General features: G+C 48.1%; 4 protein-coding genes, 1 non-coding gene and 2 pseudogenes across 6 annotated transcripts in view; 3 read left to right on the top strand and 4 right to left on the bottom strand.

Moving 5' to 3' along the window:
* LOC139052214 (uncharacterized) overlaps positions 1 to 17,492 on the bottom strand; it is a 31,645-nt gene extending 14,153 nt beyond the window's left edge. The window contains exons 1-3 of the mRNA XM_070529312.1: positions 17,280 to 17,492; positions 7,796 to 7,926; positions 6,769 to 6,975 (exon numbers count right to left, since the gene is read on the bottom strand). Of these exons, the coding sequence (XP_070385413.1) occupies positions 6,769 to 6,975; positions 7,796 to 7,926; positions 17,280 to 17,400 (459 nt within the window). The 5' untranslated portion in view covers positions 17,401 to 17,492. The remainder of the gene's footprint in view (positions 1 to 6,768; positions 6,976 to 7,795; positions 7,927 to 17,279) is intronic.
* Positions 17,493 to 135,514: 118,022 nt separating this feature from the next.
* Positions 135,515 to 138,934, top strand: LOC139052222 (uncharacterized; annotated as a pseudogene).
* A 31,231-nt stretch (positions 138,935 to 170,165) lies between these two features.
* LOC139052208 (Golgi-associated plant pathogenesis-related protein 1-like) lies at positions 170,166 to 451,725 on the top strand. Of its 2 annotated transcripts, none has more exons than XM_070529289.1 (6): positions 170,166 to 170,382; positions 404,504 to 404,654; positions 406,483 to 406,632; positions 421,886 to 422,015; positions 438,062 to 438,145; positions 448,160 to 451,725. In XM_070529289.1, the coding sequence occupies exons 2-6, from the start codon at positions 404,505 to 404,507 to the stop codon at positions 448,426 to 448,428; spliced, it is 783 nt and encodes a 260-aa protein (XP_070385390.1). In that variant the 5' UTR covers positions 170,166 to 170,382; position 404,504; the 3' UTR covers positions 448,429 to 451,725. The 2 variants fall into 2 exon arrangements, with proteins under 2 accessions (XP_070385390.1, XP_070385391.1); XM_070529290.1 differs by lacking the exon at positions 170,166 to 170,382 and adding an exon at positions 381,062 to 381,221.
* Positions 223,841 to 224,833, bottom strand: LOC139052242 (uncharacterized; annotated as a pseudogene).
* LOC139052241 (uncharacterized) lies at positions 236,233 to 239,715 on the bottom strand. The gene has a single exon (XM_070529338.1). The coding sequence runs from the start codon at positions 239,713 to 239,715 to the stop codon at positions 236,233 to 236,235; it is 3,483 nt and encodes a 1,160-aa protein (XP_070385439.1).
* Positions 333,597 to 333,669, bottom strand: TRNAR-CCG (transfer RNA arginine (anticodon CCG)). Its single transcript has one exon. It is a non-coding gene; the product is annotated as a tRNA-Arg (tRNA).
* Positions 451,726 to 462,565: 10,840 nt separating the features above from the next.
* On the top strand, positions 462,566 to 538,711 carry LOC139052240 (nose resistant to fluoxetine protein 6-like). The gene is made up of 15 exons (XM_070529337.1): positions 462,566 to 462,804; positions 488,903 to 489,303; positions 499,958 to 500,214; positions 517,578 to 517,689; positions 521,239 to 521,365; positions 523,149 to 523,273; positions 524,554 to 524,733; positions 525,550 to 525,643; positions 526,621 to 526,740; positions 527,701 to 527,869; positions 528,676 to 528,755; positions 530,227 to 530,349; positions 531,815 to 531,935; positions 536,029 to 536,224; positions 538,539 to 538,711. Exons 2-15 carry the CDS (start codon positions 489,054 to 489,056, stop codon positions 538,709 to 538,711), a joined length of 2,127 nt encoding a protein of 708 aa, XP_070385438.1. The 5' UTR covers positions 462,566 to 462,804; positions 488,903 to 489,053.
* Positions 538,712 to 552,500: the final 13,789 nt, after the last annotated feature.

Here is a 552,500-nt window from a genome sequence, read left to right as displayed (position 1 = left end):
GGATCACGGTACCTCATACCGTTTTATCGATTACGGCTAATTGCGTCTGCCTGCCAGTGGTGTTACGTTTCGCCTATGACGCGCGGTGTAGCCGGCGCGGATTCAACGGACGCCGGGGCTTCGTTCAAGGTGGCGGACATTTTGGCCCGTTCGGAGCGGCCGCGACGCATCCCCGCCGAGCGCGTCCCGGCATGTTTCAGTGCCACGTGTCTTCGTGTGTGCGTGTGTGTGTGTGTGTGTGCCCACGCTTGTCAAAGCGCGGCAGCCGGGGAGAGGAGCTCCCCAGTGTGAAGCGAGGAGGTCTGACCGGCGCCGGCCCGGCTGATGCGTCACTACACTCGTCTCTACAAGTCTCTCAGTCCGTCCGTGCCTCGCTGTCACGTGGTGTCATCCCGTGACCTTCCTTCTTGCCCGCGACGCCAAGAGTATTGGCGGCGAGGAGTTACGGAGTCGCCATCTAGCGGAAGCGCCTCGCTGGCGTAGTATGAGGGATCACGCGGCGCGCCCCTCATAGGTTTTGCTGTCAGCGGTCACTGAAAACACCACGCGCGAGCTCTCCCGGACATTTCTGTAAGTACTTTCGAAACGAGAGAAGTTTTTTAATGTCTAAATAATAATCTTGGGCAAACTGAAAGCACACAATTGTTTACAGACGCTATCTCTTTACCGAATACGTACAGTGAACGCCACTGCAAGCGGTCGCCGCAATAGAGTCTCCCGAACCGGCTTCTTGCGTGAAAGGTAGGTGAACGCTAAGAGCACGTTATGTGAAATATGTTCTTATAGTGTTTGTATAACTAAATGGAGCGTAATAGAACGAAGCCTCAATGCAGCGATCGCGCAGATTCGCAGCGACCGACTGCGCGTCTGCATGCTTGTCCGCGCACTGTTTCGCTTTCTCCGCGCGCGCGTTTTCGCACCGTGCCATGAGCTTAAGGCCGCAGAATATGAGCATTTGACAGTATGCAAGCGACCATTGTTGCGTGGGTGCTATCAGAGTTGTTCAAAAAGAACTTCACTGTAGAGACTTCGACGCCTACGATGGACTGTGACGTGCCGTCGCGACGATTCAATCTTTTTTTTCTTCTAAATTATTTGACCTTTCAATATTATTTCTCGAGTTGCGTCGTACTGTATGTTTATCGGTGTTCTCGGCGTGCCATTTCCCGCTGCTTCATTTTTTGTAATCCAGTGCATTAATTCATAACACAAACATGACCATATGCCATGCTTTTTTTAAATGTGCTTCTTACCGTTGCCTTTCCACTCCACTCAACTTGCCAGTATCTATAGCATCGACAAGTTCATAGACCAAACAGTCATGACATTAGTCGGGCAGCGGACTCGGGCGAGCGTCTCAGTGCGCGTCCCTAGAACATCGCAGACCGGGCGCCGTAGCAGAAATCTTCCTCGCGTCTGTGCTTGCTGCATACCCGAGTTGTAGCCGATCACTGTTTGGCGGTTTTATGCTTCGCGAGCCAAGCTTCACGCAGTTTTTTGTCCTGCGGCTACGTGTGAATAAGGCTCACACCGGCCTCCGTTACGTGCGTTCGGCCCTGCTGCACCGAGCAGTAGCCTACCATGTTGCGCGCCTTCAAAGGCAGCCACTACATATTGTAGTGCTTTCAAGCGTTGTAAAGGAGACACTCGAAGCGGGAAAATTTCGTCACTAAATGAGGACCGCAGCGTACGAGGGAAATTATACCCGTGTCACACGGGCGTTTGGAAGGCCTTCCAACCGATAGTCAGTTGACTCAAAGGTCAAGTTCGAGCTGCTACACGGGCGGTTTCGACGGCCGCCGAGTCAATAGTCTATCGAGTCAACGGAGCACCTTACAACTCTATCGAAATCTCGATGGCCTTTGAGCAACGGAGACGGAAACGGCGCGAACATGCCCTCTCGTTCACAGTGTGCTCCAACTCACGGTTAGAAAGAACAAATCAAACCAAAATGCTCTAAAACTACTATATATGAGTGTTATCAATTATTCAATAAAGTATTTTTGCCACTTGATATGCGCGAACTACACACACTCTCGACAACAGCGACGTGTAGCGACGCAAACGTTGCCGCAGTTTCGCTACTCAACAACTTAAAAACTAAACAGACATGTAAGGCAATGTATAAACAATTGTTTTAATCTATAAACAAACATAAAAGAAATTATAGTGCTTTTAAGTGGTTTTAATGTTGTTTAACTTTTTGTGACATGAAAACGAAAATAAAGATACGCAACGCCACACAATTTGGCGAGAAACGCCGGAACCACTCAACGGCCTTTCAAAAGTGCCGTGTAGCAGCGCGACAACTTCTTTGAGTCAATAGAGTTCTGGCGTTTCGAAGGCCGTCGACTGGAAAGCCTTCCAAATGTGCCCGTGTGACACGGGTATTAAACTCGTCTCCAGCTCGCTTCGGCGCTCCCGAAGCAGCCGACGCGGCCGCTATGTCCACGTGATCCCTCCTAGCACGTCACGCCGACGGTGGCGCCAGCTTTTCCAGTGGTGGAGCTCGAGGCCAATAAAAGCAGCTGCTCCCGGACGCCAAGAGAGAGGCTCCGATTTCTTCTGTTGAGTAATGTGCTCTTCCGTCTCTCCACTTCGGTCGACCTGACCGCCCGCTCTTTGCGATGCTAGAATAAACAAGTTGTTCTGTTAGCAGTCGACTCATGCTTTTCCGGGACCTTCGGATGCTTCCAGTGGTGCCCCAGGCCCCCAGGCCAACGCTACCCTTGGGGCTTGCGACCCATTTGCAACAACGGGCGCCAGCGGTGCGATTGCAATAACGGGTGTCAGCACTGAGGTTCCAACAGTGGTCAATTTTGGCTTGACAACACAAGTGCTGCCACGCGGGATGTCTCTGGCCCAGTTTTGCTCATTCGAGGATCACTCAATAGCATCTATTGAGGTAGACGTCAATTTAGCCGATCCTCCTCTACCATCTCCGTCGACAACTTGTACCATCGCCGACTTACAGAAAGTGATTGCGCCCGACATGCCGTCCGAGCACGCTCGTGAGCTCTACCGCGTTCTGTTTTCCTACAACGACGTGTTTGACTTTAACGATCGTCCTTTGGCCCAAACTACAACTGTTAAACATCGCAGTAATACCGGCGATGCCCCTCCTATTCATCGCCGCCCGTATCGAGTGTCACCGGCTGAGCGTCAAGTTATTCACGCAGAAGTTCGCAAAATGCTTGCCAAGAACATCATAGAACCGTCATGTAGTCCATGGGCGTCACCTGTTGTACTGGTAAAAAGGATGGCTCATGGCGCTTTTGCGTGGATTATCGGCACCTTAACAGGGTTACCAAAAAGGACGTGTATCCCCTACCTCGGATCGATGATGCCCTTGACTGCCTCCATGGTGCTCGCTACTTCTCTTCTATTGACCTCCGCTCCGGCTACTGGCACATTGCCGTGGACGATCTCGACCGCGAGAAGACTGCTTTTGTAACACCGGACGGTCTTTATCAATTCAAAGTGATGCCGGTCGGTCTATGTAACACTCCTGCCACTTTTGAACGCATGATGGACTCCCTTCACGGTTTCAAATGGTCCACATGCCTGTGCTACTTGGACGACGTCATAGTATTCTCCCCAACGTTCGCTACGCACCTCGAGTGCCTCTCGGCAGTCCTGGACGTTTTTCGTCGCGCCGGTCTGCAACTGAACGCATCGAAGTGCCAATTCGGCCGTCGCCAGATTACAGTCCTTGGGCATCTCGTTGACGCGAATGGAGTGCAACCGGACCCAGGCAAGAGCCATGCTGTTACGCACTTCCCTGTTCCGAAGTGTGTCAAGGATGTGCGCAGCTTCATCGGCCTTTGTTCCTACTTCCGCCGTTTCCTGAAAAATTTCGCGGCCATAGCACGACCACTAACCACTCTTTTGAAAAAAGACGCCCCTTTCCAGTGGGGCGATAACGAGGCCTCTGCATTCTCGCATCTAATCGACGTTCTCACAACGCCTCCCGTTCTGGCCAATTTCGGTCCTTCTGCGCCTACCGAAGTCCGTACTGATGCCAGCGGTCACGGAATCGGCGCAGTACTGGCACAATGCCAGCGCGGCAACGACCGTGTTATCGCTTACGCCAGCAGGCTCCTCTCACCCGCGGAGCGCAACTATTCCATCACTGAGCTTGAGTGTCTGGCCCTAGTTTGGGCGGTTGCGAAGTTCCGCCCATACTTATATGGCCGACCCTTTTCCGTTGTCACAGACCATCACGCGCTTTGCTGGTTATGCTCACTGAAAGATCCTACAGGAAGACTTGGTCGCTGGGCATTACGCCTCCAAGAATATTCATATACCGTCACCTACAAATCTGGCCAACTACACAAGGACGCTGACTGCCTGTCTCGTTACCCGGTAGACGAGCCTCATGACGCCGACTGTAGTACCGCCAATGGCATTTTCTCTGTGTCTGCCTTCGCTAACATCGCCGATGAGCAGTACCGAGACCTACCGCTGCGAGCACTCATCGAGCGCCTGCGCTCTACACCTACCGACGCGTCCGTTCGCTGCTATGTTCTCCAGCAGGGCCGCATTCTGTACCGAAGGAACTTCCTCCCTGACGGATCTGATCTTGTTGTGCCAAAACATCTACGACAGATTGTGCTCTTTGAGATGCATGACGCACCTACTGCAGGACATCTTGGCGTAACCCGCACGTACGACCGCGTCCGCCGCCGCTTCTATTGGCCTGGTCTCGCTCGCTCCGTCCGACGCTATGTTGCTGCCTGCGATACCTGCCAGCATCGGAAAACACCTCAGGTGTTACCTGCCGGTCATCTCCAGCCGATCACTGTCCCGGTGGAACCGTTCTTTCGTGTTGGATTAGACCTCCTCGGTCCCTTTCCCACGGCATCCTCTGGCAACAAATGGGTAGCCGTCGCAACTGATTACGCCACGCGATACGCTATCACACGGGCTCTCCCTACCAGTTGTGCCACTGACGTCGCGGACTTTCTCTTGCGTGACATTATCTTACTTCATGGCGCCCCGCGACAGCTGCCCACTGACCGTGGTCGTAACTTCCTCTCGAAAGTTATCGCCGACATTGTACGTTCCTGCTTCACTCAGCACAAGCTGACTACCTCATACCATCCTCAAACCAATGGCCTGACAGAGTGGTTAAACCGTACTCTTACCGATATGCTGTCAAAGTACGTTTCCAAGGACCACCACGACTGGGACAGTGCCCTTCCTTACGTCACATTCGCTTATAATTCTTCCCGGCACGACACCGCCGGATTTTCTCCCTTTTATCTGCTCTAGGTTGGCGAACCGACCTTGCCCCTTGACACGGCACTTCCTCCTGCTTCGATGTCAACAAGCGAGTATGCGCGCGACGCCCTCCCCAACCACGCACGCCAGCTTGCCCGTGCTCGACTGACGGACTCGCAAACCACTCAGCAGCGTCAGTATAACGCCCGCCACGGTGACGTACAGTTTTCGCCTGGTGCGCTCGTGCTCTTGTGGTCGCCCTCTCGTCACGTCGGACTTTCACAAAAGCTCCTTTCGCGATACGCAGGACCCTACCGCGTGCTGCGCCAGGTGACGCCTGTGACGTACAAAATTGCCCCTGTGAGCGCAACCTCGTCATCTACTGTGGCATCTAGTGAATATCGTGCACGTCAGTAGGCTCAAGGCCTACTACACTGCTTCCGAGTCCGGCCTTTAGTCGCTCCGGGACGGCGCTTTTGCTGCCAGGGGTAGTGCTACGGAATAGTATTACCGATGACGAAGAGGCGAGCAGTAAGAAGGCTACGACGAGTGGAGGCTAGCGCGGGCTGTTGCCTCTTGGCCAAGTGCGGCGTATTACGTTGTAAATATACGTGTATATAGCTTGTCATGTGCGTCTTCTTACGTAACAAATTTATACATGTTTCAATAAAAACTGCGTTGAGAGTTAGCGCTCGTTTTGACTGCTGCTAGTCTCCTTCTGCGTCACTTCACGCTAGAATTCAAGATTATGCCTCCGAAATTCACTATTTCCCATAGGAGACGTGAAAAGGTCCTGTAATATGGAGAGGGACCGGGATACAAACGTATTCTCGAACTACGAGGGAGCTTTTGTACGGTTTGTGTTCACAGATCAGCCGAGAAACGCTATCACTCTTTCCTTCGTTAAAGTAGTTTTAAAGCTGAACTTTTTAAAGTGAAGCTGCGTATGTGCCGGCTGATGCCTTGCCGCGAATACAGCAACTTCGACCATTGCAGGTATATATGGATGTTGGCATGCGCAAATGGGCGTGGGAGCAATCTTGGAAAATCCCGCAGAATGTACGTGACACCGGGTAAACAGGTGTCCGAATGCACAAGAACAAGACGCGAGAAGTGAAGTCGGCAACAAAAACACCGTAGTGCGGAGAAAAGGAAAGGTTAAGTGAACGAAATGAAACCACAACGTGCATTGAGTAATGAACGGTGAACTGCATAGAAGTAATCGCATTTCAGTAAACATACGATATCCATTCGCAAATTGATCGATTCGAACAGACTCGCGGGATCCTGCATATTTTTTTAATAATTTCTACAAACAACTTTTTTTCGACCAGGGAGCCTCATTGAGCGTGTTCGCAATGTAGAAGGAAGAGCGACATCGATGGGAAAGGAAAAAGAAAAGTCGAGGCGCGAGAGCTACTGCACAATTCAGACACTAAAAGCCGCGATAATTGCGTATAGTGAAGGAGTCGAATTAAGTTAGCGGCCTGCAGGTGCATACCGTGGTGGGCTCTTAGTTCGGATACATTTGATGCAAAGACTCGCCTCATTGGTAGCTGTCCGACGAGAAGTTGCTGGTAGTGGTTTCCTCAGCGAGTACAGCAGCGGTGGGGGCATGGCAAGGCCAACCCCCGAGAGCGCCGTGTGACAGTGCAAGGAGCCGGACGACAGAGACCGACTGGGGAGCGAATACTTGGCTTCTACTTCGTCCCAGGGCACAGCCTCCTTGGTTACCCAGTAGGGCTGTTCGCGCTGTGAAGGTGCAGGAACATTAAAGCGGCCACTCTGCTTGCGACTTTGAGCTATGAGAACAAGCCGACACATCGTAGTTGCCACGTATTAACGTATATACGGAGGGTGTTTTCATAAGATACGTATGAAGTTACAAAAAGAAAAGGAAACCGATTTTTCCAATATATAAAACGTCTAGCAGATCTTTTTTGCTTATAGTTCAAAATTTATACTTGTACACCATTAGTGCCTTTACATTTCTAGTGCCCGAACCATTACAGAAATTACTTGCTGCCTGTTGCTGAACGTCCTTTCCACATGTCCAGCTTTAGCAATACGGAAAACGATCACGAAAGCTTAGGAAAACGTCCTTCAGTTCTTGCGATACAATCGATCGCCGGAGTCTCAGTTCGTTGGCATAGTGTTGTTGGCAATGGAGCACGGTGAGATAGTTTGGCAGAGAGTTGTTTACCTCCTCAGCAGTGGTTCAAACCGATACTCGAAGTAGCTCATGCAAGGCGCACGTAGCCACTATCGACCACCTTGATATCAAATAGAATACTGCGAAAAGATATATTAAAACATTTTCACAAACGCACTGCTTGTATGGGCCAGCGTTAACATAGCTGGCAGACATTTTGTCCTTTCAATGAGACTTCACGGATAAATGTGTACCACCCGTAAAGCACTCATAATAGAACCAGGCTGAAGGTGGAACTACAACCATTGCACATAGTGGTCTACGCCATAGATAGCGATGACCAGTGATTATAAATGTGGTTGTGAATGTAATTATAAATGGTGATGGACGCTCGAGTACACGCTACTGATGCGCACGTACCTTCATCTGCTGCACATACCCCCAGAGATGCAACTTCTCGGGGCTTCCGATTGTCTTTCCCCTACGTTCTGCGAGCTTGTCGATGTGGTCGAAGGAAAACTCGAGAAGCTCCTCCATGTCGACCTTCTCGTCTGCAGACAAGCAAGGAACACAGTTGGAGTACGATGGATGCAAAACTTTAATGAAGGTCCCGATTTTTTAATTTTATTTACATATACCTTATATGACTAAGCCATTGTGTAAGGGGGCCAAATATAAAAGTCTATACAAAGTGGGCTAACAATCGAAGAATATGACGGCAAGTACAGCAAACCCTGTCCAGAACGCTATAGAGTAAAGAAGGGGCACTATGACAACGGCTGCATTGTTACAGGTATAATCAGGCGATTTATGATCGCACCCGAATTACAATTGTACCAGCGTGTCCAACCCGTGTCCCATTCATTGGGGGCGCGTTAAAGATCCCCTGGCGGTCAAAATACTTCCGGAGTCCCCTACTACGGCGTGCCTCAATCAAAACGTGGTTTCGGCATGTAAATTTGGAACACAATTGTACCAGCGTATACCGGGTGTCCCAGCTAACTTGCACCAAGCTTTTTAAATAAACGAAGAGCGCCAGAGAAGTTGTACCAACTGCATAACAGCGGTAGCTGCGTGTACTGAGCAGTATTTTTTTTTTCATCACTAAATAGTGTTTTTATTTGGCCAACTTTCATTATTGCTTGAATCTAACATCGCAATTATAACGTTGTAGATCGCCTCAAATAACCTCGGATGCAAGCATTTTTTTCGTGCTAAAATTTGACTGGTCGTCTTTTTCCGATAAAGAACGAAATTGCGCAAAATACGAAAAAATTGGGTTCCAATCCACGCCGCGAAAGTGGTTGGCCAGCGAAGCTGTGGTACCACCTTATTCGATAGACCAATGCGACGTAGCCTTGAACTGGGTCCTGCCGAGCCTGAGCACGACGCCGTTGTGCATATTGATGTTGCTGTTCCTTTCGTCGCTCATGGTACTCGCGCTGCTCTTCAGGCGTCGTAACTGCGTGGCTTTCCCATAGCGCTATATCACTACACAAATGAAATTAGTTGCTCGGTGGGCTCTTTCACATATGAAAGTGTAGGGACGTCGTTCCCTGCTTCGTATGCTACAGTTACCTCTTCCCGGCAACGGCAGCTTATGCACCCGTAATCATTACGGGGAAAAGCTTGCGGCGAACGGTATGCGCGAAGGCGAGCTTTCAGGTTATCTTGTTTTTGGATGCGACAGCATATTTCCCATGAAGCAGAAAATGCGGCGAGCGCCCGGCGTGGACATCCGATGATCCCGAAATCCACTTGACCAAGTGACGACGTCACGTTCCCAACGCCGGACATGCTGCGGTTCGCACTGCGACATCCACGATGAAATAGAGTGAAGTGAATTAAAGTTAGAACAAGTGAGAGTAAGACGACGTAGGTGGAGTAAAGCGAATGAAGGTGAAGTAAAGTGGTGCGAGGGCGCGAAAACTCATAGCAAAGTTGAGTAAAGAGTGTTGAAGAACACGTGAAACGTATGACGTCATGCGTCATGGACGTAACCAATTAATTAGAGAGATCATTTATTGAATTATTCAATTTACCCTACAGGCTCGGAGGAGCATCGGGTAAGGGGGAAATCACAAGTAAGGCAAAAAGGGAAACAAATGAATTTATACATTGTGATTTGTCACGATGCTTTCGCATTCAAATCATGCAAGGATACTTAAGTGACTAGCTTCTGAAAGCGGAGCTGTTGAAGCTCGAGTTCCAACCATGCCCGGCGACCGCTCAAAACGCGGCGCAGCTAGGCAAAGGGAAATTAGAGTGTCTATTAGCCCCGAGAACGAACACGAGCGGCGCTGCGAGCGCCGCTCGCGTGACGTCAGGGCACGGACTCGCGCCTGTCGTCTGCTACAGTTCGGGCGTTGTCCGGGCGCTTTCTGCGGTGTTTTCGTTTGTTCGGCCTCGTTCTCTCTGCTTGTATACTTATGGTGGTCGTCTCAAATATATTTTTACGACGTCTTCCTTTGCGAACATTTATTCAAAGAGCTAATTTCTTAGACAACAATGCAGCTCTCGAAGGCAACGCTACAGTGCCAGCCGAAGCGACGCAGACCAGCCCATTGCGGGTTTTTCATACGCGCATAGACAATCGCAAAAGCATAGCCTATAGGAATCCAGTTATGATACCATACCTGCCGCGCTGCAACAAGTATGTCACAAAGTTGGCTGTATATGACTTCTACAGCAGTCACGTTGAATTTATTCCGCTAAAACAGGTTTGCTCACGACGAGTAGTTCATGGTATAATATCGAATTTTTGCATTTCCTCACAGAAACGCTCGGCAGTAGCACGGGGACTTAACTAATACAGGAGCTTAGATTCTACACGCCTCACGTGCTTCTTTACCTGCTTGTCAACATTAGGCGGTTCTTCACGCGTTTATTTTTTTTAAGCGGCGGAAACTTGAAGTAAAGTTAATGAAGGCTTACAGCTATTTACAGAGTACAATTAGGAATGTACCAATATATATTCCCTTTTCCGTGCTACACGTTCAACTCACCTCTTTAGAGAGCGTTTGTTAATGATTAATATAGTTTGTTATGTTCCTCTTTTTCTGTCTATGTTACCTAGTGTATATCATTTATTTATTTCAATGCCGCAGTGTGTTTTGCATTGTTATTGTGGAAATATTTTACTGTTCTTTCATATATTGTATAACTGCAATGTTTTATGGCCACTATATAAATGTAATTTATATGGCGTTTGATGTGTTACCCCATACAGCCATATTGTACCTAAGAGGGTGAGGTTACCTCAAGCCGCGTCTGTGCGGCTTTTTTCCCTCATCCACCTCCATTTACCACTCCTCTGCACATGTGTGTGTGTAAATGGAAATTAATAAATCAAATCAAACTCACTTGAGAAATTTACTGGTGCTTGTTGCTTGAGGAATATACATGACGAATCTGTTTGGCAAACTGACACAGGCTGCTCGGCCCAATTTTTTAGTGAAGCATGCCTGCTGGACCGCATAGCTGCAGCCAGAAAGACGTCGAAGCGTCAATGACTAGTAGTATGGGACATATTCAAGATATCGAAATTCCCGCGGTGGAGGGTCAGAAATCAAGTGAAAGTATATGCAAGGCTTGTGGTGCTTTCTTTATGAATGTTTGCGGCTGGATTGGAGCAAACCTAATTTAGCCTTAATTTATGTACCGACGAAGCGAATTGTTATCCGTTTGTATAATTAAATAACGCTGGATCGAGACATCGTGAGACAGAAGGTGCTTGAATTTTCCTTTTGTAGGCAATCTAAGCTGCGGTGTAGTAGCTCGAGAATACTTTAGCCATTCCAGTTGGCGCTGTAAAAAATGCTTTATGGTTTTATTTCGAAGTTGTAGTGAACTGATGGGTTTCGCGAACATAGCGTGCCTCGCCATACGGACAGTCGATTGCTACCGTTACGTGGTCAGGGGTGTGCCATATTGTCGATAAAGGCTACTGAGGGCCACTATGAAACATTTCATCACTTTCAATTGAGTGGCTCTCGATCTTAACAACGAAACTTTTCTCTCAGGTGATTGCTACTATGGTGTTTGTGAATTAACTATGTAAATACTCTACATGACGCGCCGTCGTGTTAGCATCCATGAGCAATTCGTTTTTTGGAGGCCTGTTTCAGAGGGGGATGAAAGTAGCAGCAAACTTTTTCATAAGAAATGCGCGCCTAACTATTTTTTTGCGCAACAATGAATGGCCATATTTGAATAGAACAACCCACCAGAGTAATAGGAATCGTGATGACAGCTTCGCTGGGCAGTGTCATTCTAACATCGGATAACATGTTGACGCCAATTACCAAATTTTTCTTCCACGTAAAATGCAATGCCTCTCATAGCTAAATACTAAAGGAATGTTAAGTGTTTAGCGAAGCATCATACACAACTTCGCGCGTTGAGTTTGCAGATATTCTTTTTTAGTCAAAATTTACCGATAGACACGGCGCATATATGCATTGCAAAACCTAGTAGACCATTTTAACGCTACTTAGGTTGCGATATCCAAGCCGCAAAGTTTCTCGACTCACACGCCTTTGAAGAGGAAACTGTGGTTAAGGTATGGCAGCTGAAAGAAGCCGACGTATCCTTCAATACGTACGGCTCGAGCCACCCATACCCCAAGCATACACGAAGGGAACGAGCGCGCGCGGCAGCCGAGCGAGCCGGAGCGAGCGGCGTCCTGGCCGTGACGTCACTCGCGAGAGGGCGCCACTCCTAATTCTCGGGGCTAATAATTATAGGCGAGACAGAAAGGTAACAGCTAGGAGCGCGCGACGAGGCGTTCATTTGAGGGACCACCAGCCCTTTGTGCGCAAGCAAGAGCGGGCGCGAGAAAATCTCGGGGCTTTTGCTCCTGGAATATACGAGTCTGCCTAGGCACTCCGGAGGAGGTTTCTTAGCGCGTGTTGTATGCGTTTGTCCTCTAGTATCGCCGGCATTGCGGAGTGCGGTCGAGTTTGTTTGCGCACTGCCGCTGGCTGTGCGCGCGGTGAGCCAGTGGGCACGGACGCGCCATTTGGTGATCGCCGTGTCTGAAGGGGCAAGGTTCTGACTGGTGGTGTATAAGCCATGGGTCGCTTTTTGCATCGAGACCATAGATTTTTTTTTTTTACAAGCACTGCTCCTGGAGGGCACATGTAACCGGCAAACGGAGGCCTCAGGAGAGCACCAGAGGTTGCAAGAAAGCAGGCGGCGCAGGGTCTCCGGGGCACACAAGGGGTAGCGGGAGCATTGAAGCTGGAAGCAGGGTGGCCCGTGCGTTGGGCACGCTTCGGCCTTTGCATCCGGCGCCTTTAACCAGCGAAGGCATAGCATTTAAGGCCCGCACTTTATAGAGGGCGTCACTTGGAAAGTTGAAGATTTCAAGGAGAGGCCTATAGTCCTGCAGTGGACATAAAAATAGGCTGATAATCTCATGACGAGTCGATTTCGTGGCGCTCATTTCGCCTAAAAAAAAAATTGCCTGTCCGCGATGGCGGACAGCCGATCTTGTACAGCCCTGGCACGCTTCGGCCTCGCCAAGCCCCAACCCGCGCACCAGTCCGGGTTCTAGCTTTGGTGTCCCGGAGGCGCCGCCAATAATGCAAAATAATGACACGTTGGTACAGTTAGTAAAAAAAAAACACACGATTGAATAAATATATTTGTCAAGCCGCCAACTTGTGACGCTAAGTTCAGCACTACCGCGCCCCGCGACTTCTGCAACACCAGTCAGAACTTTGCCTCTGAGGGTACGTCGGACAGCCTTACTAGATTTCGCTCTGCCTACTACCCCCCTCAGGCCGGCGCCGAGAACACGGCGCGCGCCTCCCGCTGTGAATGGTCGAGTTTTTGGAGACTAATAAATCCCGGGATCCAAGCTCCGCTGCAAAAAAAAAGAAAAAGAAGAAAGGAAACACGGTGGGGCGCTTGCGCGACTGCTAGTGCTGCGCTGAAGTGTGCAATGGGTGAGCAAGTCCGGCCACAGCCAGACTGTGGTCACGGGGAAGTAACACGGCGCTACGCTGGTTGTGGGCCTCCGGCTCTTGTTGCATAACAGAGGAAAAGCATGCCACTGGCCGAGCGCTGACGATGCGATAAAGCGTACAAGACTGCGAAAGAGAAGGAAACTGCTTTTTATTCTCGCGCAACGAAGGAAAGGGCGGGGCTCGTGATAACTATGGAAGGCGAATACTGCTACAGTAGTGTGCGAGTTGGGTAAAAATGACCTGATAAGTTCCTACGTCGGGTGAACTCATCCAAGCGCGAGAGCGTAAGTTTGCAGACAAACTGCGGTCGTGCTTATTCGTCGATTGCGCAAGCACCGTATCACGTGGTTTTGATGTATTTCGCAGGTTTGGCGAAAACCAGGAAACTTCAGCACGAACAAAATACTTCAAGCCCAGGTGATTTAAGGCGCTCTGCAAAATTAAAATTGGCCAAATGAAAACAACAAATAATTAGTGATAAAACAATGGTTGTAAAGTACACACGACTACCGACAATATGCAGTTGGTACGATATCCCAGAGTTCCTTTCTATTTGTTTTCTTAAAATCTTAGTCTAATTTAGCTGGGACACTCGGTATACACCTTGTGCTGAAGCTTTGCGCAGTTGACAGTCGCACCAGAACAGAGCCTAGCGAATGGGTGAAGGGAGAGGGGGCAAAATGTAAAGGATGCGTTAGACGTCTGTAACACCTCGGATCGCATTTCACAAGGCTACGGGGCCTTGCGACAGGGGTGCGTCGGCGTTTACACATGACACGTCGAACGTTCCAACAAAAACGCTGGTGACAACGAACCTCCCAGAAAGCATACTACACAATTCGTGCAACGCATACAATCTGATTACTCAAAGTTTGGCTAAAACATAAAACCAACGATAACATGCGAGTAAGTTCAAAAAATTAAATTGTGGGGTTTTACGTGCCAAAACCACTTCCTGATGAGGCACGCCGTAGTGGAGGACTCCGGAGATTTTTACCACCTGGGGTTCTTTAACGTGCACCTAAATCTAAGCACACGAATGTATTCGCATTTCGCCCCCACCTAAAGGCGGCCGCCGTGGCCGGTATTCGATCCCGCGACCTCGTGCTCAGCAGCCCAACATCATAGCCACTGAGCAACCACGGCGGGTTGCGAGTAAGTTCCAATGATGGGAGCGCGTCTCGCGCTGAGCGGTAAGAATAATTTGTTAGCGGGAGAAATGCAATCACCGAGAAAAGGATGAATAAGTACACGTGCCAATCTGCATAATATGCTACGACGTTCGCATCGCTCGCTCTGCCAGGGTTATCTGCGCAGTCCTGTTTGCTAAAACGAGGTGCATCAATAAATTTAAAACAAAGAAGAAAATGTAGAACAGTCTGAAATCATGTGCCACTGGGTTTAAGTTTGCAATATTATAGTCATTGTAAATATTCCGTATTATAAACATAAACACTACAGCCTATTATCTATGCATGACCATTCGCTACAAAACAGTTATATTATTCAGAGAACAGTTTTCCCACAAATCATGAATGTTTCGCAATACGTAAACGTCAATCACAAGAACAAAAAAAAAAGAATTCATTAGCACACGCGAGGTACTGTAGAGAGGCGACGATTGCAAATACTTGAAGCTGCGTGGCCTCGCTATTAGTGGCGGTGCGCGATGGCGCCTCGCGGAATATAAAGGTACGGCACTAGCACTCGTGAAGCGAACAGCGCAGCAGATGGCAGCCAACCGGGTAAAATGTTCGGTCGATTGCAACGAGGGCCGCCGATCTTGCTGCTAAATGCCGTGCCATTGACGCTCGCGTGATAGAACGTACAGGAGTGCAGCAGCAGAAGCAGCAGCAATCGCTCTCGCACTTCGCGACGCTGAGAGCAAGGGAAGGTCCGCCCGTGTCCTTACTGACTCACAAGCGGTTTGTCGGTTATACCTGAATGGAACACTCCCTATACAAGCCATTCGAATCCTGGGTCGCACACTACAATGGACCCACGGTATCGTCTGGTGCCCCGGGCACGAAGGCCTGCAGGGCAACGAAGAGGCGGACTGCGCAGCTCGAGGTCTCACTAGCCGAGCGGCAGACCACACCGTTCTTCAGCCCCCGACAGACCGACGAGCGACCCACGAGTTATTAACGACAGGTCAACAAATACTACAGAACCAACGGCTCGGAAGAACGCAATACGCTCCCCCACACAAAGCTCTCAATAAACTCCAGGCAAGGGACTGGCGCCGCCTGCAAACTAGCACATACCCACACTTGTCACGTCTACACGCAATCTACCCAGACAGTTATACGTCCCGAACATGTCCCTGGTGTAGCAACCACACAGCGACACTCGCGCACATAACACACGAATGCACCGACCGTCCGGGCGACGCAATTTCGCCACGAGTCACAACACACACACTCACTACGTGGTCTTGGGAGGCGAGACTCTCCGAACTGGACCTGGGTAGCCAACTGGCGACCCTCGACCAGGCCCGGCGAGCCGCGATCGCCAGTGGAGCCCTGTCAGAGGGAACCACCCAGGAATAAACCGCGCAACCGTTTCTCCAATAATAAAGTTCCTCCTCCTCCTCATGACTGGAGTGAGTGTGTGCGCACCTCAAAGGGACTACAAAAACGAGGCGACAACACACAGCGCTAGGAATTTTGTTCTTGGGCATCGCTGGGCATGTCTCAGTTTACTGTGCCGTGATCGCGGTGCGCCAGTCAGACTATAGGGAGAAATGATTTTGTCGAATAAGTAGAAACGCATTACAATTCCCATTACCATTTCTCTGCAATGCTAAGCTGACAAAGTGCAAATGAAGGCATGCTTCCAAAGAAGCGGCGAAACACCGATAACTCTAGAGGAGCGAGAGCCGAGAACGTGAAAGCAACCGGAGGAATCCGCGAACCTTGGATATGCTTGAGCGCTGTATGAGACGGCGCAACGTCGACAGAAAGCCACGCGTTTATCTGTGCATAAATGCAGTGCTATACACGGGACTTCACCCGCCTATGAAGGTCGGTGGCTACGGGCTTCGGCTGCTGGGTACGGGGTCGTGAATACGATTACCAGATTTCCGATGGAGCGGAGTGAAAGAACGCTCGTTTAGGAAGGGAGGAAATGCAATGCTGAGCTTGCGAGCGCGCGCGGGGAAGCGTTTGCAGTGCAGTGTCCCGACGACAGTATTTTTCTTTGTCGGAGTGCGCAAAGCACGCACTACCGTACGCGGTCGTAGATAGCATAAATTTCGTACCCATGCGTGCTGTTGGGAAGCTTGCGTTAGGGGAATCAGTGTTTAGCCCTGTACCATTCGGCGTACAGCAGAACACTATTCTTAGACTTCACTTGATGCATACTGTGATATTGAAATTAGAATAGTTACGAAGCGCTCTTACAGGCAGAGTACCGATTACGACATAATTCGATAATTACTTGTATGTCAGCGGAACATGCGAAAGCATTTTGTTCGCTTGACGGGAAGATGGCACAAAAACTCTAAAAGCCAGCAGCATTCTTTTCGCGACTCCCATTTGCTTTGCTATCTTAGCCTTGTACTTTGCGCCCGAAAGTTGCGCACTTTGAGAGACGCCGTTGTATGAGGCTCCGAATTAATATTGCCACCTACCGGATCTTTACGGAACGCTTAAACCTTAATTTGCGAGTGCTCTTCCCTAAATGCGGCCGCCGAAGTTAGCAGGCACCAGCATATCCCCTTCGCCTGCCGTTTAGCTCTCTTTACCGCTCATTTTAAGCTCGTCGTGAGGGTGCAATATTAGGCCCGAAAGGGTAAGAAAAGTCAGTCAGCTCGTTTACCCGCCCGGGTAATCAATATACAACCCCTACAATTTGCTTGCCTTCCGTAATTTCGACCTCGGTAGCAAAGACAAGACGGCACGCTATTGCGGAAAGCCTGTTGTTACGCTTACCCCACAGCACCTCGAGGACGTTCTCGTCGACGCTGTAACACGACAGCGATCGCACAGAATCGGCGCGGGCAGCTGCATTCCTGCTCTTTGTCTCCGATGAGTCGCGCAACGTCGATTCCATTGCCTGTGCGCGTTACAGCCGTTCTTCAATGCACTGGTACTGCTGGTATTGCACTAATCTCACAGTGCGGGACTGGCGGAACCACGCGAGCGCGTGGGTTTAAATAGCTTTTGTTCAGGTGCCGTACTGCAGCGCATGCGCATTACATGACTCGCGAAAATTGATTCCCACCGCATGTCTTACGTCACCGGTGGGCTTCTGCGTCGTCAGCGATACGCTTTTCATGCTTCTTTTCATCTGTTACGTGGAAACATAGAGAGTGTAAGGGTAAGTTGAGTGGTTCAGTACCGATGGTTACCGCCGCGATTATGAAGAGTGTGAAACGGTAAACGTTGTACAATGACGTATATCATTTTACTTTACGTTTCGTTGTACAGTACAAAGCAACGAAGTCTGTCTGCTACCTCAATTCCGAAAGCAAGGTGGGAATAGGTTCGTGGCGGCAACGATTTAGGAGCAGCTGCAAGGATGCATTATGGCGATAGCACCGGAAGACGAAAGCTGGATGGTTATTGCGCTCTCCCAGCAAGGGTATACTGGCGACGCGCTATCGCTGGTCTCACGGAATGCAACTCACGGGCCGTTGGCGTTGGAAAGCGCACAGGCATTTCTGTCTCTGCAGTAAAAGATGACAGTCCAGTGTACGGTGCACTGTATCTGCTTTTATGCGAAGCATATTACTAGAGCTCAACCCAGCTCCTCAGGCGCGGCGGTGTCGCCTTCAATACCACGTGACACCGTGACGTCACGACAGAGGAGAAACGGGGCTCCAACTCGCGCCGTCGCTCGCGGCGTCACCCCCCGCATCGGACGCGGTGAGCGTCGAGCAACGCAGCGTTCGGCGCGACAACGAAATGTGCGCCTGAGCAAGCGCCGCACGCCTGAGCCGACGCCAACGACACCGGCTTTTCAGCGACACGAGCTCCTTAAAGGGACCCTGAAACGCTTTTGACGATTTTCTACAAACGTGCTGAGTCGTTAGAGTAGGTCCTTCTGATCATTAATTGACACATCTAAGTGCTCTGCGTAAAGCGTGTAATTTATTATAAGGTTTTAAAAATGCACATCGCTGCCGATCGCAGCGCACTGCTCGGCGGAATTTTAAGCCGCCCCTACCCATATGACCGAAATAACCCATATGACGTCAGTGGGGCGAGCTATCCGATTGGCTGACCAGGACGCGTGATCGATAATTTTTCCAACTTTATGGTAAACAAATGATCTTCGTAATAGTTGGAATGTTAGTTAATTTGTTTTTATAAAGAGAAAGTAGCATAAAGGGAATGCACAAGAACAATTTTTCAGTACACTTAAGCACTTCCGGCACACAGCAAGTGTCGTCTGCTTGTGTTACAACGTACTCCATTTTGACGACAGCTCCGCGGTCAGAGTTGGTCTCAGTCTTTTCGCGAGCACTATGATTCGACTTTGTTGTCTTGTGGACTGCAAACGTAGCGACTGGCAATATATCAAGCTGCGACATCGTGTCCCTCTGCAAGGCAGCGTACGAGCGAACTGGCTGCTGCGCATCGGACTACCGCTATCCGATCGGCGCCAGGAATTTGCGCGTTTGTGGCCGTCACTTTACACCGGAAGATTACTAACGCAATAGCGTTTCGCGAGTCCCGTATTAGGGCAAACATAAGCGCAAGGGGACAGGGTCTGGCCGCTTGACTGTGCCGTAACGAGATGAGCCGAGATGAGCTGAAGGGCAAATGTGAATGGTCTGCATGGTGCAGCCACCTGGTGGCACAGAGCTCAACCATACAAAGTAGCAGCAGCGAAGTGTATTCTTTGCTGCTGGTGTGTATTTTTCGCAGGAGTGTAATCATCAACACGTTGTTTTTATAAATGTTTAAAATGTTTTACACTTGGTTAGAGCAATATTAGCGTATTGTTTGGCTGGTTAAGCGCTGCGCCAACAAGTGTCTGGACCGTGCAGACCGATCAGGCCGCTCACGTTAAGTCTACGCTAAAGTTCCTTCATCAGCTTGAGTTTATGCCTCCAGTCATTTGCCGAAATGACCAGCTTGCCTGTGGTTAACGGAATACCAGACACGTTCGGCGCTACGACAGAATGCTCGCAACGCACGCTGCTTCGATAGCTCTCGCTTGGGGTCGACAGCCAAGCGGCTAGCGGAGAGGTTTCGCGCGGGCGGGGGCGGGTTCCAAAACCACCGGAAGTGGACGATGCGACGTCGCATCGTGACGCAGGACAAGTGAAGGCGGAGCTTAGCCCCGCTCGCTTGGTGAACGAGTTGAGGAGGAAAAGCATGGCTGGGGAGGAGGGTAACTTCTAATCGCTTGTAGCTCCATTAATAGGTAACGCTTCACTTAAATTGTGGTGCGAATGTTCTACTTAAGCTGTACCCTACGCGTCTACAAAATTTGTCCGAACCGTTTCAGGGGCCCTTTAACGCTGTCGCGTTAAAATAAAGGCTAGTATGCTTCGCATCCTGGGCTTAACCTTAGCTAAGCCACAGCCATTTTTTGAACGTCGCTGTTAGAAATCACATAAAACTTCAGCGTACTACAAGTTACAGCTTGAGTGATATTGTAAAGAAACGTTTGCAGAAGTCGGAAGCAATATTTTTTTTACAGCGGAGATGTTTTACGCTAAGTTCTCGCGGTTTGTGTGCGTAGGCAAAAAAGATGGCAGCCTACTCGGAGCTATAGCATAAAGCAAAAGCGTATCACCGGGTAAGGTGCGTTTAATCGCGAGAAGTGTCAAAATGTACTGTGATGAAAAAAAAAAGGAGGAGAGCCTGACTAGGCTCGTTCAATCCTTCGCAGTTAGCCACATAACGTACGTTGCCGCCTTCCACAACTGGAGGCCGAGCGAACGTAACAAGATAGACGCCACCATACGCAAGGCGTATAAGGCGGCACTCGGCCTCCTCGGGAGCACGAGTACCGAAAAATTCATGGCGCTGGGAGTCCACAACACGCTGGACGAAATAGCCGAAGCACAGAGAACGGCGCAACTCGAGCGTCTCTCTGAAACGAGAACCGGAAGACAGATACTGCGGGACCTTGGCCTCGAGCCGAGGGAAGGCAACCAGCAGGAAGACGTACCTATACCGGATAGCATCAACAGAAAGCTCAGGGTCTACCCGATCCCGAGGAACGTGAACCCCGAGCACAACAAGGACCGGAGGTTGGCGAGGGCCAGGGCTCTCGTGGACCTCCACGCCAGAGAAGAAGGCGCCGTCTACGTGGACGCGGCGGAGTATCGAGGGAGCAGCGACGCATACGCGGTGGTGGCTGTCGGGGCATCGACGGGTGCAACGAAGACCGCGGCGAGCGTCCGGACTCGAGAGGCACACCGGGCGGAGGAGGTGGCCATCGCCCTGGCCATCTCCGACCCCGGATGCACTACAGTGTTGTGTGACTCTAGAACGGCAGTGAAGAACTACGCCAAGGGTAGGGTATGTAGTGAGGCCGCGCGCATACTGCGCAAGGCCGAACACATCGAACACAAAAGAGCTGTGGTGATCAAGTGGTTTCCGGCCCACATGGGCAGTGACGTGTCGGAACGCGGGAACGTGAACCACAACGAGACGGCCAACTCAGCCGCGCGAGGACTAACCAACCGCGCAGCTGCAAGCACGGCCGACTCGGAGTGTTGGTCGCGGTGCAGTGCCAAGGACAAGATGACCACCTTCAACGAAATAGTGAAGTGGTACAGACTTAACAGACAGACTATGCCGCCACCTCATCCGGGGCTTGCCCGGAAGGAGGCAGTGCTATACAGGCAATTACAGACGGGGTCGCTGCTCACCCCGGTGCTAGCTAAGCACGTGTGTCCGAGCGTGTACGCAAGTGACGTGTGTAGACTGTGCGCTAAGGAGAGAGCCACCGCGGCCCACATCCTTTGGGACTGTAGTATAAATCCGCGAGAAGCCAGCGAGAAGACAACGATCCCGCCGCAGCTAGAGGCTGCAACGAGGAGCTATGACCAAGAGACACAACTCAAGGCCGTCCAGCAGGTCTCGGCAGCTCTTGAGAGGCAGCGACCGCGCGAAACCGAGGAGACGGGAGCAGCACCCCCAGGAAGGGGGCGGCGACCCTCTCGGATCCCCGGAAGTAGCGAGGCACGCAGACCTCGAGGAGCACAATGCACGAGACTGACGTAGTGGCCGCGTCGCGGTGAAAGCTTGTCCTCCCTGCGTGGAGGGAGCCTAACCGACTCTGCAGGCATTTTCACTAAAGTTGTTCTCTCTCTCTCTCTCAAAAAAAGATGTAGAAGTAAAACCGGAATACCCACTGTTTGCTATGGATTTCAGTGTGATATCACGGGCTCTGTAGTCAAACCACGTAATCTTATCTCAGTTCCTTTCCACCCGTGCAATAGGTAGGCCGCAAGCGGTGAGGACTGCGGAAGAACAGCGCGCCTACTAAGAACATCTCGTGAACGGAAGCGGTAATGTGCGCGGCGGCGACGGGCGGCACGTAATACGGACGAAGATCGTGCCGCAAACGCCAAGCGTATGCAGCTTTTGCTGGACCACCCCTGCCGACTCCACTCCCATAGTACTTGTGGGTGATTTCAACATATAAACGTATTTCGGCCAGACGGAAAGTGGTTTGTGGCGTTTCTCTTGGAAAGGTTCGACGTTCAATGTTACACAGACATCAGTGTGCCCACGACGCATCACCGGTCGTGTATGGACCTCACGTTGGTCAAAAACTTTCGCAGTGTCGCCACAGAGCCACTGGCCGTATATCATAGCGATAATAAAGCTATAGTCACCTTGGTGGTCAAATAATAAATCCAAAAAGCAAAGAAAAAGAAGTTAAAATAAAGGAAAGTATTGAGCATGCACTTTATTAAAATAGCAACAAAAATCGTGAAAAACCGAAGTTCGTTGCGGTATGTGTCTTTTATTTTCAACCAATATATTTATTATAGACTATTTATCACCGTATATATACAGCTCCGCTGGTTATCCAACTTCACAGAGTGGAATGGCAGAATTTTTCGTCACTTGTTTGGGCATTAACTAGCGTATCTGATGCGCTCCTGTGCAAAGGGTATACGAGTCCAGAGACCGCATTTTCTGAAGTTTTGACTGACTTCCCGGATGACCTCGTATGGCGCCCGCAACCATGTCCGGATCTTCTCGTCTGAGTGCTCGGATAACAGCTCTAGCTCCGCGACTACACAACAGATAGAACCAGCGATAATATTCGAAAAACTTCCGATACGTAAAGACGCGCCTTGCTCTAGGCGATGGCTATGAACATTTGTCAGGCAGCGAAATACTGACGCCAGGAACTGTGAATAAGTACGCGTGCTCACGTGGATGAGTAAAACTCTTGCTTGGGCTAGTTGGTTTATGCTTGAAGTAGTAAAGGCAAGGCGCAGAAGACCAGGACTCAAGAAGAACACAAACGCCGGTCCTGTCGTTTGCGTTCTTCTCCTCGAGTCCTGGTCGTCTGCGCCTTGCCTTTACTACCTCACGTGTATAGCCAACCGCCAACTCCAATAGGCCTGTTGGTATGAGCTAACCAAGGCAGTCATAAGAGGCCGCGGGTGCGTGGCGTAAGTAATGGCCACAAAAAATGTAATGCGTTATTCAGGCACTACAATGCTCCTAATCTTGTACACCCATAGTCACATCGCCAAACGTGACGCTAAACCTGCCGATGGTTGAATTTTTCTAACGTTGAACCGTTAAGCGCTGCTGCAGTTGTTATTGCAATAGCAATATACGGACTTAACCCGTACAAAAATGACTGTTGATTAACTATTGATATATTGTTGGGGAATTGTTGAAACAACGGACTTCAACAAATTTTCAAAAGCAATTGAGTTCGCTCAACACTTGCGCAACAATATTACCGTAGAGTGTTCTCAATAAACAATTTATTGGGTAATTTGTGTTGACTTTTTAGTTGCTTTTTTGTTGTGTAGCAGTTGAGTCCAGCATCAATAATTAGGACTCGCATATGAAGACATTCCAAAAATTTAATGCGAAGCGTTCCAACCTCATTGCTGTCGCTTTGCGGCAGGTAGGTTCTTCTTTCACCTCGTTTTCATAAAAAGAAAATAATGTGTGACCGATGGGGCGGCATTGAACGTCGGCCGTTGAGCCCGGTGCTCTACCATTAAGCCACGAACGCGCGCATGCTCCTCGTTCGACAGCCAGTAAGTTCTGAAATGCTTGGCGCGTGCGCAGCGTGCCACTTCCTCGTGCTGTTGCTAAAGCTGGCGCTTTCAAGCGCCTATATACGGGACCACCCCACTTTCGCAGCCGTTTTCTCTCTCTAAAGACTGCAGCGTTAGACTAGCTTCATGACCGCCCAAATTCATAACGATTTATTTCTTCGCCGGTGTACAAATGCCATCGTCGTTTTAACATGCACTAGATGACATAGCAATTGGTACGATCCAAAATGAGCACGTTTCGGGGAGCAGAAGAATGCGAAGTTCACTCGCAAACACGGTGACTACGCGCATGTGGAGTTCCCCAAAAGTAGACACGGCGGCAGCGCGGCCGGCGATAAGACAGGCGCCGACACACGACGACGCTACCTTCGAGCATCCGACGCGCTGTGGGAACCGTAGGATGCAAGCGGCGCACATGCGGCAAACATACACGTGATAGATCTTCGAATTTCCTGTGACGCATCCTCTGTCCGGAAAGTAAATATAGCTATTTTTATCCAACGGCCGTGGTACTAGAGGTAAAACAACGAACACGCTTTGACATCGCACCGCGCAGCCGCTGTAACCATTGACTTCAAAGAGCTTTTGATTCAGAACCAGCCGCAACAGTATCGCAGCTAATCGCTGTACCTGCGGCTGCTCCCGACTCTCGCCTGTTAAGAATGGCCACCTGCAGTGCCGGATTGCCGCCCGCTTACGACTATGAGGGCAAGATACCGGGAGCTTCGCCGCCAACTTCTAGCCACAGCGTGACTAAATCGACTTTGTGACGGAATGAGTTCGGCGGGCCAACTATTGTTCCCAAACTCCCCAACGCGCTACCCGGAACGGCTCCGAGTGCTACGGGGCCCCTCTGACGTCGGCTCCGGACATTAGAATGTGTGTGCCTTTGTGTGCGTAGGCCTTCCTGCGGGACGCGGCTAGTTTCGCGATGACGAAACGAACATTCGCCGCCTTGTATCGCCGGCGGACCGAGTGTTTAAAAACTGCTGTTGTGCGGATGCTCGACACACTTCTCTTGAGCAGTCATGTTGGACTGACACTCTCTCGCAAGCAGTCATGTTAGACTGATGTACTTTCTCAAACAGTCATGTTAGACTGATATAAATATTGTAAATAAACCCATATTCCTCGTTCTCGATGAGAAGCAGTCCTTCCCTTCATCAACGTCCTCAGCGTGGACAAGTTGGACGACGGCATGGGCCAGCTACCTTCTAATTCATGCCCGACTCCAATCATGACAACGGATCGCGAGCGACTGGATTGAGCCCCCAATCCTGCGAACGGTGCGAACGAAACCGTTTCACCGCGAAGGTGCCAGAGACTCTTGCTCGATCACTGTATAAATGTACCCTGAGACTCAAGGAGCAGCCAGCGTACGAGATTACGTGCTCGCTTTCGCTGATGCGCTGAATAAGCACAGCGCTGATGCCGACCCCACTGGCATCGGTGTGAACCTCTGTTGGTACTGAGGGTTTGAAGTGGCGTAGAATAGGCTGCGGCGTCAAGAGAAACTTTAACTTGAGAGACGAGGAGTCGTATTCTGTGGTTCACTCAAAAGGAACGTCTTTCTGGAGAAGGCGCGTAAGAAAGTGGGCTACGTAAGCCAATCTGGGAATGAATCAGCGAAAGTATAGGAGCATTAGTCTAAAACAATGAAGAGCGCTTTAGCTTCGCCTTTAAGAGTGGAACGTGACAGCATTCGAAGATCATCCCTGACTGCATCTCATGCGTCCTGGCAGCTACAGCTTATGTATAACCGTGTTGTTTACAGGGAAACGCTGGCGGCGAGCGCTATGCACGAAGGCGAGCTTTCTAGATGTAGGAACGCGGCCTCTTGAGTTGGCCGATCCCGGAGGAAGTGCAGAGCCGAGCCAAAAAAAAAAAGATAATTTTCAGGTTTCTGTTATCGTTTCGCACTTCTAATATTTCGGTCTGAAAAGATTTAACATAAAAGACATGCACTGTCGGTGTGTTGTTTCATGGCATTTGTTCGTGGGCTGTCATGCTCAAAATTACGAGGAATAACTTTGTCAAGAATGTAAGACAAGGTATGAACAACTTTGGTGATAGAATGGTGTGGCAATATAGCCCGAATATAACGCATGTCACATGGCAAGGCGTGGCATATACATATACCTAAATATATACGGGAATTTTCGGTCATGGGGACGTGGCGCCGTACGCCGACGCGAACCTCATATTTTCTGCGACATGAGGCCGCTGCTGCGTTAAAAAACTTCGTAACGGCTTGACGCAGGGACGTTCTTTCAGTGCATCTACAGCCACAGTGTTTGTGGATCTGGTCGTACGCCGAGAGGAGGACGAAGTGACTGCGAGCCAGAGAGAGAGTAAAAACTTTATTGGATTTAAATTAAATAAGGCATGATGCTGGGAGCCCCTATTCGAGGGCCCCACTGGCACGAGCGGCTCACTGGGCTTGGTCCAGAAGAACCAACTGGCTCTCCCGACCCTCGTCAGCAAGCTATCCCTCCCACTGCCTATTCTTCATTAGTGGATGTTGGTGTAATATGGGGCTGTCTATGTGCCGAGGCCTCCTGGGGCACTCCTCCCATGTGATGTGTTTTAGTGTGGGTGTGTCTGTGCACCACGGGCACTCGTCAGAGAACCTCGTGGGGTGTATTCTGTGTAGGTGGTATTCGTCTGAATACGAAGCGAGTCCCTCTCCTGTTGGCTGTTTAAATCGGAGTGAGGACGTCCAAAACGTCTCCGCTCCTGCATTTGCTGTAGGAGGATGTCACGAGAATTCGGTGGAAGGTCGTCGCTAGGCCATGCCGTTGCTCGGACGTTTAATCCTCGAGCAATATGGTCTGCCCTCGCGTTTCCTGCCAGTCGCTCGTGTGCCGGACACCATACGACAGTGTGGTGCCCCTCTAGTTGAGCGCCTAAAATTTTGATTATTGATTTGGGTGCCGTTCCATGCAGAAACAGGCGGCAAGCCGCTTGTGAGTCGGATAGTATGACAGCCGAATTGGTTTGGCACTCGGCGTCCTGAATGGCCAAGGCGATGGCTGCAGCCTCTGCCACGCATGCCGAGGCGGTTTTGAAGGATGCTGTTGTTATGTTGTTGTTGCATGTAGAGACTATGGTGAAAGTGTCAGAGCTGGCTCGACTGGCATCCGTATAATACACCCCCGGTCCCATGCGAAAACGTTTGTGAAGAGTCTTTACCCTTGCTCTGCGTCGTCCTGGATAGTACTTGGGGTGCATGTTTTTGGGAATTGGGGCCACCGCGATGTGCGATCGAACGTTGCGGTCTATCTGGGCCGTTTCCTCTCCACAACACTGGGGTCTCAGGGGAAAGCCTAACCTCGCCAATACTTCCCTGCCCTGAGTTAAACAACAAAGTCGTTCTTTCTGAGCATATAACGTCGCGGCTGCGTACTCGTCAAAAGTATTGTGCAGGCCCAGTCCCTCGAATCTCTCTGTGCTAGCGCATTCGGGAAGAGCAAGGGCGGCTTTGAAGGCTTTTATTATTATTGTGTTTGCCTGTATATTCTCTCGGTTTGTCAAGGCTTTATAAGGAAGGGCGTATGTGATTCGGCTAATCACGAATGCGTGAACCAGGCTAATGGTCTCTCCCTCAGTTAGGCCGTCTCTGCTTCTTGCCACTCTCTGTATCATTCTGACCACTTTTCTTGTGACCGCTTTTAGTTTGTGAATGGTGTGGGATGTTTCAGCGTTCTGCTCTATCCACATCCCCAATATTCTGAGTGTTTCCACTTCACGAATTTGCGCCCCGTCGAGAGTCAGAGTGAGTGGCACCCAGTTCTTCTTTCTTGCGTATTTCGCACGCATCTGAATGAATTCCGATTTTCGGGTGCGCATGCCATGTCCGCCACCCTCGCGTAATCCACGACTGCGTCTGTGGCCTTTTGAAGAGTTTCTTGCTTGTCCCTGTAGGACCCCTGGTGAGCCTAGAACGTGATGTCATCGGAACATATCGCACAGCCCAGATTGGGGTGCTTATCTAGCTCCAGGGCTAGCTTTCTCATCCCTACATTAAATAGCAATGGAGAGAGTACAGCTCCCTGAGGGGTACCTCTGTCGGGTCAGTTGAAGGTGGACCTCGTGGAGCCTAATCCGACTGTGGCCGTGCGGTCGCTGAGGAACGATCGTACGTAGTTATAAATTCGCGTTCCGCAGTTCACCGCTTCCAGTCCCTCCAGAATAGTATGGTGGGAGATGCTGTCGAAGGCCTTCTTGATGTCCAATGCCAGTACAAATTTATCGTCCGACCCTCTGTTGGCGTGCAGGACCTCGTGCTTTAGTAGTAGAAAAACGTCCTGCGCCGACACGTGGGGTCGGAAACCGAACATGTTGGAGGGGAACATGTTATTTAGCTCTATGTGGTTCGAGAGCCGGACCTGCACAACCTTTTCTAAGAGTTTCCCCGCGCAAGATGTTAGGAAGATGGGTCGAAGGTTGTTGATGTTACGAGGCTTACCTGGTTTTGGAATAAGAATAATTTTTGCTTCCTTCCATTCTTTTGGAAGGACGCCGTCCTCTGTCCAGACCGTGTCGTTAAAGAATTTGGTCAAGCTCTTTAGCGTGTCGTCACTTAGATCGCGTACCATTGCGTTTGTGACCTGATCTACCCCTGGGGTCGTGTTTTTCCTGGAGGAATGTGCCGCTGCATAAACCTCTTCAAAGATTAGGGGGGCGTCCAGTTCCGCTTGGTCCTGACCTTCGTAAACGGGTTTGGTGGATTGCCCGGTCGGAACAGTTCCTACGTATATCTGTTTAATTTTGTCTATCATGTCAGCTTCCCGACCTTCAAACTCGTTTTCAAGCAGCTTGAGTGTGCGATTCGCGACTGTTCTTGTTCCTCCCGGGTCAATCATACTTCGAAGAATGCGCCATGTTTTCTTTGTAGTCAACGTGCCCCGAAGCGAGTCGCTGAACTGGCGCCAATTGTTGTCGCTTAACTTTTGTGCGTATTCGCTAGCTTCCTAAACACCTTGTAGTGTATATTGTGAACCGACTACCGGTGAAACGGTGATAACGTGCAGCTGTACTAGGCGTCTCATCGTGCAGAACACAATTAGCCGCACAGCGAACTAGCCATGGATGTGGTTGATAATTGTGGAGGCTGTTCGACGCGGCGTCATTTTAATTCCGGCTGCAGAGTTCTACTTTAGTCTTTATATTTGTCCTGTTGCTCGTCCTTTCCTCTTTCCTTTTTTCTCCCCTCTTTCCTATCTTTTATTTCTGTGTTGTTGTCACCTCCCTTCAAAAGAGTAATCAGGCATTGTGCACCTTTCGGTGGGAGTTGCCAGCCTGCTCCTCGCTTTCCCTTTCCTGTTAACTGTGCATGTGGGTATATGTGTTCAAAACAAATAATAATAATAATAATAATAATAATAATAATAATAATAGCTGATCTATCCGTATCCTGAGTTTGCGGTTAAGCTTCTACCTTTTCCATCTTTTTGTGAGGCCTCTCCGGGCTTCCCAGAGATGCAAGAGGTGACGATCCATGTCTCGAGCCTCCGTTGTCGTTTCAATTGTTTTTGTGACCCCAGAGTCAATAACTCTGATCCGCTCGGCCAATTCTCCTGCGTCTGTTATGCTGCCGATTGTTTTCTGTTTTTCACGAAATTTGGTGCAGTCGGATAGCCTTGCCTTGCCAATAGCTCTTCGAATCATGGCTGCATTAACCGATATGCTTAAGATGTAGTGATCGCTTCCTAGGTTTTCACCTAGGTTCATCCATCGCGTCTCATTTTGGTTGTTGGTGAACGTAAGGTCGGGGGAAGTGTCCTTGGACACGCTGTTCCCGATTCGCTTTGGGAGATCTGGTTGAGTTAGCTGGAAAAGTCCGTAGCGCTCTACAACCTCAGCTAACAAGATGCCCTTGGGTCTGTCTCTACTGTAGCCCCAGTTTGAGTGTTGTGCGTTAAAGTTGCCTAACAATAATAATTTGTCCCTACCCAGGCAGCACAAAAGAGATACGTAACGTTTTCGTAGCGTTTATCCAAGACGATAAAAACGGGTTAAAGAAGACACGAATGAGAGAACTTCGGCGGGGAAACGTCGTATATCTCTGCTAATGTCCGGCTTAATTACTTTCTTGAGACGATCTAGAACAGGTCTGCAGGACGTATTCGAAAACCTGGTCTAGAGATAGGATTGGGAAAGACACAAGTAGTCCCTTTGCCAAAACTAATCGTAACCAATTTCTAAACGTTTTTAGGACGTTATCAAAAAGCTGGTCTAGAGGTGGTCTTGAAAGGTTTACGATCATCTGAAGCTAATTTTCGTGGGTGACGGGCGCGATCAGACATCGTTGCTCAAAACACGTGTTTAGTTTCACCTCACGTGACTGGCCTATACCGCGCAGACGTCGTCAGCCGCACCCGTCGGCACGGCCGAGGCCAATCGCGTGAGGTGAAACTGATCGGGCGTTTCGAACAACGATCTGCAATCGCGCCCCAGATGAGTAGAAGCGTCGGTGTTGACTGTAAGAGCCATGGCGCAGTGCCAAGCACTGTTCCCCGCAGGGCCGGCGCATAGGCCAATCGCGTGAGGTGAAACTGATCGGGCGTTTCGAACAACGATCTGCAATCGCGCCCCAGATGAGTAGAAGCGTCGGTGTTGACTGTAAGAGCCATGGCGCAGTGCCAAGCACTGTTCCCCGCAGGGCCGGCGCATCCTCTAGCAAGTCCCACGAAAATAAGCCTTTTAGGAATAATGAATCCTTAATACCACCTTTAGTAAGCTACGATGCTTACAACCAAAATGGGTATGACATCCTGCAAAGAACAAATGGTCACGTCTTGGCAGGCGGCCAGACCAAGCCCTTCATGCCAAGAGTGCATGAAATGAAAACATTGTGACGCATGAAATGAGAACATTGTGACATTTTGACGAAGCAAAAGCACTTTATTAAAATGCAATGCTTATGAAAGGATCGAACGAACTGTGTGGGAAATGCAAATAGAAATAAAAATACATCAACAATGACAAAAGTCGCAGAAAGGATTCGTAATGAACTCGAAAGTGAACATTCACTAGCACATAAACAAAATTCCAAGTACACATACAAAAATGAACAGAAAAACCTGGAGTGTACTAATGTTTCTCATTTATCATAGTAACGAGCACGTGCTATTAGATGGACTAGAGTTATGCAGAAGTGACATCGGAGCGAATGGAAGAAGTAGACTGAAAAATGCAAGAGTATGAATCGGATGGCAACTGCCTCCAAGCAATGTTAACAATCAGCTAGAAGCTTGAAAAGAGCACAAAAAGAAATACCACCGCATACCATCATAAAACAATCCTGTGACAGAAATAAAAAAAATGGGAACAATGCAAAATTGGAAATATTGCCTTTAGGATATATCAAAGAAGGTAATACCGAGAAAAATAACCATACAACAAAAAAGCAATAAAGTGAAATTAGTACAGAATACTTAAACGGGGATTCAGTGTAACAAGTGAACACTACTGTAGTACAGCGAACGATGAGACAGTAATGCTGCATCTTGCCACTCCAGAACGTAAGAAATGAATATGCAAGCCTCATATTAGTAACTTACATAAACATGGAAATAAACTGGAATGCACTGGAAGCTGCATTTGTGTAACAAAGGAAACAATAGTCATAATAAATAGTGTTTTATTTAAAAAGCCCTGTAAAAGAGGCAAAGTTGTACCTCTCAGGCAAAAACAAAGTTGCAACGAATAATTTGCAAACCAGCAAATACATTAATTAGCACACTGACATGTCACACTTTGTGCACATCTCCAGTCTCCTAAAGTAAAAGCAAGCACTCTGAATGAGAAAAACGTTTAACGCATGTAGCCCAGAGCAAATTCTTTGCCAGTTCACCCACACTTTCACATCCAAAAACATTTGCCACAAAGTCCAGGCACAGTTCCGCTGATGTTTACCAATTCATCCCCACTTTCACGTCCACAAATATTTGGCGCACAGTCCAGGCAGAGCTTCAAAGATAAACAGCTTGAGAGCACCCTACTGATTATTCTGTAGTCCCGCTGGAAATAGAACTGCCGCACATGCTGGTAGTGGTTTCAATGTAGACACACTTGCTGCCCTGGACAGGTATGCTCAGATATCTGCACTGGTGCTCCATTTTGTCGAAGTGGACGCATTGATGCACTACGCTGGTAGTTGAAATGTTTTGAATGCACAAGTATTGGCTTCACCAGAAAAACTTGCCCACATACCACCACTGGCATATATATGCACTTGCTCTTCACTCAGTAGCATTGAACTTAAAGTGTTCCCTGTGTGGGAGCCATATGTAAAACCGGTGCCACACGACCACTCTCGATCGCGATCAAGCCCGATCCGGATCGAAATTATCGATGCGACTGGCTCACTCTCGCAGCTTGCGCAAAGGAGCCAATCACTACCGAGAAATTCGATTTGTAACAAATGGGATAGCGGTTAAAAGAGCCCCGTGTGAAACCGGTATCAAATAATGCACAGACTTACGCTAGGAAAATGTGTTGCGCAAAGACAAAGAACTGCGGCATGCATGCCCTGTTGTGCGAAGCGCGCGTACAGAACACGTAAAAAAAAAAAAAAAAACGCGCGAGCGCTTCGCAAACTCCATGCGCACACATGGCAGCCGCACGAACTCGGCAGGCCGCCGACTAAGTAAAGCGCGAAGGGCGCACAGCGTACATTCCGACACATGTACCAAACTGCAAACAATCGTACTACCTAAAGCATACAAGTTATTTTATACCAAGGGCATACCCGATTCACGTACGCCGTATCCACAAGCGAGTTATGCAGCGTACATGCTGTACATGCCGCCAAGTAGTAAAATTGATAACAAGCATAAAGCTACAAGGGACTCAATACATTACTACCCATTTGAGGCGTGAAATAAAATCGAATTTGGACGTTTCATATATTGGACACAATATATGGACACACGTGGTACCCCGTAAGAACATGAAATACCACTCACGTGGGTAAAGGGGGCGAAAACACAATCGAGAACCTGAAGCGTTAACGATAAAAGCACGGTATATATGGTGCCCGCAAAATTCTGTCAGTGCGCTGTAGCGCGAGGGAAGAAAATAAGGCGAGCACTTGACCTCACCTTTTGGGATACCGTACTAGCACTGAATCATTAAAAAAAGCCTGTTTGAACCAGTTCTCTTGTCTGCAACACTCTTGCTAAACGGGATACTAAAATACCACGATGACGGCTCCATTTCGGAGATCGGCAAAGTGCGCACAGACAGCAATTTTGCCGCCTTTCTTTCCATTCTGCAAAATGCTTTCTTGTCATGATCACGCATAGTGGCCGATACTGACGCTAGGGACACACAGGCACGATTTCGTCCCTCTAACTTTCGTCCTTATACTGCCCTTAACGCCTTAATCACAGCGTCAGTGAAAAGGCGCCTAAGATCACATAACATGACAATGAACTTGAAGAGCTGATTAGTGCCCTCCACTCGGCGCCCTCCAATGGAAAACACTACTGATTTCCAAATTAAAACTACACAAACAGATCGCGCAACCCAAACTAATCACAGAATGTCGTTTTCGTGACGGCAAAACACTGCAACACTTACATGACAAAGGGCAGCGGCAGCACATTCAGAACAGCCGCAAACATACCACAGCGCAATGCAAGTGCGATAACGCTATTATGCCCGGCTCAAACAGATCGCACAACCCAAACTAATCACAGAATGTTGTTTTCTTGACAGCCAAACACTGCAACACTTACATGACAAAGGGCAGCGGCAGCACATTAATAACAGTCGCTAACAGACTATAGTGCCATGCGAGTGCGATAACGCAACTATGCCCGGCTTCACGAATAACGTGGCCGCCTTGGTCACATGGCAATTGAAAACACTACTGATTTCCAAATTAAAACCACCCAAACATATCGCACAACCCAAACTAATCACAGAATATCGTTTTCTTGACAGCAAAACACTGCAACACTTACATGACAAAGGGCAGCGGCAGCACATTCAGAACAGCCGCAAACACACCACAGCGAAACGCGAGTGCGGTGACGCAACTATGCCCGGCTCATTTGCCCGGCTCGCCCGGCCGCCCGCGGCATGCTGCCCGGCATCACGAATCACGTGGCCGCCTTGGTCACATGATGTGACAACGGTATCGCCACCTTGCGCAAGGTTGGATCGCGTTGATGGGTTGTCGAATATTTGTAGTAGCCGCTAAAGAAGCTGAAGCGCCGTGGCATGGCGCCTTGTTGTGCGCGTCTTGCGTGTCATGCGCATTGCGCTTTTGTACTTCTCGACCCGTGAATCATGTTGCGCAGAGCCAGACGCCGCGCGCTCTTCCGTTGTTCTGTCGCCACTCCACCTGCAGCAAGAGTGGCGTGCTGGAAGTTGCCACTAGGCGTTCCGCAAGGCCTTTCAGTTTCCTCTGTCATTTCGGACGCTTTCCGCTTTCAGTGCCGCGTCATTGTGGTTACAGCATGTTAAAAAACAATTGCCGCTTCTATACAGTAAAAGCTCGTTAAGTCGAACCGCAAGGGGAAGCCGCTTCAGTTCGAATTAACGAAAGTTCGAACTAACGAAAGTGAAGGAGAGCAACAGTACACTGCGATTTGGAAGCAGTAGGGCATGTCAGAAATTTGGCGCGTGAGAAAGTGATGGCGTGTGCCGCGGGCACACGCCATCTTCAAGTCGAAGCTCTGGGTCCGACTGTGCCACACCAACGATGTCCACCGAAACGAACGTTAGCCGAGGCTTAACACAATCACAATGAATCGCGACGGCCGATAACTAAGCTGAAAACAGAGGTGCACAACCGATGAAGACTGCCGAGACAAAGACGCTGAACATGTGAAGGTGGCGAAAGTCCTGATTCGTTGGTTCTTGATTGCAAGCGCAGCTGCGACGTACTTGATTCGCTGTGTTTTGGCGCTTGCCGTGCCATCTCCGCACAACATTAGCAGCTGTACAAGATTTGCAAAGCCTCCGAGATTCGCAACGGGCAAGAAGTCTCGGAGGTTACGTAGAACGGAGAGGCGGCAGCCGCCGCTGCCTTCTGGCTGACCCCGCGTCGGTTAGATTTTTTTCCGATTTTGCCTTCTGTTGCCGTTCTCTCCGTTTCGGAGGCAATACGGCCTTGTGTGTAGGCAGTAGCCGCGTTTCTCTGGCCGTGTGCCAGGCGAGCGTAGTTCGAATTATCCGTGAGGGAACCTTCTCGCGTTCGAATTAACGGGCTTTTTTATACATAGACGTCTGTGGAGCTTGGCCGGACCAAATCGTACAGTTCGAATTATCCATAAGTTCGAGTTATTGAAGTTCGAATTAACGAGCTTTCACTGTATAAGTGCCATCACACCACGCTCCGCGCCCAAGCGTGGCGAGCCTATAGGCACCCTGCAATGCAGTTTGCCTTAAAGCCCCTTGATGTTTGAAAGTAGCGACACTCTCCTCCTCACGGCGCTTTCCTCCTCGATTCTCCTCGCCCGCCGGCTGCGCACGGCACGCTATTCCTCCCTGGCTACCGCGGACGGGCCGCAGGATTCTATGGAGGCGTGTTATTTTGGGCCAGTTGCGCGCCCCAGTGTGGTTGAAAATTTTGAGAAATGCTAACAGCAGCATCGATAATGCTAGAGGCAACATTTATGACGAGGTTGGTTTTTTCCTAAAGCCGTATGAACGGGGTATACCGATGTAAAAGGAGCTTTTGAGGCGAGTTCTATACTCCAGACAATTTTTCTGCCGCATGATGAGATGCTTTATTTCGTGCGTCTGATATAGTATTGCTTGTGACACATCCCTTTGTGTGTGGCTTATTAAGCGAAAGCCTTAGACCTCTGTATCAAGGTCCCGTTGTGGGCTACAGAAAATATCACGTGACCGAAGGAAGGCGGGAAGCGAACCAAAGCATGTGCAGCCGTGCATAGATGATGATTAATGATTAGCAAAGTAATGATTGATTAGGATTGGATTAAGATGAATTCGGGTGTATTAAGAAGAGTTAAGGTGGATTAAAGTTGATGAAAGTGGATTAAGGTGCATAAAGGAGGACAAGGTTGGATTAAGTTCGATGAAGGTGGGTTAGGGTGGATGAAGATGTGTTGAGGTGCATTAAGGACGATTATAGTGGATTAGGGTGGATTAAAGTGCATGAAGAAGGATGAGGATGGATTAGGAAGGATTAAGGTGCATTAAGGAGGATTATGGTGGGCTAAAGTGAATTAAAGTGAATGAAAAAGGATAAGGGTGGACTAAAGTAGATGAATGTGGATTAAGGTGAATTAAGGACGATTATAGCGGATTAGGGTGGATTAAAGTGGATGAGGAAGCAGTAGCGTTGGTTAAGGAGGATTAAAGTGCATTAAGGAGAGTTAGAGCAGGTTAAGGTCGATGACGTTGGATTAGGGTTCATTAAGGCGGACTCTCGTGGATTATGGTTGATTAAGGTCGATTAATGTGGATTCGGTGGATTAATGTGCATTAGGGGGATTATGGTTGACTAATCGGGCTTAATACTCAATGAACCCTTATTCACCTTAGTCCACCCTAATCCACCTTAATGCTCCTTCATCCACCTTAATCCAGCTTAATACTCCCAATCCACCTTAATACAACCTAATCAATCTACATCGCCCCTAATGCACCTTACCTACCATATACGTTCTTAATCCTCCTCTATCAACCGCGATCCATTATAATCCGTCTTAATCCTCCATAATCCACCTTAATCCTGCTTAATAATCCCAGTCTATCCTAATACACCCTAATTCACCTCTATCAAACCTAATCCAGCTCTATGGTCCCTAATCCACCTTAATCGGTCTTAATTCTCCTTTAGCAACCATAATTCCCCTTAATCCACATTAATCGGCCTTAATCCTCCTCCACCCACCTTAATCCTTATTCATGCATCTTAATCCTTCTTAAGGCACTCTAATACACCTTAATCTTCTTTAATACACGCTAATCATTAATCTTCCCTAATCCATTTTATGTCAATCACTAATTATTCATTATTTACCTTGGGTAATCATTCTCTTATGCAGGCGCGGACATGATTTGGGTCACCTCTGGCCTTCCTTGGGTCACGTGATACTTCCAGTTTACAAGGCGACCTTGAAACAGAGATCTGAAGGCTTTCGCCTTAAAACTTAAAAAAAACTCAATGTTAACTAGCTAACGCTCATCACCTGCAATAACACGGGTATACTTGCCACTAATTTTTTCAGGGCGCAAAGCACAATCTATAAGGCTGCACTTCCGACTGAATAACAACAGTTCGCGACGTGTGAGGGGAATATTAAGCATACTGAGGACAACCGCAACAAAAACGCTGGTGAGCGTTTATGAGCGTGGTGGGCGTGGTGAGCGGAAGAATGAAAAAAAATGCAGCATTACGGGATGCTTTGCTACGAGCTATAAGAAAGACGCCTCAGCTCGCAAACAACGCTGTTCTTTGTCGGAACAATGATTCTTTCGGCCAATGTCATGCAGCCACTGCTTCCTGCGCAAGCCGTCACGCTTTCCTTGTGGTATCATAAAAACCGCATAACCATCTTCAGGCTTCTTGCTGCAGTTATATGCGCAACAGCCCGGCATAGCGCTAGCACATATAGCAGGAAACACGGCGTACAACGTTCGCTACGCCGAGCTAAAGCGCCGAGCCAGCCGTGCTGAGGAGGAAAATGGCGCGAACGAAAAAGAAAAACACAAGCAAAACTCAAGATCCGCGCGTTTCCAAGGGCAACGGCAGGGAGACCAATCGTCGTGCAGAAAAACGGGGGCAAAATTGGTTACCGCGGGGGGAACGCACAAGGGGCGAGGAGGAGGCGAGGAGGTCGCGCGGCGGCAGCAGAGTTCAAAGAGTGTCGCTACTTTCAAATCATCAAGGGACTTTAGTTTGCCTGTACATGTCGCGCCACCTGGCAGCGGCGGTGAGCACCCGCGGGTAGGCCCTCACCGTCATTTCACCACTGCCCGTGGTGCGCTCAGGCCCACCTGCAAGCCTGCTTTTCCAATTTGAAAATGGATTCCCCGCGGCCTCTTCGCAGCTCCTTCGGGAGAAGCGTGAACAAAAAGAACAAGCGCAGATACTGCTGCGGTAAGGACTGTCACAACCGCGAAGGGGATGTCGGCATCAAATTGTACCGCTTCCCTTCAAAACCAGGGGAAGCAACCCGGCGGCTGAAGTGGATCGTCGCAGTTCATGTCGGTCTTGCGAATTTCTGTTAAACGAACGAAGACGTAAGTGCAACAACAAGAAAAAGAAATGAAAAAAAGCCAGCAGTGGCATCTATAAAAACACGCAATAAAGCGTCAGCTGCATAAAAACGCGTGAATTGATTCCGGCTGTTGTAAATCAGTTTTGATAGTTGTTTAGCTCGTCTTGCTCCAAAACAAACGCGCAGTGGTTGTTAGGTGTCAAATCTAGCTTCGTAAGCGCTCCGTGCTGGAGCTTTGTATGCGCTGTGCTTCTTCCTGTGCCAAGATCAAGACGCAAATGTTGGAACCGAGCTCATTCGTGCCGATGTTTACTCGCGCTTAGAACAACTGAACTAAGGTTGGAGTACACTGCAGAACACGTCGAATATTCGAAAATTAGCATTTCCCTCGCACACACAAGCGCATATTTGTTAAGTCTTCACGTTGTTTAATCTCAGGTGATTGCTATCTATGATGCTTCAGCGGTAATGCCTGTCTCTCACATTCGAGCCCGAACGACAACACCAGAATATGCTCGAGGCACTTTGTCAACGGAGAAAAAAGCACTTACCGGCCAATTCGCCAGAACCTCTACAATGTGAGGTGCAAGGCACGCTCCAAGTAAGGAAGCGACAAATTACAGTTCAATGACGTCCACGGCCGTATCTGCTCACTTAAGTGGCATAAAATAATGATTTGTTAACGCACTTTGAGATCGACGTAGTAAGCATACTTACTTTGTTCTGATAAATACTTCGCGACCTGCGCCGGTTGCTTAGTGGCTACGGTGTTGTGCTGCTGAGCGCGAGGTCGCGGGAGAAATCCCGGCCACGGCGGCCGAATTTCGATGGGGTCGAAATACCAAAACACCCGTGTAATTACATTTAGGTCCACGTTAAAGAACCCCAGGTGGTCCAAATTATTCCGGAGTCTCCCGCCACGGCGTGCCTCCTAATCAGATCGTGGATATGGCACCTAAAACACAATTTGATTTAAGCACCTCACTGTAATGCCCGTGCTGTTTACTACTTTGACACGGTATACGTGGTTGCAGTCGTAAATTTGACTTCCTTTCTCAAGCGTCGGTGGTAAAAAATGGGCCTCGACGTTTTCGATTGCCTTAAAACCGGAATTTAGAACGTTCGAAATGCTTCAAACGAGCGCCGCAAAAGCATGCCTCCGCAGCAGCGGCCGCCTCAGTGTTTCGCGCAACTGACACGGTGGCGCTGACGGCTGAGCCGATCGCCGCGCCGCCTGACCATTGCAGGAAGCCCATACGCCCGCGGTAGCGTTCCTGTATATGCTCCCACTGGGAGCAGAGTTGCGCATACCTTTTCCGGCGCCGCTCGCGCCGCTATTCGCCGAGCGCAATCACGTGGTGCAAATTGACCTCAAATGATCAACTGCGCGCTCCGAAGCCAAGTTTACGGAAACGGCGCTGACTCTTTTCTGTCAGTGCCACCGAAATTTCTATCAGCGGACCGTCGAGCGTGCGTAGCAACGATCGGCTCCGGGTCGCAGGTACGGTATTCGAGGATATTAAGTTAATGACTTCGGTGAAGTGCTACGAAGCAGATCATTTTGATACTGGTATTCCAGTATGACGGGTTGCAGCGCACCAAACTGCGCAAATCGCACGGAAGGTGGCAAAGCTTTTTACACGGTGCCGTGCAGACGGACGAGACCGGCCGGCTCCGAAAGGGACATGCGAGGTCCGTTCACCTTGTTTACACTAAAGCGGCACTCATCTCGAGTAATACTCCTGTACACGCTGAAATGCGTGCGCCTGGCATGAGAGGTTGTTCACTTGTGCAATTTTGGGTGTATATGTGCAGCGTAACACAGACGCGGTTCAAAGAAAGGACGACACGTCTGTGTCGCGCTGCACATATACGCCAAGAATGTTAACTTACCAACTCTCTCAATTCACTTTGTTGCTTGTACGATTGTTCTGACTATGCGGCTCTAGAAAAGTGTGTTCAGAACAGAGTAAATGCTAGCAGGTACACTTTGCCCGGTGCTCCATGGCGTTTCTCTGCACCGTCTCTTTTTTAATTTTTATGTCGGCGTTCTGATTTTTCATGTAAAGTCGATTGATGTGCTAGTGTACATTGTTTTGTAGTAAGCGAAGACACCATGCGCTCCTGCTTATGAGACAGCTGCGATAGCTTCAGCATTTACCGCCCGCAATATGTTGTTGCTTGTGCGATGAGCCTTAGTCGACGTCAGGAATGTGAAATTATTTTTGTACGTTTAATAAGCGCTGTGTTATAGTAAATTAACCTGAGTAGTATGAAGAGATAAATAACAGTGTGCTGTCATATTACAGTTTGCAATGTGTGAATAATTACTTTGCCAGTTTGTCATCTTATGTGATTAGCCCAATAAAAATAACCTGTTGTTAATCTTAATAACTTGTTGCCTTTCCAGTGGCTTTGAATTCTTCCCCCCAAGGCTCCAAGAACCAGCACTCATCCCCTGCTACCACCAGCTACTGCTCATACATTCCCTGGTACGAAATAAATTTGATCTAGAAGCTCGTGCCTCTTGAATCTTTTCCACTTGCAGATTTGCTGCTACGAAGCAGCTGTTAAGTTTGCGGTATGAATCGTAAAAATAAGCTTTGCATAAGATGTGTACATGTGAACATTTGAAATGCGTTTAAATTTACGTGCCTGCACCGCATATATAGAAAACGTGCAGCTGCTGTGAACGACGTTTAGTGATTAATGACGGTCAATGGTCACTCACATAATTGCAGGCACGATGGTTCTGTTGGACACATTGACTATTCGTCTCATTTCGGCAGCCAAAATGTGCTCACATAATTGTCTACCACACGTCTGTGAAGTTTTCTTAAAACACCTTTTAAAACTTTTCTTGTGTTCCGCCTCCGCGAGAAAACTTCATAGACGTGCCGAAAAACATTGCACTGCTTTTTGTTGCAAGGTAATGTGCGTTTGCACGCGCACTTTTGAGCTGTTCCAGCCACGGGCGTAGTCAGGATTTTATTACGAGGGATCGAGGGGGGTCCTATTGTTTATATGTACATTCGTACGTGTTTTTGTATATGTGCGCGTATATATGTACACACAAACTAAAAATTTCGGGGGATTCGCGCCTCTCCGTCTACGCCAATCGTTCGAGCTTCGCCTGCATTAAAAAGTGTCACCTCGCTCAGCGCTTGCGTACACTTGCCGCATGTAGCTCGCGACCAGCAGACAAAAAATTGGAAGCTTATCAAGGTTAAGCCCAGTGGATGCGAAGCATCCACTGGGCTTAACCTTAGCGTATTAGCGTTTGGAGGCATCTTGACCGCATACACGCCCGGCGCAAAGACGCTGGCGCGGTTGTGGGCACAGAGACTGACGCGACGGCGGGTGCGCGCCGCTTCATCCCTGGCGTGACGTCACATATCACGTGATGCAGCGATGGTGGCGCCGCCGCCGCGTCGCACGAGACGGCGCGAACCAAAAGCGTGGAGGCCTCCGCCGGGCGACGTCCGACGGTGCGATATGAGGCCCCATCTGCAGCCGGTGTGACGTCATCACGTGACGTCATGTCACGTGACCTACTTGAAGGTCACTTGAAGGTCAATGGTGGCCACCGCCGGGAGGCGACTGACGGCGCGATATGAGGCCCCATCTGCAGCCTGTGTGACGTCATCACGTGACGTCATGTCACGTGACCCCACTTCAGGGTCAATGGTGGCCACCGCCGGGCGTCGCGCGAAGGCCCGAAACCTACGTTAATATGCTTCGCATAAAAAGCAAATGGAACACCGCGCGGCATTTGCCTCCTGCGCGCTCGAGGAGTAGCTTCACTGCAGAGCTGGATCATAAACCAGACCTATGCGCAACTCTGCTCCCTGCGGGAGCATATACAGAAACACTATATAGAGGCGCCACTGAAAGCCACCTAGCGGACGCTTCCAACAGTACACGCAGGAGCCGTAGCAGACGACAACCCTTTGCAGCAAGGATGGCAGAAGTTCGCGGCTACGATTTCTCCTTTGTTCGGGTGTCAGGCTGCTTCTTCTGCGGTGAATGCTGTAGGGAAGATGCTGACCTCTGCGCGAGCGGGTATGAACCCGATGTTACCGGTTTTTAGGACAACATGGTCCACATACGTGCAAGGTGTGTCCCGCAGACAAACGCCACGAACCCCATTTACATGACGTGGAGCTCATGTTCACTAGCCGATAAATTTTGTAGAGTAATGCGATCTCTCGATGTTTTTTTTTATTCTACCCTTGCCACAATGCTGCTTCTGTACCTGAATAATAAGCACCCGTCGTTAGTACAGACTTATATCAAACAAATCCGCACGGTGCAATCTCTGTATATGCCGTTGTGATTTCTCTGCCGATGACTACATGTGACATCGCCGAATAAGTGCAGTTGAAGTCGCCTCAAGAAGAGTAATTGCCAATTTATTGATGGAAACGCGTACACTAGCCAACGAATTAAAGTCAGCAAACACACGGGTTAATAAAGAATTGGAGGACGCTTAAGCTTCGCCTTCAAGAGTGGAACGCGACAGCGTTCCCGTCGACCCGCCAAGGGGTGTAAGACAATGCGCTACGGCGCAGCGATCACTTACGAGGCGCCCCGCATCGGACGCGGTGAGCGTCGAGCAACGCAGTGTTCGGCGCGGCAACGAAACGTGCGCCTGAGCAAACGGAACGAACCAAAGAACTCGGTGTCTCGGAGGGGGAAACGATCTACGCCAGCCGAACGTCGTGATCGGCACGGGCAGATAGATAGATAGATAGTAATCTAAAGAAAGGAACGGCGCTTGATTCTGCAACCCGTGTGGGAGAACGGCGAAGCGTCGTCAGGGGAGAGGGAGTCGGGGCTGCGACGCGCCTGGCACCGGTCCGCGCACAGCCACGATGCGCGCGTGGCGCGCCACCTGTCGGGCAGTGCCGTACATTGAGAGGAGGGGGTCTTCTGTGTTTGACGCAAGATGGCTCTGCGTGTGCGGGAAGCACAGAAGAAATGTTGCGGAAACGTACTTCGCTACTCGTGTAAATGCGACTTCTGTAAGTTACATGCTCATAATTACCGATATACACCGCAGTATAACTTTCTACGGCACGTTTCTAAGGCAACACCGTATTCACTAGAAGCGCTTTTGCACTGCTTTCAAGCATCGAATTGCTTTCAAGCATCGAACTCGTGGCTGAGTGTATAAAGAAAAAAGAAGAACTCGTGGCTGAGTAGTAGCGTCTCCGTCTCACACTCCGGAGACCCTGGTTCGATTCTCACCCAGCCCATCTTCGAAGTTGCTTTTTATTTATCAAGTGCCTGCCACGATTTATCGCTCACAACCAACGCCGCGGACGCCGACACCGGCACCGACGACACCGGCTTTTCTGCGACACGAGCTCCTTAACGCTATCTCGTCAGAAGCGCGTGTTAGTGCTGTACCGCCGATGCAATTCTGCTGCATACGCCGATGAACTACCGTTCCCGCTGTAGTTTGTGCAATTTTAAATTCCCCAAGGGAGCTGCTTGGAAACGTACAAAGCTAAAGACTGACTAACTTTTCAGTACTTTTTTATATTACTAGAGAGAGGTGCCACATGATATATTTAAAGGCAGAGCAGCGCCAGTGAAACTAGATGAGCGCTGGCGGCAAGGCCCGGTTTAGTCGTCTGCAGCGTAAGTATAAGAAAGAATTCAGTTGAGTACAAAACTCACATGCAAGAAGGGACTACGTTGTGAAACAAACAAATCACTCATCGTGTTAAGTTTGCTCAGGCAGCATCGAGGTGTGATGACTTCCCAAACGGGACGCGAACTTTTCAGCGAGAAATGGAACAAAAATACCATATGCAGCAGCTATTAGCAATTGTCGCCCTGAACTACCTATTTTCTAAACACATTTCCAAAAACGCAAACAATATCTAAGATGCCCTCGGGCGAAAAGAATAAAGCTGTTAAAGAAGCACTTCCTTGGTATCATTCCGATAAGACACAGCGTGATTCATACCCTTCACAAACAAGGCAGGGTGAAAACTTCGCAGCTCGAAAGAATCGACAAGAGTTATGCATGGAGCAACTAGCAACAGTTAACATGTGCGAAGCCACGCATAAAATAGATGTAAAAACATGAAGTGCTCGACAGCTGGTGCGAGGATTTACAGCGCCACATGAAACCAACAATTTCAGTTCTTGCAAACTTCAGTAGCTTTAACATACAACGCAATGCGCTCGTGCAGTCCTGCTGCCTAGTCAGTGCAACGCGGTAAAGAAGCGGAAAACAATATAAGCGGCAAACAGCATTCCGAACTTTAGCGAAATGCGTTTAAACCTCATGCTGCACTGCAGACGAACTTTGTAGCTCACGCGTCTAACTCTGATCGAGAGGACAAAAACACCGACGAGACAAAGGAAAGGATGAGAACAAGAAATTTCCCTTCGAAGCGACGATCCATTTTTGCTACCGTTGCTCCCGCTGATGAGGCTTTGCCGGGAATGATTAGAACCGTATCGCCGGCACGTTTTCACCGGTATTTGAGCCCCCCACCCTGCAACAATTCTTCTTCGACATTCCCTGAAACTTTGGCCACCCCACACGTGCGAATGGTGTTGCCTGTCTTGCACTGAAAACGTGAATAAGGCAGAGAAGCACGATCAACGACACAACAAACTACGGCGCGCCATCTCCCCTCCCGCATGTTCTGCGCAAGGCCGCCACCAATGGCGCGTCCGTCGGCGTGCACGGCGCGTATAACGACGAGTTTCAGAAATATTAAAGCGAATAGCTTTCTGTCTCTTCTCCGTCGGATGTTTTCGTAGTTCACTCGTCGGTGGTCGGTCGCCGGACTGTTGATTTTCGAGGAAAACGCTCGCGCGTTCGTTCGTTCGCTCTCACGCTAACTATATTTCGCTCTCTCTGTCGCTCGCTTTCTCTCTCGTTCTTTCGTTCACTCGCTCGCTCAGTCTAATCACTTGTATTAACAATCATCGACGATGGTTTCTGCAATTTTTTTATGTACATTGTCCTCAAAGTATAGAATTCGTTGCCACACTTCCTACGAAGCACCGTTACTAGAAACGACTGTACCGATGTGTCCCTCCGTTGGCACCAAAAGTGAAGTCGCTTATTAACTCGATACATTTATTTATGCTGCATGTGACTTTCATAATTTAGCGCTCTGGAACCAAGCTCCAAGTTTTTCATGGGTCCCAGGGGAAAGCGCGTTATTTGATGAATAATGTACGCTTACTGTATTGCATATGCATATCACCTAAAATTTCATTTGGAGGTAAACATGTGCACACACACATACACACATTATATATATATATATATATATATATATATATATATATATATATATATATATATATATATATATATATATCATCTTTAACTGCATACGTCCTTATGCAAAGCATTGTGAACTTGTACATGCCAGAATAGTGAAAACGTTCACTGCGTTCTCTTCTTTATATTACACAAGGAGGAAATAAAATGAAGCTACTGTTTATAACCAAACCGCAGTTTTCACTATTCAAACGATTGGGCACAAAATGTTAGCTTTGTACGCATGAAAACTGTGCAGCCCTCGTGCCTCAGCAGTAAAAAAAAAAATAGTTCAGCGGTAAGGTATTCACATCCCTGCATTGTGAATAAGAGGAAACACGGCAAAGCTGCCTTGTCCAGCGAGAATTTTGAAGCATTTGCATGCGACGCTGCTCATTTTACAGGAGTTCATTGTCCCGTTTAGTGATGACACCTTTGATATGCCAAACACACTGGAAGGAACCGGGTAGTCATACAGATCTTTCTTCCTGCTGAAGGCTCGGCCGACTACCATTGCTGTGGGGGCGGCTTCGATGTTTCTGTACTCATGCTCCACTTCCTCGTGGCCCAAAACACTTCCTGTTGGGACGCCAACTTCATTTACAATCCTTCGTCTCTTCTGACGTTAGGTTAACACCACAAAAGAATTTCTTTTTCTTACCGCACTCATTCTAATGTAGGTCGAATAGAGGAGCAATTGACACGACGAGTGCTGTTTGACAAGCGAGGAATTCTCCCGCCAAAAACGGCGCTGTCGAAAATGTACCCGGTACGCTTGATAACTAAAGAGATAGAGCGAGTCATGTGAAGTCGTTTTCAAAACGTATTCACCCCTCGTTTTTAAGCTTCGAACGTTATCAAACCGGCTTCGAACGTTATCAAACCGTATTCACCCCTCGTTTTTAGGCTATCTTGTTTGGAACGTCTTTGATGCGTCGATATTGGTCAAAAATCCGTTTCAGACGTTGAATCCCTTTATAGGACGTTTTCAAGACTTTGTGTGCTACCTGGGTACCTGGAGGGAGTCGCACCGTGGTGGCCACCACGTTTTAGAAATCCGCCTGTTTTTCTCTGGGAGAACTATAAACTTTGACAATATTTGTTTTAGGTTTGCTCCTTTTTTGCGGCGAAATCGTGATTATCTGGCGCTTAATAGGTGACCCCAAAAAATAATTTACGCTAATCGCGACATCCTTCTTGGCAAAGGTGGCTACTTGAGGGTAATCCGGGTGAGCATAAAGCTCGTATCCTTTGAGCTTTTGATTTTGTTTCCCTATTTCCTGAATACAGATAACGTCGGGAGGGATTGGCACCGATTCTATGTAGTGCGTGAAATTAGCCAATTTAGTGCGTAGCGTCAGCAATTCCATTGCTAGATTTCAATGTGTCCGGTCTTTGTGTTGTTTGCCATATTATCCATGGATATTACTGTCACTATCAGTGTGCTCTATAGCTTTCGGTGTCCTGGTGGGAGCTCCCGGACTTTGACTGACCATCTTTCGGGGGACGTCTGCGGCTTTTGTTTGCACATCCTCTACCATTCGCTTGAGTTTGTGTAGCTCTGCGAACAATAGTTGCATGTTTTGTGCAAACTGTTCCAGCGTTACCGATTGAGCGCTGGAGGCGGTACTTTGTTGCAGTGATGTCTGCGGTGGTGATTTGGAAGCGTGGTCCGCAATTTGTATGGGTTGCTGTGATGTGCTGTTGTTTGCCATGCGCTTAAAAGCTTCAAACTCGGCTCGTAGCTCGGCTAAATTGTTTCGAAGTATTTTGTTTTCTTCCACTATTTTCTTGTACTCTAGGTTTTGTGTGATTGGTGTAGGTGTATTCTGCATTGGTGGCGGGAGATGCGACTTGCGCCCAGCTCACCTGATTATTTTGAGGGGTGCGCATGCCAGTATGGTCCCTGGTGACTTGCTTCTTGGGGCCTGCTTCTTTTTTGTCTGATGTTGCTGCTGAGACACCTTGGGTCAGGATGCCGACCGTCTTCTCTGGCCCCGGCTACCCCGGAACAAGATCGGCTCCGCGACGGCGAGCGGGTTCTGGAGCGGCTGCGACGATCCATCGCCGGAAGGAACTCCAGCTCGGAGTCCTCGTCTTAGGTGGCGAACCACCGTAGCTGGGCCTTCGTTGGTTTCTTTGGCCGTGGTCATGATGTCTGCCTGACTGGCTTTAGTCTTTTGGGACATCTGCGGTCACCCGTTGGATGATCACTCCCACAAATGGCGCATTTGGGGGTGCACGTGTGTCCATCGGCAGGCTCCCGCATCCCGCACGAGCTGCACACCTGTACGTCGGGCTGTGGACATACGTCGGTGTGGTGTCCCACGGTGCCACAGATACGGCAGAATTGTACCGCATTTCGGTAGGGTGTGCAGAGTTTATTCCCCCCCCCCCCCCCGAAGTAATAAACACACCTTGGAACTCGGCTGCCGTAGAAGGTGAGCAAATCACTTTGTGAGTCGCCCATCATTCTTGCGTAGATCAACTCCAGTTCCTGCGTTCGAATACGAAGGTTCGATCGCAGCACGTCAGAAGGGGTCAGAAGGGGTGTGTGCTTCTATGCCGTGGATTACTCCCGCGTCGTATCTTCTCCTGCCTTAACGTAAGCATTGACCGCGTGTTGTCGGCCGTTGACGTTCAAGGATTTAATGGCTTGCATGACCTTGGCCGTATCCCGATTAGGGGTGGATATCACTGCAATGTTGGAACCTGACTTGATCCTTAGAATAAAATTGTTGTCGGTGGTTCTGTCCTGGCATGCCTCCATGACGGCTCTTGCCAGTGCCTGACTGGTATCATTCTTGAGTGGTAGCCCTTGGTGTAATCTGATGACCACCTTCAGGTCACTCTTCGGTAGCGGCGGAAGACGCTTGAGTCGTGGGCGCCCGCGATGTGCTATGGGTTTGGATGAGTTGGTAATCGGACCTGATGGCAGTGCGCTTGCTTACGCGGAGCGTCGCTCCTGAGCGAGATTTTTCTTTTCCTTCAGGGAAAGAACGCGCTCCCATCCGGCTTCTGCTGTCGTTTCGTCGACCACGGTAGCGGCTTGCATGTTGTTGTTGATCGTAGCTGCCTTATTGCATTCGTGGTGCAGTGTTGCACCACCCCCCTGAGAAGCAGTGAAATCCATCTGTTCTTCAAGTCGCGACGCTGTAATAAGTCGCAGGTTCGATGTCGCAGCCGGAGTTCTTAAGGCCGCCATGCTCGAGTGCGCGCTCGCCCGCCGGCGCCGGCGCTGCTCCCTTAACTATAAAGTTAGGGTTAGCAGCTCGCCACGTTCTGAAGGTGGAAAATCGGCCGTAAAACGCCGAAATATGGTCCGACTGACCTGCAGCTGGTCTCCACAGGCGCCGGACCACTTCTTGGAAATGGTGGTGATCGCTTCGGGCCGGTCTCAGAAGGTGGTCCACTCGAAAAACCAAACATGCGTAGCCTGATGTGAGTGCAGCCGTTTCGAACGGCGTCTTCTTCCAACTGTGAGCCAGAACGCTATTTTTCTATCTCAGCTATTTTCGAATGCAGCAAGCTGCCAGGAGCGTGCTGGTATCAAGTTTCAAGGTGGGAAACGATTTTTCGCTACTTTAGAAAGCATTTCCGCGCGAGCAACGCCGATGCCGCGTTAAAGCGCTACGCCCGCCTGGAGGCAAGCCTAGGCGAGCTACCGCCCGCCAGGCCTAACAATGCCCAAGCCCTACGAATAAATTTTTCGCTGAGCATGGAGGTCCAGGTCGAAGGAGAGGAAATTTCTCCCGAAGAATTCGGTGGAGATGCCGGCTGGTGCATGATCGGCTCCAAAACTTCGGCAAGCCCCAGCGCATCGCAGGTTAGACCTAAGAACGGAGTTAGCACCAGCGAGGGAGACGGTCGACAACCACCGCGACGACCGCGGAACGTAACACAACAAGTACTCAAGGCCAGCAGAATGCCGGCCCTCCCGAGGAATGACATCAAGATCGTCGTTAGACCCCAGGGCGGCCTCAACCCCGCAACGATCGGCGCAGTTAGGATTGCGTCAGCCATATACTGGGCTACAGGGGTGTCCGATCAAGACGCCGGCGAAGATACCGTCTGCCCCAACACTAATCAAAACATCGTCGTTATCAGCACACCCAGCAGCACCAACGCAGAAAAATACAAGAAGCTCGAGGTCATCAGGATCGGCGACCACCAATACAAGAAGACTCCAGGACCATCAACTCCAAGATCGTCAACGACAGGAACCCAACAGCCCTAGCAGCCAAGCGTCTTAGCAACACGACCACAGTCATCATCACCTTCGAAGGCCTAAAGGTGCCCACTTTCGTCAGGTACGGAGGCACTCTGCTTCGCCGTTCGCTATACAGGAAGCAGGTGAACGTCTGTCACCCATACTGTAAACTGGGGCACCGTATGGACGTCTGCCCAAATTCCCAGGACAAGACCTGCAGGGGCTGCGGTACCAAGAACCCAGACCCATATCACCAGTGCACCCCAAACTGTCGCCTATGCGGAGGGAAACACCCCACGGCAGACAAATCCTGCCGAGCAAAGTTCAAGACGCCGTATATAGTCAAGAAACGAAGATGGGAAGGGAAAGGAGCCGAAGCGGAAGCAGAACTCGAAGCGGTCAAGGAATCCGGAGGAGAGCAAGCCCCCGCCCTGCAAAAGCCAAGATCGAGATCCAGAAGCCGGGCCTGGTCCAGATCGACGTCGGCTACCGATACCCCTCGATCCCGCCAGCACAGCCGATCAAGGAGCAGAGCTTGCAGTCCCACCCCGGGAGCGGGCCGAGCCAGGTCCAGATCCATCCAGGCCCTCCCAGAAAAGATGAGCTGGACAGACGCGGTCAAGGGTGCGCCAAGGCGCGGGAACTACGGAGTAACTGCCTCAGAACCGCAAGTCACAAAGAACATAGACAATGAGATTATTGCAGAAATAAAACGTGAGAATGCCATGCTCAGGAGCCTAGTACAACAGCTAACCCAAGGGGTACGCGAACTGAGAAAGGTCGCGCCTCCCGCGATACCCCCTAGACCCACTCCCGTCAGCACTCCTGCTCTGAGCAGCAATGGCGAGGAACAGGACAAAGCAATGTAACCCGCGAGAAAGCGAGCCGTACAAAGCCAAGACACCAGCCGTGCCGAACAGGCGAGATCGGAAATAAAAGCAATGCTTACCGAACTACAAAGTGCAATCGGTAATCTGTCTTCCGCCATATCCGGCCTCACAACCAGGGTGGTCAAGCTCGAAGAATGTGCGATGTGGGCACCGTCCCTGTTGCAATCACGACAGCCGAACGTGGGAACTCATAATATAAATCCCGTAATCTCAGGCGTTCCCATGGTGGAACCGCCCCCCATGCACCGCTCCAGTTTCTCAACAGCTCCTTATTCAAGATTCCATTATGGCCAGACACGATAAAGAGCTATTGGTTTGGTAGTGGAACTGCAGAGGTCTAGCAGGGAAAAAACCTGTCCTACAACAATACGTAAGAAACATCAAACCCAAACCAGATGTGATAATGCTACAAGAAACCATGGGCTCGTCGGCCAACATCCCGGGCTACCGCGTCCTCATCGCTAAATTCCAAAACGATAGGGGCATCGCCACACTAACCAGAAAGGGCCTAGTACCCATAGAACATGAGAATAAAGGCGCGCAGGCAGAGCATATCATGATAGAAATGATTCCTAACAGAACGCAAAAGAATAGCATCTTTATACTGAGCACATACAGTAACCCATCCAAAAGACGGCAGCGTTTTCTCTCCCTGCTCAAAAAGGCGGCCGAGCTGCTCGCCGGAGTGAACCCGCTAATAGTGGGTGGGGACTTCAACACGCCGTGCCATACCTGGGGATACGGCCACACCACAACCAAGGGCAAACAGTTATGGCAGGACTCGCAAGACTTGGAATACACGCTCATCACGCATTCCAGCGCCCAACGCGTATGGGCAATTCGGTTGCAAGAGATACCACACCGGACTTAACAATGATCAAAAATATCGAGAGGACTACCTGGAGAAACACCCTAGAAGACCTAGGAAGCGACCACATGATCATTGAGATCACGATCCCCCGAGCGGGAACCACCCTCCCGGTCAAAAGCTATATATGGACAGACTGGGACCAGTTCCGCAAACACCGGCATATCAGGCTAGACGACGAGCCGATCGGTGACATTGACAGATGGATCGCGGACCTGACCAGGGATGTCGGCGAGGCAACGCAAACCATCACTCCCGAATTCCTCACGGAGAAGTTGGACAGTCGCTTCGCCCACCTCTGGGATGCCAAGAAATCCATACAAACCCGATGGCAAGGCCAGCGGCTCAATCGAAAGCTGAGGAAAAAATAGCCGAAAAACACGAACAAATCGAAGAGCACTGCAAAACCTTGAGCAAGCAACAGTGGGACGAAGTCTGCAACGCCGCGGATGGCCGACTCCACAACGGAAGTACGTGGCGACTGCTGAGGCACCTGCTGGGCGAAACCCAAAGCAAATCTAAGCAAAGAGCCGACATGCAGAGACTTCTGCACGAAGAAAAAGGGGCGGCGAGCGAGAAGCTAATCGTCATGAAATTCTGCGACAAGTACCTCCCGCAATGACCGATGGTCGAGCACGGCCGGTACATTGGCAGTCCTAGTCCCAAGTTAGATGATGACTTCATCATCATCATCATCATCATCATCAGCAGCAGCAGCAGCAGCAGCAGCAGCAGCAGCAGCAGCAGCAGCAGCAGCAGCAGCAGCAGCAGCAGCAGCAGCAGCATCATAATCAGCCTGGTTACGCCCACTGCAGGGCAAAGTCCTCTCCCACACTTCTCCAAAAACCCCGGTCATGTAGTAATTGTGGCCATGTCGTCCCTGCAAACTTCTTAATCTCATCCGCCCATCTAACTTTCTGCCGCCCCCTGCTACGCTTCCCTTGCCTTGAAATCCAGTCCGTAACCCTTAATGACCATCGGTTTTCTTCCCTCCTCATTAAATGTCCTGCCCATGCTCATTTCTTTTTCTTGATTTCAACTAAGAGGTCATTAACTCGTGTTTGTTCCCTCACCCAATCTGCTCTTTTCTTATCCCTTAACGTTACACCTATCATTCTTCTTTCCATAGCTCGTTGCGCCGTCCTCAATTTAAGTAGAACCCTTTTCGTAAGCCTCCAGGTTTCTGCCCCGTAGGTGAGTACTGGTAAGACACAGCTATTATACACTTTTCTCTTGAGGGATATTGGCAACCTGCTGTTCATGATCTGAGAATGCCTGCCAAACGCACCCCAGCCCATTCTTATTCTTCTGCTTATTTCCGTCTCATGATCCGGATCTGCCGTCACTATCTACCCTAAGTAGATGTATTCCCTTACCACATCCAGTGCCTCGCTACCTATTGTAAACTGCTATTCTCTTCCGAGACTGTTAAACATTACTTTAGTGTTCTGCAGATTAATTTTTAGACCCACCCTTCTGTTTTGCCTCTCCAGGTCAGTGAGCATGCATTGCATTTGGTCCCCTGAGTTACTAAGCAAGGCAATATCATCAGCGAATCGCAAATTACTAAGGTATTCTCCATTAACTTTTATCCCCAATTCTTCCCAATCCAGGTCTCTGAATACCTCCTGTAAACACGCTGTGAATAGCATTGGGGAGATCGTATTTCCCTGCCTGACGCCTTTCCTTATTGGGATTTTGTTGCTTTCTTTATGGAGGACTACGGTGGCTGTGGAGCCGCTATAGATATCGTTCAGTATCTTTATATACAGCTCGTCCACACCCTGATTCCGTAATGCCTCCATGACTGCTGAGGTTTCGACAGAATCAAACGCTTTCTCGTAATCAACGAAAGCTATATATAAGGGTTGGTTATATTCCGCACATTTCTCTATCACCGATTTCTCTAGACTTCAGTGAGGCGGAAATCAGAACGGCACTCCAAGGACTCAACGGCAAGTCCGCCCCAGGACCGGACAGGGTTAACAACAAAACGCTAAAACATCTGGACGACAAATCTGTCACCAGACTCACGGTCTATATGAACAAGTGCTGGAGAGAAGGCCGCATTCCGGAGCAGTGGAAGAGGTCCAAGGCTATCCTCGTACCCAAGCACGGAAAGCCGTTGAGTTTGGAGAACCTACGCCCAATCTCTCTCACGTCATGCGTGGGTAAGGTCTTGGAACACACCTTCCTGAACCGTATCAACAGACATCTAGAAGAGACGGAAGGCTAGCCCCACACCATGATAGGCTTCCGATCCCGCCTGTCCACGCAGGACGTCATGTTACAACTAATGAACCAGATCTTTGACGACAAGACAAGTAACACCAGAGTCATCCTAGGACAAGCCCTGGAGAAAGCATTCGACAACGTCGCTCACGAGCCGATCCTTAGACAAGTGTCTAATCTGAATGTAGGGGAAAGGGCCTACAACTACGTGAGGGACTTTCTGAACGATCGCAAAGCCACCCTGGCGGTTGGCGACCTCGAGTCCGAAGAACGAACCCAGGGAAGTGCAGGTGCCCCCCAGGGCTCAGTTAAATCTCCGCTCCTTTTCAACTTAGTCATGCTGGGTCTCCCCAGCAAACTACGGGAAATCGAAGGAATCCACCACGCTATATACACAGACGATATAACGATTTGGGCGAACCACGGCAGTGACGGCCAAATTGAACACGCACTACCAACGGCCATTCACAAAGTCGAAGAGTACCTCCAAGGAACGGGCCTTAGATGCTCCCCGAGCAAGTCCGAACTACTCCTTTACCGGCCCACGCACAGAGGCATGCCACCAAAGAGCTACACAGGACCCCGGGAGTACGAAGAAATCGGCCTGTACACCCAAAACGGAAACGCAATCCCCAAAGTAAACACGATCAAAATCCTCGGAATGATCATTGACGCTAACGGAGCTAACGGCGAAACCGTAGGGAAGATCGAAGGCAAAGTCACGAGCGCCACGAGCCTCACAAAGAGAATAACCAATAGACGCGCGGGCATGAAGGAAGAAAACGTCATTCGACTGGTCCACTCATTCGTTGTCAGCCACATCGCCTACGTAGCCGCCTACCACAACTGGTACGTCGCGGAAAAGAACAAGATCAATACGCTCATAAGAAAAACGTACAAGATAGCCGCGGAAAAGGCCAAGATCAACACGCTCATAAAGAAAACGTACAAGATAGCCCAGGGCCTCCCGGAATCAACGAGTACCGAGCTCCTGGCTCAGCTGGGCATATACAACACCCTAGAAGAAATAGCCGAAGCACAACACATCTCGCAGCTCGACCGCCTGTCGGCCACCACGACGGGAAGGTACATTATGAACATGCTCGGCATAACGTACCACAACCAGCACGGCCAGAAAATGCAAATCCCCAGCAAAATCAGAGACACCATTACGGTGGCAACCATCCCAAGAAACGTGCACCCCGATTACAACCGAGGTAGAAGAAAGGCAAGAGCCGAGGCTCTGCTCCATTCGTTCAGCAGCGAGAGAAACGCGCGCTTTGTCCACACAGCCGAACATCCGAACGCCCAAAAATGCACCACTGTAGTCATAGACGCAGAGTCCAAAATCAGAACCACATGCAGTGTATGCACCAAACACTCGGAAATAGCGGAGGAAGTAGTGATTGCGCTGGCCCTCATGGAACAGGAATGCGCGAAGTCATAATAAGTGACTCCCAAAGAGCAGTAAAGAATTACGCCAAAGGTCGAATTTCCAAGGAAGTCCTGTCCATTCTGGCCAAAGCGGGCAGATCCAAAACCGCGAGCTCGAGGATCATATGGTTCCCCGCGCACGTCACCACGGAAGGCGACGTGCTCCCGAACCTTAATAAGACAGCGCACCAGACGGCGCGAGACGACCCACCGCGCCGAACAGGGCAACGCCTCTCGCACGATAGCGAACGCTTCTCGAGCAGAACGGGACGGGCTCACCATGTGCAACGACATAACCAGTGCATATTTGAACGCCAGAAGGATATACCCACCGCCGAGTCCCAAACTGAACAGGAGGCAGGCCGTCGCCTGGCGACACCTCCAGACGGACACCTTCCCTAATCCACTCCGTCTGAAGCGTATCTTCCCAGATAAGCATCAGGACGACACGTGCAAATTGTGCCAGGAAGGACGAGCAACACTCAAACACATGCTGTGGGAGTGCAGAGTGCAGCTCAGACCTCGGAATCCAGAAGTGGGCAGTCCAGCAAGCCCGTGAGGTGGCGTTGAGGCAGGTCCTTGACGTTCCCCCGAGGGAGACCTGAGCCCGGGTCGCGTTAAACCTTGCCGGACGTAGAAAAAAGTTGTATCCATCCATGGTCGTACGCCTTCCTTATCGACAAAATGTCCCAGCACAAAAGTTATGCATTCACCGAAATGGCACTGCTTCAAGTTGAGCACAAGGCCGGCTTTCCCCAAGCAGTTCAGCGCCAATTCCAGAAGCGTGTTATGCTCACCAAATGTTCGACTGAAGTTCACAACGTCGTCTGGGTAACAAATGCGAACTTTTAATTTCAGGCCGCGTAGTGGAGCGTCCACGAACCTTTCGAACGCTGCGGGTGCGTTACGGCCCGAAAGGCATGACGTTAAACTCAAATACCATGCTTCAATTAGCCGGATTGGGTACAAGTATTTTTCTAGTAATGGGGTTTAGGCGGTGGTGGTCAACAGCGCATCACCCCGCAGCGTCGTCTTTCTTTTTCACGAATGTCCCTGGAGCTACACAAGAGCTACACGATTCTGGAGTGACTCATTTGCTTAGCATTTCATGGTCTTGATCGGTGATTATCTTGCGCTCTGCGCGCGACGCACGACAGGTTCTTTGTCGAATCGGTTTGGCAGATCCTGCGTTGATGCGATGTCGAGTTCTATAGAAGCAGGCCTGAACCCACGGCGGGACGTCGTACTGCGCAAAGTATCAAGGAGTGTTTCGAAAGGATCCAGGGCCATCAAGGTGCGGCAAGTACTTATGGTCATTGAGTGATTCAGCGACCATGGAAAGGATCTTCAAGAACACAGAGCGCCGGTGTATGGCTTCTCCTGTATCCGAAATTTTGAAAGCATTGCCTTGAGTGTCGGAGAGTTTTGAAACGTGGTAAGCTTGATGCCTTGAGGCAGCAACGCCACTTCAGCGCAACAATTTATTGCCCACAGACCTAGCCGTACATCCATTAGGCACCGAAACCATGTAATGAGGAACATATCACATCAATGAGGAACACGGTTCACATCTACAGGAGCACCGAACGAGTTGCGACTAGAAGAACACACAACAGAAACACGCATCGCGGATCAAGTGGGTGCTACTGTATTTCCGGACACACCAAACACGCTATTAACAGGGCGAGTCTTCCAAGACCACACATGGAAACACTTCCGCCCACACTGAGTTCGCCCGTTTAGCAATCAACATTGGCCCCGTACAGTTGCGAAAAGTCTATCCCGAGAATAACATCGTGGGTGAAACGACGAAGAACAGTAAACTGAGTGTTTAAAAACTTGACCACCCAAGGAGACATCTGCATTACAAACACCAATAGGGTATAACGAGTCACCACTCACTCCACGAAAAGTTGTGCTCTGGTCCCAACGAAACACGAGATTGCGTGACAGAAGACATTTATACAGCCCACTCATGACGGAAACAGTTGCTCCCGCGTGGACTAAACTCATGGTAGAGAGATACCATCAATACGCACATGAACCCTATTCTTCTACATAAAAAAAGTTGGAGGTATTTCAGTCAGCAACAAAGATTTCCCGCGCTGGCTAGTTTTCCAGTGGGGGTGACGTGAAGCGGCGCCGTAGAGATGATGACGAGATGCGTCACCAAGGAGATGGTGATCAGTGCGTTCGGCAATCTGGTGGTGCTGTCAGAGTGTGATCGGAAGCAGCTTAACGGTTACGGGGCCTTTCTTCTCGGAGGTGGAATCCAAAAATGGAGTTCCCTGGCCACGGAGTGGCCAGGGAACTCTATTTTACGACTTCTGGACCACGTAGACGGCGTTCATTGCCCGTAGGCCGATGTTCGACGTCGGTCTACAGTACCTAGCTACGTGACCTGGTCTGCCACAACTGTAGCACATGGGCAGAGGGCCAACTTTGGAATGCTGACAAAAATGTTCAGCCGTGCCCGTGCTGGGAAACTAACGAGGATTCTCTCTTTGCAAGTAATAGGCAGTGACCGATCTTCGTGAATGAACGTTGCGTGGGTTAGCTACTAAAGTCCGCAGCGTTTACCGAGTGCTGTCAAGGAGACTAGGGGTGTGTGCAAACGGCGTCTGGGAAAGTGTAGGAGCTGTAATATGGCGCCGCATAACGGGCTTTTATTCGTGTCTAAGGAGCTCCTCACGGACAGTCTGCTGTATGGTGGACGATAAATCTGTTGGCGAGCTTGTGACAACACTGGTCACAGTCATCACATTAGCCAGCCGTCCGAATTTCGGTGTCATTGGACGAGCCTTCAACGTTTCAAGGATACGGCAGTGCCCTGTCACGTCTGATAAAGTGTTCAGATTGTCTTTTCCGACGAGGAAGTTGTACACGCCTCCCACGATTCCATTTAAAAGGCGCCCCACCTTATCCTTCTCTGACATTCTAGGGTGTAAGGTGTGCCACAGTTTCAAAATCTCCTCGATATAGGTGGCACAATTCTCTCCGTGGCCTTGAGCACTCTAAACTAACGTTAATTGCGCTCGTACCTTCTTAACGTCCGAATCACCAAAACAGTTCTTGATTTCGTCAAAGAAGCTGGCACATGTCGTTAGCTTGTTCGCTTGGTTGTCACATTAAACCGGCACCATGTTGGTCAAAAAGAAAACACCATTCCTAAGTTGGGAGGCAGCGTTCTAATGGTTTTATAAGTTTACCCTTTCATTATGGGTCAGCCACTCGTCGACATCTGCCTTCGCCGAGGAAGTACGTGCCTATTGGTACTGCTGGATCAGTGCTGGTCCTGCCACTGCAGTAGTGGGAGCATTTTGCTGATGGTGGGCGGCGGCAAAATTCCGGCAAGGCGGCGGCTTCTACGAAGGTTTTGTGCTGACGGCTCCGTCGTAGGCCATGGGAAGTACCCAGCACCTCCACCAAACGCTACGCGCGAAGCGTTCATTTTAAAGATACAAGGCAGATCAATCTGAACCGTTGACGTTTTCCGGCACCGGTACAGAGGCAGCCAGCCCAACGTTGTCATCATTCACTAGTCACCATCCCCATGGTCATTCGCGCTTTTTCTGCACTCTGTTGCGAGAGCTCGGGACAACACATATCGGGCTATCGTGGAAAAGAAACTGAGGTTGAATTCACAAAGTTTTTCTTCATATGAAGTGCTCTTTCCCATTCGCCGGCGGCCTTCGTCACGAAACCTTTCGACCACCCACGTCGTTGCGCCAACGAAAACTTCAACGTGCTCTTTTTTCTAAACATGAAGTAGAACTGGCCAAGTAGCATTTTATTTCATCTTATAACACAAACACAATATGGTTTTCGCAAAGAGTAGTTGAGTACTAGTGACATAATTTAACTCAGGAGTGCTTTCGTCATCAGGTAAGTGCTTGAATGTTCCGCGGCAGTCTCTAATCATGTCCTGCATTGACTTCGATTTCCCGATTATTACGGCTATGTTCGCGATGATATTGGCGGCTTAGAGGTTCTCGAGCACTAATCTATCACTTTAGCTTGACTTAGTACTTGCCTTTAGTGTCCCTTTAACGCCCATATTTCTTGTCGGGGTCACAAGCTTTCTGACACGCGTTGGAAAGACTTGCGAAGACATTGTAGTCACTTCCGTGTGTGGTGCTGACCTCAGGGAGTCCATCTTTTCAACGGTCACTGCGCATACTCTTAGACGACAATTTAAGGGAATAGGCAACCGTTCTCTAACGCGCGCGCATACGCTCCCGCGGTGTTGCTAGCAAGATAAATATATTTTTTTAACTATATCATATCTTATATACGTGCTACAACGCGACGCGTAATGGCCATCTCGGCCGCTTGACAAGTCACCGTATCCATTTACTGATTTGAACAGCGTGATGTGTTCCTAAGGGCATAAGAGCCAGTGAACAGAATTGTCACACTGTCAGGCCACCCGGCGGTCCGCATGTCTGCGTGACAAGCAACATGAGCAAGTGCTACTCTATTGTCCGACTCACACAAAATTATGTACGTACAGAAGTGTAGCAGATCCCCAGCGCCGTATGTATATATTTACTACTCGCACTCGGGATAAAAATGTGTTTATCTTTTATTTTGCAGAATGATAAAGGCAAAATGTTCCCGATCGTAGATAGATAGATAGATAGATAGATAGATAGATAGATAGATAGATAGATAGATAGATAGATAGATAGATAGATAGATAGATAGATAGATAGATAGATAGATAGATAGATAAACTTTATTAAAAGAATATTCAGAAAAACCGCTAATGGTCAGGGCCCTTAGTCCAGGGCTCCGCTGGCTCTTGCCATCTTCTCAGCTCTCTTTTTAGCTTGAGCTGGTCGTCGAGGGCCGAGCTGGACAGCAGTGCCTCCCATTGTTCCCTCGTGTTGTTCGTGTCTGGGTGTTCTAAGTTGTGTAGTGTGCACTCCCACGTAATGTGGTATAGGGTTGGTGTGGCCCCACACCATGGGCATTCGTCCCTGTAGGCTGTGGGGTGTATCCGATGTAATATGTGTAGGTTCGTGAAAGTGCCTGTCTGGAGCCTACGCCAGGCAGCGGCATCTTCTGTCTTTAGGTTTCGATGCGGTGGTGGATATCGCAAGCGACGCCCTCTGTGGTAGTTCACGATGGCTGAATACTCGAGGTCGATAGGGTCCAGGTCTTCTGCAGCCGGCGTGATGAGTGCTCGGTTATGTATGAATCCTCGAGCTGCTCTGCCAGCTTGCAGGTTGCCCGTGATGCCAGTGTGGCCCTGTATCCAGATGATGGTTTGGGTGGTGAAGTCCTCAGAGTCCTTGAGTATTCCGGCTAGGACTTGTGCAGCAGGTCTTCCAATTCTACACTGTAGGAAGTTGCGGCAGGCCTGCTGGGAATCCGTGAGGGTCGTCAGTGGTTGGTTTGCGTGTAGGCCCTCGCGGATGGCTAACGCGATGGCCAGCTCTTCGGCTTCCGTAATCGTGCAGGGGCAGGTCGATGCCGTGGAGGTAACATGGCCTCGGTGGTCGCATGCCACTGCAACTGCGCCCTTGTTGTTCTTCCCATACATGGCGGCGTCCGTAAAACGGGCCGTTGTATTATATCTGAACGCTTTCTCCATGTACTGTGCCCTTACTCTCCTCCTGCCGGAGTGTAGGTTAGGGTCCATGTTGCGTGGTATCGGGGAAACGTGGAACCTGTCCTGGACGTGACGAGGTATCAAGCAGGTTTCTTGGGTTCGTGTTGTTATTGCTGGGAACACCAAGGTTTGTAGGACTTGCCGGCCCGTGCGAGTCCGCGCAAGCACATGTTGTTGCGAGACGTAATGGGCTTCTGTCAGTTCGCTGAGGGTGTTGTGCAACCCTAGCGCCAATAATTTTTCAGTCGATGTACTCATCGGCAGGCGGAGAGCGGTCTTCAAAGCCATCCTCAAAAGTGTGTCGGCCTGCTTTGTCTCGGACTGTGTGAGGTGGTAGTAAGGCAGGCTGTATGTGATTCTGCTCACCACCAGGCTACTGACCAGTCGGAGGGTGACCCTTTCCTTCATGCCTCTGTTCTTGGATGTTACGTGGGAGATCATGCATGATATCGCCTTGACACTGGTTTTGAGGAGACCCTTACACTCCTCAAAACCACTGTCAAGGCGACATCACGCATGATATCACGCACGCCCGTTTTACGGACGCCGCCATGTATGGGAAGAACAACAAGGGCGAAGTTGCAGTGGCATGCGACCACCGAGGCCATGTTACCTCCGCGGCATCGACCCACCCCTGCACGATTGCGGAAGCCGAAGAGCTGGTCATCGCGTTAGCCATCCGCAAGGGCCTACACGCAAGCCAACCACTGACGTAGGGTGCCAGAGTTATCGAAATAGCGCCCCACAAGCGGACGAATTACCGTGGTAAATGAAGCGCCGAGTAAAGTATGAGAAACTTGAAAAGGACGCGGCGAGATTCAAATGGAGTTGGTCACCGGCCCTAAAAACATGTCATCAAAGCATTGTTAGTGATAGGGCAGCAATGTTTTGGTTACTTCCCGCAGTCGTTTATTCGAATTACCACATCAGCCAGGCAGTCCTTCAACGAACTGTTGCCAAACGGATAAATAAATCAATTCGCGATCGTCAATTTCCATCAATCACTGAAGATGCTGCAGGCTTGCGAAGGTGCAAGAGCTATGCGCTGTGCGCGTGCTCTTGCATGGGCTCGTGCCCAGTCGCCAAGTGACGAGTCACTCTTGTTTTTATTTTTTGATGTCGTTTTTTTATCCCGCTTCACTGACCCAGTGATCATGACCTTTTGCAGTTGAGCACGAGGTCACTGGTTCGATACCCGACTGCGATGGTCGCGCAGTTTAGATGGGGGCTCAAGGCAAAAAATCTTCTTGTACTCAGATTAAGCTGCACGTTAAAGAGCCCCAGGCAGTAACAACTAATCCGGAGCATGCATTTATGCACGCTACGCTTCAGGACGTTAAACCTCATCAGTCAACTAACTCACTAAAGAAACTGATAAATTTAACGTACAACAGTTTATTGAGCTTACTTTGCGGATTTCATGGACCGGTTACAATTAGAATTTTCACGGCGTTTTTATTTATAAAGAGCCAGAGGGGAGAGGGGCGTGAATTTGAGGAACACGTGACTTAAGCTTCTCGGAGAAAGATGAATAAATGCAAGGAGGTCGACCGTGTTAAGCCACAGTGTCTTTTTTTAAAATAAATATTTGGAGTTGCGATCACCCACTGAAATGAAGAGAAATTATGGAATAGGCTTGCTTCAGAATCGCAGAACTAAATTTAAGCTGAACATTGTTTTCCGTCTTCTAACTATAAAAGTGTCATTAGACCCTTCTTTCTATCTATAATAGCTGACAGCTAGACAAACACGGCACTACAGCTCACATGAATTGACACCAGCTTTCGCCAGAACACGCGCTTTCTTTCTTCCCACTAGTGAGTTGGAATGACCTCACTGACAATATAATTGTTATTTTATAACGTGACTGTGTTCTTTCTCTTTTTTTGTAGTGATGTACTATTATGATATTTCAGACTTCTTTCTTGTTTCGCCCTTCCCGTTGGGACCTAGTGCTCGCACTAATGTATAAAGTAAAAAATAATTAAATCAACATAGCCACCCCCACAACCAGTAACACTATCGCCATTATCATAGTCACGTCCTGTCGGCCCCGCCGGTCAGATGCATGGCTCCAGTCAAAGGCCCTGGCAGGCCGTGTACTCTTTCGTCGACCACTGGTAGCTGCATGATGCTGCCGCCTCGTTCCTACACTGTAAGAAAATGCGCATATGAACGAATAAATAAACTACTATGGTTAATAAATGAGAAGCTAAAAAGTAATTGGTTTATTGGACAAAACTAATTTGCTGGCAGTGTTGAAGAAAAAAAAAGCTCAGCGCCCTTCCACTCTGTGAAGAAACATGACCAGCGAAGCTGTGTATGTGGGTCCCTTAATGGCGAACTGTACCTCCGCCGCGCGTAAGTCGACCCGCCATTGCACCATCTTTAGGATCAGCCCACGTATGGGGAGTGCTTAAGGCCTGCTTCACTTCTGCCGGGTGTCGGCCCAGCATTGCATTATATTCGGTATCAGCCCACGTATGGGGAGTGCTTAACGGCTGCTTCACCTCCACCGCAGGCCGGCACGGCATTGCACTATCTTCGGGATCGGCCCACGTATGGGGAGTGCTTAACGCTCGCTTCACCTCCGTCGCCGGCCGGCCCGGCATTGCACTATCTTCGGGATTGGCCCACGTATTGGCCCACGATTGGCCCACGGATTGGCACATGCTTAACGCCTGCTTCACCTCCGCCGTGGGTCGGCCCGGCATTGCACTATCGTCGGGATTGGGCCACGTATGGGGAGTGCTTAACGCCTGCTGCACCTCCGCCGCAGGCCGGCCCGGCATTGCACTAAGGCTTCGGGATTGGCCCACGTATGGGGAGTGCTTAACGCCTGCTTCACCTCCGCCGCGGGTCGGCCCGGCGTTGCACTATCTTCGAGATCGGCCCATGTATGTGGTGTTTTTCGCTTAACGACACGAAAATTTCCTTTTGGATGGTAGAGGTATAGAACTTCGCTGTAAAAAATGCATTTGAGGCTGAATTTTATTGTTGGTGAAGTCCGCGCTGGAGACTTCACCAGAGACTGCAAACAAACGCAAGAGTATAAATTCTGGAGATGAAAATCTTTGGGCAGTGCGCTTTCATTAGCCAAAATACTCTTTAGTTTTGGCTCTCCAAGAAAGATGCTTTAGGAAAAAAAATATATACCAAAGTGTCCCAGTCGGCTTCTATGATCCGATGCTTATGGTCTCGCACCTTGTTGTGAGCTGGTTATGTTGCCATTGACTTATCTTTTATGACCTGGGTTCATCCCAAGGAGCGTTCTCTAAGGGGATAAACCAAATGAAAAAGAAATTTGGAAGGAAAAGCTATTGAATTTATGAAATGGGCTGAAATATGGTAAAATTTCAGTTCTTGCATAGTGAGCTCGACCAATGAAAAGGAACAATGCGCAATAAAGGTACCACGCCTAATTGATAAAAGACAGACAGCTGATGCTGCGAAAAATACACTGGTCTCCTTGGTGATAAACATTGTTCCACTGAACTCTTCATTAAGCTGCAGTGAGGGAAGTATAGTTTACCTCCCGTTGTTACAGTGAAGGTGGAATTTCGGACAAGATGAGGAAAATTGCAAGTTCCCTTCAGGTGCAAGGAAGTTCAATAGCGTTAGCATTATACCCACCAATCGATCATGCCCCACTTGAAAAACATAACAGGAAATTTCAGTCGGTCGTATTTTGGGACCTTGTTTCTGTCGTTCTGTTGTCTGTAGTTCTGTTGTCTGTAGTGTGACGTCCTGTAGTCGAAAGTTCTGTAGTTCTTGGTCAATATTTAATTAAAAATTTAGAGAGACATCTTTGTTAGTACAGAAAAGAAAAATATAAAAGTAAATCAGCGGCCGATTTTGAGGAAGCCGGTAGGGCGTTGGTGGTGCCTCGTCGTCACGGCACAATTATATAAGTTGGCCATGTCGACCTTAATACCGGTGTCGGTGCTATCAGCATTACCGGCTTCACAGAATCACGATTGAATACCACGCAAGAGAAAAGTACAGTGTAAACCACCAATGCAAAACTCTTTTTTAATTATGGGGTTTAGCATGCCAAAACCACTTTCTGATTATGAGGCACGCCGTAGAGGAGGACTCCAGAAATTTCAACCACCTGGGCTTCTTTAACGTGCGCCTAAATCCAAGTACACGGGTGTTTTCCCATTTCATGGGGGCGAAATGCGAAAACACCCGTGTGCTTAGATTTAGGTGCACGTTAGAGAACCCCAAGTGGTCGAAATTTCCGGAGTCCTCCACTATACGGCGTGCCTCATAATCAGAAAGTGGTTTTGGCACGTAAAACCCCATAATTAAAAATTGTTTTCCCATTTCGCCCCCTTCGAAATGCGGCCGCCGCGGCCGGGATTCAATCCCGCGACCTCCCAATGTGAAACTAACGTACCATTTTAAAGTTTCGCGAAGGAAAGCGTTTCTTTCGCGGCGTCAGAACTTATGTCGCTGCGACAGAAAGTGGCACATTTCTAACGCCACAACAGCAAATGTGTAGTCCCGACAGAGAGTCCCTGTTGCGACGTCAGAATCGCTGTTGCGATAGAAAGTTGTTGGTGCGACTTCTGTTGCGACTTCAGAACTCTTGACCGTCGCGACCGAACGTTTCTATTGCGACGTCAGAATTGCTGTCGTAACGTCAGAGTCGCTGTTACGATGGAAAGCACTTGTTGCGACTTCAGAACTCTTGTTGTCGCGACAGAACGTTTCTGTTGCGACTTCCGAACTGTTCGTCGTCGCGACAGAATCTTTCTGTTGCAACGACAGAATTTCTGTCCTAACGTCAGAATCGGTGTCAATATAGAAAGCTCTTGTGACGACTTCAGAACTCTTGTTGTCGCGACAGAACGTTTCTGTTGCGACTTCATAACTCTTTGTCTTCGCGACAGAATGTTTCTGCTGTGGCATCAGAATTTCTGTCGTAACGTCAGAAATGTCTCTCGCAACTACAGAAACGTCAGGAACTTCTGTCGTACAACAGAAATTTCTGTAGCCGTGACAGAAATTTCTGTAGTTGCCACATGAATTTCTGTTGTCCTTTTCAACCAGGACATGTTCAATACTAAACAACTACTTTCGTGAACATTGTTTCTGTGAATGCGAAGAATATGACGACGTCAAGGCAGCATAAGCCATAATTCCGCGAGAGCAGGAATCAGAAGTGTAAGGTATTTATAGTTGGAATAACAACTCTCGTTCTCGATATGATGAGCATATCCCAATAAGTGTGTCTGCCTAAAACTGACAAGTTATCATGATGTGCCCCGCGCGACATGAATGACAAGAAATCATGGATGCATGCTACGACCTCCACACGGGGGTATGTACGTGAAGCGAATAAACGGCAGCGAACTCACGTGTTGGTGCAGTTTAACACAACTTAGAAAGAAAAAAAACTTGACATCATTAACATAGTATGGCTGTCAGAAAACACCTCACTCACTGCCATCGAGGCACGCAACAACAATGCACAGTTCGGCGAGCACGCGCATCGTACTACAAACTTCACCAGTGCCAAGGTACCTTAGGTAGGCGCCACTCTCAAAACACTATGAAACTCAGAACGTATAGCGCTCACCAAATTGTAACTGCTCGGCAGACGTAGAGGACACAATGCTAGCGCATGCGCGATGTGTGCACCTCCACGATTTTTGCTACAGGTATTGCACGCTCGCGCTTCTGCTCGTCTGTTCTTTCTATGTCTGTAGACATTGCGCATGCGGGTGGCTTGACAAATGGAATCTTGCCATTTTAGATGAGTACAGGCGTAGTGCCGTAATTATCACAGAAAAAAACCGTGAGAAGAATAGGCGCTTTTTACCGTGCAACCATAACACGGAGAGGACATAATGGTAGTTATAGCTTCAAGACCTAGCTAAGGGCAGGTCTTTTTCTAATAGATGCGATATACGCCTTTCCAAGCGCATTATCGGTGAACCTGGGGGCAAGCACCCAAACCCTAACATTGCATCAGCCTCCCAAGCCGGTGTTGGAGGCATGAACAAGGCGCAGCGAAGCCCGCGCTCACACAAGCAGCAAGTCTTAAAGGCAGGGAAGATGCCCTCCCTTCCACGCGATCCCCGCAAAGTTGTTATCAGGCCACGCGGTGGCTTGAACGTTGCATCAGTCGGGGTCGTCAGCCTCGCTTCGGCCCTATACAGGGCAGCAAGCCTATCTCCGCAAGACACCATGGAAGACATTGTCTGCCTAAATATGCCGCAAAACATCATCATTGTGAGTACCCCTCACTCTCTGAATGCAGGACGGTACCGCCGACTCGGCAGCTTTGAGCTCGACGGGCACCAGTTCGAGATTCGGGCTTATGAGACTGCGCCCGACTGGCTGCTGGCCCCTACGCGGCGGGATTTTCCTCCCCCGCCGGAGATGCTGTTACGGTTGGCGTGTAACACCCCGGGCAAAGAGGATGCTCTGCCACCATGCCTCATCGAAACGAAGGATGGATTCCTAATTGGCCATTGTTGTCTCGAGGGGTTGCTGGTCTGGCTGGCACGCCGCAGTGCTTACAGGCACCTTTGTGTGTGTGCGGCTTTAGGGGGACCCTTTCCTCAAACTGTCAAGCTCTGCAGGAGAACTTCCGCAAACCAACGTCACCTAGAAGAAAGGAACAAGCCATGACGAGGACTTACAACGTCAGCTGGGACAATGGATCAGCCGCCTATCCACAACCAGACGCCCTTTCCGCGAATCAGCAACGCGCGAAAGAGAAGGGATCAGCTGTCTACGATTCCCAGGACCCGCGGACTGCCGCCAGGGAGGCACGCTCGTGAAGACGTCAACTAGAACAATGGATCAGCCGCTTATCCACAACCAGACGCCCTTTCCGCGAACTAACGACGCCCGAAAGAAAAGGGATTCGCCGCCTATCCCCGATCAAGACTCTTGGGGTTTCCCCTGGGGAGACGGACTCGTGAAAGGTCGCCGGGTGAGTGGGTGCCACCGCCAAGCACCGTGGAACTCAGTGCATATCACGTAACGTTGACGTGAGCAAGATCCCGCTTACGACTTTAGTTGGCCTATTTAAAGGGCCCCGCAATGCACTTTTTCACTTCATTCTCTTCTCATCTTTCACCAACCATTGAATAAACCGTGCATGTTTTGCACAACAAATCAACTTGTCCCTGCCTGATCGCCATGGTCTACCGGACGCCTGCAGCCCGCCGACAACGCCACGCTACCCAACAGTAACGTTGGACGAGCTTTGATAAACAGGCGTCGCAACAAGTGCTCGGCAGCGTTGGTGTACGCTACCCTGGAGAACGCAACAAGTGGTTGGCAGCGATTGGGATACGCTACCCTGAAGACCCCAACTTTGGACAACATCTAAGATATCGTCTTCTCTTCGTCCTGGTGACAACGTTGGGAAGGAAGGTGTTAGGATTCATGACTCCATATGGTTAGTGCACGGCTTTTCTTCACTAAAATATCACTTGGCTTTCTTCCACCGCCAGCCTCGGGTCACGCTGGATGACCGCACTGCTCAGCTCTGACCTGACAGCACAACTCTGGACCGTCCAGCGAGCCGAGGAAGCCGCTTCGAGACAAGGTCTCGGAACCGCGTCCACGGCGGGTGCCCAGGCCCACTAAAAAGACGCCGGACTCAAATCTTGTTGATTTGAAATAAAAGTTTACGCTCTTTACGTATTTTTAGCAAAGTGCAAAGCAGTGGTTTTTCTTTAACCGTTGACGGAAGTTTTGAGTACGTCGAGGTTGTTATAGAGGGAAGAGTTAGCAGCACTAACGGCAGCGACGAACTTGAAGGCACTAAAGAAGTCGGCATTGTTGAGCTTGGCCAGAGAGTTGGGCCGCCAAATTGCCGAATCAATGAGAAAGCCGGAGATCATTGAGGCGATCGAAGCGACTAGGGAAGATGACGATGAACTGAACGAATGCCTAGAGAGCATTGCGGATAAGGAAGAAGAGCGCAAGCGGGAAGCACGTGCGGCCAGAGAAGAGCGGGCCACACGTGAGGCCAAAGAAGAGCGTGACCTCGAAATGAAGCACCTTGAGATTGACTTCCTGAAAGCTCAAAATACTGAAAGACCTGGCACAGAGGCACGTGAAAGCGAGCGCAGAATGACAGACTTGTTGGCACCCTACGCAGTAGGAGGGGACATAGTTCTTTTCTGGTGCAGTTTAAGCGCGTGTGCGAGAAGGCAAAATTCGCAAGAGACACGTGGCCGCAAGCGTTGCGGCCACGTGTCTTCAGCAGATGACTTCGATAAAGTCAAAGCGAGTCTGCTTAAAAAGTATAGATTATCAGCAGAAGCATTCAGGCGAAAATTCAGGGAAGTCGAGACCAAAAGTGAGTCATACTCAAATTTTGCATACACCTTGAAGGGAAATCTGAAGGAATGGCTCATAGAAGAGGGTGCACTCGGCCACGCCAAAATGACAATGTAGTGCGTAGCTTTAGAACAATTCTACCGCCGGCTGCCAGATAATATCAAGTATTGGGTTCAGGATAGGCCAGGCGTGGACACTGTCACAAGAGTGGCCGATCTCGCTAAGGAGTACGTAACTAGCCGTGCGTTCGAAGGCAACGAAGCTCCTAAGAAGGAGAAGAATAAATACAGACCCGACAAGCCAAAGCGATGGTCGAAGTCGAGTCGGTATAAATCAAAAGAAAGGTCAGATTCGGTATATAGTACTGACAAGGATAGCGAGGGAAAGAAGGAGTCCCCCGAACGGAGGGCAGAAAGGCAAAAGAAAGAAAGCTTTCGAGGAAAAGAAACCAGTAGTTTGCTATAACTGGCAGCAAGCGGGGCATATCTCCGTGGGGTGCAGAAATCCCAAACTGGTGTTGATGTCAATAAGTAGTAACGTGGAAAATCTGAACTTGCTGTAACTGTACATTCAAGACCTTATGGTAAACGGCAAACCGTGTCGGGTGCTTCGCGACTCGGCAGCCACAATGGACGTGGTGCAGACGTCGTACGTGGAGGAAGACCAGTTCACGGGAGAATGTGTTTCGATAAGGCAAGCCGAACAGGCCTCCAGTGTTTGTCTTCCTTTGGCAAAGATTCGCATCCAAGGCCCTTTTGGAGTACTGGATACTGAAGCCGCCGTCTCGGCACATCTCGTGCCGCAGTGTCCATATTTGTTTTCTAACAAATCGGAGGACTTGCTACAACGCAAGGGAATCGGGTTTAGTGAGGAAATAGTGCAAGCCCTAACTCGTTCCAGTGCAAGGGAGCTCGCGGCCAAGGCAGTGTACGAATGTCCAGTGGTGGAGGAAACAGGTTTGACAGAGGATTCGTCAACCAGCACCAAACAGGACAGCCCTATAGGAGATAACGCGGAAAGTACACCAGCTAATGAAGAGGTCAGGAAAGCAGCGGAGCCTGCAGTCTCTCGAGAAGCAGAATGCAGAAGAAAGTTATTAAATATAAGCCCTGCCCAGTGGCGTAGCAACTGGGGGACCGGGGGGCCGTGGGCCCTGGGTGCAAGGGACCAGGGGGGGGGGGGGGGGTCACATACGTCTGAAGAGACCGGGAAAATGCCGATATCCTCGCCTTCCTCGACTACACCCGGGGCGGGGGCGGGGGCGGAGGGGGGGGGGTGACAGAAGACCTATGGGCCCCGGGTGCCAGACGACCTAGCTACGCCACTGATCCTGCCCCATTGATTGCAAAACAGGAAAAGGATTCCACCCTGTGTAACCTAAGGCCAGACGCGAAAGAAGGTGTGGCCAAACAGAACGCAAAGTTCCTCAAGAAGGCAGGCGTCCTCTATAGAAAGTACACCAGTCGAAAGGAGTGCAATTCGACCAACTCGTGGTGCTGCATCCCTATCGTGAGCAGCTCCTGCACCTAGTTTACGGGGGCTTTTGGACAGGGCATCTGGGCATTCGTAAAACAAAAGACCGCTTACTGCCGGAATTTTACTGGCCCGGCTGCTTTCGATAAGTAGAAGCATTCGTAAGAAGCTCCGACACATGTCAAGGCATAGGCAAGCCCGGAGAAAAGGCTAAAACGCCAATGAAACGTGTTCCTATTATCATGGAGCCGTTTCGTCGGCTCATAATAGACACAGTGGGACCACTTCCCGCAACTCAGTCTGGCTATCGGCATATTCTTACTGTACTATGCCCCGCAACGAAATTTCCAGAGGCGGTGCCCCTCAAAGGACTAAGCTCGGTAGAGATCGTCAAAGCGCTTTTGTCTATCTTTGTACGAGTAGGGTTTCCAGCAGAAATCCAGTCAGATCAAGGATCCGTCTTTACGAACACACTGATCTCGACGTTTCTAGAAACGTGCGGTATTAAAATTATTCATAGCTCAGTGTACCACCCACAGTCAAATGAAGTAGAGAATGTCCACTCAGTCATGAAACGGCTTTTGCGAGCCCTTTGTTATGAGCACAAAGCCGATTGGGAAGTTTGCTTGTCTGCAACAATGTTCGCGCTTCGAACTGCACCACACCAGTCAACACGTTTTTCACCTTCAGAGCTCGCTTACGGTCGCTGCCTTCGGTCCCCTCTTCGCATTGTTCGAGAAGCCTGGGTAGGCCGGGCGGACGATCCTTCGGTTGTGGCATACGTGCTAGAGCTGTTACACCGTCTGCACACTCCTCCAGAATTAGCAGGGCACGGAATGCGTAAGGCACAAAGCAATGCTAAACATTACTATGACAGGATGGCTCGAACGCGACGCTTTGAAGTTGGGGAAAAGGTAATGATCCTGAAACCTTCATTGAAAAACCAACTACAGATTCAATGGGGAGGACTGGTTGACATAATTAAGAAATTATCTGAAACAACCTACGTAATCAGAGTACCGGGAAAACGAAGGACACCACAAGTGTACCACAGCAATCTACTTCAACCCTACAGGCAGAGGAAGGCCCTTGCGAACATGTCACATAACCAACCTGAGGAGATGCCGGCCAACTTTAAGGAGTTAACATCAATAAAGGCGGGAAAAGATATTCACGAGACGATTGACAAGCTAGTAGAGCAGGCGGAGTTGAATCCCAATCAATGGGCCGAACTGAGGGACCTCGTGTTTGTATTTAAAGATATATTTTCAAACACACTGGGCAGGACCACTGAGATAGTTCACGATATCTAGTTAACCTCATCGGACCCAGTTCGATCAAAAGCCTATCGCGTTTCACCTCGTCAACGTCAGGTCATGGCCGCTAACATAAACAAGATGTCAGAGCTAGGTGTAATCTTTTTTTTATAGCGATGAAGGCTTGCCCTTAAGGCATAATTCTTGGAGCGTATATGTGTATTATATGTGTGCTGTGAGGCCTGTGTTGTGTATGAATTGAAGTAATCGAACTAGGAGAAAGTGACTATACCTCGCCTCTTATCTTGGTTGAGGTCCCAGGAAAGGAGCCGCCACCATGTAGCTACTACTGCCGGCTTAACTTGTAGCGTTCCTAACTAGAATGGCAACAGAAATGACATAATCTTAGTGAGACGGGTGTCGTCCGCCATTTTATTCCAACTTCTTCCTTCTCACTTCTCCCCTAGCCGCTTTCTTCGTCTTCTTTCATGCGTCCAGCGCAGACCACTTCACTCTTCCGGATTTCTTTTAATTACACCTCCTGGGGTAATACTTGAATACGTTTCCAATAGCGGTGCACTCCGCTTGGCCCGAGGCTCCGGCGTACCAGACATTCTTCAATATTCCATGCTGGCATGCAGTCTTAATAACTTGAAATTGTCCGCAAAATTTTGAATTTGAGGGCACAGCTCCTTTCCTTACAAGTACATAGCCTCCAGGCTGTATGTCCGGTATCTCGCTACTGTGCCTTTTATCAAAGTTTCGCTTCATGCGGCGCTTGTAGACCTCCTGTTCTTTGACAGTTTTCCTTACTTCCGCAAGTTCGAGGTTCTCTAGGAGACCTAGCTCACGATCTGCAGGAAGTATGGGCGCTGTACCTGAAGTTACAAAATGAGGGCTGCAGCCTAAACCCGTGGTGTATGATCTGTTGTGATGTTTCACAGCGGCCCCGAGACAGCACTTCCAGCCACCGGCAAAGTCTGGATACATCTTCAGATACTGTTTGATGTCTCGTATGGCACGTTCCGCTAAGCCGTTTGCTGCCGGGTGGTATGGAGAAGAATACTTTATCATTATGCCGTGCTCCTGGGCCCACTTTGATAATTTGGCACTCCGAAAAGCCGGCCCGTTGTCGCAGACGAGCGTCTTTGTGTGTTTGAAACATTCAGCCTTGAGGAGATCTATTACGCTGTTTGCGTCTTCTTTGCAAGCTTTAGCCGCAATCGTCCTTGTGCACTCATCTATGGAGAGCAAGAAAGCTTGCGTTCGCTTGACTCCTTCCCCCTTCTTTTTGAGCTCCTCGAAGTCCTAAGGAATTACTTCGAACGGGACGCTTGAATATTCAGGGTTTGTCATAACGTCTGTCGATTGCTTGAATTTAACTTTGTTCACCTGGCAGAGGTGGCATGTGCGGATGTAATGGCTGATGTCATTTTTCATGCCCGGCCATGTGAATCTTATGAGTAATTTCTTATAAGTGCGCCAGAAGCCATCATGTCCACCCGATTCAGGGGTGTCGTGGTATAGATGAAGAATCCTTGGAATCATAGTTGGTGGTACATGATACCTTCCATTGATAAACTGGAGCTCTTCTGTACCTTCCCATAGCTTCATATGATTGATTGACTCTGGATTATTGCTTGATTCCTGTACAAGTAATCTTGATAGTGCGTCAGCGTCAGTGAAGAGTTGGCCAGGACGGTGCGAAATTACGAAATCAAATTGTTGCAGATAGTTCACCCATCTAGCAATGCGGCCTCTTGGCTGGGCCATGCTCAGAAGTTGAGTCAGTGCTTGATGGTCCGTGAAAAGTATGAATTTGGCACCTTCCAGGTAAGTACGAAAGTACTGCACAGCTTTTAAGACGGCCAGAGCTTCCTTTTCTGTGGTACAGTAATTGATTTCGGCGGGTTTCAGGGTATAGCTGTAGTACCCCACGACGTAGTGTTTGGTTTGATCAGCTTGTTTGGATGGCTTCTGGTATAGAACTGCACCGGTAGCATAATGTGATGCGTCCGTGTTCAGCACGAAAGGCAAAGAAAAATCCGGTATTCGCAAGATGGGGTCCGACGATATTAGTTTTACAAGCTCACGATGGACAGCTTCGCACTTCTCGTCCCAATGAAAAGGCACGTCTTTCTGAGTTAAACGTGTGAGGCACCTTGTTCTCAGTGCGTAGTCTTTGATAAACGCCCGGAAGTGTCCTGCAAGGCCGAGAAAAATGCGCAGGGAGTGCACATCATAAGGCTTCACCAGCTTGGAGATTCTCTCTACCGATTCTCTACCGGTGCTTTTAGTCTGTTCATCAAACACCCTGCCAAGAAATACAAAGGTATCTTGAAAGAACGCACTTTTCTTGAAGTTGACTTTGAGTTGGGCAAGACTGAGAGCATGAAGAACTTCTGAAAGATGACTACGGTGTTCGTCCTTTGTCTTTGAGTAGATGATGATGTCGTCGATGTACACATTGCAAAATATTCCCAGGTAAGGTTTCAGAATGTCCGTCATAATTTTCTGAAACCACGCAGGGGAGCTTTTCCAACCAAATGGTAGGCGGTTGTACTCAAACAAGTCAAATGGGGTTATGAACGCGGTGTACTTCTTCGTTTCTTCACTTAGTGGAATCTGCGAAAAGCCCTTGCAGAGATCTATTCGTGAAAAACAATGGCAACCACCGGTTTCGTCAATGATGTCGTCGATTCTCGGCATTGAATAAGGTATCAATTCAGTTTGACGATTGAGAGCCCGGTAGTCTGTGCAGAGGCAGAATGTCCCGTCTTCTTTAGGTGCAATAGTTATAGGAGAAGCAAATGGGGATACAGAAGGCCGGATGATACCTGCGTCTAACATTGTTTGTATTTAAAGATATATTTTCAAACACACTGGGCAGGACCACTGAGATAGTTCACGATATCTAGTTAACATCATCGGACCCAGTTCGATCAAAAGCCTATCGCGTTTCACCTCGTCAACGTCAGGTCATGGCCGCTAACATAAACAAGATGTTAGAGCTAGGTGTAATTTTTTTTTATTGCGATGAAGGCTTGCTCTTAAGGCATAATTCTTGGAGCGTATATGTGTATTATATGTGTGCTGTGAGGCCTGTGTTGTGTATGAATTGAAGTAATCGAACTAGGAGAAAGTGACTATACCTCGCCTCTTATCTTGGTTGAGGTCCCAGGAAAGGAGCCGCCACCATGTAGCTACTACTGCCGGCTTAACTTAATCACGAAGGACCAGACCTACCCAATACCGCATAACGAAGAAAGGCTTGAGATAATTAGCAGTGCTAATTTCATCTCCACGCTCGATTCAGTGAGAGGGTACTGGCAGGTTCCGTCGACCGAGAGGGCAAGCAGGCTTGAGGCATTTATTTCCCCGATGGGAACCTTCCGGCCGAAAGTCCTGAGCTTTGGATTGAAGAATGCTCCCTATTGCTTCGATAGCCTTATAGACCAGGTGCTACGGAGAATGGAGGACTTTGAACTTCCGTACCCCTATCACATAGCAATCTTTCCTTCTTCATGGGCGGACCATATGCAACACTTGCGAACCGTGTTGGGTTGTCTACGAGAGGCCAACTTAACTGTCAAGGCTCCCAAATGCCAATTAGGGCGCGCGGAGGTAGCTTATCTTGGTCATGTAGTACGACAGGGCCATCGTCGGCCTTAAGAGGTTCAACTGACCGCAAAAAGCAACTTCCCGCAACCACGCACCAAGCGGGACATGAGGTCATTTCTTGACTTGGCAGGTTAATACCAAAGATATATCCCGCGTTATTCTGAGATTGCAAGTTCTTTAAGAGATGCTCTCAGAAAAACAGAACCACAAACGGTAAAGTGGAATGACGAAAAAGAAAAGGCTTTTAGTATGCTGAAGAAAACACTGACGAGTCAGCTAGTGTTGAACGCGCCCGACTACTCTAAGCCATCCATTCTTCAGTGTGGCGCCATCGACAGGGGGGTGGGGGCGGTGCTTTGTCAAAAGAGAGATGACGGAAACGTACACCCCGTACTGTAAGCCAGTAGAACGCTTTAAGTTCGTGAGGAAGCATACAGAAAAGGATTGCGCCTGCGTAGTATGGGCAGTGCAGAAGCTAGCTTACTATATCGCTGGTTCAAGGTTCACGATAGAGACTGACCACTGTCCCCTCACATGACTGCAGTCCGTGCCTACGAAAAACACTTGTCTTTTGCTCTGGAGCTTGGCTCTTCAAAAGTACACCGTCGATATTCGCTACAAGAAGGGTAATCTTAACGGCAATGCCGACGGTCTGAGTCGTTGCCCCTAGAGTAACGAAAGCATCATGCTCACTCGGGTTTCCGTGGCATTTTTGCGTTTATATTTTTCATACCTTTTTTTATTATCGCAAAGTTGTAGTCGATTGTTAGCTGATGTTAGTAACCACATCTTAACGCTTTCAGGAAATAGCTGTTTTTAGTGTTCAGGGGGGTTGGACGCGCGAAAGGAATAAGAAAGCAGTAGCGGGTCTTCTTTTTTATAAAGCCTGCTGTATCTTGGAGGAGGGTGGCCTTGTGCTCGCTGCATTGTGGTTGTGGGTCTGGCACTGTTCTGGAGTGATTACTTGCCCAAACAGGAGACGAAAAGTTGCGAGACCTGTTTGCAAGTCCAGTTTCACCGCACAGGACCAGGGAGAAAAGACACAAGAGCGCCACGAGGACTGATAAACGACTCCCGGGAATCTACCAGCTACGAACCAAGGGTTCGTAACACCTGAGGGGACTTCTTCTCCTGAAACGCCGATCCCTCTCCCAGTGACAGCTGACCCCTACGTGGTGGGATCTTCCTCCCCCGCCGGAGATGCTGTTATGGTTGGCGTGTAACACCCCGGGCAAAAAGGATGCTCTATTACCAACCATGCCTCAGCGAAACGAAGGATGGATTCCTAATTTGCCATTGTTGTCTCGAGGGGTTGCTGGTCTGGCTGGCACGCCGCAGTGCTTACAGGCTCCTTTGTGTGTGTGCGGCTTTAGGGGGACGCTTTCTTCAGACTGTCAAGCTCTGCAGGAGAACTTCCGCAAACCAACGTCGCCTAGAAGAAAGGATCAAGCCACGACGAGGACTTACAACGTCAGCTGGGACAATGGTTCAGCCGCCTATCCACAACCAGACGCCCTTTCCGCGAATCAGCAACGCGCGAAAGAGAAGGGATCAGCTGTCTACGATTCCCAGGACCCGCGGACTGCCGCCAGGGAGGCACGCTCGTGAAGACGTCAACTAGAACAATGGATCAGCCGCTTATCCACAACCAGACGCCCTTTCCGCGAACTAACGACGCACAAAAGAAAGGGGTCCGCCGCCTATCCCCGATCAAGACTCTGTGGGTTTCCACTGGGGAGACGGGCTCGTGAAAGGTCGCCGGGTGAGTGGGTGCCACCGCGAAGCACCGTGGAACTCAGTGAATATCACGTAACGTTGACGTGAGCAAGATCCCGCTTACGACTTTAGTTGGCCTATTTAAAGGGCCCCGCAATGCACTTTTTCACTTCATTCTCGTCTCATCTTTCACCAACCATTGAATAAACCGTGCATGTTTTGCACTAGAAATCCTCTTGTCCCTGCCTGATCGCCATGGTCTACCGGACGCCTGCAGGCCGCCGACAACGCCACGCTACCAAACGGTAACGTCGGTCAAGCTTCGATAAACAGGCGTCGCAACAACAACTAGTCGGCAGCAGTAAGGTACTGTCACAAAAACCTTAACACCTCGCTCGCCGATCCGGCTGCCAGGCGCAAGCCGACGGAGCACAGGGGTCCGCTTTACGCTTCGCCCCGGCATACAAGCGAAGGGCCTTTGGACAACATTTATTTATTCAGGGTTGGTCAGCCCGAGCAAGACGCCCGTGTATCGGTGCGTCGGCAATCACGAAGCAACTCGTTGAAGGGGGATATCAAGCATTTAATCATACACAAAACTGATCACAGACAATAAGGTAACAAAGAACTCAAAGTAAGAACGAACAGAATTGGCGAGAAGTACAGACAATTGGGAACACGACAAGAACACACAATAATCAGGCAGGGTTACAACAACAGTAAACAAATGAGTTTAGAGGCAAACGAGTCGTTTATAGTTAACAGAAAAGACGAAGAGGACAAGCCGGTGGACAGACCGTATCGTAGCGCAGCGAAGAACGGGGACGGCTCGTGTGGCAGTCGTTGCGGCGATGGCTCGAAGGCGGCGGGCCCGGTGCGATGAAACGCGCGCCTCGCCGTCAGGAATTCGGCCCCGCACACCGCAAAGACCCACACAACCTTCTTCACTGCCTGCTTCCGACCGACTGTCCCCCTTCCCACCGAACTGCTAACGAGCTGGCGGCGGGAAGGTGCTGGTGAAAAGAAGTGCTGTGCCTGCAGCGGTTATTTACAGGCGTTTTTTCTCTCGGCGCCACCGAAGACAGCATGCGCACTGTCGATTTATGGCCCGGCCCTCTCCGCGATCCCGACCAGCGGAAGCAACCGAACAGTGGACACAGGGCGCACAACTTTCTTCACCGTGCGCTCTGCCTGCTCCACTCTTGTAATCTTACACCGCGGCCAAGCCCCGACTCCGTCGAAGGGGACAGCGAAGCCGCCGCCGAAGAACAGCCGCTTGCGCCGCTCACAAAGCCGACCGTCTCCAGATGCCCCTCGACCCTGGGCAGTCCTCTCCGCCCTCTCTCGCGGCCTCTTCCCGTAGACTCGGAACGGGATGCCCGAAAAACACACTCTAAAGAAATATATATATAACATGGTTGGCGCCGGTCTGTGACAGGTACACTACCCTAGAGAACGCAACACTATGCAGTCAAGGGCGTCGTAAGCCTTGGCGGCCAAAAGACTCAGCAAGACCACATCGGTCATCATCGCCTTCGATGGTGGCCGGATCCCAACGTGGGTGTACTACGGGGGTGCAATGCTCAGGTGCACCTTGTACATAAAGCAGGTGGACATGTGCCACCAGCGCGGAGGCGTCGGCCCTCGCTAGGACGTCTGGCCGAACCCCAAAGCCCGTATGTGTAGAGGCTGCGTAGCCTGGAGCCCAGGCCTCAATCACACCTGCACGCCAAGGTGTCACCTCTGTGGGGGAGCACATCCCACTGCGAACAAGACCTGCAAAGCTCGATTCAAGACACCCTATCTCGTTAAGAAACGACGTGGGGACCCACAGAGGGCACCAGCGGAGGCCGCTCTCGAGCTACAGCAGCAGAACTACGACGAACGTTACCCACCTGCCCCACGCTCCCGCTCTCGAGGCCGGGAGTGGTCTCGCTCGCCAGAGGGGCCTCCATACCGCCAGCAGAGCAGGTCTCGGAGTCGGACGCGCAGCAGAAGCCCCGGACGGAGCCGTGGTCGTTCGAGCCCGCGGCGGCCAAAGCAAGCCGGCCACCAGCACCCGGACCTACCTGACAAGGTGAGCTGGGCAGATGCGGTTGAAGGCATGCTGAGACGACAGGCTCAGGGAGTTAATGCCTCAGAACCTAGCAATAAGAGGGACCCTAGGGAGGTGGCATTAGGAGCAGTACAGCGCGAAAACGCGCATTTACGCACGGTCGTGCAGCACTGAACCCAAGAAATCCGCAAAATCAAACAGTCGCTGGCGCCAGCCATCGATACCTAAGTTTACTTCAGTCCCCACTCCCGCTACGAACGGGAACGACAGCGCGGTGCCGCCCGCAAGGAAACGCGCGGTGCCCAGCTCAGATTCTCAACAGCTCGACAAGCTCAAATCAGCAGTAAGTGATTGGCGCAAAGCGCATGTCACGATAAATGACTGGCGGAAAGACTAAGAAGAAAAGAGGAAGCTGCGCTCTGAAATTCAAACCGGGATCCGCAACATCGGCGTTGCGGTCAATAACCTCACTGCTCGCACAGACAGGGTTGAAAGCCATATAGACAAAGTCAAGTCTTACAATATATTTCAATGGATTCCTGCTCACTGTGGCATCGTAGGCAACAACCTAGCTGACAAGGCTGCCCGGTCTGCCCACGAACATACCCAGACGCTTCCAACACTTTTGGCCATGTCAGACGCTGCCAGGGAACTTCGCCTACTTGCGCGCAAAAAGTCACAAGATCTCTGGAGTTCAAGTGCCTTCAGTTGCCAAATACATAAACTGGACCCCACGCTACGGCTACAACTGCTATCTAGCCTTTCTCGCGGCGAAACAACCTTGCTGTGCCGCTTGTGGCTGAGAGTGGCGTCTCCTATCGTTTGGGAATGGCCGAGAGCCCGATGTGCGACTCCTGTGGGTGCGAGGAAACCATCGAGCACCTATTGTGTGAAGAGAAGGGCGCAATAAACCTGGACAGAAGAAGAACACAAACGACAGGACCCCGCTGGTCCTGTCGTTTGTGTTCTTCTTCTGTCCTGGTCTATTGCGCCTTGCTCTTTACACATTCAAGCATGAACCAACTAGCCCAAGCAATAGTTTTACTTTAACCTGTTGTGTACTTTCCCTCGCTACGATCTACAACCCCTCTCTCTACAAGCAACTTTACACCGAATGGACTCAAGACCATTCACCGAGTCAAAGATACTCGGACCGTTGCCACAGCCGTCACTGGCACAAAAAGCGATTCGTGTGCTAGTACAATACTTGAAGTGCACAGGTTTAAGAGACCGTTTATAGTGTCCCTGTGTATAGTGTCCCTCCCGCACGCACTCAGTGCTTACTCTCTCCATTTTTCCTCTTTCTATTCCCGTTTCCCCCAACCCCAGTGTAGGGTAGCAAACTGGGTGCTCTTCTGGTTGACCTCCCTGCCTTTCCTGCCTTTGCTTTCTCTCTCTGTCTCTCTCTCTTTCTCCCTCTCTCTCTCTCACACACACATACATACATAGGCCTTCGCCCAGGCACGGCAATGATGCCCACCATGGGCCTTCCCACTAGCCCGTCATTCACACTAGCCCTATCTCAGGTAACGCACAAGTACACAACACCACGATGGCCAGCCCCACTAACGAGCTCGTAGTGTGGCAGTGTAACTGTCGGGGCTTCCCTAAGAAGCAACCACTACTGCAAACAACACGCCCGACATGCGCGAATAAAGCCCGACGTCATAATGATACGGGAAACAGGAGGTACTATACCAAAGCTTCCAGGTTACACTGCGCACGCCTCGCCGATTCCCGTTGATCGCGGACTCGCAATTTTAGTTCAGAAAGGGATACTAGTGCAAGAACACACCGTACGCGGCACACATGCGGAACACACTATGCTCGTAGAGCTCCTTCCCAATAGGGCAAGCAAACACAGTGTATGTCTCCTCAACGTATATAGTAATCCGGCTCACTCGCGACGTCGTTTCCTCTCTCTGTTTTGAGGGGCGTTTGCCTTGGCAGGCGCACACCTGTTTCTGGTGGCGGAGACTTTGACGCCCCGAACGAGGCTTGGGGCTATGGCTACACTACAGCCAAAGGTCGACGCCTGTGGCAGGACCTGCATGATACAGAATTGACTCTTATTAGCTGTCCCACGGCGCCGACCAGCACGGGCACATCAACGGCACGGGACACGATGCCAGACCTGACGGTGGTCCAAAACATACCTCAAGAAACGTGGTGCAATAACTTTGAAGATCCCCCTAGCTTGAACGAGGTAGCAAACCGCTCTGCGCGAGAAGTGACCCACCGCGCAGAATCGGAGACACCCTCTTCGAGTTCGGAACTCCTGGTTCAGAACACGCGAGAACGCTTGGTCAGTTACAACGACATCACCAAGCACTACGAGCTAGGCAGGTGGATATTGCACCCACCTCACCCCAAACTGGAACGTCACCAGGCAGTCGTCTGGCGACAACTGCAGACACTCACGTTCCCCAGTCCGGTGCGATTGTGGCACATTTTCCCCTCACAATATCCGGTTGCTCTTTGCAAGTTATGTCAGGCAAATAGAGCGACGCTCTCACACATGTTGTGGGAGTGTCCTGTTATATCAGCTAAAATGGCAGTAGCTCCGGAAGCTCTTGCGTCGATGTGGGCCGCCGCTCTGCGCAGCTCCAAATTTCAGACGAAAGAGTGGGCAATCCAGCAGGCCCGTAAGGAGGCGACGAGGCAAGGCCTCGAAGTCCTCTCATGGGAGACCTGAGCCCGGGTCGTTAATCTCTACCTGACTTAAAATAAAGTTGTTTCCATCCATCCATCGGTGAACCTCGACACTCTGTGACTGTCACTTCCCGTGCATAGGAAAACTTTGGAAGCTGGCTCACAAAGAACAACATTAAGGTTCTTTGTGAGGAGAGAGACAGAGACAGAGAGTGAACTTTAATGAGCCCCAGCTTTTCAGTCGGCTGGGCCTAGGCCTCCCACGATGGGACGTCGAGGTCTTGCCTCTTCGCCGCTTCGTAGGCCTGCTGGGTCGCCCAGAGTTGGTCGTCGAGATGGGAGCTGCGCAGGGCGGCGTGCCATCACGACGAAAGCGTCACGGGATTAAGGTCTGGGTATTGATGTTTGCATTCCCATAGCGTGTGGGGGAGTGTTGCTGATTCAATTTTACAGACCTTGCACGTCTGGCTCGGGTAGATGTCGGGGTATATGGTGTGATAGCGTGTGAGGGAGGGGTACGTATTCGTCTATAACAGACAAAGGGTGGTTGCCTGTGCTTTGTTTAACTTGCGGGGAGGGGTGCGGAAGGTTCTTCTTGCGAGGTAAAATGACTTCACAAGGTCGTTGTATCTTGTAAGGCGGTCGCGTCCTGCGGGTGAGGAGAAGCTTATTTTTTTTAATATTTTAAAAACAGTGTGTTGAAAATATTTGTGGACGCGTGTAGCCTAGAATATTACCATGCCAAAGGTTAGCGTCGTTAAAGGAATGAATAAATGAATGAATAAATGGACACGCCAGCCGAGATCGTGCCGGTGCCCTTTCACTTCTGAGACTGGCGCTCAACCGATGGCGCCATCCCGACACCCGCGGGCACTGAAATGACCTAACGCTTCCCGACGTGTTGCCTCACGCTGACGCTGACGGTGATTGCAACATACGGTAGCAGGGCAGTGGTATAACAAATGATGCGTGTCGAAGATATGGCGCCGGCGCACAGAGCAATGCGAAAATGTGGAGGCGAGGCTGCAAGAAATAGAAAGGTCATACTGGAATCAGTCCAATGATTTTCAATGACAACGTTTTTTGGCTTCCAACTAGTTGTGTTCAGTATCCGTGTATGTTTTATGACGGGGACGGACGGACGGACGGATGCAGTACGAATGCGCATCGGAAGGGAGCGCTTGTACGGCGCGCGCAGTTTATAAAGGCTTTTGGCTATCGCCTGTCAGTTTTATTGCACGGTGGCGTGATCGGGCTGCAATTTATTGAGCGCATGGAAACATCGACCGGTCAGCAGTCGAGATAAGCAAGAAACGTTTATAGTATTGGTGGAAAGAAAGCAGGATTGATGCGACAGGATCCATTACAGACATAAGTAGCCCTACAAGGTAGATACAGAAGTTCTAAGGAAGCGAAAAAAAATGATCAAGTAGATGTACACAAAATGCTAGAAACAAAATCATGCATAGCTGCATAGCATACCGATTAACTTTAGCAAGCTAGGTGACTATTTGTCACTGCCTCGTTTCAAAAGGAATGCCAATAGATGATGATGATTATTATAATAATAATCATCATCAATAATCGGCGCTGGTGTGATCTTGCATATGGCTCTGTTGCAGCCAATGATTCACAATTTGCAGCTTTGGAAATGTAAAACAGTGAGATCACCACACGAGAGGCAGACGTTTCCCGTATCCGCTACGTAGGAGTTTCTGCTACAGCGTTGCCCTGACCAGGGAGGCAGCGCAGCCGCGAGTTTATAGCGGCGACACAATGCTGCGAATTCGTTCAGCGTGGCCTCTTAAGCTTGTACGCACCAGGGCTGCCGTCGTCGAATCGCAACTCCGGGTGACAAAAGCGCGGTAGCGTGGCGTGCATGTGATGTTGAAATACTGTGGTGCTGAAGCGTAGCTACGACAGAATAGGGGTGAAGAAAATACGCACATGAATCAGAACAAGGATTTAGAGCTTGTTCTTTGTTCTGTCATAAGTGCGTACGTTCTCCTTGCGAAAATTCACAGTATTATTGGTGTTGAAAATACAGCGTTACGTGGAAAGACGCAAACGAGAGACCGCTCAAGGCCGCTTTCTCAGTGCTTACCAAGAGCAAGCAGCCCGCGTTAGCTTATGTCGCTGTTGTAATCTCAAACATGGTCTGCTTCGCTATAGTAGCAACCGCTTGATAACAACACTATTAAGCCATATAGCGAACAACGGTAGAGGAATCTCGACGCAAAGGGTACCGGCAGAACAATCGATCAAAGATGAATGCACCGTAAGAAATCGAGTCCAAGGATTAGGTCATAGGGACAATTGGTCAGCACTGTAAGAATAACAGGAACGTGGCGGCTGGCGATACTTATACGGGGAGTACACATTCCAGTGACGTCGACAGTGCTACAATCGGCCAGGCGTACGGTTCGTGTAGTAGCAGGCGTGACAACCTTCCTCAGACAGCGACGGAGGTTACAACTCATTATGTGCACCTGGGCACGAGTATCTATTAACGGCGTCAAAGGGACGCCGTCGACGTGAACATCAAGTTCTGGTTCGTTGGGAGCATCAATGGAGGATTTCGACACACACACACGCACACACACACACACACACACACACATATATATATATATATATATATATATATATATATATATATATATATATATATATATATATATATATATATATATATATATATATATAATAATACCGAGACCGATCAAGTTGTCCAGCGCTGTTTATTCCAAAAGAAGGCAACGCCCCAGCTCACGCGTGAACAAGAAGAACAGGGGAGATGATTATGGCCGTGTACAAATGAAAACGACGAAGTACGTTAATAGTGCTTACACTAACTTCCCCCCTTCATGGAAGCGGCCAGCCTGGCCACAGATCAGATATTATCTAAACGGGAAGTGAAGGGCTTCATCCGCGAGACGCGAACAATTTCTGCATTCCGGCGGCGCCGGTAAGTGACGGAGTGCACTGGGCGGACGAGATAGTTCACTGTAGATGTTTGCTGCACAGCGGTGTATGGGCTAATGTAGCGTGGAAGGAACGTCTCACAGAGGCCTGGAGTGCGGACTGGAGTCCAAAGCATGACTTGGTCTCCAGGGTGAAAACGTAGGTCACGGCGTTTGTTGTCGCAGTGACGCTTGCGCTCAACTTGGGTAGCTGCTGTGCTTTGCTGGGTGATTCGACGGCAATGTGCAACTCGGGCTGCAAAATCTTCTGGAAGCGACGCGTTAGGCGAAGAAGGTTCGAAAAAGAGTTCTCTGTCGAATATGGTGGAAGAAGATCGGCTATATACAAGGAAGAAAGGGCTGTAGCCGCGGTAGTCAATTGAATAGCAGTATTATATGCGAATAAAACGTCTACCTATGGTAATTCATTTCTTCCAAAATCATGCCAGGAATGGAATCACCTACCGGATCCACTAGTCTGTATAACTAACACAGATAACTTCCGTAAGGCACTTACTAATATTATCTAGTATGCTTTGATATGAATGTATAACGAAGCAATTCCGTTTTCTCCTGAACAGTATTCTTGATAAGTTTTCTTTTTTATTATCTACCTAATCTGCAAACATTGTATATTGTATTATACTTTATTTTCTATCATTCTGTGCTTATTGTCTCACTCTAACCTGTCCTATACACCATGTATTTATATTTAATCTGTATTACTGAAGTTTTCCGTTTTTCTTTGTATAATTATATTCTTACCGCATTATGCTTTTTTTTGTGTCACTCTCGAGTTATTAATACGTTGTACCATGCATTGTAATCTGATTAGTATTCGTGTTTCCTTTCTCCTTTCTTGCATACTTATCTGTATTTATTAGCCCCTCCCCTCTGTAATGCTTCATTGTAAGCCCTGAGGGTACTATAAATAAATAAAATAAATAAATAAATGTCACAAAAGGAAGAATTTTATCCCAGTCAGTGTGGTCAGGACGGATGTACATGGAAAACATGTCAGACAGCGTACGGTGGAAGCGCTCAGTAAGGCCATTGGTTCGCGGATGATAGGTAGAAGTAGATTTGTGGACGTTATTAGTGGCCCGAAGAACTTCCTCGAGAACTTGTGAAATGAACGCCTTGCCACGGTCACTGAGAAGAACGCGAGGAGCCCCGTGGCGCAAGACGATGGAGCGCAAGAAAACGTCGGCGACTTCAGAAGCGGTACCGGATCGCAGAGGGGCAGTCTCGGCATATCTTGTTAAATGGTCGACTGAAGTGACAATCCAACGGTGACCGGAGGGTGTCAACGGCAAGGGACCATATAAATCAATACCAACAAATTCAGAATGTGCGTCCGGGCAAAGGAGAGGTTGTAGCAAACCAGCAGGAGGGGATGTCGAGCGTTTGCTGCGCTGACATGACGCACAAGAGGCAATGTATTTGGCCACCGTTGTGGATAGGCCAGGCCAGAAGCAGCGGGTCTTGATGCGATCGTAAGTCTTGCGGAAGGCTAAGTGGCCAGCCAACACGTCGTCGTGCAGTGCCTTTAATACCCGCAGGGGAAGGCAGCGAGGTAGAACTGGGACTCACCGGTGACCTGTTGGGTGGTAAACGTAGCGGTGAAGCACGCCACCTTAAAGGCAGAATCGTCGAAGTTGGCGTCGCAAGCGGGTGTTGTGTGGTTCGGCGAACCCACAAAGGCGATGCATGAGAGCTCGACAGTAGGAGTCGTCCCGCTGTAGCGAAACGAAATCGGAGCGTGATGAAGGCATAACTTGGTCCAGGGCCGTTATCGAGAGCTGGTGTGAGGCAGGCGTAGCATCGGAAAGACTTAGTGGAAAAGACGACGGCGCGTTACCGGGAGAGAGTGAGAGTGGGCAGCGAGACAATGCGTCTGCATCATGATGACTTTTTCCAGACTTGTACGTTATAGTAAAGTCATATTCCTGCAAGCGGAGTATCCAGCGTCCTAAGCGTCCTGACATGTTTTTCATTGATGACAGCCAACACAGAGCATGATGGTCGGTGACGATGGTAAAGTGGCGGCCGTAAATGTATGGATGAAATTTCTGAATCGACCAAACGATAGCCCGACACTCTTGCCCTGTAATGGTGTAGTTCCGCTCGGCTGGAGAAAGTGTTCGGCTGGCATATGCTATGACTAGCTCTTTAGAGGCTGCATTACGTTGCAGAAGTACTGCGCCAATACCTTGTGCGCTTGCGTCAGTATGAAGTATGGTGGGGGCTCGATTATCGAAGTGGCGAAGCACTGGTCCGGAAGTAAGATGCCGCTTAACCCATTAAAGACCAGCGTGACCATATGGTCACGCTAGTCTGCACAGCGGATTTCAATTAATTAAGACTACCAAAACGGCACCAAAATCGACTTTGACATGACGTTAGACAGATGAGAGTTCCATTTATGGATATCAAGTGGCAGCAGGTGTCAATCATTTTGTAGGAGCCTCTCGCAAAGGCGGGAATAAGCGTTGCTGTGCGAGTAGCGTCGCCATGCATCACTCCATTAGCGGTTTTCTGATTATTCTTTTGATTAAGTTTATCTATCTATCTATCTATCTATCTATCTATCTATCTATCTATCTATCTATCTATCTATCTATCTATCTATCTATCTATCTATCTATCTATCTATCTATCTATCTATCTATCTATCTATCTATCTATCTATCTATCTATCTATCTATCTATCTATCTATCTATCTATCTATCTATCTAAGGGGCAATGTTTTTTTTCATTAGTTGTTTGAGCATTAGTCCGATATCCTTACCTCCATATTGCTCTTTGAATATGTGACCTTGGATGAGCATTTGTGAAAGATTAATGTTTGATTTTTCCATGAACGAGCGTGTTATCTTGCGCGTTGCCATATGGTCGCGCTGTACCTTTAGACTTCCTAACTTTTTATTTTTTTTTAACTGCATTCTCATCTCTTGCACGGCTACTGGCGCGTTCCCACAGTAGTTATTTCTTATTTTATTGTCTGGATAGGTTGATGTTGGAATAAATAGCGAAGATACTCGTAGAAGACGATGACGACGTGTCAGTGATTTATGTCGACCCGCGAGAGGCTGGCACCTATTCGGATGAAGATTCGGCCGATGAAGACTCAGGCGGGCTCAGTGACAATCTAATCGGGCGGCATGCAGCTATAAGCCGGCGCTGAAACCGTTTTTTCTGACGGATGCCGCATTGGTGGATCCGACTCGGACGATGTCGACCCCGGCGGGCTAGGTGGCGGAACATGAGAGGTTTCTTCTGCTGTAGCTGATGCGGCCATTCCTGCGAAATTATCCACTGCTTCTAAGTGGACGAACGGTGATCTCCAAAAAAACCTTGGCATATTTCCCTACCCAAACTTTGCTGCTTACAGGGACTTCTCACCTGTTGAGTTCTTCAAAATATTTTTTGACGAAGCCGTCGTGGAGCTGCTAGTCGAACAAACAAGAAAGTATGCGTTATTTTTCAGTATGCCCGATCCGGAGGTTATCAAAGAAGAATGAGGTGTTCTTGGAGTGCTCATTTTGTCCGGCTGAAACCGCTTGCCAGGGAAAAAGTGTTATTGGGACAGCGGCTTGGACATGCGCAACACGATGACCTACAATGCTATGCAAGAAATCGCTTCGTACAGATAATGCTTTTCCTGCACTGTGCGAAATGAAAGCATAACGCTTAGTGACAAGTTGGCAATGTTGTGTCCATTGATGGCACTATTGAAAGCAAGGTTTCTGGAGCATTTTCAACCTGTGCGTCACCTGAGCTATGACGAAAATATGATTGAGTATTATGGTCGTCATGGCTGTAAACAGTTTATACGCGGAAAGCCTATCCACTTCGAGTATAAAGTATGGTGTCTAAATGCCAAGAACGGATACCTTGAAAACCTCAAAGTGTATCAAGGCAAGCAGAGGATCCCGGAACATGTGAAAAATACGAAAAGGACTTAAGGAAAGCAGTGGCGTCACTTCTTCAAATGGTGGATGAACTCGCAGAAGACGCACGACCTTCCTTTCTTTTTCTATGTTGATAATTTATTCACAGGCACGCCGCTACTCAGGCATCTCAACGCACAGGGCTACGAAGGCATGGTCACAGTGAAGCAGAACCGTGTTCCCAAAGAGTGCCTTATCGCTCGACCACAATTCGTCGAGCGCCAAACTCGCGGGCACGAAGAGCCCGTGCTGAGCGCCAATGGGATGATTGTTGTCCGCTGGAGGGACAATTCTGTAGTAACGATCGTAAGCACCATTCACGGCGTAGAGTCAATGTCATCTGCAGAGAGGTACTCTCGTGTTCAGAAGAAGCAAATCAAGATGGCCCGCAAAAACACTGTTGCTCAGTAGAAGTTTTATGGGAGGTACGGACCAGATGGATGCAAATGTAGGCGCCCATAGGATTGTAATCTGCGGTAAAAAGTGGCCGTGGCCGATTTTCACTTGACTTTGTAATGTATCTATCAGCAACGCTTGGGCGCTAATTGGTAGCACAAGGTTCAACGTCACGCAGGTGGAATTCCGTGGGCAAATTGCACAAAGCTACCGGATGCACTGGGACAATAAGCATAGAGGACCTGGTCAACGTAGAATCCCAAAGACTGGTGATGTCCTGACTAGTACAAGGTATGACCAAGTGGCCCATTTTGTTGCACCAATACCTAATGGCAAGAGGTGGAGGTGTGCATGAGATAATTGCAACAGCACAGTGCACACAATGCACAAAGTATGACGACGGCATGTGTATTCCATGATTTAAACCATATCACACTAAATAAGTGCTCGACTATTCACTATGTATGTTTTTTGTGATGTTTCGTGGCTTGAAATAAATGTTTTTCAGTTCGCATATTTCGCTGTAGCGTAAGGGCCCAGTGTGACCATGTGGTCACGGGCTATATTTCAAAAACTAATTAGGCAAGAGTAATAATTTTTTGCATGTGAATTATTAGTGCAAAGGTAAGTTAATATACTAGATTTATTTCGAGATAGCAAGAAGAAAAAGAAACGTTTCTCTAATGGGTTAAGATCTTGAAAAGCCGACTCGCAGTCGCTAGTCCATGTGAAAGAGGCACCGGTCACCAGTAGCTTGTGTAGAGGAGCTGCAATTGCTGCGAAGTTGCGTATAAATCGACGAAAATACGACGCCAAGTCGAGGAAACTACGGAGATCTTTCTGTTGCTGGGGGCAAGGAAACTGGAGAACGGCACTGATCTTTTCGCGGTCTGGCTGGATGCCATCTTTTGAGACGACGTGACCCAATACTTTATTGACTTTCTTGCAAATTTGCATTTTTTTGAATTGATCTGGAGACCAGCATTTGCAAGGCACTTGAGACCTTCGCCTAATTGATGAAGATGTTTCTTGAAGTCAGACGAAAAGATGACAATATCGTCCAGATAACAGAGGCAGGTCTTCCATTTTAGACCACGAAGTACATTGTCTATCATGCGTTCAAATGCGGCAGGAGCGTTTCAAAGGCCAAAAGGCATCACGTTAAATTTATAAAGTCCGTCTGGTGTAGCGAATGCGGTCTTTTCTTTGTCAGTCTCGTTCATCGGAATTAGCCAATATCCTGATCGAAGATCAAGGCAGGAGAAATACTGCGCCCCTTGTAGTGTGTCCAAAGCGTCGTCAATTCGAGGTATTGGATACACGTCCTTGCGTGTTATCTTACTGAGCGCTCGATAATCGACGCAAAAGCGAACGGAGCCATCTTTTTTCTTTACCAGGACCACGGGAGAAGCCCATGGGCTAGATGAAGGTCGTATTATCTTTCGCGCAAGCATGCCAGCAACCTGTTGTTCAATGACCTTTTATTCGGACGGTGATACACGATAGGGCCTTCGTGGTATTATAGCGGAACCATCAGTTTCGATGCGGCGTGTAGCCGCAGGAGTTTGGCTCAACACAGGGGAACAGCTATCGAAACAGGCTTTGTGCTTTGCCACGACCACCATTAAGGCTTCGGACTGCACGGCTGTTAGGTCAGAGCCAAGAACGGCTGGAGGAGGGAAAGAATTATCCAAACCTGAGGTTGGTGCTGCCGATGAAGAAGGGCAAAGCGTGACTATAGAGATAGGTTGAGTGTCGGCTAAGGTTGCCACTGTCATCCCTTTGGGTAGCATCACAGGATCTGGGGTCGTGTTGCAAGCAGACAGAAGGGCGCGGCCACGTGAAAACCGGACGAGAGAGGTGGCAATGAGAATTCTGCGAGAAGTACAGCAGGAAGAAGGGGCGACTAGGGTGTCTGCGTCGGCGATCTGACTGGATGTTACGGCTACAACGTCTTCGTGACCAGGACGCAGGACGTAGTCTGCAGCGATGGCCAAGTTCGCGCATGAAAGTGAAGAGTCCGTAACAGGTGCAAGCGCTGTATCCGTGATATGGACAACTTCCTCTCAACATGAAATGACGGCTGAAGTAGAATGTAGGAAGTCCCAACCCAGTATAAGTTCATGGATACACGTTGGAAGGATGATAAACTCAATGTGGTGGCGTATGCCGTCGATGAGAACACGAGCAGTACACTGTCCGTCGGGGTGAATGAATGCATTATTAGCACCACGCAAAATATGTCCAAGATAAGGCGTTTTTACTTTCCGGAAGCGGGAACACAGATCACTAAGAAGAACAGAAACGGCGGCACCGGTATCGATGAGAGCTGACGCGGGAACACCTTCGACAGTTACAGAAAGCATGTTGGCTGGGCGAACAGGAGGAATTTGTGAAGACCGATAAGAAGCAGTTTCCCCTCCAAAAACTGCAACAGTTAGTTTTCCGAGTGCTGGTCGACAAGATGGGAAGTGGGGCGAAGTGGTGATGTAGAGCGTCGGTAAGGCGACGGAGAACGACGTCTGACCGAACGGGAACTATGAGGCAGATTGGGAGCAGCTGGAGGAGACGGAGAACACTGTTGAGGGAACGAGTACGATCCGGGATAGTAGGCGTCTAATCGACGAGTGCGGTCTCTCTCGTGCTCAGCATAGCCTCTTCTTTCATCCTGCTGGCGACGGCGGCAGAAGCGAGATATATGGCCGCGTATACCACAGTAAAAACAAACCGGACGAGGTGGACGCCACTGAAGGTACGATGGCGCAGCAAGTGCTCTGGTTCCCATCGAAGCCAAATGGTCATAGGAAATCTCAGTAGGCACGGAGGTCACGGTAGGGGTGTGTAGCGAAGCGACATCCGCGTAGGTAGGTGTGGGGCGCGCTACCGGAGCAAGATGCGTCGTGGGTGTAGTCATCGCTGTCAACTCTTGCTTTACGACCTCGCGCAAGTCGAAGGTGGGGGTTGGGGCACAGGCAGCAGGTGGACGCCTTAGGTCTTGTAGTTGAAGCTCTTCGCGGATGGTGGTGCGGATAAGAGCACGTAGATCGGGAGAATGGGGAACCTGAGGATCGCTGCTGTCATGTGGAAGACGAATAGACTGCAGCTCGTCTAGGCGTTGACACGTTGAAGTGATGTCTTGAACAGAAGCCGGATTTCGCACGATTAAGGCGTTGAACGCGACAGACCCAATGTCTTTTAAGATGTGGCGAACGCGTTCGGCTTCCATCATGCTAGGATTCGCACGGCGGCACAGAGCCAAGACATCTTCTATGTATGATGTGTATGACTCTTGTGGAAGTTGGCGGCGCGTTCCCAGCTTCTGTTTGGCGACTTCTGCACGGCCAGACGAGGAAGCGAAGATTTGCCGCAGCTTGGAGGTAAACGTGGGCCAATCCGCATTGTCAGATTCGTGGTTGAAATACCACGTCTTTGCAACACCGGTCAAGTAGAAGGCGACGTGCCTCAATTTCTGGGTGTCGTTCCACTTATTGCACGAACTCACGCGGTCGTAGTGGTCGATCCACGCAGTCGTCGACGTCATCACCGCGGAGTCCCGCAAAGACAGGGGGATCGCGCTGAGGCCTCGTTACTGTCCAAGAGGGCGCCGCAGGCGGGGTCGTCTGTGTGGTAGGATTAGAGGTGCCGGAAGGGCCGGGGTTGGAAGTGTCCATCGTTGTCGGGGTAGCTGGGCGCAGGCGGCGACCGGAACGGAGCTCCAGGATGGACGGGAACGCGAGAGGATGTCGGGGTCTTGACGTACCTCCACCACTTTATAATACCGAGACCGATCAAGTTGTCCAGCGCTGTTTATTCCAAAAGAAGGCAACGCCCCTACCCACGCATGAAGAAGAACACAAAAGATGATGATGGCTATGTACAAATGAAAACGACGAGGTACGTTAATAGTGCTTCCAATATATATATATATATATATATATATATTTGTACGTTAATAGTGCTTCCAATATATATATATATATGTGTATATATATATATATATATATATATATATATATATATATATATTGGACTTCAATATATATATATATTGGACTTTTTTGGACTTCATTGGAACTTTTGTGCTCACGCCACGCTGGCCGAGAGCTAGCGTCTGGTAGACCTAGCGCGGCATGGCAGCAATGCACGTTGAAGGGGAAGTGCTCCCGGCGGAGGACTTTACTGAAGACCTGGGATTGCGGACAGTGTCCAGCCGCAAATCTAGAACTACGACGAGGCATGGATATATATACAGACATATATATATATATATATATATATATATATATATATATATATATATATATATATATTGTTGGAACCTCAGTGTTGACACCGGCTGTTGGTGGAATCCCACCGATGGCACCGGCTGTTGGAACCTCCGTGCTGACGCCCGTTATTGCAATCGGACCGCTGGCGCCCGTTGTTGCAAATGGGTCGCAAGCCCCAAGGGTAGCGTTGGCCTGGCGGCCTGGGCCACACTGGAAGCATCCGAAGGTCCCGGCAAAGCATGAGTCGACTGCTAACAGAACAACTTGTTTATTCTAGCATCGCAAAAGAGCGGCCGGTCAGGTCGACCGAAGTAGAGAGACGGGAGAGCACGTTACTCAACAGAAGAAATCGGAGCCTCTCTCCTGGCGTCAGGGGGCAGCTGCTCTTATACTCTCGGCGTCGCGGGCAAGAAGGAAGGTCACGGGATGCCGCCACGTGACAGCGAGGCACGGACGAGCTGAGAGACATGTAGAGACGAGTGTAGTGACGCATCAGCCGGGCGGGCGCCGGTCACACCTCCTCGCTTCACACTTGGGGAGCTCCTCTCCCCGGCTGCCGCGCTTTGACAAGCGTGGGCACACACACACACACGCACACACAAAGACACGTGGCACTGAACATGCCGGGACGCGCTCGGCGGGGATGCGTCGCGGCCGCTCCGAACGGGCCAAAATGTCCGCCGCTTTGAACGAAGCCCCGGCGTCCGTTGCATCCGCGCCTGCTACACCGCGCGTCGTAAGCGAAACGCAACAATATATATGTGTGTGTGTGTGTGTGTGTGTGTGTGTGTATTGGTACGGAACAGCACTGTGGCTGGCTGTACTGAGGAGAAAGAAGACGACGCGGCCCCGCTTGATAAAGCGTCGCCATTTTGTATGTCCGTTAGCTTCCCTGTAAATAAATTGTATATAGCACTGGGCCACTCCTTTTTTGGACTTCATTGGAACTTTTGTGCTCACGCCACGCTGGCCGAGAGCTAGCGTCTGGTAGACCTAGCGCGGCATGGCAGCAATGCACGTTGAAGGGGAAGTGCTCCCGGCGGAGGACTTTACTGAAGACCTGGGATTGCGGACAGTGTCCAGCCGCAAATCTAGAACTACGACGAGGCATGGATTGGGTGATGGCGGTTCGCCAAGTGAGATGCCTGAGCGACGGGGCGCAGGTGAACGGCGCGGAGGCTCGGCAATCAAGAATCGCACTGTGAAGGCGTCGCGCATGCCACCGATGCCACAAGAACACATCAAAATAGTCATTCGCCCACGGGGTGGACTGAAGTTGGAGAAAGTTAGTTCTACAGTGGTGGGCAAGGCAATTGTAGAGGCGGCAGGCCTCGGTATTGAGCAGATTCGGGAAGATGTTATTTGCCCGAACTTTATGCAAAATATCTTGGTGGCTAGTACGCCCGAAAGGAGCAACGCTGAACGATATGTGAGACTCAGGTCAATCAGAGTGGCAGACAAGGATTTTGAAGTCAGTGCGTACGAGACGGCCCCACACACTTCGTGTAAGGGGGTCATTCGCAATGTAGACATTATGGATGGCCCCTGGACACTTGAGCGGAACATTGTTAACGATCGCAATCCGCTGGCTATGGCGGTCAAACGAATCAAAAACACAGGATCAGTCATCATTGTTTTCGATTAGTTAAAAGTGCCCAATTTCGTCAGATATGGGCCAACTCTGGTAGGGTGCTTCTTGTATCGAAAGCACTTGGATGTATGTTATGTGTGTGGCAAGCTTGGACATCGGGCGGATGTCTGCCCATCGCCCGATTGTTTTGAATGCCGAGGATGCGGGGCTCGGAACCCTGAAGAGGATCACAACTGTGTGCCTTGTTGCAAGCTTTGTAGCGGACGACACCTGACCGCGGATAAACAGTGCAGACAACGATACCAGCTTCCCTACGTCGTGCGTGTTCGACGACAGGAGAGAGCCAGGGCGGAGCTAACGGCGGAACAGGAGGCAGCCGAGATGGTGCAGCTGGTGAGCGCCCGCCAACGCTCTAAGGGACGCTCGCGCTCTAGGAGCCGCTCCAGGTCGAGGCAGCGGCCATCTTCTGGGACTCGTACGACCAGGAGCCGATCCGTTTCTATGGAGGCGCGGGTGCGCTTTCCTGCAGCTGGTGGCGGCGGCGGCGCAGCTGGGAGCCAGACCACCTGGGCTGACAAGGTCAAGAGTGGCATCAGCGCCGGCCGAGCGCGCGAGCAGCGCCAGGAGCATGTGGATGGTAATAAGGATAGGGATAGGATTGCGCAATTGGAGAGAGAGAATCGTAGTTTAAAAGCAGCCATTGACGGGCTTATCAAAGAGATAGCTGAATTTAGGAACGGCTTACCTTCCGGTAACAACAACAACAGCCTGCTTAAGACAGGCTAGGAAACATGATGACTCGGTTGAGGTACCAAGGTCTGTGGAGGTCGCAGAACAGAACATGGCGGACGAAGAGACGCCTGCTCCGAAAAAGAGGGCCTTATCCTCGACCGTACGGATTCAGGGCAAAGTCGGTTCCGAGCTTAAAGCAATGATGGCGACATTGCAAGAAAGTGTAAATCAGATCATTAGTAGACTGGAGTGGATAGAAGAACGGGAAAATATCACGGATCAGAGATTAGGCAAAATTGAAATATATCTAAACGAGACAGTGGCCCCTGTTATGGAGCGGGAGTGCACTCGGCTGCTAGCCCAGCAGGGTAAGTCGCCGAGTGGACTTGAGCTCAAAACTAGTTCACCAAATTTCCGTGGTCAAGATGGCTCTATTAAATAGTTCATTTAGTATTTGGCAGTGGAATTGTAGGGGGTTCAATTATAAGAAGGCGTCTCTGCAGCAGTTTGTTAGAACGCATGGTGTCAAGCCTCAAATTATCATGTTTCAGGAAACACTGACGTCTAACGTGACTTTAACGAATTCCAAAGCGGAAGTTAAGGATAATGAACAGAGCAGAGGACTCGCTACCCTCATTAATAGGAGGTTGGCGTATATTAGACATAATCTTCACATGGCAGATTGGAAGATTGAATATATTATGGTGGAAGTAATCTTAGGTCGGCAAAGGTCATGTCAGAGGAGCGTTTACCTGCTTAACCTGTACAGTAGCCCCCGGGACACGAAGCAGAGTTTCAAATCTCTCTTGTCCAAGGCAACCAATCTCGCTAAGGATGCACCGTTGCTTATTGGAGGGGACTTCAATGCACCATATCATGTGTGGAAGTATGTTTATAGCACTATTAAGGGGGAGAGACTATGGCAGCAGGCACTAGACTTGAACTTAACTCTGATTACAGACCCCTCGTATCCCACCAGATGTGGCACGTCGACATGTAGAGATTCGACACCTGATCTCACTTTTGTTCGGGGGGTGGTGGATTCGTCCTGGTCCAATTCTAATATAGATTTTGGTAGCGATCATTACATACTTATGATTACTTTGGTAGTGGCTAATAAAAAGGAGCGCACATTCAGGATGGTTGACTGGGATGCATTTAGGAAACGAAGAGCGCAGAGAATCGATGATGAGGGAAATGAGTTGACCTTGGAACAGTGGACTAGTCAGCTTAAAAGTGACGTTTAGGCGTCCACTAAAGAGGTTCAGACCGATATTGACACGGAACACATGGATAGTCGCCTGGCACATTTGTTGGAAGCAAAGCAGTCGATGTTAGCGAGATGGAAGGGTCAGAGATTAAATAGAAGGCTTAGAAAGCGTATAGCAGTGGTTAATCAGGAAATTGAAGACCATTGTCGGGTACTGTGCAAGCAGCAATGGGATGAAGTGTGCAATTCTATTGATGGTCGCATTAAGAGGGGAGGCGCCTGGAGTTTGCTCAGACATTTACCAGATGAGACAAACACTAAGTCTAATCAGAGGACTGTGATAGGTGAGCTGGTCCATCAGGCGTGTCGGGACTCCACGGAGCAGGAGTTGCTGAAGTATTTGGCTCAGAGATACCTTCCGTTGGAGACCTGGCACGATACACCTGATGTGGTTTTGGACTATAGTGGAGACGAAAATGCAGCTATGGACGCGGAATTTACTGAAAGTGATATAAGGATGGCGCTGCAGAATCTTAATGGTCGATCGGCATCAGGGCTGGATGGCATTACGAATAAAATGCTACGGAATTTAGACGATGGGTCAATTGAGTTCCTTACGCGGCAGATCAATTGCCTATGGAAGGAAGGCTCTTTCCCGGAAGAGTGGAAACTGGTAACTACTGTTCTGATACCCAAACCGGGGAAGGCCATAGGGCTTGAAAATCTCAGACCCATTTCTCTGACATCGTGTTTGGGAAAAGTCGCTGAGCATGCCATTTTAAATAGGCTAACGCGTTATGTTGAGGGCAATGGGGTCTTTCCGCACTCGATGATAGGATTTCGGCCCGGCCTCTCGACTCAGGATGCTATGATCAGGATTAAGCATCAGATCCTTGACCGGCGAACAAGGGATACTAAGGCACTAATTGGACTTGATGTGGAAAAAGCTTTCGATAAAATCCGACATTCTTTCATTCTACGGGTGCTATCGGACTTGAATATGGGGCAGCGGCTTTTCCATTTTGTCAAGGCTTTCCTTACGCATAGAAAGACATGTCTCAGGTTTGGGGAGATAAAATCGGAAGTCGTTAAATTGGGTTGCTGTGGTACTCCGCAGGGATCCGTACTCTCGCCTATGTTATTCAATCTGGCGATGTCGAAGTTGGCTAATAGAGTGGACACTGTCCAGAATATTGGCTATTCTATCTACGCGGATGACATTACTATATGGAGTGTCGGTGGTAGTGATGGAGAGCTTGAGGCTAGGCTGCAGCAGGTGGTAACGCTTACGGAGGAGTATCTGGGTCTCATGGGGCTCAAGTGCTCCACTAAAAAGTCGGAGTTGTTGACCTTCAAATCTAAGAAGCTAGGTCGTAGGCCGAGGGGTTGGGTACCGGAAGTTGAGCCTTGCATTAGAATTCATACTAGAGAAGGGTCGGTGATACCCAAAGTTGAAGCAATCAGGGCCCTGGGTTTTGTACTTGAAGCAAAAGGATCGAACATTAGAACCATTCAGCGTATTACCAAGAAAACGGAGGAGGCCATAAGACTTATAAGAAGGATCTCTAATAGGCATAGGGGTTTAGGAGAAGAAGGTGCGATGTGCTTAGTTCACGCATTTATTATTTGTCATTTCTCGTATGTGGCAGCTATGCTAAATTGGAATAGGGGGAAGAAAAATAAATTGGAAGCATTAATTAGAAAAGCCATCAAGGCTGCGCTTTGTCTGCCTATGACTACGTCAAACGATATGTTGTTACGACTGGGTTTGCATAATACTTTAAATGAAATTGCTGAGGCTCAACGTACCGCACAGAGGAAGCGGTTGCTAGGTAGAGCAGCGGGTAGGTATATATTAGAGTCAATTGAAGAATCGGTGGCTGTGTCGCACGATAGGGCGCCCCTACACGAGTTGAACGTGAACCTTAGGGCAAATATCATGGTTCGTCCATTTCCGCGGAATGTGCACCCCGTGCACAATGTAGGGAGGCGGGTCGCGAGAGCTAGGGCATTGTTGCGAGAGGCAAAGGATCAGGAGGAGGAGTCTGCGTTTGTTGACGCCGCATGGATTAATGGTAAAAATGCTTATTCGGTGGTCGTAGTAGATGGCAAAGGGAACGTTAGAAATGCTGCTTCCATTTATACCAAAGATCCGGGGGTTGCTGAACAGGTGGCTATTGCTCTAGCACTAATTGATTCAAGAACAGTTTTGGTGTTTAGCGACTCGCAATCTGCGATTACAGCCTTCTCGAGAGGACTTGTTGCGGAACCGGCTAACAGACTGCTGCAGGGTAGGGATATCACTTCGCATACCGTTACTTGGTTCCCCGCGCACATGGGGACAGTGGAGGGAGCCCCACGTAACCTCAACGAGGTGGCGCACAGGGAGGCACGAGGATTAGTGTGCCGTGTACTCCCTGAAGGGGCTGGATCTCCCGCTCCTGAGTACAGGGACCAACTGTTAACCTACAACGAAATCACCAAGCACTATTCTTAGGGCGCAGGGCATTCCCACTGCCACATCCTAAATTAAATAGGCCGCAGGCGGTTACATTAAGGCTTATGCAGACACGAACGTACCCTAACCCGGTCATCATGAATAAAATTAATCCGGACTGCGGGGTTTCAGTCTATTGTAGTAAGTGTGGGGGTTTGCTCGATTTACAACACATGCTGTGGCGCTGCTTGGCGTTGGCCGGTGATGGTTCTCGAGGTGAACAGTGGTGGCATCGGATACTGCACAGTGAAGTGCTGGCGGACCAACTCAGGGCTGTCCAGAGGGCCCGTGTGATGGCAGAGGGGCTCGGCCTCTCTGTACCGACGTGGGGGCGGCCCGCATCAGTCCCAGACTGATCCCTCAGGACCTAAATAAAGTTCTTCATACCATACCATACTGGGCTCCAGCAACACGTAACATTAATTTGGTGGAGGTGAACGTTCCCTGTACCCGTCATGGAGCTTCGCAGCGGTCGCAACGGCGACAGTGCAACTTCGGCTCCTGCTAGCGGCACTTTATCTACGCAACCGTCTCCGCCTGCAGCCCCGACCTACGTCGCCGTTTCACCCCCTCGGGATCCTGGGGTTTTCAACGGAGTCGGCTGTCCTAATGTTGACGACTGGCTCCGCTTATACGAACGTATCAGCACCAGTCACAGGTGGGATCCGACTATTATGCTAGCGAACGTTCTTTTCTACCTCGACGGAGCTCCACTTGCATGGTTCCAGAGTCACGAAGAGGAGATCTCGAGCTGGGATCTCTTCAAAGAGAAGCTCCGCGACCTTTTTGGCAAGCCCTTCAGTTGCCAAGTTAATGCCAAGAAAGCCCTTGCCGCACGTGTACAGACGTCGACCGAGTCCTACGTGTCGTACATTCTCGACGTCTTGGCCCTTTGTGCCAAGGCTGACCCGACCATGTCTGAAGACGATAAGGTTAGACACGTCCTCAAAGGCATTGCTGACGACGCCTTCAATTTACTGGTGTTTACGAACGTCACCAGCATTGATACGATCCTCAAGGAGTGCCGCCGTCTTGAGCATGCTAAAAGCCGCCGGGTAACCCAGCACATCACGCGACTTCCCAACACAGCTGCTACGTCATCCTGTGACGACCTCTTCCACCAGCCGTCACGATGTGACAACTTGACCCGTATCATTCGTCGTGAGGTCGAAGCGGCACAACCGGCGGCCCCTTCATTCCCGTCACGTGATCATTCTCCGGTGACAATCACCTTGATGCAGGGCGTCGTCCGTCAAGAGTTGTCCAACGTCGGCCTGCAATCCATTCGTTCCATAGACTCGAAACCTCTTTCTTCACGCACGTCCCCACCGCGCTCTTCTTACTCCTCTTATGGACAGCGCAACCCCTCCGAATGGCGATCCGTGGACGACAAGCCGATCTGTTTTAACTGCCGACGCATAGGACATGTCGCTCACCACTGGCGCAGCCACTGGACTTCTCCGGTGCGCTATTTTCCTGATTACCATCCTCGCCCCTCTTCGCGTCGTTTTCCTTCGCCCCTTCTATGCCCGCTCCATCATCTGACCCTGCGACACCTTTCACACGACCCCGCTACTCCCGCTCGCCTTCTCCCTTCCGTCGCCAATCTTGTTCGCCCCCGTCACGCCGTGCTCCTTCTCCGACCTACTCGCCGCACCCCCGACCGAAAAACTAGACAGTGCAGCTTCTGGAGGTGAAGCTGCAATGACGAAATTGGCATGAAATCCTCGCGTCACCTTACCCACGAACAAGAATCTTTTGGACGTTCTCGTCGACAAGGTTCCTGTGTGCGCGTTGATTGACACCCGGGCGCATGTGTCAAAAATGAGTTCTGCTCTTCGCCGTTGGCTCAAGAAAGTTCTGACGCCCGCCCCGAACCGAGTTGTACAAGTCGCCAACGGAGGACGGAGTACTGTCGCTATTGTTGGCATGTGCTCTGCCCGACTCACCATTGCTGAGAGACACACCGTCGTTCTGTTCACCGTCATCGAGCATTGCCCTCACGAACTCATTCTCGGGCTGGATTTTCTTGCCAATCATTCTGCTCTCATTGACTGTTCGGCTGGCTCACTTCGCCTTGACTTGCCTCTTCTTGCCGACCATGTGGGCCCGCCTCCAAGCCATTTGAGCTGCATGGATTTTCTCCGCCTAACGCCTCAATCTGTGACACACGTCGACTTGTTGTCCTCACCAGCTGTACCTGACGGTAATTACGTGGTCGCACCAATTCCGGAAGTTATACTTACACATGGTGTAACAGTGCCGCACACTGTGCTGACAATTACTGGTAGCTGCACCTGCCTTCCCCTTGTCAATTTCGCGCAAACCGCGCAAGTTCTGCCTCAGGGGATTTCATTGGCTATAATTAGCCCTTTGCAGGATGATGAGATCGAGCCATTCACAGTGAAAGATCGTCACAGGCCAGCCCATACCATGACGTCATCGCACGGTACTGACGTCGACACTGAGAAGATAAAAAAAAATATGTATAAATTATGGGGTTTTACGTGCCAAAACCACTTTCTGATTCTGAGGCAAGCCGTAGTGGGGGACTCCGGAAATTTCGACCACCTGGGGTTCTTTAACGTGCACTAAATCTAATTACACGGGTGTTTTCGCATTTCGCCCCCATCAAAATGCGGCCGCTGTGGCCGGGATTCGATCCCGCGGCCTCGTGCTCAGCAGCCCAGCACCATAGCCACTGAGCAACCATGGCGGGTAGACATTGAGAAGATGGTTTCCTCTGATCTTACACCTGTTCAAGCTGAACCACTTTGCCACATTCTTTAAGGCTATCGCGACATTTTTTACTTTGACAATCGACCCTTAGTTCAAACTGCCGTCGTGACCCATCGCATAAACACTGGCGATGCGAACCCAATTCACCGACGACCATATCGTGTTTCTGCGTCCGAACGAGCTGTTATCTAACAGGAAGTCAAAAAGATGCTTGCAAAGGACATTATCGAGCCTTCCTGTAGTCCCTGGGCTTCTCCCGTCGTACTTGTCAAAAAGAAGGATGGCACGTGGCGTTTTTGCGTAGATTATCGCCACCTGAACAAAATCACAAAAAAGGACGTGTACCCTTTGCCACGTATTGATGACGCTCTAGACTGCCTGTACGGTGCCACCTATTTTTCTTTTATCGACTTACGGTCCGGCTACTGGCAGATATCCGTCAACGACATGGACCGAGAGAAGACTGCATTTATTACCCCTGATGGCTTTTATCAGGTCAAGGTGACGCCTTTCGGTCTCTGTAACGCGCCCGCCACCTTCGAACGAATGATGGACTCTTTGCTTCAGGAGTTCAAGTGTTCCACCTGTTTGTGCTATCTGGACGACGTCATCGTTTATCCGCCCACATTTGACACGCATCTAGACCGTCTTTCAGCGATTCTTGACGTGTTCCGCCGTGCCGCTCTCCCATTGAACTCGTCAAAATGTCACTTCGCTCGCGGCCAAATCATCGTCCTTGGACACCTCGTGGATGCCAGAGTCGTGCGGCCTGATCCGGACAAAATTCGCGCCGTTACGAATTTTCCTGTTCCGAAGTCTAACAAGGACGTTCGTAGTTTCGTAGGGCTGTGCTCGTATTTCCTACGCTTTGTGAAGAATTTTGCGACCATCGCACGTCCCCTTACCGACCTCTTGAAGAAAGACGCCCCATTTTCTTGGGGACCTAACCATGCCGCATCTTTTTCGCAGTTCACTACTCTCCTTACCACGCCTCCAATTCTGGCCCGCTTTGGCCTGTCTGCCTCAACGAAAGTTCGAACTGATGCCAGTGGTCACGGCATAGAAGCAGTGTTAGCACAACGCCAGCGTGGACATGATCGCGTTATAGCCTATGCCAGCCGACTTCTATCACCCGCCGAGCGCAATTATTGAATCACAGAGCGCGAGTGCCTCCCTCTTGTGTGAGCTGTTGCGAAGTTTCGTCCATACTTGTACGAACGCCCCTTCTGTGTCATCACTGATCACTAAGCCCTCTGCTGGCTATCCTCGCTCAAGGGCCCCACGGGACGACTCACACGCTGGGCGTTACGCCTGCAAAAATATACCTTCTCCGTGGTATATAAGACGGGACGCTTGCACCAGGATGCCGATTGTTTGTCCCGCTGCCCCGTCGACGAATCGGCTGATGCGGACGCCATCGCTTGCGTTTTCTCTGTGTCCCATTTGCTTGAAATCGGCAACGAGCAACACCGCGATCCTTAATTACGAGCCCTCATCGACCATCTGGAGTCAACGCCTGCGACTTAAACCGCCGCAGTCTCGATCCAGATGGCCTTGACATTCCGCTCGTAATTCCATCACACCTGCGTTCGACTGTCCTCCAACAACTTCACGACGCTCCCTTGGCTAGACACTTGGGCATCTCGCGCACATACGACCATGTACGCCGATGATTCTTTTGGCCGGGTCTCGCCCGCTCCGTGCGGCGCTACGTTGCCGCTTGTGAGCCCTGTCAGCGCCGGAAGAAGCCCTCCACACCTCCAGCTAGATGTCTCCAGCCGATCTATATCCCACCCGAACCCCATTTCCGTGTTGGTCTAGACCTTGGACCGTTTCCTCTCTCGGGCTCCGGGAATAAAATGGGTCGCCAACGCTACTGATTATGCTACGCTGTACGCAATCACCCGTACCCTCCCGACAAGTTGTGCTACTGACGTTGCTGACTTTCTGCTCTATGAAATCATTTTTGTGCATGGTGCTCTGCGCCAATTAGTCACTGACCGTGACCGCAGCTTTCTGTCGGCAGTCGTCGAGGCCATCCTCCACTCCTGCTCGACAAAGCACAAGTTTAGCACGTCCTACCACCCACAGACCAACGGCCTCACGGAGCGCCTCAACCGGACCATCACCGACATGCTTTCGAAGTACGTGGCGACCGACCACCACTACTGGGATCTTCACTTACCATATGTGACGTTCGCGTATAATTCATCGCGTCACGACACCGCCGGCTATTCACCATTCTATCTCCTATATGGCCGAGAATCCGCGTTGCCCTTAGACGCTTTGTTGCCTTCGACCACACGTTCAGTTACTGAATACGCCCGCGACGCGATCGCACACGCCGACCACGCGCGCTAGTTCGACCGCACCCGTCTCGAGGCCTCGCAGGAGCTTCACAGACGCCTCTATGATTGCCACCATCGCGACATGCACTTTACTCCGGTTTCTCCGGTGCTTCTCTGGTTACCCACTTGACGTGTGGGCCTTTCCGAAAAGCTGCTGTCGCGCTACACTGTCCCATACCGTGTGGTGCGACAAGTGACCGATGTGACGTATGAAGTCATCCCCGCCAACCTCTCAGCGTCATCGTCGGCTGCAAGTGACCTCGTTCACGTGGCGAGACTAAAGCCATACCATACACCTTTCACCGCGGATGTGTAGATTAAGCACCGGGACGGGGCTTCTACTGCCGTGGGTAATGCTGCGGAACAGCCGCCACAGTGTGGCGGCACTGAGGAAAAAGAAGACTACTTGGCCCCGCTTCATATAGCGTCGCCATTTGGGCTTTCCGTTAGGTTCCCTGTAAATAAATTGTATATAACATTGGGCTTCAGCTACACGTAACAATACATATATATATATATATATATATATATATATATATATATATATATATATATATATATATATATATATATATATATATCCCGGCAATATCATTACTAACACGGATGAGATAGTTCAAGTGGCTGAGGAGTTCCATAGAAATTTCACAGTACCAGTGGCACCCACGACGATAATGGAAGAGAGAATAGTCTAGAGGAATTTGAAATCCGGCAAGTAACGCCGGAAGTAGTAACGAAAGCCTTGGGAGCTATGCAAAGGGGGAGGCAGCTGGGGAGGATCAGGCAATAGCAGATTTGTTGAAGGATGGTGGGCAGATTGTTCTAGAAAAACTGGCCACCTTGTTTACGCAATGCCTCATGACTTCGAGCGTACCAGAATCTTGGAAGAACGCTAACATAATCCTAATCCGTAAGAAAGGGGACGCCAAAGACTTGAAAACTCATAGACCAATCAGCTTACTGTCCGTTACCTACAAAGTATTTACCATGGTAATCGCAAATAGAATCAGGAACACCTTAGACTTCTGTCAGGGAAAGGACCAGGCAGGATTCCGTAAAGGCTACTCAATAATATACCATATTCACGCTATCAATCATGTGATAGAAAAATGTGCGGAATATAACCAACCCTTATATATAGCTTTCATTGATTGCGAGAAAGCGTTTGATTCTGTCGAAACCTCAGCAGTCATGGAGGCATTACGGAATCAGGGTGTAGACGAGCCGTATGTAAAAATACTGAAAGATATCTATAGCGGCTCCACAGCCACCGTAGTCCTCCATAAAGAAAGCAACAAAATCCCAATAAATAAAGGCGTCAGGCAGGGAGATACGGTCTCTCCAATTCTATTCACAGCGTCTTTACAAGAGGTATTCAGAGACCTGGATTGGGAAAAATTGGTGATAAGAGGTAATAAAGAATACTTTAGTAACTTGCGATTGGCTGATGATATTGCCTTGCTTAGTAACTCAGGGGACCAACTGCAATGCATGCTCACTGACCTGGAGAGGCAAAGCAGAAGGTTGGCTTTAAAAATTACTCTGCAGAAAACTAAAGTAATGTTTAACAGTCTCGGAAGAGAATAGCAGTTTACAATAGGTAGCGAGACACTGGAAGTTGTAAGGGAATACATCTACTTAGGACAGGTAGTGACCGCGGATCCGGATCATGGGAATGAAATAATCAGAAGAATAAGAATGGGCTGGGGTGCGTTTGGCAGGCATTCTCAGATCATGAACAGCAGGTTGCCATTATCCCTCAAGAGAAAATTGTATAACAGCTATGTCTTACCAGTGCTCACGTACGGGGCAGAAACCTAGAGGCTTACGAAAAGGGTTCTGCTTAAATTGAGGACGACGCAACGAGCTATGGAAAGAAGAATGATGGGTGTAACGTTAAGGGATAAGAAAAGAGCGGATTGGGTGAGGGAACAAACGCAAGTTAATGACATCTTAGTTGAAATCAAGAAAAAGAAATGAGCATGGGCAGGACACGTAATGAGGAGGGAAGATAACCGATGGCCATTAAAGGGAAGCTGAAGCGGTTTTCAATTTCCATGAATTGCTGGGATTGGGAAGAACAGACCTAATAATTTACGGTTCCGAAATTTTTTTCTTCGTTTTGTTAATATAAGGGGCGGAAATCGCTTTCTAAATCACCCCCGCGGACACGCCCCCATCGCTTCCCGGAGCGCCGGGTGAGGAGGTTACCAGAGGAGAGAACCGGCGAGAGTGACGTCACTGGCGGGGACCGAGCTGCCGGACCGGCGTGCTGGCATGCGCTGGCATGCCTCCTTCCGTCCTGCGCTTTACTGAACGACGCTACGAGAGATTTGCCGCCGCCGCCGCTCACGTTTGTTTTGTGATTTTCGTAGACTGTTCTTTCCTTCTGTGCTGCGTGAGTGCCTACAGCCAAGGGCGCCCAACATGCCCTCGTTCTGTGTAGCAATCGGCTGCGCGAACACACGCGGGCGAGACGATGCGGTGTTTCACAGGTTCCCGAAGCACAAGAAGCTTGCAGCGCAGTGCGGTGAGGAGAGATAAGTTCGTGCCGACGAAATCAACTGTGCTGTGCTCGGACCATTTCCGCGATAGCCGGATAGCCTTACGACAAATGCGGAAACGCGTTGTTGCTAGCGTTGCTATATACTCCGTTTCATACATCAGGTGCAACGCTGTGGAGGCTTGAGATACCTCTTGCAGTGGCTGCGTTCGCACTTAGAAAAACTTCGGTGTTTCTTGACCCGATTTTTGAGAAAACTTTTCATATATAAGCTCAGTTCTGAATGAAAAAAAAAGAATTTACCCATAGAAACAATCCGTGTACTTATACGGCTGCTAACACGTTCTTTTAAATCAATTTTCCTTTCGGCATTCTTTAATTGCAGCCCGTCGCGGCAGCTTCACGTGCATGCTCGCGCGAGCAAATGCCGCTGGCACGCTGCGAACCATAGACGGAAACGCGGGCAGTAATAAATTTTGGTAACCGGACTTCGTGCGTAGCTTCCACAGCGTTGCACCTGAGGTATGAAATGGAGTATAGGCTTGCCTAGTGACATTCGACGTACGGTTGCAGTTATCATGTTTACCACACGGCGGTGCTAAAACTGCCTAATATCTTTATGTCAACACTGGCATGGAGCGCGCATACCGATTCTTGATCGAGCCACAATCGCAAAGTCGTCGAACCATATTCTGAATAGTGCACATATAATACCCCTGACCATCTCGATCTGGATGTGTATGATAAGCAACTTCCATGACTGTACCTCGCAGCACTGCATGTGCGCGCTTTGAAACGCGGCACTTATGTTCGCGATCGTGTATCAACGCTCAGAAAACCACGGGACTTCAGACAAGCAGTGGCAAGGTGCTTGACATCGCGGAATTGTACCCGTGTTTACAATCTAATGAGAAGTTAGTGCTTCGGCATTCTTCCAGCAGCAAGTTCCCAGTGACACTTTAGCGCATTTTTTCTCCCGTCATTGGAACGTGCAGCTACATGAAAAAAAAAAGCATACGTAACAGCTAAGATTTCCAGCGCGCGAGAAGGTGTACACATCGCTCTCGCTTTTGCCACACTCAACATCGTCGTTGCCGCCGTTGCCGCCATCGTTTTCCGTATCGGCTGTCGGTTCGAACATGGACGGCGAAAATACAAGCTGTCCGAGACAGCGAGAACGTTCCATAATGCTTACAACTCAGCTATGCAGCCTGAACAGAACAGCGTGCTACGCTCTCAAATGGCGGCGCCGACCGGCGACTGCCGCCACTGACGTCACAGCGGCTCCGACCAATCACGGGCAACAGCGGCGTTCGCGCGATACCCTGAGGCGCTGGTGCGCGTTTTCATGAAAAAACAGCCGCTTGCGCTTGTTTCCGCCCTTTTTGAACGAGATATTCGTGTTCAGGGGACTCAAAACTGTAGAATGCCGCAGAGAACTCATTTTTTTCGAAAAGTGTTTCAGCTTCCCTTTAAGAGCTAAGGACTGAATTCCAAGGGAAGGGAAGCGTATATAGCAGGGGGTGGCTGAAAGTTATGTGGGTGGATGACATTCAGAAGTTTGCAGGGACAACATGGCCACAATTAGTACGTTACCGGGGTAGTTGGAGAAGTATGGGAGAGGCCTTTGCCCTGCAGTGGGCGTAACCAGGTTGATGATGGTGGTGATGATGATGATGATATAGTCAGAATGGTGGTGACTTGTTTAGCGGTTGTTTTCGGAAAATTAAGAGCTTACGGGAGCATGAATGGTTACGGGGGTATAAGCCATTAATGATGACAGTTCTTGTTCACGGCGAACAAAAATGTACGGAACGCTAGCCATATTGTGACGTCACTAGCCACATACAGCTTCCCTCTAAAAAAGAATACTTCGTTGTGCGGGTCATTATAGCACCATAGCATTGCTTTTCTTTTTCTTTTCTAGTTCCTGTTTTTTTCCTACTAGAGATCTACTTGCACAGACAATTTTCAGTCAGCTATCGAACTCGCTTCCCGGTTTCAGTGATGAGGCAGAGGGCGGATGCGCCAACCCGTGGCCAAGGGTTACAATTTCTATAGCATCTGTTCCTCTAAAAAATAAAGAAACAAGTGCCCTAAAAAAATAACTAGCACGAAACTACGCGTAAGCAAATGACGTGGCTCCGAAGAGCCCGTCTATATATTTTGGAAGTTCATCGAGACGCGCATCTATATATAGGGCAGTAGTAGCGCGAGCGCTTTGTCGTCGCGTCGTCCGGTATATAACGCTGCCTGAGCCAAGCGCTCGAAGGCCGCCGACGCATCGTTCTAAAGGGCATCGAGCGCGCTGACCAAAAATGATGATCCACGGGACGCATCGAGAAGAAGGAGATAGAGGAGAAGAAAAAAATAGAAACAGTATATTAAGCAGTTTCCTCGAATGAGGCGCCTTGATTGCTGTTTCCCATCGATTGGCCCCCTGTGCCCTTCAACAGCAGAGTTTGCGCAAAGAATGCCTTAATCTGGTCTCTGGCACCTTGCCCGGAACCAACGAGGGCCTTCTCTGCGCGGGCCCACGTATCATGGGGCCTTTGTGGAGGCGGTCCATGTACACGTACACAGTAATAACGGTGTCATATACACACGCCAGCAATCTCTCCTGACGGGAGCCGCGCGGAAACCCGTCGTCACATCGGCGAGCAGTGCGTGCGCGGAAGCAATACCGTCCTGTTTTTGTTTTGCTTTTTTTAATCACCTGAATTCGCCGTTTATAGACCCTGCGACAGCCCCTTTCGGTCGCGTTGCATCTACATGGAGACGCAGCTTAGCCCTTGAATATCCCTACTTTGGGCGACGAAAAAAGAGAGAAAGCAAGGAGATAAAGTGTAGGGAGGTGAACCAGCTTAGCGTCTGGTTTGACAATATGAAAATTCTTGAACCTACAGTGCCGAATTTAAACGTAACCCTCGGCTAATCAAAAGCAATAATCTAGGTCACTTTAGTAAGTAGAAGTGTTCAAAACAATATTTCAAAAGCTTCACTAGCAGGTTAAAAAAAACGATTCTGGATTTTTTCGTAGGCGCCAAAGCCACAATCTGATTGCGAGGCGCACCGTGAGGCACTCGTCCTGTCTTCGTCTTCGTTTCTTCTTGTGTCTTTGTTTTGTTGCGCTATACAGATACCTTTCAATGACTCCAGATTAATTTTGACCACCCGATGCTCTTTAACGTGAATTAATATCTGAGTACACGAGTGTTTTTTTTTTTCATTCATTCCGACTCCATCCAAATGTGGCCGCCGCCACCGGGATCCAAACCATGGCATCGAGCACATATACAGCACCGCAACGCCATATCCACTGGGTTACCACGATGGGTTGTCAGATTTTATGAGCAGTTCGACGTGTTGCTCTACGCCACTGCAGTTAATTAGTGTTCTCCCCTGCTTCAAAAGGCCCTCAACGTAATAATAACAAGTGTACCTACTTGTTAGTACTTGTTGTTAGGGGGAGAAAAATAAATTGGAAGCATTAATCAGAAAAGCCGTCAAGGCTGCGCTTGGTCTGCCTATGACCACGTCAAACGATATGTTGTTACGACTGGGTTTGCATAATACTTTAGAGGAATTTGCCGAGGCTCAGCGTACCGCACAGACGGAGCGGTTGCTAGGTATACCAGCGGGTAGGTATATTTTAGAGTCAGTTGAAGAATCGGTGGCTGTGTCGCTCGATAGGGCGCCCCTAGACGAGTTGAACGTGAACCTTAGGGCAAATATCATGGTTCGTCCGTTTCCGCGGAATGTGCACCCCGTGCACCAATGTAGGGAGGCGGGTCGCGAGAGCTAGGGCTTTGTTGCGAGAGGCAAAGGATCAGGAGGAGCAGCCTGCGTTTGTTGACGGCGCCCGGATTAATGGTGAAAATCCTTATTCGGAGGTGGTGGTAGATGGCAAAGGGAGCGTTAGAAATGCTGCTTCCATTTATACCAATGAACTGGGGGTTGCTGAACAGGTGGCTATTACTCTAGCACTAATTGATTAAAGAAGAGTTTTGGTGTTTAGTGATTCGCGATCTGCGATTAAAGCCTTCTCGAGAGGACCCGTTGCGGAACCGGCTAACAGACTGCTGCAGGGTAGGGATATCACTTGGCATACAGTTACTTGGTTCCCGGCGCACATGGGGAAAGTGGAGGGAGCCCCGCGTAACCTCAACGAGGTGGCGCACAGGGAGGCACGAGGATTAGTGTGCCGTGTACTCCCTGAAGGGGCTGGATCTCCCGCTGCTGAGTACAGGGACCAACTGTTAACTCACAACAAAATTACCAAGCACTATTACTTAGGGCGCAGGGCATTCCCGCTGCCACATCCTAAATTAAATAGCGGCCGCTGGCGGTTACATTAAGGCTTCTGCAGACACGAACGTACCCTAACCCGGTCATCATGAATAAAATTAATCCGGACTGCGGGGTTTCACTCTATTGTAGTAAGTGCGGGGGTTTGCTCGATTTAGAACACATGCTGTGGCGCTGCTTGGCGTTGGCCGGCGATGGTTCTCGAGGTGAACAGTGGTGGCAGCGGATGCTGCACAGTGAAGTGCTGGCGGACCAACTCAGGGCTGTCCAGAGGGCCGGTGTGACGGCAGAGGGGCTCGGCCCCTCTGTACCGCTGTGGGAGCGGCCCGCATCAATCTCAGACTGATCCCTTAGGAACCTAAATAAAATTCTTCATACCATACCATATCATAGGATAGGACAGGGATAACGTTAATAAAGTGCCGGCAAACGACGGTTTAACGCGTCGTGACGCTGGCCAAGCGTCGACTCGGGGTTATACCCTACTCTGCACTAGCCCAGTTGGGCGCGTTTGTAGTGGGTCATGAGGCTTGTGCTTTTCGAGCGCACCCCGGGCCTGCTGGAGGGACCATAGCTGTGAGTCCTTGTCTGCAGATTGCAGTGCGCCATGAAGTTCGGGCGGGTAAGTCCTGGAGGTAGCTGCCATCGGGAACCTGGCACAGTCCCACATGAGGTGCCATTGGTCCGCCGGACCCGCTGCACAAATACCACACAGCCCACTCTGATAGAGCTCTGAGTGAAGCACGTGCAGCATTGCGAGGGCGAGGAGTGACGCGGTCTGTATTTGCCTTTGGATTACGGCCTCATCCCGACTGAGTGCCGCGTGGGGAGGCGGCATTGTCCGTCGAGCTAGGCGGTAACACTTGGTTACTTCGGCATAACTAGTCAATCTGTCCTTGGTTTCGAACCACCACACGGAACGGTCACTCTCGGGGGCGTGGAAAGTAAGCGCTTGCGCCGCCGAATGGGCCGTCTCGTTGTGGTTCCGGGAGGATGCACATTCACCGGCGTGCGCCGGGAACCACTTGACACGGACGGTGCTGCCGCGGTCTTGAAGTTGGAGCTTGCCGATGATGGCGGCCGCCGGCGCGCATATTCGCCCTTTGGCAAAGTTGCGCACAGCATTCCTCGAGTCGCTGAGCATGGTGCGCCACTCGGCCTCGGTGATCGCCAGAGCGCTGGCAACCTCCTCAGCGCCTGTGGCGTTCGTGCACCGCACGCTCGCTGCCGTTGTCTTGGTGCCGGTAGCCGCCGCAACAACCACTGCCGCGAAGCCTTCCCGCTTGTATTCCGCGGCGTCCACGTACCGGGCGTGCGGGTCTTGGGCGTGTTGTTCGGTGAGGGCCTTGGCCCGCGCCTGCCGCCGTTCTTGGTTGTACTCTGGGTGCATGTTCCTCGGGATGGGGTCCACGTAAATGTGGGCCCGCGCCTCATCTGTAATGTCGCACGGTTGCCGGCTGGGAGCTTGTGGGTTGTAACCCAGGGACGTCAGCATACTGCGACCCGTCTTGGTGGTAGAGAGGCGCTCGAATTGCGTGGTGAGCGGCGCCTCGGCTATTTCTTCTAGGGTGTTATGGACGCCGAGCTGCAAGAGCCGAGCCATACTCGTGGTCTCCATTAAACCCAGCGCCGTCTTGTAAGCCCGTCTGATCAGCGTGTTGATCTTGGTCCTGTCAGTGACGTGCCAGTTGAGGTAGGCTGCAACGTAGGCGACGTGGCTGATCACGAATGACTGGCGCACGAGACTGTCTTCACGCATGCCCGCACGTCGTGTAGAGACTCAATGTATAAGCCGGATGGCGTCCATTGCCTTGGTGGTAAGCTTGTTGATGGTCTCGTCGTTGCGGCCGCTCTTGTTGAGCAGCAGGCCCAGGACCCTGATCTTGGGAAATTCGGGCATGCGTTGCCCCGATGCAGACACAATCTTGATGTGATCACACTTCCAGAGGGGAGCGCGCTTCCGTCCCGGTCGAAGCGGTGTGAGGACGAACAGCTTGGATTTGGCGGGCGAGCACATTAGGCCTGTGCCGTGAAAGTGCTGCTCAATGACAGTAACCGCCGCTTGCAGCTGTTGCTCGATGCTGGCGTCGGTGCCGCCGGCTGCCCACAGGGTAATGTCATCGGCGTCGATCGTATGCCGGACGCCGGTCCCCGCTACTGCCCTCGCTACCCCGATCATGGCGAGGTTAAAGAGCAACGGCGAGATGACCGAACCCTGTGGAGTACCCGTACTGCCGAGCTTGTGTTCGGGGAGCTTGAGGTCTCCGGCGTGCAGTTCCACCGTGTGGTTGGTGAAGAAGTCTTGAATATAATTGTAGCTCGTTACCCCCATGCTGAGTATTGACACTTGTGCTAATATGGCTGAGTGTTTGACTTTGTCGAATGCACTTTGTAAACCGAGACCCAGAATTACTTTGCTGTCTTGTGTCTTGTTGTCGATGATTTCTTGTTTGAGTTGTAACATGGCAGTTTGTGTGCTGAGTCGGCGCCGGAAGCCTATCATCGTGTCAGGATAGAGGCCTTCCTTCTCTAGGTATTCCTGCCACCGGTTGGCGACCACGTGCTCCAGCACCTTGCCCACGCAGGACGTCAGCGAGATGGGACGCAGGTTGCCGATGTCCAGTGGTTTGACCAGTTTCGGAATCAGGATCGTTCTTGCCGTTTTACACTGTCGGAGGAGCTTGCTCGAATGCCAGCATTCATTGAAGTAATGGGTTAGGGCCTCTATCGAAGCGTCGTCCAGGTTGCGTAGCATCTTGTTCGTAACGAGATCTGGGCCGCCTGCTGAGCGGGTGTTGAGCTCGTGCAGCGCTACCCGTACCTCTGATATGGTAATGTCTCGGTCTAGCCACGCGTTGGGCAGCCCCCCATACGGCGGGCGGGTTTCCGTTGGCGTGTCTGGCAGATACTTGGCTTCCAGGCTCCTGATAACAGCGTATTTCCTTGTTTTGTGATGGTGTGCATGAGGCGGGTGAGGCGGTCGCGCTGGTATGACTTGGTTTTTGTTTCGTCTAGGAGGTGCCGAAATAGATTCCATGTACAACTGTGATGCAGTTCCCTGTCAGCTCGGCTGCAGATTTCGTTCCACTGTTGACGGCACAGGAGCATGCAATGTTGTTCAATGGCTCTGTTTAAGTCAGCCACCTTCTTCCTCAATTTGCGATTCAGCCGGTGCTGCTTCCAACGCGCCTGTATCGAACGTTTGGCCTCTATTAGATGGGCCAGGCGGCTATCCATGATGATGGCGTCCTCGTCTGGTTCCACGGTCTTTGCGGCTGAGCCCACTGCATCGCGAAGCTCCGCCGTCCAGGTTTCGATCTCTGTGATGTCTTGTGCTGTGGTGAGGCACCCCTTACGGAATTCGTCCCAGTTCGTCCACTTGTGTATAATGGTATTGCTCCGTAACTGGTTGGGTATCGTAATTTCAAGGATGTAGTGGTCACTGCCCAGGTCGACGCCCGTGTTGTGCCATGTTACTTTGCCCGTGTGGTGATTTTTGATTAATGTAAGGTCTGGTGTGGTGTCTGGTGCTACGGAGTTGCCGATGCGGGTAGGATGCACGGCGTCCGTGATTAGGACACAGTTGTGGTCCAGGGTATCCTGTAGTAAGTCCCGCCCCGTGGCCGTGTCCTTCACATAACCCCACGCTCGATGGGCGGCGTTGAAGTCCCCTCCGATCAGCAACGTGTTGTCTCTGGCTTGGGTGCTGGCTGTGTGTAGTAGGGTCTTGAATTTCTGTGTTTGGTGCTTGGGGTTACTGTAGATGTTGGCGATGAACAGGCTGCGTTTCCGTTGTTTGCTTGGGATGATTTCGGTGAAGACGTATTCCACCCTGCTGCGGCCGGGTTTGAGTTGGTGCTCGATGAACGTGAGCCCTTTGCGGACGAACGTGCAGACGCCCCGTCCCTCCGCTTGGCTAACGTGAGCACGATACCCAGGAGGGTGGGGGTCCCCGCCGCCGTTTCTTGCAGCAGGATAATGTCGGGTTTCTTGTTTACTGTGGTAATATGTTGTTGCAGCACTGCTTTCTTGTTGTTGTAAATGTGGCAGTTGCACTGCCAGACCGTAAGGCCCGGTAGCGATCTTATTGGGGATTGGGGCTGGGAGATAGTTGTGGCGAGGGTGGGGCTTGGGTCTGTTCTTGGAGGTATGGGTGGTTGGCGAATTCCGCTGAAAAGATGGGGCTGCGCATTATGGGCTTGAGGGTGTGTTCAATGAATTCGATACGATCTTGTATGGTGCGGAAGGATGGGGTGATCAGTTCCTTCAGCCATCCCAGTCGTTGGTCAGTCACGGCAGCCATGCTGGCGTAGGTGTTGGCGAGCGCTTCAATTTTGCCTTCGAGTTGAGTTTCCAATTGGGTCAGGTCCTTGTAATGTCGTGATGAAGTGCGTGTTCGTTTCTTGGTGGTTGGGTCAGTGTTCGTCTCCTCCTGGTGGGCGTCTTGGGTTTTTTCCTTTGATTCTGTGCCTTGGTGCGATAGCGTGTCGGTGTTCTGCTCGGGGACAACGGTGGGTGTAGGTTCGGCGCGTGCTCGTTTCTTGGGGGTTGGATCAGTGGTCTTCTCCTCCTGGGGCTCGTCTTGGGTTGTGTCCATTGATTGGATGCCTTGCTGTGATGGCGTGCCGGTGGCGGGTGTAGGTGTCTCGGGTGACTGAGCTGGGTCTGTCCTTGGATGGGCTTGCTGTGCTTGAAGTTCTTTCTTGACCTCGGCTAGCTCTTCGGCAAGCCGGCGCGTGGTTTCTACCAGCATCGCATTGGTTGCGCGGAGTTCTTCGAGTTCCTTGTAGTAGGGACTGGTAATCCACGCCTGCCAGCTGCTCGGAGTGCTTCGGCCACTAGTGGCGCTGTTGGAGCTGGCGCTGCTGCCTTTAACTTCGCCCTTGGCTACGTCGGCCCAGCTGACTTTGTCACGGGAGCGCGATCGCTTTGCGCCGCAGCTGTTCCTGTCCGATGAGTCACGGCCGCGGGATGCGCTGCGCGAGGCTTGGCGGGAAGCGTAACGTGATGCGTGGCGTGAGGCATGGCGCGACGCGCTGCGGGATCCGTCACGGGAAGCGCTGCGCGAACGGGAGCGTCCTAGGCGTGGAAAGGAGCTTGATTCGAGTGCTTACTTTCGCTGTTCTTCGGCGTTACGGAGTTCCCATCGCCGTGGCCGCACGACGTACGGAACCTTGTACTTGGCTCTGCAGAGGCGGTCCCCAGTGGGGTGTTCTTCGCCACAGAGCTTGCACTTGGGGACACACGTGTGGCCCTCTCTAGGAGTAGAAACACCGCATGAAAGACAAACACGTACGCTCGGTGTGGGGCACACGTCGCGCCTGTGGTCGACCTTGCCGCATACTTTGCAAACTTCTGTTTGCTTCCTGTAGAGACTGCACAGATAGAGCGTGGATCCATAACGCACATACTTGGGAACCTTGATACCGTTGAACACAACAATTATTGTCGTCGTGTTCCCGATACGCTTCGCCCCCACGGTGAGGGGGTTGCACTTTGTCACGATCTGCTGCATTATTTCGGCTTCGCTGACATCGAGCGCTATGCCTCTGATCACGCCCTTGACTGTGTCGTGGGCGGTCGTTCCGTAAGCGCTCACTTCATATATTTTGCCTTGGACGTTGATAGTTTGTATTCGAGCATACTTCTTCACTCGCTCCTCGCACGGAGTGCTGAGCACCATAATGTTCCGATGGGTATTGGGACATGTCCTCAGCTCGATCTGCTTTCTCAATTCCCGCTGCCGCTATGATGGCAGTAGCCCCGCATGCAGCTCCCGCCTTAGAAATATCGAGCCCTCCGCGGGGCCGCAAGACGATCTTAATTTCTTCTGCAGGCATTGCGGGCATGCGAGCCGCCCGAATAACTGCGGTCCTAACGTTCTTGTTGAATTTAGTCTTCTGCTGAGAGCTCGGAGTATCGGTACGAGAATTCGACTCACTCTGTGTTGCATGCAGGCGTGTTCGGCTCGTGTGCCCACCGTTGTGCAGCCATCTGGGCGTGCGATGAAATTCCTCGTGCATAATTTCTTCTCCCTCTACTTGCACGCACATTTGGGAAACCTGGGAACCGTGCATCAAAGCGGTGGGGAAACCCTCCATGTTGTCATGGCAGTAGTACGGCTGGCTAGGCCTAGCAAGCCTTGGCTTCGCTTAGGCCTAGCAATGCCTATTGGCGGTGAACTAGGTAAAGTCCGATAAATCGATGAAAAACGCACCTTTGATGGAAAGTCGGGTATCGGAGGATAGCGGATACCTTCACGATCACAGTGGTAATAAAATCTTCGAGATCCAAACTAATTAGCACTGCGAAAGCGGGCATTAACGACGGAGCCGATATGAGCACTTCTTTGTCAGCAATGGCTCATACCCTCTCACCATACCATACCTACTTGTCTGAAATATTATAGTTCGTTACATGATACAACCCATCATCTATGAGAGTTCAATGCCAGTAATCAGTAATTTTCGCAACTATGACGAAGAGCCTAATGAGATTTAAATAGTCAAGCTACTGGTTCAAAACTTATTTCTGCATCGATCGCGCGGTGTTTTTCAGGCATATATATATATATATATATATATATATATATATATATATATATATATATATATATATATAAATATATATATATATATATATATATACATATATTTGAAGGTCCTAAGCACATTCATGTCATAATTCGTGAATTAAGGGGATATTTTCGCTCGCCCATACATACAGCGTGCACATATGAAACACGAAGTTAGCCAAAACTAAAAAGCACTATTTAGCTTCCACTTTGAAAACTCGCGTGTTTTCGGCATGAATTCGGCTTGGACGCATATATATATATATATATAGTTACAAGCCTGCACCATCATTTACGACAGGATAGTCGCGGTATACGGATTCTCACTCTCAAGTTATTATTCGTAAGAGGTGTTCTACGCTATAATTTCCTGTTCGCGTTTCATTTGTCCAGTGATAGCACAGCCTTGACGCAGCTGTGCATTGCAGGGAAATGTGCAATGTATAGAGGAGGGTGCAGGGAATCTTCACACAATCGATGCAGCCGCGAAATGAACTTTTTGGCAGTTGCATAGACGGGGCCAGGGGGGGGGGGGACGACACCAGACGCTTGCCCCCTCCTTCACCCTCATGCTATCCGCCTCTGGTTAAGTGCATGCTCCTCCTGCCATTCAAATAAATGTTCTGGCTACGCCACTGGTTTTCAGTAAGGTGTTGGCTTAGGCTACTTATGTTCCCTAACTAAAAAAAAAAAAGGTCGCAGCCTCGCCCCGAAGGCCAAGCCTCGATTCCGATAGCAAATTAGTAGACAGCTATACCAAGTAAGGCTAGCAGTTTTATCGGCCATACAAACTTGTAAACATTTCCTTCCTAACTAAATTAGCAAGCATGGTGTCACGCGCGCACAGGTAAACATGAACACATCTCACTCGATGACCCCGGAAACTCGTTGCCAAAACGCTGGAGTGCGGAACCGCGGCAGCAGCAGCGGGCGAATTGGTTTTCGTGATGCCTCTCACTTCAACGCTACCTAAGCGTCCAAAGCACAGCGCATACGAAGCTACCAGCACTCAGCGCACTTTGCCTGCATCGCTGATCGCTTTCAACATTGGGCGGCCGCGCGGCCGCGCGGTACGCAGTAACCCCCGGAGTAGAATGCCCCTCCGCCATCTCTCCCCCTCCTCCAGTACAACGCGCGCGACGGAAGACTGTGTGCTTTTTTCACGCTTTCCTCCCTTGCGCGCGCGAGATATTATATAGCCGCGATCGTCGGGTGTGCCTCGGAAGTTACACTCGCACATACAGTATACGGCGCGCGACGACTATATTATCGTGCTTGGACTTTATACGGAACATCACTGCGATGGCGACGGCAGAAATGCGGCTGGAGTGTCCATATAATTGCTATCGCAAAAAAAAAGAAGAGAAACTGCGCTCAAGACATGAACCAGTGCGCAGACGACACAAAGTGCTCGTGTCGTCTGTTCTTAAAAACTTGTCTGTGCCTTAAAAATTACAGTCTGAGGTTTTACGTGCCAAAACCACAGTTTGATTACGGGTCGTCCGTACCTTATTGCGCTATATTCTCGTGCGGGATGAAATGAAGCAAGCTCCATAAGGCACTGGCTCCAGGCACAAAAGCGTTAACGAAGTTCAGTAGCATGCAGAGTAATGAAAGAAAGAAATAAAGAAAGAAAGACAGAAGGAAGGAACGAAAGAAAGGAACAAAGCGAAGAAAGAAAGAAAGAAAGAAAGAAAGAAAGAAAGAAAGAAAGAAAGAAAGAAAGAAAGAAAGAAAGAAAGAAAGAAGCATGTAGTGGTACTACAGGCGCACAAGCTCCAAAGAGATGGCAGCCTTCACGTGTACTTCCAAGTACGCGTTCTGAGTAACGTGCGACGATAACAAGACATGCGAAATGGAAAAAAAAAATAATAAAAAGTGCGGGTGACAAAGGTTTGTTGGGCGCATCGGCACCACGCTTTGCGGCGGGGTCTGGGTTATGGTATAACGCCAGCGACGGGTTCCGCGGACGCGAGGTTGAGGCACACCGCGTTTGTCAAGCGACTTGTCAAAAGAAATGCTGGCGTCGTCGCAGGCGTCGTCGCAAAAGTGTGCCGAAACAGAAAGCACTTCCCGTGATGTTGCTTCAGCTGCTCCTGTTGGCTCGCAGCTACTGTTGAGATATGATGCATGCGTCATTTGTAGAAACCCAGCCGAGCCTCTATAATGGTCTACAAAAGAGACGACTCCGGAGAAAAAAAGACCTGAATGAAAAAAATAAAAACATCACACTTCTGCTGTAGTGTCTTTTTTATATCTAGACAGCATTGTACCGAAGAAATGAGTGTATAGTGAACACAGAAAGCTACGAAGGGAGCCGTTTATAAATCAAACTTTTTTTTTATTATCAGACGCGCTTCAATCAAACGTCACATATCGGCGCGACTCAAGATTTACGACGACTAGTGAGCGTGGTAGGGAAAGTGAAACTTCGAGCCTTGCAGAAATTCATAATCATATTCGGGAAATTCCCACACAGTCGCGCAGCTCCTCTTGGAAAAGTGCCAAAGTTTTCTTATCCATTAGATTCGCCAGCAGCAGTTTGACCCCCAAAGAAGCAAGAGCCGTTCTCATTATGCGAAAGCACCCCTCCAACTCCTTCCTTCCTTTCTTTCTTTCTTTCTTTCTTTCTTCTTGGCGTTGTGAGGGGTGGTAGCATTTATGGCTGAGCTATCACGACAAGCGACTTTCGGTCATTCCCGCGTGCAAGAGTGTTATTGCTCAGTCAAAGTGATGGATTTGGTTTTATTAGCAATCAATCAAACGAGAGCGTCTTTCGTAGCCTTCGACGATGGCGGGCGCAGACAGTGTGCTGCTGAAGGCCACAGAACTAAAAAGGAACTTATCGGTAATTGTTTTTATTGCTTACTTTCAGGAAGCCCTTCGCTCGCCCACTCTTTTCAGCTTGTACAAGTAGCCCGTTGTGCACACAGTACCCGATTTCTAGTTCTGTTTATATTAGCGGGCACTTTACTGCCGAAGTTTATTATAAGCGCCACGCTGTTAGCTGTTACCGCAGAAACTAGTTCTCGGCGTTTGCGTCCAGCAGTTGCATCAATACTCGCGTCAAAAGAAGCTGTCCGTCTTCCCCGAGAGAGAAAGATGTCCGATTTGTGCCGACTGCATCGATCATTCGGCCAATGTTTTCGAACTCACTTTTGCCGCAGAGTGCACCCAATTTGGGCGCACAAGGACTTGAGGAGTGGCTGTGAGAAAAGTGGCCGAGGAACGGGCCTACCGCGTCTCAAGCGCGCGTATACTTCATTATGTGCGTAATTTGAATGTAAGCGAAAAGCATTCGTCTTTGTACGAAATCGCGTGTAGAGTGAGAACTGGGAACACGGCTGCACCGAATGCTGACACGGCCAACGACGTGTCATGGTACACAAAAAACGCGGATAGAAACTCTTCAGCCTTTGCCACGCTACACTGCTTACAAGGCCGGCAGAAAAAAGAGGTTATAAAGATTCTCAGGGAAATGGCGGCCATCCTTGCGAAGCGGCCGGCACCGAAAACATTTCTAGAACGTGTGGCGTAAGGGCCGATTTACGCTCGAGCCGCCCATCGCCGCAAGCCGCACCGCATGCGTGCGGTCGCGCGAAAAATTGCACGTATCAAACACTTGTGCACAAATTTCGGTTTACAATGTGTCAGGTATACACTGTGCACACAGTGTAAATGGTAATTTGTGCACAAGTGCTGGATAAGTGCAATTTTTCGCGCGACCGCAAGCGTGCGGTGCGGCTTGCGGCGATGGGCGGCTCGAGCGTAAATCGGCCCTAAAGGCTGGAAGAAGTGGAAGACCATGAGGGGTAGGTCGCGTGATATTAAAGATGAGTGTGATTGTATAAATAAATAAATAAATAAATCATTGCAATAACGACGCCTGAAGCCACAATTACAATGATTAGACAAATCCTTCATGAGTCTGACATCCTAGAAAAATTAGCGGACAGAATCATAGCGCCGCGATCGTTCAGCCATCATGGTAATATTGGTTAGGGCATGGATTTGTCTGGGCCGGTATTTTGTAGCGATTCCTTTTCCGATTCTATGCCTTTTCAGGCTTTTCGCGCTTGGCCAGTGGTCAGAGCGACGGTCTGCCCACATTATCAACGGGATCAGGCGGCCCTGTGTGGTGGATGATAAGAACAGCATAGAATAAGGCATAAGGCATCGCTACAAAATAGCGGCCCTGATCTCCGTGCATGTTGCTTCAGACATTCTTGTAACTTCGTTTACTTACCTTGTGTGCCTTTATAAGCCAAAACTTCGAAGCAATCCTAATTTTCTAAACGCAGGAGGCAACAAGCAAGCATAATTGCTGTGAATTGTGGCATTTATAGCGCAATTAACATTTTTTAACATCATCAGTTTGCTAAGATGCGAAGCCGTTTCAAGCCGGAGGGACAAAGTTGAGGCAAATCTATCGGCTAACCATCATTCGCACGCTGAGTCGACCGCCACACTTGCAGCTCCCGTGAAGAAACTATAGCGCCAGGGTTCCTTTGCATGAAAGTCTTTTAAAACTCTTTTGCAAATTTTTTCACGGTGCCTGAACGCTCACAGCGCCAGAGTCCCCTCTATAGTGAACTTACTATATAGGAAGCTCTATGGCAAGATGAGAAGCCGGTGTGAGCGAAATAAGGGATTTGCACTAGAAAGGTCTTGGTGAGGGCTCGTTGGCTCGTCTTCAGAACTATACTTAAAAAGCACGACTGATAGAAGGGCACACAGAGAGAATATACCACACAGGACACAATATACGACGCAGTACACACAACCACTGAGCCCTTGCTCTGTGGTATTTGTGTCTCTGTGTGTCCTTGTATCGGTCGGTCTGTTTGAGTACCAGCGCTTGTTATGTGGTATTTGTGTCTCTGTGTAGCCTTCGATCACTCGAGCTGTTTGAGTGCGGCAAGAAGGGCGTTTCACAAGGCCGTTGTTTCGACGTGGCAGCTACTGCACTTGTACACGCTTTCCGTTCCCTGCCTCGTGTCTGCACTCAACAACGTCACATTTTGCGTTGGTTTGCGGGGATTCCTCACGTCAAAAATATTGTGCGAAGGTACGCGCCTGTATATTAATGCTCCAATGTAAAAAAAATCATGAACTTTCTTTATCTTGCACATTAAAGGGGCGTTCGCATGAGACTTGTGACGAGTGCACTTGAGTGGAATGCCTCCGCAGCGGGAGCACGTGGGTTCAAGCCACATTGCCGCCGGTTAGACCCCCTGTTGGGGCTGTTGGGTACGGACCCTTTTCCTGGCATCACTCAAGTTCCCCGACCACATCCAATCGCCGTCGCATTCCAGTTATGGTGCGCCGGGGTGCGTCTACCACCTTACAGGATACGTCAGACAGGTTGGCGACCCCCACCTCATGCGCCGCACGTCGAGCTATTGTCTCCCCACCTGCTTGACTCTTCCCGAAAGTGCAACGGGAGGCTGGCACGATTCCAGGTAGTTGATCTTGGTCCCGAGCAAAGCTGTTTTGCGGCTCTGGAGGGTCGTTCGAGAACAACCCGTCTCCTCCAGCTGAGCGCTTCCAGGCGACGAGGAGGCGACGCCGGAGGCGAGTCAACCCTCGGACAATGGAGCCCTTGGAGCATCCCCATTGGCGGAATGTGACGGCACTTGCACGGGCCCCTACCATTGGAGGAAAATGACGACACCTGAGCTGGCTCGACGATTGGCCTAAAATGACGTGACCCCGAGAGACCGAAGGGGTTAAAAGCGAGAGACAGGGAGAAGAGTTTTTTTTCTTTCGTTCTTCTTGCCACGGGCCACAGTGTCCGATTTCCTGCCGGCCATCGATGACTTTATGACTGTCCATTACTTTGTGTTATTGCTGTAAATATTGTAAATAAACTTTCAGTTCTCAAAATCCTCCTCAACGTCGACCAACTCCCACACTCAACGGCAAGATCTAATAGGGCGCACGCGTCCCCTGCAGCAGACGTTCAACTTCTTTAGGAGGGAAGTGTGCGGGGGAAGGATCCAGCCTGCGCCATGCACGTCCCCTTATAACCTTGGTAGCACAACAGTTAGATGGGGACATCATCGGGTTGGCGACATGCACCGGCACACACATGCACACGTACGGTATATGTATATTTACAGACAAACAATGACCGGTTTTTCCATGATCTTAACCTCACGGGATGGAGAGCGTTCACCTGTAAGCATCAGATTAAGGAGAGACATCTGAAAAAGTATTATTGCGATAGCAATTATATGGACACTACAAGCGAACTTTCACCGCCGCCACGATGTTCCGTACAAATTACAAATACGATAAGACACCCTTCGCGTCCCGCGTGCCCTATGCCGTGGGTGCGAAGCAAAGCTTGCGATAGTGAGCAGAGAAAGATGGTCGCTTGTTGCGCGCCCTTTTCCTGTGTGCTAAGTCTTGAGGGTCACGTGACCAAGCGCGGCCGCTAGGGGAGGAGAGCGCGCGATTGTCTTCTAGCACGGCCTCGGCTGTGCATGGCTGTCCACGCCTCTGAGCGCATGCGCGACCCACGCGTATGCACCCACGTGCCCAAGGAGGCAAGAAGGGGTATAGACCAAATATAAGGAATTTAGTAAAATATAGGCTGTTGATGCTTTCATGCCTTCTTCCATAAGAGGATATGTGTTATTTAGAGATTCATAGGAGCCCGCGTTATATGTACAAGATTTCCCAAAATGGGAAAACACCCGTGTACTTAAATTTAGGTGCACGTTAAAGAACCCCAGGTGGTCAAAATTTCTGAAGTCCTCCACTACGGCGTGCCTCGTAATCATAAAGTGGTTTTGGCACGTAAAACCCCATAATTTAATTTTTACAATATTTCTGTCATGATTTAATATTTCATTATGCCGAGCACAGGTTCCACTACTGACACTATTCTTCAGTCAACATTCAGCACTATATAAGCCAGTTTAATGAGTGAGACAGCACCAAACACGCAATAAATAACAATACCCCCCCCCCCCCCGCGCTCCCGACAAGGCTCTGATTCAAGCGTTCAAATCTACGGTACCGGCGCAATAATTATCAAAGGCCAAATCAGATGAAGAGAAATAATAGGATGACGAGAACTCTGTGGAAAAGTGGCACTAGAAAAATTACTGTCAGGATATCCGTAATCTGCACTAGTACGGATAAGCAGGCACGGTACACCTGCAACGCTGCTGCTGTTTTTCAAAGGGACTAGTTCCAGTCCTGGTGGCCCATCTAGAGATCGTTTTCTGAGGTGCGACACCAGAAATGCCAACATTTTCCACCTCTTGTCGAGGTGCAATCTTTACTCAGCACCGACGCAAGATTATGAGCAAGTTACCCGCAATCATCCGTCCCGCAAGTTTCCAGCGGATGTTGGGCCTTGCACTCCCTCAGAGCGGGGGATGCCCCGCGAGCGACATGCAGTTGTTACCGTTGACGTTCACTCCTCGTTATTCACTTCACTTCAAAGCTCACTTGAAGACAGCAACGTTGCCTCTCCTGACCGTCACGAAGAGGCCGCTGATCGATGATAGGGTCATCGTCGAGAACTCCCGGCAAAAAGCGTCGACAGCAGGTGGTTATCCCCTATTGTGGCACGTTGAAGATAGGTGCGCCATGTTGGAGACTCGAGCAGCACGTAGAAGACGGAAGCGCCACGTTGGAGACAAGTGAGAGGTGATAGAGCTGGTGAACGATTCGGCGTTTGAGATTGGTCAGTGAATTCCCTCAACGAGGGAAAGAGGCAAGCAAAGGGCATACAAAGCGGAACCGGATGGCTGTGCAAAGGAAGACGCGCATCAGTGGCGTAGCCAGAAATTTCGTTCAGGCGCGGAGGGGTGGGGGGGTGGGGGGGTAACGACAGCTCGCCATCCTCCTTATGGAATTTGTCGAGCGTTCACATACACATACGTGAATGACTGCACTGACATTGCCAAAGATGCTGCAAACGAATTCTTGAACGCTACGCACTGTCAAGACAGCTAAAAGCTAAAATATGTATCATAAAAGAATATACTTGTATATCCCAAAAATTGGGCCCAAAATAACTGATATCATGGTTCCATGTTTTTTGTCTAGATAATAACTAACTGGACTTGTGAACTATATCAGTTCGAAACCAGCAAAGCTGCGCGTGCCACTGATATCAAAAATGTAAAGGCCATGAAATGAACAAGTCGAGAACATATATTTTAATGAAACTTTGCCATTCAAGAACCTTGCTTACATTTTTGTACATATGTAATGGCCAGGAAAAAATCTCAATGACGCTGTCCTCTGTTCCAATGTATTGCGCAGGAGCAGCTGTCAGTGGTAATGTATTGTGAATAATTGCACCGAAATTATAGTCTTAACAGAGAGAATATATAGAAAGCAGAAGTTCTGCAATATATATGAGGGGCGAGGCAAGTGAAAGTGAGCCAATGTGAATATACGGCAAACGGGGTGCCTTATTTAAAAATAGCCCCCATGAGCATTTATACATTTGTTCGATTCACTTACGAGTCGCGCGATTCCCGACTCATAAAACTCCTTGGGTTGCTGCTTCAAAAAGTCTGTAACTGACTCTTTCACGTCATCGTCGGACACGAATCAGGCACCCTTGAGCTGTTTCTTCAATTGCCCCAAGATGTGGAAGTCCCAAGGCGACAGGTCTGGACTGAATAGCGGATGTTGCAGCGTTTCCCACTTGAACTTTGCCAGTTTTGTGTTGAACACATCAGCGACATGGGGACGGGCATTGTCGTGGAGCAAGATGGCCCCATTCGTCAATTTTCAACATCGTTTGTTCTTGATTGCGACATGCAACTAATCCAGCATTTCAGAATGCCGGAAACAATTGATAGTCTCTCCAGGTTCAGCAAATTTGATCAGTAATGGCCCCTGATGATCGAAAACAAAGTCAACAACACCTTTCCAGCGGAAATGACGGGCTTTGCTTTCTTTGGGTGTGGTGAATTCGAATGTTTCCACTGTAAGCTTTGCCATCGTGTTTCAGGCTCGTAGTAGCGACACCATGATTCGTCTTCGGTCCCAACTGCAGACAAGAACTCGTCACCCTCATCGTGATACCGTATCAAATGAGCCAAGGCAGCGCCGAACCTCTCCGTCTTCTGGCGGTGGTTCAAAATGTTGGGCATCCATTGCGCGCCCAAGAGCCGATAACCGAGATGTTCATGTATCATGTTGTGAACCGAACCGTGGCCGATATTCACACGCTCTGCCATTTCATCGATGCTTATCCTCCGTTCTTGTCTAATCAGCTCATGAGAGAGAGAAATTAAGGCAAAGGAAAGACAGGGAGGTTAACCAGAGATCATCTCCAGTTGGCTACTTTGTACTGGAGGAAGGGCAAAGGGATGCGACAGGTTAGGGAGAGAAAAGGATAAAAAAATTAAAAAAATAAGGAAAAACATACACACACACACGTACACATGATACACATGAACTGTTTCTGTGGGCATTGTCACGTAGTCTGAGCAGGTGTTCCTAGTGTTACGCAGTGTCACCATCGAATCCTACGTCACACAGTGTACAGTCACAATTTGTCAGAAAGTCCCGTGTCTTTTTAGTACCACGGCAACGCCGTCATAGCGGACCGCACTGATTTTCGCGTAGGCCAGTTACCAAGGGTGTTGTTTTCTGCTGTTGGTCGCTTGTCCAGTTTGTCTAGGGTGCCGGAGAGGACTGCTCTTTGTGGGTTTAAACGAGGGCCCTCACGAAGAACGTGCGCGATTGTTTCATTCTTTCTTTATTTTCGTGATTGTTTCATTGTTTCGATGAGGATAGCAATAGGGGCTTGTTGGTACGGCATATCTTATTTTGTTAAAGCGCAAGCTTGACAAGGACAAAAGAAGACACATCAGACACACGCAGCGCTGTTTCATCATTCCGATAAGGAAGAAGTACGAATTTGAAAATGCTACTCCAAGCCATAGACGGACTAGAAGGGTGCAGTTACGCCATGGAAGGTCGGGCGGAATACGGAGCTGTAAATTAGGGTCCAGGGCAGGAAGGCGGGCACTTGTGAAATCGGATGAGTTACACTGAGCTAATGTTAGGTCATGCGCAAGTGCGGAAAGTTTTTTTGCTGCGTCGGCTCTCGAAAGAGGAATGGCAACGCAGTTGACGCCGTCATGGGCAGATCGGGCAGCTGCATCTGCTCGATCATTGTCATGTATGCCACAGTGAATAGGCAACCACTGATATATCGTGTCCTTCCTCAACTATGCGATGGTGGACTTCCCTGATCTCTGCGACGAGCTGCTCATGTGATACATGACGCAGTGCTAAGAGTACACTCTGTAGGTCGGTCTTGGAATCACAGAAGATTGAACATGCATGGGGTGACTCCTCCTGAATGAAATTGCGCACGCAGGGCTACAAGTTCAGCAGTTGTTGTTGACGATGCATGACATGTTTAGCTGTATTTTGACGGATCTTGTTAGCTGTATATTGAGGGATCTTGACGGATTGTGATGGATCAAGCTGAACTTGCAGGTGTGACTGAGCCATCGATGTAAACGTGTACGCGGCCACCGTGCACCTCATGTAAGAGTCCTAATGTGGCCTGCTTCAGGGCAAACGACGACATGTTAGCTTTCTTCCTGATTCCTGAGATGGTGAGGCCTATTTCAGTTTTCTGTTGGCACCATAAAGGTAAGGATTGTCTTGCTGCAGGCATGTAGTTTGATGGCAACAATGAACCTTTGCAATTGTTTTGCGGGTGATTGCACAGTGGCTTTGGCCCGGTCTTGGATCGTCCTTGCAACTTTCCCGTCCTTTTTCGAACCGTTTGCTCCAACCCTTAAGGCACAGTGGCCAACGAAATGCAATGTTCAACGTAAAAGGCAGCCATATGGCTGCTAATTTCTTTTTCGGAAACACCTTTAGCTGTCAAAAACCTCACGACATCACGCTGTTCAACTTTTGGAGTGCCCATTATGTGAAGCAACCATGTTCAACCCATTGTATGAGAGCTTCAAAGAATATTTATCCTCCCACCTGTGTGTCACTCTTGTAAATGAGAGGCGCCTGTGTGCTACGCGCATGCCTCGCAAATAAAAAACCAAACCATTATTGCGCGGGGTGGGTTGTCTCACTTTAATTGGACTCACCCTCATTCATTAGAAATGCGAAGATACAGTGGAATATACAAATGCGAAGATACAGCTTGATAAAGGGCAAAATAGTGTCACTGGAAAGAAAGTTCACCGCACGTATACACAAAACCTTGCAACAATAAAATTGAATATACGTATGAGTTTCCAATGGATCTAGCTAGGTATCTAAGAAAAGGGCACTCTATATAATGCATGATGATGATGACAAAATGTATTTATTAAGGGATGGCGCGAAGGCCTATAATGGGGAATAGGAAGGGGAGGGGGGAGGCGTACTCAGAGCCGTCCTAGAAGCTGCGCGTCCTTGGCGAAAGCCAAGAGTGAGTCCAGAATGGCCCTGTCGGAATCCATCGAGCCAGTTGCCGGTCTAATCCACTCCTCGTAGGACGACACTCGCACCGCCCTCAGGTGGTGGTCCCGCTGTTGAGCGTGTCGCTGGCACTCCCAAAACAGATGGGCTGCGGATGGCCGTGCAGCCATGTCGCAGTCAGGCCACCTGTGTGGCGTCTGGAGCGCTTCTTGGTCCGCGGAGGCTGTGGGATGGCCGGGTTCCTGCGATGGAAGGGAGTTAATAATGCATAAAACAAGGCAAGTAAACATGTTGCAAAGGCAGATTCACAGACCACAGATTCCTAAGCCCCCCTCCCTCTAATCCCCCTGACAATCGCGCGCGACGGAAGGCGGCGCGCTCCCCCCCTCCCCCCCCCCCCCGCTTTTCTCCCTTGCGCACAGTTACACGACTGAGCCATCATCATCGGCTCAGCCATGCCACCGTTCACACTTTCAGTCGCACATGCAGCATGCGGCGCCCCGTCACGATGTTATCGCCCTTGGACTTTATACGGAACATGAGGAAGACGGCGGCGGCAGGAATGCGCCTGGAATGCCCATATAATTGCTATTACACTAATATAACAAGAGTATCCGGCAAGTGAAGCGTCGCGTGGCCTATTACTTTCCGCAGAACAAGAAGTAACAAAATTCAACTTTCACCATGCGAAAATTCGCTCCACCGTAACAATGTAATTTTTTATTATTTTTGTGGGGCGGGGGCACCGAAATGGAAAAAATAAGATCGCAAGGGAAAGCATGTTAGCCACAATCGAATACCTACGTTGGTCACCTGATGTGGCTACTGAAGAGATGCCGAAGAAAACGGGAGATGCTTGGTCCACAGAGAACCATACGCATAGTGCTCGGTATCCTACACCGACGAGACGTCTTTCCGGAGAGGTTGCGCTCAAGCGAACGCGTTGCAATCCGTCGAGTCCCCACAGTGATAACGGCGAGCGACCATTGTTTGTTTTATTCGTCTGCTAGCCAGAAAGCGTCCCAAACTCTGCCAGACGAAAATCCACTAGGCCAGAGAAAAACGAACGTGCACCGAAGTGCGCCGCGTGGTGGTCTGGGCAACACGAGAAAAACGCACGCGCTCTGGCTAGTTCCGGCAGCCCGCGGGTAGCGAGAAAAAGAAAATTGAAGAGGCACAATGTGTCCTTGCGAATAAAAGTCAAACTAGAAAAATAAATAACAACGTAGTAACCTTTGTTCGCTTTAGTGACTTCACATGGATGCTTTGGCGCAGGCGGAAAAAAATGATGACACTCTTTTCTGTGACATGACGGTACAAATGAACCACCACAATGCTTCGCCTCGTCCAACCTCGCTGCGTGTTTTGTCAACTTTAGAGTAGTGCACTTTAATCAAATTTTCTGATAGTGTGTTGATTTGGCTTGTCTCGTTGTATGGCCCGATGTACGACTTTAGAAAAGCCACTGCCCCTTGGGCGTCAAATGTTTATAACAACATTAAACCCACAAAGTTCCGGAATTGAAAATTTAAAGCATGGCTTCGGAAATGTCAATGCACCTTTCACATCAAAAGTTTGTAAGAACTTTATACCCATAAAGTTTCGGAAGTGAAATGCATGGGCTCCGTAGATTCCGCGGCTATGGTGGCTAGCCTTCTAGCCACCATACCGCGGCCTCCGCGAGATACCGCGACAAGCCCGCTCGCCATCGAAACGCGCTTGAAACGTTGTTCTCGGATGAGGCTCCTTGCTTTATGTGACTCCCGATGCATGGGCGTTGCCACGAAATCCAGAGTTCGCAATCATCGCGCCTAAAGGTCTTTTCGAGCATAAAAAACATGTTCTAGACAATGATGACCGGTGACAGGCCTGTTTTGGTCGGCGGTGCATGACAGCACAAAAAAAAATTCGGGGGGGGGGCAGGGGGGAGGCGGCTGAAGCCCCATAAGCCTTCTGTCGCGCGCGATTATCAGGGGGAGTGGAGGGAGCGGGCTTAGGATTCTGCGATCTGTGAATCTGACTTCGCAACATGTTTACTTGCCTTGTTTTATGTATTATATAGAGTGCTCTTTTCTTAGATACCTAGCTAGATCTATTGGAAACTTATACGTATATTCAATTTTATTTTTGCAAAGTTTTGTGTATACGTGCAGTGAACTTTGTTTCCAGTGACACTCTCTTGCCCTTTATCAAGCTGTATCTTCGGATCTGTATATTCCGTTGTATCTTCGCATTTCTAATGAACGAGGGTTAGTCAAATAAAAGTGAGACAAACCACGCCGCGCAATATTGGTTCGGTTCATTATCGGCGAGGCTAGCGCGTAGCACACAGGCATCTCTCATTTACAAGAGTGACACGCAGGTGGGAGGGTAAATGTTCTTTAATGCTCTCATACGCCCCTGGCTAGCATGTAGCGTGCTCGAATAGTTGGAGCGGTGTTGTAAAACTGAACCATCTACCTTTCTTGAATATAATCCCTTTTTAATTCTATTCCCTTAACCATCACTTGGAACCTTTCTATCTCCCGGCACCTTGCACGACACCACCCATGGAACCTTCGTTGGCCGCACGGAGCCCCCGATTTCACAACAGTTGTAGGCTGCGGTGAGATTGACCTCACGGAACTTGGGACGTGCTAACTTCACAACACGGATAGGGCCGCGAGGAGAGCCACAGCGCAGAAAGAAAATCTTCGGGCTCTCTCTGGAGTACCTCCGGGAGACGTCGTTGCGTAGTGTTCGCTTGCCTTGTCCTAGTTCCCCTTCCTTCTCCCCTTCATTGCCGGATGAACATACGCACCGAGGGCACCAAGGGGGGAGGTCGCCGCTCGTTTAATGGAAATAAATATTGTCGACAGCAACCAGGCGCGTTATAACGTAAAGCTTTTCCAAACTTTTCTATTCCAATTCTGCGGTCATCCCTCCGCTATTGGCCAACAACTTTCTTTACCCACCCCCACTTCGCCTGTCCATCAGGCGACGTCACAATAACCGCAGTAACCGTCTCATATTATGTGAACACACTGGTTACGCAAGACTGCGAAGAACAAAATAAAAATAGTTATTTCTCATACGGCGCCTTTTCGCCCTTAGATCTCGGCTATTGGTCAAACGTTTTCGGGCTGCACCCCATTCACCTGCTTGTCAAGCGACGTCACAAAACCGCGAAAACTACCCGCATCAAAGTGACGTTTACGCGTTAGAGATGCATTAATATGCCGAAAAATACAGAATTTTTCCCTGAATAGCCGCAGGCTGTCCCGTTCCGAAAGGAATTAAAGGTGGCTGCCGCCGATCGCTCGGGCACTGACTACTCGCGCCTGCCGGAGAGCATGGGTTTATTTGCGTACAATAATAGTTTTTGCGTGGCTGTGTAACGTTTTCGAACCCTTTGGGCACACTTACGACCTCACCCCGTCAACTTTTTTTCGCTGACGTTCCTTTTTAGCAGCATTCTTAACCCTCCGTTGCACGCCGCCACGATTTTTGACGAGTCACCCCAAGCAAAGTAAGGGAAAACGGACAAATCGCAGACGCCGCACTGCCCTCTTCATCCGGTTATCGATTTTCAATGCACTGGTTGGGCCCCGTCGAATCTCTTTCCACTTGAGCCGTTCTGCCTCGCCTCTTATCAGCCAATTATATCAGACAAGTCGCTCAGTGTAGGCAATGTTATTCGTTTTGAAAGCAAACAAAAGTCACCTCCTATAAACGAGGAAAGCATTTCATTGGTATTTTTAAACAAGCCTGCGGGTCACCGCTCGATGCTTGCGTCGGCGGTTACGCAAATTTGACGTCAGGAGATTGGAATAAAAACATATTGGAATAGTTTTACGTTATAGGGCCCCAGGTAGAGTAGACAAAGTAAGTTTCGCTTTAAAAGTCAAGTTTGGAAGTGCGCCTCTGAAGTATAACACGTCATTTATATCGCTTCTTCTACTCCCGTTTACATACCAGTGTGATTGAAAGCAACCGCCGAGCTAGCAAGCGCTTCCTAACAGATAAGTATTTGATGGACACCAATTTCATGCGTGCACGAGTGCATTACGAGCATGCCTGTCTAACAACCCGACACGTAGAAAACAGTACGAACGATGCCGTCACTTCTAAAATCCCGGGAAGCTCGTGTGCTCTTACAAATGAGGTAGCATGGCTGAGCCATAAGTGCAGGTAATGCGTGAAAAAAAAAACAGAGAATGTAGCACATTTAAGCGAAAACGGGTATTTTTACAGCTAATAGCATTCTTTGGTTCTTTCCACCGTTTTAGTGGTTGGTCAGTGATCGGTGGATGATGGGCGGTAGATGGTCATGTGGTCGGACTCGGCAAGGAAAACGTTCGTACTTTCATTCGATCGCTCTCTTTCGCTTTGTCGCTCGTTCGCGAGTTCGTACGGTCAATCGGGCTATTCATTTATGTTGACAATCATCGTCGATAGTTATTGCACAATTTCTTTCTTCTCGGTTTCCCTCCGGAGTGAAAAAAAAATTTACGTTACGGTTTAGTTTCGGTTCATGCAAATATAACGCTCTTTTTCGTTTCTCGATTCAGTTCTGGTTCAATGCCCTGCTTGGAAGTAATTTGCGGCGGACGCAAAGGTGAACGGGCGGATCGAGATGGCTGGTGGCTTAGGGCGCGCTGTGTTCGCGCACGCCTAGTGATGCAGCTCATATAACCTCAAGTCACGAACCATTCGCTCCCATCTGCATGCGTTTTACATCACGCCAGCGTTGTGACAACGAGCGTGTGGTTATCGAGTGAGATATGTTCATGTTTGCATGGGCCCGCGTTCTCTATGCTAGTTAATTTAATTCGTAGGTGAATGGCCATTGCAATTTATGCGGCTGATAAACATAGGGATCTTACTTCTTGTAGTTGTCTAATACTTTGCTTTCAGTGTTCCACTTTTCGGGTTAAACTGCAACTTTCTGGTCTCATGACAACTGCAGACATCACGTGAAGCACTGTCAGCCATGCTTACGAGGGCTGAGAAATCCTTTGTGGAGGGAACTTCTAGCCGTTCCCTACGTAGTAGAGCTATACCTTGCGCCGATGCAGCCCAGGTGTAGGACGCCAAAAAGTGCTTAATGAGTGAAGCAGACTAATAGAAGCGAAAGCGGAGGCGGAATTCGAACGCGCAGAACGGACAGAAATCAAGGATGCATACGAGCACAATGTTGACAGTCAACTGCACCATCCCTGACGAATAGACCACTGCAAACACAAGCGACAATGTTTGAGGTCGTTTGATCGAGACTGCGAAGCTAAATTTGCAGAAAGTTCAACTGAGCTAAGTAGAGTGCACGGAACTTCGGATGAAAACGTAAGAAAAATAAACGTTGCAATAAACAATATGCGATGTAAGAGTTGAGGAGGACGTCGGGATTAAGAGCTTGGGAGGTTTATTTACATTATTTACAGTGAGACGACCAAGAAATTCACAGTCATAGAGTCATTACGGGCCGGCAGCAACTCGGACGCTGTGGCCCGTGGCAAGAAGCTAGAAAGAGATGAATCAAGGAATGCTCTAGGAATGCTCTTTTGCTGCTCCCGGTCTCTGGCTTTTAAGCCCTTCGGTGTCTTGAAGTCACGTCACGTTCGGCCAATTGGCGAGCCCGCTCAGGTGACGCCATTTTCGGCCAATCGGCGAGCCCGCTCAGGTGACGCCATTTTCGGCCAATGGTAGGCACCCGTGCGATTGTGTCACACCCGGCGGAGAGGGTCGTTCCTTGGTCCCCAATTGTCCGAGTGCTTACTTCTCTATGCGGTCTTGCCGTCCCGGTCTGCAACTACCGTCACCAAGGCGGAGAGGGTCGCTCCTTGGGCCCCAATTGTCCGAGGGCTTTCTTCTCCCTGCGGTATTGCCTCGCTGGCTTGCAAATGCCCTCACAAAGGCGGATGGGGAGATAGCTGCCAGGCCTTCACGGTGCATTACAGCCGTCTTGCTTCTACCCACGTTACCTGGAACAGTGCTAGACTCTCGCTACACTTTCGGGACCTGCGTTACCTGGAACCGTGCCAGGCTCCCGCTACACTTCGGGAAGAGTCAAGCTGTGAATAGCTCCAGATGCGGCATACGAGGTGGGGGCCGCCAACTTGTTTGCACGTGCCACGCCTCGGGAATGTGGTATACGTGCTTCTGCGCTCCTTAATTAGCTGTGGCGCGATTAGCTGTGGCGGTCTGGTGAACTCGAAGGAGGCTCAGGAAAAGGTCCGGTATCTAACAGCGAATAACAGAACGCTTTCCGAAAGCGATGCGCGTTATTAAAGAAATGATGCGCTTCTTCGCGCATATTTGTTAAAGCGAGGGTATTTAGGCAGCGCTTGTTGTTTCATTGCGTAATTCCGCGGAGAATACAGCCATTCACCAGCGGTAGCATAAGTGGCTTTAGATATAAGCCAGATTCGTCATACGCGTGTGTTGCCTCTCCAGCGGTGCGAGCGACGGCGCGGAACGCGACTGCCATCCTGCTCTCCCGTTGGATCCCCACAGCTGCCGTGTGGGGAGAGGGCGGCGGTAGCAGTGGGGGCTCTCCTTTCCGTTGCGAGCACTACACCAAACTATAAATTAAAAATAATAACTATAAATCATACATGGGAGGCTATGGCTCCGCTGTATCATCTACGCCACCGGACACTGCAGGCTCGCGCGTGACAGCACGAACGTGCGTCTCAAAGGAAATATATCCGCAACGCGCCGGTTGCGTAAGAGCATGCACCCTTTGCGTCGGCGCCTTTCCACCGACTGGGCCAACTGCGAAAACGAAAGACAGCAAAAAAAGCTATTCGCTTTAAAACCTTAAAAGAATGAGGTAATTTCTAATGCCGCTCGAACAGCGGTGGTGTACCACCATGGTCACTAAGCCATGCGTTGTAGACGATGCATCGCAAGACGATGGCACGCACTTCAGTCGCGTGGCTTGGTCCGCTCCAGTATGAAACGAACGATTGCTGACGGGAACCCCTTCACAACGTTGAGTATACACCGGTGAGAACGACAATTATGGGGCAAACTATGCGTGTAGGTTTATCGTCACGCCTTTTTTTGTGCTTGCTTATGCTGCCCGCTACAACAAAGCAATCCTAGGTCTCGACCTGCAGAGCGCCTTCGATAAGGTGAAACACTCAGCGATTCTGTCCCAAGTCTTCAAGCTCAACATGGGCGAAAAATGCTACAACTACATCAAGGACTTCCTCACGGACAGGACCGCCGAGCTACGAGCAGGCGACCTACAGACGCAAGAGAAGAAGCTCGGGAGCACCGGCACACCGCAGGGATCGGTCATTTCGCCGATGCTGTTCAACCTGGTAATGATCGAAGTGGCCGAAAAGCTCGCGTACATCGAAGACGTCAAGCCCACCATCTACGCGGACGATATCACGCTGTGGGTAACCGGTGGCTGCGACGCCCACATCGAGGGCGCGCTGCAAGCCGCCGTCGACGCAATAGAAGACCAACTGGAAGGCACCGGACTGAGATGTTCGCCGAGCAAATCGGAGCTTCTCATACTCCCACCTACCAAAAACAGCAGAGGCAAGACCAGACAACGCGAAAACGAAAAAACTCAGAGTCGTCAGCAAATCCGGCAACGTGATCCCCGAGGTCGGCAAAGTTAGGATCCTGCATGGGGCCCTATAACGTAAAACTATTCCAATATATTTTTATTCCAATCTCCAGACGTCAAATTTGCGTAACCACCGACTCAAGCGCCGGGCGGTCACCCACAGGGTTGTCTGAGCAGACCAATCAAACGCTCTCCTCGTTCATAGGAGGTCACTTTTGTTTGCTTGAAAAACGAATAACATTGCCTACACTGAGCGGCTTGTCGTATCTAATTGGCGTATATTTTGTCGACAAGAGGCGAGGAGCACGCTCAAGTGCAGAGGGATTCGCTGGGGCAGAGCCAGTGCACTGAAAATCGATAACCGGATGAAGAGGGTGGTGCCGGCGTCTGCCATTGGTCGGCTTTCTCTTACTTAGCTTGTGGTGGCTGCTCGAAAATCACGGCGGCATGCAAAGGAAGCTTAAGAATGACGCTAAAACTGACCCTCAGGAAAGAAGAGTTGGCCGAATGGGGTGGTCAACATGCCGAAAGTGCTCGAAGGCGTTACACGGCCACGCAAGAAGATTTATTATATGCAAATACACCCATGCTCTCCGGCAGGTGTGAGTAGCCATCGTCTCAGCGATCGGCGGCAGCCATCTTTTATTCCTTTCGGAATTGGGCAGCCTGCGGCTATTCTGAAGAAAATTCAGTTTTGTTCGGCATATTAGTGCATCTTTATCGCGTACACGTCACTTTGACGCGGTGAGTTTGTGCAGTTTTGTGACATCGCGTGACAGGCAGGTGAAGTGGGTGCAGCCCGAAAACTTTTTACCAATAGCCGAGGGCTAATGGCGAAAAGGGGTCGAATCAGAAATAACTGCTTTTCCTTTTTCTGTCAAATCATGCATAATCAGTGTGTACACATCATATCAGATGGGGAGCTATCGCGGTTTTCGTGACGTCGTGTGACAGACAGGTGAAGTGGGGGTGGTCGAAAAAGGTGTTTCACCAATCGTGGAGGGTTGATAGCAGAATTGGAATAGAAATGTTTGGAATAGTTTTACGTTACAGTGCCCATGGTCATCGAAAAGCACGGAAGAAACGCGAAACCGTAACCCGTCTCACGTCAAAAGCAGCCAACACGATTCGATTCCCCAAACGAGTAACTTCCCGGAAAGCTGGCATGAGAGAGGAGAACCTAATTAGGCTCGTCCAATCCTTCTTCATCAGCCACGTCGCGTATGCTGCAGCCAACCACAGATGGCTGCAACACGAATGTAACAAAATCAACGTGATCATCAGAAGAGTGTACAAGACGGCGCTGGGCCTGTTCGAGTCCACGAGCACGACCCGCGTGTTACAACTCGGTATGCACAATACGCTCTAAGAAATAGCCGAAGCGCAACGGACCTCTCAACTGGAGCGGCTTTTCATGACAGCCGGGAGGAAGATACTGAACGACCTGGGAATAGGATGCTCGAACGAGGTGGAGATGAAGCTCCCCGTCCCCAAAGGTGTCCGACGCCAGACCAGAATCGACCCCATACCGAAGAACATGATTCCCGAGTTCAACGAGGGAAGAAGAGCGGCGAGGGCCAAGGCTCTCATCGACCAGCACGCCAACGACGAACACGCGTGGTACGTGGACACGGCCGAATACCAACGGAACGCCTTCGTAGCGGTCGTCATAGAGGCGTCAACCGGCGCCACGAGGACGGCAGCGAGCGTGAGAAGCGCCGGAGCGGAACAAGCGGAGGAGGTACCCATCGCCCTGGCCATCGCCGACGCAGACTGCCACACGGTGCTGAGTGACTCGAGACAGGCGGTGCGAAACTTCGCCAAAGGCCAAATCTGCAGGGAGGCCGAGCGCGTACTGCGAGCGGCCAAACTACAAGACAGAAAAGTAAGACTCAAGTGGTTCCCGGCGCACGCGGGCGACGCGTCGGAACGCAATGAGAACCACAGTGAGACGGCACACGCAGCCGCGCGAGCGCTAACCAACCGCGCCCAGGAGACAGACCGTCCGACGTGGTTCGGAACCAAGGACAGCATGACGGACTACAACGAAATCACGAAGGCCTACCGCCTGGCTCGCAGGACTCTCCCACCCCCGCACCCGAGGCGGAGTCGAGCGGAGGCGGTACTACTGAGACAGCTCCAGACCGGATCGCTACCGAGCCCGAGACTGATGAATCGCATGTACCCCGAGAGATATCCGACCGATAAGTGCAGCGTCTGCCGGAGGGAGACGGCAGATTACACGTACATGTTGTGGGAATGCGTTAAAAATCCAGAAGAAGCAAAATCGAGAACGATACCACCGCGGCTTGAGGCAGCCGCGGAGAGCTACGACCAATACGAACAGCTCTGGGCCGTCCAGCAGGTCCTCGGGGCGCTCGAAAGGCAGGGACCTAGCGGGCCGGCAACGGAGAGCGGAGACCCGCGCCGAGTAATGGTGACTTCGTAGATGACGTAGACCCTAGTAGGGGCACACGAGCGCCCAACTGCAGGCTTGAATAAAGTTGGCTCCTATTCAATCCAATCACAACTTATTGTGACAAACTTCCTTCTTTTTTCCCGCTTGAGCAGACATGTAATTTATCTTATTTTTTTGCTTTCGTTATAAAAAAATGAAGGCAGCATTTCGAGCCCAGGACACGTTTATATTGTTCAGGTATGTTACGACAGTATGGAGTCGTGAACCAACGCCAAACACTGCGGTATTACTGTATTACGGTATTGCGGTATTACTATTATTACTTACGGTAGTTATGCATGCGGACCGAGGCGAGTATCCATATATATACTTAGCGAAAAATCGGCTGGAAGGAACGAATTCTTTCAAAACAAAATTCTCAGCAAGCATTAGCATGCAAGAAAGACGCTTCAGATGAATGTTTCCTCACTGTAGCTGAAAGCTTTTTGTTTGTTTTCTTCCTGCGTAAAATGTTTAGGTTTGTAATGTAAATGTAAAATGAAACGAAAAGCGTAGGTTTTTCGTACTTTTTTCTCAACTTAGAAAGTACAATTAAGAGACCGAATAAGTTATGCGTATACATCGAAAGCGGTGCCACTATTTTGCACATTTTCTCGGTTGACATGCCTTTACACAAAATGTCACGCCTCTTGGATATCGCTTCTTCTTCGCATCTCATTTGAACTTCTGCGCACATAAAAGATGCCGTTACGAGGCATCGACTGCCATTGAGCAATATCCCACGCAAGTCTCGCCTTGGCTTTACTTTAAAAAGAAAACGACTTGCACAAAGTGCGCCCATCTCCAGATTCATTCCGATTACCCAACACTGCGCTCAGAACCCCGAAGTAGGCGCTATAGGGGTGCCATTAAAGGCTCACGTATCCCTCACTTGTTGCCGGGATATGGATCAAGCGCGCGCCCTTTTGCATATAGAGAGGAACGTTAGCATCACCGAGCGCGAGCTAGATGCTGGCATCTGGGCGACACAGCAACCGGATGAGTCAAACTGGCCTCGAAGATGTCGAGCGTCATCGATATCCCACACGGTCCTCTTAGACGCCGGCGCGCTGGGGCGCGCTATATTTAAGTCTGCAGCCTTGTGAGCGACACAGACTCCGAGGCGGCTGGGGGCTGTAGTCGACCCGCGCGCCACTTCTTTCACGGCGAGATAGTGAAAAGGAAGACAGCGGGAAAGAGAATTCATAGAATTGCATGGCGCCAATGTTTGGAATGAAATAACCAGAAAAATTAAACTGTGGAAAAAAATTATTTGTCGTTATATATATATATATATATATATATATATATATATATATATATATATATATATATATATATATATATATATATATATATATATGCTTGAGTTGATGGAAACGTTTTGTTGTTGAACACGTGTTTTCGAATGATCTGTAAAAGTGTGTACGTTGTTTTTAATTTGCCCTTCGTGAATGTTTCGCAGTTCACTCTGTGAACTTGAGCAATGCGTAACTATTATTTTCGCATAACATACCGCCTGTAAAACTTCTTCGCCTTGAAGGGATTTACTAATACAACATCTTTCGCGTTTGTCTTTACTATTTAGGGGACCCTGGGCTATGAATGCAACCACTATTATGCATTATCTCACCATGCTGTATACAAATATAAAACAAAGTTAAATCGTGCAGAAAACATCCTTGACGTTCGTCCCTGCAAGATAACCTTATTTTGGAGAACAGTGCATTGAAACATGGCACATGGTACGTACAATTTGCACGTAGGTCACGTGATCATGGTTTCGAATCGTTGCATTCTTCCGCATATTATCGGTACATCTGAACGGGAAATGTATCGGGAATGTAACGGGGCTTCCATGTTGACAATTAGGTGAACACGTGATCGACACGTCCATCCAATCTCGACGTAGGCATGACGTCATCTAGTACCGACTAGTAGTTGCGAAACGCAACTGCTCTTGCTATTGCCGAAAGACCCCGTCCTCACGAGTTGCACGTGTTTAAATAACGTGCTATAAGTGCATGCGTGCAAAATCACGCGAGCCAACTAAGAACACGTGAAGCGCATAACCTTTAGTCAAACGCCACGGTCGACCGGGGCTGGTTAAGTATTCGTGAGAGTTACGGGCGCGCAAACGGTGCAGCATGGTGATTCTAACGGACTGCGCTCGCAGAGAGTAGATAGTTGCTAGAAAGGGTAGAAACAGACACTAAAGTTGGGGGGGGGGGGGGGGTTGGTACAGGTCCAGGAAGTTTCCCTTTAAAAAAAGCAAAAAGAAGAAAGAAAAAAACGAAAAGACGGAGAGGAAAAGGCAATAGTGTCCCGCCGTTAGACCGAACGCACGTGCCTCTTCTGTGCAGAAAACATATAGGCAGCCGAGCCTCATGTTCTGCGCAAAGAGAATATATATATATATATATATATATATATATATATATATATATATATATATATATATATATATATATATATATAGTTGGACCATCCGTTTCGGCTCCACGACCTGAAGGCGGCCCTCACTAAGATGAAGCGAGGAACGGCGCCGCGAAGAGCCAAATAACAATGAAATTACTTGCCAACCCCGACCCGGCCTACGAGGCGCTCCTCGCATACATAAACTCAATCTGGCTCGGTGAGGCCCCCCTCCCAATCGAATGGAAGACCACCCTGGTCACTTTCATCCCGAAAGCCGGCAAAGCCATAACCAAGGACAACCTCCGCCCCATCTCCCTCACGTGTTGTGCGGGAAAGCTGATGGAGACTATGGTGCGAGATAGGCTGTCCGAGTTTCTGGAAAACCAAAACATTTTCGCAGACACCATGTTCGGGTTCCACCCGCACCGGTCCGCGCAAGATGTCGTGCTTCAACTAGACCGCGAAATTCTAAATCACGTCGAATACCCCCTCAATGACAAGGCAGTACTCGCCCTCGATTCGAAGAGGGCTTTCGACAATGTCACACACGACATAGTTCTGACCCACCTTTCTCAAGCCAATTGTGGGCACAACACGTTTCAATACGTTAAGCAATTTCTCTCCGACCGGCAATCGTACATCCGGATACAAGATGAAGAACACGGCCCCTATCAATTAGGCACTAGAGGTACCCTGCAGGGCGCGGTTCTCTCACCCCTTCTATTCAATTTGGCAATGCTGAAACTCCCGGCTCAGCTGTGGAATGTAAAAGGCATACAGCACGCGCTGTATGCCGACGACATCACCATCTGGGCTAAACACGGATCGGTAGGAGACATTGAAGCCAACCTGCAGCAAGCGGCGGAGATCGTGGATGCCTACGCCCGCCGCTGCGGCCTTCAATGCTCCCCGGCCAAATCGCAATTTGTGCTCATTCGCCCCTCGCCGAAGTGCACTACCAAAATTGAACTGTCCCTACCAAATGGACCCATCACAGAACACGATGAGATCAGTGTACTGGGTCTTTTTATTCATAAACACCGCCGAGTTGACACAACACTGGCCAAACTGCGCAAGGCGGGGGACCAGGTGAGCCGCATGGTTCGCCGGGTTTCCAATAAGCGCGGGGGGTTACGGTGCAAAGACGCCTTGCGGCTGGCGCACGCGTTCGTAGCCAGTCGAGTGTTGCACTCGACTCCTTACCTCCACCTTCGCAGGTTTGACGAGAACGCCCTCGAGGTGATTCTCCCTAAAATATACAAGCGTGCTCTCGACCTCCCGGTCAACACATCCAACCAGCGCCTCCTCGGCCTGGGAATGGTCAACACCTTCGCGGAACTCCGAGAAGCACACTTGACGAACCACTACACAAGACTCTGAAAGACACTGTCGGGTCGCCGCCTTCTTGCCCGACTACACATCCATCATCCAACACTGACGGAAGAGCGCGTGCGCATCCCGGAAATCTGGAGATACGCCCTGCACGTGTGCCCTCTTCCTGGCAACATGACACGAGACGACCATAGTGGCTAGCGCCTCGGGCGGGCGGAAGCATTGGCACGTCACTATGGGAACAAGCACGGAGTATTCTACGTGGACGCCTTCGGCCCACACCATGGGGATTGGCATACGGCCGCAGTCGTCCACCAAAACACCACGGTGAACGGCCTTACGTTCAAAGCACAAGACATAACACATGCGGAAGAGGTGGCCATCGCGCTCGCCGCCGCATATCAAGACTCGCGGGTCATTATTAGCGACTCGCGAGGTGCCTGCAGAAACATCGAAAGGGGCTTTATTCCCTATTTTGCGTACCGCTTACTTCAAGGCAGCAATTATCTCGGGGTCCCCGCGTCCCGCACAATAATATGGACTCCCGCGCACGAAGGTCTCGAGGGCAACGAAGCGGCCGACGCCGCGGCCCACGCGCTCACTCTCCGGGCATCGCGCTCGTCTCCCCTCACTGCGGACTCCGACCCCAATCCGGCATTTACCTTTAAGGAAATCACCAAGCATTACCAATACGGCCATGCAATTTTTCCTAAGCCATGTAAGGGCCTCACGAAGGCGGAGGAGCGTTTGCTCCTTCGCCTCTATACTAAAACACTTGTGCCCGGCAGTCCTAAAACCTTTCGACCCTGCGTGCACAGGGAAGTGCCTGCACTGTGAGGAAAAATCTTCGGACATTTTCCACATGGTGTGGGCATGCCAATCAACCCCGCACCTTCCCCCTATACCCAACCCTACCCGGGAGGACTGGGAGGCGGCCCTGCTCGGCTGCTTCGACCTGGCGAGCCAGAAGGCACTGGTAGGCCGTGTCCGAGTCGCGGCTACAGCCAATGGGCTTCTGTAATGAGGAGCCCACCTAGTCTTAATAAGGAACGGCCCCTTAAGGACTGCTTCACCCGCTCCTTATCAATATTTCGACCAATAAAGTTCTTCAGTCAGTCAGTGAGTCAGTCATAGCGTAACTGTGACTTCCAGAAAGTTGACCGAAGTTGACGAGTAATTGTCCGAAAATTTGATTGAAGGGTGAAAGTGATTGAACCCTTCTATGACCTTTGACAGGCTAGCCTCTCTGTGAGCTCAAATTAAGAAGATATCATCAATAAACCGCTTATAAAGGAAAGGTTGCAGGCTAGTATTGGATAAAAAATCATTTTCCAGAACACCCATGAAGATATTAGCGTAATTTGGACCTATTCGAGTTCCCATTGACGTACCACTAATCTGAACGTAACAACAATGATTAAATTCAATATTATTGAGCTCAACAATAAGCTTTAACAACGATCCCTGGGTTTCCTCATCAACAGGTTTCTCGAAATAAGAATCTTCATAAGTTTTAAGAACTGCTGCAATTCCATCGGCATGCGGTATGTTAGTATAAAGAGAGGTGACGTCGGGTGTTACAAGGATTGCGTTATGCGGAATGGCAAGATTTAATACATCTTGAAGAAAGTTATTGGTATCCTTAACAAATGACGGAAATGTTTCGGGAATTTGGTTAATAGGAGAGTCCACGTAGCGCGATAGGTTCTCAGTTGTGTTTACGCCGGAAATAATCGGGCGGCCCGGGTTACCTTGTTTGTGAATATTCGGGAGCAAGTAAAATCTACGAGCCACAGGACTGAGTGGTACAAGTGACCGAGCGGTTTTTTCATCTATCTTTCTTTCTTTTAGTAGTGCCGTAAGCGTATCCTTCAAAATTCCCTTAAAATTATCGGTTGGGTCGTCCGGAAGTGCTTCGTAGAAAGTGACATCCGAGAGTTGTCTTGTAGCTTCCGCTATATAATCTTGCTTATTAAGAAGATAGATAGATAGAATAAACTTTATTTTCCAACGGGGAAGGTGATCTACCCACCCCCGACACGCAAGTCAGGGGGCGAGTGCCGCCACCTCAGATGCAGGCTGGGAGGTCTTGGGTCCCAGCCGCCTCTTCAGCCAGTTGGACGAGCCGGAGCTGGAGCAGGGTCTCCCAGGTCTCTCTACTACCTATTTTGTGCGTTCCCCCGGGAGAGTACGGGCATTCCCATATTATGAGGTCGAGGGTCCTTCTCGCCCCACAAAGATTACACCTATCGCTCCTGACCTCGGGGAACATGTGGTTCGCCATAACCGCGTGCGGATACGTATAAGTTTGTAGTCGTCTCCATGCAAGTGCATGTCTGTTGTTTAATTTCAGGTCTGGCGGGGATACCAGTCTACGAGCCAATCTATAATGCTGCATGATCTCCCCACATTTTAGCATGCGCCCTCCGCTCCCACGGTCATCGAGGGGCCCCGTAGCGGCTCGGCGGTAGAGATCTCGAGCCAGCTCGTGGGCCGCCTCGTTGCCGGGGACGGCTTCGTGCGCCGAAGTCCAAATTATTTGAATTTTTCTATCTAACTTTCTCTGGCCTAGGATTCTGGCCGTTAAGGGCGAGTTCCTTCCCTTGCTAAAATTTTGTATGGCAGTTTTGCTGTCACTGATCACAAATTTCGCATCCGTTCCTGCGCAAGCTAATGCGATCGCAATTTCTTCGGCAACTTCTATGCTGCGCCCGCGCAGAGTGACGGTGGTCACGGGAACACCCCGGCCGTTGACGGCCGTCGCCACGGTAAAACTGCCGCTACCTCCTGCCGCGTGTACATAGGCCACCTCATGTTCCGAAATTTTACCGAATCTAATTTTTAATGATTCGGCTCATTTATGCCTCCTGTCATTGCTATATTCCGGGTGCATGTTTTTTGGCAGGGGGGGGGGGGGGGATAATCAGATTTTTTCTCACTTCCCAATCTACTTCCACCATTTGGTGGGGCCTCTGTCCGGATTTATTCCAACTTTGGTAAATATGGCTCTTCCTGTGCTCGTGGTGCTAAGTCTCTCAATTTGAGAGCTTCGCACCGCTTCCGCCAGTTCTGCCCGTGTGTTGTGCACCCCTAAAGCCATCAGCCTCTCTGTGGATGTCCACATGGGCAGTTCCAGCGCTCCTTTTGCGCATTTTCTCATTACAGAATCAACTTTTTCTCTTTCCACCACGTTCAAATTGAGATATGGCGTTGCGTAGCTTACCCGGCTAAATATGTACGCCTGTATAAGTTTAATCCAATTTTTCTCCTTTAACTCTCGGCCGTTGCTGGCCACCCGGCTAATTAGGCTCAGAGTCTGTATTGCGTGATTCTGCAGCCTCTTGATGGTCGTACCATTGTGGCCGTGTGACTGGAGAATCAGGCCCAAGGTTCTAATTTTCTTGACTCTTGGTGCCTCCTTACCCGCCACTTTTATTTTGATCTCCGATGGTGCCTTGCACCTTAGGTGTTTCGGATTGTATATTAACAATTCTGATTTCTGCGGCGAGCATGCCAGGCCTCTCTCGGCCGCGTAATCGACTGTGATCTCGGTGGCGGCCTGGAGCAGGCTTTCGACGGCTGAATCACTTCCCCGGTTGACCCAGAGGGGGATATCATCCGCATATATAATAAATTTTATTCCTTCGAGCTTTGCCAATTGCTCGGGGAGTTCCCTCATAGCCACGTTGAAGAGTAGGGGAGAGAGCACTGATCTCTGGGGCGTACCCTTACTCCCTAGCTCAATTGTGGGGAATTCTAGGGTTTGGAACCTCATGCAGGCAGTTCTTCCCGTAAGGAAGTCCCTGATGTATCGATATGTCCTGGTACCTACATTAATTTTGTTCAACCCTTCCAGCACCACCTGATGCTTTACGTTGTCAAAAGCCTTCGTGAGGTGCAGTCCCAGAATTGCTTTTGTATCTTTAGACCTTGAGTCTATTATATAATGTTTGAATTGGAGCATGACGTCCTGCGTACACAAGTGAGGTCGGAAGCCGACCATCTCATGTGGCCACAGATCACCCTGATCCATGAAGCCCATCAGTTTGGTCTGGACGACGTGCTCCATAATTTTCCCCATTCATGAAGTTAAGGAAATTGGCCTTAAGTTTGCCAATTGCGGAGGCTTCCCGGGTTTCAGTAACGATTGCTCCTCCCTTATCTGCAGGTTTAATAACAATGTGATGGTTATTGCCGAATTGTTCTAGCGCTCTTTTTTTCTTCCTTCGTGAGATTCGGTCGGTAAGAAACTCGGGTCTTGTATGCCTCGAGGATATCACGTTGTACAGCGCTGATGTACATATCTAGACATTTATCGCGTTGCGGCGGTGGTGTCCAGTGCTTGTGTGTGGGCACAACTAGTCTAGTCTAGCAAGCACTTTCACGGGTATGAAAGTACTCTTTAAGGCGCATGTTTCGAGCAAAGTGGTCTAGGTCTCTTAAAAGCTGAAATTTACTGAATCCACCTTAGGCTGGGCAAAAAGTAAGTCCTTTCCATAAGGCAGTTGTATGAGCACTGGAAAGAGTAACCGTGGAAAAGATTACAACCTTTCCAATATATATATATATATATATATATATATATATATATATATATATATATAATGTCACGTAGTAGTGACGGTTAAGGAAGCAGCAAAGCTGTGATTAACGAAACGAGCGTTTTATGGATGAACTTGTGCTCTCAAAAACACGCTAAGCTCAAAGAACAATGGTAGCGGCGAACACACTCAGCGAACGTCGAAAATCTTATCAGCGGGTCAAGCGCGTCGGCTTTTATACAGCAGTCATCGAATGTTCCACACTAATCGTTGGGACCCGTGTGCCGTCTACAAAGTTCTACACCATTCGCGTCAGGCGATGAAATCAGATAACACGAGGTTCGGCAACCACAGACAGCGGATAGAAGCATCGATAACTTTCCAGAAACTTCGGATACATGCAGGCGCGTCCTGCGCTGTGCTATAACATTTGTTAGGAGGTGAAACGCAGTCACCCGATCAAGATAAGTACACGTGTCAGTACCCCCCCTCTTAAAAAGCACCGACCCGATGCTGCAAACAAACCAAAGTAATAATGAAAAGCACTCGTAGCAAAGACAACAACAAAATAAGTAAGTTCGTCAACGTCCGTAAAAGGATTTAAGGCGCACCACGTGGACTACTTCAGATCGTGCGCGGCGCCGCTGTGAATGCGAAATGCCATCTGGCACGACCTCATAGTCCAGTGCGCCAATACGTCGGATGACCTTGTAGGGTCCGAAATAGCGTCGCAGTAGTTTCTCACTGAGTTTTCGTCGGCGTATCGGCGTCCATACCCTAACACGGTCGCCGGGCTGGTACTCGACGAAGCGTCATCGGATGTTGTAGTGTCGGCTGTCGGTCCTCTGCTGGTTCTTGATCCGCAGGTGGGCGAGCTGTCGGGCTTCTTCGGCGTGCTGGAGATAGGTAGCGACATCAAGATTCTCCTCGTCAGTAACGTGCGGCAGCATGGCGTCGAGCGTCGTCGTCAGGTTCCTCTCGTAAACTAGCTTAAACGGCGTGATCTGTGTTGTTTCTTGCACCGCCGTGTTGTAAGCGAATGTTACGTATGGCAGGACGGCATCCCAGGTCTTGTGTTCGACGTCGACGTACATTGCTAGCATGTCGGCGAGGGTCTTATTCCGACGCTCCGTAAAACCATTCGTCTGAGGGTGGTAGGCCGTCGCCTTCCTGTGCCTTGTCTGACTGTATTGCAGAATGGCTTGGGTGAGCTCCGCTGTAAAGGCCGTCCCTCTGTCGGTAATGAGGACTTCTGGGGCGCCATATGCCGCAGCAGGATGTTTTCGACAAAGAATTTCGCCACTTCGGCTGCGCTACCTTTCGGCAGTGCTTTAGTTTCAGCGAAGCGGGTTAGGTAGTCCGTCGCCACGACGATCCACTTACTTCCGGTTGTTTACGTCGGGAAGGTCCCAACAAGTCCATCCCGATCTGCTGGAATGGTCGGCAAGGAGGCTCGATTGGCTGTAGTAATCCCGCTGGCCTTGTCGGTGGTGTCGGTGGTCATGCGCGGCCAATAATACCTTTCCTGTATCCTCGATAGTGTCCGGGAAAATCCGAGATATCCAGCGGTCGGATCGTCATGCAGGGTGTGCAATAGTTCTGGACGCAGTCCTGACGGGACAACAAGGTAGTTGGCGCGCACTGGTGAGAACTTCTGCTTTACGAGTAGGTTGTTTTGAAGCGAGATCGAAGACAATTCTCGCCTAAATGCCCTAGGGACAACGTCGGTGTGCCCTTCCAAGTACTCGACGAGGTTTTTCAACTCCGGGTCTTCTCGCTGCCGTTCAGCGAAGTCTTCCGCGCTTAAAATGCCGAGGAAGGCGTCGTCATCTTCGTCATCTTGCGGCGGCGGGTCAATGGGGGGTGCGAGATAGGCAATCGGCATCAGAGTGTTTTCGTCCGGACTTGTACGTTACAGTGATGTCGACTTCTTGTAGTCTAAGGCTCCACCGTGCCAGCCGTCCTGAAGGATCCTTTAAATTCCCTAGCCAACACAAGGCGTGATGGTCGCTGACGACTTTGAATGGCCTGCCATATAGGTAATGGGGAAATTTCGCTGTAGCCCAAACGATGGCGAGGCATTCCTTTTCGGTAGTAGAATAATCGCCTTCCGCTTTTGACAACGACCGGCTAGCGTATGCTATCACGTGTTCATGACCATCTTTTCTCTGGACTAGGACGGCGCCGAGGCCTAGGCTACTGGCGTCAGTGTGGATTTCGCTATCGGTGTCCTCGTCGAAGTGCGCGAGTACGGGCGGCGACTGCATGCGTCGTTTGAGTTCTGGAAATGCGTCGGCCTGCTGCGTTTCCCACTAGAACTCGACGTCACATTTAGTTAGCTGTGTCAGCGGCTCAGTGATGCGTGAAAAGTCCTTGACAAAGCGCCTATAGTAGGCACACATGCCAAGGAATCTACGCACTGCCTTCTTGTCGATGGGCTGCGGGAACTTTGCGATGACAGCTGTCTTCTGCGGGTCGGGGTGGACTTCAGACTTGCTAATGACTTGCTGGTGGTCTGCCACTTCAATCCTGCTAACAACGTGTCCATGACGCACTGGAACGTTGCAGGCGCCGAGCACAGTCCGAATGGCATGACCTTGAACTCGTAGAGGCCGTCTGGCGTGATGAAGGTGGTCTTTTCTCGATCTCTGTTGTCGTCTTCTATTTGCCAGTAGCCAGACTTGTGATCCATCGACGAGAAGTATTTTGCGTTGCAGAGCCGATATAATGCGTTGTCTATCCTTGGTAGGGGGTATACATCCTTCTTTGTGATCTTGTTCAGTCGACGATAATCGACGCAGAAACGTAAGGTTTCGTCCTTTTTCTTCACCAAGACAACAGGGGATGCCCACGGGCTTTTCGACGGCTCGATGACGTCGCCGCGCAGCATTTCGCCGACTTGTTGCCTAATAGCTTCACGTTCTCGCGTCGAAACTCGGTAAGGGCTCTGGCGGAGTGGTCGAGCGCACTCCTCGGTGATAAAGCGATGCTTTGCGACTGATGTCTGTCGAATTCTTGATGACGTCGAGAAGCAGCTTTTGTATCATCGGAGCAGACTTCTGAGCTGTTCTTGCTTAATCATGGGGAGACATGGATTAATGTTGTAGTCTGGTTCGGGAACCATGGTCGTCGGGGTAGGTGCGGCGGAATCATAGAGGACAAACACATTACTGGTTTCCAGAATTTCCTCGATGTACGCGATCGTCGTACCCTTGTTGATGTGCTTGAACTCCTGGCTGAAGTTTGTCAGCAACACTTCAGTTTTCCCTCCATGCAGTCGATTGATCCCTCTTGCGACGCAAATTTCACGGTCCAGCTGTAGACGTTCGTCACCCTAGATGACGCCTTCTACGTCGGCAGGTGTTTTGGTGCCGACGGCAATGACAATGCTGGAGCGAGGCGGGATGCTCACTTAACTTTCGAGCACGCTTAAGGCATGGTGACTACGTGAGCTCTCCGGCGGTATCGCTCCATCTCCCGACAGCGTTATCGACTTCGACTTCAGGTCGATGATTGCGCCGTATTGGTTCAGGAAGTCCATGCCGAGAATTACGTTTCGTGAACACTGTTGAAGGATAAGGAAGGTGGCAGGGTAAGTCCAGTCATGAACGGAAATTCTTGCCGTGCAGATTCCAGACGGCGTGATGCGGTGTCCTCCAGCGGTCCTAATTTGAGGGCTTTTCCTTGCAGTTTTACTTTCTTCAACTGGGTGGAGTTGTATCCACTCATGACGGAGTAATCAGCCCCTTTGTCGACTTAGGCGGTGACTGCGTGGCAGTGGAGAAGCCCTTCGAGGTCGGTGGTTCTTTGTCTTGCATTACAGTTCGGTCTTAGCGTGGGATCACGGCTGCGTCGCGTTGACCTGTGGCGGGTATGTGACGTCATCAGGTCATCTTTCATCGTCGTATTCTTTGCTTCCACACTTCGTCGGGACGGCGGCGTGTCGTTACGTTGTCGAGGTAGTCTCTTCGGCGTCTTCGTCGGCGGCGGAGGATCTTCATCAGTTCGACGAACAGCAACCGCACCTCCATCGGTTGCTGCTTTTAGTTTTCCGGATACGGTCTCGCTCACCGGTCCCGGGCTTGGCCAGTGTATAGTCGGAGTGGCAGCGACACGTAGCGGCCTAGTGATGGCGAACAAGACGGTCGTCGAGGGCTCCTAAAAGACATGTCCTTTGCCGCAATTGAACACTCACAAAAGAAAGACACATAAAGACAACACAGGCGGCTTGCGGCCTGCGTTGTCTTTATGTGTCTTTTTTTGTGAGTGTTCAATTGCGGCAAAAAACATGTCTTTTAGCAAGCACCAACTAGGTCAACAAGCAGTTCTGTTGCAACCTATGTCGAGGGCTCCACTGAGTGGCGGCGAGGTCGTCGGCGATATCGCGAGTTCGTTCGCCAATCTGTGACCGCGGCGCCTTAACGGCGAACCGTCCAGTCCCATCTCCCGGTATGGGCATCGACGGTAGACGTGACTCGCTTCTCCGCAGTGCTAGCAGAGCGGGCGGTGGTCAGGAGCGCGCCAAATGTCCGTCTTCCTCGCGTAGCAGCGCTGGGCAATGGGCGGGCATGCTGACGGCGGCAGCGGCGGACGACGTAATTGTGGCGTTAATGGGCCCTGGCACGGTCGTGCAGGGTGGCCTTGACGGCGGGCGACGGTGACGTAGGTCATCGCTTCTGGCTGGGGCAGCGGTGATTCTGGTTGCACCTCAGGAACTCCAAGCAATCGGTGCACCTTTTCTTCCACGATGTCGGCGATCGAGGCCACTTGAGGCTGCGACGAAGGCAAGACCTTGCGCAATTCATCCAGGCAAGACCATGGCCCTGATGGTCTCGCGCAGATCGTCCGTGGCCAGTGATTCCTCCGTAGTGGGTAGAGTTTGTATGGCAGTTGAATTACCGGTTCCGCATTTCGAGTGTCTTCTCGATGCTGGTGGCCTCGCGAAGGAACTCTTCTACGATCTTCGGTGGGCTTCGTATCATCGCGCCGAAAAGTTCTTCCTTCACACCGCGCATGAGAAGGCGGACTTTCTTCTCCTCGGCAATATCTGGGTCGGCGTGGCGAAACAGACGGTTCATTTCTTCCGTTGATATGGCAACGTTCTCGTTAGGTGGCTGTACTCGGGTGTCCAGCATTGCTTCGGCCATTTCCTTGCGCACGACGCTCGTTAAGGTGCGCAGGAATCCGCTACGGAAGAGTTCCCATGTTGTCAAGATCGATTCCCTGTTCTCAAACCACGTTCTGTCCACATCTTCTAAGGCAAAGTATACATGCCGCAGCTTGTCATCAGAGTCCCTGTTGTTAAAGTCGCGATTCGTTCGTAGGTCTCCAGCCAGGATTCCGGGCCTTCAGCCGCTGCTCCATGGAAGATCGGTGGGTCCCGAGGTTATTGTAGGATAACGGGAAACGCTGGGGCAGCCTTTGGGGTTGTTTTGCCCACGATCTTCTTTGTCGACTCAGGTAGAAGTCCGTGCTCTGCAGTCTGCAGCTAGCACGCTGGTCTTGGGCGATGTTGGTTTTGTCCTCGAGCTTCGGGCTTGGATCGCGGCTTTGCGGGGGCGTTCGGTACATGAACGCACTAGCACCTCCACCACATGTCACGTGGCAGTGACGGTTAAGAAGGCAGCAAAACTGTGATTCACGAAACGAGCGTTTTATTGTGCGAACTTGTGCCCTCAAAAACAGGCTACACTCAAAGAACAACGGTAGCGGCGAACACACTCGGCGATCGTCGAAAATCTGATCAGTGGGTCAAGCGCGTCGGCTTTTATCCAGCAGTCATCGAATGTTCCAGACTAATCGTTGGGACCCGCGTGCCTTCCTAAAAGTTCTACACCATTCGCGTCGCGCATACATGCAATCAGATTACGTAAGGTTCGCCGACAACAGACAGCGGATAGAATCATCGATAACATTCCAGAAACTTCCGACACAAGCAGGCGCGTCCTGCGCTTTGCGATAACAATTGTTAGGCGGTGGAACGTGTCGCCCGATAGAGACAAGTACGCATGTCAATAACCCCCTCTTAAATAGCATCGACCAGATGCTGCAAACAAACGAAAGTAATAAAGAAAACCACTCGTAGTAAAGAAAACAGCAAAATAAGGAAGTTCGTCAGCGTGCGTAAAATGGCTTCAGACGCACTACGTGGATCACTTCAGACCGTGCCCGGCGCCGCTGTGAATGCGAAATGTCGTCTGGCACGACCTCATAGTCCAGTTCACCAACACGTCGGATTATCTTGTAGGGCCCGAAATAGCGTCGCAATAGTTTCTCACTGAGTCCTCGTCGACGTATTGGGGTCCAAACCCAAACAGGGTCCCCGGGCTGGTACTCGACGAAGCGTCGTCGGAGGTCGGTACGCTGCTGGTTCTTGATCGGTAGGTGGGCGAGCTGTCGGTCTTCGGGGTGCTGGAGATAGCTAGCGACGTCACCATTCTCTTCGTCAGTGACGTGCGGCAGCATGGCGTCGAGCGTCGTCGTCGGGTCCCTGCCGTAACCCAGCTTAAACGGCGTGATCTGTGTTGTTTCTTGCACCGCCGTGTTGTAAGCAAAGGTTACGTACGGCAGGACTGTGTCGCCCGTCTTGTGCTCGACGTCGACGTACATTGCTGGCATGTTCGCGAGGGTCTTGTTCAGGTGCTCCGTGAGACCATTCGTCTGCGGGGGGTAGGCAGTTGTCCTCCTGTGGTTTGTGTGGCTGTATTTTAGAATGGCTTGGTGAGCTCTGCTGAAAAGGATGTTCCTCTGTCGGTTTTGAGGACTTCTGGGGCACCACGCCACAGCAGAATTTTCTCGACGAAAAATTTCGCCACTTCGGCTGCGCTGCCTTTCGGTAGAGCTTTAGTTTCAGCGAAGCGGGTGAGATAGTCCGTCTCCACGACGATCCACTTATTTCCGGATGTTGACGCCGGAAACGGTCGCAACAAGTCCATCCCGATCTGCTGGAATGGTCGGCAAGGAGGCTCGATTGGCTGTAGTAATCCCGCTGGCCTTGTCGGTGGTGTCTTGCGTCGCTGACAGTCTCGGCATGTTCTGACGAAACGGGCGACGTCGGCGGTCAGGCGCGGCCAATAATACCTTTCCTGTATCCTCGACAGTATTCAGGAGAACCCGAGGTGCCCAGTTATTGGATCGTCATGTAGGGTGTGCAGTAATTCTGGACGCAGCGCTGACGCAACAAGGAGGTAGCTGACGCGGACTGGTGAGAAGTTCTTTACGAGCAGGTTTTGTAACGTGAACGAAGGCAATCCGCGCTTAAATGCCCTAGGTACTACGTCGGTTCATATATACTTGTTTAGCGCAATACAACGGACACAAGAAAGGCGACCAGGACAAGGCGCTACTCTCAACTCACATCATTTTATTGCGTCACTCCTTTATAGACAGCAGAAACTAGAGCAACATGCGCAGTGAGCACCATGTGCAGGAACCACCAACATCCGATCACAAGAGCGCACTCATGCGACAGAATCTAAAAAAGCATATTCAGCACTGTACAAGTTTAAAGAAGGCACACTTATGCACTGTGACCCTAACGCATAACACTTATGCACTGTGACTGTATGAAGAATGCTTCCGATAACTCTCGGGCAGTGGTATCACGGCTCTTTTTTAAAATCGTGGAATGACGAAACATGGGTTTCCACTTGCATATTTTACAATGTTGATCCAAATGTGAATCTGTGCCCGTTGGCATGGATCGCTTATGCTGTCTAAGGCGCTCGTTAACACAGCGGCCTGACTGCCCTACATACACTTTGCCACATGACAACGGAATCTTATAAACCACACCGACGCTGCAATCTACAAACCTTGCGTGGTTCTTTTCACAATCTGGTTTTTTACTTGTTTTAGAAATACGGCTGCACCACATTGACAGTTTCTGAGGAGCAGAAAACACTACCGAAATTTGGTATCTAGAGAGAGAGAGAGAGAGGGCTCTTAATTGGAAAAACAGAGAATTTAGCCGGCACGTATATAACCGCTGGCATGCTACTCTGTATAGGGATGGTGAATGGGATTAAAAGGTTCCAGAAGAGAGTGGGAGAAAAAGAGGATAAAAATAAATATGAAATATCCGAGTGGGCCTGATACTAATATTTGCAGGTGACATGGTCGGTAAATTTAGGCTTTTGTATATGAAGTGTCCTATTTTTAAAGCTTTCCTATCAGACCAACTTCTGTCAGGTATTTGAACAATAAATTCAACACCCGTCGCTGTTTTGAAGGGCCCGGTATTGGACCTAAGATGCTCGGTAACGTTAACGGTTCGTGGCAAATCATGTCCATTTGGTGCTCAAAAAATTGTCTCTCGTCGCGGTACGCGGGACATTCTAGTAATATGGGCTCAATTGTCTCTAAGTTGCGACAGTTATCATAGTATACGTTAGTGGTAAGCCCTAGGCGGTACAGATAATTGTTCGTGTATGTCACGTTCAGTCGAAGACGATGGTACAATGTCTCTAAGTGTCGAGGAAGTGGTCGTGGAATTTTCGGTCTCATTTCTGGGTCAATGTAACGCAGGAAGTTATCTTGGTGGAGCGGCAGATTCCAGATGCGGTCTTTTTTTTTATAGGCATATTGTTTTGCCATGTTTGAAGCGTCAGCTTTTGTAAAAAATGTTCTTTTGAACTTGGAGTCCATTTCTGGCAGCTTCATCCGCTCTTTTATTTCCCGAAATGCCGGCATGGCCAGGTATCCCCTGGATCTTTATGCATTGCCCAGCAATCTTAGCCCTGTGGTGAAGATAAGCAATGTCAAATGTTGCAGGTTGATTATTGCAACGCTTGTGCCTGTTTCACATGCTTTGTAGGGCTCCTTTTGAATCTGTGAAAATCATCCATGTCTTTGGCGGCTGCTGTCGAAGTACATACACAAGGGCCTACTTAATGCCATATAGCTCCGCTGAAGTAGATGATGTCGTTCGCTCAAGACGAAACGAGAATCGTTGCCCTGTAGAGGGAACAAAAACTCCGCATGATGAACGATGTGGAGTTGTAGAGCCATCTGTGAAAATGTGCGTTGCGGCTGCGTATTCTTTGTGCATATATTCCAAAGCTATCTGATAAGTCGCTGCTTGAGGCATTTTCTTTTTCACACTGATTCCAGGTATATATGGCACGATTTGTAGTGGGCACAGTGTCCATGGTGAAATGTTTCGCGGCATAATTTGTGACGCTCGAGCAGGAATCAAAATAGATATGCTTCCGACGGCCTGCCCAAAGCTAGATGTAGCACGGGATCTAGAAATATCATTTTAAAAGTGAGTCTTCGTAGGAATGACGTGGCGGAGGTGAATTCGAAGTGTCTCCTGCGAAAATAGCACTTCGAGAGGCAGGCATCCAGCTTCTGCTACAGTTCATGAGCGGGACGACCCCTTCGGAAGGCCAAGACATACGCGAAGGCAGTTGTTTCGTGCTGCCTCGAGTTTTCTCTTGCTTGTGGGAGGCATTTTGTGCAGGATCGGGAGGTAATATCGTAGTGTTCCGTCGACATAGGCCTTATGTAGGAGCACCATTGATCTACAGTTGCTGGCCCCCTGTGATCCGGCTAAAAATCGGAATACGTGCGACGCCGAGGAAATCTTCTCACTAAGTTCTTTCACTTGGGGCGACCATGTGAGGTTCCTATCGATCGTCACTCCCGGAAACCTTTGCGTCTTGACGTATGGAAGGGCATGGCCACCCAACACTAGTGGGTATTTTTCCATACACCTCCGCGCGAAAGCCATGGCAACGCTTTTGTCGGGGGGACAATTCAGACCCCTTGTATTTAGGTAGGCCGATATATTTGCTAGCGCTCTCTGGAGACGTTGTTGGGTGGTACTGCGGGAACGCGCCGCACTCCAAATGAAAATGTCGTCCGCATGCAGTGTGATTTTGACGCCGCGGGGCTGGTTTCTTCTCAAATGGATGAGGACTAAATTAAATAATACCGGGCTTAACGTAGCTCCTCGTGTCACTCCCTTCTCGACGGCATAAAGCGCCGTGGGGCTATTCGGGGTACACAGGAAAAGTTGGCGTCCTTGAAGATATTCTTCAATTCATGCGTAAAGCCGTCCTCCAAGACCAAGGGTTTGCAGAGCGTCAAGTATTGCTTTATGATAGACCGATTCATATGCTGCCTTAATGTCTAAAAATTATGCGGTAGGCATGTTTCCAGAGACCAATTCCTCTTAATTGATGAGACCAAGGCAATGACATTATCAATTGCGGACCTATTTTGCCGGAAGCCATTCAATTCCTCCGGGTAAACTTTTGTAGTTTCCAGGAACCAATTTAGTCGTTTGTAGAGCATTTTTTCGAATAGCTTTCCTACGCAGCTAAGCAGAGATATGGGTCTGAAGGAGGCGTAATTTGTTGGCTGCTTCCCTGGCTTCAATATAGAAATAACTTTCGCACGCTTTCATTCCGTAGGAACCTCTCCAGTTATCCATGAGGCGTTCCAGCACTCCAGAAGGCGAAGGCGAGATGTGTGGCATAGATTTGCGAGCGCTTCATAACTCACGCCGTCATGGCCAGATGATGATCGCTTGTTTACGTCGCCGATTGCTGCCGTGCGCTCTTCGATGGTGAATGGTAATTCTAAGTCAGGATGGGTAGCTCGAGGTGGACTAGGCTGATGACTTGCAATTCGCCGAAAAGGTTCTGCCTCGTTGGAAAGGAGCCTGCAGTACTGCTCTGCCACCTCTTTCAGGGATGCGCGCTCATGTAATGAGAGGGCGATAAAAGGATAAAGCTGTTGCGGCTCTTTGCGAATGCCTCTGACGACTCGCCAGATTTTGCTCAGCGGTTGTCGTATGTCCAGTGTCCCACAATAGTCCCTCCACCTTTTTCGGTCCTGTTTGGTCAGGTATCGTCGTATATGTCTTTGTGCCCGTCGACAAGTTCTGAGGCCTTCGATACTGTTAGTACGTAGAGCCTCCGTTTCGGCACGTCTTCGAATGGCACATAACCTTTCAAATTCCTCGTCGTTAGTTGGTACATTACAATGCTTAGTGACAGAGCGGGTACTTTGTTTGAGGTAATGAGCTATTGTCGGTATTATTTCTGTATTCGTAGTCGAGGCTGTGGTCCCTTTGTCTACGGCTACTGTGTAAGCTTCCCAGCCTACCGACTTCAGTTTCACTTTTCTGGGCGACGTCCGAAAATGAAGGGCAGAGATTAGGATCGGGTAATGATCACTACCTCGAGTCTCGAAATCTGTACACCATCCGAACATAGGGGCCACTTGACTTGATACGAATGTGACGTCAATGCAGCTAACAGTGTTCGGATTTTTCAGGTATGTTATGCTGCCATCGTTCAAGGGCTCTATACTGTATTTTGCAAGAAGCTTCGCCAGCTTAGCACCCCGAGCACATGTATGTGAACTGCCCCAGATCTCGTTATGTGCGTTGAAATCGCCACTAATAATATGTGGAGACTGAGTGTTCGTCCACAAGTTTTCCAATCTTGCCACGTCGAAAGGTGATCCTGGTTCCAAGTAGACGCTGATCAGGATAAACACTTTCGATGCAATCACTGTGGTTGCACAAATATATTCGTTCTTGTCATGTGTTGCTACGTCAATCGCAGAGGCAGGTATGTCATTGCGAAATCCGACGAGCTGTCGGCTAATTCCATTTTGTCGCCTTGAATGATGAAAACAATAACCCTTTATCCTAAACTGCTCGTCGACACGAGAGTCGGAAATGACCAAAAAAGGGAATCGGTACACTCGCGCAAGATGCTTAAGGTCTGCTAACTTCGAGCGCAAGCTGCGAGCGTTCCACTGGAATATAGTACATGTGCGGAAATGTTTGTTGGTGGACATCGCTTGTGAGATGATTGTTGGCGAAGCCATTGTTGCTATTATGAAGAATCACGGCTTTGCGCCGTGAAAGATGACACCAGCGGTTCCAAAGCCAGGATGGCCTCTACCTCAAGGATGCTCTTAAACGATGGGCTGGCACGGAGAATAGCCTTGATTGCGGCGAACATCATGGGAATCAGCATATTTGACATCTCATTTGCAGTGCTACCATCTAACAGCTTTTCTTGGTTCTTCCTGTTCTTCTGCTGCGACCTTGAGGACACTTGTTGCTGTCGTGGGCTTGAGGTTATATCGCTTGAGGGTTTTGATGGACTCTTCGCAGTTGAAGGCCTTTGCTGGTTTTCTTTCATGACTGAGGCGAATGAATTTTTCAAAGCCGTGTCACTGCGCTGCACCATGTCGTGTTGCTTTTGGTTTGTAGATGTATATATCACATCCGGATTCGGTGGTGGTTTTCGTCGTTTCCGCACTTTTCCTTGGTTTTGCTCCATCGTCCGTGCAAGAGTGGCTGATTTCTTTTTTGGACACCCTCCGTATGACTCAGCATGCTCAGCTCCACAGTTTGCACACCGAGGCTGGGAACTGTTAGATACGGGACCTTTTCCTGAGCCCCCATCAAGTTCACCAGACCATATCGAATCACGTTGCAGCTAATTAAGGAGCGCAGAAGCACATCTACCCCGTTCCCGAGGCGCGGCACGTGCAAACGAGTTGGTGTCCCCCACCTCAAGCGCCGCACGTGGAGCTGTTCACTGCTTGAATCTTCCCGACAGTGTAGCGAGAGCCTGGCACTGTTCCAGGTAACGTGGGTCCCGAGGCAAGACGGCTGTAATGCACCGTGAAGCCCTGGCAGCAATCCCCCCGTCCGCCTTTGTGACGGTAGCTGCAGACCGGGAAGGCAATACTGAAGAGAGAAGTAAGCCCTCGGTCAATTGGAGCCCAAGGAGCGACCCTCTGCGCCGGGTGTGACACAATCGCACGGGCACCTACCCGTGCGATCGAGGTAGTCAAGCAAGTCTTCTTTGAGGAGCAGTAGTACGTCCTGCGTGGACAGATGCTGTCGGAATCCGAACATGGTGTGCGGCAAGGGTCCGTTGTCCTCGAGGTATGGTGTTAACCGGTCGTGCACCATGTGCTCGTGGAGTTTGCCCACGCAAGATGTGAGCGAAATGGGACGGAGGTTTTCGATGCGAAGGGGTTTGTTGGGTTTGGGGATCATGGTAACCTCCAAATGCTTCCAGGCTGCTGGTAGGTCCCCCTTTTCCCAGCAGTCGTTGTAGTACTGCAGCAGTGCTGTAGTGGCCGATTGCGGGAGGTTGTGTAGGAGCTTATTAGTTATTCTGTCCTTTCCGGGACTGGTGTTTCTAGTGAGTTTGGCTAAGGTTGCGTGGAGCTCTGCCTGGGTGAATAATCGATCGAGATCTGGGTTTGGTGCGCCGTCGTTCGTCTTTCCGCTCGCTGATGAAGTGGGCTTGTCGCTGCTAAGTTTTTGCTGAAGCTCACGAAGGAGATCATGCTCCAATCCAGCGTGATTGTGGATCAGTCTGCGCAGATCTTGCGTATGTTGCATTTTGGTGCGATCGGTAGCTAAGAGAGCGCGTAGGAGATGCCAGGTTTTCTTGGTGCTGAGTTTCCCTCGTATGCTGTCACAAAAGGTGTGCCAATTTTGCTTGCTAAGATCATCCGCGGTATGGTGAGACGGGCGATTCGCTGCTTAAATATTCTATTGAGCTTTCGCCTCTTCCACCTCTTCAGAATGTTTCTTTTGCCTCCCAAAGATGAAGGAGATGCGGGTCGACTGCGGGTGTGTTGGTGCTTAGCTGGATGCTCTTGATGTGGTTTTCTGTGGTGATGAGAAGGCCCTTGAACCAATGATCGACGTCGTCGATTGTTGTGTTGCCGCTGAGGTTTCCTCTGAACGACTTCCAGTCTGTTAGTCGAGTAACTCCAGTCTTGGTTGAATTGCGGTTATGCGCGATGTCAAGTTGAATAATGTGGTGGTCGTTTCCGAGCGTCTCCGAGAGTTGACTCCACTCGGCCCAGTGAACGTTCGTTGTGAACGTGAGGTCCGGGTTTGTGTCCCTGGAGACACTGTTCCAGACTCTCGTGGTCTGCAGTGGGTCATTCCAGAGGGTCAGCCTGTGTTGTTGAGCAGTGTCGTGCACTTGGGCTCCCTTCTTGGTGGCGTTTGGATAAGCCCATGCTGTAAGTGGGGCGTTGAAATCTCCCATTATGACAACTTGATGGTCTTTCGTGCGTTTCCTGAGTCCACGGACAAAGTGTTCGAATTCCGGAAGTCGATCACGAGGAGGGCTATATATGCTGGTGATAAAGAGGCTTTGCTGCGTTTTTCTGTCTGGCATAATCTCCACTAGGGTGTGCTCCATGGGGATGTCTTCTATTTCGTGTTCCTGCTTTGTGAGAGTTTTATTGGTAGGATGGCTGTGCGTTGAGTTTGTGTATGAGCGCGGTATCCTTGAAGTCGAACGTTGTGGGTATTGGTTTCCTGGAGGGCAATTACATCAGGGTGGTCCACTTTGACGAGTTCTTGTAGGCTTGCATACCGGGGACGGAAGGATCGACAGTTCCATTGCCAGATGCGCAGAGTTTTTTTGCGGGCTCTTTGTTGTGGTTTTAGGTGTCGCCATCATGAGGCTCTTCAGCTTCACAGGCAGCTTCATGGTTGGGTGAGGTCGAGCGGGAGGCATTGCGACTGTTCATGCGAGCCTTCTTTCTACCCTGCTCGATCGTGTTGAGAAGGCTGTCGAGGTAGGACTTGGTGACAATTGTTCTTTGCGTGTGCTATGAAATTGTTGACCTGGGCTGTTAGGCCGGTAGAGTGGCGACATGATTTGCGAGGGTGGTGACTTGGGTGTTAAGGGTCGCAATCTTTTCGACGATAGGCTTGGTGATTTTTTCAATCAGGGCTAGGTTGTTCTTTGTGAAGACGCCCTAGAAAGTCTGGAGGTGCTTCTGAACTCTAGCTTCGATCGCGGATTCGACTGCCTCCATGGTTAGCGCTGTAAATGGTTGCTTGCTTCAGTGTTCGTCTTCTTTGCATCTTTGGAACAGTCTCTCTATTAGACTTCGTTGATTTTGTAGCTTGCTCTCGAGGGCTCTTATGGCTACCGCTTCTGCCGATCCGACGCTGGTACTGCCAGAGCTGCCGGCCACTCCAGCGTAATTCACGCGCTTTCGGGAACGTAATCGCTATCTTGATCGTGATCTAGATGTGGGTCTGCTACTTCTTGCGGCACTACTGAAGCGTTCCTTGAGTTGGCGGCGCAATAATTGACAACGCCTAGTTCAGGGAACTAACTCACTGCGGTTGGAGCTCTATCGACTGTCTCGTTCTTGGATCCTGTTTTGCCATTGCTGTCTTGCTTGGTAAGGCGATGGGTTAGGCTTGAGCTTTTTCTTGCATTCTTTCCCAGCCGTTTCGTGTCCTTCTCCGCAAATCTTGCACGTACGTGGGATGGCAGTCATGGTTCGGGGGTTGGTTTGTTTTGCCACATTTGTAGCAGAAATTTGGTGTTGGTTTTGGGCAAACTTCTTGGCGATCTCCGAGGTTGCCACAGGTTCGGCAATACTGAACTTATTTGCGGTAGGGCTTGCATCGATAGTCTCCGCTGTGATAAATGATGCTGTAGGGGATGTGTGGGCCCTCAAAATAGATGACCACCGCCGTGGACTGTCCAAGCATGCGGGCGTTGAGGACTGTATAGAGTGCTGGCACTCGAATTCCATCCATTAGTTCCCCACTGCAAGTCCCAGGCGTGATACCATAGATAACAGCTTTGCTTACATTTTCGGGTAGATGCGAATTGGCTTTTACGTTGTAAATGTTGCCTCCAAGGTGTATGCTAGTGACCTTGGCTAAGTTTAGAGCGTAGTTCTTGTTTGCTGTACTTGCAATGATGAGGTTTTCTTGTTTTTGCATTTGTACTAGCACGTTGTCGTAGAATACTTTTTGAAATATTCCGCTGGATCTTCCAACTGCGTGAGTGACTGCGACGAGTGACCACTTGGCGAGTTCAAAGCCAGCTTGTTGACGGTAGACCATCTTGATGTCGTCCAAAGGTAGCGGTGGCATTCTGGATTTGCGTGGCGGTGGCGGCATGGATGTCTGTTTTTGTCTATATTGGGTCGCTGCGGGGGCTTTTGATGCGCGTGATTTCCTTCTTGCCTTTCCTTTCCCATGTCAGCCATTGCTCGTTGAGGTCTATAGTTCTGCCGCTGTTTTTATCGTAGGTCCAAGATTGCGCGACGTCGGCTTCTTGTGCTGAGTCTCTATGCATTGCGGTTGTTTCTTCTTGTCGTTCGCTTGATGTCGCGTCCGTCGAGGGTGTTTCTTGGCTTTTTTCGAATTTGCATTCCAGCTACTTGGCATCCGGGCTAGACATAAAAGACGTTACGTTTGCTTGCCGTGTGGGGATTGAGACGGCTAGACTCTGCAATGGTGTGTAAGTCGTAGTGTGACAATCGTGTCTGCAAAGTATTAAACTGCTGCAAAGCAAGACAACAGTAGAAATTTCTTACATTTATTAAGCTTAAGAATTTTTTAAAGCTCACATGCTATCGACGGCTCCAGTCAGGTGGCCCTGCTCCCTGCCACATAAGCAGGGTCATATGTACAAATGCCTCATTTACGCACTGCCTTCAAAGTCATTGATTACGTACAAAGACTCTGGCCAAACATCCAATGCTGAACATGCAAAACCAACTCTGGAAGTGAGCCATGCAACAGCAAAAAAAGAAAGATGTGGCTTCTGGATGCTAGTTTCGGGACAGAGAGAGGTTGTCTATGGTGGCAGTGAACCTCGCCTCCTGGTTAGGTGGTGACAAGACTTTTCACTTTACTTTCTGCTATCTCTTCTAATAGTAAAATAATTTGGAAGATGCTCGTGGTGCTAGAACTCCCCGAGACAACGTTTTACAACTTGCAGCATATAACCGAAATTTCCGATGGGGACTGGTTTAAGGTCTATTACATTTCTTTTTCTTTACAGACATGTACAGGTACCCGTAGATACATGCACAAACTCTACATGCACATGTGGGGAACTCAAAAAGGCTCATTGCTGCAAGACAGGTTCAATGAGTAAGGACAAATAAAAGCGATGAACACCTGTTCATGGCTTTCCTCTGTCCAACAACAAATCTTTAATTGCAAGTGAGTGCTTGTTTCTCTCTCATAGTTGTGTTGCTAAAACATGTTCACATATCTATACAGCAGCAATGGCCAGCCAACCAGGCCCACATATATCAACTTTATGAAATTCTTATATAATTACTCACAAGATACAAATACAACACAATGTAAAATGAACAAAAAGGAAGAACTGAGGGGCTTTGATGTGACACCAACAGACAAGGAAACATATTAAAGCATAGAAGTAACTGTAGCTTTATTTGTAACGTCGACATCACAAGGAGAAGGGAAATGAAAGTGGACAACAGATAACTTGCCACTGGTGGGAGTTAAACCCAAGACCCATTGAGGTACAGTGGAGACTATTCCACCATCAATTTCCTACAATGTTTACGGGCACTAGATTAGGCTCTCGGAGTGTTGTTGCACGAGCACCACTGGCTAACACTGCCTGGATGAGATCTAGTACATGCACACATATGCTCAAGAAAGTATGTAGAGGGATAGTCATTGCTGCAGCTCTATTGGTAAAGCAACACATTCATTTTCCCTCTTATTTCCCCTTTTCAATACAAACTAATTAAATTCCTCAATGATTTCCTTTGTTTCATTGTCACTTGGCTTTATTATACAAAAGGTATACAATAAAAAACAATAATCTTTGAATTACTTTACTACTTGCATCAATTTAATTTTCATATCAAGATGCTTATTCTCACTGACTTCTCTCATGTCTCTGAACAGAGAGAGAGCAGAAGTTTGAAGCCATCCTGTGGTTTGCATCTTTTTATTGCTCTTGAAACATTGCCTAATTACTCTCATTCTTTTTTCCTTTTCCTCCCTCTTGACGTTGTCGCTTCAGTAGCAATGCTTCCCAACGTGTTGAGCGTGCGACTGCCTGCTGAAGCCATCGATGCTCGTGACGTCGGCCTGCTGTGGGGTGCCTCAGAAGCCTCAGGAACCAGCGCTTTTTGAAGCACCGGTGATTCAAGAGATTCCAAATGTCCTGAGACTCCACAGACTCGTGCGACGCCAAAGACAGAGTCGATGGTGTTCGGCTGTTCCGGAAATTTATCCCCCAAGGATTTCCATCACTTCTGCAGGGCTGTGATAACGTCATCTGCACAGATGAAACGCGTTTTCGACATCGGCGAGTCGGCTGATAAGAGAGGCAGCTTATACCGGTTCCACTCAAGCTTTCGATCGCAATCGAGCGGATCAAATTTCTCAATCACGATCGTTTCTACGCAGGTTGCGCAGTACACGCAATTGTGATCAGAAAATCTGATACCGATCGGGCTCGATCGCGATTGAAACTGCTCCGATATGACGCCCGTATAAAATTTCTGGCACTCACCTGTTACGGCACCGTCGGGCATGACGCTCCACGAGCACCTCGTGATGTGCTTGTTCCTGCGGCGCTTGTGTTTCGCCTGCCACCAAAGCACGGGCCGAGCCTCAACGCAGGCGATCAGCGCTTCGTTGTTGATCGCATCCATAGCCGCTGTGCTCTAGCGACGCGAAACCAGCAGCGACGCCCGGCACCTACGCACGATTCGTAAACTTCAACAACCTTTCCGAACCGCGGCAAGTTTAGATGCGGGCCACGTGACGTCGGCGCACAAGCTGCCACTTCCGTCGCGTACGCTCAAGATGACGCCTAAGATCAAGACCTCCTTGGCGCACGCGCTGCCTGCGCATCTCCCCATTCTAGATGTGTCGCACAGGCGCGTACCGCATCGCAGACGCGTGACGCCTAGCCAGGCGCGCACGATTAGCCGCGTGTGGTTGGGCCTTAAGAGATGCGCTCTGAAAAGGAACTGGCATTTTTGACGCTTTCATGGACATATCCATTGGGCACATCAACTAGCAAAAAGCTGTATTTCATCCTGCAAAAAAATAGGTTGACGAAAATACTGTCCTGCTCTAGCGACACTACCAGTTTGGGGACTTGATTCGCTCATGCAAAAAATAGCAAATATTTCCATGACGCAAGCGCATAAACTTTCCTAATGTGCCAAAAAAGGAACAGCGGGATTTTGTCGTGAGATAGCTAATAAGGCTACTTTCCTGGCAGTTGCTGAGCACGCTGTATATGGTATCAAAATTAAAATAATATAGTAGGTATCGTCCCCTTTCTTATGGTTTAAGATTATGTTAGCATCTTAATCCATAAGAAAGGTGATGCCAAAGACTTGAAAAATTATAGACCGATCAGCTAACTGTCCGTCGCCAACAATCTATTTACTAAGGTAATCACAAATAGAATCAGGAACACCTTAGAATTCTGTCAAGCAAAGGACTAGGCAGGATTCCGTAAAGGCTACTCAACAATAGACCATATTCACACTATCAATTAGGTGATAGAGAAATGTGCGGAATATAACCAACCCTTACATATAGCCTTCATTGATTACGAGAAAGCATTTGATTCTGTCGAAACCTCAGCAGTCATGGAGGCATTACGGAATCAAGGTGTAAGCGAGCCGTATGTAAAAATACTGAAAGATATCTATAGCGGCTCCACAGCCACCGTAGACCTCCATAAAGAAAGCAACAAAATCCCAATAAAGAAGGGCGTCAGGCAGGGAGATACGATCTCTCCAATGCTATTCACAGCATGTTTACAGGAGGTATTCAAAGACCTGGATAGGGAAGAATTGGGGATAAGAGTTAATGGAGAATACCTTAGTAACTTGCGATTCGCTGATGATATTGCCTTGCTTAGTAACTCAGGGGACCAATTGCAATGCATGCTCGCTTATCTGGAGAGGCAAAGCAGAAGAGTGGGTCTAAAAATTAATCTGCAGAAAACTAAAGTAATGTTTAACAGTCTCGGAAGAGAACAGCAGTTTATGATAGGTAGCGAGGCACTGGAAGTGGTAGAATACATCTACTTAGGGCAGATAGTGACCACGGATCCGGATCATGAGACTGAAATAATCAGAAGAATAAGAATGTGCTGGGCTGCGTTTCGCAGGCATTCTCAGATCATGAACAGCAGGTTGCCATTATCCCTCAAGAGAAAAGTGTAACAACTGTGTCTTACCAGTACTCACGTACGGGGAGAAACCTGGAGGCTTACGAAAAATGCTTACGAAAAGCGTTCTACTTAAATTGAGGGCGACGCAACGTGCTAAGGAAGGAAGAATGATAGGTGTAACGTTAAGGGGGGTGGTGATAAGAAGAGAGCAGATTGGGTGAGGGAACAAACGCAAGCTAATGACATCTTAGTTGAAATCAAGCGAAAGAAATGGGCATGGGCAGAGCATGTAATGAGGAAGAAAGATAACTGGTGGTCATTGAGGGTTACGGACTGGATTCCAAGAGAATGGAAGAGTAGTGGGGGGGGGGGGGGGGAAAGTTAGGTGGACGGATGAGATTAAAATGTTTGCAGGGACAACATGGCCACAATTAGCACATTACCAAAGTAATTGGAGAAGTATGGGAGATTGCCTTTGCCCTGCAGTGGGCGTAGCCAGGCTGAAGATGATGATGATTAAGTAGCGAAAGTAACTTTAACACAAACCCGTGATCTCGGACACTAAAGATATGAATCTTAAGTTAGGCCATGTCAGTAAATACCGCTTCTGCAATAGGCAGAAAAGACGCAATGACAAAAGACGGGCGACACCGCCCCCTTAAAGTCCTCCCACCAATTCGCCGGGACGTCGTGTATTTTGACAGCGTCTACACGGGCCTAATCATTTGTTTATCGGTAAAGACAGACCATATTGCATTGTAAAGGAAGCGGATACCAAACACGACAACCTCGGGGTATCTTTGTAGTTGTTAACACCCAAATACAAGAAAACACTGACGTATATGACACCAGATTAACGCACCGGGACTGTGGTTTGGAAATGAAATTAAACACGCAGAAACGCCTCTGGGAGTTGTCTAAGTGTGCGTAAGTATTGTGTCACTTGCCTATCTCCACGCAGCTCGATGTCTTTATCAATGATGTGAAACTTGATCCAACCAGTATAAACGACAGCGCTGCGGTGACGTGAACTGTTGCAGATGGCGCGGCCTGGTGCGCTGATGACGTTCCGATTATTATAATTCATTATCGTCCTTTGGCACCTTAACCACCCGCGTCGAACCATTATAAACCGTGACCAACCGTACTCCAGCGGCGGCTGCGTATGGCGCAGCCCCACGTGCCACTATCTTGAATGCGATCTGCGATGGGGACAAAGTGCAGCGAATGCTGATAGCTTCGCGCACCCTGTGTTCTCGCCGCTTAGTTCATGTTGAAGTGAGAGGCCAACACGAAGGTCAATTCTCTCGCTGCCGCGGGCCGTATATTGAAAGCGATAGTCTTATGTGACGGACGAACTGTTTTCCTCATTGGAGGGACACAGAAATACTTACGCATTTAAAAGAAAAAAGAAAGGGGAGAAGAAGTTATGGCCTCATTTTCTCTACTAATGATGAGCGCTTTTTCGCCAAATGCATCAAAAGAGTTTCCGCTTGCGTTTATATCTGCTTGCGTGTAGCGTGCGCTAGCAATTTTCAGTGATTGGAACACTTTTCATTCACTTGCCATTTGACAGAGATTTCGCGGACTGAGCTATACCCGCATACAGCGGCTGCGAACGTGACCGCTCGGTACCCGTTAGAAAGGCCAGCGAAGAGCCTTGTGTATGTTCACCGATTTAGAACTGCCCATTATAACTTGCCCCGATGATACACGTCCGGGTCGACCTTTTCGCAACGCCCACGCCAATTTGCAGTATCAGCCCGAATCGGTATGAAAGAAAGAACTAAGGAAAAGAAGGGAAAGAGACCGGGGACAAGTGCCAAGTTGCGTCACTGGGAGAGTGTCCACCATACACTTTCATACACGAGCGAACATGACCATGAACTACGCACGCGCACTATCACCGAGGGGAGGGGGTAAAAAAAATATAGAAAAGGAGAGCGTCAGTCCCTGTTGGGAGAGATATTGACCAAATAGTAGCGAAGGGTCCATATTGGTGGTAATGAAGAAAGCTGACCACGAAGAGGGCCCTGCTCCACGGGGTGAGGTGAAACCACGGAGGCCCAATGCACAATTTCGTCTGTAAGAACTGTTTGTCATTCAGCCTTTCTCCAACATGTCTGCTGACATGATTCGACAGAAGTCTTGTTTCTATGGCACACAGACTGCTTTGTACGACGACAGTGTTGCTCTTAACGACGGCAGAGGCAGTGAACGTGCAGTCTGAGAACTACGCGCGGAGTAAAACGAAAAAGAAATTCACGAATAAGGCGCGCCCTCATTTGTTCACTTGGTCTCGCTAGCCAGTCTTCTTTCTTTCTTTGCTCGGTTCTTTTGGCAGCATAAGGTGCCAACTACTAACCGCAATATGCCGAACCAGCGCCCAGATACGAGCAAGCATATCCTTCTATTGTTATCATAAACTCATAAATCTGCGCCCGTTCTTTCTTTCTTTTTCATACAATTTATAGAGCGCCGCTGATGAGCGCAGTACGCAACACAACAAAATATGTGTTCGCTTTAATTTAGCGGTCTCCCTGTGGTAATGCGAGTGTCGAAAAGCAAGTGCAGCTATAGAAGAAAGGAAGGAGAGGGTGCGATGTAGAGGGTATCATAATGCAAAATAGAAGTGAGGCGTGCAGACAGGACACAAGAGTAGAGAAGTGGACAACACGAACGCCGAGGGTATGCTGACTGTCTAGTGCCTTTTACAGCATGCGCTCGCACCCGCAGTAAAACCGCAAAACTGCAACCAGCTGCGCCTCAGACTTTATGCGTATTTCGACCAGTTCTCGTCACGCCCTCGGCTTTGCGCACCGGGCTCGTCCGGGCGGGACAACGGGAGAGGGTGGGAGCGCGCGCGCGAAGTGCGCGAGGACAGAAAGAGAGAAGGAAGCGCGAGAGAGAGAGGCTCGCACCACGTGGTGCTGTGCACGGCTCCCCGATGTCCGCGGGCAGCAGCAGTCGCCAGCGCTGGCGCCTCGCGAGGAGGAGCCAGCTTGTCGAGGCTCGGTGTCGCGAACGTGCGAGGAGCATCATCCCGGCGAGCAGCAGCAGCGCGCCGGGTTCGAGCTCCCCTCCACGGGGTGGATTGCGGTCGTCACGCCGGCTGGTAAAGCACGACGGATTCCGGAACGCCAGGGAGGAGGATCCATGGAGAGCCGCGACCCTGCTGCTGTTGCTGCTGCGTTGTGTGAGTGCGCCTCGTGGCTCCCGGGAGGAAGGGTGTGTTCGTTCGCGGCACTGTTTGAGTGAGCTGTCGCGTCGTCGCCCGGGTTTTTCAAAACAGGTGCGGCTCGACAATGCGGGAACAAAATAGAAAGAGAGAAGAAAAATAATGAGCAGCAACCATTGTATAAGGTGATTGTCAAAGTGAGCCGATATAGCTTGCTTCCCAGCAGAACTTGCTGAGGTATGCTGCGGTTGTCTACTCGGCCAGACAGCCGTCCGAGCAGAATGAGGTAGGGGAGGGGGGGGGGAGAGGGAAGAGCAAGGGAAAGGCTCGCTTCAAAAAGAAGCGGTCTAGTTCCCTGTCTTTTTCTGATCCCGTCAGAAAATGCAGTGTCGTTCAAAAGACGGTCCCGCCAACCGCAGGATTGCACTAACTTTTCCCAAGACCTCCGAGAACCGCTTAGAGAGGCCTTCACATCAGACAATAACATTACGCTGCTGTTGGATAATTGTCAGTGTCAGGAACGTTATTTTTTTGTTTCTTTTAAAGCGAAGCTTTCTTCTTCCTTCGACTTTCTCACTGCTGCTGCTGTCTGGCACACGTGGTATATATGACAGGAGTGAGTCAGAGAGGAAAGACAACACGAGAAACTATTTTTTAAGCTGGTAGCGCAGCTCAGAAAGAGCAAAAAGGTAAGTGGAATGAAAGGGAACGGAGAACAGAGTGAGCGTTCACTCTGTTCTCCGTTCCCTTCCATTACCGCTTCCACCTTCCTTTTTTGCTCTTTCTGGGCTGCGCTACAAGCCTAAAAAAGTCATGACATGCAAACTCGCCCAAACTGCTACGCTTTTGACGAGAAACTCGTTTGGACCTCACCGCATCGAATGTGCACATGCCCTCTGGAGCTCCCTGGACGTCGCCACATTAGCCTCTTCACAGCTGTAATTATCCATGACCCTCCCTAAAAGCATTGCAGAAACTGCAGTGCTTCCCTTTCTACTAAAGTGTGAGTCTAGAGGGGACGTAGATAGAACTGCAAAGAGGAGAAGAGGCATTTTCCCTACAAAGGGGAGGGGGGGATGACATGAGAAGGCAAGGAAACCCTACTACTATGCGACAGCGGTTTAGTACGTGCCTGTTATTTCTAAAAAATAAACACAATGCAAATGTGTCAAGTGGACAAATTACGCGGGCCGTGCAGAAGCAGAGCCGCATTAATTAGAGCGCTCCGCAGAGTACAAGCAGAACTACGGAAGCGGTCAACCGTCAAATCAACAATTCTGTACCCATCGCGGTAGCTTTGCGGCTATGGTATCACTAGAGGTCGCGGATTAGATCCCGACAGCGGTAGCAGCATTTCGACGGGGATGAAATAGAAAACGCACGTGTATACGTTGGGACACATTAAACAACATCACGGTGTCATAATTAGGCCCAAACAACGAAACATTCCTTTCCTTCGAGCGCTTCCTAACCTTACGTGAGGCCTCCTTACAGCGAAGGACCGATGGAGGAAGCAAGCGTACTCTGAAAGCTCCCTTCACCCGTCCTCACGTAAGGAGCGGTTGCCGCATGCCTGGGTTCATATTTAAAAAATTAAATTAAATTGTGGTGTTTTACGTGCCAAAACCACTTTCTGATTATGAGGCACGCCGTAGTGGGGGACTCCGGAAATTTCGACCACCTGGGGTTCTTTAACGTGCACCTAAATCTAAGTACACGGGTGTTTTCGCATTTCGCCCCCATCTAAATGCGGCCGCCGTAGCCGGGATTCGATCCCGCGACCTCCTGCTCAGCAGCCCTACGGGTTCGTATTTTAGTACAGCCCGTATTGTAGCCCAAGCCCGTATTTTTAAAAAATCAAGTAAGGCCTGGATGGCCTTAAAACTCGATTTAACGTCTGGCCAAGGGTCTAAAATAATGTGCTCCCGACAGACCATATTTACTGACATTTAAGAGCGGGTTTTACTCTAATGCTGTTGCGCCTGTCAGAGATAACTGTCACATTCTTCCTGCTATAGTACTTGCGTAAAACGGCTCGTACATTACGCATATTGAGCTAGAATTTAACTCTGACGATGCAGATATTATTCGAAAACCGCGTACTGGTCACGGTAAGCTTCAAGTGACGATATAGTCATGTGAAAGATTTCGCTTTTTTTTTCCTTGACAGTGAGAGTTAAACGGGATATGTGTGCTTCACACTTGAACAGCATGATAACGACTTTGGAACGCCAAATCTGTCTGAAGTAAGGGCTCGTATTCGAGAAAGAACTGCCGTCGGGTGTTTTTACATTGAGATGTGCGTCCAGAAATTCTTCGAGTGATTCATAGGTCAAAGGCTATTTAAGCAGCACGACAATCAACTACCGAGCATTTTAAGCATCCTAATTTATTTATTTATTTATTTATTTATTTATCTATTTATTTATTTAAAATACCTTACAGGCCCGTTTAAGGGCATTGGGTAAGGGGGGACACAAAGTGAGTGTTTCAACAGGAGTAAACAATATAAATATCAATACAGGCATTCACAAGATAAGTAAAGCAAAGTTCAATAACCACGTTATTGAACTTTGCACATATTTGTCACATATTGTCAAAATGCACATATTTGTCTGGGCTAAGCTTTAGACAGCGCAAACACAGTAATATACTCGTGCACGCAAAAAAAAAACAAAAATAAAAGTGTGAAAAACAGGGAAGAAAAGCAGGTCAATAACATTCTTATACAATGTTTCTACAGGAAACTTTGCAATTCTTCGCGAAAAGCGTCACGATCTGTTATGCTCGCAATGTTATCAGGAAGTCTGTTCCATACGGTTATGACACGTGGCAGTGCTGATGCGTTAAATGACAGTGTATTGCCGAATATGCGCATGAAACTATGGCTATTGTTAAGGCGACGTGACGTGCGCGTTGGTACTTCAAGCGGCCACTCATGAGGTTGATTACCATGGACGTACCTATGGAAAAGGCAAAGAAGACTTATCGTGCGACGATTTTCAAGTGGCTGGAGCGAAATATTTGCTTTAATCTTGGTCACGCTGCAAGTTCTGTCGTAGTTGCTTGTGATGAAGCGCGATGCTCTGTTATGAATTATTTCTAGCATATCAACTAAATAATTTTGATGTGGTGACCATCCTGACCACGCAAATTCTAACTGTTGGCGAACAAAAGTCTGATATGCTAATTTACGAACTGTAGCAGGGGATTTACGCAAGTTCCGGCGAAGATAACCGAGAGTTCTTGAAGCTCTTGCACAGATAGCTATTATGTGTGTACTCCAGGAAAGATGAGTTGTAAGTTCAATGCCAAGCTACTTGTAGGACGATGTCGGAAATACGGCGGTGTTATTTAGAACGTAAGAAAAGTGAGAGTTTGAATGTTTTCGTGAGAAGGCCGTAACCTTACATTTGTCTGAGTTCAGGGTCATCGGCCATGTACTGCACCAGAAACTGACAAGGTTAAGGTCGTTCTGCAATACTAAATGGTCATCAGATGTTTTTATTGTATGGCATAAAATGCAATCGTTGGCAAAAAGCCTTATCTCCGGTGATATGTTTTGTGGAAGGTCATTAATGAAAAGCAGTAGCGATGTTATGCACCTACCCGGCTACAATACATATGTGCAGAATCGTACTGATAAACGAGGTGGTGGCGTCATGATAGCAACTGAAAAGACGTTCAAATGCAATATTCTTGTCGACTTCACTATAACCCACGAGGACTACGAAATTCTGTCATTACAAAGCGGAAGAAACGTGTTTTCTGTTATATACAGACCACCTAGAGGTAGCGTTTCGAATTTTGGTCGCTTTCTTGATGAATATCTGCAGTGGATCACAGAAAACAATCTTAATCTAGTTCTGGGTGGTGATTTTAATATTGATTTCTTATCTTCTTCTGCGCGTAAATATGAAGTCGACTGCATATTACACAGCAATGGATTCGCTAATCTCATAAATAAACCGACACGGCTAGAGACAGCGACGGCAATTGATGTCTTCATTACTAACTGTCGAGTTGACTGTCTTCACTCAGGAGTCATTAATGTCCAAATAAGTGATCATCTGCCCATATTCTTGTTTGTAGGTTCTTTAACTCCTCAAAAACAACGCATGTTTCCTGCAGTACTATACCGGCGCAATGAACACAATGAATTCTTTTCGGTCAGCACTTGCAGGTGTGAACTGGAGTACTGTGCTCCGTGAAAGCGATCCAGAGGACGCTTATAATGCCTTCATTACCACATTTAAGTCTGTTTATGCGCAAAGTTTTCCACTTCAGACGCTTAAGAAACCTCGTAAGGCTCGTAAACCCTGGATAAGCGCCGAATGTCTTCATATGATAAAACAAAAAAACGATCTTTATAACCGCTTCATCAAAAGCAGATCACAGGATGACCTGACGCGTTTTAAGACGTATAGAAACAAAGTGACGTCTTTTCTACGCCGAGCAAAACAAGAGTATATGGAAAAGTTATATTCAACCCAGACGTGTTAAAAAGGAGTGACCTTGTATGGAAGACAATAAATGAAATTTTGAATCGAGGTGCACATGCCAGAGGCATGCTTGAAGTCTTAGTAGACAACATACCGCTGGGTGGAAAATTACTAGCCGAAAAATTTAATGATTTGTTCGTGTCTTTGGCAGATAGCAATAGCGCCGCCCCGAATGTCAAATGCCTTGACTCGCGAGTTCCTTCCACTGCATTCTTGATGCCAACAGACACCAGCGAAATCGAAGCTTGCCTCTTGACCCTCCGCAACAGTAGCTCACGGGACATAGATGACCTTAAGATTCAGCCAGTAAAATATGTAGCCGATATAGTAAGCCCAGTCCTAGAACATATTTTTAATTGTTGCCTCGAACATGCAGTGTTCCCTAAACGAATGCAGATTGCTAAAGTAACCGTTGTTGATAAAGGGGGAGAAAAAAAACGACTTATCAAACTATCGCCCAATTTCTATTCTTCCAATTTTCTCAAAGTGTTTTGAAAAGATACTGTATACCCGAATGTCTAGTTTCTGTGGGAAATTTAATATACTAACGCCAAGACAGCATGGTTTTAGGAAGAACTTTTCGACAGAGACTGCACTTCTAACTCAAAAAGAACTAATCTTGGAATCCTTTGAGCAAAAGCTTTTCACTCTTGGTATTTTCATCTATTTCTCGAAAGCGTTTGACCGCATCAATCACCAAACAATGTTAGCCAAACTCGAACACTATGGTTTTCGCGGAAAATGTCTTGACATAATTAGATCCTACCTCAGTTCTCGCGTCCAACAAGTAACAGTAAACAACGCACTATCATATGTTAAACATATTTCTTCTGGCGTTCCCCAGGGAAGTGTTCTGGGACCTCTGCTTTTCCTCCTTTATGTCAACGACATAGTCTGCTCAAGTAAGATCCCAACATTTGTGATCTACGCAGATGATACCACTCTGTTCTTTCGAGCAGCACATGTACGAGATCTTGAACAGCAAGCTACAGAGTGTCTGCGCCGACTTCATGAATGGTCTGAATCGAACTCGCTAATCATAAACACAGAAAAAAGTAAAGCTGTATTATTTAGGCCTCGTAACAAGATTGCTTCTACTCCACAAATCTGCTTAGAAATGGGTTCGTCGTCCATTCAAATAGTTCCCGTGGTCAAAAGTCTGGGTGTTTTCTTTAACGAAAATTTATCGTGGGACGATCACGTTGAAATGGTCAGGGGCAAGTTGTCAAAGGTTGTTGGTATCGTGTCCCGACTGCGATGTTTCCTACCGAAGCGTGTTAAGCAAATGCTGTACAATGCACTGTTTTCTTCAGTCGTTAATTACTGTATCTTGGTCTGGGGCACCACGTCATTTACCAATATCAGACGGCTGCACATGCTTCAGAAGAGAATTGTTCGAAATATTGTTAATGCTTCGAGATTTGAACATACCGCACCGATCTTTGCGTCACTTGGCATCACCCTCCTTCCTCAACTGCATGAAAATTTACTGTTAAGGCGGTATAAAACAAGTATAAGACAGAATAATACATTCATGTTAGACCTGGCAATCTTGAAATGCAAGGAACTTAAGTATGCTACCCGCACTGGCTTCACGTGGTTTGTGCCTAAAACGCGAACGAATTATGGTCGCCAAATGCTTAGATACATTCTTCCACAGACGTTAAATAACGCGCTGTGAATTGATGTTAATTTATGTACTGCTGACACTTATGTCATAGTGCTTTGTGCTTGCTTTTGTTTTTGCCTGTAATGTTCAAATACCGTTTCATTTGTGTCAATGTAGTTATTGCGAATGCTTTACACATGCTGTACGATACACTGCGATATTGTTGCCAAGTCATTGTAGGGTGCGTCGACCTCTGTCAAGCCTTTCTTCTGGCTTTTTGTCGATGCACCCAACATCCTCATGATGTTGAATAAAGAATTGAATTGAAGAAGGTGACCAAAGACACTGTTATGCGGTACGCCAGAAGTAACGTCATAAATAAGCGATGAGTGGTTATTAACAACAGTGAACTATTGCCGCAAGGAAAGTTTCGGAGCCAAGATAAAGTTAATGAATCCAGTCGGAGCGCGGATATTTTTGAAATGAGGCGACAATAAGCGACACGATCAAATACTTTCGAAAAATTTAAGAATGCTCAGTCAGTCTGTTGTTTGTTATTCATGCTGGAATGTAATTCTGTTTTAAATTCGAGCAACTAAGTTTCACAAGATAAGCCTTTTCTGAATCCATGCTGGTTAAAATAAACAAAGTCGTTTGATTCTAAATGGCGGTAGATATGCGATGCTATGATATTCAATTCAGTTCAAAATCAGTTTATTCAAACTACTAATAAGAAGTACATGTGAATCATCTGGGCCCTTAGCCTTCTCGGTTAGACTTGGGCCCATGCAGGAAGTGCGAAAAAACTGGCTGTGGCTTAGCTAAGGTTAAGCCCAGGATGCGAAGCATACTAGCCTTTATTTTAACGCGACAGCGTTAAGGAGCTCGTGTCGCAGAAAAGCCGGTGTCGTCGGCTCAGGCGTGCGCCGGTTGCTCAGGCGCACATTTCGTTGTCGCGCCGAACGCTGCGTTGCTCGACGCTCACCGCGTCCGATGCGGGGCGCGTAGTCGCTGCGCCGTAGCAAAGCCACCTAGAAACTGTCTCTGTAGCACGCCGCAACCTTCGCTTCTCATTTCAACGAGCAGCTCTGTCTCCAGGAGGCATCTCACCTCGTGAGTATCTAGCAGAGGCAAGCGCAGCTGCTTATATACCGCCGCGACGCCGCGAGCGACGGCGCGAGTTGGAGCCCCGTTTCTCCTCTGTCGTGACGTCACGGTGTCACGTGGTATTGAAGGCGACACCGCCGCGCCTGAGGAGCTGGGTTGAGCTCTCGTAATATGCTTCGCATAAAAATAATTATAGCGAGACAACTCAGTATTTTACACAGGATTCATGTAACAGCAGTTATGCGACAGTTTTACACAAAGGAAGGCGATACAAATTATACAATAGTTCGGAGGACCAAATAAAAGGAAGAATGCATCAAAGAAAAACCCAGACTTATAGTGGAGTTGAATATCGCTGGCTCCGGCAAAATTCTTTTGTATCAACGATTGAGAATTGACCTACTTTTAAGTTAGTAGGCAGTTGGTTCCAAATTTTAGCAGTGGCATAGGCGATAGTTATTTTACCGTACACATTATTAACAGCAGGAAGGTTAAAACGACAACTGAAAAAATTTCTAGTTGGACGAGATGGATATACAAAAACAGATGATGATAGTGGGATCTTATGGTTTAGTATATGTATAACCACACAAGCTATTTTGAAATCCCGCATAGCAAAAAAAGGTGTAATGTCTAAGTGACGAAAGAGCGAAGCGGATCTATCTGTGTGTTTACTATGTGTTAATAATCGAAGTGCTCTTTTTGTAAAATTACTATTTGATTTAAGTACCTGTTATACGTAAGTCCCCCGGACTCCACACAGTAAGTCATATTGTTTTGAAAAAGGCAATAATACAAAATTTTTAATGTGCGAAGCGAGAAGAACTTTCTAGCTTTTATTAGGACAAAGCAAGCCCGTCTCAATTTGCTGCTTACTCGAATTATGTGAGGATTAAAATTGAAAGCTGAATCTAGATATACCTGTTGATCGACTCGTTCGAGGGGGTTTGCGCCTATTCGTAACTCATTTAAGCTATATGAATTTTTATATGGACTAGAGAACACAATGTATTTAGTCTTTAAGGTGTGTATTGTTAATTTATTTTGTAAGAACCACTGGCACATCTGAGAAAGATCACTATTAGCGTGCCTTTCGAGCATATTAGGGTCATGACTAGAGAAGAGAAGGGCTGTCTCATCAGCATACATAATAGTTTGGGCATAATTCAAAGCATCTGGCAGATCATTTATGTACAAGGAAAAGAGTAATGGTCCCAATGCCGAGCCCTGAGGCACGCCACAAGGGATGGAATGAACGCTTGATACGGAATTGTCGATTTTAACACATTGCTTGCGACCAGAAAGATGGCTTTCGAAAAACTGCTTGGCTTGACCTCTGAATCCATGCCGATGTAGTTTTGATAGTAGTATATCATGGTTCACAGTGTCAAACGCTTTTTTAATATCAACAAAAATGCCAACTACATATTCTTTGTTATATAATGCTTTGTTAATAAATTCATTTGTTAATAATCTGTTCAAGTAGTTTACAGCAGATGCATATTAATGAGATGGGACGGTCATTTCTTGGAGAGTACTTGTTATCCCCCTTGAATACGGGGATAACCTTTGCAATTTTCCAGTCCAGGGGTAGTTCGCCAGATGATAAGGATTTCCTTAAAATATGACACAAAATTCGGCTTGAAATTGTAACGGTATTTGCTAGAATTTTTGAGCTGATATTGTCTATACCGGAAGATGTGGATAATTGCAGGTTATTTATTAAAGACAAAATGCCATCTGCTGTAATATCTATTGGTTCCATAAAATGATATTCAAAGTCGGGAACTATGGGAACAGTGGAACAGTCTTCCTGTGTAAAAACAAATGTGAAAAAATTGCTAAACGCTACTGGACAATCAGCGTACTGCTCGCACTACTATCATCGCCGCGCTCGACGGGGGATGTAAGCAGCGTCCGGTCACGGCTCGCTTTGGGCATGACACCTACGCCGAAATGGGGCACTTACTGCATGATGATGGCTTTCACCGTCATCATTCAGCACAATATTGGGGACAATGTTACCTGGTGATATGACTTGCAAGATTTTCGGGGATTGTTGATTAAAAGAGATGGCAGGTCACGTGAGATTTGTCTTTGGCTGCGCATAGCTCTTTGCAGTAAAATTTTATAAAATCACTGTATGCTGCCCAAGATGAGGCTTGACTGTCCCTTCTGGCCGCCCGATACAGACGCTTCTTCTTGTTTCTTAGTGTTCGAAGGTGCTTTGTAAACCAAGGATTAGATCTGTCATTTGCTATAACGATTTTTGGCACGTAATTTTCTACCAGAGTTGTTAATTTTTGTTTAAAAAGTTCCCAGCTGTCGTTTACCGATCTTGAATTAAAGAATGGCAGAAACTCTTTACTAAGAAAGATAGCCAATTCAGCATTAATATTTTTATAGTCAGCCCTATTGTAATCTCTAATACTTTTAGTCTGAACGCGATAGAAAGTTTGTGGAATATTAATGTCTAATTGAAGAACGTTGTGATCGCTCAAGCCATCAATTTAAGCAATAGGCCCGGCGGTATCAGGTGTGGTAGTTAATACTAAACCTAGGATGTTGGGACCACGGGTGTGTTGATCGACTGTCTGGGTTAGATTGTAATCTAGTGTTAAGCTAATAAATTCAGCAGAGGAGTGGCATGATGATGACATATTTGGCCAATCAAAAACTGGACAACTAAAGTCTCCCAGGAGATAAACAACAGCCGTGGAACATTGTTGAGTAACACGTGTAATGCTTTCACGCAGTACATCGAGAAACGAGTGGTCAGCGTCGGGCGGCCGATAACATGTGCCCACTAGGACATGGGCAGAGGCTGTTGCGCACGCGACCCAAACTATTTCAGCTGGGGAATTGGTGTCTCCGAGAAAGGGTGAAACGCAGGTTTTTATAGCAATCACGACACCACCACCCGTCTTCCCGCTACGGTCATGCCTGTAAATGTTATATTTGTTACTGTTGGGAAGAAGTTCTTCATTATTGATGTCTGTGTGCAACCAAGTCTCAGTTAAAGCTACAATATCGGAATCGCCATCTTCCAAATAGGCACTCTATGCATCGCGTTTGTTTAGTAAGCTGCGAACGTTTGTGCAAGATAACGACAGCGGTGACGTTAAGGAAGATTGCGATTTCATAGCTATACCAGCAAATGTTGCCTTTTTTTTGCTACAGGATTGACGGTGCAAATGTGTCGGTAGCGCGGTCATAAACATAAGTGGTGTCATTAATACGAACCTTATCTATTGTAAGTTTGAATGGCTGTTTTCTTGTTTTGGCAAATTAAATTAATTTTTTCTGCGTTTGCCTTGTGGATAAAGAAAAATCTTCACGTATCGAATACTCAGTACCTTTTAGCTTGTGCGCAAGTACTAGGATATTCTGCTTGTCTGTAAGAAGGGCTAATCGTGCTATGATGGGCCGACGTTTCTCGGAAGAAAATCGCCCCAATCTATGCACGCGCTCAAACTGTGCGTTCACTATGGTAAGGCCAAGCTGTTCAGAAAAAACTGTATTATTTTTTGTTCAGATGTAGCCCAGTTTTCGCCTTGCTCATCATCAATACCGAAAAACAGTACATTACATCGTCGCATTCTGTGTCATCACATATTGAAGTGAGCGAGTGAAGTTGATCACATAAACTGCGTAACTCATCATATGGCTTCGAGATTTGAACACTATCGAGAGACACAACCGTGTTTTCTAGTGCATCTATCCTTCCAGCTAAGCAATCTACTCTGGCATCAGTGGCTTCTTGTCGTCCCCTGACACCTTTAAGCTCATTTAGAATAGCTGACTGTCCCACTTCAAGTCTACGCACAGTCTCAAGAACGGAAGCAAGCGTTTACGCGATGGCATTTTCAGGGCCCGGGTTTTGTTCAGCATCCCCAGAAATCAGAATCAACCAGCTACCTATGGAAGGACATACGCTCGACAAGAGTGATGACACCAGGCACAATTTAACAGAAAGCACTGCGGGGCACAACACCGCAATGAGGCAATAGTTATCAGTCTTAATACATGAAGCGCCAAGGCGGCAACTTACCTGTAGATACAGCAGCGGTAAGTGCCCCATTTCGGCGTAGGTGTCGTGCCCAAAGTGAGCCGTGACCGGACGCTGCTTATATCCCCCGTCGAGCGCTGCGATGATAGCAGTGCGAGATCCAGGTTGCCAGCCCATTCCATGGGAGCGCGCCGAGTCTAGCGAGTTGAATGTGGATTCAGGTGGGGATGAGAGTAGAGCACTTGAAGTTGGGAGTCAACATCCAGTGGACGAAGCACGGACGCCACATAAAATGGCAGCCCGTAAATACAGCAGCGTTAAGTGCCCCATTTCGGCGTAAGTGTCGTGCCCGTACCTTTACTTCAGGGAGTTGCTGGGAAAGCAACCAGTCACAGAAGGTTTTTTGATGCGAAAACATCAAATGGCTCATTGAGCGAAAAAGCCGGCGTCTAGCTTCTGTAGCAGCTTAAAGGGACACTAAAGGGAAACAATAAATCAGTTTAGACTAATGGAGCATTGTTTGAGAACCCTGCAGGCAGTCATTTCGAAAAAATAGTTTGATTATTAGATGAGAAAATGAAGGTCCAAGTATCAGTATTTGAATTCCGCGCCGAAATCCCAAATCCCAAATCATAAGGGCCGCGGCACTCGCCTAGTCATTGCGAGCTTGACCATGGATGAGAGCGAGGCGGGCCGTCTTCTCTGAACGTTGCGCGGGAGCGGGAGGATTTGAGCCGTCGTCGCCAAGCAGCGTCTGACCACCCCGCGGATATCGCCCGGCGAACTGCTTCACTGGAGAGGGTCCGGAATGCAACAGGCGCCGTGCCGTCGAGATCAACGTAGCGACCGCGTTCGCACCCTGTGCGATTGTGTTTCGACGCTGCCCATGTTCGCGGCGTCTCTTTGCATGTCTAGCACTTACACTTTCCCTGTGGCACAACAGGCGTCGCACCGTCGAACGATGCGTGTATGCCCAAGCCTAATCTCAGCCAAGTCTAAGTCATCGACCTGGGCACAGCTGTCATACCTGGCTTAACGATGATTGTATACCTAAGCATAATAATTACAGCTAAATCGAAGGTTAACCAAGTGAAACCAAGACTTAACCAGGCTAAGCTGAGCTTTCGCTTTGCAGGTCCCGGATTAGCCGAGCTAAGCCGCAGCCAATTTTTTTTTCCCCCATTTCGATGCTATCTGCTTTCTTCCTTAGAAAGAACTGCGTGCTAGAAGCATTTGCGAAACGACAACTCGTGCAAGAGAGAGAAAGAGAAAGGAGATGCGAAAGGCACTGAGGATAACCGGACGATAAATATCCAGTTTGCTACCCTGCCCTGGGGAAGAGGTAAGGGGATACAGAAAGAGAAAAAAATGCACACACATAGAGAAGGACACGAAAACACACACACACACACAAACAAACGCGGGAGTATCACAGTTGTTCAAACAGGTCGCCTGACCGGAGCAACTTCAGTAGCGCCTTCGTCGCGTTCTGGTGTGGAGACCGCATCAGCCGGCACTGCAAGATGATGATAGCCTGCTCAGAAAGCGGCCGGTTGTCGAGGCGTGCCAACGCCGTCACGAGCGACTTTCTCTGGGAGCTGTGGCGAAGACAAGAATAGACGGTATGTTATATTGTTTTCTGGTTGCCACAAATATCACAGGCAAACTCGAGCAAAGTTGTATGCGAAACTATAAGAATAATAGAGAAAGCATAGAAGAAGCATTTTTTTCCTGCTAAATTATTACTTTATTTGTCCTCTTTTTGGCCTGATTTCTATATATGTGTTTTTTTTTATATTTTTGCCGCAGCTTCGCTGAGCTCCACAAATGTCCGCCTATTACGCATACACAAGAAAGTGTTCAAGTTTTGTTTTTCGTCTCCTCCAAAGCTGCATTTTGCTGGATGTGGATGAGCACGACCGGTCTATATATATTTACGATCTGTCAGCTCAACAACACATGAAGACGATGACAGGCTGAGAGGCAACCAACCCAGTGAAGAAGCCGCCCGCTAATACCCGTACACCGTGCGCTTACAGGGGTCAAGCAAACGTAAGCGCAAATGGGACGAGCACTGTGGAGTCGCAAAAGAGAGGACGAAAGCAAACAGCGGGGTTATAAATCACCAGTTCACAGTGAAGAGAAAAGAACGAAAAAAGCGGCTGCAGATATAAAATCATGCCATTTAAGGTCATGTCAGCTTTGCGCCCTTTTCTGCGTGTTGAAGAAAAAAAAAGAAAGAAAAGAAACAGTAGAACAAACTTCTGTTTTCACTTTTGTATCCCCCTAAGTGGTCTCTTAATTATCCGCATACTTACTTGTTGCCTGATGAAAAAGACCAGCAGGAATTCTGTCCGTCTCTTTCATCATCGCTTCACCCCCCCCCCCTTTTAATTACCCGTAACATACATCGAAACATTTTATTTTCTGACAGAAACAAGACTTCCCTCTACCAGCATTTGAAACTCCACCTACCGATTACACATGACACCACGACAGAAATTTTCTTAAAAAATGGAGTCATAATGAACTGTGTTTAGCTTCTCGCTTCCCGGTGGTGCCGCCTCGATTGCTTTCCTATGGAAGTTTTTTGTTTTGTTTTGTTTTGATTTTTTAAATTCCTGTCGTCCCCTCATGCGCGGCTCCTGTCTCGACGCGAATGAACTGCGAAATTATAGCGGCTGCTACATCGTCAGCATGCATTCCCCCCCCCCTCCCACCAGAGTCTTCCTGTTTTGGTTTGGCCTCAAGCATGCGGTCCTTCCAGTGCACTATTCGTAGGGATGGCGCGTCCTGGCGTCGTCGCGACACCCCGAATCGCATTAGCCGAGGCGACGTTTTGTCTCCTGCGCAGGCGGCCGATATAGCTTCCGTTGCGAAGCGAATTTGATGACGAAAGGGCCGGCCATTTCGACCGGCTGACTCGGGAAGAGAGGGAATAGGGCCATTGGTGTTGTTTCCCAACATTCCTTCTTTCTTTCCTTTTTTTTTCTTTTTCTTTTCCTTCGACATTACATAACGGGCAGTTGGCAACGATGCGAGGCTATTTAAAAAAAAAAAAAAGACGGTAGTGCGAGTAAGCATAATTATGAGATTAGCAATACTGAAGCAGCCAATACTACTTTACACCCCCCCTCTAAAAAATAAAAGAAAGAAGAGAAAATAGAACATAATGAATCTCATCATTTTTTAAAATGTATTTCTTTATTGTTTTTGACCGCAGTCGTGGCACAAAAAATCTGCGTCCGTCCTTCTATCTTTCTTTTCGTACTTCGAAGTGGCTCATTCTCTGTGTGTTTCTGTTCTCAGTAAGATGTCGTTGTTCTATAGCTTTCCGTGACATGGCTTTACCTCGCTCTCTATTTGATTATTCTGCGTGTTTTTTTCTTTGTTTCTTCGAACTGCTACAGCTTCTAAAGGTGCACTAAACAGCAACGCGAACTTCCATCAAAAGCCCGCTATTCGTTAGGCAAAAAAGAAAAAAAAGGTACTGATGGAGAATATGGAAGCCAAACAAATCTCGTCGGTTGAATTTCGCGCTGATACCTTAGTGCCGGTATACGTCAGTGTGACGCCACGAATTTCAAAGTATTTTCTTTCATCTTGGCTATTTTGACGAAGGAAAGTTTTTCGAAATTTACTGTACGAAGCCTCGTGGTTCCTGTAAACATCTTTATCGGTGAGGAGAAACATAGCCCTGAACCAACAAGCCGCGTCGCTCTTAATTCTCCTCGCACTGCTATATGCGGATCGAAACGGAGGTCGCGGGTTCCATCCTCACCGCAGCAGGCGCATATCAGCGGTAGGAACACGTCCCAGGGGGTTAAAATTATTCCCGAGTCCACCACCATGGCGTGCCTGATAATCCGATCGGGGTTTTTGTACATGCGGCCCCATCATTCAACTTAAGTAACGCTTCGGTGACGATGCCATGTGCCGTGTGGGGCAATGACAATGCTAACACCTCTCGGAGGTTATAAACAATGACACAACAACAACTCAAGCAAACACGTCTTGCTGTGCGTATGTTCTGTGTACCACGCAGACAAACAGCAGTGGTTCAGGCAAGGTAATTAACGTTTAACATCGACCTCGATTGTATTGCGCTTACAAGCGCAATACAATCAAAGCAAACAGCACAGAAAGCTTTGCTTACATCGATTTCCACAGTGCCTGGGATCCTCATAATTTTGCTTTCTTCTTCGGCTTCCCTGCCTCTTATCAAGTTTCCTCAGTGTAAATTATGAGAAAAGTTTTGGCTATCGCAGTAGTGTAGCTTAATATTTCAGGTTAACATAATAATTACATTTAAGCTCCATAATTAGTAAATTATACGACTGCGATGCACGAAAGGGGACACTAAGAGAAAGAACAAGTCAGTTTAGACTGACAAAAAACATTCTTTGAATGCTCTATCTTTGTCAATTTTGCGGTAATTGGTTGTAATTAGACGAGAAAGAAAATGGAGGACACTTAAGCTTCGCCTTTCAGAGTGGAACGCGGTAGCATTCAAAGGTCCCTGACTGCTTCTCACGCTTCCCGGCAACTGCAGCTTATGTAACTATAGGGGCGCGAAATGCGTCCGCTATTAGCCCCGAGAGCGAACTACAGGGGCGCTGCGAGCGCCGCTCGCGTGACGTCAGGGCAAGGACTCGCGCCTGTCGTCTGCTACAGTTCGGGCGGTGTCCGGGCGCTTTTGGCGGTGTTGTCGTTTGCGCGCCCTCATTCTCTTTGCTTGTATACTTATGGCGGTCGTTTCAAATATATTTTTACGACGTCTTCATTTGCGAAAATTTATTCAAAGAGCTTATTTCTTAGACGACAATGCAGCTCTCGAAGGCAACACTACAGTGCCAGCCGAAGGAGCGCAGACCAGCCCATTGCGGGTTTTTCAATCGACAACCGCAAAAATATAGAAAATAAGAATTCACGTATGATACGATACCTGCCGCGGTGCAACAAGTATGTCGCAGACGCTAGCTATATATGACTTCTGCAACAGTTACAATCCACTAAAACTGATTTGCTCACGACGAGTACTTCATGGTGTAATATCGAATTTTTGCGTTTCTTCGCAGAAACGCTCGGCGGTAACACGAGGACTTAACTAATACTGCAGTTAGGTTCTACAAGTACAACTTGCTTCTTTGACTGCTTCTTAAAATTAAGCGGTTCTTCACGTGCTTATTTTATGCGGCGGCAATTTGAAGTAAAGCTAATGAAGGCTTACGTCTATTTACAGAATACAAAATGGAATGTGCCAATATATATTCCCTTTTCTTTGCTACACGTTCAACTCACTTGAGAAATTTACTGGTGTTTGTTGCTTGAGGAATATACATGGCGAATTTGTTTGGCGAACTGACACAGGCTACTCGGCCTAAATTTTTTAGCGAAATATGCCTGTTGGACCGCATGCTGCAGCCAGAAAGAAGTCGGAGCGTCAATCATTAGTAGTATGGGACATATTGAAGATATAATTCCCCGGTGGAGGGTCAAAAATCAAGTGAATATATGTGTAAGTCTTGTGGTGTTTTCATTATGAATGTTTGCGATTCGATTGGAGCAAACCTTATTTTGCCTGCAATTGGGCGAGGTTCTCTTTTATGTACCGACGAAGCGAATAGTTCTCCGTTTGCACAATTAAACAACGCTGGATAGAGACATGGTGAGACAGAAAGTGCTTGAATTTCGCTTTTCTGGACAATCTAAGCTGCGCTGTAGTAGCTCGAGAACACTTTAGCCATTCCAATCGGAGCTGTAAAAAATGCTTTATGGTTTCAATTCGAAATTGTAGTGAACTGATGGGTTTCACGAACAAAGCGTGCCTCGCCATATCGACAGTCGGTTGCTACCGTTGCGTGATGGGTGTGCCATATTAGCGATAACGGCTACTGAGGGCCACTGTGAAACATTTCATCGCTTGAAATTGATTGGCTCTCGATCTTAACAACGAAACTTTTCTCTCAGGTGATTGCTACTATGGTATTTGTGAATTGACTATGCAAATACTCTACATGACGCGCCGTCGTGTTAGCAGCCATGAGCAATTCGTTTTTTGGAGGCCTGTTTCTGAAAGGGGTGAAACTAGCAGCAAACTTTTTCTTGAAAAATGGGCGCCTAGCTCTTTCTTTTACGTATTAATAAATGGCCATATTTGGCTAGAACAACTCACCAGAGTAATAAGAATTATGATGACAGCTTCGCTGGGCAATGTCTTTCTAACACCGATAACATGCTGACGCCAATTACAAAGATTATCTTTCGTGTAAAATGCAATGTCTCTCAGCTAAATTCTAAGGGAATGTTAAGTGTTTAGCCAAGCAGCGTACACAACTTAGCGTATTGAATTTGCAGACATTGTTATTACGCAAAATTTATGGATAGAGACGGCGCAATGTGCATTGTAAAACCAGTAGCCCCGTTCAACGCTACATAGCTTGCGATATCCAAGCCCCAAATTTTATTGACTCACGTGCTTTGGGAGAAGGAACTGTCGATCAGGCATGGCAGCAGAAAGAAGCCGACATACCCTTCAATAAGTGCGGCTCGAGCCCCCAAGCATACACGAAGGGAACGAGCGCGCGCGGCCGCCGAGCGAGACGGAGCGAGCGGCGTCCTGGCTGTGACGTCACACGCGAGAGGGCGCCACTCCTAATTCTCGCCGCTAATAGACAGGCGCGCAGAGAGAAGAGAACGAACTTTGAGAGCAACCGGCGAGCAGCCGAGCGGCGGTGAAACTGAGCCTTTATTGTACGTGCCTTCCACGCCGAGGAGGCCGGCCCCGCGAACATAAACATCCGCTCATTGTGCAGACGCTCACGGCGGCGGCGGCGGAATCGGATCCACTACAGGGCTCCCCCCCCCCCCCCCCCCCCCCCCGTAGATACAAAGGTCGCTGCTGTCGCGCGGATGCCCAGGACACGTGTTTACTCACGGGGCAGGGTACGGATAGGGGAGAATCGGGCGGGGAACGAGTGGGGAGTGCAAGAGGAACGCACAAGTTTGCCATGTACGCGGGCTTCACACGGTCGATTGAAATCACGTTTTCACGGCCGTTCACAGAAACAGTAAAAGTCTTTTCTCCGCGCTGTAGCACTTCGAACGCGCCGTCGTACGGTGCAGTGAGGCCGGGTCGGATGCCTTCGCGGCGCACGAAAACGCGAGTTGATGCAGCTAGGTCTTTGCTTACGAAAACGTCGTAAGTGGAGGGCTGTCGAGGTGATGTTGGTCGCAAGCGCTCAAAGAGCGACCGAAGTTGCTCAACGTAGGCAGGAGGCGAGAGGTTGGGGACTGCAGGTGGTGCGAAGAATTCACCGGGTAGACGTAGTGTCGTCCCGTAGACCATTTCGGCAGCTGTACACCCGAGGTCCTCTTTTATCGCCGACCGAATACCCAGTAGAACTAGCGGCAGGTCGTCGACCCATGAAGTTCGAGCGTCGCGAGCGCTGAGGGCGGCTTTCAACTGGCGGTGAAGCCTTTCCACCATTCCATTTGCTGACGGATGGTATGCAGTTGTGTGGATGTGGCGGATACCGAGGATGCTTGTTAACGCTCCGAAGAGCTCACTTTCAAATTGTCGTCCGCGGTCGGTTGTTACTACGTTGGGGCAGCCGAAACGAGATATCCAACTGGCTACGAAAACGGACGCCATGGTTGGCGCCGTAATATCGTGTACGGGAAACGCTTCAGGCCAGCGCGTGTTGCAGTCAACGCAGGTTAGGATGTATCGTTTACCGCGCGATGAAGGCAGCGGACCGACAATGTCGATGTGAACGTGGTCAAAGCGAGAGTCAGGCGGACGGAAGGGTTGAAGTGGTGACTTGATGTGACGGGTCGTTTTTGCACGTTGGCAGCGTTGACATTCTCGAGCCCAGCGGCGGACATCTGCGTTGCATGATGCCGGGCCACACATAACGGGAGGTGATGAGGCGCTGAGTGGCGCGAACACCAGGATGGCTCGAGTTGTGTAGCTTGCCAAAAACTTGACGACGGTGCGAGGAAGTCACAAATGGACGGGCACAGCCTGTTGACATGTCGCAGACGATCGTACTGGAGGAGAACGGCAGTGGCACCTCAGCAAACGAGAGAGATGTGGACCCTGCACGCAGGTCACGCAGCTCGTTGTCAGAATGTTGTTCTTCTGCGATGATGTCGAAATCCACAGCAGCAGTGGAGAGCGCGTCGACACGTGACAGAGCATCGACAGCCGCATTAACGGGTCCTTCGATGTACCGTAGGTCGGTCGTGAATTCGGAAATAAAATGCAGGTGCCGAATTTGCCGGGACGTGTGTGCTGTGGTTTCCACGGAAAGCGAATGTCAGTGGCTTATGATCCGTCAGTACGTGGAACACGGTACCTTCGAGAAGGTGGCGAAAGTGGCGAATGCCAAGGTAGACAGCGAGGAGTTCGCGGTCGAAGGTGATGTATCGAGTTTCTGCCGGCTTCATCTTCTGCGAAAAGAAACCGAGTGGACACCACAGATTATGCTGGAATTGTTGTAAAACTGCACCAACGGCACTGGAGGAGGCGTCGGTGATGAGCCGCACGGGCGCGTCAGTTAGGGGATGCACTAGGAGGGTGGCTTGTGCCAGAGCATTCTTGGCTTCTTGGAAGGCGGCGTCTGCTTCAGATGTCCACTCCAAGATCGCAGATGGCGCCTTTGGAGCCTTCAGCATGTCGGTCAAAGGTATAATGATGCGCGCTATATTCGGCAGGAACCGACGATGGAAGTTCAGAAGCCCGAGAAATTCGCGGAGCTTGCGAAGCGACGTTGGACGTGGAAAATCCCGCAGAGCTTGAACCTTCCTGTCCAATGGATTCTTCAGGTGTGACAAGGTGTCCAAGAAATTCGACGTTGTTAACACCAAAGACACATATGGCTGTGTTGATAGTTAAGCCATGTTCCTGCAGTCGCGAAAACAGCAACCGCAGATGGTCAGCGTGCTGCTCTGGTGAAGAACTGGTCACTAGCAGATCATCAAGATAGGCGATGACGAAGTGCAGACCACGTATGACTTCATTGATGAAGCGTTGGAAAGTTTGGCCTGCATTACGTAACCCGAAAGGCATGCGGACGTACTCGAATAGGCCAAAAGGTGTTGTGATGGCAGTCTTCGGTATGTCCGCTGGTTCCATAGGAATTTGATTATATGCCTTGACTAGGTCAATCTTGCTAAATATGGTCGTTCCAGCAAGAGTGGTAGCAAAGTCGTGAATGTGCGGCAGCGGGTACCGGTCGGGAGCGGTGCGGGCATTCAATGCATGATAGTCTCCACAAGGGCGCCAATCTCCGGGGTCACGCTTGGGCACCATGTGCAGGGCAGATGACCAGCTGATTGACGATGGGTGGATTATGCCTAACTGCAGCATGTGATCAAATTCTCTGCGAGCTGTGGCGAGGCAGTCTCCAGCAAGACCTCGTGGCTTGCAGGACGCAGGAGGACCCGTGGTGACGATGTGGTGCGTCACAGTGTGCCGCACTGGAAGTTCGAAATTGGTAGGTTTGGTAAGTTCAGGAAATTCACTGAGGATAGAGGCAAATTCTGATGATGGCGAATGCGGAGCTGGTTGCGTAGAGGCGGACAGCGGTGCGAGGATACCTTGCACGGAGAGGCTGGTCGTACAGTCCACAAGTTGACGGGAGCGGAGATTCACGTTCAAACCGAAATGGGTAAGAAAGTCCGCACCTAGTATGGCGAAGCGCACGTCGGCGAGGATAAAAATACACCGAAATATGCGACGCAGGCCCAGGTCAATGGTGAGGGAGCGTTGGCCATATGTTGCGATTGTGGATGTATTTACAGCTTGCAAAGGCGCAGTCCTCGGACAACGGTGTCGGTCCTGGCGAGAGGCAGGAATGACGCTTACCTCTGCACCAGTGTCCACAAGAAAGCGATGGCCTGCGATCCTGTCTGTGATGTAGAATAGGCGGCTTTCCGTAGCGGTTGAGTCACGCGCCGCCATTAGTGACTCGCTTCCATGTTTCCCTGCCAGCGACAAGGCTGTCGACATTTTGCAGCGCTGGTGCCGAACCTGGTGTGGTACCAGCAGAAGCCGTCAGAAGTGTATCTTGGACGGGAACGGGAACGCGAACGTGAGCCACCCCTAGCCAGTGGAGAGCGACGAGGCGTGTCCATCTGCATTGCTGCCATGGTGTCCATCAGCCTATCAATTTTCTCCTCAAGGCGAGATTGCCGGGCCTCGAGGTCTGATGTGACAGTGGTCGAGGACACAGCGGAGCTTGCGCCGGAGTAGTCGTTCACGCGGTCCGCGAGCTCTGCCAGTTTGTCAAGAGGCATATCATCCGCAGCTGCCAAAACCACGACAAGTGTCTGAGGCAAGCGTTGTAGAAACATCTCGCGCAGTAGTGGACTCTCGGAGTCTTGGGTACGGTCGCCGAGTAGCTGTCGCATCCGATGTAATAGCTGCGACGGTCGGCGATCGACGAGTTCTTCCGCGTTGAGGAGTTGCTGCAAACGGCTCCTCTCGGACATGGTTTTGCGTGTGAGCACTATGGCCTTGAAATGGTCATAGGGCGCGGCCGGATGTGGGGCTCTCATGACGTCGTCGAACTCATCAGCTACTTCGGAGGAAAGTGCTGAGACGACATGCAGGTACATCAACCGTTGCGATGTGATGCGCCGCAGATCGAAGAGGGCTTCTACTTGCGTGAACCACACGGCGGGATTCTTCGGCCAAAATGGCGGCAGCCGCAGCTGGGCATTGCAAATGGCGTCCATGGCAGCGCTGGGGGCAGGGATGTCGCCTGGCACTGTTGGCTGGGGCTGAAGAGCCGGGGCGTCGTTGCTGAATACTGTAGTGTTCATTTCGTCTTCCATTGCGTGAGCTTGCTACGTCCGGGTCATCAAGCTATAGGGGCGCGAAATGCGTCCGCTATAGACAGACGCGCGCAGAGAGAAGAGAACGAACTTTGAGAGCAACCGGCGAGCAGCCGAGCGGCGGTTGTGGACCTGTTGTGGAGCAGGAATCTTCTTGAAACATGCGAAGTTCATTCTTTAGCTCGTTTAAAATAAAATTTAATTCGGTTCTATAGATGAATAATTAAGTACGCCCGAGCACGTGCTGTCAAAATTCATGAAGTAAAGGCGAACAGGTCTGGGAACTTCCAAGACGGCGTCGCCGCCTGTCATTAAGTTTTTGCGTCTTTTGTGGCCTTACCATGGCATGTAGTCGCACAGCAGGAGTGGATTTTTTGGAGTAGATGAGTAATTTACAAATACAGTTCGACTTATTTTTCTCTGTCTATTTAAGCGCTTGAAACTGAGTTTGTTGTGTCCGTTCGTCCTCTCCGTTACGCTGTCCCTTTCCTAGTGTTGTCGTCGTGTCATCGTGGTGAGGTCGCTTCCCCATCCTCAGCGCCACATTGACCCTGTAGAGAAAAACGATACCCAGTAACGCCACTGGTAGCCGAATGCATTCACACTCTAATGGCAATGTGTATTTGGAATCCGGACGCGCTAAGCACTGCGCTATCAAGAAATTTGGAAACTTGTGCCGGTTTTTGCGGGCCACGCGGACTTTTCGATCGTTGGTGCGCGTGTAGGCTTCGTGTTGCGTTGGTGCGCGTGTTACTTCGTAGGCCGTATAGCAAGAACACTGTAGCTGGCGAAGACTGCGCTTAGTGCGTCACAGAGTAGTTCTGGAGAAGATGGTGGTGTCCGCTGCAAGGGCCTGTTGCTGTCGTAGTCAACGAATTCGATTCGCTGATTCCGGTGAGATCGCAAAAAGCACGACAAGGCTTTAACGGTCTTCTTATACTGCTGTGCTCAAAACGTTCCACGATCGACCTCTGTCGGAAGGGACAGTCCTCCAACGCAGACGTGACTCTATATGCTATCAGCAAGTGACACAGCCTCTCCAGTGGCGTAGCAACAGGGGGGGCCGGGGGGCCGTGGGCCCCGGGTGCAAGGGACCACTGGGGGGGTGCCATATACGTCTGAAGGCACCCCTCTTTCCGCCGACTATACCCGGGGGGGGGGGGGGGTGACAGGAGACCTATGGGCCCCGGCTGCCAGACGACCTAGCTACGCCACTGAGCCTCTCTCTCCCAGATAGTTACCAAATAATTCCTTTCCCCGCAAAAGTGTCTATTTCGCTTGCCCAAACGCACTTAAGACGATGTTCTTCGGAACATAACCAGTGTTACTGGATGCAGTCCTTACGCTTGTTAACTATATCCGCGCCGCGGCGCCGTTGTCTGCTCGCCTTTTGCCGACGCCGCTCGGGACCTCCAGTGAACGCGTCACAGTAACAAGCGTCGTAAATAGGCGCGGTGTTTATTGAATATGCTGTTGAAGGAGACGAAAATTTCACCTTGCTACTCCGTTTTGCCTATGGAAGAAATGAATTAAGGATAGAGGAAAACACGTGCATTTTCACGCACCTGCATTGCCAAGATCATACGTAGATACAGATAAAAGAGAGAGAGAAAACCCACACAAATGGGCGTGCAACGATGCATGAATAATACACGTGTATTCTACTCCGAAACCGTGTATGAGTTGATAGAAAGAAAAAGAAAACGCCACGGAAACGTTCACAATTTGTCATGTAGGTGCGCGTAGCCTATTTCGTTGTTCACTGCGATAACAAAAGTCGTCACAAGGCTCGCATAAGCAATAACGAGTGCAGGAAATGCTCGTTCGCAGTCACGAACGCTTCTTCCGGCGTTCAGGGACCCTGTAAACAACTGCAATGATCGGGCAACAACAGCAACAAAAAGTGGGTGGTACGGTGAGAACGGAAGGAAGGCGGGCGCAAACAACGTAGCTGACATTCGGGAATGCTGTGCGGTGAAATTCGCCAAGCCCGTTGCCTCGTAGGAGAAATTTTCCTCTCTCATGGGAAAAAAAAATCTCCGCATAATGCATTCCCAACGGTGACCCAGGAAACTTGCATGACATTAGCCTACGCACTCACACACTCCACCCACTGTTCTTACTCCTCCTCTCACCTCCCTCCCATCCGCCACAAAAAATAAATAATAAATAAACAAAGCAGTCCTAAAAGCTCAGTGTTCTCGATTTGCTTGCGCCATTTAATGGAAGATGGAACTATGGCCATTTGGGGAAGAAACCAAGAAACTTCTGGTGCCGCAGTTTCTCGAGCTAGTTTTGTGGGAGACAAAAAAATAACTTTAAAAAATGTCGCAGACGAAAAGTCTGAGGCGTTGTTTCTTTTTCTTTTCTCTCAAAAAGCAAAAGGTCTCGCCCTTGTTCATTTTTTGTGGTATTTTTCATTCTTTCCCGAAAATCCACTGCAGCAAACTTCCGTTACGATTTTTCATTCGCCCAAGCAGTAGTCGCACGCGAGGGGCATAAAAGTAGACGCGAGTTAACAAAGCCAACGAGGCGAAGCTCGCTGAAGTCAACCGCTGCTGCTGTTTATGCTGCGGTCGCTTCTTCACCGTGTGCAAGTGAGGAAAAAAGAAGCGATATATATATATATATATATATATATATATATATATATATATATATATATATATATATATATATATATATATATATATATATATATATATATAGCGGACAACCGCGCTGTGACGAGGTTATTTCGCAGAAGTGCTCCGACGACGCTTTATAGCTACCACCGTTGAGAAAACAAAGCGACGTTTTCCTCGCCGCGGCTCCCTCTCCTCCCTTGTCCTAAATTATGATTCTCCCTTGTCGTGCCCGTTTACTTCTGCCGCTGTTCTCCCGATAACATGACGTTTCTCGCTATTCGTTTCCACGCGCGACCTCTTTTACTCGTCTCTCTGCTTCCGTCCCTTGAGCGCACGGTATCGCGCTTTCCAGTTCCGTATAGCTCAGTACGCACTCGAAGAGACCGATAGCCCGTATTTATACGCACAGAGACACGCGAACATGCACACACACAACAAAACCTCTCGCGCTAGAGCTGTTTGCAATAGTACGTCATGCTGAACATACTATTAGAGAAGGCGGCCGACCGCTGGCGCCAACGACGGACCGTTCATCTTGATTTAGTTGTTTCGTAGCATAAATATATAAACGATAGGCAGGCGTATATTTACGCGAGAAGCGTTAAGGCAAGGTTCGAGCACCGCAATGTGATTCAATCGGCCATGCAACGCCACTTCGTCGTTGTTCAGATGTCGCATATGGGGCCCTATACGGGCCGTGCACGCCGACGGACGCGCCACTGGTGGCGGCCTTGCACAGAACACGCGGGAGAGGAGCCTGGCGCGCGCCGTAGTTTGTTGTGTCGTTGATAGTGCTTCTCTGTCTTATTCACGTTTTCAGAGCAAGATAGGCAACACCATTCGCACGTGTGGGGTGGCCAAAGCTTCAGGGAATGTCGAAGAAGAATTGTTGCAGGGTGGGGGGCTCAAATACCGGTGAAAACGTGCAGGCAATACGGTTCTAATCATTCACGGCAAAGCCACATCAGAGGGAGCAACGGTAGCAAAAATGGATCGTCGCTTCGAAGGGAAATTTCTTGTTCTCATCCTTTCCTTTGTGTCGTCGGTGTTTTTTTCCACTCGATCAGAGTTAGACGCGTGAGCAACGAAGTTCGTCTGCAGTGCAGCATGAGATTTAAAGGCATTTCGCTAAAGTTCGGAATGCTGTTTGCAGCTTATATTGTTTTCCGCTTCTTTACCGCGTTGCGCTAGCCTAGCGCAACGCGGTGCTGCCTAAGCTAGGCAGCACGACTGCACGAGCGCATTGCGTTGTATGTTAAAGCTACTGGAGTTTGCAAGAACTGAAATTGTTGGCTTCATATGGCGCGGTAAATCCTCGCACCAGCTGTCGCGCACTTCATGTTTTTTACATCTATTTTATGCGTGGCTTCGCACATGTTTAACTGTTGCTAGTTGTTCCACGGATAACTCTTGTCGGTTGTTTTTAGCTGCGAAGTTTTCACCCTGCCTTGTTTGTAAAGGGTATAAATCACGCTGTGTCTTGTCGGAATGATACCAAGGAAGTGCTTCTTTAACAGCTTTATTCTTTTCGCCCGAGGGCATCTTAGATATCGTTCGCGTTTTTGGAAATGTGTTTAGAAGATAGGTAGTTCAGGGCGAGAATTGCTAATAGCTGCTGCATATGGTATTTTTGTTCCATTTCTCGCTGAAAACTTGGCGTCTCGTTTGGGAAGTCATCACACCTCGGCGTTGCCTGAGCAAACTTAACACGCCGAGTGATTTGTTTGTTTCACAACGTAGTCTCTTCTTGCATGTGAGTTTTATGCTCAACTGAATTCTTTCTTATACTTACGCTGCAGACGACTAAACCGGGCCTTGCCGCCAGCACTCATCTACTTTGACTGGCGCTGCTCTGCCTTTAAATATATCATGTGGCACCTCTCTCTAGTAATATAAAAAGTACTGAAAAGTTAGTCAGTCTTTAGCTTTGTACGTTTCCAAGCAGCTCCCTTGGGGAATTTAAAATTACACAAACTGCAGCGGGAACGGTAGTTCAGCGGTGTATGCAGTAGAATTGCATCGGCGGTACAACACTAACACGCACTTTTATTAACCCGTGTGTTCGGTGACTTCGTTGGCTAGTGTACGCGTTTCCATCAATAAATTGGAAATTACTCTTCTTGAGGCGACTTCGACAGCACTTATTCGGCGATGTCACATGTATTCATCGGCAGAAAAATCACAACGGCATATGCAGAGATTGCACCGCGTGGATTTGTTTCATATATGTCTGCACTAACGACGGGTGCTTATTATCCAGGTACAGAAGCAGCATTGCGGCAAGGGTAGAATAAAAAAAACCATCGAGAGATCGCATCACTCAACAAAATTTATCGGCTAGTGAACATGAGCTCCACGTCATGTAAATGGGGTTCGTGGCGTTTGTCTGCGGGACACACCTTGCACGTATGTGGACCATGTTGTCCCAAACACCGGTAACATCGTGTTCATACCCGCTCGCACAGAGGTCAGCATCTTCCCTACAGCTCTCACCGCAGAAGAAACAGCCTGGCACCCGAACATTGGAGAAATCGCAGCCGTGAACTTTAGCCATCCTTGCTGCAAAGGGTTGTCGTCTGCTACTGCTCCCGCGTGTACTGTTGAAAGCGTCCGCTAGATGGCTTTCAGTGGCGACTCTATAGGCGGTGCACGAGGCGTATAACGTAAAAATATTGCAATATGTCTTTATTCCAATCTCCTGACGTAAAATTTGCGCAACCGCTGATGCAAGCATCAAAGGGCAACCCGTTTCGTGGTTTGAAAAGTGCAGTCAATCTCTCTCCACGTTCATACGAGGTCACTTTTTTTTCCTTTAGAAGCGAATGGCATTGCCCACATTGAACAGTTTTCCTTATCTGATTGGCTGACAAGAAGCCAGGGGCACGCTGAAGTGGAGAGGGTTTCAATGGGGCCGAGCCAGCATAGTGAAAGTAGATAGCCGGATGAGGAGGGTCGTGCTGGCGTATACGATTGGTCCGCTTCCCTTATTTAGCTTGCGGTGGTTTGTCGAAAACTGCGACGCCGTGCAACTGAAGGTTCAAAATGCTGCCAGAACAGATCCTCAGCAAATAAGAATTGTCAGAGCGATGTCCTATACGTGCCGAAAGGACTCGATAACGTTATACTGCCACGCAAAAAGTTTCATTATGCGCAAATAAATCCATGGTCCCCGACAGGTGCGAGTAGCCAGTGCCAGAGCGATCGGTGGGCAGCCATCTTCTATTCCTTTCGGAACGGGGCAGTCTCTGGCTATTTAGAGAAAAAATCTGTTTTGTGTGGCATAATAATGCATCTTTAATGCGTACACGTCCCTTTGACGCGGTAAGGTCTCATGGTTTTGTGATTTCGCGTGACAAACAGGCAAAATGGGCGCAGCCCGAAAAGGTTTGACTAATACCAATTGGTCAAACGACACCTTTTTCGCTAATGGCAAAATAAAGGCGTCGAATGAGAAATTATTTTTCTTTCGGTCGGTCTAATCATACATAATCATTGTGCACATATCATATCAGATGGGGCGTTTTCGCGATTTTCGTGACAGACAGCCGCAGTGGGTGGCGGCTCGAAAAGCTTTTGACCAATCGTGGAGGGCGTATTGCAGAATTGGAATAGAAAATTTTGGAATGGCTTTACGTGATAACGCCCATGGTTCACATTGTACTGAAGGAGAGAACATGGACTGTTCGGCAGGTGAGGTGTATCTATATGGCACCTAAGACACCTTCATGTAATCCCGTCAGTGTGGTGCTCAAATGAGGAAAATGTGCCAGGCGTGATGTGATTTCGAAGCTTTTCTTTTTTTTGTCGTGAGGAATACTAGGTTCAGATAATGTAACAAATCTATGCCGATTCTTGTGCGGATCAAGCCCCATGTCAGTGGCCCGAATAGCGCCAGCGATGAAGGGTAAGCGAGGAGGAGGATCACTAGATTAAGAATGGTTACTTTATGCTGACCTGACATGCCTGCATTTTACCAGAAAAAGCTTCAAAACCCTGCGTCTCCGCACTGTGCGTCGCAGCAGACGTTTCATTTTTCGTCTTTTTTATTGTTAGCACCATTTCTTAATTTTCTGTGGCATATAGCGTAAATCTAATTTGATCTGTAATATTCGAAGAGGGGGATTACTTACACTGGACATCAAAATGCGTAATTGACTAATTAAAAACTGTAATCAGCTCTTTAACTAATTACTTTAGCGCACCAGTTGGAATGCACGAATTGAAACCAATAATATCACAAGGCACATCTACCATGGTCCAAATGTCGTCCTCGCCCAAATTAACGAAAGCGGTGAAGCGCATCCTGCATTGTACCTCAGTCGAAATCTGACACCACGAAAAGAGGCTTTTACCACCCTGGAGAAAGAATGTTTTAGCATGGAATGGGCAATTCAAGAGCTAGGATACGAGTTTGAAGGCGCTAAATTCTCCGTCGAGAGCTACCATGGCCCTCTTGGTTGGCTGAAGCAAATGTCGGAAAGAAACGGAAGACGAATGAGATGGTCGTATTTCCTCCGGAATAAGAATGCAGACTAGCTGGGCCGGGGCCACGAGCCCAGAGAGTGTATTTTGAAACGTGTTTTGTATGTAGTGCTAGTGATGTTATTAAGTTAGGCAACCTATTTCTGTCTGGTTGAGATCTGACCACGACTGGAAAGGAGAAAGACAGAAAGAGGGGTAAAACAATGTAAAGCGCTACGGGGATATCATAGCGTCCGGTAAGCGTGTCACTCAGGCACGCCGACGAGTGTGTGTGTGTGTGTGTTTGTGTGTGTGTGTGAGTGTGTGTGTGCGTGTGTGTGTGTTTGTGTGTGTGTGTGTGTGTGTGTGTGTGTGTTTGTGTGTGTGTGTGTGTGTGTGCGCCTCTGTATTCGCAGGGAGGTGGACACAACGAAGGGAGGGCTGCGCCCTTGAGCTGCAGCTGCCATGTGCAATCAGCCATCACGACTAGAACGATCCCCGACGCCACGACGGATCATAACGCTTCACGCAACCTAACATTTGGTCACCCTCAGGTCGGATCTCTTGGCAGGGGAGGTGTTTGTTACGTCTCAACACCACAAAGGCGTTAATTGAACGATTGTCACGTGTCAAAACGACAACCCCTCATATCCAGACGTCAACGCAGCGTGGACAGCAACCACTGAAGGGTCGTACGGAGGGCGCTCACCCCACCATTACCTGGAAGCCTGAGCAAAGGATGAAAAGGAGGGAACCACGAAAGCGAATTGAGAGGCGCAGTTAATTAGGCGTTTAACATGAGTCAAATCACCACCCATCCCTCAGTGCTTATCCAGATGTCAACTCAGCGTGGACGCCGACTGTTGCAGGGTTCCACGAAGGGCCCTCACCCCGCCCTTTACCTGGCAGCCTGAGCAAAGGATGAAAAGAAGGGAACCACGACAACTAGCTGAGAGACAGTTAATTTGACTTTTACGACTAGTCAAATCACCACCCATCCCTCAGCGCTTATTCATACGTTAACTCAGCGTGGACGCCGACTGTTGCAGGCTTCCACGAAAGGCCCCCAGTCCGTCCTTTACCTGGCAGCCTGAGCGAAGGATGAAAAGACGGGAACCACGACAACTAACTGAGAGACGCAGTTAATTTGACGTTTACGACGAGTCAAATCACCATCCATCTCTCAGCGCTTATTCAGACGTCAACACAGCGTGGACACCGACTGTTGCAGGGCTCCACGAAAGGCCCCCATCCCATCCTTTACCTGGCAGCCTGAGCGAAGAAATGAAGGCGGGTGACGACGACGAATGGGGTGCCGCCGGTTGCTTTCTTGCCACAGATTACAAACCAGTCTTTTCGGAGGCGGAGATACTGCGGGTTATTGCGAGCATGGGCGTAGCACCGCAACGGAGTCGACGATGGTGATTTGCTGCTGGACAGTCTTCAGATTTCCTAGCCGACTCGCCTAGGGAAGACGACGGTATTAAAAGCAGATACTTTTTGAAAGTTGGACAGAGGTTCTTGGTGTGAACTTGGACCCCTTCAGTCATGGCGTACACTGTTTGTGGACGCGACTTATTTTTGCCATTACTGTGCAGTGGTTGCAGGGAATAGACAACGAACATTAAACTTTCAGTAAATTGAACATTCTGCTTTCCTAACGTGCACCCATTTCACTTCTGAGTGAAATGTATCGCTTCAGGTGAAGGCACAACCGTCCTTGACGGGATGTTTGGAGTGGGACGTTTCGGTAGTTATTGCGAAATATTCTTCCCCTTTTTGTAATGCTGGCACCCAGTAATTAACCTGTGCATGTAATTCGAATGGGCGATTCAATTTTTTTATTGAAAAAAACGTAGCATGAGTGACTGTACAATATATGAATATTTAATTACTATGTAATTATGATGGGCCTCTATAAAATGTGAGTCATTCTCATTCAACATTGACTTGGTTTTTGTGGAGTCTCCAGCATCTTGGCATAAGAGTAAATAAACTTCACGCATTTACCGACAGTTGATCGTAATTCGTTACTGAAGGGGATAACTTACTCCTGCATGGAGTGGGCTTCCGTACTGGAGCTGTGTAACCGAGGTAATTAAACTCTTTTTCCTCCATTTTCTACAACCTGACGTAGTAGTCGATGGGTTTGGTGTATTCCGTGCCCGGAACGCCACCCTAGCCTCAACAAGGCCCTTGGGTTCTCATTCTTCTCCTTCATTGCGTAGCGCGGATCTCGAGGGCATGTTTGATGCCATCAATAGGTTTCATGCGAACGCACTAACCATCAGATCGATTGCTAATAGCATTTAAGTCGCCAATCATCTCTAAAGAATAGATGTACCGCCAATTTGTTTTAATACGTAAGCATTTTTCTGCCGATCCAACGAGGAAACCCGTCCGTCCGTCCGTCCGTGCACCCGTATGTCACTTAAGACCATCAGTGGAGTTCGGCGTTGTTTGTGCGGACGGCTGCATGTAAGGGTAGCGCGGGGTGGTCAGAAGACGAGCGGGGTTCGACACCAAGACGGCGGCGGAGATTTATAGCCATCGGGGGTGGGGGACCCGCGGTCTACGAAGAGCGCGTAGGCGGGGTGACTGTGTGTCGGGCTTCCGCCAGTCGGTTCGCGGAAGCAATGCACTGGCCTTGAAGTCAGCCCCTTGCCGCTGAACCGCACCATGCCGAGACATTCGCACACTGTCCAAATGATCCAACGGAGCGTGGAAGTGCTTTCTTCGAGAAAGTGTGTCTTTTGCGAGGTTGTGAGACAAAAGGGGACTCGTTGCACCGAAAAGGATTTGTGGCGACCGCCTGGACGCATTGGAACTCCCGATAGTGTCACCTTGGAGCCCCGTTGTGTGCACACTGCGCGCACCGCAGTGTGATTGGACGAACGATGGGGCGAGAGGGTTGCTGGGGATGCTTTTATGTACGTGAAGGGCCGTTGGAAGGAGGATTCGGTGGAGATTCGGCTAAGAAAGAAGACCAAAATTCTAACCTTTGACTCGTACTTTGATGTCCGTGTAAATACTTTCCATTATATCGCTTGCATATTCTATCTTAATAAACAGTTAACCTCATTGCAATCAGAGTCACTGGCTCGCCTACTGTAATGTGACGTCGCGACATCCACACCATCTTCAAGTTTCCCTCGCTGACATCGAGGCGAACATCAACTGGCGCAGTCGACAGGATCGCGACGTCTTTCAACTGAAGGCAAGTGACGTGTTGGTTGCTTGGGCGGAAAGCAAGCAGGCGGGAGAGCATTTGGAGGCCCCAAGAAAGGACACGACATCATCGTCGGAAGGATGGCGCAGAAAGCTACGAGCAAGGCTGCAAACTGGACAGTCAGCAGCAGGCTCATTGTTCGAGAGCGGAGCTGCAGGAATCTCGGAGACGCACACCACAGGAATGCCGCAGATGCCACAGGTGGAATAGCGACGTAGCGCAGCGGAGTTCGAGTCAGCAAAACTGACAGGGTGAACCGCAGGAGAGCAGAAGACGTCAAGGGTTCCACAGCGACGCAGCGCCGTGGAGTTCGAGTTGGCAAGGCTGACGGGGAGAACCGCAGGAGCGCAGGTGATGTCGAGGGCGGCATAGCGACGGTGGCGACGTGGAGTTCGATAGCAGTGAGCAGCCTGGAAAAAGAACTGGAAGTTTGCGGATTAGTTTCGCACCGAAATATCAGTGGTTGCTGCGACAGAGAGCTGTCAGGAGCACCCAGGAAGGCCAACAACACCCCGGAGAGGCAGTCCAGGCGGCGGAGACAGGAGTGGTCAAGGTGGGGCACTTGTCTGTTGTCTCTTGGTCCACCATGTCGGGCTACCACATAAGTGATATTCTCGAGTTAAAGGGAAGTTTGTAGGACGTCTCATCTCACGATGGCGGAGAGCGACATGGCTGCCGCAGGGGCTTGTCAAGAAGGGAAAAATGTACCCATTCGACAGCGTGAGCAATTGCTCACTAAAGAAGTGTTTGAACTTGAGAAGGTCAGACTAATGCTAGAGATTGAAAAAATTAAACTCGCTCAAATGCAGCTACAGCCGCTGGTGGATGCACAATGCGGGCAAAGGCAGTTGTCGAGTGTCAAGCTGGGGGAGTATGCGAAAGAATTGAAGGCAGTTCTTGCTCCAATGCCAGACGCGGATCCCACAGTGCCCGCATGGTTTAAAAGCGTGAACACTCTCTTTGAAACGTTGCAAATCCCCAAGGATATTCGTGGAGTATTATTGCTGCCGTTCCTAAACGAGAAGACGAGAGCATTTGTTGCAAGCGAGTCGGACAGTAGCGTAATGCCATACACTGAACTGAAAGAATTTCAAAGGAACTTAATATGACTCCTAATGAGTACCGGCGCTTATTCCTGTCTGTAAAGAAAGAACAGCGTGATTCGTGGCATCAGGTAGCGACCAGGTTAGAGACTTTGTTCTCATACTACCTAAAGAGTAGGGATGTCACAACCTTGAAGGATCTAAATGATTTGGTTATGGCCGATAGGTTGAAACAGATACTATCAGAAGAAGTAAGGACATACGTAATGCACAATGAAGTCAAGGCCTGGCTTGTCGCTAGCGAAATTGCCGAGCTAGCCGAGACATATGAGGAAAGCAGACGCGTGGGCTGGACACGAGAGCGTTCGGATAAGCCACTCCATGAAGGAGACAGACGCGTGGGGAAGACGAGTGGCCAAGCAGGGAATGCAGGCAGGAAACCTCAAATGGGAGCTATCCGATGCTTCCAATGCAAGAAATTTGGACACTATGCCAAGAATTGTCCAGACCCGCGCCACGGTTTCGAGGAGGTGCAGCTCGAGGAAGAGAGCAGCAAAATCGTAGCAAGGGCGGAGATAATTGTATCTGACAGTTTTCGGCCGCAGGTGCAGCAGTGGGATGAGGTAAATCAGCAAGCCGCGTCTAAGGTGTTAAACTGGGTCGATTTGAAAGTTGGGGAGAATTCTGTCAGGGCTTGTCTGGATTCAGCTGCAGAGATAACTGTGCTAAGCACAGAGACGGCACCCGAGGTTTGTAAGAGCAAGAATTCAGGTAAAATTAAGTTAAAAGGCGCAGTTGGTCAGGTTGTTGACGCTGACTTGCTTTATGTACCACTATCTCTAGCCGAAGAGGATGGACGCAGCCACCGAGTGCAGACTCTGTGTGCAGTCACTAACGTGTTGTCACAAGGGATAGGAGCATTGTTAACGCCAGAGGCACATGAACTACTGGAGCGCGCGAAAAGACAGCGGAATGAAGAAGCGCAGGATAGAGTCACTCTCGAGCAAGTGTTTATCACCACAGATAATACGGTCGCCGACTGACCAGGAGGGAGTGCAGAGCTCAATGAGGAGACGGAGGAGCATATCATAGTTGCTTCGGTGGGCCTAGCTGGAAATGAAGCTGTGGGTTCAGATTATATAACACCTGTGGCTACCTTCAGGGCCGAACAAAAAGAGGACGATTCCCTGCATGAAGTTTGTACGCAAGCAGTTGAAGGTACGCACGGAAGGAATGTGCAGGATAGATTGCTTTCTCATGAAAAGAAAATTAATCACCAAATTCAGAAGCAATTGTTGCCCGAATTCGAAAGGACAGAAGATTTAGAACTCGCGCAGGACACACCGAGTGAGGAATCCTTGTCTGAGGAAGAAATGAAGCAAATGCTTAGGAGCGCAATGTCAATGTTTCAAGTCCCGGAAATAAAGAGGGTTCTGAGAACAGCGCTCGGCCTTGTAACCTATTACCGCGATCATGCTCCTGAAAATTTTAAATGGATGTGCCCTCTCTTTGACTTGTCCCACCATGGTTTACCCAGGGCCCTCCCTCAGAATGAAGACGCCGAAAACGCACTTTGTGCAGTAAAGAATGCGTTAGCATCACTGTCGCAGGTGGTGGCCCATGGTCATGCTCGCGATTTGCTGTTGACAACCGACGCCTCCGAGGTACCGTTAAGGACCTGACTACCGCAGCTTGTAATGATAGAACAAACACCGGTAGCATTACTCAGTGGAAGGATGACGGTAGTACAGGCAGAGTGGTTAATCATAGAGAGAGAGGTGTGTGCGGCCGTGGTGACGCTAGGGAGGCTTCGCACCTGGCTATTTGAAGCGAGAATAAAGGCGGTCACGGACCACAATCCGCAAGCATTTCAGGCGGGTGTTCGGTCCACCAGCCCGAGGTTTTTGCGCTGGTCATATGCGCTGCAGGCTGTCAAGAATGACGAGCCGCTAAGCAAGATTGCCACCTTGCCACCCGATTACGACAAGGGGTGCAAGACGCGCATTCCGCTCCCTCTCCGTCACTGCAGCTAGGAGGCGTTCGAAGAAGCGGCCTTTGTGCTGAAAACCCGCTTCCTTCCTCCAGCCCCATCGACATTGTGACGGGACGAGTTCGGTGTGTGGACAATGATTCCAGAGTTCCCCAACGCGGAGCTGATTTGACACGCCTGGACAAGCTGCCGTGGGGACAACGTATTTTGGTGCGTCTCACGCTTCGGCACCCCCGCCAACGCCGTCGTCGGGCATCAGAGCGCGGTTGCCTTTGTGTACGTAAACTGGTCTGCAGAGCAGCGGCGAGTTGGTGATGAGTAAACGAACAGTCGCCGCGTCGTAGGACCGGCGGATCGAGTGTATAAAAACTGTGGTTGTGCGAATGCTAAAAACACTTCTCTTGAGCAGTCATGTTAGACTGAGTCACTTCTCTCATGCAGTCCTGTTGGACTAATACTCTTTTTCTCAAGCAGTCATGTTAGACTGATTTAATTTCTGTAAATAAACCCTTTTCCTCGTTCTCGATGAGAAACAGTTCTTCACTTCATCAACGATCTCAGCGTAAATAAGTTGGACGACGGCATGGGCCAGCTACCTCCGAATTCATGCCGTACTCCAATCTTGGCAAAGGACCACGGACGATGGGATTAAGCCCCCAATCCTGACAACTGGCTGACAGCGGTGAGATGGACTTTGCGACATGGTGCTGTATCTGCGGTGAGTGCTTGGTTTTTGCTTTGACTCTCTAGGCTTCATTGTGTGGTTGTTCTGTTTAGAACAGTAGGGAAGCTAGATTGTTGTGTGTTAGCTAGATGGTGTTTTCCTAGCTAGATTTAGAGAGCAGAATCAAGGCAGTAAAGCAGCAGTCATGGAGTTAAGGACACTGCTGAGAGACGAGTTGTTGATTGTTGGTGAGGAACTGGGCCTAGATGTACGCAAGGAAATGCTCAAATCGGAATTATTGGAGCTAATTTCCGAAAAGGCCAGTGAGGAAGAAATTGAAATGGGGTTTGAACTTCTGAAAAAGAGAGAAGAACGAGAGAGAAAAGAACAAGAGAGAGAGGAACGCGATAAAGATCGCGAGTTAAGAAAAATGCAACTGGAACTTGAAAGCAAACGTTTGGAGATGTCTCAAGGAAGTGAAGGCGCTCTGGGACGATCAAGTGAGGCAGAATCGTACCGCATGGACAGGCTATTAAAGCCATTTGAGGTCGGGACCGACATAGGCTTGTTCCTAAGCAATTTTGAAAGGACTTGCGAAAAGATGAACTTCGGCCCGAGTACATGGCCACAGCGGTTGCTGTCTATGTTGCCGTGTGAGGCGGCGGAAGTAATCGCCAGACTAAGTGTGCAGGATGCATATGATTATGCAAAAGTTAAGGCTAGTCTCCTGAAGAAATACCGCCTTTCAGCCGAAGCTTTTCGGCAAAGGTTTAGGAGCACAGGCAAGAAAGATAGCGAGGGCTATCCGGAGTTTGCATATAGCTTAAAGGCCAACCTAGTCGAGTGGCTTAAAAGCGCGGCAGCGTACGACAGCAGAGACATGATCATTGAATGCATGTGTCTAGAGCAGTTTTACAAAACCATCCCCCAAGCTGTGAAACTCTGGGTGCAAGACAGAGGTAATGTAAACACTGTGGAAAGGGCGGCTGAATTAGCCGAAGAGTACGCAACCCGTAGAAAGTTGAACGCCGAGGAGGGAAACTGGGACGGTCGAAATAGACCGCGGAAACCATTTCCGTTCAAAAAGGGTGCGCAAGCTAGACGATCAGAGCCTGTAGACATGGCGGAAAAGCCCGCAGAAAAGAGCGAGGAGAAACTTAACGGAGAAACCGCACAAAAAGAACAGAAAAGAAAATTCGAACCTGTTAGACCAATTCGCTGTTACAAATGCCACAAACTGGGACATATAGCTGTAAACTGCGAGAAGTCTAGCGTAGTTTTTTCCTACGTGGAGGAAAAAGATGAGAATATGGAACTTTTAAGTCCATATCTCCACGACCTGCAAGTTAATGGAAAACCATGCCGAGTGCTAAGAGACAGTGCCGCCACGCTGGACATTGTCCATCCGTCTTACGTGATGGTAGATGACTTCACCGGAGAAGTAGCATGGATAAAACAGGTTGTAGAAGAACACAGCTTGTGTCTGCCCATGGCCAAAGTCAAAATCAGTGGACCATTCGGGGAGCTAGAGACTGAGGCTGCAGTTTCCAAATTTTTGTCACTGCAGTATCCCTACATCTTTTCGAATCGTTCGAATCAGTTACTGCGTGACAGAGGGCTCAAACTGGGAGAGGGCATAGTACAGGCATTGACCCGAGGCCAAGCTCGTAAGATCGCGGCGCTTTCGGCTGAAAATGCTCAAGCTCCTCCAGCGGAAGCAGAAAAGGGCATAACTTCAATACCCGAATCCGAGCTAGGCCCGAGGGACAAAAGAACAGTTGAGGAGAGCCTGCCAGCTGACCAGCTCAATGAGAGCGTAGCACTAGAGTGTCAGAGTTCTAGCCTGCAGGAAGAGCAAGCAGACGCGCTCACAAGCGAGACAGGGTCGTTATTATCACCGGCCTCAAAGAACTTCGATCAACTCTTACGCGTGGATAGAGAGTCACTGGCAGCTGAGCAAAAGAATGACGATAGCTTAGCTAAATTACGTGACACAGCTAAAGAAGGCATTGCTAGGCGCAACGTAACGATACATGAGAGAGGAGGATTGTTGTATCGGCATTACAGAGATCGAAAGGGTAGGATTTTAGATCAGTTAGTCATACCTACTAAGTATCGGGAGGACCTTTTGAGTCTTTGTCATGGAAATGGGTGGTCCGGCCACCTAGGCATAAACAAATCAAAGGAAAGATTGCTTATGGAATACTACTGGCCTGGCTGTTTCAAGGATGTAGAAAACTTTGTAAGATCATGCGACGCCTGCCAGCGTTCTGGTAAACCAGGAGAGACATGGAAAGCTCCACTGAAGGTAGTGCCCTTAATAACAGAGCCTTTCAGACGACTGGTAATAGACACGGTAGGGCCTCTTCCAAAAACAAAATCAGGCTACAGGTACTTGTTTACCATGCTGTGTCCGGCTACCAAGTTTCCAGAAGCAATTCCTTTGAAAGAGCTCAGCTCCACCGAAGTAGTAGACGCGCTTTTGACAGTGTTTGCACGAGTTGGGTTTCCAGCCGAAATTCAGGCAGATCAAGGGTCAGTATTCACGAGCGCACTGACTTCCACATTCTTGCAAAAGTGCGGGGTAAAGTTAATACACAGTTCTGTCTATCACCCTCAGTCAAACAGTGTAGAGAGGTGGCATTCGGTGCTTAAGCGAGTTTTGCGTGCGCTCTGTTACGAGCACAAGGAGGACTGGGAGAACTGTCTGCCGGCAACTTTGTTTGCTTTGCGAACGGTTCCACATGAGGCGACAGGGTTCTCACCAGCAGAACTAGTGTATGGGAGGACACTCCGGTCTCCACTGAGAATGTTAAGAGAGATGTGGGAGGAAAGAGGGGAGAGTCCAACCGTGGTTGAATACGTGCTAAATTTACTGGAGCGGCTAAGCGCAACCCAAGAACTAGTCGGAAAGAACATGGCACTAGCTCAAAAGAACGCCAAATTCTATTACGACAAGAATGCGAGGCTTCGTACGTTTAACGCCGGAGACCAGGTAATGATCCTCAAACCTTCAAGAAAGAACAAGCTTGAAGTTCACTGGGACGGGCCCATTAAAGTGTTGCACAAACTTTCAGATACCAACTATGCTTTGAGAATGCCTGGTCGCAGGAAGGAAGTGAGGATATATCACTGTAATTTGATGAAGCCGTATGTAGAGCGGAGCGGAGTCGTTAACTATACCGTCAAAGAGCCGGATGGCATTGGTACCAAGTTTAAGGAGTATAGGGCAACCTCCAACTCTGAAATCGGCCTAGAAGAAGTAGTAGAACACTCGGTAAGCTCGCATGCTCTAAGACCCGAGCAGCTAGATGAGCTAAAAGGGGTGTTAGGGGAATATCTCGACAGATTCAGCGATCGGCCGGGTAGAACCGAACTGATAACGCATGAAATTGAGCTGACCTCTACCGAACCAGTAAGATCAAAACCTTACAGGGTGTCTCCAAGACAGAGAGAGATTATGGAGGCAGAGATACAGCGCATGCTAGAGTTGGGAGTTATTGAGCCCGCTGAGAGTGACTACACGTCACCGCTAATACTCGTAGAAACCCCTAACAAGGACCCTCGTCCGTGTGTTGACTACAGGAAGTTAAATGCCATCACTAGGGATCAGCTGTACCCGATACCCAACATTGAGGAACGAATTGAAAGAGTTAGCGCTGCTAAATACATTTCAACTATAGATCTCGTGCGGGGGTACTGGCAAGTTCCCCTTTCAGAAAGTGCCAGCCGCTATGCCGCATTCATCTCGCCTGTAGGCACTTTTCGCCCTCTCGCACTCAGCTTCGGGCTGAAGAACGCGCCGTTTAGCTTCTCTAAGTTAATGGATATTGTCCTAAAGGACTTGCAGGAGTTCGCCTTACCTTATCTTGATGATGTGGCCATTTTTTCGGACAGCTGGGAACAACACGTATCGCACCTCAAACAGGTGTTCTCACGGTTGAGGGAAGCCGGCTTAACGATGAAAGCGGAAAAGTGTAGGTTTGGTTGTTCGCAGGTTACTTATCTGGGCCATGTTGTCGGTCAGGGCATGAGACGGCCGGCTGAGCTGAAAATAGCGACGATTGGAGATTTTTCTCAGCCGCGCACGAAAACGGACCTTCGTTCATTTTTGGGACTTGTGGGGTACTATCAACGGTACATTCCGAATTACTCGCAATTGGCAAGTCCGTTGACAGACGCCCTCCGAAAGGGAGCACCGAGTAACGTACACTGGGATAAGGACAAGGAGAACGCTTTCCAAAGTTTGAAAACGCTATTGGTTTCTCGCCCTGTGCTTCGCGCGCCAGACTACACAAAGGAATTCATAGTTCAATGCGACGCAAGCGACAGAGGTATGGGCGTGGTACTTAGTCAGGTCGGCGACGATAACGAGGAGCATCCTATCCTCTACGCCAGCCGTAAACTAAATGTAAGAGAGGAAGCCTACAGCGCTTCAGAGAAGGAATGCGCTTGTTTGGTTTGGGCCGCCCAGAAGTTGTCGTGTTACTTGTGCGGAGCGAAGTTCATCTTCGAGACCGACCACTGTCCTCTGACGTGGCTCAATCAAATGTCACACAAAAACGGGCGCTTGCTCCGATGGAGCCTCACTCTCCAAGAGTACAACTTCTCCGTTAGATATAAGAAGGGAAAGTTGCATAGCAATGCGGATGGTTTGAGCAGGCTAATTTGAATTCTGCGTTTGGGGGTCCCGCCTAAATTTTAGGGTTACTAGTGTTAGCTTTTCTTTAGGCGAAGAAAATCCCCTCTCATTCAGCAGAATTCCCTCCATTAATTGCTGAATGTGTCAGCAAGAATTTGCTTCAGAAATTGGCATAGTGAAATGCAGCATTTTTTTTTGTTTCTGCACTTATGTTGTTGTTGTTTTTTTGAAGCCTAGCGAGTCTAAAGTGGGAGCCAATGCACGTCATCTCGGCGCAGAGCCGTGTTGTGGGGTTCATTTTGCAGTTGCCTGTCCTTGTTGGATGTTTTGGGGCGGTGACATCAATGCACAAGTGGTCGCTGCGAGCCAAGACATCAATCCCCCCCCCCCCCTGACCAGCAGCCGTTCTCTTCCTGCCTAGCGGTTGTCAGCGCTAGACAGTCGAGACTTTCCGGGCCATGGAGGTGCTGTCAAGAATGACGAGCCGCTAAGCAAGATTGCCACCTTGCCACCCGATTACGACAAGGGGTGCAAGACGCGCATTCCGCTCCCTCTCCGTCACTGCAGCTAGGAGGCGTTCGAAGAAGCGGCCTTTGTGCTGAAAACCCGCTTCCTTCCTCCAGCCCCATCGACATTGTGACGGGACGAGTTCGGTGTGTGGACAATGATTCCAGAGTTCCCCAACGCGGAGCTGATTTGACACGCCTGGACAAGCTGCCGTGGGGACAACGTATTTTGGTGCGTCTCACGCTTCGGCACCCCCGCCAACGCCGTCGTCGGGCATCAGAGCGCGGTTGCCTTTGTGTACGTAAACTGGTCTGCAGAGCAGCGGCGAGTTGGTGATGAGTAAACGAACAGTCGCCGCGTCGTAGGACCGGCGGATCGAGTGTATAAAAACTGTGGTTGTGCGAATGCTAAAAACACTTCTCTTGAGCAGTCATGTTAGACTGAGTCACTTCTCTCATGCAGTCCTGTTGGACTAATACTCTTTTTCTCAAGCAGTCATGTTAGACTGATTTAATTTCTGTAAATAAACCCTTTTCCTCGTTCTCGATGAGAAACAGTTCTTCACTTCATCAACGATCTCAGCGTAAATAAGTTGGACGACGGCATGGGCCAGCTACCTCCGAATTCATGCCGTACTCCAATCTTGGCAAAGGACCACGGACGATGGGATTAAGCCCCCAATCCTGACAAGGCTTACGAATTTTATAATGGCTAGGGTGACTAACACCTGATACGGGAAGCGCTCGGCCAATATGGCTCTGCTGAACTTTTGTGTGCATAAACCTTCGTGTATGTCTGCGGGCGGGTTAGTACGCACGTGCCCATTTACAGTGTTCGTGGGTGCTCGGTCGACAGACCTCAAGGTTGGCAGCGAAGCTACTTTTGTTGTTTTATCTCGCATGCATGGTGGACCTGACGGCAGATTGGTGCCCTTCGTGAATTGCAAGGACCATTCGTGATGTGCTGTGTGGTGTTTGTGGGTGGTGTGTGTGAAATGTCACGCTGACAACAAGTATCCCCGTGACATTCTTGGTGGGGAAGAGTGGAGTTCGGCGTTGTTTGCTCGGACGGCTGCATGTAAGCGTAGCGCGGGGTGGTCAGAAGACGCGCGTGGTTCGACACCAAGAGGGCGCCAGAGATTTATAGCCATCGGGGGTGGGGGACCCACGGTCTACGAAGAACGCGTAGGCGGGGTGACTGTGTGTCGGGCTTCCGCCAGTCAGTTCGCGGAAGCAGTGCCCTAGCCTTGAAGTCAGCCCCTCGCCGCTGAACCGCACCATGCCGAGAAATTCGCAAACTGTCCAAGGGCCCCAACGGAGCGCGGAAGTGCTTTCTTCGAGAAAGTGTGTCTTTTGCGAGGTTGTGAGACAAAAGGGGACTCGTTGCACTGCAAAGAATTTGTGGCAACGGCCTGGACGTATTGGAACGCCCGATAGTGTCACCTTGGAGCCCCGTTGTGTGCTCGCAGAGCAGTGTGATTGGACGAACGATGGGACGAGAGGGTTGCTGGGAATGCTTTTATGTACATGCAGGGCCGTTGGAAGGAGGATTCGGTAGAGATTCGGCTAAGAAAGAAGACCAAAATTCTAACCTTTGACTCGTACTTTGATGTCCGTGTAAATACTTTCCATTATATCGCTTGCATATTCTATCTTAATAAACAGTTAACCCCATTGCAATCAGCGTCACTGGCTTGCCTACTGTAATGTGACGTCGCCACATCCACACCATCTTCAAGTTTCCCTCACTGACATTGAGGCGAACATCAACTCCATCGCTTTCAAGAAAGAGCCTGTATCAGTGAGCGAATTGTACTTCGTGCTGCCTCTCGCTTCAACGCGAACTAAGCAGCGAGGACACAGCGCACACGAAGCTATCAGCATTTGGCACAGTTTATCCCCATCGCAGATGCTTTTAGTATAGGGCCCAGGTATCTCGCTTCGATGCGAACTTAATGGCGAGAACACAGCGGACACGAAGCTGTCAGCACTCGGCGCACGATGTCCCCATCGCAGATCTCTTTCAAGATAGGGCCCGCGCGACCACGCCGTACGTAGCCGCCGCCGGTGTACGGTTTATCGCGGTTCATAATGGTTCGCCGCAAATGGATAAGGCGCTAAAGAGCGACAACGGCTTATAATGATCGGAGCGTCATCAGCACACCGGGCGCCGCCACCTGCAGTAGTTTGCTTGCGTATTCAATTCACATTGCGCCGTATTCCGCAGCAGTCCGCGTCACCGCAGCGCTGTCGTTTATACTGGTCGGATCAAGTTTTGTAACATTGTTAATGACACCGAGTTGCGTGGAGATGAGCAAGTGGCGCAATGCTTATGCATCTTAGACAACTCTCAGAGGAGTTTCTGCGCGATGTTTCTTTTTTATTTCTATAGCAATTATATGGACACTCCAGGCAAACTTCCTCCGTCGCCGTGGTGTTCCGTATAAAACGAAGTGCGATAAGGTCACGACAGCACACCCTATTTTGTAGGTTCAAGGGTAGGCGTGCCACGGTGAGCCGAGAAGGATGGTGGCTTGATGTCACGCTCGCAAGGCAGGAGGCCGGGAAGGATCCGCACCGTCCCCTCACGCGCGCAAGGCAGGGAGCGGGAGATGTGCGCGAGCTAGAAGTGGTGCGGGGGGGGGGGGGGGGGTAGCTTATTGACGCTTCAACGCTTGTCTTCCGGCTGCGGCAGCGCATGGCGCAGCTGAGCAAGGCCGCGCACTCTAGGAAGTAATGCAAAGGGTAGGCAACCAGACATAGGTGATGGTCTCGTGTGCGCTGTGTTCTGCATGTATAAGCGTATTCTCGCGCGCCTAGTTCGCGTTGAAGCGAGAGACAGCAGGAAAGGCAAGTCGCTCGCCGCTGCTGCCGCTGTCCATCACGTCATCATCCTGAAACGAGTGTCCGCGGTCAACGAGGGAGATGTGTTCGTATTTGCCCGTGCGCGCATGACACCATAATTGTTAATTTAGTAACCGAATGTTTACAGCGGTGTCTATGTCCGGTAAAGCTACTATCTTCAATAATTCTTATTGAAGCGAAACTGCGGCTTTTTATAAAACGGATGATCGAAGACAGACTTCACTTGAGCGTAAATTCGAGATAGTTGGCTTATTTATTTTCTCTCACGGCCGATGCATTACACAAAGGAGTGGGTGGCACGAAAACAAAAAATGAAACGAATTTTAGCGTAGTAGGGTTACAACAAATTGTTAACAATGGTTTTCTTGAATTCGTTGGCGCGAGTCATGAGCCCATGACGCATGAGGCATGAGCCCATGAGTCAGAAAACTCAGTGCCCACTCTATTTTTAACTTATTCCTTTTTTTGCGCCTTTCTCCCTCTCTCTTTTTCTCCCAAATTCCCATCCCCACGTAGAGTAGCATGTCAGCGATGTCTCTACGCCGGCAAAAATATCTGCCTTTCATTAAAGGGCTCTCTCTCTCTCTCTCTCTCTCTCTTTCTCTCTCTCTCTCTCTCTCTCTTGGTATTGACGATCGGAACAATGGAAGCGAGAAAGCAGTTCCACTAGGCTCTTGTGCGAATGAAAGGATTGAAGCGCAAGTTAGTGCGGCAACATGGGGGTACATCAACCTTGAACTGACGATCGTTTCTGGAAGAAATGTACAATGGTGGTAACAGAAGAGTGTCGCTTAAAGTAGGATTGTAATGATTGTTTTTGTGAACTAGACAGAGACACGAGATCTTACGAAGAAGTGCCGGGTTAGGCGAATCAGGATTGTCTTTCATTAAAGGGACACTTGCTGTGCGCGAGTAATTAGATAAAATTAAACCTGCTGCACGGTTCTGAATGGCTTCTAGCTGAGATTAAGCGAACTGACATGAGAATCGCCAAGAGAAGATGCGTATTCACACTTGAACTTAACTATTGTTTTATAAAGCGACAGCTATAAGTTGGTGGAAGCTAGACTGAAATTACGTTTAATATAACGAAGAGTAGGATTAGCGTTACTAGTTATGTGGTCAACATGAGCTTACCAGGAAAGCTTCTGAGAAATATAAATACCGAGGTATCTGTAAGTAGATATTAGGGTTCATGATCATCTTGTTGTTGTCCATTATTATCTCATAACAGCACGTGAAATTAGGGACGAACACAGAAGGGTCATTCACAGCCTTGTGTATGTCTCTCCTATATTCGTCCCTCGTTTCACGTATTGTTATAAGATAATCATCAATATAGACGTATAAAAATGAGCGAGGGTTTTTCACATGAAGAGTTGATGTTCTCCCTTGCACCACGTGAAGGGATTCGGACGGTTGAAGTCCGCGTCAACACCGCAGGTTGGACACCCAATAGCATGCTGAACAAACAACTTTTGTGTAGATGGTGTCTTGCATAAGCTACATTCAGGCATGCGATGAAAGCATGTTCGCTTACGCCTATCAAGACCACGTGGCATACTAAAGTTACATTTGAGGTTCGAATGATTATGTGGCCTATATTGCTCCTCTTCGTCACACCTCAGGCTGCGCTGAGACTCCCACGCAACGGCTCAAACAAGTGCCACTGCATCACTTGGAAATGAGAGTCAGCTTGGATGAGCTATTGTTTGCATTTGTGGCTCCACGATAACCTTTTACAGTGCTTGTCTGCTATGCCACAAGAAGCGGGCAAGCACTGAAGCACAACACATATGACTTAACGGCTTGACCTGCAGGTCATTGTGCGTAAGCAGTTAATGTCAGTGACTAGCTGGTGTTGCAGGCCTGCTGACCTCACGCGCTGCAAATATGCCAGCCAATCACTCAATTTGTATTTGTAGTCGCTTTACAGCCCCAAGGGCGTTTTTAATGCGAAGCATTTTTTGCCTACTTTAGGCTTATCTATCTATCTATCTATCTATCTATCTATCTATCTATCTATCTATCTATCTATCTATCTATCTATCTATCTATCTATCTATCTATCTATCTATCTATCTATCTATCTATCTATCTATCTATCTATCTATCTATCTATCTATCTATCTATCTATTCTCTTACGTTGTGATATTGTCGTGGTCGCTTCTTTGACTGGATACATATCAGAATATGAATGAAATAAATGGCACGGAATGACATGCATGACATCAATGACATGACGATGTCGTTGCCGTTTCTTTAACGGAATATATATCAGGATATGCAACAGATGCACGCATAACATGGCATGAATAACATGATTTCCCCGTCATGACATTACATGTAATGTGTGTCATGATATGAATAGCATGTTTAACATGACATATATCATGCATGGCGCGCGTGACATGACGTGCATTACATGACATCATCATCATCAGCCTGGTTACGCCCACTGCAGGGCAAAGGATGATGATGATGATGTCATGTCATTACATGACATGGCGAGGATGAAATGCATGCAGGACATTCATACCATGACATGAATGAAATGCATCAAAGATGCATGCATGACATGAATGTTGCGATATATCATGCATGCATGTCGTGCCATGTAATGCAGTCATGTCATTCATGTCGTGGCATTATTGTCAAGTGATACATGTCATTCCTATCATGTTCTTATCCGACTCAGTGGCCTAAGTTGTGTACCGGCTTTGCCCACTAGGTGCGTGCTCGTGTTCGTGATGCCGTCGTGATCGTCGTCATTCCAGCTTCGCCATCTTACTTTCCCCTCTGACTTTCGCGCTCTACCTGTGCTCGAACCAGGTGGCTCGCGGGTTTAGATCTTCGGCAGCAGCGCACCCGTTCGTGGTCGCCGCCGTTCGAACAACGATTCAAAAGCACGCTTCCTCCAAGTGCTTATTTCCGAATGACGGACAGCAACGCGCCAACCCCGCATAGCCAGATACCTGCAAGATGCTTCGCATAACATCGATTCCCACAGTACGTGGGATCTTCCCATTTTTTGAAAAACGTTTTAAACAAGTGACACGACGCGCGACTTCAGCTACGGGGTGTTCTTGAAACATGGCTATGTCCGGAATTTCGAAGTGCACCTCACTAAAGCGTTCATATAAGTCGAACCTCGATATAACGAAGTTTTACTTGCAGCAAGAAACTTCGTTAAATCACAAATTTTGTTAATTCTAGGTTTTCTAGTTTCGGCATTAAAAACAACTTCACAAGTTCGCAGAGCATTTCAGGTGGATAAGATCTTCTTAATAAGCACTTATAAGCAAATCGCAAGAACGTCTGTCCATAATAGCGCGGTTATGAGCGCCAGCGCGTGCGGTACAGATCTCACCGAGAGCAAAGCATCGACGTGGCTCACGGCGTCCGAGATTTGCGTGTTGCGTCGCGCGGCACCGCACATCTCGGACGCCATGTCTGACCGTGCTTAGGGCCCGCAGAGGGCATCCTTGAATTTAAAACAAAAGAGTAAAAAGATACGGATATTGGTCCTGAACCACATAAAACAAAAGTAAAGGCAGTTACGCCAGAAAGGGGGAACACTGATGGCTATAGCAAAGATACTACACAAAGTAAGGTTCGTAGTTTTATCAGTGTCACGCGCTCTCAGGCAAACATTAACCGATCTCATTCGATGACCATTAACTAGCAGTCACAACGCGAGTGAGCGCTTCATACCGTGTCTCGGAGGCTTGCGATTACGCGACCGCCAACCCTAGACGCGCGGGAACAACAAAATGCACGTGAAGGCGCCATCCATTTCAGGTTGTCACGGAGAGATTACCTCCGAGATTGATGCGGTGCGTGGCACGCGTACGGACGCGCGCGAGGAAGAGAAGGCAGATAGGCGCGCAATCCTGCAGCCCCCCCTCCCCCCAGCGCGTGCTTGATCTCGTTACCACGCATTCACTCCCTCCCCATCCTTTTAGCGCAGAAGGAATCGTCAGCTCTCGTGTTTCTCCGAGTTATTTATCAACGCGACAAATGGCGCAGCGGTATTTCCTGCCTACCGCGTCCCGGCGCGCGCGCTTTGACAGTGGTTTTGTCGCTCAAACTTTTCATGCAGAACGACGCTTTCAAACTTTTCCCTCGGGACCGACATTGTGTTTTGCTATATTTACAAGCAATACAGGCTCCAAGTAGATGATTGAAATGGCCGAAAACCTCGTTAAATTGAATCTGTGTCATGAAGTTACTTCGTTAAATCGCGAAAAATAAATACACGGTTTTCAATGCCACGGAGATCGGTACAGGGCCCTTAATATTTGGCTCCACGTGTTCAAAAAAAGGTTTCGCACTCACCGCTACGCTGTTCTGGCTCAAGTTTTGAAGAACGATCGCATTTTGTTGTCTACTTCGTTTAGCTCTTGGCACGATTAGTCACCTGTTCTTTAAGACGAAAATGAGAAGCTGTTTTCGCCTACGGGAAAAATGGCGCCTGAAAAGCCGGCTTTGGCACATACTTGCGTCGTCGCCTGCCTGCAGCAGGAGAAAGGAGCTGCTGTCGCGTAAGCGGCCGATTTCAAGATGCCGTTGGATGGATGGATGGACGGATGGATGGATGGATGGATGGATGGATGGATGGATGGATGGATGGATGGATGGATGGATGGATGGATGGACGGACGGACGGACGGACGGACGGACGGACGGACGGACTGACGGACGGTTGGATGGATGGATGGATGGATGGATGGATGGATGGATGGATGGATGGATGGATGGATGGATGGATGGATGGATCTCAACCCTTTGAATCGGGTGGTGGCGGCGCGCGCCACCTAGCCTTGAATGGTACTATATGCGTTGTAGGGGTTGAAGGACGGACGTCGGGATGAAAACCAAACTTGGAGGATTTATTTTACATTATATACAGAGAGGTGAGAGTCAAGTAACAGTCGTACAGTCATTACGGGCCGGCAGCAACTCGGACGCTGCGGCCCGCGGCAAGAAGTTCGAGAGAGGTGAATCAGGGAATGCCCCAGAATGCTCTGGTATCTCTGGAATGCTTCTTGTAAACCCTTCGAGCACTGGAAGTCGCGTCATGTTTGACCAATGGGAGAGTCCGCTCAGATGACGCCATTTTCGGCCAATGGTTGGCGCCCGTGCCGCGGTACCACACCAGGCGGAGAGAGTCGCCGCTTGGTTCCCCTTGCTTGATCCCCGTCACAAAAGCCAGGTGGGGGCGACGCTGCCAGGCCTTCCCGGTACATCGCAGCCGTCTTGTTTCGGGACCCACTTTCCTTGCAACAATGCCGGGCTATCCCTTCGTTTTCTGGAAAACTCAAGCATTGAATAGCTCCACCGGCGGCGTACGAACTTGTTTGCACGTGAACTTGTTGGCTCGAGCGCTCCTCTGGAATGTGCTGCGATTCGATGTGGTCCGGGGGAACTCGAAGTAGGCGCAGGAAACAGCTCCATATCTAACAGATCGTCCTCGCCCCGGTTTTTCTGAATGGCCGGTGAACTCAATTCGCTGGCCATGAGGAACGCTGAAAGAACCTGCAGGGTATTGGTGTCGAGCCTCGATTGACGAACTTCGGTATCCTGGGCCCTGGAGAACATACGTCAAACAAACAAAACAACACAGCGCTGCACCACGTGTAAGCACAGGCTCTTCACCCCTGACTCGCCAGGCTATTACTGAGTCAAAATGAACCCTGATCTTTTATTTCCCCAATTTTGACAAAACAGTTCCAACCACCCTTCCAAACAGCTATCCATTTCTCCCCGAATACCGACAAGACCAGAGTACTATTGTTGTTGCAAAACAAAGGGTCGTTGACGATGCAAACAACAAATGAAAACAGCCGAACATAACTTGAGTGGCCTAACTACAGGAACAGCATGTTTTCAACCTATCGCAGTGGCGTACTTATCGCACGTATCGGTGCCACTGAACAATCTGGTCAACCTCACAAGTACGTAATCACAAGCGCACTAGCCTTGTGGTCACTAAACAGAACGCGTACTTGCGTTGTAGGCAAACTTTGCATTTACGCTTACTCACGTTTCTTCCCTGAAAGTCCTACATGACACGTGACTTAAACGAACAATTAAACTTGCGGGATTTACACACACCGCAGGACCCTCAAAATAATGCGTCTTTTAATAACTCGTTCCACGCATACTTATTAAAGAAGTCAGAATACGGCTGCCCTCAACACACCCGAGCAACCCAGTCATAAATCTGCTTCCTTCCGTCCACACAGGACACGCGCTAATGGAACTAAAAACTCTTCTCCGTGCAAATCACGCACTTAGTGAAAATCTATGCGCTTAACCTTAGAAAATTCAAAAACACTTAAAAAGAAAGAAGGTTAAATAACACACACGCGCGTTACGATAGGCCTCTCAACGATAACCTTGACCTTCAGGTTACTCACACACACAAAAAGAAAGCCTATTTACTCATTAACTAATACGCGCGAGACTATGTGTTTACACAAACCTCATCTTTCAAATCTCGGAGCCTCTAAACGAAAACACAAACAAAGCTCAAACCTTACACATTGAAAGAAATCCTAGTCTCAAATCGCGAAAACTTTCCGATACTCAAAATAAAAAAACAAACACTTCATTTCTACGGAAGCGCTCTTGGCCTCCCTTTACAAACGCTTATGTCTGACTCATACTTTGAGTCGGACCCGAGATGGTCGCGGTTTGAAAGCTACTCTGGCTGCCGAGGAACAACAAAAGGGCTGATTCACTATCAGCTCCCCCAAGACGATACGGTCTCCTGCCAATTTGCGTCCTGGCGCTCCGCTTTCCTCACAAACTCGATTGACCGCGTCGCTACTCCCCACCTGGTCTCGTCTTGTCACCTTGCGCTTCTTGGTACTGCACGCTGAGCTATAAAAAGAACTACTGAACGACGAGCAGTTTAACAGCACCGTGCCCTTTGTCCGCGTCCGTGCAGAACATGCTTCTCGGTCTCCTTTTGACCGGTGGCTCGAACGTTTTCGATGCGTCAACATCGTCAGTGACGACCGCACCTTTTTCCTCGAGCCCTGCCCTCTTGGGTCTCTCGCCATATTTGGCGGCGCTACATTAGTTACCGTCTTTCGGTCTGTACCGCGCTTCTTTTTATGGCGCTTTCTCTTCGCACTCACTTTCATGTCACCTTCTCGTGCCTCGTGCTGGCCGGTACACATTTCGTCGGCCCGGATCGGTCTCTTACCCGCACAGTCTGAGTGATTCTCACTTAAATCTACTCTCACTTTGCCTCGACTGGCGGACAGCTCAACCGACTCTGGAACAATGCTGCAGGCTTTGCTCGAGTTAGACAACTCGCACTCTTGCGAACTGCCCTCTACTACATTGCCCAGCTCACGCTGTGCATCGACACACAGTGCGTCGGTATCGATCGCTGTCTCACGCGCACAGTCCGAATGATTAATCCCTATCTAGGCTATCTAGACTGGCGGAGAGCCGCACCGATCCCTGAACAATGCAGTTGTTCTCTCGTGAACTACGGAGCTCGCCATCCCGAGAACTACTCTCAATTACATCGTCCAGTTCGCACTTCACTTCTGCACGCACATCTGGCTCTACATGGGTGCTCGCGTCTGTCGGGTCAGCAGTACCCTTTTCTTCGCTAGCAACCTCGCTAACATAACCAGCGACGCACACGCGCGGTAACTGTGCCAATTTGTTCGCAGCTGGCCTAGCTGTCTCTACAGTCATCTGTTGGCACAGCACCTCGTCGCTCTCCTTGCGGCCTTTAACGGCCTCTGTTGCCACTAAGGCATCATTAGCGGCTAGCCTTTTCCCTTCACCTATGAATCGGCAGCCAATCTCACAGGCACTACTCTTCTCGTCGGCTTTTGGCGAAAATCCGCTAGACACTTCCTCATTCTTTCGCTCTGTACTACCTACAGAATTCCCAGACAGCCGTTGTCTCTGTGCCAATAACTGATCACAATACTGTATCTCTTTGATCAGTGCTGCCTTCTCTCTCTCATACTTTTGCTCACGCTGACGCTTACGTTCCTGATACTCACGTTCGCGTTCATTCTCACGTTCGTGACGCTCACACCTAAGAGTAAGTTCTTGAAGCTCATGCTTCCGTTCATTCTCGCGTTCTTCACGCTTACGCTCACTCCTACGTTCACGACGCTCTCGCTCACGTTCACGACGCTCACGCTCCCGTTGTACCTGTATCACCTCCCAAGCAAGGTCAATGCTTTTGTCATCATTGCCACTATCGTTAATCGCCTTTATGATAACTGGCGTCTTCATCCGTTCGTCCGCCTCAACTCCCAAATCGTCGCACACCAACAAGTCCAACCTCGTCAACCTTCTAAGATCCATGGCAGCTGCCCCGACAGGTGGTTAGAACTGTTTTCCTTAATTTGTGCAAACACACAATGCAACAAACTCCCGATTCCCAGAACTATCAAAATGAACACACAACATTTGAGTCTGGCGAATCAAAAGGAAAAAAACCACGCGCTCAGTTACGGTTGCAGCACCCTGCCATCCGGTTCATTTGTCCGCTGTTCCCGGTTCCTCAGGACTCCCTGGGTCGAAGGCTCGCTCTTCTTCGCTACTACCAGTTTCTTCGGACCTCTTTCGACGAAGGCTCTCTCTTCTTCGCTCTTCCCGGTTCCTTAGGATCTCTCTCGACGAAGGTTTATCCGTAGCGCTGCCACCAGCTGATGCATTCGGAGGTGATCCCACCGCTGCCAACCAGATGTAGGGATTGGGGACGGACTTCGGGATGAAAACAAACTTGGGAGGGTTTATTTTACATTATATACAGAGAGGTGAGAGTGAAATAACAGTCGTACAGTCATTACGGGCCGGCAGCAACTCGGACGCTGCGGCCCGCGGCAAGAAGTTCGAGACAGGTGAATCAGGGAATGCCCCAGAATGCTCTGGTATCTCTGGAATGCTTCTTATAAACCCTTCGAGCACTGGAAGTCGCGTCATGTTTGACCAATGGGAGAGTCCGCTCAGATGACGCCATTTTCGGACAATGGTTGGCGCCCGTGCCGCGGTGCCACACCAGGCGGAGAGAGTCGCCGCTTGGTCCCCCTTGCTTGATCGCCGTGACAAAAGCCAGGTGGGGGCGACGCTGCCAGGCCTTCTCGGTACATCGCAGCCGTCTTGTTTCGGGACCCACTTTGCTTGCAACAATGCCGGGCTATCCCTTCGTTTTATGGAAAACTCAAGCATTGAATAGCTCCACCGGCGGCGTACGAACTTGTTTGCACGTGAACTTGTTGGCTCGAGCGCTCCTCTGGAATGTGCTGCGATTCGATGTGGTCCGGGGGAACTCGAAGTAGGCGCAGGAAACAGCTCCATATCTAACAGCGTGCATAGCTATGTATTTACTCCTTTACTTTTGCGTTGATATAATCCACCCATCAGATAGCTTCTGTTTTGTTATTTCTACTTGTTCAAAGTCTATTTCACATTCACTGTCCTTAAAAAGCCAAAGTTTTGAATAGTTCCCCGTTACATTCAACCGCAGGGTGAAGTCGTTTACAAGAAAGTATCAAGTGTTCAGCTGTTACCTTCTCCTCTCCACACGCCCCGCACAACAAGTCTATCTCCTGGTATCTGGCTCGGTACATTTTAGTCCGCAGTACACCTGTCCTGGCCTCAAACAACAATGAGCTTTCCTTAGAGTTATCGTAAATATTTTCTTTGGCTATTTTTTGCTTAAACGTCCTGTAGCTCTCTAATGCTGATTTTCTTTGCATCTCTGTTTTCCACATACCCCTCTCTGTCTCCTTAACCTTTTTCTTGACAGATGATACCTTACCTGTCGCCCCGCTGCTGCCCAAGTATTTGCTTGACAGTTTTCTAGTTCGCTTCCTCCACCTTGTGTCAACATTCCTCTTTCATAAGTATCTGAAAACCTTCCTAGCCCACCGCATTTCCCCCATTTTTCTCAATCGTTCCTCAAATGCTATCTTACTACTAGCCTCTCTGCCCTCGAAAGAAGAGCATTCCAGATCGCCCTGCACCCCAAGATTTGGTGTCTTGCCATGTGCTCCCAGAGCGAGCCTACCCACACCACTTTGCCTAGTTTACAACTGTTGCCGGGTGTCTGCTCTCATACATAGAACTACACTGGCAAAAGTCAGGCCCGCAACCATTACCTCCTTCCATATCCCTCGTGCCACCTCATACCTATTGTAGTTCCACAGTGCCTCTTCACAATCGCTGCAGTTCTGCTACCTTTAGTCGTTACATATTTTTCGTACTCCGTCAGATACTCAATTCCATTATTTATCCACACCCCAAGATACTTGTACTTATCGACTGTCTCAAGCGTGGCGTCCTGTATACCATGCTTGCCGCAAATGTTATGATTAAAAATCATGACTACTGATTTTTTTTTGCTAAACATTAAGCCTAATCTGTCTCCTTCCGTACCACATATGCCCTTCAGTACCTGCAGATCTTCTGTATTGTCAGCCATTAATACAATATCATCCGCGTACATCAGTCCTGGTAATGACTGTTCAATCAATTTTGCTTACTTGAAAAATGATAGGTTTAAGCCGAGTCCGCTTTGCTGTATTTTGGCCTCTAATCCTTGTAGGTGCGGCATAAACAACAGAGGTGACAATGGACACCCCTGCCTAAGCCCTCACCGAATCATTACAGGCTCCGAAACCTGTTTTTACCATTGTATAATCACCCGGTTACATTTATAGATATCTTTTAAGAAATTGGTTACTCCACCTTGCACTCATAAAGTTTCCAAAATGCCCCACAAGCCCTCTTGAAATGCACTGTCATAGGCTCCCTTGATACCCAAAAAAGCCAGCCATAGGGGTCTGTGTTCCTTTTCAGCTATTTCAATGCACTGCGTCAGTGAGAACAGATTGTCTTCTAGCCTTCTTTGCTTCCGGAACCCATTTTGTAGCTCTGCAAGCACCCCCTCGTTCTCTACCCATGCCTGCAGTCTGTCCTTTATAATCTGCATAACCACCCTGTAAACTACTGACGTCACTGTTATAGGCCGGTAGTTATTTATGTCAGCTTTGTCCCCCTTTCCCTTAGATATCATTCTCGTCCTATTTAGCCTCCATTTGTCAGGTACTTTACCATCCATGAACGTTTTGCTCACCACCCACCTTAATGCTTTCTTAGGTTTTGGGCCAAATTTCTTTATTAACTTAATTGGAGCACCCTCCGGGCCTGCCGATGCGCTACTTGGTACCCTCTTCTCGGCCCTTTCCCATTCTCTCTGTCCAAGCGAAAGAAGTGGGTTAATCGGGCTATCCCTCTCCGACATACTGCATGTAATATTTCTCTCATCATGGTTCCTATATGCTCCATTGCCTTCTCTCCTTCTAGCTGAGTACCTTGACCTGTTACTATATACCTCTGCTCTAGGCTTGTCCTATTACCCAAGGAGTTCAGATGTTGCCAGAATTTCCTAGCTGCCTGTTTATCTTTTTTATTGCTTACTTCTGACAGCCCTTTGTCTTAATTTTCTCGTTGATCAAATAGGATGCTTTCCTTCTGAATTTTATGTAGTTTTCCCATTTTCTCTCTACTTCTGCTTCAGTTTTTCGCTTATTTTTGGAATACCTGTGTTCCCTGGAGGCTTCCTGGCGTTTATATGTGCCCTTAACAGCTGCATCCACAGATATCCAACACCATGTCACCTGTGAAGTCTGTGTAGCCATCCATATCTTCAACATGCGCATTCATGTCTCCTAAAACAATGATATCACATCCTTTTCCTAGCTCATTGATGTCTGCTGCTATTGGTACGAACGGCCTGCATGGATACCGACCTACAAAATATTCCCTGCCAGCCGCAGCGGTGAAGTTGGCGATATTCGGAGAACTAGACCTTGGAACACGCCCGGCCCGCCGCGATGACTCGTTCTGGGATAACAACAATACGCCGCGTCCCCAAGTGAGTGCCGCCGCTATGGTTAAACGCGGTCGATGGACCAAGTATTGTTCGTGGATTCGCCGGCATCGCCACGGCTTGTTTAGAAGCGGTGGAAATCCTGGGAGAAGACCTCTGGCAGCCTTCTCACGGGACTTAGAAGTCATGGACGGGCACGGCGGCCATTGTCAGCAGAGTCAACAGGGGGATGAAGAGGCGCCTGCTCGGGGAAAAGCCCCATGTCTTTGAGAACCCACTCACCTCAGCGTGGTCAGTGAAACCTGTGCGGAAGTGTGTAACCCTCCCCCTTAAAGGTGGGTCGGCTACGATGACTTTCAACGCTCCGTGTTGGTAGCAGGTTGAACGGTCGCTTTTCCCTCACTTAGGGATTTAGAGAGGACGGTGTTTATAAGCAGCAGTTTGTCGGCTGCTAGGGGGTGCTCGTGAGGAGTGTGCTCGTGCTCGAGAAGCAGTGTCCTTGGAGCTGTGTGTTGGTGTGCTGTATGCTTCGTCTTGCGTGTTCCATTTGGCAGTCACGCTAGACTGTCGAATGTATCTCTTGTTTTAATGTAAATATGTAAATAAATCATGTAAGCCTCCAAACCTGACACTATGCAGTCCAACATTTTTTTTCCACGTTAGAATTTGATCCTGTCCAAAGGTATACAAAGCCTGGAAGTGTTCTCTCCCCCGCTACTTTTCCTTTCAACCATAAATGCTCCTTGCATTCCTGTTTGAGCCTTTGCTAATTTGTATTTTTATGAATGAGTGCTCCAGTTCCCCCGCCCTTTCTGCTACGCTGCGCCCTGTTGCAGTATTCCCATGGATAATCAGGGTTACAGGGCGGTTGTTCCGTGTCCCTAAGATGTTTCTCTACAAACCCATAAACCATTAAGTTCTCTTGCCTTAGTTGCTCTTCGATTTCCTCCCATTTTGGCCTATTTCTGCCTTCCACGATAATAAACCCTATATCTGACTTAATTTGGCTCTGGTGCTTACTTCTTTTGCCTCTCCTACATTGCCGATGCTCGCTAGCTTGTAGCTCCTGCCTCGAATCGTCCGCGCCTACAGTAGTTCCTTCAGGGCTCTAGGTCCCCCTAAAAAAGTTGTTGCTTGGCGACCCGTCCTGCCCCGCACTGTAGTGAATGCCATCCTGCGCAATAGGCCGGGAGCCGGCTCCGTACACGTCCCCGTCGATCTCCATCGCGCTGTGCCAGAGTCGTCGGCTCAGACTCCTAATGATCAGATTGGCCTCAACCACACTCCTTTCTATCTGGTCAGTTTGGCCCCGGACGTCTGGGATAGTGCATATCGCCACATGCAACCTCCCGGAGGCCTCTGTAAGCTTACGCAGCCCAGTCTCAATGTGTCTCTCAAGGTCATGGCTTCTTCCCTTAAGCACGCCATTGAGCCCAGCATGCATAATGACCAGGCTGTCGCCCTCCATGCTGTCCCCTACCACTTCCCTCGCCTTGGTCATCGCCTCCGCCATGCCCTTCCCCGATTGCGCCTCCACCTACACTCGCCCGTCCGCCTTCATTCTTGCCATCACGCCTTCTTCAGCGCTCCCCACGTTGGAGTCCCCCATCAGCAGGACCCTTCTGCGTGCGAACCGTTCGCCGCCAGCCTATGTCCGTTAACCCTCTCTTCGCGCCCGCTGGCGCCCCTGTGGCTGCAGCGTCGCTTCACTCGGGGCGTGTTGCGCGGCTTCGCTATAACTATGCCTATTCACCGGCGGCGAGCCGACGACCACTTGCTCTGCCTCCCTGCCTCCCACTTCGCCTGTACGGTCTACCTTACTTTCTGAGCTTTTGCCACCGGTTAGATGTCCTGACCCGTCATTCTCCGCTGCCCGCGTCTCAAGTGCATCGAGCTGCCTTTCCAGTTCGGCGCTCCTTTCCCTCTCTTCCCCAAGCTCGGCCACGGTCCTCTTACTAAATGCGTGGCCTGGGCCGCTTCTACCTTGACTAAATCGTTGACTTTCGCCTGCAGTGCTATCCGCGTCTCCCGCTACTCCCTCAGGTCTGCTTTAAGCTCTTCGGACTTGGCCGCCCAGGTCCCTTCCAGTTTTTGGACTGCTTCCGTGACACCCTCGCACCGCCTGCATGTGAAGCTAGACCCCTCCGCGTCTGCTAAACTCTGGAATCTAGTCTCGTTGAGGAAGCACCAGCGCAGGCACTCGTCGCACTGCGCTTTCTCCCCGTCCCCCAGGGCCTTCCCGTCATTCGGTTTCATCGCTAGGCTTACGTCCCTAGGCCCAACGAGCAAGTCCGGCAAATCACCCGAGCAAAGCCAACCTCGACCGCTATCCTAAACAAAAATAAAAAAATAAGCGCTCCCTACCCCATGTAAGAATAACTTCGAAGAGCTAGCTGAGAGAATTAAATAAGCCTATGAAATAGGCCCCGCCTACCACCTAGGCCTGACGGGGAAGCCGCCAGACCCAGACAAAGCCTGTACGTTTACTACTCTCATCAAAAATTCAAAAATTGCACACCTACTCAATGCAAAATAATACACTTGCTATTAAAAAGAAAATAGTACTTAGCTACGAATGAATCCTCTGCGAAGCAGCTCCATCCTTTTGCTGCCGGAAGGCGGTGACCTAAGTCTGTGCCAGGGCAGGCTTTTCAGACGCCATTTTTCCCATAGGCGAAAACAGTTTCTCATTTTTGTCTTAAAAGACAGGCGACTAATCGTGCCAAGTGTTACACTAAATGAAGTAGACAACAAAATGCGATCATTCTGCAAAATTTGAGCCAGAACAGCGCAGCGGTGAGTGCAAAATCTTTTTTTTAACACATGCAGCCAAATATTCAGGACCCTGTACTTCCTGTTACGTTGTCTCCCGCGCGTGATTTTTCGCTCTTTGTAAGTAGCGCTCAAAACTTCGCAGCGTCCTTTCACTGACACTGTCTCAAATTTTTTTAAACGTTCTCGATAAGTACATGGACATCTAACTCTGCTCCCAGCGACTCCCAGAAAACTCTTACTTCTTTTGGGGAAAAGCAAAAATGAAAGATCTGTTAGCCCATGTGCATCTATGCCACGCCAAATAATTACGCAAAAGAGGCATAGTTCAAAGCAAACAGACGACTTTGAAGCTTGCATTTCTTGTGGGATAGCTTTCAACTTTCAACATTATTCATTCTTCTAGTACGCACTAGAAACGTCCTTCTGGGCTAAAAGCTGCCATAAGCAGCTTGATTGGATCCAAGAGACGTTGCTGTGCATGGCATGGCGATAACATAGAGTACTTTATAACATCAAACAAAAGCAAATGTAACATTTTCAGATATAAGGCTATTGACAGGATAATTGTTTTGCGATACAGAAACAAACAACATTCAAAATATTATATAAGATTAAGAAAAAAGAACCACCAAAGGGCGCCACACAATTAGAATCATTATACATGAAATATAGATGTTTACATGGGAACAAAACACATATTCGATTCCCTGCAAGAACTCTACTTTTTCAAAGTAAAACTTATGTAAAACGCGATATTTGTAATACCAGTCTACCCATATAACTTAGTATTTCTCTGACAAAGTTTTTGTCGTCGATAGGGGATCGGTACTGGCAATGTGCCGGAGGAGCGTCTTTTGTAATTTATTTATTTATTATTACCTCAAAGGCCCCAACGTGGGGTATTACATGAGAGATGGGTAACCACTTCAGTGGAATATGGACTCAATGGCGGCCTTGAAATGATGTGGATTGGAGTGGTGCACGGCGTCGGCGGGAAGGTCATTCCAGTCCCGGGCAGTCTTCACAAAGAAAGAATGTAGGTGCGCAGTGGTCCGGGCAGGCGGAGGATACACGGATTTTTCATGACATAATCGGCAAGACTGACGGTGTGCTGGAATGATGGCTGAAGGACTAGGAGCAGAATGATGAAATTTGTGATAAAGATACAGTCTGAAGACATGACGCCTTATATCTAGATTGGAAATTCCTGCTTTTAATTTTAGCTGAGAGACACTAGTATGGTAAGAATAATCAGAATAAATAAAGCGAGCTGCACGATTCTGAACTGCTTCTAGAGTGTTAGAAAGGGTGGTTTTGTGTGGGTCCCAAACAGAGCATGCGTATTCTAGCTTAGGTCTGACAAAAGTTAGATAAGTTAGTATCTTTAAGGATGGTGGTACGAAGCGCAAGTTGCGGCGGAAGTAACCAAGTGTGCGATTGGCTTCGTTGGTGATGTTCGTATTATGAGAGGACCAAGAAAGGTTATTTGAGAGAGTGAGGCCAAGGTACTTGCATGATTCCACTGATGAGATTTCCGAGTTGCAAAGAACGTACTTAGGAGTATGGTGAAGCTTCCGTCGATGAAAAGGTAGTAGTAAAGTCTTTGTAGTGTTCAGTGACATTAGCCACATGCTGCACCAAGAGGTAACTTTGTCTAGATCATCTTGCAATGCGTGGTTGTCGGTATCAGCTAGGATTGGGCGATAAATGACACAATCGTCAGCAAAAAGGTGTATGTTAGATGAAAGATTAGCCGGTAAATCATTAATATATATAAGGAATAGGAGGGCCCCGAGAACTGTGCCCTGGGGTACACCGGAGAGAACAGGGCTCTTAGAGGAGGAGTGGTTGTTGGCATACACAAACTGTTGTCTGTTAGTTAAGAAATTTCGGATCCAGTTCAAGACAAGGGGATTAAGGTGCAAGCGAGAAAGTTGTAGGAGAAGTCGTTGATGCGGAACTTTGTCAAAGGCCTTTTCGAAATCTAAAAAGAGGGCATCAACTGGGATATTTTGATCAAGGTTAGAGCTTATGTCATTTATAAAGAGTGCTAATTGGCTATCACAAGATAAACCTTTACGGAAGCCATACTGGTTGGGGTGGAAGAAACTGACAGATGTTAGGAATGTAGCAATGTGGGAGTAAAGCACATGTTCCATTAATTTAGAACAAACGCTAGTTAGAGAAATTGGGCGGTAGCTACTACATGATGATGAAGGACCTTTCTTTGGGACTGGGGTAACCTTACCCACTTTCCAGTCATCCGGCACCACTCCTGATGATAAAGATTGCTGAAAAATGTGACATAATATCTCGCTTGTAATATATTTAGTATTTTTTAAGACTTTAGAATTAATACCATCGATGCCAGGTGAAGATGACAGCTTTAAGGAACCAATGCATTTCCTGATTCCATCAGAACTGAAGGTGATTGCGGGCATTGTATCGTAACTGAAAAATGGGAATTCAGGAAGTTCACCTTTAGGCTCATTCGTAAACACGGAAGAGAATGCATGATTAAGCGCTTCGGCGATTTCGTGATCAGGAATAGGCCTATTTTTCTCGTCGCACAGAGCAAGTGATTGCGAACGCTTTGGATTTATAATATTCCAGAATTTTTTGGAATTATTTCGCAGGATGTTTGGTAGGGTAGTCGAAGAAAAGGAGCGTTTTGCTTGACTAGCAAGGGATAGGTACGTTTTTTCAGCGGTGTAGTATTTCTGCCATGCGCACTCAGAGTTGGAATGTCTGGCAACGTGGTAAAGCCTTTTCTTTTTATTGTTGAGACGCTTTAGTGTCGTATTGAACCAGGGTGATGAGTGCTTTTCAGTTACAGTGATAGTAGGTATGTAAGTTTTTATCAGCTCATGCATCTTATTTTTGAAAAGAAGCCAGTTAATTTCAACAGAACGTTCTAAGAAACCAGTAAAGAACGAGCTGGCAAATTCCGCTAGTTTAATATTCATATGAGTATAGTTACCTTTGTCGTAAAGCGTAATAGTTTTTCTAGTTTTAGTGAAGGCAGGGATGTCACTTTGGAATGAGGTATGTAGCACTGAATGATCGCTAAGGCCAGGTAAGTGCGTCAGTGGTGAAACATTATCAGAGTGAGAAGTGAAGATAAGGTCTAATATGTTAGAAGACTTATCATTGTGCCGCGTGGGGTTACTGACGATTTGTGTTAAGCCAAACGTAAGACACGTATTGAGAAAATCCCTTTCGACATTGTTTTTTGACGTTGTTTCAGCTATATTGGACCAATTGATGGCAGGGAAGTTGAAATCGCCGAACAGCATGATGGGTGATTGGGGATAAAGCACTGTTACGGAGTGAAGCACCTCATGGAAGTCAGCTACGAAAGAGCTGTTTGCGTCGGGTGGATGATAGCACGTACCGATAACAACGGCTGGGCGGGAAGCGTTGCTTATCACAAAGACAGTTTCTAAGGGCGTTGTTACTGGTATTTCAGCACACTGAAGACTTTCGTGTGCGCATATCAGTACGCCTCCGCCCCTTTTGTGAGATCTGTCGCGTCGAAATATAGAAAAATTTGGAAAATGTGAAAGAATTTCTGAATTATTAATGGACGGATTAAGCCAAGTTTCAGTAAGAAGGACTATGTTCGATGTCGTTGTACTGAGCAGGCTTTGGAGGGCATCAAGTTTGGGAAGAATACTGCGAATATTGGTGTAAAGAAATGAAAGGCAGTTATAGGGATGGTTATTGGGATGGTTGTTGCGACACTCGGATGCTAGGAACCCGGTGATCGAGCGACTACCTTATCGGAACTATGGTCGTATGTGTAAGTTGTATTTCCCATTAGTAATTTGTCGTGGCGTAGTTTGAAGGGTCTGTTTCGTGCTTTGGCAAACTGAACTAGGTGTCTTCTAGCAGTTAGCGTGTTAGAAGAGTAGTCTTCCGAGATCCGATATTCAGTTCCTTTTAGTTTTTTAGCGCATGACAACACGCGTTCTTTTACTTTAAAATGCGCGAATTTGACAATTATAGGCCTATTTCTGTTACTGTTAAAGCGACCTAATCTGTGTGCTCTTTCTATGTCTATATGTTCAACGGTGGTGTTTAGTTGTGTACTGCAGTGTTGAATCACTAGGGCTTCGGACGCAGCCCATGTTTCACTTTCAGTGTCCTTTAAACCAAAAAATACTAGATTTGATCTTCGCGCTCTATCTTCCGAGTCATTAAGCTTAGCCTGAATAGACGTAATCGTATTTGCGCTCTGTTCGGCGAGCGTCCTGAGCTCGTAGACCTCTTTTTTTACCGCGATAAGTGCTGAGCAGTCTTCTTCGATCTTAGTTAGTCGTTTTTTTATCTCATCAAAAGATTTGTCGCTCTGGGACAACTTTTGCTTGATCGACTTCATATCGTTTAATAATGAAGTTTGGCCAGTACGGATTTCGATAAGTGCTTCCAATATATCACTAGGTTCTTCATTGCCGCGGGTGGTAGGTCCGGGGTTAAGCTCAATGTCACCGGATAAAATTAGTAGTTGCCGAAGAACATGAAAACAGTCGAAAAGAATAGCAAAACAACAACTTGGGTTTGGCAGCACCAATAAAGCAGCATAGCGAGTACGTCGAGACGCGAATAAGGAATAGTTATAGTTTACCTGCGTGACAAATAAGCGTCGAAGGTTAGCGTTTGTCGCCATGGCTGTGGTGCTGCCAAACCCATGAAAGTAATGTAATTATTTTATTCATGTTTGTGTTGTAGGCTCCCATACTAAAGTACAATAATTAAATTGGGAGGTAAACAATGCATGATAAACTTGTAACTTGGTTTTTACCGGCACGAGAGCTCTACAGCGAGCCAGGACCCCGACAACTGCGGAAAATTTACTGCGAAGTTGATTAAAATGAACATCCCCATTTAGATGACGGGAAAAAGTAATGCCAAGTATTTCATGTTGGATAACTAGCTCAATATTGTTATCTAAATACGTTATTGAATGTTGCAGTTCAAAAAAAAATATTTCTTGCTCTAAAAAGAACAGCTTTCGTCTTAGCAGGATTAATTCTGATTCCATTTAACTGTGACCACTCAGACAGATTACGTAGCAGTGCATTACACCTAATAATTAGTTCGTTCGCATCCTTTCTAGTAAAGACTAAAGTGATATCATCTGCATATATTAAGAAATCAACTCTAGCATCAATATTTTCTAAATCATTAACGTACAAGTTAAATAATAGTGGGCCCAAAACACTTCCTTGTGGCACCCCGTTTTTAATTGACAAGAAAGAAGATTGGTCATTATTGATACATACGCATTGAGTCCTATTTTTCAAATATGACCTCATCAAGACGAGGGGACCGCCGCGAACTCTATACATAGAAAGTTTAGATATAAGAATGTCATGATTGAGGCGATAAAACACCTTGCTGATGTCAATGAAAATCCCGAGGGCGAAATTCCCATCGTCTATAGCCAACACAATATTTTCTTTCAAGGATAAAAGAGCTCTTTCTGTAGATATTCCCTTTTTAAAGCCAAATTGCGAATTTGTTATAACGTCGTGTTTGTCTAGAAATATTGTTAGGCGTGTAAAAATAATTTTTTCTATTGCTTTGGAAAAAATTGGTAGTCTGAACGGAAAATGCGCAATGTAAATGCGCACAAATGCTTCAAGAAACTCGTTATATTCTTCGTTTACGTTCTTGTTTTTTTTTTCTTAACACGAAATTCCAGTCGTGTGTGATTACAGCCTGACTAAATAAATCCAGTGCGTCATTGGAAATGTGTTGATAAGTAATGCGTAGTGTTGTTTGTTACTCATAGAATACACTACAAAAACTGGACAATGATCACTAATATCATTGGAAATTGTACCCATAGTACATACAGGTGTATCTATATTTATGATGACAAAGTCGAGGGCAGATGAAGTAGAAAGAGTAACCCTGGTTGGTGGAGTAATCAGATTAGTAGAGCCAGATGAAAGTAGTAGGCTTAGTAGGCTTATTAGTAGGCGCCGGTCCTGTCGTTTGTGTTCTTCTCCCTAAGTCCTGGTCTTCTGCGCCTTGCCTTTACTACTTCAAGCATGAACCAACTAGCCCAAGCAAGAGTTTTACTTATTATAACGTGTACATACTTATTATCCTCCAAAATATTTATGTGGAAATCACCTCCACAGACAAAATAAACATTTTGAACTCAGCAGAATTCTAAAAGTTTACTCAAACAACCTAAAAAAATTATCGATACTGCCATTCGGAGGGCGGTATATTACTGACAACACCTTCTTGGAGTTTTTGACAGTTAGCATTTCGCAGTCATGATTTATGAATGAAAATTCTGGCACCATTTCATAATAACAATTATTTTTGGCATAAAGAGCGATCCGCCTCCTCGCCTAAGTTCAGCGAATTCTAGCGATATGAAAAAAAAAACACGAAACGTACGTATATTTACGAACTCCATGACAAGACGACAGCAAGCGGCGTCGGGGCAATGGGCCAAATGCTACGGCAATAGGGCATGCAGTTCGAATGCGATTCTCAAGCCCCATAACGACTTAGTTGTTGTGGAATAAGAGACGGAGCACTTTGAACTTAGGAAAAACGACAGACGTCCTTTCGCTTCGAGCGCATCAAGAAGACTGCTTTATTTTTCACTAGAAGGTATGGGAAATGGGAGAGAGTAGTGAGAAGGAGAAAGTCACAAAACACCATGCCGCACAAACATTCTTGCACCACGTACGTGCGAAAAGCCATCGCCACAGGCCGGGCTGGCAGCGTCATGAGCCTCCGGGACATGAACGCCTGAGTGCAGAGGGGCTGTGCGGGGGCCCAAGGACCCGCGTGTCCGCAACTCCCCTGTGTGCAATAAAGTTATCACCACCATCTCCACACTTGGAACGCACCACCGAAGCACCGCACCGCCGGTTCGTTTGTATACGTCGCGCCCGCCAGTAAGGCACGTAGTTCGAGGGGTATCAAGTGTCCGGCGCCTCTGAGAAGAAGTTCTCCTTGCCACTTCGTCGGTGGCCCGCAGCGCGGGATATAGCAACTGTCTGGCGCCGCTGGGGCGGGGGACCCTGGCTCCAGAATGGAGGATATACAACAACCTCCCCCGGATGAGCGAACTATTATTGAGCTCATTGCTCTACAATCTCCAAGGGATACAGCAGCTGTATCGGTCGCTTCACCTCAGTTCCCCCACTTAATACCAGTTTGCAGGACCGCACCCTGCCGTCTCTACCCTTAAATGTTTCCTTAATTCTGGCGGTCTTCCACATGTGGCGTTTCAAGCGGTCATCCCTCAGGAGCACCAATGCGCCTTTCTTCAGATCACTCGATGTCGTTGGTCGGCACATATGTGCCGATCTGAGCTCCAATAAGTACTCTTTCCGCCACCGTCTCCAGAAACTGTCGGCCATGGCAGTCCGGTACTTCCAGCGTCGTGAGAGATGCATGCCACCGCCAGGAATTTCGTCCGGCAGCAGGTGTGGAGGAAGGGTCGTCAACCTTCTTCCGACAAGGAAATGAGCCGGTGACAGTGGTTCTGGCTCTTGAGCATCATCATATATGAAAGTCAAAGGGCGTGAGTTGATCACGGCCTCCACCTCATAAAGAACGGTGGTCAGTTCTTCGAAACTCAAGCTGCTCCGACCTAACACCTTTCGCAATGCTACATTCACAGATCGCACCATCCGCTCCCAGAATCCACCCCACCAAGCTGCCCGTTCAACAATAAACTTCCATCTGATCTGGTTTCCGGCGAAGTATGACTGCAATTCCTCGACTTGCAAAAGCCTGAATATTGCTTTTAGATCCCTGGCTGCACGCTTGAATGTGAGCGCGTTGTCCGAATACACCGTCGAGCAAATTCCACGGCGTGCCACAAAGCGTTTAAAGGCCAAGAGGAAGGCTGTAGCCGACAGGTCGCTGACGAGCTCAAGGTGGACGGCACGTGTCACAGCACAGGTGAAAATAGCGATGTAGCATTTTTTGCTGTCGCGTGACTGTTGACAAATCAAGGGCCCTGCAAAATCGATGCCAACGATGTCGAACGGGTTTCCCTTTTTCACTCTGTCAGCTGGAAGTGGTGCTACTGGTTCCGTAGCGGGAGGGCAACTTTGCCTGTGACAGACGAGGCACTGCTTGATAATTTTCTTTACGGCCTGACGTCCTCGAATAATCCAATACGATTCTCGCAGCTGTGCTAGAGTATCGCGTACGCCCGCGTGCAGCATTCTCAAATGTTCCTTCCGTATGAGCAGTGACGTGAGGGGGTGCTTGCCAGGGAGAACGATGGGATGCTTAGTCTCTTCATTGTTATCACTGAATTGCAAGCGTCCACCAACTCGCATGAGGCCCTCTTTGTCCAAGTACGGGTTGAAAGGCAAAACAGGAGAGCTCTTGTGCAGCGGTCTTTGATTCTTCAGGTTTGAAATGTCGTCGCTGAACGCATCTTCTTGAGCTTTAGCCAACCAGTATCTTTCGGCGCTGATTACTTCCTCAGCTCGTAATGGGCCGGTCGTCCTTCCGTCTTTGTTGTGGCAGTTGTCGACAAAGCGGCGGACCCACGCGGTTACTCGCACGACTCTGCTGAATGAACTATAATTCTCAACATTGAAAATTGCCATGGATGACGATGATACTACGGGCATCACCGTCACCTTTCGCTCTTCCATTTGGCACTCCCCAACCTTCGAGCTCGGCTCACTTATCGTTGGCCAACACGTGTCATCCTCCTGAAGCCAACGGGGTCCTTTCCACCACAGTTCGCTTTCACGCAGGGCCGATGGGAGAATGCCGCGGGTGATTAGGTCAGCGGGGTTATCTGAGCCTGGGCAGTGTCTCCAATCCCTGGGATCTGTCAGCGCCTGCAACTCTGAGACTCGATTTGCCACGAAGGGCTTCCATCTGGCAGCGTTTCCCTTGATCCAGTACATAGCTACTGTAGAGTCAGTCCAGAGAATGGTAGCAACGTTCTTCAGATCCAAGGCCTTGGCAACGTAGTGGCATAGTCGCGCGCCAATAAGGGCTCCCATCAGCTCCAATCGGGGTAGCGAGAGGCGTTTCAAAGGGGCCACTCTTGATTTAGCCATGACCAAGCTGACATTTGTTAGTCCGAACGGAGACTTGGTCACGATATATGCGACAGCACCATAGGCCTTCGGGCTTGCGTCACAGAAAACATGCACCACTTTCTCCGTAAGATCGTTTCTAAAGTCTGCCGCTAGCAGTCTTGGAATAGACACTCCTTCAATGCATGGAAGCTCCCTACACCAGCAGTCCCACTCTGGTTGCAATGTTTCGGGCAAGGGATCGTCCCAACCAATTCCCAACTCCCACAACTTCTGGAACATTACCTTTACGCATAATGTTGTGGGAGCAATAAATCCAAAAGGGTCGAAAATTCTTACCGAGACCTGCAGCACAAATCTCTTGTTGTCAGCTCTTGCGGAGAGGAAGTCGATAAGTGAAGTTAGGTTGTATTCAAAGTGGTCAGTCTGAGCATTCCAACCCACTCCCAATACCTTTGTAGCTGCAGCATGTCCAGCATCACCGTTCCTTCTCTCCACATTGCTATTCTCTAAGAAGTTGACGAGATCGCGGTCATTCGACATCCACTTGTGTAGCCGCATCCCTGCTTGAGACAATATATCTTTGGATTCCTGGCACAAGACTTTACCCTTGTCAAGGCTGTCAACACCAGTTACAAGGTCGTCCACGTAAAGATGCTTGCGCAGAATACCTGCAGTTTCAGCATACCGTTCCGGCAGGCCCTCAAGATGATGTTGCAACGTTGCAGCCAAGAGAAATGGGCTCGACGTGACACCGAACGGCACGCGAGTCATGCGATAGGTCACCACAGCTGGAAGCTCTTCCCCTTTCTTTGGCGTCATAGCGTACCAGAGAAACTGCACAGCGTTCCGATCGCGCTCTGAGAGTGATATTTGGAGAAAGGCCTTTTCAATATCCGCAACGATGGCAATGTTGTAAGTGCGGAAATTGATCAGCAGATCAATGAGCTCTGGGTTTAGGTTTGGGCCACTTTCCAAAACATTGTTCAGTGAGAGGCGATTTTTGGCACTTGATGATGCATCGAATACTACCGTCAGTTTTGTCGTCTGGCTTTCGCGACGAACAACTGCTTGATGTGGCATATAGTACACCGGACCTTCCGACGTGCCGTAATCCTTGCTGGCTGGCTCTGCATAGCCCTTTTCTATGTAGTCTCTTATGCAGGCGTCGTATTCCCTAATCAACGAATCTCCTTCCAAGAGGCGCTTTGTCTGTGCTTTAAGACGCCTTGCAGCGCACTCGTAGTTGTCGCCAAGCTCGTAAACCATCGAATTCCAAGGGAACGACACCTCATAACGGCCATTCTCAAAGTTGACGGTTTCTTTATAGTGCTGAAGGACTGCGTCCTCGTGACGAACTGGCTCATGTTCCTTGATACCGATGTGCTCGAGCTCCCAGAAAGACTTTAGCTGTGCTGATATTTCCTTGTAAATTTGTTCACTCACTCCTATCCGCATCACGCCAGCAGCCGAGGAGCAGACTCCTGTTGACTTCCTTGTGCCGACCTGGCCCTGGACTGTCCATCCGAATACAGTCTCCACTGCCATCAATTTGGAGCTGAGACGCTTAGTGGATCCCGTGACAATTTCCCAGTAATGATCAGCGCCAATCAAAAGGTCAATATTTTCCCTTTCGCCGCCCTGTGAGGCGTCTGCGACTTGGAAGTGAAATTTTGAAAGTTCAAGTAGAACAGAATTTGATGGAGCAGCCACAGCTCCACTCGACGCGTTTTTGTGCGCGTTATGGCTGATTGCTCACCAAATGCAAATATTTTAAGTTCCTCTTCTCCCAGCACTTTTAACTGCAGCTTTTCGGATAGGTTGCGATGGATGAAGGTTCGCTGACTGCCACCGTCCAAGAGAAGCCTGACAACTGTGCGTTCATGTGGACCCTCTGTCCAAGCTCGCGCTGTCTGTAGGAGAAACTGCTGCTCTCCTGTGCACATCAAGTCATCTCCCGTGCCTAATGAGGACTTCAACACCGTGGCTTGCTCATTCACCGGTGACGAAGATGCATCCCTTTCATCGGTGTTGCGGCGTCTCCTAAAGTCAGGGTCGCACATTGTAGTTAAATGTCTGCCCTTGCAATGCGCACACCTGAGCCACTTAGCTTTACGGCATTCTCTTGCCTCGTGCCCTTTTGTTGTACACCGGAAACATCGATTGTCACGCTTCAGCACTTCTCTCTTATCCGCCACAGACATCTTTGCGTTGCAGTTGCCGGTCTCATGGCCGTTCGAATTACAAAATAGACATCCTGTGCTGTCCTTGATCGTGGTGTGCAGTGCCGCTGCAGTAGGCATGTTCGCCGCTTTAGTGTTGCTGTTGCGCCTTTCCTTTACCAATTCGGCACTGCTGTCTCTCGGAGCTTCGGCCCGCTGTATGATCTCCCTCGTCGCGACCTCTTTTCTCAAAAAACGCAGGAACTCCTCCAGCTCACTTCCCTCGTTCGTAGCCTCGCTTTTTCTTTGGTATTCCAGACGAAGGTCGGCAGGCACCGCTTTCTTTATTACGGTCAGTAACAAAGTTCCGTAAGTGCCAACACTCACGCCTAAAGAAGTGAGGCTGCGTACACCTGTCTCTACTTCGTCGACGAGGCTGCGCAGTTGTCCGAGATTCCGTGAGTCACGCACTGGCTTGATGTTAAGCAGCCGTGACATGTGATCTTCTATAATAACTTCCTTTCTGCCGAACCTCTCCTTTAATAGCGAGAGAGCGACATCATAGTTGCCCTCCGACAAGTCAAGTCCTGCTACCGCAGCCGCCGCCTTTCCTGTCAAGTAGCTGTTGAGGTACTTGAATTTGTCTACGTTTGAGAGATTCTGGTTAGCGTTGATAGTCGACTCAAACTGACTCCAGAACCCTTGCCACTCTCGAAGCTCTCCGTTGAATTTGTTGATTTCGAGCTTTGGCAGCTTTACGGTGGGGCGTATCTGTGAATCGTTTGCGCTAGATTCTCTTTGATCTGAGGAGTTAAGTGTGCGATCTGATGAAACATTTGTGCAGCTTAAGTAGCGTAGCATGCGTTGTACCTTTGTTTTCGCCACGCTGATCTTTTCTCTGTACATTTCGGAGCATGCAATTTCCTCTTCGAAAGCTTCATCTTCAACGCCTTTTTCTATCTCCCGATCTAGCTCTTTCAGTGAGTCCTCTTTAAGAGTAAGAAGATTTAGCTTTTCTTCCAGCTCACCGATTGATGCGCTGTCGTCCATGGTGGATACTTCATTGATCAGCTTGGTTGTAGATGATCGCGCCACGGCCCTTTTTCGCTTGACTCTGTCGATGTCCATCTTTTGAAGTCCCTATTCCCGGGTTTCGGCACCAAAAAATGTTGTGGAATAAGAGACGGAGCACTTTGAACTTAAGGAAAAACGACAGACGTCCTTTCGCTTCGAGCGCATCAAGAAGACTGCTTTATTTTTCACTAGAAGGTATGGGAAATGGGAGAGAGTAGTGAGAAGGAGAAAGTCACAAAACACCATGCCACACGAACATTCTTGCACCACGTACGTGCGAAAAGCCATCGCCACAGGCCGGGCTGGCAGCGTCATGAGCCTCCGGGATATGAACGCCTGAGTGCAGAGGGGCTGTGCGGGGGCCCAAGGACCCGCGTGTCCGCAACTCCCCTGTGTGCAATAAAGTTATCACCACCATCTCCACACTTGGAACGCACCACCGAAGCACCGCACCGCCGGTTCGTTTGTATACGTCGCGCCCGCCAGTAAGGCACGTAGTTCGAGGGGTATCAAGTGTCCGGCGCCTCTGAGAAGAAGTTCTCCTTGCCACTTCGTCGGTGGCCCGCAGCGCGGGGTTTAGCAACTGTCTGGCGCCGCTGGGGCGGGGGACCCTGGCTCCAGAATGGAGGATATACAACATTAGTCTTCGCAAACCGGGAATGGCGCGTAATTATTATTTACCATAAAGCCGGCGTATGCTCGTATATTCTGCTTACTTCGCACCGCGCTCCGAATAGATTGAATAATGACGTCGTGGCCACCGCGATTCACAGTTCTTTTTCAGCAGCTATAGCTGTAGCTTGGAGAACTCTTTCTCTTCATTAAGATTCGTACAACAAAGACCACAGGATGTGTCTTAAACAATGAACATTGTCCAAATATTTTTTTCGAAAAAAAGGGGGGGAATGAAAGAAAGAAGCAACGAGAGACCGTCGGATTTAAAAGTGAAAAATTGTCAGTTACGGGGTTCGCGCAACCTCAGAGCGAGCCTATTCAAACACCAGTGTATATTGATGCTTGCGGGAGGCCGCTGTACATGAAGCAGCGCAGAGAAGGTGCGAAGGTGAATCGCTGTGTCCCAACCCAGCGCCGGAACAAAAGGTGCACGCTCCGAAAGCAGAAAGGAGCCGCGCGGAAGGCGGAGCGAGCCTGACGTATAGAAATTTTCCAGCAGCGCGAGAGTAGCTCGCTGAGCTGCCATGCCTCGGGGAATACTCAAAAATAAGCACGATATACCCAGGGGGTTGCGGCCGGCCGCTGAAAGAACAGGCGGTGACGACCGCAGTTTTTGTACGAATGCGCAGAATAAGATTTCGCTTTCTTGTCCCATACTCAGAAAAAGGAACGCTGTTATTTTCTAACAGGCGCCAACCTGTAGCAAAGAAAGCTGAGAAGTGATTGGGAAGAGGCAGAGAGGTTAACCGGGCCGAGCCCGGTTATGCCATGTCTCCCGTTACGTGTGCCGTTGGCTTATATATATAGTAGACGAAATTCCGCTTGGATGTGGAAGGGTTCATATCGGACAAACAGACCGTTGGATGAACGATCGAGCAAGGGGAAGAAGAAGAACAACACTTTATTGGTAGAAAGAACTTCGTTGACCCTAAGACGGAGTAACGCCGTGTGGTCGGGCCCCTATTCCAAGGCACCGCTGGCCCTCGCCATCCTTTCTGCCCTCCGGACGAGCCTGCGCCCCCGAGGGCGGAGCCGGATAGCGATGCCTCCCACCTCGCTCTCGTATTATTATCTTCTTGTTCTTCTGTGTGAGCTGTGCGCTCCAATGGGATGTGGTAGAGCGCTGGTGTGCTCCCACACCACGGGCATATGTCCTTGTATGCTGTTGGGTAGTATATGTGCAGTTTATGTAGGTTTATGTATGTGTCCGTTTGGAGCCTGCGTAACGTCGCTGAGTCCGCGGCTGAAAGGTTCCTATGCGGGGCTGGGTAGAGCCTTCTGAATTCCCAGTGTTGCAAGATCGCTTTATAACTTGGATCGAGGGGTGTCGGGTCCTCCACCATGTTGCCATGGGCAGCTCCGCAATTAGCGAAACCTCGAGCCGCCTCATCTGCATGGAGGTTCCCAGTAACACCCTCGTGTCCCGGGGCCCATGTGATCGTTTGGATATACCTGATGTCAAGGTCTCTGTTGATTTCGGTAAGTATCCGGCGTGCCCTCGCGCCGATTTGTCCCCTCTGATAGTTCCTACATGCGGCCTGAGAATCTGTGACTATTGTTAGTGGAGCATTGCGCTCTATGCCTTCTCTTATAGCTTAGGCGATGGCTATGCTATCTCTTCGGCTTCTAAAATGGTTGCTCAGGAAACCGAAGCACAGGCCGTGATTTTCCCTTTACTGTTTACGACAACTGCCAACATGTTCTTTGCGTTGGCCCGATATGGTGAAGCATCCGTTAATCGTGCAGTGTCCAAGTATTTTGTTGTTTTGTCTATGTATTCTGCTCTAGCTTTTCTCCTTCCTGCGTGTAATGTCGGATCCATGTTTTGTGGTATTGGTGATACCCCATACAAAGCTCTAATCTGGCAGGGTAGACCTTTGGCGTTTTGGTATATTTGAATGCATTCTCCAAGGCCGATTCTTTGAAGAAGAGCTCTGCCGACTGTCGTTTGCTCAATCGACTCCTCTGCGCTATGAGTTGGGCTTCAGCCAGCTCATGAAATGTATTGTGGAGGCCGAGGGCTAGAAGCTTCTCATTTGAAGTGTTGCTTGGCAACCTCAAGGCTGTCTTATATGCCATCCTTATTATTTTATCAGCCTTTTCTTCTTCCTCCCTGTTCATGGTATGGTAAGGTAGGGAGTACATTAGTCTGCTAACTACCAGGCTTTTCACCAGTCTGATGGTGTCTTGTTCCCCCATTCCTGGCCGATTATGAGCCACACGGGCTATCATCCGGTTAATTTGTTGCGTTGTTTTTCTGATCATGCTTAAACTGTGTAAAGATTTGACATTAGATTACAGCCACATCCCCAACACTCTTACTATTGACCTCTCAGGAATAATTTTCCCTTCTAGCCTGATATCGAGTTTGAGTCTCGGGTCAGTTATTTGTGTTTTGGTTTTTGTGAGGCGAATGAGTTCTGATTTCTCCGCAGAGCACTGCAGTCCTCTTTGTTGCGTATAGTTTTCTATTATATTGGCTACGTGAGCAGTTTATCAAGAATAAGCCGCTTGTCGCATTTACCGGCACATTTTGTCGGGCCTGTGCTTGGGGTTCATTGAAAATCAACCGAATGCTGGGAAGAGTGGAGACGCGCTTGCGCGCGAGCTCAAGCTTTTGAAATGAGACAGAATGAGAAATCATGTACAGGTCATACATCTGGAGTGTTCCGCAGCAATGAACAAGTGTTTTTTAGAAAGAATGCTGCGATTAGGGTTTTCGTATGTGATGCAAGACGACTAACGATGCTCCTTGCCACTTGTGCGTGGTGCGACCTGCGCACCTTCTTTATGTGTTTATATATATATATATATATATATATATATATATATATATATATATATATATATATATATATATATGTATATATATATATATATATATATATATATATATATGCTTTCTGCTCCGAGTAAACTTTAGCTAGTCAAACCTGCAAGTATTAATCAACTATAACCCCGAAGCGCCATCTATAAAAGTCTGTGCAAATCAAGAAACGCAGCAGCGTTTTGTGGCTTTGTACATCGCAGACGCACGAGGCCGCGGTCCATGTCAGTCGGTCGGTGGAATTACGCTGCAACACTACCATTGTGCTCGCATTCCAGAGTGGTTGTGGCCATCCAAGCAGTGTCTCCGGCACTGCGCTGCATGCACGCGTAGAAGTAATAGTGGCCGACACAGAGGGTTTGAAGTATAAGCGTTCTCGAGTAAACAACTCAGTATTGAACAGATAAAAGGATCACAAGTTCATTTGCTGTCTTCTACCTTAGAATAACAGGAATGTCTTTTCATTTTTTATGTGACCCTGGATGCCATACTGATTTCTACTTTCAGGATAGCTCGCCCTCTAAGTTTAGCGGAAAAATAAGGCAAACGCAAGACATAATAAAAACACAGCCAGTATATGGTCTAGTAATAAAGACATGGGCAAACTTAGTCAATAAAGAACCATGACCAGGTCACTTTAATTCAACAATATAGCGAACCACTGAGTTACAACACTCTTGCTCTGCACCCATTCACAGTTTTAGTAATTGATTTTGCCGTAAGATATACAAAAAGCCGTATATACAAGGGTAACATTTTTTTACATTTATTCAGATGTAGAAGCATGGTAAGGTATGTTATGGTTAGGGCCAGTTAGGGCCCCAAATACAAGATTCGTTACGCAAGACAGAAGAAGAAGAAAAAAAAATGACAAAACACGATACACACACCGAGTAGTGCGAAATACATCCTACATGAGTTGCAAGCATGTGATATTATATTTTCTCTTCCTTCTTTATACGCATGAACGTATTCAAAACATGACGAAGCGCTTTTTCTCACTCATCTTTTATTGTTGTAGGTGTCGTCGTCAAAGTTGACTACGAAACATATGCCGCCAGGAGCTTTCTGGCGCCATGTGCACATTTTTGACACCGAAGGAGAAGCAATCTCTTGAGACTTATTTACTTAGGTTACTTTAGTTTTGTTCCAATAATTTTTCGTTATTTTCATTACTTTAGTGTTCAGTTACTTTAAATTGGTTGCCAGCAGACCGAGCGACTAATGAATAAAAAAAATTAACCGACGATTACGATGCTCCCTAATGCGAAATTTGAGCGCAGCCCTGTACGTGCTCTCATTCCACGATATAGTGGCACTGGCGCGGACCATCTGTCTCGTGCGGCACGTTGCTAACGGAGCGAAGACTGGCGCGACTGTCTCGCTAATCGGGATATATCAAAACGTTTATTTAAAAGAAAAAAAAATGCAGAAAGCGAGTGGGTGGAGCCCCTAGTCCAGGGCCCCACTGGCTTGAGCGGTCCGCCGTGCTTGGTCGAGAAGCGCTAGTTGCATCTCCCGATCCTCGCTGGCGAGCCAAGTCTCCCACTGCTCCCTTCCGGAAAGTTTGCCGGCTATTTTTGGTGTATTAATTTTGGGTGGCCTGTTCTGGCAGTCCCACGTAATGTGGGCGAGAGTTGGCCGGCCTCCGCACCAAGGACAGCGAGCGCTGTACAGCGTTGGGTGAATGGCATTTTTCAAATAAAGATTTGGAAATGTGTGCGTCTGTATTCGGCGCCAGTCATAAGAGTCCTGCCTGGATAGGTCAGGGTGTGGTGGACTGTACTTTCTTCGCTCGCGCCGCTGGTGCTCAAGGATGTCTCGTGGTAAAAAGGGGTTTTCGTCAGAGTGGTCGGCCGCTCGGTTGTCAAAAGCACGAGCTGCGCCGTCCGCTCTCTCATTGCCCTCGAGTCCTGCGTGACCCGGGCACCAGATGATCATGTGTTTCTGCGTTAGGTTGGATCCTAATAGGTGAGTGGTGCTGTGTGGTAGCCTCCCGGTGAGGAATAGTCTACATGCGATTTGCGAATCTGTAAGAGTTATCGACGATTGTCCCAGAGCGTCCTTAGTTTTAATAGCTAGCGCGATGGCTGAAGCTTCTGCGGTATTCACAGATGCAACTCTAGCCGTGGCACAAGTCACAAGCCCTTGATTTGCGGCCGCTCCTACCACTGCGAGGGCGTATTTGTATGCACCACATCGAGCGACATCTGTGTAGACTGTATCCGGGTTTCCATCGAATTGCTGCATTAACTTTCGAGCTCGAGCATTTCTACGTCCCTGGTGGTATTTTGGACTCATGTTCTTAGGGATTGGGGCTACTATGATCCTTTCACGAAGGACTCTGGTCAGAGATTCGAGTTCTTCTCCCGCATACTGTGGATGAGTAGGGTAACCCACGCGGCAAAGTAATTTTCTGCCAGAGGTGGTTAAGCTAAGCCGCTCCCGTTGAGATATGAGCGTCGCTGCCCGTAGCTCCTCGTAGTTATTGTGAATCCCGAGGGCCAGCAGGCGTTCAGTAGAGGTTCCCTGTGGTAGGCCGAGAGCCGCTTTGTACGACGTTCTAATCAACGCATCTAGGGCCTTTAGTTCTGTTTTCGTGGGGTCCTGGAAAGGGAGGCTATATGTGAGACGACTTAGCACAAAAGCCTGAACGAGCCGGATCGTCTCTGTTTCCTTGAAACCTTTCGGTGATAAGTTACTCTACGGATCATACGAGAGATCTGTTTCACCGTAGTCCTAAGGGTTTTAATGGTGTGGTCTACTCGTTTGTTGCTTTGCAGCCACAGTCCGAGGATTCGCATTTTTTGGACTTCCTTTATCTGGCTGTCTCCTAGAAAGAGGTTCACCGGCTCGTGAGTTTGACGGCCTCGCCCTCGTATCCTGATAAATTCTGATTTATCGGGAGCGCAGCTCATTCCACTGCTGCGAGCGAAGGTTTCAACAACGGTCGCTGCTTCTTCCAGGATTTCTTCTTTTTGTCCTAACGAGCCGCTGGTTGCCCATAGGGTAATATCGTCTGCATATATCGCGTACCCTAGCCCAGGTATGACGTCGAGTGTTTTGGCTAAGCGTCTCATACCGATATTGAAAAGAAGGGGGGAGAGTATCGCCCCTTGCGGTGTACCTCTATTGGGCATGGGAAAAGGGTCTGAGCGCGTAGTGCCAATGCCTATTTTCGCGATGCGAGAGGTCAGGAAAGAGCGGGCGTAATCATAGATTCTTTGTCCACAACCGATGTCACTTAGCTCAGATAAGATAAGTTCATGTGAAATAGTGTCAAATGCGCTTTTTAAATCAAGAGCCAGGACGAGATGTTCCGCACCAACCGTGGTGTTGCATAGAACTTCTTCGCGAAGTAGCAGGAAAACATCTTGTGTCGACAGATGTTGGCGAAAGCCGAATATGTTAGCGGGAAATAGGTTGCGGTCTTCAATGTAAGACGTGAGACGTGTGTCCTTCTCACAGACCTTCTCAAATAATTTGCCAAGACAGGAGGTTAGTGATATCGTCCTGAGATTTTGTAGATCATGAGGTTTTCCTGCTTTCGGAATAAGCACGATTTTGGCCTCCTTCCACTGTTGTGGAACTACGCCCCTCTCCCATATCTGTTCATTAAAATACCGGGTAAGCTGTTCTAGGTGCTCGTCGCTCAGGTTCCGGATCATAACATTTGTGAGCTGATCTGGTCCTGGAGCAGTATTTCTCTTGGCAGCTTGCGCTGCCGCCAAGAGTTCTGCCTTAGTTATCGGAGCGTCTAGCACCGCGTTTTCTTGCCCTTGGTATGGCAAGGTGCATGGGGGAGTGATTACTGCTCCTACGTACTTCTCTTTAAGCTTAGTGAGGAGGGCCTGATCTGTTCCTGAAAATTCTCCGGCAAGTTTTTGAAGAGTGCGGTTATTGGCCGTTTTTGTTTTTCCTGGTTCCATTATGCTGCGAAGTATCGCCCATGTCTTGGAGGTGTGTAACGTTTCGCGAAGTGAGTCGCAAAAGCTCGCCCAACTCGCTGTCTCTAACTGCTGTGCGTAAGCGTTTGCCCGCTCTGATATTTCAGCAATTCTGTGGCGCAATTTGCGATTAAGTCGCTGTTTTTTCCATCGTTTAGTTAGCCCCCTTCTGGCTTCCCACATATGTAGCAGATGGTTGTCAACTACCGGCGTTTCCGCTGTGAGCGCTAGCCGCTTAGATGTTGCTTTATGAGCGTCTCGAATGTGTTTTGCCCACTCTTCAGCGTTCTCAGGTGATATCTCCGGCATGGGGATTTTGCGATAATTTACCCAGTTCGTGATTACCACCTGGCCACAGGGTCGCCGAATTTTCGGGGAGCCTACCGACACACTGATAATGAAATGGTCACTGCCTAGATTCTCTCCTAGATTGGTCCAGAATACCTCGTTGACATTATTTGTGAATGTGAGATCTGGAAAGGTGTCTGCACTGACGCTGTTACCTAATCTTGTGGGGTTTTGAGGGAGAATTATGAGTTGGAGATCATATGCTTCGGTCGCTCGCTCGAGCTCTCGGCCTTTGGGGGTGTCTGTTCGGTAACCCCAGCTGGTGTGAGGAGCATTGAAGTCCCCAAGAAGCAGTAGTCTATCCCGGGTGCCGGAGTGACACATGACGTACCGAATGATGGCCTCAAAATCGGCCCTCCTTTCTTTAGGGGGGCTATACACGTTCGTGATTATTGTTTTTGCCTTGCTACGCTTCTGCGGTAGTATTGTTACAATTTGATGATTGATGCTGCTAGTCGCCAGATAATCTATACTGATTGCTATGTCCTTGAGCACCATCGTCGCGACCTTAGGGTAGTCTGGGTGGGTTATCGTGTAGTAGCCAGTCAATCTGACTGGCTTGTTACCGATCTCTTGCAAACAAATAACATCAGGTTTGACTGGCACCGTGTTAATGTATTGTTGTAGAGCTGCCGCACGTTTGTGGAAGGTGCGGCAGTTCCATTGCCAAATTTCGAGATATTCGTGATGTACTCGCGTTCTACTCGCCATGAATAGTGCTTTCGCTGTCCGAGGTCGATATGGGTCGCGGACGGCGGTTAGATTGAGCGCTGGGGCTAATACTGGCTCGCTTACGAGCCGCGCTCTTTGCACTGGCCACAGATTCATCGACGTAAGTTTTTAGGCTTTGAAATTCTGCGTACATCTGCTGCTGAAAATTTTGCATAGTTTGTAATTGATGCACAACTTGTTGGAGTGTAACTTCCACAGAATTCGGCGTCGTTATAACCTCGAGAGGCATGCCTGCTGCTTTAGTATGTGTTGTTTTGTTCGTTTCGGTACAGCGACTAGCTTTGAGGGAGGCCAACTCTCGCTTAATTTCTGCCAAGCTCTCGCGGAGGAGCTTGTTCTCGTTAACGATCTTCCGATATTCGGGATTTTCTGTTATAGGAGCAGTAGGAGAAACGACTCGTGCCCAGCTTACCGTGTTATCTTGTGGCACTTGCTTGGTCACAGTGCCGAAAGCCCCCGATTTAGGTGGTTTTGGTGATTGGTAATGAGGTGGGTTTTTGGGATTGGAGTTCTTTCGGGTCCGCGATCTTGACCTGGATCGACGGCGAGTCTCTGATACCTCCGGCGAGGAATCGGATGCGGATTCTCCATCATCGGAACTGAACCAACGTAGGCGTTGAGGTGGCTTCGTTGAGCTGTCCTTCCTGGTAGTCCGTTGAACGCCAGTCCTCGGCGTTCTTTTGCTTTGGGGTTTGAGACGCTTTTTACAACTTCGGTCTCCTGTCATGTGACCCTCCCCACAGGCTGCACACTTGGGAGCACACTCATGTCCGGCTACAGGGTCCCGTTGTCCACATATACGGCACACTGGAATGTCCGGCTGGGGACAGACGTCCGATCGGTGACCAATTTGGTGACACACTTTGCACACCTGAGTGGTAATCTTGTAGGGATAGCAAGCGCGTGGGCGACACGTTAGCGCGATTTGGAGCAGCCGCTGCAGGCAGACCTCCGCATATGCAGCCTTTCGTCTCCACGTTTGGTATCGGTCGACGCGCTCGCCGCATACCATCGGTGAACGGACGACGGCGCTAGACGGCGCGCTACTCTGACGCCATCTCATAGCGGTCGTCGCCGCAGATCCCGTCTTGCACGGCACTACGTTTTTCTCCTCGCGTTTTCGCCATATCCTCCTCCTACGCTTTCCTCTTTGCGCTCTTTCCGTAATCACCGTCTTTCATCTCCCGCTTCACTCCGCCTTCACTGTTTTATCCTTCGTGCTTGTTCGCTCGGCAACGCCGAGGGAGGACGCCGATGCGAAATGTGGGAACGGGCACCTAAGAGCTCAGCTCTAAAATTAGTTTACAGTCAATGCATATCTCCAGTTTGTGTATCTCTGGTCATGTCATTTAAGCTCATCACGTTCTCACTACATTACTATTTTGCGCGGTTAAAACAAATGGATAAAATGAAGACAGGCCAACGGGTTTGTTACCTTCGCTGCGTTCGAAAATTAATGGGCAGCATCCAAGCTGTGTGTGAGAGCAAAGAAAATAATCTGCAAGTACACTGTAGTTGCCCATAGAACAACAGATGTTGGCTTACAGCCTGCGTAAAATTTCCATACTCGTAGCTTTAAACAGCTTACGCTGCTAGAAGGCGCAAATATACTAGCGAGGAAAACGTCCTAGCGACGTTCTTTTCAGTTTTGAAGCCTTGTTCTTCTATACTTATGCCGCTCCGGTGTAACTTTATTGCCAAATGAAAGCTACCCATTCATCCACCTATTTTCTCAGGATCTCGTCATTAATAAACGGCAACAAACCCTTTTTACCCGTGCCGTGACTCGACGATTTCTTCCGCGAAATTTTTCTCTTTTTTTCAGTGTGGTTGGTAGGGGAAAATGCGGCTTGCGAGCATAATTTCAGTTTATTTTGCGTCCTTATGAAAGCGGTTCCGTATTCGTTAAGCTACACTGCACTGCGTCAAAAATGAATTCATTCATTCACTAGCCAAACAAAATAAAGAGAGACAGAGAGAAAAAGATAATAATAATGTGCTAATTTTAAAAAATGACGCATGACTATTACTGCAAGTTTTCAGAAATTCAAGGAAAGCAAAAAAAAAACTTGCTGCACATCACTCGCCATCGCGGCCCTGCGAAAGTAGAGGTCCAGTGAAGCTGTTGAAGACCAACACTACAACTGCTAATAGGTGTACGCAATGCATTATTGCTTTAGAGTAATGTTAGTTTTGGCAACACGCAGCCGCTGGTCGTATTGCCGTTTCTTTTCCCTTTGCCGCTCCTCGTATTCACACTGCTCCTCGCTAGTCTATGTCTTGCCTACCCATAGCGCTGCTGCAACAACAATTAAATCAGTTGCTAGCCTGGTTCGCAGAAGCACGGAAGGCTAACGATATTCTCATGATGGAAACAAGAAATTACGCATGAAATTTGAAGACATGGAGGCGTAAACCAGAGCAAAGAACCTTGAAATCGAGGGTTTGCCCAATCAAGGTGATCCTTCCGAAGTATTCCCGAAAATTTGCCCAGCGGTTGGGGAACCCATCACTATCACAGATATTGTTGTTTGTCACGGGATAGGAACTAAGCATCCCGATGTGAAGAATATAATTGTACGCTTTGTTCGCCGAACAAAGCGAAATGCTATTTTCACTAAAGCCAAAAGAGCACGTCTTTCTGCTAACCAAATTGGCTTCCAGTCCAACGATCCTATATTTGTTAATGAAAACCTAACTCAGCTTGGGAAACAACTTCTGGGTGCTGCTATAGCCAAGAAGCGTGATGTTGAATGGAAGTACGTATGGACAAGCAGTGGTAAAGTTCTTGCTAGGAAAACAGAATCATCGGAGGTGCTGAGAATAGCTGAACGCAATGATTTGGACAAAATGTGTCACTAAGTATCAAACTGACACTTTTAAATGGCTCAGTCTGATACGAAATGGCTTCATTTGACAGTTGTCATTACTATGATGCGGACAGTTTTAACAATGCGGCCGAACATATTGGAAAGCATTTCAGTGTGTTTCATATAAGTGTGCGCAGTATTAAAAACAAGATTTCTGATCTCAGCACGTTCCTTGATTCCTTTACAATAAAATTTGATGTGATATTGCTTTCCGAAACATGGCTCACTCCGAATGACACTCCTTCACAATTAGACTATTACACATACAGTGGTGTTACCAGGACTACCAATCGTGCTGGAGGATTAGCCTTGTATGTGAAAGATTGTCTTACTCATGATGTCATGGATGAGCTAACGTTCGTGAGCACTAGCCTCGAATATATTACAATCCAATTACCAAATATTGCAGTTACTGCTGTGTATCGGCCACCCGCGAGCAGAAAGTCTGGATTTCTTGATACCTTTGAAAGCCTTATATGTAAGTTAAACTTATTGCACGTGCCTTTTTTTCTGATGGGTAACATAAATATCAACATGGTAAGCGATGACGCAGCCACCGTGGAGTTTGAAACTATTCGGTCCACCTATCATTGTTAGAACACCATTAGGCTACCTAGCCGAATCACTGATCATAGCGCCACACTGCTGGACGTTTGCATCAAAAACGCGCCAACTAATAAGATTGCTTCAGGCCTATTTTTACTCGACCTCAGTGACCACTTACCAGTCTTCGTTCTTTTCTCTACTACATCTAACAAACCTAACTACACCGACAAAACAACGTATCGAGTCATAAACCAGTTCACACTTTAAAATTTTCGCTTGGAACTAGCGCTTACGAACTGCTCTTTCGTGTATGAAGAACGGGATTCTGATCGCGCATATAGCGTTTTCTTTCGCTATCTCAAAACATGTTAGGACAGAAATTTTCCCATCGTATCGCACACACTAAACAAAAAGAAAATTCGAAAGCCATGGATCAGTACGAGCCTTCAGAAAGGAATCAAAATAAAAAAAATGTATCATAAGTTTGTTCAAACACGTGACCTAGCCGCTCTAAAAGTATTCAAAACGTATCGCAATAAACTAAATGCCGAAACACGAAAAGCTAAGAAGATATATTATAAATGCCTATTCGCCAAGATTTATAATGATCCTCGCAAACTATGGAATGAGCGATGATGCAGCTATTATGGCTTTGAATGTATATTTTGCCCACTCCGGCGACTATTTGCCGCCTTCAAAACGGAGTACGCGGGAAAGAATCTGCCGTATAGTAAGACAGCCTAACACAAGTAGTTTAGCCGTTTGACACTGTTTGATGTATTAAGCTCGATAAATATACTACGGAACAATGTCGCAACTGGTTCTGATGGATTAAGTGCGGCGCCTGTGAAGTATGTTGTGGATCTCATTTCAGAGCCCCTGGCTCATATCATTAACTGTATGTTCGTTTCTGGACTTTTCCCTTCCAATCTGAAGCTTGCGCGTGTATGCCCTGTGCATAAAGGCGGTGCTCTAAATTACATGTCGAATTACAGGCCAATCTCTGTCTTGCCTGTTCTATCGAAGGTGTTTGAATCTGCCATAAATTTCAGACTAAGGAACTTTCTTAGTAAGTATAACATAATAAACAATGCTCAGTACGGATTCCAGAAAGACAAGTCCACTGAACTAGCCCTATTAAACGTAAAAGAAGAGATACTAAACAATTTTGAAAAAAGACTGTATACAGTTGGATTGTTTCTTCATCTGAAAAAGGATTTTGATGGTATAAAACATGATATCTTAGAACAAAAATTATTCGACTACAGAATACGCGATGTTGCTCTTGAACTTATTAAAAACGACTTATTTGCCAGAAAACAATATGGTAATCAATCAATGCATATGATGTGCATTGATGACCTTGAATCTAAATTTGTGTTCATGCTCTGTAAACAGCCCTCCGAAACCTGCAACAGCGATGTTAGTAAACTGAAAAAAAAAGAAATTGGTGACCACAAAAACCATTCACGAAGGTCGAGTACATTGTTCTTTGGTAGTGAAGACACCGACCATTTAGAAACACAGGAAAGTACCGAGACCCTAGTACGATAATTGTGTATAAATAAACTAGGTGATTCTGTTTAGGGTATTGCGAGGGCCCACCGCCTGGGCCGCTTCTCGACTGACAAAAATCGGCCAATAATAGCGAAATTCTACAATGAAAAAGAAATTGCGACTCTACTAAGCAATGGCAGGAAGCTCAAGAATACCTTAGATTTAGATACGCTTTCAAAACGCGTTCATGACCTTGAATCTAAATCTGTGTCCATGCCCTGTAAACAGCCTTCTGAAACCTGCAACAGCGGTGTTAGTTAACTCGAAAAAAAGAAATATGACCACGAAAACCATTCACGAAGGTCGAATGCATTTTTCTTTGGCAGTGAAGACACCAACCATTTATAAACGCAGCAAAGTACAGAGACCCTGGTACGAGAATTGTGTATAAATAAACTAGGTGTTTAAGTCCAGTGTATTGCGAGGGCCCACCGCTTGGGCCGCTTCTCGACTTACAAAAATCGGCCAATAATAGCGAAATTCTACAATGAAAAAGAAATTGCGACTCTACTAAGCAATGGCAGGAAGCTCAAGAATACCGTCTTCAAAATAACACAGGACTACTAGGTTGCTGTGCACGATAAACGTCGTAGACTTTGGCAGTTCTCGAAGTCGATAAACAAGGAGGGTGATCACCCTCGTCTTGTATTCAACAAGCTCTTTGTAAATAATGATGCTTACTTCTGGGACGCGGATGCCAACAGCGCAATTAGTTTGCAAATGTCTGAAAATCGTGCGCCACAAGTAGAAAATGGAGCCTCGGGAAGCCACGACGAATCAATCAATCATCCTCCTGCCTTAGCACAATCAACTAACCATTTTCGGCCACCTTTCGGTAAGCATACCCGTGATGATTCGCTGTCTTTTCTTTATGCAAATATAAGAAGCATCCTCTCGAAAACCGTCTCACTTTTCTCCCTCATCGGCTGGCGTTCTGCATCAGAAATCGCGCTTACGGAAACATGGCTTACAGACAATGTACCTGTCGACATTTTACTTACACAGGCTTCCTTCAATATTTTTCGCTGGACAGAATGAATCGTAGAGGCGGTGGTGTTTTGTTGGCAATAAAAAGAGAATTGTCATGTTTACCCATTATAATTACTATATTGCTTGAGTGCGTGTGGGTGTTGTTAAAAGGTAGTAGTACTCACATACTTATTGGGGTATTTTATCGCGCCCCAGACTTGGGCATTATTTTTGCTAAAGAGTTTTCTCGCATTTCTAGTGAAGCCTGCAACCGATTTTCATATGCAACCGACGCGCCGCACTGCAACTGCTCTAGTATTCTAGATCTCATCCTCACTAATGTTCCTGATATTTGTAGCAACATTAGTCATTCAGATGGTTTCTCCGATCATAATGTCATCACTGGAAACATAGTTTGCCCCTATAAGTAGAAAAATCATCACAAAGAAAATCAAATGCTATACCAAAGCGAACTTTGATGGAACAAACGCCGAATTATCTCTTTTTTGCAGATCAGTTTCGTTATGACTACCTGCCCTAACCGTTGACGATAACTGGACCGCGTTCAAAAATGTGTTTACTGACCTCATGAGTAAGTATATACCGATCATAACAATTACGAGTAACAGTTCTACACCGTGGTTTAACCAGAAACTGCGGCGCCTAAGCAACAACAAAAAATTGGTGGTGGCTTAGCTCGGCTATGACAGGATATACGTAGGAAAAGGTAAGGCATAGCATGGTTAGCCTTGGTTAATATTGATTGCAAGTCCAGATTAGTCTGGTTGTCTAGCTATGTTGCGGCGTTTAGGTAGTCGTTCGGCGCGCTGTTCGTCCGTTTCCTGGGCGATTCGTTTCCTCTTCATCTCGTTCCGATGTCTAATTGTCGCCGTCCATACTGCTGCCTCAACTGTGGTTGCGGCGCACGCGAGCTCTCCTTTAAAATCCTCCGACATGTTATCAGGCATGCGACGCAGTTGGCGAAGCGAGCGGAGGCAAACGCAAAGACGAGGAACGCGATGTGACGTCATGTGCTTCCTCGGAGCACCGCCACGGCGAAATTGTAAATTCGCGGCCAGTAAAGCTTTCGCTTTAAAAAAGTGTTTGTACAGGCAAGCCGGCAACTGCAATCTATCATCATTGTGGCCTAAATACAAGCAGCGCGACAGGGAATAGCAGGCGCCACTTGAAACCACTCGACGTCACTGTTTCAACCACGACCTATAATCTGTGCTGTCCAACAACCCTTGTAAATTTTGGCAAGTAATAAACCCAAGCAATCATCCTGATGTAATGCTTACTGATCCCACAGGCACCACTGTACCAGAGTCAAGGTGTGCACAGGTGTTCAACGACACATTCTCGTCTGTATTCACCCGCGAGGACGTCACTTCATGTCCAAAGATAGGTACACTTCCAGCTATCGCCATGCCGCAGATAATTGTTAGCGAGTCCGGTATCATTAATTAATATTCCTAAGGTATCATCTGCGTCTTATCCCATTGGATTTAACAAGTTTCTCAAAAGTAGGTGGAAGAAGAAGTGTCTACGAGCCAGGACGCTATTTCTCTCGCTCAGCTGTTTTCTCCTTATTTCTGCGTACATCTTTGGAGAACCGACATGGTTCGTGGCGCGGATGCAAGCTGACGTCCCCGTGCGTTTGCCGGGAATGGTGACTTCAGCGGCGGCTGCGTCTAGGAAGCGGACCGGCCTCCAGAGCGACAACGACGGCGATGACACCAGCATCTACTCGCTCAGCAGTGAGGACTTCTCCGATGACGCCTTCGAGCTTGTGCGGAGCCGCAAGGCGAAACGGAGACGCACCACCAGGGCATCCATGTCTTCGAGCACGCCAACGGTAGGATTAACTCAGAATATATACCGCAGTCAGTACTGTTCTATTTGTACCAGAACTCGCTACAGACCACCTGAGGCGTCTCAACAGACAGTCTGTATCGGTGCAACATGAAGTGGTGGCGCCAAATCAGGTAACGAACGTTAGAGTCAGCACACGAAAAAATGTGTTGGCTATCGACGTCACACATGAGGATGCGCTGAGGAATCTGACTAAAGTTACAGAACTAAGTGGCGCTGAGCTCCTCTCGTACATACCCTTAACAGTGGTTCCACTACTGGTGTCATCTACGACGTGGACGTCTCCATCTCCAGTGCTGACTTGCCGATTCTAGTGAAGCCTGCCGTTGATGGCGTAGCCATAACACATGTGTATCGCCTCGGCACTTCACGCTGTGTGAAAATTATTTTCAAGGGCCAGACTCTCCTTTCCCACGTCAAGGTGGGCCAATTTAGACACCCTGTGCGACCATTCATCCCAAGGCCACTCCAATGCCGCAATTTTATGAGGCTGGGACACGTGACCGCCGTGTGCGAGAACACGAGAGTTTGCTCACGCTGCAGTGAGCCCCATGCTGCAAACTCTTGTGCAACCATGGTTCTCAAATACACCAATTGCCTTTGGTCCCATGATGCTTCCTCTAAGGACTGCCCCAAAATAAAAAAGGAAAAGGTGATCTTGAAGCAGATGGCGAGAGACCATTCATCTCGCCGGGAAGCTGTTACCGCCGTAAGAAAGCGATGCTCCTGACGCTGTCGGACTTCAAAGAACGCTGATGCCTCTGTGAAAAGTACGCCCCATGCGAAAACACGTGCCTCCTCCTTTGCCCTCTAGGCCTAGCGCAATTCAATCTAAATCTGACAAGTGCGTGGCGGAGAACGGTACAACTTGGTCCGCACTACTAAAGCAACAGCCAAAGCCAGAACAACAGCGGAAGGCACAACCGAAATCACAACCGAACTCACAACCGATGCTACAGCCGATGCCACAGCCGGAGCCGATGCAACTGCCGGAGCCGATGCCACAGCCTGAGCCGGAATCACGTTAAGTGGTACAGCTGCGCACGGCTGTAGAGTGCACAGCGCGGGTTCCTGACAAATTGCCTCAAGAAGACCGGCAAGTGGTTATGATGCTGCGGTCTCTGATGAGTACTATTCGAATGCTCTTGAATAACCTGCACACTCCGTCAGTGCAAAGTGCAATGCAGGTGCTGGATGCTCTTAATTCAGTACTTGCAACTCTTGAGTAAGCATCATGGCTCACCGGCATCATTATATGTGCACTGAAGTAACAAAAGGCTGGGGTTTAGCTTCACAATATACTGCCACGCACTGCCACGCACTGCAACGTACTGCTGACGCCCACCGACCCCTTGGTCTTCACTGGTGACTTCAACGAGCATCACCAGCTATGGCGAAGCACGAAGATAAGCTTCAGACAGCAGAATGACGGCAGCCTAAAATATCGGCGGAGCACTTGCTTGGACTTGACTGATTTCCAGGCGCTTTGCTGCGTGCGCACACAGCGTTCCCTTTATCCCACTTTCCTCTTTCTGTTCCCATTTCCCTTGCCCGAGTGTAGGGTAGCAAATCGGACGCTTATCTGGTTGACCTCTCGGCCTTTCCTCTCTTTGCTCTCTCTTCTCAAAAGTACATCACAAGGCATTTCGGGAATCTTGTGCGCTCTTTTTTCGCAAACTTTGTCATCGGGTCAAATTCTTAATAATTGGAGGCTAGCCAAGGTCATACCAATTTTTAAATCTGGCGATCGCTCATCACCACTTAACTACCGGCCCATTTAGTTGACTAGTACCGTCTGCAAACTACTTGAACATGTCATAAATTCGCAAATCATAACATACCTAGAAGAACATAACGTAATGTTTAATATCAGCACGGCTTTCGTAAGGGACATTTCTGTGATGGGCAGTTAGCTGGATTTAATAATGACTTGCTTTCATGGATTGATGCTGGCAACTAAGTTCACGTCATCTTCGTAGATTTTTTAAAAGCTTTTGGCCGTATTCCTCACCGCAGGCTACTACTGAAACTAAAATATCTTAAGATTCACGCAGAAGTCATTGCATGGATAAAAGATTTCTTGGCATATCGAACTCAATTCACACATACTAATAACTACAACTCCTCCTTTATTCCAGTTCCGTCCAGTGTTTCACAAGGAAGCGTGCTTGGTCCTTTGCTTTTTCTAGTCTATGTTAATAACTTGTCTAACTGCATGTCGTCCCGAGTAAGACTGTTCGCCAATGATTGTGTTATCTACCGTAAAATTTCTGCTGACACTGACCATGGAGCACTGCAATCAGACCTAAACACATTGAATACACGGTGTTCAGACTGTCAAATGACCTTAAATTGTACTAAAACTCAATGCATGCCATTTACACGCTCGCCTCGCATTGCAACGTCATACTTTCTTGATAACGATACTGTTGACCTTACTGCCACGTATAAATACCTCGGAGTCAATTTTCAATCTGATCTAACATGTCGCCATCACATCAACGTTACTCTTGCATCTGTTAACTGCACGTTTGAAATAATCAAACATAGACTAAAGCAAGCGCCTTTACACTTAAAAAATATCTAGCGTACACCGCATTAGACATGCCTAAAAATTTAATATGCATGTGCCATCTGGGATCCGAACCAGGACTCCGTCGTAAGTAAGCTTGAAACCTTGTAGGCCGTGCTACTCACTTTATCTTTACAGACTGTTCCCCGCACTCTAATGTTGCATGTTCAAAAAATCGTGACTTACTGGATCCCCTATTACTGCGACGGAAACTCGCGTGCCTGTCGCTCTTTCATAACCTTCACCATCACGAGCGTTTGCATGGTGACTTCTTTCAGTCACTCTCTGTCATTTTCCCTTGCCAAGATTGCCCTTTCTATGACAAACGCTCAGTGTGTCACTCAGCTCTTTACGCGCAGCCATTTACACCCAGATTCATACTTGCCTAGAATGACCTACCATCAGACATTGCTACTGAAATTCACTCCAACTAATTTCAACAAATGCTGCGTACGTATATCATAATGTGACGTCTCTGTGCCATGTGAAAATGAACTTTTCTTTAGTTGTCTATGTGGTGTTCCTCCGGTACCTTTGCCATCCGGCAGATTATGTTTTACAATTATCCTCTTTGAGTGCCTTTTATGTATTCTGAATTCTAGGTGTTTCAATTTTCACATTTCTTCTAATTGTGTGCTAATTTGGTTTTATCCAAACTTTGATTTTCCTACACAGAGTCGTGTTTGCGCATATTGTCGCGTTTGTTGCGTTTTTATAACAAATTGTTGTAAGATTACGTTCGCGTGCCCCCCCTTCCCCCCTATACCCTCTGCTAGAGGTCCTTTAGGGGTATTTTGAATAAACAAATGCAGAAAGAAAGAAATGTAATGACATGCACGGCACCTCATGTAGTTCATGTGCAAATTCTGGTATATATATATATATATACAGGTTGTCCTACATAATTTGAGCCAAAGTTTTAAACATGAAAGGCACTCCGGACGCGAGTTGCACCGAATCCATAATGTTGACACCGGCCTAGAGTTACTCAGGCTATGTTTTATTTTCCCCTTAGCTAACGGATTAGTTATGTTTAATAAATCAACTTTTTAAGTATTGGGTGCAGACCCTAAGTGTGATACGCAAAGTTGTAGAGCGCCTTGGGAAACCTCTCAATAAATTGTTTCCAGCACGATATATCTCACGTGGTCCTTTTTTCCGTGTTTCAAAGAGAGCCCGCGAAATATGAAAAAATGCCACGTCACGGGGTGATTCCGCACTGTTATTCTGCTGCTGTCAAGCGTGCGACGGATGAACGAGGTCGGATGCAGCAAGACTGGTTCACGACATGGCGTTATGCCTGGTGTAGGTATCTGGGCATGCGGCTTTTATCGCTTGACGGTGCAAATTCGTACTGCTAGCCGAGCGTTGCCGAAGCGATAAAGCGTCTAAGGCCACGAAAAAGAAAAGACGAAAGCAGCATTTTGATTCTGCTTGAAAGAAAGAAAGGGCGAAGCGCGTGGGAACGATGGAAGGCGATGACGGCTGCTATAATTTTGCCTTTGCTGACCTTGTAGTAGTTTTAGAATTGAACGATGATGCTACAACTTTAACCCTATGGGCTCGAATAACAGCGGATAAATCATACGTGGACAAAACTAACTTATCATCATCATCAGCCTGGTCACGCCCACTGCAGGGCAAAGGCCTCTTCCATACTTCTCCAACAACCCCGGTCATGTACTAATTGTGGCCATGTCGTCCCTGCAAACTTCTTAATCTCACCCGCCCACCTAACTTTCTGCCCCCCCCCCCCCTGCTATGCTTCCTTTCCCCTGGAATCCAGCCAGTAACCCTTAATGACCAGCGGTTATTTTCCCTCCTAATTAGATGTCATGCCCATGCCCCATTTATTTTTCTTGATTTCAACTAAGATGGCACTAACTCAAGTTTGTTCCCTCACCCAATCTGCTCTTTTCTTATCCCTTAACGTTACACCCATCATTCTTCTTTCCATAGCTCGTTGCGTCGTCCTCAATTTAAGTAGAACCCTTTTCGTAAGCCTCCAGGTTTCTGCCTCGTAGGTGAGTACTGGTAAGACACAGCTATTATACACTTTTCTCTTGAGGGATAATGGCAACCTGCTGTTCATGATCTGAGAATGCCTGCCAAACGCACCCCAGCCCATTCTTATTCTTCTGATTATTTCAGAAGAATAAGTCCGAATTTCAGAAGAACATGTCCTGCCCATGCCCATTTCTTTTTCTTGATTTCAACTAAGATGTCATTAACTCGCGCTTGTTCCCTCACCTAATCTGCTCTTTTTCTTATCCCTTAACGTTACACTCATCATTCTTCTTTTGCATAGCTCGTTGCGTCGTCCTCAATTTAAGTAGAACCCTTTTGGTAAGCATCCAGGTTTCTGCCCCGTAGGCGAGTACTGGTAAGACACAGCTATTATACACTCTCTTGAGGGATAATTACTTCTCTTGAGGGATAATGGCAACCTGCTGTTCATGATCTGAGAATGCCTGCCAAACGCACCCCAGCCCACTCTTATTCTTCTGATTATTTCCGTCTCATGATCCGGATCCGCCGTCACTACCTGCCCTATGTAGATGTATCCCCTTACCACTTCCAGTGCCTCGCTACCTATTGTAAATTGCTATTCTCTCCCGAGACTGTTAAACATTACTTTAGTTTTCTGCAGATTAATTTTTAGACCCACTCTTCTGTTTTGCCTCTCCAGGTCAGTGAGCATGCATTACAATTGGTCCCCTGAGTTACTAAGCAAGGTAATATCATCAGCGAATCGTAAGTTACTAAGGTACTCTCCATTAACTTTTATCCCCAATTCTTCCCAATCCAGGTCTCTGAATACCTCCTGTAAATACGCTGTGAATAGCATTGGAGAGATCGTATCTCCCTGCCTGACGCCTTTCTTTATTGGGATTTTGTTGCTTTCTTTATGGGGGACTACGGTGGCTGTGGATCCGCTATAGATATCTGTCAGTATTTTTACGTACGGCTCGTCTTCACCCTGATTCCGGTTTCGACAGAATCAAACGCTTTCTCGTAATCAATGAAAGCTATATATAAGGGTTGGTTATATTCCCCACATTTGTCTTTCACCTGATTGATAGTGTGACTATGGTTTATTGTTGACTAGCCTTTGCGAAATCCTGCCTGGTCCTTTGCTTGACAGAAGTCTAAGGTGTTCCTGATTCTATTTGCGATTACCTTAGTAAATAGTTTGTAGGCAACTGACAGTAAGCTGATCGGTCTATAATTTTTCAAGTCTTTGGCGTCCCCTTTCTTATGGATCAGGATTATGTTAGCGTTCTTCCAAGATTCCGGTATGCTCGAAGTCATGAAGCATTGCGTAAACAGGGTGGCCAGTTTTTCTAGAACAATCTGCCCACCATCCTTCAACAAATCTGCTGTTACCTGATCCTCCCCAGCTGCCTTCCCCCTTTGCATAGCTCCCAACGCTTTCTTTACTTCTTCCGGCGTTACCTGTGAATTTCGAATTCCTCTACACTATTCTTTCTTCCATTATCGTCGAGGGTGCCACTGGTACTGTATAAATCTTTATGGAACTCCTCAGTCACTTGAACTATCATCCATATTAGTAATGATATTGCCGACTTTGTCTCTTAACGCATACATCTGATTCTTGCCAATTCCTAGTTTCTTCTTCACTGCTTTTAGGCTTCCTCCGTTCCTGAAAGAATGTTCAATTCTATCCATATTATAGTTCCTCATGTCAGCTGTCTTTCGCTTCTTGATTAACTTCGAAAATTCTGCCAGTTCTATTCTAGCTGTAGGGTTATAGGCTTTCATACATTGGCGTTTCTTGATCAGATCTTTCGTCTCCTACGATAGCTTACTGGTGTCCTGTCTATGGGAGTTACCACCGACTTCTATTGCACACTCCCTAATGATGCCCACAAGATTGTCGTTCATTGCTTCAACACTCAGGTCCTCTTCCTGTGTTAAAGCCGAATACCTGTTCTGTAGCTTGATCTGGAATTACTCTATTTTCCCTCTTACCGCTAGCTCATTGATCGGCTTCTTATGTACCAGTTTCTTCCGTTCCCTCCTCAGGTCTAGGCTAATTCGAGTTCTTACCATCCTATGGTCACTGCAGCGCACCTTGCCGAGCACGTCCACATCTTGTATGGTGCCAGGGTTAGCACAGAGTATGAAGTCTATTTCATTTCTAGTCTCGCCGTTCGGGCTCCTCCACGTCCACTTTCGGCTATCCCGCTTGCGGAAGAAGGTATTCATTATCCGCATATTATTCTGTTCCGCAAGCTCTACTAATAACTCTCCCCTGCTATTCCTAGTGCCGATGCCATATTCCCTCACTGCTTTGTCGCCAGCCTGCTTCTTGCCTACCTTGGCATTGAAGTCGCCCATCAGTGTAGTGTATTTTGTTTTCACTCTACCCATCGCCGATTCCGCGTCTTCATAGAAGCTTTCGACTTCCTGGTCATTATGACTGGATGTAGGGGCGTAGACCTGCACAACCTTCATTTTGTACCTCTTATTAAGTTTCACAACAACACCTGCCACCCTCTCGGTAATGCTATAGAGTTCCTGTATGTTACCAGCTATATTCTTATTAATGAGGAATCCGAAAACTAACTAATGGTAAAAAAAACTTGGCTATATTCAAGGAAGATTACGCATGTCTTCTTCAGACGATGACTCTTTCCGCACTGACCCCGTCTGCTCTCCTTTTCACACGTACTGTCTACCACACGTTCTTTTTTGATCCCGCACCCCACACGTGAGGATCGCTTCGTCGTCGCAGCATCGAGTGGCCGTGTCTGGCTTCACACTTGTGCGCCGTGAATGGCGCGTCAGTCCCTGAGAGAGTGTGCCCGCAGGCTGTTCCACTTGAGCGGATGTAGATCATTACGAGGGTTGATCCAGAAATAAGGTTCCAATAAATTTTAGAAATAGACAACTTTGTTTATTCTCATAGAAATTTACATGATTTGAAAGACGAAACTTTTCTCTATTTTTCAACATAATCGCCATCGTTTTCTACGCACTTTTGTAGACGGTACTCCAATTTCTGTATCTCAATGTCGTAGAACTCCGTCGCCAACACGTTGAGGAAGCATTTCAGCTCTTCTATGACTTCATCGTCGCTCCGGAAGCGTTGGCCATTCAAATGTTCCTTTAACTTGGGGAATAAGTGATAATCGCAAGGTCTGGACTGTACGGTGGGTGGGGCATGACAGTCCACTCAAAGTTTGTCAAAAGTTCCTGGGTTTGACGGGAGACGTGAGGTCGGGCGTTGTCGTTAAACAGCGTTACACCGGCTGCCAGTCGTCCTCGCCGGCGGTTCTGCTTAGCTCGCCTGAGTTTTCTTAGTGTTGCACAATAACTGTGTGTTGATTGTTGTCCCACGTTCCATGAAATCGATCAGCAGTATCCCCTCACCATCTCAAAAAACACTGGCCATGACTTTGCCAGCAGAAGGAGTTTGTTTGAACTTCTTTGCGACTAGTTACTCTGGGTGACGTCACTGCTTGGATTTTTGTTTCATTTCCGGATTGAAATGAAACAACCGCGTTTCGTCTCTCGTAACAATGGAGTCCAACAATCCTTCCTTATCTTCTCGACACTGTTGAAGAAGCTGGCGGGCACAGTCAAGGTGTTTCTCCTTGTGGTCTGACATCAATAGGCGCGGTATCCATCGAGCACAACACTTGTGATAACCCAATTATTCAGTCAAAGCTCTTAACACTGTACCGTAAGAACTCACAGGAATCTGCGCAACAATTTCACAGACGATGATCCTCCTGTTTTGAAGCACTTCGCGTTGCACCATTTCGATAACCGCCTCCGAAACTGATGCTCGTCCACTCCGTTCGTCATCGTGACTTCCTTCTGACAGGCACTAAACTCCCTGCACCACTTTCGGACGTTTTGAACGGACATACACTTGTCGCTATACGCCTCTGTCAACTTACGATGAATATCCACCGGTGGAGACCCTTTGGCGTGCAAAAAGCGAATTGGGGAACGAATCTCGCACTTGGTGGGATCAGTCATGGGAACCTCCATATCGGACGCCTGATGAGCCAAGAATGAGCGGCGCCGCGAAGCGCGGCCGGGGGGAATGGAGAGTAGGGGAACAGCCGCGTGCAGCAGTGTTGCTGGATTTCGCTTCGCACCTTCCCATGTGGCCGGAGCTCTTTGGGGACCTTATTTCTGGATCAACGCTCGTACCTTATGTGCCTCGTCTGAACCAATTCCAGTGAACTGCAAAAGATCCAGTGCTCTTCAGGCGCCCGTATCCATGCGTGTTCTCCACAGCAACGCTATTTGGCTGTGACCAACGTTGAGCAGCAGATATGGCTTACTCTAATGAGGAAAGAGCGGATATGGTTTTGGCTCTAGATGCATCAAGTGAGCATAGAAGGCACGTAGTTGAGCTATTTGAACGCTGGCATCCAGGTGTGCGTCCGAGCTCAATGACAGTTGTGCGCGCATATGAAACACTGAAACAAACTGGGACTTTTACAAAGAAATGACATAAATCTTCAATCCTGGGCGAGGACGTGGAGGCGGAAATTCTATCAACGTTTTCTTCAGACCAACATCCAAGTTTTCGTAGTGTGGGGGCTGAAGCAGGAGTGTCAAAGTCTTCAGCGAGGAGAGTACTTAAGAAGAGGCAACTTCATCGGTATCACGTGCAGTTTCACCAGATGTTGGAGGCCCGCGATTTCCAAATTCAAAAGGACTTTGCAAACTGGTTTACGATCAAGACGGAACAGGACCCAGGCTTTGTCAACAATAAACTGTGGACCGATGAAGCTACCTTCTCACGTAATGCCCAAGTGAACATCCACAACGCTCACTATTGGAGCGACGAAAACCCTCACTGGGTTTTGAAGACCCACCACCAATATCAGTGGTCAGTTAACCTGTGGTGTGGAATTTACGGTGGCACTCGCATTGGTCCCGTGCTTTTTTGATAACACGCTTATCCTTGATAAGGCGCTTGAGGATTTTCTTTGCAAAGTTTCATTGGCTAGGATGAAAGGTATTTGGTATCAGCATGGTGGTGCTCCCGTGCACGGCAGCAGCAAACCTTGCAAATGGCGGCATGAAGTATTGCCGCAGCAGTGGATTGGACGGCATTGGCCCATTGCTTGGCCGGCATGGTCGTCAGATTTAACTGCCCTCGATTTTTCTCTGTGGCTACGCTAAGGATCAAGTATACCGAACACCAGCCGCAACATCAGAGAACCTAAAAGAAAAAAAAAACAAGTTTCCAACTCCATCCGTGATACCATGATCAAGAACGCCTCGGAAAATGTGTCTATGAGATGCCAAATGCGTATTGCAGCAGATGGTGACCTCTTCGAACAAGCATAATAATCAAATGTCGCTTTTAAAGCGAAAGCTTTACTGGACGCGAACTTGCGATTTCGCCGTGGCGATGCTCCGAGGTGGCACATGACGTCACAACGCGCGCCTCGCCGCGGATGCTATGAGTTTCTAAATAAATACCTTAGAGGGAAATGTGGCGCTAGTGTCTGCGGGGGCTCTCGTGAACGTTGCCTCAACCTACATGGGAATGATGGGAAGTACAGGCTTCGGGTTCACTTCGATCTTTAGACTAGTGTCATTTGCTTGCGGTGCAGTAAACAAAGCTATACTTAAATATTATCTCGTAACCCGCCGTGGTTGCTCAGTGGCTATGGTGCTGGGCTGCTGAGCACGAGGTCGCGCGATCGAATCACGGCAACCGCATTTCGATGAAGGCGAAACGCGAAAACACCCGTGTGCTTAGATTTAGGTGCACGTTAAAAAAACCCAGTTGGCCGAAATCCCCGGAGTCCTTGGCGTGTCTCATGATCAGAAAGTGGTTTTGGCACTTAAAACCCCAAAAGGTAAATATTATCGCGTGAAATATAATTTTGTTTCTGCAATATCTTATGTAATGTACAACACGTTACATAAACTTTGTATGACTTTGAGATTGAAGCACGGTTTACTATGGTTTATCAACAGGGCACACCAGGGTATGCATTCTTGTGCGATTCTGTTCCCGATTTAACGCCAAAGAATATTCATTTTTACAACAGCAATAACAACCGTGCATGTACTTATATAAAAGTACTGATCAAGTCTTTATGGAAATAAAAATGTTGCATTGTGAGAATGTGTTGCGCCCTTGAGAGGAATGCTACAAGTGAGGCCTGCTCGCTGCAAACGCGAGATTTTTCTCGCAGTCGACAGACACTTGCGAACTCTCTCGCTCTTTCGAAAGGCTGCGTCAGCTGTCACGATTGCTGAACGTCTTCAAGTACTTTTAAGCACATCTGCTTCAGTGCTAGCTAGGACGCTTGTGGCCTCCTACGAGTATGCTTCATTATATTTTATATTGACGTACCGCTTCCGAAGCGTTATGACGTGGCTTTGCACTTACCCATTTTGCGACACTAGACTACAGCCAGGAAGCAGCAACCTTTCCTACCACAAGTAAGTTTGTGTTCTCAAGGCCCTAAACACGCATTTCAATGAGCACATAAACGAGCAATGCATAATGAAGCCCTCAATAAAATTTGATTGTCAAGCCACTAGAAATACAACTGTCTATGTCTTGTAGCAGCAGTACCTTATTTTTCGTAATCTGAAGTTTCATGAAGCACGTAACGCTACAGCGCCAACCTAACGCACTTAACAAACCAAGGTCCAAACGGTCAAAACACGTTGTTTCAGCGTTTACGATGGCGTCACTTGTCAGTGCTTCGACACCGCACCACGACACAAACGTCATCCCAGCCACTGGCCCAGTGCGCTGTCGCCACTTCGAGCAACAGAACAAAGGCAGAGAGCTTTGCGTTGCACTGTCCCACTGCAGGTTATAGCAATTGCGCTTGGAGTGAAACCAAAACTACCAAAAAATACTTGCAGACTAGTTCGCCAGTCAACAGAATGCCAATCCGTAGCCTGTACTTCCCATCATTCCCATGATCGTTGAGCGATCGCAGCGCCAGATTTCCCTCTAGTTATACTAATATGAAACTCTATGTCGCGGATATTTCTCTCTCTCTCTCTCTCTGGCTCCCTAGTCACTACTACGCATGCGCCACTAGTAGCACCGAGCCACAGGTGTTCCGCCGCTGCGCAGCGCCGCACCTTTCCGCTGCCGCCGTTTGGCATGACGTCACATTGCGTTCCTCGCCGTTGCGTTCGCCTCCGCTCGCTTCGCCAGCTTCGTCGCATGCCTGATAACATGTCGGAAAATTGAAAAGGAGAGTTCGCGTGCGCCGCAACCACAGTTGCAGTATGGCGGGTCACAATTCTGATAAGTAGGAAGAGGCCTGGAATTGACATCGGAACGAGATGAAGAGAAAACGAATCGCCCAGGAAACAGACGAACGGCGCACCGAATGACTGGCTAAACGCCGCAACATGGCTAGACAACCAGACTAACCTGGACTTGCAATCAAGATTAACCAAGGCTAACCATGATATGCCTTAGCTTTCGCTACGTATATCCTGTCATAGCCGAGCTAAGCCGCTGCCAATTTTTTGGATTGAAGGTCACTGGAAATTCATTCCGGCCCTAATGCCGGCTCCCCACCCAGCCCCATTTCACTCTGTCGGCAGGCTGTAACACTCTGCCAGCAGCATGAACTTGCACCGTCATGCGATAAGAGCCGAATGCCCAGACACCTACACCAGGCATAACGCCCTGTCACGAGCCAGTCTCGCTGCAGCCGACCTTGTTCATTCATCGCACTCTTGAGGGCAGCACAATAAGAGTGCGCAAGCGCCCCGTCACGTGATATTTTTTCATATTTCGCGGCGTTTCCTTGGAACGCGGAAAAAAGAACCACTTGAGATATATCGTGTTGGAAACAATTTATTGAGACGTTTCTCAAGATGTTCTACAACTTTGAGTATTATACTTGGGGTCAGCAGCCAATACTTAAAAAGTTGATTAATTAAACGTAGCCAATTCATTAGTAAAAGGGAAAATAAAGAATAGCCTGATTAACTCAAGGCCAGTGCCAACATGCATTCGGTTCAACTGGCGTCCGGAGTGCCTTTCATATTTAAAACTTTAGCTCAAGTTATGTGGGACAACCTTTATAAACATAAAAGAAACGACCACGATGACATCACATCGCAAGAAGACGGACAGATGGATGGATGGATGGATGGATGGATGGATGGATGGATGGATGGATGGATGGATGGATGGATGGATGGACGGACGGACGGACGGACGGACGGACGGACGGACGGACGGACGGACGGACGGACGGACGGACGGACGGACGGACGGATGGATGGATGGATGGATGGATGCCTAAAGCAGTCGAAGAAAAGTGAATTGAAAACTATGTGGTTTTGACTAACACTTGCACTGATGGTTTTGAAGACGTGGTTGCAACTTTGAGAACGTCTGGGAAAGCGGATTCCTAAACATTCCTCATAAACAGGTTGCCATGACGAAGACAAATTCCCTTGTGGAAACATTGGTTCCATAAACATTCCTTCGTTCGGCCATAGTTGATCACGTCAAGTCTGCATCATGCAGTGATCCTCTGAGATTCTTGCTTAACCGCGATTCCTGATTATTCGTCATCCTTATCGACTAGACTATCCTGCTCGCTCGCACACAGGCCCAAACCATATACAAAACGCACTTAAAGGGACACTAAAGTGAAAAATGATTTCTTCTGCATCATTAAATTACCGTTCTAAAACACCAAAAACACCACTCTTGCAACGATAAGACGTTTGGTAAGCCAGAAAAAGCGCAAGAACGAAATACGGGTGGCGACGCCTACTTGAGTTCCCGCACCTGGGGGCTGTGACGTCTTGGATTTTGATGGCATCTTCTATGGCCTACTAATTATATATAGCGGTACAGATTGACTGCATTGTGTTCTAAAGGAACCATAAATTAAACATGGCAAGTTTCGGGAACCTTTATTCAGCCAACGCGGCCCAAATGCGAAAACACACTTTGGAATCCCTGACGTCACGCTGACGTAGCGGCGCTGGGGTTTCGGCGCGAAATTCAAATACTGATACTTGGACTTTCATTTTCTCATCTAATAATTAAACTATTCTTTTAATGACTGCCTGAAGGGTTCCCAAACAATGTTTCATTAGTCTGAACTGATGTATTGTTTTGCTTTAGTGTCCCTTTAAGCATACAAGCTTTGTGAATATGTATAGTACTCAGGCATGCGGTGGCAGGTCGTGACGGTTGGGGCGCGCCTCCTTTTACGTATTTGAGAGCACTGCGTGGAAACTGTGCGATTTAGAGCACTGTGTGGAGAGAAGTTGACGAGGCTTGGGCAGAATTCAATCAAATTGCGAGGAAGTTGCGGAGCCAGATTCTTCTCAACGAATGGCGCTCGGTCAGAATAACCGACTGTCGTCGACATCACGCCAGTGCCACAGCTATATCGGCGGAGCACACAGACAGACAGACAGACAGACAAAGAACTTTAATAGAGAGGTCCTGAGACGCTTTGCCCTAGGGCAGAGCTGCGGGCCGCTCCCACGTGGGGACTGGTAGGCCGAGCCTAACCGCCGCATCGTGGGCTCTCTGGACAGCCCAAATTTGATGTGCATATTCTGAGCTCCGGATGGCAGAGCTCCATTCTTGTTCTGTGATGCGATTGGGTCCCTGTAACGAGGGGCATCGCCAGAGCATGTGTTTGAGATTGCTAACGGCCCCACAGTCGGGGCAAGTAGAGCTGAAAGCCTCTGGAGTGATCATGTGGAAAAGGGCCAGGTTCGGATAGCACTGCGTCTGAAGCATGCGTAACGTGGACGCCAGAGGTCTAGCCAATTTGCAGTGAGGGGGAGGATAAGTCCTTCTACCCAGGTGATAGTGCGTAGTAATTTCACTGAAAGTAGTGAGAGTGTCCCGAAACTCGAGAACCCCAGAGTCTGAGCTCAATCTTGCTCCCGCGCGGTGGGTTAGTGCGCGCGCTTGGGAGTGGGCAATGTCATTAAGTTTGGGAAACGAGTCAAGCTGGGGGTCGAGGTGAGCCGGAAACCACGCGATGGTGTGCGGAGAGATTATCTTGTTCTTGAGAATCTTGTGAGCCTCCTCAGCGATGGATCCTGAAGCGAAAGCCCTGACCGCCGACCTCGAATCAGTGAAGATTTGTGATCTGCTGTTGTCTAGGAGTGCTATAGCAACTGCGACCTGCTCCGCTCTGGTTGGTGTTGAGCACTTCAGGGAAGCCGCATTCACTATCTGTCCGTTGTGATCAACGAGGGCAATGGCGAAGTTAGACGACTGTCCATATTGGGCTGCGTCGACAAAACATGCCGAGTAAGGATCGTCTTTGGTACGCTTGAGGAGGGCGAGGGCTCTTGCCCTGCGTCTGCCTACGTTGTGTCGAGGATGAGCATTACGGGGAAACGGTGCAACTCGTATGTTGTTCCTTTGATTTTCTGATATTTCATATTTCCGCTCTTCCATGAGGATAGGGTTGATCCCAAGAACTGCCAGGATCTTCTTTCCAGCCGGGGTACAGGATAGACGGGCCAGTTGGGCTGACTCCTGGGCCTCGATTATCTCGTCCAATGTGTTGTGCACTCCTAGTTGCATAAGGAGGTCCGTGCTCGCCCGTAACGGAATGCCTAGTACTTTTTTTATACTTTTTCTGATGAGAGTGTTTAATCGTTTCTTCTCGGAGTTATACCAGTTGTGCATGGCTGCCACATAAACTATATGACTCATTAGGAAGGCGTGGAACAACCGGAGGATGTTGTCTTCCTTTAAGCCTCCACGCCTATTCGAGACTCTGTTGATGAGTCTCATCATGTTCTCAGTCTTGGCTGTCAGCTTGTTGAGCGTAGTATTATTACTGCCATTCGATTCGGTGAACATGCCAAGGACCCGAATGGTGTCTACTCTGGGGATGGTACAGCCGCTTTTAGTGTGGAGTTTGATGTTTATTTCCGACAACGGTTTCCATCCTCTAGGTTTGGGGCCTCTCCTGACTGGCCTGTAGAGGAGGAGCTCAGACTTGCTCGGGGAGCATCTAAGCCCCGTATTTTCCAGGTACATCTCTGTTTGATCTACAGCCTCCTGTAAGCCTAATTCAACAGCTCCCTCGCTTCCTCCGGTGCACCAGATTGTGATGTCATCAGCGTAGAGCGTATGATTGATCCCTTCTATGTTGGAGAGTCTTTGCGATAATTTCGTCATGGCGATGTTTAAAAGCAGTGGTGAGACTACCGCTCCTTGTGGCGTGCCTCTGGGGCCCAAACTGAAATCGTCGGACTTGAGGTCACCGATTTTGAGCGTGGCCTTACGATCCCGTAGGAACGAGCTTATGTATCTGTGGAAGGCGTCTCCCAAATTGAGCTCTGAGATGGAGTTCAGAATGTGAGCTTGGGATACATTATCAAAGGCTTTCTCTCGGTCTAAGCCTAGGATGCCTCTTATATCTCTTGTGGTGTTGTCAATGATTTGACATTTGATGAGTTTCATGACGTCTTGCGTTGACAGGGCCGGACGAAAGCCGATCATGTTGTTCGGAAACAATCCTTGTTTCTCGATGTGCTTAGAAATTCGATTGTGTATGACATGTTCCGCTACTTTCCCCACGCAGGACGTGAGGGAAATGGGTCTGAGGTTTGAGAGACTCGGGGGTCTTCCAGGTTTTGGAATGAGGATGACCGAGGCCATTTTCCAGGACTCCGGGACAACCCCTCGTTCCCATATTCCATTAATCTCCTCTGTCAACCATTCTATAGAGCAGTCGTCCAGGTTTCGGAGGGCGCGGTTGGGGATGCCATCAGGACCAGGGGCAGACCTGCCATTTAGATGCTGGAGAGCTTCCCTTACCTCGCATGCCTTGAAGGGGTTATCTAGCTCGGGGCAAGATGAGCCTTTGTAGGGGGGATAGTCTTCGTCACTCGAGTTGCCCAGTGGCAGATACTTGGGAGCTAATCTGTCGAGTACGGTCTGCAATGTCTCTGATTGTAATGCCTGGTGTAGAACCTTCGCTATCACTTGTCTTTGGTTTGACTTGGTATTGGTATCATCCAGCAGATGCTTGAGTAGGTTCCATTTAGCTCCAACTCTCATCTGGCCATCCACAGAATTGCAGACCTCATCCCACTGTTGTCTGCTCAAGGTTTGGCAGTGATCTTCTATAGTTCTGTTGAGCTCCGCGATCTTTTTTCGGAGCCTTCGGTTGAGTTTCTGCCCTTTCCATCGTTTAAAAAGTGACGTCTTAGCTTCTAGAAGATGAGCGAGGCGGCTGTCCATCCTGTCCACCTCCAGTTCAGTCTGGATTTTCTTTGTCGCCGCGCTGATGTCCTCGTTTAACTGTTCAGCCCACTGCTCGAGGCTAAGTGCTGAGTCATGCGTTTGTGCTCGCTCTTCCCGAATCTTGCGAAAGTAATCCCAATCTGTAATAATGAACTCTTTGAGGTCCCCGCTTTTCACGTTGACGCAGGTGGCCAGGATGTTGTGATCACTGCCAAGGTCAACTTGGAGGTTGGACCAAGATGCCGATTCCACATTCCGTATGAAAAAGAGATCGGGTGTGGTATCCCTAGAGCAGGAGTTGCCGATCCTGGTCGGAAAAGCCGGATCTGTTATAAGCGTGAGGTGATTATTGACTGTAGTTTGCCATAGGTCAACGCCCTTGCGGTTAGCTTGTTGGTACCCCCATGCTTGATGCGGAGCGTTGAAGTCTCCGGCCACCAGGAGTGGAAATGTCTTGGCCTTGCTTGTAGCCCTGTTAATAATTGCCGCGAATCTTTGCCTGAGGTCTTTGGGTGTACTGTATATGTTAAGTAAAAAGATACTTGTCTTGAATGGTCCGCTGGGGATTATTTCAACAAGCGAGTGTTCAACCTTATTGGATTGCAGATTCAGATCGTGGGCTATGAACGCACATTTGTTCGAGACTAATGTGCTTATTCCCCTCTTCCCATCAGCATATTGGGTATGCGATTTATAGCCTGGAAGGGTGACCTTATCCGTGAGCGTTTCTTGTAATAAGATTACATGTGGCTTTTCCGAGTGGGTCCGAATGAACTGTTGGAGGACGTTCCTTTTACGATGGAATCCCCTGCAGTTCCACTGCCAGATGTTAATTACTTTGTGATGTGCCGCCATGGTGGGACGTAGTAGATAGCTTGTATTATAAAATGCTGCGGAGCGCAGCCGCTGCCGACCTTTCAGTGTCGGTGTCATTCACCTTTTCCAACGGTGTAACTGAAGCCATTGTAGAAACGTGGCGTTCCAGATTATCGCATCTGATTCCTAGTGCTTTGACCGCCTCCGCAAGTTTGTCAATAATAATTTGGACTTTTTCGAGGGATACATCAATTTTATCTATCGTTTTTTCCAATTTTCGCACGCTGGCGCTCTTGTCTGAGGCATGAACTGCCAGCGCCCTCTTTTTGGGTAAACCATTGGCAGTCGGTTCCGCTACGGGGATCTCCATGGGCGTTTCTACTGCAGAGGCCTGACTGGGTTGAACTGACTCTCGCTTGCTGGCTTGCTTGCTGGCAGTCGGTTCCGCTACGGGGATCTCCATGGGCGTTTCTACTGCAGGGGCCTGACTGGGTTGAACTGACTCTCACTTGCTGACTTTCTTTAGTTCTGCAATTTCTGCTTTCAGCTGCTCCATTGCGTATTTTAACGAAGCGTTTTCTCTTTCTAATTGTGCAATCCTGTCGTGCTCTGGCGATTGACCCCCCGTTACCTTTTTCGGTGATTCCTTGACCCGGTCAGCCCATGTGGTACCACGATGAGCAGGCTCCTGAATCTGAACTGTAGGACCCCTGGAACGAGAGTGGCCTCTGGAGCGGGAGCGGGTCCCGGGGGCCTTGCGGCCTCTGGAAGACGAGCGTTCCGTCGAGCGACCCCTAGAAGGGACATGGTCCTGGTAGCCGCTATCCTCGCCGCCAGGGTCTCGGGATCGGCTCCTGGATCTGTGCGAGCTGCTGAGGGCCGGCTTGAGAGGCATTGGCGACCCAGTTGGTTGTTTGGATTGGTCGCGGTTGCGCCGTTCTCTTCTCCGTTGTCTAACTACAAACGGAATTTGGAACCTTTGCTTGCAGGTTCTGTCAGCCGTGAGATGAGGGCCTCCGCAAAGGGTGCACTTCGGTGTACATTCGTGCTTATCGTTCGGGTTGCTCGCCCCACAGCCGCGGCAGATGTTATTTTCAGGGGCTGGGCAAACGTCAGCTCTATGGCCAAGCTTTCCACATGCATAGCAAACGCCAGTTTGTCTGCGATAGAGGGAGCATTTGATTAAACTGGGACCGCATTTTACGTAGTCCGGGACTTTGAGTCCATCAAACAGGATGACTACAGTGCTTGTGTTCTTGATTCGTCTCACCTCGAGGGCGCTTGGGTTCTTGGGTTGAATGATAAGGCGTTTGAGCTCCTCTCGATCGATGGTGGGATCAATGTCACGAATAACTCCCTTGCATGAGCTTTCGGGGGCTGCGATATATGTACTAACTTCGTAGCTTGCTTGTCCAATGAGTAAAGCTTTCACATCGGCGTAGGCCATGGCGTTGTGTTTTGATGGCGTGCTTGCCACCAATATGTTTTGCACCACGTTCGGACAGATAATATCCTCCGCCGTATCCGCCTCCGTAAGTCTAGCAGCGGTAGTGAGGGCTTGGGCAACTCTGAAGTGGCCCATCTTCTTGATGTCCAGTCCTCCACGGGGACGGATTATGATTCGAACATGCTCTTTCGGTAGGCGAGGCAATCTCGAAGCAGTCGTTAGCCGTGTCTTGACACTCGCCGTAGCCTGGCTTTTATTCCCGCCACGTCGCATGTCGGTGACTCGGCCGCCCTGCCCGAGCGGGTCCTGGATGATGGGTTTTCGCTTGTGTAATGCCGTGGTCCACCCAGCGCTTTCATTGACTTCGTCGAGAGAGATATCCTCACCGTCAACGGTGATTTGCATAGCTGTAGACATCGTGGCTTGAGCGTGCGGAACCGCGCTGAGCTCGCCCACCGAGCCTCTTCCGGGCAGAGGTCGCACAGAAAGGTCCTCGAGCGATTGGGAAAATGTCCACCCACCGTTGAAAACTTGGTATCGGCGTATTGACTCGTTGTCTTATTGCTCCAAGCGGGCCCATCTACGCCTTCCCCTTGGCTGAAGACCGCCCATACCATTAGCAAACGTTCACTCTCGCGAGGAAGCTGTCCAGGTAATGGTTACATTGCTCATACGCATACGAACGTGTTTTATAGCAGCTAGCCACGACTGTTATTCTCAGTCTATTGTGGAGTCTCACACGTGCTCTTGGGACAAAGGAACGACAACACACCGGTGCAAGCAATGACAAGGAAATTTATTGCATCTTCCATGCACTGATGCCACCTAGCCGAATCACAACTCATAGAACATGCCGATGGGCGGGCGACAAATCGAGGAAGTCCGACTCAGCGCGACTGGATAGCGAACGAATATTTTCGCTCCCATGTTGGACACCAACGCCTAATCGTTCGAGTGTACAGTCACGCGAACGATGTCGCGTTCCAACGATCGTGCTTGTCCACTCCAGTGTCCTGCTTCTAAGCCTTTCGCAGGTAACCGCTCCGTAAGATGGTGTTGGCAGTGCAACTCTCGCTCCATCTCTCGTAATATGCTGCGACCGCCACCGGCGCTTAGCTACGCGAAGAAGCCAGCTTACGGGAGACGCGAGAGCGGAAAACATCGGGGAACGCGTGAGAGTCGAGCGTCCCCACACTGTACAGCGCGCATTTGAAACTGGCCTGTTGTCGTCAGCCACAATAGCATGTAAGCTTGCCATTGAGCAACTATCAAGGCAGTGCTCTCCCGTAGGCGCACGCCACTCCACGCATGGGAGCTCGGTTACATCAGTGCACGTTTATCGTTTATGCACTTGCGGATAGGTCTAATTACCACATGTGCGGCGTAAGCTTCGTATTCAATCCCGCGTCGTTTGCGAGACCACACGGGCTCCTATAAGCCGTACACCCTTTATATATAACGGCATTTACAGTGTTTCTATCATCTCACAACGATTACCAGCCTACCATCCGCCACTCTCGTTAAAGTGACGCAGGTGCTCAGCATTCAAGTGGCATTCAACGTGACAGGTGACCACGGCGCAGAAGCGAATTTTCTAGCGGTGCCAGAAAAGAAATAAACAGATGTCCCAACGTAGCGGGCCCTTCTTGTAACGAGATGGTTGCGCACGCCCGCGCCGCCTGACTCCCGACGTTACGTATTCTTCCCGCGAACGCAGACAATCGGGAATAATTGCTTTCCCGCGTAGCTTTATTGCCCTTTTCTCGGGCGTGCATTTTCCGCCTCTCCGTGGCGCTCGTTATCAACCGCGTGGCACATGTATACGCGCGTCACGGCCTCGCACGCAGTCAGCGGGGCGCTACGCAAAGGCCAGGGTCAGCGGCGGTAGCGGTGGAGTCAAATGAGGAGCCTTAACCAGTCGATTACGCGCAGCCGTGAGCCGCATGCTCAATGCGAGGCGGGAACCACCCTCGGGGGCCATCGCCTCCCCAGAGTCAAGGGCCTCGCGGCCGGGCGCCAGGCCGCAGACTGCGCGAGCAGGAAGCAGCAGCGCCCATGACCTTGCTCTCCTCCTCTCTGGGCGTCCTCTCTGTGTTTGCCCTGGACATTCTCTTTTCTGTTATGACGAATCTTGCCCGTGGACCCCGCCAGAGGCTCTGTTATTAACTTTCCTCGTTGGTACGCACGTGTCCCATGGGACGAAACCGCAGCCTTATGCAGCGTTTAATGGAGTAGAAGGAAACGAACGTAAGATTGTCGGAATAATGCTACAGAGCGCCCATTGCTGCCCGCAGTAGCCTTGCTATCCCCCACTTGTTTCCGATTTTATATCTTCTCTCCGGCAGCGTGGTTGTTCAAGTTACAGTAGTACCTGATATTGGCATAGTGCATGTTTAGCTTACGCGATTTGGCGAGAAGAGCACTCGGGCAAGAAAAAGGTTTCGCCTGCGTCTCTCCGCTTCTGTGTTCGTCTTTTTTGTGCCAGGTTCTTTAGAGGTTACTGAGAGTTAGCTTCAGACTAGCTTCATTTACATTAACTCGACTCCAGCAGGTCGTGTCACAAGTCGAGCTGATTGAGTAGGATGGCATATGACTAGGAGTTTTGAGGTATTACGCTGTATAACTACTTCTGCTGTTTTTGTTGTTGTTGTTTTCTTTTGTTTTTGATTTGTTTTTTAAACGAGGGGGGGGGGGGGCGCGAGGTGTTGGTGCACGCATTGCTGTATCGCTGGATGGCGCAGCCTGAGTTCACTAGCCCTCCTACCGAGCTCGGGCAGTTAGATATTACAAGATATTCGAGTTGGACAACACACTTTTGAGCAACGTGGGCACCGGCACATGACATGTCATGCGGTTGCACCTAGAAAAGCTACCTGGAGTGAGTGTTGCAAGCTCGAACATGTACCACTTATTGGTATAGAATTCTTTCACAGTTTTTGGATTTCAGACCAAAGATTCCCGATTGTATTGAGCAGTGCACATATTTGCACTTTAGAGCCAATATTTCGCTTGCTAACTGTACAAGAAATAGAAGAAAATGAAAATCCGTCAATCTGAGTCAGCCATCGAATTTGAAGCACCATAGCTCAGCAGACTGGTGCTACAATGTAAATGTAAATGTTTCACTCCCCGCAAGCGTTCGAAGGAACTGTGCTCCACCTAAGCAAATATGTGCAGTGTAGCCAAAGCTATGGGTCGCGTCAACCAACCAGACGACACAAAGGGCTCCTCAATAGACAGTCTCTGACAGCCTTCCACGCTTCGCCGACTGAATAGACGCTTCACAGAAGGATTACTAGCTCACAATGCGTGAACCTTCTTTCCTTTTCTGAAATCATGTTGCCGGCTGTCTACGCTAAATGGCTTCGCTGCACTGCGCGGAGTTGATGAGGCGGAGTATATACGCTAGGCGTGGAGTGCGGGATACATGTGGCGTGACTAGAACAAGAGTGTATTATTATTATTACTTGTTTTTAAAACATATGTACATTTGACAGGAAAGTGCAAGCGAAGAGCAGGCTGGCAACTGCAACCGGAAGGGGCAAAATGCCTGCCTACTCTCAAAAAAGGACGAGACAGACACATAGGAATTATACATATGAAGAAGGGCGGAAAAGAGGACGGAAAGAGCAACACGACAAATCTCAAAGGATAAAGCAGGGGCGCTATAACGCAAAGCTATTCCAAACTTTTCTATTGCGATTCTGCAATCATGCCTCCGCAATTGGTCAAAAACTTTTTTGGACCACGCCCCCCCCCCCCCCTTAGGCTGTCTGTCACCCGACGTCACAAAAACAGCGATAGCTCTTCATGTGATATGCCTTGCACAGACTGATTATTCATGATTTAACCGAACAAAAGGAAAATAGTTATTTCTGATCGGACGCCTTTTTGCCATTAACCCTCGGCTATTGGTCAAAAGTTTTCGAGCTGCACCCACTTCACCTGCCTCTCACGGGACGTCACAAAACCGCGAAAACTCACCGCGTCAATGTGATGTGTACGCGTTAAACATACATTAATATGCCGGACAAAACTGAATTTTCTTCTGAATAGCGGCAGGCGGCCCTGTTCCGAAAGAAATAAAAGATGGCTGCCACCGATCGCTCAGGCACTGGCTACTCGCGCTGTTACAATCAGCCTGCAGGGGTACTGACCTGCAAAGCCCTTCCAGCCCGCTGCAGTTGTTTCGCTCGAGCCGCGGGGGTGGCGTCCTTCCGAGAACTGGAGACCTCAGCAAAGTTATTCAACCATGCGCCACCTTCGGAGAGTCGGTGACGCCGTCAGGGCTGGCCACGTTCGGTGGACCGATTGGTTGATTCGCTGACGCCTTCACGGCCTGCTTTGAGCAAGAGAGCTCCTGGAAAAGGATGTTTTGCGATGCGTTTTCACGGGCCCCAGAATTCGTCACAGTCTGCTGACAGTCGTGGCGGCTACCTGCGAAGTCAGCTCTAGAATCAAGAGGCGCTGCTGGGGTCAAGCGTGACTAGCTGCCTACGAGGACTAGCTCAACTCCAGTGTGTTCTGGGAATGCAAAGAGCAGATGTAAGTGTGTGAACCCTCCCCCTCAAAGGCGGGTCACTACACCTCCAACGACTGTGGACGGTCCGATTGGACGAAGGTTGGACAGCAGCTTTCCCTCACCTAGGGATCTAGGGAGGACAGAGGTTTCTTTAAGCAGCCGTTATGTCCGTTGCTAGTGTGCTGTGTGCCTCGTCTTTCGTGCTCCATTTGGAAGTCATGCTAGACTGTTGAAACGTATTTCCTGTCGTAATGTAAATATTGGAAATAAATCCCCTACTGCTAGTTCCCAACGAAGAGCCAGTTCATCCCTACGACCACAAACTCTTACAACTTTATGGTAGCGGTGAGATCGACCTACAACTCGCAGACAGCTATGAGATTTCACAGACTTTGAGACATGGTGACCGACCGGTATTCCGATCAAGTTGAAGGCGACTTGGGATTTACCATCTCTTGCAACTGACTGGATACGGTGGAGAAGGACTGGTGATATGGTGCTGATTGAGTGGGTAAGCGTTTGGTTTTGGCTGTAAGATTTACCAGGCTTCAATTTCTCTGTGTTTGTAGATTTGAATCGCTGGGGATCTTTTACTTGTATTCTGATTTGCGTGGGTATCGCAGCAAGTATTGTGCGACAGCAGAGCCAAAGCTTAAAGTTGCGACCATTGCCCTATTGTGTATGACGAGAGCTGACCTGTTGTGGTTGTGTGAAGAGTTCGAGGTAGATGTAGAGGAGGACTTGACGAAAGCAGAAATTCGAAAGACCATTCTGCAAAGTGGCAATGATTTGAAATTCATCGAACAAATAGGTAAACGAATTCTAAGAGAAAGGAACGGGAATCAATTAGGCAAGAACGCCAAGAGCACGAGCGAGAACGCCAAGATCGCGAGAGTAAACGTGAGCAAAAACGGCAAGAGCTTGAAAAAGATATGGCAGCATTGAACAAACAGATACAACATTTGCAGCAGTTAAACTCACAAAGATAACGGCTGCCTAAAAATTCTGTAGGTAGTACGCAGCGAAAGTGGGAGGAAGTCGATAGCATATTTTAAAGAATAATAGGGTTTTACGTGCCAAAACCACTTTCTGATTATGAGGCACGCCGTAGTGGAGGACTCCGGAAATTTTGACCACCTGGGGTTCTTTAACGTGCACCTAAATCTAAGTACACGGGTGTTTTCGTATTTCGCCCCCGTCGAAATGCGGCCGCCGTGGCCGGGACTCCATCCCGCGACCTCGTGCTCAGCAGCCTAACACCATAGCCACTGAGCAACCACGGCGGGTGACGGCATATTTTGGTCGAAAGCCGAGAGAAGGAGTAATACCTGTGAGATTAGCAGCACATTCATAAGTGAACGGAAAATTCTAGCAGCTAAAGATACCTTAGTGGCAACAGAGGCCGTTAAAGGGCGCAGTGAGAGCGACGAGGTGATGTGCCAACATAGCACTGCAGGGACAGCTAAGCCAGCTGTGAATGAATTGGCACAGTCACCGCGCGTGTGCGTTGCTTGTAATGTTAATGAAGTTGTGAACGAAGTACAGAGTACTGCTGACCCGACAAACACGAGCACCCATGTCGAGTCAGATCGGCGTGCCGAAGTGAAGTGCCAGCTGGACGATGCACTTGAGGGCAATTCGCAGGATTGCGAGTTGCGTAGCTCAAGCGAAGACAACTGCATTGTTCAAGGATCGGTGCAACTCTCCGCCAGTCTAGGTAGCCAAGAGAGGGATGATTTAGTTAAGGATCATTTGGACTCTGCGGGTAAGGAACCGATCCGGGCCGGCGAGATGTGTACCGGCAAGCACGAGGTGCCAGAAGGCGACATGAAAGCGAGTTCAAAGAGAAAGCGCCGCAGAAAGAAGCGCGGTAAAAATAGGGAAGCCTTAGATAAGGTAGCACAGCCAAAAAGGGCGAGAGGCGCGAAAACCCAAGGCGCGAGGAGAAGAAAGGTGCGGTCGTCGTTGACGACGTTGGTGCATCAAACACGTTCGAGGCACTGGTCAAAAAGAGACCGAGAAACATGTTCTGCGGGGACGCGGACAAAGGGCACGGGACAGTCCTCGTCGTTCTTTTCGGGATGCAGCATGTAATGCGGAGGAGCGCAAGGAGCGCAAGGTGGCAAGACGAGACGAGGTGGTAGGCAGCTGCGACGCGGTCAGTCTGGCTCATGATGAAAGCCTGGCGCCAGGACTCAAATTAGCAGGACACTACGTCTTGTAGGGGCTGATAGTATGTCAGTCCTTTGATTGGTCCTGGATAGCCAGAATAGCTTTCGAACCGCGACCACCTCGAGTACGGCTCAAGAGTATGAGTCAGTCGGAAACGTTTGGAACGGGAGACCGAGACAACTTCCGTAGAAATGAAACGTGTTGTTTTGTTTTTGAGCATTTTGAAAATTTTCGCGATTTTAGACTGAGTTTCTTTCAATATGTAAGGTATGAGCTTTGTTTATATTTTCGTTTCAGAAGCTCCGAGATTTGCAAGATGCGTTTTATGTAAACCTTGTTAAGAAGGGCGAGCTGCAATGCATGATTGCCACCCAATTACGACTGGGGAACAAGACGCGCATCCCCCACTCTCCGTCGCTTCAGCTAGGATGCGTTCGATGAAGCGGGCTTTGTGCTGAAAACCGCCGCCATTCCTTTAGCCCCATCGCCGTTGTGACGGAATGAGTTCGGCGGACGAACTATTGTGCCCGAACTCCCCAGCGCGGACCTGATCTGCTACGCGTGCGCGAGCTGCCGCGGGAAAGCCGTTTTTTGTTGCTTCCCACGCGCCGACCGGGACGCAAGACAACGAGCTACCCAGAATGGCTCCGAGCTACCCGGAACGGCTCCCCTCGGACGTCGGCTCCGGACATGGGAATGTGTGCCTTTGTGTGCGTAGGCCGTCCTGCGGGAGACGGCGAGTTTTGCGATGAAACACGAACGTTCGCCGCCTTGTATCGCCGGCGGACCGAGTGTTTAAAAACTGCTGTTGTGCGGGTGCTCGATACACTTCTCTTGAGCAGTCATGTTGGACTGACACTCTTTTTCTTAAGCAGTCATGTTAGACTGATGCACTTTTCTCAAGCAGTCATGTTAGACTGATTTAAATACTGTAAATAAACCCATATTCCTCGTTCTCGATGAGAAGCAGTTCTTCCCTTCATCAACGTCCTCAGCGTGGATAAGTTGGACGACGGCATGGGCCAGCCACCTTCGAATTCATGCCGGACTCCAATCTTGACAACGGATCACGAGCGATGGGATTGAGCCCCCAATCCTGACGACCTGTAGTTTCGTGAGGTGTTAATTATTGAGCAGATTGTTTTTTTATGGGGGGGGGGAGTAAACTGAAGCGTCAAGGTTATTGGTGAGAGGTCTGTCGTAACGCGCGTCGGTGTTAGTCAACTTTCTTTATTTTTAGTAGTGTTTTCGAAGTATCTAAGGTTAAGCGCGCAGGTTTTCAGTAAGTGCATAATTTGCATTGAGAAGCGTTGTTAGTTCCATTAGCGCGTGTCCTGTGCGGACGGAAGGAAGCAGAATGTTTATGACTGGGTTGCTCGTGTTTGTTGGGGGCGGCCGCGTTCTGACTTCTCTAGTAAGCGTGCGTGGAACTAGTTATTATAAGACGCATGTTTAAGGGTTCTGCTGAGTGCGTACGTTACGCAAGCTTAGTTGTTCGTTTAAGGAACGTGTCCTGTATGGACTAGAGGAAGAAAAATGAGTAAGCGTGATGAAACGTTTGCGTACGACACATGTACGCGTTCTGAATAGGGACCACAAAGCTAGAGTGATTGTTATTATGTACCTGTGGATGGATGGATGGATACAACTTTCTTGTACGTCCGGCAAGGTTTAACGCGACCCGGGCTCAGGTCTCCCATGGAGGAACGTCAAGGCCCTGCCTCAACGCCGCCTCACGGGCTTGCTGGACTGCCCAGTTCACCAGACTGTTCAGTAGCACCAGTACGTGCGATAAGTATGCCACTGCAATAGGGTAAGAACAGGCTGTTCGTGATGCTAGGCTTCTTAAGTTATGTTCGGGCATTGGTGGTTGAGAGCCTTCGGTTTAGTTCTGCCTAAACATTTGCTCTTGTGCAGCACGACCGTCAGGTCTGGTTAAACTCAGGGGGAAGGTAAACGCTTGCTTTGGCGGCACAAACTTTTGGGGTCCATATTTGGGGTTCGCAGTTGAGCGGCTTGCATTGAAATTTGGTAGAAAGCCTGGTGGGTTAACAGCTTATTCCGAGCGTTTGCAGGCTGAGTGGTATTGTGTTGCCGGGATCGACTCTTCTGTGCCGGTTGTTGTGAGATGGTTTAAGGCATTTCAAGTTCGCAGCGGTTGCAGAGACCAAAGGCATATTCTTGCCATTCTCTTCGTGCCCAGCGCTTATTAGCACTGGCCAGTCGAGATTTTCCGGGCCATGGATTATCTGTTACGATCGGCCTGCAGGGGTACTGACCTGCAAACCTCTGCCAGCCCGCTGCAGTTGTTTCGCTCGAGCCGTGGGGGTGGCGTCCTTCGGAGAACTGAAGACCTCAGCAAAGTTAATCAACCATGCGCCACCTTCGGAGAGTCGGTGACGCCGTCTGGGCTGGCCAGGTTCGGCGGACCGAGTATTGTTGGTTGATTCGCTGTCGCCTTCTCGACCTACTTGGAGCAAAAGAGCTCCTGGAAAGGGGTGTTTTGCGGTGCGTTTTCGCGGGCTCCAGAATTCGTCACAGTCTGCTGACAGTCGCGGCGGCTACCTGAGAAGTCAGCTCTATGATCAAGAGGCGCTGCTGCAGTCGAGCGTGACAAGCTGCCTACGAGGACCCGCTCAACGCAGGTGTGTTCCGGGAATCCAAAGAGCAGATGTGAGTATGTGAGCCCTCCCCTCGATGGCGGGTCAACTACGCCTCCAACGTCTGTGGACGGTCTGATTAGACGAAGGTTGGACAGCAGTTTACCCTCAACCAGGCATCTAGGGAGGACAAAGGGTTTTTGAGCAGCCGTTCTGTCGGTTGCTAGTGTGCTCGTGTGCTGTGTGATTCGTCTTGCGCGCTCCATTTGGGAGTCATGCTAGACGGTTGAAATGTATATCCTGTCGTAATGTAAATATTGTAAATAAATCCCATACTCCTCGTTCTCGATGAGAGCAAGTTCCTCCCTACAACGACGTCCCAAGAGTAGGTGAGTTCAACGACGGCATGGGCCAGCTACCACATATTTCATGCCCGACTACAACCCGTACAACTACTAGCCAGCGATGTGAAGTTTTCCACAACGTCTAAACCTTACAACTGGTTGCCAGCTGTGGGATTGTCCTCCAACTCTTACAGCGCGTGCCAGAGAGCGTGACTTTATTTGCGTATAATGAAACTTTTTGCGTTGCCGTGAAACGTTTTCGAGCACTTTCGTCACGTTTAGGACCTCGTTCTGCCAACTCTTTTTTACTGAGGATCCGTTTTACCGTCATTGTTAAACTTCCGTTGCATGCCGCCGCCATTTTAGATCAGCCACCGCAAGCCAAATGAGGGAAAGAGAGGGAAAGATTGCAGGCGCCGGCACCAGCCTCTTCATCCGGTTATCGATTTTCACTGCAGTGGCTCGGCCCCATCGAATCCCTCTCCACTTGAACGTGCTGCTCGCCTCTTTTCAGCCAAAAAAATAAGTGTACGCGTAAGTGTAGCCAAATAAGTGTAGCCAAAAAAATAAGCGCTCAGTGTACGCAATGTTATTCGTTTTTCAAGCAAACAAAAGTGACCTCCTATGAACGAGGAGGGCGTTTGATTGGTTTGTTCCGACAACCCTGTGGGTCACCGCCCAATGTTTGCGTCGGCCGTTACGCAAATTTGACGACAGGAGATTGCTATAAAAACATATTGGAATAGTTTTACGTTATAGGGCCCCAGAACACACACATTACAGGTCACGCACAGCACAGTTCGCACATAGTATTGCCGGTCACTGCAGCTCACGCTACTAAAGAATGTTAAAATAGAATATCGTCTGAGGTATTGTCATTTGAAAAATAGAAATAGGCTACAAACGCGAATCTAAATTAGTTACATCTAGAAAAGTAAGGAGAGCGCGATGCGCCTGATCGCGTCGAAACGCGATGGAGATGATATTCCCTCACTAGCGACATGCGCTGCGCAATGAAAGTGGGCGCTCCAATATCAGATGCTGAAGGGTCTCGCAGCAACCGAAAGACCTGCACAATGGACTGGCCACACGTCCTTGCCGGTATAAGCGTTCTAACACGTTCACACAACCAACACTTAGTTTGAGTAATCTATAGTGCTCTAGCGCGATTAGGCAGAACTCGACCGCGAACACGGGGCGGGAACGCTCAATTTTTGACGCGCTGATCTGGGTGCTACTTGAGTTGATAGCGACGAATCAGCAGACGAGCGTCTTCAAGCATGCACAAAATTTCCGGGCAGACAAAGTTGTTATGAGCGCCAGCTGAAGCCGGCCGATCAGCCTCTCAATTTCCAGCGATCCTTAGGTGTGTACGTATTCATTGGGCAACGAGACATACACCATGTGATGCATTTTTGTTGGCGAAGTCAGTGGGCTTCTTCGATTATGCAGTCCGAAAGTCTCCGCAGCGCGTCTGCGGCTTCGAGTCTGACTAGCCCTGACAGAAGAGCCTGTCACAGTCACAGGACCCAGCTGTCGGAGAGACTAGGTTTCGTTCGAAAGCACCGTGACCGGAAGTCACTCTCCTGGCTGCCGTGGTATGCTTTCAACTGCTCGCAGATAACTCCCTACCCAGCGGATTCATTAGCATGGCCTCCGAAGTGCTGCAGTCTCAGAGGCCACGTCATCGGCACAACCATACAGCTTGCGTAGTGAAATCGCAGCCTGAGCGCAGCGCATAGAACTTGTTCTCAAAGCGCAGTTTACGTCGCCCTCTCGCTCTTCGTGCCCCTTAGCCGCTGTATTTAAGCTAGCTCATTGCCTGCAAAATTTAAGTGGAATTCGCATAAGGGCATAAGCAAAATCGCGTTCGCGCCAGGTCGCTGTTCACGGAGAACGCCCCCGCAGATATCTTCAGTGCTCGTGAGACCGTCTACTAAAGGCCCGACGCCGGTCTAGGAAAATGCGCGCGTACGCCGCCCACTTATTCTGCGCGTCCAAAAGCAAACGCTTGAACGGAACAACAGAAGGGATCGACATATCATCATCATCATCATCATCATCATCATCAGCCTGGTTACGCCCACTGCAGGGCAAAGGCCTCTCCCATATTTCTCCAACAACCCCGGTCATGTACTAATTGTGGCCATGCCGTCCCTGCAAACTTCTTAATCTCATCCGCCCACCTAACTTTCTGCCGTCCCCTGCTACGCTTCCCTTCCCTTGGAATCCAGTCCGTAACCCTTAATGACCATCGGTTATCTTCCCTCCTCATTACATGTCCTGCCCATGCCCATTTCTTTTTCTTGATTTCAACTAAGATGTCATTAACGCGCGTTTGTTCCCTCACCCAATCTGCTCTTTTCCTATCCCTTAACGTTACACCTATCATTCTTCTTTCCATAGCTCGTTGCGTCGTCCTCAATTTGAGTAGAGCCCTTTTCGTAAGCCTCCAGGTTTCTGCCCCGTAGGTGAGTACTGGTAAGACACAGCTATTATACACTTTTCTCTTGAGGGATAATGGCAACCTGCTGTTCATAATCTGAGAATGCCTGCCAAACGCACCCCAGCTCATTCTTATTCTTCTGATTATTTCTGTCTCATGATCCGGATCGGCAGTCACTACCTGCCCTAAGTAGATGTATTCCCTTACGACTTCCAGTGCCTCGCTGCCTATTGTAAACTGCTGTTCTCTTCCGAGACTGTTAAACATTACTTTAGTTTTCTGCAGATTAATTTTTAGACCCACTCTTCTGCTTTGCCTCTCCACGTCAGTGAGCATGCATTGCAGTTGGTCCCCTGAGTTACTAAGCAAGGCAATATCATCAGCGAATCGCAAGTTACTAAGGTATTCTCCATTAACTTTTATCCCCATTTCTTCCCAATCCAGGTCTCTGAATACCTCCTGTAAACACGCTGTGAATAGCATTGGAGAGATCGTATCTCCCTGCCTGACGCCTTTCTTTATTGGGATTTGTTGCTTTCTTTATGGCATATATGTCAACATATTTATATATTTATGACATATATGTCAACAGCAATCGGCGAAGCTCCGATGTTACACCATCCCAGCTACCGGCATGAAATAGCCCCATGCAATATGATAAGCTTCCTCCCATACCGATTTCCCTCACCTGAAAAGTGAAATATACCTGTTTACTAAGATGGTAGTCTTCGATGTAGTTAACTCCTCTTGCACGTATTTCAGTGCAACATTAATCGCTGCTAGCTCCGCGGTTGTTGACGAGGCTGGGTGAGATATATAAAATACAGGTCGTACTTCGATCGAAGGGTAGAAAAAGTTACATAAGCGTTTTGACTCTTGCTGTGTACATATGCATCTGTGAATAGTTCGAGATACTCTGGAAACCTTTCGAACGTGTGCGACTCAGCAAATTGTAATATTTCCGAAACTGGCATATCAGACTTCTTGTGTATGTCAAGGATTTTGGAATAAATGTGGAATACGTGTTTGGTTATATCTTTCGGAGGCGGGATGTAACTGAAGCAGCACTTTCAGAAATTCCATCAATGTTCATAAGTAATGCCGCCATTTTCCCCAGGCTAGAAAACAGGCAGTGAATCAGCCGATCAAGGAGCGATTTGATGAGCGGTACGGACGCTCAATCTGATTAGAGCTCTCTGGGCCGCTCGCGGCCTCGAGGGTAACTGATGGGCTTCGGTGACTTCTGGAAATGGCGCGTGACTCTGCATTGGCCACGAACGTTCAGTAAACGCACTCTGCTGTGACTGCCGAGTCTAAGAAAAGAAGAAAGAAAAAGAGACAGTACATCCCAACTGGCCATGTGTTATGAACCTTGTTGTAACATATCTAAATTCCTTTCAAATTAATATTTGAGCGCCAACGTTATGCCACTCAGTTGCTTATTCGATGCCGCCTTTACAACCCTTGTCTCGTTCATAGCATGATTGATTGAAGGTGTTCAACCTATCAAAGACCCGCCGCGGTTGCTTAGTGGATATATGGTGTTGGGCAGCACGAGGTCGCAGGATCGAATCCCGGCGACGGTGGCCGCATTTCGATGTGGGTGAAATTAGAAAATACTCGTGTACTTAGATGTAGGTGCACGTTAAAAAACCCTTCGTGGTCCAAATTTTTCCAGAGTCCTCCATTACGGAGTGCCTCATAACCAGATCGTAGTTTTGGCACATAAAACCCCATAACTTTTAACCTACCAAAGCAGCAATAGGGCTATGAGAGACGCCTTATTGGAGAGTCCTGAATTACTTTTGGCCACCTGCTGATCTTTAACGTGCACCTAAATCCAAGTACGCGCTCGTTTTTCTTTTTTTTTTTCTCATTTCGTCCCTGTCGGAATGCGGCCGCCGCTGCCGGGGATCGAGCCGCAACTTCATGATCGGCAGCAGATGGTCATATATCCACGGCCGGGTTGGTTCAAAAGTACTTATACGTGCTAATCTACGTATGGCTATTCATCAGTGACGTGCTGGCTCGCGTAATATACGTCTTATCGCAAGTTCTCGAAGTGTCTCGCCTCCCTCACATTTCTCTGCCTTCCTACATTCTTTTTTTTGTTGTTGTTTTTTGCCCAGAACCCGCAGACATTCTGTCAGCTAGCCCAGCGCGCCGATACATGCGTAAGCAACCCGTTAGCACGAACATTGAGAGACGGCAATCATTTGACACCCATAAACGCATCTGTGCTCTAGACTTGACGGCGCTTTCGACGAAGTTTCATAACAAGCGTCTGCACTCGGGGTTTCCATAGACGGCACGGCTGTTGAGGCGTGGTCGACCACATGTATTATGCTTTCCTGTTGGTCTCGCAATGAAGACGAAGCGGCGAAGTTTATAGACTTTTCTACATTTTTGTCTTTGTTTCAGTCGAAGATGCCTCCATCTTTGGTGGTTTCTACATGTCGCTGACTAATTGAGTGGTGGGGACAATGACTGCTGTTAGTTCATTACCGGATATGCTTTCTGGAGCTAGTAGATGTGGCGTTGAAAACGTCGCCTCAAACAAAAAACAAAACAACGAGAGAGAGAGAGCGAGAGAAGGCAAGAATTATAGTGCATAATAGCGAACGGTAGAGAAACAACATAATCACTGCGAAAGTAAACACACACAAAGTAAACAAAAATAGCTGCATGATAAGTCCCACAGATGCGAAGCGCATCACGCAACCTGAGTCCAGCTTTAAGAAGTCTTGTGTCGTATAGGCGAATGAAAATAACGACATAATTTTGACAAACATCTTGAGAAAAGCCTGGTGTTTTCTTTTGCAATGCGCCTATATATGAACCCTTTGCAGCGTCGCGGCATGGGGGCATCCATTTGGCTCACGTGGCCGCGACGGCATGAGATGACATTCTGTCAGGAAATACTGGCTGCGGGATGAGCTCGTGACCGTAAATAGAGCAGTGCGTTTTAGGGGCACCGCGGAATGGACGCTCCGATTGTGTCGACGGCATACGCACAGAATGTATTCAAACCACACAGTTATTCAATATTTTGTCGTTCTAAAGCAGGGATATTGTTTGGCAGTGCTTGCGCTGTGTCGCCGTGTGTCACGCGTTCCAGAGGTGCTATAACGTACAACTATTCTAAACTTTTCTATTCCAATTCTGCAATCAGCCCTCCGCGATTGGTGAAAAACTTTTTTGAACCACCCCCCACTTCACGTGTCTGTCACGCGACGTCACCAAAACCGCGATAGCTCCCCATCTGATATGACGTCTGCAAACTGATTATGCATGATTTGACCGAACAAAAAAAATTGTTATTTCTGATCCGACGCCTTTTTTGCCATTAGCCCTCGGCTGTTGGTCAAAACTTTTCGTGCTGCACCCACTTCAACAGCCTGTCACATGACGTCACAAAACCGCGAAAACTCACCGCGTTAAAATGACGTGTACGCGTTAAAGATGCATTAACATGGCGAACAAAACTGAATGTTCTTCTGAATATCTACAGGCTGCCCCGTTCCGAAAGGAATAAAAAATGGCTGCCGCCGATCGCTCCGGCACTGACTACTCACACCTGCCGGAGAGCATGGGTTTATTTGCGTATAATAAAGCTTGTTGCGCGGCCATGTAACGTTTTCGAGCACTTTCGGCACGTTTACGACCTCGTTCTGCCAACTCTTCTTTGCTGAGGATCCGTTTTAGCGTCATTCTTAAGCTTCCCTTGCATGCCGCCGCGATTGTCGACGAGCCACTGTAAGCTATGTAAGAGAAAGCGGACCAATAGCGCGACGTAACCCATAAGGCGCGATAAAAGCAGTTCTTTTTTTCTGGCTGTTTGCAAACCCGCACTGCTATACGCTAGCATCTCCATTCTACTACTTGGCGCTATATAGCGAACAGCTAGTCTTGATGCAGCCGAGGTTTCAGCACTTCGCACGCAAACAAGCTCGATCCAGTCCTTCACGAGTCATTCTACCTGCTTCTGCAACGTGAAACGACACGCGTTCCTTTTTCTTTAGCTTGGCATGTAATAACAAGCGCATCGTGCTGTAATATCAGCCAGTGGCACGGAAACCTCGTACAGAATCCCCAGTGCGCCGCAGGTTGTCCATGTGGCGCCCTTTACACGCCCAGCCCACCGAAGGGGCAACGCGTTCGCGCCTCAACTGCGTGCGTCGCGTCGTGCCCGCGGCGCCGGAAAAAGGCACGCAACTGCAGAGCAGGCACGCGCGAGCGTGCGTTCGGCGGTGGCAGTCTAGCCGTACAAAAGGCTATACTGCCCACAGATGATCACAAAGTGGGAGAATTAAGTCATGTGGATGTCAATGTACAAACGTCGTAGTCCATATTGGTAAAGGAGATGCAGAACCACTCCACCTTTAGAGTCTCAGTCCCTCCACTTTTCCAAAGAGAGAAACCGAACTACGTGCTACATTGCCTGTTGCGTGCCTTCATCTTTTTAGTAAGCCTATCGGTGGCGCTCCTAATACCGCAGGCATGGAACCCTGTATTCACAAAAGAATGCGAAGAAAATTCGCTCTTCTTAGGCCGTTCCGTGGACCCGTGGGGTGGCGGGGGGGGGGGGGGGGGTTGAATCAAGAAAGCGCAGATTTTGCTTTCGCATTGTCCGAGCCCGGCCTCGGCGGGTACCACGCGCGATAAAGACATGTACAACGCGTCCGTGCGCAGCGCGGGACGACGGTGACAGCGCGACGGGCATCGCTATGTACAGGTGTATAACGCCGCCGGAGGGGGCAGTCGTGAGGGGAACCACGCGTGAAGGAGCGAAAGCATCGCCGGAGGAAAGGAAAAGAGGAGGAGGCCGGCAAGACAAACGCGCGCCGTGCACGGCTGCGGACCGAGGCCGCGGGCCGGAGAGCGGCAACAGAGCCGCGGCGTCGACCGAGCGTCAGGAAACGGATGAGCCTCGCGGCCGGGCACGCACGCCGCAGCATCGATCCCGGCGCGCGGACACCGCCCAGCTCTCTGAGGGACGCGCCGGCCGGACGCAGGTCTACGGGAAATTGAATGTAGCCAAATAAGGGAGCACCTCCCTCGTGCGCACCACGCCGACGGTGAAGGGGACGTGACCTTACTACTCCGTCTCACGTAGTCTCGCCAGATCGGTGCAGTGCAGCTAAGGCTATATAGAGGATCGTGTCAGCCAATCAGTAACGAGAGCCGGTCGCACGTGTTGATAGGAGGGCTCGCCCGTTGTGCGTTACCAACACAGCTTCCATTCGGTCGGCTTCGCGCGCGGGACGATTACAGCGGCGGACAATGTGGGTGCCTGGTTCTTTCCTTTGGGTTGCCTGACGCGCCCCGTGCCTTTCGCTGCACTCGACAGAGCGACGGGTGAAGCGTAAAGGTGCTTCCACCGCTGGTGCTGTTACTCGGGTGCCCACGGCATAGCACGCTTACCCACCTACCTTCTTCCGCTGAAAGAACACGCGGCAGCCGCAGGGGAGCGTGTGCGGTGACGCACGTGGTTAACACGTAGCGCTGAAGTACAGTACGCCGCTATCGAGTGCGTGCGTCAATGCCCCGCTTAACCACGTGGCGCTGAAAACAGGGACGATCACGAAGGTGAGCAAGAAGGGGAAGGGGCTGTGTAGTCGAGAGGATGACGTGGGAGGCGCGAGTCGGTCCGATCGGGTACAGCATCCGGTTATCCGAAAGAGGAACTCGCAATCGTTACGAACGAACATTCTTCTAGGGAAATGACAGAGTTTAGAGTATGACTTGCTGGGCCTGGGCGACGAGGTTCCCTTTTCCTTGCCACCCTTTGGCCTTTGTCACTCAGGTACCACTTAACCACCTATCTGTCGCAGTAAAGCATTCAAAAGCAAATGCATGACAAAGTACCTATCCAAAGGTTAATCTTCCATTTGCCAGCCTCCAAGCACGGGCCTTGTTCGTGATTGCACAAAATTGGCGCGACCTAACTACAAAGTGACTTTAGAGTCGCTGTGCACCGGAAGGTCAATATAAATTCGCACACTGAAGATATGTTTGAGTAAAATGAGCTTTATTTTATAATATAAGCCCCCCCCCCCCCAACAATTCCCCCCTTTTTTCTTTTTTTTTTGTGTTGGTGTTGTCGGCAATGCCGTATAAAGCTGCGTCACCTCGATTTTAAGGATTGCGAAGTGTAATATTGTGAGTGGCCACTGGCCAGCCTGTATAAGGGTTGATGGGGCGTCCTGGGCCACAAAGTGGCTAAAGAACACGTTCGCTGAACCCATTTTTCACCTGGAATAGCATGTCAAAGAAGGCGGACTGACCACTCGAGCTTTAGAGCCATCAACGACTCTACTCTCCTTCTAAAGAGAGAGCTGGAGACAATGAACCATGTTCAACGTCGCTTTCGCGCACCTTTACCTCTTCAGTAAGTAATGAGCTGTGCCTCTGGGCAGCAGTACTCATGAAAAAAAAAATTGACTGGCGAAATGCAAACTGTTTTAAACCACAGAAGATGGCGTCATATTCCCAGCACTTCTCAGGGGTTGCTATTCTTGTCGTATACTGCCAGATCTTCAAGTTCGCCGTGATGATTGGTAGCAGATTGGTTGCTATAGCAGCTCTGATTGGCCTCGCAGAGCTGCTATAGGGACTCTCTGAAGTACGGGAGTGCTAATAGCACTCCCGCACGTTTTTTTTTTTTTTTTTTTTGAAACGGAACTATAACTGGGTGTGCAGATACGCATTAAGGGGCACACACACGCAGCGCTCTCTTAAACTTTGTTTCTCATACATGAGAAACTTCATTGCGATAGCAATGATAGCTGTTGCTCCCTTGCCCACAAGTGTCTTATGAAATTGCCTGTGACTGTTTTTCGTTAATGTATCTGCTACTATGCTCTGGTGATGTGGAAACAAATCCCGGGCCTGACACTCGTTCGGCATTATTGCTTTCCTTGGAAGACTTGCCCGATGATCCCGAAGAACAAATGAGGGTTGTTTTTCGTTTACTGTAAGATCTGCATACTCGCTCTGTGCAATCAGCGAAAAGTCAGGCTGAACTGTCCACTGACATAAAAGCCATAAAAAGCAGTAAAAAGAGTATCGAAAGGAAGATTGGCAACATTCACGAGAGATTGGATAAACTCAAAGAAAAAACTAAATCGTTCGACAATATGTCTGAAGAACTTAACGGAGTACGGCATACACTGGAAGGCGCTACCGCCAGGCATGACTCTGGAAGCTCGTCTAGACGATTTAGAAGATAGGTCGCGTCGCGACAACTTAATTTTCCGAGGTATACCTGGGCCCTATAATGTAAAACTATTCCAATGTGTTTCTATTCCAATTTCCTGACGTCAAATTTGCGTAACCACCGACGCAAGCACCGGGCGGTCACCCGCAGGGTTGTCTGAACAGACCAATCAAACGCTCTCCTCGTTCATAGGAGGTCACTTTTGTTTGCTTGAAAAACGAATAACATTGCGTACACTGAGCTGCTTGTCGTATCTAATTGGCTGACAAGAGGCGAGGAGAACTCTCAAGTGGAGAGTGACTCACTGGGGCAGAGCCAGTGCACTGAAAATCGATAACCGGATGAAGAGGGTGGTGCCGGCGTCTGCGATTGGTCGGCTGTTCCTTACTTAACTTGTGGTTGCTGCTCGAAAATCGCGGCGACATGCAACAGAAGCTTAAGAATGACGCGAAAACTGAACCTCAGCAAAGAATAGTTCGCAGAATAAGGTAGTAAACGTGCCGAAAGTGCTTGAAAAAGTTGCACGGCCACGCATGAAGTTTTATTATACGCAAATAAACCCTTGCTCTCCGGCAGGTGCGAGTAGCCAGCGTCTCAGCGATCGGCGGCAGCCATCTTTTATTCCTTTCGGAACGGGACAGCTTGCGGCTATTCCGAAAAAAATTCAGTTTTGTTCGGCATATTAATGCATCTTTATCGCGTACACGTCACTTTGACGCGGTGAGCTTGTGCGGTTTTGAGACGTCGCGTGACAGGCAGGTGAAGTGGGTGCAGCCCGAAAACTTTTGACGAATAGCCGAGGGCTAATGGTGAAAAGGCATCGAATCAGAAATAACTGTTTTTCTTTTTTCTGTCAAATCATGCATAATCAGTGTGTACACATCATATCAGATGGGGAGGTATCGCGGTTTTCGTGACGTCGTGTGACAGACAGGTGAAGTGGGGGGGTGGTCGAAAAAAGTTTTTGACCAATCGCGGAGGGCTGATTGCAGAATTGGAATAGAAAAGTTTGGAATAGTTTTACGTTATAGCGCCCCCTGTCTCTCCTGAATCGTGGGAGCAGTCTGAATGAAGCATGTGTCAAAACTGCCCTTTGTCTTGCGGATAATTTGCCCGATAATGCTATCGATCGTGCGCGTCCTATCGGACATTTCGGCGCCAACAAGTGCCGCCTCATTGTTGTGAAGTTTTCCAACTATAAAGTTAAACAAAAAGTTTTGAGTGCACGTAAAGTGCTAAAAGAAAATAACATCACTATGAGCGAAGATTTTTCACCCGCAACGCGTTGTATACGCTCGAAACTTGCTGATTTTGCCAAAAGTCAATCGGAAGCGCAGCCCTATCAGTTCAGGTACAAAACCCTTGTCATTAACCAAAAGCATTACGTGTACACTGCAGAAACAGGCAGCGTCGCTGAACGTAAGATTTGCTTCACCTGATAACCACCGTACAAATGCCAATGCAACTAAAGGTGCGCCAAGCTAGAGGTGCGCGAGGGGCTGTGGGCAAGATCAGTTACACACATCTGTACTTTTACTAATGTTCGAAGTCTGTCTAATAAGCGTGACCTTTTAAACTCTGCTATTGATACTTCTAATGCACGCATTCTCGTATTAACAGAAACCTGGCTTCGGCCAGAGGTAATGGATAATGAACTTTTTTCGTCAGTTAATCAATTTTCTGTATATCGCTGTGATCGAGGGTCGTGGACAGGCGGTGGTGTATTACTCGCCATCTCGAAAGAACTCCCATCGTACCGCATCCACATTCCAAGCGAATTGGAAACCGTTTGGGTTGTCGCTGAATTTCCCAAGCAAAAAAGAATTATTCGTGTCTGTTACCGCCCCCCCTTCTCACAATTCCATTTTCGTTAACGAACTACATGACGTGATTAATTCTGTGGCGTGTCGATTCCCGAGGTTGCCTCTTTTCTTAATGGGGGATTCTAACACCCCTAATGTTTCGTGGGACTGTGAGCCACCTGCGCTGAATCCGCCTTCTTCACTCGCAAGAGTTTTTTTTGGATAGGTGTGCTGTATTTTATAAACACAATTCATAACGAGACCAACTAGAATCGCTTAATCAACAGCAAACATTCTTAATCTCGTGCTAGCAACACACCCTGAATAGGTTTCTAACGTCACTCACCTGCCCGCTATAAGTGACCACTACATACTATCGTTTCGCATTAACCTTTCACGTCCAAAATGCAAAAACAGAAAGAAAGTTATAAAAGATTATAAAAATGCGAATTTCGAACTAATCAACCAGGAACTTTGCACTTTTTTTGATGGTTTTCTCGATGATTTTGAAGAGCGAACGGTAGAATCAAACTGGGATTTATTTTTATTTAAGGTTCAAGAATTAACAAATAAATACATACCTACTATTACGATAATTGCAAATGCTGATGCACCATGGCACAACCGCCATATAAAATGTTTGTCTAATAAGGAAAAACGCACATACCGCTCAGCAATACAGTCCACAGATGACGCCCGCTGGGAAGCCTACGAACAAGCTTCCGTCGTGTGTATAGCAGCCATAAAGAATGCTAAAGGTAGTTTTCTAAATGACACGTTACCTCCAATGTTCACATCCGATATCAAAAAGTTCTGGCGCGTGTTTCATCCCAAAAGCGATCGCGCAATCAGTCTTGTTGATTCTGCAGGGAATACTATACCTGATGCGCAGTGTGCCCATGGGTTAAATGAAGTCCTTGTCCTCAACTTCTCTACAACTCAAACAATGCTTCCTTATGCTAAACCTTTCGGATTTATAGTAATGTCTCCCATTATAATTGACTACAATGGCGTGGTCAAAGCTATAATAAATTTAATAGCATCCACCTCACCTGAGTACGAGTTCATTAATCCTAGGTTTCTTATAACTAGCGTATGTTACTCATCAATTATATGACCAAAAAATTTTCAACAGCCCCTAGAGCACAGTTCCCTCCCCACTGACTGGAAGATCGGGAGGCTGGTTCCGCTTCACAAGTCTCGTAATAAACACTCATCTCTAAATTATCGCCCCATTTCTTGAACTAGCATTCCATGTAAAATTTTCGAGCGAATTCTATTTTCAAATCTTGTTTCTTTTCTTTAATTGGATTATTTTTTTCGCCTTCACAACATGATTTCCGCAAGACATTCTCGTGTGATACTCAACTCGTATGTTTCACTCACAGTCTTCATGCTACCCTCGATCGTTCTTTTTTAGTTGACTGTATATTTTTAGATTTTTCAAAAGCCTTCGATAAAGTATGCCATATTCTCCTTTTATATAAGTTGCAGTTACTAAATTTGGATTCCAAACTGCTTGCATGGCTTGAATGTTTTTTGCTAAATCGTTCCCACTTTGTCTCTGTTAATAACATTGACTTTCCTCCGAGTCCTGTTTCCTCAGAGGTACCACAAGGATCGATCCTCTTTCTAATCTACATTAATGACTTACCTTCCTGCGTCTCTTTCCACATCAACATGCTTGCAGATGACTGTGTTATATTTCGAGAAATAGCTAGTCCTAACGATACTACTATTCTACAGTCTGATCTTGATGCTGTGTCCGCTTGGTGATTTGGTGCATGGAATTAAACACTCACTCGATGTCTCCGCGCTTCTGCCGTACGCGTCAATTTGTTTGCTTCTGCTTCATGCAGAAGGCTTGACTTTACCCCTTCTCAGTTCAGCATGCATACCTGTAACGTGAGACGTATCAGCGCTGCGCGTGGGTGTGTCCCTTAGTGTGTCCTGTGTTTCCGCACTGTAATAGTTGCGTTTCCACAAAATGCCGTGCCATCCAACCCAAGGTCGCAACAACCCCTGAGAGTCGTCTGGCTCACATTCCACGAACGAAATTTCCGCCAATTTGTAGTGCTGTTCACGGCGCCAACGTAAAAAAAAAAAGAACAAGAAAAAGCCTGCGCCGGTCTTGCCACGTGGTAGCATGCACAGGGCTCTCGTACTTGAAGACGCCGGTGGTTGGCAGACCACAGTTCTTAAAACGCTGTCTTCAGTTCTTCCGTAAGGCAAAGTTCTTTTAAAGAAAGATAAACAAATAATGGCTGGGCGAAATTAAGAGCTCGCGGTGGCAAAGGCGCCTACAACTCTATATGTTCGAATCGGGGTCCAAGTGGAGAACTGCAGTGCGCGAATTCCGCGCCATCTTTAACTCTTCGTTGTTGATGTTTTTTTGCATACTGAGTGGCTACAGACAAAGCAAAGACTGGAATGAAAGACGTAATACACCCTCGCCCCTTCCTCCCCGCCCCCACTTTCTTTTTTCTTTTTTTCAGTATACGACGCAATATAATTATATGTGCAGCATTTGCGTCACTCACGATTTTCCCTCACCAGTAAATCAGAAATATAACCTCATTTCCCAATTGGATTGGCAACAAATTAAAAAAAAGAAATTATTCCTCTTTTCATGCTATAGGACTTACCACATCACCTTCATTAATGTGGTGCATGCAGGAACAATGATTGTCCTTTTATCAATTTTCTACGTGCTTTGCGCTAGGTTACTTGAAGCATTTTTTTATTTATTTAAATAAAACAAGAAGCTTAAAAGTCAACACCACTAACGTCATAGCCACTGAGCCACCACGTACGATTTCCGGTACAGATTTTTCCACTCCAAGAGTTTGTGCCAAATCCCTACCAAAGCGGCCCCTTCTACGTTAAATATATTACTGTATATTTACTATAACTAAATATGGACAGAAAGGCACGGTAAAAAAGAAGCAGTTAGCAGGCGCGAGAGAGTGCGGCGGTAAAGGCGGAAGAAACGCCAGGAAAAAACAAACACAGCTTGTGCTTATTTGGCGAAACTCGGACTTATTTGCACTCGCTGGGAAAGAGCCTTCAGGTACCCGCCGCGGTAGCCCGTGCAGTGGCCATGGCGTTGCGCTGCTAAGCACGAGGTCGCGGGATCGATTCGCTCCATGCCGCGGCGACCGCACCTGGATGGGGACGAAATGCAAAAGACGCTCGTTTACTTAGATTTAGGTGCAGGTTAAAGAACCCCCGGTCGTTGAAATTAATTTGGAATCCCCCACTAAGGCGTGCCTCACACGCATAGCGCAGTTTCGTCACTTACAGCCCCCAAATTTCTTTAAATTTAGTTAAATTTCACTTCATTTCATTTAGAGCCTCCGGGTAGTCCGCGTAATGACCCTCATATATTCATTTCTGCCTTTAGTGCGCCGCGGTGGTGACGTAAGCTCTGTCACAGATCCTGACAGGCAGTTAAAGCGGCACTCGGAAGAAAAGAATCGCTTCTTCCTTAGGGAGAAAAAAAAAAAGAAGACGAAGAAAACCGTAACGACGCCGACGCCTCCGGCACCTATACATAGTCGCTGCAGCGCCTCAACACTAAGAGAAGAATAACGCATTACGTTCGCACGCCCGTCTGGACGACTTTTTCTCGAGAAAGCGACCGAGAAAAGGAGGTGAGAAGGGCGATGAGCGATGAATTGGCGCAAGTCTGCCGACGGGCGCTCGGAAGAAAAGGAGCGCAGTGATGGCGTCGCTGGACGGCCGGCTGGCGGTGCACATCGACGCGAAGGCGGGTGGCGATAATGATAATAAAGCGGCCGTGACCCGCTGAGCCCGAAATGATGCGCCCAATTAATCATCGCGTCAAGCGGTTCGGGCGGCCGTCCGTCAGCGGACGCCGTCGTTCGGGGCGCTGCAGTGATGGCGCCGTCGTCTTGGCCCCTGGCCAAGGGTTTCTGGTCGGTCGGATGCAGTGCAGACCCTCTCCTCCGGAGAAATAACTCTTCTTGGCCGCGCCGACGAGAGCACTGAGTGCGCGCTCCTAAACAATGTCTGTCGGCGCAGTCGGCCCGCAATGTGTTTCCGGAGCGGAGCGCGCGGTAGCCTCCGGGCGCTGAGCTGTCGTCCTGTCTCGGGGAACGAGGCCGGCCTCGTAAACAGACATTGCGCGTTCGCTTTGTATAACACCCCCCCCCCCCCCCCCCAAGAAAATGCATCTGCCGTCGGGGGAACAACAGAGTAATATACTTCACATGTATTTTTGCTCTTACATATTTAGACTCGTACCGAGGAGTATCGGAGACGTTGGGAGATGAAAAGCGAAGAATTTGCGTGTTTCTTTGCCCAGGACGCGAGGTATATATGACAAAAGAAAAAAAACAAAGGACAGTTACTTAAATTTTGTTAGGCTCTCTTGTGCAGTACAATGCGGTTCCGAGAATTCTGAACCCCTCGGTGTGTTTTTTATTGCGATTTTTTATCTATTTCTTTTTCGGAGAAAAATGTGCGTCTTGTGTTAATGCGGGAAACTTAAACGAAACAATAAAGTAGGGATGGACCGTTCAAAATTCGCAGCCTATAAGGATGCGGTATTGTCAGGATACAAACGCGGCCAAGTCTAAGGAAACTAGTCTTAGTAATGAAGCCGTATAAGCATAAAATTCCACGAGTGCGCGATTCGCAACCATGAATTGTGGTTTCTGCAGATCTGCTAAATTTAAAAGAAAATAGAGGCGCTTTCCGGAACCCCACAAGAAGCGCAGTTCATAGCAAACGTTGCCTTTCCCTAACTTGGCAGCAAGTGTATTGGTGCTCGCGTGACAGAAAACACAATTGCCGCTGTCGGTGCATGTGTCGCTGTACATTGTCCCATAACTCTTCCCATCTAGCGCAATAACACCATTCGGATCCTTCCGGGACCAAAGCGCTAGGAGGAAACAAAAAACAGCTTTTTTTTTTCTGGGAAGGGGAGGGAGGGGGTCGTCATGTGACGTTTACATGGACATTACGAGCCTCCAGACTTTGGTTGTGTCGCGATGCGTGCAAATACATCGCGACGTTGGTCCTTACGCTTTTCTCGTAAACAATGTCGTTGTAATAACTTTCCTGAAAGGGGTTCCTTTTTATTGATATGATTCCTTGTTTGTTTGACTTTTGCAGCTTGGGTTGGCTTAAAAAAGCGTCAGTGTATCTGTCCTCGCCTGTTGGAAGCACTATGCCCTACAGCTGAAGCGCGCCGAGCATCAGTTTTCAGAACATCACAAACAAATGCAGTTGTTTATAGAGCATAAAAATAAATAATTATGCATAAGTGTTCCTTAAACAAGCATCACCTATAGTTATTTAGAGACACGTGCACTCACAAGTTTCGCAGTTTATTCGTACTCTGAAAAATTACTAGATGCAATCATCCTAATTATAGGTGCGAGCGTTAACCGTTTAATTATGTGCTCTCAAGAAACACTGCGGTTCACGCTACGTAGCTGAGCTACCAAAAACAATAAAAGAACGCCACGTTATACCTTCTCAATGAAGTCACGCGCCAAATGGCCAAAACCTTCGTATTATAACACGTAATTCCCACACGCTGAACAATGCTTGCAGCCCCCCTGCCTGATTTCCTTCTATAGTATAGTCTTAGTATGAACTTATACTGGCGGACAACTTTTAAGGAAACTAAGCGCTCCTCATTCGCCGATGCTGGAAGTAGTCCCGTACTTTTGGTCACGTTTTGTTATGTGGGAGATAGAAAACAATATTTTTTTGTTGTTTTTACAGCATCCAATTTGAAACAATACGTAACATTCACGAGTGAACTTTGGTATTTCATTGTATTTTTGTTAGCTCTTTGGAGTCTTCGCGCAAGGGAAACCATCGCACGTATTGCACATTCATCAAAGGCAATATGGCGCCCGTGTCTTCTGCAGTGAGTGTTCGGCGCTTGCTGTCCCGCCAATCAACTCCCCTGAGAGGCTGGTGACCATCCTTAGCAAAAAAAAAAAATAATAAACTGTTGAAGTACACACACAAAAAAAAGTTTGTCCAGCGTTTGCGCGGAAACCGAGTGAACCCGTCTGGGAATCGCAGCATTCGGTATGTACAAACGAGTGAGAGAGCTGACTGCTGCGCCGGCTATACCGACTCCAGCGTCGGTTGCGCGTCCGAGTCCTAACCGATGCCATCGGCTGCTTCGGGGCTCTGACGCAGGCTGCGATGTTAGCTCGTCACAACTTGGTACATATCGAATGTGAATAAACATTGATTCACGCCGAGATAATTGTATCTGCCTTGACTAAAGAGGTTGTGCGAGGTTGGCGAAACCGACACTGGTGCCGAGCTTGCCCGCACTGCATTGTGCACGAATACAGTCATCTGCAGAAGCGCCGCCACCGTAGCTTTTGCTTCATAGCCAAGAAACGTTGTCCGCGAGTATAGTATAGCCCTAGTATTACACCTCCCCCCCCCCCTTTGCCCAAAGGGGGGGGGGGGCGATCAATGTGCACTGGTGCTGAGCACGAGGTCACGGGTTTCTATTGCTTGCTGTAGCGGCCGAATTCCGATGGGGGCGGAATGAAAACTAAAAAAAAAATAAAAACCTGGTGTACCGTGCTATGGGCGCACGATATAAAGGGACACTATAGGTAAAAATAATTTAACCTATATAGTAATGGAATATACGTACCCTTTTTTACAATACAAAAGAAAAGGCCACTCTTACTATGAAAGGGAAGCTTGGTAAGCCACAGACAACGCAAAAAAGGAAAGCCCGGTGGCGACGCCGCCTTGAAGTTCCCGCTAAAGCTCGCTGTGACGTCATAAATTTTGACGGCGTCTGCTACGGCAACCGTTATCGCAGCGCAAGCGATAACATACGGTTGCTGGCGTGAATAGCTCAGCCAACGCCTACGCCACTGCACTGTCACCTATTAAGCTGCAGCCCATCTGGCTAAATGCTATATGTTCGTTTGTACGCAGTACGTTAGGGAGCACTGCAATCACGGCGCGCAAGCGGGCATGTCATGTGGTATTTATTTTTTATTTTATTTTGCGGACATCTTCAGTAGGCGGGAAAAAATTTAATACCCGTGTCACACGGGCGTTTGGAAGGCCTTCCAACCAATAGTCAGTTGACTCAAAGGTCAAGTTCGAGCTGCTACACGGGCGGTTTCGATGGCCGCCGAGTCAATAGTCTATCGAGTCAACGGAGCACCTTACAACTCTATCGAAATCTCGATGGCCTTTGAGCAACGGAAACGGAAACAGCGCGAACATGCCCTCTCGTTCACAGTGTGCTCCAACTCACGATTAGAAAGAACAAATCAAACCAAAATGCTCTAAAAATACTATATATGGGTGCTATCAATTATTCAATAAAATATTTTTGCCCACTTGATATGCGCGAACTACACACACTCTCGACAACAGCGCCGTGCAGCGACGCAAACGTTGCCGCAGTTTCGCTACTCAACAACTTAAAAACTAAACATATATGTAAGGCAATGTATAAACAATTGTTTTAATGTATAAACAAACATAAAAGAAATTATAGTGCTTTTAAGTGGTTTTAATGTTGTTTAACTTTTTGTGACATGAAAACGAAAATAAAGATACGCAACGCCACACAATTTGGCGAGAAACGCCGAGACCACTCAACGGCCTTTCAAAAGTGCCGTGTAGCAGCGCGACAACTCCTTTGAGTCGATAGACTTCTGGCGTTTCGAACGCCGTCGACTGGAAGGCCTTCCAAATGTGCCCGTGTGACACGGGTATAACACTTAATAAATAGAAAGATCGAAACTGCTTAATCATATGTTTTGTATTCGCTCTACAACTTTCTAATCGGCATTTTTGGCCTAACTTCGTTGCTTCAAAAGCTGATTAATTTTCTTCACGAACGATGCAATTGGGCAGAATAAAAAAAAAAACAGCAGTGTGACTTACTCCACCTAGTAGTCAGCAACATGCATCTATATTCGCGTCGTCTTGGTGAGCACGGGCATATTTTTTGAACTCTGGCTAAAGTTAGCCTTGACACCCTGTATAGTCAAAATTGATCCGTATGCATAGCTTTCGACTATACGGCCTCTCTCATAAGCCACCTTGGTCTTTCGGCTTAAATCCTCTAATTTTATTTACCTCTGTACGGTTCACGCGTCTCGACAATTCCCGTGAACACCGGTGATGCGGTGTAGTTTTCTTGTTTTCTTTCCGCTATAGCTAACCTTTGTGACTGCCCAAGCGTTTGACACATCAGGCCCATGCGGCGCGAATAACATGAAAGGTCCGCAGTACACCCGCCCACTCAGGCGTAACCGCGGTACTTCCTTTCTTTCTTTTTTCTGTGGTCAGTCGGTGAACGTGCTCCGCACGAGCGTTCAAACCAATCCTCGAATGGCGGTGGCCTTCATATATATTCTATGACTGGATAGCGCGCGTTCCCGACGTCGTAGACGCAGGACGAGCGATCGCGGACCACTGAAACGGGAGCGCCGCTACAAATGGGGGGGGGGGGGGAGGGGGGGGGGGGGGGGGCAGAGACGCCGCTTTAGCCCAACGTTCCTTCAGAAAGTATGGCAATGATGGACATGATACGGGTATTTGCCCAAACATAGCGTCCGTTTTCGCTTGACGCAACCCTGGTAAGCCGCAGACTTTCTCTATATAAGACCTTCCTTGCTGTGAAGATTTGTTGTATGCCAACAGTAATTACCCCCATGACTTATCGTCTAAAATCTACCATTATAGATGGTTTTTACAGAACATTACGAATAAATGTGATGGTGTCGAGAAAATCAAACATAATTGTCCATGGTGAATGTTACTTGACAGACATATAGTTTTGGCTAATTATTCGAAATAATTGTTTATTATCACTATATTCTTGTTCCAGAAATTACGCGATGAAATGAATTATTCGGGCATGTATAACACTTAACTGCTCTAATGAAACGTTGTGTGACCGAGACGCAACGCAACGAAACCGCAAAGAAGAATAAACGACGATCTATTCTGCATTGTCAACGAATCCATGCCAAATCGTACAGAAAACCTGCGTATTACCAATATTTCACAGAAGGTATTACCCATCATGCTCCCGGGGACTGAATCACTTCAGCGTCAGACTCTCTCTGAAGCCATGTAAGAACGTTACTATGCGAAAAGATTCGACAAGTTCTTTTCTGATCACAGGGGAGCTCTCATGTTCTTTCTGAACATGCCAATGTTGTAATACATTTTGAATTAAGTCTCTCGCATAGTTTATTATTATTATTATTATTATTATTATTATTATTATTATTATTATTATTATTATTATTATTATTATTATTATTTCAGGTTGAATGGGGTGTTTTTACCGCCAACGTTGTTTACAATGCGATCGGAAGGAGGTCTAGTCAGGCAGCATATCGCCTTTGAGCTTTTATTTCTGCAAGAAGCATCGTACTGATTACATTCAGTGCTATCAATTGACCCTTGTAGCCTTTTGTCTAAATTAAGTATTATGTGTTTGTGTCAAATGTCAAGATAAAGTGTTCTTATTGTTATTGATATACCGCTGCTTCCTTGTACCTGACATACTACTACTGCGACTAACTGCATCTTGAAATATTTTTTTCGCCCCTGACCTCTCAATTTAGGTGACAACTGCTCGACCATTTGTATTTTATTTTTCTTTGATTTCGAACAGATTTTCCTTTTTCATTTAAACCGCGTGTGACAGATCGCACTGTTCCTTCTGTTAAAAAGGGCCCCGAACGACACCCCTCAAGCTTGGTGAAAAACTCAGTGCCCTTCCACTCTGTGAAGAAGGATGACCAGCGAAGCTGCGTACGTGGGGCCCTTAATTGTGAACTGCATCTCCGCCGCGGGTCGGCCCGGCATTTCACTACCTTCGGGATTTTTTTCTACACGCAGGCACGGTAGGGGGGAAGTTGCGATTAACAGCTTCGCTGTAAAAATACATTCGACGGATAGAAGACGGGGCTACGAGCAACTCAGCCAAATTTTATACTCGCGCCTGGCGCGCGGAGTTCACCATAGGAAGGCAAAGTTAACATTTAGGTAGTGACTACAGTGACGGGGCCCGGTACTTTAGCATATGCACTACAGTGACGGGGCCCGGTACTTTAACATATGCACTACAGTGACGGGGCCCGGCACTTTAACATCTGTACTACAGTGACGGGGCCCGGTACTTTAGCATACACACTACAGTGACGGGGCCCGGCGCTTTAACCTCTGCCCTGCAGTGACGGGGCCCGTCTCCTTAACCACACGATCGTCTTAACCACAGACGGGACCGGCAACGTCAACACTGTAGCGACCAACGTTACTAGACTAGCTTGGTAGCGACGTCAATGGCCGCACTTCTTTCAAACATTCTATGCAAACAACTTCGAGCACTTCACGGCAGGCAGTGAACTTTATTAAGGTCCTGAGGAGCGACTCCGAAACCCCCTTATGAGGGAGGGGGCCGCCGCGAGCCGTTCCGACGTTGGGACGGGCAGGCCGTGCCTGACCGTCTCCTCCCACTCTTCTTCCGTGGTGAGATGACCGTGCTCCCGTAACGAGAGACACCACCAGAGCATGTGTTCTAAAGTGCGGAATGGATCTCCGCAATTCGGACACCTGCCCCGCACGGACGCGGCGTTAGGTTGCCCCCTGTGATCCACCACGGCCGCCGCGAACCGGTCGGACGAACCGTATTGGGCGACGTCGACGAGCGCGACCGATCGTGGATCGTCGGCGACGGATCCGAGAAGTGCGGCCGCTCGGGCCCGGCGTGTGCCTACATTGCGTTGCGGGTGCATGTTGCGCGGTAACGGCGAGACCGTGACGGCCTCCCGCGACCACGCGTCGAGCACGCACCGCCTTTCCCTGACGGGTTAAAGTCCAGTGCCTCCAGGATCCGCCTCCCCGCAGGCGAGGAAGCGAGCCTGACAACCTTCTGTGACCCAACTTCAACGGACGTGTTGTGGACCCCCAGCTGCATGAGCTTCTCGGTGCTGGCGCCTATGGGGATGCCGAGCACTTCACGGACCGCGGTATTTTATTCCAGTACTGTCCACAGCACCACGTGAATTTCACGATGTCAGAAACTTCCGTGCAGTAACGGAATACATTGATTGCACACATACGGATCGAACGACCGCAATGGGCACTTGTCCACGAATGTACAATCTTTTGCGTATGCACTGTAACACCTATGATGATTATAGTAAAGTTCACTCTAATGGAAGGGGAACGGTAAAAACACATTAAAAAAGGCACGGCACATGGTCCTGCTTGTGTAGCACCAGACAATGAATATTCTACTGAATTAAAAAAAAAAAGAAGCAGCGGGTAAATGCTCGCTTAGAAGACCGATAAACATGCAGTTCGATGAAATTTGAGAAATAATTATATTGAAGCTTCCAAGACTCTAGAAGAAAAGAAAATTAAGACTGAATCATCGCGACGGAACATCACAAGTCGCTGTAGGCGTCGAAGACCCTAGCTATAACGAAATTATTTTTGAACAGCTCCGATAGTGTCCATGCAACAATGGTTGCTTGCGTACTGTCAAATGCTCATATGCTGCGGCATAAAGCTCACGGCACGGTGCGAAAACGTGCTCGGAGCGAAAGCGAAACATTGCGCGAGGACATGCATGCAGACGTGAAGTCGGTCACCGCGAACCCGTGCGATCGCTGCATTGCAGCTTCATTCTGTTATGCTACATTTAGTTACACATACAGCCATCCCACTATAAGAACATATTTCACATAGTTTTCTCAGCGATTGCGTACGTTTCCCACAAACCGGTTCGGTGGAATCGATCGCGGCGACCGCTCGCAGTGTCCCAGCTTACTGTACGTAGTAGGCGAAGAGATAGCGTTTGTAAACCATTCTGTCCTTTCTGTTTGTCCAACATGATTATTTTAAAGGTAAAATACTGCCATTTCGAGAGTACTTGCAAAATTGTTCAGGAGGGCTGCCGCGCAGTATGTTTATTTAGCGCCGACGCATGTGAGGCGCTTCCGACAGATGGCGACTCCGTAAGTCGTCTTCGCCATAGAGTTTCCTACACGAATTTTTGTAGGAAACTCTGTGGTCCTCGCTCCCAATACCGACATCGTTATAGTGACGGCCACGTCGGTGTAGTGTTGTTAAAGCGACGGGCCCCGTCACCGTAGTGTGGATGTTAAAGTACCGGGCCCCGTCACTGTAGTGCAGATGTTAAAGTGCCGGGCCCCGTCACTGTAGTCACTACCTAACATTTAATGAAACGCCCCTCTTTTTAAAATAGAGGCCTTCTCCTCACTCATTTCGAGGCTGCCGCCGGTGGATATTTGACGTCATGGAGCACATTCTCGTACGGCATTTTTCGCTGGTCGATCTGGAGCGGCCGCCGAAATCCTCAAACGAGCGCTCGGGTTTCACAAATCCGCATCGGCCAGCGGAGCGCAAAAAACGGTCCGCGAGTGACCACACAGGAAAGTCTGCGTATACGTCACACAAACCGGTTCCGGACACCATGCCCGACTTCCACTCTGTACGTCTCCATGGCAACCAAAGTCGCCGTCTCCCATGCGTAATTTGCGCAGAGTCCGTCATTTCCATGCCGCGCCTGCAAGTATTGCGCATGGACAACGTACAATCGCGATCAAAACTAAGCAGCCCACGGGTCCGGGCGCGGAGCGGCTGCGGGGCCACAGCGCGGCCACCGCGGTCATACATTGAGTCATTTTGCAATGTATGACCCTGTCGTAAAAGAGATCCAAAATCGTTTCATCCTCTGGTCTTCCCTATGTTTAAGAAAACTCGAACTCATTTCGTGAACCGGGTTCTGCTTCTGGACTTCGCCGCGTAAGAACAAGAAGATCATAAGAAAGCTGAGGGTTAAAATGCAAAACGTTTTTGACAAAGTATGCACTAGGGGCATGAGCTCTTTTCGAAAACCTGAATAATACATTAAGCAAGCTAGTATAGCGCTAGTAGATCTCGATCCAAAGGTATACGGGTATATCTTTGGAAAAACAACTTGAATTAGGCTGCCAACCCGTTGGAAGCACTTTCTTCTTCCAGAATTCTTCGAATAATTTGATAACTTCCGTGTATCACGCTTACGCACACACACGCGATCTTCCATCTCAAGAGAGAGAGAGAGAAATTTATTTACAGAAAGGCAGAGTGGTCGGCCTGAGCTATAACTTGCTCTGGCCTGCTATTCTACACTGGGGAAAAGGGACGGGGAGGGAAAGGGCTGATGAATGACGATGGTATAAGGAAGAGATGCGTATATACAAATTCACGGCGTTGTGGCATCTCTAAAGCCATGCGTCCAGCCCAGTGGCTTGGAGAAAAGATAGCGGCACTTGTTACTAGGGCTGCGCTGTTTACATTAGGCCAAGGACCTAAACGAAACTCGTCTGATAGCGGTCTCTTATGGATCGCTGCAATGGAAGAGACAAGTTGCTGTCGTTCTTGCGCGTACGCGGGACACACGCAAAATATATGTTCAAGTGTTTCTGGCATCTCACAGTATTCACAGTTTGGGCTAGTATCACTGGCACCTATCCGATGTCTATAACGGTTGGTGAATGCGACACCAAGGCGAATCCGGTGCACCATGCTCGTGTGGCTTCTTTTGAACTTGTGAGGCATACGAAATTTCATTTCTTGGTCCCATTTGTGCAATCGCTTGCGTCGTCGATCTGGTTGGATCCAGTGTTCCAACGTACGGTTGCGTATTACGCGATGAAGTAGGGCGCTTGTGTCTGTTCGTAAGAACGGAATTCGTACTTCACAAGCATTATCTAAAGCAGTTTTCGCTTCAGCGTCTGCCTGTTCGTTCCCGATCACGCCACAGTGTGAGGGTATCCACTGAAAAGTGACATTGTGGCCATTTCTAGTTGCGTGTTCGAGACGCTCTGTAATTTCTATAACCATGGAATAATATGGGCCCCGTCTGAGGACACAGTCAATCGTTTGAAGAGCTGGCTTGCAATCGCAGAATATCGTCCATGCGTGAGGAGGCTCCACAGAGAAAAATCGAAGTGCCTTCTGGATAGCAACAAGTTCTGCGGCAGTTGATGTTGAGCTATCGTCTAGTTTAAACCGCCGAGTGATGATCATATGTGGAATGACGAAGGCTGCTGTGGAGGCATATGGTGTGGCAGAGCCATCAGTATACACGTGTACAGTATGTCCGTACTCTGCAGAAATGTGCAACAGGGTCAGTTGCCTGAGGCCAATAGATGCACACTTCGATTCCCACACTTCGTCTGGGATTCGACGCGGAACCGCGGAATCGATGCGGAAAGGCGGAGTCGACGCTGGGTAAAGCTGCAGGTGGTCGAATTCAGCTGTCGCCTTCCTTGGTGTCAAAACTCTTCCTTAGTTTACATGCTCTTCCTCGCTGTTGGCTTCGTTGACAATCGCGTCCTTTTTCCGTCCTACAAAACTTTGAGGACGTCTTCGGTCGTCAGTTACGATAACATCACCGCGTCGTCATCGGATGCGACGCATTCGTCAGCCGCCGCACCCACTACCCTGTTAGAACAAGCAGTGAAACGTACGTTAGTTTGGTAAATCAAAGATATATGACTGCTGGCATTGAATTATTATTATATCTGGAAACTGTACTAGGAAGACGAATATTGAGTGCGGGAAGGCAGCATAGGGAAGAGGAAGATGGAGTAAGCGACAATGATCTGCGTCTTTTTCCTTCCAACTTTTATGTCACGGTATTGCTTTCAGAACATTACAGATAAAAAGTACTATTTAGACTATATAACATAGTCACTCATGGCGAGTGTCACTGCACAAAGAGCATCCAGATCTCGCCACGCGATTGCTCAGAAGTCTCGACACTTATATACACGCAGCCGAAATGACAAAACGGAATGAAGTAATTAATATTTGGGGTTTTACGTGCCAAAACCACTTTCTGATTATGAGGCACGCCGTAGTGGAGGACTCCGGAAATTTCGACCACCTGTGGTTCTTTAACGTGCACCTAAATCTAAGCACACGGGTGTTTTTCGCATTTCGCCCCCATCGAAATGCGGCCGCCGTGGCCGGGATTCGATCCCGCGACCTCGTGCTCAGCAGCCCAACACCATAGCCACTGAGCAACCGCGGCGGGTAACGGAATGAAGTAGTGGCCATAGTAAACACTATACTGCTCCAAAGAACTGTTGTGCGACTAGCACGCAACGCAGCTCAGCTACAAATAACAATAAAAAAGCCGCGCAACTTGCTTTTTCAACGGCGCCACATCAAATCATAGAGTCAATCATGTGCTACCCCTGATTCCGTGTATGGTGATTGAAAGATTGCACTGCCGAACTTCCACCTAGTGATTTTAGCAGAAAAAAAAAAGGTCTGTGACGTCGAATGCAAAGTCGAATATGCTGCGCGACCTTCCCATTTTGCTTCCACAGATCGCTATAGGCTGTGCAGGGTGTTGGTGCCGCTGTGGAAACCTTAAGCGCAAGTTGCCTATACTAGAGGTGTGCAAATATTACAAATTTGGAATACGAGTAGAATAATTGTTGCTATTCGATTTATATTTGATTCGCGAATTCGCTATTCGAATTTGCTGAATGTTCGTTTCTGATCCAGTATAAGGGATATAACAATATTTCAGAGTTCTATAGAGGGAAAGAGACTGACGCTATAGCGGTGTCTGTTGCTGGTCGAATGACTCTACTGCATGGAGGGCCGTGGTTGTTGCCCAGAGCACCAGTTCCTGAGCGAACGCATGGAGCAGATAACTTGTGCCCAATGGTTTTCAGGTATTCAATAAGGATGTCTTGCCTTTACACGGCCTACGAATACGTTTTGATTTGGGCAAAGCAATTTATTATTTGGCTAGCGCACCTCAACACGTTAGCAAGCCTTGAAACCGGTGCTCGCAGTGCTGCAGTATTATCTCCTCTTAACGAACACAACACTATGTATACGCATACCTGGGTGACGCACGGTTCCTTTGTTTCATTACTGTCATTGTCATGGTGCACCAAAAATGATCGCCTTTCAGTTTCTCCCCCATTCGTAAGCTCTTCAGTTGAGTGGGCATCCAGTTGTGAACGTATTTCATTGTTATCAACCAATGTATATAAGCCTTTTTTTAATCGTCAATACTACACGACACCTTCATATTTCGTTTGTTTAGAAATGAGAAAATTCGGTATTCAATTTGGTATTCGATTTGATATTCTATGGCCGTTTTTCTCGAACAGCTTTCGTGTCTGCATGGAAGAAAACGAGAAAGAAAAGGTAAGAAAACGTTGTTTCATGCACTGAAGCACACAACTAGGACGCCAATGCAAAACTGCGCAAAATTCGGGAATTTATATCTCGAAACAGGAGCCGTCCTGAGAATTCGCTCCAAGTCGATCCGCCTTGCGAAGTCCGCTGTTGAATTTGTAAACTGCAATATAGGTCACAAGATAATTAGCTAAAAGTGAATTAGTGAATTCTTGTTAATTAGTCGATTATGCATTTCATTTTTTTTGTGTGTGTAAGCAGTGTCCGCCGCTTCGAGTAGACCGGCGCATAAACTAGAATTGAGCTATCTGCCACAAGAAACCCTTAAAATTTTTGAAAGTATTCGCTGAAATACCCTGTATATCTTTAGCTATATACAGGAGGGATGTAGCCTTCTGAAGACTTACCCTGAATTACTGTGCCCGAGCGTCTTCTTTTAATATGTGTGGGGACTAAACATTCAACAATATTGAATGGGGTGTGATTAAGCCGCGTATCATTGAAAGCTACCGATAGAGATATCAACAAGGCGACTCTATAGGCGCAGGGACGCTGACTTTCCAGGACTGCATGCGGAGGAAAGGCCTGACAGGCTTTGGGCTTTTCTTTCTCTATTTCTGTGCTCATTAGACCTTGCCTGCAACATCAAATCAAGTAAATTGAAATTAAATTAAATGACGTTTGGGCGCAATGGAAGATACGGATGACGCAAGTCGCAGCTTCTATGTGTGTACACTTGCTTCTTCCACGTATGCCACTGCGCTTAAACGTTCCTTCCGCGTGAAAAAGAACTGCAGTACGAACGCTGGAAAATTCTTCTACAAGTCGACTGATCTTCACAAAACTTTGTCACGATTATAGCAAACGCCACGCGAAGTCTTCGCTTTTCCGCGCAGCAACAGAACGCCTTCGTGGCTTTGGCCCTCTCCCAAGATCGTCGGAAGCGTGATGTGGCACTCTGCGTGGACATTGCTGGTGAGATTGGCACCAGCAGCAGCGTTGCTCGAGCGTCGCCCATATCTATAGAATGTCAGAAATGGACGTCCAGTTTTCCAAGAACTTGAAATCGCTTTCACTTCTTCTATGCGTTCATTAACTGACCGTGATGTAGTTCTTAATCCAGCTGTAAACAATCCGGAACAGGGGATCTGTATAATGCTTCCGGTTTACTACTACCGCTCATGACTTAACGGTATCGTCCCTCAGCAACTGAAACCGAGGATGGCCCCGCTACTCAAACCTGAAAAACATTCCACTTCACCTGACGTTGTATCACTCAATTGCGTTGGCCACTGCGTCGGCAAGGTCAATGAACGGGTGATTCGCGCAGGTCTGAACCTGGAGCGGCACCTGGAGCGTTATGACGCTTATCATTACGCAATGGGTGGTCCGGAGACCCGGAGAAGTCGCTCATCTGTTGACAATGTTATCGACCTTTCGTCTTTTATCCGAACACAAAAGCCTCAAGCGTCATATCAAGCTTTTCCTCGATGACAATGTCGCCCCAGAAGCAATCCTTATTTTGCTAGAAGGTGCAGAAATGGGCTGGCGAAAGTTCAAGTGCGTACGCGATCACTTGACCAAGCGGAGACAAAAAGTTAATTTCTTATATGCTTTATCTGGCTTCATTGTCTGTTGGCTTCATATAGCCATAACTTAATAAAATATTGAGCCCTTCAGTTCCGGTAAAACAGAGGCTTTCACAGAACCATGCGCATTGTTATTACTTTGTCTTCGACGTAATGCTTGTGAACGTATAGTGATCTGGCATTGTTGCATCGGGAGTACCGACAAGAAAACGGGGGAAAAGGGAAAAGAAGATGCGTTTACGTGGATTAGTATTTACAAGTTTGTAAAAGCAGAAGTGCCCTATAACTAAGGACTGACATGGCCTTAAATACAATTAGGCGTCTTTCTAACCTGTCTTTATTGCTGAGGTACAATTTGATGTCATTGGTGAAGGCTGTAACCACCACAACACCACTACCAGACAGTGCGAGGCCTATTGTAAATAAAGAAATAATATGAAAGCGGCAACAATATCTTACCAGAAGGTTAAATAATGCAACGGGCACCCGCTGTGGTTTCTCAGTGGCTATGGTGTTTGGCTGCTGAGCACAAGGTCGCGGGATGGAATCCCGGCCATGGCGGCAGCATTTCGATGGGGGCGAAATGCGAAAACACCCGTGGTACTTAGATTTAGGTGCACGTTAAAGAACCTCAGGTGGTCCAAATTTCCGGAGTCCTCCACTACGGCGTGCCTTATAATCAGAAAGTGGATTTGGCACGTAAAACCCCATAGTTTTTTTTTTAATACAACGGGCAACCCGTCCGGACCTGGGCCGAGACTCACTTCATTGAATATCGCCTTTATCTCATCAGCTGATGGCCGCGCACAAAGATGGTCAGCCGCCTCAGGTGGAACCTGAGGCAGCTCACTACAAGCGTTGTATGAGATCCAGTGGTACCATAATTCATTGGCATAGTCGTACGAGCCATGCTCTCAATATGTGCTACAAAAAGTAAATCACGTGCATGTGGTGACGTAACAGGAATTGATCTTGCAACCGCAGAACCCAACGGACTGGACTGTCTGAAAAGCCAGTAAACAGTTTTAGAATAGCGTTTGTGGCTTCACGTACGTTAAACGAAAGCGCCTTTGCGGGACGTTACGGTGCGCGTCTTTTCAAGACTCTTAGTTTAGCGCTTAGTTTACCGAATTGGAACGCAAACGTAAGGAAGACCTTATAAAACAGGGCGTCGTCTAGTGCCTCGTGCCAAACGTATCCAAGCCAAGGCAATCCATCAGCAACCATCCTGATGTTGCTATGTGGACGCGTCTCTTTAGACCTACAGAGTTCGGAATCGCCGAACGAACTGAGAATTTGAACGCGATATGAGCTCATAACTAACGTTTAAGGTGAATTTAGAGAAATCGAAAGCTCATTTGAATAGTTACTGCCTATCAACGCGAGTGAGAACGTAGCCATCACGAGAATTCACGCTGAAGCGGGAGCTATGGGTGCCGCCATGTTCGACAGCGCTATTTCTTTGCGTCCGCGAACATTACGAATGTTAAATTCGCCAAATAACGTACGTTATCATAGCACACGTAAACCACCGAATCCCAAAATTCAGAGCATGCGCAGTGATCACAACGCTATTTCTTTACGTACGTCACGCATTTACGTTTGGCTGCAAACGTTAAACTAAAACTGTCTAGTGTCTTGCACAGCTCAGAACTTCAGGATGGACACAAGGATTACGTCTGCATTGTCACGCAGCAGCTGACAAAGACGATGCAGCGATAAGCTGCTGGAAACGTCTCCGTAGCTCACGCTGCCATGCCCGCATCATGGCAGTCAGTCGGTCAACCCCAAGGGCAGGCAATGCGGAACTTCGTGGCATAACGGGGGCTCTATTCGCGACATTCCGCCATTTTCTTCGAAGCGTGACGTAGGCGTGACTCCTACAATATGGCGCTGATGCTTTCGTAACGTGACGTAAACTTGACGTTTTGCCGATGAAACTGACATGAAGGCACTGAACCTAACGTTCTTCATAAAGCAAAGAGTTTTCCTCCTTAGTAAAAATAAAGCCGCTAGCAAAGCGTACGATTATCCCGCCGAAAACGATTCGCGCTTCTGTCATCTGCTGCTTACAAGCCGTCGTCTGCTTCATTAGCTAGGATGCGTGCTCTCCGGGAGACGGAATGAGTCAACGTATATTGGCGCCAACGCACTTGTTTTCTAACTTGAGGCAACATACGTGACCTACGAGTGGTAATGAGCGCACGTTCTAGGGCGTGTTACCGCTATCTCGCGAAACGCAGGTGACTCGGCTGGCTAAAAAACGGCTGAATATCACCGATAGCGTTGCGCCAGAGGTACCCTCTTGCGCGACGCAAGCGTCGGCGCTGCCATCTCTTATTCACTTCTCTGGTTACTCACACCGCGTGAGGAAACTTCGAGGCGCCGTCTTACGTACATTTCTTTTTATTTATTAAAAGGACACTAAAGCGAAACAATAAATCAGTTTAGCCTAATAAACCATTGTTTGAGAACTCTGCAGGCAGTCATTTCAAAATAATAGTTTGATTATTAGATGAGAAAATGAAGGTCAAAGTATCAGTATTTGAATTTCGCGCTGAAAACCCGATGGCGTGACGTCATTGTGACGTCAGGGATTCCAAAGTACGTTTTCGCATTTGGGCCGCGTTGGCGGAGCAAAGGTTCCCGAAACTATGCCATGTTTGATATTCGGTTCCTTTAGAACACAACTTAGTCAGTATGTACCGCTATATAATTAGGTAGGCCCTAGAAGATGGCATCAAAATCCATGACGTCACATCGAGCAGGTGCGGGAACTTCAAGGAGGCGTCGCCGCCCGTCTTTCGTTCTTGCGCTTTTTCTGGCTTACCAAGCGTCTTATCGTGGTAAGAGTGGTGTTTTTGGCGTCGTAGAAAGGTAATTTACTGATGCAAAAGAAATCATTTTGCTCTTTAGTGTCCCTTTAAAGCGACGCCGTTGTCATAAGTTCTCATTGTGTGAAAAGGGATTAATCTTAATTACAATACAAACGCGGCAGTGAAAACTGAATAACGTTGCAGAAAGTTTGTTATGTTCGACCAATATTATTTCGTATAAACGCGTTCTTTTAAAGAAATGATGGCCCAAAACACAAATGCCAACACCACCCGAGAGCGATGAAAATACTTGAGCACGCGTTATGAACATAAATTTTTCATGATACCAAACGACGGGGGAAATGTGGCGATATGCATTATCTCGGCCGCCATTGCATATGGCTGCTCATTAGCATAATTCGCGTGGCTCGTCACACCACAAATTATGTCGGAAAATCTCCGCGATGGCGGCCCAGGGCAACGTCACGCAACGTTAACTCGATGTTTACGAAACGGCGCTTCCTGTGACGCTCCCCCCGGTACATTTCTTCAGCCAGTCAGCAAGCTGACATGGCGCCTATCTTGGATCTCCACCGTGCACATATTCGCGAAATTGCAGATGCATTGCAATGGCATCTGCATGATACCGCTCACTTTCTTTTTGAAGCGCTAACTTCGCAATATGGCTGCCAAGGACCCAAAAAATGCACTAGTCGATAAAATTTGCAGCTTCACGTCACGGTTTGTGATATTGATGAAAAGGAAAAATTGCATCCTCTTGACAGCCAATGAGAGAGTCAACATGCCGGTTAATGGCGGCTGTGCAGCCGCCATGCGTGTCGAGAATAGAGGCTCTGGTCGGTGATAAGAAACATAAGTAGGCGATGTAGGTAAATGCATGACGTCAGACCACGAGACAAATGGAGCTAACGTGTTTGGCACACAGGCGCGATCCAACCTGCCAGACCACGAGCCGCGTCGCCACATCCAGACAAATTTCGATGCATGTGTACGAGTGTATATAAAGGCAGTCAACAAAGTGTTGGACTAGACAAAGCAACTCACGGGCGTGCCAGTCAGGATCGACCCCAGCCCGGACCTTGCATGTCAGCCCTCGCTTGTCTAACACGGTATTAATATCTCCAGTAAGCATCATGTCACAACTGTCAAGGAAATACACGTCCAAGTCAAGAAAGAAAGTAATTAGACATTTTTGTTTGCGCTGGCCCGTAAATGCACAAAATGCGTAACCTAAATGAAAATAAAGCACAGTCAAAAACCAATTCCTGCCCTATATCCCATACTAAAAAAGAAGTGATGGTCTCACCAGGAGAGCTCGATTAAAAACACTAATTCCAGCTCCACTAAAGGGAAACGTTGCAAAAGAAAAATAACAGCCTACAGTGAATGCGTATTTCAACGCAAGGACATTGCCAGTGGTGAAAAGCTTTGTTTCTTGTAAGCTTGCAATGTGCAGTGTAAGCTAAGTCTGGAGCGCAGTCTATGCTGATAACTATAGCAGTAAACAGATAGTGCTCTATACTGCCACGAAAGGAAGAATCCTCAGGGTATCAGCCATATTAAATAGGGAATGCGTGTCTGGACTGACCTGGATGTGCTGTTCAATTCGGTGGAACCGGGAGCAAGTACAGCGGACATGCAGTGCACACGCAACAAAACAAATTTCGACGCCCCCCCTTTAATAGGACCGAGGTTTCGTCGGCTTCTGTAACTCAAAGCGGTTTCACCGGGCTCCGTCACCGCCATAATCTGACGTGTGGGCCCGTTTTACTTCACACGGGGCAAGCATTTCAACGCCGCATTCATGAAGACTATACTGTGAGTCTGACACTACTGTCAACTCCGAGGCTGAAGCTCCTCTCCGATAAGTCCTCTGTCGGTGATGGTTGTGTCGCATGACATTGGCAACTGAGGGCTTATTCAGACGTGACGGTGTACATTTTTTATTTTAGAGCGCAGCTGTTATGCCCCAACCACTGGCACGCGTCGACAAGCTTCGGCGCGCGCCGACAAGCGAATGCTTCGCTTCGCGTTGGTCGGAGGAAGAGTGCACGCAACCACTGGACAGAAGCTCTGATGCGCACCGAAGCTCGCTCCGCGGCTGCGGCGCACTGTTGCTGGACTATTTTCCTTCATCCGTCAAAGTGCGGCCTAAAATAGCCTGCTGTAAATTAAGCTTGAAACAATAAGTTAGTGATATGTATGCGCTTTTAGATAAAAAAGCACGTTTGAATAATGAATATACGCCTGCCGCAACAGTTTTTTTTTATTTTTGAAGTAACAATTGTGCACAATATATCGACATCAGCGCTCGCGCATCGTCTGTCTGCAAGATCGCTTTGCAAACACCTGCACGACGATGCCATATCATATCAAAAACTGTTGTACCATTTCATTTTTTTTGGTAGTTATTGCACAGCCAACTATATGAGAATTAGGCGCGCGAAGTATCACTAAAAAAATGTATGTTGGAAATATTGTCACGTAGTAGCGACGGTAAATAAATAGTGCAAACTCAATCGCAACGATAGCGACGAGCAATGTCGGCAATCGTCGAAAATCTCATCTGCGGGTCAAGCGCGTCGGTTCGCATACATTAGTCGTCGAAAGTTACAGCTTATTCGCTGGTGCCCGCGCGCCTTCCAGAAACTACTACACAATTCGTGTCGCGTATGCAATCAGATTAACAAGGCTCGTCGACAACAGACAGAACCATCGATAACATTCGCGAAACTTCCGATACGTTCAGGCGCATCCTGCACCGAGCGGTAACGTTTAACATTTTTTTAGCCGACGAAATACGGTAACCGGATGCAGATAAAGCATCCGTGTCAATATAATTATCCTTGTTGGTGCAAGAAAGAAACGTGAAAAAGTGGATTCTGAGAAAACCAGCAAAAAAAAGGAATTGAAACACCTGTAGCACTCACAAAAAAAAATCTAGAATAGCTAAAATTTATGCACTTCGTAGCTTGTCTCCCCTCGATTCTCGATTCTGTCAAATCTAGCCCATGGAGCACCTCTATTATTCTAGGTTGTTTTGATGCATCAACACCGCGTCTGGAGGCCTTCACATTGAGTGTATTGCTACAAAACATTTTCACAGTGTAAGGGCCATGTTCTATTGTAACTGGTTTCCACATATCAAGATTGTCTTTTTTTACATTAATGAAATGACATACCGTCAGATAATACAAGCTTGAGAATTGGAGGGTTTTAATAGGGGTCTTTTGTTGCCGTTGGCCAAGTCGTACTATTGAAGCGCTTCTTCTAATGTATGGGCGCAGGTCATTTGCATAAGATGAGAAATATATAAACGGGTTATTTTCACAATTTATACACTTCGTCAACACAAAAAAATTTCAGTTTATTGTTTTCAGCCTGCTATAATAATAATAATAATAATATGTGGGGTTTTACGTGCCAAAACCACTTTCTGATTATGAGGCACGCCGTAGTGGGGGATTCCGGAAATTTTGACCACCTGGGGTTCTTTAACGTGCCCCTAAATCTAAGTACACGGGTGTTTTCGCATTTCGCCCCCATCGAAATGCGGCCGCCGTGGCCGGGATAGCCTGCTATAATGTTTTGACTGAGAAATATATATTCAATTTGTTCTGCGAGGCACGCAATAATTGCTGTGGCATATTGTTTTTTTATTTATTTTTTTTGCACAACACAGGATACAGTAGCCAGCCATTATTAAAACTTAGAATAAATTGATAGCACAATGCTATGGCACATAGCATATTATTAGTGCACTTTCTTAAGTCGTGCCCTTTTTTTTTAACTGCACAAGAGCTACTGCACTGAAACAGTATACTAGTAAATACTTAAAAAGCACGATTTGATACTGCGATAATAATCAATCATTCAAATGTTTATCGCAGTGCCCAGGAACAGTTAGAGAGCCTTTGTACTGGTGCAATTAACGAGCACTATGTGATACAAAATGTACAGAAAACATGAATGTGGTAGACAAAAAAAATGCAAGATAGAGAAACAAATAGGGAAAGAAGGAAACGAGGAAAAGTATAGGGGAGCTAATCCTACGTGATTACCTACAGATACACAAAACACAGAGAACTCTGAAGTATGTTTTGGAGTCGAGTCTTATATAGCACAATCTTGCAACAAGGCCAGGCAACGAATGTGGAATGCTACCTGGTATACTGCTGCGGCACGAACAAATGCATATGATCAAGAAGCTTTAGGGAATGTATAATGTCATGGACCGCCTTATACAGGAACAAAAGGTGTGATTAATTAAGTCTTGAATCTAGAGGTGCGAGTTGAAGTATATTGAGAAGGCTCAACTGTGGTCGCCAGAATGGCAAAAGTGGTGCTTTAAGATAGATATCAATTTATTCTAGATGCGTTCAATGAGGTGCAAATTAGATTTGCTGGGGCGCTATAACGTAAAACTATTCCAAACTTTTCTATTCCAATTCTGCTACCAGCCCTCCACGATTGGTCAAAACTTTTTTCGACCACCCCCACTTCACCTGTCTGTCACGCGACGTCACGAAAACCGCGATAGACCCCCAACTCATATGATGTGTACACACTGATTATGCATGATTTAACAGAAAAAAGAAAAACAGTTATTTCTGATTCGACCCCTCTTCGCCATTAGCCCTCGGCTATTCGTAAAAAGTTTTCGGGCTGCGCCCACTTCACCTGCCTGTCACGCGACGTCACAAAACCGCACAAGCTCACCGCGTCAAAGTGACGTGTACGCGATAAAGATGCATTAATATGCCGAACAAAACTGAATTTTCTTCGGAATAGCCGCAAGCTGTCCCGTTCCGAAAGGAATAAAAGATGGCTGCCGCCGATCGCTGAGACGCTGGCTACTCGCACCTGCCGGAGAGCATGAGTGTATTTGCGTATAATAAAACTTCTTGCGTGGCAGTGTAACGTTTTCGAGCACTTTCGGCACGTTTACCACCTCATTCTGCCAACTCTTCTTTGCTGAGGGTCAGTTTAGCGTCATTCTTAAGCTTCCGTTGCATGCCGCCGCGATTTTCGACCAGCCACCACAAGCTAAGTAAGGGAAAGCCGACCAATCGCAGACCCCGGCACCACCCTCTTCATCCGGTTATCGATTTTCAGTGCACTGGCTCTGCCCCAGCGGATCCCTCTCCACTTCAGCGTTCTCTTCGCCTCTTGTCAACCAATTAGATACGACAAGCCGCTCAGTGTAGGCAATCCTATTCGTTTTTCAAGCAAACAAAAGTGACCTCCTATTAACGAGGAGAGTGTTTGATTGGTCTGTACAGACAACCCTGTGGGTGACCGCTCGGTGCTTGCGTCGCTGGTTACGCAAATATGACGTCAGGAGATTGGAATAGAAACATATTGGAATAGTTTTACGTTATAGGGCCCCTGGTTGCACCCCCTCCTACAGAGGCATACTCTAGTAGTTGGTAGCACACAGCAGAATTTCAGAAACACAATAGGTGATTGGAAATCATGCAATATACGGCATGCAATTCCAAGAGCGTGAAGGGCATGTTGCGTAGTTATCTATGTGAGGAGAAGCTTAGAATTTTGTCAAAGTACACACCAAGATCTTTCATTTCATCGAACTTAAGGAGTGGAGCATCACGTAGGGTGTATCAAAATTTCACATGGTGCATTTTCTGCATATAACTTAACGCCATAATGTTGGAAGCAGTTAAGAGTACTTATTGTTTCGGCACCAGTTTAAAAGTGAAAAAATGTCTTTTTGGAAGTCGATGCCGGGATGAACACTGTTGACAGTCTCAAATAGTTTTAAGTTGTCGGCACAAAAAGTCATGCTGTTCATTTATTAAAATGCTCTTAGCGCTAACAGAAAGCAAAAAATCCAATATTGATTCAAACACTTGACGCACTGCAGAGGATAGATATAGGTCGGCAGTTAGTAACTGCACATCTACCACCTGATTTGTGCATGGGCAATGTCCATCCTACCTTCCGAGTGCTAGAAAAGGTACTAGACTTTAGGGAACTATTGAAGATGCTTGTGAGAACAGGCAACAAGTATGCTTCCATACGTCTTAAGCTCTGCGGAAGAAATACCATCAACGCCATAAGAAAGGGAAGGCTTAAGGCACTTCATACACTTGAGAACAAGGTTTTCATTGACTGATAGCGTACACACTGTGCCAGACTGAGAAGGAAGGTAACTTGAAGCATATTTCACACCATATAGCAAACAGAAATGTTCTGCAAAGGCATCAGCAGTGCTCGAGACACCACCCCTATTTTAATGAAGAAGACGTACATCGTTGGCACTCTTTTTAGAAGAGTGAGAGCGCACAAAGCTCCAGAAATATTTTGAATTATGTGTCACGCTGGCTTCAACACAATCAATGTGGTCGTCGGGAGTAGAGGGTTCGTGTTGTGTTGCGCTGAACAAGCTTAACTTTGTTAGCGTTGCGAGTTTGGTACGGGAACTATACTGATGAGCAGTACTCAAGTCATGACAGAATGATAGAAGCGTAGAGTGCTCGGAAAACCTTACGTCATCAGGGAAGGGAGACATGGGACACAAACCCAAGAATGGGCCGATGCTTAGATACAGTGCTGGTGACATATGCGGAAAAGTTGAGAGAAGAGCTAAATGTTACACCCAGAATGGGAAGGGCCCGAACACGTCTTTATAGAGGTGCCTCCAAGGAAGTACGTTGGACGTGCAGCAGTTTTGCTGCGGCTGATACGCATGGCAGCACTTTTTGCAGTGCTACTACAAAGTTTGTTATTATATAGTTTGTTTGTTATACGGAATGTATTTATTGCAAGCACATATGATGTGCATCGGTATGTTGTTGTTGTGGAAGTGTTAACTTGTTAACAAAACACATTCTGCGCAGATGCATTAGTAACTTGGTTTTGAGTAGATCTTTGTCCTGAATACAATTTATAGTATCGCAGCAAGAAACATTTAGTAGAAGCTGAAGGAATTCCAGCACTTTAAGCATGCCGACTGCACAAAACACTGATGACACCTTTTCACCTTCCCCACAATGCACTCACACAGTCTACACTTTCCATAAACAAAAAGTGAGATAAAAAATCAATTACAGTTTCATTGACTCAGTACTTGCTGCTTCTGAAGCAGGCATCGAAGCCATCGTGGTATACGCTGCTGCATGCATAGGTCTTGCATGGTGCAGGTCCTGCTATGCACAGCACACGGGGCACACGTTGCAAACAGATAACTTCTTTTTGCAGTGCTCAAGTATGAGGACACACTGACTCAAACATGACTGCGTTGTCACGTATGCTTCAGTGCGTCGGTGTTCTTAATTGCTACACGAGCAATTTCTCCCCAACTAGCCGAAAAGACGGATGCATTTGAAAGAGATTAGCGAAGGAGTACAGTGAACTTGTACTGAACTGGATTCACATGCCGAATAGAAGAGCGCAGTGTCAGCTGAAACGGGCGGCATGGTTGATTATGTAAGTACTTCCCATAGTTCGGCTACTAGTGTATTTCGCTTTCGGAAATTATCTTTACCACTGGAAACAGCGCAGAGCTTGCCCGTTAAACTTGAGTCACCCGACACCACACGAAACACGCTGCGGTTGACCAACCCATGTTTCACACTGTTCATTCACCACATCACACATCACAAGAAGTCAGGAGCGACATATTTTAAATCACTGCAGCACCAAAAGGATCTGAAACTTCATTTCCTTTGACAGAGTTTCTCAGCTGAGTTCGTTCACTCGCCAGTTACGAGCTCGATGGACGCGCTAGGCCTACGCGTAACGTAAACAACATCGGCGATAGGTGAGTGCTGATTATCCAGACTTTGGAGCTCGTAAACATGTTTCCATTCGTTTTGAGCACAACAAAATACACATAGAACAAGCACAGACGTTGCGGCAATCGTGATTCGGATGTCTGTTTTAGCAGATGATCGCACTGAGCCCGGCGGAACCCAGTGGGCAGGTTGGATTAGTCGGCGTCGTTCGAAGTTGCTTCGGATCCACGTAGCACTGCCACAACCCACAGTCGTCGGTCGGTCGGTCGTGTCGTTATCGGCCTACTACTACAACACTGTCTTTCAAAAACACTGTCGCGCGCGTCGTGCGTCCAAAGAACTCGGACGATCGTTGGTGCCGGCGCCTTCTCATGGGCGGCCATTATAGGCATAGCCGCCGGAGGCTCCGCAGCCTCCGATTGGTTGACGACTGCGACGCGTCGCAGCCTCTCATTGGTGCACGCTGGCGCAGCTTCGCCTCGCGTCGGCAAACTTCTAGCATCGGCAGTAGACATAATCGCTGCGCGTCATCATGCTTCGCCGTGTTCCCGACAGACGCTTTTGACGCTTCGGCGCGTGCCGAAGCTTTCCGACGCGTGCCAGAGGTTGGGGCATTAGGCGCCCGTTCCTGCGTTGAGCGTCGGCGTGCCGCGGTATCGTTCCTCAGAGTAACCGAGCTAACAAGCAAAGCGGAAGATGGAAGCGAACGCGGAGCGCGGCGGGAAATGAAATAAGAGAGCGAGAGGAGGGAGGTGGAGGAGGGGGCTACAGTGAAACGAGACTACGAGATGGCCCCATAATATTTGTAACCTGATCGTAGGCGTGACGCGAATTGTGCAGTACGCACGTAGGCACCAGCGATTACGCAAGAACCTTGGACGAGTCATCTATAAAGACCGACGCGCTTACCCGCACGTCACATTTTCGACGATCGCCGACTGTGCTAGCCGCTTTCGTTGTGCTATTGAGGGTCGCTTGTTTTGCAACGCTTCGCTCTATTTGCAATGTCCCGCACGGGACAGGTTGTCGGCGCCAGCCAATATGCCGCGAAAACAAAACACGTATAGAGCTGCGCTCAAATTTCGGATTAGGGAGTATTGTAACTGTCGGTGAATTTTTTTCGCAGCTTTTCGAGGTGAGACGCGAGCCAGACGCGGCGTTGGGGCCGATGTATCTGTGGCGGGTAAATACACAAATGGTTTTGCTGCTCTACCTAACGAGGCCCCAGCGTCAGTGCACGTCGGAATGTCCGAGACTACGGTGCGCTCGGCTGGTGCCGGAGTTTGGACGCCGATGGCGGCGGCCGACGAGGAGGCCACGTCGACCGCAGCACCTGTTCATTTTCCTGTCGAGGAGCCCGGCGAACATGGTGTGCTGCGATGGACCAAGCTGCATATTTCCTTTCTTTATTCGCGTAGTGCGCACCGATGGACGCGCCCCTGGTGGCACACTTGCGCAGAACACTCGGCAGAGGAGCCAGCCGCACGCAGTGATGCCACGGCTGCTGATTTATCAGTAGATCTACTGATTTTTAAAATTTTCTGCTGATTCAGTGATAAAGCGCTTGAATCTGCTGATTTTCTTGCTTTTCTACTGAAACGAAAGCGAAATCTGCAACTTTTTCAGTACGGGGGATGGATGGATCGATGGATGATTATAGAGGTTACAGAGGGTATATTAATGTGATGCCACCTAGCGAGAGAAAAAAAAAAACGTGGTTGGCTCCGAGGTTAACATACACTCCTGCGTTTCCAGACTCTCAAACGTGGCGCTACCTCTGTCGTTGAGCAAAGTGGGGAAAAGGCATAGAGTTTTTATGCTCTATGGGAAACGGTGAGGCGGTCAATTTGTGAAAGTGGGTACACTACCGAACTTCACAACTATGAAACGACCATTATCATCATCATCATCACCATGACCAACCTATTTTTATGTGCACTGCAGCACGGAGGCCTCTGTGTAAGCCTCTCCCAGCGATCTCCAATTACCCCTGTCTGGAAGATACTATATTCTAAAGCTTTCAGGTACTAACTACCATCTGACGCCTTTGAATAGGCCATCGGAGGGCTTCGCTGTTTGTAAATTCGTGCTTGACAATGGCTCTCTGGATCCCCGGGTTTTTCAATAGTATCGCTAAGAATCTCCGGGTCAATTTTTGTACTATTTCCTGCATAGAGTTTCTCACTACATTACCTTGAGGGAAATCTGGCACTGCTGCGCTGTGGTATGCATGGGAATGCCAGTATATTGTGGATTCGGATTGGTATCGTTCTCATAGAGACAGGACATCTTGAAGACGCGCTTGGCAAGTACCGTTCCGTCTGTCACAATGATTCATTTTTTACTAGAACAGCACGTTAAAAGCTGTTTTAGCTTTATTATTACGCGAAAACATGTTTTGTTTAACTATGAGAACTTGTTATTGTTTGGACGACTACATGTTACGTAAAAAGTATCAGCGGGCCGCTAAAGTTGGAGGACAGACGACAAGGTTCGTGCTCGCTTTGAAACAGTTGGTCGTCTGTTCTTGCTTTTCTTCGCTTGGCCATGCATCGTGGGTGAGTAAAGATGTAATATGCGTGAATACAAACATTTTATGAAGATTTTACTTTGAGAACGCATTATTTGCGCAGCCATATCCACGTTTTAGACACTGTACCGTCATTGCCATGACGGCACGGTGCCTCCTTAAGAAACTCCCATAGACGGTGGCGCCAGATTACCTTCTAGGTGTTATAGTGAGAAACTCTATGATTTCCTGGAAGCTACAATGCTTCTACAGAGTACTAATAGAAGCGCTGAATTCGTGGGTTCATAAACTGAGTGCAAAAATTGAAATTAAAAATCTACTGATTTCTACTGATTTTTCGCGAAAAAACCTACTACTATTTTTCAATGTGTCGTGGCAACACTGGCCGCACGCCGTAGTTTGCTGCGTCGTTGATCGTGCTTCCATGTGCTTTTCTGTCTAATTCACGTTTTCAGAGCAAAATAAGCAACACCCGTCGCATGTGTGGGGTGGCCAAAGCTTCAAAGAATGCCGAAGGAGAATCGTTGCACGGTGGGGGCTCAAATACAGGCAAAACGTGCCGGCGATACGGTTCTAATCATTCCCCGCAAAGCCTCGTCAGCGGGAGCAACAGTAGCTATGGATGGACGCCGTTCGGCGGGAAATTTCTTGTTCCCATCCGTTCCTTGGTCGCGTCGGTGTTTTGTTCACTCGAATATATTTAGATGGGTAAGCGACGAAGTTCGTCTGCAGCGCAGCATGCAGTTTAAAGGCATTTCGCCAAATTCTGAATGCCGCTTGCCGCTTATGCTGTTTGCCGCTTCTTTACCGCGTTGCGCTAGCTAGGCAGCACGACTGCATGAGCGCATTGTGTTGTATGTTAAAGCTACTGAAGTTTGCAAGAAATGAAATTGTTGGTTTTATTAGGCCCGATAAATCCTCGCACCAGCTGTCGCACACTTCATATTTTTGCATGTATCTAATGCGTGGCTCCGCGCATGTTTAACTGTTGTTAGTGGCTTCATGCATAACGGTTGTTGATTTTTTTTTGAGTTGCGAGGTTTTCATCCTGCCTCGTTTGTAAAGGGTCTAAATCACGCTCTGTCTTATCGGAATGATACCAAGCAAGTGCTTCTTTACCAGCTTTATTCCTTTCGCCGGAGGGCATCTTAGATATCGTTGTTTCTTGGGAAATGTGTTTAGAGAATAGGTAGGTCAGGGCGAGAATTGCTAATAGTTGCTCCATGTGGTATTTTTGTTCCATTTTCGTTGAAAAGTTCGCTTCACGATTCGGAAGTCAGCACAACTCGATGCCATCTGAGCAGACTTACACGCCGAGTGATTTGTTTGTTTCACAACGTAGTCCCTTTTTGGCACGTTAATTTTGTACTCAATTGAATTCTTTCTTATGATGCTTACGCCGCAGAGGACTAAACCCGGCCTTGCTGCCAGCGCTCATCTACTCTGACTGGCACTACTTTGCCTTTAAATATATAATGTGGCATCTCTCTCTAGTAACATAAAAAAAAAGTACTGGAAAGTTGGTCAGACTTTAGCTTTGTACGTTTCCAAGCAGCTCCCTTCGGGAATTAAAAATTGCAGAAACTGCAGCGGGAACGGCAATTCATCGGCGTATGCAGTAGAATAGCACCGGTGGTACAGTGCTAACACGCGCTCTTATTAACCCATGCGGTTGGTGACTTCGTTGACTATTAAACGCGTTCCCATCAATAAATTCGCAATTAGTCTTTTGAGGCGACTTCGACTGCACTTATTCGGCGATGTCACATGTATTCATCGGCAGAAAGATCACAACGGCATATGCGGATATCGCACCGTGCGTATTTGTTTGAGATGTAAGTCTGCAATAATTACGGGTGCTTAATATTGAGCTTCAGAAGCAGCCTTGTGGCAAGGGTAAAATTAACAACAACAAAAAAAAACGATGGAGACACCGCATTGCTCAACATGAGCTTCACTTCATGTCAAGGGTGTTCATGGCGTTTGTCCGCGGGACACAGCTGCAGTAAAAAAAAAAAGTTTTGGGTTTTACGTGCCAAAACCACTTTCTGATTATGAGGCATGCCGTCGTGGAGGACTCCGGGAATTTTGACCACCTGGGGTTCTTTTACGTGCCCCGAAATATAAGTACACGGGTCGTTTTCGCCTCCATCGAAATGCGGCCGCCGTGGCCGGGATTCGATCCCACGACCTCGTGCTCAGCAGCCGAACATTATAGCCACTGAGCAACCACGGCGGGTGCACACCTGCAGTATGTGGGCCGCTTTGTCCCAAACACCGGTAACATCGTTAAAACTTTTTTTCTGGGCGAGTAGGTGCATGCTTGATTTGAATGTTGCAACAGCGCTAACACATGCATCCACAAAGTAACAAGGACGAGACACAAGCGCTGTGTAGGTTCGGTTTATTGCTTGTCAGGCAGCATTTACTCGGCGTATACATTAAACTTTCGGTTGTTAGATCATGTCAGTTTTCTTGTTCGTTTTATGTGTTCTCTGGTGCTGTTTGCAGCCAGGCTATTCTTTACTTTTTTAGACTGCAACACGTCACTTTAATGGCCCTTATGATGCTTCTGTGCACCTTTAATAATTATTTATTTGGCCAATGTTGCAAGAGCGTACAGTGTGAAGCTGTAAGAACAGGGCACGCTAACTTCTAATTAAACTACTTCCAGGGCTAGTTCTCCGTGCGGCTAATTACGCGCTCCGCAAGAGAGGCGGAGTACAGCTGCACGTGATCACGGTTTAATCGGTATGGGTTCACAATAAGCGCCACAAGGTGTTTGACTTCTAATTAAAAGGTTTATTATGAGAATGCAGTGATTTAAAAAGGTTACCAAAAAGTAGTGCAGCAAGAAAGCCTGATAGAAACCAGTGCCTGTGAAACCAAAACATCAAAAACAGGAAAGAGAAAAAATACAAATATATTTACAAGTCCAGGCTAAAAAAGCCTTGTGATCACCAACAGTGCGTGCGACTGCCTTCCAAGAAAGTAGTTTTTTTCTTTTTCCAATGGCATGGAACTGGAAGATTGTGCTTGCATAAGCAAGCTGTCAGTCTCTCTATTGGAAAAAGAACAGTGTTTCTTGAAAGGTGCTGGCATACATGATTGGTGATTGTAGTGATTTGTTTTTTCCTACACTTGGAATTCTTATCTGTCTTTTCTTTCTGTAACATTTTAACACGACGTCACGGGCCCTGCCTTCATTTTTTTTTCTCCTCACTTTTTTTTCTTCCGGCGCTGCGCACTTTTGTTGATGGCGTCGCGCTCGAGCTGTTGTGATTGTCTCGTTTGGCGCAGCGCACGATTTTGCGCGCTGTGCACAAGGACACATGACTAGCGGTATAATTCAATGCTGCATGCATACCGAGGCAGAATTAGCGGATCGCAGAGCATGATCACGACGCTGGAACACGGTAGAAAACGGCATAGTTTCGGTACCTGCTCACGTGACTGCACCACCGTGGGAACAGGCAGTCGAAGCGGAAGCACATCTCTCTTGCTTACGTCCGAAATAAAGCAAAAGACACGCAGACATTCCGTTTGTGTGTTTTATTATTTATCTAAACTTCACTTCGTCAATTTAAGCAACAGATAACACAAATAACGGGTGTTGCCTTGAATAATTCTCGAAGTGACGGGCCACCACGGGCGACGTCACACTGCGGACACGAGTACGTAGGCGTAGGGACACGAGTACGTCACCGTCCGGCTTCGAGCGCGGTCGCAGTGAGGAAAAGGGAACACGGCGTTCAGATTGGCATTTCAGACCTTTCCGTGGCACGTAGTGATGTAATTCTTTGCAAACACGATCGTTAGCGCGAATTGTATGCTATGGGCTTGTCGGCTCAAAATGGCCAGAGCTGGTAAGGGGCCCTTTAAGAGTTACAGAATGGGTACCAAGGCTAATGAAAGCGCAGTCGAGGGCGACAGGGATTTAGGTGGTGCTCTGATCGACCTGTCAGGTGTGAGAAGCATTAAAACGAGCTTCCCCATGTCAAAATATTTGTCCTCTTCTCCAAAACGACGCCATCCCGTTCTCCACGAGCTGACACAAAAGGAGGGACGACGAAAGCACTAGGACTTCCACAGGCTCCCGAAGGAGACGTCAGCATTCCCAGAACAGCCAGGGGTTATTTAAGGCCGTGTTGCCCCCGTGTTAATAGGAACCGCTCAGGACTCAGATGAGAGTCACATCCATGTACCAATGAGGTGAATACAATCTTTTCTACTTTTTTTCATAATCACTATGCCAGGCTTCGTCGTCATTTCCCGATTCCTGGGATTAAGACCCACCTCACCCGGTCGAGATTGTAACAGTGGCGTAATGAAATGAGAAAATTTGCAGCTGTGAGATGCAATCAGCTGGCGCAAGAAAAGGGTAATTAAATGTCGCTGGGAGAGGCCTTCCTCCTGTAGCGGAAACAAATTGGTTTAAGATGGCTCACCGCAATAAACGGCCCCACTCCTAGCGCCCAAAGTATGGTAGCAAAGATGCCAATTAACACTAACCTCGGGGAACTATCAGTACAATTACTGGACTTCCTCGCGGTAAAACTTTCTACATGAACTGCTTCAGCACCAATATACATTATGAGTGACGTGCCGATGGAGTTGGACGAGCCGGAGAAAGGACGAACGCTTCGAGCTCACGTTCTTTGTTGCGTAATGAGAGATGTGGATGTTGAAAAGAATAAAAACAAAAATGGAGAAAAAAAGATACGTCCGCGACAGGACTCGAACCTGCAATCTTCTGATCCGGAATCAGACGCCTTATCCATTAGGCCACGCGGACTGACTACGCGGGGTTTTATATTGGAGGGTTTAGTAGGTTTTATTTATTCATTTATGTATTTAATATTTTCTGCAATGATCAGAAATGGCTTAATAAACAACGGTCACTCAAGACGGAGAAGTCCGAACGTTTGGGGAAAATTGTTCGATTTGCTGACGGATGGCGTTGGTTGTCATTGCATAAGTCCCAGCCTATGGCCACCCTCGCTGGCATGGAAACTGAGGAGGGGCCCTAACGTCACTCTTTGCGAAGCTAAGTGAAGCCGGAAGTGGGCGTTGCTCCGCCATCGTGTCGGGCCGGTTCTCCTCTATCGTTTATATTTCTCGCCAAACTACGCGGCTCTGCACGCAACCGGGCTGCTCGGACGCGCGCCCCCAGCAGCAACGCTAAACAAAGGGATGTAATCGTGATGTGCCATCGCATTACCGTTGCCGAAGTCACGTTGAAAGAAGTTCATAACGAACTTCGCAAATTGGGCCGTCAGGTCGAATAGGCTGCTTTTACCGGCTTTTATGAAAATAAACGTGCTTAGAAAAGTAGGCCCTATGTTACGGTTGGCGTCTGGCACCACGTGCAGTGAGGTATTTCACCCGACCTTCTTCATCGAAATGAGGCGTGACTTCTGCCACGGTTGGCGTCCCGCACCTCGTGCAGAAAGAACTTTCTCTCATTCGACCTTCACCCACCATGCCTCGTCGCAATGAAGCGTGACTTCCTAATTCGCAATGACTATTTCGAGTCTCTGCCGGTCTGGTGGTAGCCCCGCAGTGTTTACGGGCCTCATTTGTGTGTGTGTGTGTGTGTGTGTGTGTGTGTGTGTGTGTGTGTGTGTGTGTGTGTGTGTGTGTGTGTGTGTGTGTGTGTGTGTGTGTGTGTGTGTGTGTGTGTGTGTGTGCGTGTGTGTGTTTGTGTGTGTGTGCGTGTGCGCGTGCGTGTGTGTGTGTGTGCGCGAGCGCGCGACCTTAGAGGGACCCTTTCCTCGAATGGTCAAACTCTACAGGAGAACTTCCACCCGCCGTGGTTGCTCCGTGGCTATGGTGTTGGGCTGCTGAGCGCGAGGTCGCGGGATCGAATCCCGGCCACGGCGCCCGCATTTCGTTGGGGGCGTAAACACCCGTGTACTTAGATTTAGGAGCACGTTAAAGAACCCCAGGTGGTCAAAATTTCCGGAATGCTCCACTACGGCGTGCCTCATAATCAGAAAATGGTTTTGGAACCTAAAACCCCATAATTATTTTTTTTTAATTTAGGAGAACTTCCACGAACCAGCAACGCGTAAAGGAGACGTACAGGCATCTACAATTCCAGGAAGCGGGGCACCCTCCTCCTTGCGGCAGACTCGATCGGTATAACCAAAGGAGGAGGGGCACTCTTTCTGTGCTGGTCACGTGACGCCGACAAAACAAGGAGGCCCACGATTGTAGAGAGCCTATTTAAGGGGCTCCGAAATGTGCTTTTGATCACTTCATTCTCTTCTCATCATCTTTCACCAACCTTTCAATAAACCGTGCAAGTTTCGAACTAGAAATCGTCTCGTCCTTGCCCGGTCGCCATGGTCTACCGGATGCCTCCAGCCCGCCGTCAAGCCACGCTACCCAATAGTAACGTCGGTCCAGCTCCGATAGGCAGGCGTCGCTACAACTCGGTAGCAGTACGATACCCGACCCTGGAGTGCGCAACACCAACCACTGGCATGCGTCGGCACACGCCGACAAGCGCACGCGTCGCTTCGCGTCGGTTGGAGGGAAAAGGGCACGCCACCACTGGACAGAAGCTCGGACGTGGGCCGACGCTCGCAACACCATAGCTCGCTCTTCGGCTGCGGCGCACGGTTGCTGGATTATTTTGTCTTCAACCGTCAAAGTTCGACCTAAAACAGCCTGCTGTAAACTAAGCTCGAAACAATAAGTTGGTGATCTGTATGCTCTCTTAGATATGAAAAACACGTTTGTTTAATGAATGTCCGCCTGCCGCAACAGCTTCTTTCTACCCTTGAAGGAGGAAGACGAAGTGATTCTTTGATAGAACGCTTGTGCTTTTGTCTCCGCTTTTTCGTTTTGTTTCCCTGCATTTCTGGGAGCTGCCGCTCCCTCCTTGCGGCAATGGATGAAGAAACCTCCGAGGACTTTCCTGGTGTGCAGCCGTCAGGTCGGCTAGCGTCCAGGAAACGTGGAAGTGCGTCAAGCGATACAGACAGCGAGGCCACTGAGATATGTTCGGACAGCTACGACTCGTCGGACGATGACTTCCAGGTCGTGATGAGCAGATCAGCGAAAAGAAGACTACTGCAGGCATCTTCGTCGCCAAGTGCTTCTACCGTGAAGAGTGCACCGCTGCGCTGGCCGCACACTGTGCTCTTTATGCCCGTGGACCCGGCGACCAATTTGCGGCTCCTCAACAGGCAGGTCCTCTCTTCCTTACTCGAGAGAATCGCACCAAATGAGATTAAAGACGTGCGAATAAACCCGCGGAAAAATGTCCTGTCAGTTGATGTGCTACATCGCAGTGCCCTACAACACCTACGAAATATAACTGATATCGACAACGTAAAGGTGCGATCAATGATCCCTACAGGCGGCGATGGTACTGCGGGCGTCATTTATGACGTCGACGTTGCCATTCCTAATGACGACTTGCCAACGCTGATAAAGCCAACGACAGAAGGCAATTTCATTACAAGAATTTCCAGATTGGGAAACACACGCTGTGTGAAGATTATGTTTGAAGGAGACAGCCTTCCTTCCCACGTCAAAGTAGGACATGTCCGCCATCCAGTACGACCATTCGTACCGAAGCCCCTCCAGTGTTTCAAATGTTGCAAGATTGGCCACGTGAAGGGTGTCTGCGTGAACAGTGTAGTGTGCCCGCGGTGCTCTGATTCCCATTCAGAAGACGCCTGCAGCACACATGTTCTAAAGTGCCCGAACTGCAGTGGTCCTCACAAGGCCTCATCAAAGGATTGCCCGCGGATGCGGAAGGAATTCACGATTCTAAAACGCATGGTGCGCGACAATTCGACGCATCGAGAGGCTGCTACCGCTGTTCGGCGACGTCGGCATCGACACCGAAAACGTTCAAGAAATTCCGCAACTGAAGATAGGTACACGCCAGCTACAGTCAGAAGGGCTGCCGCATCTCCGCACTGCGCCACCAAGACAGATACAAGGAAAGCGAACAAAGAGGAGAGCCTCGCCCGTCCTGAAGAATGGCCTGAGCTACCGAGGGCACACCTCCCTGCTAAGATACCTCAAAACGCACCGACTTCAACGGCTTCTGCCACTGTTGAAGCGACGCTGGCTGATGATCTCCAGGTCATCAACATTCTGCGGTCGCTCATGAGTGCCATTCGCGTTATACTTACCAACATGAAGTCTTCGTCTGCGCAAAGCGCACTACAGGTGCTGGACACTTTGAGTCCAGTACTTGCAGCTCTTGGTTAAAATCATGGCTCTCCAGAAGCCGTCGTTTCGTGACGAAGTCCGAAACGCGTCGATATTTCAGTGGAACGCCAGAGGACTGAAGTCACGCATGTCGGACTTTCGACAGTTTGTGTTCACGAATAAGTTCCCAGTCATCGTCATCTGCGAGCCCCTATCAGATAACATCAGACTGTCCGGGTATGAATGTTTCATGTCCGCCACCCACGGAGAATGCAGCAAGATCATCGTATTCATGCGACGTGATCTTACGTATGTCCATCACCCAGTGTCGCCTGACCAAGAAAACCAATACGTCTGTCTGACAGTGAAGAAAGGCAAGCTCACTTTCACATTAATTGGAGCCTACATATCGCCCTCAAGTCGGTTGGACTGCGAGAGATTACGGCGAATCACCACAGCGACTCCGCAGCCTTTGGTGATTACTGGAGATTTTAATGCCCACCACCATCTCTGGGGAAGTTCTAAGATAAACTCGAGAGGCAGAAGATTAGTGTCATTTGCCTCCGAACAAGAACTATGCTTGTTAAATGATGGAAGCCCCACCTTTCTACGTGGAACTGCCTACTGTAGCTGCCTGGACCTGACCTTTGTTTCACGCTCCTTCACTAGAAAGGTCAGGTGGTTTCCGGATATTGAAACGCGGGGAAGTGACCACCTACCCACTTATCTTAGGGTTGAAGGGTTGACGGACTCCAGGTTAGCCGCCGTCACACAATGCATCGACTGGCCAATGTTCAAGTCAATTGTCGAAGACGGCTGTCGTGATGACTTGGCCACTAGCCTAGAGGACATCATAAAAGGTGCCCTAGAGGCTGCGAAACATTCACTTCTGAGAACGTCCACACGCACCGAATACGACATTGAGCTAGAGAAGCTTCGTGCAATTCGTCGTCGTGCAGAGCGAAGATACAGGCGCACAAAGTCTGTAAATGACTTGAGGTTGGCCAGAAGAACTCAAAAGAAAATTCAGCGTCGCATGGACAAACTTGCATCACAAAGATGGAAATCATTGTGCGAATCTTTGGATCCACGAAAACCATTGTCTCACATATGGAGAACTGTTCGTGGTCTCCGTGGAACCCCTCAGCAGCGCCACCCTTTTAAGTCTTTGGCCCTTCACCAACAATGCAGCGAGATTGACGTAGCGGAAGCTTTCTGCAGGAGGATTGCTGGCGAAACTTGTTGCGCTGGAACACCGACGCTCCGCCACTCACCGATTTCACGCGACTCCCGCTTGGATAGTCCTTTCTCCATGGACGAGCTCGAAGCTGCACTGGCCTTTTGCAAGCGTTCATCTTCACCAGGCCCCGACGGTATAACCTACCGTGCCCTGTGTAATCTGGGTGATGAGGCTCGAAAAGTGCTCCTGCTCCTGTTCAACAGCTCCTGGCGGACAGGTACGGTTCCCCAAGAATGGAAGACCAGTCGCATAATTCCACTGCTCAAGCCTGGCAAGTCGCCTGTAGACATTGCATCATACCGACCAATTGCGCTTGCCAGTTGCATCGGAAAACTAATGGAGAGGATGGTTCTAGCACGGCTAGAATGGTACCTCGAACATTACCAAGTATACCCAGATGCAGTGGCCGGTTTCAGGCGGGGCCGTTCTTCCATAGACAACGTTATCGACTTGGTGACGTACGTCGAGCACCAGAAGTCCTGCAAAAGATTATCTGCTGCCCTGTTTCTGGATGTTAAAGGAGCGTACGATAACGTAACGCACGAAGCGATTTTGAACGCGTTAGAGGCAGTAGGACTTGGCGGCAAAGTATATATTTGGATAAGTAGCTATCTACATACGAGATCCTTTTTCGTACTTACCGAGGATGGCCCGACCTCCCAGCATTACAGTAACCGTGGGGTGCCTCAGGGCGGAGTACTCAGCCCAACGCTCTTCAGTCTAACACTCATTGGACTCACCGACGTCCTGCCAGGCACTGTTAGGCTCTCCATCTATGCCGACGACATTTGCATTTGGACGTCGGCTGTGACGCGACTGCAGCTTCGCGCGCGGCTTCAAAAGTCAGCTACTTTGACATCATCCTACCTTCGAGAACAAGGACTTCATATATCATACGAGAAGTGCGCAGCGGTGGCATTTACCAGGAAATCAATGTCGCAATACGTGATATCCGTCGACAGACACATGATCTCGTACAGCACGAGTCACAGATTTTTAGGGGTAGTCCTTGACAAAAATCTCTCCTGGACCCCTCATGTGAATTATGTGAAAAAACGCCTGACAGGAATTTGCCATATGTTTAAGTTCCTTGCAGGAAAGACCTGGGGAGTGCCAATACACTCTATGCTGCAACTGTACAGGGTCCTCTTTATTGGATTCCTGCGATACAGCCTACCTGTCATGTCCAACACCTGCAGAACTAACCTGAACATAATCCAAAGCATCCAAGCTCAAGCACTCAAGATATGTCTCGGTCTACCGCGGAGTGCGTCAACGACTGAAGTTATTGCAGTGGCTCAAGATTTCACTATTAGAACGCACATTAGCATTGAAACAATGCGTGTGCACCTAAGACACTTCGCCCGGAACCCTACCCACCACCTAGCAAGTCTCCCAGTAGATAGGCCCCACACGACATTCAGTGCGACTGTCTTCGCGCACCGTGCCTCTTTCAGGTCAGGTTACACACCTGCGGCAAGGCCTTCTATTCCTCCATGGTGTATGCGCCGTACTCAAGTGAACCTTACAGTCCCAGGACTTCAGAAAAAGTCGGACTTGCCATCATCAGCGCTCAAGCAACTAACTTTATTTCTCTTGTACGAGAAATACAGCGACTGCACACACGTCTACACTGATGGATCAACTACATCAACCAGTTCCGGCGGCGCTGTAGTTATACCAGCAATGACAATAACCAAGCGGTTCAAGACTTCCCATGTCACTACGTCTACAGCTGCAGAGCTCGCGGCTCTCCGCGACGCGCTTCAAGTGATAAATACTGAAAGTCCTAGAAAATGGGCAGTCTTCTGCGATTCCAGGCCGGCCTTGCAATGTGTGCATTCATTTCTCCGACATGGAACTCACGATCAGCTCACGTGCGAAATCGCGGAACTTGTCCATCACTTAAGAGGAAAAGGCCATGATATCTCTTTTCAGTGGGTACCAGGTCATTGCGGTATCTTTGGTAATGAAGACGCCGATAAGGCAGCTCGGACGTCAAACCAAGAAGACCGCTGCGTCCCCATTCCGCTCTCAAGGACCGACGCCGCGAGACAACTTGGCATTCTGGCACGCACGATCTCCTTAGCAGAGTGGAATACCGTACATACAAGGCGCACAAGACTGCGCCGACTAAACCCATCACTTCAACTCAGACCTCCAGCCGGTGTGCACCGGCGTGAAGCGTCTCTTCTGTGTCGGTTATGGCTTGGAGTGGCCTTCACGAATGCCTACTCAGCACTAATTGGAATGGCTGATAGTCCTGCATGTGATGTTTGCGCATGCGAGGAGAACATTGACCACATATTGTGCCATTGTCCTCAATTTCAAGCCCAAAGACAGTATTTGTCCGACACATTGAGGAAACTAGACGATCGTCCTCTGAGTGAACAGACAATATTAGAGCACCGTCCCGACCGATCATCGGCTCAGAAGGCAGTGAAGGCACTTTTGTGTTTTCTCAGAACTTCTGATTTGCTCGAGCGACTTTAACTGAAGTGCTGTCGCGTACGCGTACCTACACCTTCTCTCTCCCTTCTTTCTCTTCCCCTTCTCCCTTCCCCCAGAGTAGGGTAGCCAACCAGACTATTGACTGGTTAACATCCCTGCCTTCCTGTATTCTTCTCTCTCTCTCTCTCTCTTCTACCGTTGAAGCAAAATGGTGCACAAGATATCGACATCAGCGCTCGAGCGTCGTCTGCCTACAAGATAGCTTTGCAAACACCTGCACGACCATGCCATAACGTATCAAAAGGTGTCGTATAATTTGATTTTTGGTAGCTCATTACGCAGCCAACCATGTAAGAATTGGGCATCCAAAGTATCCCTGAAAAATCTGTGTTAAGCCCGGGATACAGGGAGCGTACTTTCATGGCGAACATCGCCCCGCCACAAGTAGATGCGGCGGGACGACGCCGATGGTTCGTTGGCATGGCGGACGCTACTGTGCGCTCGCTGTGTAATTGCCAGACTCTTGGAATGTGTTTTTGGATAAGAAAAAAAAATTCTTCATGGCCTTTTTATTGTATTATTTGTTGTTAATGAATAAACAACTTGGAAAAGAAGTTTCAGAGAGGCGATTACAAACGCTTTCCCCACATTTCATTGAGCTGCAAGCGTTTTAGCCGGCAGGCTTTGCGCAGTCTGGCTACGTTGAGCGGTGACACCGTGGAGCGCAGGCGTTGCAGAAGGCTTTTGCGGTTCTCCAACTGTGAACTTTGTGTAAAAGCACATTGTGGTTATTCATGCTTACTTCAGTTTCAATTGCTATTTTAAAGCCTCCTCCAACAACAAGCGTCTACTACGGCAGCCGGAGAGAATAGATTATGGGTGTTTCGCGTGAAATGGGCCTGTCAGCGGCGCTCGTTCTCGCTGGCCTAGGCATTCCGTGCGCCGCCCGGGCCCACACAGATGCAAACAGCCAGAAGACCAGGCATGGTCGGCTTCTAACTATAATCTGTCGTCGTTCTTTTCCCTCAAGGCACCCGAACAAAAGGGACAGAAGAGCAGGGGTGGTTTCTGTCCGAAGAAACACAATACCCAGCTTTGGAAGCACGCGTGCCGACAGCGAAAAAAAAAACACAGCTTCGGGTACCGCGAACGAGAAACCGTTTCGTCCCCTATACCGGAACCCATATGGGCGGCACCGCACACACACAAAAGACAATCATAAAAAAAGCAGTACAATGCACACACTATTTTGCGCCATGGAACCTTCGATCGGGTTGATAAGAAAACTCAACCGCACTTATAATTATTATCTGTTTCGTGAGTACTAAGTTTGTAGACAAAACATAAGTTTACACAGATCTGTACTCTTAAGCATTCAATATCCGGCTGTAATCATCAACGGTGTCCCTTTCACGCGCAGAGAGCCCGAAAGTGCGCGGCCAAAGTAGCCTAAACGCCCGCATTCCGTCGCTTCAGCGCAGCCGCGCTGCGAACGCTCCGATGGAAAAGCAAAAATACACAAAAACCAACCAGCTGCCGTAAGTCGGAGGGAGATCGAGCGTCGCGACGCCTGGCGAGCGCGCGAGGCGCATCCGCCGTTGCCGACGGCGATTTTCGCCGCGCGGAAATTTCCGATCGGACCGGGTAGCCGGCGGGAGTCAAATTTTTGGACGGCGAGGGGCGAGCGTTCGCCGCCGGACGTATTTCGAAGCCTGGACGCCGGTTTTCCGCTCCATGTATCCCGGGCTTTAGAAATATTGTCACGTAGTAGTGACGGTGAAAAATGATGCGGAGTCAAAACTGGGGGTTACAAATATAACTCTTTATTAGGCGAACTTGTGCCCAACAAAAGCAACACTCATCCGCAATGACAGCGGCGAGCAAAGTCGGCGACCGTCGAAAATCTCATCCGTGGGTCAAGCGTGTTGGCTTTCCTGTATCAGTCCTCGAAAGTTCCAGCGTATTCGCTGGTGCCCGCGCGCGCCTTCCGGAAACTACGACACAATTCGTGTCGCGTATGCAGTCAGATTATACAAGGTTCGTCGACAAAAGACAACTGATAGAACCATCGCTAACATTCGCAAAACGTCCGACACGTGCAGGCGCTTCCTGCGCCGAGCGATAACATTTAACATCTGTTAGCCGGCGAAATACGGTCACCGGATATAGACAAAAAAGTATCCGCGCCATTATAATTATGCGTGTTGGTGCATGAAAAAAACGCGAACAAGTGGGTACTGAGAAAAATCAGCAAAAAGAATTGAAACACGTGTAGCACTCACAAAAAACATGTAGCATAGCTAAAATTTACATACTTCGTAATTTGCCTCCTCTAAATTCTTGATTCTGTCAAAATCTTGCCCGTGGGGCACCTAATTTATTATTCTAGGTTGTTTTCAAGCATCAACACCGCATCGGGAGGCCTTCACATTGAGTGTATTGCTAGAAAAATTTTCACTGTCTTAAGGCCATGTTCTATGTAATTGGTTTCATCATGTCGAGTCCGTCTTTCTCGACATTAATGAAATCACATACCGTCAGATAATATAAGCGTGATAATCGGAGGGTTTTAATAGTTGTATTTCGTTGTCCTTTGCGAATTGTATTATAGAAGCACTTCTTCGAATGTATGGGGGCAACTCATTTGCATAATATATAAACAGGTTATTTTCGCAATTTATACACTTCAAGCCGCCCCGCACACCTAAAAAAGAAAAAAAACTGTTTATTATTTTCAGCCTACTATGATGCTTTGACTGAGGAAGACATTAAATTTGTTCCGTGAGGAACGAAAAAATTGTCGTGACATATTAGTTTATTGCGCAACATTGGATAGAGTAGCTAAGCATTAGTAAAACTCAGAAGAAATTAATAGCACAACGCATATTGACACCTGTACTTGTATTCATCGGGCGACACGTTTCACAACCTAACAAATGGTATCGCACAACGCAGGACGCGCTTGCATGTGTGGGAAGTTTCTGGCATGTTATCGATGGTTCCATCCGCTGTCTGTGACCGATCCTTGTGTAATCTGATTGCATGTGCCCGCCACGCGAATAATGTAGAACTTTGTAGAAGACACGCGGGTCCCAGCGATTACTCTGTAGCATTCGACGACTGATGTATAAAAGCTGACGCGCTTGACCCGCTGACCAGATTTTCGGCGATCACCTACTGTGTTCGCCGCTGTCGCCATTCTTTGAGTGTAGCCTGTTTTTGAGGGCACAAGTTCGCCCAATAAAATGCTAGTTTCGTCTTCCTCAGTTTGGCTGCTTTCATCAGTCACTACCACGTCACAATATGATCAGGCACATAGCATTTTAGTGCACTCGCTTAATTCATGCCTTTTAGTTAATTGCACAGAGGTTACTGCACTGAAATAATATACTAGTGCATACCTAAAAAGCACGATATTATGCTAGAATAATCAATCTATCAGTCAATCAATCAAATGTTTATTATAGTGCCCAGGAACAGCTAGATAGCCTTCTCATTGGTGCACTTAAAAAGGAATATGCGAGACAATATGTACAGAAAACATGAATGTGGTAGACGAAACAGTGCGAGACAGAGAAACAAATAGGGAAAAAGAAAACGAGGAAGGGTAAAAGGGAGTTAATCATACAGGATTATCTACAGATACACAAAACTCAGGAAATGAACTCCGAAGTATTTCAATACAGGTACAATTCTAATTACATGAAATTATACGACAGCTTTTGATACGTTAGGGCATGGTCGTGCAGGTGCTTGCAAAGCTATCTTGTCGACAGACGACGCGCGAGCGCTGATGTCGATATTTTGTGCACTATTGTTTCTTCAAAGGTAAAAAGAAACTCGTGCCGCAGGCGTACATTCATTAATCAAACGTGTGTTTCATATCTAAAAGAGCATACAGATCACCAACTTATTGTTTCGAGCTTATTTTACAGCGGGCTGTTTTAGGTCGAACTTGGACGGTTGAAGTGAGGGATCGCCAGCCGTTTGTGCGCAGGCGCGAGTAAGAGCGGGCGCGAGAGAGAAAATCTGGGGGCTTTTGCTCCTTGAATATATGACTCTGTCTAGGCACTACGGAGGATTTCTTAGCGCGCGTTGTATTCGTTTGTCCCACGGAGGAAGGAAACTAAGGAGAGGCCCTGACGTCACTCTTTGTGAAGCAAAAGTGAAGCCGGAAGTTGGCGTTGCTCATGGCGATGCTCCGCCTTTTGTGCCACCCTCCTCTCTTGTTTACATCTTTCGCGAAACCACGCCGCGCTGCGCGTGGTTTCACGCGCGGAGCGCTCGCGCTCGCGCAACATTCGGCAGAGCACGGTGCAGGTAACGCAGCGCAACAAGACACGGTGACTAACGCAAACCCGCCCACACAGCGCCTTTGCCACGGCACGAAACCTACCAGAGCAACACGTGTGAGCGCTCAAACAACGCCGCCATTGTGGCCCAAAAGGCGTGGCCATACAGCAAAAAAAATAAAAAAGCAGCAAAAAAATGAGAGCCTATACGTCATTTCCGCCACACTTTTCTCCTAGCGCGCGGAGGGGGTAGGGCCTCTCCTTAGTTTCCTTCCTCCGTGGTTTGTCCCCACACATGCCGGCATTGTGTAGTGCGGTCGAGTTTGTTGCGCTCCGCCGCTGGCTGCCCGCGCGGTGAGGCAGTGGACGCGGACGCCCCTTGGTGATCGCTGTGTCTGAAGGGCCGATGTTCTGACTGGAGTTGTATAAGTCGCGGGTCGCTTTTCTCGTAGCGACGATAGATTGGATTTTTTACAAGCACTGCTCCAGGAGGGCACATGTAACTGGCAAACCGAAGCCTCAGGAGAGCATCTGAGGTTATAGAAAAGCAGGCGGCGCAGGATCTCCAGGGCACCCAAAGGGTAGCGGGTTGATCGAAGCTGGAAGCAGGGTGGCCCTTGGGTTGGGGCCGCGGAGGCCGAAGCGTGCCAGGGGGTGTTCGCGTAAAAAAAATTGGCTGTCCGCTGTCACGAACGGCCGATCTTATACAACCCCTGGCATGCGCAGGCCTCAGCGAGCCCCACCCCACGGACAAGTTCGGGTTCTAGCTTGATGTCCCCGTTGCCGCTTTGGTGCCCGGGAGGTGCCGCCAAGAATGCGAAATAATGGCACGTTGTTACAATGAGTAAAAAACATGATTGAGTAAATATAATTACGTCCAGCCACCAGCTTAATTTGTGACGCTAAGTTCAGCACTACTGCACCCCGCGACTTCTGCAACATCAGTCAGAACTTCACCTCTGAAGTTACGTCGGACAGATTTTCTCGTGCCTGCGGCGCTGGTGCTCAGTCAGTCATCGTGACCGGCAACCTTTCCGCCACTTGCGTTCAACCGCGCTTGCTAATAAGGCGCTCTGCCTTCTAGATTGTCAATATATGTGGCCCGGGCTCTACTACGGTTGCTACTGCTCCCACAGAAATGTCTGGGAATTTATTTACAAGGTATACATTGCCGTAAGGCGCGAGAAAGCTATGATCCTCCACGATTCACTTATCACGAGCGCCGCAGGTGCGAGACAATCTCTCGGACACAGCGGTCGCCAAATTTCGGTCGCTTCGCCTATTTTATCGCGCCGGCAGCCAGCGTCCGAGCGTAAACGAACGACCCCACTCCGCAATGCCGGTACGCTTAGAGACAAACGCCTACATACAAACCTCATCCATAGAGCCTAGGCAGGGTCATATGTTCAAGGAACAAAAGCTCGCAGATTTTCTATCTCGCACCCGCTCTTACTCGCGCACAAACAGCTGGCGATCCCTCAAATGAACGTCTCGTAAGAATATTGGGGGCGAGCTCCACCACTGGAAAAGCTGGCGCCACCGTCGGTGTGACGTGCCATGAGGGCACGACGCAATAGCAACACTGCAACGCGCATGCAACGCGCCAGCCGCTGACAGCTGCCACACAGAACACTTATTGGGGGCGAGCTCCACCACTTGAAAAGCAGCCACCACCGTCGGCGTGACGTGGCCTGAGGGATCACATGGACACAGCGGCCGCGTCGGCTGCTTCGGAAGCGCCGAAGCTAGCTGAAAACGAAAGTTTAAAGTCCCACCTGCGCCGCGGTTCTGATTAAGTGGTGACGCTTTACCGCCTTGGGTGTCTGCTTGACATTTGAAAGTACTATAATAGGTATTGGCTGCCTTTGGAGGCGCGCAGCATGGTAGGCTACTGCTCAGTGCCGCAATGCCGGACGTACACAACGGAGCCCGGTGTCAGCCTTATTCACACGTAGCCGCACGGCAAGGAGCTGCGTGAAGCTCGGCTAGCGAATCTTGTAGCCGGCAGACAGCCATCGGCTACAGCTCGGGTATGCAGCAAGCACAGACGCGAGGAATATTTCTGCTACGGCGCCGGGACTGCGCGATGTTAGGACAGTAGCAGAAAACGCGCACTGAGGCGCTCGCCCGCGCCCGCTGCCCGGCTAATGTCATGATGCTTTATTAGATATATGAACATGTTGATACGAGATTCTGGCAAGTTGACTAGAATGGAAAGGGAGCGGTAAGAAGCACATTTAATAAAGGCATGGAATATGGTCATGTTTGTGTTATGAATTAACGCACTGGATTGCGAAAAAGAAGCTGCGCGAAATCTCCCGCTGACTGCATACAGTGCGACGCAGCTTGAAAAATAATATTGGAATGTCCAAGAATTTAGAAGACAAGAAAAGATTAAGTCCTCACGACGGCACATCACAGTCGCCGTAGGCGTTGAAGTCTCTACAACGAAATTATTTTTGAACAGTTCTTATTGCGTCCACGCAACAATGGTTGCTGGTGTGCTGTCAAATTTCATATGCTGCGGCCTGAAGCTCACGGCACGGTGCGAAAACGCGCCCACAGTGAAAGCAAAACATTGTGCGCGGACATGCATGCAGACGCGCAGTCGGTAGTTGCGAACCCGTGCGATCGCTGCATTGAGGCTTCACTCTGTTATGCCCCATTTGGTTATACAGACAGTCCACTATAAGAACATATTTCACATAATTTACTCTCAGTGTTTGCCTACCTTTCACGCAAGAAGCTGGTTTGGGAGACTCCATCACGGCGACCGCGCGCAGTGGCGTTCACTGTACGTATTCGGTAAAGAGATAGCGTCTGTAAACGATTTTGTGCTTTCAGTTTGCCCAAGATGATTATATCGACAGTCAAAAACTTGCAGAAACCTACATAAATGTCCAGGAGGGCTGCCGCGTGGTGTTTTTATCGAGCGCCGTAAGCGAAACCTGTGAGGAGCGCGACGCGTGATCCCTCATACTACGCAAGGGAGGCGCTTCCGACAGATGGCGACTCCGTAACTCCTCGCCACCAATAGTGCCAAGAGTTGTTATAGTAACTCTATGTATAGTGCCTAGAATATACTGCCTAGTGTGCCGTCCGGAGGGCCCTTCCAATGAGAGGAGGCAGCCCCGCTAGCGCTGCCTTCCAACTTTGGCCGCCAGGGGCGCGGCGCATCGTTAATGCATAGGTTAATGTGTCAGCACTGGCAAAGAGGCCCCGCACACTCTCAAGTTCCAGCGATCGCCACAAAGGGCGAAAAATCAAACGCGGCGCGTTCCAGCATAAGCGCGCAAGTGGAGCTACTGTAATTTGGTCGCATACTTTAATTTGTACTTTTTCTGCTAGGGGCGCTCAACGTGGCTAAATATTGAATCTATAGATGTACATATAGTAACCGTCAAACATAGTTAACATGCAATTTTTTGCAACGTAAACAGAAAATTGTTTTTGTTGAACCTATGTTACTAAAAACCTGTGCTTGATTACTTGAATAAAGGTTTTGAGACCTCACTGATGTGTCATAAGTAGCAGCCCACTGGTATCAATTGCACTCCGTGCCTTTTATCGATCCAAATTGTACGGTGGTTTTATTTGTGAACGGGGTGGTCGCTTCCTTTGTGCAGCATCACGCAAGTTCGTTTTAATTAGACAATAATAATATCTGAGCCAGTCTGTGTGTCCGACATTCGATAGCCGCTGCCAGGCGAACATGTTTAAAAAAGGTGAATTTCATCAACGGCGGCGTTTCACTGGTGCAATGGTCACATACACTGCTTCCGTCGTCAGTGATCTGCCCCCTCTGGCCGCGTAATGACGGGTTGCATGAAAAAATGTACTAGCTAGCGTGAAAACTCGTCGCGGGAACCGAGCACAGACTGTCTGGAAACTACCCAAGAAAGCCGAATAACCTTGCAGCTTCTGGGTGTGTGCACCGGTGAGTAAAAAAAACACTGCTTCGCATTTTCAACTTTCAATTTCTTCGAGTGCGAGGCGGATAAAACAGATTCCTGTAGTCAATTTCTTTTTCAAAGTGTAAAATTATAATAAAGTTATTACCCTTCAAGGGCAATTCAAACAAGGCTCTTGTTATTTTACCACGTCGCTACAATTCCTAACACGGAGTACAGTATAAAAAATAAATAGTTTAGGCTGTGACTGCACGAATGACACACTGAGATAAATTCACAGCACATTAGTGGAAGTGTACTTCCGGTGATACAGTTTGATTAATATCATTAGATACATAATAAAATTACTGTGTTTATTACCTAGTGGCTGGCAAAAAATTTAATCGAGGCTTCAATAAGCACAGCCCGCACAAGGACACCATTGAAAGGAATGCACACTCAAAACAGTGTAGTGTGTGTGTGTGTGTGCTTTTCCGTCATGGAGCGTTTTGTGCACTGGTCTTAGCCATACATGAATCACAAACTTACCCACGCTTTCACCATAGTAATTGAGGCTTTATTCTTTTGCCTCCAGCCTCCAAGATGCTGCTCATATTTGATCACCCCTTTGGACTCTATTGTCTCTGAACGTACAAGTCACCAGTGAATGTGTCACCACAGAGCCAGAATCCTGGCAAGGTAGGTTTCGGAACTCTTCAACTAGAACTGTGGTTTGTTCATTAATTGGACAAACTTTTGTTTCACCATTTTTTGCTTGTATGTTTGTCATGGCTTCATGATTTCTGTTTTCAGGAAGAACAAAAGAGAGATGATTGGTTTGCAAGCTGCTCACGCCAAGCCATAAGAAGCTCAACGGTCACCATAATGACAACAGGTCCTCTTGAACTACGTGCCTCACAATCAAATGTTTGCAAGTTTGCCAGATGAAGGGCTGTGAGCGCTATAAGGAAAGCAGCAGTCTACAGTTATGTATCGTACCGAGCGGGAATGCTAAAATTTGACATACAAGCTTACTTGATTTTAAGGGCGTTTTATGACAATCAGAGAAGTAACAAGTTGAGTCGCAGCTTGTTTCTTTTCTCGTCATGTAGCAAGCTCCTACTTGGTAATGCACAAACTCTGTCATCTGCTATTTGCAAATCAGATTGACGGAAATTACCACCAAGTATCACATGCTCCCTCATATCAATAATTTGTTACATGAAACTGCAAAGAATTTTAAAGCCTTCAAAGCCACTCAGTGCAATGTTGAGGAAATGATATTTCTTGTTCGCTGAAACTCTGGCAGTCACTCTTCACTTTATTATTCTATTTTTACTCAAATTACAGTCAGGGCCATATGTCATTGAAGAGGGGAGTGCGTCCAAAGCAGTAGAGTAAAACAAACGAACAAGAGCCGTGAGTTCTGGTAATACAATGATTTTCCTGATTATACAATGTTAGCTAATGTTCTGCAAAAAAAGTTTGTTATCGGTGATGGCTACGATACTTGAGGGAAGGTGGTTCCATTCCTAAGTGGTGCGAGGGATGAAAGATTGAAAGAAAGACTTCGTGTAGCAAGAATCAGTCCCTGCGTTACTGCCATGATCGATGCAGTTTGAAATGTACTTGAGGCCGCGGTATGAAGTCGTCGTAAAGTGTTATATGAAGGAAAATTTTATGAAATAGCGAAACATGGCGACTGCGGCGATTAGCTAGGGGAATAAGTACTGGTTAGTTTCATTAAGGTTATACTCGCTGTACGGTTATAATGAAATATAACGAAACGAGCAGAGTTATTTTGTAATAGTTCAAGTGAAATAGTAAGACTAACGCGACTGGGATCCCATATTGCCGATGTATATTCAAGTTTTGAGCTCATTAGCGTCTTGTAAAAGTGTAGTTTTAAGTAGACAATGCTTTGGAAAAGTTGCACTGTAAGCATCCGAGCAGGTGAACAGCATTGGTAATGACATACTCCATATTGGTCCAATTTAAATTATTTGTAATGTGTTCACCAATATATTTATAGGACATGACGAAATCTAAGAGAACATTGTTAGGATGGTATGTGATAGGATTAGAATTAGATCTGGGTATTTCATTTTTCATTTGTTAACTACAAAAGGCTCATATACAGTGTGCATGAAATCAGTAACTAGGCTAGCCCTGCACCGTAAGAGATGGCTAGAACAGGCCACTTCACACAACTGACCTACTCCACACTTCTCAAACATGACAAACCAATAAAATCATTTTTTCTTTCTCTTCAAACAGTAGATGACATACCTAAGGACAGTGTGTTCACAAAAAGTTTTTGAAATATACTCGAAGTCTGGGTTAACATTCAGCCAATTAACAGTGGGCGAGCAAGCGAAGCCTCAGCATAGGATCTTATCTTCGTCACGACCCTCGCAAATATGTTTGGCTGCTAAAACCTTGGCTACAGGCTGACGCTTCCCTTGCTCACCTCTGTTACTCAACGGAAGTGTTAATCTCCTTGTAACATTTTGCATTACTTCAGCGCGCAAACCGAGATGTTTTTTCAGCATGAAACCATAAATTGCATTTTAGAATGATCCGTGAGCATTAGTTTGGCATACTTATATGTTTATTTAGTGTCCTTGTTTATACACAACAGTTGCAGAGGTCCTTGTAAGCACTCTCGTCTCCATAACGTTCCTCGCCTTCCTTAGAGTACTCCACTTGTGTCAAAGCCTTTATTGCTGCACCTGAACCCTAAATGTGCAGCATAAATATCAAGAACATACAATATGGGATCTAAAATTTAGCATAACCTTTTTTTCCATCTACACTTCGTGCCTATTTCCAACATGTTATGAACACAATGCGACATTGCAGCTCGAGCTTACCTTACTGACAGTACATCTTTGCCGAGCACTTCTGTTTCTTTTTTAAATCTAGCTGAACTCGCCGAAGGCAGACAACATAAGTATAGTATGAAACGCGTCAAACAGCACTGTACGCAACACAAGTTCGAGTGCAGCCGAGCACAATATCGTCCTTGAATTAGCGGCACCCGCCGTGGTTGCTCAGTGGCTATGGTGTTAGGCAGCTGAGCACGAGGTCGCGGGATCGAATCCTGGCCACGGCGGCCGCATTTCGGTAAGGGCGAAAACACCCGTGTACTTAGATTTAGGTGCACGTTAAAGAACCCCAAGTGGTCCAAATTTCCGGAGTCCCCCACTACGGCGTGCCTCATAATCAGAAAGTGGTTTTTGCACGTAAAACCCCATAATTTAATTTTTTTTTTGCGTTAGCGGCATGCCAAACACGATGAGAAAACTTCGCTCGATTTCAGTTTTTAATTCCGTAAATAGATTACTGTCTGTCTTTCTGTATGTTGTAAGCTCAGTGATTGACAGCATTAGCTCCACTTGACCCGTACGAAAATTGTGGGCATGTACTGTTTCATTCACGATTGACAATAAACAATGTAAGCTTACTTATCCGACATGTTTTTTTTTTTTGCCAGTTGAGGCCTCTCGGTAACCTGGTGATATAATAAAGGTATCGGTAGCCATTTTTTAGAGTACCGTACGCACCAACACCGTTGCGGAAGCGCTGGCAAAACACCCAAAACCAGCGAACGAGCAGCGCGACCACGGAGGAAGGAAACTAAGGAGAGGCCCTGACGTCACTCTTTGTGAAGCAAAAGTGAAGCCGGAAGTTGGCGTTGCTCATGGCGATGCTCCGCCTTTTGTGCCACCCTCCTCTCTTGTTTACATCTTTCGCGAAACCACGCCGCGCTGCGCGTGGTTTCACGCGCGGAGCGCTCGCGCTCGCGCAACATCCGGCAGAGCACGGTGCAGGTAACACAGCGCAACAAGACACGGTGACTAACGCAAACCCGCCCATACAGCGCCTTTGCCACGGCACGAAACCTACCAGAGCAACACGTGTGAGCGCTCAAACAACGCCGCCATTGTGGCCCAAAAGGCGTGGCCATACAGCAAAAAAAAAAATAAAAAAGCAGCAAAAAAATGAGAACCTACCACGTGATTTCCGCCATATTTTTCTCCTAGCGCGCGGAGGGGGTAGGGCCTCTCCTTAGTTTCCTTCCTCCGTGAGCGCGACAAACCTCACCAGCCGCTACCGTAGCGGCCATATAACGTAATGATGATGATATTAGTTTTGATTTTGCCAGCGTCATCTCTCGGTCGCATACTTTAGTTCACAATGCCACCGCTACTCTTGTTTCCGTTGCACTGTGGAAGGTACGGTTTCCCTTTTCTAAGTTTGTATTGGGTGCGAGGAGTTCCGGAGTCGCCATCTGTCGGAACCGTCTCCCTCTCATAGTATGAGGGATCACGCGGCGCGTTCCTCATAGGTTTCGCTTACCGCGCTCAATGAAAACACCACGCGGCAGCCCTCCTGGACATTTGTGTAGGTACTCTCAAAACTAGGGAAGTTTTTGACTGTCGATATAATAATCTTGGGCAAACTGAAAGCACAGAATCGTTAACAGACGCTATCTCTTTACCGAATACGTACAGTGAACGCCACAGCGCGCGGTCGCCGCGATGGAGTCTCCCGAACCGGCTTCTTGCGTGAAAGGTAGGCAAACGCTGAGAGTAAACTATGGGAAATATGTTCTTATAGTGGCCTGTCTGTATAAACAAATGGGGCATAGCATAGTGTAGCCTCAATGCAGCGACCGACTGCGCGCCTGCATGCATGTTCGTGCACAATGTTTCGCTTTCGCTGCGAGCGCGTTTTCGCACCGTGCCGTGAGCTTCAGGCCGCAGCATATGAGCATTTGACAGCACACCAGCAACCACTGTTGCGTGGACGCAATCAGAACTGCTCAAAAATAATTTCGTTGTAGAGACTTCGACGCCTACGGCGACTGTGATGTGCCGTCGTGAGGATATAATATTGTCTTGTCTTCTAAATTCTTGGACATTTATATATTATTTCTCAAGTTGCGTCGCACTGTACGTTTATCGGTTTTCTCAGCGTGCGATTTCCCTCTGCTTATTTTTCGTAATCCAGTGCATTAATTCATAACACAAACATGACCATATGACATGCCTTTTTTAGAGCGCAGCTCTTTGGCGTCCGTTCCTGGGTTTCGCGTCGTCGTCGTCGTCGGCGTTGTCGGCGTTGTCGTCGGCCTCGTAACCAGCTCGCCGACGAATCTGCTGCTCCGCCGCCGCGCATGCGCGCTGTCGGCTCTCCGGGCGAGGGAGGATGATGGAAGGGAGGAGGAGAGACTGTGGAGGAGGGCTGGCTACACAAATGGCTCTTTGGCGTCCGTTCCTGGGTTTCGCGTCGTCGTCGGCGTCGTCGTCGGCGTTGTCGTCGGCCTCGTAACCAGCTCGCCGACGAATCTGCTCCGCCGCCGCGCATGCGCGCTGTCGGCTCTCCGGGCGAGGGAGGATGATGGAAGGAAGGAGGAGAGACTGTGGAGGAGGGCTGGCTACACAAATGGCTCTTTGGCGTCCGTTCCTGGGTTTCGCGTCGTCGTCGGCGTTATCGTCGGCCTCGTAACCAGCTCCGCCCCCCTTTCATCCCCCCAGCGCTAGCAGCAACCGACTGATACCGCTTTCGTGAGTCCGCTACCGCACTCACGAAAGACGTCGTGCACTTCCTGCAACTCGCATTAACCGTCCATCGATCCACACCGATGTTAGTAGTGGGGGACTTTAATGTTGACATAAAAACAAACAGCAATTTCCTAACACTTATGCGGGAGAACATCCCGTTCCTCTCGCTCGTAACGCGTCCCACGGCTGTGACAACCTCGCGAGGCACTTGTATAGATCTCGTCTTTGAGAATCAAGCATTGGTGTACCAAGTCGAACATATATCAGTCTATTTCTCCGACCACAAAGCTTCCTTCATGACTGTCAAGAACTGTTAGTGGAGTCTTTGTTAAAGGAATACGTGTGAAAAATAAAAAAAAATTCTGTGATAGCGCATACATGTGTTGCTCGATTTCTTTGCCTCAATCTATCGAAAAGGTGAAACAGCTTATTTGCTGCGCTCAAATTTCGCATTAGGAAGTAACGTAATCGTCGGTAATTTTTTAATGCGCTTCTTACCTCTCCCTTTCCAATCTAGTGAACTTGCCAGAATCTAGTATCAGCATGTTCATAGACCTAATAAAGCATCAGGACATTAGCCGGGCAGCGGGCGCGGGCGAGCGTCTCAGTACGCGTTTTCTGTTACTCTCCTAACATCGCGCAGTCCCGGTGCCATAGCAGAAATATTCCTCGCGTCTGTGCTTGCTGCATACCCGACTTGTAGCCGATGGCTGTCTGCCCGTTCCAAGTTTCGCCAGCCAAGCTTCACGCAGCTCCTTGCCGTGCGGCTACGTGTGAATAAGGCTGACACCGGGCTCTGTTGCGTACGTCCGGCGTTGCGGCACTGAGCAGTATAGCCTACCATGCTGCGCGCCTCCAAAGGCAGCCAATACCTATTATAATACTTTAAAATATCAAGCAGGACACTCAAGGTGTTAAAGCGTCACAAATTAATCAGAACCGCGGCGCAGGTGGGACCTTAAACTTTCGTTTTCAGCTCGCTTCGGCGCTTCCGAAGCAGCCGACGCGGCTGCTGTGTCCACGTGATCCCCCATGCCACGTCACGCCGACAGTGGCGCCAGCTTTTCCAGTGGTGGAGCTCGCTCCCAATAGGTGTTCTGTGTGGCAGCTCTCAGCGGTTGGCGCGTTGCATGCGCGTTGCAGTGTTGCTATTACGTCAGTCCCTTCGCCTAGTGGGACGCGTTTCTGCAATTGTGCGGTGTTGTTTGGTTCTGTGCGGATGAAGTTGAGCCCGTGTGAGTGGAATTGGTACCGACTGATGATGCTAAACGCGAAGCATCAGGGCAGGGAGAACACATGTTTCGTGGCCCTTTGTCGGAGCTTATGCCAGTCGAACCCAGACAAGGTATCGATGTTCGCCGCGGCGTCGGATCCTGCACGGCTTGCAGAATGGGAACGGCGTATCAAAAGGGGGGATCGCAAGTTTACTGCCAATGTATCGTCTGTGAGAAGCACTTTGAGAACATTTTTATCGGGAGAACTTTCAAAGTTACGGTGGATGGCGTCGTCATCGAGCTAGCCTGAGAGAGACCGCGGCTAATGGCTGTTTCATATGCAGCGACTGGAACGACGAAAATCGGTGCAGTCGCACGCGTGGCAATGTGATTTTTAGAGGGCCCATTTCACATGACTGCGATTTCAACAATGCGACTGGTGCGACGCTCAGGGTTGCTTACTGCCAGGTTTCGTGACACACGCTCCACAATTTTTTTAAAGTAATGAAAAAAAAATTTTGCATTATAATATTGTTGGCTTTTCTTTATTAGGAGCAAATAATATGCGTGTTTTGTAATTTAAAAACGTGTTGAATTAAGATTTGTTTTGGAGTGCGCAACGGCGGTTTTCAAGTTCAGTTCACAGCTGGTTGCTCAACGCTGTGTGTTGTCTTATCTGCCTTCTGTGACCGTTTTGTTCAGTCTTCGTTACAACAATCTGCAAGTTGACCTATCAACAAGTTCATATATCTACCCTCAGCGCACGTGCAGTATTCGGAATTCGGCTGCCACGAAGTCGTCCTGTCACCCCAACGAGATCCTCGCGCTTACCGTTCTCGGCATCAGCTTCTGGAGAAATTATGTGTGTATATTGCCCGTGATTGCGCATATGCGGTGCCTGCTCCTAGTCATATTCTTGCACCAAACGCAACAACAAGCACCAACCCGAAAGCCCGCGTCTGCCCCTGAACGAAGCCGCAAATGATCTGTGTGATTACTGGACGTGGAACAAACATTGTATTGTGAAATTCAACCTTTCTCTCTCTCTCTCACACCCACCCACCCACCCACCCATTCACACACACACACACACACACGCACACGCACACACACACACACACACACACACACACACACACAAACACACACAGTCACACACACACACAGGCACACACGCACCCACACAAACACACACACACACATACGCACGCACGCACACGTATTAATAAGCAAAAAACTGCAGATTCAGTGCACGTGTTGGAATCTATGCGAAGTGAAGGTTTTGTCAAGGGGTCAATTAAATGCTGTTAAAGTAACTGCGATATATACAATTGGTCTTACTTTCAACAATCCAACATGTCATCTTTTGCAAGGTTTGTTTATGCACCACATAGCGCCACACTGTTCACAAACTATACCGAAATTCAAACAGCAGTTAATGTAGATGCACACTGCGAGACATCAACACCATGACGTTTGTTGAGGGAGGGCTGGTGCGAGGTGCATGCAGATGAATGAATGACGTGCTTATGTATTTATTTATATACCTCGCAGGCTGCAAGGTTGGAGTATTTGGTGAGGGAGAATAATGAAGTAGTTACAAAAGGAAAAAGGGCACAACATTGTAAAATACTGAACAAGCAATAACAGAAATATTACCACCCATGCACCCCGTACAGATGGCAAACCGGCGAAGCTGAAATGTGCGACTCCACTGATTATCACTTAGTTGATTCCCACGGTTTATTAAAGTCTTTCTCAGTTATTGGTTACGTCTGTTTCTTAATGAGTTTATGCACATATTTGGCTCGGGCTTATCACATTGTTTATTTGAAATGTCACACATCGCGCTTCGCATAATCGCCATCATGAAGGGTGCAATGAACGGTTCATTGCATTAACCCAGCTGGTTCATCAAAGTCTTTCTGAATTATGCTGCGCATTTTCGTTTTGTAATGCGTTAATCATGGTATTTATGACTTGGTTATGCACTGTAGTTACCAAGTGACACATCGGGCTGCACATTTGATTTATTACAAGGACACATTTTTGAACCTATTGCGAAGTCGGAGAGAGACTGCTGCATGCGCGCTCTGCTGCGAGAGAGAAACGACGTCACTATCGGTGTAGCGAATGGCCCGCCACACCTTTGCTGCAAGATTATTATGTCATCGAGCAACAAGCTTTGGATAGAATAATGATGAGTGTAACGTTAAGGGATAAGAAAAGAGCAGGTTGGGTGAGGGAATAAACGCGAGTTAATGACACCTTAGTTCAAATCAAGAAAGAGAAATGGGCATGGGCAGGGCATGTAATGAGGAGGCAAGATAACCGATGGTCATTAAGGGTTACGGACTGGATCCCAAGGGAAGGGAAGCGTAGCAGGGGGCGGCAGAAAGTTAGGTGGGCGTATGAGATTAAGTTTGCAGGGACAATATGGACACAATTAGTGCATGACTGGGGTAGTTGGAAAAGTATAAGAGAGGCCTTTGCCCTGCAGTAGGCGTAACCAGGCAGATGATGATGATGAATTATATCATCATAATCTTGTCTTAGCCCCGTCCCCCTCTGTATCTTTTCCCTGCTATAATACATAGATAAATGTATATGTTTTAAATTCCTAAGCATTTCTATGTCTACCCAACGAGTGTGAGTGAGTGAGTGAAATCTTCATCAGCTCTAGGTTCGCTGGTCTTCTGCGGTCTTCAGATGGCTTCGTCCATCTTCTGGCACAACGGTCGGTTGCCCTTAGTCCAGGACTCCGGTGGATGCTGTTGCCAGTTGTGCTCGCCGAATCAGACCTTCTTGGTCGACCTGGTGATCGCTGGAGAACACTCCCTCCCATTATTCCGCACTCGGGTTTGGTATAACGGGCACCACGTCTACCTTCTGGCATGCCCACGTTATGGGATACAGCGTGGGTGTTTCGTGGCACCAGGGGCATTTGTGATTTTATTGTGTGGGATAAATTTTGCTGAGTACGTTTAGGTTCGGGTACGAGCCCGTTTGTAGCTGCCTCCACGCGACAGAGCCCTCTCTGCTAAGGGAGTTGTGCGGTGGGGGATACCGCTTTCTGCAGCCCTTGTAGTAATTTAGTATCGCCGAATAGTCTTGGGGTACAGGTTCGGTCCCCTCGAGGTCGCCTACGTTGGATGCTCGGTAATAAGTGTACCCTCGAGCTATCCTGTCCGCCTCTTGGTTCCCTGCCACTCCCGTGTGTCCCGGCGTCCATACTATCGTATGCCTAATTGGTTCTTCGTTTGTTTGTCGTTGTGTTATGTGGTCTCCGGAGCGGAGTATGCGGATCGCTCCGTGTCCTATTCTGCCGCGTAGGTAGTTGCGGCACGCTGTTTGTGAGTCTGTAAGGATTGTTAGAGACCGTTTAGACCGATATCCCCCCGCTGCCGCTAGAGCGACGGCCGCTTCTTCTGCCTCGACTATCGTACAACCTTGTAGTGATGCGCTGATGATCTCGCGTAGGTTCGAATCAATCACCGTTGCTACTGCGTTGCTGTTGCTCTGCCCCGCTGCTCTGGCGTATGTGGCTGCGTCCACATATACCGTCGTTTTTTGGGGTGCTAGTGTCTTTTGTAGGTATTCAGCCCTCGCTTCTCTGCGTACTTTGTGTTGGTTGGGATCCATGTTCCGAGGTATGGGTGCTACTTTTAGTGTGTTGCGATATTCGTCCGGAATTGTTTCGGTCCTCTGTATCTCTTGAAGTTGATCGGCGCAGCCTAGTTTTTTCAGGAGCTCCCTGCCAGAAGGGGTCTGCTGTAGTCTTCGCTGTTGGGAGACTAGTTGCGCCTCTTTCAATTCCTCGATGGTGTTGTGTAGTCCTAAGGCTAGGAGCTTTTCGGTTGAGGTGTTGTGGGGAAGTTGGAGTGCGGTTTTGTAGGCTTTGCGTAGAATCGCGTCCGCCTGTTGTACCTCACTCTTGACGGGATTGTAGTATGGAAGGCTGCATGCCACTCGGCTGACGACCAGGCTTCTGACCAGCTTGAGTGTGTCCTCCTCTCGCATGCCGTGGCGTCTGTGTGAGATGCGTGTGATCATGCGGGCCACTTGTAGGGTGGATGCCTTGAGTAGGGTGAGGGTGTGGGTGCAGCGTTTGTTTGACTGTATCCACATCCCCAGAATTCTGATGAGCGTCTTTTCTGGTATCGGCTTCCCCTCGAGGTAGACGTTGAGCTTTAACTCGTCGCTGGTGGGGACTGTGCGGTTTTGCGCTCCCTTCCAAACTCTCATGAGCTCGGACTTCTCAGTGGAGCAGGCTAGCCCTCTTGCTCTGACGTAGTCCTCTACGCAGGTGGCTGCCTCTTGTAACTTCTCTTCTTTCTGTCTGAGCGAGCCTGTGTTAACCCAGATGGTGATGTCGTCGGCATACATGGCATGGTGTATGCCGTCGATCTCTTTTAACTGTTTTGCCAAGCCAATCATTGCTATGTTGAAAAGCGTGATGGAGATGACCGACCCTTGAGGCGTCCCTTTGTTTGGAGTAAGGAACTTCTCTGATCGGAGCTCTCCGAGGCCAATCGTTGCCGTTCTGTTTGAAAGGAAGGCTTTGACATAGACGTAGACTCTCCTCCCGCACTTCAGGTCGTTCATGCCCGTGAGGATAGCCTCATGGCTTACATTATCAAAAGCCCCCTTGATATCCAATGCCATTATTATATTCTCCCCGCTCCGGGGGACGTTCCCCACTACTTCTTCTTTGATTTGAAGCAGTACGTCTTGGTACGATAATTTTGCTCTGAAGCCAAAAATGTTGTGGGGATACAGTTCGTTGTCCTCCATGTACTGTTGTAGTCTCAGCGTCACCACTTGTTCGTACAGTTTTCCCAGGCACGATGTGAGCGAGATTGGTCTGAGGTTCTCAATTTGCAGTTTCTTGCCCTGTTTAGGAATCATCACTACCTCCACATGCTTCCACTCATCGGGGATGGTCTCAGCTTCCCAGTGTTTGTTGAGAAAGTCGGTTTATTCTTCGACTAACTCTTCACTGAGGTAGCGGATGACTGCGTTATTGATCTTGTCTGCACCCGCAGCCGTGTTTATGGTTGTGTTTCGAATCGCTGCGTAGACCTCTTTTCGCGTGATGGGTCTGTCCAGGTTAACGTTTTCTCTTCCTCGATAGCGCTCTGCGTAAGCTGCTGGGTTTGTGTCCCCGAAGCATTTAACGCGTACCTTCTCCAGGAGTTCCGAGTCTGGTCCCTCGAACTGGTGGATGAACTGGTAGATGGTTTTGTTGTTTTCTGCCTTGGTGTTGGTTGGATCTATGAGAGCCTTGAGGATATGCTACGTCCTGGCTGTGTTCAAAGTTCCGTTGAGAGAGTCGCTGAATCGCTGCCAATTTCGCCTTGCCAACCGCTCCGCGTACTCCTCTGCTTTCGCTGTGACTTCTGCGATCTTTATCTTTAGCTTCCTGTTGTATTTTTGTTTCTACCACCTCTTGGTGAGCCCGCGTCTAGCTTCCCACAGCTTGAGCAGTCTGGCGTCTACCTCGGGCGTCTGCGTCGTTCGCGCGATTTCTTTGGTGTACTTGCGCTGTTTTTCAATGAGCATTTTTCCCCACTCTTCTATCGATTGGATCCCGTTCTCGGCGAGATTCCTATAGCATGCCTCTCGAAAAGCGCTCCAGTCCGTAATTGTTGCCTATCCCAGCTGACGCCTTAGCCTGTCCGAAGTTACTTGCGTCGTGAGTATGTAGTGGTCACTACCCAGGTTCTCTAACAGGTTCTCCCACACTGCTTGTTCCGCTCCTCGTATGAACGTGAGGTCGGGGCAGGTGTCGGTACTAACGCTGTTTCCGATTCTGGTTGGAGTGTCTATCCGTCACGTATTATGAATGCAATGGCTCATACCCCCGCAGTAGAGTTTCTGTGGTCGGACCACGAGTGTTTCGCCTAGGCATATAGTTTCGCTGTAAAAAGGATGAACACCCTTCTGCTGGAGACCAAGACGATCATAACGCGCACAAAAATGAAGGTTTATAGAACATTCCGAGTAAATGCTGGTTGATAAGCAATAAACCGAAGTTACACAAAAAGGACAAGCAAGAACTGATGTGTGTACATACAGATCCCAATGAGAAACACATTCATCTATGAAAGTGTAACAGAGGCCATGCTAACACAAGATTCTCCCAGTGTCGTTACATCTACAGCTTCCATTATTTCTCTAGGCAGCCGATCTGCACAGAATGCTAGCTTGCTCCTCTACAATGCATCCTCAACATCTGAGCATGCATTGTAAAGGAAGAAGCTAGCATTCTGAAGTAAAAATTCTGCGGAAAGCCGCAAGATAGACAGAAGTAATCAATAAAAGGAAAATGCCCAAATGTAGCTAAGTGCTATGAAGAAAACCCATACATGTTCCTCGAAAGAAGAGCTTCGCAGTTGAAGAAAATTTTGCCCTGCGAAGCTTTTTTTCAACTGCGAAGCTTTGCTTTCGAGGAACCCGTATGGGTTTCCTTTGTAGCACTTAGCTACGTTTGGCTGGGTGTCTAATTTTCCCTTTATTAAGGCAGCATTCTGTGCAAATCGGCTGCCTAGAGAAATTGTGGAAACTGTAGATCTAAAAACGCTGATAGAATCTTGTGAGAATGGCCTCCGTTAGAAATGTATGCATGTCCTGTGAGGAAACACGCGTTAACTTTTGCTTCTCCTTTTTGTGTGTGTGCTTGTGTATGTACTTGTGTCAGCGCTTGTGTCGCGTCCTTGTTACTTTCTGGATGCATGTGTTAGCGCTGTTACAAATTGAAACCAGTAACATCGTGTTCGTAGCCGCGCCTACAGAGGCCAGTGTCTTCCCTACAGCTGTTACCGCAGAAGAAGCAGTCTGGCACCCGAACAAAGGAGAAATCGCAGCCGCGAACTTCAGCCATCCTTGCTGCAAAGGGTTGTCGTCTGCTGCTGCTCCCGCGCGTACTGTTGGAAGCGCCCGCTAGGTGGCTAGGCGAATAGTAACGCTTGCGGAGGCGAAGCCATGACTGTTTCGTCAGCGATGTCGTCTCACGCTCAGCCGCTACTGCAATTGACGCAGACGGTAGACTCCAGCAACAGCATCTGATTACCGCAGGAGACAGACGGCGTTGGGTTGACCATCCCGCAGCGCCGACAGGGGCAGTCGCATCCTTCGATTTCGTGACCATGGACGCCACAGTGGCCACAGAGTGTTGCTATGCATTGTTATTGGTGATGACCGCTGCAGCTTCCCCGACGGCACACACGTTGTAACCGCAGTAGTCGAACGTCACTCGATCGCCCGATATTCGTAGGTAGTTGGGGGCGGAGTACGTGGTGCTCATTTCCATTCTAACAACATGTAAAGACCCCATGGTGTGCGCTCATGAGACCATGCAGCGTTTGTGGACAACACCTTGCCGTACGCGGACAAGGCCTGGGCAAGAATTTCCTTAGGAACGGATGGACGGCACGAATAAGCAGGCGACGTTGGTTAACTGCGGGCCGACAGGAGCGACAGGAATGCGCTCGCCAACGATGACCAGGCAGCCAGTACCGGCGAATAGAGTCATGGAAGCTATGCTGCTGACGCCATTGACAGGCGAGCGCTTCGTGAAGTCATGGTGCTCAGTGGCGGCCCAACACGTAACGTCTTGCATTGACATCGCGCAGCAAGAGTCGAGATTTGGTGAGACGTTTGTTTCCCAGCATGCAGTTCATGCGATAATTACTGGAGGGAGCTCTGGCGCTAGGGTCTACGGGAGCTGCAATGGAAGCAGTTGAGCCAGTGTAAGAATTATGCGAAGTATATGGATTTGCCTAAACTTCGTACTTCTGACTTCAAACGGCTTCGTGACCTTGTAAACTCGTCATTTTGAACAATGTGCTGCGTAATAAAAGATTAAATAAATGTTAAAATTATCCGATGGCAGGATTCAAGCACAGGACCTCTAGCACAGACGCCCGGTATTGAAACCATTACGCCACGGACGCTTTCTTTTTTTTTTCTTTATTTCCAGCTTGGCTAACCTCACAGGAGTTTGTGATCACAGATCACACTCGTTTTATATGCGTTACAGTATCTAGCATTGACACCACATCTTCATCACAGTCAATAGTCTTGTACACGTCACGTACTTTCACAACCATTTCCTCAAAATTATCATACACAGATCGGCCTTTATCATCACAGTGTCTATATATGCTAACAGACTACGCCAGGGTGCGCGCAGCCCGAGTAAAAAGATAACGTCCATCTGTTCAAAATCGTGTTCAGGTGGTAAAAAACGAATGTCATGTGGATTGAGGGGTACGTCTATCTGTACAGTTCTCTGCAATATATCCCAAACGAATATGGCATTATTACAATCAATGAAAACATGTTCGATTGTTTCAACTTTGTTGCACAGAAAGCATCTGCTTCGTCATGGCACATAAATCCCTTTTTCCTCTAACCAAGTTTAAGAGGCGAGGTTCCCGTGTGAAGCTTGAAGAAAAATGTTTTAACGTTTGCCGGTATCCACGTATTTGTAACTCTTTTAAGTACGTCTTGCCCAGGCCTTTCTCGAAACATTAACCGATACAGGGAACACACTCTCAATAAGATCCTTCAAAACACGCTTTCTTTTTACATTGGAATGGTATTCAAGTGAAAATCTTGCCTTGAAGAACCGATAGGACGTTACAACTTCGCGCAATAACAGTGAAATTGTGTAATGAGGGCCATTTGCTGAAGAAAAAGATCAGGCATAGAAACTGTTGACATGCTTTGAAAAAAACAACACAGAAAAGGGTCTCTTTCGTCCCTTATCAATATGAAACGTTATACAACTTGCTGAAGAAACAAGTGGCACAACGACAGACCAGCTTTCTTTACTCGACGAAACAAATTTGTCCTCGATTAGGAAGGAACAGCGCCAACTAGGACGATCACGAGAGGGAGAACGACACAGGACACAGGACTGGCGCTTGTCCTGTGTCGTTCTCCCTCTCGTGGTCTTCTTAGTTGGCGCTGTTCCTTCCTAATTCAAGTATGCACCATCTAGCCCAAATGAAAGTTGTCTTGTCCTCGATGTTCGCTCCCACGTAGAACACCAGATAAACGTGGCAAAGATTCGGTGAAATTTTTTAATGTGTTTACGTGCGCTATACAGTGCCTGCAGAAGATGCATAATTTTCGCAGCAAGAAAAACGTTACAAATAGTGGCAGGTGCAAAAGTCGACAATTTACGGCCACCCGATGCTTCGGCCACCGCACGCATTTCATCCGTTTTTTCGAGCCAGAGTGACTCGTTCTCACAATACCTATCCAAAGGTACCCCCGGTAAGTGCTAGGTGTCGTGAGCGTCTGGATATCTTCAAAAACAGCGGGCTTGGCATTCCAGTGGCCACACCAGAGACGCATACTCTTGCTTATTGATTTGACTGCCGCTTTTCTCGCAAACCCTTTCAGTAATTCTTAACGATGAGCTAACACTCTCCCTATCTGCAGCAAATATGGCGACGTAATCGGCATAAATTAGAACACGCACTTCACACGATTGTATCTTAAACCCTCTGACTTCTGTACTATTAACTATCTTTTCTACAGAGTGGCTCCAAAAATAAAGCAAAAAGTAAAGGACCTAACGGACAACCCTGTCGAACGGAAGCGAGTACTTGTATGCGTTGTGAAAGTTCCCCATTAGCAATTAAATTGGTACATGAACTTTCATATGCCATTTTGATGGCTTTGAACATGACAGAACCAAGTCCTACATAATTATTTACAAAAAGAGAACACTATGTGGTACCACGTCAAAAGCCTTAGCTAAATCAATTTGCAGCATCGCTCCTTGAGGAGAGCGCTATCGCAATATTTTAAAATGCTTCTAGCTACATGAATATTTGTAAATATTTTCCTACCCCTGACGCCGCATGTCTGATGCGGCCCAACTAACTTCCGTATAACTCTCGCAGCCTTGCTGCAAGAACTTTTATTTAAACTTCGTAATCAACATTTGTCAACGTAATTGGCCTGTATCCCGTTACCTTACGCAAAATATTTCTATCTTTGCCTTTTGGGATTAGTACTGTGCGCCCACGATTGAACGATGGAGCTAAAGTCCCCCGCTCGAGTGCGTCTGAAACTACTTCGATCTAATGCTGTTGCCATCTCCGTCTTGAACGCTTTGTAAAATGCCGCGGTAATCCCATCCGGACCAGGAGCTTTGCCCGGGCTTAGTTCCTCAATAGCCCTCTCAATCTCTCCAATACTGATATCCATTTCTAATACTCGTAAATTCATTTCCCCTTTGCCTAGCGTCGGCATTTCTGCCAAACATTCTTCCTCGTAGCCCGGCAGCTTTGGCTCATTACAAGCAAACATTTCTCGACAGTAACTTTCAAATGCCGTCATGATAACTTTCTGCTCTCTCAATATCTTACCATTACATTCTATACCCAAAATTTCATTTCCTCGAGCGTACGCCTTTTCATCTGACAAAGCTCGCTTTGTTTATACTTCCCCGCGAGATATTTTTCACCACGCGCAGGTATAATCGCACCTGTGTATTTAACTTCCTCTAAGCTTTCTAGTTTTATATTAAGGACTTGCAGTTCTTGCGTCACAAAACCCGGATTAAATGTTTTGATTCGCACCAAGGCTTCCAGCTTCTGCCATAGGCCTTGTTCGTGTTTTAAGCTTGATACTACATGTGTCAACCTTTTTCTATAGCGTTAAATTTCACCCTTTGTTTATATAACTCCCATTTCTGTGCGGCACTGCATAGTGCGTCATCAAGAGACTCCTCGGTTTCTTTCTTTTTATCTATGAACACGTCAACTTTGATTAGCTTGGCGTTCAATTTTCACCTATCCTATTCAAGTTTTCGTTTTTGCTTTTGGCCAATCTCAAACGTCACTAAACAATGATCACTGAAAGAAAGAGCATCAACATCGTAGTTCTGACACAAAGGCGCCATCTCTGAACACCCATACACTCGATGTAGTCTTGCATGACTGGTGCCTTTTGTCACGAATTGAAGCAGAATAACAAAAAGAGAGAGAAGAAGGAAGAGGATGAGGCTGACGTGGTCTGTAAGGAGCGAGGTGAAAAATAACAGAACATTGCTCCAGGAGAAGAAGGAAGAAGTCAGCTAGAACACTGGGCGAAGAAGGCGGTGAACAAGGAGCAGCAGTTACAACAATTGGATGTGTCCCTACGCTGGTTTACCATTCAAATGATGCCTTAGCAGGCCTAAAATTTAGTTCAAGGACATATTTCCAAATCATGCTAAACTATTACCAAGGCGAGATTTAATTAATATCTTACACGGCCACCTACACCAGCTAACCACTGACAATGTAATAGCTACTGACGTTTCTGTGTGCAATGAGAAGGCAGGAGTTGAGATCTTCTCTCAATCTCTTCAATGGTCTTGCTCCCTTCGCCTTCTCGACTTCACACCTATATTTCAAGCAGAATTATTAGCGATTATATTAGCCTTACGAAAACTCCCCCAAAATGACCCATTAGCTGTTATTGTGACCGACTCGCTATCTGTATGCACAGCACTAACTGCATCTTTAAATCCAGCAATTCATAGAACATTTCGTTCGATGGTACCTCCATACTTACGAAAAGTATGTTTGCTTTGGGTACCGGGGCATCATGGGTTGCTCTTGACTGAAATGGCTGATTCACTCGCACGAGCATCCCTGAACGGGGGGCGAAGGCCGACATCAGCTTATGTCACCGCGGCTATAGGTACATAAATTTCGCTATATCTCAAAACTCTGCAATATCCATTCTCACACCGTCTTGTGATTTCCACCATCTTGGCTTCCCATGAGATAATAATTGGTGTCCTTCAAGGCAATCGGAAGTTTCTTTTACAAAATTGAGATGTGGTATACTTCCTCTAAATTTTTACTTACACAGGTCTGGTCTCGCAATATCCCCTCTATGTTCTTTTTGCAGTGCTCCTGAAACTATCGAACATTACTTTCTCTCGTGCCGCCGCTTTCTAAGACAAAGAAAACTATTAGAATACTCATTCACCAAACTTTGCCTATCCCTAACCTCGCCAAGCATTCTTTCTTTTGGGGTGACTTCACTGGGATCCAGCCACAGGGATGCTTTTCTGGCAGTTTACAATTTTATTAGAGAGACGAAAAGAGTACCTTGCTGAATTTCTAAAATTATTCATAATTTCTATTATTTCATTTCTTTACGTTAACTTATTTTATCGAAATTCTTAACAATATTTTCATTACACTTCTAAATTACAGTTCTATCGTCCCATGCTCCACTATTCAAATATAGTTTCGCTTTACTTCTAAGCATACGGAAAACCGCCTGCTTCTTGGCCAATCCCCCATAGTCGGTACGCGCCACTGTTGAGGACACAAGACAAGACAACACAAGGACGTCGAGATTGAAAAAGAGTTGAGCAGGAGGAGGACACCAGTGGCTCCACACCCCGCGGCTGTACACCGTGGTCGCCAGCAAAGGCTTGGTCCGAGGACAACGTCCCCGTCCTATGCTACGGGCGCAGCCTTGTCCTCACCGACGACAACGCTCGACAAGCCAGGCCTATTCTATGGAGACAAACCTCAGCAGAGATGCCAGTAGTCCACCGAGCAATGCGAAAGAACTACACCGACTCAGACGTAAGCGGCACATCGCGCATGACTTATTAGGACATTTTAAGAACTCGGGAAAGACATTAGTGGGATGGGGAGAAATCAAACTCAGTGTAATCATTTTTGCGGCTGTATGTAGATTTGACGGGCAATTATCGCTGTGATATATTATAAGTGTGTTTTGTGCGTCTGTCCGGATTCATGTCTCGTGCGCCGGTAACCATGACACTTGAAAGTGTGTGAAGTTTTGGTGACTTCCCCCTCTTGCGAACTGTGCCACATCACTTAAAGAAAATTTACTCACGCATTCTTTAAGATACGCAACACTTTGATCATTTATACTAGCAGTGGTTGAACGGTCTTCTTGATTAAGGATTCAATTGTAGTCCCCCAACACAGACACTTCTCACAATCAAAATACATACTCAATTCTCGAAAGAACAAACATCTTTCATGCGGCTTTGTAGGTGCCTAGAGACAAATAAATCTAAACTTCGCCTCTTCGTAGGAAAGATCACACAAAACAAACGTCCTTGCAATCAACTTGTAACCGTTTCAACGACAGTATTAATTTAATTTTTAACAAACAAGATACACCCTGCTGATGTTAGCGCATGGCTCACGCATAAAATGTACCGTAAAGAAAATTTTGCTAACAAGCCTTCGGTCGCCTCCTCTCTGCTAACCTTAGTCTCCTGGACCGCAAGCAGACCTAGACCTCTTTCTTGCATTATGCGTTTGACCTGATATTGCTTGCGACTAGCCCCTAGACCCCGTAAATTGATCGTACCGACGCGTAATAATGCAGGTATACTAATCATGGGGATTGTGAGCGCGAAGCAACAGTACAACGCTTACCGTAGCTTTACCCTGTAGTTGGAACACCGGAGTGTTACTTGTCGCGTCCCTGACCCCAAACCGGTGACGATGGCGCCGACCGGACTTCGGGGACATATTTCTTCGCCATTGCGCAGCAACGCGATGGCACTGACGCTCCAGGCGTTTAACCTTGCGTTCAGTGCTGTCCTCCGTCAACTCCGGAAGGCCTGTTCTAGGACGCTTCCCGCGCGCCGAAGTCACCCCCGTAGCATCTGCTTTATCTTCTGCTGTAGTGCTTTCTGTGCTGTCGCTCATGTCTTCCTCTTCACTTGCTTAAGTGCAATGGCTCCCGCGTTGTGCCTATTTCGGCAAGCTACTCAGTTGCCTTCGTCAAGTCCTGGCGGTCAGGCGTTGTCCCTGCAGCTTTCTCGGCGTCCGTCTCCCGGGTCTTGTCTTCGCGTTCCTTGGTGTTGCTTTCCTAGGTATACTTTGTGGCGCAAAATACATTTCTTGAAAGGGGACAGAAGAAAGGAAGACAGTGAAGTGCCAAACTACCAACTGTTTAATGACAGCCTGAACAAACGTGTAGAAGAAAACACAACTTCCGCTCATGCGCAGGGAGCCAAGGTGTGACAGAGCAACATGGTGTCAGGATTGGGGGCTCAATCCCATCGCTCGTGATCCGTTGTCAAGATTGGAGTCCGGTATGAATTTGAAGGTAGCTGGCCCATGCCGTCGTCCAACTTATCCACGCTGAGGACATTGATGAAGTGAAGAACTGCTTCTCATCGAGAACGAGGAACACGGGTTTATTTACAATATTTACATGCAGTTCATCAGTCTAGCGTGACTGCGAGAGAAAGCACGTCAGTTTAACACGACTGCTTGAGAGAGTCTCAGTCCAACATGACTGCTTAAGAAAAGTGTATCGAGCATCCTCACAACAGCAGTTTTTAAACACTCGGTCCTCCCGCGATACAAGATAACGCGAACGTTCGTTTAGTCATCGCAAAACTAGCCGCCTCTCCGCAGGACGGTTTACACACACGCATGCACACACACACGTGTTCACGGTCCGAAACCGACACCACAAGAATTTCGTAGAACTCGGAGTCGTTCCGGGTAGCGCGTTGTCTTGCGTCTTGGTCGGTGCGTGGGAAGGAGCCTCCGTCGGCGTTCCCGCGGCAACTTCCCCACCCGTAGCAGATCAGGTCCGCGTTGTCGTGTTGCGCACAAAGCCTGCTTCGTCGAACTCCTTCAGTCACAACGCATCCTAGCTGAAGCGACGGAGAGTGGAGGATGCGCGTATTGTTACCGACCCAAAGTCAACTTAGCCACGCCGTGGCTAGAGGTTGGCGGCGGCATTCCAAGATGAGGTTTCCACCGCTGGCGTAACTGGCAGGCAAACTTGCACTGCAGCTGGCCGTTCTTAACAATGGTCATGATAACATACTTTGGATAAAGCACATTTCTGCGGAATATAATAGGATAGATGTATCGCTGACACAATCAGACCCTCTCTTTTTAATATAAAACGCTTCCAACAACTCCCTTGCAGTTTGGTCCCTACTTTTGCCAAAAATCAATACTTGTTCAAAGCATGGCGTACAACGACAGGCTTTACAGTGCGCAGGAAGATGCGCCTTGTCACACTTGCCAATGCTATTAGCGTGCTCCCTCAGTCTGTCATTAACACAACGTCCCGTTTGTCCGATGTATGACTTGCCGCAATCTAGGGGCATCTCGTAGACCACCCCTTCAGCATAGTCCCTGTAATGTTTGGCGTGCTGCTTCTGGCAGCCCCGCGGCCCCTCGCATGTCATCCGGGGGCACAATTGAGCTAACTTGTTAGGAGCCGAAAAGACAACCGGAATGCCATATCTGGTAGCTACCTTCTTGAGGTTATGGCTCACACGGTGCACATCAGGTACTACTTCTGGTTTTACTTGCTCCCTTTCCTTCGAGTGCGTTTCCCCACTCGCAGCGGTAGTTTTCAGCTTCTGTAGGAGGAACTCGACCACGGCATTTAAGACAGACTGAGGGTAGCCTGCACCTGACTGAGGGTAGCCTTCTGGCGGGCTGCCAGAAACAGCACGCCGAACATTTCAGGGACTGTTGAAGGGCTACCCTAGATACCCTACGAGATAGGCATTGTTACTAACAATGCGGGGGGCCATCTGGCAGAACACTGTAAACGTCACAATTGCCGCCCGTATCTTCGTGACACCAGGTTTCTGGCACGGTCTAGAGATACGGTCTAGAGATAGACTAGAACGGCAGATATTAGAAGCTTTCCACATTGCAAAGGCCGAGCGCACGTGCATTAGCTGCCCTTCAGTAACGCTTACCGAAAAAGAGAGCATTTCTAATGAGATAGGAAGGTCGGGTTGTCACGATGGGCCATTCTACGTTGTATCTATTTAAAAGCCTGTTTCTTCAAAAAACATTTAGTTGGAAGTAGCGCCTTGTCCGTCGTACATGTTCTTCTTTTAGTCCGCGTCTTTGTAGCGCTCTTTTCTTCAAGTATGCAAAACCAACTCGCCCACATCAAGCTTCTACTGTTTCTTCTATACGTTTGTTCAGGCTGTCATTAAACAGTTGGTAGTCTGGCGCTTCACTGTCTTCCTTTCTTCTGTCCCTTTTCAAGAAATGTATCTTGTGCCACAAAGTATACCTAGGAAATCTAAGCACCAACTTGCCCAAGAAGAAGTCCTCTTGGTGTTGCTGTTCGGGGCAGACTGTTCGGCATCCTCCGCGGCCATTGTTTTCTTCTACGTCGTCTGTTGGGAGAACCGTTTTAGTTACTCTAGCGTAGCTCCTCGCACAATCTTTTCTTTCATGTCCAAACACCCGGCACACACCACAGCGTGGCGTCTGGCAGTCCCGCCGTATGTTTCCTTGCATGCGGCACCTCTAACATAGCGGTGACCGACCCGGGGCCACAATAAGGACGGTGCCACTTCCAAACTTGAAAAGATGAGGCAGCTCGTCAAGTTTAACACCTTTCTTCAATCTCATTCGCAGTACCCTCGTCGTGAACGTCGCATATTCAAAGCCGGAGAAGGACGACTTGTCGTTCGAAACTTCAAGGACGTCACCAAAGTTGTTCAACGCTTGCCGAAAGCTATCATTTTGGACAGCAAAGTCGAACCAGTGTACTTTCACGGTGTTGCCTTCTTGGATGGGGTCAATGACAGCGCAGAAGCCGCCCTTGACTTGAAGTCCACCCGCTTTCACCAGTGCATCCTTGTCAGCCTTGCTGCGCAACTTAACTAACCAGATGGGTTCACCTGGAAGGCTCCTATACCCGTGATGTTCGTGATGATGCCGGCTTCTTCCAATGGCTCTCGAAAATTTTCCAAGCGGTATGGTCTTCTTGCAAGGTCACCGTGCAAAAAAACGCACTGCTGCATGCTCTCGCCTGAAGGAAATGTTGGCAGCAAAATCCTATTATCCGAGGGTGCAGAAGAAAAACTGTCACCGCGGCCAGCAGCGGCCGCCGAAGGACTTCGCACGGAGCGAGCCATCACACGTCCGTCCTGCTCGAAAGCCGAACGCGGAATACGCCAGTGACGCATGCATCGACAAGCGATATGAAACGCCCTTATGAACTTATCGCGGGCAAGCCAGTGGCTTGAGACGCTTGGCACGTTTCAATTTGGATACCTCCACACGCTAAACCGCTGCAATCAGTAGCGATTGCGCGTGTTCGCAGCGTGTTCTGCCCTTAGAAAAGTATAGATTGCTCTGAAATTTACGACGATGAAGGCGTACAAAGCGTAATAAACCACGACTCCACAAGGACGCCTGAATCCACAAGCACGAAGACAAATACCAGTAGTTTAGTAGTAGTAGTAGTAGTAGTAGTATGTTTATTTGGCCATATTATATACAATATGCCCTCGAGGTGAGGCTAAAGGAAGTAGACCAAGCATACCTCCTGACAAGGCCTACACCCCGATCACACATCATGGAAACGGGGGCCGAATGGACAAAAGAAAAAAAAAGAAAAAAAATGAGCAAACATGATCACAATAGAAAAATAGTTAATGATAGACAATAATAAATATCCATTAACAATAAACAAAACATTATACAGAATTATACAGAACAAAACAAGTATACAGAAATTAGCTGAAATTTAACCGGGGGGGAAAAGAATCGTCAGTTTTTTCTTAAATACAGACACACTATAAGTTTCTAAAGCAATCTGAGTAAGAGACTGGTAGGCATTACACAATGTTATAATTTGATAATCGGTTGTTTGTTTACCATAATTTGTTCTGGGTCTTACAGTAGATAGGGCAACGGAACGTAGACCATACGCAACGTTTCTTGAATTATATGTATTAGAAAAAGAGTTAAAGTCATGCTTGATTTTATAAAAAATGTGAAGAGCCAAACTAAAATTGAATAAATGAAAGAAATTGCGAACATGAAATGTTTCGAAAAGATTTGCTTCAACAGATGAACTTGAACTTAATAAACGTAGAGCTCTTTTCTGGAGAGAAAGCAATTTGTGTGAATCAGTTTTGTTGCATGTACCCCACACTAGGTTGCAATACACCAGGTGAGACTGAACAAGGGCAAAATATAACTGTTTTTTAACTTTTAGTGGGAGGAGATGTCTAACACGATAAATAACATAAATAGATCTGGCCATTTTTAGTCTAATGTAGTTTATATGATCACTCCAACCCAAATCGCTACGAAAAAACACACCAAGGAACCGGCAACTATGAACTTGCTCGATGTTAAAGTCATTAAAAAATAGTTTGATGTGATGATCTAATGGTTTGTTTTTTGGATGTCCCATCATTCCCATGGTGGCTCAACGATTGCAGCGCCAGCGTTCCCTTTCGAATATTGTAGGAAATTTTCGTTCCCAGTAGATATTCCAGTAGTATTTATTCGGTGCGCGCTTGTTCAGTTTCACTGTCGTGGCTCTGCCTGCAGAGCGGCAACACTCAAATCAACCGCACACTTTTACGTGCGATCACGTGCTGGGCCACCGTGTTTGGCTTCAATCGCGTTGCGGTAGGCCACCTCCTATATTTTTTTTCCTTCCTTTAACATCCTACTTTCGAGAACAAAGACTTCACATATCATGCAAAAAGTGTGCAGTGGTGGCATTTACCAGGAAACCAATGTCTCCGTACGTGATATCCATCGACGGACAGCTGATCTCATACAGCACAAGTCACATATTTTTGGGAGTGGTCATTGACAGAAATCTCTCCTGGGCCCCTCATGTGCATTATGTGAGAAAACGCCTTACAGGAATTTGCCATATGTCTAAGTTCCTAGCAGGAAAGACCTGGGGAGTGCCAATACAATCTGTGTTGCAACAGTACAGGGTCCTCTTTACTGGATTCCTGTGGTATACAGCCTACCCGTCATCTCCAACACCTGCAGAAATAACCGGAATATAATCCAAAGCATCTAAGCCCAAGCCCTCGAGATATGCCTTGGTCTACCGCGGAGTGCGTCAACGACTAAAGTTATTACAGTCGCTCAAGATTACACCATTAGAACGCAAATTACCACTGAAACAATGCATGTGCACATAAGACACTTCGCTCGGACCCCTACCCACCATCGCGCAAGTCTCCCAGTAGTAAGGCCCCGCACGACATTCAGTGCAACTGTCTTCGCCAATCGTACCTCTCTCAGGTCAGGTTACGCGTCTGCGTCAAGACCTTCGATTCTCCATACTGTGTGAGCCGTATTCAACTAAATTTTATAATCCCAGGACTTCAGAAAAAGTCTGACTTGCCGTCATCAGCACTCAAGCAACTTATTTTTACTTCTCTTGTACGAGAAATAGAGTGACTGCACGCACGTCTATGCTGATGAATCAACTACATCAACTAGTTACGGTGGCGCTGTAGTTATATTATTATTATTACGTATACAGCTGCAGTGCTCGCGGCTCTCCACGACGCACTTCATGTGATAGATGCTGAAAGTCCTCGAAAATGGGCAGTCTTCTGCGATTCAAGGCCGGCCTTGCAATGAGTGCAGTCGTTTCTCCGACATGGAACTCATGATCAACTTACATGACAAATCATGGAACTTGTGCATCACTTGAGAGAAAAAGGCCATGGTATCTCCTTTCAATGGATGCCAGACCATTGCGGTATCATTGGAAATGATGACGTAGATAAGGCAGCTCGGACGTCAGACAAAGAAGACCGCTGCGTCGAAATTCCGCTCTCAAGGACCGACGCTGCGACACAACTTCGCATTCTAGCACGCACACTCTCCTTAGCAGAGTAGAATACCGCGCATAAAAGGTGCACTAGACTGCGCAGACTAAACCCTTCACTGCAACTCAGACCTCCGACCGGACTGCACCGACGCGAAGCGTCTCGTCTGTGTCCGTTGTGGTTGGGAGTTGCCTTCACGAAAGCTTACTCTACGCAGCATTAATTGGAATGGCTGATAGTCCTGCATGTGATGTTTGCGGATGCAAGAACATTGATCACTTATTGTGCCACTGTCCTCAATTTCAAGCAGAATGACAATCTTTGTCTAACACATTGAGGAAACTAGATGATCGTCTTCTGAGTGAACGGACAGTACTAGAGCACCGTCCCCACCGATCATCGGCTCAGAAGGCAGTGAAGGCACTTTTGTGCTTTCTCAGAACCTCTGGTATGCACAAGTGGCTTTCACTCAATGACTGTCTATGCACGGCTCTATACCCTCTTTCTCTCTTTCTCCTGTCTCTCTCTTCCCCTTCTCTCTTCCGCCAGCACAGTGTAGCCAACCAGACTCTTGACTGGTTAACATCCCTGCCTTCCTTATCTCTCTCTCTTGCCATGCTTTACGGCCACTTGGCTCGCAGACCAAGCTTGGCTTGACGGTCACTGTCTCGCTCGCAGGCCAGGCGTGAGGCCTACTATTGGATATGCGGGCACTGCAATCATTTTGAAGTGCTACGTTGGATCACGTGATTCCACCATGCTCCGACGAAGGGAAGCGGACGGTTGGAACGCGTTTTTTAACCGCTATTTCCTAGCGTCTTCCCCGTGGAACAGCGCTGTTTTGTACTCACTTCATTTGCGTGGAAACCTACAGACTACACAAACTGCGAAAGTACGCTCAAAGTTATCGGCGGCATGGTACTTTACAGCTCCGTGCCGCAGTGCGCTACGAACACGAAGGAGCAGGGCCTGAGCTTTCACCTTTACCCCAAAGAAAAGAAGCTGCGCGACGCATCGCTGCTAGGGGTACGAATATGTAAGGAACCGAGCTGCTAAGCACGTGTTTGCAGCAAGCACTTCCGCGAAGAAGAGTTCATGTACGAACTCCGAGCGTGAGTAGTAGACGACGTGAGACGATCGCTCACGTCAAGTGTTCAGCGAGGGATACGCAATACTTGGACCGCATGGCGGCCGGTGCTTCTTACGCCGTTGGTGAGCAGTAGGTGATTGACGCGGGGCCGTATGCAGTCACAGTTAATGCATCACAAAGGATCTCGCTTTCATGCGGTGCAGAAATGCATCAGCTCGGTGTCCCTAGCGCCCACCGGTGGCGCAAGATGTGCCGTCAACCCCGCGCTCCTAGTATCGTGTTTCAATCGCTGAGCACTGTTCGTTGGCTGAAAACTGCCACCATAACATTTGTTTCTTTCGCGGCAGGATGGAAAAAGCGCTGCCTTGCACCCAGAGCCGTGTCGTCGAAGAATTGACCAGTGCGTCCTGTGAATCTTCAGAGCAGCAGAGTGGCAGCATGCTAGTGCATTCAAATGCGCAGAGTAATACGGTCGGGTGTCACACGGTGCGTTTTCAATTGCGACTGAGCCCGATCGGGACCAAATTTCTCGATAGTGATTGGCCCCTCTTTGTGCAAGCTGCAGAATCCGGGAGCTAATTGTGGAAAAAAAATCGATCTCGATCTGCCTCGATCGTCATCGAAAATGCACCGTGTGACAACCACATAAGATTCGCGCTATAAGAAGCAACAGAAAAATATTAAAATCATACCAGAGACAAACGTGTGCTCGTCGTCAGACTGCTGGCGAAAATGTAAAATCTTATCTAGCTACAACGTCGCAAAGTAACCGCCTGTCAGAAAAAATGACAGCTATTCCATTCTGTGAAGATGGAATGGCAGCGAAAGCTGACGACAGTCAAAGATCTCAAAGAAAAGCAAAGTGCTTGCGCTACCATTCCATCTTCACACAGTGGAATGGTTGTCATTTTTCGCGTAGCGAGTCTGGCGTCGTTGCTCGTTCGGAGGTGCCAGGGCTCGCGATTGTCGTTTTCGTTCATCATCGCGCAAACGTACGTCGTCGGTTGTCGTTTCGCGCCGACGCCGTTTACATTCTCGATGCTGTTCTCTCCGGCGCTCCTCGTACGCATGTTGTTCTTCGGGTGTACGAACCATACGTGTCCGCTCGATCGATAACGCAGCTGCTTTTAGCGCCGATACCTCCCCTGCTGGTATACTGCGATAACCTTGACGACACGCTATTGTTCACGGCGAGCATTCTAATCTGTTCCGCATTTTCACATCTGCGCCGCCGCACTGTACCTGTATGAGTTTGTTAGAAATCGCTAAGTCCGTTTCTCTGGCCGGACGCCGAAAAAACTACGGAAGGTTAGTAGTATACAGCTTTCGCTGTAAAATAACAAAGCTAAACTCTGAATGACGCGTGCACGTGGATATGGCTGTCTTGTGTATAAACCTCAAATCATATGAGAAAGGCCACGGCTGCATGCAGCTCAAATCGAATGTTGGGTTGCTTCCCACAAAACGGAGAAACCACTTGCGTCATGCTCCATGGGGGTATGCGGGCTAAACAGAAATATAAATTTGCGAGTGCCATTTCTTTGTCGTGCCAACCGCGGCCCGTTTGTAGATGCAAAGCTACAATGAATAAAATTACACGGTGAACAGGTTGCACGAATTTCCTGCAGCAAAATATGTTTCTTTACCGCAAGCACACGCTAAATACCATTGATGCTTAGTTTTAATTCGACAAAATGGTTTCTTACCTTTTAGAAAAGCAGCGGACCCGGCCGTTTCCATGTCGGTGGTCATAGCAGACGACGCCGGCAGCCGGAGTGGTGGCTGAGGCTTTATAAGGAAGTTAACTTTTTTCGGAACAGCTATTTAACATATCGTATGGTCAGCGACGAAGCCATAGCCATATTTTACTGATTTCGTCGAATTGAAATAGAGTAACAATAAATAAATAAATAAATAAAGACGCGAAAGCGGCTGCGGGCTGAGCAGGAGAGGGCTGGCGGAGCAATTGCACGTCACACGGATGACTCCGCATGGCGGCGCCACGGTATACCCCCGCCCCCCAACGTTACTAAGTATCTAGTAACGATGCCCGCCCCCAGCGTCGACGATGGCCTCCGGCCTACTCCCCGCAAGGACGCCAACAAAGAAGGCTTGAGATTAAGTAGGAGTCCACGATACTGGCGACCCCGACGTGGAACACTTTTTTGACCAACTTAGTACCGTTGTCAGATGGGAAGAGGACTTGGCACCCGGAGGTGCCGCATACCGAAGCTTGCACGTACTCATCAACCCAGCATCATTCAGTACATTGACCCCGGTGCCCCCTTCAGTCCAGGTTGACCGGACGGGAAGCTTTGTCTCGAGCCAACGGTTCTTCCCGGACAAGGGGGCTTGTGTGGTGCAGCACAAGTGAGCTACTGCACTCAACACACAAACAGCCATGTTGGTCTTGTCGGACACGAACCTGACAGACTCTCGGATTGCCTTAGCACAAAAGAGGTCAAGGCGTACAACCATGGAGACCACCAGAGCCATTCGCGGAGCTGCGTGACCGCACGAGGGTGCGCCACGACCGGTTCCGGCTCTGGGTTCCACTGGCAGATCGACTGGCACACACAGCCAAGTCGGGCGACCTTGGAAGCATGCGTCATAACTTAATGGAGAGCTTTCCACCTGACTCACCAGAAATCACGGCAGAGTGAGCCCACACCTCCAGAAACTTCTTGTCGCCCAAGTGGTGCCACTCCCGAGTGAGATGGAACCAGACCTCCTTCCGTGCTTTCGCAAGCACTTCGTGGAGGCCCGATGTCCGCCCCCCGCAAACCGCATCACAGCATGCCAACCAAACTTGGCATGAGCACTCGAGAAGGAGCACGGACTCTTTTATCGCCTGCTTAGGCAAAGGGTGCAAAAAGCGAACAGTCTGATATGGAACACCTGGAAGACTAAAAAGATTAGCAATCCACTGGAGAAGAGCCGCGGCAAGCAAACACTGCGTAAAGACATGAACCGAGTCCTCACGACCCCCACAAAAAAAATGCAAACTCCACGAGCCAAGATGGCTGTGTGAGGCCAACCCCGGTGTGAGGCCCGCAAGACAGTGTGTTCGGGAGAAGGATCGCGTTGGAGATTATTTTAATCTCCTCGGTCGCTCGACGCCTGCGCCAAATCCTGAAGCACTCGCCCCACACTGGCCTTTACTTCTTGCCATTGTCTGCATTCTAAGTTCTCTGTTGTGGAACGAGGGGAAAAGAGAAGCCATACAACTGTCATACATATATGAAAACCGTAAAAGCCACTGCGTTCGAAACATGCTATTTTCCTAAACTACCGTTGTCGCTCAAGCAATTATTCCCAATAAGCCAAAATAAATCTTCAATTTTTATAAATTACATAAAACAAAGTAAGATATCTGGAAGCTTTATATGCACAGCATAAGTACTACAAACAAAGTATTGCAAATCGATTAACTTATCCGTATTATATCGTACTTTTTGGGAAAAGTTTGCGCAACTACCGCTATAGCGCGTCACGTCGCGTTTCGCAATGCCTCACGCTTCTCACACGGTATCGGCGCCAGAGCTCACTCTTGTTTCCTCGATTTGACGAGCGGCGGACAGAGGTCGGGAGAGAGAACCGCGGCTTATGGCTACACTGGCGATCGCTCGAATAGCATGATCACTTGAAGCCATCGACTGTGGTCGAATCAAGGAATGTCGCTGGAGCCGGCTGGTTTGCCAAGGGACGTACGTGTCTCCGTCAGTGCGAAGACGAGACCCCTGGTGAAACATTGGCCCTAGCGCGAGGCATTCCCTTGGTCGACCACTGTCGATCAAACGACTGCTGTGTCGTTTAGAGCGGCACAGCGCTTGAGAGACGATGACGCCCCTTTAAAAGAAAGCGAACCCACTGCTCTTCGCGCAAATGGCGCTGGAGCCGTCGTCCGAAACCACTGGGAAAATGTTGGGCGTCTTTTTTTTTCCCTCTTCTTCTCGTTCAATACCCGACAAACCCTTATGTTCCCTGCCTTATTTCGCAAGAACGTCGATTTGTTGAGCGGCACGGCCTTTCCTCGCCTGCGCGACGCGAGAGTGGCCGCTCACAAGCGCGGTGCAGCGGTGCGCGGCTGGACAGGCGTGCCCCAAGGACCACACAGCCGCCGGATCAATAGGCGCGCCAAGCGTGAACGCATTCCGTAGCACCCGGACATGACCAGCGCGGCCGAGAAGGCCGTGACACGACCATGGACCTCAGTCGACCGTGGCACGAAAACAAGACGCTGGAAACGGGGCAAGAACTATAAAACATCTACAAGTGTAAATAAAAGGCCAGAGGTCGCGCCGCTCCTCCGTAACGCGCCTGGGTGCTAAATGGGGCCGTGTAAATGGCTCCGTTTGGCTGCCTTTGTGTCTATACCCGAAATCCCGAATCCTCCCCTTCGCGAAAAGAATGCAGAGTGGCGCCCGATTGGGGGGAGGAGGGAAGCTGCGCTCACTGCGTGCGCTGCCAAAGGTCAAAGCGCGTCGGTTATATGGAGCATCCGCAGGGGCCAGTGCGGGCTTTTCGGCTGTGCACGAGACGAAACGGCTGGTGGCATATCGCGCTGTGATAACGGGCGTGCCCTTGCTGAGCTATAAGGCATGTACACACGGTATGACTACTGCCGCGTTTACCGTGATGTCCGGTGCTTCTGGACAAAGAGAAGGCCCTTGGGAACCAAGGCGTCCGTGCGAAAAGGCGGATTCTTGACGGACTGATTATTTTGTGTAGTTGCTGCATTCATTTGGTTATCTTGTAGTCTCGTTTCACAAGGACACTTCGAACGATACGCATGGACCACGTGCTCGAGGTAAGTGGTCTTCTGTACTTCTTCAGTAGAATGAGTACACTTAACAACCTATAGCACTGATGCCTTGCAGTGCCTGGCTCATTTCTTTACCTTGTTGAAATAAGACTACTACGGCTACGACTGCTATGTGTCCACCGAAGTGAGCCTTTCGCGTTTCGGGGGGGGGGGGGGGGGGGTTCTCTTTCGTTTTCGTTTATTGGGGGTTCTCTTTCGTTTTCGTTTATTTCTGTAAGACATCCATAAGTGTTGCGTGATGTGCCCATTTTTTTCCCCGGTAGCTTAAATGGGATATATCTGCGTGTATGTCTACTACGGTGAACGAGGTGCGAAACACTCACTGAATAAGATTTGCGCTCGGTCTCGCCGAAGCACTTTGGTGCGCGACGCAGACGGAAATGGCTTGTCCCAACTGCAGCACGACGCTGAACTGGTTAATTAAATATGACTTGCAAGTCATTCCCCAACTAGTTCCAAGGCGCAAGAGGTGCGGTGTTGCTCTTCGTAGCCGCTGTGCCCGCTTGCCGCCGCGGATAGATTCGTGGAGCCCTGCTCCTCGCATATCCCCCTTTGTATATAAGAAAGGTGACTTCACCCCAGTACTCGCGAACGGGTCTCCACTCGAATCCAGTGTTGCCGCCGCTACTATTTTTTTTTTTCAGATTTTCATTGATCTAATGAGAAATCTTCGGCACATACTGCTTTTTGGCGTCTTCGAGAAAGAAAGCGACAGCGAGATGTGCTACTGTGTGAAGTGTTTTTGCTTTTTCTGCTACTTTCTATGAAATGTGCTACTTTTTCAGTAGGTAACTGCTAAAGTGCAGTCAAGGTCTACTGCGCACGAGCACCGAGCGATATGTGCCTTTTTTTTTATCTTTCTTGGCTTAAGCGTAGTGCAAAATAGGCTTCAGGATTCAGCTACCAGATGTCATCTGAGACACTTCCAAAATTGGTTTCAAGGTTGGAAAGCGGTATCTTTTATAGTTACGGTGTTCAGATTCCCTGTGCGCCGTGTGGCTTTTTGTGCCCCTCACAGCGCCAAGAATTTTGTAGGTCATTGTGCTGTGCTGATGCTTCTGAGATGGCACATTGTGGAACTAACCATAAGAACTGGAACCGTGCTGTCAAAAACTTCCGTTTAACATGCTTATTTTGACAGTATAATGGGATCTACTGACTTCTGCTGATTTTTGAAGCAACAATCAACTATTTGTTTTATGATCCGTGGCAACACTGCTCGAATATCTTCCTTCGATTCCACAAAGTGTAGGATAGCAGCGCTCATCTATTATTCCCGAGTAATTGCTCGTCAAAGAGCCCTCCCATCGAGTGCACTTTAGACCAAGGAGGTTAAGTGTATATACATATATATAAGCCTCCTTGGGATAGACGTTACAGGAGCGCCTGAGTAAGATCGCCGACCAGCGCTGGCCTGTTGTTTCACTGTGCGGAAATACATGTGCTTCACGCCTCAAGACAAACACATAAAATTTTTCGTATAACTTACGGCAACCTTGACTTGTAAAATTGTCTTTATGTACAGCGGAAAAGTGTTGAAAATCTGAACACGCACGTACCCAGGACTTTCCTTTCTGGGGAAGGGAGGGGGGGAGGGACAACCCGCAGGAGAGAAATGATATAAGGTGTATCTCACAGGTACGCCTGTCAGATACAACTTTCCTTTACTTGGCAAACAAGAAGCCACATAAAATGGACTCGCGCAGGAAAGAACCGCAGGAAGAACACTGCCAAGAACAAGTAAACAAGCGAAAGTGTAAACTAAAGATTTCTTGTAGCTTTTTTTTAACCACCTCTGGAAGAAATATAGAGAAATATATATTTGCGGAACAATCACAGTCCTTTTAGATCCCTCATTTACAGCTCTACAAAGTGCCAAAACCGACTCGTATTGTTATTTTGGAAGTTGCGTAACGATGTGTGGCCGCCATTCCCGTACAACCGCATAGAGTGCAGGACGCTGCGGTTCTAGGTGCTTTGCGCCCACTGCGGAAGGTGAGAAAAACACCTACATAAGCACAGCAGAGCTGTAGCTAAGTCAGGCGGCTCGACCGATAACTGTACAAGCGCCATTCAAAGCGCACGGAATTATTCTCCACTTCCGGCGGCGTTTTCTGTACTTCTTGTTTAAATAAAAAAGAAGTTCATCCATAAATATTTTCGCAAACAACGGTCGAATTTGATAATTTTAGCTTTTTATTCCTGTTTGGCTGTTGGTTGTGCTCTCTCCCTCAGTAGATCGCTTAATTTCTCAGCTCCTTGCGACTCTTGTTTCCAGTTGCCAATTTTGCACGAAAAGTGCTGTATAATTAGGGAAAAACCAGACGAGGTAACGGGTGACAGTCATATTACTTGTGGGTTTAAGGGTTATTGCAGGGTTTGATAACGGACGCTGTCTCGCATTTTTTTTATTCTCCACCTTATCTAACCCATACCACGGGCATATGGTTTTGAGGATCTGTCAGCCTCGCGGTGAACAGTCCCTCGAGGAAATAATGAAGCAAAAGGAAAAGTTAAGCGCAACTGGCGTATTCTCCGGTCGCAACTCGTTCCACGAGCATACGGACCATGCTGACTAAGAACCGAAATCCCTTTTCTGGTCCCTGGATCAGTCTAAACAAAGAAGGTTGAACTAACGAATCAACAATGATGCGCGTGACCGCTGAATAGATGCAGACAACTGAACGCATCTCGAGTTAATCGCACGGGCACCGAATCGATGAGAAAACTGGCGTTCGCACCCCAGGAAATGCCGATAACTACCACCATCCAAAAGGAGTGAAAAAGGCAGCAAAATGATTACCGCCGAACAGCTGTCAAGTCTCAACATTGACTTGGCAGCGCTTTAGGAATGTGTGTGAGGACTGGTGGCGTGGGTGGCGGGGATGGGGGAGGGGGAGTTTGCTGCTCAATTTTTTTTTTTTTTTGGGGGGGGGAGGGGGGCTGAATCTGCGGGCTTAGATTTTAACGCACTCCGGCTACTCGATGTCGCCATATCACTGCCAATGCATTTCTTGCTCGCTACACTTAACGTCCTACGTTAGTGAGAACAACCGGAAGCCGTCCAGCGACGATTGTAATTACTAAATATAGAGGATTTAAGCCACAATAATACTTATTGCATGACAATATTGACTACAAGAGCGGACAAAAGAAAATTCCACGTGGGTTAATTTAACAGCGTAATTAAGATTCGGTAATGAACTTCTTCTTAAGTTATCAGCCTTACGTTAACAATGCCAATTGTTTGTAGCTAATGGGGAGTACATAACAAATCCGCTTTTAGAGGGGTTTTAAAGCCCTCGTTGAAAGCACGCTGGCACGAAAAGTGCCGATAAATTTTTAGCGCAGAAGCGAAACCACACACGTTAAGAATACTCGTAACCACGCCCGTACGACCGCTGGATGAAAACAACACGATCGCCGAGCGGCCGTGCCATGCCTTACGGCTGCATGACGTAGTCACGGGATGGGTCACGTGGCATCTCGTGGTGTTCTGACTGGAACGCCAGGCTTATAAAGTCGATCTCAACTGGCGCCCCGCGCTTGGTTTGTGCTTGTCACCAGAAAAAAAACGAAACGAACAGTCGCTGGTGCTCGTCGACAGCGGAATCCTGTGGATGTGCATGCATCGAAGACCTGCTTTCTTTTCTCATTTCTTTTTTTCAATATTGCATTAGCGCAATACTCGTGCGTTAAATTAAGTTATTAGAAACGCACATGCACACACATATATGCGGCTTCTTTCAAGACGGATTCCTCTGACCAAACAGGAGCAACTTGTAGTTGCGTGCTCCAGGGTTGAGCACGCGTGGCTGCCTTATCACTTGCTTCGAATCAATCGGCAAAGAGTGCGAGCTTGCGTGGAATCGACCGGGCGAACGCTTATCGGCGAGAAAGCTACTCCGCATCGACCAGCCGAGTTTGTTAATTACGCCCAGGAAGTGTCACTAATTAGGCGCTGCATGATGGGAACGTTGGCGCTGTGCGGGGCACCAGTCTCGCGGACCATGTATCAACATTATCGAGACTGGCGAAAAACGAAAACCGCGCTTGATGCATTAGAGTTTCCTGGTTTGAGAATCGTTATGAAGCAGCCTATATAGAGAGTGCAAGCTAATGCTTTATAGCGTCACCGGCCATTTTGAATCGCCGGCTCATATATTAACTTTAAATTTGCCGAAATTGCACTTAATTTGGAAACAATGAAGAAAAAATCAGAAACTAAAATTATATAGTAAATGGTAATAACTTGATAACTTAGCTGTAGGCAGGCTTCTCTCTGTAGCATGCCTTTCTTTTTTATTACCTCTTCATTTAGTCACCTTTCGTACGCAACAATTAATAACAGGTGGCGAAACAGAAAATCGAGAACATCGAACACTTCTTGCCAGTAGTGCTAAGAAAAAAAAATACTCATCGTTTTAGTTACTTCTGCTGCCCCTGCCGTTTTTCGTTGCGCTCTGTAGAAGCGCAATGAGGTTGGAGCAGCCGGCTTTGTTTTGCAGGGTGAAGCTCTCTATGTTTAAACGAATATTTATTTCTATACCTCCTGTTTCCATGAAAGTCAGCGTCGTTCTCTGCTGCCTATAGGTGAGCAAGTATAAACAGGAACGGTTCTCAACCTTAAAAAAGACAGCGCCGAAACAGCATTCACTTAACGACTTAAATTTACGGTGCGTCGGCTGATACCTGTATACAACCTGAGAACTTCGAATTTCGATTGTTGAGGACTCCTCGCGTTCTTTGACAACGTATCATCCATGACATTCGGTGGCTACGGCCTTTTGCTTTTCGAGCACGAGATCGAGGGTTCGACTTCCTACCTCGGCCTTCCCATTCCAATGAGGGTGCAATAAAAGAACGCTCATGTAATGAGCGTTGAGAGCACGTCAGATATGCCCTACGTGATTGAAATTAATCAACACACAGCTCTCCACTACTGAATGCCAGAGAAATGTTGTGCGGAAAAGAATGCCATGCAAACGTTGAACATTGTTCCACGCAATTCCGCGTGGAGCACAGTTTCCCCTTACGTCCATTGCAGTCATCTGTCTTTCCGTTCCACATATATTTCTTCATTTATCTTCTCAAACGGAGTCCCAACTAGATTATTGGAAAAAGCTTGCAAAAAAAAAGAAAAATTCCAGGTACTAAGACCCAAACAATGAAACGTTCCTTTCCTTCGAGCGCTTCCTAACCTTACGTGAGGCCTCCTTACAGCGAAGGACCGATGGAGGAAGCAAGCGTACTCTGAAAGCTGCCTTCACTCGTCCTCACGTAAGGAACGGTTGCCGCGTGCCTGGGTTCGTGATTAGAGAGCTTTAGTTTAGGGGATGCAAGAGGCTTGCGTACGCAAGTAGTAGAGGAGACGGTACTGCGCATGCGCAGACCGCTACGTCTACTTGCGTCCTTAGGTTGTTTGGCCGGCCGAAGACATCGCTGCCCCTAAAGGCCGATCCACACGACGGACCAAATTGCTCTTTTGGACCGCGGTCCGCGCATCACGTGATAGGACGTCACCAGTTCGTGCGTACCGCCGTTGGCCCGAGCAAGACCGCGGCCCTCACGGTCCAACAAATCGTCAAGGCTTTTGCCGCTTCCGTTTTGGCGGCGGACCGCATGCAAACCGCAGCGATTTTGGCTTAGCCAACGAATGTTGTCCGGCAACAGTGTATTCAGCCAAATCCAATCTAGTTTTCGGCTCAGCAAAAGCCAGTCAAGCCAGCCGTTTCATGTCCGCCGTTCCGCCTACACGTGCGTGCAGCAGATATATTTTTTAAACACCGTGTCCTCTTGGAGTGACGAGGAGGTTTTTTCATTTTGTATACCTCGTTGAGCAGTTCCCGGTTTTGTGGGACTAGAGCCGGAATGATAACAACGATAACACTATGGCCGAGAGTGTAGCTGGTTGGTCTGCTCTGCCGTCTGCTATGGCGGTCCGCCGTGTGAATGCGCTCTGCGCCGGGCCGGACCACGGCGGGCCGTGACGTCGCATCACGTGACCGATCGGTCCGCGGACTTGGTCCGTCGTGTGGATCGGCCTTAAGTGGTCACGTTACCCTCCTGACTCTCGTGGTGTAGGAGAACTTACGAGTAGCTAGCGGGTAGATAATCTAATAAATCTTTCGCCAAGTGTTCACAGACGTCGTTTTTATATATATTACAGAGGTTTAGCGTGTCCGGTATTCGGATAAACGCAGTTGGGGTATTGGGGCGGAGCCATAAACGGGAGCTTCCTGCATGGTGCATCCACCTGGCGGCGCAAAGCTCAAACGGACAAAAGCAGCTAATATTGCTGTAACCAAGTCTATTCTACTTCGCTGCTGGCGTAAATTTTCGGCACTGACGTAATTGTGTTGTTGCCAAAAGTGTATACCCGCAGCTAAGTAAAATACACTTGGTTACTGCAATATTAGCTGTTTTTGTCAGTTTGAGCTTTGCGCCACCAGGTGGCTGCACCATGCAGGCCGCACCCGTTCATGGCTCCGCCCCAATGCTCCAGCCTGCATTTACCCGAATACCGGACACTCTAAACCTCTCTATTAACTGCTTTTATTAAGAATAGTTTTATGTGCTTTACTTCATATGCTTGATATCGTGTTTTAAAAAATGATAACACAGCAAAGATTAGACGTTGATGGCGCTGCGAGCGCATGCGACCTCACTGGTGCTTGCGTTTGGGGCCGCTAACCTATAACGTGTTTCTGCTTGCGTACGCAAACGCAAACGCACCCAAGCGCTAGGGGCCCCAACGCCTTGCGTCCTATCTCTTAAAAGCTTTACGCGAACACCATTATTGAATAAAAAAATGTTGTATCGTCGCACAATCTTTAAAGGGACCCTGAAATGCTTTTGACGATTTTCTACAAACGTACTGAGTCGTTAGGGTAGGTCCTTCTGATCATTAATTGACACATCTAAGTGCTCTGCGTAAAGCGTGTAATTTATTATAAGGTTTTAAAAATGCACATCGCTGCCGATCGCAGCGCACTGCTCGGGGGAATTTTAAGCCGCCCCTACCCATATGACCGAAATCACCCATATGACGTCAGCGGGGCAAGCTATCCGATTGGCTGACCAGGGCGCGTGATCGATAATTTTTCCAACTTTATGGTAAACAAATGATCTTCATAATAGTTGGAATGTTAGTTGATTTGTTTTTATAAAAAGAAAGTAGCATAAAGAGAATGCACAAGAACAATTTTTCAGTACACTTAAGCACTTCCGGCACACAGCAAGTGCCGTCTGCTTGTGTTACAACGTACTCCATTTTGACGAGAGCTCCGCGGTCAGAGTTGGTCTCAGTCTTTTCGCGAGCACTATGATTTGACTTTGTTGCCTTGTGGACTGCAAACGTAGCGACTGGCAATATGTCAAGCTGCGACATCGTGTCGCTCTGCAAGGCAGCGTACGAGCGAAGTGGCTGCTGCGCATCGGACTGCCGCTATCCGATCGGCGCCAGGATTTGCGCGTTTGTGGCCGTCACTTTACACCGGAAGATTACTAACGGAAAAGCGTTTCGCGAGTCCCGTATTAGGGCAAACGTAAGCGCAAGGGGACAGGGTCTGGCCGCTTGACTATGCCGTAACGGGATGAGCCGAGTTGTGCAGAAGAGCAAATGTGAATGGTCTGCACGGTGCAGCCACCTGGTGGCATAGAGCTCAACCATACACAGTAGCAGCAACGAAGCGTATTCTTCTTTGCTGCTGGTGCGTATTTTTCGCAGGAGTGTAATCATCAACACGTTGTTTTTATAAATGTTTAAAATGTTTTACACTTGGTTAGAGCAATATTAGCGCTTTGTTTGGCTGGTTAAGCGCTGCGCCAACAAGTGTCTGGACCGTGCAGACCGATCAGGCCACTCACGTACGTCTACGCCAAAGTTCCTTCATCAGCTTGAGTTTATGCCTCCAGTCATTTGCCGAAATGACCAGCTTGCCTGTGGCTACCGGAATACAAGACACGTTCGGCGCTACGACAGAATGCTCGCAACGCACGCTGCTTCGATAGCTCTCGCTTGGGGTCGACAGCCAAGCGGCTAGCGGAGAGACTTCGCGCTGGCGGGGGCGGGCTCTAAAACAACCGGAAGTGGACGATGTGACGTCGCAGCGTGACGCAGGACCAGTGAGGGCGGAGCTTAGCTCCGCTCGCTTGGCGAACGAGTTGAGGAGGAAAAGCATGGCTGGGGAGGAGGGTAACTTCTAATGGCTTGTAGCTTCATTAATACGTAACGCTTCACTTAAATTGTGGTGCGAACGTTCTACTTAAGCTGTACCCTACGCGTCTACAAAATTTGTCCGAACCGTTTCAGGGGCCCTTTAAATTGAAGAGCTAATATAGAGAAGCGTGGACGCTTTCTTCTAGTTTTGTTTACTAAAGTTAAAAAAAGTAGCGCACAACAGTGTAAAACTTGATGTGCTCCATCAACGCTGGCACGCCGGCGTCGTGCAACGCCTATCAACGCCTAGCAACGCTTTCATGCCGCACGCGTGACTGAAACGAACATGCCTGGCAAGACGTACCGTGCTCGCGCTTCTCCGCAGGTGGGCGACAGCGCGCATGCGCAAGGAAACGTCACGTGGTTAAGCAGTGAGGTGAAGCGCTCGTTCAGGGTCAAGAGCGGCGTAAGGACGCATGAAGGTAGCTTTGGAGCTACCTTATGCTGAGGAAGCACCAAGGAAGCCTTCACCGAGGGCCCCTCAGTAAGGGCGCTTTCAGAGTGACATAAGGTAGCCTCACCGCAATGAAGGCTTCCTTACTGAGGTGAGGAAGATTTCATTGTTTGGCCCTAAGTGGATTCATAAGTGGAACCAGGCTAAAGGTCTTATACAGCGTCCCTCATAACCCACCGTGCAGCTGAGGGACAGTAAACCCCGCAATCGCATTCAAATGTATTTTTTAACGTTCTAGAAGCTCCCGTTCTACGACAACACTGCATCTATACGGCACCCTCAAGCTTGTGGGAGAAAAGAAAAGAACAGAAAGCTGTTTATATTAGAACGACTCGTTATTTGTTTCCCCAAAATAGTCATTTTGAGCTGTGAGGTAACTGAAAAACACAGGAACTCTACTTTGTCGATCGTATTATAAGATGGCCGAGCTATTTTATTTAGCTGACGCACTCAAATGCAGACAAGTCTGTTTCGTGTCTAGAGACAACATCAACAACAAAACCCCGAAGTTAATCACAGCCCCTACCTTTGATTCTTTCATTCTGCTATCTCTCGGGAGTGACAGCGTCCTTGTCAATTACATAGGGTGAACGCCATGCCGCGCGCTTACACACGCACACATTCAATACGTCCATTTTGCTATCATGATCCCGGTATAAGCGCGGCGGAGAGGCCCAATAAATATGGCGTCTATCTCAGCTCGACAATGCACCTAAACGGTGCAAGTACACGCAGCCGCGAGCATCACAAATAAACAGAGAGAGAGAGGGGGGGAGATAGAGAGAGATCGCGACCAATAAAATACATCAGAATATATAAAACAAATACACCAAAACCTGAATTGTTCGTTAGGTACCACGCCTGCCTGCGGTGCAACTAACTCGTTATCGCCGCAAGATAGCTTCGATGCTCGTTTCTGTGCACGTTACGTAATGGGACACGAACCGCAGGGAAGGCGAGACGGAATGAATAATAAAGCGAAGGGGTGGCGGGCGTTTCGTTGATCAAGGATCCTGAAGGCGGCCGGCGTATCTTGCGTTCACGCATGAACGGCCGTACACAACCGCGCAGGGTTCGTCGGTGCTGTGCCAGTGTTCCTCGACTCCTTTGTGCCGAACGCACAGCGGCTGCTGATGCTGCGCGGGCTCGCATTCGCGATGCGGAAGCGCAAGCCCTCGCAGACGCGAACTTTTGCGAAATGTTCAAACGCGGATCTGGCGCAACTGGAAAAATGGGAAAAAATTGATGTGTACATCACGTCATTTCCTTTCTTTCTTTCCTTCCTTCTTTCTTCTTTAATAAAGTAGCGATGGTCGAATTTGGCACTTAATTTTAATAATAATAAACTTAATTATGGGGTTTTACGTGCCAAAACCACTTTCTGATTATGAGGCACGCCGTAGTGGAGGACTCCGGAAATTTTGACCACCTGGGGTTCTTTAACGTGCACCTAAATCCAAGCACACCGGTGTTTTCGCATTTCGCCCCCATCGAAATGCGGCCGCCGTGGCCGGGATTCGATCCCGCGACCTCGTGCTCAGCAGCCCAACACCATAGCCACTGAGCAACCACGGCGGGTAATTTGGCGCTCGTGCGCACACCAGAAACACGGAAATTACCCTATACATTACAATATTTCTTTCTTTCTTTCTCTCTTGCTTTTGTCTTCTTTTCTTTCTTTCTTCCTTTCATTTTTTCTTTCTCTCTTTCTTCTTTCCTTTCTCTCACTCTTTATTTATTCCTTTCTCTCTTTATTTCTCTCTCTTTTTTCTTGCTTGACAAAAACAGTCGCAGCTTCTCTCGTTGCGTGCTTCCGGTTCTTCCTCGTTTCAAATGACTAGCGCCCTGCGATGCCTATAACAACACTTTCTTGATCTTGCACGGCGCTGCTATTTGCTAGTTAATCTGCCATCCTTAAAGGCGACGTTAGTGAGACGTCTACGTGAGCGAGAAGGAGAAAGACACAAATAGAGAGAGAAAGAAAGTATTAAAATGCGGAGAGCTTTGCCGGCGTATTATTTCCGTAACATCCCTGATGGGAACAGCTCAAAAAACGGGACAAGAGGGTGGCAAACAAACGCACACACAGATTTCCAATCGATTTTATCAATGCCAAGGGATCCGTTTTTAAATGGTTAACTTGGTTTGAGTGATCCGCGTTTAAAAACAGTTCATTTGGTGTTAATAAGTTCATTTGTATTTGCGTGCGTGTGCCTGCGTGCGCTCCATACACTTCACCCGCCTTTTGCGCTGTTGCCTTTAATGATGTTGCCTTACCAAACAGCTAGGATTGAAACCTTAGTGCTAGTATTACGCATACTAGCCTGTTTGTTATATTCTTCGTGGGTGAAGGAAAAAAAATGTATAGAAAGAAGAATTGAATTATGGGGTTTTACGTGCCAAAACCACTTTCTCATTATGAGGCACGCCGTAGTGGAGGACTCCGGAAATTTCGACCACAAGGGGTTCTTTAACGTGCACCTAAATCCAAGCACACCGGTGTTTTCGCATTTCGCCCCCATCGAAATGCGGCCGCCGTGGCCGGGATTCGATCCCGCGACCTCGTGCTCAGCAGCCCAACACCATAGCCACTGAGCAACCACGGCGGGTATATGGAAAAAAAAAGAAGACAGGGAAAATTTAAAAAAAAGGGAAAGGAATGTCGACAGAACACGACCTGTCATTTCGCTTTCACTGTAGTCGCGTTACATTACGCGCACTTGAATCTAGGAGTTTTGAAAGATAGGCAACAGAACCGAGGTGAGCAAGCAAGATGTCGAAAGCTTGACGTCGCTTCAACGGACAATACCTGAGACCTAGCTAACAGACGACTTGTCGTCTCGACAGGGAGCCTTGACAGAGCGGCTGCATATTCATCTCGTACTCTGTTATTTCTTTAGTCTAGTGTACGTCCTGCAATTCGGTAAAATGTGTGCAACCTATAGCACACAACTGCAGCTGTAGGGTAGTTGAGGAGGGTGGTGAATTCCGCGACGAAGCGCTGTATACAGCGCTTCGTCGCGGACTTTTTAGCTTTCATGAGCTGCCGTGCGTTGCACTTGCCCGTTTTTTGTAAACTCAGAGCAGCAAAAAAATAAAAAGTGACACACTCCAGTACCATCAGCCCACGTGATGTGTTTTCTCGATTTCATCTTTTTTTTTTTCGGACTGCTGCGCCTCATTCTGACTGGTGTTTTCGAAGAGCACGCATCTATACTATACGCGGCTACATCTTTATTCGAATTCTGCATTACCGACCTCGATCGGTCAGTCGGTGCGGAGGCTGCGACTCTCCATCCTCGGGTCTCAATGGCCTGCGTCTTTTTAATTTCTGCGCAGCACGCGTGCTGCGATGCGTCGAATAACGGGTTTATGCACTGAATTGAAGTAGTAACTTAGCGCGATAAAAACACGCAAACAAGAAAGGTGGGCAAGGACAAGCGCTCGTCCTTGTCCACCTTTCTTGTTTCCGTGTTTTTTTCGCGCTAACTTACTACTTCAATTATGGACGCCCAACTAGCCCAACAATCAACTCTTCTAGAATTTTTATGCACTGAATACGCGAGTTAATGAAGGTGCGCTTTACACGTATGAATAAAACGTTCTTCACGCGATGCTCTCTTATGTGCGGTGTAATTTTGAAACCCGGTATCGCTTACTGTGTTCTCTGTGCGAGTGCACTTTAAGTTAACAGATTAACGAAGATCTCGCGGGCGGATATATATCGCAGACTTGACACCTTTGCTCTCGCCCTCTATATATGACCCATGTCCCTATTGTTTGGACAGCTGAAACTCGTGCCCCCGTTATTAAAAGGCCCCTCACCAGGCCCCATAGCAAATTTTGGTTATACGCTGGAAGCTTTTACTTGTCCTCTAGGGAACTTTCTGCCACAATTTGTTTTCCAAATCGGCTCATTAATAGCCGAAATAGAAATATTTCAGTGCGGCAACCCATAATTTCAACAGGCGGGCTCCACTGCCAAACAAGACGCTCTCTCCACTCGCCCCGTCTAGCCTACGCAAGCGAAATTCCTTCCCTGCGTTCTCCCAAATGAGACCTCGAGGATCGCGTGACGCATACGGCACAGGCCGCGCCTTCATTTTTCTTCTCGCTTTTTTTTTCCTGCGCTATATGCATTTCCGCCGACCGCGCCACCCCGTGAGCCCCGTCAGTCGTGCCTGGTGGTGGTTCGTCAGTAACTGGAGTGCAGATTTGCTGTCGCACAGCACGGCGACCGGCTGGTCAGGAGGGTCCTCGGCCAAGAGGTCAGCCGCCAGTGCAGCCCGGCCAGCTCTGCTGCAGTAGAGCTTGCCGGAAACGACAGGTGGCACTGTCTGCTGCAGGCTTTTGCTGGGATGGAGCGTGCTGCTGCTGCTCATCCGTCTGGCATAACGGAACCATCTGTGAACACCTGCATCTGCCCTTCCAGTTGCTCCTGGAGTTTGCAAATGGCTGCCTGCTTCAGAGCAGCTGCAGGTGTTCGGTGTTTCGATGTCCCGTCCAGTGAAAGATGGACTTCTGGTCGCCGATGATGAGGTGCTGGCGGGACAACCGCGACTGGAGGATCCGAAATCACTTCGTCGTACGGCTGACAGAGCCCTTCCATCCGCGAAGAGGGCTGCTTCCCAAGACGTTCCATGAAGGCCTGGCCATTCGGGGTCCGATGCAGTCTCTCGACATGCCCCAGTGCCCGCTGGAGCATACAAAGAGACAGCGGCCACTCTGCAGCCTCGGCGAGTGTTACTGCCACAGGGGAGTATTTGGGGAGACCCAGGATGGCCCGCACCGCTCCCCTGTGCAGTCCCTCCAAGTGTGCCCTCCTGGCTGGAGAGAGGTTCACCAGGGGAAAAGCGTACAGAAGTACGGAGGACGCTGCAGCCTGGTTGAGACGCAGTGCCCACTTCGTGGTAAAACCACGGCCACACTACTGCAGCTTGCATATGGCCCCCTAGACTCCTCGCACCTTGGCCCTGGCGGCCTTGGCAGCTGGGATCCATGTGAGTCAATGGTCAATAGTGGGCCCCAGGTATGTGACCACCGGCTTCCATGGAACGAAATTTGCCCCAACATTGAGTCTCCTGATGTTGGGGCAGGCCGAGGCTTGCGGGTGGATCAGCAGGGCATCCGTCTTCGTTGCCGAGACTTTGAGTCCAATGCATTCAAGGTAGGTGACGACTACGTCCAAGGCTCTCTGCAGCAACCTCCTGATGGTTGGAAGGGACTGCCTCGGTCCCCTAGTCCATAGTGCCACGTCCTCGGCGTAGATGGAGCAGCAGGCTGGGAACCATGTGTCGGGCGGGAGCGAAGCTGGTAATCCTGTCAGCGCCATGTTGAAAAGGAAGGGGTTGAGCACTGAGCCTTATGGAACACCGGTTATGATGTCCCTTGGGTCGTTAACTCCCCTGCAACACGGACGCGGAAGATTCTCCCGGCCAGGAAGGCAGTCACGAACCCTCGGAGGCGCCCGCTGATGCCAAGTCTGTCCAGTGCAGCCTCCACGACAGCATGTGGGAGGATGTCAAATGTGCTCTCCACATCAAGCAGAATCAGCATGGCCGCGTCCCCGCAACTCTGGGCATCCTCAAGAGCGGCGACAACGTCTGTGACGGAATCTGCTGTGCATCAACGACGCCTGAAGCCCGTCTGGTGTTCGGAGAATAACCGCAGGTGGACAGCAATCCACTCCAATCGTGCCAGCGCCACCCTCTCAATCACGTTGCAGGCTGCAGAGGTGAGGGAGACTAGCCTATACGACGAGAGTGCCGTGGCAGGCTTTCGGGGCTTCAGGACTGGAGCCACCACTGCAGTCCGCCAGCTCTATGGGAAGATGCCTGAGCACCAGATGTCGTTGTAGGACTCCAGTAGTCGTTCTCTGCCGGCATCCTTCAGGTTGCGGAGCATCTGGAAGGTGATGCCATCGATTCCTGGCGCACTCCGCCTGGTCCTCTGGAGCGCTGATTTCAGCTCGTGCATCCGGATGGGCTCGCTGCACAGCTCCTGAATCTGTGCAGCTACCCACCCTGGATGGTGGCAGGATGTAGGGCACTGCAGTGCAGCGGATGGTGGTGGTGTGGCCAGCAGGACAGGTACTCCGGCAGCAAACCGGTCCTCCAGCAGCTCCGCCAGGTCAGCAGCGCGGATGCCCAGATGTACCGCTATGGACAGTACCTGACATGTGGCTTGCAGTAGCGCCCGCAGGCACTTCAGCAGGCGCTACGCATGGGTTCCATTGAGGGTAGGGTTGATAGAAGAGCAGATGCCCTCCCAGCTCTGACGCCTGCGTCTCCATGCGCGACGTCTGCAGATGGCATCCACCCGACGGTACTTTGTCCAAAGCTTTGGTTGACCAGTGCGCAGAGCCTGGCGTTCCGCTCGGCGCCATTCCGCTCTTAGTGGCAGATGCCGCAGGTCAGGAACTGGCTGGCCCACCTGCGCTGTTGTGCAGATGCTTGCGGCCCTTGTGCTGTTGGTGACGAGCTAGAGGAAGTCCCCGCTGCTGGATTCCTGCTGGCACAACTTCCTGAAGACCCGCCAGTCCACGATGTGGTACTCTCGACTCCTGGGGGACTTCCACTTGGACATGCGGGACTCCTGGGGACTTCCACTTGGACAGGCGGGACAGACAGGGTGTCCCTGTCTGGCAGGGGGAGCCTTGAGGGTAGCTCCTGCCACAGGAAATGCAACCTGTCGGCCATCTGCAGCTTCTACCACGTGACAGAAACGGCCACACTGCCGGCACTGCAGTGGACGAGGCCTTCCCGGCCTTACCCTGAACAAGAGCTTGAAAGTGCTCACTTGTTCTGGAGGGGGGGGGGGGGGGGGGGGTGAGTACCGGCCCGTAAACCGTATGGCCACCGTGTTGCCATCCTTCGTTGCTGTTGGGACTGGAACAGAAAACTCGATGGCCTACAGCAGGTCCTTGTCTGCAGGCATTCCGTCCATCCCGTGTATAAAGCCGGTGCTCTTTCCATGCTCAGCCGGTACCACTGGAATGCCGTGGAGCTCGGTGACTGCCAACAGCTCCTCAAGGGATGCCCAAGTGGTCGTATCGGCGACCCCGATGTGGCGCTTGAGGTTGACACGAAATGCATCAACACCTGGTCGCGCAGCCACCATCTTGATTGGGGAGCCTTCGATTCCCCCCAATCAGGTTCCTCAGGTCACTCCAATAAAGTCCTTGTCACTGTCACCTGGTCGCGCAGAAAGTGCCGCCGCGAGTGAGATACGCGGGGCACTCCGCGGAAGGCGACACCCGGTGCAGATGGGCGGAAGAGCGCCGTGCCGGTGACCGCAGGGTTGATTGGGAGTGCTGCATTCTCCGAAGCCCTTGCGCGGCGCCGATCTCATTTCGACAGGACCAGCTGGAAGCCATCCGCAGGTGGCTCACGAGCTGGGAGGTCCTCACGCTCCGCTGCCTCTTTAGTGGCTGCAGTCTCAGGAGTGCGCTGCGAGGAGTCGGCCACTCGGGAAGTAGAAGCTTCTGAAGCGGTAGAAGTGTTCTTCTGCACCTTCTTCTGCTGTTGCTTCTTCTTCCGCAGGTTCTGCTGTGCAGATACGTAGCGTGGTGACAAATCCTCCTCCTCACAGACGAGGAGGATTTGTCCATGTTGTGGCTGCTGTGGACGGCCCCGCGCCTCGCTTCAAGAGCTGCAACAAATTCTGAAGCTGAAGGCTTGGAGGTCTAGCGTGAGGCGGCGGCTCAATGAAGCCGGCCTAAGGAGCAGATCAGCCGCCAAAAAGCACCTACTTAGGGCCACAAACAGAGCAAAACGGCTCGGTTTTGCACAAGAACACGAAGGGTGGACTGTGGAACAATGGAGAAATGTTGTATTCCGTGATTAACCTAAGTTTACGACCGTTCGGCGACCAGCGAGAACGAACTAGGCGCCCTGCCAAGACACGGTAAGTTATTTTCTATAACCAATTGTTATCCGTGCATAATATTGAAATACTATTTTAATATTTCAGCTGGTTTACCTCGCTTTCGGGTTCAGACTAATTTGCTCTGAGGAGACGAATAACTCAGTGCTAAAATATTTCACCACTTAGGAAGAAAACAATGTAACTATATTAGGCTAACATATTTGTTTAATAAAGTGGATCAGTGCATCACAATGAGACAACTTATTTCGGTCTGTGTTGCAGTTTTACCGTCGAGCCTGAGTCAGCTCATGCGTTTGCGATTCAAGCCAGTGCTCGCAATCCATGCTGCGAACATGAACTTAAGTGAGGTTGGCCCAGATTCTTAGTCAGCTTGATTACCTAATGTAAAATATCGGTAGTCACTATATGCATTTTTCCTTGTCCCGGCTACATGCTGCGGTACCTGCAATGAATCGCAGCGAGCGAGCGCACTAGTTTGAGTGTGTGGGCTTGCATTACCAAAGATGGTTTTCGCCCACTGATACGGCTGGAAGGCAAGTTCACCGCTGAAAGGTACAGGGCCATTATAGACGATGGACTGATTCCGTACGTTCTTGACGGCCCATTCCCGGAAGGGAATGACTATATGGTCGCCGATCCACACTGCTCGTGTTGTGCAAGAACTGTTCGAAGAGCGCGACGTCACTGTCTTGGAGTGACCGCTCCAGTCGCCGGACCTCAGCATCATTGTATGTGTCTGGGGCTCATTGAATGTATCGCTGGCGCGCCATCCTCTACACGGATTGTCCGAAGATAGGCTCTGGTCCACCATCGTCAGCGAGTGGGATGTGCTGCGAATGAACACATAGCTTACCGAGTGACTTCACACCTCACTGCCCTCCAGAATGAGCGCTGCCGCAGGGGACATGACGAGATAATAAGTTCGGAGCGCTACGCGTGCATTTTTTCGCCGCCTGGCAGGGCCTGTCTGGTGAATTGTCGAGAAGCATCACTTCCAACTCACTGTCTTAACCTAAAGCATTCCTTTATTCGTACCCGTTTGTTTCATCGTGTTTGACCTGCATAGTTACTATTGTTGAGTGCTTTGTTTTCCTTTCACGTCAAATATAGGCCAAACACGTTGTGCGCACATTTTGGTGGCTCTATCTTGCCGCTGCTTATTAGGGTAGCACACACAGTGAAGGAATACGCGTGCATGCACTCAGTATATCCCTGCCTTTCGAATGAAGACGCGAAGCATGCCGTAACAAGAAGTTTGTAGAACCCCATTATCGACAATGAAGGCTCAGAGGTTGGCATCGCACAACGGTTGGTAATGAATACCGGCTCACTTCCCGCAGTAACAATGAAATACGCGCACTGCCCCTGGCAGTAGTACGCTTCCAGACAATGCGGCCAGCGCGCACCATTGTAGCAGACGACGCGGTTGAAGGCTACTTCTCTCGAGCGCCTACGCCTGCGCGAGCTGCTGCCGCCACCCCATTCCAGTGCTCGGCGCATCGCCAATGCAATGCGCTCCGAGTTTTCCCCTAAGTGTGAAACAGGCTGTACATCTCTCTTGCTTCTTTGCGAAGTAAAACAAAAACACGTAGATATTCCGCTTGTGTGTTTTATTATTTTTCTAAACGTCAATTTCTAAGTTCAAGCAACAGATCAAAAAATAACAGATGGTGCCTTGAATAATTCTTGAAGTCACGTGTCACCACGAGCGATGTGACACAGCGGACACGATTACGTAAGCACAGGGGCACGATTACGTCACCGCCCGGCTTAGAGCGCGACGGTCGCGAGTGAAGAGGGAAACAGCGTTCGGATTGAAATTTCAGATCTTTCCGGGGCGCGTAGCGATGTAATACTTTGCAGACACAATTGTTATCGCGCAGTATATGCTCTGCGCATGTCAGCTCAACATGGCCCGACCTGGTGAGGGGCCCTTTAAAGCAATCCACGCGTGCAAATCGCTTATCCGGTGCCGAGAGCGACAATGTGAAACTTGACCATACGGTACGCTCACCACCGGTCCTCTGACGCCATCATGCCGTTATGAACTTCGGCAGCTACATGCAGGGGAATGCAAAAAATGTGTCCTTCTGATTGATTGATTGATTGATTGATTGATTGATTGATTGATTGATTGATTGATTGATTGATTGATTGATTGATTGATTGATTGATTGATTGATTGATTGATTGATTGTACGCCCTCGCAATATTTGATGAACAGATGGAAATGACATGACGCCGCGTTCCGGCATAATTTTCTGAGGCTTTTCACGCTACTCAGCCTTAAATATCGGTGTAGCGGCGTGTTGGAGTTGGGGAGCGTAATATGATATTTAGTTTCTATGGCCACAACTGTTATGGGCTCCACTCCCCTATGTATACTTTTTCTTTATTGAAATGACAATAAAAGAAAGAGGCGTAGTCACCTGCTAATGGTGACGGCTACTCCTTTTCTCATAGCGGAAACAACAATATAAAATATATGTAGTAAAATGAAAAGAAATCACTTCATACGGTCAGAAATCCACAGCATAGTCCTATACGCCCATGAACATAACATCAGATGCAAGTTGCACCATATATATATTTATATATGTGGTGCAACCCTATATATATTTAGTCGTTTTGACGTAGGATTCTACGGTGACACCGCGTAACACTAAGAACGCCTTTGCAGACTGCGTGACAGTGCCCACAGAAACAGTGTGTGTGTGTGTGTGCGTGCGTGCGTGTGTGTGTGTGTGTGTGTGTGTGTGTGTGTGTGTGTGCGTGTGTGTGTGTGTGTGTGTGTGTGGCTGCTTTTTAAATTCTTTTTCTCTCTCTCTCACACCTATCGCATCCCTTTGCCCCTACCCCGGGTAGCCAACCGGAATTAATCTCTGGTTAAGCTTCCTGTATTGCCTTTGTCTTTCTCTCTCGCTCTCTCTCTCTGTCTCTCTGTCTCTCTCTCTCTTTACGTTTGCCGGTGCCACCAGTGTCTGTCGCTGGAATGCCAGAGTGATTTCTCAGAATCTTTAGTTAAAGAATTAAGCCGCAGTGCTCCGCGAGGACTCGAACGGCGTGCTCGCATATCGCCACTCGGAAATTCGACCTCTTAGCCACTCAGCCGATGCAGCGGAAGCCAATACTGCGCCTCTTTGCCTGAACTCTCGAGCGATTGTTAAGAGGAAGCTTTAGCTCGGGCCCAACTCCGACGCGGCCTATTCAAATACATGTAAAACGCAAAAACGTTTTTATGAGATAACCCCTGAACTGATTTTGATGAAATTTGTTGCATTTGAAAGAGAACGTTAAATTCTAGTGATTGCTGGAAGCGGAATTTCGATTTAGGGCTTGAATTTTCTTAAAACGATTTTCAAACATTTGACCGTTTGAGAAAGATAGAAGCCTGAAGTTTACAAATTCATAGCTCTGCATCAAGAACTGATATCACGGTTCTGTAAACGGCGTCCATTAGATCATTCAAAGCGGACAAATTCAATATGTCATTTTACATCTTACGTGAATTTGTTACGTTGGTTACGATGGTTTTGCAAAAGTTGTATTTCCCTATGATTAATTTTTTTTATATTGATGTGTAACATATCAATTTTGTCCGCTTTAGATGTACTATTAGATGTAATTCACAGAATTGTATTATCCCTTTTAGTTGTTGAGCCACAGAGCTGTAAACTTGATAGTTTCGTTTTCTGAAAATTTTCGATTTTGTCAATTTTTAATAAAAAATTCACGACCTAACTCGAAAATTCGAAACCAACAGTCACTAGATTTTAAGTGTGTCTTTTAATTGCAACAAACCTCGTCAAATTTGGTGCAGTGGTTGCCCAGAAAAACGAATTCTCCTTTTACATGTATTTAGATGGGAGCACTCGAGCTAAAGCTTCCTCTTAAAATGATTGGCTGACGCCACGCTCTGCAGCTGATCCGTAAACCAGCGTGGAGATGAAAGAATTGGGAATACTACCCCGTAGCAATATGAACGATGCCAGTGGCATGAAGAGAAAAGGCGGGACAGGAAGGAGGACGTTTCTCCACCACCGCAGGGAGCGCCAGCTACACAAATAAAGACGGCTGCATCACCCATGACTGAATAACTGTTCTTTTAAAAAGCAGATTGCTCGCGCTCATATGCAAATGTTTTCTTCAACCTTTAGCGTACGAAACATCATCTTCATCATCATCAGCCTGGTTACGCCCACTGCAGGGCAAAGGCCTCTACCATACTTCTCCAACTACCCCGGTCATGTGCTAATTGTGGACATGTTGTCCCTGCAAACTTCTTAATCTCGTCCGCCCACCTAACTTTCTGCCACTCCCTGCTACGCTTCTCTTCTCTTGGAATCCAGTCCGCAACCCTTAACGACCATCGGTTATCTGCCTTCCTCATTACATGTCCTGCCCATGCCCATTTCTTTTTCTTGATTTCAATTAAGATGTCATTAACTCGCTTTGTTCTCTCACCCAATCTGCTCTTTTCTTATCCCTTAACGTTACACCCATCATTCTTCTTTCCATAGCTCGTTGCGTCGTCCTCAATGTAAGTAGAACCCTTTTCGTAACCCTCCAGGTTTCTGCCCCGTATGTGAGTACTGGTAAGACACAGTTGTTATACACTTTTCTCTTGAGGGATAATGGCAACCTGCTGTTCATGATCTGAGGATGCCTGCCAAACGCACCCAAGCCCATTCTTACTCTTCTGTTTATTTCAGTCTCACGATCCGGGTCCGTGGTCACTATCTGCCCTAAGTAGATGTATCCTTACCACCTCCAGTGGCTCGCTACCTACCGTAAACTGCTGTTCTCTCCCGATACTGTTAAACATTACTTTAGTTTTCTGCACATTAATCTTTAGACCCACCCTTCTGCTTTGCCTCTCCAGGTCAGTGAGCATGCATTGTAATTGGTCCCCTGAGTTACTAAGCAAGGCAGTATCGATCATCAGCGAATCGCACGAAATAGTGCAAGTCTTATTGAGCATACTATTTCGTTCAGCTATAGCATCACTGATTCGTACGGGCGAAAGCCGAAATTTTTTTTTCTTCGACGATTTTATGTTGCTCCGAAATTTCTTACCTTCAGGGGTACATACAAGGCGTTACACGCCAGTGAAATAGACGCGGAGTAGCCAAAGTAGTAGAGCGAACGACAACCGCGTGCTTAGATAAACGATCGACCCCGGGCCAACCGCGCCACACGCCTAGAACATTTCGGCAGTATTGAATACAACGCACCTTCAGGACGTGACACACAAGGCCGCAATCGCATACCAGGCCTGTGTGGTATTCCCCAAGCGTGCAGTGTGTGAGGGCGGATGCCTTTTTTTTTCTTTTCGCACGACGCGCAGAAGACGCAGACGCAATCTATGGAATGACCTTCAAGGAGAATAATAATACGCGTGTCACAAGCGCCCAAGCCACCGCCACGTTATCGAGACAGCTACAGAAGCACCTCCGAGGGCCGAGATTTTCCTCATTGGGCGTGCATATATCCCCGCGCGGCGACTGCTTGAGCTTGCGATCAGGGCTCTTTCATCAGAAAGCGTCGAGAGGAAACCTGCGCCAAAGTGAACTTGAATCGCCGAGGCATCCGAACATCATATTTGCGGATGCGCCGTAGTAACGAAAGGATGGTCGTATGCCGGTTTTTGTTCCCCTCTTTTGGTGAACTAAAGCGCTAGAAATGTGTGTACAATCTTGTGCGGGTTTCTTTGAACTGCGCCAACGTGTTGCGGTTGAAGTCTGCAAATGTTGTACGAGTCGGTTCTGGTGCGCTACGCGTGACTGATAGCGGTGTCTTACAGCAAAAACGTCTCTCGTATGTGTTCGTTGCTGACGCAATTCCTAGGTTAAACCATCGCTGGTACCCTCTTCCATTGATGCTAACAGCGATGTTGCTGGTTCTCGCATTTTATTCCTAAAGTCCAGTAAGAAAGAAAACCAATAAAACAGCATGGTTCGCTCAGCCACATCACCTTATCTAATCGAGTAAATGAAAAAATAATACCATAGAAGAAGAGTGGGAGGGGGATGGGGATGGTGACATTCTGGATGACGCGAAAACCTAAACCACGCGCAAACAGAAATTACGAAACCATGTCGTTTTCTATTTGTCTTATGGAGTAATCATTTAGTATCTAGTTCCACAAAAGTAGTAAATATTATGAAAAGGAATACATACAAAAATGCAAATTTTCGTTGCATGCCCTTTACTGACTCGACCAACAAACCTCGCGTCGGTACTATTAGCACTCAATAAGAGAAAAAAAACGCGTAAGCGTTGGCGCTCAATTGATGTAAGGTGCTGTTGATTTGAATATCTGCCCAAGGGTAAGAGACTTGCACAATCATATTTGGAAGGATACTCACGGCTCTGCATCGTTGCATGACAAAATTTCCTTCGCGAATCATCGACCACCACAGTGCCTCGTGCGCGTGATTTATTTACTTATCGTAACTGATTGAGCCCATATAAGAGCACAGAAAGCAGGTGCTCGCAGCAACATCCCTAACTAATATGAACAGATCTCCTTTGGCGCTGACGACAAGGGTTACGTGGCATTTCGAGCACTTCCATGACAACGACAGATTTTGATACCTATGCAACGATAGCACCCGAATCATGATAAGGATATCTCATAAAATTTTTGCCTCCCCTTGGATTTGATCACTCACTCTCGCCTTCATTTTGTTCCCTTTACACCAGCATGGAGTACTTCCTGGAAAAGCTGCGAATGTCCCGTTCTACCAAGGATGATGAGACACCTCCCCCGTCACCTTACGCAGACCAGGAGCGAAGGCCGTCGAGGCTCCTGGGCTGCCAGCTTCACTACCCGTCCCCGACCTTCATCGACAGGGTGAGAATACAGGGCACAATCGCACACGCGACACCGTGGGACTGTCTGTAAGGAGCATGCGCAAAGGAGACCCTTTTCATAATTGTAAAGCTAGCTTTCCCGCGAGGCAGTTCGCTCTACTAATCGCGGCACAGTAATTTTTTGCGAACAGCACGTGAAAGCCCAGTATGGTTCTATTATGACATGGAGGAAAACAAGAAGTGAAAAGCAGAAAGGTTAACCAGTCCGGTTGGCTACTCGAATGTCTACGCGGCTGTCGCAATCAAACCATGCCCAGGAGACTAGCCCAAGCTTGTGCAGCTGGCACTTCTGTCTTCAGTCCATTTGAGGAACTACCAGCATTTTTTTCATCCCTGACATCAGTTTAGTTAATGAAAGACTATCTTTTTGATTGCTGTTATAATTGCCAGGATATCAATCAGGCAGTTGTGTACAACCGTAAGAGATGCAAGAATCAGATATTTCTAGGGTGGTAGACATCGCATGTTCAATTGTTTTCCAAAAAAATGAGAAATATGAAAAAAATACCATGAGATTACGCACCCGCGCTCACAGGACAGCAGCACCATATTTTTCATCGTCTACATCGCCGTATATAACGTAAGCGGAAAGGCTATGTCATCAATTGGCGAGGGAATTGCAGAGCCGAACTATAAAAAAGTGATCGCAATAAGTGCTTATAGAAAGCGTATCTGGTTGCTCCGTGCACAAGCAGCCGTTCGAGTAGTTCAGCTGTGCGAAAGGTAAGCAGTGGCCGGCCGGCCGACGTGCAGTCGTGCGGCGTAGATTCGCTTTCTTCATTGGTTCATAGAACGCCGGAAGTAATCAAGACAGTCGCTGGTGCAATAGCTAAGCCATCACGTACTGCCATTTCACTGGCGTCAACGCCGCGTCCGTCACCAACCTGGGCCAACGCGTCATCGTTGGCTGATTGATTCGCGACGTGAGAAGCTCCGACGCGGTGGCGAAACAGCGTCTCGCGGAATCTGCGAGACGCCCTCATTCGCGGAGCCCTTAGCGATTGTGAAAAGTACCGTCATACCTAGGTGGTCACCCTGGCGGGATCAAATTAAACTGCTAGATATTTTCTCTTCTATTCTCGTTTTCAGATGGTGCATAAACCACAATGATAAAATTAATGGTAGATTTATATCCAATGCATCGGGTAATAAGAGAGAGGGATTACAGGAAGTTAAAGATTCGAAGTATTCAACAGTGGGGGAACAAGGAAAACCCATTATCTGACGTTTGGACAAGGCAACATGTCTACATCAGGATCCTGGCCAAAAAAATCCTTGTCCAAACGACGACTTCAGGCTGAGGCTTTTTCCGTGCGTCCAGTGTTGGACAACATATAACAGTGTAACGTCCCGCAGTTGCACTGTGGGTTATGAGCGGCGCCGTATAGGAGAGGTCTTCCGGTTGATTATGACAACTTGGGTTACTTTAACATGTCCCGAAATGTCAGTTAGCAAAAAATGTTTTTTTTTCTATTTCTTTCTTTGAATTCCTCCCCCTATAGAATGTGACTGCTGCTGCTGTGATTCGATCCCTCGACTTTGTGCTAAACAGGGAAAGCAGGTGCGTGGGAACGGGAACGTGTACTGTAGGTGCGTCAAGCCTTTGGTGTCATAAACTGAATTTCGTGTCCTCTTGTACAGCAAACGCGTCAATCATGAACGACGACTTGTGTGATCGCGTCGCTTCCTCCAAGTCCGCTCGCGTGATCAACAAGTATATAGAAGCGCTGTTCATACCAGCGGAGTGAATATACCAGTGGGAGTGTGTGACGGCAACGTGCTTCTGACACACAGCATATCCGACGCAGGTACTTCTGGCCCGGTCGCTCAAGGTGCGGCGCACAGAAGGTGAAGGCGTGGCCGAGTTCAGCAACAGCGAGTTCGTTCAAGAGTGCCTGCGCACGCACAACGAACTCAGGCTCCGGCACGATGTGCCTCCGCTGCGGCTCTGCTCCAAGGTATGCGTTGCTTGTGCGTTGTTCACGCTGCACATGCACTCATCGCTTTCTCAAGATTTGCAACGACAAAACGTCAAGGAGAGAAGGTTATCCTCCTCATCGTCATCATCCTATGTCCGTTGCAAGCGGACGACGCGATATCCAATTAGCCCCTGTCTTAAAGGGACACTAAAGCGAAACAATAAATCAGTTTAGACTAATGAAGCATTGTTTCAGAACCATGCAGGCAGTCATTTGAAAAAGATAGTTTGATTATTACATGAGAAAATGAAGGCCCAAGTATCAGTATTTGAATTTCGCGCCGAAACCCCACCGGTTGTACGTCAGCGTGACGTCAGGGATTCCAAAATATGTTTTCGCATTTGGGCAGCGTTGGCTGAGTAAAGGTTCCCGAAGCTTGCCATGCTTAATGTTTAGTTCCTTTAGAACACAATGTAGTCAATCTGTACCGCTATATATAATTAGCAGGCCCTAGAAGATGCCATAAAAATCGATGACGTCAGAGCCACCAGGTGCGAAAACTTCAGTAGGCGTCGCCACCCGTATTTCGTTCTAGCGCTTTTTCTGGCTTACCAAACGTGTTATCGTTGTAAGAATGGTGTTTTTGGTGTTGTAGAAAGGTAATTTACTGATGCAGACGGAATCATTTTTCCCTTTAGTGTCCCTTTAACGTCGGTTGACTCCACACTGTGGCTTCAAACATGCTAATATCGTAACGCCAGTTCTCTGCCGTTTCCGACTACGCTTCCTTCGCAGTTGGCACCCATTCTGTAACTGATAGACCATCGATTATCTGCTTTACCTATTTACATGACCTGCCCAGCCCCATTTCTTCCTCTTAATCTAAGCTAGAATGTGGGCGACCCACTTTTGCTCTGTAATCAACGCAGCTGCTTTCTGTGTCTTAACGCACAGTGCGAGTCACCCTTGTGTAGAGCGCTGCCTTGAGTGCCTCGAGCGGCCAGTCGCACGGCAATGTTGCGTGCATTTGCGGGCTTCTTTGACGCTCGGAAAAACGCTTTTGATTAGCACGTATTGAGCAACAGAAAGCTGTGTCGGGAGTTTTTCATGTCGCTCTACAATTTTCCGACTGACACTTTTAATCTAATTGCAATATTTGAGAAGGTGACTAAATAGTTTAATTTAATTATATTAATTAATACTGATTATCTAACTAGACGGAATCAAAAATAATATGAGCGTGTCCAAGCAACGGCAAACGACATTACCTTGGTTCTGTCCAGCTACGTGGCATTCGTATATTTTTAAACTCTGGCTTAAGTTAGCTGGGACACCCTGTATATGCGTAACATTCTTATTTCCTTCCACTGCTTGTATAGCGCCGGTCCTTTGCTTCTTCTCAAGATTATGTGTTAGCTTCCAAGTTGTTTGCCCCATTTTTTAGTATCGGCAGTATGCAATGGTTGTACATGTTATATAATGATTCATTATGATTTATGTAATGAGGTACAATGATTGCACACTATTGCAATCTAAATAACGCAACGTGTTTGCGCTCTAAGCCGCGACATCCAGAAAGTGGACCGATAACCTACATCCTCTAAAGCAGGGACCAAGCGAGCAACGGTGCTCGTCGCCTCCGTGTTTTTGTCGGGCTGTAATTGGTAACGCAAGCATCGACTCACACACATCTCCTGCCGCAACCAGGCACGCTGGCCTTGTGTGATCTAATGGCATTGGTTGTTCTTGATTGCAAAAAACAATAGAAATGAGCAGGTTTTTTTTTTCATAGGAGTATATAAGAGAGCGCAGGAAGTGGGACTGGTGAGCCTATCGGGCGCGCCTTGACGCATTTCGAGCGTGTCGAGCTGAAGGATAACCGGGTACTCATCTGGATGAAACGAAAAATCGAATCCATGGCAGACAATCGGCGCGAGAAAAGGAGATATACCTCACAAAAGAACAAGTAAACATACGTAGAAGTGAAACACAGCTCTTTGTGCTTCTTCACTCCTGTGTCTCGTGTCGTTTCTGCACTGATTGCCTGCCATGCATTCGAAGAAGACGACAATCCCGATATTCGCCAGCAGTGATGTCATTTTCGTTACAGCTGTGTAGCAGGAAGTATAGCAGGAAGTGTAGCAGGAAGTCTTGAGCGTAAGACGTGGTTATGGCAAATTATTTTTGCGTAAAACCGCAATGTAGAGCAAGATTCATGAAATGTAAATATCGTCATCCACCCGTGAGTTGCACAAAAGCTGCAAAAGAAACCCGTGCACGTGGGTTTCTCAAAAAAAAAAACGCTTTGGAGTCAAGTTTTCCTTTGTACCTTGGGGCTACTGTCGTATAAGTTAATTTCGTTTTTTTTTTCATAACACACTGCTCCTCCGTTACAGCCTACGTATATAAGAAAGCAAGTACGACGCAGGCCTCTTGCGTTGCTTCTCACCTGTTTTTCACCTCAGAGTTTGTTTATTAATAGGAGAACACAACTGCAGCAACACGTTTGTACCTGTGCTGCGACATGGCGAGCGATGGAGTTCTCCTTCCGGTGCAATTACTCAGAGCAACTTGACTGCGCCTACTACTGAGGTTTACCGAAGCCAATAAAGCAATTTCCGGAAGGTAATAGAAGAGGGCGGAAAGCTTCCGGAGCATATTGCAAATAGGAGCCGTGTGTGACGTGAGCTTGCGCAAAACTGCAGCAAAAAAAAAAGAATGTGATGATAGATTGCGTTGTGTATTAAATCTGGATGTCCTGCTACCTGCAAAAAAGAAACAACATGATTGGTTCGAAGTAGTGGGGCAACGCGACAACAGACGTTCTCGACCATTTATTATGTATGCAAATAAGTAAATCGCAGTGAAACATACTCGAAATGATATCGTCGTGGACTCAAAGAAAGCACAAGCTTCGGAATTCAGGCTGCATGCCGTTATGCTTCGTCCCCCGAATTTCGCACAAGCGAAATTCGTCGGCATGATAGCAAAAACAAGAATGACTTGACGCTGAGTAATAGCGCGTATGTGAAACTGTGCATCAGAGAATGGGTGCATAATTTGAACAGTTAAGTCCCAATAAAATCACTACTGCAACAATGGCCGTAAGCCTTTGATGTTCCGGATCCCATTGGTCCAGAGTACTGAACTTACAATCTTTCAGATGGTGGAAGCAGCAGTGTTGACAGCCTGTCGCCATTCGGATGTCGTGAGTTAAACTATATACACAAGCAAATTAACTACTGAGGGACGCAGTAAAAAGTTATGCGGGTTCTCTCGAAACGAATTCGTTCGCAGTGGTTTAAACGATAGCGTTATTAACACCATATCCTCGTATACGAGGATATTATATACGAGTTTCAGTATACTGACACTCTTCCTTTGCCCTTGTTCTCCAAACTTGCCGAAACCAGCCTGTCAGATTGCAGCTTTAGTGATCGTCTATAAAGATGTCCTTAAAATTAAAGTTTCTTTCGTTTCCTCGTGCAAGCCTACACGTAATCTGACAACGCTGACATATTTTTCGCTCCCGGCGTCATAAAGCGCGATCTGCTGCGCCCGTTGTCTGCGGTCGTCATAATTTAGTCTGCGATAGTCATAAGTGTCTGGCTACCTGCGTTGTGTCTGTGAGGAGTTCTGTTTTGCAATATTATTATCACACATGCCTGTACGTGTGTGCGTGAGTGTGTGCATGCTAAGGTCTGCAGTTCTACTTAACGTGAACAGTACTTCTGGCGGGTCGCCAAATTTGAAGAAAGAGCAAGGAGGTCTGCACTCACAGCGTACTCGTTTCAGTCGTACATATGTTTCTATTTTCTTCGTTTAGTTGTGAGCAAGCATAAAACCGAAATGTATTGCGGCAAAAGCTTGACTTGTTCTGAAGCTCTAATTCCCCTCCCCCCCAAAAAAGGAAAGCTTTATTTGTGCAGCCACGATAGCGTTTTAAATCAAGCCATACTTCCAATATGGCAGCATCTCCATGAAGTCAGAGTAGTCTTCAAGAAGCTCGCATAGACTGCGGCACCGTATTTCTTTCCATTAAAATTGTAAGAAAGAATATGGAATATATTCCGTGGAAACATACGGTGGGCCCGCAGATAGGAAGCGCCTCCCTCCCCCCCCCCTCCCCGCCCCCCCTCCCGGTTTATTCATATAGGATTATTGGATATGGGGTTTTCTAACATATACCTATGGGTGTTTTCGGCATGACTGTTGTGACACTGGAGGTTCACTATGGTTAGACGAAGGGGGCAGGTATAGGACGGGTAGCCGCTTGTTCGCCCGTAATAAAATGCGAACCGCTGTTTGTTAAATTAAATAATATCAGTACGTACAAATGCAGCCTTTTTTCTTCTTTTATTTCTTCTCACGTCACTCGGAGAGGAACCGATGAGTGCAACCGACTGAATTCGACGATGGTGACCGTGTTGACACCGTGTAGTGTCGATGCCCACCGCCTTCCGCCCGTGCTCACTGTGATGCATTGAATAAACATGTACTTAAAAGCATCATGGCAAATCTTCAACTCACTAACCACTTGTCTGCGCTATAATTGCATGATTTGCGTCAAGAAGCAAATGTGATGCGTCCACAAACAGCACGGGTGCGCTGGGTCTCGTCGTCGTTCAACGGTAGCAACATTAGAAGAGGATCGTTACGTTATACTGTCCCTGGTTGTTGAACATACGCATTTCCTTGTGGAAGGAGAAGGGAATGTCATATAAGCATGGATATACGAGCAGCTCACTGTTAGCCTGGCAGCCTACGTGCCGCGGTAAGTCGTGGTTTTGACGGCCCAATTTGCTACGTATCGACGTGGCATGTCACTTCATTGTGGGAGGAGCTTGCAACTCACGATGCGTGTCGCCGATTTTGTAGACTAATGGGAGACCGCAGAGCAGCTGACGACAATCAATATATATTGTTACGGTTAATGGTAAACCGGTTTTATTTAAGGGACGAGATTGATGGTGAAGTCAAGATGGCGTCCCGAGGCTGCACCAGTTATCGTCTTCTTTCTCTTCTCCTCGCCCGGTTCATGCCGTAGCAATCCCCGGTTGCCAGACGAAGCCCGCTGGGAAAGTCCAAATCACTCGGAAAACGTAGGGTGGAACCTCTTAAGACGGGCAACATGTACTAGCTGGGTCCGGCTAGACCGACGACCAGCGGACGTCAAGCGGGCCACCCCGTACGTCAAGTCACTCAAGCTATCTACAATGACGAATGGGCCCGTGTACTGGGGAGAAACTTTTCGCATAAGCCACGTTTACTTTCCGGAGTCCACAACCACACAAAGTCTCCTTTAGCGTACGAGACAGACTGGTGTCGGCTGTCATAGCGCTCTTTCGATCGGTGTTGCGATGCCACAGTACGAAGACGAGCGATACGCCGGGCTTTTTCGGCAAGACAAAGCGTCTTGGCTACAGAGTACTCGCTGTGAAAGTCAAACGGTAGTATAGTGTGAATGCAGCTTAGCGGTGAACGTGCGTAAAAGAGATAAAAAGGACTATAATCGGTCGTCTCATGCGTTGCAGTATTAAAAGCATAGGTGATGAAGGGGAGTACGTCATCCCAGTCCATGTGATCGGAAAAAAAAAGATTAAATTATGGGGTTTTACGTGCCAAAACAACTTTCTGATTATGAGGCACGCCGTAGTGAAGGACTCCGGAAATTTCGACCACCTGGGTTAACGTTGTGGCTGTGAAATTTTCAGAAAATTTCACAGCCACATCCAGCACACATATGCCAAGTACACAGCACCGTAACTATGTTACCATGCCCTCCATAATTGTTGCTCCATCCGGTGTCGTTAAGCTTATTGATGGACTAAGCATTCATTCTGCTCCCGGATACGACTGTATTAACTCTAAATTCTTAAAAAACACTTTATATTATTCTTTTATTATACTATCCAAACTTTTCCAGCAATCCCTTGACCATTGTGCGCTACCTAATGAGTGGAAAATAGGCAAAGTGATTCCAGTGTATAAATCCGGCAGCAAAGCATCCCCTAATAATTATCGTCCCATCTCTCTCACCAGTACATGCTGTAAAATGCTCTAACATATTATTTTTACTAACCTGGCTAATTTCTTTGAATTGAACTCATTTTTTACGTCAGCACAGCACGGTTTTCGGAAGTCTTACTCCTGTGAAACCCAATTAATATCATTTACACATGCACTGCACCATATTCTTGACAAATCATCACTAGCTGATTGTATATCCTGAGATTTTTCAAAAGCATTCGACAAGGTGTGCCACAAACTATTACTTCATAAACTAAAACAACTTAACATAGACGGTAACCTTTTGAAATGGATTGAATGTTTTCTTCTCAACCGCTCGCAATTTGTTTGTGCTAACGGCATTAACTCCGGTTTTACAGAGGTCCGTTCAGGTGTTCCACAGGGTTCCGTCCTTGGTCCCTACTGTGCCTAATTTACATTAATGATCTTCCCTCGCTTATCAACTCCCATATCCATCTATTCGCTGATGATTGCCTCATCTTCAGAGAAGTTACCAATGCTAACGATACTGAATTACTTCAATCAGACCTTACCACGATAGGGAACTGGTGCAATGAATGGTTAATGGAGCTCAATAATAACAAATGCAAAGTCATGCGTGTTTCTAGGAAAACATGTACAATACCGTCGTACTACATTAACAACATGTCGTTGGAATCAGTTTCTTCATATAAATATCTTGGTGTTTACATCACTTCTAACCTAAACTGGTCTCTTCATACTGAAAACATAATCAAAAACGCTAATCGCATGCTTGGCTACCTACGTCGCAACTTTTTCAACGTACCTACTAATTTGAAACTTTTGTTATATAAAACATTAATATGACCCAAACTCGAATACGCGACTCCGGTATGGGACCCTGCTCATGAAAACCTAATCACTGACCTCGAGATGGTTCAAAATAACTCTGTACGTTTTATTCTTGCTAACTACAACCGCACAGCGAGTATAACTAACATGAAATCTAATCTTTGCCTCCCATCGCTGGCATCTCGCAGAAAAGTGTCTCGTATTGCCCTCTTCCACAAGTTGTACCATCACCATACTCTACGAGATCACCTCATCCCCCATCAAATTTATGTATCCCGTCGCATTGATCATCAGTACAAAGTTGGTATTTTGTCATGCAACACCAAAAGTTTTTCACAATCATTCCTGCCGCGAACCTCGCGTGACTGGAACCATCTTCCCGCCGAAGTTGTAGGCCTTATTAATTATGAACAGTTCCGTGAAGCCATAGCTAATATTGTATATACAGGTACCATTTAAACACTCATGTAACCAACTGTCTTTGTCTTCTTTTTGTATTTACCACTCCCCCTCTGTAATGCCCTTGGCCCTGAGGGGTATAATAAATGAAAAAATGAAAATGAAAAAAAAAAACTGTCCTCTTTGTTGAAGAAACGCGGTGAGGCTTTTGCCGAATGGGATGCGCAGATCCGGTGTCAATTCTGTGGCGAGCACGAGAATGCGTAAGGGAAGCCTGCTTGTCGCCTTGTGTGAAATCGAATACAGAAAGATGTGCCCGCAAAACTTGTGCGAGAGCGTGGCGCTCATGTGAGGGCAGCGCCTTGTTGATCATCCATAGGATCTGCTCTTCAGAAGTGCTTTGGTGAAGATCGCTAGTATGAGACTGCTCCTCCTCGCTAAGAACTGTAATGGAGCTGTAAGTAATCTCGTCGAATTCAGCGAGCTTCATATCACGCGGAAGAACTGCAGGGACGCAAGAACAATTAAAAGCCCACAAATTTGAGGCTCCATTCACTACTCTCAAGACAGAGCGCGGTACAAGTACATCTTTCTTTGCGCAGCTCGACGTAAGTGGCTGGACCTGCGCGTCAAACGATGAAAGGTCCGCAGCAGCGAAGTTGACAGGGATACGTGACAGCGACCAAGGCGGTAGCATTAAATCGTTCGAAACAACACAATAGTTTTTCACTGGTAAGGATGTGTCGGCAAGGGTGGCGAGAAGCGCGCTATTCAAAGTAATTTCGCCTGTGCCACACTTAACGGATGCACCACAATCTTGAAGAAAGTCAATCCCGAAAATCACATCATGAGTGCACGCGGTAGTACAAGAAATTCTGCTTTAAGATCTTCTCCTCCGAACAAAACACTTGCAACACAAATACCAAGGGGAACTAGGCACTCTCCACTGACACCACGAAACGTCACATCACCATTCCATGGGAACATAACTTTCCGACCCAGCCTCTCTTTGAAAGTCACACTCATGACGGAAACGGTAGCACCAGTATCCACTAATGCTGTTGCAGGTATACTATCAATTAACACACGCACTTTGTTCTTCACTATCATAATAGGCAGAGGAATATTTCGCAGAGACGCAGACTGTCCGGCGACCTTACCTCCATCGGCCGCGCCGGCTAGTTTCCCGACGGCGGTGGTGACGTAGCACGTCGCCGTGGTGACGGTGAACGGCGTTGGCGACTGGTTGGGGGCGTCAGGCTGCGGTCTGAAGCTGGCGAGCCACTCCTTCTACTATATTGACGGAAGGTATTCCGGGGTGGCGCGCCTGTGGTGTTTGCAGTACCAGGGTCTGTCGGCCAACGGTCGTCATAACTGTCACGTTCAAAATTAGGCCAAGTTGGTGGTGGGCCATATGTTATTGTCTGTCGGCGCCGGCGACAAAAACGAGCAATGTGTCCTGAGGCGCCACAGCTGTAACACACAGGCGATGCGCGACCGACGTTGTAAGCCTCGGGGTCAATCCTGGGACGCTGCGAATAATAAACGCGATCCTGCGAATTCCGATTTGTGGTGGTAGCTTGACGAGTTCGTTGATCGTGCGTCATGTCGCCGGGAAAAGTACGTCGGTGCTGTCGCAGCTGATCGACTCGACACTCTGCAACGCCTGGCATGGCAGACAATGCGGACACAGCAGATGCACGTTCTTGAGGTTGGTTGGAAGCGCAGCCAAGCTGTTCGACATTCGCCCCGGTGTGTCATTCAAGTTCTTCGCGGACAATTTGCCTTATAGTTCCCGCAAGGTCAAATTGAAAATTGAAGTTGTCATTTTCGTCAACGCTTGCCACCGTTGTGACATTTGCTAACCTGCCGAACTTTGGCGTGGTACGGCGAAGCTTCAAGGCATCAAATGTGCGGCAATGCTTGATGAGGTCGGCGACCGAGGCGAGACTCTCCTTTCCGATTAAATAATTGTACACATCCTCGGCTATGCCTTTGAGAAGGTGTCCAACCTTGTCCTCTTCGGACATTCGAGGATTGACCGTTCTGCAAAGCTTCAGGATTGCCTCTACGTACGTAGTACAGGTCTCACCTGGGACTTGAGCGCGCTGAAGCAATGTCTGCTTCGCCCGCTTCCTTTTCGTGGTGGAATCGCCGAAGCACTCTGTGAGGTGAGTAACGAAGCTGTCCCACGTTGTGCAGGTATCTTCATGGTTCTCGAACCACACTAGTTCAGTGTCTGTGAGGAACAGAATCACATTGTCGAGCTGAGCCATGGAGTTCCAGCCGTTGTACTTGCTCACATGCTTGTAGTGGGTTAGCCATTCCTCCACGTCCTCACCGAATTTTCCCGAGAAAGGGCGAGGCTCCATTTGATGCATCCAGGCGCCGGTTGTTCGCACTGGAGCAGCCAGAGGAGGCTGTTGGTCACCGCTGTGGGATATCGGGATCTCAAGTGGTGTTGGAGGCAGTCGAGCGAGGCGTCGGCTCCGGCGTGGCACTTGCTGCAGCAGCTCCGTCGTCTTGGTCGAAGTACCCCGCACCTCCACCACAAAACTGTTACGGTTAATGTAAAAGCAGTTTTATTTAAGGGACGAGATTGATGGTGAAGTCAAGATGGCGTCCCGAGGCTGCACCAGCTAACGTCTTATTTCTCTTCTGCTCGCCCGAAGCAATATCCATCACAGTTAAAAAGGAATCATTCTTGTTTACTCTCATAGGCGTATATATATGGCCTTCCAGCAATTTCTATACTAAAATATTAACGGATATTTTGAGTGTTTGTCCCGCCCCATGGGTAATCATAGGTGATTTCAACGCACACCATCCAGCATGGGGAAGTACAAGGACAAATGCAAGAGGACGAAGATTAGCAAGCATCGCCTACAACTGTGGCCTTACTCTCCTGAACGATGGTAGCCCCACATTTCTTCGAGGCATGACATACGGCAGCTGCCTCGACCTTGCTTTCGTCTCCAACTCTCTCGCCAGATGTGTGAAGTGGTTTCCAGATATTGAGTCACATGGGAGTGATCACATTGCCACCTATCTGAACATCAAAGGCTTGTCGTCTAGATCTGGCCCACGGAATACCATTCGGACGATTCAACGGGACAACTTCAAATCTGATATTGAAGATGCCTGCCGCGAGGGCCTACCCTATGGGTTAGAGCAAACAATTAAAAATACGATGCAAAACGCCACTCGCATGGTGACGATCTCTTACACGAGAAACGACTCCGACATTGAATTAGAGCGACTTCGAGCACTTCGTCGCCGGGCGGAACGTCGATATCGGCGTACAAAATCAGTCCATGACCTCAGGGCAGCCAGGAGGATGCAAAAGAAGATTCAGCGTCGAATGGATAGATTAGCGTCGGAACGTTGGGCAACGTTTTGCCAGACACTCGACCCCCGCAAGCCACTGTCTCACATTTGGAAAACGGTGCAAGGTCTGCGTTGCCTTCCGGAACAGCGTTTTCCATTCAAGGCGCTCGCACTTTTCCAAGGGCGGCAAGACATCGATGTCGCAGAAGATTTTTGTGCGCGGATGGCAGACCAAGCGACTCGTCCAGATCCTCCAGCCCGAGATGACGTACCCCGCTCCCGTGATTGCCTCATGAGCTCCTCCGAGATTGCCGTGAGCTCTTCCTTTTACAATGGAGGAACTCGAGGCGGCACTAGCTCTCTGCAGGCGCTCATCATCTCCGGGTCCAGATGGTATATCATACCGCGCCTTGCGCTATCTCGGACAATCCACACGGAAAGCATTGTTCAGTCTTTACAACACCTCATGGCAGTGGGGAAATGTTCCCCGCGAACGGAAAGTAAGCCGCCTGGTGCCACTCTTGAAGCAGGGCAAATCCCCGCTAGAGCTCACCTCTTACCGCCCAATAGCGCTGACCAGCTGTGTAGGAAAGATAATGGAACGGATGATCCTTGGCCGCCTGCAATGTTACCTTGAACACTACAAGATTTATCCGAATTCCATGGCTGGTTTCCGACATGACCGCTCTTCCGTCGACAATGTAGTTGATCTCGTTTTGTATGTCCAGCACGGAAGGTCCCTTAAGCGTTTATCTGCAGCTTTTTTTTTAGATGTGAAAGGGGCATACGATAACGTATTGCATGAGGCCATTCTCGACGTTATTGTGACGGTTGGCCTAGGTGGTCGAGTCTTTTTGTGGATTGCAAGTTAGCTATCTGCAAGATCATTCTATGTGTTAACTGACGATCGCATTACGACGCTATACCAGCAGAAGCGTTCATCAAGGCGGTGCTCTCAGCCCGACGCTATTCAACCTCGCTCTTATTGGACTTGCTCAATACTTGCCAACTACCAGTAAAATTTCAATATACGCAGATGACATCTGTGTCTGGACTTCGACAGTCACCCATCCTCAGATACGTGCACGGCTTCAAAAAGCGGCTACTTTGACAGCGAGCTACTTGTGTAAACAAGGTCTCAGCATATCACCAGAAAAATGCGCACTGGTGGCATTTACTCGCAAACCAATGACGCCTTATGTCATCTCAATCAATGGGCGGACCATTTCCTATGTGAGAACCCACAGATTTCTTGGCGTAATTATCGACCAAAACCTCTGTTGGAGCCCGCACGTGGCCTACATGAAACGGCGCCTGACAGCGACCTCCCAGTTGTTTAAATACTTGATAGGAAAGACCTGGGGGATGTCAGTAGACACAATGCTGAAACTCTACAGAGCTCTCTTTCTCGGTTTTTTAAGATATAGTCTACCGGTACTGAACAACACCTGCAAGACAAATATTCGTGTTCTGCAGGCAGCACAAGCTCAAGCACTCAGAGTTTGCCTTGGTTTGCCCAGGTGTACGTCAACAGAGGCAACTATTGCGATTGCTCGGGACCATCCAATGCAAACTCACATTACGGTGGAAGCCCTGAGAACGCACATCAGACATTTTGCACCTGCCCCCTATCACCACCTGGCAACACTCACTACCTTCAGACAGGTACCAAGCATCATTCTCTCAAACTATCGTCAAGTATAACGACAAACTTCCCTCGGGCTTAACCGCTGCATCTAAACCATCGATACCCCTTGGTGTCTTGTCAGCCCCACAATCCATCTCAGCGTACCAGGAATCGGGAAAAAGTCTGAGCTGTCGTCGCCTGTGTTGAAACAACTGCCTCTGCTTCTTCTGCACGAGAGGTACGCGGACAGTATACACATATATACTGATGGTTCCACAAACATCCAGTGTTCGTCCGGTGCTGTGGTCGTCCCAGCAAGAGATCAGCTTTATGACTGACCACCCAACGACATCGACATCTGCGGAACTAGCTGCTCTCCGCGCTGCACTTTGTTTCGTCAATCGGGAACCACCTCGACAATGGTCAATCTTCAGTGACTCAAAGGCAGCCCTACAATCTGTGCTATCAGCTCTGCGTCGTGGGCCATTCGAACAGCTCGTGCTCGATATTAGATGCCTACTCCATACATCACATGAGAAAGGACATCACGTGACGTTTCAGTGGCTGCCGAGTCACTGCGGCGTCATAGGAAATGAAGACGCCGATAAAGCCGCTCGGGCAGCTCTTGAAGACACATAGGAAGAGGCCATACCACTTTCACGGTCCGACGCCACCAGCAGACTTCGAGTGCTTGCACGGGAGATCACGCTCTCTCTATGGTACACACCAAGCAGCCAGACCAACCGGAGCAATCGTCAATACGGCCTGCCCTCTTTGATGCATCTCTGTATGCCAACTGGACTCCGCCGAAGTGAGGCCACCCTGCTTTATCGCTTATGGCTAAGGGTGGCCTTCACGAAATCTTACTCATTTCGCATTGGAATGGCCGACAACGCTCTTTGCAATGCCTGTCTTTGCGAGGAGAAACTGGAACACTTTCTGTGCGACTGTCCTGAATATATTGTTCAGAGACAGACCCTGGCGTCCGTTCTAGCGCACCTTGACAATGGACCATTGTCAATTGCAACTATTTTCAGATATCGCCGACAGAAGACATCGCAGCTGAAGGCGACGAAGGGACTACTTCGGTTTATGAAGGAGACGGGCTTGGACAAGCGGCTGTGACAGTGATGTCACGTACCGCGTAAGAGTGACAGACAGTAACTAACGATGTGTGTGCCGTGTTATGTGCTCTCTCTATCTCTTCTCCCCGTCTTTCATCACCCCCATCCCGCTCCCATGTGTAGGGTAGCAAACCGGTTAACCTAAACAGGTTAACCTCCCTGCCTTTCCTTCTCTACCTTTTCCTTCCTTCCTTCCTTCCTTCGATCAGATGAATGAGCAGCTACACTTTTTTCGCTGTGACGTGACACGCACCGTGAAGCTTCTGTAGATCTTTGCTTAATATTAGCCATTATAACAAAGTCACTTTCATTGATCATAGAGGCCAGCATTTGTTAAACTGTCGAGCCAAAGTAACAAGCATCGGACGGCTTCTAGATGTTCAGATAAAAAAAAATTCTGGGGTGGTACATGCCAAAACCACGATCTGATTATGAGGCACGCCGCAGTGAGTGTACTCCGAATTAATTTCGACCACCTTGAGTTCTTTAACGTGCACCCAATGCACGGTACACATTGCATTTCACCCCCATCGAAATGCGGCCGCCGTGACTGGGATTCGGTCTCGTGATGTCGTTCTTAGCAGCGCAACGACATAGCCACTCTAGGCCACCACGGTGAAAATTGCCAGATTCAGTGCTTGCTCAACAGCTAGTCCGCTTTATATACCTCAGGTGGCGGTTTGTCCACCCACAGCACGCTGTGGTCGCACATACCGCCTCCTGATTGGGATTAACATTGATTGATAAACATTGGGATTAACGAAATATATTTCAAAAAAGCCAGAGTAGTTTATTCACTTTATTATGAAGAGTGCCGTCTTACTTAAGTCAGTGTCAACAACAACAAACAGTACATAGCGCTTTAACATATTTGATTACTGAGCAGATGCTGGTGGGTGAGTTGGTTATACATGATTACAACTAATGCGCCAGATGGACCAACGGACGAAGGACATGGTTGTACCCTGTCGCCTTCCTCCATCCGTTGATTTATTTGTCGCCTTAGCTGTAATCATATTTGATTAAGAGATCGAACACCGACTAACTACTCTACTGGGCAGTGCAACTTCCTTTAATGAAGCGTTTAAGCTTAAAGGTTTCTGAACAGGGTGCGCGGTGATGGTGTTACGGTGCATAATATGTACTTAGTCTGCCAGACTTGCATTCAGTCCGCTATTTTATCGCGACATTTATCTGCTCACTGAGTTCGACTGTGCCACCGATGGATGTCGGCGCCAACAACTCATTAATCGGTCTTGTGATTCGGGAAGGCGAATTCAGTCAAGCAGAATCGGCTCCGTCTGAAGGCGGCCAAGTGTACAACTGTTGAGCTAGCGCTTGTTAGCTCAATGAGCGTTGAAAATGTGGTGTGGGGTGGTAATAGTCATGGGCGATCCAGTCATGCCCGTTAAACGCACTGGTGCCGAAGTGCATGCTGATGACACAGCGTCTTAATAACTTTGTCGCGGGAGCAGTTTTTCCTCACTGAACTCGATTCAGCATCAAACTTATCCATAGAGGGGCGATCGAAGCACGAGACATGTTTGAGTATAGCAGGCTCGAATAGTCCGCCGTGTCTTGAAAATTATATGTAGTGATAACAATAAGTTGCTAGGCTAGCTGGTGCATGACCGTAAATAACTAGATTGTTGCGCGAAACAGACGACTACGAAAGAAATACGTACACAGACGCACCTCTCCCGTCTACGTGCACATTCCTTTGGTGGTCATCCGTTTCGTGCAAAACTGTAGTTTTGTCCCTTCTTTGTGCGTATTCTTCTTGTGGTCATCTGTTTCTCGCAAAAAAAAATTTGTTGTTTACCGGTGTGTAATAACAGTGTAGTTCACTGCGCATTGACTTCAGCATGCTCAGAATGACACGGGAGTGAGAGGGTTCAAGTTTTGATAGTCCATATATATCCCACGCCCTAGCGCAGAATGTCATACCGTTATTTACTTCGCACACACGCAGCTCTGTGACCTGGCGCAATATTGGGCCAACCACCTGGCCCACACGGACGACTTCTACTACCGAAAGTTCAGGGACGTCGGAGAGAACCTCTTCTGCCGCTGGTCATACGTGCCGGACTTCGATGTCACAGGTGACCCATATATACAACACACTCGCGCCCTATCGCTGCAAGATCGTGTCAGGATTCGCGCTACAAAAAAAAAAAGAAGAAGAAGGTTCAGGAAGAAGGAAGCACGTATTCCTACAAGCATCTAGAGTGACGTGTGCAACCAGCCACAGTGACGTCAATGGCCATGGCGTTCTGCGGCTGCGCACGAGGTCGCGGCTTTGATTCCTGACAGCGGCAGCCGGCGTTCTGATGAAGGCGTAACGCAAAAAATACCCGTGTACCTCGATTTAGGAGCACGTTAAAGAACAGCAGGTGGGTCTCGAAATTAATCTAGGGGGCAAAGGGTACTAAGCTCAAATGAAAGCAAATTGTTCGGTTTAACATCCCGAGGCAACACACGGATGATTTAACAAGCCTCTAAATATAAGCACACGAGCGTTTGCTGCAATCCGCCCCGCGTGGGAAGGCGACCGCCGCGACTGGGAAACGAACCCGCGGCCACGCACTCGGCCGTCCCATACAGAAACTGAGCCGTGCACAGCGGCGGGTACCCCCACTAATTAAAACGCCTCTCGCGTAGCCCGTGAGTTGCTTCTGGGGACGTCATACGCCGTAGTTAACTTAGTGACGCGTGCTGTCGTATCGTCACCGCACCAATCGTTCTCGCCGGCCTATCACGAGAATATATGTACAAATCGACTATCGGGGGAGAACTGAAATACACGCAGAGTGCAGCAACTCGCACAGCACGCTTAGTTACCATGTATACTCGGCACTGCGGTGAAACGAAATTTAAGCAAAAGCCAGTCGCGCGTACGCCGCGCATTGCGTGGCCCTATATATCACTTCATAACGCAATTGTGTTGCGGTATTCTCTGCATCTCCGGTCCATGAATCTTGTAGGTAATCCCCATGGTGACGCTGAAACGTGTCGAACGAGTTTCGAGCGCGTATATAACATCGGACCACTTCTTCAATTCGGCTTCTGTGATCAAACTCAGCGATTCGAATTTCCAGAGTGTAACCGAGATCCAAAGTGTTATCACCAAAATTGCTTTTTCGCGTGCCGAACGTCGCTCCTACAAGACAAATGATGAGCAGCAAATGAGCAGCAGTTGAACGCTGGCTCCAGCGACGCTCCTTAATTGTTCATCACTTCATCCCTCCATCTTGTAGTGATGAACAATTAAGGAGCGTCGCTGGAGCCAGCGTTCAACTGCTGCTCATTTGCTGCTCATCATTTGTCATGTAGGAGCGACGTTCGGCACGCGAAAAAGCAATTTTGGTGATAACACTTTGGATCTCGGTTGCTCAATAAAGTTGTTTCTCTCTCTCTCTCCCTCCATCTTACTGTAAACTTATGTCTCCTTTGGATTCGTACAAGACAAGGAAATATATGAGGAAAGACTGCATGTTTACTATCTCAACGGATGCTCATTTTTTTTTCTTTCTGGGAATCCTAATTGCAACCGTTTTCATGCGTACAGGACCTAAAATAAAGCGTGTTCCAGCCACGATGGCTTATAGGATCGACGTTGTTCAAAGACGCCCCCTTTATTGATTTCATTGAAGCCTTCAACAACACAGTATACTGCGTCCTATGTGTACACGTGACGTGGCCCGAACAATAACTGCGCGATCGATCGAAGCTATCACGCTGTAGAAATAATGTTATGACGGACACATTAGTGAGGGAAAAAAAAGGAAAATGTGGAGCATGAAAGGGGCTGGCAGCTCGCCAGTGGAAGTTGGAGAACGTCAAACAGAGCGCGTATAATGGCCGCAATATAGAACGCACCATAAACATAGGGAAAAGACGAAGGAACTCGAAAAAAAAACAACCGACCCAAACTTTTCATTCTAATCGCGCACAAGGCTTGACGGCTTGACGGAAGTCGTTTTTACGCAGTCTGCTCCTCACAAATCGCCCCCGTCGTTTCATTACGAGCACTAGCAATTTTTTTCACTCGCGTGCTCATGCGACTGTGGGGACACGTCTCATAAGCAGCTGGTGGGTACTAACGTGCAGTCTATAGTCCCAAAAGTGTAAACGTCGCGGCGATCGTAGCTGCGGCCCAGCCTGGCCCCCTCTGCATTGGCGCTTCGCTTGCCGGCAGTTCAGTACACAGCGAGAATGGGCTTCCAGCAATCGCTGCCACCAGAGAGGTATACGCCAACCGTAGTTTCAACATACCACGGATCTGTTTATTATTATTTTTGAGTCCAACCAAAGATTCTAAAAATTGCCTGCGACAGAGAACACTTCTCCGCCTTTTCAGGTAGATATCTTGGAAAGAGAAAGACAGACTAAAGCAAGGACAGGCAAGGAGGTTAACAAGAAGGCGCATGTCCGAGCTTGCTGTAATTGATGCGTAAAAATGACGAGGGAAAACGGAAAGACCAACATAGGACACACATACATGCCTGGGTAGCAAACATGAGTTTGGCATATGCGCTGGGGCGAGGGGACATAGGGGCAAAAAGAGGGAGAAAGGAGGGGAGAGAAAGAAAACGAGTTGCGCGCGCACTTGAAGATGCGCACCAAGTCTATAAAGGGCAACGGAGACCTGTCAACTTGAGGCACTGTAGCAACGCACTCGTAGCATTCTGTACCTGTGACGCACACGGTCATGGTGCAGGGACTTTCGCCTATGAGAGCGGTCTCGAATGCAACCGGTTTAAGGCTATCCGGAGAGGGTGGTGGTGGACGTAACGGGAACAAGGGCACAAGAGGAGGAAATTTCCAGTAGAAGAGATAGAGAGAGAAATAAAATGATAAATGAAAAGCAGAAAGGTTAACCACTACTGAGACCGGTTGGCTACCCTACATTGGGGAATATGCAAGGGAACGATTTTTAAAAATTCAGTGGTGATTTAGCGGTAAATGCGAGCGAAATGCGTTAGCATTACGTCGCACCTATTTGAGGTCCCGAATCCATGACTGAAACCACACACACACACACACTCACACACACACACGCACACGCACACGTATGTATATATAAATATATATATATATATATATATATATATATATATATATATATATATATATATATATATATATATATATATATATATATATATATATAGTGATATTGAACAGTATGTTTATCTTCTGCGTACTAATCTTCAACACTACTCTTACACTTTCTTAGGTACCGCTCTTTGCGCGGAGCTTAACTCTTTCTGGAGTTTCTTTGTTAACTATCGAGTTTGTGCTCCATATGTTAGCACCGGTAAAATGCAATGATTGTACACTTTTGTTTTCAGCGACCATGGCATGCTCCCAGTCAGGATTTGGTAATGCCTGCCGTATGCACTCCCACTCATTTTTATTCTTTCGTAAATTTCCTTCTTGTGGTCAGGGTCGCCGTGAGTAATTGACTTAGATGAATGGTACTCCTGCACAGACTCTAGAGGTTGACCGGCGATCGTGAATTCTTGTTCCCTTGCCAGTCATCAATCAGGCAATTGAGAAACATGCGGAGTACAATCAAGTTTTCTATACGGCTTTCATGGATTATGACAAGGCATTTGATTCATAAGGGATACCAGCAGTCGTGGAGGCTTAGAAGTATTCAGCTGTTAGACTGGGAATAATACTTAGAAGTGAGGATCAACGGCGAATATCTCGATGACCTTCGATTTTCAGATCGCATTGCCCTGTTCAGCATCACTGTAGATGAATTTCAACAAATGCTTGAACTCTTTAACGAAGAAAGTGTAAGAGTAGTGTTTAAGATTAATATGCAGAAGATAAACAGACTGTTCGATATCACTATATATATATATATATAGATATATATATATATATATAAACGAGAAGAAAGGGGGTTAACCGAGGGACCCGATAATTATTAGTCATGTAATGAGAAGCCACCAAACACTGACACCAAGTACAACATAGGGGAAATTGCATGTGCTTAATAAATGAAATAAAGTATTGTAAATTAATGGAAATTAAAGTGGATGAAAAAACAACTTGCCGCAGGTGGGAACCGAACCCACAACCTTCGCATGTCGCGTGCGATGCTCTACCAATTGAGCTACCGCGGCGGCGTTTCCCCATCCACTTTCTTGGGTATTTATGTGTACTAGTAGAACCCTGGGAGTGTTAGCCAGCGCCCCCACTCACAGACCTTGGCGGCGGACGTGGAACGTCTTTTTTTGCCGCAGGCGTCACGAGAACGTGATCTTTTCGGGTGAAGGCAGCTGGTCAATAAACCCACATATGCTACCTGAAGGCATCAATGTTGCCGGATTCGAGACTTAACGAGGGTCTCGATGATATGATGATATATATATATATATATATATATATATATATATATATATATCATCAGCCTATTTTATGTCCACTGGAGGACGAAAGCCTCTCCCTGCGGTCTCCAAGTATCCCTGTCCTGCGCCAACCGATTCCAACTAGCACCCGCAAATTTCCTAATTTCGTCGCACTACCTAGTGTCCTGCCGTCCTGTACTGCGTTTCCCTTCTCTTGGCACCCATTCTGTAACCATAATGGTCCAATGGTTATTTAACCTGCGCATTACATGACCTGTCCAGCTCCATTTTTTCTCTTTATGTCATTTAGAATATCGTGTATCCCGGTTTCTCTCTGATCCAAACCGCTCTCTTTCTGTCTCTTAACGTTATGCGTAGCAATCTTCGTTCCATCGCTATTTGCGCGGTCCTTAACTTGCTCTCAAGCTTCTTTGTCAATCTCCAAGTCTCTGCCCCATATGTCAGCATTGGTAAAATGCACTGAGTGTATACCTTCCTTTTCAATGATAATGGCAAGATTCCAGTCAGGAGCTGGCAATGTCTGCCGTATGCGATCCAACCCATATTTATTCTTCTGTGAATTTGCTTCTCATGATCAGGGTTCCCTGTGAGTAATTGACCTGGGTAAACGTACTCCTTCACAGACTCTAGAGGCCGACTGGCGATCCTGAACTCTTGTTCCTTTGGCCGGCTATTTATCATTATCTTTGTATTTTGCATATTAATCTTCAATCCCACTTTTACACTCTCCCTGTTAAGGTCCTCAATCATTTGTTGTAACTCATCCGCAGTGTTGCTGAATAGAACAATGTCATCGGCAAACTGAAGGTTGCTGAGGTATTCGCCGTCGATTCTCACTCCTAAACATTCCCAGTTTAACAGCTTGAATACTTCTTCCAAGCACGCGGTGAATAGCATTAGAGATATTGTGTCTCCTTGTCTGACCTCTTTCTTTATAGGTATCTTCGTAATTTTCTTGTGTAGAATTGAGGTGGCTGTGCAATCTCTGTAGATATTTGCCGAGGTATTTACGTAAGCGGTCTGTACTCCTTGATTACGCAATGCCTCTATGACTGCTGTTATCTCTACTGAAACAAATGCTTTTTCGTAATCTATGAAAGCCATATAGAGAGGTTTATTGTACTCTGCGGATTTCTCGATAACCTGATTAATGACATGGATGTGATCTATTGTAGAGTATCCCTTCCTGAAGACAGCCTGTTCCTTCAGTTGACTAAAGTCCAGTGTTGCCCTGATTCTGTTGGAGATTATTTTGGTAAATATTTTATATAGTACTGGGAGTAAGATATATATATATATATATATATATATATATATATATATATTGACATGTGTGTTCTTTTTCCTCCTGTGACCGCTGTTCACCGGTTAACCAATGATAAACGTTATCGCTCAGCGTAAGACGCGCCTGCATGATTTGGAACTTGCGCGAATGTTATGGTACTTTCTATCTGTTGTGTATGTCCTCGCCACAGCATGTATCATCAGATTGCATGCGTGACACGAATTGTGTAGTAGTTTCTGGAAGACATGCGGTGACGGGTGATTGCGCCAGAGCTTTCAACGAGTGATGTATAAAAGCCGACGCGCTTGACCCTGTGATCAGATTTCGAGAATCGCCGACTCTGCTCGCCGTTATCGTTGTGCTTTGAGTGTAGCCCCTTTTTTTTTTTGTAGAAGTTCGCCAATAAGAACTATGAATCAGTTTCCTCATTCATAGCTTAAATTTGCTTATGTGTTCTGCACTGTCACTACTAGGTGACATTGACTATATATATATATATATATATATATATATATATATATATATATATATATATATATATATACCCTCCACCACGTGACCGGTGTAAGTGAGTGAACGAATACACTTTTATTGGGTCCAGCAAAACGCGATAAAACGCGCATCCGGCTAATACCACGACGGGACTGACAGGTCTAGCCTGCCGGGCCGATTGCGGGAGCGTTGGACGGTCAGGATTTGGTCCTCAAAGACGGGACTTCGCAGGCGCCCGATTCCACACGTGACCGGTTCCCACACTTCACACACATACACTTTTTTCCACTTTGACACTCCTAATGCTAACGGGATAAAAATCATAATTCCCAGGCAAGTAATACAAACAGAAATCCAATAAACAAATTTAATATACACAATTTAGGGGCAAATGTTGCCCCTGAGATATTGAAGCGAAGCGCTTTACAGTGAAATAATGTCTGTTTAACAGAAACCTTAGGACTAGCACCACTTTCAAGATATCCGCCCCACGCATAATCCGCTTTAAAAATGCATCTGCGTTCTAAGATCGTCCCGGACTGCCAGAGGGAGAATTTTGGGCAACTGGAACGCCCGTGTATTTCGTAGCGCATTCTTAAGGACGGATAATTCGAAATGGGTGCTCAGTAAACATGGCTGCACTACTGCTGGGCTTCATTAAGTTCGTAGTTTTGACATCCAGCCTAATATGAATAATTAAAATTTTAATTTGTGTATATTTTAAGCGAAGTTAATTCCACCTCTCTTCGAAAGTCGCCTAAAAAGGTAGATAAGCGCCCGCTGTACATGCGTTTTTTTAAATATTTGTTGCAACTATAAAAAGACGAGGAAAAATAAAATACGTTACACCAGATGGAGAGCCGAGAAACTTTACATTTTCACGACAGTTCTCTCTTAGCTGTACTTAGATTTAGGTGTACGTTAAGGAACCCCAGGTGGTCCAAATTTCCGGAGCCCTCCACTACAGCGTGCCTTATGATCAGATCGTGGTTTTAGCACGTAAAACCCCATAATTTCACGGGATTGAATTCCGGCCACGGCGGCCGCATTTCGACGGAGGTTAAATGCGAAAACACCCGTGTACTTAGATTTAGGTGCACGTTAACGAACCCCAGGTGGTCGAAATTTCCGAAGCCCTCTACTATACGGCGTGCCTCATAATCAGAAAGTGGTTTTGGCACGTAAAACCCCATAATTTTTTTAAAACCCCATAATTTAATTTTTTAACGCTCTAAGCCAATGGATCTCTGGCTCTCTCCACAATCAATGTCACGTTACGCAAGTCGTAGAATCTTCAAGCGTTGAGTCCGTGGGAGCGGCCGGCTGGTAAGAAGCGTGACTATATGTAAACGGCTGCCACTTCGTAGCGCAGGGAGGCGTCAGAAGGAGAAGAGGGCACCATTACTTCGCCGAATTAGAAGCTTTCCACCGTGTACACCGAGGGAAATCCTTAAACGGGCAGGTCAAGCCAAAGCCCTACTCCCGCCAGGCACGGACCACTTTAAAGGAGTAGTGATGTGCCATTTTCGACTCTTAATATTTTTATTTTTGTTTTGTTAGGTGAAGGTACTAGACCTCCACGCTATAGAAGAAATGTGGCAAACCTCGGGATGCCCTGCTTAATTTAACCCAATAGTTGGAACGTATGATTATTAATGTTTAACCTCTCGTGGAACGAAGCCCAAAGGTTGGCTATACTTTGAGCATACTTTTGTGGTTTTGCGTTGTTGACAGAAGCGTTCCCGCGCGGTCTCTCATTTCTTTGTACTTCGATGCGCTACAAAACCACGGACGCTCATCAGCTTCGATTTGTATAATGGGTGGCCGCACGATAACCTCGCATTGATAGATGCTTCTGTGTTAGACGTCATATCTAAATCTTTTGTCCCGCACAGATTAGTCGAAGCGTTTAGCTTACTACATCGAATCAAATACCGCTCACGTGTTTAAGAACGACGTAGCATGCACGTTTGTGCCCCCTCCCCCCCCCCCCCCCCCCCCAGCACGTTAGCGTCTATCTTGTTCTTCCAGCGCCACTCTGAAATTGTGTCTGCACAATTACTCGATCGGCTCTGTATCGGAGCGTGGACAGCGTTCTACGTTCCACTGCCGCAGTGAGCGCATGCGCCGGAGCGCCGTGCAGCGCTCCGGCTGAGCGGCTAGCTGTGTGCAAGTTGCTAGGACACTCCGCTTTGAGCGGAGTGCACCCTTGAAACGTTGCTCTAAAGCTGTCTAATAACGGCACATGGCGTAATTTTTTATTCAGACCTACCGTTTAAGAAAAATAATGAAAAAAAAATACAAGTCCTACGGCGGTAAAGAGGTGCGAGACCTCCGCCGCAGGAGCTGTAACTGACAAGTACACTATTTCGAACAAATAAGAATAGCGAATGCCCTTAGTAGGATTTGCCAAGTTGCCCCACAGGAAGGCTTAACTTATAAGGTTTCATGTCCCGAAGGTGCTACAATGGTTTACGAGGGACGCCGAGCGGACGGCTTCTGGGTTAATTTTGTTAACCCTCTGGGATTCTTTAACGTGCACACAAAGCACGGTACACGTGAGCCGTGTTGCCTTCCGCCCCCTTTCGGAATGCGGCGTCCTGATGCGGAAACGGTGCACAACCTCGTGCTGAGTAGCAGGACGCCATGCCACTGAGCCACCCCAATGGGTGTCTCATACGAAATAAAAATAGCAAAAATGAATATGAATATATATATATATATATATATATATATATATATATATATATATATATATATATATATATATATATATATATATATATATATATATATATATATATATATATATATATATATATATATATAAGAGAGGTCACTTACAGTAAACACGAAACGTGAACGTAAGACCGAAGGCAAACACAGACTGGAATATGGAAGGCCGATGAAAGGTAATATGCTTCGAAGGGTCCCAAGGACCACGCATAGGTTCGTCTTCCACCAGCGTTTGAGAATGTGCTTCAGCGCTTTTCGTTGCTTTGCTTTGCGTGAAACCGAAACCCGGCTCGCGTAAGGAAATTTCCGAGCCACCGCCTTTTTTTTGTTTGCACTGCCGAAAGGGGCGGATTGACGCGCTCCGAAGACCCGACGTTGACTTTTTTCAACGGTGGCTGCCGATAGTTCTGCATTTGAAGTGCAGTACGCACGTCGAAACGCTCTGAGCCGCATGGGCGCGCCCGCAAACAAACCAGCGGTCGCCGTATCAGCACAGGGGCAAAAACATAATAAAAAAATCTAAGAAATACAGGTTACTCAAACACCTACGTTCGCGGCAACGCTCGAGACGAGACTGACGCAAACCCTCCTCAACGTTCTTGGCGTGTTGTGCCATTTCGTGTATTTCTTTTTTTTTTTTTCTCATTCACGCGCGCGTTTCGTCTTTGCTTCGTTCCCGCACGTCTCACACTTGCGCCGCAGTGAAGCGTGTGACCGTGGCTTGTACTATACCTTACTTAACATAACGTCGAAGATGGCACGACCCGCCGTGGTTGCTTAGTGGCTATTGCGTTGGGTTGCTAAACACGAGGTCGCGGGATCGAATCCCGGTAACGGCGGCCGCATTTCGATGGGGTGGCGAAATGCGTAGGACACCCGTGTACTTAAATTTAGGTGCACGTTAAAAAGCCGCAGGTGGTCAAAATTAATCCGGAGTCCTCCACTATGGCGTGGCTCATAATGAGATCGTGGTTTTGGCACGCAATACCCTGTAATTTAATTTTAATTCTTTAAGATGGCACGACGAACGCGTGCTCGTGAACTTGCCCGCGTGGTGCTTGTGGGGCCGCTATAGTTGCAGGTATATACATACGGCTATATACAGCTCTAACCTCACCACCAAGCTGCAATTCGGTGTAAAGAATAACGGCGGCAGTCCCTCCGAACGTGCGCAAATCGAGCTCTAGCGCACGTTGGCGCGAATGTGCCCGCAAAAAAAAAGAAAAATGGAAACGCAGATATTTGCGGATGCTATGCGTCGGTATTCGTAAGACAAAGGGTTCGCGGCAAGATACAACACTTTGTCCGCACAACAAGTTACTCTGACGAAGACAAGTACCCTTCGTGGAAACGCTGGCTCCGTCCTTGTTTGCCCAAAGCTGATTGCTTTCCGCACCGCCAGACAGAGGGTCAAAACTGCGTGTGGCCGCCAGCACTGCCGCGCACAACCAGAGACTTAACCTAGCAGTACACGTCTACTCAGGCAACAAGGCTCACCGCTACAAGTGTGCCGAGCGCGTGCTTTCGAGAAGCGCCAGTGCTAAATGCGAAGGAAACATGCTTCCGGCCCACGTCCTCTTTTGGTTCGTGGTTCGAGTTCTGCATTCAAACCTCAAAACAAAGCGGGGTAGCTTCACATTTTGAATGGTTCATTCGGTGGTACCCTAAACATGCTGATACTTAAAGTCTGTCGTTCTCTGCTGCACCTAAAACAACCAACACATCTATTTATCAGACGTCAACGAAGGAATATATATATATATATATATATATATATATATATATATATATATATATATATATATAGTCATATAATGAGAAGCCTACAAACACTGACACCAAGTACAACATAGGGGAAATCGCATGTGCTTAATAAATGAAATAAAGTAATGATATATTAATGGAAATTAAAGTGGATGAAAAAAACAACTTGCCGCAGGTGGGAACCGAACCCACAACCTTCGCATGTCGCGTGCGATGCTCTACCAATTGAGCTACCGCGGCGGCGTTTCTCCATCCACTTTATTGGGTATTTATGTGTACTAGTAGAACCCTGGGAGTGTTAGCCAGCGCCCCCACTCACAGACCTTGGCGGCGGACGTGGAACGTCTTTTTTTTTTTTGCCGCAGGCGTCACGAGAACGTGATCTTTTCGGGTGAAGGCGACTGGTCAATAAACCACCCGCCGTGGTTGCTCAGTGGCTATGGTGTTAGGCTGCTGAGCACGAGGTCGCGGGATCGAATCCCGGCCACGGCGGCCGCATTTCGATGGGGGCGAAATGCGAAAACACCCGTGCACTTAGATTTAGGTGCACGTTAAAGAACCCCAGGTGGTCGAAATTTCCGGAGTCCTCCACTACGGCGTGCCTCATAATCAGAAAGTGGTTTTGGCACGTAAAACCCCATAATTTAGTTTTTTTTTTTGGTCAATAAACCCACATATGCTACCTGAAGGCATCAATGTTGCCGGATTCGAGACCCTCGTTATGTAATAAACGAGAAGAAAAGGGGGTTAACCGAGGGACCCGATATTTATTAGTCATATAATGAGAAGCCTACAAACACTGACACCAAGTACAACATAGGGGAAATTGCATGTGCTTAATAAATGAAATAAAGTAATGATAAATTAATGGAAATTAAAGTGGATGAAAAAACAACTTGCCGCAGGTGGGAACCGAACCCACAACCTTCGCATGTCGCGTGCGATGCTCTACCAATTGAGCTACCGCGGCGGCGTTTCTCCATCCACTTTATTGGGTATTTATGTGTACTAGTAGAACCCTGGGAGTGTTAGCCAGCGCCCCCACTCACAGACCTTGGCGGCGGACGTGGAACGTCTTTTTTGCCCAATAAAGTGGATGGAGAAACGCCGCCGCGGTAGCTCAATTGGTAGAGCATCACACGCGACATGCGAAGGTTGTGGGTTCGGTTCCGACCTGCGGCAAGTTGTTTGTTCATCCACTTTAATTTCCATTAATTTATCATTACTTTATTTCATTTATTAAGCACATGCAATTTCCCCTATGTTGTACTTGGTGTCAGTGTTTGTAGGCTTCTCATTATATGACTAATAAATATCGGGTCCCTCGGTTAACCCCCTTTTCTTCTCGTTTATTACATAACGAGGGTCTCGAATCCGGCAACATTGATGCCTTCAGGTAGCATATGTGGGTTTATTGACCAGTCGCCTTCACCCGAAAAGATCACGTTCTCGTGACGCCTGCGGCAAAAAAGACGTTCCACGTCCGCCGCCAAGGTCTGTGAGTGGGGGCGCTGGCTAACACTCCCAGGGTTCTACTAGTACACATAAATACCCAATAAAGTGGATGGAGAAACGCCGCCGCGGTAGCTCAATTGGTAGAGCATCGCACGCGACATGCGAAGGTTGTGGGTTCGGTTCCCACCTGCGGCAAGTTGTTTTTTAGTCCACTTTAATTTCCATTAATTTATCATTACTTTATTTCATTTATTAAGCACATGCAATTTCCCCTATGTTGTACTTGGTGTCAGTGTTTGTAGGCTTCTCATTATATGACTAATAAATATCGGGTCCCTCGGTTAACCCCCTTTTCTTCTCGTTTATATATATATATATATATATATATATATATATATATATTAGCCAGCGCCACCGCTGATGGCGGATGAGGAACGTTATGCTACCTGAAGGCATCAATGTTGCCGGATTCGGCGCTGTGGTAGCTCAATTGGTAGAGCATCGCACGCGTGATGCTAAGACGTGGGATCGCTCCCCATCTGCAGCAAATTGTTTTCTCATACACTTTCATTTTCGTTAATTTCTCATGTATATAACTCAATTAGTAAGTACAAGTAACTTCCCCTGTGTAGAACTTGATGGCTTTGTTTGTTGGCTTCTTATGATATGATTAATAAACATATGGCCCTCCGGTTAACCCCCTATCTTGTCGATCATATATAAGCACACTGGCGTTTTTGCAAAGAAAAAGAAAAATGCCCGTGTACTTAGATTTAAGTGCACGTTAAGGAACCCCACGGAGTCAAAATTAATCCAGCTTCACAATCAGATCGTGGTTTTCGCACGTAAAACCCAATAATTTAGTTTTAATGTAACGTCGTATGCTGGTTACAGACGGCAGCAGCAAAAGCCAAAGGCTGCGCATTGAGTCTAAGAGGCCTAATGGGATGAATGTATGTGAGAATGCGAAAGGAAAACCCCAAGGGATGCGTGAAACATCGAGTGACTCGGGTATCATGACGTCGCGTGCGACTACCTGCCCGCGGAGTTTTGAAGATGCCACGAAGCTTTTACTTTCTTTATTTGGTTCCTCACGAAAAGTATTTGTGTACCGTGCTGCTTTGATCAGCCTAGACGTACTGAAGCCATCTTTCAGACAACGTCACTTTTTTACCCAAGTTCCGAAAAAAGAATCCTACAACATCGAAAGGACCTACCGTCACAGAAGAAGGCCGTGCAAGCGCTATTGCGCTTTTTGCGATCTACCGGCCTGTGTGAACGACTTTAACTGGAACGCCTTTTGTGTGTGTGTCTCCATGTGTGCGCGTTCCTTTTTTTCCCCTTTTTTTAGCGTTTTCCTCTCTGTCATCTTTCTAACCCCTACCCCCCACCCACAGTGTAGGGTAACAAACCGGAGACTCATATCTGGTTAACCTCCCTGCCTTTCCTCTTCATTCTCTCTGTCATTTTCTGTCAAACCGAACGGCGACCATCAGGATAGGGGAGGAGAAGTCGGACCCTGTCGAGCTCGGCGATAGGGGCACCCCTCAGGGATCGGTCTTGTCGCCCCTGCTCTTCAATCTGGCCCTGCTGCCCCTGCCCGGTCTACTCAAGCAAATCGAAGGCGTGGACCACGCGTTCTACGCCGACGATATTACGCTGTGGACGGCCCGAGCCGGATCCGATGCCTGGATGGAGGAAGTCTTGCAGCGGGCGGCAACGACCGTGCACGAGTACGCAAAGTCGTGCGGACTGAGCTGCGCTCCCCAGAAATCAGAGCTGCTCATGATCCAACCGGGAAAAACCAAGAAGGAGCTGCCGCCGAACGTGATTGTCACGATCGCCGGAACGACCATCAAGCCAACACAGCAGATTAGGATTCTCGGCCTACTACTTCAGAGCGACGGAAAGGCACAGGCCGCCATCACAAAGATCAAGACTACATCCGAACAGATACTTGGTATGATTCGGAGGGTATCAAACAGAAACCGAGGCCTTAAAGAGGACGATGCCATGCGCCTGGTACGCGCGTTCGTCGTGTCGCGGGTTACCTACTCCGCCCCGTATCTCCAGCTGACGAAGGCGAATAGGGACACCCTAAACACGATGCTTCGTAAGGCAACGAAACAAGCACTGGGCATACCCATATACTCATCCACGCAAAAACTGCTAGACATGAGGGCCCACAACACGGTGGAGGAGCTCATCGAAGCCCACCTCTCTAATCAGAGAATCCGGCTCAGTCACACGGAACACGGACGAGCCGTCCTACGCAAGATAGGATGGCAGATCGAGCCAGTACCCATCAAGACGGCCCTTCCAGAAGACTGGAAAATGATAATTCAGACAAAACCCCTTCCCCGGAACATGACGCCGGGCAAGGACGATGAGAGGCGCACTGCGCGAGCCAAAGCCCTAGCCCGTAAGCTGGAAGAGAACCCCAGGGTCCTCTACGCGGACGCCTCGCTCCGAAAACACAGTGACCGTGCAGCCGTGGTGGTTACTTCAAAGGAGAGGCTGATCGTCAGCGCGTCCCTGAAGACAACAGACCCCGCAGTTGCCGAAGAAGCGGCCGTAGCCCTCGCACTCGCACAGCCGAGCGTGGGCACCGTAGTCACCGACTCAAAGACAGCCTACAGAAGCTTCCGCAGGGGGGTAATCTCCTCCGCGACCCGAGCCATTCTAGCCAAGCACAAGCCTCCGGGAAGAGCCATAGAGCTCATGTGGGTCCCGGCTCACTCGCAGGTAGCAGGCAACATCATCGCCGACTACCATGCCCGAGAAATGTCAATCCGGGCCGAGCACGAGCCGGAAGAGCTACCGCACCCGGTTACCAGCTTTCGCGACATTACCCGGATGTACCGAGAAGAAAGGTGCAGGCTGCCAGAACCGCACCACAAACTCACCAGGCAACAACAGACGATCCTGCGTCGAGCGCAGGCGGGATCGCTTGCGCATCCCGTACTGATGAACCGCATGTACCCTGCGGAATACGATATGCTCTGTCCTTTTTGCAGAAAAGAAAAGGGCACCCTGCCGCACGTCTTGGCAGAGTGCACAGAACTCAAGACCCCCCCTCCTCCCCTTCCCACCAACACCCCCAATCCCCAACCCCTTGAGCGATGGGAGACCTTGTTATCCAGCCCCGCCCTACCGATTCAGCTCGCACTGACGGACAGGGGCCAGGAGCTACTGGAAACATATGGGTCCCGTAACTAGGGAACCACCCCGTCTGGTGCCTGCGTGCACCACCGATTTATTTCGGGCCCAGTGAATGTTGCTTCATCATCATCATCATCTCTCTCTCTTCCCCAAGTTTAAAATTGCCTGACGATCCTTTAAACTTTAGCTATTCTCAGTGATTAAGAACGAGAAAGAGAAGCTACAGGCTTGAAAACTACGCTGTCGTCTAATGCGCGATGCAGTGACAGTCACACCACCATGAGAGAAAGAGAGGGAGACGAAAGAGAGGAGAATAACAGTGACGTCAACCAGAACACAAAAAAAATCCGCCTTGCTGCCCTATACGCTGGGTACGGGAAAGGTATAGAAAGCTAAGTAGGTAATAGAGAGATAGACGGAATACATACGATAACAGTCGTCGACACAAGTTAGCAGCAGTCAGACCTAAAGCCGTTCGTACAATTTGGTTTCGCCTAAGAACCGTGACCAACAAATTTCTTCGTCGTGCTCAGCTGTGACTGGCAAGTGAGCTTTACTTTCCAATATGGCTAGTTCCGAAAGTGTTGCGTCATCAACGCAAGCTAGCGCACATGGGATCGATTGTCTATGTATACTGCATCGAGGGTATGTCACGAGGAACGTATTCTAGCGTCTACTCGCGACGACAGTCATCGCACGCGATGTTGTTGACCCCTGCGTTGGGAGACACGTCATTAGAGTACGATGCGGGTTTATAATTCGTTGGACCCATGCCGAACATGGACAGAGAATTCTTAATGCGCTACACATGTTTGCCACAGCGAGTGCACTATACTGCCGTTTTGTTTTCTTTTTCTTCTTGCTCCAGGAGATCAAGTCGCCAGGTACTGGTACAGTGAGATCAGGTACTACGACTTCCTGCTCGACCCGTCCATACTCCACGTTCAGGCAGGTAAGAAGTTCCAGGCTACAACATGCCTTCTTTCTGTTGCGCTTCGAAAATGTCTCGCTGTGGTCTTCTAACGGCGGGTCTATTCCCCCTTTAAACGACGGCGAAACAGCATTATAGGGACAGTAAAGAAAGAAAGGCACTCACGGAAAGGAGAGTCCAGAAAGTCGCGCTCTACAACGCCATCCTTTGAGGGGGACGACATCAAGAAAGCCTCGGCTTCCTCTGAACGGGAGGGAAGATTGAATCTCTAATTTACTTCACATCTCGTGCGGCATGGATAAGGAAATCTAACCAAACTGATCTTGACGCATACAGTGTGTGTGTCCTTGTGCCGTGAGTTTCCTGGTCACGTAGTTGGCTGTGGTGACGCTGAGCGAGTGTATATGCGCAAGCACACGTTAGTGCTCACTCATCGACACCCTGCAGTCTCCGATCGTCAGCCGGCAAGTGCGCCAAATCTCGCCAGCACCATGCGTCGCTCTTCGTAGCTGGCAGGAGAGAAATCGTAATGGAAGTGCATTCCGTCTCGTATGGCATGCGCACTCTGAGAACCAGAGCAAAGTGCCGCGGCAACTGGTTTAAGCGGCAGTATAGGCGCTGCTCGTACATTTAATTCCATTTGCGAGTCTCGTCCCTCCTATATATATACGTTCACTCGTATCTGGATGCAAGCAGAGTTGAACGACAACTGACTTGGCCTCCCGTTTATAGGCATTTTTTTCCGTGTTCCTACTTTCTTTTGCCCGCGTCTCTGTCATTTGTTTATTACCTATTTTCTTTCCTATTTCTTTTGTTTCCTATCTTGTTCTCCTCCTTTACTTCCCTCCTCCCGAAAGAGAAGGCAGGCGTTGTGCCCCTCTAGGTGGCGGTTGTCAGCTTGCTCCCTCCCTGTTTCCTTTGTGTGCTTGTATGTTTCAATAATAATAATAATAATAATAATAATAATAATAATAATAATAATAATAATAATAATAATAATAATAATAATAATAACAACAACAACAACAACAACAACAACAACAACAACAACGCTGTACGTTGAGGAAACCCGATAATTCTCCGGAATGAAGAATTTTCGAAAAGAAAAAAATGCGAAAAGCGCCTACTCCCACTTAAACGAGTTGCCGTCACTTTCTTTTGTTTTTGGAGTGCGAACATTCACATGTCAAGACATTTTCTGTGCGCACGCCCGGTGCCAATACCAGCTGTGGGTTGTTCTTGTTTTTTTAGCTGCACCAATAATTTATTTTTTAATTGCCGACGCCAAATGATGTAATTCTAATTATTGGGCTAAATTATTCGACGGGGCGGCCATTACTTCTACGCGAAATCAAACTGCATAATTGAATATTACCGTATTACGCTAATTAACTTTTAATTAATTACTTTGCTGCACATATTTCAATTTACGAATTGTAGCCGAAGAATTCGCAAGGCGTACCCACTTGGAAAGATTTCTAAGGACTACACCAGTTCCGACATAATTTTCAACGTGTCCGACGACATGCATTGGCGTTCCAGTTACTTTCGTTCTGCAGTGAATAAAAGAACGTTTTCCTAAAGAGTAAGCGGAGCAAAACTACATTTTTACCGCGAGTTTGACGGCGCATGTCCCGAAACCGGTGCCATCCTCATAATTCGTTTCAACTCGATATGCCTTGCAAACATATATCTACGATCTGGTGTCTCGTACAACTTGATTTCATTCTGATTTCTTGTAGAAGTAATGGCCGCCCAGTCAAGTAATTTGGCTGAAGGGTTACGATTGCGCTATCTGCCACAGGCAATTCTTAAAACTTTAAAATGGAAACACCTTATATATATATATATATATATATATATATATATATATATATATATATATATATATATATATATGTATATATATATATTTTCGTGATATATATATATATATATAGTTCGCTGCAGACAACGCATTATAAATCCCATAAATATAGGGAAGATGCGCTCATTAACTTACTTCCTCGGGTTTGATTTTACCACAAAAGTGTTAATTTTCAGATTGCTCGAGATAGTTAGGGATAATTAACTTTTCACGGACAGAGCCAGACGAATTTACGGACAGAGTCAGTCAAACGAATTGAAGTGCATTGTGGTGCCGTTTGCGAAGATGCCCAGTGACGTTAAATATTTTCCCTGCCAGACGTTAGCGCAGGGTATGGAATGCGCCCCTTGACGATATAATGTGCGATCTCGCAAAGCGCGCCCCTGCATGCTCTCGCGGTTGCTGTGTATAGTGGCCTGTCCCCCTTCGCCTTTCCTGGCACAGCCGGAGCCAGGCGAAGGCGTGTGAAAAAGAGGTTGTGCGGTCTCCCGTGTGCGATATACCAGCGTTTTGTTCACTTCTAGTGTGTAAATGTTGACCTCGCTTGCGTTCTACAGTGGTCGGTGTGTTGCAGGAGTAGCGCTTTCTCTCTTGACGGAGAAGCCAATCTCCCTGCGAATGCGTGTGCTTTGCTCGCGCCGCGTACATTATATCCACACGGTGTTGAGTTTATACATAGGTCACGGCTTTACAATTACACGTGTGCGCGTTCTCTGGAGAAATGTGGGCGAGTTGGCGTACGCATTTATTCATGATATGACGAGTATAGAGCGAAAATACAAGGCCGAGAACGAGAGGACCACGCCTGGAGTGCTCGTTCACAAGCGAAATTTATTACACAAGCTCTCTGGACACGACGTTCGCTGTAGCAGCGCTGCCTGCGCCCGTTCCGCGATGGTCAAACTGGCGCTTTCAACTCTATACTGCGGGGCGCTACTGGCCTTAACAAGATCGCTGCTTTGAGAGTGCGCGTTTGCGTATGTTGTGGATACGTCGTGCTTTGCGTGCGCCACCCTGTAACAGTGACGGACGAGATGGCGCATGGTATAAGTTGCATGCGAGGTGAACTGCTAGGCGAACTGCTAGGCGAAGCTCTCCGGCCTTCATTAAAGAAGCTCTCTCTGTTACGCGGGATTTTTCAGATGATTGTCTTTATTATTATTATTATATGATGAAAATTAGGGTGATATTCACAGGAAGATCTTTTTTTTTTTAGAAGTACCAAAATGGGAAGGTAAGTGTAAGGGCCGGCTATTCCGAAGTACACTGTACTCGGGAAAAGCAAAAAGTAAACGAAAAGAAAATATCAACAAGCACTACACACCAACACAATCTGCTGTTGTTTGTTTGTTTGTTTGTTTTTTGTCGTCCTCCTCGTCAATGACAGCACGCAGCCTCCCCAGATGACGAAACGGCCACCTGTAGGGCCCAAACAGAGGGGACAGTGAAAGCCTAGAAAACTAAAAAGCAAGACAAATCACGTGGAAATTAAGAAAACCTAGATAACATGGTGGAAGGTATGAAAGTCACCACGAGGCGGTCGCGAACTGCTACATTGGAGCCCTTCTGGACTGACCTGTCTGCAGACAAAGTCACTATGCTGTATGAAAAGGCAACAAACAAAGACACCAAGGACGGCATAGGGGAAATTACTTGTACTTACTCATTGAATTAAAGAAATTTTAAGTTAATTGCAGTGATAGAAAGTACATGGATGAAAAAGCAACTTGCCGCAGCTGGGGAACGATCGCACATCTTCGCATAACATGCGCGATGCATTACGCGCGTGCGGTTCAGGGTGCGATAATGCGAAGACGTGGTATCGTTCCCCACCTGCGGCAAGTTGCTTTTTCATCCACTTTGATTGCCATTAATTTATCACCCTTTTAATTCAATTAGTAAGTACAAGTGATTTTCTCTATGTTATCCTTGGTGTCTTTGTTGGCTACTCATGGTATGATTGATAAAAGTCGGGCCCCTCGGTTAACCCCCTTTCTTCTCGTGCTGTATGAAAGAAGCACGTGCACTGCATGAGACGTATGAAAGACTGCAAGTGCCGGACGACAAGTTGTTGTTGCTGTTTCATTACGATCTGACGCAACCCTCTCTGGGCTATCGGCCACGAATCGGGCGGTGCAGGGGTTAAATAAAAAACACTAATACTAATTTTGAGGAATACGATTTCAATAAACATTGATAAATTGAATTTGTGTGAATTAAAATTTATGTGATATAGATATATACTCTATTGTATCTACATATTATATAATACAAAAATGTGGAGTTATAAAAAGAAAATTTAAGAAGGCAAATGCCGGGCGGCACGGGACGTCGTTCTTCTCTTCGTTACTCTGTCATTACAGATCATGCTGTCGTTGCGTCACCAGGCTCGACGCACTGTGACAATATCATCAGAGAATGCCCTCTAAATGACCAGTAGTAGCTGGTTCGATCGTCGGCAGGATCGTTTGAAGGTCCTTGGCAGACGTCCTCGTGCAGTGAGCAAAATGCTTGGACAGTGGTCATGCTGATAAGCAGAAGCGTGCCGTCAGCGCCCTTCGTGACCTTCTATTTGACGCTAATCTCATGGACTGTCCGTGAATGACATTATCGTATTTGTCTCCTATGCACTGTTCTTGCTTCCTTTTTCATAACATATTCATGCCGCTGCCGTGCTGTCCTTTCCACGGTCAGGTTTATGTGCAGATAAGGAAGCTGCAGATATGTATACATAAAGGGGGGTTTGTTTGGTCTCCCCCCCCCCCCTCCCCCATTCCTGGACGCTGGGTGACAGTCCTAAGTGCTGGTGGGCTGGGCTTCCGGTGCTCGTGACACTGTTTGTGTGCTGCGTGTCTTGTGCGATGTTAATGTTTTCTTCTTTTTTCTTAGTTCAGTAGTGTATATAGGATTCTGGGATAGCCGGCCCTAATAGGCCTACCTTCCCATTTTGTTTCACATAAAGTAACGTACACACATACATACAACTGACGCCTCTATAACGTACACCACGTTTATAACGTATAACAGCAAAATGAACTTCATAACGAAGGATTGCGTATGTCCCGGCCGAGTGCCTATTTGTCATGTGTATTGCGAAACACGGGTATCGCGACACACACACACACACACACACAAAAAACACTGGCGTAAGCCAGTGGGGCCCTTGTCTGGAGGCTCCACGCACTGAGCCTTTTATTCGTCACTAAAGTTGTTCTTCTTCTACATAGCTTACGTCATGCAAAGACAAGCGTCTCATACATGCCATCTTAAACGACCACGCTACGCATGCATGCACACGATCGACTCACTCACTCACTCACTCACTCACTCACTCACTCACTCACTCACTCACTCACTCACTCACTCACTCACTCACTCACTCACTCACTCACTCACTCACTCACTCACTCACTCACTCACTCATGCCACCTCTCCATCCTTGTGTCCAGGTCACGGTGCCGTGGTCCTAAAGAGTCGTAATGCGAAGGTCACAGCATATGACTCTCTCTGTAGTAACGTTTCAGTCGCGTTTGTGACGTTTACAACTACATTTGTTCAAAGCGCCAAGACACTCGGTTTATCGGGCCATTACTGACTTGTGACCACTTACTACTTAGTGTGTGCGGGGAGTGGTTGCCTGTACTATAGATTAGCATATCGCCTCGCGTTCCACCGGTGGCTGTTTTTTTGTTTGTTTGTTATCTACGAGTATTTCCGGAGTGAGCAGCACATGAATGCCCTTCGGCTCACTGTCATTCCGCTGCGTTTGAAACATTGTTCTTTCAAAGCAATAACCGCTGCGATACAGCTCAAAACCTCATCATGCCTTGATTGCTTCGTGCCCTTGTCTAACTGCTTAGAGGCATGACGGTTGTTTATTGCGATTCTGTCTTTATATCGGCATTTCCGGAACAGCGCTCCATCAAGTAAGGTTTCCCGCCAAGCGCTCACTTCATTTGTAATGGAATGGCTGGCTGTAGACTCCTATTGCGTCGGCCAGATGCTTTGTCTTTCTGTGATTGCTAGTGTTCCGGTGTATGGGTAGCCGCGTAAAGAAACGGCGCCCGCTATGAGCCCATCTATTATGCAGCGACCGAAATTACTTTTGTTTCACCCTTTTTCTGTTTGGTTTGACGCGCACCAATGTGCAGCAATGATGTCCCATCTCAGTGCGCGGAGCTTTGGTGCTTGTTTCGCAAACTGAGCGTGATTTTCTTGGCTGGTAGCAGAATAAATGATTCCAGGGCAATCGTACGTGTGTTAGACGGGCTGCGTGTACTTTACCTATTCCGTTACGCATTGGTGAAAACATGATATGACGTAATTTAAGCTACAGAGAATGAAAGAAATCTGATACACTAGGAAGAATAAAAGAGAAACACGGATAAATTGACGAAGGAGGGAAGTTATGCCGAAGAGAGAGAAATATTCTAAGGAGAGAGCTGGAAACGTTACCCTAGAGCCAAGCGCCTAACAAGCTGCTCCAGAATATTACGGGGAGAAACATGAAGTAGACAACAAGTTAATAAATAGGAAACAAATAAAATGCGTAAATTAAAGAATGACAAATAAAAATTAAAATATCTTTAAAAGCAGAGAACGTGACAAGTAAGGAAGCTGTGGTCATCCTCTCTCTCTTTCTCTCATACGTGTGTGTGAAAAGGGGGGGGGGGGGGAGGTTGCAAATAATGCGCATAGGCATAAGTGCAATGCGTCTGCTGAAAGAAGTGGTAATTAGAGCGTGCAAAAGCCTGTCACGCTTAAACTTCAATTTTGTAGTAGCGTGCGTCGTATGCTCATTGTGTACACTGCAGTATGTATTGACTGGGTGTGTGTGTAATCTTGTCTCGTTCACGCTTCAAACGTGTATGCTTCAGTGCCATGAGTAGCAGGTCAGAGGATTGTACCTCAGGCCGGCATGTCTGCAATTTCTTTCCTTACATAAATTTCCTCTCTCTCTCTCTCTCTCTCTCTCTTGTAATGTGCGCATGTTCGACATCCGGTAAAGCATAATTAGCTCAACTATCACAGGGGCAAATGCTGCGCTTATCAGTCTGGAAAAAGCTAACGCTAAATGTAGCCAGATGAACAACACACCCCTCCTTCTCACCCCCTTTCCCTTCTTCTTTTCGCTCGCCTCCTACTTCCCGCTTTTTCAAACAGAACATAACACCCTGGCGAGTGAGTTCAATGGTGTGAACGCTTCCAAAAAAATTATCGTACCTTCTATTACGCCTATTCGCTCAAGAAAGAAAAACAACAGCCTTGCCCCGACCGCGTTTTCCCTGTCTTTTAAATATCTTTTTATTTCTTCTGGCAAGGCTGACTGCTGTAGGACGCATTCCTTATTTGATATATGAACAGTTTCTTTTGTATTGCCGTTTTGTTGTCGTAATACGACCCGACTCTTACTGCTATATTTTCCACAGTGGGTTTATGCCATTTTTGGAGGAAATCATCACCATCACCGTCTCCGTACTGTCCAAGGAGGTACTATCCTCGACACTGTTAAATTCCACCATGATTATTTAATTCGACATCTTGTCGGTTTCGATTTCCCACGAGGCTGCTATTTGACGGAAAATGCCAACGTAGCGGAATTTGACAGTAGCCAGAATGACACCAAGGGTGTCGGTTTTTCAGCATAAAATTACCTAACGAAAGTCATTGACATCCGGTTACATATGTCATTCACATAATAAAATCAGGCGACAGTGTTACAAAAACAAATCTGATGCCAATGTCTTGCGTCAGAGTTACCGCTCAGAGAATGAGCGCAAATATTGTGAAGTAGTTCAGTAAAAGTGGTCAACGATGATTAAAGTCAGCCTTGCAATCTGCGGAGCTCTCTTTCTTGCTTTCTGTTTTTCTTTTCATAGACGGTGTTTAGTACGAATCAATGGACGACAAGATTGCCTATATCAATATATCTGCATATTCTATAGTTACGCAAATGTGGAATTATGCTTTGTGCATAATTGTGCATAATTTGTGAATTATGCCTTGCGCATACTGCATTCGTGTTCCCTTTCTACGCTGCTGCTCTGACTGTTCACGTATACGAGTACACTGCTTCGTTGAGGTTTTCTGTGGGCCTATTTGATTCCTCGAAAAAAGAAAATCACAAGTCAGTAGTACCTCAACAATGTCTTATGTTTTCTTTTCTTTGAGAGATAACTAGTAACCGGTGGCATTTCAAAACGTCAGGATCTCCGTATACATGTCAATAAAAAAAAAAAAAAAGGAGCAGGCGGGAGGGATACTGCGGGAGGGTAAAGTGAGAGAACTTCTTCAACGCACGTTGGTCAGCTAGTTGGTTCAGAATTATGACTGAGCTCTGCAGCACAACTCGACGAGGACATAAGAAGAATACGACGAACGGACAGTCCGACTTCCAGTTACGCAGCTTATTTTCGCAAGTACACAATATTTATAAACAGGCTGCCCCACTATCATGCACCAACATATTAAAATGCGCAAATGCCAAGTAGCTGCGCAGAATCGAGGTACTGTTGTTTGCCGTCGCTTGGAAATAGCCAGATTATGTTGTTGTTGTTTTTTGCGTTCCGCCTAATTACATAATTAGTCTTAGTTAAGCAATCAACTTCTCAAATTGTATAATTAGATGAAAAGTGTAAACGAGTAAATTGCAGCGCGACATCAAAAACTCCCGCTACAGCTTTTTGTTGCTCAACACGTTCTACATAAATGTGTTTTTCCGAGCGTGAAAGCAGCCCGCGAAAACGCGCAAAGTGCCTTGAGTGGCCAGTCGCGCGGCAATTTTGCGTGCATTCGCGTATAATTCGCGTATATATAAATATATATATATATATATATATATATATATATATATATATATATATATATATATATATATATATATATATATATATATATCGCCCAAACGTAAATAAGTACAACAATAACATATATTCATAGGTACGAATCGTAGAGCCGTGTTCATCTATGCTCAGCATGTCCACCGTGCACATGCACTCTTCTTCTATATATATATATATATATATATATATATATATATATATATATATATATATAATAAGTGCAAGTATCTTCAAAGAGAGGGACGCAGACGCACTTTAGTCAATGTATGCCTAAATAGACAGAAATTATTTTTGTAAGATTATAATGACGCTCGTTTAACCTTTTAAAGAACACAAGTGTCTGTCTAACTGATATACACCTTTTTACATGGCAAAAGTATGGGGTAAACAACGTTTCCCATACAATTCACAAATTGTTTATGGTGTTGTTTAAAGCAGGAAATCAGTCTTTTTTTTTTCAGTGAATTATCTTGCACAGCTTCAGCTAGCATTGAGGGGCAGAAAAAACGACGTCCACTGCGGCCTTTATCTCTGTCCTTTAAGATTATGGTAAATGTTAAGTACGCATATACCTGTGAGACTGGCTTCAATAAAATCAGTTGTTAGTTGCGCCTGTGTTGGTCTTCCTTTCTGCTGGGCCGTCCCGTTGCGCTGTATTTCAAGATGGTTCTCATGAGTACGTGAGGCACAACCGCAACCTTTGTCAGCCTGGCATTCAGTGCTACTGCTTTCACTCGATGTGGCCCTGTAATCCTTGCTTAAGCTCGCAGATTAACAGTGGCCACCAGCGTCAACAAGACACTTGGCCTGGCCGCACGAACTGATTTGAACCTTGTAGCGCCAGACTTTGACAGTGAATTACTGAGGCACGATTGTATTACTCAGTGTTTTACAAGTTCCAAATGTGCAGAGACGAAAGGAAGCACTGGCTTATATCGCCTATGCGCTCGGAGCTTCAGCAAAGATAGCGAACCGAAAAGTACAAGCCTAAGTCTAAATATTCAATGAAATTGACAACAGGCGTTTCGTAGTTGAATTCCGTGCAGCTGACTTTTCTTTGTTAAGTCGCGTTGCAGAATTCAGTCACGAAGTGAGCGAAGCAGCGGCGCTGCTGAGTGATGGTGTGTGAGATACCAAAAGTAAAGAGAAAGAACAGAAGCAGGTGGGGATCGGGTTTCCTTCAAAGGAGGAGTACGGAGGTGCATTCTTTTTTTTTTATGTCTCGGCAATTCTGCGCTCTGCCGTGTGTGTGGCGTGGTTTGAGGAGATCACCGGGTGCCATTGCACTGCAATCACGGTGCTGCATTGCGCGCTCCATACACGCAGGTCACTTCAGCCAGATGGTGTGGCGCAGCAGCACCACCTTCGGCGTAGGCAAGGCCCGCACGCGCTCGGGCAAGATCATCGTGGTCGCCATGTACAAGCCGGCCGGCAACGTGCTGGGCGAGTTCCACAACAACGTGCTGCCCCAGCCGCCCGCCGACGAAGACGAGGAGAGCCTGTCGCCGCAGCTGAGCGACGTGGCAGCTGCAGCGTCCGCCGTCGCAGCCGCCGCCGCTTCGTCTCCGTCGTCGTCGTCTCGGTCCCCCCGATGAGCCGCGTTACCCCTCGCGGCCACCGCAATACGTTATCCGCGGTCTCGAGGTCCAACTGAGACGCTTCATATACGTAGAGTTCCTTGCAGAAATTACCGAAGGGAATTGCGGGAGCTGGCGGGAGGAGTGCGACTGTTCAGCCAGCACGGGAACGATGGGTGTATACCATATAGTACGTGGATTATGCCTAAACTTTGCCTTTACGGCTTCAAATGGCCTTGCGACCTTGAAAATAGAATATTGCGCTATGAATGCAACCATTCGCAATGAGCATGCTTGTGCGTAGAGTGTAATTGCCTTCGTGCGTTTAAAGAAGTATAATTTTTTTTTTGAAAGTTTGGTAAAGATAGAGCCTAATTTTTAAAAAAAGCACGCTCAATAAAGTCGGAAGCCGCAAGCAGGAAGATTAGACAAATCCACGCACTGCACCACTATTCCAATGGTAGCTGAGCGATCGCAGGGCCAGAGCGTCCTCGATAGTAATGTTTTGTAGGGAACACTGCGACTCCATCTGAACTTAGCGAAAGCGCCGGTGCCGCCCTGTTCTCTTCACGCTGGACGGATTGTACATACTATGTAGCGTTGCTTGGAGCACGTTGAGCGTCGGTGCAGAAGCAGTGTAACAGTGTGTAGCAGCAGTGTGCGTGTCTGCGCACTTCAGAAAAGGTTGAGGTGGCTTCGCGCTCTATAGCTTCGAGTGCGTTCGCTAGCTGTACCGCGCGTGCGCTGCCACTGAGCGGATCCTTGTTCCTGCGCATTGCAGTGACGGAATTCTCTCGTGAGCAATCGCATTTTAGCCAATTTCTGATCTCTTCAGAATTTCCGCCTATCGCTTACGCAGAAATTCTGGACAGCGTATGACAGCAATCGCCGCGTAATGTGAAAGAGGAGAAAAAGAGGATTCGCTTCTCGAGGGCCGAAACGGTTGCTGCGATACACTGACATCTGTAATCACACTACAGTGACTGCCACATGTGCCGCGTCTTGAGGACGTTTATTTTTAGACGCTCATTCTATTTTCATGCAGGTTATGTTTTTTTCCCGCACTCCCCACACTAATGTACTCGTTGATACATTGTGTTTGTATTTACTGAACGAACAACAGCTCGTCTATTTCGCGCTTTGGAAGTACTTTAGTAGAATTTGTACCATGAGTAGAACTGAACGGAGTGAACGGCAGCATGGAGGGAGCGAAAGAAGGCACCTTTTCGGCCCCAGATCCTAGTCGTTTTATCACCTCCACTTCACTGTTTCTAGTTTTCTTCGCTCTCACCCATATTGAAAACAACTCTGAACGTTGGAGCTTTTTATCATTGTATAAACATTTTGGGACATGGCAATGACAGTCAGAAAAGGCGCTTATTATGATGCACTTTACAGCTACTTCTGGAAAGCGTAACGCATTGGCTCTGTAAACAACAACAAAAAACTATCGACATTCCAATCTACGCATAATACCTGTTATAAGAATACACCGGATATGAAAAATGAAAAGCCGAGGCACCGTCAGTTTTAGTATGTGTTCTATAGTAAAACAACACGCTTTTTATGATGTCCATGGGCCACGTTATCGGTTATAAGAACGCATGCGGCTACTGGTGAGCAAGTTTAGAGAGTAAAAACGCTGTGCGGGATGTTGGTGAAAGCGCGAGCCTCGGAAATGACAACTCTGACGACGACACAGTAGTGCAGCCTGCCCTGGTCGTGTTTTCGCAGGAGGTCGCGTATTGATTACCGAGTCGCTAAAGCTTAGTTTTTTTGCGAATGACTTGTCGCTATGCTGTGCACTTAGATTCTTTAGAGAAAGGGGTCAGCAAGCTTTGCGTGAGGTAAGCACAGCTGGCAGATTATGGCTAGGTCCGAAACAATGAAAGTGACACTCTTTCCTATGGAATAATATGTTTAAATAGTTGTCCCGAATGCTTTTTCGCACAACGCGCTCTTATTAATTATCTGTCATAAGTATGCATTATCGTTGGCAGTATGATATTATTATGAGTTGCTTAAACTGTGCTTACAAACGAAGAAAAGAGATGTGTATACATCGTAAAATTGCAAGGCTTCTACAGTATCTTCTGCAGAGGGTGCTGTTTTGGACAACGCACAAAATTTGCAGGAATGATAGAAGTCACCGCGAAGGCTCGTTGTTCTCGACAGCAGTTTTCAAGATATGCTTCATATGAGACCGTTATCACGAAATGAAAGCACGCGCTATCGGAACTTTTGCCAGGCTTTGGTGCGGCCGCTGAAATTTTCCAGTGAAGTTGCCACGCTTACTCATTGCGCAAGATTGACATTGACTTACGCTCAGGGACTTCAAAGGTGAGCAATCGCTTCATGTGATGTATGCCTGCATTTGCCCTCAGCTTTCGAGGAGACCATCAGACACGCCTGAAAGATTGGTTGATAATAGTGCTATGAACTACCGCTTTTGTCTTTTGCTCAGCGAGCTTGTTTAGCCGGCCGTGAGAAAGCACTTGTGTTAAATGCGCAATATTTTTTCCTACGTACTTATGCCAATGGTGGCGGTTTGGGCAAGATGATACGTTGCTTTAGAATAACACTGAAGCAAAGAGAGACACGAGCCGTAGGCAAAAATTTGAGCCTCTGCTTCCGTCACCCTCGTGTGCCAACCTAGTCTGTTTTGTGCAAACATCCCGAGCTCTTAACTGCAGACTTCGTGAAATATCTATGCTAGATAAGTTTCGCGAATGCTGTGAGCGTATGCCTCTAGTAAAGGTATAATTACTGACACGTGTCGTATTTAGGCCTGTTCAACAACAGTCACTCTCTTACTTCTTCCTTCCTTTCTTTCTTTCTTTCTTTCTTTCTTTCTTTCTTTCTTTCTTTCTTTCTTTCTTTCTTTCTTTCTTCTTTTTCCACGGAAAAGAATAAATATTGAACGGAAGTACAGAAATTGGAACGGAAAACTGCAGTAAGTGTTGCAGTTGAGCTGGTGTCCCAAACGGTAAGCGCTGTTCCTGTGTAACTGTGTTTTTTTTTTTTTCGGGGGGAGGGGGGAGTTTTGAGCTGTTATTGCGAGGACAATGGTTGTCGCAAAGCGTCGACCGCGCCGACGGGGAGCACTAGTTTCTGCCTAAGAGCAAGTGTAAAAGCAATCCCCTTCACGATCGAAGGACTGCGGAAAAGAAAAAAAAACAAGAATAATCAAAAGTCATTGTGAAGAAAAACAAGGCAGCTGGAGGGAGAACTCGAGAGAGGTAGATTCAAACCCCGCAATTCTCGAACAGTTTTTTTTTTCTCAATCATATAGCTACAGTGGAATTGAACACTTATCTCTCCAAGAAGGTGGGAGGGGGGGGGGGGGGGGGGCAAGCATTCAAAATACAGGGGGGTCATAGTAAAAAGAGAACTTCAGTGGTTCCAAGGCCTACCCTGAATGATACCTTCGAGCGAGTACGTGCCATTTCAATGGATCAACGAAAAACTACTACGACAACAACAGTCGTTTCTCTGTCTACATGGCTTTACGCGGTGTGTTCAAGGTTCGATTGAGCGACTGCAGCGCATTGCTCGTCTGCGAGCTATACTTCCAAGGGCAGGCACGCAATATGCGATGCCATTGTCCTCGACACACATTAACTGGCGCGTCGGCCGCACCATTGGCGCGCTATAACGGAGAAATCGTGCGCGGGTGCAAGGTGAGCCTGCCGCATCAGAAACGCATTTCCTAGTCTCACCGTCTGCCGAGTCCGGTGCTGTGACGTGCGCAATCGGAACGTCGTTGTCCGAGCTCTGCGCGCCCGCGACGCATGCCAGCGTTTCCTGCCCGCTTGCCCCGTGAAATTCGGACATCAGTAATAATGCCATCCACACCTACCATCCGCATGCTAGCTTGAGGCCCAGAAAGATACGGCAGTCTCTTTAGAATAATTTCCGTTTACATAGGCTTTTCTTTATTTTACAGCGAAGCTGTACATGGCTAGCCGATTTGCCCGTCCGTCTGTCGCCCGTACGCTGAAAACGCCTTCGGCGCTACCGCATGTGCATGTGCGAAAAGAAATTTTAAAAAAGAGAGAGAGAGAGAGAAGCAGGCACGCGAGTGGCTACGCCTGTAGTGACGTCGTTGCTCTCCGTCACAGCAGAGCGCGCGCGCAGCACTTTCTCTCCGGCTCCAAAATGGGTGGACCACGCGTCCTACGTAGTCCTGAGAAGCAGGCAGATTTCGATCAGCAACGCCGCGGGCAGAACAGGGAACGAGAGCGTCTACGCCGGGCATCGGCCCGGCGTAGAAAGAACAGGCTCGTGCAGCCTAGCGCAAGCAGCAACTGCTTACCCAGGATCCGGCAGCCTAACCAAGCCGTCGTTTAATGTACCGTCGGGATTAACCCAGAGATAAACGCCGGGGCCGCACGTTTCAGCTTCGCTGGTTAACCATCTGTACGGAGTGCTGGGGCTGTGATTTGTTTTTCGTGTTATCATCACGTCTCACATTGTTTTACGCCGAAAATGTAACAATGCGATGCGTTTACTTGTGCGGTCAGAACCGCAGCTGGCTACGAAATCTCACAGGTGACGGGTCTGGCCGGAAGAATCGCCTGCCCAAAGAGGAGGAAAGGTCAATGAGCAGCCATTTGCTCTTGCGCTGCGCCTGGAAATGCAGCGTTGGTACGTGCACTCGTACGCTGTAGAACAGAAAAGCGCTTTGTAAACAAAACTGAAAAAAGTATGCCAATTTTTTAACATGCTTTATCTTCTGTTTCCTGTTTCTCACTTTTCTTTTCTAGTTTCACTAACATCTTCTGTTTGTGACTTGCCGTCCTTCTACAAAAAAAAATATTTTTACATTAGTATACGCCCTTATGACTTTCATGGAGTACGAAAAGGTCAGATGCAGGGATGCGCTTTTAACAGATGATAAGGTAAGCACGCTATACGTAGAACTTACGAGGTGTGACAAGACACCCGGCACTACGCGACATCTCCGAGCGCGAACTTTACCAGTATACATAGCCATGATCTGAGTGGCGTGGCTCGTCTGGAAAGCAGCTTTATTGATTTTTATTTTATTTTTTCTTAATTTAAAACCGATTGGCTCGCCAACATGAAATCTGCCTATACTAACGTGGCTGGTCAAGTTGCAGGCAAAGTTTGTTAATGAACAGCAAAGAGACGAACAAATCTCATTTCGCTCACAGTGCTGATGAGAAAGTTTTCACTTTACTGTAGAGGGACCAATTCTGTTAAAATCGAGAAAAAAAATTATCTTTTTGCTACTTCAACTTCATTTATTCTTCTAGTATAAACTAGAAACGTACTTCTGGGCTAAAAGCTGCCGTAAGCTGCTTGACTGGTCCCAGGAAGCCTTGTACATGACACGGACGATAGCAGCTAGCACTTTGTAACATACATAATTATTACTAAACAAAAACAGTTCAAAACGTACTAAAGCAACGACCAAAGTTTAAAAAAGGTCATCTTTAACATTTGTAATATGCAAGCCTCTTGATAGGATAACTGCACGAGATTGCATTTTGCTCCAAGCACCACTCACGCCTTTGTTTTCCTTTTGATGCCTTATATCTAAATAGCGTCCGTAGTTTTCAAATTGTGGCGTTTACCGAAGAAGCGCAAATGCTACTGGGCGATCTAGCTCAATTTCGGCTACCCAATTAAGCGGACCTATAGTTGTCCGTAACGCTGGAAGCTACTTAAGGTTGCGTCGGAGTGGTATGGTTGACTAGTTGATAAAGATGGAGACCTTCAAAGAGCCTTTGCTTCACTTTCGGGCCAGTACGAGGCGACAGACGAGGTGTCAACAGGCGGGCAGTGTCGCTTGCACTTTGCAGCTGTAGCATTAGCAACAGGCAACCCGACAAAGCTTAAGGATGGCAGAGGTGGGAGTGTGAGCGGGAAGGTCGTCTCTTTTGTACCACCTCACCCCCTTCCCTCCGCTCCTCTCAGACGTCATTGCTGGCCACCAATGCATGCCAGATACCCACGTTTCCCAACGCCTTCGCCTCAACAAACAGGTACGCTCGTGTATATCAAAACGCAGTGAATTGGTGAATCACTCCGATTTGGGGAATCACTTCACGCTCTCTCTCTCTCTCTCTCTCTCTCTCTCTCTCTCTCTCTCTCTCTCTCTCTCTCTTAAAACGGAGCATCGTCACGTTTAGCTCAGGCAGCGGCGACCATCATGATGAAGGGAGCGCTGTGAAAAGACGGCCGTCAGAACAAAGAAATCATGTGAAAATGCGCGAGAGTGCAAGTCTCCAGGGGCGTTGAGGTTGAAGTTTTGAAGTCGCTTGTAAATGTGCGATCCCCGCGAGAACTCGGGAATTGTGTCAGTGTTAAAGCGTGCCCTCCAGAAGACCAGGCGCGATAAAAAAAAATTATCAGTCATCCATTCGAACAACGTCGCGTAATACCCTGAAATTATTTCTCTCTCTTCTCACTCTTTCTTTTTCCTTTAAAGGTGTCTTGCTGGCGTCAGTGATGTACGTACGGGTGCACCCGCACCTCAGGCATGGATCTCCAGGGGATCCCTAGTGTTCCAGCCTACTCGGCTTGTTTTTTTCCTTTTTGTTTCAGATTTCTTCGCTCAGCACAGAGGTTTTGGGCACTGCATGGTCTATACTGCTAAGCGAAATGGAGAAAGTAGCAAAATAGTGTCGAAACGAACCCGTTTCAGTGCCAATTGTCAAGCACAGAGAGTAAGGGCGCTGTCTGCCGGTTGAAAACTGGCTCCTTATTTTTATGCTACAGCCTATAGCCACTATAATAGTGCTGCCAGCGATCGTATAACTAGCGCACGAGCCGTAAAACGTAGCTTTCTGTATGACATCTATGCAATGTCTATTTTCAAGTATTTCATGTTGCTGAGAAAATTTAGAAGATACAAGGTAGAGTACAAAGTCACCTATAGCTAAAGCTACAAATGCGTCGAAGAATTAGAGCGTACACATGAACTGACGCGAGTTTTTTCATCTTCATTTACTAAGGATAATCCCCTCTACGTAACAGTATTCTGGAAACTCTACTGTTTTGATTTTATATATTTAGTGAAACAAGGCGAATGCTAATTAACGAGTGAAGTAAGCAATGCTGCGCGTGAGTAGTTTATTACTTCCATAAGGAGAATGGAAAATCGCCCGCTTTGCGCAGCGTCGCTTCTTGGGCTCTCGAACAATATGAACTTCGTCATTAAATATGCCTCAACTGAAGCAATGCTCTACAGCGTAGTCTCTATGGCAATTAAATGCAGCCCCTCTCTATTTCTTACTTCAATTACACTTCTTGAAATTCTACCTTTGCAGATGAATTTTTAATGATGTACACAGGCAGAGGTAAATAGCATGGGACAAGTTGCAGCGCTCAGTTATGTCACTGACACATTCTAAATCAATAATTTCTCATGTATTAGAGTTTGGGCATGCGTTTGTGCTACCTAGATTATGCCTTCCTCAAAGTCATCCGTTCTTTTTTTTTTTTCGTGACACAATTGCATTTTTAAGTGTACACGCCGCTAAACTTGCGAGCGTTCTGAATCTACGAAGAGCCTCACACGGATCTTTTTATTTTTATTTGATAGTACTTTGTATTAGCTGCGCTTGTTCCTTCCTCTAGCGAAATTGTTGATTTATGGCATCTGATTAAGCGTCTCTGGCTGTCGTGTCGCAGTCGCGCTATGATAATTTTTTCAAAGCGTAAACTTCTTTATACTTTATATGTATACACCCAAAGCTTAGTCGTTGGGAAATTAATTTGTGAACATCTCATAATAAGTTGATTAATCACCGTCATTTGTCGTGACGGTTGAGTACGCCTCCCCATATAGTCCACGTGTACTACAGGCAAGATCACGCTATCCGCCGCAGGCTTTCTTTTTTCTTTCAGTTTATATAGATAAAGAAATCGCTATGTATACGTATTATGGGCAATCGCCAATACCTTCATCTACGTCATGTCTTTGTGGCAACTAAATGCCTTCGTGCCCTGTCGCCTGCTCTCTGCCTTTCTTACACCTTCGATGGAGTGTGCTCTAGTGTGACTGCAACGCGAAAAATACGAATGCCTTATCTTCTCAGGCAACACACCAGAAGTATTGTAACTCTGAGGTTCAATAAAGCGAATCGAACTGCAGCTCTTCGCCTCATTGTTTTAATAATTCTTTTTCATTTGTTTGTCACAGAAGCTACACAATTCCCAGCAACCAAGTATAGTAAAACTTACCATTGTTCCTCCTGCCTCTCTGCGGAGAATAACTTCAATACTTATCTAAACACATCTCAAACCCTTATTTCTTTCTATGGGTCCTGAATCTGTGATAACAATGCCTGCTACGGATTAATCGCTGTGCGTGTTTATCAATTAGCAATGCTGTCAAAATGTGGCAGTTTCGCCCGAAGGGCGAAGCACTGACAGCGATAGCAAGGTTTAGCGTTGTTCCATTTCGCGCTTCTACTCTGGGACTCAGCGACAGGGATGTTTGCTCAGCAGTCCAGAATTTTTTTTTTATTGAGTCCAGCTGAATGCCCTATTTGTATCTCTATTTTTTTTGTGTGTGTGTGTGTGTGTGTGTGTTTGTGTGCCTTTCAATTATTGATGATTCATTTTTCTCTTACTATTATTGCTTTCATTTGTAACATTTAAATTCACCTTAGAACCGCACTTGCTTTATAGCAGCCCTGACGGTCGATTAGTGGTTATAACTCCAAACAATCCACCCATTTCTTTGCCGATCCCTCACAGTGGGTATGAACCACACGAGTTGAACCACACGACGACCCCTCGAGCGGTGGTGTTCAAGCTATGCACGCAGGTGCGACATACGTTGGCGCTACGCAGCACGCAGGGCAACTCCTTCCCAAGGGTGTTCCATTCCGACTGGTGCAGCTATAGCGTCCGTGGTCTAATTATGGTTATATAAGAGCATCGGGCTTATGTGCCTGACGTCTTTTGGTTGAATCCGGCCGCTGGACGATATATATATATATATATATACAGTGGACTCTCGTTAAACGGAACCTCAAGGGACCGGGAAAATATGTTCCGTTTATCAGGAGTTTCGTTTACCGAGAGAAGGTTCAGGATTTCGCAATCCGTTCCAGAATGCTTGGTCCCGATGAGGCAGGCGTGCGCGCAATTGGCAGTCTCCGCTGAAGCGGTTCTAAGATGCAAAATGTAGGTATTAAAAAGGACGGTACGCTATGGGCACAATCTTTATTGCACAAAAGCGGTAAGCAATGAACTTTTTTTCAGAGCACTAATAAAATTAAAAAAAAATCTCAATAGTCCACTTATTCCGCGGAAATCAGTTGGAACTGCGATTTATTGGCTTGTGAAAAAGGACTTTATGTTTGCTTGTTTGAGCTCTCGCAACCGTTTTCTTTGAATGGCACCACTCATGCTAGACAGGCTTCTCAAAAACAGCTCAGAACCTTCTTCTCGTTGGAAGAAACTCTTCAGCATTTGGACTGCCGATTCCGCCTGCGCAGGTGTCACCACAGGATCAGAGTCGGCCGTCTCGTGTTCGACTTCTTCATCCTCGACTTCGCTTTCATAGGGGGGACAGACATCAGCTACAATGCTCTCCACGGTGTTTTCCGGACATGTTGCCACATCACTGTCAATTTGAACATACTCATCAAAGTGAATGCCCATCGCAGCACAATTCTCCAGTAGCAGCTCTTCGGCTGCATCTTGGACATCAAGCTCACCCGGTGTGCAGTGTTCTTCTGTAGCTGAGGCAAACCATGCATGTCTGAAGCAGCTGGATATGGTCGTTGCACTCACCTGCCACCAAGCATCATCAAGGAGGTAAATGGCGCGCAGTACATCGACCCTGTAGTCGTTCCCTTTGTCCATGCATAACAGCATCCTCTGGAGAATATTTTTGCGGAAGCGCGACTTGAGTGCTTGGATCACACCTTGATCTATAGGCTGCAGCAGCGCTGTGGTGTTTGCTGGCAGAAATTCCAATTGTATGGACTTCAGACGCGGCACAGTTCCATGTGCAGGGCAGTTATCGACGAGGAATAAAACTTTTCCCTTCTCTCGCGAGAACCGCGCATCCTCTGGGGCTCTGCGTGAACGTCAAGTTGCGGTTTCGAGTCTATTTTCGGTTCCGTTTATACGGTGGTCTGAAAATTTAAGTTCCGATTAACGGGATTTTTTTTACATTGCCCTAATACAAAACCAACCAACTGCGAGGCGCTTGTTCCGTTTAAGCGTTGATTCCGTTTAACCGATTTCCGTTTATCGAGATTCTACTGTATATATATATATATATATATATATATATATATATATATATATATATATATATATATATATATAAAGAGAAGGGAATCGCAGTCGAGGACGGCAGAAGACTAGGTGGAGCGATGAAATTAGGAAATTCAAGGACGCTAGTTGGAATCCGTTGGGGCAGGACAGGGGAACTTGGAGATCGCAGGGAGAGGCCTTCGTCCTGCAGTGGACATAAAATTGGCTGATGATGATGATGATTATGATGATGATGGTGGTGATGATGATGATGATGTAAATTCACCTAGAATGCCTATATAATTGCTGTCGTAATAAAAGTACTATTCGCGTTCCCTTTGGTAAATGTGTGCCCGGCTTGTGGACACTACAGCGAAACGCTGAAGCGTTTATGCTGTTAGATGCCCAACTTTTAGCAAGTTGTCGTTTTGTGCGCCACTGAGCGCAGTCCATCAACTTGTCCATTCCCGAATTGAGCTCCATTGTTTCTTATTTCCAAAAGATCATGCTTCAATTCGATGCGAGGCCTCACAAAGCTGTACGAAAAATTCCTGTAACTTACCGGATGGCGACTCTGCCTTGTAGTGCTCTACGTGTGATGTTGCGGTATGTACGCCTTCATCTTCTCTTTCCCATCCCTTCTCTTTCTCCTCTTAAAGAAGGTGGCCGCTGTGTCCCGTTCAGGACGCGATTGCTAGCGCCCTTCTCTCTCTGTGCGGTGCATATTTAAGTTTGCACGATTAAGAATAAGCCATTCTCGTTCTTCCTTTTCCGGGTGTCAGTCTTTTAACAATCTTCCGTCGTTTCTGCGCCGCCATGCGTTACCAATAGTCACTAATTTTGCAGAACTGTCCCGAATTTTGTTGAAGGTTTCGAAGTGCCGACTTAACATGCTCAGGACAGCCAAAGCTATTAGGGAGTTTGGCGAGACTCTGAGAGCCGGATATACCTACTATACATCGGATCCACAATACGCGTGCCTTGAACTCGGCGCAATTTTGCAAGCGTCAATTGGGATCCGCTTGAACATTCAATTTGACTTGTTTTCAGTGCTGCACTCTGCGACCTCTCATAGGGGAGAGCGTTCGCCTTTACGAAAATTAAAGTGTCCGGGGTTGCAGATAAAGTGCAGTCCGAAATACGAGAATTCCCGCGACTATTCATTTACAAACAGGACCGTGTCTTTCAAACGCAGTGACAAAAAACTGGTAGTACAGAGTTTTATATTAGGGTACGTAAGCGGGCTTGGCTACGCAAAAATCCAAACTCTGCTTGGGTCTTGCTGGACCCCAGTCCTGTGTGCGTTCCCTAATCTACATCTCTCACTCGCTTCAAGAGCCTTGACCTCACCAGCTCTCTCGCCATCACCTCGCACGTCCTGTCTTTCTTCACACAAAAAACTGGCAACTCCCGTTCCGTTGCGGGATACCCTTGACTGACCGGTCATCCTCACAACGAAGATGAAAAGGGGATAAGCAACAAGAAAAGGCTCAACATGACTTCTTCGTGTTGACCGAGGTGCACGGACGCTGCAAGCTCTGCACAGGTCTCACCTGTGTACCAGCCATCGTCATGCCTGCAGTGAAGACGTAAAAGAAAAAAAAAGCGACACCGGGTGATAAAACAAAAAAGTACGAAGCATTTCGTACGTTACAGGGATTCGTGAGAACCGTACGGAATGTGATGCAAATGAAACAGGGCCCAGTGGCTCACAGTAATGAAATGATTCAATTAAACGCACATTATTTTTCTAAAACAGGACGCATCTGCAGGTTTGTCCTGCCCAATGTTCCGTAGGCGACGACTTTTTTTTTTTCGTTCCATTACTCCTGATGCTCGTTCCTCCTTTCCACGCGCGGTTATCTCTCGCCTCCGGTACGAGGCCCTATATGCACGCGTGCTGGCGCGTCTCGCAGCGTGTGGCCCGATCCGGTCCCGAAGGGGAGCACATGTTTCGGGGAGCGGCAAGTAAACCGCCGAACGTGTAACGACCGAGGACGGGGGGCCGTATACCGTATGCCGGGTCCTTCCGGGAAACTTCGCGCTGTTTACTGACTCTTCGGCAGCTCTCCGCGACAAGAAAAGGCGCTGTCCAATATCGCGACAACGGTGACGTTGTTAGCGAAGGATGCCGGCCAGTGGCACACGATTTTTTCACGAAAGAAAAGCTTACTCATAATAGCACGAAGTGGAATAGCTCACGTGTTTTGGTGTCTTTTATTATCGTTTGGCTCTGAGTGCTCTCCAGGGAAAAGTCGCAGTAAACACGTTGTCCTACGTGGAGTGAAAGCTCACGCGGGCCGTCCTGAACGGTTGCTTAGCGGTTACCTGCGTGCACGTTGTAAATAGCGAGTTCCAGATGATCCACGACTGATCGAATATTAATGACGGCACGTCGTACGTTCATGGTATCCTCTACTCGCCAACAGTAGCAGTTCTCCATTCGGCACGAAGCGCATGCTGGTGTGAGCCTGTTTGCTCTGCAGTGTGATTCTTATGCACAAACACTGCCGGTGTGTGTGTGTGTGTGTTTGTGTGTGTGTGTTTGTGTGTGGCGCAACCGCCGCGGTGGCTTAGCGGCTATGGTGTTGCGCTGCTAAACACGGGGTCACGGGATCGAATCCCTGTCGCGGCAGCCGCATTTTGATGGGGGTGAAATGCGAAAAAGAACATGCGCGGGTCACACGGGCATTGGGGGCACGTTAAAGAGACCCTGGTAGTCAACATTTATCCGGAGTCTCCCCCCCCCCCCCACTACGACGTGCCTCATAAGCAAATCGTGGTTTTGGCATGTAAAACCTCAGAATTCAATTTAACAAACTGCGATACAGCGGCCACACCAGTGCATGACTAATTCCGGTGAAGCATATACGAAATGTGCACCGCCAACGCCAAGATACAGAGAAGTATGCGTGCGTGACACGTGCCTGCAGTGGTGAACGGCGTAATTATGGTGCCGCATTGCCGATTCAGCACTTCGCAGTGCCTCTGGTTAGCAGAAGCAGGTACAACGAGAGTGCCTCATAAATACATTGAACTTTTAATACCTGTGCCATCTAGTGACAGGGAGAGAGAGAACCAACATTTATTTTCGAAACCCATGTCCATGTCTCCTCTCTAAGGTAAGGGTTTTGAGTCCGTTTCCGTGATGGTGGGTCGCGTAGACAGCGAACCAACAGGGCAGAACGTTGATCTGAGGTACTGCTGGTGACCAAGTCTTGTTTGAAGAAGGCACAAATTGTTTTCTTCTTTTTATATATTTTTTAAAATGAAATAATAAAGAGAACTACAGACTCAGCAACTATACTAAAACGACCTCCTGACTGCCTGAAAAACTTCGCTCATCGTGTCCAGCAACACGGCGAACGTTGGTTCCCCCAAGGGCACGTCTGGAACCTGATCTGTGCGCAGCCCAGAAGGAGGGGGCCTCGGAACGGTTCGCTCGACTTCCAAGGATTCCACGCGCCGACAAAAAGAAAAGAAACCCCCCCCCCCCCCCCCCGTATACCCCTACTCGAAGAGGGTCCGCGCGAGAGCCGCAGCCTCGCAGGGAAGACGACGTGCCGTCGAAGGCGCACAAACCTCGACGAAAGCACGAGCTTCGAGCCAGCTGCTGAATCGCAAACGAAACGCACGGAGTGATGACGGCAGCCGCCCGCAAGCAAGCCAAGCAGCAGACAGACAGTGGTTGGAAGGAATGTCGGCGGGCATCAGGTTCCCGCCGCAGGTGTGTACAAAAGAAATAGCAAAAGGGAGAGAGGGGGGCTAGCTTTCTCCTCTGGCACGTACATACGTCTCGGCTGGCGATCAAAGTCTCCGATCACGTGAGTCACTCGCGCGCGCGTATAGCACGAGCAGCGGCAGCAGCCGCCCGCGGGCGTGGATTGGTCCGCGCGCCTCTCCCCGGGCGCGCACCCCTCGCCGAACCTGTATGACGAGACGCCCGCGCACTGGGGCCCCCCCACCACAGGCTTCGGAGAGAAGCGGGCTTCCAATAAACCCGGCTATTATCCGCGAAGTGTTCGGTCGCGCCATCCCCGGCATTGCCCCTGGCTGCGCGAGTGCTCGGCGGGCGACAGCAGAAACGCGCCTTCTGCCGATGACAACAGCTCCTCTCTCGCCCTTCGGATGCCAGCCGCCCGAATGGTAAGCGCGCCTCTCCTTGGCGCCGCCGCGCCCGAGCTCACTTGACCGGCGGCCTGCTCGCGAAAGTGAGACATGCGCCGGTCAGCGAGCACGCGCGCGCCGGCGCACGTCGCTGTGCGGTGCCACGCCGACGAACAATAGCGGCACGTGGTGAAGCGACCTTTAAGTGCGTGTCGGTCAGGCTCATTTGACACGGCGCGCTGCCCCTTTTTATTTGTTGCTTTAATTTATGTTTTGCCTCTCTCGTCTGCCGCTTAGCCGCTCTTCGCCGTTCGGCGAATGCGAGCTTGGTGTCGCGCTCTGCGTGCTGTGTGCAACGCGCATCCGCCGAACGCCTTTCTCTCTTTCTTTTTCTTTCTTCATCTTTCTTTTTTTTTTTATTTGCTTCCGTGATTCTTTCTGTCCAAGCCTCAAGTGATTGTCTGCTCGTGTAAAAATTAAACATTTCCTCTCTTTGACATCGGACAAATGGTCACAAACATTTGCGAGCAAATTACGCTTGCTGCCAGCGTTAATAATCATATTCATCAGAGTTCCTTCCGAGTTTTCGTGATGCTAACAGTTTCTTCATGCGGGTGGACTTAGCCTTCAGATGCACTAGGCACTGCTGAGCAGACGTGTTGTTTATTAATATTATTTTTTATATTTACGTAGTTACTGAGCACCAAGACCTTAGCCCCGACAAAACAAGAGAACAACGTTGCCGTCTAACATAACTTTCAGGGAAAGTCAGAAATACGGAAAGGTCACCCACAGTTGGTTAACACGAATCCACCCTGGTGGCCCGACCACCCAGATTGCCCGACATTGCATCAGGCTTACAGCTTTCCCGCACGATACGGCGGTATTACGTCACGTTTGCGGGGCCCATCACATTCAGGGAGGTTAGAAGAACGCGTCTTGTCCGAACGCAGCCAGACCGCGAACCTGAGCATTAGATGCACGCATTCTCGTTCGGCTGCCTCTGTGCTCTGCGGTCCTTTGTCAAACATATACGCAGTCATGTATGCATTGTATTTGTACGTGTATGACTTTGAATGCTTGCGTATTACCTTGCACATCTTTGTCTTTTTCCTTAATTAAGTCTCACTGTGCGCATTGTAGCGTTGTTTTAACATATTTGTCGCGCCTTCTATGTACATTGTTTTGCCTTTATATTATTACTACCAACTGTATGGGTACCGGGGCCTCGTCAGGCCTTACCGCCTTTTGTCCCGGTCCCCTCTTTTCCTTAAAAAGAAGAATAAACTTCACTTCACAATCTTTAGGGTTTAAGGCGGATGCCACGCAAGCCATTGCGTGCTCATTGAAGGTTGTAAACCTTGCCTGCGAGTTGTCGCAGCGCGTTCTTTCAGTGTGATGACGCACAGGCAGGACGATTCGGACGCTGACGTAGAGAAGATGGATGACTAGACAGCTGTGTGATTGGCTTTCGCTTGAGACGAGCGTTAAAAGGCCTTTAAAGGAAGCACATATTCATAGTGTATGCAATTAAAGCGAAGGAATATTTCGCCCACGATGTACTCAAATCCCTTTACTATCCGTTTTGCCATAGCCATATTAGTTGTTTAGAATCATGGGGCGTGACTTACATGACATACTTACAACCTTTACAAAAACTACAGAAAAGGACCATAATTAGCGCTTCAAATTATGCCAGTGATACATTTAATGATGTTTTCCAAATACAACATGTGTTATCCGTTAATGCACTATTCAATCAGAAGATCTCAATTTCAATTAATAATATTTTATGCATGAACTTTCCTATTCCTCGAAACGTCTTTTCATTTCCAACTCGCAGTACAAGACATGCTTTAAAAGGTAACCTCAACTTACCAAAGTGTTACAATGTATACGGCGAAAGGTTAATTGAATTCATTGGCGCAAAAATCTGGAATATTTTACCCCTAGAAGTTAAAACCGCACGTAATTTCAAGCAATGTAGCAAATTCTTTTTTCTTGATAACCAGAATCTCTAACTTACTTGAATTCATTATGTACGAGTATTTTCAAAATGTTTCTTGTCTGTGTAACTCATGACATGCTCCGGAATACTGTGCTGTTAAAAACTGCGCCTGACCTGTCTTTTGTAATTTGTCACTGGACCGCAAACTAGCCTTCCCTGGCTATCGGTCCAGATATCTGTATAACCATGATTATGTAAAGAAAAATAAAGCACTTGCACTAGCAAAAAAAAAAGAGAGATATGAAGTTAAAATGTATACAAGTAACGCACGCTTCTGCAATAGGAAGACTTTAACTGCGTGAGGAGGCTTTGACCAAAGGGGGGGTTGCGATACCGTACTGAAGGTCACGCACACACCGTGCAGCACGCCATGACGTCATAGATTTTGATAGTTTCTGCTCGTGTCTTGCTTAATTGTTTACCGGTAAAGAAAGACTATATATATAGCGCATTCTAAAGGAACGAATGAATCGACCCTATCTAGTTTCTAGAATGCTTCTTCTTGCCGAAACGGTCCCAAATATAAGAAAATCCTGTGAAATTCGTGACGATAGACTCACGCACCGGGCGCGGAGATATTGGCGCGATCGAAACATAATTAATGTATGTTTAGCCCTCATTTTTTTTCTGTAATAGTCATCGCTTTTCAACCAAATGAATGAAAATATAATAATAGTTTTGAAAAAATACTTTACCAGGGTATAATCAGATTTAGTGTGTCTCTAATTAGTGTCCCTTTAAAACTCGTGTTAAGAAGAGGCGTGAAATCTTTTGGCCTCTGCAGAAAAAAATTATTTGTTTGTTTCTTTGTTTCTTTGTTTGTTTGTTCGTTTTTTGAATGCTGTATTAATTAAGCGAGTATGAAATGAGCGATTTGATCGAGCTTGGAAATGTGCAAAAATTCGATTAAGCAAATATATAGATCAGTCTGTCAACCACGAAACGTTTACATAACGCGATATAGAGGTCAACCGCAGTAATGAAATCATGCACGAGCGAAACCAGAGTGCTTGAATCAACAAGTCGTTGACTGTAGGCGCACAGCCGTTGTTCGTCAACGTCTCTCTGGATGGTAGATAAAGTACACGTAAGAGTGACGAACAAACACACAAGAAAATCCTTACATTGTTCCCGTCTGCATATATCTTCAAACCGTTGCGTGCTTGTGTCACGATCGTGAAATGGATACGTAAGAGAAACGCAAAATGGGATCGAACTGGCCAAGTATTCTACGTTAGTGCCTTTCCTTTGGCGCATTATGGCTGATAACTAGGGGAGAAAACGAAGGCCAATCTTGGATTTCTCAAATTTCGCGGCCCAAGCTTCCGCCGCAGCGCCGGTAAGGCATCAATTTCAATGTAACTACTCGCAGGAAGTTAGGCGAACAAGTACCCCAACCTTCCTAAATTTGCTGTTTTGCTCATTTAAAACGCAATGTAGCGATCTTTAGCGATCTGCCATTAACTGAACCGAAGTAAACGCTGCCTAAATCTGTGAACGTCACAAGAAGCTGGTGCGGGAACTGCCAAGGCGGGCGACACCACCCGCATTTCCTTCTTGCCCGTTTCCCGACGTATACCAAGCCTCCGATAAAGGTCAGAGTGAGCTCTTTAACATTCCGGAAAGTTAATTTGCTAACGCGGCTTAATTTAGTATTCCTCTTTAGGGTTAAAGGAGCACTGACGAACATATTCGAAGTTGTTGCAGACTCTACCGTAACATGCTTGTCGCGCGTGTGAGCACGGCACTTGGTAAGCACGAAGGTTTGAAAAACATGTAAGGTATTTTAATTTGATACTAAAGTTGATCCCGAAATGCCGGACCTGATGTTACGTCATTACAGAGAGCAAACATTGCTGACATTGTGTAGCAATAAAGATAGGTAGGATGAAGTTGCTCGTAAAAAAATAAACACGTGCGCCTTTCTTCTGCTTGCGCTCGCGTGTGGCAGCAGCAGTGATCAGAATAACATACCAAGACAGTGTTTTGACGTCATGGTGCATCTACTGCTTAGGTGCCGAAACCAAAACTTTTTCATTGGAACAAGTTATATAGCAAGCAATTTCGAATGCTCCGATGCTTGCCGGTATTTTTCTATAGAATTTACAAGGTTTGGACTTTCTTACAGCGAAAGCTGTACATTACTAACCTTTCGTAGTTTTTTCGGCGCCCGGCAAGAAAAACGGACTTAGCGATTTCTAACAAACCCATACACAATGGGTTTCATTGTTTGCTTTGTGTGTGATCACGTGCGGGTGCAGTGCGGCGGCGCATATGTCAAAATACGAAACTGATTAGAACGCTCGCCGTGAACAATAGCGTGACGTTAAGGTTATCGCAGTATTTAAGCAGGAGAGGTATCGGCACTAAAAACAGCTGCGTTATCGATTGGGCGGACACGTGAGTTCATGCACTCGAAGAAGAACATGCGTACGAGGAGCGCCGGAGGGATCAGCAACGAGATCGTAAACGGCGCCGGCGCGAAACCACCACTGACGAAGCACGTTCCCGCGATGCTGAACGAAAACGAGAATCGCGAGCCCGGGCACCTCCGAACGAGCAACGACGTCAGACTCGCAACGCAAAAAAAAATGACAAACAAAATTAAATTATGGGGTTTTACGTGCCAAAACCACTTTCTGATTATGAGGCACGCCGTAAGAGGGAGACTCCGGAAATTTCGACCACCTGGGGTTCTTTAACGTGCACCTAAATCTAACGGGTGTTTTCGCATTTCGCCCCCATTGAAATGCGGCCGCCGTGGCCGGGATTCGATCCCGCGACCTCGTGCTCAGCAGCCCAACACCATAGGCACTGAGCAACCACGGCGGGTGCAAAAAATGACAGCTATTTATTTCACTCTGTGGAGAGGGAATGGCAGCGAAAGCATTTTGCTTTTCCTTTGAGAGCTTTGACTGTCGTAAGCTTTCGCTGCCATTCCGTCTTGACAGAGTGTAGCGGTTGTAATTATTTTTAAATATATGACATTCAGAAGATGTTGGTGCATTTAGGCGACACTGGCTACTTTTGCTTATATAACAGGCATATACTAAATATGACATAATAAGCCGGCACTGCATGAGGTAAAGTTAACAAGAATAAAAAGAATCCAGGTAGTCTGGTGAGGTATCAACAGGATCGTATACGTCGCACACTACCTTAGACGGTACGCTGCAGAAAAGATCGAATTAGAATGCCCAATTCTGAAAATTTATAAACAAGCTGCAGGTCTACTAATCAACACTAGCACCGACAGGCTATTAAAATTAGACCTGCGCAACACTATGGACGATCTCCTAGAGGCGCAGCGGATAGCACAGTACGAATGCCTTTCTAAGACCAAGGCAGGAAGACACATACTAGAAAGACTAGGTATCGAATACCATACTCAACAGGGAACCATAGTGGACATTCCGAGTGATGTGAGGGATACGATAACCGTTCCCCCCTTACCAAGGAACATGCACCCCGTATACAATAAAGGTAGAAGAGAAGGCAGAGCAATGGACATGCAAAATAAATTTGGGAATAGTAAAGACACACTCTTTGTCGACGCGGCAAGATACAAGCACAGGCACGGCTTTACAGCCGTCGAAATTGATCACGAAGAGAAGTGCAAAACATGCGTTACGGCAAGCACTGCAACAATCAAGACTGCGGATGAGGTAGCTATCGCGCTTGCAGTGTCACAGACTGAAGCGGACGAATAGCCAGTGACTCTCAGGCCACAGTACGAAACTTCGCTAATGGTTGAATCTCTCTGGAAGCACTACGGATCCTGATGACAGACAACAAAAGTCAAGAAAGGAATGTTTGTTTAATACGGAAACCCGCTCACACCTACGCCTCGCAAGGAGTCAGCAATAATAATAAGACGGTGCATGACGTGACTCGAGGGCTTACGGACCGGGTCACGGCCGAAAATAGGGTCGGCACCTTAGCGTCTCCCGAAAACGAGGATAGAGAGGAGGGAAAATGGGAGGACCATATGACCAGATTTAATGACATGTCACAGGACACAACAGATTGCAAAGGTGCGTTTTCCCACCGCCTCACCAAAAGCTCAGTAAATAACAGTCAGTCGAATGGCGGCATGCAGTTACAGACAAGAACTTATCCGAATCCGGTCATCTCACAGCTCATTTAACCAGACATATGCAATACAGATAAATGCCAGAACTGTGGTTCTAGAGCCACTCTGAAACATATGCTATATGGGAATATGTCGATGCATAACAAACAACAATGGGGATGCAGCCTCTCGCGGTCGCGTCCGCGCGCGCAGGGAGACTGTGTTGTTCAGCTCTGCCCTTGACGATAAACTTGGTCTGTCCAGTGGGCCGAGGAAGCCTCCAGGACTCAAGAACTCCTGGCCGTCACCTATGCGAGACCTTTTGCCCGTCCCACAAGCACGCAGTACCTTTCAATAAAATTATTTGATTGACTGAGTCAGATGAGGTATATTCACTGAAACAGTTCACCACACAAATGACATCAAAAACAAATTTGAACATGAATTCATCTCACGTAAATGTACAAGAGAGAACTTACAACAGATTGGAACGGAGAGTAAGCTTACATACAATAAATGCAAGTCACAACACATGTTCATATAAGAAAGCCGTGAAGTCAGCTGTCATGCACTATATTGAGAAAACACCAAGTCATGGTCAGATCAAATCGAATGGCTATAGCCACAGAAAGGAATAGAAACTGCACACTCATGAAACGCATGAAAATGACGAGTCGAAAATTTCCTCTCAGCACCCTTTTTAAGGCAAACGCCGTCCCAAGTAATTCCTGCCTCAGGGCGACAACGGGGGACGGGAGGGGGTGGGGGCGCTCCGGCTTCACCACCGTATCAGACTCCTATAGTATGCCTTCCTGGTTAACCGCTTCAGTGGAGGGAAGGCCTTGCAGTCGTCTATCCCGAAGCAAGTTGACGAGCAAGTTCTTGCTTCTAGCGTCTCGCGCATTTATTACGGCATCCAGCAGAGGAGCACGGGTGCTCGTATCGATGGGTCAGGCGCTCTCGTCTCCGCATGCAATGAAGCACGTGTAGAGCGCACGACCTGAAGACGGAAGCTCTCAGAGGCCATTATACGCTAGCGCGTGCTTCTGCTGCGCAACGCCACGGCTCGTCTTGATCGGCGAAGGAATCTTTCGTTGCGTTATAGCAGCAGCTCATTGGAATTGCTAAAGCGCCACTTGCCGCCCCGCTTATAAAAAAACGCGCGAGGTTCGCCTACCGGGTGTCTTGCAGTTTCTTTTTCTTAATCTGCTTTTTCTTCTTCTTTGTAAAAAAAATACTAATAAATAAGCCGATGGTCCCCTGCAGGTAGCGCCGGAGAGGCGTAAGTGTGCGCAGCAACACGAGCGACGGCCTGTTTCGCGTGGACGTCATCGGCGCATGCGGAACTCCACGCGACGTCTACGCGTCTGACCGGAAACCTACGCACGCAGTCAAGTGTGAGCGCCGTGATTCGACGTTCCCGACGATGGGGGCGAGGGGTGGCGGAGACATATGCTCGCGCGCGTCCCGTCATGTAGCCGTAATTCTCCTCTCGTTCCTGCTTGCTCCGAGATGTACACATCCCTGACACACTCGTCGCACTCAAACGCGTCACCACGTAACCTCTCGCCTTTCTCCTTCTTTCCCTGTCGGTCGCCATCCCCCGTAGTGCAAGGTAGCGGTTCGGAGAGTCCAGTGAGAGACGAACACCTTTAACTAAAGCAGACTTCGGTATTTCGACTGAGTGCGAATGCGCAGCATATATTTGCGGCTGGCACCTTACCTGCAATGTGTGTGACCACTTAATCCATGTTTTATGCGTCTGCACGTGTTACGCGGCATAAAAGGCTGCCCTAAAATTTGCCTTAATATTCATACGCGGCAGCTTCTTAGAGTTGCACCATATACTTTGAGCAGCGCTAGCAGTGCTTTACGGGCAACGAAGGCGCTCTTGCTACAGCCTTTCTCAGATATGCTCCATGGCTTCGACCAGGCACTTTAGTTACTCGTTACTGTGTGCGTGCGTGTGTACTGTGTATGAATGCGCCATTTCACAGCATCCTACGGCAGTCAAGCGCTCGAAACTGGGCTTTGCCTTGTTTGTCCGTGTCCCGTCCGTCCAATTCGCCGACGACGACCGTCGGGGTCATCAATGAAACACACCGATAAGTTTTTTTTTTTTTTTTTCTCGTCGTCAAGCCAGCTCGTCATCGCCAGCTTCGCCATTCCAACAGCTTGAAGAAAAAATAAGACCGCTCCGCAACCGCCTCCACTGGGATTTAAACCCACGCCAGTGAAGCAATGTGGTTGGTGTATACAGCAGTGCTAGTCAACTAGTTGAAAGCTTTGGGCTTCACACAGACTCCGAGAGCATTGACACCTGCGCATGTATTTCGTAAGCCAGAATGAGCACTAATGTAATGGACGAGGATCACGTTGTGTGGCGTCGCATGGAAATTTGTTCTTGATAAGATGGCGACATTCTTCGTTGCTACGCTCGTGAAAACAGAGGAGTGGCGGCACAATTGAAGGAGGCGCACATGAGAACGAGGATGATAAGCTTCAAACATGGCACATATCCCGCAATAGAGGATGCGCAGAAAATAAGGTGGTAGGCGTTGCGCTGCTAAATCCGAGGGCACGGGATCAAATCCCGACCACTGCCTCCACGCATTTCGTTGCATAGGGGAGATATGCAAAAACGACCGCGTATGCCGTGCATTGGGCGCACGTTAGAGAAACCCAGGGTGGTCAAAATTAATTACCCCCACTACATCGTGCGCCTCATAATCATGTCGCGGTGTTGGCACAAAAAACCCCAGAAGTTAATTTTCTTTTTTAGTGAAATCGCTCAAATCTAGCATGGTGACACTTCATCTCGCTCGCGACATCAGTTGTAGTAGAAGTTTTGCAAGTCTATTTGAAAGTCCCAGGCTTTCGAAACGAGTCGTGGAGCCTTAAAAGCATGAAGCATTTAACATAGCAACTGCCTCCTCACCTGTGGCCTAAATATGGATTTACACAAAGACTTAATCTGAGAAGGGGCATTATGAGACTTCACATTTGACGGTTATCTCAAATGCCACGCTACGGCCACATCTGGCAGGAAGGTGCTTGGACGCGATCCTAATGAACATGAAAACAAAGGAGCGGGACTGCCTACACAAAAACAAAGAAAAATAAGCATGATGCACTAAATTATTTGAATCAAATATATTTACTTAATAACATGTTGAACCACCGCGAAGAGAGGAATAAGCTTTGTTTAAAAAAGTGAGCCGACGGTAGAATGGTCTTAGGTTGGCGGCTCCCCTAGTCCAGGATGCTGTGGCCCTGAGCCGATAGCTTGGCCCTGCTACCAGATGACGCTGGTCTTCATTGACTCGAGCTTGTCAGCTGTGCCTCCCGCTGGCCGACGGTTGGTCCGGTGGCGGGTGGTGTCGATGGGTTCTGCGAACAGCAACAAAAATATTAGCATAAGCCTATGGTCAAACCATTTGCCATAAAGACGCGTAAAGCCGTAAAAGAGAATTGAAATAACGTGTACCTCACAGGTACGCCTGTGAGATACACCTCTTCTTTACTTGGCAAACAAAGAACCACATCAAATGGACTCGCGCATGAAAGGTGCGCAGTAAGAACCTTGCCAGGAACAAGTTAACAAGCGACAGTGCAAAATAGAGATTTCTAGTAGCGTTTTTTTTTTTTTGCGGAACAAGCACAGTTCTTTTGGGTCCCGCGTTTGCTTCTCTACCAAGTAGCAAACCCGACTCGTGTTGTTATTTGAGAAGTTGCGTAACGATGCGTGGTCACCAGTCCCGCACAAGCGCGTAGAGCGCAGGACGCTGCGGTTCCAGATGTACTGTACCCACCGCGGAAGGTTAGAAAAATGCCCCCATTAGCACAGTATAGGGAAGTGGCTACGTCAGGCGGCTCGATTGATAACTGTAGAAGCGTCATTCAAAACACATGGAATTATTCTCCACTTCCGGCGGCGCTTTCTCTACTTCCTTTTTAAATAAAAGATGTTGATCCGTCAATCTTTTCGCAAACAATTTTCGCTTATCCTCCCTGTTCGGCTGTTGCTTTGGCTTTCTCCCTTAGTACATCGCCTAACTTCTCATCTCCTTGCGACTCCTGTTTCCCGTTGCCAATTTTGCACGAAAATTGCTGTACAATAAGGGGAAAATCAGACGAGGTAACGGGTGACAGCCATATTGCTCATGGGTTGAACGGTTATTGCAGGGTCTGGTTATGGACACTGTTTCGCAATATTTTATTTTCCCCCTTATGTAACCCGTATAGAGGATATACGCTTCCGAGGATCTGCCAGCGTCGCGGCGAGCCATCACTCGAGGAAATAATGAAGCAAAAGGAAAAGTTAAACGCGACTGGCATTTTCTCCGGCTACAACTCGTTCCACGAGCATACAGACCAGCCGTCTATGAACCGAATCCCTTTCTTAGCCCCTGGATCAGTCTAAAAAAGAAGGTTGAACTAAAGAAGCAACAGGGATGTGCGTGATCGTTGAATAGATGGTGACATAAAAATTGTGTTGTGCATTATAAATAAAATAAAATATTATAATTAAAACAATAATCTACGCCCTGCCTGCTGCAATAGATGGTGACAACTCAATTCATCTTGAGTTAATCGCGCGGGCACCGAATCAATGAGAAACTGGCCACCACACCCTAGGAGATGCCGGTAACTACCGCCATCCAGAAGGAGTGAAAAAATTGACAACCATTCTAATCTGTGAAGATGGAATGGCAGCGAAAGCTGACGGCAGTCAAAGCTCTCAAACGAAGAGCAAAGTGTTCCACCTCCGCTGCGGGTCGGTCTGAAGATAGTGCAATATCGGGCCGACCCGCGGTGGAGGTGAAGCAGGCGTTAAGCGCTCTCCGTACGTGGGCCCATCCCGAAGGTAGTGCAATCTCGGGTAGACCAGCGGTGGAGGTCAAGCAGGCGTTAAGCACTCCCCATACGTGGGCCCATCCCGAATATTCCGAAGGGTGCGTTATAGGTTAACGAGTCCACAGGGGTATGTGCCATTGATCTTCGACCATTTTTGCACTATCACCAAGATTGGCCCACACGAGTTTTTCCTGTTAAAGGACGCCGAAAAAAAGACTACGGAATTTAGTCATACACTGCTTTCGCTGCAAAAGGCAGCAACATGTTGAACACCGAGTAGACTGATTTGTTGACGCTTTAGGAATATGTGCAAGGAGTGGTGCCTTGGGCGTATAGAGGCCGGGGGGGGGGGGATGGCGCTTAATTCCGGGGGGGGGGGCGGGACCCCCCGGGCCCCCTCCTGGGTACGTGCCTGGTGCATGCGCATAGAGTCTTTTACAAATTACTAGCTGTCCCAGGGCGCCGGCAGTTATCAATCAATTGGTGGTGCGAGTAAGCTTTTGCTAGACCGTTCGAGCGTACCGGGCTCCGAATTTTAGAGTCGCTTGCATAAGGAACCAGCGCCCAAATTAACAAAGCCTTTCATTCGTAAGCGACCTTTGCCGTTAGCCCGCCGCCTTCTTCAATATTTCGAACATAGTAGGCGGGCCTCTGCTCATACGAACAGCTCTAGCGTAACAATTTTTTTGTGTTTGTGAATATGGGGCCCTGAGACCGTATTCATGAAGCAGTTCTGTAGCCAGATCAGTTGGAAAGAACAAATACCAGCCAATACACACGTTAACGAAGGCGGCCGACCAATGACAAATAGCGCTCTTACGAACGGAAAGCTTGTTATGATTGGGGGTTCAATCCCATCGCTCGTGATCCGTTGTCAAGATTGGAGTCGGGCATGAATGAGAAGGTAGCTGGCCCATGCCGTCGTCCAACTTATCCACGCTGAGGACGTTGATGAAGGGGAGGACTGCTTCTCATCGAGAACGAGGAATATGGGTTTATTTACAGTATTTATATCAGTCTATGACTGTTTGAGAAAGTACATCAGTCTACCATGACTGCTTGAGAGAGAGTGTCCTGAGCAGCCGCACAACAGCAGCTTATAAACATTCGGTCCTCCCCCGATACCCAGGTGACGGAAACGGCCGTCCAAGCACCGTAGGCGAGTTGACGAGGCACCGTAGCGGAGACGAAGCACCGTAGGGGAGACGACCCGGCACCGTAGGGGCATTTATTCCCCGAACCGCAGCGCGCCCGCCGGCCGCCCATTGTCTGGCGTCTTGGTCGGCACGTGGGAAGGGGTGTCAGTAGACATTCCCGCGGCTCAGTAACAATAGTTGGTCCGCCGAGCCCGTTTAGTTACAATGGCGACTTCGTCAAACTCGGCTCCAGCGACGGGGAGTCGAGGACGCACGTGTTGTTGTTCACACACAGTCGACTTACCCCCGTATTCATAAATGCAACTTAAGTTCAAGCCCATGCTTGACGATCTAAGTGACGCCTATCGTGAACGCGCGGAAGGAAACGCAGTGAGCGTCTTTATGCATGTTAACGCCAGGCGTCATCTAAATCAAGTCAAGCATGGGCTTCGACTCAAGTTGCATTTCTGAATACGGGGGTTAGTTGCCGCCACAGTCGCAACTGGTTGGCAAAACTTGCACTGCAGCTGGCCGTTCTGAACAAGCTGCGTAAATTCGGCCCCATACAATGCTCGCCGGAATATTAGCGAACAGGTATACTTCGTGCGATCAGCGTAAATGAGGACCACGAAGCTAGAATGCCGCAGAGGAATCTGTAAAGCCTGAAAAAAAAAACACCAAAAGAACAATGAGAGATAACGAGAGATATAGAAATATAAATAAATCGATTATGACGCTGTTGTTTATGTATGCGCTTTCATCCATAAATGCACCCTGCTTTGTTCACAAGGCCAAGCAGACTTTTGCCACCTTTCTGTTCATTAATGCCTTCCCCCACCCTCGTTGCGAAAGCGCATAGACACACGGATGATGATGCTTATGACGGAGAAGACGAGACCGGCTGTTCATCCCCCTCTCCGCTCGTTTGGCTCCTCCGCACGCCCACCTGGTCGCTCTACGAACGTGGGTGGAAGAGAACGGCCGCGTCCGTCGCATGATGCGTCGTTTAAGTCGCCGCGTCGAAAGGGAAAGGCTGCGAGTGTGTGTGTGTATATATATATACACATGACCACGGCGAAAACAAAGTTGCCTTTGCCTTGCATAACCCAAAGAGTGACGCGCCGGTTGACAAACGGAACGAAACGTGAGCCGAAGGAGGCGAGGGAGCGCCGGAGGATGGATTGGCCCCCAGCAAGGAGTATATAACCGGTTTCGCGTTGCGTGACGCGCTCCGCAGCGCAACCCGGTGGAATTCCGCGCAGCAGCCGCCGCGTCAGCGATTAGTCCTGATGAGCAGGCGTACGACAGCCGTGTCTTGCGCGCGTGGTGGACTCGGGCGGCGCGTGCCGGCCTCGGTGCCGCATGCTGGCACGGGGCCCCGAAGAGGCGGGGAGACGCCGGCGCTCCCTGTTCGGCCTACCGGTGGTCCTTCCTCTATATACCTCGCGCTCTGGACGCTGTTGCGCGAGCCAGTTGTCAGAGCTGCTGCGTGTATATATGCATGCTGCGGCACTTTCCAATCCTCCGCTCGGGGTTGGGCCGCGGTTTCACAATCAGCGAGGCGTCGTTTATCCCTTGTGCTGTCACCGTGACCAGACGGCCCCACGGCAGGAAACAATGCATCAAGCCTTCGCTGCACATTTAAGGAGTGTTGCCGGCACAAGTGTGTTAATACGGGATTATTGCAAAGTAGCAAGGCCGGCTGAACTAAATGTTAACATGGACCGCTGCACTTACTACGGTTTTAGAATCGTTGCAAATAACTACCATTATAGCGCACCGTGACTTTCTATAAGAATAAGGGGAGGAGGTTACATGAGCCCCGACCGTGGAGGTAGTAAGATAGTGGGGAAAACCTTTTGCGCACGGTCAATCACACTTTGGAGACAGAAAGAGTCACGGGCCCGATCGGTTTCCCCTCCTTGCTACGCTCATGACACCTATAGATTTTAGGGAAAAAAACAGTAAAAAAAAAACACAAAGGACAAGAGGAGAGGTTCACACCACAACGACTGGACTATCAACTGAGCATTATTAGAAAGTGCGTAGTCCCAGCAAGGCCAGCAGAGCATGCGCAACCACATCATCGCTAATCACAGAGCATGAAAAAGCAAGATATCGCATCTATCGTGACCGACCTAGAAATGCAAATTCTGTTTCAAGTAAGCGCAAGCGCACCAAGGTTGTACGAATGCAGCCGTCACCTAATAAGCTGATGCAGTACGCTTCCAGGATTTCTCGCTCTTCTTTGCCCTTGCCCCTACCAAGGATCGTTACATTGCTGAACGAAGGGTGACAGCCACATTCATTGCAATGGCGAGGCAAGTTTGCACCGTTATCTGACCCCAGGGAGGAGCGGTGCTCACGCAGGTGGTCATTAATACATCGACCGGTTTGGCCTATGTAAACTCTTTCGCATGTGAGAGGGAACTTATACACAACCCCTGCGACACATGCCGTAAAATGTTTTTCATGCTGCGTTGTGCAAACGTGGTTCCTTGCCCTGCCTCGAGAAATGCGCGGGCACAGACCCGAAAGCTTACAAGGGGCAGAAAACACAACACTTACTTCCTTGCTTGGCGGCAACCTTCTGATGTTGTGGCTCACTTTATGCACATACGGCATGACTTCAAGTTTCCTACGTTCAGGTAATTGCCCCAACATCTACCAGCTTCGTATGTTCCTTCTTTAGCCTCTGAAGCAGCGATTCAGCCAACGCTTTCAAAACGCGCTGAGGGAACCCTACGGCTTCTAAACGTTGGAATTGCGCGTCAAAGCTACTTTGAATAGCGTGGTGACAGATTCCTTCGAGTGCATTGCGGAAAAAATTAATTGCAATCCCTTTTTTTACTATCTTTGAATGTCCAGATGCAAATGGTAAAAGAGCTTTCTTGCCCCTAGGTGAAAACATCCAGCATAAATGCTCGTCATAAAGGAATGTTAGCTGCAGTTCTAGGAACCTGATAGAATGATTGCTAGGAAGTTCATCAGTGAAATTAAACGTGCGTGAAGAAGCTTTAAAAGCAGTCAATACATCGTCTACTGCTGCGGGCAGAGGGTCATTAGGTAAAAGCGCTAAAAGTACTAAAAAATCGTCCACATACCTAAAAACTTTGCATACACGTTTGTTTTGAAGGAAACCTTGAAGTTTCCTGTCAAATTTTGCTAAAAATATCTGGGAAAGCACTGGAGCAAACTAGAGCCAATACATGTTCCTTTTTTCTGAAGGAAAAATGAGCGTTTGAATTCAACAACAGTGGATGAGAGACAAAAGGATAAGAGCTATAGAAAGGCATCCACCGACATACCACATGCGTTCTGGAAGTTTACAGGACTGCAGTGATCAATAAGTTCACGCACAGCTACAAAGAGTTCATCGTGGAGGCTGCTGTAGAAGAGGTCTTCAATGTCAACTGAAAAGGCCATGTTCGCACCAGGGATCCCACTATAATGTGCCTCTACCAACGCTGCCGACCTAGCCACGCTGAATGGATCCTGCACTGGGAGAGCCGTCAACTGTCGCTGAAGAAATTGGCTCATTAACTTCTGCCATGAACCTGTGTTTTTGCTGAAAAGAACACTTGCAGGTGGTTCCCCTTGCAACTCATGACACTTGGCGAAAGTTTTTCCAAGTTGTTTTCTTTCAGGACCTTCTCCGCTGCCGTCTTCAACCTTGAGGGCTTCCGATTTGTAGACTCGCAGTTCTCCGCTACAGCAGCCATTGCCTTCTCTCCAAAAGACCTTGTCGAAAGGACCACGAAACCACCATCCTTGTCCGCTTGGAGGAGGGTCAGATAATTTTCGATGAAGTGGTCGACAACCCGGTTGAGTACTCGGTTGCTGTTTTCTGACTGCTTGCCATCGACCTTCAGAAGAACATCAACCCCTTCGGACAGGGGTTGATGTTCTTCTGAAGGTCGATGATGAAGGTTATCATTTTTGTGTGCTTTATCAGCCCGCCGGTGTACGGTGGCGAGCAGTTCATGGCTCCTTAAGCTTGGTGTGAGGATGTACTTGGGGCCATTTTGAAGCAGATCATCAACAACTTTGGGCACTGTCGCACCTTCCAAGTATGTAACTGAGCCTCTGTTCACCTTTAGCCTTTCCTTTTTTGGCAGATAAGCCCTCAGCTGATTCCAGAACACTTCTGTCGCCTGGCCTGCCCATCGGCGATGATCCCGGAAACAGCGAACTCCTGACAGTTCATCACGTCCCGCGAGGCGCAACACTCGCAACCAATCGTGCAGAAGCCTCACCTGCCTCCAGCACTCCGATTTCCAAATCTCGACCATGCGTTTCCAATGGCCTGTCGAAGGCTCCAGCAAACCGAAGAAGGCGACAAGCTCCGGTGGAGCGAGGTTGACCTTGAGGCAGTGGAAAAGGGCGCGTGCTCAACAAGTGATGGAAGCAATTACGCTAATACAAAGCGTAGTCTGACTGCCGGGAGAACGAACATTTAGAAAGACGCTGAGAGGCTGCCTTGCCATTGCAATGAATGTGGCTGTTACCCTTTGTTCAGCAATGTAACGATTCTTGGTAGGGGCAAGGGCAAAGAAGGGCGAGAAATCCTGGAAGCGTACTACATCAGTTTATTAGGTGACGCCTGCATTAGTACAACCTCGGTGCCCTTGCTTGAAAAAGAATTTGCATTTCTAGGTCAGTCAGGGTAGATGCGATATCTTGTCTTTTCATGCTCTGTGATTAGCGATGATGTGGTTGCGCATGCTCTGCTGGCCTTGCTGGGACTACGCCCTTTCTAATAAAGCTCAGTTGACAGTCTAGTCGTTGTGGTGTGAACCTCTCCTCTTGTCCTTTGTGTTTTTTTACTGTTTTTTTTTCGTTAAAGTATGTACCAACTAGCCCGGATTTCAACCCTTCTACCTATAGATTTTTTCCGCAGCATGCAATGAATTATCGACACGAGATAGAGTTGCTTTGGCACGGCAGTGTGCAAAAGCCAGGAATTTCCCCGATGTGCAAAGAATTGGCAAAAGCTGCTTTCAAACTCTTTTAGAGAGGAGAAATAGGCTAGCAGCTAGCGCACGACAACAAGGTGTTTCTCTTCTGCAACGCGGATGGCTCTCCATAGTTCGCGCTCACAACCACTGGGCTGCAACGCAACGATGGCGTCGTCTCTGCGTATGAAAGTCGTCGCTCGAAGGAAAAAAAAATAAAAGTGGCTGGCTCGGCGAAAGACTCGTGACCGTTGCAACATTGATTCGCTTCTATGCTGCCATACTGGAAGCGAGTTTGCGCCTGCACCCACGAAGGCAAGGTCATTCTGCAAGGTGACACCACCTTGCGTATGGCGGCATTCAAAATTGCGTAAATCTGTACACGTTTTTACTATGGCTAACGCCATGGCGTGAATGTAGAGTGAAAAAAAATTGCAAAACTTTCTGTGAATTTTTTTTTATTATTATGGGGTTTTACGTACCAAAACCACTTTCTGATTATGAGGCACGCCGTAGTGGAGGACTCCGGAACTTTCGACCACCTGGGGTTCTTTAACGTGCACCTAAATCTAAGTACACGGGTGTTTTCGCCCCCATCGAAATGTGGCCGCCGTGGCCGGGATTCGGTCCCGCGACCTCGTACTCAGCAGCCCAACACCTTAGGCACCGAGCAAGCACGGCGGGTTCTGTGAAATCGAACTAAATGTCGACTAAATTGAATTTTACTCACTGAAATTGAACTAAATATCGCAGTCCGCCCGACCATATAGGATTGCCGGAGACCTTTGGTAAAGGCATCAAACTTGGTTTTCTATAGCGTTTTATGGAAACATTTTATGTCCCGGGCGCCAAGAGAGAGATAAATGAGGGCTAATGGAATGGCCTGAAGCGCAGACTGGGCCCAGTTGCATTACCCCGCGGACTAGAGAAAGCACACAGAAAGGCGCGAAGCAGAGGAGGAAGGTTCCCCGCACGCAGACACAGGCACACTGAATCGTTCGCCGTTCAGTCAGTCACAAGCAGTTACGTAAGTCGGCGGTTGGTGACTTTGTTGCATCTCAGACGCACGAGGCCACGGTCCCAAAATCTTCTCCTAAAGGCTTGCCATCTAATTGCGTTAAAGCGGAGCAAAGGGCAAGCCTGTTATCGTACGAAGAGCAGTCACACAAAAGGTGTGAAGGTTGCAGCGCACTTGCGATCATAATGAGGCAATAATGGAAGATCCGGGCATCCCGTTGCCCCTAAGCTCTTAACGGGAAACTCCGTCTCGGCGAACACGGCAGAATGCTTCAAGGCATCCGGGGAGCGGGCGTACATAAAATGCCTATAAGATAACGCCGGCAAGGCGGCGCTGCATGTTGATTCGTGTAGATGCCCTCGAAAATATAGAATTAAAGAAGGTTAATCGCAGTCTGAGCGCAATTAGTAGAGCACCGGAGGGGGCGACACGCGAAGTTCATGCTTTCGATTTCCACTAACCGAGTGTATATACCCTTCAATTCTAGTTTTAAAGAAAATGAGTACGGCAATGTTACCCAAAAGTATGTTGCTTCTTCAACTCGAAACGTTTATGCATCTCAATATACGTTTCTTTGGGTTCAACGAATGACGACACACGGTTTATTAAACTAACGGGCGACTTATACTTCCCCACGTATTATTATATTATGCGGTAGGTTTGTGCCTGCCGCGGTTGCTTTGTAGCTTTGGCGTTGCGCTGCTAAGCACGAGGTCGCGGATCAAATCTCGGCCGCGGCGCGACCGCATTTCGATGGGGGCGAAATGCAAGAACGCCCGTATACCGTGCAATCCGTGGACGTTAAACAAACTCAGGTGGTCAAAATTAATCGGGAGCCCCCCACTACGGCGTGCCTCATAATCAGATCGTGGTTTTGGCGCGTAAAAAAATCCCAGAATTAAATTGAAGTCAATTCGTAGCTGCCTGTGCGTACACGCAGGCATACGTGCACTGGCACGCGCCTGCATCGGGAATGGAGCGTTCGCTCGCTGCGATCGTCTCGATATCCGGACCACTCGCGCGTAATAATTCCGCCACTGCGCCACACAACCGAGCATGGATATCAGAGACTTCGCCAAGGGCGCGTGGCCGCGCGTGTGCCTCGCTTTTACGCCCTGTGATAGAGCGCTAACGGAGAAGTACACGTGAAGCCGCCTCGGGAAACCGATAAATTGTGTCCCTATCGTATACCGATGACCTCCCACGCGATTACGAGTTCGCCTTGAATGGGAGTCGATTTTGCAACCCGAAGCAACGGTCCGGACGCCGGACGCGGCGAGGACAGATTGAGAACGCGCGGCTTTCGCGTCGGCATCTACCCCCCCCCCCCCCCCGCGCTCGCTCTCCCAACCACCCCTTTTTCGCTTCCATTTGTCTTTTATTCGCCCGCGTGCCTGCGAAACACGGAGGGCCGCGCAGCTCCGCTTTCAGTTTGACAGCTCGGCCTCTGTCGGACGCCAGGGTCGCAAAATGCTTTAGCGCCGCGCGGCGCCTGCAGGACCCAACTGGGCACAGCGCGGTGAGCCGCGGCAGCGTGGGACGGCAGATGTCACGGTGTCGCCTCTGAGTGATGCCAGCCCGTGCGCTGCGTTACGACTCATTCTTTTTTTTCTTCTTTCTTCTGGCCCATATGCTCTTCTCCTTGCGCGTTGTTTTCGCGTAACTGCGCGAACCACGGATTCGGCTTTGCCGGTAACTCCGCGCGAATATAGCGAGACGATCGTTAGTTTCAATTCAGTTGGACACTTGCGCTCTTAAATTAAATTCTGGGGTCCTACGTTCCAAAACCACGACACGATTATGAGACCCACACCTGCACTCTTACCGTCGGCTGTAGTGCGGCGCAAGAAAGCTGGAATCCACGCAAAGAAAGAAAGTAATGAGAAAGTGTCGGAAAGCATTTGAAGGCGGCCTGGCTCACTTGTCGGGGACACGTAAATACGTCGTTGCTCTCCAAGCAGCGTGGACGCGGGCCGTATACGTATAAGCCTGCGTGCACGTTATTCGGCGTAATTTATGACTGAGAGCACGACCGTAGGAAGCAGCGTGCATGGTACTTCATCCCATGCAACTTCATGGCATGCCCCGTATGAGTTGCACAGCAAACAGCCTGTGTGCCGACTGTTTGTTATCTGTAGGCACACGTAAGGACGCGCGCACTTGCGCTGATAACTACGCGACATTTTCCAACATCTACAGGCATTCATGTGTGTGTGTCCTCAGCAAGTGAGCTTAAGCGGCACAGTTGGCGTTGCATGGTCGATAAGGGAGCGCCAAAGACACCGCGCTCAACGTCGCAAGAGCCCCGAAGCTATACAGGCAAGTTGCCCCGACCTGTCTCTCGCCGTCTTCACTCGGTTCTTTGCTTTAGCGTTGCCTTCACAGCAAGTATAGAAGCGCAATCTTCAGTTGCTCCCTCCTCCTCCACTCCCCCCCTCCCCCACACACATATCGTCGGGGTAGTTTCTGTTGAATCGCCACGTGTTTCTCATTTCTTCTTTCCCTCTCTTTAGCTGATCTCTCCTTGTCGACACAGTTGATGCTTATCTATCATCAGAATTACGGTAGGTTTTGTTCTAAGCGCATTGCAGAAAGACGTGCGGCATCGATTCATAAGACCCGCCGTCAACGCGTGTGTATATGGCTCCTCGGGAAGACTGCTTTTGGGAACAATTTTGTTGCGCAGAGAAAAAAAAAAAGAAATGATCATGCGTGCCCGAATCAGTGTGTTGTCGGCGCGCGCTTATGGAAGGCCGGCAGCGGATCACCACGCAAAAGACCATCATTGACGGCTTCCCATTTACGGCCATTCTCCGTTATTGCGCGCCCTTTTCCATGGTGACCGGATGTACGATGAGCCAGAGAACAAACCCCCACCCCGAAGCACCCGTAATAAGTATTCATTCGACTCAACAGTCATTGCGTGTATTCTTAAAACATCCCGCGCAGTATAGGCTATATATATGCGACTATATACCACCATGATCCTATATTGCCAGACTCTGATATTGCGAAATGCGATGGTTCCGTGTGCGTCTTTCTTGCAGTGTGTTTCGTTTCCTTTATTTACTTACTTTTTTCTTGTTTCCGGCAATCGGGACGTCGCCTGCATTCAGACTTCGTACACAGGATGTGCTGAGAAAGCCATAGCCTGCGTCGTCACATGCCCCTGCATCGTGTATATTCTGCAAGAAAACGCGTAGTCTGTATACAAAAGTAGTTTATTTTTCTTTCTATTTCTAGTGATTTAGCAAACTTTAGGTCGTGATACTCTGCGTTCTCTCTCAGTGGTGGCTTGTTGCTGACCCTGAGGATCTATAGAATTCCTGCAACGATATTCCTTTGAAAACACAAGCACAGCTAGCTACAGATTCTTTTGAAGTGCGAATGATAAATTTTTCTATTATTATGATACGATATCTATCGTCAAACAGTGCCATGGTGTATTCGACATTTCTTTTTCTCTCTTTCATTTTTCTAGTTCTCTTTTTTTCTTTTTTTTAGTGGGGGTGGTGGGTGCATGGTTTAGTAAGTCTAAATCCCACAAGAAGATCTGATCATTGAACGAGCTGATTCAAAGCTACCGCATGAAAAAATGCTACCGTAAAGAAAACGGGTCCGTAGAAATACATGGGGTGGGCAGTATTTGCAAATTAGTTATCCGCCAGAGATGCCAGACACGATAAAAGGCACGAGCAGGATAGTTATTGATAACGGGGGCGGCGGTACTAAGGTTACTGCCTCTTCCCCAGTTAGACTGGGCTGGGGTGGCGGGTAAGTTCTTCTGTATAGCCTGTAGTGTTGCAGAATATCGCTGTACTTTTTCGTGTGAGTGAAAGACCTATATTAGTTTCAGTGCTTCGCCTATTTTTCTTTTTTTTTATTATTTTTTCCCCATACATAGGTATATTGGTCGCGCGGGATGCAAGGATCTCTCTCCACCGTCTAATGCAAACCTAAGCGCCGCCTTTTTAAGTGTGCGTGTTAAGCTTGCGCCAACGTACATTTGTCAGACAACCAACGTAAAATTATATTGGTGAGCTTTTTAATCTTGTAGTTGTCGGCCAGGCCATGCTGAGAGGTAGTTCGATTTTTTTTTTTAAGCGCAAGGACAAACAAGCAAACAGAACTTTCATGCTTTTGCAGCGAAAGCACGAGAGATTATTTAAGTGTCGTCAGACAGGGAGAATGCAGTACAAGTTGCTCGAAATTTTATCGATGAGGGACTGTCACAGAATCATACAGCTATGGGCGGAGCTCATAACAGCCAGTTCTTAGCTTTGCTTTCTGCTTTTCGCAACTTCATTAAAATGGAAACGCAACTGCGAAATAATTTTAACGAAGCTCTGGATATCTTCGAGAATGTGGCTTGTGGGCTTTCGCTTTCCTTCTGCAGGCTTTCCCGCAGCTTCAGTCATAAAAAATGAAGGTGATTTCTCCTCCTCGCCGCGTGTACTATTCTGGAAGACACGCGGACCCTACGTCATTACCGAACGTCACGTCCCGTGTGTGCTCTTTTCTTACTTGAAAACACGCCAACTTCCTGTTAACAGGTCTCTGCGCTTTTCGGCTACACACTGTTGCCATCACACGCGCAGTGCAAAACGCCATACACGAGGTGAAACCAGTTGATTGCGGACGGAAGCAAACGAGAAGACGACGAAGAGCTGGAATCCCACTGGCATGACAAAAGACTGCTTGCAGATGGATTAGAACTGATGTCGCTCGTGTGTAAAAGAACCAATCGACAGCTTTTACCCTGATGACGTCACCTAAATGCTCCTCCCTCCCCCCCCCCCCCCCCCCAGTAGACGTCAAGACGTGCGAAGAAGGAACAAATGCCTGGAGGGGTGCACACGACTGTCTCTCTGAATTATTAGAGGTGGTTCGAGCCCTTTAAGTTTTTTCATTACTGCAACGAAGGCATCATTTTGCTCTCTCTCTCTCTCTCTTTTTGCCGGTGACGGACTTCACCAAATTATCGCTGTTATCTTATCGCTCTGCGCAAGACGCGCTAGCTGCATACCGATCATCGTTAACGTCATCGCCAATTTGATAGCGTGACAGATGCGAGTCTAATCAGATTACGCGCGCTACGCGTTGCGATTTGTGTTGCACCTATCCAATCTACGTGAGCACGAGTCGAGCATACTCGGAAATTTAGTGCAGCGCGTGCGTCAAATGTCGCACCCACTTGAGGCCGCGCGCATTAGATTGACGAACTCCGAATTGCGCGCGGGGCGCTGCCGTTAAGTGTTGTTTTGCTTTATGGGCACAGAAAGCTCGCTCAATGAAAAAAACAAAAGTTCGATTTTTTTATTCATCCTTTCTGCATGGTGATGTTTCTGCTTCTGCATCATTACTTACGTACACCACAAGAAATAGATACGTACAATGCTCACTTGGCGAAGCGAAAGAATAGCGGAGGCCGCGGCGTGCGTCCTCCGAACGGGCCGAACTCTGACGACCCGGCAAACAAGCATTCGTGTCCCCTCACAGCCGCCAGAGATAGGCGCGATGTCTAAATTCTGAACAAACAGCCCCCGCAAGATATATGCTCATAGTGCCCCGCGGGAACACTTTTGTCCGCGTGCATGTCGCGCTAAATACCGACGAGTTCTTGAGAGCGACCTCGCGCCGGTCAACGAGCGCGCTACTTCCGTCCATTGCGTAATTATCGATGGCCCGCGCACAGAACGAATTGTCTGCGGTTGCTGAGGTATGTACGACCTCCGCGTGTTCCTTGAGGCGGCGAACGAGAGCGAGCAAGCGCGTTCAGGTATGTGGGGGGCGCATTATTTTGGAGGGAATATATGCGCTTACTTGGGCCCTTTCTCATCGAACAATATATACTAGAAAATCTAAATTAAAGCTTGTTCCTTCATTTTTCTCCCCCTTCTTTCCTTTTTTTTATCAACTGTGCCCTTAAGGCACAGTAAAAAAAAATCGCCCAAGCACTCCGATACAGATAGTTAACCAACGAAGTTGAAACGTGCGGCCCCGGTGTTTATCACTGAGTTAATCCCGACGGTACATTAAACAACGGCTTGGTATATAGGCCGCCGGATCCCCGGTACGCAGTTGCTACTTGCGCTCGGCGGCACGAGCCTCTTCGTGTGCCCGGGCTGCAGCGTCGGCACGGCGTAGACGAGCTCGTTCCTGTTTCTGCTCGCGGCGTTGCTGAGCGAAAGCTGCCTGCTCCTCAGGAGTACGTATGTCGCATGGTCTACCCATTTCGGAGCTGGAGAGATCCTGCTGCGCGTGCTCTCGGCTGCGACGGAGAGCAACGACGCACTATCGCAAAAGCGCTAATGCGCTTATTGAGGTCAACTGGGGACTACACCCACGTGAGTGGACACGAATCTGCGGGGTTGCCCACAATGACTCTCTTTCTTCATTTGGAAGCTTTAGAAATAGCGCGCCCAAGTGTCTTTGCGCACCCAAAGCCCCACGCCCTGCTTGCGTTGTTTTGTCCTCTTCTTTTTGCGCTCTTTTCTATGCCTGTCGGTTTGCGTCCGCCTAACGTTTGGGCACTCGAAACCTGAAACTCCCTATTGTTATCTTTCTTCCTTGGTTTCACTTTCCCCGGTTGTACAGTATAGTCAACCGGGCCTGACTATGCTTGACCTCCCTGGCATTCCTTGTTTATCTCTTCAACTTCTTAAATCGGCGTGAAAACATGCGAAATTTCTATACACGAATATGACTGAAGAGTCACTTGACTCGAGGACCTCGCGTTGAGCAGCAGCCCCTCCGCGGCCTGTGTACGGGCGGCGTTGAACACGAGAGACGCGCGCTGTATATGACTGCCTGCATTCGCATCGGCGACTTCCGGGCACTAGCGCTCATGAAACGCAACGGCGACGCACCCGGAGGAGGCGAATAATACATTCAGACGCGCGGCGTCTCTCAGTCGGGGCCCAATACGCCTCATACGATGGTTCTATTTCTTCCACACCGTACACGCTGTTATCACAACGCAGCTCCCAGTTAGCAACTATCTCGACCTGCCACTCTACGCCTTTTCGAATACTTATTTTGCACAACAAAGAGCCAAGAGATACGCGGTGTGCTGCTGCTGCAGTCAACGTCCCCAACCCCACCTTCCCAGCCTCTTTTTAGTTTGCAAAAATTGAGAAAAGGGGGAGTAGAAAAAGACGAACATAAAGTTGTATCAACAGTGGCTTAAAAGAAACAAAAAACATTCATTTAATTACTTTTAAATAAACCTTAATAGAAAATTAAGTCATCAATACAGGCCTTTCTCGATTCTAAGCATAGCCTATAATTAAAGTCTGCGGTCACCGTAATTCGCTGCTATGTGTTGTCCTCGCTCGCTGACCACTCAGGCACTCAAAGAAGGCTGACATTAAATAAAAGAGCTTGAAACTGTAAAACGAGCAGTCCGTTGAGAGATGCAAGAAGTACCGTACACACTAATCGAAACTCAATCGGGAAGACGACAAATAAGAAGCATCCGCCATGCGCGCGATTACTGGAAGGTGCAAATACGGCCACATCCCTGCGTTCAACCACATAATAAACGTGCCGCGACCCGCCCACTGAACGTCCGAGCCTGAAACTGTCCAGTGTTACCAGTGAATTTAGATGTCGAAGTCGGCAATAAAGAGAAAATTAAGGTCTTGCACACGTCAAAGCGCAAGGGGACATTCCTAACTGTTTTTCGCTTGACTTCTCCGCGTATATCGGTCTACGTCAGTGGCGCACCGATGCCGACGAAACGTTTCCCAGAACTACCATTGAGCACGCGGAGCATATCTCATCTCGGGGCCAAGCTTGGTTCATCTGATGGTCGCTGTCCGGCCAGCGTGCAAACGGGCGTCCTTGTCAACACTCGAGTGCTGTGTGCATACTCTGCCACATAGTTCCGGCTCGCTGATGCAGGGTTGTAGGAAAGACGCCAGCATAGCGAAAACACGCGCTGGCTCTCGTCGGCAGCGATGGCTTTCGGCGACCGTGGAGCGTTATTATTGCCTCTCTTTCAATCACGACGGTGAACGCGGGCTGGTCCGCAAATGTCGCGCGCGTGCACCTTCTCGCTCCCATGGGGGTCTCCTCTCTCCTGCGCAGACTTTGCACCGGCTCGGCTACCGGACGATCCCATCGGGCCCGCTTATCAGGGGCGAGCGATGAGGGACCCGCCACCGGCGATAAGGCTGCACGGCGGCGGCACTGGTACGACCTGAGCGCTCGACTCCGGAGTTTCGGCGCGGGAGGCGTCATGGCGAGTCGCTTCTGCTGGGTGCCCGTGCTGCTGGCCCTGCTGCTGGTAGCGGGGCCCGCGCGAACCATGGACCTGAAGTCGATGGGCATCGACCTGGAGCGCACGGCGTCCATACTGCTGCCCATGCTGCCGGTCATCTGCAACGCCAACAAGGAGCAGAAGCAGAACGTCGACTGCGCCGGATGCGTCGACTCCATGGTGCAGTACTTCAGGGCGCTCTCCCACGGCGAGGAGTGGGCCATACTCAGTGAGTGCGCACCGGTCGCTTTCTCTGAGGCCGTCTGCTCTATAATAGCACCCGCTCCTACTCAATATAGCCATCATCGATTCGTCGCAAGCAAGCAGCGTGGGAGCCTCGGTTGCTGGGTATACATTGCGAGTCAGAGGACCGCACTGCTGACCCCGGGTCAAAGCCGAGGCTCGCAGGCTTCCACGTTCGCTATAGGAAGCTGCGCACACAGCGCCTTCCAGTAGCTGTGCGCTATCAGAAAACGACTCCCAGAGAACATGGAGGCATTGTTCCGTGGGAAGAAGCGTTAGCTTAGCCATAGCCAACATGATACGTACACGGTATCCATTCGCCTGCCTGACAACTCTTTGAACGGCAGTGCGGTGTGTGAATGATGCATATATTGTTCACGTCTGGAGTCCACGGGTGGTAAAGCTGGTTGTCGATCACCACGAGTGTTGAAATCGACGAGTACACATAAATTGTTCGGGCACATAAAAAAATATCGGGCAGATCCCCGACATTTGCATAGCGATCTGAGTTGAGAGATGGTAAAACCTTCCACATACACAGTGCCATGACGTATACGCGTTCACTACGTAGCGCAATATAAGCTTAATCAAAACGTTGAAATGTTGCGTTGCTTGCGCGTGAAAATTGAGTGCGCAGTAATTATACGTGAGATAGGTTTCACTGACCGTATACAAAAGGAGGATTAGGAAGGGATACCTTGCACAGATGAAGTCAGGCGTACAAGGCCTTGGGCTGGCTGTCTTTAAACTCTAACAACGTGGCTTCCCAACAAGTGTTTGCAATTGTTCAGTACTTTCAGCAGAGCTGCGGCCGATTCACTGCGTTTCGAGAAGGGCGAAGTGCCAGCTGTTAACGTGAACTCAAGTGCCACTCGGATCGAGTGGTCAACTTGGCGCCCGCGAGTATTCGCGCAGAAAAGCACAGATTTTTGCATTCATGTTTCAGAGCACCGCGAAATTAAAGTAGCGAGCGCATCTTGCATACCGATTTCACAGCGTTTCAACCGTTCCTTCAAGTACGCAAGTTATCAGTAGGCGTTGATCACTACAGGTGTGCTATTGTCTCGACACGCCGAACATGAGACAATACTCATTCACTGACACACGTCCCCTGATTCTCGAAGAAGCGTTCATACGAAAATGTACTGTTTCGCAGTGATCGTTACATTAAACAAAAAAGGAACAGCTAATTTCATGCTTCCGTGCGCTTTACAAAGTGATAAGATTTTTTTTATTATTATTATTCAGACAATGCATGTTTACTAAGTATACGTGATTGGAAGAACTAAATAATGTCTTTGCAGCTGCCATGATGCAACCATGATGCAACAAGGACGACATTACCACAATTAGTACATGACAGGGGTAGTTGGAGAAGTATGGGAGAGGCCTTTGCCTTGCAGTGGGCGTAACCAGGCTGCTGCTGCTGCTGCTGATGATGATGAAGATGATGATGATAGCAGAGACGTGAACTAACATAAACATGCTCTACGTTAGCTTTCAGATGCCATAGCCCTTCTCTTTTCCTGTCTTTCATGGTCACGCGTTTATCACAGTTCCTCCGCGTTCTTTGCCGTCGCTTGGACGAGGGCGCGACGAGGGTGTGCGAAGCGGGGCTCGACAAGCTGTTCTGAAGTGCTCACCGCTGCCAGAACACGGCTGATAAGCCGCGTGAGTGATTTGCAGGGCTCTGTGATCTCAAGCGTCTCGGGCCTCCACTCTCTCTAGGTGGGACAAGAGAGATTAAGGAGTGGGGCCAACGCTGCGCCGGAATCTCGATTTATCCGACCGAGAGAGAGAAATGATGCGCTTGCTTGCTTGGTTGTTTGCGTGCGTTCGTGGGCTTATTAGGAGCTAGGTGGAGAGGTCGATATGCGGCTTTGAAAAGGCGCCCAGAGTATACATGTAGGCTCAGCAAATGTCGTATTTCTCTTTTACGCTTTCCTCTCTCGAGTGGCATTGCGAGAACCTCCACTTCGCCGCCCGCGTCGTTGTCACTGATGTTTCCGTGACGTGTGCGTATTTAGTATTGCTCACACGTGTAGCGGTTCGGGCGACTTACGTATTGACTACATATACGCAGAGCACACGATAAACAAGGACAGAACTGAGATAGACGTAGACACGCAGCGCTACGTTGGTCTTTGTCTGTCTGGTTTTCTTTTATTATTATTATTATCCATGTCCTTGTTAATCATGCGCTACGTATATACGAAGTTGTGGTATAGCAAGAGATGACTTAGCACTGCTTAAGTCTGGATTCGCAAGGCGGGATGGATCGCCGATTCAGTCTACTGACGACCATGACGTGGCTCAGCCCGCTGAGCAGCAACTAATCGCACCGCTAGGAGCTCGTACGCGGCGTTTTTTTTTTTTGCGTTTATTTAGTGGCACTGAGCTACGTCATGCTTGTCTGCTGGTTGAATCGGAAATCCATCCCGTCGCGTTAGAAGCATAGAGTTTCTCACTACATTACCTAGAAGGAAATCTGGCGCTGCTGCGCTGTGGTATGCGTGGGAATGCCGGTATATTGTGGATTCGGATTGGCATCGTTTTCGTAGAGACAGGACACCTTGAAGACGCGCTTGGCAAGTACCGTTCCGTCTGTCACAATGATTCATCTTCTACTAGAACAGCACGTGGAAAGCTGTTTTAGCTTTATTATTACGCGAAAACATGTTTTGTTTAACTATGAGAACTTGTTATTGTGTGTACGACTACATGTTAAGTAAAAAGTATCAGCGGGCCGCTAAAGTTGGAGGACAGACGACAAGGTTCGCGCTCGCTTTGAAACAGTTGGTCGTCTGTTCTTGCTTTTCTTCGCTTGGTCATGCATGGTGGGTGAGTAAAGATGTAATATGCGTGAATGGAAACATTTTATGAAGATTTTACTTTGAGAACGCGTTATTTGCGTAGCCATATCCACGTTTTAGACGAAGCCTCTTACAACACCAGCCAAGACGAGCCTCGCAGACACATATACCTATAGTGCCTAGAATATACTGGCTAGTGTGCCGTGCATCCGCTCTTTTCAATGGAGGAGCGTGGCGCCGCCTGCAATGAATGCCCACGGTGGCCGACAGAGGTCGCTGCCACACGGGTGGGTGCAGACTGCGCGTGTCGTCTGCTTCGCATATCAGTTTCGCAGCTGTTGCGTCGGTATCTCTGTTGGCGTTTTCAGTGTTATTACAGCGTTGCATGTTTGTTCTTGGTGTTGTCAAAGGGTGAGTGCGTCGCTGCTGTGTTCGTGTGCCTGTCATTACAAGAACTATGCGGCGGCGGTGAAAAAATGCCGTAGAGACAGTGCAAGGAGAGGAGCTGGAGGAGCTGCTTTGTGCCGTTGTGTCGAAGTGGTTACCGCTCGAACAAAGGGCGTGTATCCTTGTTCACTTCACCACTGGTACAAAGCGGCAGCAGAATGGGCAAGAATGATCAGGAGAGCGGACAGAAGGCCGGTACCAACTGCTGTGGTTAACATTTCAAAAAAAACTTAGTTCGACGCGCGTTCTCTATCACCGTGAATGGCGTTGTCCACGAGATTCCCCGCGATAAACCACGCCTGAAACCCTACGCTATACCCACGATATTTCCTGAGTATCCTAAGCATGCACCTTACTTTTCGTGAGTACCAGGAAAAAAAAACAAGAAAAAAGGAGCAGTAGTGCTTTGATCTACTATACTGTTATGTGGCACGAAAGATCACTGCCCAAAATTTTTGACCACAGTGTGCAGGCTTCCTTTGGGTAAGCTGAAGCTAGTGCCGACGCTGCTTCACTATTGCAATACGCATTTTGACAATGGAGGCCTTGTCTATCTTAGTCAGACCTTGTCAACCGCTGTGAAGGCCTTGGAAGATGCTTTTACTGTGTTCTTTAGCAAAAACAAGTTAGATGTAGCGAGTCTAGCCGATTTTTCAGGTCAGCTGCAGACACTGGCCTTTCCCCAACTAGGTTGCCCAGAGCATGAAAAACCAGCTTTGACAACACTTGTGAAGTTCTGTTTTCTTGAGGTTTCGTTTTTTTTTTTAAAGGCATCAACAAAGAGGGAAGCGCAAAGGCAACGACAGAAGCTCTTTAAACTGCGTCACTACCACTAGATCTATCTTCTTCATGTATGTGTGCATTATCTCATCTATAGGCCTGTCTTATATGCCCGTGTTTGACTGTTGTTACGTGAGAATAAAATATTTGTTACGCTTAAATTAAAGATCTGTTTCCCATTTTCGTTCACTTATATCAGACATAAAAAGAAATCTGAACGTGTGTACCAGGTATTAAAAAATGTATAGTACACAGAACACCGCGTGCAGTCCATTTTACAGGCAAATTTTTTTTACTTATTATCCTATCCTCGTGGCCCAATGGGCATTATTAGGAAATGGGTACATGGTTTACAAACAATCAAAAACATTCAAACCTATGAGGACAACAATAAGATAATAGGCAGAAATAGAAGCAAATAAAATAAAAAGAAAGTACATCGAAATTCAAGTCATTTCAAAAGATGATCGGTTACAGCGGTTTTGAATGGTTATGCATTAATATAACATCAATAGAACAGTAACGTAACCTTAGAATTCCTTTACTTTATTAGAATCAAAAATGTAACCTAAAACTCACCCTTAAAAAAATTACGTTGCCATCATGGCTAGAATAAAAAACAAGTGTCCTTATCTATCGCCGAAGAGACACGAAGGCGAACACCTTGTGAAGCCTACTCTAATTCACTCTAATCCTCCTTAATTAATACACCTTAAACCCTCTAATTCAGCCTTATCCCCCTTAATTCAATCACTATAATGAATAATTAAATTTGCTAATCATTTAGCAGCTCCTATACACGGCTGGACATGCTTTGGTTCCTTTCTGGCCTTCCTTGGATCGTGCGATATGTTCTGTACCTCGCAACACGGCCTTGGAACATGCAGATCAAGGCATTTGCCTTAGAAATTACGTTTTCTCTTCGACAGCATAGAAACACATCAGGTTCCCGCTCGAAGCCCAGCTGAGCTAGCACACGCTTTTCACGCAAGCGACATGCGCTAGAGAAGCCTGTTGTAATCGAAACAAACCCTGATTTATAAATCAGCTGCCCACATTTGAACTGTGCTGCTGCTACAGCTTAATAAAAACAAAAAGCGCAGCAGCCCGCTTGCCGATGCTGTGGAAACACGGCGGGCTACGAAGACCGGATGGTGCCGCGGCACCCACCTGCACTGCAGCGCCCCTAGTGGCAGCCGCCGGCATTCATTGCATTTGGTGCCACCCGAGAGGCCGCGGACGGCACACTAGCCAGTATATTCTAGGCACTATACATATACCGTCATTCTCATGACGGCACGGTGCCCCCTAAAGAAACTCCCATAGACGGTGTTATAGTGAGAAACTCTATGGTTAGAAGTGTGATCTAAAGGCGCCGGCGTAGCAAGGGTCAGCTAAAGGTTATAATGGCAAGAAGCAAGAGAGGGTGATGCGTCTGTTTGGCTGCCATGGCGTCTGTTTTCTTGCCGTTAAGCTGGTTAAGCCGTCCCACGTTACGCGTATATAGCCGCAGTGTTTCACCAACTATAGCCCCCGTCTCAGCTTTGCCGTGGCTTGACTTCCGCGGACGAAAACGAGGCTGCCTTGCGTGCGGTGTGATTTCGCGGCACGGGGTCACGCCGTAGTCGTTTGCGGAATTCGGTTCGTCGTGTTAAATAGAACTGTTCGCTGCAGGGATTCCACACAATCTCCAGCGCCGGGACGCTTTGTATGCGATGTGATGGCGAATAAAACAGGGTCCGGTGACTAACATCAAACTGATGTCGTAAAGCTTAAACGGTTTTTCTACAAAAAGAACAAACAGGTTCGTCCTGCTCGATTTTCCGTTAGCGACTGAAATTTTGTTTTTTGTCACATTCCATCGGATGCGCGTTCCCCTCCTTCCACAAGCGGTTGTCCCGGCTTCTCGCCTCCGGTGTCCGGTCAGGCGCGCCCGTGCTGGCGCCTCTCACACTGTAACTGGACCCGGCTCCGAAGGAAAGCAACTTTTGGGGCGCCAAGTAAACTACCGAATGTGTAACGGCCAGGGACGGGGGGCCGTATACCGTATGTGGGGTCCTTCCGGGAAACTTCGCGCTGTCTGCTGAGTCTTTGGGAGCTGTCCGCGACACACCTTGGCTTGGAGCATGCAGGCACGTCGCCGCAGGCAAAAAAGAAAATTTTAAAAAGCGCGTATGTGCTCGGAGTGAAGGAGCAACGAGGCAGTCTGTACGGGACCCAGACACAAACTGCTATATTTCCAGTATACTGCGACGCAGGCCCGCGTAAGACAACACCGGTGGGTTACTGGAGAGACTGCCACGTTGGTAGCGGCGGTAAGCATCTATTGTGTTTGAGCCTTATGTGTTACAATACCACTTGTGAGGGGGCTCGGGAACGCGTAGGATGACAGGTAGTTTATGGCCCTCGGCGACCTCCGGTGACCCTCAGAGCCCAGTCCACCAGCCGTGTTTGGTCGGCTGGGTTGGAGCTAGGCACCGCGGTCTCCCATCCCTCGACGTAGGTGAGTTGACACTCAGAGGGTGGCTGGAGCTCAGGGCATATGAACATCATGTGATGGAAGTCAGCTCTAGGCACGCTGCAGAGCGTATACATTCCTGTCGATATAGGCCTGGGTGAACTAGGACGAAAAAAGCTTAGAGAGGAAGGTTTGCGCCGCATTTGGAAATTCCGAGCTGGCACTCACGTGGTGTTGATGGTCCCGGCGGCGTACACTGCAGTTGTGACTCAGGGCTTAGGTCCACTGTCGCATCTATGCAGCAGGGACTACGGTATTTAGTATAATTAAACGTCTGACCGTGGAAAAAAAGAAAACCGTGGAAAGACCGTGGATAGAGAAACAAAAAGATTTATGGCGAGGGTAAAGCGAACAAGGAATTCCCGGGAGTCAATCGGTTGTGCTGCTTGTAGGCCCAAGACACTTCATTCGAGGAGCAGTTCAGATGCCGCCCGACGCAGTTTGTTCTCGAGACCTACCATATTCTATATGCATTAGGGTAATATGGGAGGACAGGGACTATAAGGATTATGATTATTATTAATATGGCAATGAAGGAGGTAGTAGAATATCCGTAAGCAAAGCGTAAGCGGTCATCCTGTGTCTTTGTTGGAGCCTAGACCTTAAAGAATGGTCTATGCGCCTGTTGTTTGTATCAATTTATCCAGTCGTCACAGCAATCAACGTAACAGAAAGCCGAAGGTAAAATGCGACACGAAAAAATACAAGGAACGCTATGAATACGATTGCTCCTATTTCTGTCATTCCTAGGAATCCTAATTGATTGATTGATTGATTGATTGATTGATTGATTGATTGATTGATTGATTGATTGATTGATTGATGAAATTGTGGCAACTGTCGTCGCCAGCTTTTCTACATTTTATTGTTTATGGAGACACGGAACTGGCACCGTGAGATACAGAAAAACATATATATAACCAGCACTTAATTGAAAAGTGTTTTTCGTTATTTCTGAGGAAATACCACAAGAAGGGAATGGCGAAAGAGAATTGAATCGATTTACCAATGCTCGAGTAATGATATTAATAAGGTCATTATCAGATGCTCGTCATCACCACATTCCTTCACGGTGACTGAGCTCACGTTGTCAAACTAATTAACCTGGATTCCTCAGTGCCGCCGCTGGACCTGCCGCTTACGTTGCTATCGAATATCAGATACCCGCCGTGATTGCTTAGCGGCTTTGGTGTTGCACTGCTGAGCACGGGGTCGCGGGATCACATCCCGGCCACGGCTGCCGCATATTGATGCGGGCTAAATGCAAAAAAGGACCCGTGTACTTAGAATTAGTTGCACGTTAAAGAATCCCAAGTGGTCAGACTTAATCCGGAGCCCCAACTACGGCGTGCCTCAGACTGTGGTTTTGGCACGTAAAACCCCATAATTAAAAGAAATATATATATATCTGATAAGGAACTCAGTCTTACTGTAACTGCAGTATAGCACTTCTTGAATTTCACCACCACACAACAAGATCGGCTGGAAGTTCAACAACAAACGCTTGGTAATACAATGAGGATACTATTACTTGCTCTTCTTTCTCCTTTCAATTTGTTTGTTAGTTACTTTTTGCTTTTTTTCTTCTTGGGGAGTGGCGGGGGTGTGTGGTTTCTAGAGAAGGGGTTGTTGCTTGCACGTTTGTTATGTGAACAAATTTTTAAAGATACGCCAGCGAGCTGTCCAAAAGACAAGGACTCGTAATGTAGGGGTGAGTCATTCGTGGGAACTCTAAACTTTCCTGACATTCCTCGTTTTATGTACAGCCACTGTAGCAAGCTTTCCTAAACATGTATGGTATGGTGTGAAAAACTTTATTCAGGTCCTTCAGGTCGCGCTGGATTCCTAGCCCGAAGCATGCCGCTCCCACGTCGGGACCGAAGCACGTGAAAGCGAATTATTATTTTTTTTTTCACGAAAATTTCAACGCATGCAGCCAGAAGATGCACCTGCACGCGCCATCTACTCAATGCATGCCTGAAGTCCACATTGCACCCACCGAATCTGGGAGCAAGTTCAGCGTTCTCGTGGCATGACATGCATGCGCATGCTCCTGTTGCATATTGCTCGCTAAACTTGAACGGAACACACGTGTCAGTTATCTCAGCACACTGGTATGCGAGCTGTATTGGTCACGGCGTAACGTAGGGGAGGGGAGAAGGGGGGGACGAAGCGCGATATTGTGCAGCTGCACAAATAATCTGCTCACAAATCATGCATGCCTATAGTCAGAGACGATATCGCGAAACATACGTGTACCCCAGCTGATACGACTGAAATATTTCATTCACCTTCAGTGCACATGGTATGCTAGCGCGTTCGCTGAGCGATCTCTGAAACTATGCGGGCTGATCGTTATTAAGTTTCGCGGATTCTTTTTTTTTTATCGCCTGCTGCTGATAAAGTAAATCTAGTCCTTGAGCTGGATTGTTCAGTGAGGCGGACATTGTTTGCACGAAAGCTCAGAATACATATTCAAATAATTAATAAAGAGTAACTAACTACCTCCTTAATTAATTCTTCTACGGCACATATTGCAATTTATTAATTATAGTCGGTGAGTTTGTCGGGCGTATCCACTTGGAATGAATTTCATGAATGGCACCAGTTTGGAGGCATGCGCCACCAAACTCGCCGTAAAAATGCATTTTTGTTTAATGAAACGGTATTTTATGCATTGGATCACAAACGTAACTGAAACGTTCATGTGTTTCGTACCACACTTTTTGGGACACAATATCTTGAAGCTGGTGTCATCCCGGAAGTTAATTTCAAGTGGATGCTTCTTGTGAACTCACCGGCTACATTCGTAAATTGCAATATGTGCCGTAAAGTAATTATTTAAGAACTGGAATAATCAAATTTTTGTTAATTAGTTGAACATGTGTTTCAATTTCTCGGGCTAGTAATGTCCGCCTCTACAAATGATGAGCTCAGCAAGAATTGTGCTACCTGCCGCAGGCGATATATATATATATATATATATATATAATACAGTAAATCTTAAAAATGATCACCTGTATCACTACAGCACGTCATGACTCTTCAAAAACTTGGCGTTCATTAATGGTCTCTGCATATAAGCTGCATAATTCGGGCACGTTAGGGGAAAAAAAGATAGGCCTTAGAAAAAACGTGCCAGGAGGAGGAGGAAATAAAGAGAGAAGGCAGGGACGTTAACCAGAAATGCATCTGGTTGGCTACCCTACTCTGGGGGACGGAAAAGAGGGAATAGAACGACGAAATAGAGAGGGAGAGGGGATGGGAAGGAAAGCCGCGGTTAGCTCGCGCACGCATGTGGAGGGCGGAGCGAGTCGAAGGCGTTCACATAGGCCAATCGACTTCAAGAAACACAAAAGTGCCTCCACAGCTGTGTGTGCCGACGAGCGTTGGGGATGATCTTCAAGTAGCACCTGCACAGATAACGGCCGATCATCCAGTAATCGCAATGCGATAGATAACGTTTGTCTTGCCGACTGGAATTGATGACAGGGGCACAATAAATGTTCGATGTTCTCTTCAGCTCCGTAGGCGTCGCATGCAGCACTGTCGGTCATTCCAATCAAAGTAGTGTGTGTCTTCGTGAAAGCCACGCCCAACCACAGTCGGTACAGAAGCGATGCCTATGTCGGTAGAGCCCGGGTGAAGGTCGGGGCCGGAGCGAAGGGTTCAGTTCGTGCAACCTGGTGCGCCTTGTACGTGTTTTACACGCCAAAACCACGATATGGTTATAAGGCACGCCGTAGTGGGGGACTCTGGATTAATTTTGACCGCTTGTTGTTATTTTCTTTTTTCTTACGTGCACCCAATGCACAGTGCACTGACGTGTTCTTTTTCTCTTTCTTTCTTTTTTTTTTTTAAGTCCACCCCCGTCGTGATGCGGCCGGGATTTGGTCCCGCGCCCTCGGGCATATCGCAGAGCAACGCAGAGATGTTTTCGAAGTTGCGGCCATACGAGTTGCGCTCGGCTGTTCTGCCACCAGAGCACCATGTTGCATTAAGAAGGCCACTGTGCAGAACAGCAGTCGCAACCGTACACCGACACTTGATTAACCCAAGTGCTGCGTGCCGACTGTACGCAGTGACGGACGCGCAGGCCAAGCTGCCAGCGTCGGTGATGGGGGGCACGTTCAGCTTCCTGGCGTCGTTCGACGACTGCCTGAGCGTGCCGCCGACCAAGGCCTCGGATAGCGTTGTGCTGCGGGCGCTGAACATCAGCACACTGCACCCCAGCTACTGTTCCTTCAAGATCAGCGTCGGCCTGCCCGAGAACCACACTGAGCATCACCACGCCGAGGAGCCGCCAAAGACGGGCCTCATGGCCATGATGGACAAGCAGGTGAATGTCACACATTGCTTTCATCTTTGTTTTAATTGTGGAGCTGTGCTGTACAGCACGTTGCATGGCACTCGCGGTGCTGCATGCGTGCGTGTGTGTCCGTATGTCCGTGTAACTGCAAGAAGATGCCTTAGAGTACAGATCTCATTTCAACACCATTAGGCGCACAAAACTTGTGTAAACATATTACACATACCTCGAAGCATCATTTAAAAAAATTAGATCCATTGTACCACATTTAAACATTTCCAACACTCTAAATAAACGTAAAGAAATTACTTGAAATCACTTATTCATCTCCTTTTGGAGCTTCACCTATAGGTAGCCACCGATTTGCCTCGGCAGTCGCCCCTTTGTTAAGTTGTTTCGCCTCCGTGGTCAACCGAATACAACTGCATTATAAAATATGTTTGCGTTTGGCAACCATGTACTACATCCACTGCACCGTGGCAGTTTCGTTCATCAGACGGATTACGCAGCTCATCCCAGGATGCGTCGTAAGAGGAAAGCGTTGTCTGCGGTGGAATTTGAGGCTATCGCTGCTGAACGACGGCGTATACGAATGCGGAAGCAGCTGCAATTCAAACGTCAAGCGTCGGAGACTCTCGAACAGTGTCAGGAGCGTTTAAACAGTGTAGTGGAAGCTCTACATTTGTCGTACGGTTAAGATATATGATTGCACAACCTGACCTCTTAACGTGCAACCACATTTTTCGATTTTATTGTAGAATCACTTTTGTCATTGTTATCATACAACTTCGCGCTCCCTACAGCTGTTCAAGTGGATTTCGCTCATTCACGGTTCCCATCATTACAGTTTGTTCGCGTCATATATACGCGTGTAGAGCGGCGTAGTTGTATTTGCTTGTTTGTCATGTTTTTCTCACTACATGGAACAAACATAGCACGCACAACGCCGTGGTGGGCCCGTAAGAGTGACAGCCCCGGCGATGAAAGGAGTCCGCGTGTGACGACTCTGACGAGCGTCTGTACGGTAAACCGTTAGCTGTTTGAGCGTCAGTTTAACGAATATTTCAGAATAACGATCTTTTAGAAAATTCCCAGCGGTTTTCCTGTGCATTGTATGCAAAAATCTTTTAGTTAAATGAATTCCTGAATAGCGAATATTTCAGTTGAACGAACTTGATCAGTGCACCTGGCCTTCTTTTTTCTGTCAGTTCAGCGAAGTTTTGCGCTTTGCAGCGTTGGCGTAGCCGATGCCCGCATCCCCAAAATCGCCGCTCCAGCGGCGGCTGTATGCAGTGTGACAGTGAGTTCGTTATTTGTGCTCAACTATGAGACCTGGAAGTTGTTTCCAGTGTTTGCCCCGAAGAAGAAGAATGCGAAGAGGAAGATGCAATCTCAGAGGCACATTCAAATCCTGTACTTCTAGCCGAGGCTGTAGGATGCCTTGGAAAGTTGCAAGACTTCGAGTCTCAGCAACAGGCTCTGCCACAGGAAATGCCCCAAAACAGACTCTCTGGATAGCTTTAAGAGCACAGGTGCAAAAGAAAATTACTATTTTTTTTTCAGAGTGAGATAACCAGCAACGTAGCTGTTACGCACTTCGTATATATATATATATATATATATATATATATATATATATATATATATATATATATATATATATATATTGATGTACGTAACTCCATAAATTGCATTTCACACTTTTGACTCGATGTCTGCTGTGCCCTATGCTGTTCCATGTTCTAGTGAATATTCAGTTTACTGAACTTTCAGTTAGGGGAACTATTTCCTTGGGTCTGTAGATGTTCACTTAAGTCAGAGTTCACTGTATATACTCACAATATCCAGGATTGCCGAACAGTTCTTTTTGTAGGGTCACTTTCGGAGAGTCACGTTGTTCTCTTCGGAGTTTTCTCCGGTTCGGTGGAAGGTTCTGATGGTCGCCCATTCCTTCTCGCCCACCCCACGAGAGGAGGGCCGCGCCATAGTTCTAGTGTTTAAACATTGACGCAAGCTCCTATTGTCTCTTCTTCGGACAAGCGCTCATACTGCATCTGTTTTGTTCCTCTCTTTCTTTACGAGTTCTCTTCAACGTTGCGCTGCCAATACTAGTTTTGTTTCCGCATCCGCCAGCGTGCGGTAGATGATGATGAGGTAGAGGACGGCCACCCGATCAAGCCGACAGGAACGTACACCACCTTCAATTTGCACCTCCCGTTTACAGGCCTACGTGGCCTGCGGTATAGACGAGAAACATGGAAGTATTTTGGCGTCAGTGGCATAGCAACGCGAGGGGGGGGGGGGGGGGGGGTCATATACGTCTCAAGACACCCCTCTGTCCGCCGGCTACACCCAAGGCGGGAGGGGGGGGGGATGACAGAAGACCTATGGGCCCCGGGTGCTAGACGACCTGGCTACGCCACTGTTTGGCGTGCACTGAAGAGCAGCTGCTGATAGCACGATCGCTTTCATGGAGGGCAAAGGCGCCGGTCTGTTTTCTCACCTTATACGATGCACACCGCAGACCAACTTGAATGGCAGCTTCCGCTCGAGAACCGCACGAGCTGACCGCGGCTCCTTCTCGCGTGCTGTGTGCGCCGAAACGAAGGGTGCTTATCTGAGTCAAGTTCACTGAGGGTCGACCGTGATCACTTGTTACCCTGATTGCGCGTGGAGCCCAAGCCCCCGCGTGTAAATATTTGACGCAAACTGAAACATGCTGAAACGGCTCTCCCGAGGAGTGCTCGATTAGGCGATGCATGAGGACCAATCACGTTTCGTCTGCTCGGCGTGGTGTATACGATCACGCGTGTGAATGAACCACCTTGCGTTTGGTGTGCAGAAGGGACAACGTCAAATGCTGGAGAACTGCTTTGTATGTGTCCTGGAACGCGGGCGATCAGACTTAAGAATGCAAGAAAGGCTGGACTAAAGCCAGACCTACCTGAAAACTACAACCGTTGGGGGATGAACAACTTTAAGAAAGACACTGCTGCAGTTATTACACGATGCAGACTTCGAAGTTTTTATTTACTATTTATGCCTTCCGGCAAATCCTCCCGAAAAAAAAGGGGGGGCGGGGGGGCTGGAACGTGCCCTTCAGTATTTGGTCGAGGGGCTTCCTCAAGGCTATAAACATAGCGAAGGGTTGTCGAAATCACAAGTTCGATACGCGACGCTTCGCCCTCTAGCGATTCTTCTGCGCCTGCTTCCGCAGGGGAGTATTCCTGGCTGGCGCCGCTAACGTAGAGGTTTCGAAACCTAGTCAAACCCTCTAAAGGCCACTGGCCCGTACGGGAGCGAAGGGGGACTTGGACGAGCAATTTCTTTTTTTCCAGGTTTTCCAGCCACGATGCTATGTCGTCTGCTCAGGGGAGAAATAAAGAAGAAATTCAGCGATTCAAAGTGTGCGAAGTTCGAAAGCGTTCTCAGGTCAGGAAGCAGGTCAGCTTTTCTCCAATACGAGCCCCACGACGAAACAATAGTCGCTTGCGATCTCCGCAACCATATATCTAATCACAAGAGCGAATGTTCCGAGCAAGTGGCTGACTACTCAATTAAGCTGCGACAATTCTAAAGACGTCGCAAGCCCGATCTAGTCGAACCGATCCTTTGCCCTGCCGAAACAACCCTGATGCAGCACAGGAGGTGCCAACCACGAATATCAGAACGCAGTTTTATATTTACAAGTTCCACCTCGCCCCTCCGCGGTTCCCAAACGAGCTCTCGCGTAAGGGCAATAAGAATTCGCAAACACGCGATGCGGTTGGAATGCCGTTCGGTCCGGCGAGATACGCTTGTGGCGGGAAGTCCCAGTCATCACGTACGTCGTCGGCGCCATCCCGTCCACATATAGGTGAACGGAAGGCCTCTGCTGCATACCTGTATCTCCACAGCATCAGTCTGCAGGATGAAACCCTGCTACTGCGCGGCTGGCCACGCGGGCAATCTTCAGGTGCGGCGTGTTGACGGTTTGCATTCCTGCACGGCCAGTATCCGCATACGCAGTTTAATCACACGCGCGCAGCGACCGGGACGAAGGCGTGCCTCCGGTGCTCGACGGAATCTTAGCAGAAGGCGTTCGCAGAGGGAACGGTTGCATCGGCACGACAAGTACGAGCACGTAAACACAGATGAATCCGTTTTGAGCGATTTCCCGGGAACTGAACTTCACTACCACTCTCACGCAGTTAAGGCTTCGGGGTTCTTTTTTTTCTCTCTATTTTTCTGCTGTGGCGTCCCATACATGATATACACATCGGCGAGCTCGCCCACCTGCACGCCACGAGCTGGTATCACGTCCACGAATTGTCCAGCTACAAATGAGTCGATCGTCTGCACAAAATGTCTGCGATATAGACGACGATCCCGTTCGTTCCTCGACCATATTTGTTCGGAGCACGTGCACGTATGCTGTGGTAACACCCTATAGGTGCGGCGATCGGTCGGCTTATTACTGTGCACTATGCGCCATTATTCGACGAAGCTCACTGTTTTCCCATATACAGCCTAACACATACGCGAGCACACCTGTCACTTCGCTCACTGTAAAGAGGTCAGAGGGGAGGACTAGAAACCCGTACGACCTTTGTTAAAAAGCAGTTAAACCACTCCGCGCGTTCAACCGAAGTCGACTCAGAATCCTGCAGGGACGGCCATTTAATTCTATTCTGTCCCCGGCCTGTCAGAACAACAAACGCTGTAGACAACTCTGTTCATCAGACTTAATTGTTTTTTTTTTAAGCACTATGAGTGCGACATGGGCTCACCGGCACGATACAGCGTGCAGCCTTGGTCATGTGCACAATGGCCAGCCTGCAACACACACGTGCACGCGCAGACCCACAAACGCGTGTGCGCAATGCGATTTATAGGTATGAATTCTAATATAAAATTTAAAGAGTGGAGTATATTCTGGTAGAAGCAAACTTTAGCAGCTTCAAGTGTGTCTCAGAACTGCGAACATCGCTTTCAAGGCATGCGGTATTGTTCAACTAACATATGCGTCTGTTGCCGCGTGGGTAATTTATTTCAGAGAGCAATCTATACTGTTCCTGTTTCGGCGAGAGTTTTGTTTTGTCTAGCCTTAAAGATAGGGGTGCGCCAATACTCGGGTATTACCGAATCAAATCGAATAGTGAACTTTCGAATAATTCGAATCGTGAGTCGAACATTTGAGATTTCGAATATTCGGTACACTCGCTAGGACACCCGGAGTGTTCATGCCTTAAAGCGCGTGATCTCAGTCGGTACAAGGTCTTTCGGTCGGCTGGACCGATTAATACGATATTGGCAATAACGTGACGCCGGATGGAGGGAACGGCGATAAAAAAGCAGCGCGTATTTTGGAAAGGGCGAAAGCATGTGCTAAGATCGCGCCGATTAGCCCCCGAAAACACGCAGATCATATCGGACACGCTTGTTCGCACACACATATTCACGCAAGTCGGAACTTTCTGTCCACACGCGAGTTTAAGTGCGCAGGCAAACTTGGTACGCATGCCCGCGGACGCGAACGGTGTCGTTGACTAAAGTTGACAGTTTGGTGTCGAATCGACGCGGATCTATTCGCAGCAGCCGCACTATAATGGGAAAGCCGACAAACCGCCTCGCAAACGAAAGAGAGCGTACGGGATGGCACCAGCCTTGCTCACGGCCGCCATCTTTGCGACACGCCGTATGACGGCTGCTCGTTCCTGACGCCGTTCGTAGATGCACATCAATATTTTACAGCGAAGCTGTCTATGGCTATAATCCCGGGATTTCTTCGGGGCGTAACGCAGACAGAAAACCATGGTGGGCCAATCCCGACTGCAGTGCAGGGCAGAGCAATGGCTCGTACCCCATAGCATCAACAGCTAAACTCGCCTGTGGTTAACCTCCCTGCCTTTCCTCTCTCTCATAGCCCCGTAAGCAAGTAAAAATTCGATGGGTCATACCCCGGTAAGGCAGAGGCCACAAGCACTTAGCAAGCGGAAACGAACAGTGCATACATCCTTTGGAATCACGCATACAACATACAGAACAGCATACGTTTTAATAAAGAACAAGTTCAAAACAAGCAATCGAACCAGATAATTGAAAATAAGGTGCTCCTGGTATCAATGCTAAGCAGGTAGCTCTCCCCACACACGTTTCCCGGTAAATTACTGTTGCGCAAGCGCCCGCGTCGACGGCTGCTTGCGACGTGGGGAGTGACGTCCCTAGCATTTCGTATTGGCGGCAAGCTCGACCACTGGAAAAGCTAGCGCCACCGTCGGCGTGACGTCGCATGAGGGATCACGTGGACACAGCGGCCGCGTCGGCTGCTTCGGAAGCGCTGAAGCGAGCTGAAAACGAAAGTTTAAAGTACCACCTGCGCCGCGGTTCTGATAAAGTGGTGAGGCCTTTACCGCCTTGGTTGTCTGCTTGACAACATTTTAAAGTGCTACAATAGGTAGTGGCTGCCTTTGGAGGGGTGCAGCATGGTAGGCTACTGCTCGGTGCCGCAGTGCTGGACGCACGCAACGGAGCCCGGTGTCAGCCTTATCCACACGTAGCCACAGCGCAAGGAGCTGTGTGAAGCTTGGCTGGCGAAACTTAGAACCGGCAGACAGCCATCGGCCACAACTCGGGTATGCAGCAAGCACAGACGCGAGGAACATTTCTGCTACGGCGCCGGGACTGCGCGATGTTCGGTGATAGCAGAAAACGCGCACTGAGACGCTCGCCCGCGCCCGCTGCCCGGCCAATGTCATGATGGTTTGGTCTATGAACTTGTTGATGCTAGATACTGGCAAGTTCACTGGAACGCAAAGGGAGTGGTAAGACGCACATTAAAAAAAAGGCACGGCATATGGTCATGATTGTATAATGAATTAATGCACTGGATTGCGAAAATCAAGCTGAGGGAAATCGCACGCTGAGAAGACCGATAAACATACAGTGCGACGCAACTTGAGAAATCATATTGAAATGTCCAAGAATTTAGAAGACAAAAAAAGAGTGAATCCTCGTGACGGTACATCACAGTCGCCGTAGCTAGGCGTCGAAGTCTCCATAAGGGAATTATTTTTGAACAGTTCTGATAGCGTCCACGCAACAATGGTTGCTAGTGTACTGTCAAATGCTCATATGCTGCGGCCTAAAGCTCACGGCATGGTGCGAAAACGCGCTCTCAGCGAAAGCAAAACATTGTGCGCGGAGAAGCATGCAGACGCGTAGTTGGTCGCTGCGAACCCGTGTGATCGCTGGATTGAGGCTCCATTCTGTTATGCCCCATTTGGTTACACAGACGGCCCACTATAAGAACATATTTCACATAGTTTACTCTCAGTGTTTGCCTACCTTTCACGCAAGAAGCCGGTTCGGGAGACTCCATCGCGGCGACCGCGCGCAGTGGCGTTCACGTACTGTACGTATTCGGTAAAGAGATAGCGTCTGTAAACGATTCTGTGCTTTCAATTTGCCCAAGATTATTATATCGACAGTCAAAAACTTCCCTCGTTTTGAGAGTACCTGCATAAATGTCCAGGAGGGCTGCCGCGGGGTGTTTTTATTGAGCGCTGTAAGCGAAACCTATGAGGAGCGCGCCGCGTGATCCCTCATACTACGCAAGTGAGGTGCTTCCGAAACTACTCGCCGCCAATATAAAATAACCAGCCTAGCAACTGATTTCAGTGTTCTTGCAGCACCGCTATGGGTGGCGGCGTGCTGTCAAAATTAGCATTACTTCCATTACTCTGAATCCATAAAGCATTGCATACACCCCTTAGCAGTTGTATTGGTGGTTTTCAACAACTTCACTCGACATCTACTTTCGGAGCGCCGTGATGGCGAGACAATTTTATTTTTCGTTTCCTCGAGCAGCCCCTCACAAGACTAGCTTCATATTTACACTGCGCGCGCTAAAGTCTCAAGTGTCATGCGTCTAGTGCGCTTACCGCTCGGCTGCAAAAGCCTGCGTGGACGGCGGATGAACACGGAGTGGTGGGGGGAGGGTGGTATTACGATCGTCCTGCAGGGGTACTGACCTGCGAACCTTTCTCGGCCCGCTGCAGTAGTTTCGATCGTTTTGTGGGGTTGGCGTCCTTCATAGAACCGGCGACGCCAGCTAGGTTAACCAACCATGCACCTCCTTCAGAGAACCGGCGACGCCAGCAACGTTGACCGACCATGCACTTCCTTCGGAGAACTGGAGACCACAGCAAAGTTAATCAACCATGCGCCTCCTTCGTCAAGTCGACGGCGCCTACAAGTCAAGCCACATTTGGCGGACCGTGTATTGTTACCTGGTTTGCTGTCGCCTTCATGGTCTATTTGCAGCAAGAGAGCTTCTCGGAAAAGGGTGTTTCACGGCGCGTTTTCGCGGGCCCCGGAATTCGTCACAGTCTGCTGACAGCCGTGGCGGTACCGCAGAAGTCAGCTCTGGAATTAAGAGGCGCCGGCTGGGGTCAAGCGTGACAACCTGGCTACGAGGACTCGCCCAACTCGATGGGTACTGGGAAACCAAAGTGCGTATGTGAGTATGTGAGCCCTCCCCCTCAAAGGCGGGTCGACTACGCATCCGACGACTGTGGACGGTCAGATTCGACGAAGGTTGGACAGCAGTTTTCTCTCACCTAGGGATCTAGGGAGGACAGAGTGTTTTTAAGCAGCAGTGTGCTCGAGTACTCGCGTGCTAGGGTGCTTGGAGCTTTGTGCTTGTGTGCTTCGCGGAGGGAGCTTCGTGCTCCTTTTTTGCAGTCATATGCTAGGCTGTTGAAATGTATCTCCCGTTCTAGTGTAAATATTGTAATTAAATCCTGTACACCTAGTTCCCGACGAAGAGCCAGGTCCTCGCTACAACCTCGACCACAACTCCTATAGGCAAGCGATGGGTAGTTCCTCTCTTCAACTACGTCTAAACTGTGCAACTGGTCGCCAGCAGTGGGATCGTCCTCCTAACCTTGTAGTGGTGCCTCGCGCGAACTTGTCGGGGCCCTCTCGATTTCAGAACCTTTGACAGGTGGCAAATGACGCTGAACCCGACAGTGAAAATGCATTTGCTTTTTATCGTCACGGCGACAGCGGTCGACACGAGCAGCACCAACGATGGCTACTCGCGAGGCGGTGACAGTGTTACGTGATGCGTGGCCCGTGCTTTCTTCTGCCGTGCAGATTCATCATGAGATTGACCTTGATGAGCTCACGATAACACGCGAAACCCATCTGCCCATAAAGTTAGGAAAATCCTTCTGTATTTTGGAGAAAACAAGGAAATTAACGCTTTCTGTGCAATAAAATATTGCCGTAAAGCAGAAGTCTAGAGAAAAGAATCGAAGAGAACGTTTGCGTGACAGGAAGGAATGAAAACTTTAAACCGATGATCAAGACGTGATGACATGTAGTACGAATCTTCGGAAAGGAATCTTGTTTAAGAGAGTTGTTTTTGGCTAAGGATATCTTGTGAAAAAGGCAGCGACAATAAATCTTTTTTAGAAGCTGCCCAGATGTCTGTTTCTCCGCCACCTGATCTGGCAGTTGAGGGGAGCGTTCGCCGCCGAAGTCCGCCGCGCGTCTCTTGTAGAAATGCGCTGTTTCGTTTTAAGTTGCACGTTGGGCTTGTTCGTATATCATGATGGAGGCAGAACGCGTAGGGCATCAGAAACAGGACAAAAGAAAAACACAGACGACACGGGCTTCTACTTTTGTCATGTTTCTGATGCGCTACGCATTTTGCCTCCATCATGATATACCAACAAGCCCAACGTGCAATTTTAGTCCACTTCATTTTTATTTCCGTGGGCCCTTGCTTACATGTGTTCAGGGATCCCTGCAGTGCGGTTGCCTTCAGCACTACGGCAATGTGCAGAGCCCGATCTTTTGGTAGCGCCAAACGTGTGTGCCGTCTGTGTTTCTTTTTTTTTTGTCCTGTTTCTGATGCGCTACGCCTTTTGCCTCCATCGTGTTTCGTCTTGCCGGCTCGCCAAGGCTTCGCTTAGACCTACTCTCAGGGTGCTTGGGATCAACGTGATCTTAAGGCGAATTGTCGGAATAGTGGCTTGCGTTAGGCGATCGAGCGGAGAGAAAAGCACAGGTGCTCAGCCGGTCATGCCACTGTCGTCACGGTGTCGTCATTCGCTTGACGCGATTTCGTTGTGATTCCATTGTCATGATGCCCTCTTAGTCACGCTGCCGCCGTCATCCTGCTGTTATCCTCTCCATCGTCGCTCATCGCACCGCCGCGGGCACGCTGTCATGCCGCCTATCAAAACATGACGATAACTTCTGCCGCCATCATCAGACACCGTTATCGACATCAGCAGTATAATTCGGAAGCATTGCTATTGCGTCCGTTCGATTTCTGCGGCCCGCATAAGCCTGTTCATTTGTATTCACAACCATCTTAGATGGTTTCTGCAGCAATTTTTCTCTGTTCTCATATTGGCAGACGCACTCGGTTGAACACCCGTAATATCCGCAATATACGTTTACAGGCAATTATTTACTCAGTAACGCGGCACCTTATCTTCCCTTTTGTACCGATGCGTCTGGATACCGGGGCCCTCTGTGATTGACCCCTTAGGAAACCTGCCAATATCGGCTTTCATCTTCCGTTGAAGCAAGCGTGTGTGGACTGGCGCAAGTTCTTGCTCACGAAATATTTACGAATCGCACAAGTTTATAAGAAGCTGCCCACCTTCCGAGGTGTTGCAAGACGTCTACTATTATGCCATGACCTCTGCTCCTCCCCCACCCTTTCCCTTTCCAAAACATCGCTCGCACTTCAAGCAGGTTATATACATGGCCGCATGTATGCTCCATATGTACAAGTTCGGCAAAACGTGCGCTTGGATTTGTCACCGCGCACAGTAATCGTGCGATGATCGATCACTGAGACGGCATCGCTATGGTGCAGAAAATTAAGGAGTCCATTTTTTCAATGAGGTTTTAAAAGATATGTAGTGCTACCGATATAGGACCACGTATTGTCACGTGGTGGTGACGTTGAAGAACGCAGTAGTAATACCAGGGGGGGGACACTCCCCGGTTCCGGTGGCACAGGAAATTGGCGCCATCTCTGTAACGGGCGACGCGAAAATCCGTTTCCCTTGCATGGCCTCGTAGATCGTCGCGCGCACGCGCGCCGATCCAGGTGGCCAAGCCCTTCCCCCCGCTCAACTCCTCTCCCTACACCCTCTCTCGTAACACCCTCTCAACTCCCTCACCTTCGACTGTCTACGCGCCCGCGCCGCCGTGCCATCCCCGCCGGCCCGGCTGCTGCTTAGTCCGCTACGTAACGCTTTATTTTTGTTATCTACTGTCATCGAGATGCGTGCGCTGCTGTGCGTTGACCGACGTGGCTAGTTTCGTCAGTTCTGTGGTCCTCGGTAGCTGTGTGCTTGTGCTCCGCGATGTTTCACCCGTTTCACGACTCGTACCGCTCGTGCATCGTGCAGTGGTGCACAAATACCTCAAAAACAAGTTCTACAAGGTTGTTCCGGGTGCCTAAAGACAACACGTGAGCGCTCAGACCCAAGGACATCAGAAGGCGCATGTACACGAACACAGCCCTGTCCATTTGTGTACTCCATGAGGCTCCGGACGTCGTTGCGCCTTGATTGTGCTACACTTGCCTCTTCCCGGTAGAGAAAGCTGACAAATAGATGTTCCTCCTCATTGTCACCTGGTCTGTGACTTGTGTTTTTCTGTGCCAAGTCTCATTCTGCAACTTCAGTAACTTCCCTAGCTTTCCATACCGCCCTCAGTGCTTTTTCTATGTATCGCGTTCTACAAACCAACTAACAGCTGAAAAATTACTGTTAGTGTTTGTGTACTATCTCAGTAACGCCCGATGGGAAAACCGCGCGAACAACTTTCATGTGTAGGCATGATACGCTTTTTTTTCCTCTGGAAAGCATGAGCATTGCAAGTGTCCTGCATGCAGATTTTTGCAGTTCGTGTTTATTATACAAGGGAGAAGCCAGTAGGTACGACTTAGTGCATTAAGTGACGTCATTTTATTGCTAAGCATTGCATTCGGGTAGAAAGAAAAGTCGTGTTGGCTTGTTTTACCTGGTCTTTGATTGAGGAATAAGCGTTTCTGCGAATGTTTTCTATGTGCTGCTGCAAAAGCCGACTATCTTTTGTTCGCCTTGCCACCGTTACTCAAGTTGTGGCCAAGTGCAAAATGTGATAATGTGTGTTTCAGTTTTTAGTACAATGTTATTTTTTTCTGCCATGTTTTTTTTCAATTTGTTCAGCAGTAATGAACATGTCAAGCATTTCATATACTTTCGTGCAGATTTATAAGTAAGCTTTCTTTCGGTATGGCTCTCAATCAAACCATGTTAGCATTTTATTCTATCTTTCAGGTATTTTGCGTGTCATTGTTTTTGCCATTGCTAGTGAGTTTTCCCTTTTTATAGTTGTCATGACTATGTCATACACGTCGTCCAATTTTGTGCAATATCTTAGTGCACATATCAGGAGCTCGTCTACATTTAGGTCTTGAGGACGTTATATAAAAATCTTGTTTTTACATGTGTGTACATGAAATGGCCTTCGCGTTTTCTAGCGCTTTCTTTTGTTATTTCACCATCTGTGAACTTTTGTCTTTAGTACTCTTGTATATGTCATGCACCTCTCACTTTTGCTCGTTTTTTGAGCGTGTATCACACCAGGTTGTAAGAAAAATCGCTTTTCGGAAACGAAGTCAATAAAGCGAGACTAAACATCTGTTGTGCTGGAAGTGGAATTTTTTTTATGTTCCGGCACATGCTGGTATAATATATGTATGGGCAAGACTGCGTGCCTGCCAACGCATAGCCCACGGCGCACCACGCGCCAGCTCGCAAGCAATGCCAATGCGTGGCGTAGCGCGCGCATTGCTTGCGAGCTGGCGCGTGGACGCGGTAACAAGCGCGCAATAAAAAAGAAAAAACGCGCCGCTTACGGGTAAAAACAAAAAAAAGTGAGCGGCGCGCGCGGCATGGGGGAAAGGGAGTGGAGCGGGTCGGCCTAATAAAAACAAAAAGGAAAAAAAACGTTTGGGAGAGGAGGTGCCGCGCCGCTGCTGTTGCCATGACAACGTAAACAATCATGTGCGCCGCCATTTTGCTTAATGCGTCGCCCATTGGTTAGGGCCGTAACTGAAGGGGACCTTGGCGCTAGCGTCGAAAGAGCGTCTGCTCGAAAACGGCCAATGGGATGTATACGAAGTGTCCGCCCCCTGGCAATACTGTGAAAGACAAAACTAACCTTTATTGGGCGAACCTGTGGCCACAAAAACAGGCCACACTTATAGCATAACGATAGCGGCGAACACGGTCAGCGGTCGTCGAAAATCTGATCCACGGGTTAAGCGCGTCGGCGTTTATACATCAATCGTCGAATGTTCCAGACTAATTGCTGGGATCCGAGTGTCTTCCACAAAGTTCTACACTATTCGCGTCGCGCAAACATGCAATCAGATTACACAAGTTTCGGTGACTGGCAGCGGATGGAACCATCGATAACATTCCAGAAACTTCCTATACGTGCAGGCGCGTCCTGCGCTGTGCGATAACGTTTGTTGAGCGGTGAAACGTGGTCAACCGAGAAAGATAAACATGCACATGTGTCAATATTCACCCTCTCCTATATTTTTCGGCACTTCTCGATTTGCAAGAATTCTCTTTTTGTGTTCTTTTGAGTTCAGTCATGACCCGTATCTAAAGAACGTATCGCTGAGGATTCAGAGTGCATAGTGGTATTTCTCTTGCTTAGAATGCTTGATCCAGTTATTTATACCGAAGTGTTTTCTTTTTTTTTTAGGACTATACAGATATATTTAAGTCGGCTGTGGCAGATATATCACAAATATTATCTTCGAACTGGATTACTTACAGGCAGACATAACAACCCCGAAAAATCAAAATGCGTAGTCAATTAATTAATGAAATTTTACAAATTAATTAACGGGACATGTTAGAACTTGCAAAGCCAGTGAGATTCCACGGCGTATATGGACTTAAAACGCGAATTCTGAATATGGGATCGGTTTCGATATATCACCAAACGCGATGTTTATCCATTTGAAACGCATCGACGACGTATTGCATCGTCTACAACATGCGAAGATCATTTTCTTTGTTAGATCTTAACTTCGGGTATTGGCAAATCGAAGTTGAAGAACAGGATCGTGAAAAAAACAGCGTAAAACGGTAGCATGGCGTCAATATGAGCTGTCAAACTTGCGCTGAATATGCACTTTTGTTCTACTGAGTTATCGAAAAAAAAGAAAAAACGTCGTTTTATGCGTGGAATCGCGAAAGTAACTGGACCGCCAATGTATTTCGTCGCGTCCGCCTTTGCAATGAATATATCGAAACCGGCGTCATCCTGATAATTCATTCCAAGCAAATACGCCCGGCGAACTCACAAGCTCCAATCCGCAAATTGCAATATGCACCGTAAAGTAGTTAATTGAAAGGATAATTTGCAAAATTGTGGTACTTAGTTGATTAGGTACTTCGATTTCTCGCTCAAGTTATGTCCGCCTCTTCGAGGAATCCAGCTCAAGGATCAGAATTGTACTATCTGCCAACAAGTTATTTTTGAACATTTTTGTAATTCTCTAGAGCCTAAAAAGAAAGGAAATAACCGGTATACATGTGCGTTTTGTTATCCTACAGTGTCAAGCAGGGCGTAGTGTTAAAAAGGAAAAATGTAAGAGGACGCCAGAAAGTGCAGAGAATTCACCCACACACAGTGGTGCTTTGAACAAGTCTATTCCCACCACCAAGCCGAGCTAGTGTTCTCCAGCCATGTGACTTCGAGCACGCGAACCATCTGATTCCGAACTTTCTCTGTTGCGTGGCTGGCGAAAAGTACACTAGAATCTCAGTAAACATAAATTCTGAAACCAGGCGCGTAGCCAGGAAATTTTTTCGCTGTGGGGAAGGGGAGCGCTGAGGTTTCATTATACCCTGTTAAGTTTACCATGCGATTCGTCCAAATTATTCCGGAGTCCCCCACTATGGCGTGCCTCATAATCAGATCATGGCTTTCGTTTTAGTTCGCGTTGATGCGAGCTGCAACATTAAGGTCTATTCGCTCTGTCGCTGCTGCTGCCGCAATTCCTCACTCCAGCATTTTGACAGCGAGTTTCCGTGGTCATCGAATGAGATGCGTTCATGTTTTCTTGTGCGCACGTGGCACCATGCTTGTTAACTTAGACTTAGTGAATGTGCCTATGTTTAGAGGTTCTACGGCCGATAAAAGCACTATCCCTACTTGATATAGATGTGCACTTATTTGCTATCCCAATCGATGCTTCGCCTTTCGGACGAAACTGCGGCTCTTTTTCAACTAGCTTTTACACTAACTTACTTTTTACACAACATTTCTGACAGCAGTATAAGATGGTGTATTACATATAGCGCAGCACCCCGGCACATTTTTATCGGTAAACGGAACTCCTGCTTGCTTATCGGAACATATTTCTCCGGTCCCCTTGAGGTTCCGTTCAACGATATTCTATATATATATATATATATATATATATATATATATATATATATATATATATATATATATATATATATATATATATATATATATATATATATATATATATATATATATATATGATACACATACTGTGCCACTGTCCAAGGCACTCAACGATCTGCTCTGCGTACTAGTATCAGCCGCTAAAAAGATAGACCGTAAGGCGCTTCTATAAGGAAACTGCATGGGCTTGTGACTATGTGAGCAACATTCACCTACAGTTGTGCGTCCAATGACTCTCCTTCCTTAGGAAGCTCTAGAAATAGCGCACTAAAGTATCCTTGCGTACCGAAAGCACCGCGTCATGGTTGCGTTGTTTCGAACTCCTTTTGCGTTTTTTCTGCGCCCACGCTGTAAAGCGTGGGCATACACTGCCCATTCCTCTTGCGCATTTTCTGCCGTTAAAATTACGGCACTATGACTGTAGTGAGAGAAAATTGAGATTTCGTTTATCGAGATTCTGTCTTTCCATGTTTATCGGAGAAGTTTCGTTTAACGAGATTCTACTGCATTTAGTTCACCTTGACTCTGTATAAAGATGGCTGTTGAAACCAGAGCCGTGTGTGTGTGTGTGTGTGTGTGTGCGCACACACATAGTTGTGCGTGTATGTGTGTGTGCGCGCGCGTTTGTCTGGATGCCTTATATGAGTATGTGTGCAAGCGTGTGTTTATGTGCGTGTTTGTGCATGAGTGTTTGTGCACGTGAGTGTGTGTGCGTGTGTGTGTACGTGTATGTATTGCGTACTTGCACGCTTGTCTGCGCGAGTGTTTGTGCGTGTTTGTATGTGTGTGCGCGTGTCTGTGTGCGTGCGTGTGTGCATGCCTGTATGTGAGCATGCGTGTGGGCGTGTTTGTGAGTATTTGTATGTGGGCGAGTGTGTGAGTGTGCTTGTGCGCGTGCTTGTGTGTGTGTGTGTGCATGTGTTTTTGCTTGTGTATGTGCATACCGGTATTGCGTGCGCATTTGTGCGTATTTTAATGTGCACGTGCGTGTGTGTACGTGTGTGTGTGTGTACATGCCTGTATGTGTGTGCGTTTTGTGCGTATTTGTACGTGGGCGTATGTGTGTTTGTGCGTGTATGTGCGTATATGTATGCGTACGTCTGCATGGTTGCGTATGCGCGTATGTGTGCGTGTGTGTGTTTCAGCGTTTATGTGTACATGCCTGTATGTGTGTGCATGCTTGTATGTGTGTTTGTGCGTATCTGTACGTGTGTGCGCTTGTGCGTGTGTGTATGCGCGTATGGTTGTGCGTGTATGTATGTGCGTGTTTGTGCATATTCGTATGTGTACGTGTGTGTGTGCTTGTGTGCGTATGTGTGTGTTTGTGCGCGTGTTTATATGTGCTTGTGCGCGTGCGTGCGCGCATGTGTTTGTGCGTGTGTGCATGCCTGTATGTGCGTGTTTGTACGCGGGCATGTGCATGTGTGCATGTGTGTGCGTGCGTGTGTACATGCCTGTATGTGTGTGTGCCTTTGTGCGCATTTGTATGTCTGCGTGTGTGTCCTTGTGGCTATACTTTTTGCTCAGTACTACTCGTTTCTCAAGAAGATAACGATGAATATGCTCCGCTCATTTCGCAACCCTCGTCTTTCACGGCATTGGTTTTGGTTTGTTTGTTCTTGCTCCGAGTATGTGGCCCTGATCTATTTCGAAATGTCTCTCCTAAGTTGTTTTTTCATCCACTTTCATTTTCATGAATTTATCGTTTCTTTATTTCGTTGTCAGTGTTTGTTGGCTTTTTATGATATCTCCTAAGTACTTGAAATTTAGCGAATGAATGACGAAATGTCAACTATTTAGCCCTGCCACGGCGCCGTCACACCGAAGGCATTACGGTATATTCAACGCGCGTGCACAACCCTTTTTTTTTCACGCAGAAAGGCGATCTCAAGGACGTTGCAGAGCTGATGGACGAATTCCCTGGCTTTCTGGGACTGTGCCTCCCGTCGGCGTGCACCGAGAAAGCAATCAGGGCCATCGGAGCTGGGGGTAGGTGCACGCGCCGCTGCTATTCGGGTGCGTCGCGTGAACCCAAGTGCCAGACTGCCCGCCTTGATCCGCCGGAAAGCCAAAAAACTACGCAGCGCGGGACGTGAAGAAAAAAAAAATTCACGTATCCGCATTGATACTCGAAGTTCTTGTGCGGTAACAATTCGTAAGATAATGTGCCAGCCAATCGTTATATAGGACAATATTAGTGACGGCGGCCGGCCTGTGACGAAAAAGCTCTTACGAACAAAAGCTGTGTGAATGAGTCGTGAACACCACGACACATTTCCGTCGTGGTGTTCGCCCCGGCGTCGGCGGAAAATCTGACTGTTATCGTGTGGTCGAAAAAAACATGCCCGTGGTGCATCAGCCTCAACACTGGTGACACAGAACCCTTTTCGGCCGTGATTACAGCGTGGTCGCACCGTCACGGTACAGCGCAATATGGGCGTGCCTTCGAAACACAGAGAATAAGTTGGAACCACTATCAGCGTATGGTCACCCGCCGCGGTAGCCTATAGGCTTTGGCGTTGCATTACTGTTAGCACGAGGTCGCGGGTTCGCTTCCCGGTCGCTGCGCCAGCATCTTGAATAGGAAAGTGGAAGCTCGGGCGAGTTGATGATTCAATATCGACATGTCTGCGCAGCGCAAAAGACGAGGACCGAAGATAGGACACAACACAGGCGCTGACCTCAACTAAGCTATATTTCTGACACCGCCAGAACTATATACTTTAGATATATGAGCAAAAGTAGAAAAATACTATTGCATGATGTCACACATCTCATGAAACCCTATCGCATCACAGCCAGACACTCGATTTCGTTTTTGGTGAGGGCGAGGGACGGCATGTTGATGCAAAGTGCACCCAGTCGCTGTATCTTGTCAGCGTCTATGATTTCACGCGTAAGCTGTTCGCGGTGTTTGGAGCATAGTTGAAGTCAGCGCCTGTATTGTGTCCTATCTTCTGTCCTCGTCTTTTGCGCTGTGCAGACATGTTGATTTCGATGGTGACAAAATGCAAAAAAAATCTTGTACTTATATTTAGGTGTACGTTAAAGAACCCAGGTGGTCAAATTAATCCGCTGTCTCACACCACGGCCTGCCTGATTGTATCGTAGCTTTGGCAGGCAAGAACCCGATAAATTAATTTAGTTGATCGTTGTGAACTCTCAGGCTAACAAATCAAAAGCGACCAGGGCCTGAATAATGTGACGATTATATTCCAATGATATTCCTTTTCGTGCTTCGTCGGTGACCAGAGCAATGCTTCGCACATGTTATCCGTGGGATCGCCCATGTATGAACGAGTAGATGATAAAAAGGAATAGAATCAAGAGAAAGAAATCTTTAATTTATACTGACCCAGAATGCGTTGTTGCGTCTTCGGCTTATCAGCCTGCATTCGTAAAGTGTTTTTGACCTGTAGCCTGTTCCTATATAAGAGTGACGCAGTCCGAGATGTAAGTACGCTTTGCATTCGTTAAGTGTTTAACCACTTTACGAATGCAAAGCGTACATATCGGACTGCGTCACTCTTATATAGGAACAGGCTACAGGTCGATTGCGCGTCGCACTCACATGCGATTATATGCGTAACATGGGCCGTAGTCACGAAGCTGTTCGTTCGTAAATGTTGTTTACCATTGTCCAATCGCCTTCTCTAATAACATGTCCAGCATCCTGATCGATTGTTTAGAGGTTGCTCTTACGAACAATTCTAGAATTGTTCTAGAACCGTTCAGCCAATCCCGCGGCCGTGCTGGACATATTAGTGAAGGCGCTTAGTCAATGGCAAAAAGCACTTACGAACGAAGAGCGTTGTGAATTTGGCCGCAAAGTGTTTTTCTCCATTGGCCGGCCGCTCTCGCTATTAATATATCCAGCAGCACGATTGGCTGGCATTTGCTCTTACGAACAGTTCTAGCGTAAGAACTTTTTTGTGTATACGCGCCCTGGTTTAAGCACGGTAATCACGCGTGACCGGCCTTTCACGGCATTGTCGAGCATGGCTAAAAGAACCATTATGTACTAGAACGAAGAGAAAACTATTTTTTTGCGACGTCACATTTATTATATACATCGATCTCCTGGGTATTTTTTTTCTTAGTATATCCACATTAACAATAAGGTATCATCCATGCTGTTACATTCGACCGGCGAGGGCTGGCGTTCTTCGGGGAAGCGACCGTCGGAAAGGCGCCACCATGTCTACTGCGGCGACTCGCTTTGAAAGGACGACCATACGTCAGTCCCCAACCGTGCGGCGCCGGGATGTCTAGACGCAGTCGGCGGACCATGTCTTGTTAGGGGATTCGCCGCCACCGTCACGGCTTGTTTGAAGCGGTGGAACTCCGGGAAGGAGAAGTTTTGTGGTGCCGTCTCACGGTTCTTAGAAGTCGTCAGTCAATGGACAGACGCGGCGACTATTGTCTGTGGAGTCGACACTGGGATCAAGAGGCGCCTGCTCGGGGCAGCACCCTTGTCTGCGAGAACCCTCTCACCTCGGCATGGTCAGTGAAACCTGTGTGGAAGTGAGTGTGTAAACCCTCCCCCTCAAAGGCTACGATGACTTTGGACGCTCCGAATTGGTCGACGGTTGGACGGCCGTTTTCCCTCAACTAGGGATTTAGGGAGGACAGAGTGTTTATAAGCAGCCGTGGCGCGGCTGCTGGGTGTGCATTCTCTTTCAGTCATGCTAGACTGATGAACTGTAACGTTCTCCTGTAGATACTGTAAATAAATCCCATATTCCTCGTTCTCGATGAGAACTAGTATCTCCCTTCAACAACGTCCTCAGTGTGGATAAGTTGGACGAAGGCATGGGCCAGCTGCCATCTATTTCATGCCGGACCCCAACCATTACAGTGCACATCAGAAAATGAATAAAAGAAAGCTGCTGCTGATAACCGCACAGATAAAGTACTATGCACATATGGACTATATGTGAGAGTGATAAGACTTCTGTGCAATAAATTGATGCATCAAGCTCAGAACAACAACTTGACGAGATAAGCAATCTAATTATTTTAGGCAGATTACAAGTTGACAGCATGCTCAATCCTGTCATGATTTATTATCTGTACTATAAGCAAGAACTTGCACATAAGCAAAGGATGAACAGCGTAAAACCAATTGCAGATGCACGCAACTTGCACGGCTGCCTACATTATTTTTATTAGTCATTGCCCAAACCATCCGACTAGACTCCGCACTTGCCTCAAGTTTCACAGCGAGCCTTTCCGAAGATCACTTTTGTAAGCGTTTTTGTAAGCTGTGACAATGATGTTATACAGCTAGTTCATAATTCATTCATAAGGAATCAGAAGGGTCAAATTTGTGCTACATCGTCAATGACGTGGTGTATCTGCGTTATCGGGCATCATCACTGCGTGCCCAGTGGGTCACTGCCATTTGATGTCGCCCCGTTCATGCCTCAACACCCCTTTATCCCAACCCCATTAAACATGTACGCAATCGAATTAAGATATCTCATCCATATTTAGTTTTACTCACAACAAAATCCTCCTCCCCCTCCCCTGTTCCAGTTCTGTATTACGTTTCGCAACTGGGTATGAAAGCACCAGACGTGAAGATGGGCATTGAATTAGCAGGATGCGTGACAAAGGACAACCTCAATACACATGAACAGTCCTCTACCTTGCTGGCTGCGTCGTAAGTATACTGCTTTACATTCCCTCAGCGCAAAATTTGCATCCTGCTTTTTTTTTTGCGCGCTCCTTGGTACTAATTAATTGCCGTGGAACATAAAAATGCTCAAAACAAAATTAAACTGTTGACCTCTCACATTCGCATAGCGAGTTGTGTGCACGGGGCTGCGCTGGGCCTTGCGCATTCGGCGCACTGGCCGGGAATATTTGGAAGCTGTTTTTTTTTTTTTGTCCATGTGCACTTGTTCAGCATGCCCTGCTACGGTGGCTATAGCATAGCCCTGCTCTGCCTACAGAGCGGGAGCACTAAAACCGACCGCGTGCTCTGGTGTGACGATCACGTGTTGGGCCTATACGTTTGGCTTTAATCGTGTTGTGCGATGCTCTCTCCTAATTCCCTGCTTCCGCCATGGCTAACGCTACGATCGCTGTCAAGTGCTCAAAGCATAATCCGTTGCTGGAAAATATACAGGGTGATCATTTTTAAGTCTTCTAGAATTTTTTTAAGATCGCGTGCAGCAGATAGCACAATTCTTGTCCTTGAGCTGGATTATTCGAAGAGGCAGGCATTACTAGTACGAGAAATCGAAACGCATATTCAACTAATTAACAAAAGTCACTAATTAATTTTTAATTAATTGCTTTACGGCACATATCGCAAGTTATCGTAGCCAGTGAGCTTGCAAGATGCATCCACTTGAAATGAGCTTCCAGGATCACAGCAGTTTCGAGATATTATTTCCCAAAGTGTGGAACGAGATACATCGGCATTCCCGTTACTTTGGTGCTTAAATGCATAAAATAGCGTTTTGTTAAAAAAGTAAGTGGAACAACAGTACATTTTTACGGCATCTTTGATGGCGCATATCTCCAAACTGGCGTCACTCTGGAAATTAATTCCAAGTCGATACGCCTTTTAAACTAACCAGCTACAATTCGTAAATTGCATCTTGTGCCGTAGAGTAATTAATTCAAAAGATAACTACTGGATTTTTAATTAGCTCAAAATATGTTGATTTATCGCGCAAGTAACGCCCGCCTCCAAATAATCCAGCTCGAGGACTAGAATTATGTTATCTGCAACAGGCTATTTTTAAAGATTCCATATAACTTAAAATCGCAATCACCCTGTATGTGCCTAACACGTAAAAAATTCCGAGAAATAAGGACTCAAGATCTGCAGCGAGATCCATTGTTGCTCCAGTTAGCACTTTTTTTATGTACTGCATTTTTTCCCGCAGTGCGAAAACCCATTAACTGCAACAGCAATGCATTTTGCTACAGGTCTTGAGTTTTTGTTTCTCGAAACTAGGGCGAGGCACATAGGAGAGGAGGAAAATAGAGAGAAAGACGGGGAGATTGACCAGTGTAAGTACAAGCTGGCTGTGCCCTGTGGTGAGAAGCCCCCGAGTGAGGCACATGGTCTGTATCAAGAGGTTATGCGTTGAGCACTGCGGGCTGGCTTCAGTTCTGAAAATACAAAATGCCCTAAGGTTATCGATCAAGGAGGTAACTTGTGAAATATAGTCAAGTAATATTTGTAAATGGGGATCATCGCACAAATTCTGATTTCCGCCACTGTTGTCAAGCTTGACCAGCAAAAACTATTAGGTTTTTTTTGTCGGATCTCTCAAATATCTAAAACAACATATATCTAAAATATCTAAAAATTCAGGCTTGAACACATGGTCTATGTTCGTCACGAAGCACTGCTCTCGACAACCGAAAAAAAAAGGGGGGGGGGGCAGGATTTCTTCTACAACTGTAGTTCTGCTGTTCCTTTACAGAATCATTGTTGGCATTCTGCTCGTACTAGTCGTCTTGGGAACACTAGTGGACGCCATGTTCCTCATGCTGGTCAACAGAGAGTTCGCCGCAAAGGAAATAGTCAAGGCTCATTCTTACGAAATCAGTGAGTATATACAGGCAACTGCGACTACTCTAGAGTCCATCATTAAAGGATGATTCAGAACGACTGCTAAATGGCAGTTTTAAAGAGTACAAATAGCCAATCGCCACTTTGCGCTCGTTCCTTATTGCCATTGTCTAGTACCTACCTCTGTATTTTTATTTTCTAAGGAAAATCTGTTTCCTTGAAAAGAAACCAAAGGTACGTTCTAGCGCATTCAGGCTGTAAACTATTCTGACTATAATTCATTCAACGGTATGGAAGAATAATTTGGAGGAAAGATGATAGTGAGAGTAAAGAATAAAAATTAACAACCGTAAACGTTTTCTTTCTTGTAGGAAATCGGATGCACGCAGTGCGAGACACATATTTAGCTAAAGTCTAGCGCCGAGGTTCCAAGGGAGAGTAAAACCGAAACATTTAGACCCAATCAAATTACGAAATGGACCCTCAAGAAGCCTTTCTGTTTTGGTTAAAGATCGTTGACAAAAAAAAGGAAACATTGCGGCGAATAGACTCACTTTCCTTGCAGAAATGGCAAAGAGGAAAGATCAGACCCGCGTAAATACAAAGTTAATGGCCGGATACGGCAACGTTACCGAGTAAACTGAATCCGAATTCACGAAGCTTTTGTTCGTAAATGTTATTTGCCATTGGCTGTTAGCCTTCGCTAATTAGTATGTCCAGCATCAAGATTGGTTCTAGCGTTTGCCCTCGCGAACAACTCTAGCCTAAGTGCCTTTTGTGAATGCGAGGCCTGAAAACCACTGAAATGCTGTGCTAGTCGCTTCGTTCATCGTGTTCGTAGCCATCTTTGGCTCATCGCGCCATTAAGCGTGGACGGCTGTCTGGCCGAGTATAAACTGAGCCGATACCAAAAAGAGGGTCGAATCAGCGCTATATGCCGATTTCGGCGACAGTGTAATCAAAGGTGGTAACTTGGTCGGCCGATCATGATACTAATACAGCACACGTCTCCTCGCAAAGGCTGTATAGTGTGGCTCGTAACGCGAGCCGATCAAGGAGGTAGTGCGACGTCACAGCACGCCTCGTATATAGCGTTAGCCAGCAGAGCTAACCAGAAAGTGACGCCAGCGTCATATATCTCAGCAAGGAAGCTATCGCTTGACTTTCGCAATCATCCTCCGACGGCTTCCACCCATTTTTTTTTCTTCCGTGCCTTTAGTGCATCCTTCTCTGCTAAACTGCCAACCAGCCAGAACTACCAGAATTATTCATTCACGTTACTAGCACTCGCCTCTCTCTACCTGACGCGCGCGCAGATGCGGAGAACCACTACGTGCAGGTGCTGCGCTCGTTCTCGGCCTACCGCAACTTCCGCATGCTCATGAGCGGCCGCCACGGCAGCAAGACGCTCGCGCCCATGGCGGGCATCACCTCCATGAGCTTCGTCTGGATCATCATCGGCAGCACGCTCATACTCAGGCCTTTCAACCTCTCAGGTATTTCCGGCGCTACATTTGCGCAGAGCGAACGGGGAATGCAAATGACGTTCGCATAGATAGCCACCCAAATCACATTGGCTTCCGCATTTCGATCTGTTTCTTTTCTGTCTTTCTTTTTTTTTTGAAAAGCTGAGTAACAACATACTACCTGTTCACTCTATCTGTGCATTGTTCGGGCAACGAAGTCAAAACGCACGTTCATAGCCTAGACGAGCGCATAGAACTGCTAAACGTGCCAATCCCTTCCCCTTCTCAAATAAGGCATCGTGGGAGGGGCGCAAATTTGCCTCGTAACTTCTCGTCTCCTGTAGAGCTCACAGATAACTACGAATAACTGGAAATTCGGGACAGACCTATGTTCGTTGGAGGGGTCAAGTGCAGAAGTCAATGAAATGGCTCCTGCATTTGAGACGGTACTTCCAACTTTGCAGCTATATAGTGAATGTCGAGCTAACGTGAGTGGTTGAACGCACCGAAGGACGAGAGAGAAAAGTAGGTTTGGGGGGAAAGGCACTGCTGGAAGGCTATAGCCTCCTCCAGCCCCTTTCCTTCCAGTCACACGCCCATTATGGGTCGTCCGGCACGTTCTCTAGGCAGACACAAAGACGCGCTTAATTAGTTCGCACTGCTGCTGTTGCGCTCTCGAACAAAGCGAGCGCTGCACGGTAACTGACACACAACTCCTCCTATCACTCGCTCTCTGACATCACCGCGCTAACCTAAATGTAAAAACGCGACAGCGTAACGATGTTTCTGCACTTCGGTTCTAAAATGCGCTACAAAATGGATCGCGTGCGCCGCACTGATTCGCAGGAAACCTGAAGTCGTTGAGAGAGGTCCTGAACGATCCTCCGATCCAGTTCGCCATCAACAACTCCTTGGCGATTGACGCCATTGCTACAGTCATGTGAGTACAAATTGAGGCGCGGGACTGCTTCCTGCGCTCCGCGTTATTATTTTTTTTTTTTGCGTGCTGCGAATCGACGCAAGTAACGTCCACATAACCGGTGTGTACGAGAAAATCCTGCAGTCAACTTGGGAACATTTGTCACGGTTTCCCTGGTAAAAACACGAATGATTCACTTGAACAACGCACCAGGTATTTAGGCGCTTCGTGTTTTTCACTATCACAGGTCTCAATAAATGCGTTGATAGGTGTTGCTGTCGTCCCTTTTCGAGACAGCTGCGAGGATAACCTGCATGCGGAGCAGCGCGACACTGATCAGTCGAAATGTGCTGGATCTCGCGGCAAAGTGTCCCTGCAAATTTCACCGAGACTCGCAGATATGTTTGATACATACGCCGGTGCAATTTATCTGGTATACCAGTAGAGTCTTTATATGATATTTCGCATCAATTAGAGATAGACTCGTCACTCGTTAGCATCACGGCTACCCCTTTGTGTGAGATCCGACAAGTAGCAGGGGCTGGTGAGTTGCTCTGCAGCATATGGGATGTACTGATGCACATATGGCCGCCACCGCTGCGGCAGCATTTTGATGAGGGTGAAATGCAAAAAAAGAAAAAGAAAAGAAACGCCTGTGTACCGTGTGCACTCAGTGCACACGGTACACGGTAAAGGTACACGTTAAAGAACCCCTCGTGGTCAAAATAATCCGGAGTGTTCCCTAGTATGGCACGCCTCATAGTGACATCGTGGTTTTGGCACGTAAAATCCCAGAAAAAAAAATCGCTCACACCAGCCATGTTTGGCACGTGAAACCCTAAATGTAAGTTAATTTAAATGCACGTACATTTTTTTTTTCGTTTCGTTCAAAAAATGTACCGTGTTTCGAATATAACCCTAAAGCGTAAGCTCTCTGATCGATATTCCTCCGGTTCATTTCTCCTTCACTGACCTTTTTTTTTTTTTTCTCCTTCCAGTGCCATTGCCATAGCGTACAACATTGTGCGATCTGTGCGTCGCTGTGGAAGCCAAGAAGACTGTAGCGCCGGGAGGTACTTCCGATGCGCCCTCACAGCTACCAAGTACTTCTTTGTCGGGTAAGCTTTATTTTGCTCTTAAGGCGAAAATAATAACTATACGAGCCATATTTTATCCTCAAAAAGTTTTCTTTATCCTTAAGCGCTCAGAGGGTGTTCTAAACATAGAACACCCTCTAGAACATATATTGGTCTGGGGACACACACGTGCTGTCCCACAATAAAACACAAGCGATCATGGCCCAGAGACGGAAACAACGTAGTCTGGCAGCCGACTCTGGTTTGTGACGCGGGATAGTCGTTACGCGATCTTGGAGAACTGGCACAGCTGCAAACAATACACGGAGACAGAACGTATACAACGCCGTGCAAGTGCGTGCACGTCTGTGTGTGCATGCGTGTATGTATGTGAGTATTAATACAGGGAAAATTAGACATCCACCCGTTCGTAGTAATTGCTACAAAGGAAACCCATACGGGTTCCTCGAAAGAAAAGGCTCGCAGTTGAAGAAAAATTCGTCCTGCTCCGGTACTCGAATCCGGGACCACCGCTTTCACGGGCCAGCCGCTCTACCATCTGAGCTAACCAGGCGGCTAGCAGATGGTAGGGCGAAGTCGAATTTGTCAACAACTCGAAGCAAAGGGAAGAGTTTGACGAAATACTTCTGCGGAAACCCGCAAGGTGGAGAGAGCTAATTAATATAGGGAAAATTAGACATCCACCCGTTCGTAGCAATTGCTACAAAGGAAACCCATACGGGTTCCTCGAAAGAAAAGCCTCGCAATTGAAGAAAAATTAGTCCTTGTCCGGGACTCGAACCCAGGACCATCGCCTTTCCGGGGCAGCCGCTCCTGGGCATGTAATGGGGTCGGTATGGGTAGAAGAGAAATGTTGAAAACCCTTCATCCCGCAGCTAGAAAGTAAGAAGAGTGGTATCCAAATTTTTCGTTATTAACAGACACCCTTCGCCAAATACCTCTGTGCTGATAGAGAAATGTGACTTCGTTTTGCACTTGCAGGCTGCTGCCAATGTATGTGTTACTATTACTAGTGATTAATGCCAAGTTCCCCACCCTGGGCAACGGGCCATCATGGGCCATTGAAAGCAAAAAATACTTGTCACAGTGTGAAAAGAGCTGGCAGTGGAACGTGCTCTTCATCAACAACTTCTTCCCTACAAAAGAGCAGGTAAGGCGGGGAAGTTTCCTTGTAAAGATCAACTGAATCACACAAACAATGAACAAACCGCCGTGGTTGCTCAGTGGCTATGGTGTTGGGCTGCTGAGCACGAGGTCGCGGGATCAAATCCTGGCCACGGCGGCCGCACTTCGATGGGGGCGAAATGCCAAAACACCCGTGTACTTAATTAAATTAATTTTTCAAACAATGAACAAGCACTTCGAGCCTTACCATAGGTTTAGTAATTAAGCAAAGAAGCCAAGCGTGAGTCGCAGAAGTGGGTCATATATATATTTCTCTCTTTTTTTGCGGAGCATGAGCATGGAATAGGAGGAAAGAAAAACACTAACCCGAGAGCTTGTGCTGGTTTCCTCCTCGTAGATTTTTTGCACTCACAATATTTGCGAAACCCGGACGTTGTCGTGTATAGCGCAAAGTACAATCTCACGCATTTTTATTCTTAATGAATGAATTCTAGGGTTTTACGTGCCGAAACCACGATTTGATTATAAAGCGCGCCGTAGTGGGGGACACCGGATTAATTTCGACCACCAGTGGATCCTTAACGTGCCCCCAATGCACGGGACAAGGGCGTTTTCGCATTTCGCCCCCGTCGAAATGCGGCCGCCGTGGCCGGGATTCGATCCCGCGACCCCGCGCTTAGCAGCGCCACACCATAGCCACTACGCCACCACGGCGAGTAGTTTTATACTTAAAGCCGCACATTTGATGATTTTGATCTGAACGACAAATTTACATTTTGCATTCAACCTTTCGTTCTTTCTTTCGTCTTCTTTTTCCTTCTCCTTTTTCAGTGCATGCCTCACACCTGGTTCCTGGCCTTTGTCTTTCAAGCTTTAATCTTCAGCATTGCAATGGGATTTCTCCTCGTACGGTGAGCATTGCGTATATTTCGAGACTTTGCGAACGGAAGAAAGCTGGTCATTTGATGGCGTTCGGTAGCCGAGAGGTATAACTTAGGCATTCAGAAAGGATGTAGCAGAGCAGAAAGGTATGTCAACAGTTCACGCAGCGATGATGTTACGATGTGTCGCGAACTGCCAGTTGCGTGAGAAAAAAAATATTTTCGTCCGTCTTCGTCCCAAAAACGTTATTTCGGTACAACTCCTTGTAATAGCAGGTAAGTCATGCAACCAATCGCGATGTTCCGCATATCATTAACGAAGGCAGATAGCAAATAAGAAACATCACTTACGAATGAAAAGCTTTGAGAATTCGGCATTAAGCTTTGCGTTCCCAAATGCTGTTTATCACTGACCAGCTCCCTTCATTAGTATTGTCTAACATGGCGATAGGCAGGCAGCTGCTCTTGCGAGTAGTTTAAGCGTAAGAACTTTTTTTGTAAATACGGGCCCTCTTCTTAAGAGCGTTCCCTCATTGGCAGACATTCAGGCGCCTGCCAGTGATGATAGCGATCGGAATGATAGTGAGACTGTTGTTACTGTGAAGTTTTGTTAATACGGGCCCAGGGCCCGTATTTGCAAAAGAAGGACTTGCGCTATGGGACTGTTCGTAAGAGCCTGCTGATCGTGATTTCAGACGTTATTAATTATTAACGAAGGCGCCCGCCCAATGGCAGACCGCTCTCACGAACAAAAAAATATGTGAATTCGACCACAGTTACGTAAAATCTAAAGAGCTGTGTAATGCGGGGGGCCGCCTTCTTTTATCACATTTGCCAATTTCATCGCGCCTAAAGCTGCAACTCAAAGAAATTCAACTAGCTCGCCTCCTGTAAGATGAGCACTGCTCAGAACTGCTGTGGTGTTAATGAGCGAGAGAGAGAGAGGGGGGAGAGGGAGGGAATACAAAACAAGAGAAAATGAAGCGGTAATGAATATGTAAATCATAATAATAATTCACTGTGCCTGGACAGCGTAAACGCAGCACTATAGTCAAACTGTGCAAGTGACAAGTGCTGCCGCCGAGTGATGCTTGCTTAGTTTTGTGGAAGCTTTCGTAACTCGTCGCATGGCGGAAAACGGCGAATGAAAATCAAATCATGATCCCCTAATACGTTTCTCAGTGACTGATTATTATGCAGCAGGCGCTCGTAAATTCCCGAGACCCTTTTGCCTAAGATAAATCAATGGTGAGATTCGAGTTTGTGAGCGCGAGGTCTCAAGTCAACTTGCGCAACAGGATCATGAATCCAGAACTGGGAGTATAGCGATTAACATCCTTTATTATTATTATTATTATTATTATTATTATTATTATTATTATTATTATTATTATTATTACCACAGTTACGTTTCTTTCGTTCAGTGCTGTCTTCGGCTTGATTGTTTGGATGCCAGTGTTTCTAAATATCTTATATTACAGAATACTCGTCCTCGTTTCAGGTTGCCCAAGTTTGCGATGGCTACACTGGGAGTATGCATTTTTGCATGTTCGGTGACAACTTTTGCGATAAATAACGCCAACGACCTGGGACCTACGGCCTTGCTCCGCGAGTACAGACCAGGGTAATGATAGTGCATTTAACTTCATTATTTCGTCGGATATGCGCACTTGCATACGCTGCTAAAATACATTTTACAGGCATTGCCCAGGGAGGACTTGCCCCTTTCGTAGAACCACTCGAGGCTGCTCTGAATATAGACTCGTGTTCTCGTAGTAATTAGTACGTAGTAGCGTTCCGCAAAAAAAAAAAATATATGAAAGAGGTTCCCGCCACTCGCGATAACAAGCATATCATTAGCCAAGTCAAAGGAGAAAGAAATTGTCGTTCATCCGACGGTATAACACGAATATAATTATTCTTGGCTGCCGCTCTTCTAAGAGAGTATGAGTGTGCAGGTAAAAGAAGAAAAAAAAAACTAGTTGCTTATAACTCACGCTTCGGATCTAGCGCCACAACTCTGCCATATCGGCTTGCAATTGAAGTTTTGTCGTGAAAATCGACAACACTCGCGAACGAGCGACGGAGTGTGCGAGAGGCGACATGCCGATGTTGTCACACCATTACCGGAACGCAGGAAGGATTACAAGGTCAGCGGTTCTCCGATTGTTCAGCCCCCACTTTGATGTTGGCTTTAAACACATTTTTTTTTTTTTTAGACTGAGCAATCAATGCGCCCTATACTATAGCTCTTAAAGAAGCATGTCGTGGCCCGCTTAACAGGGATAATCAGAAACAGGGAAACCAAAGTCATGGGACGCTATCAACCAGCCCTAAAAAAGAAAGCGAATAAAATGCAAAATAACGGAAAAGGCTTACAATGTAGTTTGGATTTTCGGGTAAGCAAAGCAGCTCGAGGACGTTATTTCTAAAGCTTCCTAATACCAGCCGCTGTTCAGTGCTTCCGAACAAGACATCGCTAGTACCGAAACCCGCGGCGGAATATACGTTGTGCGACGTTCAAAACATCAATAAAGTATTCTATCATAGCCTTACCGTTATGACGTTACCGATAAATCCTGTCACCAACTGCACATGCGCAATATTTGTGTCACCTTGACCTGGTTTGAGTGCGGTCGAACGCTGTAGCAGAAGCCTTAGCGGTATACAACGGTAACGCTATGGTAAGATACTCTATTGTAAGACAAAAGTCATACACCTAAACTAGTACGAAGCTTTGAAAGAAAGTACCGGGCGGATTAGAGCTATGGCTTCACTCAGACAGAGGTACGCTGTAATCTATGTTTTCTGATAAATAAGTGTGACCGCAGGGTATACAACGAAGCCGAGACTTTTCAGCTACCCACCAGTGAAATACTGCACCTGAGCTCGACAGTGAAACTTCCTTTGTGGAATCACTACATATGTCCGAATAAGCAGCCTGTCGTAATGGCTTTAGAAAGAGAGTAGGTAACGTTATATTTAGATATGCGTATTTATAGTCTGCGAAGAAAAAAGAAACCCGTTTGTCTTGCATCACCCGAGTACCTATTTTTTTCTCTTTTTTTTTGCCTCTCACACCATTTCAGCTCTCGTCACGCCTATCATGACTCAATCGAAATAAACATCTACACGCGGGGAGGACCGTTCTGCATTGGACTGATCGTTGGATACCTCCTCGCCATCAAGCCGAAGCTGAGGCTTAACAAGGTGAGTCACTGGAAGCAACTGGGGCGTCGGGATCTTCATTTTTCTTTTCTTTCGTTCTCTCTTTTTTTCTTAATGTGGTTCTGTTCTCTTTTCTTTTCTAGTTTTTAACTTTTTACGGTGAGCATATATGATGTTATTTTATGTATCGTTAGAAGGAAAAAAGAGCACTCGGTATCGACGTTGGTGCCGACGTGTCTTTCTAACATAATTTACAAAAACAAATAAAAAATAAGAAAGCTCAAATTTACCACTCTTTTGAATCAAGGTGATACGCCACGAGAAGCCTTTAATCAACGTGATCAGATGTTGGACTATATTCGCATCGGGTGCGCTGCCAGGAAGCCTTGTAGAATGAGGCCATAGTTTCAGTGGAAGACAGTTTGTGGACAGAAGATGAAGATTCCGAAATGCCCTGACCTCTACCGCTTGCGCAACGAAAAAAAAAATAAACGAAAACAAAGAGAAATGGTAAACCATTTTAGACTGGTACAGGTTACACTACATCAAAACTTCTCACTTAACAGTTCTTCAGCGGAAAAGGGAAGAAAATTCAGCTTATAAGTTCCTTGAATGTCGCGCCACAACTGGGACGCTTACGATGTTATTGTAACGCCACGGGTTTCGCGATGTGTTCGCGTATTCCCGCACTCTCCGAGCAGGAAATACCCGCCAAAGTTGGCAGGTTGAACCTCTCGTTTCCGAATTCAGTGTAATGTCTTCCTTTTTCTCTTTTTTTTTATTTAACAACTACGTCCAAGCAGAAACTGTCAAAAGGATGACGTCACGGCGCGTTTATGCGGTAACTTCAAAAGTGCCTCGAGCGGCCAGTCATACGGCCATTTTACGTGTATTCGCAGGCTACACTCTTAAAAAGGTTGCACCCTTTGGGGTGTATATTTGTCCCACAACAATAATCGTCATCTGCCTAGCTTGAAAACTCGGCGCTCGCTACTTTCCTGTCGAGAATGCTGCGTCACACTGATAACGGTTCGTGACTGGGAAGTACCGGGCTCGCAGCGTTAAAGAAAGGAAACGCGGGCAAGACAGATGACGATTATTGTTGTGGGACAAGATAAGCCCCAAAGGGTGTAAATTATTCTAAGAGTGTACACTCAAATGGTGACACCCTTAAGGGTGTAAATTACTTGTCCCATGGGTGACAGTCTTTTTGGGTGTATTGTGACACCCCAGGCAAAGAGCGCTAAGGAACACCCCACAAGGGAAAGGGTGTTAATATGACACCTTACCTGTGGTTGTTAAATAAAAAAGCATCTTTAAGACATGCATGTAAAACAAACGACACCCTTCTTGTATGAGTATAACACAGACACCACCCTCTCAATGTGGGTGCAGTATGGATACCACCCTTACAAAAAGGAGTTATCCCTGCAATTAAAAATTAAATTATGCGGTTTTGCCTGCCAAAACCCCTATCTGACTATAAGGCACGGTGTAGTGGGGGACTCCGAAAATTTGAAACACAGAGGTTCTTTAACGTGCACCTGAATCGAAGTATACGAGTGTTTTCGCATTTCACCCCCATCGAAATGTGGCCGCCGTGGCCGGGATTCGCTCCCTTGACCTCGTGCTTAGTAGCCCAATGCCACAGCCACTAAGCAACCACCACGGGTCTCTGCAAGTATTTTAGCATTCACTGCAGCCGTGTAATTAATAGACTGCCTCGGTATTGTAAATGCTGCCTAGCAGGCACGTACCGTGGGGGGGGGGGGGGGGGAGCCCGTTCCTCGAAAGTATTCGGCATACCCTCCCCCCCCCCCCACAATCCCGCCGACGCCACCACTCCTCACACACATTCCTAAAGCACCGCCAAATCAATCCTCACACTTGAAAGCTATCCGGCAGCCAACTTTTTGTAGCTTTTTTTTCACTCCTTTTGGATGGCGGCAGTCATCGGCCCCTCCTTGGTTGTGAAGACCAGTTTACTGATCGATTCAGTGCCCACGCGATTAACTCGAGGTGCGTTCAGTAGTCACCATCTGTTCAACGGTCACGCGCATCGCTGTTGCTTCGTTAGTTCAACCTTCTTTCTTTAGGCTGATTCAGGGACCAGGAAAGGGATCACGTTCTTGGTCAGCTGGTCCGTATGCTCGTGGAACGAGCTACGGCCGGAGACTGCGCCAGTTACGTTTAACTTGTCCTTTTGCTTCATGATTTCCTCGAGTGAGTGCTCACGGCGATGCTGGCAGATCCTCGGAACCACATACCCGTGATATGGGTTACACCCCCTGCCCCCCCATAAGGTGGAAACTAAAATGATGCAAGACAGCGTCCATCATCAGACCCTGCAATAACCCTTAAACCCATAAGGAATATGACTGTCACCCGTTACGTCGTCTGCTTTTTCCCTAATTGTACGGCACTTTTCATGCAAAATTGGCAACTGGAAACAAGAGTCGCAACGAGTTGAGAAAATAAGCGATCCTACTAAGGGAGAAAGCAGAGGCAACAACCAAACAGGAATGAAAAGTGAAAATTCACATATTTAACCGTTGTTTGTGAAAATATTTATAGATGAACTTTTTATTTAAACAAGTAGAGAAAACGCCACCCGAAGGGGAGAATAATTCCGTGTGCTTTGAATGACACTTCTACAGTTACCGGTCGAACCGCCTGACGTAGCCACTCCTCTGCTGTGCTTATGAGGATGTTTTTCTAACTTTCTGCGGTGGCCGTAGTACGTCTAGAAACGCAGCGCCCTGCTTTCTACGCGGTTGTATGGGACTGGCGGCCACGCATCGTTACGCGAACTCCCAAATAACAATACGACTCGGTTTGGCAATTAACTTGGTAGAGCAGTAAACGAAGGATCCAAAAGGACTGTGATTGTTCCGCAAATATAAATTTCTCTATAATTCTTTCAGAGCTAATTCAAGAAACGCTACTACAAATCTTTATTTTACACTTTCGCTTGTTTACTTGTTCTTGGCAGTGTTCTTTCTGCCCTTCTTTCGTGCGCGAGTCCATTTGATGTGGCTCCTTGTTTGCCAAGTAAAGGAGAGGTGTATCTCACAGGCGTATACCTGTGATCTACACCTTATTTCATTTCTGTTTTCTGTGTTTTCGTGTCTTTATGGCGAATGGTGGGCATTATTCCCATTTGTACTAGTAAAGGCACCCCCCTCATTTGCATAGAAAGGTTACCTTTAAAGGTTACCATAGGAAGTGTGTTCCTATGCGTAGGAAGTTAATTTACCGGGTATCGGTAGGTTATAAAAAAAAAGAATGCGTGACTGTACGTTTCCGCATATTTTCAGAAGCTATATTCAAGACTCTTGCCCGCCCAATCAATTTATTTTGGTAATTGATAACTAAGCAATTCCAACAATTATTCCCTCTTTTCTGATCACTCATTTACCTTTAGATTACAGTGTTTGTCAATGTGGCTTGCAAAATGCTTTATGCGCGACGCCGTAGCACAGGAGGATCCGGACTAATTTCTACCACCTGCAGGATTCCTTAACGTGCACATGAATCTAGGTACACGAGTATGCTTACTTTTTTTTATTTATTTAGTCGCAAACGAAACGCAGCCACCATGGTCGTAAACCGAACCCGCGACCTCACGTTTAGAAACAGAACGCCATAGCCACTAAGCCATCGTGACGGCTCCATGTTACGTGGCTTAAATTTGGTAGGCCTCACGGTATGGTACGACGAACTTTATTTAGGTCCTGAGGGATCAATCTGGGACTGATGCGGGTGCTCCCACGTCGGGACAGAGAAGCCGAGCCCCTCTGCCTTCACACGGGCCCTCTGGACAGCCCCGCGTCGCTCCGCCAGCACTTTACTGAGCAGCATCCCCTGCCACCACTGTTCACCTTGAGAACAATCCCCGGCCACCGCTAAGCAGCGCCAAAGCATGTGTTCTAAATCGAGAAAACCCCACACTTACTACAGGAGACTGAAACCCCGCAGTCCGGATTAATTTTATTCATGACGACCGGGTTAGTGCCTTATTGTATATTTGCATTTCTTTTTCTCAATTTTTTTTTTTGTGTGTGCAAGGAAGTACTGTTGATGCCGCCAAGGTTTCTCCGAAGGCCCATTGCAAACACGCGTGTCCACATCGCAGTGGGCTGCGTTCGCCGGCTGGATACTGTCCCTGGTGACCGTGGTGGCCATCACCAACATTCCCTGGTTCTGGAACAAGGAAGGCCGCCGCATGCGACCCGGCGGCACCGAGTACGCCATCTACGACGCCTTCCACCGGATACTCTTCTCGGTGGCCGTCGCCTACATCGCGCTGGCCAGTGCCTGGGGCAGCGGAGGTACGGACACGGCGTGCACGGACCACGCCGTACATTACTCACGTTTCTTCGCGCGCGTCAATATCTCTACTCTGTACTTCGGTGTCGGCGCACCGTCGATGAGTCGACTGAATTCATCGGCAGCCGACCTCTCTATGCTAGGCTGCGTTCAGAGTATTGGTGGCGAAGACCTACGGAGTCGCCATCTGTCGAAAGCGCCTCGCTTGCGCAGTATGAGCGATAACGCGGCCTGATCGTCTTAGGTTTGGCTGTCAGGGTTCAATAAAAACACCACGCGGGAGCCCTCCAGCCTGGTCATTTCTGTAAGTGCTCTCGAAACAACAGAGGTTTTCTGCTGTCAAAATCATAATCTTGAGCAAACATAAGGCACAGAATAGTTTACAGACGCTATCGCTTTACCGAATGCGCACACTGAATGCCCGCTGCACGCGGCCGCCACGAAGAAACCGCCGAACCGGTTTCTTCCGTGAAAGGTAAGCAGTCACTGAGAGCAAACTATATCAAATGTGTTCTTATAGTGGGCTGTCTGCGTAACGAAATGGAACATAAGAGAATGAGGTCTCAATTGAGCGATTGCACGGGTTCGCAGGACCGACTGCGCGTCTGCATGCATGTCCGCGCACAATGTTTCGCTTTCGCTGCGGGCGCGTTTTCGCACCGTGCCTTAAGCTTTAGGCCGTAGCATACGAGCATTTGACAGTACCAAAGCAACCATTGCTGCGTGTACGCTATCAGAGCTGTTAAAAATTAATTTCGTTATAACTATTGACTTCGATTCCTACGGCAATTTTGATATGCGTCGCGACGATTCAAAGTTTTTTTTTTTAATCTAACTTCTTGGATGTTTCAATATCATTATTTCTCAAGTTGCATGCATCGCAGTGTATGTTTATCGGTCTTCTCAGCAAGCAATTTCTCGCGGCTCTTTTTTTTTTTTCTTAATCGGGTACATTCATTGTTTGATGCTAACACAAACATGCGCATATGCCATGATCTTTTTAATGTGCTTTATACCATTTTCCATCAATTCCAGTTAACTTTCAAGCATCCAGCACCAATAAGTTCATAGACCAAACCGTTATGACATTAGCCGGGCAGCGAGCGCGGGCGAGCGCCTCGCTGCGCGTTTTCTGCTACTCACCGAACATCGCAGACCCGGCGCCGTAGCAGAAACCTTCCTCCCGTCCGTGCTTGCTGCATACCCAAGTTGTAGACGATGGCTGTTTGTCGGTTCTAAGCTTCGCGAGCCAAGCTTCACGCTTCTTGTCCTGCGGCTACGTCTTAATAAGGGTGACACCGGGCTCCGTTGCGTACATCTGGCACTGCGGCACCGAACAGTAGCCTACCATGCTGCACGCCTCCAAAGGCAGCCACTACCTATTATAGTACTTCCAAATGTTGTCAAGAAGACACCCCAAGGCGGGAAAACCTCACCACTTATAATCCGAACCGCAGCGCACGTGGAACTTTAAACATTTATTTTCAGCTTGCTTCTGCGCTTCGCAAGCAGCCGACGCGACTGCTGTGTCCGCGTGCTCCTTCATACCACGTCACGCCGAGGCAGCGCCAGCTTTTCCAGTGGTGGAGCTGGCCCCCAATACAGGGCCGCTATGACAGTGCTAGTTGATAAGGAATATGTGCGATTCTCCCAATGTGATGTGGTGAGCGTACCAATAAATGACTAAACCATGTTTCCACTGCTGATGCCTGTCGTGACGCAACTTTATGAAGTTCTACTAAGCGTGCACCAACTAGCCCAACAACAAGTTTTATTGCCAACCTGTGCTACTGTGACCCACGTCATTTGTACATATAGTACGAGTCTGTTATCATTTTCGCATTCTTTATTGTTATTTTTTTTTTCTGAGTAAGATTTGAGACTGTTTAGGCCAGCAGGACCTAAAGAGGCCTAGCTTCTCTTCTTATTATTATTTTTTGTTCACTTAGTCAGTGAACAAAAAAAAAATAATGGTTGTAACGTAACGGTCTCCGGTTCACGGCTTAACTACATCCGTCAGAGACACGGTGGCGTCAGTCACAAATCTGCTACGGTTACGAATGTAGCGCGAGTTCAGCCTAACTTTCACTATAGACGAACAACGACTACACGGTCAATCTATATCGCGTCGCAACCATGGAGCGGGCATGCCGCCACGCAGAGCGCAGTGACGCCAGTCTGACGTAGCCTGAAGCAAAAAAAGAAAAGAGCTGTGTTTGTGCTGACGGTTTGCATATATATTGGGAGACCCGCTGTTTGCCAGGATATTCGGCGCCAATTGCAGGCTCTTTATTTTCTTCCCTTTCTTTTTCGTAGGAGTCGTCAGGGTGTTCCTCACGTGGTCTGGTTGGCTTCCCATCAGCCGGCTATGCTTCGTTATCTACATTTTGCATCCCTTCCTGATCTTCTATTTCAACGGCACGACGCGCGGTGTGATCTTCTACACAGTCAAGCTTGCGGTAAGGCCTACATACATGTATAACGACTAATCAGAGTAGCGCATTCGCCGAACAGTCTGATCGCTTACGTTGTGTATAGACTTTGCAGTTGCGATTGCGACTGTGAAGGGTTTCTGTGAGATACGGCATGCAGCTTTTCTGATAACCTCACGCTTTTATAGTTACGTGGAGCGAATAATTCAGCTGATCGACGCGGAGTTCACACAGTACAGCGAGGAGCCGCCGTATTCGTAAAGCTTGACGTACTTGCAGTCTCGGAACGTTTTCCTCTCATTGGTCGGCGGTCGCGCCCTCGCACTCAATATAGCGATGAGAGTGATAACGATACTACAGTCTGTGCTAATGGCATATAGATAACGGTGCTTATACGCGACAGAACTTGAAATACGGACTTAGATTATCTTCGAAGTCACATCACTATGTTCTGCGGTCATATGCGGGCACACGTTAACATGATCGTAGCAGATTTGCTGAAGGGTTAGCTATACAGCCCTGCTTGAAACTATATATATAGAAGCTCTAACAGGATATAATTGTGCAGCTTCTATTATTTTTTGCCAGATTTGCTGCAGACAGTAGTAATGCATACGCGCTCACACTTACACGCTTCAGTGCAGTCATTTTTTTACGTAGTGCCGCATGCTACGTGAAGATTGTAAAAATCGTTCGCAATCATTTTTACTAAATAATAAAACGATTCCACGCCAACGCCGCACGTGGTTCAGCAGCAGAAGCGCTAAAAAAATTCCCCGCCAATCAGCGGAGCAGGCGTGGCGTGTACCAGCTGGTGTTCAGAACGCGCGCGCCCAATACCGAAATCGGAAGGTGTTAATGCCATCCACTTGGGGCGCTACAGTCAATTCGGCTGCTGGGCTCTATGGGAGTGTCCGCTCTTGTTGAATCTTTTTCTCTATGTTTGTACTAGTAAAGGTAACCCCCCCCCCCCCCCGCCTCATTTGCACAGAAAAGTTACCTTTAAAAAATTGTGGGGTTTTACGTGCCAAAACCACTTTCTGATTATGAGGCACGCCGTAGTGGGGGACTCCGAAAATTTCGACCACCTGGGGTTCTTTAACGTGCACCTAAATCTAAGTACACGGGTATTTTCGCAGTTCACCCCCATCGAAATGCGGCCGCCGTGGCGGGGATTCGATCCCGCGACCTGTGCCTAGCAGCACAACACTAAGCAACGACGGCGGGTAAAAGTTACGTTAGGTTGGGCCCCCCCCCTACCCCGAAAGAATATCCTAGGTACCTGCCTTCTATATATATATATCGGGAATCGCTATAGGAGAGTAACACTTCACCGGCCAACCCATGAAGCACTGATCAAATAAAAGGCAAACGAGAAACGAAGCAGCAATTAACAACAGCGTGGAAACGCGTTGCTGACATGGCGGGATTTCTTTAACCAGCGAAACCCTCACGGGAACAAGGAAGGACCGTACAAAGGTGGCGAGCTGTACTTGCGTATGTGTGCAGCTGTGCGAAATTCACAGATCAAAGAACTGCCCATCCGTAAGATGACGGGGCACGTATCGCAATTTCTATCTCGCGACGGCTGAACAGTACAGCATGTTTCATTCTGGCGTCATAGTACAAGTTGTTTTAGTGCTTTAAAATATCACCATAAGAAAATCTGTCGAATAATGATTCCTTTAAAGCACAACAGGATTCTGCATCATGATTTATGTGAATTAGTGACTCTGCTAATGACGGAATTGAATACGCGACGTTTCTGGCATTGTTCATCACAATCGCAAAGTTTAAACTAGACTGGCATGCAGATTCTGAGAACCTGTGTCTTACACGGGTGCTCGGGACGGCATAGCAAAGTCGCTAATAGCCAAAGTCATTCACACGTGTGTACTAATTAAGCGTCTTGGAAATTGCTTGCATGCCGGGTATTTTTGTCAGCAGAGGTTGGACGGCTCAAAAACAGCAAACAGATCGAGAACACCACCCAGGAAAAAAAGTCAGGCAGAGAGTCCTCCGAGAGTTGTATAGATGCGCGCAAGCATTGTACCACATATCTCCACGCAGCCCGGTGCCATTACGTGATGTTATGCATCCTGATCCTACAGTATAAACGGCAGCGATGCGGCTACACTAACTGCTGCGAATGGCGGCGCAAGGTGAATCATGACGCCAGAAAACTACTGCAGGTGGCGGCGGCAGACGGGGCAGGTGCACTGATTATGTTCCGATCACTATAAGCCGTTATCGCTCTTTAGCGCCTTATCCATCCGCGTCGAACTCTAGGAGCGGCTGCGTATCGCGCATGCCTTTCCTCGAAAGACGCCTGCGATGGAGACAGTCTCGCGTTGGAGGGAGACGCACGGGCCCCAATCTTGAAAGCCATCTGCGATGACGGCAGAGAGTGCGGCAAGTTGAGCTTCGTAAGCGCTGCACTCTCGCCGCTTAGTTTGCGTTGAAACGAGAAACAGCACGAAGGTGAATTCGCCCGCTGCTGCGGGCCCTATCATGAAAGCGACCGTCTTATTGGACGGACGGACGGTTTTTCTCTTTGGGTAAGCAGAGAGATTCTCACAAATTAAAAAAGACAAAAAGAGAGAGAAAAGCCTTTTCAGACAGAAGCGATCCCAATTGAGAAATGCAACTCGGTGCAGCCACATGTTACGATAGGACGCGTTAAACGCTCCCTTCAGGCAGTATACCTTTGGTACGAACGATCGATTCATGTACATGGCAAGCTTGTAATTTATAAATATTTAATTATGGGGGTTTACGTGCCAAAACCACGATCGATTATGAGGCACGCCGTAGTGGGGGACTCCGGAAATTTCGACCACCTGGGGTTCTTTAACGTGCACCTAAATCTAAGTACACGGGTGTTTTCGCATTTCACCCCTATCGGAATGCAGCCGCCGCGGCCGGGATTCGATCCCGCGACCTCGTGCTTAAGCAGCCTGTAATAATATACAAATATACCGGATGTCTTATGATAAAGTAAGTTGCCTATGACATATGGCACTAAGTTACTTATTCTGCTGGATTAGCCGAAGACGCGGACGGTACTTACACTGAAAATCAAAATTGATAATTCACTCATTAACAAAAGTTCCATAATCACCTTTCTAACTAACTACTTTAGCGCACATACTGCAATACACGGACTGTGAAGCGAGTGATTTCACAAGGCACATACACTTCAAGCAAATTTTGAAGCTAGCAGCAGTTCTGAGATACGCACTGTCACACTTGAAGTAACAATGCAGTTGTTCCACTTATCGTTTTAAGAAAACCCATTTTCTATATAGAATAAAAATAATTTGCGGAACACCAATGGATTTCGTCGCAAACACTGAGAACACATATCTCTATATTGAAGTCATCCTCAGAACTCGTTTAATGTGGATATTACATTCAAAGTGAAAAAAAAAAAGATTCAAATCATGGGATTTTACCAGGCAAGTACTACGGTGAGATTATGAAGCACGCTGTAGTGAGGCACTCCGGAAATTTCGACAACCTTGGGTTCTTTATCATGCACCTACATCTAAGTACACGGGTGTTTTCGCTCCCATCGAAATGTGCCCGCCGTGGTCCGGATTCGATCCCGCGACCTCGTGCTTAGAAGCCCAACACCATAGGCCCCTTAGCAACCACGGCGAGTGACATTCAAATACACCGGCTAGAACTTGTAAATTGCGACATGTGCCAGAAGGTAAGTCGTTTAAATGGTAATTAATAATGGTTCATTAGTCAAATGTTTTGATTTCTCGTGCAAATAATGTCGGCCACAGAGTACTTGAGCTCAAGAAGCAGAATCGTGCTATATGCCACATGCGATTAAAACAAAAGATATCACGCCGTCTATTACGCATAAGAGCTCGCACGTCGGCACGGCACTATTAACACGCATTTCGTCGCAAGAAGCCGTTGTACAGAACAGCAGCCCTGCAGTTGATATTACTACAAGGTCACCTAGAAGGCGCAGCTGCATGAATCAAATCCCGGCCACGGCAACCGCGTTTCTATGGGGGCGAAATGCGAAAACACCCGTTTGTTGTGCATTGCGTGCACGTTAGGGAGCCCCACGTGGTCAAAATGTCCCCCCACTTATGCGTACCTTAATATCATATCGTGATCCTGGCACGTAAAACCCCACATTTTCATCAACTACGAGTTCGCCTAAAGCTTCATTATCATGAGCCCGCGAGATTGAGCTGATTTAGATTTATGACTTGCTGTACGAACGCCGATGCCAATTAACGTAGGCCAACCACAATTAGTTGGTCAAATGGGTGGCGCCAAAGGAAATCATATGCAAAGTGGCGTTCTCTCATCTTCCTCCCGAGAATGCAGCCATGAGCAGTCAGCCACGAAGATCGCAATATTTTAGTTATGCTGACCAGCAGCCAGACGATTCGAAGCTTGACTGTAGCTCGACCGACTGCGCAGTACACAGTAAAAGTAAAACAGGTGTGTCACACGCAACCAGCACAAGTTGAAACGAAACACGTTGCTGTAACAGTAAGCGTGCGATTGGCGCGAACACAAAGTGGAATTACATTAGAGGCGGGAATATTTTTCAACGGCACTTACATAGAAGCGGGCATATTTTTGAACGGCGCTGCCGCGCCACCCAGATATTGATGAATAATAAACGTGCCAAACAAATTATTTTGGCCATGCGAATCTGCCTGATGGCGCACATGATACTGAATACGCGAATGGCGGGCCAGTGGAAGTGCAAGCAAGGCAGTTTTATGTCGTGAAACGACCGACATTGGTTGAATCCTTGAAGTTTCGGAATGAGTACAGCACCCGCTGTGAAAAGGCTGTCATAAAGAATTATCTCTCCCTAATGTCCCTGTATATACAGGGGTACTAACTCTCCCGTACGCATTGCACGGACCGTGGATGGCTGCAAGTAGGAATTGAAGTTTGTCTGTTAGCACTACATCTTGCAAGCATGTCAGGATCACGGAGAAAAACAGGAAAATGCGAGAAATAGTCGCTCACAATGTGAAAGAAAAAAGCACTCATTTATCTGTGAAATTATGTCTTAGGATTAGGTTGGACACTACGGCAAGCTCACAGTATACCATTCGAGCGCGGCGCGCAAGCGTGACATGTCCATACAAGGGACATTTTGCGGTGACAGTATAATCGCAAGTAAGGTGCTTTCATGTGGCACTCACTTTTTGTTGGCGAAACGCAGGGATTGACGAGGCTGGATATCCTTTCCGAGTCAAAGCGCGCCGCATACTCCATGGGTCAAGGGTCGTTGGTTAACGCGTCGAAACCACAAAATGGAGAGCTTGCCCTGCGAGTGTTGTAAATTTGAACAAACCAACGCGCCTACCCAAACAGGCGCCAACCCGAACCAACTGACTCCACCGGTCAACGAGCTCTGCTTCCCACCGCAAAGATGTGAAAGGGCGAAAGATTCCGTTAAGAAAATATTACATGAGTTTCACATGAAAGTCTTACAAGTTTTGACATCACAGCCGTTAAACTTTCTGATGAGATTCTTTGGAATTTTCTGATGTATTCCTAATGTCATTCTAAAACATATTGGCCACCGTGTTTCTGTTGAATTCTTGATGAGTGTTTTTCTTGCGAGTATGAAATGTCTTCCTAATGTGCCCTCCAAAGCAGTTTTCGTGAGAGTTTCTCATGTCTTCCTAATGAATCTTTAATGAGCTTATACATTAGACTGCTGGTGCTGATAGCACTCCTATAACGAAATTGGCCGCCATATGTGGTAACATTTTCTCGTGTCCCAATGGCAGACAGACCTTATTTAAAATGTCACTTGTACGTGACTGTCTTTGGTGCTTGATATATGCAGCCTGTATGCATGTATGCATGTCCAGCGAAGATGCAGCATGTTTGACATGTATGAGGGCCCATACATATGCTGCATGTTAGACATTACTCAACAAAAGAAATTTAACAAAAACATTTATTGGGCACATGAATGCTTCCTTAAATGCAGGAGGTTAAATGAAAGGACAACACAGTATCAGTCTGGTTATGGATTTGATATTTTTCTTTCATTTAATCTCGCTACTTGTCATTGAGGAGAGGCTGTTCTTGAGGTGGAGGGTCATCATGTTGAAGTGAGTGCACGTGTACCCTGCATGGTAGAAAGGACAGAAAATTAACAAAACTTGGCAATCAACGACAGAAATACACGCTGTATCACTTGCTGCAGAACGATCTGGAGATGGTATAGCTAGTTCTGCGAAAAAATTATGTGGTGTCGGTTCACACAAAGTTGTTGAGGAACCACTGTGTGGCCTTTGGGTGCAGCAGTAACTGCAGTAAGCAGAAATTGCTCTTGGCTGTACAAATGTGCAACGTGGATCAGCTGTGGCGTGTGTACACGTTGTGGACTACTTCAGCTATATTGGTTTCCGCTCGACAAAGGACAGCAGTGTCTGTGGATTGCTAGCGTAAATGAGAAAATCTCACTGATTACTTTGCACGGAAATGAACATAGAAGTGTTCGTGTACGGGCAACCCAATGCATCCCCGAGACATCCAAGTGCCAGTCGCTATAGAATATTTGCATCAGCTACCGGCACAGTTCTCATACATTCCAAGCCTACTATGTCATGCCTGTGTTGGCCTCCGGTATGGTGGCATATATCCCAGTCAAGAAATACGCCACACCATGTCGGGTTTTTTTTATCGTTTACACCAGAGCGCTGATTTCAGAGGATAAACAAACTTGCATAAAAAGAATTACTAAATAAGCATGGTGACTGCTATCTCACGTCATTAGAGAGTATTCCTTTTTGTCATGCAATCATAATGAGCGTTGACTGACACACGTCGCACTTTTGGATGTGGTATTCCTCACTGATTTTGTTGTATCAATCGGTTGCCATAGGCGAAAAAAACAGATGAACAATCTAAATCTAGTGCAAAGCTTGTCGTGTCAATGCATGGTTAAATGGGAGGAGCACACTGGTCCTTTGAGTGAATTATGGTGCTCTCCTAGGCGCATGCTGAGGCACCGGCTAGTCTGCATGCCCGATGTACATTGAACCAAATATGCACGTGATCAAAAGAATAGAGTATACTACCCAGGACAGATACGAGACAGATTTTGGGTATCTTTAACTAAGCAAGCCTCCAATGCCTGGGTGCCTTTGTCAATTCACTTGTGGACTGCTATGCACATATATTTCCAGCAAAATTAGGCAGCATATGCACAACAGTTCACAACTGAATTCACAACTGAAAGGCAAGGAGGCAAGCGGGGCTTGCTTGGTTAAAGGTAGCACCAAATTTGTCCAGTACGTGTCAGAGGCACTGTACTGTATTCCTTTCATATGTGGTCAAATGTACATAGCGCGGACTGGCTGGTGCTTAAATATGTACCTATGAGATCACCATATTTCACTCAAAAGACCAGTATGCTCGTCAGACTTGGCAACATATATCCGCAATGGGGCTTCAGGCCGGATTAGGATTGTTTATCTGTTTTCACCCATGGTTGAAAATTGGCAAGAGAAATCAGTCAGGCACACCACATAAATAACAATAAGTGTAAGCCAGCCACCATTATCAACGCATGAAGAAAGGCGTCCTTTGTAGATTACAAGGGATATAAATTAGTCCGTGCCTACTTACTTACTTCATTTTATGCAAACACCATTTATCATGATTTTATGCCTTTGTATTACAACTTCTGCCTTCCTTCTCAAATTAACTTGTGCACAACACAAGCGCACATCCAGTGCTATTTTTGTTAATCCTTCCATCAACTTAACAATCAGTTGTTAACCAAAGTCATCTTGTATGGTCTCCTTTCCCTATCTGTGTAAATTTTGTCCTGAAAAGTTACACGAGCTGACCAGCAAATTCAAATGGACACTACAAGTTTTGCCGAGTGGACACGGCTGATTCTCAGAAATGCACAAAAACTGTGATGAGTATCTGTTGGCATACTGTAGTGTGTGCACACTAGCTGCGACATTGCTGCAGCAGACACACTCACAAGTGCTACAATGCCTATTAGCATGAATGGGAGCAGCTTGCAAAGAATATGAAGAAAGTGAGAGAAAATACAGCAAGCTTACCAGAAAACGCCTCACCGCTTAAGTAACTGCAGCACAATGAATACTGGCCTTCCTATTTCATTTTAAGAAATGAAGTGCAGCTCATCAAATATGTATTTGCCAGTGGCAGTTATTCTGAGAACAAGACAGAAATAATTGTAAATATCAATGTTAAACAATGGTATGCACACTGCGTGCTTAAACCTGTGTCATATATGGCACACTACACGTGAAATTCTTACATGGACAAAAAGTGCACGTGTGTAGCATAAGCAGAACAGAAAAAAAGTACAGAAATATATGCTACAGCATAGGAAACCGTTCCAAACGAATAAAACCAAAACAAAAAAGAAACATACTGTGTAATAGGCAAACATAAAATTGAACTTGCAGCCAAGAGATTGATGCGAGAAAAATACTAAACGTCAGGACATGTGAGGTGCAGTTTTAACAAAACAAGATAATGTGTGCATAATGTCTACAAACACAAATAAGCAGCAAGTGGAATAAAGTTGCATAAATATTTAGCCTATTTAGCCAGCTGCATTAAGTAATATGTCGATACACCTATCCACTAATGATACCGAGACCCTACTTTTGTGAACAGGTACACTTAAAGCATACCTGACATGTCCATCCAGATTACACGCCCTGCTGCTGCAGCCATGGCCACGGGTTATGTGGACACTGTTGTGGGTCACGGCTTCACCACTACAAAGGGAATTCTGTGTTAACTTATAGCTGTGGCACAATAAGACTGTCACATCGTGAACGCAAGCAAGGAGCATGTAAAAACAGTCACGAAAAAAATGCCTGCACTGGTGCAGGGTAGCAACAGAGCACAAAGTCGGAGTCACTGATGAATGTCACGATAACAGGGACCCCTTCAATAAAGCAAAATTTCACACGCAGCAGCAGCAGCGCATTACATGAATGTTTGTTTACATAACAATTCTAGAGTTTCTTTCATGACCTTAAGCAACTTTCCTCTGTAATGTTTAGTTACGTCAATGTTATGGCAACCCCCCTTGAAAACAAACCTGTACCAGTAGCACGCTGTGATTGCTTACATTTTTTTCCCTAATACTGCTCGTAAACTGAAAACCTTGTAAGCAGAGCTTATTTACAATGTCGAATCATTTATAAGCGAGGAAACGTCATTGGAGTAAGAATCGGTCAAGACGCAGATGAGTCATTATCATGCGACTTCAGCAGAAAAGCGGGTGCTCACACACAAGCGCCCATGACGAACACGATTATTTCCGAACGTAGTCTTTCTCATCGAAAGAAAATGCTTATCAAGATTTTCAATTCCGCATTATGGCAATAAATTTGCGGAACTAAACTCTGACACCTAGCGAGCATCGGCATAGGTTTCACTGCTGTCATGGGAGTTCTCTCTCCAACGTTCGCAAGGCACCGTGCCTATGCCCACACGAGAAGCACGCACAACACGTGTGTAGTTACCAAGCACGGTTACCCACCTTTTGAATAGCATGACGCGGTCGAAAAGCGCCCTCCAAGTTGCCGGTGCTGCGATGTTACTCCCAGCATACATGCCGGTGCATAGTGGACGAGCAGTGGCACGCTAACAATACGCATTAGTCCTTTGCGACGTCCACCCAACTGTTCACGACAACCAGAGACAAAGGGAACACACTCCAAGGCATCAACATCGTTGGTCCACATTTGGCTGGCGCGCCAAGCATACGGCGACTTTGCAGCGAGACACAAGCTGTCTGTGGCACTTATTATGCGCTCGCGAACTAAGTCACATTTCGTTACAGCAAACTCAAAAACACACGGTCAAACAAGCACATCGTTGCAGCTCACACACCCGACCGACTCGTACACAGAGCGACAGGCTAAGCATGGATGGATGCTACGAGCGTCCCTTTAGAAACGGGGCAGTGGGTAACTGCGCATAGTTGTTGCAAGAGAAACAGAACCATACATAAGTCTGTATTGTAAGCTATAGCTTGGCATAGAAAGAAATCCTATAACGCATTTTCAATTTTGAATCGCTTCTGCTATCTGCAGCCAGCAAAAGTATGGCCTTTGAGATCTGAAAATCTTATCCCTATAGATAAGCCGTCGCTGTGGCGTTATTCGGACGATTTGCACTTTGGTTACCTCTCTTAAAGCCCGTGAATTACGCATTTCGCTCCTCCCGGTGCTACCTGCGCCGTCACTTCATTTTAAATACTTTCCTGCTGTCGTTGACATCAACTGTATAGCCTCAGACATCGTTGACGCGATCTCCGGGGGACCCGTGTGCAGTGTGCGATGTTTCAGTGCCCATTACAACAGTGTCAGACGGAAAGCATCAAATCTGCTCGTGTGGCGCCGCTTGCACCCCTGTCGTCCGTATCTTGCTTTCGTGTTAGTGTGTTTAATGTGCGCGGGTTGCACTCCTGTCGCCCGTGCCTTGTGTGTTGATCGTGCGATCCACGAAGATTCCTCGAGAAACCCACATGTCTCGGCAGCGTGCATTTGTCCTATGTGATATATGCCAGAAATGTGCGCTGGCGTACGATGTGCTTGCAACCAAGTACTACAGTGCGCTCCAGCAAATAGACCCTGCCGCTTACGCGCAGTTTTCCTTGTCATGATCATATCAATCTGCACGATTGTCGGTTGCCACTTAAAGACACGTAACACCGCCGAGAAATTAAACTGCGCAGAACAAGGCATACACTATAGGTTTGCATTGTTTACCAAATGTGATAACGGGGTAACACGAACTCATAGTGCTCTTTAAAAAGAAAAGGAAATGACGTCGCTGTTTTATGCCTAGCCCTGATAAATCAGAATCGTTTCCAGGGTACTCGGCGCTCACGCTGTGTTATATCGTTTTCTTCATTTTTTGTTTCTTAGACTGCCCCCAACGATGAATCAACCACTCCCACCAAAGGCCAAGGGTCTGAGTGCCTTATTTAACTGTATGCTAATTAACGGTACCTGAATTAATATCGTCTTCATTAACAGCAATGGTCATGGGTCCGGCTCCCACCAATATTCATGGGCCCGACTGCTTTAATTAACTATATCTGAATTAACCGTACATTAACTAACATCGCCTTCATTAACACCAAAGTTCGTGGTCACGACTCCCACACAAGATAATGGGTTCGAGTGTTTTAAGTAACTATATATTAATTAAACGTGTCTTAACAACACCTTTAACAACAAAGGTCGCGGGTTAGAGTGTCTTAATTTACTATATCTTAATCAACAGTACGTTAGTTAACTTCGCCTTCATTAACAACAAAGGTCGCGAGTTCGATTCACACCCAGGGTCATGGGTTCGAGTTACTTAATTACTATCATTTAATTAACCGTGATTTAATTATCACCGTCTTTAACAAAGGTCGTGGGTTCGAGTGCCTGAAATAACTGTATCTTAACTGTGCCTTAACAGCGCCTTCATTAACACCAAAGGTCGTGAGTTAGAGTGCATTAATTAACTATATAATAAATAACTGTGCTTTAGTAAGGGTTCGACTTCCACTAAAGTTCGTGGGTTCGAGTGCATTAATTAACTATATCTTAAATAACTGTGTCTTAATTAACGGTGCCTTAATGAACACCAATGGTTGTGTGTTCGTAGCCTTAATTACCACCATAGGTAGTGGGTTCGACTCCCATGAAAGGTTGAGTGTTGGTAACCTCATTGTACACCGTGTGCTCACGCCGACAATACCGCATTTTCCGCCTCATGAGCCATTTAATGCTATCGCATTACAAAGAATTTTTCACGACTTGGCATCGTACACATTCATATATGATGTACTTTGACATTAGCAATAACAAAAAAAAACTGTATACTCTTCTCATCAGAAATTATAAGGTGCATTGTCATTTGAATCTCTGATGTACTTGTGATGCCAAAAATCATTAGACGATGCATTTCTTATGAATGTCTCATGTCACATTAGGAACACATAACGTTCTCTACAGAAACTCATTGTTCATTTTCATAAGGGATAGGAAGGAAAGGTTGGGAGAGATAACTTAAAGGCGGAGCGAGGGCACGCGCTTAAGCAACGCCTTCTCTCAATGCTTTCGGTCACGTGATAGTTCGAGGCGTCGAGATGCCGCCCGGGCAGTCACGCGTGAGGGAAAGTACAAAATTCCCATCGTATTCTTCTTCCCTTCTGGCCGTGGCGGCGTGGCGCCGTTAACCATATATGGTCACGGCCGGGCGCGTCTCGTCGCCTCTCTAGCCCGGCCGTGATATGGTTTAGCACTGACGGGTGCAGCAGCTTTGCTCTCGCTTTTTCGTACTTTATACTTCTTTTTGGATAGATCAGCGAAACAGCCGATATGCTCGAAAAATGTGCATCTTGTGTGTCTGTAGAGTTGACCGTACTTGCATTTTCTTCGAGGGATTGGCTACGACAAGCCTCTGGAACGAGCAAAGGGCCAATCCTATCGTTTCGGAACGGCTGCGCGTCAAAGCAAAGGATACGTATTCGTGTTGCATTTCAGAGAATTGCCTGCGCTGCTGCGGACAACTTCGCATTTACTGTGCAGTGTCAGGTTGTTTGTACAGGTGTGTTGTACGGCATGCGTGCGTACAAATGGGTGTACGTATATGTGTGTGCAGTTGCAGGTGGCTCGTGGTTTTCTATGGGTTCTCTTTCTTTCCTATCGTCGCGAACCGATGAACTATAGATGCAAAGAGTGTTCACATCTGTAACAGGATATCGAACAGTTAATTGTGCTTTGAAGTTTTCTTAGACCAAAACTGGCTTATTCGTGACCTCAGGATGTCAGCTTTTGTGTTCTGGCAACTGTGTCTCAGTAAAAAAAGTGACTAAATCAAACATGCACTGTGTTAGTGCTACTTACCCGAAGCTTGCTTTCCTTCGTTTTATGATAAACCGATCTGTCTGACATGCGTAGCGTCTATTTGTTCTGATGATTGTGACTTGCGCCGCAATTTGTTTCTTTATGAATAGTGTAGTTGAATGAAATCTGACAGATATCTGCCTTAACTTTTATAAATGGCGCAAATATATTGTTAATTTTCACGTGCGAGGTTGTAGCGCCTCTGAATTGTCGGATCTTCAAGTTTAATTACAACCTGGCATCGAATCGCGTGCTTCAGAAAATTTAGTTTCTGTTTGCCAGTCGCGTTGCTTTATTAGTGATTTTACTATCTTCTCCAAAGAACAAAAAATTATATGTGCGTGTGAGCTGCCATTTTCATTTAACAAGTTATGCGCTTATTATGCTGATTTTCATTGGCTGATCTAGTCTATTGCGGTCAGTCGTACTGTTGCCATGTAGCTTCTTTGAACCGTACTCTGTTCAAATTGCTTTGTCTTGGCTGTTAGGATGCATTTACTGTGCTGTGTTTGTGAAGTATTTGGGTAGATCCTCTCTGAATTTATTGAGCATTTTATTCCATTTTTTACGCGAGCGGTTGTAGCTTTTGATGTTACGAGTCGCGATCAAGCACGACTGCCATGCTCCACACAAAGGTGACCTTTTTTTTTTAATCTGAAGCGGTCTTGTAGCCGTCCTAAATAGTTGTAGACGTTTTAGTTATTTTTGGCTGGCCCAAGACGACTTAAAAACGTCGTGTGTTCAGTGTGCATGTAGCTTCCAAATACATTAGTTACATTGACGTCGTCTCGGTCGCTATGCAGGCGAATCGCTCGCACGGTTTCTCAAAGCGGCCGGCGCGTTAATCCGGTCGACTTGATGACGCGCAATATGGAAGCCACACCGCAATAATTCGCGGTTTTCGCTTTACTTATTATTTTCCC

This window comes from Dermacentor albipictus, unplaced genomic scaffold, assembly GCF_038994185.2.
Source record: "Dermacentor albipictus isolate Rhodes 1998 colony unplaced genomic scaffold, USDA_Dalb.pri_finalv2 scaffold_20, whole genome shotgun sequence".
NCBI lineage: Eukaryota > Metazoa > Arthropoda > Arachnida > Ixodida > Ixodidae > Dermacentor > Dermacentor albipictus.
Note: the sequence above shows the minus strand (reverse complement) of the source record. Positions and strands in the feature narration are given on the sequence as shown.

Excerpts from the sequence above, each read along its gene's own strand:
- LOC139052241 (XM_070529338.1), bottom strand. The coding sequence starts at position 239,715 with ATGGCAGTGGAGACTGTATTCGGATGGACAGTCCAGGGCCAGGTCGGC.
- LOC139052208 (XM_070529289.1), top strand. The coding sequence starts at position 404,505 with ATGGAGTACTTCCTGGAAAAGCTGCGAATGTCCCGTTCTACCAAGGAT. Across the intron at positions 404,655-406,482 it reads CCCCGACCTTCATCGACAGG|GTACTTCTGGCCCGGTCGCT; the intron begins GTGAGAATACAG and ends TATCCGACGCAG. Across the intron at positions 422,016-438,061 it reads GCCGGACTTCGATGTCACAG|GAGATCAAGTCGCCAGGTAC; the intron begins GTGACCCATATA and ends TTCTTGCTCCAG.
- LOC139052240 (XM_070529337.1), top strand. The coding sequence starts at position 489,054 with ATGGCGAGTCGCTTCTGCTGGGTGCCCGTGCTGCTGGCCCTGCTGCTG. Across the intron at positions 525,644-526,620 it reads GACGCCATTGCTACAGTCAT|TGCCATTGCCATAGCGTACA; the intron begins GTGAGTACAAAT and ends TTCTCCTTCCAG. Across the intron at positions 530,350-531,814 it reads CTCCGCGAGTACAGACCAGG|CTCTCGTCACGCCTATCATG; the intron begins GTAATGATAGTG and ends ACACCATTTCAG.